Source organism: Hippopotamus amphibius, chromosome 4 (genome assembly GCF_030028045.1).
Source record: "Hippopotamus amphibius kiboko isolate mHipAmp2 chromosome 4, mHipAmp2.hap2, whole genome shotgun sequence".
In the NCBI taxonomy this organism is placed as follows: Eukaryota; Metazoa; Chordata; class Mammalia; order Artiodactyla; family Hippopotamidae; genus Hippopotamus; species Hippopotamus amphibius.
In genome coordinates this window covers 78449359-79026074 of record NC_080189.1, presented here as the reverse complement: position 1 = coordinate 79026074, position 576716 = coordinate 78449359, and the positions used below count along the sequence as shown (strand labels likewise).

General features: G+C 40.5%; 3 protein-coding genes, 1 non-coding gene and 1 pseudogene across 10 annotated transcripts; 4 read left to right on the top strand and 1 right to left on the bottom strand.

Annotated features, from left to right (window-relative positions):
* The first annotated feature begins 132587 nt into the window (after positions 1-132587).
* HECW1 (HECT, C2 and WW domain containing E3 ubiquitin protein ligase 1) lies at positions 132588-382700 on the top strand. The gene is made up of 27 exons (XM_057731731.1): positions 132588-132906; positions 152611-152718; positions 179170-179264; positions 227557-227632; positions 237446-237615; positions 274294-274436; positions 277705-277805; positions 279457-280797; positions 285692-285793; positions 290903-291053; positions 298442-298584; positions 300557-300678; positions 302764-302949; positions 308239-308373; positions 317979-318084; positions 319012-319108; positions 325794-325877; positions 326270-326379; positions 331701-331821; positions 332576-332689; positions 333498-333650; positions 366410-366508; positions 367212-367341; positions 371587-371733; positions 373416-373530; positions 375817-376015; positions 382371-382700. Exons 1-27 carry the CDS (start codon positions 132618-132620, stop codon positions 382480-382482), a joined length of 4749 nt encoding a protein of 1582 aa, XP_057587714.1. The 5' UTR covers positions 132588-132617; the 3' UTR covers positions 382483-382700.
* On the top strand, positions 232307-232413 carry LOC130852897 (U6 spliceosomal RNA). The gene has a single exon (XR_009053597.1). It is a non-coding gene; the product is annotated as a U6 spliceosomal RNA (small nuclear RNA).
* Positions 382701-403522: 20822 nt separating the features above from the next.
* On the top strand, positions 403523-444014 carry STK17A (serine/threonine kinase 17a). Its single transcript, XM_057731105.1, has 7 exons — positions 403523-403887; positions 414011-414223; positions 427377-427521; positions 439237-439363; positions 442551-442599; positions 442687-442866; positions 443319-444014. The coding sequence occupies exons 1-7, from the start codon at positions 403682-403684 to the stop codon at positions 443656-443658; spliced, it is 1260 nt and encodes a 419-aa protein (XP_057587088.1). The 5' UTR covers positions 403523-403681; the 3' UTR covers positions 443659-444014.
* A 13122-nt stretch (positions 444015-457136) lies between these two features.
* LOC130851184 (cytochrome c oxidase assembly factor 1 homolog) lies at positions 457137-545352 on the bottom strand. 7 transcript variants are annotated; one of them, XM_057731110.1, is made up of 8 exons: positions 545259-545352; positions 505762-505823; positions 498965-499018; positions 467536-467588; positions 465379-465478; positions 463164-463312; positions 458214-458290; positions 457137-457457 (listed from the first exon to the last, which is right to left on the bottom strand). In XM_057731110.1, exons 5-8 carry the CDS (start codon positions 465461-465463, stop codon positions 457355-457357), a joined length of 414 nt encoding a protein of 137 aa, XP_057587093.1. In that variant the 5' UTR covers positions 465464-465478; positions 467536-467588; positions 498965-499018; positions 505762-505823; positions 545259-545352; the 3' UTR covers positions 457137-457354. The 7 variants fall into 7 exon arrangements, with proteins under 7 accessions (XP_057587093.1, XP_057587089.1, XP_057587094.1 ...); XM_057731106.1 differs by lacking the exon at positions 498965-499018; XM_057731111.1 differs by lacking the exon at positions 505762-505823 and having other exon boundaries at positions 545259-545328.
* LOC130851182 (26S proteasome regulatory subunit 4-like) lies at positions 523508-524818 on the top strand (annotated as a pseudogene).
* Positions 545353-576716: the final 31364 nt, after the last annotated feature.

Here is a 576716-nt window from a genome sequence, read left to right as displayed (position 1 = left end):
CAAACTGACCCAATTTAACCAAACATGTTCTTATGATACTTGTAAGGTCATTGATGATTATGGGTAACCTCTGACATTTAGAGGTGAGTGGGAGCTATGGCATCTCCACAGCCACCCTAAAGAGTGGTGTTATGACAAAAGCAAGTCTTAGACTGAAATGGACCACACACGCAAACATATGAGAGAGCAGGCACAGGTACAGAAGAGCCGTATGTCTTGTCTGTAAACTCAGTGAAGTCTCCACCTGCTGCCCTTTTGGCTTCGTAGCACACACCTTGCAGGAAAGACTAATTCTGGTGCAAGTGTAGCAAATATCCTGATGACAAGATCAGCTAACGTGTGGTGGGAGGAGAGAGAAAGCTCTGTAGGCACAGGACTGAATGGAGTTCTAGACTTAGGCTGTCTTCCCAAAGGGGTTTGTTTTCCTGGCTCCTCAGATTCTTCAACCCCATTCATACCAGTTTGGAGGTGCCTATACAATACTTCTGGTCAGTGAAAAGCTATTTCCAAATCCCTCAGACCAATTAATGATGTTTCTGATGCAGATTTTTGAAGGACAGTCATACTCCGGGCTGAAGACTCTTCATTACAACCTTTGCAATGCAAACTAACTGCTCCTGTTGAATGGGAAGCAGGGACTTTGAGTCAGGGAACTCCAGGTGTCAATTCACTACCCCTGGGTTATAGATTAACCTCAAACACACCATCTGTACTGAGGTGTGTTAAAGCTAATTGCTGAAATATAATCTAGAATTAAATATCTTAAATTAATTTTTACCTTACATATTAATCATTCTTTTTATTCTCTTTATTGGGTTCTCTCTACCTTTAATTTCTCAGTCACTGGTTTTGGGTTTTGTTTTGTTTTGTTTTGCATGTTTTTTAATTTCACATTTCCTTAGTATAGGATTTATTGTCTACATTTTACTTTTACTATGAGATTGTTTTCTGTAATCACAGGCAGTAAGCATGAAGAGGATAGTCCACACTATAAACTGTAGAAAGTGAAATATTTCTTCCTTTTCTGTGTCTCTGTGGCTGCCCTCAGAATCTCCTTAATGCATTTAATAAGGAGAATTAAACAGAGATTCTCCCAACACTCCCCACCCCACACCCAATTTCATCCTATTTAACCATGGAGAGCTACAGATTTAAAAGTTTGTAGGCCAATAAAATTGTCTTTGTTGAACACTCACTTGGATCATTGAAGTTTTATTATTTGTCATGTTTTACACCTTTTATCATCTAAATTCTGTAATGTAGTCAGGGTTCTCCAGAGAAACAGAACCAATAGGCTATATATAGGTAGATGTAAGAAGGGATTTATTATAGGAGTTGGCTCACACAGTTATGGAGGCTTGAAGTTCTACAATTTGCCATCCGAAAGCTGGAGACCCGGAAAAGCCAGTGGTATGATTCAGCCTAAGTCTGAGGGCCTGAGAACCAGGAGCTCCAATGTCTGAGGGCAGGGGAAGACGGATGTGTCAGCTCACAAAGAGCAAGAATTCGCCTCGTCTGCCTTTTTGCTCTATTCAGAGCCCCAGTGGGTTCGCTTATGCTCAGCCCACTGGTGAGGGCGGGTATCCTTACTCCATCTGCTGATTCAAATGCTAGTCTCCTCCAGAAACACCTTTACAGATACACCCAGAAATAATGCTTTACCAGTGACCTGGGCATCCCTTAGCCCATCAAGTTGACACATATATTTAACCATCTTGATTGCCAAATTGCAGGTGACTGCACACTCTGAGTAAGAACACTGTCTTGATCAGAATGGACCATGTTCTACTGCAGTAAACCCCAGAATCTCAGAATGTCAAAGGTGTCTCCTTGCTGGCTGAGTCCCTTTGGTGTCTCTGGGCCAAAGGGAAAGAGAGTGCTCTTGTGGGTCTCATGCTAAACATTAAATGCTCTTGCTGGAAATGGCATGTGTTACTCCTCACAACTCATTGACCATAGGAGCCTCCTCCCCATCCCACAAGTGGCCAGACAGAGCCATCCTGCAGATGTCTGGAAGTGGGAAAACTGGAGATGCTTGGCAAAGGCACAATGTCTACCTCAAATGCCCTCCTAAGATGTCGTCTTTAGAGTTAAAAACAATTCATGAAAACTCATCAGTGATAGTAATTATGATGGCAGTACTGGTGCTTTTAAACAGTCTACATTTAAACCACTCCCTGGATTAATACAAGTTCTCTCTTTCCTCTGTCAAACATCCCAAGTGGTGCCCACAGCATGACAGGCACTCAGCTAACCACACTCACTCACATCCTTTCCCACTGGTTCAGTTAAATGCTTCCAAAGAGTCAGTTGTGTGTTCTCCCAAACTTTTTTATGCCCATTGTTATAATTACATAATTCAGTTAAATAGTCCATAGTACTGTAAAATATGAGGACAGAAAGAGAATGGATGGGTCTCTTTAAAAATTGCTACTGAGATATATAAAGGCTACATCAGTGCTAATCAAATTTTAATGTCTATTCAAATTACCCAGAGGTGGTGTTAAAAGACAGATCTGATTCTGCAGGTCTGGGTGGGGCCTGAGACCTTGCATTTCCAACTAGCTCCCAGTCGACGGTGATACTGCTGGCCCAAGGATCACACTGTTAATAGGAAATTATGAGGCAGTTACAAAAATTAATTGGAGCACCGCTAAAATCTGGAAGGATATGGCTTTCAGGTTACCCTTCTTGTGCTTGAAGTTCTCTATGATTTTGCTCCACTTTATACAAGCTGGACGTGGGAGCGTGCATGGAAGTTGCACGAGACCTGGTTGTGTCGCAAAGATGGTGTGAACCCCACTCCGGAGAAATAGTCAAAGAAAAGACCTTGACCTTATTATGAAAAAACAGATGTTTGGGGTTAAGAATCAAAGGTTCTGGTACTCATTTATTGTTTTTAAGTAACTGCCTCCTCAAAACACTTTTCCCACTATGACCAGTCATGTGGGAGAAGAGGGCCTCTGCTGTATTACGTGGAGTGTGTGGTTATCAGTGGAAGTTACTAAGATGTTTCAGCAATTAACCAGGCTCTGAGCAGATGCAGCTGACAAAATCTCAGGCAGGGCCACGTCACTGCTTAATTCCAGGTGAACCTTTTACACAGAATATGATAGCAGACTTGTAACATATCGAACCTTGGAGTTTTTTGTGTATCACTTTGTTTTCTAACACAGGGAAGATTATTAACTGTAGTAGATATTCAACACTTGAGAGTTAATCTGGGGAGAGAAGAAGCCAAGCTGAGTGGATTCAAAGCAAATAAATGCTTTTCATTCTGGCATTGCCTTCACCCACCCATGGTCACTGCTGAGGAAATAAGTTTCATAGTCATAGTGGGAAAGGGGAGGGGGATTGAATTTCATCATCCTACGACTAAATCCTGCTAAGCTGGAGGGATTTTTAGAAGAATAATGACAATGAAATACATTGGTGTGGGGGAGCCATAGGTTGGGAATTATTTCTCATGAAGTATTCAGTTGGTCAGTGATGTATTTACCACAAGGATAATTTCAGGTCCTCATCTTCTAGAGTCTGTCCAAGGACCAGAGAGTTTGCAGCTATAGGATAAATTGAGAAATGGCCCCTCTGCCAGCCATCCCAACTGGGGCAGTTTCTTGGTTTACAAACAAAGCCATTTGCACATACATCCTCTTCTGATGGTTCTTATCCTCCATATTCCAAACTCTGCTCTACCTTGTTCAATTCCACTGAGTTTACAAAGGGTTATTCTGCATAAACTATTTCTTTATTCCTGGTCTAGGTCCATCTTCATTTCTTACTACAGATAGGTTTACTGTGTGAGTTCACATCAAGTCCCAGACTTGAGTCTGTCTCAAGCATCATTCTTGAGACTAGACTAGAGGAGAACATTTCCTTTTCCATATGTCATGCAGGGAAGGACCTCAATGCAAGTACCTACCAGGCGAGATGTTCCAGAAGTCACAAAACAGAAAGGCTTGAAGACCAAATTAAGATGCTCGAATCCCCCAAGTTTACTTAATCTACTTAAAACACAAACAAGGGGAAACAATGGGGTATATTAACATCCTTGGGGTAGGAGATCAGCGGGTAGCACTGAACACTACCTGAATCCTGAGCTAGTAAAGTCGATGTGTCCTGTCTCTCTGTCAAAGCAGCCTTCCCCAGTGATGGCTAGAGTTGAGTTTGAGCAAGGAGGCCCACAGGATGAAGGTGCCTGGGGAGACTGACACACCCTTGCTCTGTGGGAGAAACATGGGAGCGAGTATGGCTAACCCATGGCTGTAGCCTACCAGTTAGCCATGAAACAGGCAGTTTCTAATTGCACTTCTTGGGCAAAGCACGCATGGAGCCAAGGCAGAGACACAGTGGGTGTCACCCATGGGTGGTTGATGTTGGGTGACCTAGCTGTCAGCTCTTGACTGGGTCTGTCCATCCATTCCTAGCTTTGAGTAACATTTATATTGTTGCCATTGTGTATTCCATTTTCTATGTGTTTTTAGCATTACGGATTTCTAACTTACTGTCAGTATTTAGCACATGCTATGAATTCTGTCCATGCCTCGTGAGCCACTCGCTTAATCATCAACTAAACTTAACATATACTATGAGTTTCTTCTGTGGCTCACAAGCCACTTGCTAGCTCACTATCTATGCCTTACATTGCTTATGTGTTTCATCCATTTTATCTGCTTTTCATGTCTCTTTAGCTGAATTGAATAGTCTCAAGTGATACAGCAAATTCACATAATGCCATAACATAGGAGGACTGATGGAAAAACAAATGTGAAAAATACATTTGTGATGGCTTAGCGTATAATTGCTGCTGCTTTAACAAATGGTGCATTAGTGAAGATTCTTTTTAAAGAAGTTCTTCAACTAATTCTCATAGTTGTAAATTATACACATTCATTTTAGGAAATTGGAAAATACAGAAAAGTATAAAGAAGAAAAGAAAATCATCCTTGATGCCACCACCTGTGATGATCAATGTCAACATTTTGGTGTGCCGTACTTTTTTAATCTTATTTTAGTAAACATCTTTCCTCAACTGCTAAGATTTTACATATTTCTATATTCTGACTTTTCCCTAGATATTACAACATACACATCTTCCTATCTTACTATAAACTCTTGATAAATTATTTAGTCATGCAAATATATCTTTTTTTTAGGGTTTGTAACTCAATCATGTCTTTGGATTTACTGAGTGTTTCAGATTTTCTATAATGTATGTAACACTGCATGAATGGATTTATGCATAAGGCTTTTTCTCTCTTTCATATTATTTACAAAGGATGGTAGTAGGGTAACTAGTTGAAAGGACCTAAATATTTTTAAGGTGCTAGAGATAGATGCATAAAAATTATATTCTATTAGGGTTGTTGCAGTTTACATAGTTCCTAAAGCTAGAAAGGTTGTGTTGAGGACATAGTCTAATTTCTGCACTTAGTGGGAATTTAATCTTGTGTTAAATGCTGACCTAACATGAGATTTTCTCTGTTCTTAAGAATCTGGGGTACTCTGTCATTCTTCTCTGATCGGAAGCAGTACATGAAATACTATCACCCCAGTGTGTGTGCCCCCTGCCTCCACCCCACTCTTCCTTGTTTCCACAAAACCTCACCAAATTCAGAGATGATGTCCTTTCCTTGGTTAGCTGCCCCTGCCCCCACCCTCACCCCCACCCCCTTTTAAAAAAATTCCTTATGGCAACCCAGCTCTGTGGGTACAACCAGGCAAATGCTTCAACAGGAGGGGAGGTGTTGTTTTAACCTATTATTACTTTCCACGAGCCAAAAGGGTGGCTGTGGCAGCCAGGATTCAACCCTCTTCTGGCTCATGTGGGGCAGGTTTAATGAGGACATTTTCTCTGAAGGAGACATTGAAAGAGCAGGCAAGCCTAATTTTTAATGAGGGAGAGATTTTTTCACAAGAGTTTGGAAATTGCTCTATTCCCTTTGCTTGTTGCAACAGGTCTAATTTGTTTTCTAGACAGCGGGACACCCAGATGGTAAAAATGACTTGAGAATAAGAGATAACTGTCACCTGTTGCTAATTCCATGTATCTTGGAAGAAAAAAAACAAGAATCATTAATGGCATGGTGATTGTTACTGAGGTTACAGGCTTACTTATAAGGACAGTTAACTTGGGTCTCCTGAAACGGCATGGCTTGTGTCCTGTGCTTTAGATGAGAAGGTTGCAGAGTCCAGGATGTGCTATGCTACCTCCCACCAGCTTTCCTAACAGAACTCTCAACTCCATCACACACAGAATGGTGCCTCCAGTGGGCAGGACCAGCTGGGCTGCTGATGTGCTTGGTGACTTGGACCCAGGGCTCCTGAGCGGAGCCGCACCCTTTCCCTCTCCACTTGCTTCAGACTCTGCTGCGTCAGAGGGCAAAGCCCATAGGGGATGAGTTGCTCCTCACGCTGACACCATCAGTACTCTGTGATTGATGGAAATCCTTCCTGATGACAAATGTGTGACTGTTTTCCTTCCTCTCCAGTACTATTAGGATATAGTCCTTTTTTAAAATAATTTTTATTGGAGTATAGTGGATTTACAATGTTGTGTTATTTTCAGGTGTACAGCAGAGTGAATCAGTTATACATATACATATAGCTATTCTTTTTTAGACTCTTTTCCCATATAGGCCATTACAGACTATTGAGTAGAGTTCCCTGTGCTATAGAGCAGGTTCTTATTAGTTATCTCTTTTATATGTAGCAGTGTGCATATGTCAGTCTGAATCTCCCTTATTCTCTGGTAACCATAGTTCTTTTTCTATGTCTGTGACTATATTTCTTTTTTGTAAATAAGTTCATTTGTGCCCTTATTTTTAGATTTCACAGATAAGTGATATCATATGATATTTGCTTTTCTGTGTCTGTCTTATTAGTTCACTCAGTATGACAATCTCTAGGTCCATCCATGTTGCTGCAAATGGCATTATTTTGTTCTTTTTATGGCTGAGTAATATTCCATTGTATGTATGTACCACATCTTTGTTATCCACTCCCCTGTCGATGGACATTTAGGTTGCTTCCATGTCCTGGCTATGGTAAATAGTGCTGCAATGAACACTGGGGTGCGTGTATCTCTTCAAATTATGGTTTTCTATGGGTGTATGACCAGAAGTGGGACTGCTGGGTCATATGGTAGTTCTATTTTTAGTTCTTAATTTTGACATTATCAATTTTTTGATATTTAAAATTTTTTGGTATTTCGTGGGTATTTTAATTCAAAAAATGGACTGAATCTCTATCTTCACCGATTTTCTTTTTTATTAATTTTTTATTGGAGTATAGTTGATTTACAATGTTATATTGGTTTCTTCTGTATGCAAAGTGAATCAGTTATACATATACATATATCCACTCTTTTTTAGATTTTTTTTCCCAAGTAGGTCATTACAGAGTATTGAATAGAGTTCCCTGTGCTATATAGTAGGTCCTTATTAGTTATCTATTTTATGTACCGTAGCCTGTAGATATCAATCCCAATCTCCCAATTTATCCCTCTCCAACCTCTTTCCCCACCTTATAACCATAAGTTTGATTTTATCCTAACCCAAACATGTCTCACTATTTCTAAGACAATTATTTTTATTAAATATCTGGGTCCTGGATAGGATTCTTCGCATTCAATTGTTTCACTTTGCAGGGAGTGAACCATACTTTGATGAGAAAGAGTCAGCCCCTTGGTGATGACCTAATTCAGCATTTGTGTTGTCCAAGATAGGAGTTTCCACATGTCCCAGCCGTTTGGCTCTGACTCTCAGAGCGTAATTGTTTGTGCATGAAATCTCCTGCCTCCTTGATTCAACATCCTCAGAGATGCAGCTGCTCACTCAGGGGTCAGAGCCATCCTGAGTTGGAGACGTGGCTGGGCTCAGATTGAGATGCTAGGAGTGTGGATTCAGTGGCTTTTTTCACCGTATGCATCAGCTAAGAAGTCACTTCTGCTGGTTTTTAATTAAGTTTTAGCGTTAAATTGCAAACCTTTATTTATTGAAAATTTAAACCTACTGTGGTTTTAAAACTCACATGAAGGATGGTTTGTGATATTTTATATACATGTACATGCATTCATAAGAAAAAGTTAAATTACATATAAAAGAGTTTTATTTTATGCCCTCCACTTGAGCTGTTTTTTTAAGTATGTGAGTGTGTGTGTGTATGTTCATTTCATACAAGCATCTGCTCATTGTAGGACAGCAAAGAGCTATTTAGAGGACAAGTTCATCTAGCTTGAACCCATTCATATAGTCCAATGAAGTCCAATGAATCCTTAAATAAAAGGAAAGTGTCTTAAATAAAAGGAAAAAGTATTATTAATTGGAGCATTAAAACATCCCATCCCTGGTCGTAGTGTACCTTTCTATAAGGTGATATAATCAAAAGTACAACTTTTAGAAAAATATTTCTTATTCCGTATACATTCAAGAAAAGAAGAGAACGGAAGAAAGAAAAATAACAGAAAATCATTTCTTTTGGGGGTATCGGTGAGGCTCACTGTCTTATCGTGGGAGGCACTCATTGAGGCAGGGGAGGAGGAAGCCCCCTCCCCCTTACACACATTTTGTATATAATGACTTCACACAAATTCAAGAAAGGCACTGTTTCCTCAGAGCTCTTTTCTGTCATTTGTGGAAGGGCAGTAATGATATGCTGCAAAGCTGTGATGTCTGCTGGGTGAATGGCTTTCCTGGAGGTGTGCATGGCCATCTGGACAGCTGCGAGCAGTGGGCCTGAAGAGAGGGCAGAGGGGTCACAGCACAGAGCAGTTGCTATGAGTCTTCTCTCTGGTCCTCTCCTGGTGCCCCAGCCCTGAGTAACTGCTCCCTTGTCTTAGCTCCTAAATCTGTGTGAGGTTCTGCCCAGTGAAGAACAGGTGGGACACATGATTGAAGAATCATCAGCAAGGTCTGGTGGTCACTGAGAGATGATGGGGAGGTGAGGACCCTCTCATCAGCGCAGCCCCTTCCAGGACTGGCTCTGTAATTTATGGGGCCCAGTGAGATATGAAAATGTGGGATGCCTTGTGAAAAAATTATTCAGAATTTCAAGGTCATCACAGCAGTTCTTCCAAGTGCAGGCGTGGGTCTCAACATCCATGAAGCCTGCCCTCGCCCCTAGTGCTCCCTTTCAGCTGTCAGTGCCTCATGCAGTCTGAGCGGCAAAACCCACATCTTCACGTCTCTGCCCCTGGGCCATCCTGACCCTCAACACACCCACACCTACTCCCATACCCACACACACACACTCCTCCCAAGATCACTTTGGGTCATAGAGATTATTAAATGGAACCACAACCACACTTTTCCAACATTCTTGCCCTGAGGACCCAGCTGGGTATTCTCTCTAAAGGCTCTAACAGTGTGCTTGCTCCCTTGTGTCTGTTCAGTAGTGCTACATGCTTTCCCTTCCCAAGTTTAAAGCCCTGAATGGCTTCATAATGTCTGTAGAACAGAGTCCAAATATTCTACCTCAATGCTCAGATATCTCTAAAACCTCATTCCATACTCCCTCTCTCCACTCCCTTCTCCAGGGAAGCTAAACTACCTCTCACTCAGGGACCATCCCCTTTGCTTTCCTTCTGACACGATTTTAAGGTGTGCCTGCCTGTCTTCATCTCTCTCTTTGGCTCACAGTTTTTTTCAGCCCACACTGTGTATCTTTTACTGAATATTCTCTACAATAGTGGTCTTCATACTCTTTCACACAAGTCCTACCTAAAATAATTTTTTAAACTGTGAACCCTTTTACACTTTTAAATTGACATTCAAAAAAATGTTCTTCATTAAGTCTAAACAATTGCAAAGTATATCGTTTCTTACAATAAAACTCTTGTTTTAAAATGTATACCCAGTGGAATCTAAATATAATAGTACTTCAGCAGTCATCATCATGATTTATAAAATACTTGTAAAGCTTTCCTTTAAGAGTTGGACATTTGCATTATTATTTGCCCTCTGGAATTCATATTTATAATTTCATTGATGTCATTGAATTTTATTTTAATATAAGTATATTTTTATGCAGGGAAGACTTATTGATCATTGTGTCATACTTTGTTGCAACAAAAATATATGCATAAGTAGGAATTATGTTTTTTAAATTCCTTGTGAACATAAAGTTTTTCTATGTGTTAAAAATATCTGAGTTGATATATTGTTATGATTAGTACACAGTAGATCACAACACTAATGTATTATAAATCTTTATCAAGAACAATATAAAATTGTATTAGAAATATATGTCTTAGTGAGTAGGAATGGGTATTTCTCTCTCCAACGTTCAGGTACCCATGGATGAGTATTATTTACTCTAGACTGAGACAGTCATCAATCCTAAACATTAAAAAAAAACTTTCTATTGAGAACAATTTTCAGCTTTAGTTCTGTTCACTTTTGGAGACATGGTTATAGTAATAATCTGTGAATGACATGGAGAGGAAGTCACTCAGTGTCACTCATGTTTTTAAAACTCCTTCTAGGGTCCATGCAAAAATCACAAAAAATATTTTAAAAAATTTTTATTGGAGTATAGTTGATTTACAATGTTGTGTTAGTTTCAGGTGCACAGCAAAGTGAATCAGTTATATATATACATATATCCATTATTTTTCAAATTCTTTTCCCAAATACGTTATTACAGAATATTGAGTGGAGTTCCCTGTGCTACATATACAGTAGGTCCTTATTAGTTATCTATTTTATATATAGTAATGGTTCTATTATCTGATATTTGGATTATGTTCTCCTTCAATTTGTTTCAAAAGGTATAGAAACCAAGTGACTTTCAAAAGGACTTGATTGGCCCAGTTATCAGAGTCATTTATTTCCCCAGTTTCTGGAACGTGTAACAAAAAAAGCATTCCTAAATGAGTGTTAGTTATACCTGTTACTCTTCCACTTAGAGGCACCTTCTATAACTCGATCTATATGGTTAAAAAGGGTATTATTAAAATATTGTTAACTTAATGTGCCTCTCATAATGTGATGGAATATTTTTTAATCTTATATTTTTTAATGTTTTTATCAAAAACTTCAGAGTTGCCAATTTTAGTTCATTTATGTTGTAGAAAAAACAGGGCATGTCTCACGTCTCAAGTGAATCTTAGGGAGGGGCTACCAAGTGAGGTTTCTTGGCTTTGGGCAGGAAAGAATCCAAGAGTGAGACCTAGTAAAGTGAAAGTAGGTTTATTTAGAGAGATACACACTCCATAGACAGAGTGTGGGCCTTCTCGGAAAGAGAGGCAGCCCCAGGGCATGGAGTCATCTTGGAAAGTGAGAGTGGCCCTGAGGTATGGGGGTGGTTAGTTTTGGATAATTTCATAGGCTAACGAGTGGGAGGATTATTCTAGCTACTTTGGGGAAGAGGCAGGGATTTCCAGGAACTGGGCCCCACCATGAACTTTTTGACCTTTGACGGTTGGCTTCAGAACTGTCCTGGCACTGGTGGGTGTGCCGTTTAGCATATGCTAATATACTACAATTAACATAAATGAGGCCCAAGGTCTACTGGAAGTCGAATCTCCTGCCATCTTGGGCCTAGTAGGGCCTAACCGGTTTTTGTCGTGTCCTGTTCTTAATGGCTGGATCATTCTTTTAATGGTTATACCCTGCCCCCTTCCTTCCTGTCCCAATGTCATTTAATTGGTAAAATAGTCACCTTTAACCAAACATACCAATCAATTAGCCAAGTCAGATTAACTCTGTGTCAGAAAATTTTATCATCTTTTTTTTTTTTTAGATTCACACAGTGTGTGTTAACACTTGTTGCTGAGACAGCCACCTCACTTCTGAATTCTCCTTCTGAGATAATTACATAGATAAGACCCCGAGCTTTACCACACATCTCTTGCTGATGAAATAAAGTCCTGCCACCAATATTTTGTACTAGGCTCTTTGCTTTGCTCTTGTGGGCGTCTCCCTCAGGAGCCATGTACTACTTGGCATCAGTTGGGAAATAGAAGAGACAGGGTCTTAAAAAAATTATTACCGCGTTGCCTTCCCATTCAATAGTATGTCTTATTACTGAGTCTGGCAGCCTAAGCTAAAATGCTCATTTCTGACTCTGTGTTTCCATGCTTTGCTGCTAGCAAAAACAGTTACAAAACCTTACCAAGACACCTGGGTTGATAAAAGCTTCAGGAGATGTTCACATTAACCCTTTGTTTTCCAGGAGGTTTTATATCCACAGTCAGTGTAAGATTCCTGGTGGGGGAGATATATACGCTTAGTTATTTTGGAACGTGGAAAGAGTACAATTCTGAAAGGGGAAGTGTGTGCAAAGCCAGTTTGAAGACTGAGAACATGAAGTGACAACCTTACTCTAGGCTGGACTCAAATTTATTACGCACTGGTTCCTTTTCATCAGGATCTCCCTTGACTGGCCTGTTTGAGTCCCTCCGTCATGCTGTGCAGAGTGAATAGAATGGTTAGTTAGAGGGCAATTCAAATGGAAGAGATGGTCCCAATCACCAGGCTCCAGTGTAGGGGGGTTTGGAAATTACAAATGCAGATTTCTGGGTCTTTCTCAAAGGGGTGATAGGTGAGGCCATGGAAGTCCACGAGTCTGTAAAGGAGACATGTGAGGTGAGGGACTCTGTGAATGTGCAGGGCAAAGCGTGCTGTGTGTACACCATGGAGGAAGGACACCTCCTTCCTATGATGGGGGTCTTTCTGTAAACCTGTCATATTGCTGGGATAATTATCATAAGAAAAATAGTAAGGCCAGCATTAATTCATCTTCATGTTTCCCATGGTAGATTTGTGACTTACAGTACATAATTGGCTAAAGTTATCATTTCCTTCACAATCACACTTTCCAAATCTTTTTCCTACTTAAAGTCTCCAGAAAAACTCAGCAATTCTCCTAAATGCTAGGCTACAGAATCTTAGAGAATTTGTGTTCCATGACTTATGTCTAGAGAACTGTCTTGTGCGGAAAGATATATTTATGCCAAATTCTTGCTACTAGGTGAAACATTATGTGCATGAAGATTTCATTAACATTATAATACAAAAGTGAAAAGAAAATACCTGTGTCCAAATATATTTAAGAGACTAAATTATGGTGCATGTGAAGTGAGTTGTAACCTTCAATTCTGGGAGAGAAGCTTTGTTTATGAAAGATTCAGAGAGATTTGTAATGAGCTTTCTTTGTAAAGAAGGGTTTTGGTAATAATAAAAATAGTACTTAGCCAACATTGAGCTATTCATTATGCTCCAAATACCATTTTAAGCACTTATTTAATCCTCACAGTAACTTTTAGAAGGACAAGTAGGTACTGTTAAGATTACCATTTTGCAGATGGGGAAGTCAAGGCACATGGAGGTTAAGTAATTTGCCAAAGAATACATAGCTAGTCAGTGCAGAGCCAGAATTTGAACACTCAGATTCTGGTTCTAGAGCCTGTACTATGCGCACTGCCTTAGCAGTTTTCTCATAAGTTTTGCTGAAGATCTGTACCCCCATAGGATCTCTCTTTTTAAAAAACTGTGCATGTTTTGGGGTTTTGTGGGTACTAAAAATACTATAGTGATGATTACAATACTTAGAGAATTAAAAGGAAAAATGTCCTTAATTTTCCATGTTCCTTCCAGGTCCATATACACTTGTAATTACTATAAGATTATAATTATAGGACAGATAAAAATTTTTTCCTTGCTTTTTCTACTTACTTTATTTCAAATATTTTTATTTTGAAACCTCTTTATAATACTAATAGTTGTAAATTGCTTCAGTAAATTGATATTCCATAATTTATTGAGACTGTCTTCTCTTGGTTTCCTCTTTTGTGTGATATTGCAAATAACATTGCAATGAATATCTCATACATTATTTCTTTCCTTTCTTCTGGATTGCTTTGTAAGAATAAATCCCCAAGAGGGAGATTTCTAGACATTTTTAAACTTTTATATAAGAACTTTTTTGTTGCTTGCAAAAAAAAGTCACATTACTTTTCAAATGGGTGGCCATATGTGGTCATCAGTAATGTAATGTGCTATCCATTCCTCCACAATCTCACAAGTGTTGGTGTATTTTAATGTTAAAATCCTTTTGTAAACTGTACCCCCACTTTCTTTTTTTTAAGAACTTTTATTGAGATATAGTTAACAGACAAATAAACTGCATGTATTTAGAGTGTACAATTTGTTTTTTTTTTTCTTATTAGTAATGTATATATGCCAATCCCAATCTCCCAGTTCATTCCCCCCCAACCCTCCCTGCTTTCCTCACTTGGTGTCCATATGTTTGTTCTTTATATCTGTCTCTATTTCTGCCTTCCAAACCGGTTGACTTGTACCATCTTTCTATATTCCTCATATGTGTGTTAATATACAATATTTATTTTTCTCTTTCTGACTCACTTTACTCTGTATGACAGTCTCTAGGTCCATCCATGTCTCTCCAAATGTCCCAGTTTCATTGCTTTCTACAGCTGAGTAATATTCCATTGTATATATGTACCACATCTTTTTTATCCATTCAGCTGTTGATGGACATTTAGGTTGCTTCCATGTCCTGGCTATTGTAAATAGTGCTGCAATGAATATTGGAGTGCATGTGTCTTTTTGAATTATGGTGTTCTCTGGGTATATGCCCAGCAGTGGGATTGCTGGGTCATATGGTAACTCTATTTTTAGTTTTGCAAGGAACCTCCATACTGTTCTCCATAGTGGCTGTATCAATTTACATTCCCACCAGCAGTGCAAGAGCGTTCCCTTTTCTCCACACCCTCTCCAGCATTTACTGTTTGTAGATTTTCTGATGATGCCCATTCTAACCGGTGTGAGGTGATACCTCATTGTAGTTTTGATTTGCATTTCTCTAATAATTAGTGATGTTGAGCAGCTTTTCATGTGCCTCTTGGCCATCCGTATGTCTTCTCTGGAGAAATGCCTATTTAGGTCTTCTGCCCATTTTTTTGATTGGGTTGTTTGTTTTTTTGATATTGAGCTGCATGAACTGTTTATATACTTTGGAGGTTAATCCTTTGTTCGCAAATATTTTCTCCCATTCTGAGGGTTGTTTTCTTGTCTTGCTTATAGTTTCCTTTGCTATGCAGAAGCTCTTAAGTTTCATTAGGTCCCACTTATTTATTTTTGTTTTTATTTCCATTACTCTAGGGGGTGGATCAAAAAAGATCTTGCTGTTATTTACGTCAAAGAGTGTTCTTCCTATGTTTTCCTCTAGGAGTTTTATAGTGTCTTGCCTTACATTTAGGTCTTTAATCCATTTTGAGTTTATTTTTGTGGATGGTGTTAGGAAGTGTTTTAATTTCATTCTTTTCCATGTAGCTGTCCAGTTTTCCCAGCACCACTTATTGAAGAGGCTGCCTTTTCTCCATTGTATATCCTTGCCTCCTTTGATTAGTTTACCTGTATCCCCACTTTCTTAACTTACAAGTCTGACTATCACAGTAATAGCTTGTATTTGTTGTTTTATGTGTGTATTGCTGAAAAAAGCACAAATTGAATTATAAATAAAATCTCTTTGTCTTACCCTAAGCATTTATTTTGAAGTAATTGCAAATGAAATTTCATTCAATAAGAATACTGATTGTGGCTATTTAGCTCAGGGTATGAATAATTCATGTAGTTCTTGGCAGATTTTGGTTAGAAATCTTTTATCTACCCCATACCACAATAAATATTTTTGCTTTCTTCAACAGTAGGTGTCAAAGCAGCGAATTTTGTTGCTCTATCATTGTGTAAGTTCATCCTTATGATGAGGAAATCACTGAAAAAGCCTTGAAACTAAAGATCATTTTGCATGAATCATGCATAGTTTATTGAATAAACAAAAGAAATCTAAAGAAGTGAGATCACTCCATTTTTTTTTTTTATTTGCCAATTTTGTTTGAGAAACCCTAACTCATTTTCTTTGTGGATCAGTTTGTCCAGCACTGTATTTTTTTGCAAGATGACAGTTAAAGAGAGCAAGTCACTATCAGAGGCCAAATGAAGTGGAAAAGAATCTTATTCTCATTTATACAGTATGAAAATATTTATTGAGCTCCTCACTCTTCTGATAGCCAATTGTACAAGACAGGTATGGTCTGCCCTGATGGAACTTACAGCCCAGCTGGGGTTCTCAAAGTAAAACAGCTGGGCACTAAAGTCAGCAAGACAGATTTTATTCAGTACTACTGCTGTAGGGGAGAGACCTCAGTGTAACCTGAGCTCAGTACAGCCAAAACAAGAGGCAGAAGGCCTTTTAAACATGGGATGTGCTAAAGGAAAGGTAATAATGATGTTAAAGGGGGCTGGACTTGTCTGGAGGAGAAACAACCTCCTCATCTCTTTAGGGCAAGAGGTAGTTTTGCAAATTGGAACAAGGCAGCCACAGAAGTTAGGGTCTTACTCTCCCACAAAAACTGGGAGACAGGAGTATCTCCCACTGTCTACATTTCAGAGATGGCTTCTAGGACCTCGAGGAGACATTTCTGAGTGGTAGAAGATTCAAATCTAAAAGAGGCAGGGAAAAGATTTAAAATAGCAAGCTTTCTAAAGAAGTGCTTTAGCCTAAAACAAATTCTTTTGACAGCATTGAGTTTTCTCAGGAAGGCATTTAAAGGGGGCTGGACTCATCATCATAGGAACACAACCTTGAGCTGATAGGAACTGTGCTAGTGTTTTTCAAATCTCTCAGTGTTTGTGTGTGGGAAGGGGTGTGTCAGGAGTGGACAAAATTGTTTGTGCTGAGTGTTGTATTTCTTATAGGCCAAGGTTGAAGCCTAGTGGAGAACTGGGCCCAGGGGCCTACATAAATTTTGGTCAAGGAAAGAGTCTTTGTCAGGATACAGCCAATTAGAAGAAAGTTTATTGTGTCAGTGCCAGGAATGGTGTGCAAGTTGTACACTGCACAACTCCAAGGGTGCCATTTACTTTATAGCCTTTGTGAATGACTACCTACCCTTGAGTTATTCAGTGCACAGCCTGCACAACCATGTGCAGCAGTCCTGTGACCACAGCTACTTTAGATGGTAAAAGAATTCCCGGTTTGTTCGCTTCAGTTCCATCTTGATCCATGGACAAGGTCTCTCCTATCCTACCCCTCCTGTGACATATAAGTTCCCCATTCTCATTTGAGGGGGTTAGATGGTTGGACTGTTTGTGGTTTGAAGTGCTGGGTTGGTGAGTCCATTCACTGAGCACAGCTCAGCCCCAGCTTCCTTTCATCCAGTCCTTTGGTCCTCCAGGGAGAAGGTCTTTACTTACCTTCCCATACAGGACACCTCCTGCCCCTTCTGCTTGGAGACTAAAATGTCTATAAGCAGGCATTGTCTAACACTTACAGCTAGGCCTCCTTCTTGTCTTCTTTCCTCCTTTACAGTGGGGAGAGCAAATTAAAAAACACAGGAAACACACAGATAAATACACCTAGGTAAGACTCTGCTAGAAGCACTTACAAGGAAGAGATTTAAGGGTTCTAGTGAGAAGGTAAGGGAGCTCTGGAAGCAAGAAACCAGGGACACATCAGCCAGTCTGCAGCAGAGACACAGCAGTCTTCCAGGAGGCATCAGCACTTCCTTAAAGAAAGGGCAGGTAGGCAGAAGTGAGGAAGACACAATGCAAAAGGGAGGGCTGGCTGAAAAAGCCTGCCATGCTTGTTTTTGTCTTCCTTCATTATTCTTTCTGTTGAGTCAATCACATTTTCTGCAGTTTTCTCCCCTCCTCGCGGGAAATAATGTGTTCTGTTTCAATTCTTTTATTGGTTAACTTTACATTTTTAAGAGGCATAGCTCACTTTTCAAACACTAAAACTCATTAATCTCTGCATTGTCCTCTAACGACAAAAAAGCCTTAATATGCCCAGTTCCTCTCCTTTGTGTCCCATATTTGGCACTGCTTTTATTTCCTTGTTTTCATGAACTTCCACGTCTGGTCATTTATCATTATTTTTACAGTCATTTCACATTTAGATGAACCAAAGTGTTTGCCAGTTTCTATGATTCATGTGGTGACTTAAATTCAATTCACTTTTAGATTCAATATCCTGTGTGCTGGAATAATCTGTAGCTATTTAGAATGGGAAAAGCTCTCAGTCTTTGTTATATCTGAAAGTTAACTCTTGCTCTTGAATTACAGACTTGCTAAGTATATAATTCTAGGCTAGCTGCTCTATTTTTCCTTGGCACTTCACATGTATCATTACATTGTCTTCTGGAGTCTTTTGTTGCTTAGGAAAAGAAATTGCTTTTGTCTAATTGCCATTACACTTTAGGTAACCTTTCCTTTTCCTTTTGGTGATTTTTAAAGTATTTCTCTTTGTATGTTCTGCAGATTCACCATACTGTATCTGTAGATTAATTTATGCTGATTGGAACATACTGTGCTGCTGCAAATCTTAGGAATTATATCTTTCTTCACATCTAGAAACTTCTCCACTATCATTCCTTCAGACATCACCCCTCTCCCATTTTTATTCTAAGTTTCTAGAACTCCTGTTAATACTTGGTGGACATTTTCATTTTCCCTCCCTATTATTTAAACCCTATTTTCCAGATCTTTGCTTCTTACTACTGCTTTCCAGGTGATTTTCTCATACCTTTCTTCTAATAGACTAATACTCTGAGGTCTCTTCAACCTGTGTGTTGATTTATCTGTTTTCATGACTAGATATTTCATATGTAGAGTTTCTTTGCCTCTTTTGCAAATCGACATTATTTTTCTGTAGGATTCTGCTATTGTCTTATGATTTGTACCTTCCTTTATCTTTTTGAACAATTTAAGGTGACATTCTTAATTTGTTAAAACAAAATTCAACCAAGTAAATTTGAAAATCTAATTGGCTTTATTCAATGATTCATGAATCATGCAGCATCTCACCTAGCAAGCAGAGGTCATTCCAAGGAGGCGTACAAAATGGAAGGTTTTACAGAAAGGAGGCTGGGGCCAGGAAGTTATTATATGGGGGGGGGGGTTATTTGGGGCCAGGTCATCTCTTTTTGGGGGGAACGGAATGGCAAAGTTTTATCTTACAAAAACCGTCTTCTTCCTCTGGGGGATGGAGAAGGCCCATATGACAAGTTACCTGCTTGGTGCTGACCAGAAAATTCCAAACTGGTTGATTAAGATTACATTTCTGGGAAAGTTTGAAACTGCCATTAGGTTAGGTATTAATCTAGGTTTGGTATCATGGGTTTTAGCACAAGTGATGCCATTTTGGGCCTCTGGTTTTTCTCTTTAACAGTTCCCCCCTTTGATCAAAGCTCTCAGACTGAAAGATGTGATCAAAATTCAAGGCACTAGTGCCCCTCTCAACTAATGTTCTCGCAGCTTTGTTGATCTTTGGTGAGGTCTCCAGAGGTCATGATGTTTTTGCTTAATCCCTGGGATGTTCACAGGTTACAGTTTCAGGTTCATAAACTTTAACTCAAACATTATTTCTGTTCTTTTTCTGATGTTTCTGTCTTAGGGAGATCATTTGCTTGGTAGTTAGCAGCTGCAAACATGCATTTAAAGCTTTTGAGAGAGTATAATGCACCAGGGGGATTGTTATGACTATAATAAACAGGATAATACCCAATGTTTGGAGTTATCAAGGAGGAAATTTTTCTCTCTCTTTTTTGTTTTTTTCTGGCTGGTGTAAGAATTAAATTGACATGAGACAAGTTAACAAGAGAAAATCAAACAAAAGTTTAATATCATGTATACATGGGAGAGATGCAGAAAAACTGAATAACTCACCAAAATGGCTGAAACCCTCACCTTAAATACCATCTTTAGCTAAAGACAAAAGAGGTTGTTGGGGGTAGTAGTTTGTGACCTCAGAGGGGAGAGGGGCAATTGACATGGAAATGGAAAAGCAAGTGTTTGGTAAAAAAATATTTGCTGTGTCACGCAGAGACAATGGCACACATAGGAGTTTTAACAAATAGACTCTGCTAGGTTCCTCCCTGTCTACACACCTAGTTCGAACTATAGGTATCTATGGATATAGCTCCCTTCCTGGAACAGGTCCTCCGTCTGCATTTTTAGGCAGTTAGGGGGAAGGTCAAGGGATCTTCTTGAGTCTTTTGGGTCTTGTTTTCAGCTTAAAATCATCCACGTGCCAAAGAGATATTTTGGAGGGGCAAATTGTGTTCCCCTACAGAGTGCATGTCAAAGCCATGGTCCCCAAGAAAACCAAACCAATCAAAGAAAGACCCTTGAAAGGAGTCACCTTTTCAGGCCAAGTGGCTTGCTCAGTAATCTTAAGTAACTGAGTTTCAATTTCCCTAGGAGTGTTAATCCAGGTACAGCAGGCAGTGTTGGCCACGGCAGACACTTCCTTGCTAACCTAAAAGAGAACCAAGAGCTACTCCATTATCAAGAACAGCTTTGACCAGACAGTCTAGTGATTTTTGCTGGGCAGCTAATGCTTTAGCAGTGGATTCTGCAATACTTTTAAGAGTTAAGAGTCAAGATCATATTCTCATTTGTATTTATTCCTAACCAGGGAAATATGGCCCTGCTAAAGGAACTGATACCTGAATAGTGAATGCCTCCTGATAAGTCCTTTCTAGAACAGGTAGGGGCATAGTTAGATAACCTAAGAGGCATTGTTCGGTTATGTGACAGCCATTTGGGCATTCATAGGCACAAGCCATTTCCATTCAGGGCACAAGCCATTTCCATGAAGGTGGCACTGTTAATGGATTCATTCACAAGAATATGTTGCATTTGCCCATTCAAGCCAGGTGTCAGTTAGATTTTATCCTAACCTGAAATGAAAAAGTTGTTATAAATTCCAGTGGTTATCTCTCTGAGCCTGAGAGATATGGATGATGGCGTTATCTTTCCAGGTCAATGGCAGAGTAAAGGAAAGAAAGAAAAGATGAGTTCCATGTTAACTAAAGTGTGAAGTCTTTTAACTAAAGTGTGAAGTCTTGATCTGTCATCTTGAGTGAAAGCAGTCTATCTTCCTCAGCGTCAGCTACTTCTCTTTCTAGTCAATTGTACTTGGAGGCCTCCAGGTTTGTGTAGGACCAGGTGTCAAGTGGAGTCCTCCTTACCTGTGAGATGTGCACCCAAGGCTCAATCCCTTCTAGTTTTGCAGCAGGATCAGTGGTCAAAACAGGGCTTGAGGGTTGCCTTTGTTCTTAGTGATTCTAAATCAGAAAGGTGGGATAAAATTGGAAACATTATTTGGTGAGTTTTAGTCAAATATTTGAGGAAACTAGAAGTCAGGATCCAGTCCACTTTACAGTTATATAAGAAAACCTCAAAGACAATTAACAGAACTAGAATCTAATACCTAAAAGATACAAACATAACTCTTCTCTGCACAATTATCCCCATTTTTTTTTACCAGAGATAATCACGGTAAAACAGATTTGTTTACATTTAATTTGGCCTGATTATTTATATAAATGCAACAAGACTAGTCATCGACTCTGTAAGTTCTTTTTAAGACTTCTTTGCTGGAACTCCGTAGGCAAGGTGCCAGGTCAGTTTTTCTAAGCAGTTCCGCTAAGCTGTCTGGCTGTATCTGAGTCTATGCCCGCCTCTCTCAAATAGGACATTCCACCCAAAGCCTTGGTAATATAGCCAAGGTTTCTAATTGTGTCCTGTTACAAAGAGCGTGACAATGAGAATGAATACTCACCAAGAGTTTCTGAATTCTGAAGGATCAGGGAGGGAGAAAAAGTAGATGTTTCATCTTTGTTCACAAAGGTATATCTTACCAAATTAGTAATCACTTAAGAGAAAAGATTTCTTCAAATCTGGGAAAAATATTAAAGAACTAACAATATTTGAAAGACAAAGTCATAAAAAATTATAATTATCCTTATCAGTTCTTTCAGTTCCATATTATGCGTTCTTGTTCTGCTTGAATCCAGTTTTTTCATTAGTTCTCTTAATCTTGCCTGATGATGGAGAATGATAAGGATAGTGATAATTCTGACATTTGCAAGGTTTTTACTAAAACTCATATGATTTGCTCAGTGAAGTGGGTGCCTTGATCACTGGAGACTGTGGAAGAAACACCCCAAGTGAGAAACACATTTTCTAACAATTTCTTTGGTACTGTGAGGGTATCAACCTTGTGGCAGGGGAAGGCTTCAGCCCATCCAGGAAACATACATACAATAACAAGAATGTACTGATAACCCATCCTGTGTGACAGTTGAACGAAGTCCAGCTGCAGGTGCTCAAAGTGTCCAGATGGAGGAGGTCTGGAGACAAAGGCAGTTTTTCCAGGGTTATGGACCTGACAGGTCAAATATTGCTGGTAAACTGTTTTTGCAGTTTTATAGACGTCTCCCCACCAATGTCTGTTCATAATTTGAGTCATCATAAATGCACTATGGTGGATGAAAGAAGGCAAAAACCAAAAAATGGGATTTTCCAGGAAGCTGCGGAGAACCAAGCGGCCGTCTTGAGTTTCCCATATTCCAAACTAGTTATTGAATTTGCAGCTATTTTTTGCCCACCTTAATCTCTCTGATTCAGTAGCAGGCTGTTTCCATGTTACAAGGACATCAGGACAGCAAAATTCTGGCAATGAGGGGCCATTTATGTGCAGAAGCAGAATGAACTTCAACCACACATGCCACAGTCTTTAGAGATTGTGTTGCTGCTATCTTTGCATGAAAGTCAGCCAGGATATTTCCCTGACACTCAGGTTCAGCCCTATTCATCTGAGCTTCAATTCTGATGACAGCAATTTCAGAAGATAGGAGAATAAGAATAAGAAAATCTTTTACTTGTTTCACATTTTTTATTGGAATTCCAGAGGACATAAGAAAAATGTCTTTGTTTCCATAACATCCCCAAATCATGGACGACCCCAAAGGCAAATTGACTGTCAATATACATATTAGCAGTTTGTCTTCTGATAATTGGCATGGCTTGGGTGAAGGTATGCAGCTCTGCTTGTGGGGTTGATTTAACTTATGGGAAGTTTCCCCTTTTGAGTAGGTCATATTGGGTAGTAATAGCATAACCTGCTTGAAAATTCCCTTTTTTATTTCTATAATGTGACCCATCACCAAACAAGATTAAATCAGGATTGGTTCAAGGGGGTGTCTCGTAAATCAGGATTCGGTGTCATGAAATGGGACGTCATTACCTCACAGTCATGGGGCTTGTCTTTGCCAGGGAGAGGTTGTAACATAGCAGGATTGGAACATTGCAACATTTAAGATGCAGATTAGGAGGTGAAAGCAGAGGATCTCATGGGAGGTTGGTCTGCTTTCAGAGAAAAGTTGAATCAGTTGAGAGTTAGGAGTATGGTTAGTGTGAGGAGTGTATAAACATCTTTTCCTAGGGATAGATCTGCTGAGGCTTCTACTAACTTTGCAGTTGTAGCAATAGCCTTAAGACAGCTGGAATAGGCATGAGCCACTGAACCAAGCAGAATGCTGCAATAGGCAACAGGCCTATGTTTATTGCCATGTTTGTCACCGTGCTCTTGTGAGCAGTCCCAGGGCTTGGGTATCTCTTTCATCCACAAATCAGATTAAAGGTTTTGAATAGTTAGGTAGCCCTAATAAGGCAGGTGGTTCTTGTAGTACTTGTTTTAGTCTTATAAAAGCCTGCTCATATTTATCTTCCTAAGGAAAGGGTTCAGGGACTGCAACTTTAGTGAGTTCACAGGCATTAAAAGAAAGCTAGTAGGAAACTAATAGAGAAAAATTAGGACCCCATAGTCTGCAGTAACCAGCCAGATCTAGAAATCCATGAAGCTGTCACTTAGTTGTGAGTCTAGGAAATTCTTGGATTCGTTCAATTCTTTTTTGGAGATAGTTGGATTTCTTCAGCACTTAGATGGCGCCCTAACTAATGAAAAGTGTCTAGAGATAATTGTAATTTTCCTGAGAGACTTTGTGTCCTTTTACAGCTAACTGTTGCAGTAAATAAATGGAATCTTTTATGGACACCTTTTTGGTTACTGAGCACAGCAGAGGGTCATCTACATATCGTAAAAGGACCGATTTCTCAGGGACTGGAGGGTGCTTACATCTTAGTGGAGCACTTGGGAGAAATAAGGGGCTTCAGTGAGCAACTGAGGCATGAGCGTCCAAGTATATTATTGATCCTTCCAAGTAAAGGCAAATAGACATTGGCTAATGGGGTCTACAAGGATGCTGAAAAGGGCAGGACAAAGGTTTGCAGAAGTGAGCCCTTTTGAGTCAGGCAGATGATTAGCCCCTGGGTGATTAAGTCTTCTACTGTGGGCGTGAGGCCTTATGTAGTCTCAGGTATTAATGGGTGTTGAGGTAATTAAGGGAGAATTTACTCGTATGTATCTAAATCTTTATAGGTTTTTAACTTTTGACTCTTCCAATATCAGTATTAGAAGTAGCCCACACATTTTTGGGCACTTCAACTAAATCAGGGGACTTTTGTGGAAATTCTTCTACATCAAGGACAGACAGCAAGGAATATAAAAGAGCAGGTTCAGGTTGGTCAAGGGAATTCTAAGGTGAGGTCTCCATTGGAGGTAAAACACATCAGTCCTTTTAATTTAGACAGGAGACCTTTGCCTAACAGATTGACTGGGGCTGTTTCACATGGTAAAAAGGAATGTTTTTTAGTAAAAGATCCCAGAGTCATTTGTGTTGGTTGAGATAAAAATTCTTGGGACTTCCCTAGTGGCGCAGTGGTTGAGAATCCACTGCCAATACAGAGGACACAGGTTTGATCCCTGGTCCAGGAAGATCCCACATGCCTTGGAGCAACTAAGCCTGTGTGCCATAACTACTGAGCCTGAGCACCACGACTACTGAAGCCCATGTGCCTAGAGCCCGTGATCCACAAGAGAAGCCACTGCAATGAGAAGCCTGTGCACCGCAACAGAGTAGCTCCCGCTTGCCACAACTAAAGAAAGCTCACACGCAGCAACAAAGACCCAGCTCAGCTAAAAAAAAAAAAAAAAAAATTCCCTCTGAACTTTATTAGATACCTCCAGTATGGAAACCTCCTTTTTCCTCTTAGTGATTTGTTGTTCTGTGAGGGTGGGTTTTAAAGTAGAAAGCATTGCTCCAGTATCAACTAGAATCTGGCAAATTTTCTCATTAATTTTAATATTGACTTCCCCTTGGCTGTTTAAGGAGGTTACTGGTAATAGTTTCCCAGAGAACCCCTCGGAGCCCTGTCAGCTGTGGGAGGGCCCAAATGCCCTCATATCTACCTCATATCCCTGGAGGTAGATATGAGGGCATTTGAGAGGAATTTGCATAGGACCTTTAAGGACAGTCTATTTTCCAGTGTCCCAGTTGATTACAATTGAGACATCCATCTTTTGACCAATGTTTTGATGATGTGCCCCTGGGGAATGCAATGCAGGAGGCCTACGTGTTATTTCGGGTCTCTGACCCTGTAGCTGTTGTAGCTGTAGAGCTGTTAGCCTGGTAGATTTTTGTTTATGATCTTGCTCCAGGGTCTTTTCAAAATGCTCAGCTATAGTCATCCTATTTTCTGCCTTTTTATTGATCTACTAATCTCAGGAGACAATCCATTTACAAGAAGGGCATCTAGAGCAGCCTGGGTAACCTTACTTATTTTTTGGAACCCAGGATGCCAAAAGAAGAGGGCTTCCAAGGAGGCTTTAAAGTTGGCCAGATTCATCTTTCTTTCGTTTGCATGTTTGAATAATAGACCATCAGTGCAGGCAGGGAAGACTCTAGGAATGGCTTGTAAAAGTTACTTGCTGTTTTTCGAGCCCTTTCTGGTTGAGGGATCTTGAATATCATCCTCGGGGTCTTGCTGTCTTGCTTCCTGCATCCATTTTGGGGGGGCTTCCCCAGGTCCTACCAACATGTGCACAAGCCTATAAAGATCTGACATAAGCCCTGATAACAACTCTAAATTCTTCAAAAAACTTTTGGCTTTCCTCCCTAGGTTTTGGAAATTCTTTAACTATGCTCTTAGTTCAGTCTTTGACCAAGGTGTGAAAGATAATTGAGGAGGTTTGTCTGCAACCTCGGGTAGTTTTTCATTTTAAATGCCAACTGTCTAATAGTCTCTTTGGAGTAGAAGGGCAGTTCAGACAAAGAATTAGTAAAATACGAGTACTCCAGTGAAAAAGGAAGGGGGAGGGAGCAGTAACAATCATATCAGTCCTATTGTCTTTTGTTTTTGCTACCTCTGGTGTCTCTCCTTTTTCGTTAGCCTTTTGTAATGAGTCTTTTAGTGAAGATATTTTGAAATCTTGGAGGCTTTTGTAAGCCTCCACATACCAATTAAAGTAGGTATCCCATTCTCTCTGTCCAGTTTGGGATTCCTTGCTCTCAAGTGTGCTTCTTAAATGAACAATCCTGTCTAATTGAAACATTCCCCAAAATGACCATTGTAATTCTAGGTTTTTAGTAAAATCTTACCTCTTGTTAGATATCTGCAACTTCCAGGGCTATAGTTGTTAAGCGTAAAATCAGCAGTTGAACCAGCAGAACTCAAATTATGGGGACTGCAGACTGATTCCAAACAATGGAGACCTGCAGCTGCCACCAACAGTTCCCAATCATGTGGAATTGGGAAGAAGGATTCCCAACAAATGGGGAACTACAACAATTCCCAACGTGGAATCTGGGGCCAAAATTAGAGCCTGGAGTTTTCCACTTACAAACACAGGAATCATGGTCTGAAAAGGTGATTATATCCAGCATTTGAAGGCAAAAAGAGTGGAGATTAACTGAGAGAAACTCACCAACAGCCCTTGGAAATGACGAGACAGACAGTGAACTTGAGCTGGGATTCAAGGGCACCATACCTGTGTTTCTTTTGTTGTCCCCAAATGCCATCAGAAGGCATTTGGTCCTAATGCTGCCACCAAGCTGTTAAAAAATAAAATTTAACTGAGTATATTTGAAGATCTAATTGGCTTTATTTAACAATTCATGAATTAGGCAGCATCCCATCTAGGGGTGCAAAATAGAAGACTTTTTATAGACAGGAGGGTGGGGTAAGGGAGTTATTAGCAAGGGGGAAGAAAGGCCAGATCATCTTCTTTTATCAGGCAGGAACCCTCATATTCCTCCATGGAAGGGAGTGAAGAGAGCCCACGTGACAGATTACCTCATTGGTACTGACCAGAAAATTCCAAACTGGTTGATTAAGAGTACATTTCTGGGGAAAGTTGAAACTGCAGTTAGGTTAGGTATTAAATCTAGGTTTGGTATCATGGGTTTTAGCCTAAGTAATGCCATTTTAGGCCTGTGGTTTTTCACTTTAACAGATTTAAAGGTCCTCTCGGTTATTGTACTCTTTTTGGTTTGGGGGTTTAAAGTCTCCCATTTTTTACCTGCTGACTGTCTTTCATGGTGGTTTTCTCTCACTGAGTGTCCCATGGGTCTGGACCACGATTGCATCTCAGTGGGATAGTCACATTTATCATCTGGACTTCATACAATTCATTGGTTCAGGGCAAATTTTTAATGTTAATTTTTGACAGCCCATGTAGTATGAATTAAGACTCAATGATGGGTTTGCTCTGGGGCACGTTTCTCTTAGGTAATTCTCATTACTCTTGGCCTCTTTGGAGCCACTGTTTCCTTGGGCCAGTGGACAGTGTTAGTCTCTTCTCTGCATAAGCACAAGTCAGCTCTCCATGGCTCTGGTTTCCAGCATGGAACCTGGGGTCTGGATTCACCAAAAGCCATGTTTCCTGGCATTAAGGTCGGTGTTCAGTTCTGAAACACCGGTGCCTGCCTTTTGCTTCAGCTTTATCCAAGTTGCTCTGGCTTTTTCGTTCCTGGCACCTCTTTTGATATTGAACTTGGATATAGACACAGAATACTGTCTCTTATTTAGTGTTTTTACGTACAGGTGACCCTCGAACAACTTGGGAATTAGGGGCGCCGACCCTCTGCACTGTCAAAAATCCGCATATAACTCACAGTCAGCCTTCTGTATCCATGGTTCTGCATCCAAGGAGTCAACCAACGAGGAGTGCATAGTGCTATAGTATTTATTACTGGGAAAAAATCTGCCTATAAGTGGGCCTGGGCAGTTCAAACCTGTGTTATTCAAGGGTCAGCTATATTAGAAGCAGGTAGGGCAGCATCAGTAGCCAGAGGCAGGGGCCTTCCATGTCAGCTCAGCTGGCCCTGTTGCGTGAAGCCCCAGTTGTTTTATGAAGCCGGCAGAACATCGACATCAAGCCGCCGAGGCTTCCTGATAATCTTGCCCACGATGCTATCGTGATGAATGGTACAGGATGGCACTGGGCACACTGGCCCACTGAAGATGGATGCTTCCCTGTCACTGCTGCTGACTCAGAAGCAGATGACCCTTCCCAGGCAGATGCCTTCAGTCAGTGACCATGGGTGCATGACGTGTTCCAGACACAAGAGGCATCACTCTGCTTCCTGAGCGGCTTCTTCTAGATTCTGGTTCTCTGTCTCTTTCAGGCTGAAGTGTTTTTCTTTCTCAGGGATATGTCAGGGTTCCTGTTTGCTCTGTGAAGTCCTGTCATATTTGCAAGGGAACTTCTCCCCCTCTGTTCTATCTCATACAGATTGGAATTAGCAAGAAGCCCCCACCCCATTTCTTTTTTCTCTGTGAGAAAAGTTTCAGTTGGAGGGTGAGTTTGCAGCTGGGATACAACTGGGAAAAATTTGAGGGAGATGTGGAGAAGTGAAGCCCAGAGTATAAATGTCTTTCTACAAGTCTGCTAAGAAGGGAGGAGGATAAACTGATTATTAGTGTGAGAGGAATGTGGGAGAGGAGTAAATGTGTTTGAATGAGGATGGGAAGGAGGCAAAGTAAAATGAGGCTGGATTTCCAGGAGAGTGAAGGAGTAATTAATAGTGCACAGTCACAGAGGAGGACCAGGACTGGTGTTCTGCCGTGGGGTGATCTGACATCCACAGCCCCGTGGTGGATGCATTTAAGGTGATGTGGTGGATGTGTCGGTGGGTAACTGCACTAAAAGAACCGCTGCAGCTCTAACTTTGGGCTCTTCTCCCAAAGGGGTGGGCAGAGTTGAGAGATTTGAAATTACTGTCCTTGATTTTTTTTTAATTTATTTATTTATTGTCTACATTGGATCTTCATTGCTGCACATGAGCTTTCTCTAGTTGCAGCGAATGGGGGCTACTCTTCATTGTGGTGCACAGGTTCCTCATTGCAATGGCTTCTCTTGTTCTGAAGCGCGGGTGTGGGCTTCAGTGGTTGCAGCACATGGGCTCAATAGTTGTGGCTCATGGGCTTTAGAGTGCAGGCTCAGTAGTTGTGGCACTCGGTCTTAGTTGCTCCACAGCATGTAGGATCTTCCTGGAGCAGGGATCAAACCTGTGTCCCCTGAATTGGCAGGAAGATTCTTACCCACTGCACCACCTAGGACGTCCCCATCCTTGATTTTTGACTTTATGGAACCAACAGCTCCTGGTCTGGCTGGAGTCAGCCTCCTGTGGGGTCTGACATGGGGCTGTCCTCAACCATAGGACCCCTGCAGCCTGTTAGTCTGCCTGGGTCAGGAGACCCAGTCCTGGAGGCTGGAGAAGCTAAGATCAAGATGCTAGCTGATTTGGTTCCTGAGGAGAGCCCCCTTCCTTGTTTGTGGATGGCTGCCTTCTTGCTCTGTCTCACATGGCAGAGAGAGAAAGGGCTCTGATTTCTTCCTCTTCTTCCTGTAAGAGCACTAATTCCATCTCAGAGGCTCCACCCCCATGACATAATCTAAACTCAATAGCCTCCCAAAGGCCATACCTTCAAATACCAACACATTAGAGATAGGGCTTCAACCTATGAATTCAGGAGGAAATACATTCAGTCCATAGAAGAGTGAATATAGGAAACCCACAAGGCCCTGGGACAGCTCTTATAGAATATTATAGAGAAGAACTTGGACCATCTAGAAGACAGAAACTGTCATGCTTGGTGAAAGCTCATATGGGACTCAAGAAGTGTTAAATAGTGTGTACGTGTGTGTCTGTTGAGGAGGCAGGTAGGCTAAAAATCAGGATTGAAAATCTAACCTTCACACTTTTACATAAATACAACTTGCTTTTGGCTTATTCAAGCAGTTCCCACTTTTTTAAAAAAATTTATTGAATTATAGTTGATTTACAACATTGTTTCTCATGTACAGCAAAACGATTCAGTTATATATTCTTTTACAGATTATTTTCCATTACAGGTTATTGCAAGGTATTGAATATCATTCCCTGTGCTATACAGTAGGATTTCATTTATCTATTTTATATACAATAGTGTGTATCTGCTAATCCCAAGCTCCTGATTTATCCCTGCCCCTCTTTCCCCTTTGGTGACAATAAATTTGTTTTCTATTTCCATGAGTCTGTGTCTGTTTTGTAAATAAGTTCATTTGTATCATATTTTAGATTCCACATATAAATGAGATCATATGGTATTTATCTTTCTCTGACTTCACTTAGTATGATAATCTCTAGGTCCATCTATGTTGCTGCAAATGGCATTATTTCATTCTTTTTAATGGGTGAGTAATATTCCATTGTATATGGATACCACATCTTCTTTATCCATTCATCTGTTGATGGACATTTAGGTTGCTTCCATGTCTTGGCTATTGTTAACAGTGCTGCTATGAACATTGGGGTGCATGTATCCTTTCAAACCATGTTTTTCTCCAGATGTATGCCCAAGAGAGGAATTGCAGGATCATATGGTAGCTCTAATGTTAGTTTTCTAAGGAATCTCCATACTGTTGTCCATAGTATTTGTACCAATTTACATTCCCACCAACAGTGCAGGAGGGTTCCCTTTTCTCCACACCCTCTCCAGCATTTATTGTTTATAGACTTTTTGATGATGGCCATTCTGACTGGCGTGAGGTGGTACCTCATTGTAGTTTTGATTTGCATTTCTCTAATAATTAGTGATGATGAGCAGCTTTTCATGTGCCTCTTGGCCATCCGGATGTATCCTTTGGAGAAATGTCTGTTTACATCTTCTGCCCAGTTTTTGATTGGGTTGTTTGTTTTTTTGATATCGAGCTGTGTGAGTTGTTAAGCAGTTTTAAGTCCCTTCTGAAATGCCACCTTTTTCTTCTGCAAATCAGTGAACTAATCCTTTCAGTAAATGTTTATTTGTGATGTTCTGTGCCACTAGGGACCACAGATGGAGGGGTAGCTGAGATTGTCTCTCCTCAGGGAGCTCACAGTCTCATAGGACAGTTGTCCTCAAATTGGCAAGTGTGATTCAAAGTGGGGAATAAAGGAGACTTTACAAGGAATACTCAAGCGAGAATATTTTATAGAATTCTGTTCTCACACCCTCAGTTTCTCTCTATTCTTTATTAAAGTTAATCTGCTTGGGTAAATCTGGGTTCACAATGACTATTCCAACAAGGAAGCATTCCCCACACCTATCTCAGATCTGTACCCTGGTGCATTACCCATAGGCTGTAAATTTGAAGGGCATCAAACAGAAAGACAACCTTTTTTTTTAAAAAAAAAAACAGTAAATCAAGACATCATAAGCCCTCAGAGCATCCCCCTCTGTTTCTGTCTTCTACGTTTCTGTTAAGAATGAAGTGTGGTGTTGGAAAGGGTATGCTCAGTCCTGCTTGTTTGTGATGGTTCTGAATCTATCAGATATATGGTCTGTGGAGTAAGGGAAGGTTTCATTTTAATGATTTTTCTTTTCTGTTCTTTGCCTGTGGTGAAAGTAGTTCTTCAGGGAGATTTACTGGGGAACAAAGCAAAGAGAGCTTCTGTACAAAAGAATGAAACTAAAAAACAGGCCCACCCATATTTAAATATAAGCACTTTTTCATATCTGTCTTCAGTACTCACCCCGAGGGCCAGTCATTGATTCCAGAAGTTTCCTGGAACGACCAGCATTTTCAATAAATATTATTAAATATTAAATAAAATTCCTGAATGTAACTTCTACCTGACTTCTCTCAGATTAGCAAGTGTTATTAATTAAGGCAATCAAAACCTAGATTTTCAAATCCTATCATAAACTTTCTTTATAATCATTTATCATGTTAGAGAATCTTTAATATTTTCTTCCAACTACTATTAATGCAAAATAAAATTTTAATGTATCTAGCTTCTAGACTGATTATTTTTAGTATTATATTCTTTTTACTTTTTAAAATAGGTGTAAAATTTTGGTAACTATGTCTAATGAAATTATTGGAGTTATTTTGGGTTTTTATAATACATGAAACTCATTTAATTGTCCTTCAAAACCAAGTCATATACACACAATTACAGAAGGAATGCCAAGGCTATTATCATGCTCTGCTCTTCTCGAATAACTGATAATTTCAGCTGCAAATTACATTGCACTAGAACAAATTAAGTAATGAGAATGATTTATTATCTTGTTTATATAACTTTCTTTAAAAAGGATGAATATATTAGATCTACATCATTCTAATCTTACTGGAAATTTTTAGTAATCTAACTTACAAATTGCATCTTTCACTTTATTTCTAGTCATATTTATAATATTCTTTGAAATGTGCATTAGCACATTGACTTCAAATTTAAAAATGAGGTCAGACTTTTTTGGGACCAAAAAAATCTAATTGGGATAATTGATTTGACAAAGAGAACTGGCTTTCCCATTTATATTATATAGTAGATGTTTTCCATAAATAGAATGATCAAATATGTAGCTCCAAGATTATGACAGAAGTATATTTAAAGCATAGACTGATATAAAATAATTTTATTAAAAATACTGTATTGGTAAAAGTGTAATGAAATTAATAATATCTATATTTCCCCAACTTTTCATGAGTTAATCAGTATACCTCTAAGTGAAAGTGTAATATTGATCACCTGATAAATCTTGGTAAACCTCTTTTGTATACTTCCCAGAAAGTCAATGACTCTGATGAACAAATCTGCTCCAAGTCAAGTGTTTTCCAGTTCTTTACTTTCACCAAACTGAAGAAGGAACTAATTGAGTTGTTGGCCTATGATCATTAAAAATGATTTTGAAGAGGAATGACGATGGGATTTGGAGTGTAAAACTTGGGATTAGTTCAAAGACTTGTGTAATATTGCTATAATAAAATAATTTCCACTCATATCTACTTTTATTGCTTATATTTTTAAAAGGAATTGCATTAACTTGGAAACCTAAATCATTCTAGCAATGTCATGTTAGTCACGGATATATGAGCTACTTGAAGAGAAATGACCCTATTCGTATGATTAGGAGATACATTTTGATAATGTTTTAATGTTAGTATTTTTTAAAATCAAATTTGTTGTATTTATTTGGATTAAATGTGTCCTACCGATAATAATTTTTATTAAATTTTTTGTTAGAAGCCTGCTTTCTCTTTTTAAAAAAAAATTTACTGGAGTATAGTTGATTTATAATGTGGTATTACTTTAAGGTGTACAGTAAAGTGATTCAGTTATACCCATAGATGTATACATTCTTTTAAATTCTTTTCCCATTTAGGTCATTACAGAGTATTGAGTAGACTTCCCTGTGCTCTACAGTAGGTTCCTATTAGTTGTCTATTTAATATGTAGTAGTGTGTATATGTCAATCCAAATCTCCCAATTTATCCTTCCCCTCCTTATCTCCTGGTAACCATATATTTGTTTTCTACATCCGTGACTGTACTTCTATTCTGTAAATAAGTTCATTTGTACACTTTTTTTAGATTCCACACATAAGCAATATCATATGATACTTGTCTTTATGTGTCTGACTTCACTCAGTATGAAAATCTCTAGGTCCACCCATATTGCTGCAAATGGCATTATTTTGTTCTTTTTTATGGCTGAGTAATATTCCATTGTATATATGTACCACATCTTCTTTATCCATTAATCTGTTGATGGACATTTAGATTGCTTCCATGTCCTGGCTATTGTAAATAGTGCTGCAATGAAGGTTGGGTGCATGTATCTTTTCAAATTATGGTTTTCTCTGGGTGTATGCCCAGGAATGGGATTGCTGGATCATATGGCAATTCTATTTTTAGCTTTTTGAGGAACCTCCGTACTATTCTCCATAATACTGCACCAATTTACATTCCCACCAACAGTGTAAGAAGGTTCCCTTTACTCCACACTTTCTCCAATATTTATTATTTGCAAACTCTTTAATGATGGCCATTCTGACTGGTGTGAGGTGGTACCTCACAGTATTTTTGACTTACATTTCTCTGATAATTAATGATGTTGAGCATCTTTTCATGTGCCTATTGCCCATCTGTATGTATTCTTTGGAGAAATATCTATTTAGGTATTCTGCCTATTGTTTGGTTTTTTTGTTACTGAGTTGTATGAGCTCTTGTATATTTTGGAAATTAAGCCCTTGTCAGTTGCTTCATTTGCAGATATCTTCTCTGATTGAAGTATAGTTGATTTACAATATTGTGTGAATTTCTGCTTGTCTTCTTTTTGTTTATGGTTTCCTTTGCTGTACTGAAGCTTGTAAGATTGATTAGGTCCCATTTGTTTATTTTTGCTTTTATTTCTGTTGCCTTGGGAGCCTTACCTAAGAAAACATTAGCATGATTTATGTCAGAGAATGTTTTGCCTATGTTCTCTTCTCAGGGTTTTATGGTGTCATGTCTTATATTTAAGTCTTTAAGCCATTTTGAGTTTATTTTTGTGTATGATGTGCGGATGTGTTCTAACATCATTGATTTACATGTAGCTGTCCAATTTTTCCAATACCATTTGCTGAAGACTGTCTTTTTTCCATTGTATATTCTTGCCTCCTTTGTCAAAAATTAACCATCCATAGTTGTGTGAGTTTATTTCTGGGCTCTCTATTCCATTGAGCCATGTGTCTGTTTTGTGCCAGTACCTTGCTGTTTTGATCACTGTAGTTTTGTAGTATTGTCTGAAGCCTGGGCGAGTTATGCCTCCCGTTTTGTTCTTTTTCCTAAGGATTGCTTTGGCAATTCTGGGTCTTTTATGGTCCATATAAATTTTAGGATTATTTGTTCTAGTTCTGTGAAAAATGTCATGGGTAATTTGATAGGGATCACATTAAATCTGTAGATTGCTTTGGGTAGTATGGCCATTTTAACAATATTTATTCTTCCTTTCCAAGAGCATGGGATATCTTTCCATTTCTTTGAATCAATTTCAGTTTCCTTTATTAATGTTTTCTAGTTCTCAGCATATAAGTCATTCACCTCCTTGGTGAGGTTTATTCCTAAGTAATTTTTTGGATGCAATTTTAAAAGGGATTATTTGCTTACATTCCCTTTCTGATATTTCATTGTTAGTGCGAAGAAATACAATGATTTCTGTATGTTAATCTTGCATCCTGCTACCATGCTGAATTTGTTTATTAGTTCTAGCAGTTTTTGTGTGGAGCCTTTCGGGTTTTCTATATACAGTATTATGGCATCTGCATATAATGACAATTTTAAATCTTCCTTCCAATCTGAATACCTTTTATTTCTTTCTCTTGTCTGATTGCTATGGCTAGGACTTCTAATACTTTGCTGAAAAGAAGTGGTGGGAGAATATGAGAACTTTTCATATTCTGGACGCAAATCTTCAGTTTACTTTCCTAGAAGTGGGATTGCCATGTGGAAGAGCAGTAGGTCCTGGAGACCACTCGTTCAGACACAGATTCATAAAAAATAATTGCTACTTTTTCAGGAATTTTGGGAGCTTGATGTTAAACCATTGATAACTTGAAATCAACATGGTAGGGACTTTACACCCTAGAAATCATCAAATGCCCCCCGCTAACCCAGAAAGCCAGTTTGCCAACACACCACTGGGATAAAAATGCCAAATTCTCCTCCATTCATGTATTATTTTTCTTTAAACATATTTCTAGATTCATTTTCTGTATCTTGATTTAGGATTTTTGTATAATTTACCTTAAGAATGCATAGACTCTAATTTTTGAAGGGGTAGATGACATAGCATTGCTTTTGAATAAATTAGGAGACTATTTTGTACCTTTTGAAATAGAGAAGTTATATAATTATTAATTCCATGAATTTATGAAATAATTTTCTGGCAAGCAAATAACACTTTAAAATTGTTTTGAGTTTCTTCCATATTTACAAATCTCAGTATTATTTATTTCAGAAGAAAAGCCTTTACTTTAGAAGAAAAGTCAAATTTTCAGAAAAATTAACCATTTCATCAGGATTTTGGAATTTATTTAACTAGACCTTTAGATATCTTTATTTTCTAATTTCAAACTACTTTTCCTACCAACAATAGTAGCTATAATCTCCTTTCATGCTACTAATGTTGCTTATTTGTTTTTCCCTCTAATTTTTCTTTTCTCAATTTGTGTGTGTGGGTGCTTGTATGTGTGTGTGATTCACATATATATGTACACAAGTGTATTTATTTCTCTAGCATTTCTAGATTTTTCATATATATATTTCTGATTTTTCTAGTTCCTTTTTAGTTTTTCAAATACATTCTTTTTTATATACATATATATATATATATAAAATTAAAGAGAATAGAGCAGACAAGCCAGATGAGTGATATGGAAGAAGGTTATAACTACCATTGATAGGGAAAACAGCTTTTAAAGAATAAAAGAAAGATGTCTAAAGGTCTAGGGTAATTTATTTATTTATCACAAATAAATAACACATTCAGGAAATAATATATTCAAGTAAGTTTCCTGAGTAATATATATTCAAAACACTTGGCAAACTGGAGTTGGGCCTATTTAATTTTCCTGCCCACCTTTTTGATTTCATTATTCTGTTGTTTCTGTTGTCAGTGCATCAGTCAGGGTCCCATCAGGAAATGATGGCAAACTCAAAGTGGGCAATTTGAGGAGAGTTTAGTAGAGGGACTGGGGGAAACTACTCCATAGCTGGGTGAGTATGGGAGGTAATCTGGAAGGAGAAGTAGTTATGAAACAGAGCTGAGTGGAGAGGGTCTCATGAGGGGACTTGGACCTTGAGCCAGCTCACAGCTGGCAATGAGGGGCCTCAGGGACACCTCTAGCCTCCTACTTACCCCTCCCTTCAGGCTCCTGCTGTGCTCACAGTTGTCTGAACCGACTGGACCACAGAAGGCAAGGGAGACCATTAGTGCCTCCACGGGGTCAGGCAGAGGAGGTGGGACAGGAGAAGCAGACAGAAGCCATCCCTCACATTTGGGGTCCTCCTCAATCCATTCTTCCTGTTCTCTTTGGGTTGACTTTGCTTTCTCCCCCCCAATCTTAAGAAATGTGAGGACTGAGTGCTCAGCTCATTTATTTGCCTTTTTTATTTTACCACAAAAACAGTTAAACTATGCAATCAGAATTGCAGAATTGGTATTCCCAGGGGAGAGGCTTGGAGTGGCGCTATTCCCCAGCCCGCTCAAAAGTGTTCCCATGTTTTAACAGTCAGAGGGCCAAACCAGTGAGTGCTGGCTGGATGGCAGTCCTATTTAATGCTACAGATTCTCCCCTTGACAACAGTTCTGTTTATGTTCTTTTTCATTGTCATTAATTTCTAAAGTCTGTAATTGCAATTTAAAATTCCTTTTCCACCAAAAAACAGTTTGGGTTCTTAGTTATAAATTGGTTGAAGTATCCTTAAAATTCAAACTTGGATTATTAATATCTAGCCTAGTTGCTTTGTGGTCAGAAAATGTCATCTGTAAGGCCAGACACTAAAAATTCTTGGAGAACATAGGCAGAACACTCTATGACATAAATGACAGCAAGATCCATTTTGACCCACCTCCTAGAGTAATGGAAATAAAAACAAAAGTAAACAGATGGGACCTAATGAAACGTAAAAGCTTTTGCACAGCAAAGGAAACCATAAATAAGATGAAAAGACAACCTTCAGAATGGGAGAAAATATTTGCAAGTGAAGCAACAGACAAAAGATTAATCTCCAAAATACACAAGCAGCTCATGCAGCTCAATATCAAAAAAACGAACAACCCCATCCAAAAATGGGTGGAAGACCTAAACAGACATTTCTCCAAAGAAGACATACAGGTGGCCAGCAAACACATGAAAATATGCTCAACAGCACTAATCATTAGAGAAATGCAAATCAAAACCAAAATGAGGCATCACCTCACACCAGTCAGAATGGCCATCATCAAAAAATCTAAGAACAATAAATGCTGGAGAGGCTATGGAGAAAAGGGAACCCTCCTGCACTGTTGGTGGGAATGTAAATTGATACAGCCACTATGGAGAACAGTATGGAGGTTCCTTAAAAAACTACAAATAAAACTACCATATGACCCAGCAATCCCGCTTCTGGGCATATACCCTGAGAAAGCCATAATTCAAAAAGGTAATGTACCACAGTGTTCATTGCAGCACTGTTTGCAATAGCCAAGACATGGAAGCAACCTAAATGTCCATCAACAGACGAATGGATAAAGAAGATGTGGCACATATATACAATGGAATATTACTCAGCCATAGAAAGAAATGCAATTAAGTTATTTGTAGTGAGGTGGATGGACCTAGAGTCTGTCATACAGAGCAAAGGAAGTCAGAAGGAGAAAAACATATAGCATGTGCTAATACATATATATGGAATCAAAAAAAATGGTATTGATGAACCTAGTGGCAGGGAATGGACTTGAGGACACAGTGGGGGAAAGGGAAGCTGGAATGAAGTGAGAGAATAGCATTGACATGTATACACTACCAAATGTAAAATAGATAGCTAGTGGGAAGCTGCTGCATAACACAGGGAGATCAACTTGATGATTGGTGATGACATAGAGGGGTGGGATAGGGAGGGTGGGAGGGAGGCTCTAGAGGGAGGGGATACGGGGATATATATTAATACATCTGATTCACTTTGTTGTACAGCAAAAACTGGCACAACAGTGTAAAGCAATTATACTCCAATAAAGATCTGGAAAAAAAAATGTCATCCATACTCATGCTGCATTTTGTAATTTATCCAGTGCTTGTATATGACCCTTATATAATTGATTTTTGTAAATGGCCCACAGATATTAGGAAACAAAGTTTGTTTTTTGATTTCAGGATCTTGAAAGCTTTCCTCCATTGCTGTGTCCTGGTCTTTGCTGTCTCGGAGGACATGTAGGAATGGTGTGGGAGATCTGGGCAGAGGAGGGGGTCAGGCAGAAACCACTATAGTTTCTTCAAAATGCCTAACCCCCGTGAAGGAGAAATGTTTCTCCAGTGTTTTATGGCAGTAGACTCAGGTCCTCTGAGTCAGGGATAAGACAGACTTGGAAGTCAAATGGTTGGGTCTGACTGTCATTTTGTGTGATCTTATGTTTTATGAGATGAAATTTGAGTCTGGTGAGATGAAGCAGGCTTTTAAGAACTTAAAGGCCTCAGCTATGGCAGCAAGCAGTCCGTCCAGCCTAGTCATCAGCACTGTTGCCTTTTTCTGTGTTTCCTGGGCCACAGTAAGCTGAAGACACTGCCTGGTCCTTTTCTCCAGGTGCTTTGGCAGCCCAGAGGCAAAGGACCTGGCACACGTCCTGCTTGCCTTTAGCAGAGTGACAAACACTGTGCCATCTTAAAGCATCCTTGGACTAGCTCTCAAGGGAATACTGCTCAAGATCTGGTCATACGTGGAATTAAGGTCCTTTGTGGCACCTTTTTAACACTCCTACTCTAATCGCATTCTGCTCTTTGTGTCCCACCCCTAGACCATGCACAGGTTTTAATGACAGCAGCTTAGTACCAATTACACTATCAAATGGGCCCCTGATCTTATATAAAGAAATTTTAAAATTGACAAGAAAAATTTGAGACTCACTTTTATCTTCTGTCCATATTTTGCTTTGTAGACAATTTGTGCCTGAATTCTGATACTGAACCCAGTACTATAACTTATAATTGAGTCTCAGATTTATAAAATATACTCTTGGCTTTAGCTAAATGAAGTCTCTCCCTGGGAATGCAGATAAGAAACATGTTTCTTCCTACTTTAAAATGCATGAGTTCTGTTAAATAGGGTCAGTGTTGGATTATGATTGAATGTCTATATCAAATTGAGATCTATTGCAGATTCTTTCCATTTGTAGGTGATTCTTGTACTAGAGAGGAAGGTATTTCTTATTCCCTCTAGAATCATTGTTTGCAAGGAAGAGAAACCTATTTAAATGATGAAAAAAGTAGAGAAGGAACAGTGTTGTAAAATCATACAACAGACAGATTCCCTTGCAAAAATCATAAGGTGCTTAGGCTTCTCCCCAGTTTTCTTTCTGGACTGTATTCCTTTGCCTGTCCATGTCCTTACATGGCCTGAGGTTTGGATGACCTCACAGAACTAACACCCACCACTCATGGATCTTAGAATCATCAGGAAAGGAACTCTTGTTTGTTACCGAGCAGCCAGTTAATTAGCTCCAGTTGGTGACACATCCATCTCTGGGAGTCAGCGTTGTCCCAGGAGTGGTGTCATCTAGGGCAAACCTGGCCGGCAGCACCTGCTCCTTGTGGGGCTGGAGAGGAAAGAATTTCCCAGGAGAGTCTGAGCTGGAAGGACGGGCAGGGAGACGTGTGTGGTGCACAGGTGGGAGAGGCAGAGTACCACCAGGTCTGGTGCTAGGAGGAGTTTTATCCTCTCCTTTGGAGAAGATCCATGGAAATGGCCCAACAGAGTCTGCGTCAGAAAGGATTGTGAACTTTTCAGAACAGAATATTGCAGGCGAAATCTGATAGTTCATCTCATATTTTTAACTGAAGAAAATCAATATCACGATGCTAGACCCTTCAACTTAAGGTATATTTAGATCACGGATTGAATTTTTGTTTCTGAGCAGCAACATGATCTGAGAGAACAGTGAGAGGAGTCAGGAGGTCCTGGTTCTTCTTTCTCATGCAGCAGCACTGGGTCACCTTGAGAACCCTGCTCTTAACTTCTCTAGAGCTCAGGTTATTTTTTCCAAACAAGAGGATAAGATGTATCATGGATTTGAAAATGACAGTGATTCAGGATAGCACATGTTGGTGGATGGCCTTATCCTACGAGCACCTGGGAATGATGTGTTTTGGTGGAGAAGGAAAAGAGGCAGGGAAGGGGGTGTGGCCAGGCTCAGGGAGAAGCCTGGCTGCTTGTGCCCATGACACTGCACACATCTCAGTGTTCTGGGAGGCATGCACTTGGTCAGTATTTATATCCATGGGCATTTTACTGATGGGCTGTTGAAGCCTAAGTCATCATCTGGATTGACAGTACTTGACGAGCCAAGTTCAAGGTGAAGAAAATGTCATGTTCATTAGTTGGGAGAAAATCCCCAGCAGGGTTGGGAGGTGTATAGGGAAAGGTTCTTTTGGGTGGAAGACATGGACACAGCCTCAGTCAGTCGGGCAGCCCTCCAGGGTGGTGCTGCTCAGGAAACTGAGACAGACTCCGGCAGTGAGTTCTGATACCAATTACCTGGAGATGGGCCACACTTCACAGGTTACAGCCTCCATCCACCACTACCACAAGCTTGGGGCCCTAAGGTCACTTACACTTCTGACAACTGGCTACAAATTCAGGAGTTCTCACTTGCTCTTCCCATTCAGTAGTTCATAAGAATGACTGAGAACTCAGGAAAGTACTATCCTTAAAATTACAATTTTACTGCTGCAAAAGGATACAAAGCAGAACCAGCCCAAAGAAGAGACATATAGAACAAGGTCTGAGATGGTCCCAAGCATAAATCTTCTAGGGTCCCTTCCACGTGGAGTCAGGATGGGTTACCCTACCAGCACATCAGTGTGTGACAACATACAGAGAACTGCCAACCAGGGAGGCTCACCGGAGCTTTGCTGTTCAGAGTTTTTATTGGGGTTTTGTTATTTGACAGGATTGATTGAATCATGGGTCCTGTGGTTGAACTTAATCTTTAGCTCCCCCCACCTTCCCAGAGGTCAGACTGATATCACATAACTCAAGACCCCAACCCTCTAAGTACATGGTTGGTCTTTCTGGTGTGACCAGCCCCCATCCTGAGTCATCTCATTGGTGTAAATTATCTGGGGGGCCACCGTCACTCACCTTGTAGGCATAAACTATCAGGGCCTACCACAAATAACAGAGACACTGCTATTGCTTGAGAAGTTTCAAGGATTTAGAGCTGGAGACACAGCCACATTCTTTATTACACAGGAACCCCTCATCATTTTTGGCTAAGCAGACAAATGAGAGAGTTTGTTGAGGTGCAGGTGACAAGGTATGGTCCCAGACAACCACATACTAGCTTTAGGGTAGCAGCCAACCCCTTCCTCCCCCCAGGCCTTGCTCCAGGACCAAGGGGAGGGGGAGTCCAGCTTCTTATACACTTTCCATTGTGGTATCCATTGGCTCTAAACATGGGCAGGGCTGGGCCAGAAACTCACAGGCTTCACTGTGCGTAATCAGATGTGGCTGGTGTCACAGAAGGAAGTCATGAGAAATGCATATTCATGTCAGATCCTGCAACCCTAGAGGGATGTTTGGGTGCAGCATTTGGTAGCTGCCTATGCAAGACGCAGTGGGCTTGCTGAATGTGTTAAAGAATCTTTCTTCTAAGACCTGGAAGCACTTTGATAGGTCCCTTATCAAATAGAGGGGTTAGTGGTAAATTACCTGGACCTTAAGGCTAAAGGAGTTTGGACAGACATTTGCCAGGGGTCCCATTTCATGTGCTCCGAAGAATATAATGGTACCTGGGACCACATTAGAGGATTAGGGAGCATCTATGGTTTCTGATGTTGAGTTTCCAGGACATTTTATATTTTGATCTCTTGGAACAAGGATGACATATATACCAGTCAATCAGAGAAGACACTTGATTTGAAGCCTATTTACCCTTCCTAACCCTGGTCAGAACCATGACTTTTTTCTCCTCTTAACCTCTGTATCTCTTGAATGCCAAGTCTCATGCATAGTAAGTGGTCAGTAAATATTTGCTAAATGAAATGTCTGCAAAACTGGTCAAGTGGACTGCATTTTATCATCATATGTGGTGATGCCAAATGACTTTTATAGAAGCGATTATGTAGAATAGATCCTTGCTACTTGAAATGTGGTTCTTGGACCAAATCCTTTCCTCATCTGAGGTTGTGGCAATGCTGAGTCTCAGCCCCTCACCCAGACCTACTGAATCAGAATCTGCATTTTTAATCTGTGGGAAATTCATATGCATTTATGTTTAAGAAGCCTGCTCTAGACAAGTGTTTCTCAAAACTAGTGGCAATTAGAATCCCAGAACAATTCAGTCAGACTTTCTGTGGGTGAAAGCCAGGCTTCAGTATTTTTCAGAGTTTCCCAAGAAAACCACTGAGGTAGAGCACTGGAAGTTGGGGGAAGCAGTCTTGACAATCTGGATTTTTTAGTCTGGAAATCAGATGCCACCATCATGAACCGAGTTACCTTTCTTTCCAATAAAGTCTGGTTCCATCTCTGTATCTCACACATCTCAGAAAATCACAGAACATCCATGTCTAGAAGGTGCTTTGAGTAAGAGGGATTGCACTGGGAGCATGTTTCACCTAAGATCAGTTATTTTCAAAATGTGGACTTTGAAGAGAATGGTTGAAGTGGTTTGAGGAACAGCACAAGAAATTTGCAGTGCCCCTTTCTGGGGTCAGAGCTTCAATAATATTTCCTTCTGCTGCCACACCTGAATTAGAATCTGGAGAAATTGTTTTTCTTCTATTAACAGCCAAGTTCAGTGGGAGGCAGCTTGCACAGATGCTTCAGTTTACAAAATTAATCTGGAAACCTGATCTGTGTGGTGTTTGTGACTTTCAGTTTATCTTCCCATAGCCACAGAACAACCTTCACAGACACCTTGACTTCTCTGCCTCCTTTGCAGGCTCTTCCTCCTTCTGCACTGATGGGGGTGCCTCGGTGCTCTGGCCTTGGCCTCCTCTCTTCTCTCCACTCACCGCCCGGACTATCACTCTGGTCTGAAGACTTTGTTTCACCTATATACTGATGACTTGCAAATTTTTATTCCCATCCCACACCTCTCCCCTGAGTGCCAGACTTGTTTTTCTTTCTCCACCTGGATGTCTAATAAGCATTTCAAACATAAAATGTCCAAAACTGCACTCTTGTTTTCCCCCTCAAACCCTACTCCACCCCCTTCCCCATCTCACTTCCTGGTAGTTCCGTCCTTATAAGTTTCTCAGGTCAAAAAGTGGAGTCATCCATCTCTTGCTCTCATACTCCACGTCAAATCCAGCAGCAGACCCTTTGCTTCTATCTTCAAGGCATGCCTAGAATCCAGCAACAACCTCTCACCTCCATCCTAGTCCAAACCACCAACATTTCTCACTGGAATTATTGCAAAAGCTCCTAGTTTGTCTCCTTCCTTTTCCTCTTGGTCACCTTCAGGCTGTTCACTGCACAACACCTGAGGGAGCCCATTACAACTTCTCTTCTCAAATCCCTTCAATGGTTTCCTGTCTCTTAGGAGCAAAGACAGAGTCCTTACTGGCTCATGAGGTGCAACCTGAGAGCCTCCTTCCCTCTGCTCTCCACTTGTTTCTCCAGCCTTCTTCCTCAGTCTCTGCTCCAGCTTTCCTCCAGTGCAACGAGCAGGCATGCTCCCTTCTCTGTGCTTTTGCTCTTGCCATGCCTTCTGCCTGGAAAGCTCTGCCCCTAGACAGTCACATGTCTCCCGTCCTCATTCCTTCCTATCCATCCTCTTCCACCTCCCCTTCTAGGATTAAGCCCTATCAAAGCACTCTCACCCCACAGTCCCTATCTCGTGTCGGTGCTCTCTTTTCTTCCATAGCTCACATCACTTCCTACAACACTATGTAACTCAATCATTTTTGTTCATTATCTGTCTTCTCACTCTAGAAAGTAAGTGCCATGATGGTGGAAAAAGGCACTTCCACTGTTTGATTCACGTTGTATTCCTAGCATCTAGGAAAGGCACATAAAACAAATGAATGGAAGTATTTACTGTTCTAAAGAACACTGAACCCCATTTAATGTAAAACCTCATGTGTGGGTCACCCAGTATTTACCAGGACCCACGCCAGTGGCATGGGTCAGTGAGACATCAGCCATGCATCTATGAGCTAGAGACAGCACCATGTGAAAAGAGACACAGGCAGGAAGTGTTTCTGGAATCACTGGACAGCAGGATGGAGCATGGTATGCGGACGGGAGTGGCTGGGAATAATCCTGGGGAGAGAAGGGGTGAGGCCAGCTAGTGGAGGGAGAGTTTGTAGTGCTGGCAAGTTTGGATTTGATCCTTAGGCGATGAGGGAGCATTAAGTGTTTTAAGTAAAGAAATAGCATGATTAAGGTGATAACAGGTAAATACCTCTAGTGGAAGTGTGGGAGGATGAGGGAGAATGAAGACCAGCTGTTGAGATGCTGCAGGTTTGTCTAGGGTCTGACCATGGAATGAGGAGGATCAAGAGACATGCAGAGATATTAAAGGATGATGGACCTATTTTTAATAGCAAGACTCATGACTGAGGAATAAGTCATAAGCACTAGTAATATGAAAAATAGAAATTAAGCCCATAAAGATATATTCTTTCACGTCCATCCAGTTAAAAACAAAGAAAGCTGACAATAGCAAGATTGTAGGAACATGGGAGCTACCCAGAGGATGGGAGAATAAGTTGGTTCTGCCCCTTTGGTGAGCACCAGGGCCCTGTCTGGCAAAGTGGGGAATGAGAATTCTTCCTGTTCCAATGAACCCGCACCCATGTATATTCTCAGGACCCTCTCATACATGTGCATAATGCGTTGTGGGTAAGAAAATGACATTGCTTATAAGAGCAAAAGAAAAAAAATTGGAAGCAACCTAAATGCTTGTCAGGAGGAGACTAGACAAACACATTTTGGAATACACTTTAATGAGATATTATAGAATGATTAAACTGGAAATCAGGAGCTATATATTAATGTAGGTAAATATTCCAAATATAAACTTGTTATTTCTAGAATGTGAAGAGCTTCTTTTCATACTAATGTGAAATCATTCATGCTACCAAAGAAGATTAGTTAGAAACCATGAGGAATAATAGAAAACTCTGTCCATTTTCTATGAGATCAACACAGAATATGCATAGGATACAGTGATTACCAATAGAATATGTTTCTGGTTTGCATTATTAGATTATTTTTAAATGCCTACATGAAAAGTCAAAATGCTGCTAAATACTATATTTTATTTGTAAACCAGATAATAAAAATAACATTTTATGTGAATATAGGGAACATTGGGGTTAAAATGGAGAGGATTTTGAATAAAAATTAAAAAGCAATAAGCTCTGGCCCTGGTTCTGTATTTATTTATTTAGTCCTTATGCTAGGTCTTTATTTTTTTTTCCATTGGAGTATAATTGCTTTACAATGTTGTGTTAATTTCTGCTGCACAGTGAAGTGAATCAGTCATACACATACACAAATCCCCTCCTTCTTGGACCATCCCAGCATGTTCCCACTAGCTATCTATTTTACACATGGTAGTGTCTTTAAGCCAAACATAATCTCCTGATTCATCCCACCCTCCCCTTCCCACCCTGTGTCCACACATCCATTCTCTATGTCTGCCTTTCTGTTCCTGCCCTGCAAATAGGTTCATCTGTACCATTTTTCTAGATTCCACCTATATGCGTTGATATATGATATTTGTTTTTCTCTTTCTGACTTACTTCCCTCTGTATGACAGACTCTGGGTCCATCCACATCTCTACAAATGACTCAATTTCATTTCTTTTTATGGCTGAGTAATAGTCCATTGTATATATATACCACATCTTCTTTATCCATTCATCTGTTGATGGACATTTAGGTTGCTTCCATGTCCTGGCTATTGTAAATAGTGCTGCAGTGAACATTGGGGTACATGTATCTTTTTGAATTATGATTTTCTCAGGGTATATGCCCAGGAGTGGGATTGCTGGGTCATATGGTAGTTCTATTTTTAGTTTTCTAAGGAACCTCCATACTGTTCTCCACAGTGGCTTTATCAATTTACATTCCCACCAACAGTGCAAGAGCATTCCCTTTGCTTCACGCCCTCTCCAGAATTTATTGTTTGTAAATTTTTTTGATGATGTCCATTTTGACTGGTGTGAAATATCACATTGTAGTTTTGATTTGCGTTTCTCTAATAATTAGTGTTGCTGAGCATCTTTTCATGTGTTTGTTGGCCATCTGTATGTCTTCTTTGCTGAAATGTCTAATTAGGTCTTCCACCCATTTTTTGATTGAGTTGTTTGCTTTTTTTTGATATTGAGATGCATGAGCTGTTTGCTTTTTTTTGATATTGAGCTGCATGAGCTGTTTGTATATTTTGGAGATTAATCTTTTGTCTGTTGTTTCATCTGCAAATATTGTCTCCCATTTTGTGGGTTGCCTTTTGTCTTATTTATGGTTTCCTTTGCTGTGCAGAAGCTTTTAAGTTTAATTAGGTCCCATTTGCTTGTTTTCATTTTTATTTTCATTACTCTGGGAGGTGGATCATAAAAGATCTTGCTGTGATTTATGTCAAAGCATGTTTTCCCTATGTTTTCCTATGTGTCTGGTCTTACATTTAGGTCTTTAATCCATTGCAAGTTTATTTTTTGTATGGTGTTAGGTTGTATTCAAATTTCATTCTTTTACATGTAGTTGTCCAGTTTTCCCAGCACCATTTATTGAAGAGGCTGTCTTGTCTCCATTGTATATTCTTGTCTCCTTTGTCATAGATTAGGTGGCCATAGGTGCCTGGGTTTATCTCTGGTCTTTCTATCCTGTACCATTGATTTATATTTCTGTTTTTGTGCCAGTACCATACTGCCTTGATGACTGTAGTTTTGTAGTATAGTCTGAAGTCAGGGAGCCTGATTCCTCTAGCTCTGTTTTTCTTTCTCAACATTGCTTTGGCTATTCAGAGTCTTTTGGGTTTCCATACAAAGTGTAAAATTTCTTGTACTAGTTCTGTGAAAAATGACATTGTAATTTGATATGAATTGCATTGAACCTGTAGGTTGCTTTGAGTAATATAGTCATTTTCACAATATTGATTCTTCCAATCCAGGAGCATGGTATGTCTCTCCATCTGTTTGTGTCATCTTTGATTACTTTCATCAGTGTTTTATAGTTTTCTGGGTACAGGTCTTTTGCCTCTTTAAGTAGGTTTATTCCTAGGCATTTTATTCTTTTGTTGTGATGCTGAATGGGATTGCTTCCTTAATTTCTCTTTCTGATCTTTTGTTGTTAGTGTATAGGAATGCAAGAGATTTCTAAGCATTAATTTTGTATCCTGCAACCTTACCAAATTCATTGATTAGTTCTAGTAGTTTTCTGGTGGCGTCTTTAGGATTTTCTATGTATAGTATCATGTCATCTGCAAACAGTGACAGTTTTACTTCTTTTCCAATTTGTATTCCTTTTTATTTATTTCTTTTCTTTCTCTGATTGAGTGGCTAGGACTTCCAATACTATGTTGAATAATAGTGGCAAGAGTGGACATTCTTTTCCTGTTCCTGATCTTAGAGGAAATGCTTTCAGTTTTCACCACTGAGAATGATGTTGGCTGTGGGTTTGTTGTATATGGCCTTTATTATGTTGAGGTAGTTTCCCTCTGTGCCCACTTTCTGGAGAGTTTTTATCATAAATGGATGCTGAATTTTGTCAGAAGCTTTTTCTGCAGCTATTGACATGATCATATGGTTTTTATTCTTTCATTTGTTAACATGGTGTATCACACTGTTTTGCATATATTGAAGAATCCTTGCATTCCTGGGATAAATCCCACTTGAATATGTTGTATGATCTTTTTAATGTGTTGTGGGATTCTGTTTGCTAGTATTTTGTCAAAGATTTTTGTGTCTATGTTCATCAATGATATTGGTCTTACTTTTCTTATTTTGTGATGTCTTTGGTTTTGGGATAAGCGTGATGATGGCCTTATAGAATGAGTTTGGGAGTGTTCCTCCATCTGCAATTTCTTGGAAGAGTTTGAGAAGGATGGGTGTTAGCTATTCTCTAAATGTTTGGTAGAATTCTCCTGTGAAGCCATCTGGTCCTGGACTTTTATTTGTTGGAAGACTTTTAATTACAGTTTCAATTTCATTACCTGTGATTGGTCTGTTTATATTTTCTAATTCTTCCTGGTTCAGTCTTGGAAAGTTGTACCTTTCCAAGAGTTTGTCCATTTCTTCTAGATTGTCCATTTTATTGACATATAGTTGCTTGTAGTCATCTCATATGATCCTTTGTATTTCTGCCATGTCAGTTGTAGTCTCTCCTTTTTCATTTCTAATTTTATTAATTTTAGCCCTCTCCCTTTTTTTTCTTGATGAGTCTGGCTAAAGGTTTATCAATTTTGTTTATCTTCTCAAAGAACCAACTTTTAGTTTTATTGATCTTTGCTATTGTTTTCTTTGTTTCTATTTCATTTATTATGCTCTGATCTTTATGATTTCTTTCCTTCTACTAACTTTGGGTTTTCTTTGTTCTTATTTTTCTAGTTACTTTAGGTATAAGGTTAGATTGTTTATTTGAGAATTTCCTTGTTTCTTGAGGTGGGCTTGAATTGCTATAAACTTCCCTCTTAGAACTGCTATTGCTGCGTCCCAGAGGTTTTGGATCGTTGTGTTTTCATTGTCATTTGTTTCTAGGTATTTTTTATTTACTCTTTGATTTCTTCAGTGATCTCTTGGTTATTTAGCAGTGCACTGTTTAGCTTCCATGTGTTTGTGTTTTTTTTACAATTTTTTCCTGTAACTGATTTCTAATCTCATGGCATTGTGGTTGGAAAAGATGCTTGATGTGATTTCAGATTTCTTAAATTTTCCAAGACTTGATTTGTGACCAAGATGTGATCTATTCTGGAGAATGTTCCATGTGCACATGAGAAGAAATTATATTCTTTTGCTTTCAGGTGGAATGTCCTATAAATATTAATTAAGTCTATCTGGTCTATTGTGTCATTTAAAGCTTGTGTTACCTTATTTATTTTCTGTCTGGATGATTTGTCTATTCAATAAGTGAGGTGTTAAAGTCCCCCACTATTATTGTGTTACTATTAATTTCATCTTTTATGGCTGTTAGCATTTGCCTTATGTATTTAGGTGCTCCTGTGTTGGGTGCATAAATATTTATAATTGTTATGTTTTCTTCTTGGATTTATCCCTTGATCATTATGTAGTGTCCTTCCTTATCTCTTGTAACAGTCTTTTTTTTAAAGTCTATTTTATCTGATATGAATATTGCTACTCTGATATGAGTATTGCTTTTTTGTGGTTTCCATTTGCATGGAATATCTTTTTCTATCCCCTCACTTTCAGTCTGTATGTGTCCCTAGGTCTGAAGTGGGTCTCTTGTAGACAGCATATATAAGGGTCTTGTTTTGTATCCATTCAGCCAGTCTGTTTCTTTTGGTTGGAGCATTTAATCCATTTACATTTAAGGTGATTGTCAATATGTATGTTCCTATTACCATTTTCTTAATTGATTTGGGTTTGTTTTTGTGGATCTTTTCCTTCTCTTGTGTTTCCCACTTTGAGAAGTTCCTTTAGCATTTGTTGTAAAGCTGGTTTGGTGGTGCTGAATTTTCTTAACTTTTGCTTGTCTGTAAAGCTTTTGATTTCTCCTTCAAATCTGAATCAGATCCTTGCTGGGTAGAGTAATCTTGGTTGTAAGTTTTTCCCTTTCATCACTTTAAATATATCCTGCCACTCCCTTCTGGCCTGTAGAGTTTCTGCTGAAAAATCAGCTGATAACATTATGGGGATTCCCCTGTATGTTATTTGTTGCTTTTCCCTTGCTCCTTTTAATACTTTCTCTTTGAATTTAATTTTTGTTAGTTTGATTAATATGGGTCTTGGTGTGTTTCTCCTTGATTTTATCCTGTGTGGGACTCTCTGCACCTCCTGGACTTAGGTGGCTAGTTCCTTTCCCATGTTAGGGAAGTTTTCAACTATAATCTCTTCAGATATTTTCTCAGACCCTTTCTCTTTCTCTTCTTCTTCTGGGATTACTGTAATTCAAATGTTGGTGCATTTAATGTTGTCCCAGAGGTCTCTGAGACTGTCCTCAATTCTTTTCATTCTTTATTCTGCTCCTTGGCAGTTATTTCCACCATTTTATGTTCCAGCACATTTATGCATTCTTCTGCCTCAGTTATTCTGCTATTGATTCCTTCTAGAGTATTTTCAGTTTCAGTTATTGTGTTGTTCATCACTGTTTGTTCGCTCTTTAGTTCTTCTAGGTCCTTGTTAAATGTTTCTTTTATTTTCTCCATTCTGTTTCCAAGATTTTGAATCATCTTTACTATCATTACTCTGAATTCTTTTTCTGGTAGGTTGCCTATTTCCTCTTCATTTGTTTGGTCTTGTAGGTTTTTACCTTGCTCCTTCGTCTGTAACTTTTTTTTTTTTTTGTCATTTCCTTTTCTTTTTCTTTCTTTTTTCTTTTTTTTGAATGGATGGGGCTGTATTCCTGTCTTACTGCTTGTTTGGCCTGAGGTGTCCAGCACTGGAGTTTGCAGGCAGTTAGATAGAGCCAGGTCTTGGTGCCAAGATGAGGACCTCCAGGAGGCCTCACTCCAATTAATATTACCTGGGGTCTGAGGTTCTGTTAGTCCAGTGGTTTAGACCTGGTGCTCCCACCACAGGAGCTGAGGCCCAATCCCTGGCCTGGTCACTGGGTGTTCCTCCCATCCTGTTAGGTGTCTGTGGTCCCCCACCAGTGCCTGGTAGGTGCCCTAGTTGTGCAGAGGTGTGAATTCTGCATCCTCCTAGTCCACCATCTTTTCTGTATTCTCTGTTCTTCTTATTAATGCAACTTTGCTCAGATTTGTAAACTCCCTAAGATTTTTACTGTTTGTTGTAAAATGAGGACAGGAAAACTTCCCTAACTCTGATGGTATGATGGTGAGACAGTGTCCAGGAAAGGGGCTTAGAAACTGCAAGTGCCTCTATGCTTGTTGCCATTAATTCACTGCCCAAATGCTGGCTTTTTGTTTTTGTTGTTGCCTTTATCTTACTGAGGTAATAGATTTCAAAATAACATTGTCACTCAACTGAAAGGTCTGAAAGGAGAGTAAAACAGCCTGAACATTCTATGCATGGACCAAAACAATTAATGTCTGTATTATTTGGGGTCCTCTGAGCAGCAGGGGTTGGGGTGAGGAAGAACAAGGAGAGGGGGAGGAGAGAATGGGGGGTTCTCTAGAAGGGGGAGGGGTTCTGGAAGGCAGAGTTGACAGAGCCTTGCAGGCCACTGTGTAATTCTGTCACCCTTCAGGGGAGCCTTTCCTCTCCCAGGAATGGACCCACCCTGACATACCCAGTCCTTGGTGGGAGTTGACTGGGGAGGCATGGCCTTGGGGGAGTGTGAAGGTCATGGATTCCACCTCCAGCTGTAGAAATCTGAGAGCTATGTTTGTATGGCTGCCACAGTGTCATGAAAACTACCTATGATTGTGTTTTGTGTTTGATGACCAAAACTGCCCTACTTCATACCAAAATGATGTTAAAAATATATTCATCAGATGTTAGAAGAAGAAACTTAATGTCTGTTTCAAACTAACGGCCAGTGGTTCTGCTTTATGTTAAATACATTCCTGTCACTGTCACAAACAATATGAAATTGACCACCATTTTTAGTGATTATTTACCATTGATCTTGAAGTTTTGGCTAATGAAATAAAATATAGACCAGAAGCTCTAGATGCTACTACAAAATTGAGAACAAAACGATAATTATTTTTAGGTATATGATTATAAACCTGTAAAATGTAAGAAAAATAGCTAGTTAATTGATTTATTAAGGTAGTTTACAAAGTTAATATTCAGAATTTAAAATTAAAAAGTCACTTAAAAAGCCTCCTATTCATAGTGAAAATGAAAACGTAAAATATCTATACACACTCATGAAGAGCAGAATGTAAATAAAACTCCAAGACTTTACTAAGAAACATAAAAGATGTAATTAATTTATAGACACCTCATATTCTCTCATGAGAAAATTAAATATTGGAAAGTTGTTGATCTGTTTCATATTAATTCATATACTGGTCACAATGTTACAATTAAAATATACTCAATTTTCCTGTTAATTAAAATCTTTTGTTAATTGAAATTAAGTATTCTAAAATATTCTGAAAGGATAAATAGGCCAGAAGAGGTGCATTTTAAGAGGGCAAAAGAGGAGGAATGGTGAGTTGAACACTTCCATATTTAAAGCTTCAGTAATGAATAAAATGTGGTCCCAACTCCAGAAAAAAAAAGCAGTATATCCATGAAACTGCATAACTAAGAGTCAATTCTAACACATGGAAAATGTGACAAGGAGCAGCAGGTATCAGCAAGGAAGAGGGATGTTATTCACATGCTCCCAAATAAATTGCAAAGAGCCGAGGTTTTCACAATAGTGCCATAGCACACTAGGTGGGGGCAGGAAGGAGGGAGGGGAAGGCTTTCTAAGACTAAAGGCATTAGAAGGAATCATAAAGAAGAATTTTAAGTGCATAAAATTGGAAGTCTTCCATTAATATCCAAATACCCTAAATTAAAAGGTAAATAATACAGTGGGATAATATTTGCAACACATATGTTGGACAAAAGCTGAATATTTTAGGGTATACAGAACTTATATTCTTAAGTAAAAAATAACACCCAGCTTCAGTAGATGAGCACTCAGAGTAAGATCAGACAGTTAACAAAAGGGCAATAAAATGAGTAAGAAAAGATTGAAAATATAATCACAAGATAGAACCATGAGAATAACCGTTGTTGGTGAGTGTGTGTGGAGAACAGCAGTCACTGGACTGTTACTTAGGATATCAATTGATGAGGCCTTTGTATAAGGTCACTTGCCAAAACTTTAACCCAGCCATACTCATTCAGGCCATAATTTTTCCTGCTGAAATAAAGCAAAATGCAGAAGATATTTTATGTACATGCAGAGATGTTTGTCCCATCGTTATTAAACAGCAGAAATTTAAAAACTACCTAAGTGTCTAAAATAGGGGACAAAGGTGAGCCTGGATAGCTCAATCGGTAGAGCATCAAAATAGGGAACAAGGAACTCAATTATAGTAAGTTTATCAAAGATAACTCATTAAGATTTATTTATGAAAAAATCTTAAAGGCACTGGAAATGCTTATATTTTTTTGAAAAATTGGAATATAAGATGATATAGACTATATCTTAAGACAAAAGAAAAGGGGGAAAATGACTACAAAGAATATACTGAATTGGTTAACAGTGGTAGATTCAGGGTTACAGGGGGTCTTTTTTTCTTCTCTTTTCTACTTTTTACAGCATTCTGGTTTTCCACAATAAAAATGACTTTTATAATTTAAAAAAAAGGAAGAACTAGCACTGTCGTGTTGAAACCAGATGTGAAATGGCTATAATTTAAACTCAAGAGGAATTTAATTTTTATTCACTTTCTGGCAAATAAGCTGCATTCCCAGCATTGATTGTTCTCACCTTACTCAAAATGAAGTCTTTGCAACCAGCTGACGTAAGGCAGGAGCTCAATTTTTAGAAAGATGCTTTACAATGTAGTGGCATTAGTGAGGCTCATTATAAAACCCATTGCAAAGGAAAATATTCCTTAAAAGACAAAACTCAAAACTTCTGTTAAGAAAGAGGATAGGACCATCAAAACAATAACTGATTCAGGCAAAAATAATTAATGGATGCTATAGGAAGTGAGCGAAAGTTTGAGGGGTAATAGTGTATTTATATAATCTCAAAGTATCTCTCCACAAGATACTTATAATTACAAAGGATAAAATGGTAACTTCACAGTGGAAAAACCTGGCAGCCATCACCTGGACTAATTAATCAAAGTTAACATCACGAGAACTGGGACTAGTGACAGCATCTGCATCAGATATGGTGCACGGAGCGTGAGCATGGCTTCCATGGTATTCCCATCCAAAGAGCATAGCCTGAATTCCAATCACAAGGAAACATCAGACAAACTCAAGGTGAGCACCATTGTACAAAATCACTAGCCTGTACCCTGGAAAGCTATCCGTGTCATGAAAGACAAAGAAAGACAATTGAATGTAACACGTGGTCTTGACTCTTGGATTTTCCTTTTCCATTTTTTTTTTTACTGAAAAAAATGGAAAAATCTGAATAAGGTCTGTAGATCAAATAATAGAACTATGTCAACATCAATTTCCTAACCTTTATGATTGTATTGTAGTTATATAAAGGAATTTCTTGTTTTTAGGAAATATACACCAAAGTATTAGGAATAAAGGGGCATCCTGTTTACAGATTACTTTTTATGAATGGTTCAGAAAAAAAATAGATATACACATATATGTATATATATAAATATGCATAATTATATAAATTATATATGTGCATATATAAACACATAGATATGCAGAGAGAGAAAGGAAAAAATATAGCAAAATATTAATGTTTGGAGAATCTGTGTGGAATATTTTAGATTATTCATTGTAATATTCTTGTGACTTTTCTGTAAGTATTTTAAAAATGTCAAAATTAAAGCAGAAAGTGGCCAGTTGATTGCCTGCTCAGCCAAGCGTTAGTACATCATCAGGACCCTGGCTGGAGTGTAAAGGCCCCTTATCTCTTAAAGTTGACACACCTTTTTCTCACTGAGCTCTCTCTGCCCTGTTAGACAGTAGGTGCCATGTGTCTGCTATTAAGACCTTTGTCTCAATTTTCCCACCTATATCTGTTGACAGGGCTATGGAGTACTCACAGTTATAATCCTCATGTGCAAGTAAGAAAACTACCATTTAGAAAGGTTAAGTAACTTGCTTGAGATCCCAGAGCCAGAAATGACAGAATGAGCTGAACTGGAGCTCCTCCACCTCTCTCAGCTCTTCGGTCTGTTCCATATCTGGGAGTCATCTCTCTCCCATCACAACTCTTTCAACGTAACTTTTTTTTTCTGGGTATTTGCCAATCTAAAAGCATCCACGTGGTCTCTGCACATGACATGGATTCCCCAAACTGGTTTGTACCAGGGCATGTTACTTCACGTTACTCAGTGTCCCACAATTAAAATCACGTTGAAGTCTTGCCCCCAAACCCCTTTAACTATTGGATTTTGGATAGGGAAAATGAAGCAGTGACCTATTTCATTAAGTCTGTAGGTTTGAGATCCTTGAAGCTCTTTGGCTTGATATGAGCAATCTCTAACACACTCTGGCTGTATTTTGTCAGAAGCCCCTCCTGGCCATGGTAGACAGTGAGAAGAAACCAGACATTAACCTCTCCTGGCAGCGCTCTTCCTACTCTCTCCTTGTTCCAGCTGCTGTGATGTGAGACTGCTCTTTATTCTGAAGAGTAAATGCCTCCAAGAAGACCCAGTTTAAGTCTGTTAAACTCCAATATTGTAATTGTGTTAGTGCCCTAATTCAGACTTGCTGTTTGCCAGCTAAGAGATTGAAAAGGACTCAAGACAGCAGATTCAAGGAGAAGTAGCCCTTGGATGGTGCTAGAGGCTTACTTCCCCTGGTTTTCTATGCTTTGACATAAAAACTTAATAAAATACAAGAATTTAACTATGAGCCCTTAGCAGCAACACAGCACTGCAGCTGCAGAGTGGAGTCCAACCTTCCTCTTACAAGCAAAGAATGCTCTCCTTTTGGGAAACAGTGAGGAGGAGATGTACTGTGGGTCCTGACATGAAAACTACTGGAAGAAATTTGATCTGGGAGTTTACAGTAACTGGGGGAAAATGACCATAAAGAGTTAGGAATTTCAGTGAAAGAGAGAAACCAGCAAATATAAAAAAGAAAAAAATAGAGGACTTGGTTTATTGGGAAGGTTTGAGTGGGACACAGGACAGAGGAAGGTTGCCTCTTAGATCACTGCTGCCTTGCAAGTCTATATTTGTACTAAACATCTCTCTGACTCATGAAATGTAAGACCTTTCTTTCAAAGAAGGTCAGTTTAGGGTAATGCCAAGTGCTGGCTGGCATAGAAGAATCGGGATGAACTACCTTCCACTGAGCAGTGGGTTCAATTTAGGAGGGGCGGGGTAGAAATGGAAGCTGGGTGTGCACTGCATTAGTCTGTTTTGCTGGTTATGTTGAGAAGCACACATCCACACAACTTTCTTCTGCTGCTTGGCTGTGAAAAACATGCACAAGATCTCAAGGGCTTCTTCCACAAGGGTTTATTTCTCACTCACATCACGTTTAGGCTGTGGGTCAGCTGCAGCTCCTCTTTACTTTGTGTGTTGGGTTCAGATGTGCTGCATGCTTCTTTCTTCTGAAGTGTAGGCTGAAGGCATAGCCCAGTCTAGAACTAGAACATGCTGTTCTTGTGGGAGAGGCAGCAAGAGCAAGAGGGTGGTGTAAACTCAGGATGCCTCTTAAAAGGCCTCTCATGATGCTCAGAAGTGAACATCACATTTGGTTGGTTGAAGCATATTACATGTTACATGGCCAAGTTCAAAATCTATGAGGTGGGGATACATACTCTCCCCGCAGGCATTATGGGCAAGTCGCATGGCAGGAGGGAGGTATGATGCCCCTGAAGAGGAGAATGGATGGATTATGATGATAAGGTGCTATATAATAGTGAATGGTACTATTGTCACAGCCAGCTCTCCTTTTATTAAGTTATACATCCTCTTGTATTTATTTATTGTGACAGAAAACATGAGGTTTCCAGATCAGAAAACAGATACTGATTACCATAGCAATCTTATCATCATTTCCCCATGCCCAGTTCTCCATGGGGTGAAGTGATAGAAGCCAGATGCTCCCTGTGCATGCAGGGGTTTGTGCCACAGGAGAGAAACCCAGAAATTATGAGTCTGGGAGCTTAAGCAGGAGCTGCAGACACATCTGGCCCTCTTCCCATCTGGAGAGAAGAAGGAAGGACCTTTGCTCTGGAGTATAAAGAAATCTCTGGGCAGAAAAGGCAAAAGAGTCTGGGTTAACAACCCCTGGAATGTAAATAGATGTCTCCAGAGGAGATAAGACTGTATCTTTCCGGAGGTCTCTGTCTTTGGGGTGACCACCAGTGATCCTTTAACCCAGATGCCAGTGCTCTTTGCTCAGAAATATGAAAATATTCATAGAGAGTTTTCCCTGGCACTCAAGTTTTTTAACATTATGACTTTTGTTGCTTAGTTTTAGCAGATCCAAGCTTTCAGAGTTGTGGAAATGAGTCCCCCTCGGTTCACAGTTCTTGGTGGGTAAATATTCCCCTGTGGCTGAAATACTGAGACCAGATCCAAAATCTAACACTCTTTCTTCTTGCCCATATGGTTGACAGTACGGTGGTATTACATCTGGAAATTCTCTTCATGTCTTTGTACTTCATCAATGTGGAAATAGTATGGTTACTAAAGAAACCTCAACTTGGATATTATCATTTTTCTTACCTCATAAGCCCTCAATACCTTATTATCGAATGATTTATTTACAGTTAACCCCCAGGACTTTCGAGATGCTATTGTGGAAAAGACAAAAGAGTTGGCCACACACAGTCACATATATCTGGGTCAGCATATGCCTGTGGATTTTTTATGTTTAATGGATTATGTACTCAAAGAAGAGCTGCTATTTTTTGTTTTTCAATGTCTGAGAAAATTTTATGTCTGTGGAGTCTTAAAATATTAGCCAGTGGAAAAAAAATGTGAGTGAAAAAATGGGGTGACATCCATTTACCAAGATGACTGATGGGTAGTGATAGATTTTTACCGGATGCCTCTCCCTCCCCCAAGAACAATTTCCATGAGAATAACTTTATGAAAAGCTTCCAAAAATGATGCAGAATGAGACTGTTCTGGAGCCGAGCAACAGCGATCAATATATCTGACCCCAGAACTGATTTCCAGGTTACAAAGTGGGGCTGGGACCCTGAAGACCAGGGCCAGGCCTCTGCCTGCCTGCACACTCTGCCTGCCCCCAGTAGCTCCAGGCCTGCACCAACAACCTCCTCGCCTCCATTTGCTCCACTCCTCCTGTTCTCCTTTGGGGACTTCCACTCCCAAAGAGCGGCAAAGCTGGAAGTAGATATCCAGATACAGTGGGCATAATAAGAGCTGTGATGCCGCCAATAAGAAAAGGCAGATTCAGAGATAGATGTGGAAATAATTATAGTTTCTGGCAAGAGGAGGAGAAGCTGCTTCAGATTATCCAGAAATCAGCTTCATTGCAGGAGTCCGATGGGCAGGTAAGGAGGAGCTAGCATCCCTCCTCAGCCTGCAAGAGCAGCTTGTGCTAGACAAACACGAGGTTAGTTAGAGGCTTTACAAATTCAAAGCAATGCAGCCTTGCCAGTAACAGCCCTCCTCCAACTATAATCCTGATCAAATTCTCACGACTCCCTCTGCCCCCGCCCTGATCATGCCACCTTTAGATCTTGCCTGGATTCTTGCAAGGTCTTACAGTTCCTCCCTTGCCCTCCTCTTTTCAGTGTGTTCTTACAATTCCTCCCTTGCCCTCTCTTCAGTGTGTTCTTAAACCAGCAGCCAGAGACATCCTGTTCATTGCCAGCCAGGTCATGTCACTCCCTACTCAGATCTCTCCAGTGACTCCATATCTTGCTTTGTGTGGACACAAGAGCCCTTCCATTGAACTAGGAAACTCACCACCAGCCAGCCCCCCATCACATTTTCAACTTTACCTCCTACTGTTCTCACCTTTCTTCTTTTTACTCTGGCCACATTGGCCTCCTTGCTGTTTCTCAGAAGACCCAGGTAGTCTCTACCTTAGGACCTTTGCACTTGCTGTTCCCTTTACCTGGAATGTTCTTTCCCTGGACATCTCATTGGACACTTCCTTTTCCTCCTTCTGTTATTTACTCAGAGTCTCTTCATGATTGAGAAACCCAGTCTAAAATGTCACCTCCTATCTACATCTTAACACTTCATTCCTTATTTCTTTCTTCTTAAAATTTGCTGCCATCTAACGTGAATCTTATTTATTGTGTTTTTTGTTGTTCTCTCCTTCAAACATGAGCTCCAAAGCCAGGGCTTGTAGCCTGTGGTTCAATAACATTGCCTCATCTCCAGGGCTAATTCCCTGCCAGACCCATGGTCCAGACCCAAGTCTTGACCACACTTGTCTCTGCAAGGCCTGGCCACAGCACACCTGCCTCAGAAGACCTGGGTGGGGAGAGTGCTCACCCAGAACTGGGCAGAGTCTTGCCCAAGGGAGTGTAGAGCTTTGCCCCTTGAAACACTACAGGGAAAGATAGGTCCCAGCCTCATGGCTCCTCCCCAGAACAGGACCCCCACCCCCACCCCCCTCAGAGAACCACTGCCCCTGCTCCAGCTATGGCTGCAGGCAAAGGAGATTTGGGCCCTCCCTAGGGAGGGGTGTAGGTGGAATTCTGCCCTCCCTAGCCCTTGGTGGACCTCAGATTAGCAAACATATTAATATTTGACAAGATAATAAAACATGATAATACTGTAACCAGACAGGGCCAGTACCAAACTCAAGATCATCTGTTCACCACTTGAAAAGCCAATATTCAAGAGACAAGTGTTGGTAGAAAAGGAAAAGTTGCTTTATCAGGAGGACAGCAACCTGGGAAGATGGTGGACTAATGTCCTAAGACCATCTCCAAGTTTCCAGTTAGGAGACAAAGGTTTTAAAGGCAGTGTGAGGGAGAGGCTGAGGGTGCATGTTCAACTCAGATTGATTGGCATCAAGGTGAAGTTTCAAGCACCACCCGTCTTCTGGTTTCAAACGATCTGGGATCTACATGCTTGGGGTCAGCAGTTTTCATCTGGTGGGGGATTTGCTTCCTCTAAAAACAACTTGGGAATGTGTGTCAGATCTTTTATCTATATCTTTCAGGGAACTGGGAGTTCAGTGACTCTGCTATGTGGCTGGTTTATAGTCTAAATTGTTAACAGTTTCCCAGCCCAAAAGCTATTTGTTCCTACATCTTCATATTTCCTTATCATTAACTCTTTTTTTAAATTGAAGTATAATTACAATGTTGTGTTAGTTTCTGCTGTACAGTGAAGTGAATCGGCTATATGTATACATATATCCTCTCCCTGTTGGACCTCCCTCCCCCTGCCTAATCCCACCCAAACAGGACATCACGGAGCTCCTAGCTGAGCTCCCTGTGCTATATTGCAGGTTCCCACTAGCTATCTGTTTTACACATGGGAGTGTATTTATGTCAAACCAAATCTCCCAAATTCATCCCACCCTCCCCTTCCCACCCTGTGTCCACACGTCCATTCACTAAGTCTGCCTTTCTATTCCTGCCCTGCAAATAGGTTCATCTGTACCATTTTTCTAGATTCCACATATATATATTAATATACGGTATTTGTTTTTCTCTTTCTGACTTCACTATGTATGACAGACTCTAGGTCCATCCACATCTCTATGAATGACCCAATTTCATTTCCTTTTATGACTAATATTCCATTATATATATGTACCACATCTTCTTTATCCATTCATCTGTCGATGGACATTTAGGTTGTTTCAACATCCTAGCTATTGTAAGTAGTACTGCAATGAACATTGGGGTACATGTGTCATTTTGAATTATGGTTTTCTGAGAGTATATACCCAGAAGTAGGATTTCTGGGTCATATGGTAGTTTTGTTTTTAGTTTTTTAAGGAACCTCCATACTGTTCTTCATAGTGGCTGTATCAAGTTACATTCCTACCAACAGTGCAAGAAGGTTCCCTTTTCTCCGCACCCTCTACAGCATTTATTGTCGGTAGAGTTTTTGATGATGGCCATCCTGACTGGTGTGAAGTGATACCTCGTGTAGTTTTCATTTGCATTTCTCTAATAATTCAAGCTGTTGAGCATCTTTTCATGTGCATCTTGGCCATCTGTATGTCTTCTTTGCTGAAATGTGTATTTAGGTCTTCTGCCCATTTTTGGATGGGGGTTGTTTGTTTTTTTCATATTGAGCTGCATGAGCTGTTTGTATATTGTGGAGGTTAATCCTTTGTCCATTACTTCACTTGTAAATATTTTCTCCCATTCTGTGGGTTGTCTTTTTGTCTTGTTTATGGTTTCCTTTGCTGTGCAGAGGCTTTTAAGTTTTATTAGGTCCCATTCACTTACTTTTGTTTTTATTTTTATTTCTTTAGGAGGTGGGTCATAAAAGATCTTGCTGTGATTTATGTCAGAGTGTTTTTCCTATGTTTTCCTATAAGAGTTTTATAGTGTCCCATCTTACATTTAGGTCTTTAATCCATTTTGAGTTTATTCAATGCCCATTTATGATAAAAACTCTCCAGAAAGTGGGCATAGTGGGAAACTACCTCAGATTAATAAAGGCCATATGACAAAGCCAACATCATTCTCAGTGGTGAAAAACTGAAAGCATTTCCTCTAAGATCAGGAACAAGATAAGGACGTCCACTCTTGCCACTGTTATTCAACATAGTATTGGAAGTCCTAGCCACTCAATCAGAGAAGAAAAAGAAATAAATAAAAAGGAATACAAATTGGAAAAGAAGTAAAACTGTCACTGTTTGCAGATGACATGATACTATACATAGAAAATCCTAAAGATGCCACCAGAAAACTACTAGAACTAATCAATGAATTTGGTAAGGTTGCAAGATACAAAATTAATGCTTAGAAATCTCTTGCATTCCTATACACTAACAACAAAAGATCAGAAAGAGAAATTAAGGAAGCAATCCCATTTACCATCATAATAAAAAGAATAAAATACCTAGGAATAAACCTACCTAAGGAGGCAAAAGACCTGTACTCAGAAAACTATAAAACACTGATGAAAGAAATCAAAGATGACACAAACAGATGGAGAGATATACCATGCTCCTGGATTGGAAGAATCAATATTGTGAAAATGACTATACTACCCAAAGCAATCTACAGGTTCAGTGCAATCCCTATCAAATTATCAATGGCGTTTTTCACAGAATTAGAACAAAAAAATTATACACTTTGTATGGACACACAAAAGACCCTGAATAGCCAAAGCAATGTTGAGAAAGAAAAACAGAGCTGGAGGAATCAGGCTCTGTGACTTCAGACTATACTACAAAGCTACAGTCATCAAGACAGTATGGTATTGGCCCAAAAACAGAAATATAGATCTATGATACAGGATAGAAAGCCCAGAGATAAACCTACACAGCTGTGGTCACCTAATCTGTGACAAAGGAGGCAAGAATATACTATGGAGACAAGATAGCCTCTTCAGTAAATGGTGCTGGAAAAATTGGACAATTACATGTAGAAGAATGAAATTAGAACACTACCTAACACCATACACAAAAATTTCATTAACTCTTGAGCCAGCCTTTTGAGAGTCAGGAAAGCTCTTGGGAGACTAAAGCAAATGCCTTTACTTCAAAGGACAGAGACACAGGGGCTTACATGCAGTTTCAATACCTGGGGATGGATACAAGGCTAATAAAGAGATTCTAAAAGACAAGAAAAGGAAGTAGAGGACCATCATCCTTAAGCAAATGCAGAATAAGAAAGGCATCCCTTGGCCCAAACCCATGATAATTTTAGAAACCATCTTGAATTCTTAAGAAAGAAAACATAATAAAGTACAAACTTCATGCAACCTACATAAAGAAAGCTATGAATATTAATTTTAAAAATCAAAGCAAGAAATTATTAAGTGCAGAAACAGATCGTGCTCCTGGGTGGGATAACTTAATGCATAAAACCTTCTCATATTAATTTGTTCGTTTAATTTAATCCAACTAACAATATCCATGTGATGTTTATGTTCTAGAAAGTGGCAATTGAGTGTAAGTACTGAGTTCCATTGAATCTTAGGTGGCGAGTGTGGCTGGCACTCCCCTGGCCCCCTGTCTTTTAAACCCTTCTAAACCTTCCAACTGTAATGGTCTCATAGGTGTCTCCCATGTCCCCTTGGGGCCATAGCAACCCGGTTCTCTAGATTCTAGACAGATGAAAATGCAAGCATAGCTAGGAGATTTTCTGATAAGCACTTATTTCAAAAATTAATGAAGAAGGTACTTGTGCTGTCCAATGAGATATATTATTATAAACATTAGTACATAAGTTTATATGATTTATTATGTATACACTGACACAAACCTGAAAACTTTGTGTCAGTATACAAATAGAAAAAAACTCTATTATCAATATATAATCCTGAAATATATGTGAGTTTATTACAAACTTAGTTTGTTCTAACATATTAAATGATTTGCAGTTGCAAAACTATTTGGGGGGCAAAAATCTGAAATGAAAGAGATGATAAAAGAATAAACCACATACAAAGATAAATTTCAGAAAGATTAGGCTATAAAGAAGAAAGTAAAAAAAAGAAAAAGTGTTTCTGTTTACCTGAGGGGAGGGTGGGGCTTTAGAGGTGATAGGAAGAGAGAGAAGGTACATTGTCCTCAGTGTCTTAAAGATATTTATGACCAAAATAAATTTTAAATCACTGAACAGAAACTGCCTGGACCCTCCCCAGCTCTTCCATTCGATGATCTGAGGCATGCTGTGTATTCAGTTTATCTGTTTAGTGTTTCTTAATGTTGGTTCTTTGAGAGCGAGAACTAGGTCTGTCTGAGCTCTGAAGCCTGGTGCCTGAGTCTGACCCTTGGCTCTGCTCCTTACTCTTTGTGTGATGTTGAGAACATGACATAACTTCTCCATGTCTCAGTTTCCTCATCTGTAAAATGTAGAGACTAGCACTGCCTTGTGGGGTCATTGTGAGGATTGAGTGAGTTAGTATATGTAAAGCACTTCAAATGATGCCTGGCACATGGGAAGTTATATAAATGCTAGATGTTAGTTTTCATCACTATTTTCTAGAGCTGAAGTGATGCCAGGTACATGGTGAATGGTCAGTAAGTGTTGAGTGCCTCTAAGCCTACTTTGCTATAAGGCACCTCTTTGACTGCCTCAGGCTACAAGCGACCCACACACCTCAGGCAGCTGGTGACAGATTTTGCAAATAAAGGGAGAAATGCAGTTCACCAGCCTTTTTGTTTTTCTTCTGCCACTTGGAGCATGAAAAAGCACTGGACAGGACAAAGTCTGTGTGCACATCCATGATGGGTAATTTAAATGAGCTATTGAATCCAGTGGAAGTGAGCCCCTAGTTGCTGAGGGCAGAGTTAAGCCCATATGTTTAGCATAATTCTGGCCCATCATACTGCTTATGATACAAGGGAAATGTTTTGATAGTCTGTCACTGAAATCTGTTTTTAATGAAAACATCCTGGGATCAGCTATTATTCTTAAAAGACAGCTTTGTTGTGGAGTCAGTGAAGTATGGAGCTCTATTCTGAGTGTTTCCTCAGCACAGATGTCCTTTGATGTCACATGAAGGTTGGGGAAGAGCAAACAGCCCTGGCTGAGCAGCAGGAACTCACAGCACTGGGAGGGAGGGGAATAGGGGGTGGGGACACAGCTCATGACCATGAACACTGACCCTAGCAGGCGGGCTGGCTGGGGGCTGCCCCCACTCTGTTCTCACCACCTTGGCTGTAGCACTCAGCTTTACTCCTCTTCCTGGCATTGCCCCTCTGCTGCTCAGAACTGGGGGTCTGAGGAATAAGGTACTGGGAGGAGGCTGCACCCACATATTTATGTTGGCTTGTCATGGAGTTGAAACTACCTTTCTGAGGACAAGCTGGCCACCTTTGGAAACAGTCTTCCTTAGAACCAGCGTGAGTCCATCAGGTTGGGAAGAAAATGTCAAATGGGAAGTTTTGATAGTAATAATGTATTATTAGTAGTAGAGATATAGCCATGGGTATGCTGCAGAACTGGAGAAGTATATCAATAAATGAAATTTTAAAATATGTTAAAATAAGATGTGTATTAAGAAAACGAATAGCTCAGTGGCTATGACACCAAGTCCATGCTCTTCAAGTAAAGCCTGACCTGTTTGTCAAGCCTTTTTTTTTTTTTTTTCAATTTAAGAGAGATGATCTATAAGAAGAGAGGGGCCCAAGCAATTGGAAGGCATTATAAGTCATTAATGGCAGAAAATGTTGCTCTTCAATATTGAAGCATGAAGAAACCTTCTCCCAGGAAAACAAATCCAGTGATAATAATACCTTTAAGGTTATGGTGATAGTAAATCTTATGTCTCCTGAGACTTTAACTGGGATCCAGACAATGGACCAAAAGAGGTGAGCTTGGGATGAAACAAAACCAGTCACATGGTAAAAACCAGTAGTGCTGATGGGTTCATGGTCACAAAGTTGAAAACAGGACCAAACAGCTATTTGTTTCAGCATCTTGTCCTCACTGCTGATAAGTCCTTGCTGTGATGCCAACAGGAGGGGGTGATGTAGTGAAACTATTGAATACTTGTTCTTGGGATTTCCCATAAAGAATCATTTTATTAAATTAGCAAATGTAATTTTTCTGGTCTCTAAGAAGAAATAAGTTTTTTATAGTCTCATTCAAAACATGTACAGGTGAATTTAATTGTCCTTCCCAGGGAGTCTGGTGTGATCTATTGGGAGTCTTCCCCAGGTGCAGCAATGCTTATGCAGGTTATTCCTTCCTCCATTGATCTCCTCGGTTACTCAGTCAACAAATATTTATCAGATGGTACTCAGTGGGCTAGGCTGTTTGCAGGTGAGAAAAAGGAGGGTATTATATTTTCTTGAGGGGATGAGGCTTCGGAAATGGAAACTGTAGGTCTTTAAATGTCTCTGCTATTTGGCATCCCTCATTGGAACTCAACAGATACTAGATGTCAATCATCCATACTAAGGACAAGTTAAAATGATCAGTAGTCATGATGGTGGGTGATTGCACCAACTGACCAGGTTTCTGAGGATATGAGATATATCCACTTAACGGTAATGTAAATTATTTTTCAATATCACAAACTTCCTTGGAGGGCCAGCAACTCTGGCGCTCCTTTTCCGTGATACCCACCTACAGGCCAGTAGGACCTGCGGGGACCTGGCCACCCAGAAGGTGGCACCTTGGTTAGATTTTCCCCAAACGGCTCCTTAGAAATGATAAACCCACTGCCAACCAGAATCTCTGGTTTTCTTCAGGGATGAGGTTATGAATGACTTTTCATCGTATTATCTGTATGGCTTGCCTTTTAAAACAGCAAATGTACACTGTTTCTATAATTACAAAAAAAAGTTTTAAAACTCTGTCATCTTGTATGTTGCTCACTTTCATCCATTCCACCCATGAATGATCTGGGTCTCTTCCTCAATAATCCTCCACTTATCAGATGCCAACTGAATGGAACAGGAGGAAAGCAAAGCAAAAACAAATTTGTTTTTTGCTCTTGATAAATCACTGTGTGGTCTGAAGGCCAGTGTCATGCTTTCTGGATTGGGTTTTTAATCTTAGTTCCTTTGGGTTGGGGCAGGATCAATGTTGGCCCTGGAGTAATATCTTATCTGGTTTATTTGATTTTTAATGATGGTAACTTCTACCCAGGTGATACAGCAGCGGGGGCACAGTGTCCCCTCCTTCCCATATTTCTCAGCTTTTGCCACCTTTCAGCCTTGACTGATAGAATAGACTGTCAGAGTTTTCTAAGTTAGAGTGCTAGAGTTGCCAGGGGCTTGGAGAGCTGATGCAGGGACCCATGAAGGAGCAGCTCCTTGAGCGCTGTCCTTGCGATGCAGTCCTTGCTCTCCTGCTGGGGCTTCTACACAGGCATGGCTGCCAGGGTCTTCATAGGTGTCCTTCCCACTTGACTTTCCTGCTGTCTTGTGTACTGGGCTCCAAGAGTGTTCCCCAAGGGTCACAGCCCCTGGACGGCAATGGAGGAAGTGGCTACAGCTGCATTAAATCACTGGTGCATTTGAAGGAAGAATCATCTAATCTCAGGTTATTTATAAGCTACGACCCCTAATATGTTCAACTGTCATTCTTGTGGGGTTTTCTCTCCTTGAAATCTTTGCACTCATTCATGGGAGGGGCCTCTGTAGTTCTGCAAAGCTTAGACAGGCTGAAGAGACATACCTGGTTGCTTTCATGTAGACAGGTCACTTGGTGCCCATTTAATTCCTTAATTTCCTTGGGCTCCATCTTATTCCTGATGCAAGAGGGTTCTGTTTGGGTCCTTTTTGATAGGGTGGCATGGGATTTGGGAACCTAGAGATGGATCCTTTTTAATCTCATTCACTTTGTTTATAGTCTCCACTTCTGCTCTCCTCCTTCTTTGCCAGCATCAAGTTTTGTAGTTAAACAGTAAACTGTAAGAAAACAATTTACAGTAAACTGTAAAGTGAAATACACCAGTATCTCCAGGGCTAAGTGCTAAATAGGTAACATCTAATTCGAATGGCCTTTTTCTCTGTTCTGCTTACTCTCCTAATATGTGTATGTGTGTGTTTGTGTGTGTGTGTGTGTGTGTGTGTGTGTGTGTGTGTGTTTGATTAATTGGAGCAACATTTGGCTTAGGGCAGATGCAACAAAAGGCTCCTTTTATATCTTCTAAAATCTATACTGTGACTTCCTCAAGGGTGTAGACAGTCCCCTATGATTCATTCATTCATTGTCCAATTATCTTTGCACGTAGAGAGCACCCCTTGTACGGCCTCAGCCCTGAGAACTTCAGGTCATCTTTGCAAGACAGACATTAAACAAATTACATACCTAGTTCTTTAGAATTATTTTCAAAACTGCTAAAGTATATACAGAGTCCTGTTCCTGGGGCATCTGTCCTGGTCGGGGGTGGCAGGTGGGGATGGATGGTCCCAGGGGGACCAAGAACTGAAGGTCGTGGAGTGGGAAGAGCTGAGGAAAACGTGTTTCAGACAGAGGGAACAGCATGCTACAGCCTCTAGGAAAGGAGAAGCCAGTGCCTCTGGAGGCTGTGAAACTCCCTGAGTGGCTGGAGGGTGGGGGATGGTCATTTGTGGTGGGGAGGGAGGCAGAGCCAGATGCATTGGGCAGGTTTGTCTGAAATAAGTCTTGGACTGGTATTTAGAACTTTAGCCTAAGAGAAGTGTGACGGCACTAAAGTGAGGAAGTGGCATGGTCAGATGTTCCCTTTTTAAGAAGCATTCTGCCTGTTGCAGAGAATGTCTTTGGGGTGGAGGTGGAGACCAGTTAGGGTCACCTGAGATCAGGAAGGAAAGGGAGGCTTGGGCCATGATGGAGCAGGTGGAAACGGCGTGAAGCAGATGGACCTAGAATGCCTAAGAGGAAGGAGTGAGTGAACTGGGTGCTTGGTTGGATGTCGCCTAAGAGGGAGGAGTGAGTAAACTGGGTGCTTGGTTGGATGTAGACCAGTGGTCCCCAACCTTTTGGCACCAGGGATCGGTTTCGTGGAAGACAATTTTTCCATGGACTAGGGTTGGGGTGGGGTGGTGGTGGTGGTTTTGGGATGATTCAAGCTCATTACATTTATTGTGCACTTTATTTCTGTTATTATTACATTGTAACATATACTGAAATAATTATACAACTTACCATAATGCTGACAGGAGGTGGATCTCAGGCGATAATGTGAGTGATGGGGAGCAGCTGTAAATACAGATGAGGCTTTGCTTGCTTGCCTTCCGCTCAACTCCTGCTGCGCGGCTAGGTTCCTAACGGGGAATTGGGGACCACTGATGTAGAGGATGGGCTAGGGGAGAAAGAGGACCTGAGGTGGACGCCCAAGTTCCTGATGGGAGACCCAATGGGTGAGAAACCCTTACTGAGTCAGGGTTGAAGATAAAGATGCTGAGCTCCTTTTGCACTGTGTCTGGGGGGCTCTGAGAAGTCCTAGTGGATGCTAGGTTTTGGACTTCAGGTGAGAGCACTGAGCTGTCAAGAAACGTGGGTATTGTCAATGTTCAGAGAGTAATTGAGGCCATGGGTGGGAATAGGGGCCCTTGTGTGAATACAGGAGGGTTTGGGGACTTCCAACATGGGAAAGCCTGCAGATGGAGCTGAGCTGGGCCAGCCTGAGGAGCAGCTGGGAGGCCCGTGGTGATGACAGGGAAAGGAGCCTCACTCCTGCAGAGCCGAGGAGCACCCAGCCTGGGGATGGCACAGAGTGGGATCTTAGGACATGGAGGCTGAATATCTCTCTCTCCTTCCTATTCAAATCTTCTTGGACCAGGGGTGGGAAGGTAATTCATGCACCCAGAAAGCAAGCTTGTGACTCGTTTCTACACGAACCCATCTGTTAGCAAAGCTTCAGGTTTCACTGCGGTTTTGGAAAGCTGACGTCATATGGTGCTTTCTTCTGGAATAAGACCATATTGATTACTCTCACCACAACTTTACCTCCAGAGGAAGATGAGGGTATAAAATGAGGATTAAAAACACAGGAAGCAAAGTGATAACCCAGATTAAGAGGACCCTGGGAGAATACCAGCAAGCAGTTTTCCTATGCCTGGCATCTCTCTGTTCAAGTCCTAATTTTCGATGTGTTTTCTCTATTTAAAGTGCTGATGGTATGACACATGACTGCCATTTGTGGTGATACGCTGCAAGGGGATGGGGCTTCCTCTTGAGTCTTTCACATCTGAGTAAATGCCATCATAAGTCAGTGACATTTTCAGCAGTTTAACTAAAGATCTGGTCATTCTGTGGTTGAGGGGGGTCTCATGAGTGGAGCATATCTGAGGATGCTTTTAGGTTGTTTTCTCAGAGGGCTGGGGAGCAGAACTTTCCCTCCCTGCAGATCCCACACCAAATCCTTGTTTCCTAAAAAGGAAAAATATATTTTTTTCTAGACTCATGATTCATACCGGTAAAATTTTAAAAATCCAAGTCAAATTATTCATGGCATAAAATAATGCTGCTTGCTGAAATTTGTCCTTTTTTTTTTTTTTTTTTTTCAGAATGAGTATGATCTTCATGTAATCTTTCCTGTACATGTCAGTTGAGCAAACCAGGTCTCTTGGTGGGGGTGGGGGCACAGCATTCTTCACGGGGGTGATGTCACTGATTTTGTTTGCTTGGGATACACACTGAGTTAACCTCGTTGGACTTTCCCCAGGAATTGATGCGCGTACACGTGGTGGGTCATAATGCTGCTGCACCTGTGTAGTGTGAAGGTCAGTGTGTTTTTCTGATTATAAGAACCCATCCATGTCATTCCATTATAAACCCCCTCCACTCATAATGGAATGTGCCTCAGCCCGGAGCCCCTCGTGGCTGCCCTAGCCCAGGAGTTCTCACAAGTGCAGCCCTGACATTTGAGATCCATCACCCACCCCTCCCCCACTGCCTGCATCCGCCCTGAATTTGACTGTGCTCCATTTTTAAATGATGTTCTTTGCATGTCAAGTTCTTCTTGTGTGATGTGAACGTACAGTTGTCACCAGTGAATTTGTACCTGGAAGTGAACGCTCTCAGATGGTCCTTCCAGAATTACAGCTGAGAGCTCTGTGGGGTTGTGGGTAATTATCTTACAGTTGATATGGACACAGAGGAATATGGCTGGAGACCAGAGCAACAATTTCTCCTGCTGCCTCAGAGTTGGGCCGGCCGCTGGGAGGTTGCCAGTTCATTGCAAGGGGCCTTGATCAGCTGGTAGCTCTCCCAGGAGGGCCTTCCTCCAGATCCCCTCAAAATTCCCTCCAAGGCCTCGCCTGCTAGTACTGCACGGTTTTACAACTTTGGGTGGCAGCCCTGGCTTGTAGTAATCACAACTCACGTTTACGGGACACTGTGCATCATATTTGTATTGTATGCTTTTCTTGTGTAAGTTCCTCTCCACTCGTGACAATCTGAAGAGGTAGGTACAACCATTGTTCCCATCTTACGTATGAGGCCCTCAAAGGGCTAAGTCACTGCTCTCAATCTCCCAGTGGGTACATATGAATTCAAATGCAGCCAGCCTCTCTGAACTGGAATCCCAGGCCCTGGTGCTCCTCTGGGAGTAGGCACTCAGCCAATCTTTAAATGAGGCTTTTGTTTAAAACATAATAAAAGCTCACATCTGCATAGCGCTTCACAAATTTACTAAGCATACCCACATGCGGATTCAGCTAAGCCCTGAAACAACCACGCAGTAAGAGGGAACCGTGGGATGTTTTGTGAACATCCTTAATCACTGCGCCACCAGGGAAGTCCCTGTTTTGTGAACATCCTGGTCTTGCCCAGCTCGTAGGAGGATGAGCGAGTCTCAGGCTCAGCTCTTCTCTTCCACCCCGCCCCAGGGCACTGCTTCCAGAGCACCCAGAGGGGCGCTTTCTTAATTAGTGAGTTTTGAGGAACACACTTAGAGAATGAGCGTTTTATATGCTGTAGTCAGGAAGCATTAAATTAGGACTGCATCTTGTGCTGCTAAATGTCCAGAGACAGTCACAGTGCAGTGACTTTAGATGCCCTCTTGTTTTTGCACATCCCAGTTGTCTGTGCTGTCAGCAGAGTTGCTTTCTCGAAGTTCACTCAGTTATTCCTGTCCCTTGTCTTCCCCACTTGGGGAACACTTGACTTTTGCTAAGAGAACATTTTCCCTGATGCACAGCCCTCTCATCTGTTTACATTCCCCCAGGACTTCTGAATTTTCTCTTTGGCTATACAACTATAGTGAGAAGCCTTTTTAAAATATCAAGTAGTCCCTTCTGGGTGCATTTAACATTTTGGGGAAATGCCCCCCTTTCCTCTTTCTAAGACTAATGTCCTTGGAAAGTAGGGGGCTTCCTTGTCCTAGGGAATCTCAGCTCCTGTGCGTCTTCAGATATAAACCTTGCCTTGAAATAAAACTCTCTGAATCTAATAGCAAAGCTGAATGGGCACGCACATCATCTCAGGGGATTTTATTCGGTGATCCAGGAAACACAACAGTGAGGTACTCTCCCCTGACATTTATGGGAGTGAGCTCTCCCTGATTAACAGGGGAGAGAAGACGGTGATCACAACTGATGCTCCCGAAGGACTTGGTTTGTGAAACGTGAGCATAACCACAGCCTCCTGCACGGTGACGATGACATTAGAGACCTGGGGGGACAGAACCAGCTGCCTTATTCCCGGTTTCCATGGAAAGTCACTGCAAAGCTCCTTGCCCCCAACTCTGCAAGATAAAGGAAATCTTATGACTCCCTAACTTTTGCCTTTTTCACTTAAATCTTCAAAATTGAAAACGATCCTGAGGTTTTCCACACCTTTTTGTAATATTTTCCAAGAAGACTCACCATGTTGCAAACTGAGCCTGCAGCATTACTGGCTGGACTTACCAAAATATCTGGAGATGAGCTAGGGGTCATTTAATTGAGCGTTTTCTATAGAAATACTTTTCAGCTTCTGGAGTGATCCTCAGCAGGATAAATGCTCATCTCTGGAAGAAGATGAAGCACTCATGCTAAAACCAGTGGTTCTCAACCAGGGTACATCTCAAACCAGTAAGTATAGCCTTGCGTGTGGAGTCTCGGCATTTGCATTTTGAAAATGTCTTATAGGCACCCCTGGTTGAGAACCACTGGTTGCAGCTGGTGGGAACTAAGTCTCTGTGTGTCTGTGAATGAGAGAATGGAAAAGAAATCTATACTGCAGATCTTTATGCTACAAAGAGGCTCTTCTTGCTCACAGATAGCTTGTCAAAGGTCCTTTTTGGAAAAACAAACAAACCTTAGGCTTTACATGTTACAGTGACTAGCATTTCTGTTTGTGCGGTCCCCGGGGATGTAGATGCTGGTTGTTCAAGAGAGAAGTAAAGCCAGCCTGGGAGAGAAGAGAGGAAGTAGAATCAGGCTGGGGCTGCAGCCTGACAGTCCCGTTCAGCCGAGTGAGCCCTCAGGAGCATGGGGAGGAGCCTGCCTGTTTTGAGACACCCATGTTGGGTGGGATCAGCCAGGCCCTTGTACCCTCACATAGCTCAGGGGACCCTGAGGAGACCATGCGTACCTCAAAGGCTGAGGCAGAACTGAAGGCGTTGGCTAGCTGTCAGCTGACATCCTTCCAGCAGCTGGGCAAGGAGTCCTATCTTAAAGGGGTATCTGAGCAGCTCATCTGCCACTCTCTCCAAAGACTTCAGAAAATCAGTTCTTCTGGGCTTTTCAGAATTTGGTCAGAAGCAGCTGGAGTAGGGAGACAGCACTGAGATGTGGTCCTTTGCTGGAATTTACCGCCCTATGTGGAGGCGGGGGGTAGGGGTGGGGGGCAATGAAAGAAATAGGGAGAAAAGCATGGCTCATTAGATTTCTCTCTGGATCAGGGTGTGTGCTAGGTGGACAGATTTAGAAGAATAGGGCATTGAGATTCCAGGGATATTAAACCGCCTCCTGCCGAAAGTGAAGCCCAGAGAGGTAGTGTGTTATCCAGAATCACCCAGAGACAGCAGAGCCCAGGGAAGCCCCAGGCTCCGTCCCAAGCTCCACTCAGCTTCCTGTTTGTTCGTGGCTGCACACCCCACAGACCCATGGCTGCTCATGATCCTGGTGTGGAATGTTCCTGAGCTATTGCTTCTCTTTGACCCCAAACTCTACATGATAAAGGAAACTTCATGGCTCCCTGACTTTTGTGTTCTTGTTTACATATTCCAAACTGAAAATGATCCCAGGATTTCCTACACCTTATCCGCACCCCATCATATCCACAGTGGTTAGCCTCGTGTCTAGAATGAATTAGTAGACAGAGGTGTGACTCCTTGGGCTTCTGAAGCCCACAGCCAGCTTCCTTTAATTTCCACTATATCTTTCTTTTCAGCTACAGTATCATCCAGGCATAAATGAAAAAAGTCATCAGAAGCCTTCAATTCCACTCCACAGTTTGTCATCTTGACACCAATAGAAAATCGGCATATCATTAATTTTCTGTACTTATTGATTTGGAAACTCAGTTAAAAAGCAGACTGCTGTCCTCCTCCCATTCCTCCTTCCTTCCTGTTCCTCCTCCTCTTTCCCTCCTCTCCCTTCTTACCCCCTCCTCCTTCTCCTTTCCTCCCCCTACCCTACCCCAAAATAGCCTTCAGTTTCCAGAGTCCTGAGCCACTGCATTGCAATGACTACTGTAGCTAAATCTCCCTGCATGTGAAGCCACAAGCTTTCAACTTCACTGAGTTAGAGACCACCATGGTCTCCCCTCTAGCCTTTGTCTGGTCCCTGCCTTCAGCTCAGCCCTCCTGGACTATGAGAGGTAAACAGCGTGATCCGCACTGCTAGCGGGTGAGCTGAGTCATGCCCTTGGCAGAGTCAGGGAACTATGTCAAGGAGACCAGTAGCCTTGGGAGAGTCTGGAAGGGGTCTGACCTGACAAAGGATGTCTTCTTCAGGGACTGCTTGCTTCTGCCCAACAGGCGATGGGAACGCCCCCTGCCCCCCCGCCCCCCCAGCTCAGATCATCTCAGGAGCCTTGGCTCTGGCTGTACCTGAAGGGAGAACTCTGTCACCAATATTTTCCCATTAGAAAGCAGCGGCCTCAGCAGAGAGTTGACTGCCCTGCTGACTTGCTCACAGCCTGTCTCAATGATTGTTCTGAGCGTCATCCTGACGCAGCAGCCCCAGAGGACCAGACCACGCAGGCTCAACCCTCTCTGTTAACTGTGCCCAGCAGGACCGGAGCTGCAGGCACAGAGCAAGCCTGGGGCATTGAACAGCTTCTTGGTCAGCTTATGGAAGGTGTCTTGTTTTGAATACATAATCTATCCTGTTCTTTCAAAGTAAGTGCTTTTATAAAAGGTCTGGATTGTCCTTTAAACTTATTTTTTTCCTCACTTAACAGGAAATATATTTCTAGTCTTTTTGTGGATTCAACTTTAGAAAGGGAAATTGGTAGAGGAAGGATGCTTTTGTGTGAAATTCTAAGATTGGTTTAAACTAGAGCATACACATTGCATAGCTATTTTCCTCAGACAGCAGGTGGTAAAAAAACATGCATGTGTGGCTAACTGTTTTGAGCTATGCTTATGTGAAGTAGTGTATTATTAGCGGTTTTGTTCTAGCAAAGGAGCGCCAGCTTTATACGCAGCCACAGATGAGATGCCCCTCTTGCTGGGCAGTGCCAGATTTAGAGCCAGAATTTTCTTTTTCAGCAAGAACTAGAGGTTCCCCAGCATTGCTTTTTATCCCCTCATGCCCACTTTGTGTTGTGCAGAATTCTTAGAGAACACAGCATTGCTGATGTCCTGCTTCCGTCTCAGTACAGCACTGTGTGTCAGCAGGTTTGGTCCTGAATCTGTTTGCTCAGCTATGTTTTCTTAATGAAAGTTCTTGTTTTACACGATTTCAAACAGTAAGTCAGTATTTTCATGATCCCAGCTAAATATATACCACAAATGGATGTGTATTTGCCTTTCTCTTTTGCAGATTTTTTAAAACAAAGTAGAAGTAGGATTTGGGAGTATTTTATTCTCCTTCCGATTTTTGAATAGAGATTATCCTAGGTCACCCTGGCCCAAAGCAGCCTCATGAGCCGCTGGAAATTGGACATCAGACTCTGGAATAAGGGCCCCATGACACAAACTCATCCTGGCGTCGATGTTTTTAGATGGAGGCATGGACCGGTCATTTATTCACTGGGCACCTATTAATTAAGCACCTACTATGCGCCAGACATGGTAGAGGTGTGGGGGAGACAACCGAGAACAGACAAGCCCCTGCCCTCCTGAAGAATTCATTCTGGTTGAGGGGAGGGGGTTGTCAGAAACTGAAAACCACAAATAAGTATGTAACATGATATCAGGAATAGAGAAGGGCTAAGAAGAAAGAAGGAGCAGGGTAAGGATGGGTGGGAAAGAGGGGGCCCGGGACACCCTGTGTTCACCTGCTCTGCCACTGCATCCCACCTCTGGAGGATGAAAACTCTCTGAAAACTCACGCTGGCTCTGAACTTGCATAAGAATATAGCCCCGTGGTCACCACCTCTACACTCCCTAATGATGTTATTTTATTTAGCTACCAGTGGGTTTTTTTTTTAATTTGATTTTGTTGATGACTTTTAAGAAAACATTTTATATAAAATTTTTGAATCTTAGCTCCTTTTGAAACAAAGCAAAAGCTCTTGTACTCATGTTCTGCTTGGCAGCAGTGAGCAAGAGTTAAATGAGGGGGTCCCTGTTAGGACTTTCCACTTAGCTCACCTCCTGTTGGCCTCTGAAGGCAGCCATGGTTCCAGCCTGTTTTGATACCAGACCTGCAAATGTGCATGGGAGTGATGTCTCCAGTATCAGAACCCTTCCTTACTGGATGGGCACTGTGGAACTTGCTCCATTTTCCTTCTCTCCCAATCACTTTATGTAGATTTGACTCTCTCTGCCAGCTGCAAAGGGATGTCAAGGTGTTGCCAAGCTCACCTAGTCCCAGGTTAAGTTGGAGAAGCCATTGAGTCAAAGAATGAGCCCCATCCTTTCTCAATCCCAGAGTGCTTTCATTTGGCCCAGCAGAGCAGAAGACACAATGCAATTCACAACACCTAGTATATTTTCACTCTAGAGAGTTGCAGGTCTAAATAACTAAGATGTTCTTAGAGTTACAGTTTCACTACACTTCCGCCTAATTAAAACGCAACCCCATTCTCTGGTTACTTCATCTTTTGCCCCTTAGACAATTCCACCCACCAAACCTTCCCCAGACTTGAAGAACAAAATGCATTAGCCAAAACACATGTTTTGTTCCAATTACTGTTTATTTTATTTCTATGTGGCTTTTCAGAGTATCATGCCATTCATCACCTGACAGGTAGGGATGTGACCACAGCAATTACTAGAGGCAGTGTCCCCAGAGCTAGGCAGGGCACGTGCCACAGGATCGTTGGTTCATGGGATCCTCCCAAGAAAGTCCGCTTTCAGCAGCACCCTCCTTCTTGTCCCATCTGGTCAACCATTGTTGACCTAGAATTCACTCATTTCACTTATACAGAATATTTCCAAATGTATATGACTATCATAACCGAATGTTTGTAAGCCCTCTAATCAATGTTTAAATGTACTTTTTACTTAAACAAATAACCTTTCTCTACTCCACAATAGATAATAGAGACTTTGCTGGGCAATGCTTCCCCTATGTTGCTTTTCTCATGTCAGAACATACCTCTGAGTGTCCTCCACACTCAGTATCCCCATCAGTGAGGGGCAGTCTGATCCTCACTCATCAGGCCTGTGCTCCTTCTGAGAGTGGATCTCTCATAGCCACCCTATGGCTACAATTGCCTATATCCAGGAGCCGGCAGCTTTAGCATCAGCTGGGAGCTTAGAAATGCAGACTGTCAAGCCCATTCTGGACATGCTAAATCAATAGATGCATTTTAATAAGATTCTTGGGAAATTCACGTGGACCTTTAAGTAGAAAAGGCATTGGCTCCCACCACTGCCCCTGGCCCCATCCACTTCCACTCACAGCCCCTTGTACAAAACTCCTTCAGCACTGAATAGACATTCTCTGATCACTGGCCATGAGTTCCCGCACTCAAACACAGACCCACACATTTTGTGATCTTAATTTTTGCTAGTTGTTATATTCAGCTGTAGGTAAATGCCACCATATCATTAGCAGTTGGCCACGATATAAAATATCCTTGGGAACTAAGTCATTCATCTGAAGCATCTAAATGGTCATTAAGGGAAAAGTAATCTTGCAGTATAGTTTAACAGTGGAGGTAGAATGTGGGAAAGCCAATTAAAGTCATTAAAAGGCAGCTGTTAAATAAATTGTTACTGCCAGGTAGGCAAGACAGAAAAGTAGTTAAGAGCTGACATGGGATTCGCGTGGCCAGCACGGGTTAGGGTCCAGCTTTGCTCCCAGCTGTGCGACCTTGGGGAAGTTATTTACCGCAGTCATTCCCAAGTCCACCTGCTCAGGATAATGATCTGTAGAGCTTGGAAACAAATGTTCAGCTGCCTGGGATCTACCAAGAGAGTCCCTGGTTCAGTAGCTTTTATGTGAGACCCAGGCATCTGCATTTTTTAAAAAGCCCTCAGGTCATTTTGATGCACAGCTGAGTTTGGGAACCACTGGCAACTTCATGGAGCCTGTAAACCCCTCTTTTCTTAAGTGAGGATAATAACAGAGCAGTCTTGTGGGTTGTTGAGAGAATTTAATGGTGGCATGAAGGGAAGGGTCCTGCCTCATGCCTGACGCATAGTAGTTGCTCAACATCAGTAGTGATAATAACGACAGTGGTGGTGGTCACAGTGATAAGGGTGATGCAGGCTCCATTTACACACCAGCTGGATGTGTACAAATCTGCGTTCTTTATGAGATTTACTTTATATGTGGGTCTGTATAGAGGCCTGTTAACATAAGTTGCCAGAGGAAATGCGGTTATCTTATTATGGATGCTGGTCAGTTCTGCAGCAGGCGTAAACCCACCCTTTTACTAATAGGATGTTACTTTCATTCTGTACTTTCAATTTTCCAAGTGTCTTAACGTCCTTGACATTCCTTCCAGTCTTAAGAGGTGGGCAGAGCTATCACAGGACCTTAACCTTGTTTGATAACTGAGAAAACAGACTGAGAGAAGCAAGGGTCTTGCTTAAAGCTGCCCACTGAACAACCTGGAATGGGGTTCAAGTCTTTGGACTGAAGATCTGTGTAGAAAGACTGCTGTCTTTTCTACCAAAAGCTCATGTTAAGGGGAATTTTCCAGGCAAATCTTGACTGAATAAGTCTGCCCAGGTTAGATTAACAGTTGTCTGGGAAATACCTTTGTTTCCTGAGTCAGGCTCCAACTTCATTTCATCTTAAGGTCTTTTCAAGTCTGAGGAGACCAAACACAGAGGATCCTTTTTTCACTGGAGAATCAATGACCACTAAGGGCAAAATAATAGCCCCCCTTAAGTGAAAAATAACACAATGTTCGTAATTGTTAGAAGAAAATATGACATGGTCCACTAACTTTATATTGGAGCATGTGTATCTGCAATTTTTCATGAATTCCCTCAAGTAATTAATTTTATGCAATATTGCCAGGTGATGCTTTTCTGCTTTCCAGGCCCTCTTGAAAATATCTGACATACTAGATAAACACTCTCACTGGAAACTTATGTCAAGGAATTCAGCAGAATATACTAGAAAGCACACATATCAACATTAAGTCAGTATATAATCTGCTGACATCATACTCACAGGAACTCAGTAATAACCTCCTTGCCTCCTCCACTATTTTCTTCAGCAGCTGGTTCAGCCTTCCAGCTGCCCTGGTCTTTTCTAGAACTATCTTTTTAATTTTCAAAGTGTACTGCTCACTCACTACCTTGCACACCAGCTCCTATTGTTAGGTAGGTGAATTTTGATTCTTTTCTCTGGGTAATTGCTCTCCGTGTTACTGCACAGTCTGGGTCCATAAGATAGTAGGCCCTCATCAATACTTTGAGAGTTTTCAAGGAAAAGAATAATGACTTTTTATTTGCTTTATCATACTGCCCAAAATAGTAAATGGGAAGGGTGAGTATGTTGGTCATAAAGGTGTGTGTGGCATAAGAGGTCTACAGAGCACTGTAAAAAGGAAGAATTAGAGTTCAAGACAAATAAGAGTAGAGTAGAGTAGAAGATGAACACCAAAGTACTTTCTCCTGATCAATAATGCCACAGTGAAATCCTGGAATAATTAATAAGTAATACATTAGCCTAATATGTACCAAGGGAGTGATTAGTTCAGTAAGAACTAAAATGAATCACTTTTCACTGCACTAAAAGCAACATTTGCTAGGACAGATCCTCCTCTTCTTTATCTCCCTTCTCTGTGTGGCTCCCCTCCCCCCCCCCCCCCCCCAAGAAGGAAAGAAACATATAGATAATGTATTGTGAATTGCTTGTTTGGTTCCATTTGTGCTATCTAAGGCTTCCTTTCAACCTGAGTCTAAACATTTTAGTGTAATTGATACAGAAGTCAAGAAACAAAAAGGAAAAATGTCTACTCTCTTCCCCTTCGAGATTAACAATTTGTGTTACAGTGATAACTACTAAGTATTTGCTCATTCTTTCCATTACTAATGCATTCTGTGAGCCTGTGCTGATTTCTACATTAAGGGCTGTGGGGCACCCAAGAGAACAAGACACAAACATGTTTACATAAAGACAGTGTATGTGTTAACACTCCAAGGTGAGGTATCAATAGCTGTTCTTTAAAGGTTCTGTGTTCACGTAAGCCTGGGAAACACTAGGTCAAACCAACTTCATCTGGTTTCTTAGCTGAAGGACCCCTCAGGATGTTTAATATGTGAGAAGTGGATTTAGAAACGCAGCATTTGTATGGCATTTTTTCAAACGTACTGTCTACTAACATAATTCCTTGAGTACACTCTGGGAATATTCATCTAAGCAGTTGAGTGGGACTCTGCCTTCTGGGTAAGGAGGCTGATGTTAGCAGGGCAGGTGAGGGCCCCAGGAAAGAGGTGTGAGGTCCAGGTCAGAGTTCTAACTCTGATGGAGGAGCTTAGCAGCAAACCTCTAGTGGTGAGGAGGTGGAAAACCAAGACAGAGCACAGTCATCTAGACCAAGCACACTTAATGGGGATTTACTTTATTTGCATTATTAATTTTAGTAATTTTAATTAGTAAAAGTAGAAGCACTGTGTTGAGGGTCAGTAAGTTCCAGGAATTTCAGCATAATGGATAAAGACTACAGGCTCTTGCTTCAGATTTTTTTAGGTTTATATCCATGTTTTACTACTGCTGACTTATATGACCTGAGGCAAGTGACTTTACCTCTTTAAAACTCATTTTTTATATATAAGTATAAATAACAATAACAATATGAATTGCAAATAACATTGTGATGTTTAAGTGAAATAACATAGGTGAAGCACTGAGCATAATACCTGGCACATGGCAGGATTTCATTCAGCGCTCATTACTTATTAAATGTTTATTAATCCTCCCAATCCTATGAGGCAGATATTGTCTTCCCTATTTTATGGATGACAAAACTGGGACTCAGAAAGTTTAACAAGATGGCAGGATGACACATATAAAAAGTAGTGGGGTTAGCATTCAAACTCATGTTAGTTTAACTCCAAACTCCATGTCTTTTCTAGTATAATATTCTAATATGAACACAGAGGCATACAGAAACTGGGACTAATTATAGACTTCATTTTCAGGTAGATATTGGTCAGGAGTGGCTCCAAAACTGGACTAAGCTAGCAAAATTGAATAGGAATGTATACAGGCAGGAGAGACCCAGGCTCTTTTTGATCTATTGGCCCAGGAAATCTAGAAACGCTCCACTTGTCTAATAGGAGTCAAGTATGATTGAAAATGTCCCATTTACTTGTTAAACAACCTGTGCTCATACGGTTCTCATTTACACTGGCCTAAGTTGTTGGCAGAAATATTTGTGTGTGTGTGTATGTGTTAGAACTAGCAGAGGCAAATGTTGTGAGCTAGGTAGCAGTTACATTGTCAAGGGTGGGAAGTGAATTCTGTAGGGTGAAAGCTAGGATAGAAAATCCATGCATCTAGCCATGGGAGATGCAGCACAGCTTTAAACCAGCTCTTAGTGAAATATGAATGCTCAGTTCTCCTCTTAACCTCCAGATATAGGAAAGAGTTGGAACTGTAATGGGAAAACAAAAAATAGTATACTTTAGGCTCCATTGTCCTTTTTTTTTTAATATTGATTGATTGATTGATTGATTTAGTTGTGCCAAGTCTTAGTTGCAGCAGGCAGGCTCCTTAGTTGCAGCATGTGAACTCCCAGCTGCAGCATGCATGAGGGATCAAGTTCCCCCACCAGGGATGGAACCTGGGCCCCCTGCCTTGGGAGTGTGGAGTCCTATCCACTGTGCCCCCAGGGAAATCCCCATTGTTCTTATATAAACAATGGTCAATAGATAATTTGGAAGATTATAAAACATGCAAAGAAGCAAGAAAATGTGCTAAATCAAAAAAATCTATCAGTGGAAGCAGGTTTGTAGATGAACTAGATATCAGGACTAGAGATAAGGATTTTAAAACATCTATTGTGAATACATTCAAGGATTTTCAGAAAAAGATGGCCAGAATGGATGAATAGATGAAGAATTTCAGCAGAGAATGAAAACTATAAAATAAGAATGAAATAGAATTTCTAAACTAAAAATATCTGAAATAAACAAATAGATAAGATGGTGGGTATCTCAGCCTGTTTGGGCTGCTAAAACAGAATACCATAGAATGGGTGGATTATAAACAACAGAAATCTATGGCTTATGGTTTTGGAGGCTGGGAAGTCAAAGACCAACGCATGGGCAGATTTGGTGTCTGGTGAAGTACATTTTTTATCTGTAACCTCATATGGTGGAAGGGATGAGGGATCTCTCTGGGGCCTCTTTTATAAGGCCCCACTAATTTCATTTACGAGAGTTTCACCATTATGACCTAATGGCCTCCTAAAGGCCCCATCTAATACCATCCTACTGGGGACTACGTCTCAGCATATGAATTTTGGGGAGACACAAACATTCATTCTGTGGCAGTGGGCCTCACAGAATAGAAACTGTGAAAGAAAAGATCAGTGAACCTGAAGACTGGTTAGTAGGTATTGTTCAAGCTAAAACACAGAAAAATATTGTAAAACACTTTACAGATCATCAGTGACCTGTCAAGTGGCCTAGCATACATGTACTCAGAATCCCAGATTGGAAACACAGACAGAGAAAATGGGCCAGAACATATATTTGAAGAAATAACATCTGAAATTTTTCAGATATCATGGGAAAATATCAGTCTACAAATCCAAGATTTCAATGAACTCCAAACAGTAGAAATATAAAGGAACCATACCTAGGCACATCACAGTCAAAATTCTGAAAACTGGAGGTAGAGAAAATATGCAAGCAGGCACAGGACAAAAATAACACATTATATACAGGGGAGCAATGACCAAAATAAAAAAAAATGATGGCTGACTTCTTATCAGGAATAATTAAAGTCAGAAGGCAATGGAAAGTGATCTTTAATTGAGAAAGGTTGTGTGGAGGAAGAATACACCATGCTCTGAGAACAAATAACAGAGAGTATGACCTAGTCGAGGGGTAAAGAAAGGCTTCTTCAAGAAAGTATCATCTGAGCTAAGATCTGAAGGATGAGATGTTAAGTAGGCAAAGATTAGGGAAGATGTTCCAGGCATGTGAAAAGTACCTATGGCAAGAGGAAACATGCCACATGGAAAAATTTGAAAGGTCCAAAGTAGGTGGAATACAGATACCAAGGAAAAAAATAGGAGCCAGACTAGCCATTGTGGGCCACAATATTGACTTCTATTTTCACTGTAAGAAAAAAGGGGAAGATTTCAAAAAATTTTAAGCAGCAGGGATTATTTAAACATATTTGTGTTTTAAAAAACTCTTAAAACTCTGGATAAAGTAGAAGGACACAAGTGTGGCTGAGGAGAGAGAAGGGGGCCATAGGAGTGATTCAGTGAGAAATGGTGGTGGCTTGGCTTTGGGTGGTATCGGTGAAGATGGAGAGAGGTGATAGTCTGACTTCAGAGAATGTGTTCCTGACCATTATGCCAAGTTGTCTGTGGGAAAGTATGAGTTTCAGGATCCTGAGATATTTATGTCTCAGGGAGGGAACTCAGAAGAGAGATCTGGGTTGGAGATGAATATTTGAAGGTTATTGGCATTGAGAAGGTAGACTGTCTTGGATGTGGTTGAAATTGCCTTTTCTTCTTAAAAACCTTATGTCTGGAGTGTCAGCTTTGCTGCTGGGCTCTGCATAGCATCCCAGCCTGCTCTCTGAATGGGGCAGCACAAACAGCGTTGCTTGAATGTCTTGTCACAATTGCAAGTCTGCACCTGTTTGCTGCCCTCTAGTGACCCTTGGAGGCTCTGCCCCACTTGCAAGGCAGTTTAACCCCTTGTATCCTGGCTACTTCCCGGTGGGGCCTCAGAACCAGGCAGCTCTGTGACTCTTGAAATATGTGGCACAGGTTACAACTTCCGTCCCAATTACATGGTGCCTTCATTAAACAGGAGGGATAACCACAGCAGCAGGCAAACAAGCCAGAAAGTGTTTTCTTCCATGCCAGTGCTGTATTTTTTTAACAAGTGGCTGTTGACAGAATTAACACTCAGATTGCATGAATTTCAGCCATACCAATTATATCTTTATTGTGATGGTGAGGGGCCCATCACTAGTGCTTCTGTTTTGTAACAAATCAGTAACTGGTAAATTTTTATTTTTCAGTGTTATTTGCTTATTCCTTGCCTAGCCAAATTAGCCAGTAAAAATCTACAAATCTAAGAAATTAATAAATATTTCAAGCTACAAGAAAGTTAGAAAATAATAGCTGTCAGTCATTGAATAATGTCTACACATTAGCTATTTTATCTTATAAGATTTAACATTCACAGCAACCAACAAGTTATTGATACCATCATTTCACACGTGAGAAAACTGAAACTCAGATCATGGCCCTTTTTCCAGGAACCTATAACTACTGAGGTGGAGGCAAGATTCAGTCTTGGGCTTTGTGGAGTCCAAAACTGAGGTTCTGTTCCCTGTGTTCTCCAAATGAATCTATAGTTGACCCTTGAACAGTACAGAGGTTAGGAGTGCCAACCCTCCTGGTGGTCAGCAACTTGTAGTTGGCCCTCTGTATCTGGGGTTCCTCCATATCTTCAGTTGGGTTCCTCTGTATCCACAGTTCCTTATCCAGGGGTTCATCCAACCATGGATCATGTAGTACTATAATATTTATTATTGAAAAAAATCCACATATAAGTTGACACACATAGTTCAAATCCATGTTGTTGAAAGATCAATTGTATAATTAGTTGTCTTATCAGAACTAAGTTATGAAAATATAAGACCTAGTTTTCTCCTCCAAAGAGTCTTTATGAGGTATCACCTCACACTGGTCAGAATGGCCATCATCAAAAAATCTAGAAACAATAAATGCTGGAGAGGGTGTGGAGAAAAGGGAACGCTCCTGCACTGTTGGTGGGAATGTAAGTTGGTACAACCACTATGGAAAACAGTTTGGAGATTCCTTAAAAAACTAAAAATAGAACTACCATATGATCCAGCAATCCCACTACTGGGCATATACCCACAGAAAACCATAATCCCAAAAGAAACATGTACCATAATGTTCATTGCAGCACTATTTACAATAGCCAGGACATGGAAGCAACCTAAATGCCCACCAACAGATGAATGAATAAAGAAGATATGGCACATATATACAATGGAATATTACTCAGCCATAAAAAGGAATGAAATTGAATTATTTGTAATGAGGTGGGTAGACCTAGAGACTCTCTAAAGAACAAAGTAAGCCAGAAAGAGAAAAACAAATACTATATGCTAATTCATATATACGGAATCTAAAAAAAACAGTACTAATGTACCCAGTGACAGGGCAAGAATAAAGATGCAGATGCAGAGAATGGAGTTAAGGATACGGGGTTGGGAGGGGGTGAAGGGGAAACTGGGACGAAGTGAGAGAGTAGCATTGACATATATACACTACCAAATGTAAAATAGATAGCTAGTAGGAAGTTGCTGCAAAACATAGGGAGATAAACTTGATGATGGGTGATGGCTTAGAGGGCCAGGATAGGGAGGGGATACGGGGATATATGTATAAATACAACTGATTCACTTTGGAATACCTCAAAAACTGGCACAAGAGTGTAAAGCAATTATATTCCAATAAAGAGCTTAAAATCAAAAAAAAAAAAAAAAAAAAGAGCCTTTAATCCAGTAATGAGGTTAATGTACATTCTTAGGGGAAATAGACTATTAAAAATAATTACTTTATAGTTTAAAATGCCATTTCCTTCTTTTTTTCCTCTGAACAGCTTCTATAAAAAGAGCAAAAAGACTGTATAAGTCACTGCCACCAGCCCTGGGAGATAAGCAGAACCAGTATCACTGTTCATCATTACATCAACCTCTCCCCACCATCCCACCCCCAGCTCCTCCTGCCATACATTCCATTCCATACCCTCCGATGCAACCTCTTGTATACGGTTTGATCTTGGTTAGAGGGAGTCACCCCCATAGTCACATTATATGTTTGCTGAAAAAAGCAGGTTACACACCTGTATGCAAAAGTTGTACTTCAAAGACTAGATATCTAAAGGACAAGAGTGGTTATTGAGGATTGGTAGGATTTTGAATAATTTTTCTCCTCTGTATGTTCTGATGTTACTTACCTATGTAATAAAAAGAAAAGAATACTATTTAATTTCCACATTCTAAAGAGGGAAGATTTATTTTTTTCCCTCAGACAGGAAATCATAATTTCACTAAAGCATCTAAAAACATTAAAGAGACCTCTGCCTCTTCAAAGAGACATACATGTGTGGATTTTCATTAATTTACTAGTAAACACAAAGAATTATAGATTACAAATATTATTGTCAGAAATAGTACTGCAGAGCAAGTCATCTATTGCTAAAATACTCTGAGCTCTGTAACCAATAATGAAAACATAGGGAGAAATACTAGGAAAGAGAGAAAGTGAGGGAGGGAAGAAAGAATAATGTGTAGACATTATTCAGTGACTGATTCTCCTCTTTCATGGAGAGAAAGAGGCTCTAGGATTTATTTTATTCTTTCTAGTATTCTCTAAGTTTAAGCTCACATTTCTCCATACCTTACATTTCTTTTTCACTACTTAACATTCACAAAATATAAAAAAAAATAATGCATAACTCTAAAAATTTTGCTCTTTGCTTTTCTTAAATAGGTCATCTGCCTTCAGTAAGAAATAATTACTATTGTTAAGAAATGAATGTATCTACAGTCTGCTTTCCCTTCATGAAATATATGAAGGTAATCAGTCTAAATGACTTGGTATATTAAATTTATCCCTCCCTCTCTTCTTATTCACCATGAAAACTTGAGCACATAGAAGCAAAATTTTGTTGTCCATATAATAAAGAAATGGAGAAAATGAAGTGGACAGAAAGTAGGTCAGGTTACAATAGGTTATTTGTGGTAACAAACAACCTCCAAGATTTCAGTGGCTTAAACAAATATTACATGTGCTCCCTGTGTTACTAGTCCACAGTTCTGCTCTGCTCACGGTAGTTGCTGTGGGTCCTGGGTGGCAGACAGTCACCATCTCCAGTGTTGCCAGCAGCCATCTCAGAGGAGAGAGAGTTCTGAAAGGTTTTGCAGAGCCATTTAAACACCTCAACCTGAAGGTGACACACTTACAACTCCTTGGCGGTTACTGGTCCAGTGGCCCTCCTAACTACAGGGGACCAGAAATAACATCCTACCATGTGCCTGAATAGTTGAGAGAAGGGCACAGATTTTTATCATGGAAAGGAAGTATATGAAGTAGAAGCCCTAATGTCAGATAACGTGTTAAAATATACATACTTGCTGTTGTTCTGCTTTGACCTACAAAAACTGCAAATTCATAAGACACTAATAAGATTAAAACACCTTGTCTTTTTTTCTGACACAAATTCTGACACTAAATATGTGCTTTTCCTATACCAACTCTCCAATTCTGTGACACCAACTGGGTGTCCAGTAGTTCAATTCAATTCGACAGTAACTCCTGGAGAAGTGTAGACCCTACAGCTTCAGGACTCAGTCCCACCTCACTGCCCCAACCTTAGGGCCTCACTAACAAATGGGGTGCCCCGGCTACCCTTCTGCAGGCCAACTATAAATTCTTCCCAGTCACGTATAAATTTGGGGGTTCCCACAACTTCTCCTGGCATTTGATAATTTGGTAGAATGACTTACAAAACTCAGGAAAACACTATACCTGTTATTACTGTTTATCATAAAGGACACAAATGAACAGCCAGAGGTACATAGGGCAAGGTCCTGAAAGGCCCGAAGCATAGGATCCTATGTCTCAGTAGAGTTGGGGTGTACCAGCCTCCTGGCATGTGAGTGTATTCACTAGCTTGGAAGATCCTTCTGAACCCTGTCCTGGGGGGCTTTATGGAGGCTTCATTATGTAGGCTTAATTGATTGAATCATTTGTCATTCATGATCAAACTCAATTTCAGTACCTCTCACCTTGTTTAAATCTGAAACTTTCAACTCTCTAATCACATTTTTGGTTTTTTTGGTGACCAGCTCCCATCCTGAAGGAGCCCACCAGGAGCTACCTCATTAGCATAAATTCAGGTATGGCTAAAAGGGAATTGTGAATAACAAAAACTTCTGTCATGCAGGAAATTACAAGCATTTTTGTTGCTCTGTGCCAGGAACTGAGCACAAAGACCAAATACACATATTTTTATTAAACCACATACTTCTTACTAGAATAACTATAAATATCTCCTAAGGACAGAAAATTCTCAAATTGAACCAAACTACAGAATTTATCTGTATTGTATTTAAAAGAGATGTGTATGAAAGTAAATGATTGAAAGGTGAGAAATAAAAATAAAATAAAATAAAACAAAACAAAAAAATCAGCTTATATCAAATCAAGTAACTTTTGATGGGAAAAAGTCCTTAATGTGGCAGCAATGATAATAGTGTATTGATGCAAGTTATAATCCACAATGAAATAGCCATGAATCTCTGTGCTCCCAATAATATAGCATTTGAATAACTAAAGCAAAAAGTGCACACAATGAACAGATATGTACTTCTTTTGAAAGTTTTAACTCATTCTTTGGCATACTAATATGAGATGACTGATACTGTGTAGATATAAAATAAAATATGTAAAATTAAAAATTATACCAGCTTCCAGTTCTTCATGGCAGTTTCTCATTCCACATTTAAGAAGCTTAGAAGTTGACAATCTATCCTAACAAATAAAAAACTGAACAGACTGAAAATTCAGCAAGTCATCGTGGATCTTTAAGAGAAAGGAAGACACAGGGCAAACCACTGCCCTCAAGATTGGAGAGACAGACAGGTAAATACAGAGGGTCGTGGCTTACCAGAGTAAATGGAAACAGCCACAGAAACCAGTGCTGGGGTAGAAAAACCTGAACTGTAATTGATGAATTGTTGAAGGCTCAGTGTGGATGACTGAGAATTAGGAACTCTAGGCACCTAATATTAGGGGGACCCTGACAATTTTGTGAGGTTTACCTTCAGGATCTCAACCAGGTTCTGACAGTAAATATCAGGGAAAAGCTCCCTTGTGCTTCTAGCAGGGACAGGGCATAAGGAACCGTTGTAAAATAATGTAGAACCACAGCACTTTGTTCATTTTAACAAGGGCTGCCCTCAGTGGAAACTACTTAACCAGAGTCTAAGCTGCTGGGGTATTATCAGAGCCTAACTGACCTGGGGGAAGGGAAGTACCCAACCTCAGCCCACTCTAGCCATCCATCCCACCTAATGGGGGAGAAAAATATAGAGAAACAGTTGTGAAGTTCATATTTCAGACGTTCAGTCTCACCAAAAGGCTGAGACCTAGTCGCAGAAATATAGCACACTTCCCCTTCCCCAGACCTCGCCACCACATTACTAAAGGCCTATTAATGACAGTTACTTGTACCCAGCACATCATGTCCAGATTTGATGAGAAAAATGACAAGGCATACTGAGAGCCAAAAACTACAATTTGAAGAGACCAAGCAAGCATCAGAACCAGACATGGCAGGAATGTTGTCATTATCATACTGGGAATTTAAAACAACTGTGACTATTATGCCAAGGGCACTAATAAATGAAGTAGACAATATGCAAGAACAGATGCGCAATGTAAGCAAGAAATGGAATCTTAAGAAGGAACCAAAAAGAAAGACTAGAGATCAAAATCACTGTAACAGAAATGAAGAATGCCTTTGACAGGCTTATTAGAAGACTGGTTTTGGTAGAGGAAAGAGTCTCTCAGCTTGATGATATCTCAGTAGAAACTCCAAAACCAAAAAGAGAACAAAAACAAACAAAAACCAGAATATCCAAGGATTGTGGGACAGCTACAAAAGGTGTAACATATGCGTAATGGGAACACCAGGAGAAGAAAGAGAAAAAGGAACAGAAGAAATTCCATTGCCATTGTCACTGAAATAATAATGCCTGAGAATGTACTCAAATTAATGTCCGAAACCGAAACCAAAGATCCTGGAGGCTCAGAGAACACCAAGCACAATAAATGCCGAAAGAGCTACACCTAGGCATATTATATTCAAAGATTATATTTAGAGAAAATCAAAGATTACTCTAAAAGAAGCCAGAGGATAAAACACCTTACCTATAGAGGAACAAAGAATTACACCCAGCTTCTCCTCAGAAACCATGCAAGCATGAGAATGGAGTGAAATATTTAAAGTGTTGAGAAATAAAAGCCACCAACCTAGAATTCTGTACCCTGTGAAATTATCTTTCAAAAATGAAGAAGAAATAAAGCCTTTCTCAGACAAAAATTGAGGGAATTTGTCACCAGTGGACCTGCCTCGAAAGACAGGTTGAAAGAAGTTCTTTAGAGAAAAGAAAAATAACATAAGTCAGAAACTCATATCTACATAAAGAAAGGAAGAACATGGAAGAAGGAATAACTGAAGGTAAAATAAACATTTATTTTTCTTATTCTTAATTGATCTAATAGATAATTTATTCAAAATAATAGCTTATTTGGTTGTATATGTTTATGTGCATATCACGTAAGTGTGTATACACATACACATACATGCTTATGCTTATGTATGCTTATATACAAGTGAATGAATGACAAGGGAGGCAAAGGAAGAATTAGGATTATTTTGTTATTATAAAGTACTCACACTACCCATGAAGTGGTATGATGTTATTTGAGAGTGGACTTAGATTAGCTGTAATGTATATTGGAAACTCCAGGACAACCAAAAAAATAAGTGAGAAAAAGAAGTGTAGCCAATATTCTAAGAAAGGAGAAAAAAAAATGGAATCATATAAACTGCTCAGTTAAAACCGCAAAAGACTGAAAAAGAGTGGAAAACAAAAATGGAACAAAGAACAAGAGCAACAAATATGGTAAATATTAATCCAGATGTATCAGTAATCACTTTGACGATCAGTGGTCTAAATGCACCAATTAAATGTCAGAGATTGTCAGAGTGGATCAAAAAACCAGACTCAAGAAATCCACTGTAAATATAATTGAAATATAGATTGAAAGTAAATGGAGAAAGTATAGCATGCTAACACTAATCAAAAGAAAGTGGGAGGAACTATATTAACTTCAGATAGAGCAAAATTCTAAGCAAGGAAAATTATCAGGGATAAAGAAGGGCATTACATAATGATAAAGGAGTCTATTTTCCAAGAAAACAAAGCAGTCCTTAATATGTATGCACTTAACAAGTGTATCAAACTACATGAGACAAAAACTCATAGAAATACGCAGAGAAATAGATTAATCCACTCTCATAGTTGAAGCTTTCAACACCACTTTATCAGAAACGGACAGATCCAGCAGGCAGAAAATCAATAAGGGCATAGTTGACCTCAACACCCTCAGTCAACTGGATTTAACTGAGATCTATGGAATACTACATCCAACAAAAGCAGAAGGCACATCCTTTCAAGCTCACAGGGAACATTCACCAAGTTGGACCACATTCTGGGGCATAATACACACCTTAAAAATATGAAAGAATAGAAATCATACCATGCGTACTCTCAGAACACAATGGAATTAAACTAGAAATCAATAACAGAAAAATACCTTGAAAATCTTAAAATGCTTGGGGATTAAATAAGCATTTCTAAATAACACATGACTCACAGAAGAAACCTCAAAATAAATTTTAAAATATTTTAACTATTTGGAAATGAAAACCAACTTATTAAAATTTATGGAATACAACAAAAGCAGTGCTTACAGGGACATTTATAGCATTGAATGGATATGTTAGGGAAGAAGATCTAAAACTAATAATCTGTTTCCACCTTATGAAACCAGAAAAAGAAGAGCAAATTACATCCAAAATAAGCAGAAGAAAATAAATAATAAAAACTAGTGCAAAACTCAATGAAATTTAAAACAGTTAATCAGCTCAGAAATCAGTAAAACCAAAAGCTGGTTCTTTGAAAATATAAATAAAATCCATAACCTTCCAGCCAAGCTAACTAAGAAAAAAAGAGAGAGAACACAAATTACTAATATCAGAAATGAAGTGTGACATTATTAAAGGACATTAAAAAGATAGTAAATACTATGAACAAATACCCACAAATTTTAATGTATTTGTTCATAGTATTCATTTATTATCCTTTTAATACACAATCTGCACCCACAAATTTGATAACATAGATGGAATATACCAATCTTTTGAAATACAGTTTTCCAAAACTCACACAAGAAGAAACAGACAATCTGAATAGACCTATATATGTTAAAGAAAGTAAATCAACAATTAATAACCTTCCAAAACAGAAAGCACTAGGGCCAGATGGATTCACTGGTGAATTATTCTACCAAACATTTTTGTTAATTTAATTTTTATTTTACATGGGATTGCAGTTGATTTACAATGTTGTGTTAGTTTCAGGTGCACAGCTAAGTGATTCAGTTCTACATATACATATATCCATCCATTTTCAGATTTTCTTTCCATATAGGTTATTACAGAATATGAAGTAGAGTTCCCTGTGCTATACAGTAGGTCCTTGTTTATTATTTTATATATAGTAATGTGTATATGTTAATCCTAAACTCCTAATTCACCCTTCTCCCCAATATTCCTTTGATAACCATGTTTGTTTTTTGAAGTCTGTTTCTGTTTTGTAAATAAGTTCATTTGTATCATTTTTTTTAGATTCCACATATGCTATTATATGATAGTTTTCTTTCTCTGACTTACTTCACTTAGTATGATAATCTCTAGGTCCATCCCATTTCATTCTTTTTTATGGTTGAGTAATAATCCATTGTGTATATGTACCACATTTTCTTTATCCATTCCTCTGTCAATGGACATTAGGTTGCTTCCATGTTCTGGCTATTGTAAATAGTGCTGCAATGAACACTGGGGTAAATGTATCCTTTCAAATTATGGTTTTCTCCAGATGTATACCCAGGAGTTGGATTGCTGGATCATATGGTGATTCTGTTTTTAGTTTTCTAAGGAATCTCCATACTGTTCTCCATAGTGGTTGTACCAATTTACATTCCCACCTGCAATGTAGGAGGGCTCCCTTTTCTCCATACCCTCTCCAGCATTTATTGTTTGTAGGTTTTTTGATGATGCCTGTTCTGACCAGTGTGAGGTGATACCTCATTGTAGTTTATTTATTTTATTAGGTATTCATTGCTGCACGTGGGCCCTCTCTAGTTGCGGCAAGCAGGGGCTACTCTTTGTTATGGTGCATGGGCTTCTCATTGTGGTGGCTTCTCTTGTTGCAGAGCACAGGTTCGAGGCACACAGGCTTCAATGATTGTGGCACTTGGGCTCAGTAGTTGTGGCTCACAGGCTCTGGAGTGTGGGCTCAGTAGCTGTGATGCACAGGCTTAGTTGCTCCATGGCATGTGGGATCTTCCTGGGCCAGGGATCGAACCCATGTCCCCTGCATTGGCAGATGGATTCTTAACCACTGCACCACCAGGGAAGTCCCACCTCATTGCAGTTTTGATTTGCATTTCTCTAATAATTAGTGATGTTGAGCATCTTTTCATGTGCTTTTTGGCCATATTTATGTCTTCTTTGGAGAAATGTCTATTTAGATCTTCTGCCCATTTTTTGATTAGGTTGTTTGCTTTCTTTATATAGAGCTGCATAAGCTGTTTGTGTATTTTGGAGAATTAATCCCTTCTCAGTCGCTTCCTTTGCAAATATTTGCTCACATTCTGTGGGTTGTCTTTTAGTTTTGTTTATGGTTTTCTTTGCTGTGCAAAAGCTTTTGAGTTTGATTAGGTTCCATTTGTTTATTTTTGTTTTTATTTTCATTCTAGGAGGTGGGTCAAAAAATATTTTGCTGTGATTTATGCCAAAGATTGTTCTGCCTCTAAGAGTTTTATAGTATCTGGTCTTAAATTTAGGTCTTTAACCCAATTTGAGTTTATTTTTGTGTATGTTGTTAGAGAATGTTCTAATTTCATTCTTTTACATATAGCTGTACAGTTTTCCCAGCACCACTTATTGAAGAGACTGTCTTTTCTCCATTGTATATTCTTGCCTCCTTTGTCATAGATTAATTGACCACAGATGTGTGAGTTTATTTCTGGACTTTCTATCGTGCTCCATTGATCTATATTTGTTTTTGTTCCAGTACCATACTGTTTTGATTATTGTAGGTTTGTAGGATAGTCTGAAGTCAGGAAGTCTGATTCCACTAGCTTCATTTTTCTTTCTCAGGATTGCTCTGGCTATTCAGGCTCTTTTGTGTTTCCATACAAATTAAAAACATTTTGTTCTTTATCTGAAAAAACTGTCATTTGTAATTTGTTAGGTATTGCATTGAATCTGTAGATTGCTTTGGGTAATATAGTCATTTTGACAATATTGATTCTTCCAATCTGAGAACATGGTTTACCTTTCCATCTTTTTTGTGACATCTTTGATTTCTTTCATCAGTGTCTTGCACTTTTCAGAGTACAGGTCTTTTGCCTCTTTAGGTAGGTTTATTCCTGGATTTTTTATTCTTTTTGATGTGATAGTAAATGGATTTGCATCCTTAATTTCTCTTTCTGACCTCTTGTTGTTAGTGTATAGGAATACGAGAGATTTCTGTGTATTAATTTTGTATTTTACAACTTTACCAAATTCATTGATGAGCTCTATTAGTTTTCTAGTAGCATTTTTAGGATTTTCTGTGTATAGTATCATGTCATCTGCAAAGGGTGGCAGTTTTACTTCTTCTCTTCCAATTTGGATTCTTTTTATTTCTTTTTGTTCTCTGATTGTTGTGGCTAGGACTTCCAAAACTATGTTGAATAAAAGTGGTGAGAGTGGACATCCTCGTCTTGTTCCTGATCTTAGAAGAAATGTTTTCAGCTTTTCAACGTTGAGAACGATGTTACTCATGGGTTTGTCATATATGCCCTTTATTATATTGAGGTAGTTTTCCTCTATGCCCACTTTCTGGAGAGTTTTCTTTTTATCATAAATGGGTGTTCAATTTTGTCAAAAGCTTTTTCTACCAAACATTTAAGGAAGAAATTATACCAATTCTCTGCAATATATTTCAGAGGGTAGAGGCAGAAGAAGTAATTCCCATCTTTTTCTATCAGGCCAACATTAGCCTAATGCCAAAACCAGACAATGACATTATAAGAAAAAAAAAAAAAAACTACAGACCAATATCTCTCATGAATATAGATGCAAAAATCCTCAAAAAAATATTTGCAAACTGGATCCAGCAGTGTATAAAAAGGATTATACACCAAAAGCAATTGGGATTTATCCCAGATATGTAAGATTAGTTCAACATTTCAAAATCAATTAATGTAATCTATCACATCAACAGACTAAAAAGGAAAAATCACAAGGTCATAATAATAGATGCTGAAAAAAGCACTTGACAATATCTAAAGCTTTCATGATAAAAAAAACCCTCAGTAAACTAGGAATAGAGAAGACCTTCCTCAGTTTGATAAAGAATATCTACAAAAACCTACAGATAACATCATATTTAATGATGAGAAACTCAAAGTTTTTCTGCTAAGATCAGGAACAAAGCAAGGATGTCCCCTCTTATCACACTGGATGTTTTATCTTATGCAACAAGACGAAGACAGGAAATGAAAAGTATACAGATTGGGAATGAAGAAATTGTCTTTGTTCACAAATGACACGATTGTCTATGTAGAAAATCAAAAAAACAAACAAACAAAAAACAATAATAAAAACCTCCTGGAACCAGTAGCAATTATAGCAAGGTTGTAGGATACAAAGTTAATATACAGAAGGTCAATTGCTTTCCTATAAACCAGCAATGAATAAGTGGAATTTGAAATTAAGAATGCAGTACAATTTACATTAGCACCCCCAAAATTTAGATATTAATATAAAGGATATGTACAAAATCTATATGAGGAAAACTATAAAACTCTTATGAATGAAATCAAAGAACTAAATAAATGGAGAGATACTCCATGTTCATAGATTAGAAGACTCAATACTGTCAAGATGTCAGTACTTCCCAACATGATCTATAGCTTCAATACAATCCCAACCAAAATCCTTGCAAATTACTCTGTGGATATTCACAAGTTGATTCTAAACTTTATACAGAGAGGCAAAAGACCCAGAGTAGCCACACAATATTGAAGAAGAAGAACAAAGAGGACTAATGCTATGTGATTTCAAGACATTATAAAGCTACGTTAATCAAGACAGTGTGATTTCAGTGAAAAAAAAAATAGACAAATAGATCAATGGAATACAATGGGGAGCCCAGTAAGGGACCTACATACCGGTAACTGATCTTTGACAAAGGAGCAATGATAATACAATGGAGCAAAGATAGTCTCTTCCACAAATGATGCTGGAACAACTGAACATTGACCTGCAAAAAAAAAATGTATCTAGGCACCGATCTTACACCTGTCACAAAAATTAACTCAAAATGGATCATAGACCTAAATGTTAAATGAAAACTATAAAACCCCTAGAAAATAACATAGGAGAAAATGTCAGTGACCTTGAGTGATGACTTTTAAGTGTAAAACCAAAGGAATGATCCATGAAAGATGTAATTAATGAGCTGACTTCATTAAAATTAAAATCTTCTGCTCTGTGAAAGACAATGTTAAGAGAATGAGGAGAGAAGCTACAAATAGGAAGAAAATATTTGCAAAAGACACATCTGATAAAACAGTATTACCCAAAATACACAAAGAACTCTTAAAACTCAACTATGAAACCGAACAACCCAATTTAAAAATGGGTCAGAATCTTAACAGACACTTCACTAAAGTTTCACAGATTGAAAATAATCATATGCAAAGATGCTCCACATCTTATGTCACCAGGGAAAAGTAAATTAAAACAATTAGCTACCACTACACATCTATTAGAATGGGTAAAATCCAGAACACTGACACCACCAAATGCTGGTGAGGATGTGGAGCAGCAGGAACTCTCATTTGTTGCTGGTGGGACTGCAAAATGGTACCTTTACTTTGAAAGATAGTTTGACAATTTCTTTCAAAACTAAACATACTCTTACCATAAGATCCAATGATCACGTTTCTTGGTATTTAACTGAACCAGTTGAAAGCTTATATACTTAGAAAAATCTGTACATAAATGCTTATAGCAGTTTTATTCATTATTGATCAAACTTGATAAGCAACCAAGATGTCTTTCAGTAGCTGAATGGGTAAATAAACTGTGGTACATCCGGCAATGGAATGTTATTCAATGCTAAAAAGAAATGAGCTATCAAACCATGAAAAGGCATGGAAAAACCTAAAATGCGTTATTCCTAAGTGAAAGAAGCCTATTTAAAAAGGCCACAGACTGCGTGATTTCAACTATATGACATTCTAGAAAAGGAAAACTAAGAGAGTAAAAAAATCAGTGGTTGCTGGGAGATGGGCTGAATAAGCAAAACACAGATGATTTTTGGGGCACTGAAAATACTCTATGATACTAAAATAATGCGTACATGTGATTATACATTTTTCTAAACCCATAGAACATAAACACCAAGAGTGAACTCGAAACCATGGACTCTGAGTGCTAATGATGCATCACAATAGGTTCATTAACTGTGACAAACATACCCTGCTTGTGGATATTGATAATGGGAGGAGGCAAGAATGCATGGGGGCAGGAGTATGTGGGAAATCTCTGTACTTTCTGTTCAGTTTTTCTATGAACCTAAAAATTCACCACAAAAATTGTCTTCAAACAAGTTATACTGACCATTTTACCATGAAACAGAACTCATCATCATTGGAAACATGTATAGAACATCTACAGAAACTAACAGTCTACCAGTAGGCCATGAAGATTATCTCAAAAAATTTTAAAAAGGAGAAATTATTAAGGTCACATTTTCTGATCACAATACAATTCAACCATAACATTTTTAAAAATCCCAAACATTTTCAAATTGAAAAATAATTATTAGTCAAAGAAGAAATCAAAGCTATAATTTTGACTACTTATAAAATAATGTCAATGATTATTATCCATTGAAATATCAAATATTGCTGATATTATAGGAAAAATTCACAATTATGTTTTTATTTCTTAAAAATCAAAGAAAATTACTAAGCTTTCAAATGAAAAAATTAGAAAACCTAATGAAACAAACCTAAATTTAGTAAGAAAAATTAAATAATTAAAATTATAAGAAGAAATTAAGATACTAAAAACAAAGTACAGGAAAAGAGTGGCATTGACAAATATAAAATCAGAATGTTGGGAGGCCAACATTCTGGCATATCTAATTAAGAGAAAACAAATATCCTTCAGTGGAATCAGAAAAGGTATGTAAAATTAGGTGACGTTCAAAGAGATATGTTAACATAAATTTTTATGTTCAAAATTTTGATACTATATTTTAAAGACTCAAATTATTTAGAAAAGGAAAATGACCATATTTATGAAGTAGAAAATTTCAAAATACCAAAGTTATGAAAGAAATTGTAAAACTTGCCAGAGAATACCTATTGAAGTTTCCGGAACGAAACCCTTTTATAAATGTATATTCATAAACTTCCAAGAAATCTGTAATTCACATGATAGTTTTCAGAGACAAAGATAAATACTTGCCACTTCATTTTTTGGAGATCTCATAACCAGAGTGTCCAAACTTACAAGTACATCACAAAGTAAGAAAACTAGAAACCAACATCTTTCATAAATATTGGTGCTAACATCCCTTTAAGTCATTAGTAATCAAAATCAATCTATAATTCATTCCTTATTTTAAAATTATTTGTGATTCTCTAATATACAAGGCATCTTGCTAAGCACACTGTATACATGGTCTCTGTCCTTGGGGAGCTTACTTTCTAGTGGGGAAAACAGACTTACACAACTAACTACAAATTAACTGATTGAGATAAACATTAGGAGATACCCAACAAGCTATGACAGTGTGCTACGGGGGCTCAGTGGTGAAGAGCTGTAGCTTAGAGCCAGACCACCAGGATTTCCATCAAAGATCTGCTGCTTTATTAGCTAGGAAACCGTTAATCTAGTGGTTCTCAACAGGGAGTGATTTTGCCCCCCAGGGGACATTTGTTACATCTGGAGACACATTTGGTGTTACAGCTGGGGAGGCTGCTACTGGCATCTAGTGGGTAGAGGCCAGGGAAGCTGCTTGCACAGGATTCCCCCCCCCCCCCCCACCAAACAAAGAATTATCTGGCCCAAAATATCAATAGCACTGAGATTGAAAAACCCTAGTACATGTTGTGAATCTCAAATCTGTTTCTCTAGTGGAGGACTCTGAGAGCCAGAGCCATATCCAGCTGTCCACTATACCTTTCCACTTCAAACTCAATATGTGTCATCTTCCCCTGAAAAGCTTGCCCCCTCCTGGGTTTTTTTTTCTTTAAGTAGATGACACCACCACCTACCCATTTGCTCACACCAGAACTCTGAGTGCCATTCTTTCCCTCACCATTGAAATCCTATATTTTGTAAAATTCTGACAATCTAAAATATCTCCTGAATCTATCCACCACGCTTCTTTGTGGGACTTCTCCTTACTCCTCCAGCATTCGTGCCATTCATGTCTGTGCCCTCTCCTGTAACAAGCATGCTGGGAACATTTCAAGTATATGTGTGTGTGTATATATTTTATTGAAGTATAGTTGATTTACAATGTTGTATTTGTTTCAGGTGTACAGCAAAGTGATTCATATATATATATTTCAGATTATTTTTCATTATAGGTTATTATAAGATATTGAATATAGTTTCCTGTGCCATACAGTAGAACCTTGATGTTTATTCTATATGTAGTAGTGTGTATGTTAATTACAAACTCCCAATTTATCCCTTCCCTGTTTTCCTCTTTGGTAACCATAAGTTTGTTTTCTATGTCTGAGAGTCTATTTCTGTTTTGTAAAGAAGTTCATTTGTATCATTTTTTTAGATTCCACATATAAGTGATATCATATATTTGTCTTTGTCTGACTTACTTCACTTAGTATGATAATCTCTAAGTCCATCCATGTTGCTGTAAATGGCATTATTTCATTCTGTTTTATGGCTGAGTAATATTTCATCATATTTATATATGTATACACACGCATGCGTGCGCACATACATACCACATCTTCTTTATCCATTCATCTGTCGATGGACATTTAGGTTGTTTCCCTGTCTTGGCTATTGTAAGTAGAAGTTGAAGGATACAAATCAATATATAGAAATCTGTTGCGTTTCTATACACTAATGATAAAATGTCAGAAAGAGAAATTAAGGAATCAATCCCATTCACCACTGCATCAAAAAGAATAAAAAACCTACTTAAGGAGGCAAAAACCTGTACTTGGAAAACTATAAAATGCTAATGAAGGGAACTGAATACTACACAGATGGAAAGATATACTGCGTTCTTGGATTAGAAGAATCAATATTGTTAAAATGACCATACTACCCAAGGCAATCTACAGGTTCAACGCAATTCCTATCAAATTACCAATGGCATTTCGTATTTTAGTTGCACTAAATCCAGTACAGTTGGAATGTGTCATGCTTCACTGGCCACAGGATACTCCCATATTCTCCTGTCTTTGCCTGTGACAGTCTGACATTGTCTACGACCCACACACTTCACCTGATTAACTCATTCCCATCTCGGTGTGGATGCCATTTTCTCCAGGAGGTTTTCTGTGAGACTCCAGGCCTGGACACCCATCTACTGCTTTCCCTTGGCACTTCCCTCACATACACAACACTTTATTTTAGGGTGACATGAAGTGAAAACTTGGAACAGATTTGGATTAGGAAGACAATTTCAATATAGGAATCAAGGAAGCTGGAGAGGATACTTGGAGAGCTAAAGAAAATTAACGCACAGAAAGGACAAGCCATCTGTGAATGCAACAAGTCTAAGGAATAACCAGTACATAGAACACTGGTGTTTCTGGAGCACTTACATGTGCGGTCAGAATCTAAACTGAAAACACACTTGGTCTAATGTAGCTAAGAGAACAAAGCAATAGTTCTCAGCAGGGGGATGGAGGGTGGCTTACCCCAAGGGGACAATTGGCATTGTTTGGAGGCATTGTTTGGTTTTCACAATTGGGTGGCTGCCAGTGGCATCTGGTGTGTAAACCCCAGGAATCCTACAATGTGCAGGACAGCCCCCCAGAAAAGAATTATCCTGCTCAAAAAATAAAGCAAGGTTAAGATACGCAGTAATCACACTGTGTGTGCATCACCACAGCGTGACAGCTGCCTTCCCCCAGAGCAGGTGAGCTAGGAGACCAAGGTGGAAGCTGCAGCACCTTTATGACGTAGCCTGAGAGGTCACATACTCTTATTCATGCCATATTCTCTCAGTCACACAGACCAGATCTGATTCGGGGGGGAGGGTACTTCATAATGATGTGAACACCAGGAGGTGGGGGTCACTGGGAGCCATCTAGGAGGCTGGCTCAAAATCTACCAAAACAAGCATAGATATTAGAAGAAATCAAGATCACATTTGAAGATGTCCAATTCTCAAACTAAAAAACTGCAGTAATTCAACTGAAGTATTATTAGAATTTAAGAGATAAGCCATGTGGCAGGATACAAAATAAATATAATAGATATCAATAGATTTCATCTAAACCAAGGATATTGAGTTGGAAAATATAAGGGGAAAAAATCCTATTTATAAAGTATCTAGATATATCTAGAGATAGATAAAGTATGTGGAAACTCTGAAGAAAAATACAAAATTTCACTGAGGGACATAAAAGATTGGAATATATTAGAGGTATGTCATGTGGCTGGGATGGAAACACTGAACTTTATATAATTTCAGTTTTTCACAAATTAATATACAGGCTGGATACAAATCTAAAGTCCCAGGGAGATATATCTATATGAATATAACATATATAAATGGTGTGTATGTATGTATTTCATTAAAGTCCAGAAATTATCTAGAAGAATAAATGGAACAGAATAACCAAGAAACTTTGGGAAAAGAAGTGTACGTGTTCAGTTTACCATTAATGTGTTATGAAGTAATTGATGTGGTGTGGTATTAGTACAGTCCTATAATGGAAGACCATAGGCCAGAAATTGAGCCTAATGTAAACTTTGTAAATAATAGTGAAGGAATAAAAAACTCTTTGAGTAAAAACCATATTACAGAGTACATGCTACTGATATGATTAACTACTTTGAAAAGCCCTAAATGTACATTTCCTCCTTTAGTGACATACCAGTCCTTAATAGATTTCAGTTAAATATAAATATGAAGTCATAAAAAGTCAAAAGAATATATGAATGAATATTATCTTGAGTTGAAGAGAGAGTGGTTTCAAGCATAACATAACAGAATAACAATGGAAAAGAAATCCAGATATTTGCCAATATAAAATATTAAACTCCCTGTAAGTTAAAAAAAAAAAAAAAAAAAAAACCTCCATACACAAAATGAAAAGACAAGTAAATATCAGGAAATTTTGTTGTATTTATTGAAAAGTGTGGATGTCCTAAATATAGAAGAGAAGTAGTAAGATATGCTTTTATGATAATAAGAAAAGCAGTAAAATCCTATTTCAGAGATAGGGAAGCCATGAGTCATCTCGCCATTGGTTATTCATTTGTTATATATTTATCCAGCACCTACGATGTCCCAGACACTGTGATGGGTTTGAGTCACACATGTGAAAGATGATTAAACCAGTGAGAATATATTTAGCCATACTAAAAAACAAAACACAAATTAATGGAAACTACTCTGCCATTTTGCCTACCAAACTAAAATTTTTAAATGATACTGCTCGATGCCCTTGAAGATGCACTGGGAAGGGCACTCAGAAAATGCAGAGGAAGTGTAAATGAGCCGAGTTCATGTGCTTTAGCCAGCAGTTTGGCAGGACACATCAAGAGTAGGGCTGAGTTACCGGGGTCCTCAGAGAATAACATAACAAAATGCTCAGATGGTGGTACAGAAAATAAGCTATAAGTTGTTTATTTGCGGTATATTTACGATCATGAAAAATTAAACATATCTCACTAAATTCAACAAAAAGATTAAAGTACCTAAAGTAACACTAAAATGGAATAGTGTATCTCCTTTATAAAACAAATCTCCTAAGAATATTTAATAAAATAAAAAATTCTCATGACATCTTACATAAGTCAAGCACACCATGAATGCTATATGCAGCACAATATTTTTTTAGCTGAAAAATATATATGCTTGCATGGAAAATGGTTGGGAAGGAAATCCCTGATGTGTCGGTAATGCTTATCTTGGGGTGATGGGGCTTAAGATGGGTTTTGTTTTCCTCTGTATGCTTCTGTTTATTTTATAAGCTATTTATAATTAGCTAGCATTGTTTTTATCATAAAAGCTGTGACTATGGAAGAAACAGTGTTAAGTTTTGAAAGGCAAGAGGAGGGAGTCACGTAGATGCAGGAAACATCTGCCCAAATTATGGAGCTGCCTCACAGCCTGGTCATTAGTTCATCCCTCCTGATTACTCACACAATCTCTTTCTCTCCCCCTAGTCCCCCACACCCATCACTTGCGCACACACACACTCAACCTGCAACAAATCCAATCATTGTTCTTTCACTGAATAGGTGACTTGAGGCTTATTCAATCAAACGCTTTATAGCGCTTTTTGCCAATATCCTGCTAATTGATCCATAGAGCCATTTCCTCTGGTGATTTATAGCGTTTTATGGTGTCAGCTTTTATTGAATTTCCTTACTGGATTTTTGTCGTTACAGTTGTTTCATAAATTGAGATCTATCATAGGGAATGGCATGTGATACTGCGGCTGGAAGGAAGCAGAGGCAGTTTTCATGAACTGTGCAGAAGACCCCTTGTCAAAGAGCTTGCTCTAGTTGCAGTGATAGAGGCCCTGTGGTGAGAAGTGACCCTTTATTTATCTTGTTGTCTGTGTAAAGGATAGCAGAAACAGTGGGAAATCACATTACGTAAAAACCATGCAAGGGGCAGTTTGTTTGGGATCGATCTAACAGACTGACTTACCACCTGGCCTGTTCTTTAGAGGTGTGTAAAGGCCACCAACATTGATTTCTGTGTCAGGACTCATAACTCCTGGTACCTGTGGCTCCCCCGAGAATTCCCGTTCTGTCCTAGCAAGTGACTAGAGACCCTCAGTGATGCTGCTCCCAGTCTGTCATTGCTTTAAAAAATTCAAGCGTCTCACACAGTGGCTTCTAGAATTTAAGTAGATGTTAAATTTAATTTTTAAAAAAAATTTGTTTTCACGTGCTATTTGAAATAAAATGTAGGCAGAAATTCACATGATTATTTTTCTTAAAGTTGTGATAAGCAGCTCTTTCTTCTCCTATGTTAAAGAGAATTCCATCATCTTTATGTCATTATAAATTATGAATCCTGATAAAATGTGTAAATCGGGGCAGGGGGTGGGGTGCGGTGGATAATACTATTTATTTTCACACAGGTCAGTGCCTTAAGCCAAACATAGTCTTCTGGGAACAGGCCGAGAATGCTGGGAACGTGTGGGAATATCGGAACCTCTTCCAGGAGCACACCTGTCCACTGACATATTTATTCCATGTTTGAAATAGACCAAAGCCAATTAATATTTGATAGTATGTGCAGAATTAGCTCAGCTTTGCTGTCTCCTGAGAAGTGATTCCTATTTTGGGCATGTGCTCCAGCTTTTCTGTTTTCTGTTTTGCTTTTCCTAAAGTGCAGTCAACTACCTGAGATGTACAGAATGCGCCGTAGCCCTCCTTTGCCCATGGAATTCAGCAGAAATGCAAATATCTCTTATCCCACTTTGCCAGGTTCTCTTTGTCTTTCAGAAAACATCAGTTGGATCTTCTCAGTGTTGGCCAGAAGCTTCATTTGGGGTTTCTCTCGGGCTCTAGGATGCTCAGGGCTCTTTTTCCTCCTCCTCTTCTAGTCCGGCTCCTCTTCTTTCTGCATGTAATGTAGGAACACATTTTATATTTGTGAAAGAAAAACCAATCCATTAATTAATTAAAAAGTGATGTTGAATAAATCTCCACCTCCTTCCCATCCTCCTACTCAGACAATGGATGACCCCCAACATTCCGCCTTTGGTAACCGTGTTTGTTTTCTGAAGTCTGTTTCTGTTTTTGTAGTTCCCCCAAATCTTCTCATCTCATGGCCCATGTCCTCCTCCATCTCCCACCCATCCCTTCTTCCCCCCTATGGAAGAACTTCTTCAGTCAGAGGTCTGGAATGCCTCCAGTTCCCCGCCAGTTCTCTGCTCAAGCTTCCTTAACTCAGGCTTTTGCTAGTCACCACTGGACTCCACTTTGGAAAATTCATTGGTCAACTTTCAGTTCTCACCTTCCTGCACTTGACATGGTTGACATCACCTTCCACAAAATGCTACTTTCTCCGCTTCCAGAAAAACATCCTTTCCTGGATATTTTCCTGATTCACTGGTTGCATCTTGGGCTCTTATCCTGACTCCCCCAAACCCTGAACTGTGAGCTGCCCCAGGGCTCAGACCTCGGCCCTGTCATCCTGTCTATACATATGCCTCCTCCTCTGTGGTCTCATCCACTCTCACAACTACAAAAAACCATCTATAGACTGGTGACTCCCACGTTTATGTGTCCATTTCACACCTGTCTCTTGAACTCCAAATTTGAATTCAGCCCCTGCTTGAGATCTCCAATAAGATGCCTAATAAACACCTCACACTTAAACTCTCCAGCTGGCATCCTCCTCTGCTCACCAACCTCTGCTGCTCACAGTCTTCCCGGTGTCAGTCGATGGCAATTCTATCCTTCCTGTTTCTCAGGCCAAAAACTGTGGCGTCATCCTTGACTAATCCCTTCTCCACACCCCACATCCAAACCTCTTTCCTCAGAAATAGATCACTTCTCAGTATGTCCACAGCTACCCACCCTGGCCCTGGCCATCAGCATCTGTCCCCTGATTACTGCAGCAGCTTCCGAACTGCTCTTCTTGTTTCCACCTTTGGCACGTATGGCTACACATCCACCAGCGTGCGCCTTTTCGAACCTAGTCTGGAACATGTCACTTCTCTGACCTCCCAGGGCTCCAATGTCAGTTCAGTGGTCAACAAGGCTCTACATGATCTGGTCCCCTTTCCTTGCACCCTCTGCTCCAGCCACATGGGCCTCCTTTCTGTCCCTCCCACACTCCAGGTACCCCTGCCCGGGGATTTCTTGCTTGGTCTCCCTTCTGCCCTGGATGCTCTTTCCTCTGAGGTCCAGGAGGCCTGTTTCCTCTCCTCCTCAGACACCACCTCCAGGAGGTCTTCCCTGACCACCCCCATTGAAAAGCAAAACTACCCTTTCACTCCCTAATGCCCTTTCCTGTCTTGTCTTTCTCCACAGTCCGTATCTCTTTTGAATACAATCTATAATCCATGTAATTGTCTTACTTATGGTCTCTCCTCTATTAGAATTTAAGCTCTCTGAGGGCAGAGATGTGTATTGTTTGCTGCTTTATCTAGCGTGCCTAGCACAATAGACGCTAGCATAATTAGTTGCATGAATGAATAAATCCAGCGGTTTTCAGTGATTAAGAACAAGGACACAGGTGTAGATGCAAACTTTGTTCCTGTGATTTGGGTCTAGACCACATTTCCTACTCATTTATCTCAGATGCAACATTTACAGTGGGCTCAAGGTGCAGGTATTTGATTTGTGTTATAAATAAGGGCACTTTAGGGACTTTCTTGGTGGCACAGTGGTTAAGACTCTACGCTCCCAATGCAGGGGGCCCGGATTTGATCCCTGGTCAGGGAACTAGATCCCACATGCATGCTGCAACTAAGAGTTCACATGCCACAACTAAGGAGCCCATGTGCCACAACTAAGACCCAGTGCAACCAAATAAATATTTTTTAATTAATTAAGTAATTAATTTAAAAATTAAGGGCACTTTCTAGCCAAGGGGACTCTGATTAATGAACTAAGTTTTATTTTTATGAACTCATTTTGAATAACAGGACAGTCTTAGGCTTTTCTACTGCCATCTTTTTCTTTCTCTTTTTCTTTTTCTTTTAAATTACTGCTTAATATATAAGAAGACAAGTTCCAGAATCAACCTTTGAATGAGTACTAGCATCAAACTGCTTCTTTGTGCCCTTTTTTTCTGGTGTGGGAAGGATTATCTCCTGGTTTCATTTTCATTGAAAAAAGCATTTCAAATAAACTGTGATTAGTTCATCACCAGAAACCTGGACGTCCAGTGGATCGTGTCTGACACGCTCAAAGGCTTTCCCACTGATTTAGAAGAAACTGCAGGTCTTCCTGGTGGTCACGCACCACCTGCCCCTGCTAACCTCTGCGGGTGGTGAGCAGGACTGTTTTCTTTGTTCACTGTGTGTGGCCTTACTAGTCTTCATTCAGTTCCTAAACCTGTCAGGAATTCCCATCTCCTGCATCTTCACCCGTGCTCTGCTTCTGCCTAGAAAAGCATCCCCCTCCTGGTTCACCTGGTTCATTTGCTCTCAGGTCTCAGATGATGTGTCACCTCTGCGGAGAGGTCTTCTCTGCCACTGTCTCCAAGGTGTCCCTCACCTTGATTCTTGTAGAGCAACTGATCTTTCTCCCTTGTGGTGCATTGCAGTTCTTAGTTGTATATTTATGTGTGTGTTTCGGTTTCCTTTACTTTCTCCCCTAAGCTGTAAGTTGCCTGAGGACAGGGCCATGCCTGTTGTGTTCATCTGTGTAAGCCCAGCAGCTGTGTGACTGTCACAGTGGATGCTCACTGGACACTTTCCCTTGGTCACAAGTCACCAGCACTCCCTCCACTGGGTGTGCACAGCCCATCTGGGATGCAGAAGAGAAGAAGTTCAGAGTGGGGTGGGAGTACGTTAAATACAGAAAGGGAGTGTGGGTGCAAGAACTGTGGCTCCTGGGATGAGCCTATCCCAGATGCTGAGTCAGGACCAAGAATCCCAATCCCCTCTCCCCTGCCGGGACGGATGCTCAAAGGAGAGCAAAACTCCTCTGCAACAGAGCCCACCTGTGCTTTCTCTTTCATTGATACATTGTAGTTCCTAGTGACTGGAAATACAAGGAGAGAGGTTTCACAAATTTAACCAAGTAGTTTAAGAGCACACTCAGGAAACTTCTGGGAGAAGGTGCAATTGATCATGCTAATTCTAGTAAAATGAGAAAGCCAGTGCTCCCTCTCTGGTACCTGGGCTGGGTCACCATTTCACTCCACGTGAGGTCTCGGTTCATTCCTTTTATATCTTAGTTGTCATAAAGACCATAAACATCCAAATCTGAGGATCCTGAAATTCTTGAAGGAAAAAAACCCCAGCCAACTGGTTCCCTAACCTGGAAAATTACAGTACTAATCACCAGGAGTAAATGGGTTTGAGGAACAGGCAGAAGGCAGGTGAAAGGGTGGAAAAAGCCCATTAGGGGAAGACAGGACTTGTAATCCAAGTGTTGGGCTTTCATACATTGCTGATGCAGTATTATTGGGGGGCTCAGTTTGTCCCCTGAAAATCAGCATTTAAGATTGTCAGTGGCTCTGAGTTTCTGGGATCCCAGGCAGAGAGAACGGAAAAGGGGGTATTTCTGACCCTCTTCTCTCACACTGGGATATATTTGGCTTCTCCTTTTGCACAGCAGTTCTGTACTCCCTACCTGACCAGCTGCGAAACCCTCCCCCTGATTGAGGGTATAGCAAAGAGGGCTATTGAGAGCCTCTTCACAAGTCTTTGGCCCCTCCACGGCAGAAAGCTTCAGCTGAATAACCAGCAGCCTGCATCGCCTTCTCAGGCTCAGCTCCAATCAGTGTATCTCCTGCTCCCTGACTCCCAGACTCCTGTTTCCTATAGAATGAGCCCCTACTCTTGGCTCAGTCTCCAGGTTCTGCACCACCGTGTCCAACAACAGCTGACATTGACAGGACATCTGCTGTGGTTCCAGGCTCTATACATTAGCCCTAATTTTCAAACAACCTTATCAGGGAAATAGGATTATTCCCATTTCCAGATGGAAAACCTGTTCTTCAGAGATGATAAATAACTTGTACACTATCACAGAAATAGTAAGTGCAGAGCTGGAATTTAAACCCAGATTGGACTCCAACACCAGATCTTTCAAGTTCACAGCAACCTTCACAACATCAGCTCTTGAGCTGTGCCTCTGTCTGCTCTCCCTCCAGCACACCACACTCTACCAACCAGCCTGCTCCCTGTGCCTGTGAGCTCAGGCCACATCCTGCTTGTGTGGTGTACTCAAAGCCCTGCCCCACCAACGCCTCTGTCCATCCTTCAAGGCCAACCTGTACGACACCTCCCCTGTGGAGCCTTCCGTGATTGCCTCTCTATCCCACCCTTTCCCTTCCAGCTGTCATTGAACACTGTGACTTCTCTAGTGCTGTCCGCCTCAGATGATGGTTGTGTGATTATGTAGTTACGGGTTTACTGTCTACTGCTAAACTGAGGGACCTTTATTTACAGCAGGAGCCATGTCTTACTCAGCCTTGATACCCCCACATCCCTCTTAGGGACGGTTGCATGTCTCTCATGCCCTTCTAGACCGGATGCCTGACGGCCACGCCCCGCCAGTCGTCAGGCACATCACCTCAGCAAACAGAGTGGGAGGGGCGTAAAGGCAGGTGGTGTGACAAGTCATATACTCACAGTGGGATGCTGCTGCATCCCATTCTGTTTGGCTGATTTTGCTGATCAGCTGAGAACTTCCTTTTCTGGCTGCCAACTAGACCATGGGAAGCTGTTGAGAAGGGTCAGAGCTGCCTTACTTACAGTTGCTTTCTACCCCCACTGATGTGCTTCCCTCCTGGTTGTTAGTGCTCATGACCATCTCGAATCTGACTGCTTGCCCACCCCAGAGCACAGCAACAGTCATAATGGAGGCCCACGTACCATGCAGTGAAACATTTGGAAGTTACAAAGCAAGCTGCAAATGCTTCAGTATAAAAAAATGAATAAATATCATCCAGTATATGTTTAAATTGTTAAAATAAATGTCAAACTTAGTTACCTAAATGAAGCTGATTTTAAAACTCTCAAAAATTACATTTAATTAAATATTTTTCAAGGCCGTTAGTCTAGCCTTTAGTGGTTATCTAATTGCCAGTGGAAAGAATCAGTATCATGTTTTACACATTATATCTAGAGAAGAAATTCTCACAGTATGGTCCGGGGGAACTCAAGGATTCCCCAAGAGCCTTTCAGGGAGTCTTTCAGGTCAGTACTAATTTCATAGTAATATCAAGACTGTATTTGCCTTTTTCACCTCATCTCTCTCATGATGTGCCCTGGAGTTTTTCATAAGCTTCATGATGGCTGATATCAACAGACTGAAGTCAGAATCAGGCATGAGAATCCAACTGTCTCCTATTACTCCAGACCTTAAAAAGAGTTGGAAAAATGTGAAACAGTGCCACAATTTTCACTGTTTTTTAATTTTGAAAAATGTAACTATTTTGCATAAAATGTTATCCATGTTAATATCAGTTTGTTGTTTTTAATGAGTTAATCCCATATACTTACATATTTTTCAGTTTTAATTTCATTTGTAATATGACAAATATTGACAGGTATAACCCACATAGATAAAAGTGCTTTGGGTTCCTCAATAACATTTGAATGTATAAAGCAATCTTGAAACCAAACTAGAACCACTGATTTAGAGCTACAGGAAGAAGCTCTAAAAGAGTAATAGGTATTGTTGTATAATGTAAACGTCCCACAGCCTCTAACCTACGAGGTCCTGAGACCTATAGGACCCTGAATTGGAACAGGAAGAGAAACAAGAGCTTGACCCTGCTGGGAAAGGATCCTTTTTTACACAACAATCTATTTTATTTATGCTCTCTGAGAGACACATGTGACGAGTTAATAAAATCTTCTGTACCTCTCCTCTGAGCACCGCCCTCTTCAAATCCTCCCCGAAGCAGAGGCTCCTTCCGGGTCAGTAGTGGAGCAACCACCCACCCCCTTCCTGGTGCTCAGACACAGTGGCTGCCCTTTGAGTGAAGGACATGGGAAGTACAAGTGGGGAGCATGTCCCTGGGGCCTGGGGTCTCCAGCAATAGGGGCTCCCTTGTGTTTGCAATTTGTGACTTCTCTAAAGCAGAGTCCCAAGACTCGGAGGCTTTCTTTTGGGTCTGTGGTCTCTGCTAGTCACAGGTCATCTTACTGTTAAGAAGTGGGAGGACCATTTTTCCCAGGATCTGAAGTTATTTTCATTCTATCCTGAATAAAACAATAATTTTATGAGATACATTCACAAGCGTTATTCCATTTTATCCTCACCTGTGAAGTCACAGTATTTACAGTTTGATGTTACATGTGAGGAAATTGAGGAGTTAAGAGATTTCAAATCTAGCAAGTGGTAGAGCAAGGACACCAGCAGCCCTTATCATTCAGAATCTCGAAGGGCTCTGATCTTATTCAGTCTGTGTTTTCTTCACATTTGTCTGCTTTGTGTATGGCTTTTCCTTCTTACTTTAAGGCTCGGATTTTTATTTACATTTATTAAACTTAGTTATATGAATTTAGTGTAACTTTTTGTTATAAAATGAGCTGGCTCTTTTTAAAAAGAGCAGGTCTTACCAAAAACTGGGAATTTCTGGGAAAATATTTATAGACATAGAGTAATTCCTCAAGCCTTCAAGACAAAAGCAGGGGATGGGGTTCAGGGAAGGGAAATAGGTCATTGTGAGAGCGTCTCTCGATTAGATGTTTAGACAAACTTAATTAGAATCTCACCTGGGGAGCTTTGAAAAACTGGGATACCCAGGCCACACCACCAGCCAATTAAGTTCGGATCCCTGGGGGTGGGAGCCAGGTATGAGCTCCTTAGGCTACTCCAGGTGCTTCTTGAGTAGACAACTAGTGGACCGGAAAATCATGAAACAGCCCTACAAAGATCAAGGAGGATCCCTAAACCTCATGAAGCATATGCTGCTTGGATTCTAACTACTTATTGGGAGTACAGTCAGGAATGAAGTTGCTCAGAGTTACAAAAAATAAAGGATTCAGAGTAGGCTGGAGAAAAAAAAAAAGCAAATAATGTAGCAGCCAACTTTAATCTCTTTAATCCCAGGAAAATGCTTAAACATGGAAGAATAGGTCACACTGAAAGCACCAGGAATCCAAGTTGGGCAAAGGTCAGTGGTCTAAATGTGAGAACTGAAGAGAGGTCCCTTAGTCTATAGTCTGTAAGTCTATACTTACAGCCTGCAAATAAAAGAGAGAGCAGAGAGGTGGGGTCACAGAGGCCTTGAAGCTGTGTCCAAGAGGGAAAGGACAGACCAGGGACAAGTACATCATTGCCCTTGGTTCCAAGGGAGGACCCTGAGGGGTGAGGGGTCATGGAAAGCAGAAAGACGAATTAAACAAAGATGGGATGAGAAATCAGCACAGTCCAAACAGGCTGCACTGAGGCTGCGTGCATCCCAAAGCATGAAGTGCAGTGATGATGTTGCCAAGACTGATCTATCCTGCAGCCATGCAGAGCCCTTAGGATGCCTTCCTTTAGTCGCAGCTAGGTTGGGTCCTTGGAAGAGTGTGGCCCAGCAGGAAGGCTGGCTGCGGCATTTTCTCCTCTCACTTCCTTTCTCCTGCTTGTTCAGTTGATCACAGCTCAGTTTATAGCCTGGAAAAAGTAAAGTCAGTTTCATTATATATTTATATTATTTGTGTATTTATGCATTTCATTATACGTATATTTATAAATATTTAAAAGAATATTTGGCAAAAATGCTGACAAGCTGTAGACTGTCAAAAATTGTAGCTACTATTTTTTCATTACTACTCCTATTGGCAGGTACACAGAGTTTCTGTTCGCAACTCTTAAAATGTTTCATATCCAATAGAAATCCAAACTGCCACCCCTAAGCGGAGCATCACCTACATCCTCACCCAGAATCACACTGTTTAGCTCTGCTAGACAGTGGCAGTGCTTTGGCTGCTTAAAACAATTAGAAACTCATGGACAGGGTTCAGGAAGTTCCATGATGCTGCATAAACACCTGCTGTGAAGTACCCTGAGCTTCCCATGTGGTCCTTTAGGGTCTCCATGCTAATTAAATGGGAAAGGCAATAGATCTGCAAAGGATTTGCAACCATGATGGCAGTAACACTCATTTATTCACCCACTCAAAAGTTATTGAGTGATTTGCTGTGTCCAGGGGAGACACAGGAGTGAACAAAACAGTCCTGGCTCTCAGGAAACATGCCTTGTAATGGAAGAGGATGGACAATGAGCAAATGGATGCATATGTGTCGGTCAGTGGTGTTAAACACTGTGAAGAGAGCGCAGGGGAAAGGGGAAGGTGAGTGAACATGGGGAAAGGATGCCACTTGCTATAGGGCAATTAGGGATGAGTAGATGAGTAAGTGATGTTGGAGCAGAGGCCTGAGGGAAGGGAAATGGAGAGGTGCAGATCACTGGAGGAAGGGCATCCTGGCCGAGGGAGCAAGAAGGGTAGAGGCCCAGTGGCATGGCTGTGATCTGTGGGCCGGAGGAATAGTCATGAGGCCAGGGCTGCCGGAGCCCATGGAGGAGGAGGAGAAGGATGGGAGCTGAGCTCAGGCACTTAGGGCAGGAGGATAGATCATGGAGGCCTTGAAGCCATGGTAAAAGTTTTGGATTTAGACGGTGGGAGAAGGTAACTGTGGCGGGCTTGGTGGAAGGGAATGTGATCCAATTGAAAAACATCCCTTACAGCTTGCTCTGACTGCTGAGTGGGAAATAGAATGTCAGGTGGATGTAGAGAGACCCATTCACCTGGAGGAGATAGTGGCAGCTGGGGTTAGGAAGATGGCTATGGGGGGGGGGGGGAGGGCGATGAAAAGTTATCAGAGGCAGGGCCTACTTTGGAGCAAGCATTGTTGGGATTTGTGCCAAGTTGGATCTGAGGTGTGAGCGGGAGAGGCAAGGATGCCTCCAGATGTTCAACCTGAGCACCTGGAATGATGGAGTCGCCATCTCCTGAGATGGGGAAGAGCAGAGGAGGGGCTGGGTTGACCAAGAACTTGTGTTTGGACGTGCTGTGCTTGAGATTCCTGTTAGAGATCCACGAAGGTGTAACTGGTTAGAAGGGAAAACCCACCCGCATTAATCAGATGATTTTCTGCATGTTACAAATGGGAACATTCTCCCCATGTCTTTTCTCATGGGGGTGTTATATTAACATCTCTCTCTTAGGGCTTACACAGCTAAACAAGCAGGACTGAGCTTCCTCCGTGAGGGGAGGAGGGGGGATTAGTGGACAGGCTGTAGCAAAGGCCAATAGATGCTAGAGTCACAGGATCTCCTGAAAATTAGACCCATTGAGGTGACACTGTTCAGGATTTGGGGGCAGAGGAGGGAGGGAGCAATAGGGTCCCCATATGTATTTGGAAAAAATCCCCAGGGAAATCTGATAATATTTCTCTTAATTTTTTTTTCTGGAAACATTGTGATAAAGTTTTCCAAATGTTCTTCTTGAAGAGAAAATATGCAATGTATTTGAAGTAAATAAAATTTTTGCTGGGAAAGGAAATACACAGGCTAGACATCTAGGAAGGAAACACACAGGCTAGACATCTAGGAGGGAAACACACAGGCTAGACATCTAGGAGGGAAACACACAGGCTAGACATCTAGGAGGGAAACACACAGGCTAGATATCTGGAAAGGAAATACACAGGCTACACATCTAGGAGGGAAATACGCAGGCTAGACATCTAGGAGGGAAATACACAGGCTAGACATCTAGGAAGGAAATATACAGGTTGGACATCTAGAAGTCACAAGCCTGAGGTCCGAGGCTCCACTTTGCTGCTCTTTGTCTCTGGGACCCCAGGCAAGTCCCCCCTGCTCAGAGCCCAGCTCCTCCTCTGATGGGGACTGTGATCTGTCTCCCCATCCACTGCCACCAGAAGGATTGTGTGACATGATAGCCTAAGAAGCCTCTCGTAAGCTGGCAAATGCTGTGCAAAAGCTTGCTGTTATGATCCACTCACCTCTTCTGTGAGACTTGTTTTTCTAGAAATCCATTGTCACCCCACTACCATCCACCCTCCCTGAAGAATGTGCAATGGCATGTTCTTCCTCATCAGGGATAGTGAATCCCAAAGACAAACTCCCCTGCCCACATTGGAGGCTCCCAAACCTGGCCCCAGCCTGCCTCTGCCGCCTTATCCTCACCTTCCAGCCAGGTAAATATCCAGGTGTGCTGGGCCTGATCAGATGCAAGCTTCGCACAGGCGGGGCCTTCTGTCTCTAGTTCACTGGTTTATCCCATTGCCCACAGTAGTGCTGGCTGACAGCAGGTGTTCAACACGTATTGTCCAGCGAGGGACTGAGGCTGTCTCCCAGTACTTGCTAATGCTATTCCTACGTGAACGGTAGCACCACCCAATGGGGTTGGGTTCTAGCCCCTATCGGAGACCTCCCTGATGGTCTCACTTGCCAGGGGGTCATGGACTAGAGTAGAAGAGAAAGAGAACCTGGAGACAGTTATTAAACCACAGTTGCTGCATCAGGCACGTGCAGAACTGACCTGGCCCAGAGGTGGTGCTGGAGAGGTGGGCAGGAAGGTCATAATGTCCAGAGTCCATAGTGACCAGTGGCAGCTCCATGCAGGCAGGGCATCCATGAAACCCAATAAGGAGTACCCAGTGTGCAAGGCAGCAGAGGGAATCCAGGAGGCCACACCTGGGGATCCAGGCTGCTGTTGACATGGTAGAGATCTGAGAGCTGATGGTGCGGTTGAGCTGCAGGGGCAGTTCCCCGTCCAGGGAGCGTGGAAGGACAAGATAGGGACCCAGTTTCAGAGGATAAAGGAGAGGGATGAAGTTTCCATCAAGACAAGATGTAAGAATACTCAGTAGTAACATTGCCAGGAGGCCCCCTGGGCCCAGTACCTTGCCTCAATTCTCTTTCATTCTTACGACCATCCAGGATAGTTGTCCAGCTGGTGAAACTGAAGCTCAGAGAAGAAGGAAGCATTAGGCCTCTCTGGCTGAGCATAGCTGCCTTACAACCTCGTCGCTAGTCAGTGATACAGCCACCACTTTGCACAAGTGTGTCCTAATCCAGAGCAAGTGCTCTTTCCTCTGTATCATGTGGTCACAGGGAACCAGCCACAGTCACAGGGGGTCAAAGTGGAGATAAGTTACAAGGACAACCAAACCCAGTTAATAACCAGATCACAAGGTCACAGCAGAATAGAAGCAAATTGGATTTCATGCTGCGTCACTGAAGTTCCCCACTAAGGACTAAGCACCGGGGTGGCCCAAAGCCTAAGAGGGAGCTCAGGGTACCACCAGCAACAAGAAGAAGGCTAGAGGACAGAGCCAGCAGGTTGCGATCTTGGAAGACACTCTCCTCCATCCAGCACTCCTCAGGCCACCCTGCGCTCTTCTCTGACTTTACCATGCATACGAGGAAACGTTTCCTAGGGAGTTGTGGGCACCCTGCATTCAGCTCAGCTCTTCTGATGGTACAAGGCAAACTCTGGATTTTTGTACCAAATATGCTGTGTTGCTGGCATCTGCACCTTCCCAAAGTCCAGTCCTCAATCTTGGGCATCACATGCTTCAGGGCGCTCTCCAGATCTAAATGTGTTCTCTGATATGGTGGTGGGATTTTGTTTCCATAAATTAGAAACAACTTTAAGTGCATTATATAACCTTTAAACCCAGAGGGAAGAAGTCTAACACACATTAACAGGGAAACCTCTCGGTGCCAGCTGGCCAAAACTTACTGCTGCATCTCCCGTGTCCTCAGATGCTCTGGTACTTTCCACATGTCCCTCACCACTCTTTGAGAACAACATGCATATTCACATAGGTGAGCACAACAGGGAAAACCTTCAAGATGAGGGCAACAGTCCTACAACCAGCCTTTCTGGGCTGGGAGCAGGTGGTGGGAGGGAGGATGTTTCTGAGAGGGCAGAAAGAAGTGAAGTGACTCAGAGAAATCCTAGGGGATTGGGTGCCACTGTTGCTGTAAAACTAGCTCCTTCCAGTCCCACGGGAAGCAGTCTTAAGTAAGGCCAAGCAAACGCAGATTCTTCACTAACACGTGGCTCCTTAATCCCCATCCTAGTCCAACTCTGGCTGCATTCCCTGAGTAGGAGGAGGTCAGGTCTTATTTTATTGAATCAAATGAAGCTTGGAGAGAGCCAGTGATTTGTTTAGGATCACACAGCAGTTGGCAGAGTATTTAAGCCCAAATCTGACTTCAGAGGTGTTTGCCCCCAATCCCTAGCCTTTAGACTACTGGGAAAGACATTCCCTTGCTTTGTCATTCTGGGTGCTGGCAGCAGGACTGACTGAGAACCGCACGGGCACTGGACCCAGATCAGCCCCCTCTTGGAAGTGAGGCTTTCCATAGAATGCAGGGAAGACCAAAGGACAGGGAGGTGACCAGAGGCAAGAGCGGGGCTGGATGATTGATGGGAGAGGACGTCTACATTACACATGTATTTTCCAGGCCCTCTAAAGACTTTCTCATCAACCTTTGTTTCCATCCAATTACCTCTCCGTCTCATAGCCCTAGTCAATTGTTCCTACATCACTTTGGTGAGAGAGAAACAAGTGTTGGTAAGCACATTCCTACCAGACAAACAAAAAAAGATTCACCAAGTTGGTTTTAAATATTAATGGCATCTGTGACATCACCGTATTTTTAATTATTTTTAAAATCTCGAATCTATAAACGAAATGCTGCTTTTGACTTGAACATTTTCACTGGTACATGGTCATGCCAGCTTACTTAGCATTACTTACAATGGAGAAAAATTAGAACAACCTAAATTTCTAAAAATAGAATTAGTGTGATTATTATAAATATCTCCACATAAAATATTATAGCTATTGAAATGTATGTGATATATTTTTGATAACAAGGGGACGTTCATATATACTATAATAGTTAAGCATAAAAAGCAGAATGCAAAAATGTGTGGTCTCAACTAACAATGCATAAAGAGAAAAAGAAGGAAATATTGGCAAATGACCACTGATAGCCTGATAGCTTCTGAGTGGCACAGTTATGAGGGCATGAATTTTTTTTAATTTTTAATTTTAATGTAATCTAATTTTTAATTTTTGTGTATTTTTCAAGATTTTACAATGTATCATTTTTATACTCAAAGTTCCAAACTCTGGACTTCCTCAGGTCCTTGGAATTTGCAGAATGTGACTTGACTTTTCTTGATGCCCAGGAAAGGGTGTGTCAGTGTCTGCCCAGTGGTGAGGGCAAGGTCCACAGCCCTTACAAGACACACCCAGATGTTCGGCTCTGAGGTCAGCAGTACAGCCATGGACAACGTGGGGCGATTCCAGCTAAAAGAAATGCTAGGGACAGTCTCTGCTCTCGTGCACCACTGGTGCTCTCAGGTCCAGGGCAAACTTTCCATGTCACTTTCACTTAACAGGTCAGGTTTATGGCCTCTTTGACCACTCTAGATTGAGAAATGAGGCCGGATATGAACTAAGGCTGGTGAATTCATTTAGGAATGAACTGTTCCAAGGTTCTTCCTGGCATCTTTCAAGACACTGCAGCCTTCAGGGTGCACTTGGCAGCCTCAGCAGTTCTGCCTCTGGCTGGAAACTGCCTCCTTCTCCATCCTCTGCTTCCCCAAGTCCGACCCATGCCTTCAATGTACTTAATGCACAGTTGTTGCTGAAATATCCCAGTGGCCATCTCCTTTGTGCAGCTTTCTGTGACCACCACCCAGTAGAGACAGTGATGGACCCTTTTGCGGGGATGGTTAAAATACAGCTGCCTGAGCCTGACCCTAGTCTGCTGAATTAGAATCTCCATGAAGGTGGGCTGTTTGTTTTATTTTTAATTTTGTTTTCATCTCATACAGTCAACTTTTTCTGTCTCAGTTATATTGACCTGAGACCAAGGATCATGTCTTAAACAGCTAGCCCAGAGCTTTGCAAAGGCTAGATATTCAGTGGATATTTGTTAAACAGAATTGAATTATATACAATCAAAGCAAGGGCACAGTTCAGTCCTGGTATTCAAGTCCTTGCCAGAATGCCACAATTACTTTTGTTTGTTTGTTTCTGACACTTCCTAATCAGCAGATGGAGACGTGTTAATTATAGAGATTGCTTTCTATCATTTCTCAGATGGTTTTTGCATCCTGTAAAGCAGAGGCTATGTGGGACTGGTCTCCCCTTTGTTGTGTGTGGCCAGTATTCTCTAGGGATAGTGCTGCAGTGGTGGCCAAGAAGGTTCAGGTAATACTCAGAGCCATTCACCAAATGGTTTGCAAGGCTTCCAGTCACCATTCCCAGCAAGGATCCCTCCCATGCCTCCTCCTCCCCTATAGGTAAAAATGAAAATTACTACCCAGATTTCAGTGGGCATCCCAAGATGGAGGAGAAGTGTTTTCTTAACTATTACATGAGGTAGCTGCATTGCGTTTGGCTCTAATCATCCTTCTTCAGTGTGTTGATAATATGTCCATTGAAACACATGTAAAATAGAGTCACTAGAAAGTAGTGATGTACTATTTTTCTAAAAAAAAAACCTCACTTGGGTAGGACTTAAGGTGCATGTCCTGGATCCTTTATATAATGGTGGACACCATCCTCCCTGTCAGGAACACCCACCCCACTTTGGCCCCGCATTTGTGTTTCTTCTTGGCTACGCTTACTTCAGCAGTTGGGTAGGTAAGACTCCATAGGATATCTTGGGCTGTTGTTAGTTTTTCATACAAGTGTGACCTAGCTTCTCAGGCAGATATAAGCCATAGCTTATGCTCTGATTCATTTTCCAGTGTTTGATATGTGCATTTGCTGACTGAATGAATAAATAAATGAAGATTGTCTGGGAAATGCAGTTTTAGCAGTTGAAAGCCATTCTGACATGTGGCTTTAACGACCTTGGAGTGATTTTAATAAAGCAAGAGTAGAATGCTGGCCTCTGACGGTAGGTCATAATTAAGCTGCCGACATGGAGTGTGTCATCTTCCCAGGACTAGTGTGGATGCGCATGGTTGTCTGCAAAGAACAAAGCTAACGTCTTGGAAATGCATGCACTTAAGACTCATTACCATGTACCTGTGGCTCTTGCTTCCTCAGAACTAATGTTTCATCTTGAACAGCCTTTCAAAAACCTGAATTACTTCATTTTCTCATTTTCCTTTTAATTCCACTGTCTCTTGGGTCTTTGCACCAAAGCTTAATGAGCAGTTTGAATGGCAACCCAGGCAGATGACAGACTGTCTGTCGCTGCCACCCCACGAAGTGAGCTCTCTGTCTGCTGCTCCCACATCTCTGGAAGGATACAAAACTTTCATCTCTGATGTTTTCTGCTTGTAAGGTAAAATGGAAAATTAGAGATGTTATCTGAATAATTAATCCCAGCCTCAAATGAAAAATAAATTCTAAAATATCTAGGTCATTGAGACTTCTGAATTTCTATCTGTCTGGGTGCAGGAGGCTTGTCTTTTAAGTAATTGAAATGGCAGTGAGAGCCCTGGAATATATTACCATATCATTGAGAACCACCACTCCTAGGCATCCGTTTCAGAGTGAAAACTGTCCTAGCCTACTGATGATCATCTAGTTTGCCTTCTGGTGATGGCCACAGAGAGTCAAATTAACTTGTATTAGATTTTATGTAAATCTATACCGTGCTATCGAGCAAAGATTTCCCACGGCCAGGAACTGGCAGGACAGGCAGTGGAGTTTGTCATTTCACTGAGGCACAGCTGCATCTTTTGTGTATCACAGACAAGTTCAGGTGATGGTCCCAGACATCCAAGCGAGAGAGACGACTTTGAGGAAACCATTCCTTTCCTCTAGTCTGTAAAACCGGAAATATTCTCTAAAATTCCCAGCAGACTACAGCTCTTGCCCATGAGTTCAAAGGTTCCAAGCTGCCTCAATCGATTGTCCCTTCTCTTTAGTTCTGAAAAATCCAAAAGATTGGTTAGTATGACAGACGTCAGAAGAGACTTTCTGTGAAGGCTGCTCAAGAATTTAGGCAGCGCGTGTGATGTGAGTGTTTTAAGAGGAGGTAACTAAGTTTCTTTTCTCAGCTGAGTTGATTTTCCTCCCTCTCATTTCAACTGTTCCAATCATTTTATCCTAAATCACTGAAGATACACCTAATTCTTTTTTAATAGCACCAGCTCTTTCTTATTTCCTCCTTCTTCCAACAGATAACCCTTGATTTAAACCATCTCTGCTGGCCTGGGTGCTGAGATAATGCAGTGTGCGGTGGATAAGAAAATGAGTGACAGCTAGAATCGAAACTGAGTAATGTAGGTTAGAAATATCACAGGAGTGGCCACAAGTATGGCAGGGAAGGAACTTGGGAAGGAACGTATTACCTGGGACGTGAACTGCCTTTGTCACCTCTCAAAGGAGGCAGAGAGATGGATATGAAACAGAAAGAGACCAGATGCATTTTATTTATATTGCCAAATGCTATTGACTTTTTACTCATTTCTGCCCCAAACTGCCTTCCAAAAGTGGTCTTAGGTATTAACATTGAATTTTTATCAGATCTGGATATGTTCTTCCTGGGCATGTTGATAACAGAAGCAAAGTGCAGCTGCTGGTTCTGTTCCTCTGTGTCCTGATAGCAGGTCATTATGGTTTATGGTCCTAATGATTGGCACCTTTATTAGAGCTGGAGTCCAAGATGGTACCCTCGCCGTCCTGATAGGTGAAGTGAAAAAGCAGTGCTGACAACCTCCCATACTCCTGAGGTGATGGCTGTATAATATCCATCTACCCTCCTGGTAGCTTCCCCTAGTAGCCTGGCAGAAACTTCTGCAAAGTTGCTCCTGAAGGAAGTTGGTCAGTAGCATTTTCACAGCGTTTGTGAAAGCACAATATAGGTGAGCCCACTACTACATCTTCTCTTATCTTCAGAAGGGTTCAGTCTCCCCAAAATAAATGCCCCTCTCCTTACTTACCTTGGCACACTTGGCCTTTAAATCATTCTTGTCTCCAGCCTTATCCCTCCCCACTGGTCCTGCCCCAAGCATCCTGCCTCTGACACACTGGTCTTCTTCCTGTCCCCTGAGCAAGAGTGGGCGGTCTTTATAACTCTCATGCCTTTGCGTCTATTCCTTTTGCCTAAAATATACCTTCTCCACTTCTCCCTAAAGTCTTAATTTCCTTCCTCATCAGACAAAATGAGCAGTTCTCTCCATATCCTCTGTATCCTTCTAAACTTATTTGTCACCCTGTGCTGCAGTTATTGCTTATGCAGCTTTCTTAGCACTAGATAGTAGCCAGCCCAAAGCATATGCCTCATCCCGAGCATGGTACAGATCACATTATAAGTACTCATGTGTGTTTAACTTAACACACATGTTAATTGGCTCTGGTCACCATTGGCAACGTTACTTTGCTATATAACCAGGAAGGATAGCCTTTGTATTAAATTCTGTGGCAAGATACGATTATAAATACAGTGTGTTCCAGAAAGTCGATCTAATTCACTCTGTATTGATGTGTTGGCCAAGCTTTGCAAATGAAGAACGCAAAAATTCTGAAATGTACTTCTCCTGATTTGTTCTGAGGAGCAGAGTATTCTGGAGCACATGCTACTAAGTGACGTAAAGTCTTCTAACAATAAAATTAGGCACAAGTACCATTTGTCTTAGACTGTGCTGCACAGTACCTGACACCAGCATGCTCTGGGATGAATGCAGGAGTGGTGAGATCCCAGTAGGTACCTCTGTGGTCTCCACAGCTGTGCCTCCAGATTGCCCTTCATTTACTCACCCCTTCCAAGGACCCACGATGTACCTTGTTTCTTTACCTCTCCCCCTCTCATGATGAGACTTAGCACCTATGTTGCAGAAGGTTCTGAGGGTTTAGACTTAAGGGATCATCTGACCGGCGGCGCTTCTCACTCCACATGGACTTGACTTTCAGAGTTGCTGTAGCGTGGGCTCCCCCAGACGCAGAAGGTTCCTTGCGCTCCTCCTCATTGATGCAGGGTGATTCTTCTAAGGTGAGCAGATTGTATCATTTCCCAGATCCAATCTCTCCTGTGGCTCCCCATCCTCTAAGGGGGGAGGTCCTTTCTCTTGGCATGGCCTGGGTGACCCACCTCCCACACTTGCAGCTGCTGCACCTGACTCTCTGCCAGGTGTCTGCGAGAAGCTCTGCTGAGTCCAGAAGCACACCATGCTTGTCTGTAAAGCTGTGCCTTTACACACTGAGTTCCTTCTGCTTGGACTGAATTTCCCTCTGCCCTTGCCCGGCTGGCAACCTTCCTACTGCTCCTTCCAAATACAGCTTCACTGCTCCCCCACCTGGGAAGTCCTTCCCAGCATCTGTCTCCCTCCCACAGGGGACCTTGCCCGCCGCTCCCAGCACTGCCCTGGTCATTGTGTCATAGCAGCCTGCCTAGATGTGGGCCTCCTTCTCATAACTCTTTGAGGAGAGGAGCACTTCTTAATTCATCTCTCTTCCCTACTCAGCACTGAGCATGATGTCTCTTACATACTAACAACTCAGTAAATATTTGCTCATTGAATGGGATAAAAGAAGGAAGAGGAACACCAAGAGCAGAGTTTACTGAAAAATCCACCCAACTATACCAGGTCCAACCTTCCAGGGAGTGGAAGAACTTAAAAGAGAGCATCTACACAGCACCCCGAACCTCCACAACAGATAATCACTTGCTTTTGAGTATTAACTCCAATATGTATGCAAACTTAGCCCCTCATTTGAAATCCTACTGAAAGTCTTTCTTACAGCTATATTCATTGCCTGGCCGCATGACCCATTAGCTGCCATGGCTGATCAGGATCATGGAAATAGGAGGGAAACACACTGTGCCTCATGTGCGGCCCAAGCCCGATGTCCCTCCTGAGAGAGGCAGGCTCTGGGGCTCGGGTTCCCTCAAGACCTCTGCGGCTCACTTGCTGTGGTCAGGGCTGGCCGTTGCCCTTCTGGGGGGCCTCTGCTTCTAGTAGGCAGGAGCAGGGCTGGGCAGGACCTCCCATGACTCACCCTGGGGGTCTGTGTGACTCGGTTTTATGGGTCAGGGTTGGGAGACAGGACTGCCGCCAAACAGGTGCCCTGGGTGTGGGAGAGACACTGTCACCCCACTTGGCTCAGACACCTGCTGAGTTCCAGGAGTGGAGCTGCGGGCAGTCGGGGCATTCCTCACGGCTGCCCAGTGCAAGATGCTGGGAGGAGGACGCTGGGGACGTGCAGACATTCTGCTCCTCTGCACTCCCACGAAGGGCCTCCCGAGTGGTCAGCAGGGTCCCTGAGAGCTCGGATGCTCTGACCTGGCCTGACCAGCACTGTGGCTATGGGAGAAGAAAGCATTTCCTTTTCTCCTGCGTGTGTCAGTAAGTAAACAACTTATTGACTTTTCCAGCATTCAGCAGGATGGGACCTTCCTGAGGAAGAAACTGACATATTTAACACTGAAAGGGAAAGACAGGAAACTTTTTCATATCTGGTCAGGCCCATTCATTCTGTCTCTCCTCTGTCATCTGTCTCTCTCTCTCATACAGGAGTACCACTTGCAATGACCTTTCCTTTCAATGGAGAACAGAAGAAGATGCTAGGGATCAGAGCTTTCTCCTAAATAACACGGGAAGGCCCCCCTACCTCCTTCCTTCTTCTCTCCCCTCACGCCCACCCCTTCCCACTATTCCAGCCATACAAACTGCCCAGATTTTGACAACTTGGTTCTTGAACACCTCCAAGCATAAATCTCCATAGTGACCCAGAGCTTCACCAAGAAATTCCAGACTTGACCAAAATGATGAAAGCTACACACCCAACAAAGCATGGCAGGCCATCCTGCTCGCCTCTCTCAGGTGTGAGCAGAGAGAAGAGCCTCTGACCCACACACAGAGACGTCCCTCCCCATCAGTGGGGACCCAGGGAAGTGGGGATGGGGCTATTCAATTCTCATAGACGCATTGTCGGACTCTGTTCTCAGTGATAAGGCTTGATGTGTTCCTAAAATAGTGTTAACTGTCATTTTAACAAGTCCCTCATCTTTTTTTTTTTTAATTTTTTTTATTTATTTATTATTTTTTGGGGGGTACACCAAGTTCAATCAACTGTTTTTATACACATATCCCCGTATTCCCTCCCTTCCTTGACTCCCCCCCTCGAGTCCCCCCCACCCTCCCCGCCCCAGTCCTCTAAGAACAAGTCCCTTATCTTTTAAACCCTGACTTCCTATGTGGATATTCCCTAGCTCGGCTTGATTTGCTTATTAAATTTTTCTCTGCCTAGCGTTCCCTTTCAGCCAGCAATGTGTGGGATTCTATTTCTTCTTCAAAGAAAAGGAGCCCACACAATTTAGTTTATGTAATGCTGCGATATTCTTCTGCACAATGGCCAGCATAAAAGACAGAGTTTTCAACACATGGCTTTGAGGCTAAAAGCACAGTTTAGAGACAGTTTCAGGGATGGGTGCCCAGGAGTTGAAGAAATGGACTGAGATGATGCTATTGCAGCCGCCTCTCATTTTCCTCTTCAGACGGGCTCTGCCATCTGGTGGGGTCAGGACCACCTCAGCCCCTCACATCCGCCTCTGTCCCACAGCCTCACTCACAACAGCAGAGATAGGAATCTACTGGTAGGACTCAGATCTCAGGATGTGAGATGGAGAAGGGGACCAACTGGGGGTGGTATTTCATCTTGTCCTCAACTCTCCCTTCTCACCAGTGACATTTTGGGAACCAGTAACTCTGGGGGATTCTGGGCACCAAGTCATGTGCTTGACACAAAAGAGGCACTTAGATGGGTTCCTGAGGTCAGGGAACAGAGCATCACACCATGGCTCTGAGACAGAGGAGGCAGGTGTGCTCCAGCCTGCATCACCCACACACCCTCCCATTCATTCATCCATCCATTTATCCATCCATTCACTGACCATTCACTACATCCTTGCCCGTCACTACTTTAGCTGGAAATGCAGACCTAAAGGAACTAGTTAGGGACCACTCCTCTTGGCGCTTGCATCTTAGTAGAGGAACACGGATAGGAAGTAAGTTAACAAGACAGTTGCAGAGAGAACATGTCCGTCACACTCTGGTTTACTTGCATTGTCAATGAAAATAATCAATAAACAATATATAATAGGAATAGAAAAGAGATTTATGTGACCCAGACTGAGAACTATAGCCCGAAAGACAGCCCCTCAGATAACTCTGAGGAACTGCTCTGGAGAAGCATGGTTTTCAGTACAGTTTATGTCTTGTCAGAACAAAGAACATCAAACAAGTCAGGGATATATTCCTTCAAGGTTTCCAAAAAACAGAGCAGCATGTACACAGTGAGTCAGTATAGCCTTGGCAGCTAAAAAAGGAATCTTATCATGGAAGGAGGACCGACATTGGCATCCCAGGAAGGGAGGCATTTAATCTTTATTTTTAACATGGATATTCTTTACTTCTGGTCAGTGTGCCCTGCTCTTTAATAATTAAAGCAGATGTATGATGTATGTTTGATAGGCCACAAACAGGCTGTTCTAGTTAGCATGAAATTCAAGTTAACTCATGCACAAGCCAGAATGATTTCCTCATACCTCAATATGTGAAAATTTGTTTTATCAGCATCAAGGCCAAAGAGAGAGATGCAGGATTGAGAACAGGCACCACGTTGAGAGCAGGAGGTTTGGGGCATCAGGGGTGCAATAAAGCCAAGGGGACCTTTGAAGGCGGTCAATGCAACACAGCAGAGCCCATTCGTTCAGCGCCTGATAAACTCTTTATGTTATGACCTCACCTTTCATCAAAGACTTGTCCAAGCAATCTGCCACCACATTTGTGATTTTAAAAAAAGATATTCTTTTAAGATATGGTTCACCACATCACGTGGTGTTGCCGACAAAGTCGAAAGTGAAGCATCTTATTAAGAACTTGCAGGGAGAAAAAATTACAATATTTTGATCATGAGAATTACTTTTTCCTTTATCTTTTTGGCTGCCAAGAATCTCAGAGGGGTATGAGTCTCAATTACTGCAACTGTGTCTTCCCATGTTATAATTTGGAGAGAGTGCTTACGAGTGATCAAAGTGCCCATTTATAATCACACAGAATGGCTCAAATCCCTATTTCCTGCTGCAAAAGGTGTGACCTTGGGAATGTTTATTAACCAACATGGGAAGAATGATACTTGATAGGGTTTTAATGAGATAATGTACCAAGTTCCTTACCTAGAATAAATGCTCCTAATATTATTATCCTTTTTCTTATTGCTACTTTCCGATTTCTGTCTGGTATGTATTTCCCTATTTCCTTGTACATTTCCTTTTGTTGTAAATTTTCTCAAATCCTCTGTAGAAAGAGACAAGCTACATAAATTTTTTTAAATTCCATTACCCCCCTGATGGCATAACAAGAGCTGAGTGTAGGATAAAAAAGCTTCAGGCATCTACTTGCTCAAAATAAAATCTGTTCATGAACTCAAAAAACTCTTATGCTTTCTTCCTGCTAAATAATGCCAGTTTCTATAACCTCATCTTGTATACTTTAATGAAGTTTCCTTCAGGGCCTGTGTTTTCCACTTGCAATTTTTGATTTCTGAGTGTAGAGGCAATTTTTAAGAATCACTTTCTCTATTCTAGACATGCCTTTTGTCCGCTTTCTTTTCATTTCTGAGACAGCACTCACTCACAGCTTTATATTTCAAAACAGAAAAGCTATTAATGACTGTCAGAAATTGACACAGCCGAATCTTTTGTCTCCCTATGTTCTTCCAAAAAAAGAAAGAAAGAAAAGGATATACATAGTAACTTGTTCCTTCCGTAGAAGTGATGCTTTTTGCTTTTAAGATTCTGTCTCCTTCTGGAAGGTTTTGTTTTTGCTAATGTACTATAATGCATACTAAACAGATTAAACACACAGGCCTAGTCCAAGATTTAAAAAAATAATCGAAGAACATATCACTTAATTCAAAACCTTTCAACAATTATGAGTTATTTAAGTCAGAAAGCAAAACAAGTAAACAAAACATCGTTGTTGGATCCTCTGAGACAAACAGGAAAGAAGCCAGCAGGTGGAATCTTACTCCCTACAAAGCAGGACACAACATGATCAGATTGTTTTCAGCAGCTCACTCATTGGACCTACTTTTTCAAGGGTCAATTAAGATCTATGCTTATTATAGCCCATAACTAGGGGCCCTTGATTACAATCGATAATTAGAAAATTACAATGTTACTGAACCTGTTGCTGATATTCTTGTGGTTTTCTTACCCATGTCTATGGCCTGCCACCAATGTAAGAGAAGACAAAGTACATTTGAATTACTTGGTGGGATGGAGAAAACACTGGGAAAAATTTAGTGATACAGTTAACTTCCTCATCATCCACTGAGTGGGAGAACTGGGGGAAAGAAGGGAAAGATTTGCCTGAGAGATGAGGAAGAATTGTGAGGTTGTAAAACATTGGAATCACTGTCTGGGAAGAGAGTGGTCTTTTAACCAGGGCTATTTGAAAACAGGACAGATGCTCTTCTATCTCCCAGGTTCAGATGTGAAGGGAGAGTGATTAAATTGCTTCTTCCAGCTGGATGAGTCTATAGAGTAAACGAGAACACGTGTGAAAGCCTGGGGGCAACATGGCCACAAAGGAACCACACATTGGGGATCAACCATCCACCTGCTGTCGTGCGTCTTTGACAATAACACCTGTTTAGGACATGACAGCATAGCATTTGACATTAGCCTTCTTCCTGTGTAACTTTTTGTCTCTATTTTTTTTCATTCTTAGCACCATCTCCTGCTAACTTATCACATCTTTCTGTATTTTATCTATTTGTATTAGTCATCTTAAGCCCTTTCTGGAACAAGAAGGGATGTAATTGAGTAAAATAAACTCTATGAATTAAACTTTTTAGCGCTTTTGTGTGTGTGTGTGTGCCAGATGTCATGCAGGTCCAGAGGACAGGAAACACTGGCCTCAGGGTCTTCATGGCTTAGGGCAGAACACAGGTCAACTAGCAATGAAACAGTGAGGACCCTTGCCGGGGAATGGGATTCCTGTTGGATCACGGAGCAGTAAGGCCCACTCTCTTGGGAGTGGGAAAAGATGTAAGGAGAGGTTGTAGCAGAGCTGGTGCTGGAGCATAGCCTCAAAGCAGAATGTTAATCCTGCCTGCAAGTATGAGTGGGAGGATGTGGGCAAAGCTGGGGTGAGGTGGGGGAGTGTGGTCTTCAAGGAGCTGCATTGAGGCTGCCCTTCCAATACCAAGCAAATGTCATTATTCCAATCTAGTAAATCACTGACAAACTCATGTTTCCTTCTATGCTTTTGTTCCCACCAGGTGGAGTGTTCACTGGTGTAATTTGACAGTGTCCAGAAACTTGCCTGTTTTCCACGAAATTCTAATAAAAACACCACAACAGAAATGTCTTCAGTGAAAGAAAAGCGCTCTGTAGTCTTTCTTGAGGCCCTGACTGACACGACATGGATAAAAATCTCTCAGCCTCCACATGAATGCAAAAATATCCCACTCAAGCAGTACCCTGACAAATAAAGGGAGGTTTGTTTACCCAAAAAGCAGAAGGAAGATTTATCAAAAAAACTGGTATAGGACACCTTTCCAAACATGCCAGCCTGTTCGATGTTTGCAACTTCAGTTTTGTAAGAGGAAACCTGACTAGGAACGATTTGTAGGTTTGCTGTTGAGTGACTTCAACTGTGAGGATCTGGGGATGCTGTGAGGGGACCCTTGGCCAGTGCGGGAGCCTGGCCGACTGCCCAGGACCTCCGTTTCAGTGGAGCTTTCTTACTAAAGCAATACTGGTGGTATTTTAGTAGTAGATTTTTATTGATTGAGCATTTACTATAGTAAGAGCTCGGTTTGCATTATCTCATTAAATTCTGACAGGAACCCATTTACAGATGGGGTCACGGAGGACTGGAGGGGTCACGGAGGACTAGAGAGATCAAGTGCATTGTGCAGGGATACACAGCCTGGAAACTGGGAGGTGCTGCTCCAGAGCTGCCCATGGTTTGGTCTAACTCATAATTATACACTTGATTGTCTCATTTAATTCCAAGAAGTCATTTTTTTTAAGCTTTTTATTGGAGTATAGTCAATTTACAATGTTGTTAGTTTCAGGTGTACAGCAAAGTGAATCAGTTGTACATATACATACAGCCACTCTTTTGTAGATCCTTTTCCCATATAGGCCATTACAGAGTATTGAGTAGAGTTCCCTGTGCTGTACAGCAGGTCGTTGTTAGTTACCTGTTTTATATATGGTAGTGTGTATATGTCTATCCCAATCTCCCAGTTTATCCCTCCCCGCCTCTCCCCGGTAACCATAAGTTTGTTTCCTATATCTGTGACTCTCTTTCTGTTTTGTAGGTAGGTTCATTTGCACCAGTTTTTTAGATTCCACATATAAGTGATATCATATGATATTTGTCTTTCTCTGTCTCCAAGTAGTCTTTTTAAATCTCCACGATAATACTATAAGATGCTACCAGTGCACATAAAGCACGTGTAAACTGAAGAAAGGTTCTGCTCTAGCATCAGCCTTTCTTGTTTTGGAGATTTTACAATGGTCTCTGAACAAAGTCCCCTGGAGGATGATCAGGTTACTGGGATCTGCCTGGAACTGCCCAGAGGAGCCAGGGTGCCTGTGAGGTGGGTGGGCTGTCCATGCTTCCCGAGCTCAAGGCTGTGCCTGTCTTCCTGAGAGTTTCCAGGCAACACCGTGGTCCATCTATTTTCATACTGTTGCAGTGACAAGCATTTTTTTTTTTAAATAAGACATATGGTACCAATAGTGTGATGAGATGCTTTCTGAAGTCTGGCTTTTCTGCCGATAGTAGTTCCATGGTTACCACCAGTGAGGCTAGAAAAATTCCTAACAAGAGACTCAGATAATGAATGAACAGGCCCACCATATGGCCATTAAGGCCCAAGACTCCAAATGCCAACACTGCACTTAATCAGGTTAATAGACTTTTCACAAGAGCCCTGGTCTTGGAAGATGGAAAAAGTATAGGCCTAAATTACTGCTAAATAGACTTATGTAATCTGAAGAGTAGACTGGTGTTAGAGTCTGGTCCTCGTGGCTGGTAAATAAAAAGTCAATAACCTGCATTTGATTGATGTGTATAATAAGTTACAGTCTCTGGGATCCAAACTGCATGATTTAACACGTTTTAAGGCCTTAAACTTCTCTTCTTGAAAACAAAGTGTTATTAGTTATACAACAGCATATACTTTTATAGCCAGGAACCCCCAAAATGTACATTTAAATCCCAATTGTAGTATACTTGATGAAGTCAAAATCATCCTTGCTTGTTTCAAAAAAGAATCCCTTGTTCTCATTCTGTAGGATGCCCCTTTCCCCACGTTTTCAAAGCTATCTGCATCCAAAACAATCAACTCATTGCTCTGCATCAGCTCAGCTAGTTTTAAGTGCTCCGTGTTGTAAACAATAAAAAAACATGCATTTTTTTCTTGACAGATGCAATGTTTTCTACAATAACATTGGCTTTGAGGGAGACACGGTCCTCTAAGATTGGGTTTTACTGAAAACTGTGGTGTTTGAAGATTACTTGGGTATCTGAGATCCTTAATAGGAATTTCAGGTGGTCCAGAGACATATTGTAGAGTGAAAGAGTTGTAAATGGAGGAAAAGTGACTGCCTCACCCAGCAGGGACCGCCTCTAACTCTGGGCTGTGTGTAGGGTCTTGAATGCTGCAGGGGTCACTAAAATGTGCAATGATAATAACCATCATTTACCCTAAAGGAGTGTAAAATTGGATGCAATTGAATTTATGCTGCAGAACTCAAGAGATGGCACTCCGTCGGGGGGCAGTCACACCTCCAGGGCCATTCTGCAGACATTCCTGGCCTTCTAAGCAGACTGGAGGGAGCTGGGGGAGGCAGAGACCCCAGCAGAGCGTGGAAATGCATGGCCCCTTGGTGAGCACGCATTTCGTTCTTACCTTCCCCGCGTGAACCCAGAGCTACAGCATTGGCCCTGAGGAAGATGAGCTATGTCTGTTTCAAATCTTCCTAAGAGGGCTGCTCTGTCCCAGCCGGCTTCCCCCAGCACATCCTCCCTTCCCTGTGAAGACAGTGAGACCGCGTAGCCAGCATCTCTCACCCCTCTTTGACTGTCTCTTTGCCCCCACAGAATCTGTACCAGAACAGGTTCTTAGGCCTGGCCGCCATGGCATCTCCATCCAGGAACTCCCAGAACCGACGCCGGTGTAAGGAGCCTCTCCGCCACAGCTACAACCCAGGCCAGTTCCACAGCATGGCCATCAGGACCGGCCCCCACGGCGCTGTCACCATCCCCCGCTCCACCAGCGACACTGACCTGGTCACCTCAGACAGTCGCTCCACACTCATGGTCAGCAGCTCCTACTATTCCATAGGGCACTCTCAGGACCTGGTGATCCACTGGGACATAAAGGAGGAAGTGGACGCTGGGGACTGGATCGGCATGTACCTCATCGGTAAGTAGAACAGCACTTAGTGCCGCGGAAATAACGATCTTAGCAGTGTGGTTTCAGCATCCAACATGTACCTTAATTCATAACTCACTTTTACAGATGCCTGAATATTTCAGCAAATGGGATCATTTCATTAAAATGCACAATTCACAATCAAATGTGTTATACACCACAGTAACACACGGATGACCACACATGAGGCTTCACTGCCAACTCTGTTCAGTGGAAGAGAATCACAGGATAGCAGGGCAAGGTGTGGCCAAACACACACGTCACCATTTGCAATTACAGAAGCTCCTCTACTTATGAGTAAGTTAATACAGAAAGCTTGTTTTTAAATCCGTGTGTCTGTAAGACCAAAGCAACACCATATATGCAACTAAGGTATGCACATGTATGTGGAGTAATTTCACTTTAGTTTTCAACATAATCATAGGCCTCTTTCACCTGCTCTCTCAACGTTCTTACTGCTTTGTATTCAAAAGATATAATGGATTATACAGACAGTGAGAGCAGGCACACCGCGCGCTAAGGAACAGTGGTGCTGGCTAAAAGGAAAGTGACTGGAGAAAATAAGTCTCACAGTTTTGAAACTGGGAAGAGAAATTGACGTGAAAATGTATTTCATCTGTTTTACTTGGTGGAATCAGATATGGTGAAAATCGACACATTTACGCTGGCAAATCGGCAAGAGAAGAGAAGGTGTAATTGCCGGGGGGTGGGGGAGGAAGGGAGTGTGGGTCCAAGTTCAACAGAAGCCAGGCCTTCTGCGTTCAGTCTGTGCAACAAAACATTTGCACATTCGGACACACAATGCCAGACTTAACATCACTGATGATCACAGACACCAAAGGATTGTTATGAGTATTTTACAACCCAGATTGTTTTTTAATGGTAAAATTCGGGGGCTCTTATCTGACTGACTAGCTGTCAGAGAAATATTTTTGGCTCTTTTGAAGGTTTGGTAAGTGTAATTACAATACACACATTATTGTAAAGATGGAAAAACATAATTTTTGAAATTTTTACACAAATAGTGGTTACTTGCTTAATTGGAATTCCAAACAGGTAAAATTTAAATTTCTTTAAAAATAGTTCTGGAATAAGTGTTTGAATACCATCAACCTAAAATAGCACTTGCAAAAGAACAGCCCACCAAACATATTTTCTTTAGTCCATATTGTTTTAAATTTGGTTACTTGTCAACATTTCAAAATGTAGAGATTTCACATTGAAATCCATCTTTCTAGCTTCTTGCACAAAAGCCTTCAGTTTGGCAAACTGAACCCGTAATTCCATGTGGCTCTAGTGGGCTGGTGTAAAGCATTAACTTGCCCCTTTAGACTAGCTTGCAACCTTCAGTTTTGCCACAGTCCCCTTCCCGCCTATCCCTACTTTAATTATTTTTTAACTTATTTTTAAGTTATTTATTTACTTGCTCGTTTATTTGGCTGTGTTGGGTCTTCGTTGGTGCGCACGGGCTTTCTTTAGTTGCAATGAGCAGGGGCAACTCTTTGTTGCAATGCACGGGCTTCTCAGTGCAGTGGTTTCTCTTGTTGTGGAGCACGGGCTTTACGCGTGCAGGCTTCAGTAGTTGCAGCACATGGGCTCGGTAGTTGTGGTACGCAGGCCCTAGAGTGTGTGGGTTTCAGTAGTTGTGGCATGTGAGCTCAGTAGTTGCTGCCTGCGGGCTCTAGGGCACATGGACTTCAGTAGTTGTGGCACACGGGCTTAGTTGCTCCACAGCATGTGGGATCTTCCTGGACCAGGGCTCGAACCTGAGTTCCCTGCATTGGCAGGTGGATTCTTAACCATTGCACTACCAGGGAAGTCCCCCTACTGTAATTATGAAGGTTACTTGTTTAGCACCTTAGGCAGTTAGGTTTTTGGTCCCAAATCTAGGGTTTTGTTTTATTTTTTAAATATGATTCTGTTCATAGGAAATATCCAGCATGACTTTATCTATAAAGACAGAAGGCAATCCAGTGGTTGCCAGGGGCTGAGGAAGAAGGACTAGGAAGTGACTGCTTAATGGATTCAGGATTTACTTTGGGGGGTAATAAAAATCCCAGATCTAGTTTTGAATCAGTTCTTCACAGCTGTACCTTCCTGCAGTGGTGTGTGTCAATGGCATTTATTTCTCAGGTCAAGGGGCAGTTGGAGTAGGAGCACAGCACAGGGAAGGTGGATACCTTCATGAACGAGAAGGGGATGGATGGATCTCGGGCTCAGCCCTAGATCCAGGCTGGGGTGTAGATCTGGGGTGATTGGCCCTGAGAGTAGAAGAATTCACTCATGGATCATGTTTATAAAGAAAGCACCAGAAGGTCCCTATCAGAGAGAGAAGGAGAGAAACTCAGAAAGGAGGTGGGGGCGTGATGGAGAGGTAGGACAAGAACCAGGCGACCACGTCATAGAAGAGAAGAAAGAGGGTGTTAGAGGAAGGAAGGGATGGTCAGCAGTGTCACGTGTCCTGCAGCGCCATGAATGGACAAGATCTGGTGTTAACATGACATTTCGACTGAGACAAAAGTAAACACAGCTCATCCTCTGAGAATCTCAATTTGACAGTTTGTTCTTCTCACAGTAGCTGCACATATATAACTGTGAAGTGATTTAATGCAAAATGCCAACACTTTCAGCGGCATAGCATTTCAAAAACAACATCCGAATCCAAAATTATCTGTGAATCTTAAAAGTTCATCATTTTTGGGTCCTTTGTAACTCATCTGCCAGATTTGCGGTGCCTTGCCAACGAGCAAATCACAGAGCTCGGTGATTTCATCTAATCTGTCATTTCACAACTGAAGAAATGCCAAGTCAGTGGTTCCCAAGGCCACACAGCTGCCTACCCTGGCAGCAGACCCCACGCTGACCATGGGGACATCTTGGCACATTTGGGTGAACCATCACATATGGGTCATTCCACATCAGTGGGCAACCAAAGTGTCCACATGAGGTCAGGTTTGTGATGCTCTCAGCTCTGACCTCCAGTGCCCACCAGGCAAGCGTGACTTTTCTTCTGCCATAGTGAGTGAGATATCTGGATTTGGAAGGGGAGGTGTGGCCCTGCTCACTGACACTGCCACCGCATCACCAGTGCTGTCTTTAGCCAAGAACCCAGTGACGGGACGATAACAGTAGCATTACTGTTACTTTCACAGTGAAATTGCATTTGGTTGCCTCATTTATGGAGTGGTTCCTGAACTAGAGGAGCACAATGAAGGATTCTCTCCCCAAGTGACACAGAGTGGGGAAAGATCCTGGGGTTTTAGTGACAGCTTGACCTGGCTTAGAATCGTACTCTGCCACGGGCCAGATGTGTGGTCTCAGCCAGGTACCGTCATCAGAACTTCAGGCTCTTTATCTCCAAAATAGAGGAAAAGAATGTAACTTTCTTCTCAGGATCATTGAATGGAATTGATGAGATACTGTGCGTTTACTGCCTTTTGATCAATAAGTTGTGTCTTGATTTAACTTGTCAGGTAGCTCTAGTCTCTGGATGCATCATGGCAAATTCCTAGGCTTCATTCAGCCTAGCTAGGGCCCTTAGACGTGCGCTCAGTTGTTTCACTTGTATGTTATAGACAGAAGCTTCTTACCAAACCCACAGGGACCTGGAAAGAGACTTTAATTGTCAGTAAATGGGCAGAAGCTTATCATTAGGAAAAAAAAAAAGTACATGGAGGCAGATTCGATAGTCATCAGTATTCCTAGGAAATAGTTTTGCAGTTATTCTTTCAGTAATGCGTACTTGACTTTGACAAGTAGAAGCTAATTGTTTGTGAGTCCTATACTTAGGGTTATAGATTCAGCAATGTCCATGGCTCACTCACACTGAGGGAATAGCATCCTATAATTGTGTTAGGATACATAAACTGAAGGATACAATTAAGACCTCTAACCATTAGAATGCTAAATTAATTAGAACGGATCTATTCCAGTATTTCTCACCTCTTCATTCTACATTCCAATATTTTAAAAGGTTTAATATCTTAAAACCCTCTTTAGGATGATCAATTTTTTGAAATATCCATTCCTTTGACTCTATTGGAAGGAGCCCTTATTAAAACTGCTGAAACGTGAAATAAGTATGCAATTAAAATTATGCAAATATAATTGAATAGGTAAAGTAGGCATCATATGCTCACAATTTGCAAAACTAGCCTTCATATTAACTTAGCATTTTAATAAATCATATCATTATTTTACCTTGCCATCTCTATACCATGCTAGAATTTGCTCGGTAATTTAATCATAGTGAAACTAGAGTACATTCATGCATTTATTTTTTTTTTTTTTTTTTGAAGGATAGTTATTTCTTTTTTTTTTTTTTTTTTTAATTATTATTTTATTTTATTTTTTTTGGGGGGTACACCAGGTTCAATCAACTGTTTTTATACACATATCCCCATATTCCCTCCCTTCCTTGACGCCCCCCCCTCGATTCCCCCCCACCCTCCCTGCCCCAGTCCTCTAAGGCATCTTCCATCCTCGAGTTGGACTCCCTTTGTTATACAACAACTTCCCACTGACTATTTTACAGTTGGTAGTATATATATGTCTGTACTACTCTCCCGCTTCTTCTCAGTTTCCCCTTCACCCCCCGCCCCCTCCCATACCTCGAGTTCTCCAGTCCATTCCCTGTATCTGCTTCCCTGTTCTTGTCACTGAGTCCAACAGTACCATTTTTAGATTCCGTATATGTGAGTTAGCATACAATATTTGTCCTTCTCTTTCTGACTTACTTCACTCTGTATGACAGATTGTAGTTCTATCCACCTCATGACATATAGCTCCATCTCATCCCTTTTTATAGCTGAGTAATATTCCATTGTATATATATGCCACATCTTCTGTATCCATTCATTTGTTGATGGGCATTTCGGTTGCTTCCATGTCCTGGCTATTGTAAAGAGTGCTGCAATAAACATTATGGTACAAATTTCTTTTGGGATTATGGTTTTCTTTGGGTATATGCCCAGGAGTGGGATTACTGGATCATATGGTAGTTCTATTTTTAGTTTTTTAAGGAACCTCCAAATTGTTTCCCATAGTGGCTGTACCAACTTACATTCCCACCAACAGTGCAGGAGAGTTCCCTTTTCTCCACACCCTCTCCAACATTTGTTGTTTCCAGACTTTGTGATGATGGCCATTCTGATTGGTGTGAGGTGATACCTCATTGTGGCTTTGACTTGCATTTCTCTGATGATGAGTGATGTTGAGCATCTTTTCATGTGTGTGTTGGCCATCTGTATGTCTTCTTTGGAGAAATGTCTATTTAGGTCTTCTGCCCATTTGTGGATTGGGTTATTTGCTTTTTTGGTATGAAGCTGCATGAGCTGCTTGTATATTTTGGAGGTTAATCCTTTGTCCGTTGTTTCATAGGCAATTATTTTTTCCCATTCTGAGGGTTGCCTTTTAGTCTTGTTTATGGTTTCTTTTGCTGTGCAAAAGCTTTTAAGTTTCATGAGGTCCCATTCGTTTATTCTTGATTTTATTTCCATGATTCTAGGAGGTGGGTCAAAAAGGATGTTGCTTTGATGTATGTCAAAGAGTGTTCTGCCTATGTTTTCCTCTAGGAGTTTGATAGTGTCTGGCCTTATATGTAGGTCTTTAATCCATTTGGAGTTTATTTTTGTGTATGGTGTTAGGAAGTGTTCTAATTTCATTCTTTTACATGTTGCTGTCCAATTTTCCCAGCACCACTTATTGAAGAGGCTGTCTTTTTTCCATTGTATACTCGTGCCTCCTTTGTCAAAGATAAGGTGCCCATATGTGTTTGGGCTTACTTCTGAGTTCTCTATTCTGTTCCATTGATCTTCCTTTCTATTTTTGTGCCAGTACCATACTGTCTTGATCACTATGGCCTTGTAGTATAGTTTGAAGTCAGGAAGCCTGATTCCACCAACTCCATTTTTCCTTCTCAAGATTGCTTTGGCTATTCGGGGTCTTTTGCGTTTCCATACAAATCGTAAGATTTCTTGCTCTAGTTCTGTGAAAAATGCCATTGGTAATCTGATCGGGATTGCATTAAATCTGTAAATTGCTTTGGGTAGTACAGTCATTTTCACGATGTTGATTCTTCCAATCCAGGAACATGGTATATCCCTCCATCTGTTTGTGTCATCTTTGATTTCTTTCATCAATGTCTTAAAGTTTTCTGCATACAGATCTTTTGCCTCCTTAGGCAGGTTTATTCCTAGGTATTTTATTCTTTTGGTTGCAATGGTGAATGGGAGAGTTTCCTTAATTTCTCTTTCTGTTCTTCCGTTGTTAGTGTATAGGAATGCAAGAGATTTCTGTGCATTAATTTTGTATCCTGCTACTTTACTAAACTCATCAATGAGTGCTAGCAGTTTTCTGGTAGAGTCTTTAGGGTTTTCTATATATAGTATCATGTCATCTGCAAAGAGTGATAATTTTACTTCTTCTTTTCCAATTTGGATTCCTTTAATTTCTTTTTCTTCTCTGATTGCTGTGGCTAACACTTCCAAAACTATGTTGAATAACAGTGGTGAGAGTGGACACCCTTGTCTTGTTCCTGTTCTTAGAGGGAATTCTTCCAGTTTTTCTCCATTGAGAACAATGTTGGCTTTTGGTTTGTCATATATGGCTTTTATGATGTTGAGGTAATTTCCTTCTATGCCCATTTTCTGGAGAGCTTTTATCATAAATGGATGTTGAACTTTGTCAAAAGCTTTTTCTGCATCTATTGAAATGATCATATGGTTTTTATCCTTCAATTTGTTGATATGATGTATCACGTTGATTGATTTGCGTATATTGAAGAATCCTTGCATCCCAGGGATAAACCCCACTTGATCGTGGTGTATGATTTTTTTAATGTGCTGTTGAATTCTGTTAGCTAGTATTTTGTTGAGGATTTTTGCATCTATATTCATCAGTGATATTGGTCTGTAGTTTTCTTTTTTTGTGACATCTTTGCCTGGTTTTGGTATCAGGGTGATGGTAGCCTCATAGAATGAGTTTGGGAGTGCTCCGCCTTCTGCAATATTTTGGAAGAGTTTGAGAAAGATAGGTGTTAACTCTTCTCGAAATGTTTGATAGAATTCGCCTGTGAATCCATCTGGTCCTGGGCTTTTGTGTGTTGGGAGATTTTTAATCACTGCCTCAATTTCTGTACTTGTGATTGGTCTGTTCATGGTTTCTATTTCTTCCTGGTTCAGTCTTGGAAGATTGTATTTTTCTAAGAATGTATCCATTTCTTCCAGGTTATCCAGTTGATTGGCATATAGTTGCTTGTAGTAGTCTCTCATGATGTTTTGTATTTCTGAGGTGTCCGTTGTGATTTCTCCTTTTTCATTTCTAATTCTGTTGATTTGTATCTTCTCCCTTTTTTTCTTGATGAGTCTGGCTAATGGTTTATCAATTTTGTTAATCTTCTCAAAGAACCAGCTTTTAGTTTTATTTATTTTTGCTATGGTTTCCTTCCTTTCTTTTTCATTTATTTCTGCTCTGATCTTTACGATTTCTTTCCTTCTGCTCACTTTAGGGTTTCTTTGTTCTTCTTTCTCTAGTTGTTTGAGGTGTAAGGTTAGGTTGTTTATTCGATCATTTTCTTGTTTCTTAAGGTAGGACTGTATTGCTATAAACTTCCCTCTTAGAACTGCTTTTGCTGCATCCCATAGGTTTTGGGTTGTTGTGTTTTCGTTGTCATTTGTTTCTAGATACTTTTTGATTTCCTCTTTGATTTCTTTAGTGATTCCTTGGTTGTTTAAGAGTGAATTGTTTAGCCTCCATGTGTTTGTCTTTTTTGCAGTTTTTTTCCTGTAATTGATATCTAGTCTCATGGCGTTGTGGTCTGAGAAGATGCTTGATATGATTTCAATGTTCTTGAATTTGCTGAGGTTTGATTTGTGACCCAAGATGTGATCTATCCTGGAAAATGTTCCGTGTGCACTTGAGAAGAACGTGTAGTCTGTCGTTTTTGGATGGAATGTCCTATAAATATCAATTAAGTCGAGATGGTCTAATGTGTCATTTAAAGCTTGTGTGTCTTTATTTATTTTCTGTTTGGATGATCTGTCCATTGATGTAAGTGCGGTGTTCAAGTCTCCCACTATTATTGTGTTCCTGTCGATGTCCCCTTTTATAGCTGTTAGCATTTGCCTTATGTATTGAGGTGCTCCTATATTGGGGGCATAGATATTTACCATTGTGATATGTTCTTCTTGGATGGATCCCTTGATCATTATGTAGTGCCCTTCCTTGTCTCTTTTAATAGTCTTTACTTTCAAGTCTAATTTGTCTGATATGAGTATTGCTACTCCAGCTTTCTTTTGACTTCCATTTGCATGGAATATCTTTTTCCATCCCTTCACTTTCAGTCTATATGTATCCCTTGGTCTGAAGTGGGTTTCTTGTAGGCAGCATATAGAAGGGTCTTGTTTTTGGATCCATTCAGCCAGTCTGTGTCTTTTGGTTGGAGCATTTAATCCATTTACATTTAAGGTGATTATTGACATGTGTGTTCTGATTACCATTTTCTTAATTGTTTTGGGTTTGTATTTGTAGGTGTTTTCTTTTTCTTGTGTTTACTACTTAGAGAAGTTCCTTTAGCACTTGTTGTAAGGCTGGTTTGGTGGTGCTGAATTCTCTTAACTTTTGCTTGTCTGGAAAGCTTTTGATTTCTCCCTCAAATCTGAATGAGATTCTTGCTGGGTAGAGTATTCTTGGCTGTAGGTTTCTCTCTTTCAGGACTTTCAGGATATCCTGCCATTCCCTTCTGGCCTGCAGAGTTTCTGTAGAAAGGTCAGCTGTTATCCTGATGGGTTTTCCCTTATATGTTGTTTGTTGCTTTTCTCTTGCTGCTTTTAATATTTTTTCTTTGTGTTGAATTGTCGTTAGTTTGATTAATATGTGTCTTGGTGTATTTCTCCTTGGGTTTATTCTGTATGGGACTCTCTGTGCTTCTTGGACTTGGTTCATTATTTCCTTTCCCATGTTGGGGAAGTTTTCCACTAGAACCTCTTCAAATATTTTCACAGACCCTTTCTTGTTTTCTTCTTCTTCTGGGATGCCTATAATTCGAATGTTGGTACGTTTAAGGTTATCACTGAGGTCTCTGAGGCTGTCTTCTAGTCTTTTTATTTTTTTATCTTTTTCCTGCTCTGTGGCATTTATTTCTTCCATTCTATCTTCCAACTCACTTATTCGTTCTTCTGCCTCAGTCATTCTGCTGGTTAGAGCATCTAGAGTATTTTTAATTTCAGTTATTTTGTTATCCATTGCTGTTTGTTTTTCTGAGTTCTTATGAACTGTTTCTTGTACTTTCTCTAATTTGTTATCGAGATTTTGTATCATTTTTACTATCATTACTCTAAATTCTTTTTCAGGCATTTTTCCTATTTCCTCCTCATTTATTTGGTCTTGTGGGTTTTTTTCCTGCTCCTTTGCCTGCATGGTGTTTCTTTGTTTCCTCATGGTTGTCCAAGCTTTTGGGGTTGCTTGTCCTGGTGATAGAGGTGTTTATAGAAGACTGTCCAAGCCTCAGACTAATGTCCAAGTATTGGATTAGACGAATATTCAGTCTAGGAAACACATACATGTATAAGACACACAATTATTGAATCCGTTAGGACATAAGGCTCTAGAAAGACCTGACAGAACCCCAGTGTGCTATCAGATATTCAGAGAGAAACCCAGCAGAAATTGACAACTGAAACAGAACAAATCAGAGACAAAAGCAAAAGCAAACAAACAACAAATAACACCCTACACATACAAACATCAATCCAGGGAGATTTTGTAAGCTAGGATCAAATATAGAAATGAGCTGGAGTACCACCAGAGAGAATGGAGATTCTCAGAATGTAATTAGACAACTGTACTAAGAACTAAGATAAAGACAAAAGCCTAATATTAATACCAGGGCAGTGCATCATCTGGAGAATAGAGCAAGGAGTCTGAGCAGACCGATAGTGTTGCTTATAAGTATGTTAAGATAAAATACACTTAAAATGGCTGGAAGAAAGGGGAACAGAAGAACATAATGTGGTTGGAAATATGCAAAGAAAAAGAAAGGAATAGAAGTGTATAAAAGAAAGGGATGAAAGGAAAGTATGAAAGATATTTTGTCCGTACTACCAAAAACTTAGCTAGATATAGAAGTATTTTAAAAGGCAAAAAAAAAAAAAAAAAAAAAAAAAAGAGTAAAAAATATCCTTATAAAATTATGTTGTAAAACTTGTAGATCCCTTAGGGCTAAGATCGTATTTAATAAATCAAAAAAAAAAAAAAAAGAGAGAAAAAAAAAAAAATCCAGAACTGATCCCCGAATGGACCAGTTCAATAGGTATTGATACTACTATTTCTGTTTCCTTAGCGTCTCAGCTGTAAGTGTCCTTTTCCTTGCCTTGGGTTTTTTTTTTTGCGTTATTCTGTGACCAGCAGAGGTTCCTTTATTGTTCGTCTGTAAGCCTCGGTGTGTGGGGAGGGAGAGGGTGCAATAGTGGCTCCTTCTCCTGGGAGGGAGTGAGCAGTGGCGCACTGTTGCTTCAGTCAGGCTTGGAGGTGCCTGTTGCAGAGGGCGCTGGTGGCTCAGGCGTACACAGAAAGTCTTAGAGTTGAGCCTCTCTCGGGGTTTTTTCTTTTTGATGCTGGTTTTTTTTTTTTTTTTCTCTCGGCAGCCTCCCTGCTGCTGGCGTTGCAAAGAGTTTTAATCTAGCCCCGCCCGAGCGCCTGAGGGTGCTTGTTATCCCTGAGCGCCTTATGTGGCCCCGCAGGGCGTCTCTCCGCTGCCTGTTGCAGAGGCGCAGAAAGAGAGAGAGAGGCTATGTGCGCGGCTCCTCCCCCCCGCCCGGGAGCCTGCAGCCTCCAGCCGCCATCATGGCCGGGCAGCTCTCAGGGATCGGCACTCCTCTCCGCGGACCTCCTCCCTCCTGTCCTCTCGGTCCGTCACCCTACCGGCAACAATGTTTCTCCCCCTGAACCAGCTCTCCGGTTCCCACGCTCCCGCTCCTGGACCCTCCGTTCAGCCGCGGATCGATGTCTCGGTCCGGGAACGCTGAGCTGCGCTGCGGACCCTCCGTATGTTTCTCACTCCCTCCCGTCTGCCACAGCTCCGCCGCTTCACCCTCTTTGAGCCCTCGTAGATGCCTCCCTACCGGCTATGTCAGGTTCTCCACAGCCCTTTCCGGTGTCCGAGGCCGTCTGCTGGTGTTCAGCTGGTTCTCTGTGGGATTGACTGTGTCCTTCCGTGCATTCCCAGTGCATCTGTGGAGAGGGATGCACTCCACGTCTCTCTACTTCGCCGCCATCTTTTTCTCCTCCCATTCATGCATTTAAATTTCAACAAATCAAGAGATGATAACTCAGAGCAAAATTAAGATGAAAAATTCCCTAAAATGGCATCTTTGAAGCATCTCCCTAGACTGGTGCCTGAGGATGTTTATTCTCTTCCATACCTTTTGGTTGCTTTACCTGTGTGAGGTTAGAGATTATAGTCTGTATCAAACTGATTTCTTTTTAATTTCTTGAGGCTTCTTCTGTGACCTATCCATGCTCAGTGTTTATAAATATTTCATGTGTGGTCATAAAGAGTGTTTTTGTTGTGAATAATGTTCACTCTATCTATCTGTCATCTATCTAGAGAGAGAGAGTATCTTATTATATAGAGAGAATATGTATAGATATCAATATAGAGAGATTTTATGTTATATAAATATTTATAATTTTTATATATAAATATTTTTATGATATAAATAAATATATAAAAATATACAGTGGTAACAGTTCCCATAGAACCATGCAAAGCAAGGACACAATTATGATATGTACAAGTTTCAGTTCATAGGGTACCTCACAAAGCAAGGATTCCTCCCCTCTCCTGTGTGTGTGTGTGTGTGTGTGTGTGTATTTAATTTCAATCACATAAATTCAGTCATATATTGTATATTCTAAATGTCTGTCTCTTCCATTTTATGAATTGAGTGTATCAAAATTGCTAGCAAAAACTTTTTGTTTTAATTTTGATTCGTCTTTGAATCTATAAGTTTGCTTCTGTAAGTTTTATACTTTGCAGATTTAAAGCTAATTGGTGGGTACATGAATGTTTATATCTTCTTCCTCTACAATTTCTCACAGGTTGCTATTACAGATATGCCTGTGTCCTCTGTGCAGCTGTTTGCCTTGAACTCTGTGTTTTTTGAACCATTTAAGACTTCTAGTTCCTCAGTTATCTTCTACTTTATATTTGCTTAATCTGTCTTCTTTTTATTTTCAATCTTTATCTTTTTTAAGTGTAACTCTTTTTTTTTAAGCTCTTTATTGGAATATAATTGCTTTACATTCTTGTACCAGCTTTTGAGGTACACCAAAGTAAATCAGCTATATTTATACATATATCCCCATATCCCCTCCCTCCCACAACTCCCTCCCACTCTCCCTGTCCTGGCCCTCTAAGGCATCACCCATCATCAAGTTTATCTCCCTTTGTTATACAGCAATTTTCCACTAGCTATCTATTTTACAGTTGGTAGTGTAAATATGTCTATGCTACTCTCTCACTTCATCCCAGCTTCCCCTTCACCCCCTGCCCCCCCAACCCCGTGTCCTCCAGTCCATTCTCTGCATCTGCATCCTTATTCTTGCCCTGTCACTGGGTTCATCAGTACCATTTTTTTTTTAGATTCCATATATATGAGTTAGCATACAGTATTTGTTTTTCTCTTTCTGGCTTACTTCACTCTGTATGACAGATTCTAGGTCTATCCACCTCATTACATATAGCTCCATTTCATTCCTTTTTATGGCTGAGTAATATTCCATTGTATATATGTACCACATCTTCTTTATTCATTCATCTGTTGATGGGCATTTAGGTTGCTTCCATGTCCTGGCTATTGTAAATAGTGCTGCAGTGAACATTATAGTACATATTTCTTTTTGGATTATGGTTTTTTCTGGGTATATGCCCAGTAGTGGGATTACTGGATCATATGGTAGTTCCATTTTTAGTTTTTTAAGGAACCTCCAAGCTGTTTTCCATAGTGGCTCTACGAAATTACATTCCCACCAACAGTGCAGGAGAGTTCCCTTTTCGCCACACCCTCTCCAACATTTATTGTTTCTAGATGTTTTGATGATGGCCATTCTAACTAGTGTGAGGTGATACCTCATTGTGGCTTTGACTTGCATTTCTCTAATGATTAGTGATGTTGAGCATCTTTTCATGTGTTTGTTGGCCATCTGTATGTCTTCTTTGGAGAAATGTCTATTTAGGTCTTCTGCCCATTTGTGGATTGGGTTATTTGCTTTTTTGGTATGAAGCTGCATGAGCTGCTTATATATTTTAGAGATTAATCCTTTGTCTTGCTTCATTGGCAAGTATTTTCTCCCATTCTGAGAGTTGTCTTCTTGTCTTGTTTATGGTTTCTTTTGCTGTGCAAAAGCTTTTAAGTTTCATGAGGTCCCATTTGTTTATTCTTGATTTTATTTCCATTATTCTAGGAGGTGGGTCAAAAAGGATCTTGCCTTGATGTATGTCATAGAGTGTTCTGCCTATGTTTTCCTCAAGGAGTTTTATAGTGTCTATCCTTACATGTAGGTCTTTAATCCGTTTGGAGTTTATTTTTGTGTATGGTGTTAGGAAGTGTTCTAATTTCATTCTTTTACCTGTTGCTGTCCAATTTTCCCAGCATCACTTATTGAAGAGGCTGTGGAAAAAACCATTGTATATTTTTGCCTCCTTTGTCAAAGATAAGGTGCCCATATGCGCTTGGGTTTATCTCTAGGTTCTCTATTCTGTTCCATTGATCTACCTTTCTATCTTTGTGCCAGTACCATACTGTCTTGATCACTGTAGCCTTGTAGTATAGTTTGAAGTCAGGAAGCCTAATTCTACCAACTCCATCTTTCCTTCTCAAGATTGCTTTGGATCTTCGGGGCCTTTTGCATTTCCATACAAATCGTAAGATTTCTTGTTCTAGTTCTGTGAAAAATGCTGTTGGTAATTTGATAGGGATTGCGTTGAATCTGTAAATTGCTTTGGGTAGTATAGTCATTTTCACAGTGTTGATTCTTCCAATCCAAGAACATGGTATGTCTCTCCATCTGTTTGTATCATCTTTGATTTCTTTCATAGGTGTCTTATAGTTTTCTGCATATAGGTCTTTTGCCTCCTTAGGCAGGTTTATTCCTAGGTAAGTGTAACTCTTTGTGTGTGCCTTTTTATTCTGATCTGGGAGTCTCTGACTTTTAATTGGCTAGAATAGCACATTTACTTTTATTGTATTTACTGTTCTATTAGGACTTATTTTGCCATCATTCTTCAGATTCTTTACTGTATTTTCTTTTTGTTTCTTTTTTTTTCTGCTTTCCATTAGATCTGTTGATTTTAAAGTTATTCATTTTTTATTGTTCTTTTAATGACTGCTTTTAATCATAGACCAGTGGGTCTCAATCAAGGGTAATTTTGCCTCCCTGTGGACATTTGGTAATGTCCAAAGACATTTTGGGGTGTCACATTGTAGGGGGTGTTTCTGGCATCTGCAAGGTAGAAGCCAGGGATGCCACCAAATACCCTATATTGCACAGGACAGCCCCACCACAGCAAAAATAACAGAGTTATCCAGCCCAAAATATCAACAGTGCCAAGGTTGAGGAACCCTGTGCAGACCACCATATTTGCAACCATTGATTTTTTTTAACCTTATCAACATCTCTTCTTCCAACAGAGTAATAGTTCAGCCAGCATAGTTTCATATTCCTTTGGTCTTCCAGGACTTTCATTTTCCAGATGTGGACACTTTTCCTTTTATTCTCAATATTCCTTAGTCTTTATTGTATATTTTTGAACTTTTTTTCTAAAAGAGTTTCTCAATCACATCTTCCAGCTTCCTAATCCATTTTCCACCAGGACTCATACACTAGAGTAGAATGATGCAGTGATGGATGAGGCATGAATATAGTAGCCACATGGACAGCACTCATATCCTACACATTAGTTTCAGTGGATTTCAGTTATCACTCCTTGGGGAAATAGTTCTATGGTTAAATAAGGATGGAAAAATCTGCCTACATTGCCCCACTTTAGAGATTCACAATATATATTAAAAGTGAGAAGCTTGCATTAAGCAACCCACTTTACTTGATTTTACCCAGCATTTTCTATACTTTCTTGAGCAAGAAACACTTTCTTATTTCCCAATATTTGTCTATCAGGTGTTCCGTTGTGGAAAACCACACACTAGGAGTTATAGGAAGTTATAGAATAAGTACAGAAACCCAACCCTTGCCCTTAAGAAACATTTAATGTGCTGAGCCTTAAAATGTAATGTTTCAGGATGAAAGCAAAAATTTTCTCTCTGGCTAGACACCTGCACACAGAAACTCCCAGAATGCTTCCTTACAGACATCAACTCTTGAAGAACTGTAGTTTTTCTTCTACATCAGACACTTTATTGGATTATAGAAGAGCTGAAGCTGTACTTACTAATTATGTTCAAAGAGACAGTCTGAGGGAAAAGCCACAAAAAAGCAGAATGGCATCGATTTCTAAGGCCTCCCCTGTCCTTTAGATTCCCTTCCTAGTACAAAAGAACAGAGCTTCTACATCTTTGTCTTTGTAGTGTATAAGGCAAGTAGATTCTCCCAAGATCTCCTGGCCTACTAACTGGTAAACCCATAGTCTAGCAATAGTGGGAGAATCCTTGGAGATTTTTCTGAGATTGATTATCAAAAGGCATGAGTTCCTCTGCCAAATGGAAGCAATGTTGTATCTTTTCTGTTGGGCTTAGGTAGCAGATCAGTTCTCCTTTAAGTGATTCTGTGCTCACTCGCCCATTCTGTTCTCAATAGCAATAGTCTTTGTTGTATACTCTTCTATTATAGATTAAAGTGTAGGAAGCACAGCTCTAGTTTTCATTTTGAAGACAAAGCAAGATAAACACTCCTGGTTTCTTAGCTGTGCTTGTTTCTGTAAGCTTCACTAGAACTTTGTGATTCAAAATTTTGCAAAGACCTTTTCTCTGTTGTAAACTGTGGAGCAGAAGGTAGGATTCTTCATACTAGAAAAAATAAGTATTATCCAGAAAATATAACCTTTTTTTTTTTTTGAGAAACTTGATATATCTCTATGTGTTCTGTACAAAATGAGTAATGAGCAAAATTTAAATAGTACTGGGCTAAGCTAATGTTTCCGGTTATTAGTGGTTTTGCACAGTAAGTATCATGGAGCTTTGCCACAGAGGGCCCTATTTTTAGCCCAGACTATAAACAGAAATAGCTGCTTATTAGATATCTGACACTGTTCAGAGACCGTTACCTGTATTAATTCATTTATTCCTCACAACAGACTTTGAGGTTGGAATTAATATTATCTCCATTTTGTAGTGAGGAAGCAAAGACACAGAGGGTTTAAATATAATGCCTAAGATCATGTAGCTAGTAGTGGTACCCTAACTACTTGCCTCAAGGTGGCTGTAGATATCCCGGTAATCACACAAATATTGCTCCTGGAAAGCCCTGCATCATGACAAAGAATGCAAAAAAATGGACCTTGGAGTAGGGAATCAGGGGGCTGCCATTCCTCAGCCTGGTGGAGGGCATGGCTTGGCCCCCACCATCCATCCCAGTCCTCTTCTCTGATGCCTTCCTCTAGTGTAGACTCTGATCCCTGAAAATTACATCTCCCAGACTGCTGTGCAGCCATGTTCCAGATGCAAATTTGGTCCTTTCATTTAGATGCGTCTGTGCAGGTTTGGGAAGACAAAAGTGAGCTGGGTGGTTCCTCCTGATGTTTAGCCTGTGGCTGCCACAAGCATGGCTCCGAGAAGTTAAGCTTCTCTATCACAGTGTCCTAGCATCCTCTCACTCACTTCATGGGTGTGAACAGACAGCCACATGGTGGTGGCAGTAACCTTATCGGCTTGCCACTGGCTGGTCACTCTTTCTGTGGGTAGAGAGGTAGTTGCTGCGGCTATGCCTAGAGCCTATTTCTCCAATACCTAACTCACTGCATTAAATCCCTTACTGCATAAAATATCTGGTGTGATTCTGTTTTCCTGCATCTGACCCTGACAATATGCTTGGATTCCCAAGCAAAGACTACTAACTTCTAACAATTGGCAATACATACCTTGGAGGAGGGAGCTGACCTCTCAGCACAGATGGTCTGGGGAAGAATACAGACTATTCTATTTTCTTGGGTGATATTTGCTATGAAGTATGACTATTACTATAAGGGAATGGGATACTCATTAGCACCAATGGGCAGTCTCTTAAAATGTGTTTAAACCTGTCCAGTGAAATATATCTTGTTCTCTTTAAAATGTGTTCTTTTTGCCATTCTCTTCAGTCTTTTCTGATTCTTCCCACCTACTCACCCCCATCCTTTTCTCATTTGTGCCCTTGTGGTTCCTAGATATTTAACCCATTCTCATACCCACTATCTTCTAATGAAATGACCCGTTTTCTTGAATAAATCCTCAAGTCTATTAGGAACTTCCTGAGAGCATAGGCCCTGTCTTGTTCAGCAGTAGTCCCCAGGGTTTAGCACAATAACTAGAGTGGAGTAAATAGTCAATACACATTTACCTAGTGCGTGAATGAACAGCCCCTTTCTATCAATTATTCTCTATGGATACCTGACCATGACTATTAAAGTGAATATTCTGGTGATGAGAGTGGATAAATTCAGGAAAATACCTCTCCTTGGAGACTTGCCATAATGAGGCAAATTTCTATCTGGGTACCGACGACCCAGGGCGCTAGGAAAATATTATGCCTTTTTTGCAGAAATGAGGCAATTACTGTAAAAGATGTATTATGCAATCATCTTAGTAACCCAGACAGGGCTGTGAGCACACACTGTGATTATAAAGGCAGACAAATTTTGCAAACAAGTGATTTTCCAAAGGATACAAACAGTTCCTGCTGTTAATGAGGCAGACGGTGTTGCTCTGCCTAATCATCTTTGCCAAAGAAGAGGCAGCAGAAAATGTGCAACTGACTTGCCAGGTCACAAGCACGTTTACCAGTTATCTCACATAATCCCCCCACCCCCACCCCGTGAGGTCTCAGTTATCACCACCCCCCACCTCGCAGGTGAGGACCTGCAGCTGTACAAATAACGCTATTGGTAGATGGCACAAAGGTCCTTGGAGCCAGGTCCTTTAGCTGTCAGCCCTGACCTCTTTCACCTCATCCCTTGTTTTCCCAGCCCAGCCAGATGCAGGAAGTGAACCTCAGGGTGTCTCAGTTGCAAAAAGGACAACTGTGACCTAGCCCTTCTCTGCAGAGCCAGGGCTCTGGGCCTCCCCTCGAGAGCTCCTGAGTTCCAGTTGCTCCTCCAGCCACTGCGGTGGATTTGGACTCTCAAAACATGGTTTTCTCACAGCTTCGGATCCATTTAGCTCAGATGGTTACTTTCTGGGTGAAGTGGAAACTGCAGGGGCCCCATAGAAGGTTAAGGTAAAATATATATCCTTGTCTTTGTCTGCACTGAGAACATGAGGTGTGGAACCAAGGAGGAGGCAGTTGGCTCGGTCTTCATGGATCTGTCCTCTCTAAGGATGCTGCCTTGCTCTCTGGGTACCAGCTTTAAGAAGGACATTGATGGGTTGCAATGTGACCAGCAGAGGAAGGGCAGGAGAGGACAAGAGCACATTCCCCACCCTCCAGCTCTTCTCAGTGCTTCCACAGGGCAGCCTCTGCCCCCCCTCCAGCCTTGGACACCACATGGGGCCATTACTCCACCCTCCACACACCCACCCTCCATCTCCACCCTGGCAGCTCCTTCTCATCCCTCAGCTCTCCCCTGAGCCCCATTGGCCTTCCTCTTTGCAGCTTCTTGTCAGAGTAGCCTGTTCTTTTCCTTCTTCTCCCCTATTACAAGTTGTAATAATGCATTTATTTCTTTACTTGGTGTAAAGTCTGTCTCCTCAATTGTTTGTAGTCTTAGTATAGAAAGGTTTTGCCCAACACCATGGCCCCTGCACCTTCCCAGCCCGGCAGATGGTTGGATCTTGATAAGTACCTGTTGAATGAATAGATTAACGCAGGACTGCGTGAAGGATGGATGGATAGATTCATGGAGGGGTCCCAAGTGTTGGATGGTGATGGGTGTCCAGACTGGAAAAGAGATGATATAGGATGGAGCCCGTGAGAATGTGGCCCCAAGTAGGAAGTGTGAGTAGATGTTTCCTTTGTGCCTCATTCTCAGACCCTAATAGGGACCTGTTAATGAAAGCTTTAGGACGGAGATTTTCACACTGAGGTTCCACACGTGTAAGAGCTATTCGAAAGTGAAATGAGGGAATCCCCTGGTGGTCCAGCAGTTGAGACTCTGAGCTTCCACTGCAGGGGGGCAGGGTTCAATCCCTGGTTGGAGAACTAAGATCCCGCATGCCACACGGCATGGCCAAACAAAGAAAAAAAAGTGAAATGAACTGCCATAGAAGCAGTTATTTCTCTGTTTCTGGAGGTATTCAAGAACCAGCTAGATGATCACTTGGCAGGAATGTGGAGGAGTGGGGAGGAGATTCCTGCATTAAAAAGGGGTTGGTCCAGATGGTACCTGAGGATGCATCTCATTCTCTGATTCCATGATTCCAGGTGCTTTTCCTTCTGTTAAGCTGGAGGTGGCTCTTAGTATCCTTTGCTCTTTTACTTATCTTTTCTAAATATGCTGTTAGCTGATATGTTTCTCTACTCTGCTTTCTTTCTTTCCTGGGTATATAGATGAGGTCTTGTCGGAAAATTTTCTGGACTATAAGAACCGTGGAGTCAATGGTTCTCATCGGGGCCAGATCATCTGGAAGATTGATGCCAGCTCTTACTTTGTGGAACGTGAGTATTTTTCCCATTCCTGCTGCTCAGGATGAAGCAGAATTCAACTGCTTTGTCCTTTTTGTGTTGCATTTCCACTTAGAAACGTGCCACATTAAAGACATAGATTGAAAAAGATGCTTAATGGACAGTGAGTAGTGGGTAACAGAGCAGTTGAATAACAGCCATCCAAACCAGCCCATGTCCCTTAACTTTCTCTCCCTGGCTCCTCCAGGTGCTTTCCAACTTTGCGATGGTTGCCCCTTCTTTATCCTGTTGTCCAGTCTTGTCTTTGCTTAACCCAGTTCTTCAAGGCTCCTTATTCCCCCAGTGTGTTGGGGAAACTCCACACTTTGCCCTGATCTTTGGCTCTGGGCACAGTTCCCCAGGATAGGAATGACACATTGCTACCACCAAGCTGTTTCTTTGATTCCTGGTCTACTGACATTTTTGGATGTATAACCTCATCATCATGTATCTTATTTTATATTTTCTACAATTTTCTGCTGTCTTTGAAGATAAATCATTTTTGCAGTTATAGAAGGAATTTTTCATAGGTTCCATACTGGTACATGAGGAAATATCTACACGGGCCTCATGTTTGGCACCCAAAGGAATGCATGGATTACACTTAATGTCCTCTTTCCCCTCCCACGCGGGGACTGGAAAGTGCACACATCCCTTCATCCATCTTCTGGTTCATAGCAGGTATTCATTCAACATAGCACTTCTGAAAGGAAATGGAATAGTCTGTTGCTCCAGCTGCCTGGTTTGCAGAGGAAATGATACATGGCCAGGAACCTAAAGTTGTCTATTTTTAAAAATATTTTTTAACTTGTTTATTTATTTGGCTGCATTGGGTCTTTAGTTGCAGCACATGGGATCTTTCATTGTGGTATGCGGGTTTCTCTCTAGCTGTGGTGCAGGCTCAGTAGTTATGGCACACAGGCTCCCTAGTTGTGGTGTGCGGGCTCTAGAGCACACAGGCTTAGTTGCTCCATGGCACATGGGATCTTACTTTCCCAACCAGGGCTCTAACCCACATCCCTTGCATTGGAAGGCAGATTCTTAACCACAGGACCACCAGGGAAGTCCCCCTAATGTTGTCTATTATTGTTTGACTTGTAGCTCATGAAAAGCTATCCTCTAGCATTTTTATTCACTCTCATTTTCATTCACTTAATAAACAAAGTATAGAGATTGGAGATGAAAGACCCAGTGTCTGCCCTCTAGACACTTACAATGTCTCTCCTCTGTGGAAATGACACAAATGCCCCCTTTTTTGCATTGGCACATGCAGAATGAATAGACAATCAGGAGGTTTGATACTATCAGGTGTAGCGGGGACAGGACTTCATGAGATGTGGTTGCTGGCCCTTGACTTTGTCTTAAGCATGATGAAGCTCCCAACAAGAGAGTTCCTTTTTCTTAATACTTACCTCCCTGACTCTAGCTCTTCTCCTCTCTAATCCATCTTGCATGCTAATCCTAGACAAAATGCCTTAAACCCAATTCTGCTACCATCTTCCCCAAAGCCTCATGGTTGCACTTTTGTACTGCATCAGCTGAAACCTCTTTGCCCAGCTGGCAAACCCCAAAAAAACTCATCACATCCCTTAACGCTACTTCTCCATCCTCCCCAACAGGCCCTCCTTTGCCCTAGTCATGCCAGCATCTTCCCCTACCCCACAAATAGCATCATTTACCATGAAGAACATGGCTGGGCTCAATTTGGGGATAAAGATGGGCTCCAGCTAGTGGTACCTAATATGACTTCCCAAATGCCAGTAAGAACAAAAGAGGTGAAAACTTGCATTAGCGATGAATATTAGACATAATTGTTGACTGTATGCCCCAGTCTACATTGAAAGTTCAGTGAGAGAGTCCTTTCTTACTACACACCCATTTTGTTCCTTTGGGTTTTAGCTAAATGGGAAATAGAGATAATTTAGGGTCAAAATACAATATCAGCTCAAAATGGTGCACACACCTTGCAGCGTTTTAAGCTTTTTAGAGTCAAGGAAATAAGGCTTAAAATAATATAAAATCTCATGACTGTGTCTTCATTCTGCATGAGCCAATGTGAAAAAAGGGGGATTTGAGTGTAAATTAATCTAGCGCTAGTAGCATTCCTTTCAAGGCAGTTCTCCAAGATTTCTGGGACATATAGGACAGTTCCTGTACATTCAGCTCAAATAACAAACCATTTAACATAATTGTCTTCAGCAGCAGTGTGAAGACACACTTTATTTTTTATATATCTTTATTGGATTATAATGCTTTACAATATTGTGTTAGTTTCTGCTGTACAACAAAGTGAATCAGCTATATGTATACATATATCCCCTCCCTCATGAGACTCCCTCCACCCTCCCCATCCCACCCCTCTAGGTCATCACAAAGCACCAAGTTGATCTCCCTGTGCTATGCAGCAGCTTCCCACCAGCCATCCATTTTACGTTTGGTAGTGTATATCTGTCAATGCTACTCTCTCAATTCGTCCCAGCTTCCCCTCCCCTGCACCATGTCCACAAGTCCATTTTCTAAGTCTGCGTCTCTGTTCCTTCCCTGCCACTAGGTTCATCAGTACCATTATTCTAGATTCCATATATATGCATTAATATATGGTATTTGTTTTTCTCTTTCTGACTTACTTCACTCTGATGTCCATCCACATCACTACGAATGACCCAATTTCGTTCCTTTTTATAGCTGAGTAGTATTCCATTGTATATATGTACCACATCTGAAGACACACTTTAAATATCATTAGACAGATATTATAATGTAAAATTAGCTCCTTAAAATACATAAAATATTGTCATAATTGAGTGAAAGTGTATTCAAAGTTGGTGAAGTTGCAACATCCTAGAATAAACAGATGGCTTGTCAAGTCATATTCAAAATAACTAAAAGTTGAGCACTTTAGAAAACTGACATGTTTTCAAGTGCAAATTTGAGAAGATCCCATTCCACAATACACCTCTTGGATTAGCGATATCTCAGTGCTTTTGGAAAATGGATGAATTTCCATTTTGCAAATATATTAAATGAATGAATAATATACTAAGAATGTATTATTCTGTACAAATGCAACATTATTTGCAACTCAAGGCAAAGCTTGAGTTTGCAAATGATTGGACTATTGACTCAGGGCAAACACATAAATCAGATAAATTAAAATGCAATAATGAATTATTGGAGTCTGAATGCATTAAAACTGTATATAATATGCTATAAGAATTTATCTTGTTAATGTGAAATAATATGCATTTTCAAAACTATTTGATAAAACAAGTGCCAAGTTAAGGAACAGGAAGAGATTGGATGTACAAAATGTTCTAATATGACTATCAAAGTGTATGCAAATCTAAGTATCAAAGATCCTCTTGCTATAATATAAAAATGCAGATTTCAGGCCATTATCCACAAGGTTAGAGAAGTTTTTGTTACGAATCAAAAATAAGCTCTTCACAGTCTCTCGGTAGTCATAAAGACCTTCTTAAAATAAAAATAATTTTATAAACTTTGAACATTGGCTAGATTTTAAATCTTGAAGTACAACAGAGGTTCTAAGTGGGAGTTAAAATAATAGAATAAATGAGGTTTTGTTTTGGTTTTTCCATTTTTCTCTTTATTTTTACCTTTTATTATTTCCTTTTAGGGGAGAGAAGGTAGATTACTGATTACCTGGAATCTATTCTAGTGGCACATTTCTTTCAGAGATATGATTCAACTTAGAATTAGGGAATTGCTATTGATTTACATGATTTTTTTGAAGGTCTGATTAAATCAGATTTTGAAAGTACCCCCAAATTGGAAACATTCAAAGCAAATATTTTCTGTACTCTCCACAGAGTTACAAGTATGATAAAATGCAAAAGAAAATAACTCCTGACCTGTTTCCTATTCCTGCATAATTTCTTCCTGGAGGGCACCTGGCTATTTGACTATAGTCATAATTGCTGTAATATAAGAACTGCAAAGATGCAAATTTTAACACTGACAAAAGAAAGAACTAGTTAAATTTTAGCTTTATCTATCCTGACAAAATCTTACAATGTTATATTATTATAGTAACTCAAATGTTATGTTTTAATGTATGCAGTCGGGCTCAGTGGGCCAGTCTCAAGCCTTCAGAAGGAGCTATCACAGTCCTTGTTGACTGTGTGCTCCCCAAACAAACTTATGTTTACCAAGGGATAAAGGGGGGAGGAGGGATACATTGGGAGATTGGCAATGACATCTACATAGTACTATGTATAAAATAGATAACTAATAAGGACCTACTGTATACCACAGGGTACTCTACTCAATACTCTGTAATGGCCTATATGGGAAAAGAATCTAAAAAAGAGTGGATATGTGTGTATGTATAATTGATTCACTTTGCTGCACGCCTAAAACTAACACAACATTGTAAATCAACTATACTCCAATAAAAATCAAAAGAAAAAAGAAAAAGTCCTTCAGAATCAAGGCTTACCTTGCCGAGACGAGAGGTGGCGATTCTGCAGGGAAGGCATGTTTGTTTTGACCTCTGGCCTGGACCTGTTATGTGTAGCTCCCTGTTCATTGTCACTCCCCATCACTAGCAGGAAGAATAATGGGCCTGTCCCAAAAGAAACTTGTACCATAATGTTTATTGCAGCACTATTTACAATAGCCAGGACATGGAAGCAACCTAAATGCCCATCAACAAATGAATGGATACAGAAGATGTGGCATATATATACAATGGAATATTACTCAGCTATAAAAAGGGATGAGATGGAGCTATATGTAATGAGGTGGATAGAACTACAATCTGTCATACATAGTGAAGTAAGTCAGAAAGAGAAGGACAAATATTGTATGCTAACTCACATATACGGAATCTAAAAATGGTACTGATGAACTCAGTGACAAGAACAAGGATGCAGATACAGAGAATGGACTGGAGAACTCGAGGTATGGGAGGGGGCGGGGGGTGAAGGGGAAACTGAGACGAAACGAGAGAGTAGCACAGACATATGTATACTACCAACTGTAAAATAGTCAGTGGGAAGTTGTTGTATAACAAAGGGAGTCCAACTCGAGGATGGAAGATGCCCTAGAGGACTGGGGCAGGGAGGGGGGGGGGACTTGAGGGGGGGGCGTCAAGGAAGGGAGGGAATACGGGGATATGTGTATAAAAACAGATGATTGAACCTGGTGTACCCCCAAAAAAATTTAAAAAAAAATTGAAAAAAAAAATTGAAAAAAAAAAAAAAAAAAGAATAATGGGCCTGGAAGGACCACTGATTACAGCCAAGAGAGTTTCTCCCAAAGGGACCTTCTTTCTCCACCCACCTTGTGTCAACTCATGTAATCACGGTCGTGATCACTGCCTTCTCACAGCTGTCCAGGCACAAACCAGAAATCTGCAGTCATTTTCTTTTTTTTAATATAAATTTATTTATTTATTTATCAGCTACATTGGGTCTTTCTTGCTGCACATGGGCTTTCTCTAATTGTGGTGAGCAGTGGCTACTCTTCATTGTGGTGCATGGGCTACTCATTGTGGTGGCTTCTCTTGTTGCCAATCATGAGCTCTAGGCACGTGGGCTTCAGTAGTTGTGGCACACAGGCTCAATAGTTGTGGCTCTTGGGCTCTAGAGCGCAGGCTCAGTAGTTGTGGCGCACGGGCTTAGCTGCTCCGCAGCAGGTGGGATCTTCCTAGGGCAGGGCTCAAACCCGTGTCCCCTGCATTGGCAGGTGGATTCTTAACCACTACGCCACCAGGGAAGTCCTGCAGTCATTTTCGACAGCTCTGTTTTGCAGTGGTTTCCTGCCCCCTTGGTACCACCAGTCACGTCCTGCATCGCCTCCAGCTCAGACCCTCACCTTCAGCCCCTTCGCCATCTCTGCCCTCAATTCCAGATTCACACCCTGACTACTGCTTGTTCTGATTTCATCACTCCCTACATTTGTCAGAAGAGCAAACTTCAAACCCCTTTTCTGCACATCATTTCCAAATCCTTTTCCATCACATCTTCCCAAATTAAAAAAAAAACAAAAAACAAACAAACAAAAAACACGGTGGCTCCTGATTACACATTGAAGCACCTAGTCCTTCTGTCAGGTTTTTTTTTTTTATTTTGTATTGGAGTATAGTTGATTAAGAAAGTTTTTAACGACACCCCTGAGCATTGTGAGGTGAAATTTATGCAAGTCAGCGGGGAGAGTTTGCCTCCTTGCCCCACACTTCAGCAGGTGGCTTCCAAGTGAGAGGCACGTGGGCTCAATGTCTACGCGGTGTGGCCCTTGGATGCTGAGATTCTGTTCCTTCATCTGTAAAATGAAGTTAATGTACAGTCCCCACAGATGACCCCATGAAGATTGGAAAAGCACACATGAAGGGCCGGGCACCTGTCTGGGACAGCCAGGTGTGCGGTGTAATGAGAAGGCTTTGAATTAGGGATTGTGGTACATTTCTCCTCTGGGAATAGACATGGTGGTGTCTTGGTGGCAACTGTGAATTGAATGGCTTATTCTGAGAGTTTTCTGGGGGTAAACCCTTTGCAGCCAAAGTTGGAGACTGATAGGCACTGAAGGAAAAGCAGGGCTTCAGGAGAACTAGCTGACTCCCCCTTGTTAGCATTTTTGGCCAGTGCTTTCTCCTCTCTGGCAATGAGGCAGAGCCAGGATAAGCCCTGCTGGAGCCAGAAGGCTCCCCAGACCTGCCCAGAGTAGGCACAGGGATTGCATCAGGTGAACAGTCCCAATGGTTCAGGTGACACATTGGTATAGCTTTTTATTTGAGTCTGGACATATTTCCACCAGGACTGCTCTGTTTTTAGAACTGATATGGCTAAGAACTGCACCGTGGGCTGCCATTTTCTTTTCTTTTTTTTTTCATTTATTTATTTTATTTATTTGGCTGTGTCAGGTCTTAGTTGCGGCATGCCAGATCTTCAGCGGCATCAGAATCTTTCGTTGTGGTGCAGGGACTTCTCTGTAGCTGTGGTACACAGGCTCTAGAGTGTGCTGGCTCAGTAGTTGTGGTGCACTGGCTTAGTTGCCCTGCAGCATGTGGTATCTTAGTTTCCCAACCAGGGATGGAACCCGTGTCCCTTGCATTAGAAGGCAGGTTCTTAACCACTGGACCACCAGGGAAGCCCCTGGGCTGCCGTTTTCAATCACTCTTTTGGTCTTTCCAAGGAGATGTCTCCTTTTATACTGCAATAAAAGTTTCAGTCGTGAATTCTAAGAAAGACTACATTGTAAACGTGTGACATAATCTTATGAAAATCATATGCTTCACAGGTGTTCCTTTAGCAACAATATTTAGCTCCATAAATATTTGTATGATAACAGGTGTTTTATTATTGTGCCATCTTATTTTTATTATATGATTCCCTGGAAGCCATGACTACCCCCATCGCTTATCCAGGTTCACACTATCCTAAAGGGAAACCGTGATCAAAATTGCACTCTACACAGTCATAAAGTAATTTTGATGTTACTTATGTTCTTACTCAAATTTCTTAAATCTTGAGAAAAGAATATACAGTTCACAGCCACACTCCTAAAATGCATTTCCTCTTGCACCTGTGTCCTTTTGCCACACAAGAAGTCCCCTGGTGTTCCTCCCTACTAAACTTCTCCAGAAACCTGGCTCACACACACGCTGGTTTTCTTCCCTTCCTTATTTCCTGCACACTTTGCTTTAAAAGCCTAAATGAAGTCATCTTCCTAGAGAGAAGCCTCCCGGAGTGGTAGAAGAAGGAATCCCAAGCCCCTAAGTACACAGTCACTCACTCTTTAGCAGACCAGAGTGAAATGGTTGGAAATATTCATACGGTAATAATGTCTGTGCTGCCAGAGGCCAACCTAAAGATGCAGTGGTTCTGACTGAACGGGGCCAATGAGACAGTGGAGTGTGGGAGGGCAGGGGTCCAGGTGGGAAGACAGGACATAGGACTGAGGGGGCACAAACAGCAGGCTCATCCTCAGTTTACCCAAGGTGAGGAGCCAAACTGTTGTGTGCAGCCACCTCCTATCACATCAAATAGTCCATTACACCTGGGGCATCAGAATCCACCTTCAGTCCATAGACTAAATATCAGACCATTAAAGAGTGACTAAGCATTGTTATGGAAAACAGCTAGAAAGATACAACCAAATCATCCAATTCAGATTTGCAGCAGTACAGATAGAGCTGACTTCTAGTTAGATGTGTGTCAGATTTTCCCAATGAGATGAAAGCTCTAAATCAACACAAATAAATGATCAAAGCCCTAATAACCCAAACCAAGACTTTTCTAGATTACCCTTGAGTTACCATTTCAGTAAACAGCACATACAGCCTCACCTGCCTCTTGGAACCCTACAGCGCTGGAGGCGTGCTGGGGACTGTGCTGGTCTCCAGGGACTCCCACCTAGAGATGAAGGCTCAGTCCCTGCCCACCAAGGCTCTCACGTTCCAGGAGAGGGGACAAGCACATACTTCTTACTGTATCCTGTGTCAGTGAAGGGGACCACCCAACCAGGCTTTGGGGCCCAGAGTTGATCACCACCCATGGATAAAAGGAGCCAGTGAGTGGACTTGGCCAGTGGGAAGGGAGGACTGGCATTGGGGGCCAAGAGGTAGAGAGATCATTCCAGGCAAGGGACAGCACCCGCAAAGGCATGAAGGCATGGGGAGGTGAGGGTTAAGGGTGGAGTCCTGAGAAAGAGGAAGAGAAGGAGGAAGAGGAGGAGGGGGAGGAAGAGGAGGAGGGGGAGAAGGAAGATGGGATAGAGGTAGAGGAAGAGAGATCATTGAGTGTGGAGGGTTAAGTATAGCCATAAATTCCTTGACATTCCTCTCATCAAGAGGCAGGGTCCATGTCCCCTCCCCTTGGGCCTGGGAGGACTCTGTGACCCTGCCTTAGTTTCCATGCTAAAGTAATGCTGTGCAGCTTCCAGGCCAGGCTTTCAGAGACTGGTTGCTCCCCCTTCCTCCTTAGAACGTTCACTCTTGGAGCCCTGAGACAGCTGTACTTTCACAGCGGCCACATGAAAGGTTGCATGGGGACAGCTGCTCTAGCTGTGTCCACCCAGAACATAGCAGAGGGCCAGCGCAGCTATCACCCATGGCAACAGCATGCAAGACCCCAAAGGAGAGCTGTGCAGCTGAGCCCAGTCACCCCACAGAACTTTGAGAGATGATAATACAGAGCTGTTTTAAGGTTGGGTTCGACTGTTCCACAGCAATAGTAACTGTAGCATCAGGGAATCCAGAGGAACAGGGCCATGGAAGTCAAAGGCAGGTAAGTTTTCAAAGGGGGCATCATCAACATGACCTGGTGAGTGCCATCAGAGGACTACGAGACGTGGTCTAGAATGCATGGCGGAGGGTTGCCACATAGGGCTTGTGGTGATGTTTGCCAAAAAAAAATTTTTAAGGAGCTGATGAGAAAAACTGCAGGCTGAAGGGTACGGTGGCCAGCTCAGATCAATCCTGGTCTGAGCCCTGAAAGTCTATAGTCCCAGGAAACTTCTCAGTTCTGAGCACATGGAAATGGTGAGGGCCCCCCAGTAAATCTGTGTTCATAGAGAGGAGGCAAAGTGTATGAAGCAGCCTCCAGGACGGGGGCCTGTGAGAGTGACTCTGAGGGGGCAGCATGAGAAACAGGATGGAGCTGGGCTTGAACACGTGAGGATTGAGTGAAACAAGCGGTACAAATGAGAGTTCTTCTTTATTTAGTATATACTCATGTCCACTTCTTGGCAAGGATCTTACATGCTTTAAATTTTTTTTTTATTTTTATACAGATTTTAAAGGTTACTTTCCATGTACAGTTATTACAAAACATTGGCTATATTCCCCATGTTGTACAATACAGCCTTGAGCCTATCTTATACCCAATAGTTTGTACCTCCCACTCCCTCACCCCTATATTGCCCCCGCCCCTCTATTGGTAACCACTAGTTTGTTCTCTATATCTGTGAGTCTGCTTCTTTTTTATTATATTCACTAGTTTGCTATAGCTTTTATATTCCACATACAAGTGATATCATACAGTATTTATCTTTCTCTGTTTGACTTATTTCACTTAGCATAATGCCCTCCAAGTCCATCCATGTCACTGTAAATGGCAAAATTTTTTCTTTTTTATGGCTGAGTAATAGTCTATACATACATGTGTATACACACACACACACACACACACACACACACACAGCTTCTTTTTCCATTCATCCGTTGATGGACACTTAAGTTGTTTCCATGTTTTGGCAATTGTAAATAATGCTGCTATGAACATTGGGGTGCATGTATCTTTTGAACTAATGTCTTTACTTTTTTCAGATATATACCTAGGAGTGGAATTTCTGGGTCATATGATCGTTCTATTTTTAGTCTTTTGAGAAACCTCCATACTGTTTTCTACAGTGGCTGCACCATTTTACATTCCCACCAACAATGTACAAGGGTTCCCTTTTCCCCACATCCTCGCCAACATTTGTTATTTGTAGACTTTTTGATGATAGCCATTCTGACATGTATGAGGTGATATCTTACTGTGGTTTTGCATTTCCCTGATGATTAGCAATGTTGAGCATCTTTTCCTGTGCTAGTTGGCCATCTGTATTTCTTCCTTGGAGAACTGCCTATTCCAGTCTTCTGCCCATTTTTTAATTGGGTTGTTTGGGGTTTTTTGATGTTGAGTTGTATGAGCTGTTTATATATATTAAATATTAATCCCTTTTCAGTCATATCATTTGCAGATATTTCCCCCCATTCAGTAGGTTGTCTTTTTGTTTTGTTACTGGTTTCCTTTGCTATGCAAATCTAATTAAGTTTAATTAGGTCCATTTGTTTATTTTTGCTTTTGTTTCCATTACTATAGGAGATGGACCTAAAAAAATACTGCTATGATTTATGTCAAAGTGTTCTGCCTATGTTTTCCTCTAGGAGTTTTATACTATTCAGTCTTACATTTAGATCTTTAATTCATTTGGAGTTTATTTTCATATATGGTATTAGAGAATGTTCTAATTTTATTCTTTTACATGTAGCTGTCCCATTTCCCTAGCACCACTTATTGAAGAGACTGTCTTTTCCCCATTGTATATTCTTTCCTCCTTTCTTATAGATTAATTGACATGGTTTTATTTCTGGACTTTCTACCCTGTTCCATTGATCTATGTGTCTGTTTTTGTGCCAGTACCATACTGTTTTGATTACTGTAACTTTGTAGTATAGTCTGAATACATCCTTTAATTTTATGCTGATAAGAGCACCAAGAGGTGGATGCCATCACCATTGCATTTGAGGAGAAAACAGTCTCAGAATAGAAAACAGTCTCATGTGGCAGCTAGTAGAGCTGGGGTTTGAACCAGGCTTATCTGCTTGTGCTCATCAGCCCCAGGGAAGGGTCTGTGGGGATGTTGGGGATGCAGGACACAGAAGGGATGTTAATGAACTGAGGCCCATGAGGAATTGGAAGGAACAGGATACAGAGAATAGTTAAGGAGTCCAGCCTTTCCTGGGCACTCTTGACCCACTGTGGACTTCCAGTTGGAAGTGTGGGTGGGGCAGAATGGGGATGGAAGAGAGGGAAGCAAAAAAAAAAAAGTGTTGGGCTGACCACTCTACAGTGCCCCTTTTCCTAATCAGAAGGGAAAAAAGAAGAAACAGGAAGAAACAGGAGAGGTTTTCACCTGTACAGACATGGTGGAGTCAAATTAGAACTCTACAAAAGTTTGTCTTCATTCCTCCCAAAGCTATTCTATACACAGGATGAATCTCTTACTCTAAATCACAGACACATGGAGCTAGAAACAACCAGGGCTGCAGAGGCCCTCCATATCTCTGCCTTCAGAGAGGGCTTCAACAAGATAAGGAGGGAGTATTATGCCTGTTTTAATCTCCAGGAGATGGGCACAATAGTTTTCTCATAAAGGCCTGTGGCAGGCTAGGGTACACACAGGCCAAATTGGCAGGAGAGTATGTGGGGCAGACAAGGGAAACTGACCTAACTAAGGTGCTGTGTCTGGACCTACAGCCAGGTGTCTGAAGGGCATGGCAAGCTCATTACCCTAATGTCCAATTAGACACAGCAGATGGGCATGAGGTGGCTGCAGCCATCCCAGGAGGGTGGCTTATGCCTGTGCTTGTCCCTGGGGAATCTGTACATGGGTCACAAGATCCCATCCCTGGGCTGTCATTTGGGGTAAGGCTGCTGTCCTGAATAGAGGAATAATAATAGTAATAGCAGCAACTAAATATCTCTGAGCTCTCCCTATGTGCCAGGCACCACTCTGAGTGCCTCAGACATTTTGCCCCATTTAATATTCATGAAAACCCTAGGTGACAGATATTATTTTTCCCTTTTTTGATGAGGAATCTGAGGTGTAGGAAGATATGTAGCTGATCCAAGATTCACAAGTAACAAGCCAAAATGGTGGGGCCAGCACTTGAACCCAGGCAGTCTGACCTCTGAGCCTGCTCTTTAGCCACCACGACGTCCTGAAAAAAACTAAAGTTGGCCAGAAGGGCCCCCACCACTAAGGTGGAGGTTCGGTACAGAGTTCTGGTCCCATGGAGGGCTGGGTACTAGGTAATACACTGCATAGGACTCTGAAGTTTGAGTCAGTGCTGGGGGTTTACCTCCCGGAGTGGTTGGCAGGGAAATTATTTGGGCAGGAAAGTGGGAACCCAGTCATCACTAGGCCAGCAAATCCTTGACTAGAGGAAGGAAAGTCGAGATGGTTAACACATGGCCTTCCTCTCCTCCAGATGATTCTGAGTGGGGATCACCATAGGCCCCTCCGTAAAAAGTTGTGGACAGAGTCAAACTAGAAGACAGAGGCTAACCAAGATTTCAATCACTTCTCCTCCATTTCACTCCTCCTCCTGTATTTGTTATGTGTGTGCATCCCATTTGTGTACACATTTTTTAAAGTATTACTTATTCCCTATAGAAAATTTGAGGAAAATCTCAAACATCATCCATAATTTCAGCACAAAAAAAAAAAAAAACATTTTTAAAGATTTTGGTTGTTGTTGCTGGTAGCGTCTCCTCTTAGAGGGGCTTAATATTTATTCAGTTAAAGAATGAATGAAGTAAGCTAGTGCTCAAAACGCCTGTGCAGGAAGCAGGAGGCCTGTGCTCAAGGGCGACAGCCATTGTCTTATCTTTCCCTCCTGTGGCTCCTGAGCCACTGAGACAAAGAGACAGGGAAACACGGATGGAGGGCAGAAGCCAGGTGGTCTCTGGTCAGACACATGGCAGGAGGGTACCACAAAGAGAACAGAGGTGACTGACCTACCTAGCTTCTTGGATTTGGGAAGTGCCAAAGAGGTACCATCTTTTTAAAACAGAGGACCCTGCTTGCTAGTGAACACGGTCTGGTCCCCACTGGAAATCTCACCAAACACTGTAGCACCTCCTCCCTTGATTCACACCCAGGAAGTGGATGCTAGAAGAGCAGTAGGAAGAGAGGATTTTCCCTTTTTCCACTTCATTCCTCTCTTTTGACCCCCTGAGCCTTTCAGCCAAGTCTATGGTCATGCTTAGCTGCAGCGTTCTTGGTGAGGACAGAGAGCCACAGAGGTCAGGGACGTCCTGCCTGCAAGGTACCGTGTGTACCTTCTTGGACACTCATCACTTCCCTCATGCACCTGCCTGGGGCCAGTTCAGAGGTCACCCCCAGGAGTCTCTGACATTAACCAAGATAGGTCTCTAGTCAACTCCAAGGCCATTTTCAAATGATACCAGCTATACTGTCCACACCAGCTTTGCACAGCCAGGAAAGAGTTCAGAATCCCAAGACTATGTAAAAAGTACAAACTCCTCACAAATTCTCATGTATCACACTTGCCAAAAATTCCAGAGTTGTTATGGTACCCAAGAATACTGCAAAACCCACCAACACCCACAAAATCTAGAAGATACAAGCCATGCTTCATCCAGTGCAGCAGCTGCTAATCTAAGTCCCGTTTCCCTCTTTCCAAGCAAAACTAGAGTCTGCAACACCTGGTCCACATTTATAGCCATATTGCTATCACCAGCTGTTACCTGAGGGAAGAGGACAGAGAGGAAAAAGGAGCTAATTGTCGTTAACCTTCACCAGAATGAACGCCTGTTTCGCTCAGGTTGCTCAAGGCCAACGAGTTTAAAATCCAAACCAGAGAATTCATCTTATAAGAAAGAAATTGTCTTATGCCTGCCATCTCCTTGGGAAAAATACAGTTATAAATACTGCAACCTCTAGCATAGAATAACATAAAGGAAACACTCCTATTTTTATACAAAATCTAGAAATTTGAGACCATAGACTTAAAGCCTTTTCATGGAACTCCTGTTCCTTATATTTAAAAACTGTCAGTCACTCTCTCTCCATGAATAGTTACCCTTGAAAAAAGAGACTTACTTTACAGTGTGAGTTTTCTGTAACAGAGAACACAAATTGCTAGTGAAAACTAAACCTTTAAGGCCTGGCTGAGCCTTTAACAAAAGAAAAGATAAATTGCAAAATAATATAAAGAATATGAAATATTTTTCAAAGGGGAAGAGTACGTTATGTCAAACTTAAAAAAGATAGAAGGGAAACAGTAAAAAGAGTATGGGAACATGAAAAAAAAATAACAGTCAAAATAATCAGTGATTAGACTTCATCCTTTCTACAAGCATAATCACCCATAGTTCCCAAATTGGAGAAACATACAAACAGGCAAACTCAATGTAAAAAACACATTAAAACATCAAGACCAGTTAGGGACTTCCCTAGTGGCACATTGGTTAAGAATCTGCCTGCTAATGCAGGGGACACAGTTCGATCCCTAGTCCAGGAAGATCCCACATGCTGTGAAGCAACTAAGCCTGTGAGCCACAACTACTGTGCCCACATGCCACAACTACTTGAAGCCCGCACGCCTCGAGCCTATGCTCCACAACAGGAAAGGTCACTGTAATGAGAAGCCCACACACCGCAATGAAGAGTAGCTCCTGCTCGCCACAACTAGAGAAAGCCCGTGCACAGTAGTGAAGGCCCAACTCAGCCAAAAAATAAATTAAAAAAAAAAAAAAAAAGAAACCCGATGAAGATCAGTTAAATGGAAGTACTAGGTACTTGACACAGATGAAGTGACCACAGTTACCTTACAACAGTACAAAGCAAATGCTTACAAGGATTGTACTCTTGAAAGAAGACCCAGCCCGCTCTCCAGGATGGAGATGGGCAAGACCTCCTTTCATCTCATCTTTTCGCCCCAGCTCAGCTCAGCTCCTGGCTGGGCCTTGGGTGGGGTTTCCAGCCATGCAGCCCCTGCAATGCCCTCTATTGACAGGTCCCCAGCAGCTGAGCCAAGAATAGCAAGAAGAGCATCCTTAGTGCACTGCTGACACCCGCTGAGGCTGGACAACAGGCAGGAACCTGGAACTCAGCAAAGGGATCAGGAAAGGTGTCCTGAGACACCTCGTACAAAACACGGGAGGATGATACAAAGCTTATGGGATGCTCTAAGCTGTCAGTGGGCACCATACTAAGCTAAGTGCATGGTGGGAAGAATTTCATAAAGCCTGGTACCTAGAGGAAGTGTAGAAGTGAGTAAGTAGTAGAGTAAGTACCACACAAACAAGAGCCTGAATTTGATGTGCGGAGGGTCTTCTATCACCTCTCCCACCTCCACACACTTTCCTCCAGGACAGTTCTTGGCCATTTGGTATAGACTCATCTCTGAGCCTACCCAGAAAAAGATGCTGAAATTTGCAGTTCAGCCAGTGTTCTGCACATGCTACACAAATAGAGAGGGAGCCCCTGCCAGCTGAACAGAGACAGCACCGTTAACCTGCGTTAATAGTTCCTGGGCTTTACAGGATGTCATCTGTGCCTCATTCATCACTTTCTTCTCTAACAGCCTTGACACTAACCTGCCCCATCAAAGCATCTCATGTCTACGGACTCTGCCCGGTTGACCTCCACAAATCAGCCAAGATCAGTGCCTCCACTCAGAAATGGGTTTTTCCTAAGAGGCAACAATTCTACTAAACTCCAAACCTGCAAATATTTTTTCTTCATGAAACCCACACCAATGGAGTGCAACACCCCTTTTTCAGGAAAGGAACTTGCTTGCTGTAAAGGCTGGGTTTTTTTGGTGTCAGGGATCCCTTAGAGGGACTCAGCATCCAGTTACTGTATTCCAGATCAGAATTGTTGACCTGAAACAAATATACTGCCAGATACTTCTCCAGCAAAGATCATTTATTCGGGATCAGCAGAGAACTGCAATCACAGTTCAGGGTCTGCTACCATGGTGAGCCACTTGCAAGTCCCCCCACAGCAAGGGAAGGAGAACACTTTTATAGAGAGGATAAGGAAGTTGGGAGGGCTATAGTAAACAAAGAGTCCATGGCTTTTCATTGGCTGAGTCCTTGCCAGGAAAGAAGTGGAGTCTCTTCTTCCTGTTGGGCTCTGCTGTCACCGCAGGGCATGAGTGCCCCCCCTTCTGGTCTCCCAACTCTATTTAATTTAGGTTTCTGTTTATTAATTTTTTACACAATCAACTGCACCTGGGAAAAGCAGCAGCCAGTTCAACATGCAGCATGCCAGATGGCCTGCCATTTTTATATGTATTTTGAGTTACCAAGTTATATGTGCCAGGAAGCCAAAGTGGTGGGTGAGTTCTCCCGGGGCCCAGAACTGCAGGTTTGAGTGTTCCTAGCATGCAAAACTCTCCCCACAGAAAACAGTGGTCATTCAGCCCCATCTGCAGTTGACCAAGTTAGTCCCAACTGAGCATCAAATCGTGAGAAACTTTAATGATGTCTCCTAGATTCCAAGGGAAAATTGGACAGGGGGAGAAGAGAGTCCCCTGAGAAGAAAGGGGGAATCCTGGTAAGTGCAGTTTTTTCCACTAGGATGGACTCGTGTACTTCTTGCCAAAGAAGCCCACCCCTGAGGATTTCACCTTGTCATGCAGCCCATTCACAAGATTAAAACATGGTTGCCTGTTACATAAATCCAGGAGAGCCATTTCTGTAGATTTCTGTGTGAGTGGTGACCTTGGAGTTGGTAACACATTAGCCCCATTAAATAAGGTCACAGGAATGTCTGGTGACCACATATCAGAAATTATACCCTGCCTCATCCTATCATTCCTAAGATCTGTGTGTGGTCAAGGATATACCCAGTTAACCCAAAGGGTTACTGTAACCCTCCCAACCTCCTCAGTAGCCATGAGTTTGAGCTCTGCCCTGCTTTACCATGAAATTGTGTTGTATCTCATGCTCCAGTATCATGAAACCTGTTCATCAGTTAGATCTTCTAAAATAGCCAACCTATGTGGTCACTCCATCCAGTTTTGAAAGGTGATATTCAAAATCCTTTCCCTGGGACTTCCCTGGTGGAACAGTGGTTAGGAATCCACGTGCCAATGCAGGGGACACAGGTTCAATCCCCGGGTCAGGAAGATCCCACATGCCGTGGAGCAACTAAGCCCGTGAGCCACAACTACTGAGCCTGCATTCTAGAGCCCACGAGCCATAACTACTGAACCCTCATGCCACAACTACTGAAGCCCTTGTGCCTAGAGCCCGTGCTTCATAATAGGAGAAGCCAGAGCACCGCAAGGAAGAGTAGCCCTCACTCGCCACAACTAGAGAAAAGCACAGCAATGAAGACTCAATTACAGCCAAAAATAATAAAACAAAACAAAATAAAACAAAACAAAATCCTCTCCCTGACTATAAGGGGTTCATTTAAAAGTCATACTGAGATTGCATCCCCACCTCCACCCCACACTCTCAAAAACCCTACTCTTCATACATCAGGCTGATGCCCCAATATATCCTCGCACATCCTGGCACCAGTAATCTGGAAAGAAGCTGGCTAATACCTAAAAAAAGTACATACTTCCCAGAAAAACCTCTAAAGATGCTCCAGCAGGTTAAGAGCTGGCTCAAGACATATGTAATCAGCATAGGAAATGGGGAAGGGTCTCCATATGGCCCTCTCCCTTCATGCTAGGAGCCATACTTTCTATCTTCTGGAGCTCTTCAGTATGATAGTCCATCAGTCTACAGTCTTCTGGTTTGTGGCCTATCTCAATTCCAGGCAACTCAGTCCTCCACCATCTGACCAGCCATGACTCTCCCCTCCACTTGGACTGAAATGCAGAGACCCACCCCAGTAAGCCAGGATTAGAGACAGAAATATGTGGCAGAGAAGACACTTGACTTTGAGGTCTGTATTTGGCCTTGGAGGGTCTGTTGGGATCCCTACCTCAGCCTGAATGCCCCAGGGAGGCTCGGAGACAGCTCAGCCCACTCCATCCAGGAGGGAGGGCTGCTAAGAGTGCCAGCAGCTGTGTGATGCTCCTGTTTTATTTCACGTACATGTTACTTAAGCCTTCTCTACACCTCAACAGGGATTTTCAATTTTATTAGTCTTTCCAAAAACTTTTGGTTTTCTTGATCTTCTAAATATGTTTGTTTTCTGTTTAATTACTTTCTGCTCTTATTTTTATTTCTTATTCACTTTCCTTCTACTTTCCTTGGGTTTAATTTGTTTTCCTTTTTTCTAATTTCTCGAGATGGATTCTTAGCTCATTGGCTTGGGGCTATTCTCCTCTGTGTATGCATGTAAGGCTGTAAGCAGGGTTTTGTTTTGTTGGGTTTTTCTGGTAAAAATTCTGAGTGAAGCACAAAACACACATAGAAAAGTGCATAAATTTAAATGCAGAGCTTAGGGATTTTCAGAAAGTGAACACATCCATGTACACGGCACCCAAATCAAGAAGCAGAGTCTAATTCACATTTCAGCCTGTCTGTCACCTTCCTTCTGTCTGAGATCATTTTCCTTCTGACAGAAAGAGCTCCCTTTTAGTATTTCTTTTAGTACAAGCTTATTGGTGATAAATCCTCCCTGTTTTTGTTTGTCTGAAAACATTACTACTTCACTTTCACTTTTGTACAATGATTTCATGAAATACAGAGAATTCTAGGTTAGTTGTTCTTTTCTTCACCACTTAGGAATGTCATTTCTCTGTCTTCTGAAAAATCAACTTTAGTCTTGTTGTTATTCCTTTGAAGATAATATAGGTTTGTTTTTTTGTTTTGTTTTTTGCTCTGATGCTTTTAAGGCTTTTCCCTTTGCCTTTGGATTTCAGGAGTTTTTGATGTGATCGAGTGATTCTTGTTTTTATCCAGGCTTGATAATAAGCTATTGTCTCCTCAATAGCTATTGCCTTTGTCCCACTCGTTCCACTGTGTCCCTTATTCTCTCCTCTGTCCTTTCCATCCTCTTGTCTCTCTCTTCCTTCAATCTAGATGTTTTCTATCAACCTATGCTCCACTTTACTAACCTTCTTTCTGCTTATATCAGATCTGTGGCTAACCCCATGTATGGAGTTCTTAATTTCAACCCTTCTGTTTTTCAATAATTAAACCCCCCATCTGATTCTTTTCTATTGGTTCTAATTTTCTGGCAAAGTGTGCACTTCATTTTCTGCATATATTAATCATCGTTTCATTGAAGTTTTTGTCTAATGACTTCAGTATCAGGATCCTGGTTCCATTTTCTTTCTTCCTTTTGGTCATTTGCTTCTGTCTCTTATCATACTTGGGAATTTTCAGTCGCCATAAACTAGGTGTAGAATATTGTAGATACTTTGGCAATGGCATCTTCCCTCAGAAGAGTTTTCTTTTCTTTCAGTGAGGCAGTGGGGTGCTCATGGCCTTGGCCCAATAAGAGAATGAGCTTAATGGAGTACAGTCGAGGCTTGCTAAGTCCTCAGCCTCCTTCTAGCTTGCCCTGTTCCTAGGGATCCCTCTCCAGGGCTTTGATGGAGAGCTGAGGGTTTTCACCTGGGCCCCTTCCCAGGTGATTCTCTCCCTGCCAGGTCTCCTCAGTACCAAGAGACAGAAGATTTTGGCTCACTTTTCATGATTCAGCGAATGTTTGAGGGGAAAACAGCTAGATACTTGAAGTCTCCAGTCCTTCATTCTGGCCCCACAGGGCCACAGCAGCTCTGCTGGTTTCCCTGCCATAAGGGCAAAGGGGCTGCAGGTAACCAGCTCATCTCACCGGTACTCCCCCATCTAGAATTTGTAGTCCTTGTTGCTTCCATTATTCTGAAGTGCTTTAAACATTTTGTTTTACAATCAGCTATCTAGTTGGCAGCAGAAGCATTAATCTGCTACAATTACTCTATCCTAGCAGGAAGAAGAAGGCTCTAATTGCCTTTTAGCAAACACTCCACATGCAATGATCCCAGAGAACAGAAACACTGTCTAGTTTAACCAGCACTGAAATCGGAAACAAAAGGCATTTATTGCCTTGTTTTTGAGTTTGGATCTGGCCTCTAAAACTCGACTTAAGTATTTCCCATAAAGTAAAGTTCTAGCATCATTTCATGTAATGATTCATTTTAATCAATCTCCTACATTTGCTGTGGTACCATATGAAAAACATTAACATAGGATTTATGCTGCTGTTCTAAATAGGAAATTAGTCAAATAATATACAGTTCTTGATATTAAAAAGCTATAACAGTTAACATAATTCAAAACAGTTACAATTAACTTTTTTCATTCAGATAATCATAATTTAGTTATTAGAGAAACATGACTATCACACGGCAATTTTTATGTTAGGCAAATGTGAACTGCTTAGAGATGCAAACATCTCTGTTTATTCAAAATTTATGACTATTTTCTGCAGCTGTTTTCAAATTTTGTATGAAGTTAATATAATCAGTCCATAATACCGCATTCTAGGTCATTCTGGAAGTACAAGTCCAAGTAAAATTATATCTTCACCAAATTACAAAATTTTGACAAATCAGTATGATATTCTCTAATACAATAAGATGATTTTTTCTGTTAGAGTCATATATTACTTTAATGAGAATTTTACTACAAAAAAAATCATCTGAGAATCAAATAGAAACACCATGTCTTTCAGGGCTGTTTACAGGAGAGCAAAGTTTTTTTGGTACAACTTAATATGACTTATACAATCCTTTCTTTTGAATGAGTTCTTGGATGCAAGTTGCTAAGATTAAATGTAACAGGACAAGCATGTGTAAAAGGGGACTGCTTCGCTTTGGTGTTGGTCTAAAACCAGAGACCCCTGCCTGAGGAGCTTTAAAACTCTACCTTAATGAGATCCAGCAGGCAATATCAATTTTAAATTAAAATAACTTTTCCAGTGTTATATCTTTACATATGTAGTAGAATCTGCAGTCTTAGATACCTTATCAATGCACACCAATTCCATTTATTAAGAAGCCCTTCACCCTTCCTTTTGTTTTGATCACAAGTCACAGCCCTTCTCTAAGCTGCTTATTTCTTAAAACCCATTTAATTCACATTTTTAAATAAAACACCGAGTGCAAATGAACATATTGCCATGGAGCAACTAAGCCCATGAGCCACAACTACTGAGCCTGCATTCTAGAGCCCACAAGCCACAACTACTGAACCCTCATGCCACAACTACTGAAGCCTTGTGCCTAGAGCCCATGCTTCATAATAGGAGAAGCCTGAGGTTTTATACCATTAATGCTGATTATTTCTTTGAAAGAACTGCTCTTGCTATTTCCTCTTACTGAAGATAAATGTTCTTCAGCCTCAAATTTTAATTTGTATCTTATTATTCCATTGCTTCTTGATCGTTTTGAGCATTTGAAGATGTTGTACTTTCCATTACTCCTTCAAGATAACTATTGAAACTGATTCTTTCACATGATTATAGCTTCTGGAGTTAAAATTGGGTTTCCAGGATTTTGAGGATGTGGTTTACATTTGTCTCGTATCTGGGAGCATCTGCATTTCCTTCTGGGCTATACCTAGCAATCCAGAATAACCTCAGTTGAATTTCAAGACTTGAAATGTTTGAAGGTATCTGTTCTGCTGTTCAGGGCTCCAACTTGAATCATGAAGAACTTAACAGAGTCCTCCTCTTTGGCAGACTCTGAACTCTTTAAGTTTTTATCCCCTTAACCCTGCAAGTCGGTCAAAAGTTCTTTTCACCTTCCCAGCCTCTCAGTGCATTTTTCTGGAATCAACATAGCGCACCCCCCACCCCCACCCCAAGGGAAACAGCAACCCCAAATCCTATGCTCACCTCTAAGTTTTCTTCTTCTGGGTCTTGTCTTCAGTGTTTTCCACTGTCTTGTTAGGTCTCTGATGTCTTCAGGCTAGGATTTCAGTTTTAGGAAGAATTGATTATTAGACTCAATAAAATTTGAATTTGAGATAAACAATGAATTTTTTTTTAGTGTTTTGTCCCTTGTAGTAATTGGAACAGACTTATACTGAAATCTAATGCCCTGCTTATCTGAAACTCAAATTTAAGTGGGTGTCCTGTATTTTATCTGGCAGCCCTACTTCAGGCAGATTTATTTCCATATTTTTCCAGCTTGTCTAGATGTTCTCTGAATTACCTAGTACATCATGACTCAAAGTGGAAGTTCACTTTCACTTTCAACAATCTTCATTATTAAAAAAAATTTTAGAGACGAATTACCAAATGAAAAGTTAATATGTTTGCTTAAATCCTAGCTGCCATGAACTACATGTGTGACCTTGCATAAGTGGGCTTAGCTTTTGGCTTCATTTTCCTTAGATGTAAAATAAGAATGATAGATGACATTTATTGAGGCCTTGTTATATGCCAAGTATTGTGCTAAGCACTTTTTTAAAAGGTTAATAATAATTATCTGTACTTCACAGGGATTTTGTTAGGGCCAAATTAGAAAATAGTATGAATGGTCTGGTGCATTTTAAGAGCTAATTAACTAATAAGACCAATTTGTTATAATTTTTAAACTAAATTGAACATTATACTTACACCAGAGTACTACCATCATTGCCTACGGATGTCTCAAGGGCTACAGCAGGCCTACTATCCCTAAAAAGTGGAGAGGAAGAAAAACAATAGTTTTCTTGTTTCTTTAAGTAATACTGTAAGTAAAGGAAACAGTCTGTGCTTTTTGAATACATACCCTCCCCCCAATAAAAATTATAGTTGTAAACATACATATTTGTAGAGGTAGAAACTTTAGTTTTATTCTATTTTGTGAATGAGCTGGTCACTCCTGCCCAAATTTGAAAACAAATTATGTGCCAGGCAAAAGTGACCAAAATGTTGTAAGGAGATCTAGTTCAGGTCCACCATTAACCTATAAAAGTTCAGGATGTCAACCTCTTCCTCTGGAAGGGCAAGAACAACACTCTTTGGTGAGTGGAACCTGGGCAGCATGTCGACCCCCTGCTCACCCCTTGGTTAGACAACTTTATGTAGGACATACCTGAACAAATTATACAAGACAGTCCTGTTGATCGTAAATGAATATACAGTGAAGAAGGGCGACTTGCATGTGTTGACTACTTCATGCATACAGGAGTTCACACATTATCCCGTTTGCTCTGTACAACAGCCGTACATGAAATGATACATACAAAGCTGGCAATGGTATCACCATTCTACATGAAGACTAAGGCTCAGAGAGTCTGTGTAACTCACTCTGTTAATGATGGGAAAGTCAAGAATTGGACTTACATCTGTTTGATCCCACATTCCCATGCTTTCCTTAGATCACTTTGCCTTCTTAAACTTCTGTTACTGCATAGATAATTACTCAAATAAACAGTAAAACTATTATAACAGAGATGCCTTGTGTTCAGACTTTGGGGGGATTTTTGAGTTATTATTATTTTACCTAGAAGAGCAGAAAAAGATACAACTACCTCCCAGAGGCCTCCTTAGATGAAGTATCTGAAATAAATAACAAGGCCTTTGAGCCTTGATACTTTTTTCAGAGGCAGCAATAATAGCCAAAATGTAACAATGTCTTTATCTATGCTTGAATCTATTCCAAAAGTCATGTAATATTAGGCCATAGAAAATTCTCTGTGAAGGATTAGACCCACCAGGACACTGTACCTGCGCCTGGGTTAATAGTAGGGCAGTGGAGTCAATCAAATGAAACCAATAGTTCATCAGTCATTTTTAACAGGCATTTATAGAGAATCCCCACCTTACATGACCCTGGAAATATAAAGATAAATAGTACCTAGTCTCTTTCTCCTGCAAAAACTCAGTGTGGGGCTAATCAAACCGATCAGTTGAATACAACTGTCACCAAAGTTGCATGGAGTTTTGCGAGATGAAGTGATATCACAAAATCCATACAACAAATCATTTGTATATGATATTGTTGCGTATGTTTTAACATTTGTGGGTGACTTCCCTTCAGAGCCCATCTCTAAATAAGAAGTTTTAAATAATTTAATATCACTTTCAAGTTTGAAAGGAAATCATTTTAAATTACAAGTGATATTTAGGTTAAATAAAAGGAAGATCCATCAATAATCAAGGTACTAAATACTGAAATAGACTCTTAAAACACTTGCGTAAGGGAAAAAAAAAAAAAAACTCTGCCAGGGATTTCTCAGAAAAAGAGTCAATACTTAGAAGGTTTCCATGAGTTCTTGGCTTTAAACATGCACTAGCCTGCTTCCCTATCAATGGGATTCAATGCAAGATTGCATGCAATTTCCCTGACCTTTTTTATGCAAAGGCATCGGAATAATTTTCTTAGAAAGGAAAGTTAGTAGTGCCTTTCCAGGATGCCTGTTATGGAAAATTTCCTTCCACCCAACTAAACTTGAGGTGAGGCCATTCGGCTACTCCATGCTGATTTCACCAGCACCTGCAGGCAAAGTAACTCATATTCTAAACTACACTGACTCAGTGTGGTTACTTGTCCATATGGTTCACTGCTCAGGGTCCCTCTGTGATCCCTAACCTATAAGATACCTGCCTCTCAGGCTGAGACAGTTGTAGATCTGGATATGTAGACCTAACGTTCTGTGCCTTGGAGAATATGGAACTAAGTTATGAGATTATCCACCAAGAGCTTAAAAGGCAGTCAACAGATATGCAAAATCACTGCAGGGAAAGAATGAACAAGGAAGAAAACTAAAAACATTGATATCTGTAAAGTAAGAATATGTCCACTAAAAGGTAAACACCCAAGCATCATCCAGGCAATGCGAAGTCTTAACAACTATAGTTCAATGGAGTAAAAAAAAACACTAAATATAAATGGCTAATTAAAATTTGATGAAAAAATGCTTAATCTTACTAGTAATCAAATAAATGAAACAAAAATGAGATGCCATTTTAAGCTTATATTTCGTTAATAATATTCAATGTTAACAAGGATTCCAGAGATGATAAGAGTTATGTTTTCTGGTGGAAGTATACAGTGCTTTTTGGAAAGCGATTTGGCCACAGGAAGGGAGAATCTTTAAAACAGTACTATCTTCTAAGGAAGAATATTGCAGTTCTCATACCTTTTATATGATATGTAGAGAGAAGCCTTTGTATATCAGCTAGGTTTAGGTTTAACTGCATAGAAAACCCAAATAACAATGGCAAACAGCATCAATGTGATCTGCACGGGAGGCTACAAAACGTAGTTCTTTAGTTGGACATTACCACCCCAAATAAAAAGGGAAAGTCCCAAATTTCCAAGACGGGGGAAATATTTCCAAGTTACAATTGATTCAGAGTCCATGGAACAGGGGATGCTATCTACAAAGCTTTGAACTGATGGTCAAACATGCTTATTTAATAATGTTAGTTTCAAAAGAGCAAAATGCATTATTGCATAAAGTTTATACACTCAAGTATGCAAAAAAAACACTCGTGGAAGATTTTTTATACTTGTCATCATTGTCCATATTTTCCCTAATGAACATATTAAAATATATGCTAAGAAAATTGTAGACATTATTTTTAAAAACATTATAATTGAAGACAAATTCTCAGATTTGAGAAACAGGATCTCAAATCGGAGATTCCTCATGTTGTTCCAAACAAAATAAATATAAGGGACTAAAACAAAATCTGGTAAATTTTTCACATTTAAAGAAAAAAAAATCCTATAGGCAGTAAATTGGGAAAAGCAGATCACCTTCCAATGAGTCAAACTCAGATTGGCCACAGATTTTGTCCTCTGCAGATCAAAATGCCAAAAAGTTATGGAGTTTCAGCATTATTGTCTAGTCATCAACATCAGAAAATGTACTGCTCATCCATGTATTTCAATAACTTCTCAGAGTCTTCCTTCAGATCACCACGGTGCTAATCACAATGAATCCAGTAACAGAAAATTACAGAAGAAACAGATTGGTGGTGGTCACCACGCCACCTAAGATCTTAGAACTGAGAGTTTAAAAGTAATAACTTCTAATGGGACAGAGAAGTCTAAATGATGGATTCAGCTTGGGTACAAAATGCTAAAACCAAAACAATTTTTGATGATGCATTCTCAGAAAGAAGTCGGACCTATTCACGAAGCCACACATGAGGTGGGGTTGTCCGGTGTGGCTGCCTGGCTCATAGGAGGAATTGGGTGGAAGTTCCTAGGGGTATCCTCTCTGGCCGGGGCCTTCTCTTCCTGGGTTATACCCTGCTTCTCAGTCCCATTTTATTTTTGTCTTTCAGCTGAAACTAAGATCTGCTTCAAGTACTACCACGGAGTGAGTGGAGCCTTGCGAGCCACCACCCCCAGTGTCACCGTCAAGAACTCGGCAGCTCCTGTAAGTCCTGTGTCTTCCTCTTTGGTCAGAACTAACTCTGGTGCTTCTTTACTTTCCTACTCTGTGCTTAGGTTTTAGCGTGTGTGTGTTTTGGTGGGGGGGTGCACACACATATGGAGATATAGTAATAGATTATAAACCAGTGGACAGACAGACAAATGCATCTCAGAATTGTGCAGAGGAATGAGATCTGAAGTAAACTTACTAGAATGCACACATACCACTTTTTGTTAGAGAAATGTCAGGCTTCCATAGATAGCCAGATGTTTCCAACAGGCTCGTGCATGATAGCAGTGAATAAGTCTCTCTTTGGAATCCATTTCTTTTTAATTTCTTGGTGTTAAATATTTGAATTTCCATATGTTTAATTTTTAGGCTTGTAAGTAAATTTCTGGAATAGAATTTATAATTTCAGACTGATTTTGGTCATAGAATTATAAAATGATAGGCCTAGAAAAGACTAGAATTTCTAGTCCTTTTCTTTCTTTATATTAATGAGGAAAGTGTGCCCAAGGAACTTAAGTAATGTACCTAGGGTCACACAGTTAGCCAGTTGCAGATCGGGGGTCTAAATCACACCACTGTTCCCTATTTTGTGGCTCTGTTCAGTTCTGCAGTGATAAATGCCATCTTTTCCTAAATTACAGTCTGGTTTTTAATCTCTGTGGTGCTTCTTACCTGAGTTCTCAATACATCAGATGAGGCTAGCTGAAATCTCCTTACAAACGGCATTCCTTTTTCTTTCCTGTAAGTTAAACATAACTGACTGGGGGAAGCTGAACAAAAGCTACTGAGGACTTTGTCACGCTAGTGTAAGCAAAAAAGATATGGGTCTTTTTCCTATATTAAAAAAAAGAGAGAGAGAGAGAGAGAAAAGACAGAGATTGAAATTCAAATGAAATATACATGATTCAGAAAGAACTTCGGCTCCAAAAGATATCATTTGCTGTTTCACAAGTCATTTCTTCCATGTGCTGAAGATGATTGCATTGAGTCCTTGGTGGGAGCAGTAAGACAAGCAGGCTTAAGGTCCAGGAGGCCATCTACCTCTGTCCTCACAGGCAGAGCAGAACTGGACACCAGGCTGGGGCAGAAGGAGGGTGGGGATGAACAGGGCCTCCTGTGAGGGGACACACAGCAGGAGGGGCAGTGAGAAGGGAGGGAGGCACCAGCCACACTTTTCACTGGCTCTACCATTTCTCCCTACACTCTGCTGGCAGACTGAAACATCATGTCTGTCATTTTACTGGGTGGGTCAGGAATCTAAGTGTGGGAATCTGAGGTCATATCCCCAGAGTGCCGGGCCCTCCTTCCAGGCCCATTTGTAAGGGCCATCCTCCAAAGAGGGTACCCGAAAAAGCTGAACTGTTGCCAGTTGTTCAGACAGGAGGGACAACTAAATGGAGGCAGTGAAGCTGGGTCTGAATTGATCCAGAGGCAAGATGGATTGAGGTGGATAAAGCAGGGAGGCGTTGAACACATGATAGAGAAGGAAGAGGCTGAAAGCAGAGTCTGGCTGATTCAGGAAGAGCTCTCCAAACACAGGCTTGGCTGGCTTTCCCCCCTGCACAGCAAGTCATGTGATAAAGCAACTTCTTGCAGTACCCGGATCTCTCAGCTAGGATGGGCCTTGGCCAGGGGTTGGACTGGCCAGTTGGCTCCAGGCTGGAATGGGAGAAGAGAGCGCCTCACATTCTTCTGCTTAAGAGTGCTGCTGTGTGCGTGGCCAGCCCTGGAATGTGGGTGAATTCTTATCTTCAGGGAAGTCCTTTCTGGGGGAAGCTCTCTGAAGCGCATTTGGCTGGGGCACTTGGCTTCTCTGAACTCAGATAACTGGGGACTGCAGCTGTAACCTCCTTCTCAGACTAATGCAAAATGTGATGTATGTCATCACAGAGGTGTACAACCTAATCCTAAAAGAATACAAGGTGCCAGGTACCCGGAAAACTGCCTGGAACTGCACTGTAGGCAGGCCCTCTGAGACGGGATCAACGGTCACCCAGCTTTGGCTTTCCAGGGGCTGTGACACCAGAGACAAGAGCTTAGGTTGAGAAGAGGAAGCATCATATTGTTTGACAGGAAGGTTCAGGAGCTGGCCTGTTCTGAGTCAGCCTTGACCCCATCTTGTTATTCCATGTGTGCTCCTGTGGCTTATACTTAAAACTCAGACATCTGGAAATACTCTGACACCTTACTGTTTTCCTGTTATCAACTCCATGATGAGTTTCTCCTAAAAATCAGTAGACACTTGGGCTGAAGCTTTAACTTACTTTACACAGACAACTTTTGTTTCTTTTCTTAATCCCCATGCATGTGAGAGCCTGACTTCCAAGCCCACGTGATGCTGGGGCAGAGAGTAATCTCCCCACTGCCTCGCAGGTGATGAGTCCTGTGGCAGAAGGGAGCACACATTTTCCTGCAGACGGTATTTTAATGTGCATTTAGGTTTCATAATAGTTAAACTCTTGGTGGCTCTTATTGTTCCGCACCGTGGTGCGCATTTCAAGGGCATTTTACTTGCAATATTCTAGTTGATTGGCAGCACATGTGTGAGACAGTTGGGAAGCATCCTTTTGGTTGTGACCATTGGCTATATGGTAGTGGAGCTGAATTAAACCTAGCCTATGCTTTTTGCAACTCAGTTCAGTTACTGATATGATCTAGCAGACTTCCGCATTGAATAAGCCTTTGCAGTTTGGTCTGAGACTTAAGTTCGCCGTTTCTAAGGGAAAATACTATTCAAGTTTTCCAAAATCAACTTGTCAATAAACTTTGAGTATCCATTTTTAAATTGAGAATTGCTGGTCCTGCACTAATCTCTTATGAAGAGCTGTTTCTCCATGGCCATTATTTACGCCCCAGAGTCGTTGAGTTAGTTTGTGGCAATATGCTAAAACCATAATTCTTTGAAAAGGAAGGATAAGATGTCCAATTTTCCTTTAGTATAACAAGCACTTTAATGCCTTGAGCAGAGCAGGGTCTCAATATGTATGTTTCTTTTCTTATTTCCCTTTATCCTTTGTCTTTGTCCTACTGATATCTGTTTAGGTCTCTGTGATAAAAAGAGGTTGTCATCTATCTTTATCTTTCAGAGACTCTCATTTTTTAATTGGTATTAATTGTATATCAAAAACTGTGATGGGTAAGGGTCACAGAGATCCATGTCATATAAGCGATGTCATTGAGAAGGCATAGTTATTCTGTTGTAAATGATAATACTATCTGAAACGTCCCTGGAGTGTGAAAACCCACTGTGCTGTGTGCAGAAAAAGCAGTGAGGAGGGGCCTTCAGAGGAGGTGGAGTAGGCTGAGTCGGGCAGCCTGAGTAAAAAGCACTTTGCCAGGCTTGGGAGGGAAGTAAGGCCTGGCCTGGACAGCATGTGCAAGGTCACGAGGTATGAAATGCCACAGGCCTGGTGGGAACAGACCTAATTGTGTCAGGTCCAAAGAACATATGACTTAGTTCATTTTCTCCATGTATCACCCTGTACTTTGTTTTTCATGGTTTGTGTATCTTACTGGGAGCACTTAGCATATGCTTTATATTTTTCCTCTATTTTCTATAGAAAATCATTTTCAAAAGTAAGCTCTTCCTCTCAATATTTTTGTCATGCTCTCTTCCCCTGTGCTTCAGAGTCTCTGAATAAGCCTCTGATAGTTTTTTCCCCTCTCAATTTATACATCACAGGACAGAACTCTATGTATACCTACAATTTGCCAAAAGGCAGAGTAGGTAAAAATAGTCCTCAGCTCAGCATGCTCTCCACCGTGAGCCTTCAAGTTCCTCCCTCCAGATCTGGGTCTCCACAGGAGGTTTTTACATCCACCCTTCCCTCTGTGGGATCCAGCAGGCATCCTCTAATAGGTGGGCATCTTCTGGACAGGGTGAGGGCGCTCCCTCTGCCTGCTGTGTTCTCCCAGTGTGGAGACTCAGACGCATCTGTAGCAGTTCTCAGTATAACTCCACGTCCTGAGCCTCGTTTCCAGACTTGCCCTGAGGAGCCATCACTTGACACCACGGTGGCCACTGTGTTTCCCTTGCCCCCAGCAGGGCCGGAGCTTGGGAACTGGAGCCTCCGAACACAGAAAATAGGTGGCTGTTGGAGGGATAACACTTACAAGCCCGGGGGCAGGGCCCAAGGAGCTGGGGAGAGGCCACCAGAGTGGAGGCAGGTAGAGGACGGAATGTTCCTACCTTCTCTGGGGCCAAGTGTTGAGGGGTCCTCCAGACTAAGAGGCCAGACCATGTGTAACCCAAGACTGTATCAATATTTCTTACTCTGTCTTCATTAACGTTAAAAGTTGTGGAAGTCCCTTCAGGATTTCATTATTCTGGATGGTTCTTTTTTTTTTCCCACACGGCATGTGGAACTTTCCTGACCAGGGAAGTGGAAGTATGGAGCCTTAACCACTGGACTGCCATATTCTGGATTGTTCTTATCCTTACTTCACATTGTTATTGTCTATCTATTTACATAATCTGTACTTCTAGCTTTTTCAATGAGAATTTGAAAATGAATATTTCAAGCTTTTCTTCTTCCACCATTTTAATCCAGTGCCTCTGAAACCAAGCTTTTGTTAATAATTGAACCACGTAAAGTTCAAAGTTCTTTGATGAAACTTTGATATATCTTTCTGTAAGTTCATGTTCACAGATTCATTTGCTTCGTCAAACCCCTAAGCAAAGGTAGAATTGATATTCTCAAAAAAAAAAAAAAAAAAAAAACTCCATAGGACATTTCCTTGGGAATGTAGGTTAAATCCATACTCTAAGGTAGGATCAAGTCAAGATTTTCTTCCACAAATAGTCTGGATCTCCTGCAGTAGAGAAATAGGTGATTAATAACCCCCAAACTCTAAGTCATTAGAGTAATATTTGTCTTGAGAATTTTAAAAGCAGATCTTTCAAAACATATTTTAAATGATAATAAAGTAGCTGTAGAACAGCTAATTTAAAGTTATGAAACCAGCTGGAAAGTACTCCAACCAAGTTAGTTGCAAAATTAATTCACAGGTAACTGACTGATGTGACCAGCCACCCAGAATTGTTAGACATTGGCCAATGAATTGAGAAGGCAACTTGGTTTTGTAATAAATTATCTTGTGCCCTTGTATTCGGCAGAGATTAAGTGGCAGGCCCTGTTGCCAACTGAAGTTACTCTTGGTAAGCATCCATTGCAATGTACCATCAATTTGGGGTGAAGGTCTCCCAATTTACCAAAGGGTCCCCTTCATCCTCTGTGTCCAGATGGAGTCTCAACTTCACCCCAAAATGTGTCAGGAAGGAGTATCAAAAAAATTAGTGGAGGAGCAAGAGTTTATCTTCTCTTTTTAACTGGGATGCACTGTACTACTCTAGGGAGGGAGTCCCCAGCACTGAGATCCTCCAGAGACTGGGCAGTGATCTTCACAACCCCCCAGTCAGAGGCCGCCTTAAACAAACCTCCAGACAGAAGCATTTCCTAACAATTATTTTTTCATAATTTCAATCTTTAATGTTATGCTATGTAAAGAATTGCCTCTACACAAGGAAAGACGAACTTGGGGAAAGTTCATATCCATTTTCCTTAAGTCATCAGACAATGGTGCCTTGTAAGGATTTAGTCAGAATCGAGCCTTTTGTGATCTCACCAGATTCGTGCCCTATAATCATATCATATTCTTAAATCTGCCCTCATTTCCAATCCTGATCTGGAAACCTGGTCCCATGACATTTTGGGGACATGACATGATATTTATTTTACGACTTGGATTTTGTAATAGCCATAGGAGCCTTTCGTAAATTAATTCTGTCTTGCCTGTTGCCTCACTGACACGTTCATAATTTATTTTTGCAGCATGTCAAACCAGGCACTAAGAAGGAACATCAACAATCATATGATGTGACAAAAGTCTAGGACTTAGTCCCTAATAGTCTGAAAATTGGTTTCTAGTTGAAATAATCCCAGTTACACTAAGACTGCAAGAAGTATGAAGAATTGCACAGTATAACATTCTAATTTTTCATTTATTTCCTTTGTATATATTTCTGTTAGACTTTCCTTAGGGGAGTATTTAAGAGAACATTTTGATTTGCAGAAGTTATCAATCAAATGCTACAGATAAAACATGATAAATGTCAAGTCGAGTGCTTAAGCTAAAATTGCGCACATGGTTGTTTAGATGCAAGGGATCAGTGTTGCCCAGACATTTACTGGTAAGCCTTAGAATGGTTTTGTAAGGTGGTACTTGACAAGGTTTCCTGGCTGCTGTAGCTTTAAATTCTGTCTCCATGCCACAAAGCCACGGGGAGAATGGGAAGGGAGCCGAGTTTCTAAGGGAATAGAGGTTGATGGTTAGATATTGATGTAACATGTAACAACTTCTAAGAATCAGCAGCCCCATTTCATCTCACTCCTAATTTGGCAAATTCATTTATGGTGCTCAGAGTCTCCTGCCTCTAATCCTCTTTCCCCAGAACCCACTCCCACCTCCTCAGCACCCACCCCGCTACCAATACAGTGATCCCCCAGCTTTGGAGGTCTGCTTAGCGCATGGTTATTTTGTGCATCTTTGTGTAGCTTGTGGCTTCGATAACTATTTTTTCAGTAAATGTGTGTGAGTGAGCTCTTCTGTGCTAATCACTAGGTGTAGAAAGCTGAACAAGATAGAACCCCATCCTCATGAAGCCACCTGCCTGGGATGGGGATAAGTGAGTAGTGGGGAGACACATGAGAAAAGAGGCAATGACAAAGGACTCTTCCATATGCCGTGGTGGTGGATGTAGAAGACACTTTGGGAGCACCAAGGATGGGCAGGCCCAGAACATGATGGAGGTCTTTTCTAGATGGAATAGACCCAATCATGTGCACATCATAGCCATGATTCCTGATCAAGCCCCTTATTTTTTCTGTGCTAATTTAACCCAGAGTGGGGGGACATGCTATTCACATGTGTGTCTTCAGCAAAAATCCTTTGAGGTTTAATTAAATTAAAGCAGGGTGACACTTAGACATTTGTACTTTGGTTAATACATCAGATGGACTCACTTTTCTAAGAGAGAAAGGAGGGGAAGGGAAGTCGCAGCTGCCACAGGCATCCTGTCTTAGAGAATTTGCCCAGGCCCTGCCCAAGCCACAGCTCCCTAACAGCCTCCCCAGAAGTTCAGATCCCATCCTGGCCCAAGCTACTCTAAAGTAGAATTTTGGAATCTTGAGTCTGGAGGTGTTGTTTCCTGATACAGTTTCCCCACCAGCCTCATTTCAGCTTAAACAATGGATGTTTATTGTATTTACAATAGCCAGGACATGGAAGCAACCTAAATGCCCATCAACAGATGAATGGATAAAGAAGATGTGGCACATATATACAATGGAATATTACTCAGCCATAAAAAGGATCAAAATTGAGTTATTTGTAGTGAGGTGGATGGACCTAGAGACTGTCATACAGAGTGAAGTAAGCCAAAAAGAGAAAAACAAATACTGTATGCTAACTCATATATATGGAATCTAAAAAAAATGGTACTGATGTACCCAGTAACAGGGCAAGAATAAGGATGCAGATGCAGAGAATGGACTGGAGGACACGGGGGTTGGTGGGGGGGTGGTGAAGGGGAAGCTGGGACAAAGTAAGAGAGTAGCATAGACATAGATACACTACCAACTGTAAAGTAGATAGCTAGTGGGAAGTTGCTGTATAGCAAAGGGAGATCAACTTGATGATGGGTGATGCCTTAGAGGGCCAGGATAGGGAGAGTGGGAGGGAGTTATGGGAGGGAGGGGATATGGGGATATATGTATAAATACAGCTGATTCACTTTGGTGTACCTCAAAAGCTGGTACAAGAGTGTAAAGCAATTATATTCCAATAAAGAGCTTAAAAAATAAAATAAAATAGGTAATCATTAAATAAATAAGTTTAAAAAAACAAACCAAAAAAAATGGATGTTTATTTCTCACAGTCCTGGAGGCTGGACGTTCAAGATCAAGGTGTCTGCAGGGGTGGTTTCTCCTGAGGCCGCTCTCCTTGGCTTGCTGACCACTGTCTTCTCACTGTGTCCAAAACTGGCCTCTCCTCTGTGTGTCTGAATTCCTGGTGTCTCTTCCTCTTCTTATAAGAACACCAGTCCTATTGGATTAGGGCCCAACCCTAACGACCTCATTCAACCTTAACTACTTCTCTGAAGGCCCAATCTCCAAATACATTGGGACTTTGGGCTTCAACATGTGAATTGGAGGTGGTGGCAGGGGGGTGGTACGGACACAATTCAGTCCATAACAGAGACCTTCCTTGGGTTGACTTGACAAAGTCTACCCCAGCCGTCTGCTGCACAGTCTGTGTGCTCCAGGAATAATCATCCATCTGTCTATCTTTTAACTGTTATTAAACACACACACACAGATTTGATTCTAATTTTCTGGGACTCTTTAGTGAGACAACACTGGAGAAGACCCCTGATGTAAAAGAGCCAGTCCTGTCTCCCTGGTCATGTAAATATAAATATACACATACATATATATACACACACATATATAAACACATACATATATGTATATGTACACATATATGTATATATACAGTTATATGTATAATCTTATTTTATTTTTATTTACATGAACTTGATCATTCCTACACATTCCAACAAACCAAATATGTATACTCATCCATTACAATACTTAACCATGAAACACTAAAGATTTTTTAAATTGAGGACCAAAATAAGTACATAGGATGTCACCATTTTTAACACTTAAAAAATATACAAATAATATATCTTCCTTGGAAATACTTATAAACAAAGAGAAAAATATCACCCAAAATCCCACCACTCAAAGAGCCTCAGGAACTCGCAGAAAGGAAGGCCTTTTGATTGCCTTTGGCCTTGAAGCCAGCTTTTGGAATGAGGTTAACAGGTGTCTCAGCGAGAGGGTGGCCAGCCAGCACCTGGGCTCTGTGGACCCTCAGGGCCATCCAACACAGTGGCTTTTATAAAGAAAATGCCCAATAATTGGCCATCAGGTTGGGAGAAGTCTAGCTAAAAACATTCTGGTTTTTAAATTCTAGATGGTCTTTCTCTAAAAAATAGTTTTTTAAAAAACATGTCACTGAAGGATAAGAAATCTCAAATTATAAAGATGCTGATTCCAGCTTTGCACCTCTCAGCTCCAGTGTTCAACTCAGCGGTCACACTCGGGGAAAAACATTCCTTCAGGGAGAGTCTGAGGGAAGGCAAATTCTTCCTTCCCAAGGACCTCCTGGAGCTGACATAGTAAATTAAATCTGACCTGTGAGCAAAGCAAATGAAGGCAGTGCATCAAGTGTCCGGTAGGTCAGAGATACCTGGGATTGGTAGGGAGGGCCCAGGTCCTCCCCACCTCAAGCAGGGAAGGAACCCCTGGCCCACACAGGTTGAGATTCTGGCTGGAGAGAAGGGCAGCCCAGGTGGTCTCCTCCCCACCCCCGGAGGGCGTCCCTCCATTACACCCACCGCGTTTCAGACCTAATTAACAGTTCCACAGTTGTCCTGCACAGCAAACTGACATCAGTGCTTTTGCCTTTCTTGGTCTATGAGAAAGGCAAAGTTCAGGTTAATTAGCAAGTGGATTAACTCTGCTTTCCTCATTTCTTTGGTTCAAAACACACGACCTACAAGACTAACCTGAGGAGCAGAGCCCTCAAATGTGCTTGCTCATGGGTTTGTCGCCTCCCTTCCCCTCACAATAATTAATCTCGGTCCAGTAGATCATTAGGTCCTGTCCCTTTCAACCACCTGAACTGGGCCCTGGAGTTAAGGTGCTTTGGCTGCCGGGGGAATCAGGGTCCCCACTTTTAGATCAAGGGTTTTCTCCAGGGCTGTGTCATTAAGGAGTCCCAAAACTCAGAAGCAAACCTGTGCACTGTGATGCTCAGAGATCAATTTTTTTTTCTCCTTTAGAGTTTTCCTGTGTTGCTCTTAACAAAGGTAGCAGAAGCCCTTAAATGAGTGAAGTCATCGGGCACGTGCCAGGGTGTAAAGGGCCCTGTCTGTGCTCAGCCAAGGGGAAGTCAGAAATATCAGGCAGCTCTAGGGTCGAAAGCAGAGTCTGACCCTTGGGATTTTCGTATACATCCCCCGGGGCTGTGGACGATCTCTCTGCCCATTTTCTTGACCGCAACTAACTTTTATGAAAAATGGCTGCTCTCTCAGAACCTAAAGAGGACTGCATTTCAAAGGAGGTTAGTAGAACCTTAGCATTAATGCTTCAGTTTGTGGGTACAGGTATTTGTGCACCCAAATAGATTCATTTACAGTCACTAACAGGTTGTTTTAGAGAGTTCCCTGAGTTTAACTGGAGCCTTTCTAATTTTGTCAGCCTATTTGTGTGTGCTACACTTTCAGATTAAAAAAAAAAAAATATTGCTTGCTTAAAATTGGCAACAGCAACCTAAGATTTTTTTCTGAATCTAGCTATTTGAAATCATTATTCTTTTTGTTTCTGGACCCTTTCTAGCAATTTCTAAGTCTTTAGTTGCCTGTTTTTAAGGACTTAGCCAATCTGTGGTGAATTTACTTTCCTGGGTACCCAGTGACTACTGGTGAGGAGAGAGGGGGACTTGTCAAGGAGGAGGTTTATTCAAGCAGGAGAATCTAACTTTTCAAAGAGTTATTTATAACCTGGAACAATCATGTGGTTTATGGGTGGAGCTCTCCCAGATAACCTACTTTAGGAAGATTCTGCATTGTACTCTCAGACATCCCAAATCTGCACTGAAGAAACAGTTTGAACTGAAAAGAAAATATGGACAACCTCCATTACAGGTGTAGGACATGAGGGTAATTAATGCATATGGTGGGGCGGCGGGTGGAGATTCACTCACACAAACATGCTGTCCACCCTGCTGGACATTAGACCACTTTGTTGAAGTAGGAGTAGGAAGTGAAGATCACACTGCAGTCAAACAGAACTGGATTCAAATCCTGTTCTCCAGCTTACTAGCTGTAGGCATTTGAAGGAGAGGAAAGGCACCCTTTCAGGCCAAAAGGATACCCAACCCCAACTTATATGGGCATTTGTGGCCTTATTCCTTTACACTCTTAGTTCCCACTCTTGAAATCCTTTCTTGAGGGAATTCCCTGGTGGTCCAGTGGTTAAGACGCCACACTGCCAGTGCAGGAGTGGGCAGATTCAATCCCTGGTCAGGGAACTAAGATGCCACATGCTGCACAGCATGACCAAAAGATTAAAAAAAAAAAAAATCCTTTCTTGAATAATACAGGGAAAGAATGGAATAAAGTAATGGATAATGCCATTTTCTCATAACTTTTCTTCTTACTTGGGTTGTGCAAATTTAAATGGACTAATGCTTTTCTCATTTATTTAGCAAGCATTTGTTGCCAAATATGAGAGAAAATACCCCACTGCCTATATTTCCCAAACAGTAAAACAGAGATGAGAGAAAATGAGTTTATACTCCTGACCATCAAGATTACTCATGTAGAATTAAGCTCCAGAAGTAGGAATTACGGGTCCTGAGTTCTGTCCTCTAAGAGTCTAACCTGGTATATGAGCATGGGCAAAAATCAGTGACCACTGTTCTTATTATCCAGACGTATACTATAATATGCAGCTAAGAGATAATTTTGTTATGATTCTTGATGGCTTCCATATTTGTATAAAAGGGACAATCTATCCCACACTCTGGCTTCTCAGTTCCTAAGGCCAACCTACCTCAGCCGTCAACTCCCACGGTTCTGCTGTGTGTCTTCCCAACACCAATGACTGCATCGCTTCCAAATTCTCAGATCCAAGTACACCACTCTTGGACCATCACCTCCCCCTCTGCAGCTCTCACTTCTTTGCCCCCAGTCTATTGATCTTAACTACACGATCCCACCCATGTTTCACCTCCCTCCTTAGCTGAGATTCCTCCGTATATCACTTGCCCCTTTATCTCGCTGTCACTCTCTCCCGGCAAAGTCCAACTTTGGTTAAACCCAATTCTGTCTACCCTTTACTTGTTCTAGGCAGCAGTAGAGTCTTTATGATCACAAATCTCAAGGCCCTTTAGCACTCCCAAGGAGCACTCACCTCTCCCACACTTAGAGAAGGCTATTTCATGTTTTCTTCTTTGTCCTCAAACCTATAGCACCTCTCCACCATCAGCTGATGACCTGCCTTCCTTGGCTGAGAAAATGGAGGCAACCAGAACACAACCAGCTTGCCTCCTCACTACGTGCTCTGCTAACCTGCCTGCATGTGGGCTCACAGGCTCTGTTCCTTCTCATTCCCACCATCACAGGTCAACCTCGCCATTTGTATGCAGGATCCTAGCCTATATTGCCTTCTAAGAAACTCTGATCCTGAGATCTGTCTCCTGCATAGTCAATTCTCCTCTCTACTGGAACTTTCCCATCTCATCACGTAATGTTTTTGCTCAAAACTGGCTTTTTTTCATACAACATTCTTTCCATAGCCTTCAAGTCCTAGATGGCCTGCCACCGCCTACTGCTGCCTCCTCCTTTTCCAATTATTTATAGCCTCACTGGCTGTCTTTCCCATCCCTGGAGATAGCAAGCCTCTCTGCCCTCAGGCCTTTGCCCCCCTATGCTGGGAGCATTTCCCCCAGATAGTGAAATGGCTTCTTCCCTCTCCTCATGAGGATTTTTCTCAATTTCACCTCCTCAGAGTGGCCCCTATAACCACCCAATGTAAAATAGTCTCCACCCACCTGCAGTTACTCTCCAGGCTCCATCATGCTTTGTTTTCACTTGTGATGTAATTTCTGTGTGTTTGCTCCCCCTATTAAAGCATAGCCTCTAAGGTCAAGGATTTGCCTGCCTGTCCTATTCAGAGCTATTTCCTAGCATCAGCTAGAACCATACCTGGCATGTGCCAGGCCCTCCATAAAAACATCTGTATCCAATACACATGGGTCCAGGCCCTGGCCTGGCCACTTAACTTGGTGGCCTTTAACTTCTCTGAGGCTCAATTTCTGAATCTACAACAATATAGATAGGTGATAAAAATAGGTCCCACTTCATTGGACTATTCAAAGGTTGTCTGAGGATGAGATGAAATGATGCCAAGGATATGCTCAGCACTTGCCCAGCATGTAGTGAGGACACAGTAAGAATTGATTCATATTATGAGTTTTATGAGCTGATCCTATAACTGTTTCTCTGTGGGTCTTCTCCAGCTCTCTGGTTGCAAAATTCATAGATTTCAGTGAAGCTAAATGCATATTTGGACAGTATACAGAAAGGCAGAGAATGCCAAAAACAGTGAGTTACTACCTATAAGCAAGGGTTTAATTCCTTCATTCAAGATGTTTTCCTCAGAGGTACACTGCCCCATGTATAGTACCTGTGAGATGGATGGATGGATGGATGGATGGAGGGATGGAGGGATGGATAAAGAATAGTTCAAAATTATGGCTGATCTGTGGATTATATCTTAACAAATATTTGTGAGAAAAGAACCAGCTCAGAAGTACTGCAGATTATTTCTAGTGCCCAAGTGAGCCTTGTTGCTTAGAGACCTTGTCTTAGAAAATCACAATGTAGGCAACCAGAGGGTGGGCCTCAGCTTCCTACAGAGCCTCTGGAAAGGCAGAGGGGGTAAGTATGAGGTTCTTGGATGCTGACCAGTATTTAATGAAAGAGCAAGAACTCTCTTGCCAATGAGAGAAGGGGAGGTACCCCCTCATCATGTGATCCAGCAAGTTGTAGGGAGCCAGAGCCTCCACGATGCATCTGGAGGTAAGGCAGCTGCTGCTGCGAGGGAATGAGGGCCCTGAGGAGGCAGAGTGCCTGGGCATTCGTGGACGTGAGTGGGCGTTTCTTAGTTTCTCATGGAAGTTGAGTATCCCTCTGTCACATCATGGGACAACAGACATTGCACTAGAGAGAGACACATTTTGCCTAGAACCTAAGTATATTGCTACATGGGAATACATCTTAGAAATTTTAAAGCAAGTCAATGAGGGGGAAATGATTTGTGTGAAAGCAAAATCACTTTATAGGCATCTTTTCAGGAACCTCCTTCATTCTGTGAGGAGTAAATATTGTTGCAGTCTCACCACACACTCCTGTGGATGAACTGTGAGCATCCCTCCCCGGGTGATCCCTCATGTTGCACGTCTATTCAATCAGAGGGAGTGGGTGGCTGCAAAGAGCTCTGTGCAAAATGCAGTCCTGTCTTTAACTGAACAGACTGTCTGACCCAGATGGAAAGGCAGCTGACATACTTCCTATGATCTAATTTACCCAAAGGTTTTGCAGTTCATTAATTTAAAAGCTGTTGTTAAAAAGTAGAATTAAAGCAGGTTTTTTTCCTCCAATCTCATAGACTTAGACGCAAAGACCTACCTCTTGTCACTCCTACATCCTTAGGTGGACTTGGTGGTGGTAAAGGACAAAACCTAGGTCTGAAGGACAGTGATTTTGAGGAATTTCATAATCTGTAAGAAAGAGATTCTAAATTCAAAGAGAATGCAAAGAAAGGGATCAGCCAAAGGGACTCCTTTCTTTTCCTCAACACTCTTCCAATCAGTCACCAAGTTCCATCCATTTACCATCTAATGTACAAGCCTCCCCTCTCCCTTTTGCCCTCCTAACCATACTGTCAAGACCCTCTTTAGGGTTTGCCTGGACCATTACAGCTGTCTCTAAATTAGTCCTCTGCCTCTGTCTTAGGCTTTCTAAATTCATGGTTCTCAGCCTAGGGTCCACCCTGGACTTGATGCTGAAAACTTGGCCTCTGTGCATCAGTGCTGAATTGAATCTCAGAAACAGAGTTTTGAGTGAAGTAGAAAAAAATAGCTTTATTGCTTTGCCAGGCAAAGGCGGACACGGCAGGCTTGTGCCCCTCAAAAACTGTGTCCCAACCCATGAGGACTCAGGATTTTTAGAGCAATGGTTCAAGGGTGGGGTTGCTGATAAGATTAGGGTGTGTAGAGGGCCTGCACTCCTTTAATCTGGTATCAGGTAATCTCTTGATGAGCTTTTCTGGTTCCTTTAATCTGGCCTCACTATTTTGTGGTCTTCTCTGGAATGAAGAATGGTGACATCTTCCATTTGTTGGGGGTTTCAGTTCTGCAGAAGAGCTCAAAGATATTGTTATGTGTATCCCTTGAGGCGGAACCAGGACCCTGTCCCAAGGCTGCACTATTGTTTCTTAACTGTTCCTCCCTTGTCTCTGCATCCCCTCCCTTCCCTAGTTAGAAACTGTTTGAATCTGCCCTTTGGAACTCAGAGAAGGTCAGGGAGGCTGGAGTCTATTCCCTACAAACAAGAAATGGGGGCATGGAAAGGCTTCCATGTGCAGGAGTCCCACAGGGTCCTGCTGGGTTTCGGACTCACTTTGGGAGCTTTCAGGATTGATGCCAGCCCACTCCTATAGAGTTTGCCTCCCCTGATCCGGAGAGGCCCTTTGCTCCTACAGAAAACCCCTGCACTGTAGCCTCCAGGTTGCCGCCCAGCGAGCCTTCAGAACACAATCTAAGCATTGCAGTCCCCTGTCCAGAGCATCTCTGATCATCTTCAATGAGTATATATTACTTTTTCAAGTAAATTTTATCTTTTTTTTAAAATTGGGTTATAGTTTCTTTACAATGCTGTGTCAGTTTCTGCTGTACAAGGAAGCAAATCAACTATATGTATACATATATCCCCTCCCTCTTGGATCTCCCTCCCACCACCACCCCATCCCACCTATCTAGGTCACCACAGAGCTAAGCTGCCTGTGCTATACAGCAGGTTCCCACCAGCTATCTATATTACACATGGTAGTATATATATGTCAGTCCTAATCTCCCAATTCATCCCACCTCCTTTCCCCCACTGTGTCCACGTCTGTTTTCTATGTCTGTGTGTCTATTCTGCCCTGCAAATTGGTTCATCCATACCATTTTTCTAGATTCCACATATATGCATTAAAATGCTATTTACCAAAAAAATAAATAAATAAATAAAGCCAACCTTTCACTGGCTATCTCTTGCCTGTACAGTAAAGTTCAAATTCCTAAACGTATACCATAATAAAAAAGAAACAAAAATTAATTAAAATGTACCAAACATGGCATTTCCCATCCCCTGCAGAACCTATTGGCCACCACACATGCCAGCCCAGGGAAGTGGAAGAGGTTCTGCCTCCCCAAACACCAGGTTGGTGTGCATCTCCTTGCCTTTGCTGCTGCAGTTCCCTCTTCCTGCAGCATCCTTCCTCCCCATCCTCCCCTGGCTCATTCCTTCCCATCCAGAGATACCCAGTTCAGGAATCTTCAGTCTCTGGAGAGGCTCAGCCATACCTCCACTGCAAAGTATTGAAGCAATCAGTTACCCCATTTGTCAAAGATTAGTTAGTTAACAGAAGATGCCAAGTTCCCCATGGCTCTCCAGGGCCTCAGGAGTAATGATGGTGGGCAAGCCTCCCTCTGAGACACTCACAGGAGCCCCAGGCTCACCCCTCTAACTGTATTTCTCCCCCTCATGCACTTTTGTGGCAACCTCCCAACTTCTGTCCCCCCGGCTTTCAGAGTATATACCGGTATGGTTTGACTTTAGTAAAAGTATGATCTATCAGTGCATCAGCACACAAAATGGTTGCAGTTATAGAAGGAACATGGGGTCATAAAAGAATTGTTACTTAAGGGGAGGTTATCATTCAAGGAGACTAGAGAGATAAGTCTTACACGCATAATACAGAACATAAATTATTCTATATGCTGTATTTTGTGTATTATCCACACACATGTATTTCCAAAATGTTGGGAAACAGGATAAACCCATTTTTAGACAGGTTAGCTATATTTCCAAATAATTTAGTTAATATATTTTTCTTTACCTCCAAATACCTTTCCAGGAGTTTTAAATTTAAAGCAGTGAATTCAATTGTCAATCATGAGCTGCCAATTTCTTGCCCCTACTAAGTGTCCTAAAAGTCTGTAAACACAAGGAAAATTGTGTGTGTGTGTGTGTGTGTGTGTGTGTGTGTGTGTGTGTGTGTGTACACATGCACATGCCCTGCCTTAATCCAGAAAGGATTTCAGGCTAACTTACAAAATACATGAGCATGTACTTTTAGCCAGTGAAGAGTGGGGCTCCAGGATTGGGTAAGGGTGCCTGTGACAATGGCAGGCATGCTGATCTCTAAGTGTTCAAGTGGTCCTTGCTAGAAAAGGAACAAGGATAGTTATACTGTTCAGTTTCCAGGGTGATGAAAATTGACCACAGTTGCTCAGGAGAAACATAACTGTTGTTGGTTCTAAGATCAGGCAGATATTTCTCACAAGGCAAAAGAAGGTGTTGAAAATGAGCTCTGAATCACCAAGGAAATAAAGTGAAGAAGGTTGTCGTAGTTTTCTATCACTGCAGAACAAATTACCACAAAGCTAGCACTTAAAACAACATGTGTTAGCTCACAGTCCTGCAGGTCAGAAGTTCAGCACAGATGGCTGGGTCTTCTGCTCAGTGTATTGCAGGTTAATACCTGAAATCAAGGTGTCAGCCAGGCTGAGTTCTCTGGACACTTTAGGGGAAATCCTGCTTTCAAGCTTAATTTTGTTGTTGGAAGAATTCACTTCCTTCTGGTTGTAGGACTGAGGTTCCCATTTCTTTCCTACCTCCTCAAACCAGCAATAGCACATCAAATCTTTCTCACTTTGAGTCTCTGATTCTCTGTCTTTCTCTCTCCTTCTCCCTCCCTCTCTCTCTCTCTCACCCTCACCTCTAGACACAGATTTAAAGATCTCCTGTAATTAGGTTAGGCCCACTTTCTCAAAGTCAGTTGTGACTTATAACACAACCTAATCACAGGAATAACTCACAGTCCCTGGGATTATGCAGGGCTCACATACCAGGGGCAGGAAATCTTGGGACCCCATCTTAGAATTCTGCCTGTCACAAAGGCTTAAAAGAGCCCCTCCAGCCCTCCTGTTGTTTGGGGCTTGAAGATGGAGGAGGAAAGAGAGGAGCCAAGCCATTCCAACTCAGCCCAGAATTCCTAAATAACCACGTAATATAAAAGCCCACTCTCAGCGCTGGTCCCTGGGAAACTATTGCTGCCCTGGGTCAAACAGCTTTCCTCCCCCATGAGCTGACAAATACTTGTCCTATATTCAGCCTGATCCCTAACTCCCTCCATGCTTTTCCTGTCTTCTGATGGAACCCTTCCAGAAATTCTGCCCACCCCACCTCCCTGCCCACATCAGCCCTGTGACCCCTAATCTCTAACTGTGGCCCCCCATCCCAGGATCTCTGTGATCCCCCATCCCAGGTCCATAGGCCCTAAGATCAGCTCCAAAGTGAACCGAGGGAAATGCACTCATTAGCTCTCTCACCTGGGCCAACTGAAGGGTGTGGAAGTGAACATAAGCTTGCTGCACTGTTGCTTTTATTTTTATTTCATTAAGGCCAGGTTTTGTTTGCAAAATAATTAAAAGAGCAGCTTGACACTAATTTGTTGGAAAACTGATGATAGAAAAATATGGACAAGACTACAAGTGTAGTATTAAATTAATCCAGATGAGTGTGGCACACCAGACAATGCATTTATGGTCCTGAGGTGTCTATTTAGAACAGAGTCTGCCTGAGCAGAAAAAAAATGATCTAGCCACAGAGAAGGGGCCGAGCCAGACTCCAGAATTACCTTTTGGTCACATCTCTTTCTCACAGCCAGCCAAGCAGGTCCCTTGATTGACCTCTTTGTGCTTCATGTTTCTGGTCTGTAAAGTAAAGAATCAAATATTAGACAATCTGCTAACATAATTCTTAATAATAAAAGGCCCATGGTTAAAAAACAAGTAACAATATAAATAATAATTGGCCTAAGTTAGAGCACTTACTATGTGCCAGCCTCCATGCTAAGTGTTGTACACGCTTCATCTCATTCAGTTCTTAGGAGAACTCAGTGAGATAGGTCCTGTTCTGGCCTCCATTTGATAGAAAGGAAAACTGAGAATTAGAGATGTTGATTGCCTGTCTCTGGGCCACATGGTATGGGAAGGAGCTGGCAGAGAAAGGGTAGCACCAACCAGCTCAAACTCTAAACACCATATTGTATACCTGCCTATCACAACCTCCATAAATGCCCAGACTGTCCATTTGTCCACTCCAGATTTAGGAAATTCAACATCTATTCCTGAATTTTTCATCTCTTTGCAAAGGAATAAAACATTAATTAATTATACTATATTAAGTCATCTTTAAACCAGTGGCAAAGATCAATTTTTTGGTTAAATACCACAGTAGGAAACAAACTGTGAGAATGACATCAAGATGCTGATATAGGAGACCCCATCTCTGTCCCCCTACAAAGATCAACAATTAGACAGCTATCCAAGAACAAACACAGCTGTGGGAGAGCTGTGGAGTCCACTTAAGAAACTTTAGCAACATAGTCAACAGAAAACCTGAGAATAATCATACAAGAAGAGAAGGAAGACAGCTTCATTTGCCTGCATCATTCCATTCCCCAGGCTGGCACTGCTCAGCACCAAAAGAGAACTCCCCAGCTAGCACGAGTTCTCCTCACTAGGAAAGGGAGAGCAGGATGAGCAACCAGCTTCTCCAGGCTTTTGGGGTACCACACAAAGATCCCTCTTGGCTTTCACTGCACCCAGACCAGCAAAGTCAAGATGGCTAGGAGCAAGGAAGAAAAGCATGATCTCCTAATAGCTGCCATGAAGTAGGAGTGATTATGGTTCACAGTGATCTGCTCTATAAACAAACTCAGCAGCTTTTACCAATGAGGAAGGAACCAATGATCAGCACAGCTGCAATGGAACCCCTACAGATTTTAGCAGCTTTTGCCCCACAGGCATTTGTGTGTGCTCATGCAGACTATCTGAGTTCCTCCCTGCCCCTGCCAGAGCCCAGGAACCACAACAGGAGAACCACAACAGAAGCCAGCCCAAGCCGTTGAGGATGCACAAGTGCAGGATGCCATCCTCCATACCCCATGGCTGACCACCATCATTGTGCATGCACTCTGGACTAGTTCCTCCAACTGTGTACCTGCATGCTGCCAACCTAACCCTTGTCACCAGCCTGAACCATGTGCACACACTCAGGGGGAGACTGTGAAGTCACAGGAGAGCATAACTAACAGCCAGAGCCCCTACAGCTGCTTGTGTGCCCAAATAAGGCACTATCTTCTATCATTGTCATGCACCACTATGCTTACCTGAAGCTAGTCCCTCTAGCTGTGCCTTGCACACTCCTGGCTTGATGCTCATCTCCAGCTTCCACTGCTGTGCACTGTGGCAAGACTCAGCAGCCACAGTAATACATACTGAGAGCCATGGCATGCACAGATGGTCCCAGGCCTTGCTGCCTGCCTTGGCCCTCATCACTACATGCATGTCTGCAACCAGCCCCTGCCACTGCACAAGCACCTGCAGCTGGACCTCACAGTTGAGTGTGTGCACACCATTGGCTCTGGCCACCACCACTGTGTGTCCTGGTCCCTAGCTACTGGACCTGGAGACACTGCCAAAGACCCCAATAGCCCTGGCAGCCACAACAGACCTCCCCAGAGTGATCAGTGAACCACAAAGTTGTCAATGCTCCAATAGCCTGAGCCAAAGAGACACTGTGCCCTCCTTGACTCAGAGCTTCCAAAAGCCCCTGCAGTTGGAACCCTGCAACACTAGACCTGAGATCACAGCATGCTCCAGCATGTCTCCACCCACAGGTGAAAGTCTTCCCTTATCACAGTCTATAAAGTCTAGAAGACACAATTGCTTCTTAAATTGCACAGACTCCTACGCAAGGCTACAGGGATCATGAAGAATCAAGGAAATGTGATTCCACCAAAGGCATACACTAAACCTCCCAACTGGCCCCGAAGAAACAGAAGTGTAAGAATTACCTGGCCAAAAACTTAAAATAATTGTTCTAAATATACTCAGAGAGATACAAGAGAACTCAGATAAGTAATTCAACAATATCAGGAAAACAATACAAGTGTAAACTGAGAAGTTTAACAAAGACTTGGAAAACGTAAAAAAGAACTAAACAGAAAATTTGGAATTGATGAATACAATGACTGAATTGAAGAATACAATAGAGAGCAGACTTGATCAAGTGGAAGAAAGAATAAGTGAGCTTGAAGACAGATCAGTTGAAATTATCCAGAGGAGCAAAAAAGAAAAAAGAGTGAAAAAGAGTGATGAAACCTACATGATCTATGGGATACCATCAAAAGAATCAATTTACAAATTATTAGAGTTCCAGAAGGAGAGGAGAGAGAAGGCTTATTTAAAGATATAATGGCTGAGAACTTCTCAAATCTGGGGAGGGATTTGTATTACCAAGTTCATGAAGCTCACCAAAGAAAATCAATTTTAAAAGATCCTCTCTAAGACACATAATAATAAAACCATCAAAAATCAAAGACAGTTGAATTTAAAGCAGCAAGAGAAAAAAAGCTTGTAACTTGTAAGGGAACACCCATAAAGGTATCAGCAGATTTCTCAGTGGAAACCTTATAGGCCAGGAGAGAGTGGGATAATATATTCAAAGTGCTGAAAGAAAAAAACTGCCAATCAAGAATACTTTACCTCACAAATCTGTTTTTCAGAAATGAACATGAAATAGACTTTTACAGACAAACAAAAGCTGAGGGAATTTATCACCACTAGACCTGCTTTACAAGAAATGCTTGAAAGGAATTATTTAAGCTGAAATAAAAATATATTAATTAGTGTTGTGAAAACATATGAAAGTTATGCAACACACTGATAAAGGTAAGTATATAGTCAGATTCAGGGTAGTCTAACACTATAATATAGTGGCATGGTAACCACATAACTTTGGGTAAAGTATAAAGGGCAAGAATATTAAAAACAACTGTAGCTACAATAACTTGTTAATGGATACACAATATAAAAAGAGGTACATTGCAACATCAAAAACATTAAAGGTGAGGGGAATAAAAGGGTAGAGTTTTGTATACAATCAAAGTTTAGTTATCAGCATAAAATAGATGGTTATATCTATAAAATGTTTTATATGTCTTATTGATAACCACAAAACAAAAAGTTAAATTTGATTCACAAAAGATAAAGAGAAGGGCGTCAGAGCATACCACTACAGAAAATCATCAATTCACAAAGGAAAGCAGCAAGAGAGGAAGAAAGGAACAAGGGAACTTCAGAACAGCCAGAAAACAGTTCATAAGGTGGCACTAGTAAGTCCTAATCTATCAATAATAATTCTAAATGTAAGTGGCTTGAATTCTCCAATCAGAAGACATAGAATAGCTAGATGGATTTTTTTTTTTAAAAAAGACACAAGCTATGTTGCCAACAAGAGAATTAGCTTTAAGAACACACATAAGCTCAAGACAAAGGAATAGAGAAAGGTATTCTATGCAAAATGAAGCCAAAAAAGAGCAGGGGTAGCAATAATTATATCAGACAAAGTAGACTTTAAGCCAAAAACTGTAACAAGATACAAAGAAGGTCATTGTATAATGATAAAGGGTCTATTCATCAAGAAGATATAACAATTATAAATGTATACATACCCCCAACATTGGAGGCCCAACATATATTAAATAAGTACTAACATATCTGAAGGGAGAAATAGACAATAATACAATAATAGTAGGGAACTCCAATTCCCTAAATTCAACAATGGATAGGTCATATAGACAGAAAATCAATAAGAAAACATTGGACTTGAACCATACTTTAGACCAAATAGAACTAATGGACATATATAAAACATTCCATCCAACAATAGCAGAATACACATTATTCTCAAGCACACATGGAACATTCTTCAGGACAGATTATATGATAGATCACAAAGGAAGTCTTAGCAAATTTTAAAAGATTGAAATTATACCAAGTGTCTCTCTTCCAACCACACAGGTATGGAACTAGAAATCAGTAACAGAGGGAAAGCTGGAAAATTCACAAATACATGGAAATTGAACAACACATTCCTGAATAACCACTGATCATAGGAAAAATCAAAAGGGAAATCAGAAAATACCTTGAGACAAGTGAAAATGGAAATACAACATACCAAAACCTATGGATGCTGCAAAACCAGTTTTAAGTGAGAAGGCTATAAAAATAAATGCCTACAGTAAGAAAAGAGAAATATCTCCAAAATAAGCTAAATTTACACTTAAAGGAACTAACAAAAAAAGAACAAAGTAAGCCCAAAGTTAGGAGAAAGATATAACAAAAATCTGAGCAGAAATAAATTAAAGACCAGAAAAACAATAGAAAAGACTAACAAACTAAAACTAATGTTTTTGAAAAGATAAACAAAACTGACAAATCTTTACCTACACTGAGATAAAAGAGAGGACTCAAATAAAATCAGAAATGAAAGAGGGGACATTACAACTGATACCACAGAAATACAAAGGATAATAAACTACTACTATGAACAATTTTACACCAACAAATTGGATAACCTAGAAGAAATGGATAAATTCCTAGAAGCATACCAGCTACTGAAACTGAATCATGAAGAAACAGAAACTCTGAACAGATCAATAATGAGTAACGAGACTGAACCTGTAACTGAAAAATTCTCCAAAGAAAAGTCCAGGACCAGATGGTTTATCAATTATTTCAAACATTTAAAGAATTAATGTCAATCCTTTGCAAACTTAAAAAAAATTGATGAGGAAGGAATACTTCCAAATTCATTTTACAAGACTAGCATTACTGTGATACCAAAGCCAAATAAGTACACTACAAGAAAAAACAAAAAACAACAAAAAACTACAGACCAATATCTCTGATGAATATAGATGTAAAAATTCCCAACAAAATATTAGCAAATATAATTCAACTGTACATTAAAGGAATCATACAATAGGATCAAGTGGGATTTATCACTGGGATGCAAATATGCAACAATATGCAAATCAACATATGCAAGTCAATCAATGAGAAAAACACAATGAAAGGTAAAAATCATATGATCATGTCAACAGATGCATAAAAAGCATGTGACAAAATATATCCCTTTATGATAAAGAACATGCAGCAAATAGGGCATAGAAGGAACACACCTCAACATAATAAAGGCCATGTATAACAAGCTCAGAGCTAACATCATACTCAACAATGAAAGTTTGAAAGATTTTCCTCTAATATCAGGAACAAGACAAGGGTGCCTAGTCTCACCAACTCTATTCAACATAGTACTGGAGTCCTAGCCAGAGTAATTGGGCAAGAAAAAGAAATAAAAGCATACAGATTGGAAATAAGTAAAATTATCTGTTTGCAATAATGTGATCTTACATATAGAAAATTCTAAAGACTACACCAAAAAACTATTCAAAGTAGTCAATTAATTCAGTAAAGTTGCAGGATACAGGATCAACATACAGAAATCAATGTGTTATGGGGATATGTGTATAAAAACAGTTGATTGAACCTGGTGTACCCCCAAAAAAATAAAATAAAATAATAAAAAAAAAAGAAATCAATGTGTTTCTATATATTACCAAAATATTATAAAAAGAAAGCAAAAAATCCCATTCACAATATCGTCAAAAACAATGAAAAACTTAGAAATACATTTAACTATGTTATAATGTATTTCTATAACTATGCTATAATATATTTCCTTAGATGGCCCATCTTCAATTCAATAAGGTTATCTGGTTTAAAAAAAATACATTTAACCAAGGAGGAAAAAAATCTGTACACTGGAAAGTACTCAACTTTGATGAAAGAAAAAAGAAACAAAAGATATTCCATGTTCATGGAGTGAAATAATTAATTTTGTTAAAATGTCCATACTACTCAAAGCCATCTGTAGATTCATTGCAATCCCTATCAAAATTCCAATGGCATTTTTCACAGAAATAGAAAAAAAAATCCTAGTTTGTATGGAGCCACAAAAGACCCCAAATAGCCAAAGCAATTCTGAGAAAGAAGAACAAAACTGGAGGTATTACACTTTCTGATTTCAAACTATACTACAGAGCAGTAGCAATCAAAAGAGTATGGTACTGGCATAAAAACAAAAACATAGACCAATGGAACAGAAATGAGAGCTCAGACATAAACCCTCGAGTATACAGTCAACTAATATTTGACAAGGGAGCCAAGCACACTCAATAGGGAAAGGACAGTGTTTTCAATAAATGGTATTGGGTAAACTAGAAAACCACATGCAGAAGAATAAATTAGACCCCTGTCTTACACCACTCACAAAAATTAAAGACAAATGAAAGACCTGAAACCATAAAACACCTCAAAGAAAACAGAGAGAAAAAATTCCTTGACATTGGTCTTGGCAATGATATTTTAGATATAAGATCACCACAACAAGCAACAAAGTAAAAATTAGTAAGTGGGACTACAGTAAGTCTACACATGAACGAGTTCCATTCCGAGAGCGCATGTATAAGTTCAATTGTTGGTAAGTCCAATAAAGTTAGTGTAGGTACCCAACTAACCCAATTGACTGTATGGTACTGTAGTGTAATAGGTTTATAATACTTTTCACACAAATAATACATAAAAAACAAACACAAAAAATAAAACATTTTTTTTTTTTGGCTGCACCACGCAGCATGTGAGATCTTATTTCCCCGACCAGGAATCGAACCTGTGCCCCTTGCATTGGAAGCATATAGTCTTAACCACTGGAATGCCAGGGAAGTCCCAAAGAAGACATTTTTAATCTTATAGTACAGTACAACAGCTAGCATACTGAGGCTGGCATCAAGTGAACAGGCAAGAAGAGTTACTGCCTGGAGGAGGGAGAGGAGGTGGGAGATGGTAGAGCTGAAGGATTGTCAGCAATAGGAGACAGAGGGCAAGCTGCAATTTCACTCATGCCTGACGTTGATGGCAGAGGTTCTGGTTCCTCGCTAGATTCAATTCTAACTACGCTCTTGAAAAAATGATCCAGTGATGTCTGGGTAGTAGCTCTTTTTTTCTCATCATAGATGACACGGCAGCAGTGGATTGCATTCTGAAGGGTTGCTGCAACTTTGTGTACTGTTCTACATTCGGGTCCTGTGTCTCAAAAACTAACTGTGCCTCCTCAAACAAAGAAAATCATCCACTTGCCATTTCCTGTTGTGAATCTCTTCAGTTCTTCAGTTACTTCTTCTTCCTCTTGTCTCTGTTCATCCTTTCTCTGGGCATCTAATTCCATCAGGTCTTCATTAGTAAGCTCCTTATGTTGCATAGCAAGGAGTTCAATGAAGTCATCCTCTTGCAGATCTAGCTTGAAATAAAGATACTATACTACTGTACTCTATACAGTACTGTAAAGTACACAAAAGCACAACCACTTGTAAAGGATGCACACACGTGAACTAACTTACATGATTGGACATGCAAATACACGTTCACATCTTTGAAAGTTTGCAACTTGAAGGTTCGTATGTAGGGGACTTACTGTATTTCAAACTAAAATATTTCTGCACAGCAAAAGAAACAACAAAATGAAAAGACAATCTATGGAGTTGGAAAAAAATATTTGCAAAGTATATATGTGGTAAGGTGTCAATATCCAAAATATATAAAGAACTCATAGAACTCAATAGTAAAAAAAAAAAAAAACAGTCCTAAGGTATCACAGAACCCACTTCTGGTGCTCAAAACTAGCATCAAGCCAGTTCTGAGATAAGAGAAACAAATCTAAGGCATCTTTCCATTACCATCTTTGAAAGTGGAAGACACCTGAGACTGGTTCTTCTCCAGGTTTGGTCCCCCAGCAGCATCAGCCTCAGCTGAAACTTGGTAGAAATGCAGACTCCAGGCCTTCCCCAGACCTACAAAATCAGATCTTCCGGGTTGGGGCCCAGCAATCTGTGTTTTTTCAAGCCCTGCAGTGACTCTGATGCAGTTCAAGTTAGAGAATCTCTGCCCTAGAGCAAAGAAAATGACTCATTCTTAGAATGAATCACTTCTTAGAATTTGGTAGCATTTGTCATGTGCACACTTTCAGAATAGTCTGTATGAAACAAGAAACTGTGTTCAGAAGAATAGCTAAAATGTCTAAAAGTCATCAGGGGAAATCTAGTATATGATTACTCCTAGCTAGCATTCTCATTCCCAGTATTTCTTATCCATTCTCCTCGCCTTGTTAGGAAGCCGAATGCCTCACCTCTCAAACACAGCAGTCTTTTGCCCCAAGCAGATTTGCTCCTGGTGTTGATATCTGTCCCAAATGTAGTCAAAGAAAATCATCCCTAATTAATCAACATTTTGTCCAGTTCACACAATGAAATTCACAGGATGCCTCATTTCTCCAACCCCTCTCTCTTTCCCCATTGTGATTAGCAGAAGAGCCCTGAAATTGGGAAGCCCAGGCCCTGCCTTCAAGGTAATAAGGAAAGCAGAAGCAGTGAGGACTCTGGAAGCTGATGGTAATAGTAGGCTCAGAAGGCAGAGAGGAGCAGGCAGAATATGAACCAAGTGTGAACAGAATACAAGCAAAAGAGGGCGAGTAGCCAGGCTGGGTCTGAAAAAATGACCCCAGGGGGTAACAGACTCTGTGAGGGGGTTCTGCAACTCTCATTTTATAATTTAAGTCAGTTGGACCAGAGACTGATTCATCCCAAGTGAATTTTGGGAAATCATTGATCTGAGCTCAGTTTTCAAGTTTGTAAACTGAAGTGAGCGTCGTGAAGAATGTCTAATTTGCAAACTGTTAAAATAGTGTGTCTAGAAGAACTGGCTTTGTGCTTGGCACACCATCAACTCTCAGCCCCATTACTTGTCTTCTTGCCCCTTGGAAGGGCCTTCTAAGTCTTCCATCACAGGTTCCCATAGGTTGGGGAAATTGCCTGAGGGTGCAGTTGACTGTTGGAGTTTTATGTTTCATTCTTTCAGCCCCTAAAGATGGCTTTGCACTTTGGGTTTATAGGACTTTGCTGGAGAACTTCAAATGAGCTGTCTAACCACCTAATCATCATATTAAGAGGATTCGATCAGGGAAATGTTCTCAAAAGGACTTCGTAAACATTTGCGAGGTCTGTTTCTTTGTTTATTGTACTGTTCGTCGGAACATATCAGAGATTTGGAGGTAGAAATGGAAGTTGGGCTTTGGATTGGTTTGATTTTTGTTTTTTAAGGTGGCTTGGAGGCATATCAGATTATTTAATAGACTTTATCTTGGATGCAAAAGATATTGAAATTTACAGGAACCACTGATCTCTGATCTAAAATGGAATCCATGATTCCCCGCTCTTGGCTGCTGACATATGCCATGACTTGGAAATTTTATTGTTTATAATGTGATGCTACTTTGCACCTGATTTTTAGATTCACATTATCAATCATGGAGTCCTGCACTTTTCATTTATAGGAAAATTTATCTCAGTCAGGTGAATACACAAAGGCTCAATGCAAGTCATGAATTTCATTCTCTGGTACTATTGATGATTTAATTGTTCTATAATGAAACGCAAAACTTGTAAGCATTTCGGGAGGAAAGAAGTCATTCTATAATTCATTGTGAATAATCGTGGGTATGTAAATAGAGTTAAAGTGTTAGAATCAGAAATAGCGTGGCCACACCCCTGTTGGAAATGCCATGTGTGTGTGCTACGGGGAGCTCCTCCTGCTTTTACCAAAGGAACTTAACCCAGGTCTGGGCCATTCAGAGAGGCAATTCAGAATGGCCTTTCACATACAATAGAGTTCTTTGAAAACTCCTGTTTTACCTGCAAAATGCATCTACATTTTGTATTCAACTTTAAATTTTCTCATGTTTGTTTTTAAAATAGTGTTACACAAAATTCTGAACAGAAGTGGTGCTCCAGAACAGGCACCCTTTCCCTCCAGCACACCTGCCTACCCCTAGGAATAAGATCACACCTGTCTGAGAAGCCTCTGTGTCCTCAGAGACTGGAAGATGGAGGATGTAGGTCAAATAGCATATATGACTAGGTAATTGAGACACATGGGTGTTTTTAGCAAAAGCCTCAGCTTCATGCAGTGGTACTGTAAAAGGAAAGGTAGGATTTGAACAGTGTGGGCGAGACCTAAGGAGAAGGGAGGCTAGTCAACTGAGCCATGCGTCTTCATGCTGCTGAAATAGAAGTTCCCCTGCAAGGGTAAAAAGACCTGACCATCACCCTATTTTTTGCTGAATTGCATTTTTGAGCTACATAACAGCAGTGTGGATTCATACTTATAACTTTTCAAAAAGCAGATGTAAAGAGGAAATGAGAAGTGGAGTAGGAGAGAGACACGTGAATTAACCCCAAAGCTCTTAAGTCAACTCCAAGAGCCTTCTCAGTAACCCTACACAATCTTCTGCAGGCTACCAACATGTTTGGCTTTTTTAAGTTAAAAAAAAAAAGTATTTTTAACTTCCACAAAGGTGTTTCACTAGTGAATACACTAACTTATTTAACATTCCCTTATTAACTTTTGATTTCCCCTCCAATCTTTTGTTTTATATAAACAAAGCTACAATAAATTTCCTTTTATACACAGTATTTCACACACAAATGAGTAAATTTGTGATAAATTCCTAGACTTGAAATTAATGGTCAATTGCCAGCTTTCGTGTGTGAGTGTATGTGTATCAATTAACGCTCTCCCCAATAATGTATAAGACTGTCTGTGTCTCTACACCTTTGGCCACTGTACCAGTTAAGAGCCAATTGGACGCCATACCAATTACTTACGGTTTCATATGGATAAGTGTTAAACAGGTATAAAGCTGTTAAGAAGAAAATTAGAACAAGTAGAGAAATACTAAGGTATTGGGGAGGTAACAATTGCAAAAAGCAGCCACCATCTCTAAGACTGGAGGAGCAAGTGAAGAGATTGAAAAAATTAAAACTTAGAAGCGTAGAGGAGGGACCTCACAGTATTGAAATGCAGACCTCTTTGGAGGAAGATTTTATTCAGCTGGTGCTGTGAGCTTGAAGGAAGGACCCCATGGGCCTGGACCGGACTTCTGAGATGGGAGCGCTAATTGGTTACTGATGATGCACTGATAGGGGAATGGTCAAGCTGACTTTTCAACTGTTGGGGAAAAAAACTGCAAACTGGATTCAGCTGCTGCAATGGTGAAGCATTGATACCACAGGTGAAAACAATTGCGGGGGTAACATGGACCCACACAGGACGCAGAGAGGGCGGAGCTAGTCCCTCCTTCCTCTTTCAGCCTCCCTTTTCCCCTCTGGTACCGCCTATTGACGGAACCTGCGCAGGCGCCAAAGCAGAGACGCGGTGAGCAGCCTTGCGCTCCAGCATCAGAGTTTAGAAGGGTGGGAATGGAGTTGAAACACAGCTCAAAATCTGGCAGATCATCCTGGTGAGTTCTCAGAGTTTTTGCTCATTGCCAACGTGACAGGTGAAAACTCAGAGCTTATTGTCGTTTCTATTGCATTTTTTTCTTATTGGGGCCGAGGTTGAATATGTCTTAATTTTTAGAAATGTTTGATTTTTCCTTTCTATGAATTATCTTTTGATACCCTTTGTTAATGCTTGTTTTCCCTTGGTCGTTGTTTTTCTTAGACATGAAATTGGCTTTTGAGTATAATGTGAGTTGGGAATACTTATTCAGGTTTGTCATTTATCTTTTGACATATGGTGGTTTTTTCATGTATGCATTTTTTCCAGAGTTGTTTATCAGTGTTTCCTTTTGTGACTTAAGGGTTTTTCTTCACCTGTAGGAAGACCTTTTCAACTTTGAGATTATAAAAATGCTCTTTCATTTTTTTTCCCCAAACGCTTTTATGATTTTGGTTTAAATATTTGATCAATGGAGCTATATGTAATGAGGTGGATAGACCTAGAGTCTGTCATACAGAGTGAAGTAAGTCAGAAAGAGAAAGACAAATATTGTATGCTAACTCACATATACGGAATCTAAAAATGGTACTGATGAACACAGTGACAAGAACAAGGACGCAGATGCAGAGAATGGACTGGAGAACTCGAGGTTTGCGAGGGGGCGGGGGGTGAAGGGGAAGCTGAGACGAAGCGAGAGAGTAGCACAGACATATATATACTACCAACTGTAAAATAGCCAGTGGGAAGTTGTATAACAAAGGGAGTTCAACTCGAGGATGGAAGATGCCTTTGAGGACTGGGACGGGGAGGGTGGGGGGGGGGAGTCAAGGGAAGGAGGGAATACGGGGATATGTGTATAAAAATAGATGATTGAACTTGGTGTACCCCCCAAAAAATAATAAATAAATAAATAGTCATGGGGGCGCCCTTTAACTCAATGAGGAAATGCAGCGATCCCCAGAATCACTTCTGTGAATACAATTCCACAGAAGTTTAGGGAGCACCTACTGGGTGCCAGGGGACTAAAGAGAACTAAAGAAATGTTGATTTCATAGTACTTCATACAAAAACTCTCAATTTCAAATTAACAAAAGCAGCCAGACTCTGGTCGTGGGCTACTCTGAAATCTTAGCAAGGAATGTATGATGAGCAATCATTGTTAATTGTCATTAAAAATGTACCAGCTCAAAAAAAAAAAAATTTGATCAATTTGGAATTTTTTTCTATTATATGGGATATTAATCCAGATGTGTTTCCTTATTCTGGATTTACTATCCAGAAGTCCCAACACCATTTATTGGATAATCCATATTTTCTCCACTGATGTGAAAATTCACCTTGTTTTTTTAAAAAAATGGTCTATTTTTGGACTTTCTAATCTGTTTTGCTGCTATGGCTATTCATGTACTAGCAACACACTGTTTTACTCTAGCTTCATAATATGGTTAAGTGTCTTCTACAGAGTTTTCTCATTATTTTCCCCTTTTAGACTCTTGTTTGTTCTTGATTTTTCTTTCTCCCATAGGAAAATTTGAGTTGGCTTGTCTAATTATAAATCCTATTGGTAGTTTCATTGGGATCATATAAAAATATAGATTAAGAAAGTGCTGAAACTTATGTTGAATTTTTCTATTTAAGAACATGGTATACTTTTCAATATGTTTTTCTTTAGTATATTCCAAGGTGCTTACGCTGCCTATTTTCTCCTTATTGGCAGTCACATGCATCTTGACTTGGTGTCTTCCCACACCCCAATTGTACCTCCAGTGCATATGGCAGCCAGACTTCATATATTGTGTTCAGAGTTATAGATATCTCGTGACTTTATTGAAGATGGAGTTTGCCTTTTTGTTTCTCTTTTCCTTGTTGCTTTTGTGTGATTCATGAGAGGATGGGGGGAACAGCTTTTTCCTCTTGTTTAAAAATCAGATGCTATTTCATTTACATGTTCAGACACTCTGGGATCCCATCACATTGACTGCAAGAAATCCAGTTTTTTATCACCAGATATTTCTGGGAGCCTCTGGAATGCTAAATAGTTCATGGATATACTCTGAATATCATTGCCACCTCAGCTAGGCATCTCTCCGGAACTTCTCAACCATCAGCAGTTAGCATTGCTCTATCTCAAGACAGGTGTTACCCTTTCATCTATCCCACCTGTTTTCAACCTGGGGTAAATATTTCCCTAGGAGTACATGATGACACTCCCAGGAGTAACAGGAACAGTGATTTCAGGTTCTCAGTTTCCATGTGTTTGCTTTCCTGAAATAGATCTGCCTGAAAATTGCCAGTGGTCTATATGTTCTGTCTTCCAACTTCTCCTTCCACTTTTCCTCTTTCACACATTGTTAAGGAAAGACATGGGTCTCACCCATTCTAGATCTTACTGTGTGCTTCAGCTTGGCTGTGTAAAAGCATCTAGGAAGCAACCAAGGGGGCACTTCAGAATACTAGTGCTGGTGTTGAGAAAGTGAATGGCTATAGTGATTGGTCACAAAGCCTTTTGTAACCCAGGTGGTTCCAATTCTTGGCTTTCATTAATGCTGAAGGAAGTCTTAAATGGGTCGTCAGAGGATAGGCAACTCAAAGTAAGTTTTACTGATTTTGTTTTGTATGTAGTTGTAAAGAATTAAAGAAAACGAAGGATGTTACTATGATAAAGCGCTTTGCATTTGCACCTACTTTTATATATGAACAGTTGTCTCAAATGCTTACATAAAAAAGGAATAAAATTGATGATAAATTGTCTCACTCTAGTAATGAAAAATATCCATGTAGATATAAGCTAATATCTTTTATTGAAGTGTAGTTAATTTATAGTATTGTTTTAGTTTCAGGTATACAGCAAAGTGATTCAGTTATATAAATTTTTTCAGATTATTTTCCATTATAGGTTATGACAAGGTATTGAGTGTAGTTCCCTGTGCTATCAGTAGGTCCTTGTTGCTTATCTATTTTATATGTAGTAGTTTGTTAATTCCATACTCCTAATTTATTCCTCCCCTCCCTCCTTTTCCCCTGTGGTAACCATAAGTTTTCTGTGTCTGTGAGTCTATTTCTGTTTTGTATGTGTGTTCATTTGTATTTTTTTTTAGATTTCACATATGTGATGTATAATATTTGTCTTTTTCTGCCTGACTTACTTCACTTAGTATGATATTCTTTAGGTCCAACCATGTTGCTGCAAATGGCATTATTGCATTCTTTTTTATGGCTGAGTAATATTCCATTGTATATTTGTACACCACATCTTCTTAAACCTGTTGTCTGTTAGTGGGTACTTGGTTGTTTTCATATCTTGGCTGTTGTAAATAGAGCTGCTATGAACAACAGGGTGCATATATCCTTTCTGTTTAAAGTTTTTGTCTTTTCTAGATATATGCCCAGGAATGGGATTGCTAAATCATATGGTAACTCTATTTTTAATATTTTAAGCAATGTCCACACCATTTTTCATAGTGGTTGCACCAATTTACATTCCCACCAACAGTGTAGGAGGATTTCCTTTTCTCTACACCCTCTCCAGCATTGTTATTTGTAGACATTTTGGTACTCATTCTGACCAGTGTGAAGTAATACCTCGTTGTGGTTTTGACGTGAATTTCTCTTATAATTAGCCATGTTGAGCATCTTTTCCTGTGCTTGTTAGCTATCTGTATGTCTTCTTTGCAGAAATGTATGTTTAGATCTTCTGCCCATTTTTGATTGTTTGATATTGAGTTGTATGAGCTGTTTTTATATTTTGGATACTAACCTTTTGTCAATTTCATCATTTGCAGGTATTTTCTCCAATTCCATAGGCTGTCTTTTCATTTTGTTGATGGTTTTCTTTGCTGTGCAAAAGCTTATGTTTGATTAGGTCCCATTTGTTTATTGTTGCTTTTAATTCTTTTGCCTTGGGAGATTGATCTAAGAAAATATTTCTATGATTTATGTCTCAGAATGTTTAGCCTATTTTTTCTCCTAGGAATTTTATGGTGTCATGTCTTATATTTAGGTCTTTGAACCATTTTGATTTAATTTGCGTATTTGGCATGAGGGAATGCTCTAATTTCATTGATTTACATGTAGCTGTCCAGCTTTCCCAACACCACAGAAGAGACTGTCTTTTCTCCATTGTATATTCTTGCCTCCTTTGTCATAGGTTAGTTGACTATAGGTGTTTGGGTTTATTTCTGGGCTCTCTATTCTGCTCCATTGATCTATATGTCTGGTTTTGTTCCAATGTTATGCTATTTTGATTTCTGAAGTTTTGTGTTATTGTCTGAAGTCTGGGAGGATTATACCTCCAGCTTTTGTTCTTTTTCCTAAGGATCGTTTTGACAATTCTGGTCTTTTGTAAGTTCCATATAAATTTTAGGATTATTCTAGTTTTTTGGAAAATGTCATGGGTATTTTAATAGGGGTTGCATTAAATCTATAGATTGCTTTGGGTAGTATGGCCGTTTTAACAATATTAATTCTTCGAATCCAAGACTGTGGGATATCTTTCCTTTTCTTTGAATCAGCTTCTGTTTCCTTTATCAGTGTTTTATAGTTTTCAGCATATAGGTCTTTCACCTCTTTTGTTAATTTTATTCCTAGGTTTTTATTTTTTTAATGCAATTTTAAACAGTATCTTTTTTTTTTTACTTTCTCATTTTGATATTTCATTGTTAGTGCAAAGAAATGCAACACATTTCTGTATGTTAATTTTTACCTTGCTACCTTGCTGAATTATTTTATCAGTTCTAGTAGTTTTTGTGTGGAGTCTTTAGGGTTTTCTGCATGTAGTATCATGTCATCTGCAAATGCTGACAATTTTACCACTTCCCTTCCAATTTGGATACCTTCTATTTCTTTTTCTTGTCTGAATTTTGTGGCTAGGATTTCCAATACTATGTTGAACAGAAGTGGTGAGAGCAGGCCTCCTTGTCTTGTTCCTGAATTTAGTGGGAAGGCTCTCAGCTTTTTGCTGCTGTGTATTATATTGGCTGAGGGTTTGTCATAAATAGTTTTTATTAGTTGAAATATGTTCCCTCTGTACTCACTTTGGTGAGAGGTTTTAATCATGAATGGATGTTGAATTTTATCAAATGCTTTTTCTGCAACTTTTGAGATGATCATATGGTTTTGTCTTTTCTTTCATTAATATGGTGTACCACATTGATTTTGGGTATGTTGAACCATCCTTGTGACCTTGGAGTGAGTCCAACTTAATCATGGTGTATAATTCTATTTATGTATTGTTGAATTCAGTTTGCTAATATTTTGTTGATAATTTTTGCATCCATATTCATCAAAGATATTGGCCTTTAATTTTCTTTTTTTGTAATGTCTTTGTCTGGTTTTGGTATCAGATGGTGGTGGCTTCATAGAATGACTTTGGGAGTTTTCCCTCCTTTTCAATCTTCTGGAATATTTTGCAGCTTGACATAAGTTCTTCTTTTGGAATCATCTGAGAAGGATTGGTGTAAGTTCTTCTTTGTATGTTTGGTAGAATTCTCCAGTGAAGCCCTTTGGTCCTGAACTTGTGTTTGCAGGGAGTTTTTTTGTTTTTGTTTTGTTTTGTTTTGTTTGTTTTTAGGGGTTCTATTTTGCTTCTAGTGACTGGTCTGTTCAAATTATCTGTTTTTTCTTGACCCAATTATGGCAGGCTGTACGTTTCTAGAAACTTATCCATTTCTTCTGTGTTGTCCAATTTGTTGTCATAGTAGTCTCTCATGATTTTCTATACTTCAGCAGTACCAGTTATTTCTCCTCTTTCATTTCTTATTTATTTGGCTCCTCTCTTCTTGGTGAGCTTGGCTAGAAGTTTGGCAATTTTGTTTGTCTATTCAAAAAAACAATTTTTGGTTTTATTGATCTTTTCTATCTTTTTAATTTCTATTTATTCCTGATTGTTATTACTTCCTTCTGTTGACTTTGGGTTTTGTTTGTTCTGTTTCTAGCTCTTTTAGGTGTTAAGTTAGGTTGTTTTTTCTTGTTTCTTGAGGAAAGCCTGTATCACTATGAAGTTGCCTCTTAGAACTGCTTTTGCTGCATCCCATAGATTTTGTAAAGTTGTGTTTCCATTATCGTCTGTCTTAAGTTATTTTCTGATTTCCTCTTTGATTTCATTCTTGATCCATTGGTTTTTTGGTAGCATGTTGTTTAGTTTCCATGTGATTGTGTTTTTTTTTCCATGTTTTTCTTTCTGTGGTTGATTTCTAGTTTCATACCATTGTTGTCAGAAAAGATGATTGAAATAATTTCTATCCTCTTAAATTCATTGAGGCTTGTTTTGCATCCTAGTATCTGGAGAATGTTCCATGTGCACTTGAAAAGAATGTGTATTCTTTGGATATAGTGTCTTATAGATATCAATAAGTCCAGTGGTTCTAGTGTATCTTTTAGGATCTCTGTTGCCTTATTGATTTTCTGCCTGGGAGATCTGTTCATTGATGTCAGATGGGTATCAAAGTTTCCTAGTATAATTGTATTCCTGTCAGTTTCTCCCTTTGTGTCTGTTAGTATTTGTTTTCTATATCTAGGTCCTCCTATACTGGGTGCATATACATTAACAAGTGTAATATCCTCTTCTTGTATTGATCTCTTTATCATTATATAGTGTCCTTCTTTGTCTTTCTTTCTGAACTTTGTTTTAAAGTCTACTTTGTTTGATAAGAGTATTGCTGCCTCTGCTATCTTGTTGTTTCTATTTGCATGAAATATCTTTTTCTGCCTCCACTTTCAATCTATCTGTGTCTTTCAGCCTAAAGTGTATCTCCTGCATATTGTAGGTTCTTAGTTTGTTTATCCAGTCTGCCATTCAGTGTCTTTTGATTGGGGTATTTGGTCCGTTGACATTTAATGATATTATTGATAAGTATGTATTTATTGCCATTTTAAACCTTGTTTTCCGGTTGATTTTGTAGTTCTTCTTTGAACAAACTTTGCTCTTTTTATTTTTCTTTTTGTGATTTGATGGATTTCTTTTGTACTAAGCTTGAGTTCCTCTCTGTTTTATTTTTGTGAATCTGCTGTGTATTTTTGATTTGTGGTTACCTTGGTTTTCAAGTATAACCCATAACTATATCTACTTGCTTAGACTGATAGTCATATAAGTTCAGACACTTTTTTTTAAAATCTACACTTTTTAACTTGCCTCTCCTACATTCTGTGGTTTTGATGTCCTATTTTACATCTTCATGTTTATCCTTCTGCTATTTGTTGAGGGTATAATTGCTTTTCCAAAAAAAAAAAGTTTTTATTTTTTTTTTTAATCTATGTACTGGCTTTTTTAAGTGATCTTCAGTCCTTTTATGTATTTGCCTTTCCTACTGTGATTTTTCCCTTTCCTATAGATTCTTCCTTCTTTTCAATTTAGAGAAGACCTTTCAATATTTCTTTTATGGTAGGTTACTGTATTCTTTTAGTTTTTGCTTGTCTGAGAAATTCTTTATCTCTCCTTCTGTTCTGAATGATAGTCTTGCTGGGTAGAGTATTGTTGGTTGCAGGTTTTTCTCTTTCAGGTCTTTGAATATATCATGATACTCCCTTCTGACCCACAAAGTTTCTGTAGAGAAGTCAGCTGATAGCTTTATGGGGGTTCCCTTGTAGCTGACTGCTTTTCTGTTGGTACTCCTCTCTTTATATTTAACTTTCACCATTTTAATTATGGTATGTATTAGAGTGGGTTTGTTTGTGTTCCTGTACCTGAATATGTTTCCTTCTTTAGCTTTTGGAAGTTTTCAACTGTAATTTCTTCAAATATATTTTCTGTCCCCTTCTCTCTTTCTTCTTCTTTGGAAGCTCCTATTATGTGTAGGTTGGCACACATCATATTATCCCATAGATCTTGTTCATTGCTTTCATTTTTTTCATTTGTCTTTCTGTCTGCTGTTCTGATTGAGTGATTTCCATTATTCTGCCTTCTAGATTACTTATTCATTAATCTGCACAATTTAGTCAGCTGTTCATTGCTTTTATTTTTTTTCCTTTTTTTGATATATATATATTTAAAGCTCTTTATTGGAATATAATTGCTTTACACTCTTGTGCCAGTTTTTGAGGTACACCAAAGTGAATCAGCTGTATTTATACATATATCACCATTATCACCTCCTTCCCATGACTTCCTCCCACTCTCCCTATCCTGGCCCTATAAGTCATCACCCGTCATCAAGTTTATCTCCCTATGTTATGCAGCAAGTTCCCACTAGCTATCTATTTAACATTTGGTAGTGTATATATGTCTATGCTACTCTCTAACTTCATCCCAGCTTCCCCTTCACCCCCCACCCCAAACCCCATGTCCTGAAGTCCGTTCTCTATATCTGCATCTTTATTCTTGCCTTGTCCCTGGGTTCATCAGTGCCATTTTTTAAGATTCCATATATATAAGTTAGCATACGGTATTTGTTTTTCTCTTTCTGGCTTACTTCACTCTGTATGACAGTCTCTAGGTCTATCCACCTCATTACAAATAACTCAATTTCATTCCTTTTTATGGCTGAGTAATATTCCATTGTATATATGTGCCACATCTTCTTTATCCATTCATCTGTTGATGGGCATTTAGGTTGCTTCCATGTCCTAGCTATTGTAAATAGTGCTGCAATGAACATTATGGTACATGTTTCTTTTTGGATTATGGTTTTCTCAGGGTATATGCCCAGTAGTGGGATTGCTAGGTCATAAGGTAGTTCCATTTTTAGTTTTTTAAGGAATCTCCAAACTGTTATTCATAGTGGCTATACCAATTTACAGTCCCACCAACAGTGCAGGAGATTCCCTTTTCTCCACACCCTTTCCAATATTGATTGTTTCTAGATGTTTTTGATGATGGCCATTCTGACTGGTTTGAGGTGATACCTCATTGTGGCTTTGACTTGAATTTCTCTAATGATTAGTGATGTTGAGCATCTTTCCATATATTTGTTAGTCACCTGTATGTCTTCTTTGGAGAACTGTCTATTTAGGTCTTCTGCCCATTTGTGGAATGTGTTATTTGCTTTTTTGGTATTAAGCTGCATGAGTTGCTTGCATATTTTGGAGATTAATCCTTTGTCCATTGCTTCATTGGCAAATATTTTCTCCCATTCTGAGGGTTGTCTTCTTGTCTTGTTTATGGTTTCTATTGCTGTGCAAAAGCTTTTAAGTTTCATTAGGTCCCATTTGTTTATTCTTGATTTTATTTCCATTATTCTAGGAGGTGAGTCAAAAAGGATCTGGCTTTGATGTATGTCATAGAGTGTTCTGCCTATATTTTCCTCTAAGAGTTTTATAGTATCTGGCCTTACATTTATGTCTTTAATCCATTTTGAGTTTATTTTTGTGTGTGGTGTTAGGAAGTGTTCTAATTTCATTCTTTTACATGTTGCTGTCCAATTTTCCCAGCACCACTTATTTAAGAGACTGTCTTTTTTCCATTCTATATTCTTGCTTCCTTTGTCAAAGATAAGGTGCCCTTATGTGTGGGTTTATCTCTGGGCTCTATTCTGTTCCATTGATCTACATTTCTGTTTTTGTGCCAGTACCATAGTGTCTTGATCACGGTAGCCTTGTAGTATAGTTTGAAGTCAGGAACCCTAATTCCACCAATTCCGTCTTTCCTTCTCAAGATTGCTTTGGCTATTCAGGGTCTTTTGCATTTCCATACAAATCATAAGATTTCTTTTTATAGTTCTTTGAAAAATGTGTTGGTGATTTGATAGGGATTGCGTTGAATCTGTAAATTGCTTTGGGTAGTATAGTCATTTTCACAATGTTGATTCTTCTAATCCAAGAACATGGTATGTCTTTCCATATGTTTGTATCGTCTTTGATTTCTTTCATCAGTGTCTTATAGTTTTCTGCATACAGGTCTTTTGCCTCCTCAGGCAGGTTTATTCTTAGGTATTTTATTCTTTTGGTTGCAATGGTAAATGGGAGAGTTTCCTTAATTTATCTTTCTGCTCTTTCAGTGTTAGTGTATAGAAATGCAAGAGATTTCTGCACATTAATTTTGTATCCTGCTACTTTACTAAATTCATCGATTAGTGCTAGCAGTTTTCTGGTAGCATATTTAGGGTTTTCTATGTATAATATCATGTCATCTGCAAAGAGTGACAATTTTACTTCTTTTCCAATTTGCATTCCTTTTATTTCTTTTTCTTCTCTGATTGCTGTGGCTAAAACTTCCAAAATTATGTTGAATAATAATGGTGAGAGTGGGCACCCTTGTCTTGTTCCTGATCTTAGAGGGAATGCTGTCAGTTTTTCACCATTTAGAATGATGTTGGCTGTTGGTTTCTCATATATGGCTTTTATTATGTTGAGGTAATTTCCTTCTATGCCCATTTTCTGGAGAGCTTTTATCATAAATGGATGTTGAATTTTGTCAAAAGCTTTTTCTGCATCTATTGAGATAATCATATGTTTTTTATCCTTCAATTTGTTAATATGATGTATCACATTGATTGATTTGCATATACTGAAGAATCCTTGCATTCCAGGGATAAATCCCACTTGATCATGGTGTATAATCTTTTTAATGTGCTGTTGCATTCTGTTAGCTAGTATTTTGTTGAGGATTTTTGCATCTATATTCATCACTGATATTGGCCTGTAATGTTCTTTTTGTGTGACATCTTTGCCTGATTTTGGTATCAGGGTGATGGTAGCCTCATAGAATGAGTTTGGGAGTGTTCCTCCTTCTGCTATATTTTGGAAGGGTTTGAGAAGGATAGGTGTTAACTCTTCTCTAAATATTTGACAGAATTTGCCTGTGAATCCATCTGGCCCTGGGCTTTTGTTTGCTGGGAGATTTTTCACCACAGTCTCAATTTCCATACTTGTGATTGGTCTGTTCATATTTTCTATTTCTTCCTGGTTCAATCTTGGAGGATTGTACTTTTCTAAGAATTTATCCATTTCTTCCAGGTTTTCCAATTTATTGGCATATAGTTGCTTGTAGTAGTCTCTCATGATCTTCTGTATTTCTGTGGTGTCAGTTGTTACATCTCCTTTTTTATTTCTAATTCTGTTGATTTGCGTCTCCTCCCTTTTTTTTTTCCTGTTGTGTCTGGCTAATGGTTTATCAATTTTGTTTATCTTCTCAAAGAACCACTTTTTAGTTTCATTAATCTTTGCTATTGTGTCTTTCCTTTCTTTTTCACTTATTTCTGATCTGATCTTTATGATTTCTTTCCTTTTGCTCACTTTGGGGTTTTTTTGTTCTTTCTCTAATTGTTTTAGGTGTAAGGTTAGGTTGTTTATTCGATATTTTTCTTGTTTCTTGAGGTAGGACCGTATTGCTAGAAACGTCCCTCTTAGGACTGCTTTTGCTGTGTCCCATAAATTTTGGGTTGTTGTGTTTTCATTGTCATTTGTTTCTAGGTATTGTTTGATTTCCTCTTTGATTTCTTCAGTGATTCCTTTGTTGTTTAATAACGTATTGTTTAGCCTCCATGTGTTTGTATTTTTTACAGTTTTTTTCCTGTAATTGATATCTAGTCTCATGGCATTGTGGTCAGAGAAGATGCTTGATATGATTTCAATTTTCTTAAATTTACCAAGGCTTGATTTATGACCCAAGATGTGATCTATCCTGGAGAATGTTCCATGTGCACTTGAGGAGAAAGTGTATTCTGTAGTTTTTGGATGGAATGTCCTATAAATATCAATTAAGTCAAGATGGTCTAATGTGTCATTTAAAGCTTGTGTTTCCTTATTTATTTTCTATTTGGATGATCTGCCCATTGGTGTAAGTGGGGTGTTAAAGTCTCCTACTATTATTGTGTTACTATCGATTACCCTTTTTATGGCTGTTAGCATTTGCCTTATGTATTGAGGTGCTCCTATGTTGGGTGTATATATATTTACAATTGTTATATCTTCTTCTTGGATTGATCCCGTGATCATTATGTAGTGTCTGTCCTTGTGTCTTGTAATATTCTTGACTTTAAAGTCTAACATGTCTGATATGAGTATTGCTACTCCAGCTTTCTTTTGACTTTCATTTGCATGGAATATCTTTTTCCATTCCCTTTCAGTCTGTATGTGTCCCTAGATCTGAAGTGGGCTTCTTGTAGGTGGCATATGTAAGGGTCTTGTTTTTGTATCCATTCAGCCAGTCTTTGTCTTTTGGTTGGAGCATTTAATCCATTTACATTTAAGGTAATTATTGACATGTAGGTTCCTATTATCATTTTCTTAACTGATTTCTTCTTTGAATCTGAATGAGATTCTTGCTGGGTAGAGTATTCTTAGCTGTAGGTTTTTCAAGATGTTAATTATCTCCTGCCACTCCCTTCTGGCCTGCAGAGTTTCTGCAGAAAGATCAGCTGTTATCCTTATGGGTTTTCCCTTATATGTTATTTGTTGCTTTTCTCTTGCTGCTTTTAATATTTTTTCTTTGTGTTTAATTTTCATTCATTTGATTAATATGTGCCTCAGTGTATTTCTCCTTGGACTTGATTAATTATTTCCTTTCCCATGTTGGGGAAGTTTCCCACTATAACCTCTTCAAATATTTTCTCAGACCCTTTCTTTTTTTCTTCTTCTGGGATGCCTATGATTCGAATGTTAGTGCACTTAATGTTGTCACTGAGGTCTCTGAGATGGTCTTCCATTCTTTTTATTCTTTTTTCTTTTTCCTGCTCTGTGGCAGTTACTTCCACCATTCTATCTACCAACTCACTCATTCTTCTGCCTCAGTTATTCTGCTGTTTATACCATCTAGAGTATTTTTAATTTCAGTTATTTTGTTGTGCCTTACTGTTTGCTCTTTAGTTCTTCTAGGTCCTTATTAAATGTTTCTTGTATTTTCTCTATTTTGTTATCGAGATTTTGTATCATCTTTACTATCATTACTTTGAATTCTTTTTCAGGCAATTTTCCTATTTCCTCTTCATTTATTTGGTCTTGTGGGTTTTTATCTTGCTCCTTTGCCTGCAAGGTGCTATGTTTTCTCATTTCATCTGATTTAGAGTATTTGCTGTCTCCTTTCCCTATGCTGCCTAGTAGTAATTCCTTTTGTTTCTGCTCTCTGCCCCCTGTGTTGGGGTTGGTCCAGTGTCTTGAGTAGGCTTCCTGGTGGGAGGGTCTGGTGCCTGCTTTCTGGTGTGTGGCTCTGTGTCTTTTCTTTCTGATGAGCAATGCCATGTCAGGTGGCATGTTTTAGGGTATCTTTGAGCTTAATATGGCTTTAGGTAGTCTGTGTGCTGATGGGTGCGTTTGTGTTCCTGTCTTGTTTGTAGTTTGGTGTAAGGTATCCAGCACTGGCAGCTGCAGACAGTCGGATGAAGCCAGGTCCTAGATTCTGATAGAGGCCTCCATGAGAACTCTCTGCAGTTAATCTTCCCTGTGGCTGAGGACTCTCTAGTGGTCTAGCATCCTGGATTTGGTGCTCCCTTCCCAGAGTCTCCAACTTGACTTCTGGTCGAGTGTTGCAGACTTCAGAGGTTGCTTGTAACATTGTCATCAAAACTAGAATGGCTTTTATGCAGATTCCAAGCCTCTCTCTCCTGGTATCTGAGTTCAACTGTGGCCTCTCCTGAGCTCTTCTATACCGAGGATTCTCCTCCTTACAAGCATGTTTCAGAACACAGAAAGCATCTGTTCCTAGGCCTCAAACTCTCAATTTTGAAGAAGCTCCTGAAGAAGCCTCGGAATAGCCATCTGGGCCACGGGCAGACACAGGAGGGCTCAGTGGTTCTCCCACGCGGTCCTTGTGAGGCAAGTGAGGAGGGTGTCCTCGGGGCCGTGCTTCCTCCGGGCCATACTTCTTCCGGGCTGCACGTGCTCTCTGCACCGCCCTGCCAGATCCTCCCTCAACATGGCCAACATGGGCTGCTGAGGGCGTCGCGTCCCACTGCGCATGGCCCACGGGCCTTAGGGTGGCCAGCTCCTCCGCAGACCTGGCTTAGGGCCGCGTCTGCTCTGGGAGAGGCCCCGGGCACTTTCCCTATGGCCCCATCCTTCATCCTGACACCTGAAGGATTCATTGCTTTTAGATCAGTTTTTATCTTGGCAATTGAGTTATCTAATATTGATTGGTTCCTCTTTATAGTTTCTAGTTCATCATTACAGTGATCTGCATTTCTACTGATAATGTTTATTAATTTCTTTAACATTTTTATTACTTCCTTTTTGAACTTGAGGTCTAGGAGCCTGGAGAGGTATTTCATTTTTGTTCTTTCAAGGGATTTTTTTGTATTCTTTTAATTGGGAGTAGTTCCTCTGCTTTTTCATTTCTGTCTCTGTGAATTTAGGAGAAATGATTATCTGTTGTGGTCTTGAAGGGCTGTTTTTATGTGGGAGCATCCCTGTATAGATTGTGTGAGTCCAGTAGTTTTAGCATGAAGGCTATTTCCTCAGTGTGCTGGCCATTATCCCCTTAGGAGGTGCGATTGGTGTGGTGTCCAGGGCCTGCACTGGCTGTTGGGCGGGGCCTCCTGTTTGCTCCATGGCTGTAACAGCCCTGTCAGGCGGACAACATCTGCTCCCCAGTTGTTGGAGTAGAAGCCCTGAGGGTTCAGTTTTATAAGGTTCCATTGCTCTTGTGTCCTCTGACCCAAGGAGGTGAGCACTGAATGCAGTGAGGCCCATGTGGTTCCAGCAAACCTATACACTACCCATGCAGGCCTCCACAGTTTTGCCCATAAGTAGCCCAAAGTCATGTCCCTTTTTCTGTTGTGTTCATCCCAAACGCTAGTGCTAGGCTGGTGGTGGGGGCCGGGCATTGTGACTGCAGGAATCAAGGTGATGATGCTGCTGCCTGGGACCTGGGCTGCCTCTACGGTAGGGCTCTCCTTGGACCTTTTCACCAAAATCTGACTCCAAGCTGCCATGTGAGGAATGCCTCTGCCAGGAGAGGAACTGCTGCATACTCCTCCCCAGGGTCTGCCCACCAGGGACACTGATATCTGAATCCATTATCAGTCCTCCCGCAAAGCCCACCAACAGCTGGAGTTGCACTTTGCTGTGAGCACACTGACAGTGGGGCTTCATCAGTGGATCAGCACCCCACCCTACACCACGCTGTTAATGGGGCTCCAACGGCAGACCCGCATCCTATTTCACGTGCACTAACAATAGTGGCCTGGACCTCACTCTAGGCCCTCCAGGCTGTCTCCATGCAGCTAGACCAAGTCCTCTCCCAGGGTCCCTCCACTGGAGTTTCAGCACCTAGCCACTGCTTGTACTGGCAGCCCCACTTGGCACACATTTTGGGCTGGGAAGTGCAGTGAGGTGGCAGCTGTGAGCGCTAGTCTCTCTCTGCCCTGATTGCTAGCAAGCCAGCACATACACACTCCTCACAGGCAGATTCCAGGCCTCCCCAGCACCCTATCTGTCCCTGCAGACCTCCCAGCAGACAGGGGGGTTTTGTTCAGTGAGAGCCTTCCTGTGTGGACATCCTTGCTTCACAGATCCTTCCCAGGGGTGCCAGTCCCATCCTGATGTCTTTTTTTTTTTTTTAAATCCTACCCAGTTTCATGGGGATCTTTCTTGCAGCTTTGGTTGTATAAGAGATCTTCTGCCAGTTTCCAGTTGGTTTCTATGAGAATGGTTCTACGTGTAGATGTAATTTTCGATGTATTTGTGGGGAGAAGGTGAGCACCACGCCCTCCTGCTCCAGCATCTTGATCCCCTCTCCCAGCAGATTCATCCTGGAATCTGTTAAACCATTTGTCAAGTAGGCTTGGTTGTGGAAATAATTTGTGGGCAAAACAAACAGTAACACTGTGCTCTGTGTCTGAGAGGGGACATCATGGCCCAGTGGTTGGAATACAACAGGATGAAAAGTCAAGGGAATGTGCAGACCTGAGAAGATGAATGATTCCATTGTGCCCACTCTGTCTCAGCTTGTTCCAGGGTGAGACTATTTAGACTGAGTCTTCATACCATTTAAACAGTCAGTAAATATCATAGAGCATCTTTCTGAGTGCAGCAGATTTCTTAACCTCAGACCAACCTCTGAAACTCATCTTGAACAAGAAATTGGGATGTAAAACCTTCCCAAACACCTTTACTTCCTGAAAAATGTTTATTATCTGTCGTTGCCTCCCTCTTTGTATCATCAGTCTGGCACTGAGATAACTTGATAAATAATGTTAGCAAAAAGCCATGAGTTAGGGAAATTTTTATGAAGTTTTAAGTGTGTGTCTCCCCTCTGAATGTAGTAGCTTCTAAAAAATATACATTATCTTTTTGTCTACAGACTTGTTGCGATGTAATAAATATGAAGGACCTTTTTATAAATACCTTGAATATCCAACAGAAAAATATTTAAATATGAGGGATCAAAGTTATGTTTTAAATAAGAAGGAACAAATATACTATTTTTTGTTATCACATGTTTATTCTCATTTAGACTAGCATGAAATGTGCAGTTTAATCCTACCTTTTAAACAGTATAAATTGGAATGCACACACTCTAGACATGTATCTACAAGGCTCTATTAAAAGTATACTTTTTGTTGTGCCCTCAAGGAACTTATATTCTGAGACAAAACAAGCTAGATGTTGACATCTTTAAACTAAAATTAAGAACAGTCAGTTGTAATTGTCCCACATAGGCAGGTACATCACCGGAAGGGGGTATGGCCAGCCTGCCCAAGTCTCCCATGACCTTTGCCCAGGCATAGATTTGAAAATGAAGAAGAATCCTCAACATGAAGGAATTTTGAACCCTGAGTAGGTCCATGCATATTGCCGCTTTGAGAGCTGGGAGAGTTGTCCAGCCTGAGGATGCTGGACATCTCTGAACTGTTGACCTCTGCTGCTCTGGGTCAACCAGGCAAAGAGAAGAACAAACACAGACTGGGAAGGAGCAGGCTGTCCAGCGTGAAGAGGGCTGATACTTCACACCAGCCAGCATTCTGACTCACCCCATGCCATATGTCACCCACGTTCGTTCCCTCTGCTGGGCAGCCCAACATCCCTGAAATGCATCTTGCATGTGGGCCTAAGAGCAGACATATTGAGAAGACTGGCACACGAGCTGCAGCGGAGCATGTAGGCCCACCAGGGTCACCTGCTTAATGAGGAGGTGTTCTGATAGTCCCTTTTTATTCTCCTCGGGAGAAAGCTGTGAGCCCTAGTGAGGCCCAGTCATCACTCCCAGGCTCATGTAAGGCAAGTTGATGGTCACGTCCAGTCACACCTCTTCCAGCATCAAGAATACTGAGAGCCAGTAGAAAGAGAAAGAGCAAGCCCACACAACCTAAAAACAGAGACTTTGAGTGAGAGGTCATTGGGTTTTTCCATTTTTCCCTTCTTCAGTACCGATTATCTTCTAAAAAGTGGACACTGTCTGGATGTGCTTACTGCTCAGATTTTTAGGTTTTCTGAAAATATATAACATGCAAAGGTAACTCTGCCTTTGAATAAACACTCAGAATCATTTCTGAGTAAAACTGGCCTAGAAGAGAATGGAAGCAAGGACTCTAGCTGCTTTGATTAATCCATTAACAGATAAATACTGAGCAATGATGAAAAGTAAAACATTTTGGCAACCTGGTTTGAAAATGCCTGCTAGATGAAGATAACCCACATAACAGTTGTGTTCTGAAACTTCCCAGGAAGGCAATTAAATAAGAGCGATCTCAGAGTAGTGTCTTAATGCCATGCTCAGTTTCCTCCCTAACAAAAAGAATTTCCTAGAAATCTCTAGATAGTAATATAGATCAGAAGAAATGAAGATACAGCAGTTTAACACTATACTTTGCTAATGAAAACACATTGCGATTGCAACAGTAAATATCTATTGACCTATCATTCTACTGCCTTAGGGTCTGCTTTAATAAATACCTTTTGCAAATTTGAATGCGAAAAGGCATTGTTTATATAATTAGTTATAAAGGGCCTCTAATATTATAGTAATTATTTTTGTTGAATTCCATTTCTCTGAAAAGTACCCCTCATCCCCACTAGCATTTCCCACTCTATTACTGGGAAAGACATTAGGTTGCTAAAAGCTTGTTTTAATCAATAGTAGCATAATGAAATCACAGTGCTGCTATCTTTGTATTCTGTAGCTACAGAAATAACTGTGATTAAACATGTTTGCATTGGAGTGTGTGTCTATTTCAGTGCTTTTTTTGCTTGTCTCCCATTTTCCTTCTTACAGATTTTTAAAAGTATTGGCTCTGATGAGACTGTGCAAGGGCAAGGAAGTCGGAGGCTGATCAGCTTTTCTCTCTCAGGTATGTTTTGCTCATACGAAGGCCTTGTGGAGTAAATAAGAATGTCATTCAACAGTCAGGAGACCTCTTCAATTTGTCTCTGTGCCTCAGTTTCTCCATCTGTAAAACAAAATTTTAAAATATCTATTCCATTCCCGTCGACTAAAAAAATATTCACAATCTACAAGTTGAGAGTTATGTTTTATTTGGTGGCAATCGTTAGGACTTCAAACCCAGGATGTCGCCTCTCAAGTAACCCTGAGAAAACTGCTCTGAGGAGGCAAGAGGGGAACAGGACACATAGGAGTTTTGCAACAAAGGGCAGGTAGTCTGAACGTCAAAAGATTATTGTTAGTTAAAGAAAACAGACAATCTCAAGTTAAGGCATTTAGTGCTTTTCTATATATGGGAAGATGCGAGAGTCTGGGCCCCCTGAAATCATTCCTTTGACATGCATCTCAGCTGTCTGATGCCAGAATGCTGTGTCTTCACATCCTGAGTTTCCTCAGGGCTCACCATCGGTGGTGGCTACAATCGCTGATGATTGTGACGTCCTTTGTTTACTGATATGGTAGGAAATATTCCATTTCTCACCCCTTGACCTCATAAGGATGCTGGAGGATTCAATAAGGAATAGATGCACTCCTTAGATGAGATGAGAAGAGAAGCCACCATTCTACTTTTCCTCCATTGCCAACTAGCAGTAATTGAGAGTTTATAAAGTGGAGGTGGGGGAAAGCCTAGGGAGGGAAGCACCTAGCAGACTCTTTCTCTAAATAAAATAACACATGCAATCCAGTTGGTAAAACAGATAAAAACTGAGCTGCTCAAAAAAGTACATTTGTGGAAATATCAGTGAAATCCAAATAAAGCCTGTCAGTTAATCATATTTAGTTAATAGCTAAGAGTAATTTAGTTAATTTTTTAGTTTTCGTCATGTACTGTAGTTCTGTAACCTGTTAACAATAAGGGAAACTGGGTAAACTCTTTAAATCTAAAATAATTTCAAAATTTTAAATATAAAGAAAAACTAAGTTGCTCTGGCTAAAATGATATACAAAATTCGGAGCCCTGTGCACTCAATTTCACCATTGCATCTTTGCAAAGATACAGTGGCATGGAATTCTAGGACTCTGTTCAGCACAGTTTGAAAACTATTGCTCTAGCTTATTGTCAAACCAACAAATCTTGTAGGCCATAAATATCAGAGACCTGAGATCACAGAAATGAAATTCATGAGTGTGCTTGGGAGATGGTTGGTCAGCTGAGGCTTTTCATGTCTAAGTGAGCCCCCAGTAAAACAAATGTGTGTCTAAAGATCCATTGATAAGTGGTAACACGGTTAATATACGAAAAGTCAGTCTCTTTCCTATATACCAGCTATGAACAAATGGAATTTAAGTTAAAAATGCAATACCATTTACGTTAGCACCCCCAAAAATGCAATACTTAGGTATAAATCTCACAAAATATCTACAAGATGTTTATAAGGAAAACTACAAAACTCTAATGAATTAAATCAAAGAAGAACTAAATAAATGGAGACATATTCCATGTTCATGGGTATGAAGACTCAATATTGTAAAGATGTCAGTTCTTCCCAAATTGATCTATAGAGTCAATGCAACCCTAATCAAAACTCCAGTGAGTCATTTTTTGAATTCTGACAAACTGATTCTAAAATTTATGAGAGGCAAAAGACCCAGAATAGTCAGCACAATATTGAAGGAGAATATCAAAGTTGGAGGGCTGATGCTACCCAAATTCAAGACTAACTGTAAAGCTGCAGTAATCAAGACAGTGTGGTACTTGCGGGAAAAAAAAAAACAAAAACAAAAACAGAAAAATAGATAAATGAAATAGACTAGAGAGTCCAGAAATAGAACCCCACATAGTCAACTGATCTTTGAAAGATGAGCATAGGCAATACAACTAAGCAAAATAGTCCCTTCCGCAAATGGTGCAGGAACAACTAGACAAACGCATGCAAAAAAAAAAAAAAAAGAATCTAGACACAGACCTTATACCCTTCACAAAAATTAACTCAAAATGGATCATAGACCTAAATGTAGAACACAAAACTATAAAACTCCTAGAAGATAACATAGGAGAAGATCTAGATGACCTTGGGTAGGGTGGTGCCTTTTTAGATACAACAGCAAAGTCACGATGCATGAAAGAAAAAATTGATAAGATGAACTTCATTAAAATCAAACTTCTGCTCTGCAAAAGTCAATGTTAAGGGAATGAGAAGACAAGCCACAGACTCAGAAAATATTTGCAAAAGACACATTTGATAAAGGACCGTTAATCCAAAATATCAATATACAAAGAACTCTTGAAATTCAACAATGTGAAAGCAGCCCAGTTGAAAAGTGGGCCAGAGATCTTATGATCTCATCAGACATCTCACCAAAGAAGCTATACAGATGGCAAATAAACATATGAAAAGGTGCTCCACATATGTCATTAGGGAAATACAAATTAAAACAACCACAAGATATCACTAGGTACCTATTGGAATGGCCAAAATCTGGAACACTGAAAACACCAAAGGCTGATGAGGATGTGGAGCCAAAGGAACTCACGTTCATTGCTGGTAGGAATGCAAAATGGTACAGATGCTCTGGAACATATTTTGGTAGTTTCTTTCAAAACTAAACGTGCTCTTACCACATGACCTCGTGATCACATTCCTTGGAAATTACCCAAATGGAGTAATTTCCATACAAAAACCTAACACAGATATTTATAGCAGCTTTGTTTATGATTGCCAAAACTTGGAAGCTGTCAAGATGTCTTTCAGTAGCTGAATGGATAAAGAAACCGTGGTACATTCAGGTAATGGAATATTATCCAGTGCTAAAAAGAAATGAGCTATCAAGCCATGAAGAGACATGGAGGAATCTTGAATGCATATTACTTATTGAAAAAAAGCCAATCTGAAAAGTCTATGTACTGTATGATTTCAACTATATCACATCCTGGAAAAGGTAAAACTATGGAGATGATAAAAAGATCAGTGGTTGCTGGGGGATGGGGGAAGGAGAGATGAATAGGCAGAGCAGAGGATTTTTAGGACAGTGAAAATACTCTGTATGATACAGTAATGATGGATACATGTCATAATGCATTTGTCAATGCCCATAGTGTGTACAATGCCAAGAGTGAATTCTAACGTAAACTATGGATTTTGGAAAGAGAAGTAAAGTATGTCTCAGTTGTGATTATGATGTGTCAATGTAAGCTCATCAGTTATAATCAATGTACCACTCTGGTAGGGGATGTCGATAATGGGGGAGGCTGTGCATGTGTAGGGGGCAGGACATATATGGGAAATTTCTGTACTTCCTTTTAATTTTGCGATGAATCTACAACTACTCTAAGAAAAGTTGTCTTAAAAAAACCCGTTGACAACATTAGCATGTGTCTGTCTAGGATAAAAAAAAAAGGAAAAAAACTCAATTTGTATTGCTAGAGCAGAAAACTAACAGCTCCTAATGTGTTATTCTTATGTTCCCATTGAAATGCTTGATAACTAACAATTATTTGTGCAAACCTTCAGAAACATTAGAAACCAGGAAAATTACTCTGCAAGAAATGAAGAATTTTCACTAACTAAAGGTCACTAAAATCCTAAAGCCTAAAAGGGATGCCATACAGGATGGGCAGCATGGGGCTGGGGAAGGAGATGAAGTACCCATTCATTAGTTCCCATGTTGGCTCTACCATGTAGACATGGGCTCACAGACTCACCAGAGGAAAAGAAACCCCCACCTCCACCAGCAGCTTGGTTCAAAAAGCTCCTGTATAAGGTGAACAGGATGGACTCAGCTCCTGTGATGAGTCATTTTTCTCACATTCATCTCAAGGCAAAAATTGCCAGCAATGAAATGTGACTGGAGATGTAAAATTAGCAACTAAAGAAGCAAGCCTGGAATGGTCACGGAAACATAATACTTAGTAGTTGAATATGTATAAGTTTAATTCACTATGTCTGTCAAGGAAAAATAAAAGTAAATACTGCTTAAAGTAGCACAATAAATTCCATGTCTCAAAGAAAGATGAGATAAAAAGATCACCAAATCTATAACTAAGCAAAGCCCACAAAGTATCAAAAAATTAACTAGGGGACTTCCCTGGTTGGCACAGTGGTTAAGAATCTGCCTGCCACTGCAGAGGACACGGGATCGAGCCCGGGTCAGGGAGGATGCCACGTGCTGTGGAGCAACTAAGCCCATGTGCCACAACTGCTGAGCCTGCTCTCTACAGCCCTCGAGCCACGACTACTGAGCCCGTGTGCCACAACTACTGAAGCCTGCACATCTAGAAGCCTGTGCTCCGTAACAAGAGAAGCTACTGCAATGAGAAGCCCACGCACCACAACAAAGTAGCCCACACTCACTGCAGCTAGAGAAAGCCCACACACAGCAGTGAAGACCCAATGCAGCCAGTAAATAAATTTAAAAGATAAATTTAAAAAAAATAGTTGACTAGATGCTCATCTCCAGGTGTAAAAGTAGGGGTGAGGTTTCCAACAGCAGCCCATTGGACAACCAAACTAAAGATGGACAATACCAGGGCTACACAACCTGCTCATGGATAAAGAATAGACATTGTGACTTGAAGAATCTGTGGGGAATAGATTCTACCTTAAAAAAAGCTGAAGGACATAACACTCAAGAGGAAAAAAGAGTGCTCGCTTTGGCAGCACATATACTAAAATTGGAATGATACAGAGAAGATTAGCATGGCCCCTGCGCAAGGATGACACGCAAATTTGTGAAGTGTTCCATATTTTTAAACCAGTCTGTATATGTATTATGATACATGTAATTACAAATGCAGGAACATGTACCGATGACAGTAATCTATACTTTGAACCGGAAGATTTTAGGAATCAGTCCAGATATGAGATTTTTCCAAGCAGCTTCACCGAAACCATATAATGGGGTGCATTTTTCTTTGAGTGTCTCTATAATCATTTTCTAGAAAGTACAGCTATCTGAACTAATGTTTTTATATGAAGAACATAGCGTCTTTGTGGTTTTAAAGACAACTGTGAAATAAAATTGTTTCACCTGCAAAAAAAAAAGGAAAAAGAAAGTATTTTGTTGGCAAATACCAACTGAAGAGAAATAAGGGATTTATCACTCGTCTGCTTGTACTCTATAAAATACAGGAAAGTGCAGTACCTATTAAGTAAGAGGTCTAGGATGAAGAAAAATAAGAGAGTTCTTTGAAGTTCTTTGAAGCTAAAAGAAAGTTAAGTGTATTTGTTTCCCATTGCTGCTGTAACAAATTACCACAAAGTTAGTGACTTGAAAAAACACACGTGTATTCATACAGTTCTGGAGATCAGAAGTCCAAAATGAATCGTAAGAGACTAAAATCAAGGTGTCAACAGGCAGGGCTGGTTCCCTTCTGAGGTCTGCTGAGAAAAATTCACTCTTCTCTTTCAGGTCTAAAGTCTGCCTGTATGTTTTGGCTCATGGCTGCATCACTCCAATCTCTGCTTATATTGTCACATCACTTTCTCCTCATTTTGCCCCTCCTTCCTCCATTTTATAAGGACTCTTAAAATTACTTTGGATCTCTCTATCTCAATAAAGATCCTTCAGCACATCTGCAAAGTCCCTTTTACCATGTAAGGTGACATATTCACAGATTCCAGGAATTAGGTCATGGTCATTTGTAAGGGGCCATTTTTCTGTCTGTCATAATCAAGGGGAGATTTAAAATTCTAAAAGATGCAATCATTGAATTCAAAGTAAGCTTTGAGAGCTTTTAGGAAACAGTAAAAAGCATACTCACTACTACAGAATTAGAATCAATGATGTGGTAGACTGACTTGAGAGTCTCGCCTAGAAAACATAGGAGGGCCAGATAAGGAAGTAAAAAGATGGATGACCTATACAGAGCCAATACATAGATAATTGATGTTTTTCATGAAGAGATCAGAACAAATTGAAAGGAAATAATAATAGGAGAAAGGTTTCTTGAGTTGAATGTAATTTTGAATCTTTAAATTACACTGTAAGATGCTAAGAAAAGAAAATGTATGTGCAGAGACCAGCATCTAGACAAATGCCAGCTTTTAAAAGAAATTTTCAAATGCAAACACAGTAGACATCTGAGTGGGAAAAGCATGATACTTACAAGAGAATAAACCTCATGTTAATTTCAGACTTGTCTTCTAATAATACAGAGTGCTACATTCATGAAGCAAAGGCTACAGAGTTGCAAGGGTAGTATGTTTTAGTGGAAGATTTCTGTGCCCACCAGGTTGTCATTTATGTGAGAAGGCAAGAGAAACACATTCTCAGGTTTGCAAGAGCTCAAAGAACTTCACCTTTGCATCTTACCTGAAAGTAATATGTGAACATCCATGCCAGCATACAGAGATAAATTTAAGAAAACTCAAGAACTGGAGATACTCCATGTAATTGGACTGCTTTTCTTTATATGATTTAAAATGAGAAATAACCAGAAAGAAAGATCATGGAATTGTCTCCTCTGGAAAATTTCCAGAATACAGTAGACATGTCAAAGCAAGATTGTTAATGCAAATGCTTTACTTCTCAAATCTGTTTGTATATTTAGTTTTTACCACTTCTTGGCAGTAATACATTTGCTATATAACTATTGGTTTGGCCAAAAAGTTCATTCGGATTTTTCCATAACGTCTTATGAAAAACTCAAAGGTAGTTTTTGGCCAACCCAATATTATCCCTTTAATTTTCAATGAATTAACACTGCAACCTTAAAAATATCATAAATGCAAATAAGGCTTTTTTTTTTTCACAAGTATATTGGAGACAATTAAAACATTCAAAATTATGGACTGGTTAAAACAATTACCATAAAACCAAATAATGAAATACTAGATACTCTTAAGAATTACAAAATGTTCTGAAAGACATAAGACATCCTTATGACATAATCTATGCAAAAGAAAAAAGGATGTAGTATTGTATGTAGAGTATGGTCTCAACTATGCAGAGACAGTTACTGAAAGGCAATAAAGAAAAAGTCTAATAATAGTTGCCACTAGGCAGTACAATTCAAGATAATTTTAAAGTTTTCTTTTCCTTATTTGAAAATGTTGTAATGTGTGTCATGTTTATCATCAGAACAAAATGCTAATACAGGAAAAAATGGGGGAAAATTAAATATTCTCCCATTTATATATCGTTTACTTTTGGAAAATCATAAAACTCTATGTGTTCTTATAGACATCTATAAGATGTCTATCCAACAATCTCATAGTTGAAGAAATTGAGACCTGAAAAGTTACATCAACTTTCTAAAGTTATAAAGTGCAATAGTGAGTGTTCCAGTACTAAAATCTGGATTTACTGACTCCCAGCTGAGTACTCTTTTAACTCCTAATTAACGCCTTACTGCAGCAGTTTTCAAACATTTTTACTCCATGAAACATAAATTTTAATGAGTATACAAATTGAACTTAAACTATAAAAGCTCACTGAAGGACATGAGAGGAGGCATGAAAAAGTGAAGAAACATATGTCCTTGAATAGGAAGTATTGTAAAGTTACCGTTTCTCCCAAAATTAATCTATAAATTCAATGCAATTTCAATGAAAATCCCAAATTTTTGGAGGGGAGCTGATTAAAACAATAAGATTAATCTGGAAGAATAAATATGTGAGTGGTAAAGAAAGATGTTTTCTTTTGGAAAGAAACAAGAACATTAAAGAGTAATTAGACTTACCAGGTATCAGACATACGATAAAGACGTTATGGAGATTTAGACAAGTTGTTTGATGGAAGAGGATTTTTTTAAAAGACCCATTTATCCTTGAGAATTTGACCTGTACCAAAGTTGGCATTTTTATAAAAAGGTGATATCACATATTGGTTAAAAAACACAGACTTAGGAATCAAAGAAGCAGGTTCAAATTTCATTTCTGACATTGACCAACTCTGAAGACCTGGTCAAGTGACTTAACTCAGAAGCCTCTGTTTTCTATTCCTCAAATTAGGGATGTAATAACTACCTTGTAGAGTTTGTGGTTAGGATTAAATCAGATAATGTATTTGAAAGGCATAGAATGGTCCCCAGAATAAATGGCAGGCAGTAGTGGTGTAGATGATGAAGGGGGTGATAGTCATTATTTTATGATGAATAAATCTGTATGTCTGTCACACTGTGGGCCACAGTCTCCAACGCCACCCCTAGATTTGATGATTCACTAGAACTCAGCATGTAGTCATACTTGTGACTGGAATCTATTACACTGAAAAGATACAAGCAAATTGCGAAGGAAAAAGGTGCCTGGGATGAAGTCTGGAGGAAACCATTCACATGTTTCCACGAGTCCTCTCTCACTGGGGTCACACAGCTTGGGTTTATTTCCCCCAGCAACAGGCTATGACAATACATATGAAATACTATGTACCAGGAAAGCTCATTACAAACTCAGAGCCTGAGGTTTTCATGGGGGGCTCTCACGTGGCCATTGTTCCAAGCACCTACCGAAATTCCAGACTCCCAGAATAAAAGCAGGTGTTGAGCATAAACCATGGAGTTTACACAAACACTTGAGGCACAGAGGGTCACTCTTATCAATTCTGAGATGTGGAAACCCCCCTGAGATCCAAGTTCCCAGACACTAGCTAAGGACCAACCTTAGAAACAGACCTTTCTAAGGAGAGAAGTTTCAGGCTACTGTGTTCCTTATTTTCTGTACACACTCCTATGGGTGTAGCCTGGGTTTCGCAAATTTCTGTGATGTTTGCATTTTCTAACCATTATTCCCCCTCACGGCAGTATATTATAATGCAAGAGAGTAAGAATAATTTTGTTATGGAGGTAGCCTTGAATCAACTCAAAGTAACTTTTAAGTAATTCACATGAAAACTTCTGTACTTTTTTCATCAGTAACCAATTCCTCCAACACCTCACAACTTATACCATACTTAATCAATTCAATGTGTTTTTACCTGTTTCTTTCACTTACATATAAATATGAGCAATTTTTTGGAAGATAATTTAATAATAGAAAATTTTAATTATATTTTTGATATTATAAATATATTTCTAATAAATATAACATGATTTCAGATTATCTCAGAACAGCCATAAACCATTATCACCAATGACCTCTCTCTCTCCCCCACACACACAGAACATGAAATCGTACATGTTCAGACACTTTCAAGTACATGGAAAGGCTCAGTTTACAAAGCCTTCCCTCCTGACCACATGGTCTCTTCTCAGAACCTTCCTCACTGATGTTCATTAGCTCCATGGAGGCCATGTTTTTTTCCTTTCCTCCAATGTCTGTGCTCTTTGCTCTTTTTACCTTCACCTTTCTCTTTATTTCTTCTAATTCAGTCTTTCCTTACTCAGTGAAGATCAAATTTATTGTAAGACTAGAGCCCTTGCTTTTCTGTCTCCACTTTGAAGAAGACTTTTCACCTAGACCCACTGAATTTTCCAAGTTGGATTTCCTCCCTCAGTGTGTGCCCACGTTTCCTGAGGTGGCCCTCAGCCCCTCACCCCAACCTACCTGAGGAATGCCAGAAGTCCAGATCACTAGGGGCCAACAGTCCTCTCTTGAAAAACATAGTGACCACAATGCCAGTATTGATTTATTATAGGCATTTCTTAGCAAAGCAATTAATATACGTCAGTAAATGTCCTGTGTAACGGGTTATGGAGACATATCAGTCCATATTTGTAATGAGGTGGAAAATGGTCTGAAGATTGAAATATTTTTCCGCGTTTCAGATGGGCTCTTTTCTTGTATAAAGCGTAATATAATCTTTAACCTTGCTAAAACACAGGAAATTATCCTCTATTTTATAGATTTCCAGGCCATGGGGTTGAAGAAAGGGATGTTTTTCAACCCAGACCCCTACCTGAAGATTTCCATTCAGCCTGGGAAGCACAGCATCTTCCCTGCCCTCCCCCACCATGGACAGGAGAGGCGATCCAAGATCATCGGCAACACTGTGAACCCCATCTGGCAGGCCGAGGTGAGTGCCCAGGCCCTGAAAAGGAGCTTCAGTGACTGTGAAGCCCACGTGCTACTCCCTTCTTGGAGTCCCAAACTCTACTGCTAAGTTCATGGTTCTTTTGGTCCTTGAAGGGTGCCATGTTCTCTTGGGTTGTAACTCCTAAGGATTTTTTTCTTACATAGCTAGTGAAGTGTTTTATTTTTATTTATTTACTTATTATTTTCAAATTTTTATTGGCATATAGTTGATTTACAGTGTTGTGTTAGTTTCAGGTGTACAGCAAATTGAATCAATTATACATATACATATATCCACTCTTTTTTAGATTCTTGTACTGTATAGGCCATTACAAAGTACTGAGTAGAGTTCCCTGTGCTATACAATAGGTCCTTATTAGTTATCTATTATATATATAGTAGTGTGTATATGTCAATCCCAATCTCCCAATTTATCCCTCCCCCCCATACCCCTTGGTAACCATAAGTTTGTTTTCTATATCTGTAACTCTAAATCTATTTTGTAGATAAGCTCATTTGTACCCTTCTTTAAGATTCTGCATATAAGTAATATCATATTATATTTGTCTTTTTCTCTCTGACTTCAGTTAGTATGACAGTCTCTAGGTTCATCCATGTTGCTGCAAATGGCATTATTTCATTCTTTTTTATTGCTGAGAAATATTCCATTATATATGTGTAACACATCTTCTTATCCATTCCTCTGCTGATGGACATTTAGGTTGCTTCCATGTCCTGGCTTTGTAAGTAATGCTGCAATAAATATTGGGGTACATGTATCTTTTCAAATTATGGTTTTCTCTGGGTATATGCTCAGGAGTGGGATTGCTGGATAATGTGGTAGTTTGGGGTTTTTTTTTTTTTTTTTTTTTTTAGATTTATTTTATTATTTATTTTATTTTTGGCTGCATTGGGTCTTCATTGTTGCGCACAGGCTTTCTCTAGTTGTGGTGAGAGTGGGCTACTCCTTGTTGTGGTGCATGGGTTTTCTCATTGTGATGGCTTCTCTTGTTGCAGAGCACTGGCTCTAGGTGCACAGGCTTCAATAGTTGCAGCTCGTGGGCTCAGTAGTTGTGGCTCGTGGGCTCTAGAGAAGCCCTGTTAGTCCTATTTTTAGTTTTTTAAGGAACCTCCATGCTGTTCTCCATACTGGCTATACCAATTTACATTCCCACCAACAGTGTAGGAGGGTTCCCTTTCCTCCAAACCCTCTCCAGCATTTATTGTTCCTAGATTTTTTGATGATGACCATTCTGACTAGTGTTAGGTGATACCTCATTGTAGTTTTGATTTGCATTTCTCTGATGATTAGTGATGCTGAGCATCTTTTCATGTGCTTTTTAGCCATCGATATATCTTCTTTGGAGAAATGTCTATTTAGATCTGCCCATTTTTTGATTGGGTTGTTTGTTTTTTTGTTATTGAGCTGCATGAGCTGTTGTATATTTTGGAGATTAATCCCTTGTTGGTTTCTTCATTTGCAAATATTTTCTCCAATTCGGAGTGTTGTCTTTCTGTTTTGTTTATGGTTTCCTTTGCTGTGCAAAAGGTTTTGAGTTTAATTAGGTCCCATTTGTTTTATTTTTGTTTTTATTTTCATTACTCTAGGAGTTGAATCAAAAAAGATCTTGCTGTGATTTATGTCAGTGTTCTGCCTATGTTTTCCTCTAAGAGTTTTACAGTATCCGGCCTTACAGCTAGGTCTTTAATCCATTTGGAATTTATTTTTATGTATGGTGTTAGGGAGTTCTAATTTCATTCATTTACATGTAGCTGTCCAGTTTTCCCAGTACCACTATTGAAAAGACTTTCTCCATTGTATATTCTTGCCTCCTTTTTCATAGATTATGTGACCACAGGTGTGTGGGTTTATCTCTGGATTTTCTATCCTGTTCCATTGATCTGTATTTCTGTTTTTGTGCCAGTACCATACGGTTTTGATTACTGTAGCTTTGTAGTATAATCTGAAGCCAGGGAGCCTGATTCCTCCAGCTCCATTTTTCTTTCTCAAGATTGCTTTGGATATTTGTGATCAGGGCAGGACCAGGAAACTATTCATTGCAGCTACACTCAGTAGGCATATACAGTCAACCTTCTGTATCTACAGGTTCTGCATATAAGGATTCAACCAACCTCAGATGGAAAATATTTGGGAAAAAAAATTCCAGAAAGTTCCAGATGCAGAACTTGAATTTGCTGCACACAGACACTATTTACATAGCATTACATTGTATTTTCAACTACTTACATAGCATTCACACTGTATTAGATATTGTGAGTAATCTAGAGATGACTTAAAGCATACAGGAAGATGTGTGAGGCTTATGTGCAAATATTATGCCATTTTATACAAAGGACTTGACCATTCCTGGATTTTGGTGTCCTTTGTGGGTTCTGGAACCAGTCCCCCTATGTACCCAGGGATGACTGTAATAGCCTCTTCATCTGGTTCTGAGCCTGCACCTGAAAGCAGGACAGCCTCTTTCTGCCTTTGTGTGGGAAAAGGAAGAGATGTGTTTTGATCGGAACATTCTCACACTCTTCACACACATGTGTTCCTTAAACAAGAGTGACAGATATCAATTGTGTCCCTCTGGACCAGTTCCAGAGATTCTGAAACTGTTAGGTTCCTGGGACAGGTAAATCAGTAAGCCCTAGAATAACACTGGGGTTGCATATTATTTGATTTAAATAGGCACAGAGCCTAATTGTTCATGCCATCTTCCTGGTTTGCATGGGAGCTAGGAGGTTCCTCAGCAAAGCCTCATCAGGCTCAGCCTCACAGTGACTAAGTCCTGTCCTAGAGGACTAGCAGAAAGTTGTCACCCCCATTGGCTGCCTAGCTCCCTGCTTTAGCTTGAGGTATAACCTGCAAGCTGCATGGCTTAGGGAACAGGGAGGCTTAGGGCATGAAAGTGTCACACTATAATGTAGGGCTTAAAAATACAGCTTTGCAGTCACACAGACCTTGATTCAAATCCCAGCTTGGCCAGTTGTGTAACGCTGAGAAGTCGATTATCCTCAACCTGAGTGTCAGATTATCATCCTCAGGCTGGCGCTGATGGAAATGTTACTCCTGCCCTAGACATTCTCTTTGGGCAGGATTCCTTCTTTTATTCTTCACAGTAGATCATCTTTGATGCAGACCTTTCAAGCATCCTTGACAAAGTGTAGATATTTGAGGCCAAAGCTTTTTCACTGTCTCTTAAATTATACCACCTACTTCCTAGGCTTAATTAAGCCAGACCCAGGCTTTACAGAACATCAGCATTAGAGCTTTTAAGTGGCCATCAGGGAAAAAGAGTTGTATTTGAACTTCTTACTACTTTGATTATCAACAGACTCTATAGCACCCATAAAGTCTCTGGCATGGAATCATGAATCTTAAATTATTTGTTCCTTCAGTCCTGGCTATTCTCACCAATTATTTATGGGCCTGTCACTCCATTCCTGGGGATAATGCAAGATGCTACAGGAATTTATAGTGCGTGGGGAAAAAAAGAAGACTCTCTCTTCTAAAGAACTTTAGAGCAGCTTGTACTAAGACATTTAGTCATAAAGGTATTATAAGTCTCAAAGAACATTTATAAAACCTAGCACCATCAGAATATGCTTTGGCTAAAAATGTCAACTAGAATCCACTTAAAGTTCTGAAATTATTTCTGAATCTGTAGTTCAGATTTATTTTGCTCTGCAAGGACACAAACGTTCACTCTTCCTCTCCTCTTGACTACTGTTCTTTCCAGTGCGCTGTGGCCAAGGTTAGTATCCTAAAATAAGTTTCACCACATCTCCCTGACAGAGCTCAGATGGAGAATAACTGATTTCTCAAGTTAAACAGCAAGTAACTTGACTGAGCTGTGATTTAAACCACCGCATGGTTTGTGTGACCGCAAGGCTGTATTTTCAAAAGCCCCTAAATTAGCCTACAGTGCCCAGGAGTCAAGTGTGGATGTCTCAGCCCCTGTGCAGAACATTTGAGGCCTTTGATCACGCAGAATTGCTTGCCACTTGTGTCAGTTAGGGATGCTTCTGGCTATAAGCTAGAGGAAGCCTGGCCAGCTGTGATGTTTCTCACAAACAGAGGGAGGTGGTCCAGGTAGTGCAGCTACTGAGTACAGCCACCAGCGACCCGAGCTCTCTGGGTCTTCCCACTACACCTTTGCAGGTGGCTCTCATCTTCATGTCTTAAAGCCTCAAACCCAAGTTCCAGGTAGGAAGAAAGCAAAAAGGCCAAAGAAGCTTTCTCCTTGAAAGGCTTTGAATTTTAATCCTGTAAGAGAAGCCCTTCCCAGCAAAAGCCCTATTACCTGTCACAGGACCTCCCCTGGTTGGGAAAATCTAGTGTTTCACTTCCCTGACACTCTAGTAATGAGGGCAGGGGAAGAGGCAGTTGAACATGGGTGTTGAATAAACCAGTTTATAGTGTCTGCAACGTGCTTCAGCTGTACTATCCAGCACCTTTTACCTCTAGCACCTTTAACCTCCAACACTACACTAAGGCCACTCTCAGTAGCTACTGTCCCCCTGTGCCCCTTGTGCTTTCACGTGGCTGTGTAAATTGTGTCTTTGCTTATATCTGCCTAAAATGTACATCCTCAGCCAATCCAACCAGTGACTCTTGCTCATCCATCGATTCTCAGATAAAATACCACCTCCTGCCTCAGAAGGAAAGTGGTCCCTCCTCTATGCTCCTTTGTCCAGACCTCTACCATAGCGTCTTTTATTTGCACAGCTGTCTTCCTCATGAGACTTTGAGCTCCTCAAGGAAAGAAATCACATCCAATTTATCTTGATACCTCCAGTTCCTGGACCTAATAGTAATAGGTTCTATAGGGCTTACTATGCCAATCAGTGTTCTAAACATATTATATAATTAGCTCATTTCATCCTCACAACAACCCTGTGATGTACTATTATTATCCCCATTGAAAGATGAGGAAACCAGTGCACAGAGAAGTTAAGTGATTTTCCCAAGATCACACAGCTGTTAAATGGCAGAATCAGAATTTGAACCAATTCAGAGTCTGATACTGATCAATTTTTGCATGGGTGGTTGTGAATAAATTCTGGAGAAAATACCCATAGCTTATATCAGATACTCAAATGATCATTATACCTCCTCTTACTTCAAATGACAAAAATCAGTTAAAATCAACAGCGTTGAGTGATAAAGCCAAAGGCAGTTATCAAAAGCTTAAATTGGTCTTTCTGGCTAATCATATAAACCCCTAACTTCTGGAGGATAAGTTTGAAGGATAAATGAAAAAATGTTTAAATGGGGGAAAGTAAGGTGAAGTTCTTATGGCTGATTTAAGAAATATTTATTGAGCATCTACTCTGTAGTAGAAATCAAAGTAGCTGGAAGGACACAAAAATGATTGATAGATAAGACCCCTCAGGCTGGTAGAAAGAGACAATGCAGTGAAATAAATGTCCTAATCAAGGTGTGCACAGAATGCTGGGAAGCACTGAGGGAAGACCTCACAGAGGGTGTGCTCTTGGACTTGGGTCTTGACAAGTGGTAGGACATTTGGGGGAAGAGGGAGGTCATTCCAGGTGGAAGGAACAACATGTGCAAAGGTGCCAAGGCATCCACAGACAGGAGACTGTTTAGAAATGTCTTGTTTGTTTTGCTTGTGGTGTTCTCAGATAAGAGATGGCAACTGGGCTGGGCTTACTTCACTCATGCATATCTGGCGTGGTTTCCTGATTCCTTACAAATGGAAGCTGATGTTGGCTTCTGGGGTCTTACATTGCACTGTGATAAGTGAGATGAATTATATAATTCATATATATAAGTTTATATATATAACTGCTCTTATAAGTTTCATGCAAGTCTTTAAATCTGTATATAAGAAGGTAAATGAGAACCAAACTGTCCTACTTTGTGCATTTGCTGATTAACATACCAAGGATGTTCAGTGAGAAATCGAAGTTGCCTGCGCTTAAGAGCAAGAATACCCTTTAATGTCTAGTTTAAATGCTCAATGTATTTCTATGATTAATTTTGCCTTAAAGTCTTATGTGATTTTTTTCAAATTTATGCAAGTTCAAACTTGATACATATTTTTGCTGATTGAAACATGATAAATCTTAGAAAAATTAAAGTTACTATCAGAATTTTTAAGTGAGGAGGGAAAATTGAGAGAAATAGGTATTAAACATAATGCAAACTAAAAAAAATAAAAAGACTTCCATGTTGATTGATTTCTCTCCTCTCTTTTAGTATTACTGTAATTAGAAACTGTTTTCACCCTGGGAACATTCTCCTTGATTTTTAAGTCTGTTTAGGTCTTTCCAGGATGGATATAATGAGCATTTATATGATTATGGCTTCACAGAGAAGTGAAACTGAAACAGCAGCAACTAAAGAGTCTTGGGTTATCTGTTCAGAGTGCTTATGTAGAGAGTATATTTGTGCTTCTAAATAACACAAGGAACTCCTAAAAGCAGAGTCTCAGAAATATCAAGAAGATTGAACAAATATTAAAATCAGGCCTGGGGCCCTGTTGTATTTTAATCTCTACCTCAGTCTCCCTGTCCCTGCTCTCAAAGCTGGGTGGATTAATCCCCATTCACAAAAAGCACTATCAGCTACTCCAGTCTAGTAACAAGATTAGAAGATTAGGTAGATAAGGCCTGGCCTCCTGGAACCTACATTAATGTGAGAAAGCAAAATAAAATAAAAAATAAGAAGATAATTTCAATGGAAGACAAGTAACATGAAGGAAACACCACATCATAATATGATGTGTTTGATGGAGAAGAGCTGCCTTAGATAGCGGTGGTCCAGGAAGGTCGTTCTGAGTTGCAAAACTGAGAAGCCAGACATACAAAGACCTGGCTGGGTGCATATTTCAGACAGAGGAAGCAGCTGGTGTGAAGTCCTCTGCCTAACGAGCTTGGATGTCTCAACAGCAGGAAGGTCACTGTGTCTGGAGGATGGCAAATGTGGAAGCAATAGGATGAGGTATAAGATGAAGTTGGATAGAGAGGCAGGGAACAGCATATTGTAAGTTCTGGAAAGTGGTTGGAATTTTATTGTGAATGTGGTAAGAAGCCATTGGAGAGGGAAGCATCACGCTCTGATTAAAATTTTATAAAAATGGTCCTGCTGCTATGTGTGGAATGGATTATAAAGAGGCTGAGATGAAAGCAGTTGACTTTGCTTCTGGTTCTCACGGAGCAGCATGTGGCACACTAACACACAAACACCTAGAAAAGCCAGATAAAATGCAAAGCGTAAAAAATGGTAATGACATCTGAGGATAGTTAAAACAAACAGAACTCATGTGGTCAAGATCCTGCAGAGAAAGGAATTGCAAATGAGCCAACTTTCTGCTAGTACTATTTTTCTTCTTTGGCTGCCTTGGGTTTTTGTTGCTGTGCATGGGCTTTCTCTAGTTGTGGTGAGTGGGGGCTATTCTTTGTTGCTACTCTTCTTTGAGGTGCGCAGGCTTCTCAGGTGCGCAGGCTTCTCAGGTGTGCAGGCTTCTCAGGTGTGCAAGCTCAGTAGTTGTAGCTCACAGGCTTAGTGGCTCCATGGCATGTGGGATCTTCCCAGCCCAAGGATCGAACCTGTGTACCCTGCATTATCGGGCAGATTCTTAACCACTGTGCCACCAAGGAAGTCCCTCTGCTACTACACTTTTTTTTTCTTATAATAAACTGCATATATTTAGAGTGTACAATTTGGTATCCCAATCTCCCAATTCATTCCCCCCCCAACCCTCCCCCCTTTCCCCACTTGGTGTCCATATGTTTGTTCTCTACATCTGTGTCTCTACTTCTGCCTTGCAAACTGGTTGATTTGTACCATTTTTCTATAGTCCACATATATGTGTTAATATACAGTATTTGTTCTTCTCTTTCTGACTCACTTCACTCTGTATGACAGTCTCTAGGTCCATCCATGTCTCTACAAATGTCCCAGTTTCATTGCTTTTTACAGCTGAGTAATATTCCATTGTGTGTATGTACCACATCTTCTTTATCCATTCATCTGTTGATGGACATTTAGGTTGCTTCCCTGTCCTGGCTATTGTAAATAGTGCTTCAGTGAACATTGGAATGCATGTGTCTTTTTGAATTATGGTGTTCTCTGGGTATATGCCCAGCAGTGGGATTGCTGGGTCATATGGTAGTTCTATTTTTAGTTTTGCAAGGAACCTCCATACTGTTCTCCATAGTGGCTGTATCAATTTACATTCCCACCAGCAGTGCAAGAGCATTCCCTTTTTTCCACACCCTCTCCAGCATTTACTGTTTGTAGATTTTCTGATGATGCCCATTCTGACCGGTGTGAGGTGATACCTCATTGTAGTTTTGATTTGCATTTCTCTAATAATTAGTGATGTTGAGCAGCTTTTCATGTGCCTCTTGGTCATCCGTATGTCTTCTTTGGAGAAATGCCTATTTAGGTTTTCTGCCCAATTTTTGATTGGGTTGTTTGTTTTTTTGATATTGAGCTAGATGAACTGTTTATATATTTTGGAGATTAATCCTTTGTCTGTTGATTCATTTGCAAATATTTTTTCCCATTCTGAGGGTTGTCTTTTCATCTTGCTTATAGTTTCCTTTGCTGTGCAGAAGCTTTGAAGTTTCATTAGGTCCCACTTACTTATTTTGGTTTTTATTTCCATTATTCTATGGGGTGGATCAAAAAAGATCTTGCTGTTATTTATGTCGAAGAGTGTTCTTCCTATGTTTTCCTCTAGGAGTTTTATAGTGTCTTGCCTTACATTTAGGCCTTTAATCCATTTTGAGTTTATTTTTGTGTATGGTGTTAGGAAGTGTTCTAATTTCATTCTTTTCCATGTAGCTGTCCAGTTTTCCCAGCACCACTTATTGAAGAGGCTGCCTTTTCTCCATTGTATATCCTTGGCTCCTTTGTCATAGATTAGTTGACTGTAGTTTATCTCTGGGCTTTCTGTCCTGTTCCATTGATCTATATTTCTGTTTTTTGTGCCAGTACCATACTGTCTTGATCACTGTAGCCTTGTAGTATAGCCTGAAGTCAGGAAGCCTGATTCCACCAACTCCGTCTTTCCTTCTCAAGATTGCTTTGGCTATTCGGGGTCTTTTGCATTTCCATACAAATCGTAAAATTTCTTGTTCTAGTTCTGTGAAAAATGCCATTGGTAATTTGATCAGGATTGCGTTGAATCTGTAAATTGCTTTCAGTAATACAGTCATTTTTACAATGTTGATTCTTCCAATCCAGGAACATGGTATGTCCCTCCATCTGTTTGTGTCATCTTTGATTTCTTTCATTAGTGTCTTTTAGTTTTCTGAGTACAGGTCTTTTACCTCCTTGGTTAGGTTTATTCCTAGGTATTTTATTCTTTTTTTTACAATGGTGAATGGGATTGTTTCCTTAATTTCTCTTTCTGATCTTTCATTGTTAGTGTATAGAAATGCAAGAGATTTCTATGTGTTAATTTTGTATCCTGCAACTTTACCAGATTCATTGATTAGCTCAAGTAGTTTTCTGGTGGCATCTTTAGGATTCTCTATGTATAGTATCATGTCATCTGCAAACAGTGACAGTTTTACTTCTTTTCCAATTTGGATTCCTTTTATTTCTTTTTCTTCTCTGATTGCTGTGGCAAGGACTTCCAGAACTATGTTTAATAGGAGAGGTGAGAGTGGACATCCTTGTCTTGTTCCTGATCTTAGAGGGAATGCTTTCAGTTTGTCACCATTGAGAATGATGTTTGCTGTGGGTTTGTCATATATGGCCTTTATTATGTTGAGGTAGGTTCTCTCTATGCCCACCTTCTGGAGAGTTTTTGTCATAAATGGGTGTTGAATTTTGTCAAAAGCTTTTTCTGCATCTGTTGAGATGATCATGTGGTTTTTATCCTTCCATTTGTGAATATGGTGTATCACATTGACTGATTTGCATATATTGAAGAATCCTTGCATTCCAGGGATAAACCCCACTTGATCATGGTGTATGATCCTTTTAATGTGTTGTTGGATTCTGTTGGCTAGTATTTTGTTGAGGATTTTTGCATCTAAATTCATCAGTGATATTGGTCTGTAGTTTTGTTTTGTTTTGTTTTGTTTTTGTAGTATCTTTGTCTGGTTTTGGTATCAGGGTGATGGTGCCTTCATCAAATGAGTTTGGGAGTGTTCCTTCCTCTGCAATGTTTTGGAAGAGCTTGAGGAGGATGGCTGTTAGCTCCTCTCTAAATGTTTGATAAAATTCACCTGTGAATCCATCTGGTCCTGGACTTTTGTTTATTGGGAGATTTTTAATCACAGTTTCAATTTCATTGCTTGTGATTGGTCTGTTCACATTTTCTATGTCTTCCTGATTCAGTCTTGGAAGGTTATACCTTTCTAAGAATCTGTCCATTTCATCCAGGTTGTCCAGTTTATTGGCATATAGTTGCTTGTAGTAATCTCTTATGGTGTTTTTTATTTCTGCGGTGTCTGTTGTAACTTCTCCTGTTTGATTTCTAATTTTATTGATTTGAGTCCTCTCCCTCTTTTTCTTGATGAGTCTTGCTAGAGGTTTATCGATTTTATTTACCTTCTCAAAGAACCAGCTTTTAGTTTTATTGATTTTTGCTATTGTTTTCTTTGTCTCTATTTCATTTATTTCTGTTCTGATCTTTATGATTTGTCTCCACCTACTAACTTTGGGTTTTGTTTGCTCTTCTTTCTCTAGTTTCTTTAGGTGTAAGGTTAGATTGTTTATTTGGGATGTTTCTTGTTTCTTGAGGTAGGATTGTATCGCTATAAACTTCCCTCTTAGAACTGCCTTTGCTGCATCCCATAGGTATTGGATCGTCATGTTTTCATTGTCATTTGTCTCTAGGTATCTTTTGATTTCCTCTTTGATTTCTTCAGTGATCTGTTGGTTATTTAGTAGCGTATTGTCTAGCCTCCATGTTTTTGTGTTTTTTACACTTTTTTTCCTGTAATTGATTTCTAATCTCATACCGTTGTGGTCAGAAAAGATGCTTGATACAATTTCAATTTTCTTGAATTTACCAAGGCTTGATTTATGACCCAAGATGTGATCTATCCTGGAGAATGTTCCATGTGCACTAGAGAAGAATGTGTAATCTGCTGTTTCTGGATGTAATCTTCTATAGATATCTATTAAATCAAGCTGATTTATTGTGTCATTTAAAGCTTGTGTTTCCTTATTAATTTTCTGTGTGGATGATCTGTCCATTGGTGTAAGTGGGGTGTTAAAGTCCCCCACTGTGATTGTGTTACTGTCGATTTCCTCTTTCATAGTTGTTAGCATTTGCCTTATGAACTGAGGTGCTCCTATATTGGGTGCATATATATTTATAATTGTTATCTCCTCTTCTTGGATGGATCCCTCGATCTTTATGTAGTGTCCTTTCTTGTCTCTTGTAACATTTTTTATTTTAAAGTCTATTTTATCTGATACGAGTATCGCTACTCCAGCTTTCTTTTGATTTCCATTTGCATGGAATATCTTTTTCCATCCCCTCACTTTCCGTCTGTTTGTGTCCCTAGATCTGAAGTGGGTCTCTTGTAGACAGCATATATATGGGTCTTGTTTTTGTATCCATTCCGCCAGTCTGTGTCTTTTGGTTGGTGCATTTAGTCCATTTACATTCAAGGTGATTATTGATATGTATGTTCCTATTACCATTTTCTTAATTGTTTTGTTGTTGTTTTTGTAGGTCCTTTTCTTCTCTTATGTTTTCCACTTAGAGAAGTTCCTTTAGCATTTGTTGTAGGGCTGGTTTGGTGGTGCTGAATTCTCTTAGCTGTTGCTTGTCTGTAAAGCTTTTGATTTCTCCATCGATTCTGAATGAGATCCTTGCTGGGTAGAGTATTCTTGGTTGTAGTTTCTTCCCTGTCATCACTTTAAATATATTGTGCCACTCCCTTCTGGCTTGCAGAGTTTCTGCTGAGAAATCAGCTGATAACCTGATGGGGGTTCCCTCATATGTTATTTGTTGTTTTTCCCTTGTTGCTTTTAATAACTTTTCTCTGTCTTTAATTTTTGTCACTTTGACTGCTATATGTCTTGGCATGTTTCTCCTTGGGTTTATCCTGCCTGGAACTCTCTGTGCTTCCTGGACTTGGGTAGCTATTTCCTTTCCCATGTTAGGGAAGTTTTCAACTATAATCTCTTCCAGTATTTTCACAGGTCCTTTCTCTCTTCTGCTTCTGGGACCCCTATAATGAGAATGTTGGTGCATTTAACATTGTCCCAGAGATCTCTTAGGCTGTCTTCCTTCTTTTCATTCTTTTTTCCTTATTCTTTTCTGCATCAGTGATTATCACCATTCTGTCTTCCAGGTCACTTATTCGTCCTTCTGCCTCTGTTAATCTGCTATTGGTTCCTTCTAGTGTATTTTTCATTTCAGTTATTGTGTTGCATATCTCTGTTTGTTTGTTCTTTAATTCTTCTAGGTCTTTGGTAAACTTTTCTTGCAACTTTTCGATCTTTGCATCCAGTGTTTTTTCAAAGTCCTGGATCATCTTCACCATCATTATTCTGAATTCCTTTTCCAGAATAGTGCCTATCTCCTCTTCATTTAGTTGTTTTTCTGGTGTTTTATCTTGTCCCTTCATCTGGTACAAGGTCTTTTGCCTTTTCGTTTTCGCTGTCTTTCTGTGGCTGTGATTTTCAGTTCCACAGGATGAAATACTGCTGATACTGCTTGATTGTGCTATCTTCCCTCTTGTGGAGGAAGCTGTCTAGGAGGCTCATGGGTGCTTCCTGATGGGAGGGACTGATGGTGGGTGGGGCTGGGTGGGCAGAGCTCAGTAAAACTTTAATCTGATTTGGTGGGTGGAGTTCAGTGACACTTTAATCTGCTTGTCTGCCAATGGGTGGGGCTGTGTTCCCACCCTGGTGGTCGTTTGGCCTGAGGCTACTTAGCACTGGAGCTTACAGGCTCTTTGGTGGGGCTAATGGTGGACTCTGTGAGGGCTCACGCCAGTGAGCACTTCTCAGAACCCCTGCTGCTAGTGCCCCTGTCTCCTCGGTGAGCCACAGCTGCCCCCCACCTCTGCAGGCAACTGTCCAACACCAGCAGGTAGGTCTGGTTCAGTCTCCTATGGGGTCACTGCTCCTTCCCCCTGGGTCCTGGTGAGCACACTTTTTTGTGTGCCCTCCAAGAGTGGAGTCTCCATTTCCCCCAGTCCTCTGGAGGACCTGCAATCAAATCCTGCTGGCTTTCAAAGTCTGATTCTCTGGGGATTCCTCCTCCTGCTGCTGGACCCCCAGGTTAGGAAGCCTGACATGGGGCTCAGAACCCTCAGGACTTCTGCTGCAGTATGACTGTTCTCCAGCTTGTGAGTCACCCACCCAGCATTTATGGGATTTGATTTTAACACGATTGTGCCCCTCCTACCATCTTATTGTGGCTTCTCCTTTGTCTCTGGATGTGGGGTGTTTTTTTTTTTTTTTTTTTTTTTGGTGAGTTCCAGTGTCTTTCTGTCGATGGTTGTTCAGCTGTTAGTTGTAATTCCAGAGCTCTTGCAGGAGGGAGTGAGCACACATCCTCCTACTCCACCATCTTGATTCTTCTCCTCTGCTACTACTTTTTAAAAGAGGGATAAGAAAATAGACAAAAGACTACTCAAGGTCAAAGAGGAGTTTGCTCTAATCTGACAGTGCTGAAAAGGCAAACTAGGAGTTCTGGATTCTCCAAGGAGGAAGTGTCCTAGAAAACCCCAGGTTCTCAGGTAGACCCCTGGCTGGCTAAGTATAGGATCAGGGCTAACCTATGGTAGAAAACTTTAAGACAGCTCAGCCAACTCAGTCAGTCCCTGTTTAAATAAAATAATCTGACCCTGGTAACAATAAAAACATACACATGGAGGTTTATTATTGCAGTTAATAGACATAAAGTTTAAATACTTTTTATGTGTTTTTAAAATTAAAAAGCTAGACATAATAATAAAAAGGTAAGTATAAAATGCCCTACCTTGAAAATTAAGCAAAAAAAAACTCCTTAAAAATCTGAGTCAGAGAAGAAATCACAAAAACTAGAAAGTATTTTGAGCTAAATAAGAATGAGTATATGACATATCTAAATTTGTGGGGTGTAACTAAATTAGAAAAGAAGAAGAGCTGAATATCAGTGTTCTGAGTTTCCATATGGATAAGCTACAAAGTTAAGAGCAAATCAAACAGAGCAAAGTATACTAATATAATGAAGATAAGTGCAAAAATCACTGAATTAGAAAATAAATATGTAACAGAAAATTAACAAAAATCAAAATGTAGTTCTTATATTTACTAAAATGATAAGAGAATATTATAACATTTATGCTAACAAATTTGAATGGAAAATTCCTAGTGCAGCATACCTTACTAAACTGTTACAAGAATAAACAGAAATGCTGAATAGTCTTTTATCTGTTAAGGAAATTCAGTACATAATTTAAAACCTTTCCACAAGGAAATTCCTAAGACCAGGATTGTCACTGTTGAATTCTCCCAAACATTTAATGAAATAACAATAATCTTGTACAAATTCTTCTAAAGAAAGGAAACTTGCTTTATGAGGCCAGCTTGTTTTATAAGACCAACAAAACTTTGATACCAAAATATGGCAAAGTCGATACAAGACAGGCAAATAACAGTCCAAGCTCTCTCATGAAAATCTGTGCAGTTATCCTAAATAAAACACTGGCTAATTGAATCCAGGAACATAAAAAGGCTAATACTGTACCAAATTGTGTTTATTCCAAGAATGCAAAGTTAATACTAAAAAAGAAAAATTGATCGTTGTAGCTATTTCTCTCTGGCACCAGTGAACTCATCATTTGCTGAGCTCCTGCTGAACAAAAAAGGGAGTAACTAGTTGTCTATGCTATAGTTTGTAACAAGCAAACTTCCCACAAATCTGCCAATGGTAGAACACCCAGGAAGCAATTAGACAGAACTTGTTCACAAGAGTGTGCCAACATTACCGGAAGTTCACCTAATTTCTAGTTCATTAACTTCCCTTCCAGTATCTGGTATAACTGCTTAGGACTTCAAACAGATCTGCACTTCCAGATCACTGCTGTTGGCTGTTCACTCAAAGTCACCAAGCTGTGTGCTCCCTACCACAAGTGTAACAGTTATGCCAAACAATACCCAGTTAGGAAAATTGCATATAGAGAATGTGCTTAAAATCTGCCATAATGGTAAATATTTCATTCTCTAACAAAAGAACAAAAAATCTTCCTGTTATTGGTAATTATGAGTATCAGGATTTTTTTCTGAAGTGTCACTGCAAATAGAAAAACAGTGCACAGATGCAGGCTTTGGCGGGTTTTTTTCAATTTTTCAGTTTTTTGTTTTTTGTTTTTGTCTCTAATACTCCTTTCATGATTATTTTTATCTTTATTAGGAGATAACTTAGATAACAAATACAATTAATTACATACAAGTGAAAGAACTATATTCATTTAAAACGGTTTGATGAGCTTTAACAATCTTATATGCCCATGAAACCATACCACATTAAAGACAGAAGATTTCCATCACTACCAAAAGATTACTAGTACAACTTAGTAGTTTATATCTGATTCCATTCCTGGCCACTGTGAAATTCTGAACTATTTTTTATTGCAATAGATTAGTTTGCATTTTATATGATAGAATCCTACAGTATACATTCTTTTCTTTCTGGCTTCTTTTGCTCAGGATAATGTTTTTGTATTCATCTGTGTTGTTGCATACATCACTATGTAGTTTGTTCTTTTTACTGCTGAGTACCATTCAATTGTATGGTCATGCCATGTATTGTTTATCCACTCACCTGTTAATGGACATTCAGATTATTTCCAGATATTGACTACTGTGAACAAAGCTGCTATGAATATTCATGTACAAGTCTTCTCTCTCTCAGGAAATACCTATAAGTGGAATGACTGGATCATTTTGGTGGGTGAAAACTGCCAAATAGTTTTTCAGTGAGATTGTACCAGTTCACATTTCCACCAGTAGTATTTGAGAGTTCCAGTTGCTCCACATCCTCATAAACACTTGCTGTTATCTTTTAATTTTAGCTATTCTAGTAGATATGAAGTGGTGACTTATTGTGGTTTCAGTTTGCATTTCTGTGGTGACTAATGGTACTGAGCATCTTTTCATGTGTTTATTGGCCATTTGTACATCTCCTTTTGAGAAGTATTTGGAGATGTATGACTTACTGAGGTTTGAGAGTTCTTTATATATTCTGATTCAAGCTTTTTGCCACACATCTATTTTACAAATATTTTCTCCCGTTCTGCAGCTTGCCTTTTTATCAATGGTACATTTCAAAGAGAAAATGTTTTATTTTTATGAAGCCCAGTTTATCAAGTAATTTTCTCTTATGGTTCATGCTTTCTGCATTCTATCTAATTTACCAAGTTAGCAAAGATGACTACTAAGTTTTCTTCTAGGAGTTTAATAGTTTTCACTTTTTTGTGTAGACATCAAGGATCCATTTCCAGTTAATTTTTGTGTATGGTATGAGGTAAGGATTGACGTTCATTTCTTTCCATATGGATATTGAGTGGTTCTAGAACCTTTTATTAAAAAGACTTCCCTTCTTTCCTGTAGTGTGTTGGTACCTTTGTCAAATTTCAATTGAACAAATATGTGTTAGTCTGTTTCTGGGGGCTCTGTTCCATTCCATTGAGCAATCTGTCTGTCTTTTCATCGTTATGACTCTGTCTTGATTACTGTAGCTTTCTGGTAAATCTTGAAACCAGTAGTAAAAGTCTTTCATTTTCTTCATTTAAAAAATTGTCTCAGCAACTTCTAGTTTCTGATTCCACATGTAAGGAGCTTAGAAATTGCCAGTCCATCTTAACAACAAGTGAAAAGCTGACCGAAAAATCAACAACTCTACTTAGATTCATAAGAGAGGGGAGGACACAGGGTGAACTGTGGTCCCCAAGGTTGTAGAGACAGGTAAATACAGGGAGTCATGGCTTACCAAAGTGGAGACTCTTAGCAGAAGCTACCACAGGAACCAGTGTCAGGGTAGGAAAACCTGAACTGTAACTGATGAATAGCTGGAAGCCCAATGTGCATGATTCTGACAGCTAAAAACTTTAGGGGAATCCTGTTGTAGGGTAGACCCCACAATATTGTGAGACTTACCTCTAGGGACTTGACCAAAAGGCAAAAAAACAAAAAATTGAAGATAACACACCAGTCATGAAGAACCAGACATGGCAAGGATGTCATAATTACCAGACCAAAAATTTAAAACAACTATGATTAATATGGGATGGGCTCTAATGGACAACATACAAGAACAAATGGGCAGTGTGCGCAGAGGGATGGAAATCCTAGGAGAGAACCAAAAGGAAGGGATAGAGGTCAAAAAACCTGTAACCAAAATGAAAAATGCCTTTGACGGGCTTGTTAGTGGATTGGACACAGCTTAGAAAACTGTGAGCTAGAGAATATATCAATAGAATCCTCGAAAACAAAAACAAAGACCGAAAAGAACAGAGCACCCAAGGACTGTGGGACAGCTACAATAAGAGTAACATATACATAATGGGAATATCAGAAGGAGAAGAAAGAGAAAAGAACAGAAGAAATATGAGAAACACTAATGAGAATTTCCCCAAATTAATGTTGACACCAAACTACAGATCTAGGAAGCTCAGGAATACCAAGCAGGATAAATGCCAGAAAATTACATCTAGTCATATCGTTTTCAAATTATAGAAAATCAAAGATAAAGAAAAAAATCCTGAAAGAATCCAGAGGATAAAACATCTTACCTACAGAGGAACAAAGATAAGAATCATACCTGACTTCTCCTCACAAACAAAGCAAACAGGAAGTGAGTGGAATGTAATGTGAAAAGTGGTTGAGAGGAAGAAAAAACAACAACCTCAAATTCTGTACCCTACAGAATGATGTTAAGGAGGAAAAAGACAGTTTCAGAAAAACAAAAATTGAGGGAATTTTGTTGTAAGTAGACCTGCCTTGCAAGAAACATTGAAAGATGTTCTTTAGAGAGAAGAAAATTAATGTCAGAAACTCAGATCTACATAAAGAAAGGGAGCGCACCAAAGAAGGAGTATGTGAAGGTAAAATACTTTCATTTTTCTTATTCTTAATTGATCTAACGGATAACAATTTTTTCAAATTAATAATAGCAATAATATATTCAATTATGTATGTTTATGTATAAAAAATATGTATGATTATGTATGGTATATATATGCAGTAAATGACAGCAGTGATACAAGAAATGAAAGGAAGGAATTAGGATTATTTTGTTATTATAAAGTACTCACACAACCCATGAAGTCGTATAGTGTTATTTGAGAGTGGACTTGAATTAGCTTTAAATGTATTTTGCAAACCCTAGGGCAACCACTAAAAGATGTAGGAGAAAAAAAAAAGAGCAACAGGACTTCCCTGGTGGTGCAGTGGTTAAGAATTCTCCTGCCAATGCAGGAGACATGGGTTCAATCCCTGGCCCAGAAAGATCCCACATGCCTCGAAGAAACTAAACCTGTGTGCCACAACTACTGAGCCTGTGCTCTCTAGCTTGCAAGCCACAGCTACTGAGCCCATGTGCTGCAACTGCTGTAGCCCACGCGCCTAGAGCCCATGCTCTGCAACAAGAGAGGCCACCACACTGAGAAGCCTGTGCACCACAATGAAAAGTAGCCCCTGCTTGCAGCAACTAGAGAAAGCCCACACACAGCAGGCTTTAAATATTTAAATTTATTTTATAAGTTTATAGATATTTAAATTTTAAATAAATAAAATAATTTTTTAAAAAGAGAAACTGAATGCTAAGAAAGAAACGAAAATTAAATCATATAAAATACTGATTTAAAACCAAAAAAGATAGAAAAAGAGTAGAAGACAAAAGAAGGAACAAAGAACAAGTGAAACAAATGGGAAACATTAATGATTACGATAGATGTTAATTCAGCTATATCAGTAACTCACTTCATATGCCAATAGTCTAAATGCACTAATTAAAAGACAGAAATTGTCAGAGGGGGGAATCAAAAACATGACCCAGCTGTATGTTGTCAAAAGAAACCCACTTTAAATATAAAGACACATATAGGTTGAAAGCAAATGGGTGGAGTTAAATATATCATGCTACCACTAATCAGTAGAAAGCATGACTAACTACATTAATTTTAGACACAGCACACTTTAAAGTAAGGAAAGATACCAGAGATAATGAAGAACATTATATAATGATAAAGGGGTAAATTCTCCAAGAAGACATAACTCTTAATGTGTATGAACCCAGGAACAGAGTGTCAAACAACATGAGGAAAAATTGGTAGGCTGCCAGGAAAACTGGATGAATCTACTATCAGAGTAAGAACTTCAACATGCCTCTCAGAAATGGACAGATCCAGCAGGAAGAAAATCAGTAAGGACATAGTTGAACTCAACATCTTCAATCAACTGGGTATAGTTGACATTTATAGACTACTTCATCCAATAACAGCAGAATACACATACTTCTTAAGTTCACATGGAACATTTACCAAGACAGACCAAATTCTGGGCCTTGAAACACACCTTACCAAATTGAAAAAGACAGAAATCACACAATGAATGATCTCCAACCACAATGAATTAAACTATAAATCAGTAACAGAAAGATAACTAGAAAATCCCTAAGTACATGGAGATTAAACAACGCACTTCTAAATAACACATGGATTATTTAGACATGGGTTAAAGAAGAAATCTCAAGAGAAAATTTTTAATGTTTTCTGCTAAATGAAAATGAAACCACAACTTACCAAAGTTTTTGAGATGCAATGAAAAGAGTACTTAGAGGGAAATGTATAGCATTGAATGGATCAATTAGAAAATAAGAAGATTTAAACTCAATAATCTAAGACCCCACCTCAGTAAAGTAGAAAAAGAAGAGTAAATTAAATCCAAAGGAGATGATGAAAAGAAATAAGAATTATGACATAAAGCAATGAAATTGAAAACAGGAAATCAACAGAAAAAAATCAATGAAACCAAAAACTGGATCTTTTACAAGAGCAATAAAGTCAATAAGCGTCTAGCTAGGCCAACTAAGAAAAAGAGAACACAAATTATTAATATCAGAAAGGCAGGTGGGGCTATTACTACAGGTCCCATGGAAACTGAAAGGATAATAAAAATACTATGAACAACTCTGTGCCCACAAATTTGATAACCTAGATGAAATCGACCAATTCCTTGAAAGACACAATTTTCCCAAACTTACATGAGAAGAAAGAGATAATCTGAATAGGCCTATATCTATTAAAGAAAGTGAATTAACAACTAATAACCTTCCAAAACAGAAAGCAGCAAGCCCGGATGGGTTCATAGGTGAATTCAACCAAACATTTAATGAGAAAATTATACAAATGTTATACAGAGAAAATACTTCCCAACTCATTACATGAGGTCAGAATTCCCTAATACCAAAACAGACAAAGATATTAAAGGAAAGAAAACTACAGACCAATAATTCTCAATAACGTAGATGAAAAACCTTCAACAAAGTATTAGCAATTAGAATCCAAAAAGCATAAAAAGAATTATATGCCACAACCTAATGTGATTTTTACCAAGTATGCAAGGCTGAGTCAGCATTCAAAGATCAATTAATGTAATCTGTCAAACACTAAAAACAAAAATCACATGATCATATCTAAAGATGCAGAACAAGCATTTGACAAAATCCAACACCCATTCATGATGAAAACTCTAAGTAAACTAGGAATGGAGAAAAATTTTCTCAACTTGATACAGTATCTCTAAAAAGTTCTACAGCTAACATCAAACTAATGGTGATAATCTCAAAGCTTTCCCACTAAGGGCAGAAGCAAGGCAACAGTGTACCCTCTCACCACTCCTTTTCGACATTGTACTGCAAATCCTTGCGAATGGAATAAGGTAAGAAAAAGAAATAAAAGGTATACAGATTAGGAATGAAGACTTAAAACTTTTCACAGATTATATGATATTGTGTGTGTAGAAAATCCAAAAGAATCAACAAAAAAATTCCTGGAACTAATAACTGATTATAGCAAGATTGCAGGGTACAGGGCTAACATAGAAAAGTCTACTGCTTTTCTATATACCAACAGTGAACAAATGGAACTTGAAATTTAAAACATACAAATGAAATACTTTAGGTATAAATATCAAAATATGTATAAGATCTGTATGAGGATAGTCACAAAACTGACTCATGAAATCAAAGAAGTAAATTGAGAAATATTCTGTGTTCATAGATAGGAAGATAATATTGTAAAGATGTGAGTTCTTCCCAACTTGATCTGTTGGTTCAAAGCAATCCTGATCAAAATCCCAGCAAGTTATTTTTATGGTATTGACAAACTAATTCTAAAGTTTGTATGGAGAGACAAAAGACCCAGAATAGCCAACACGTTATTGAAGGAGAAGAGCAAAGTTGTAGGACTGACACCCAACTTCAAGGCTTACTATAAAGCTGCAGTAATGAAAACAACATGGTATTCTCAATATATACATACATACACACGTACATACATACGAATAGATCAATGGGACAGAATAAAGAGTCCAGAAATAGACCCCCATGCAGTCAACCGATCTTTGACAAAGGATAACAAGCAGTACAATGTAGAAAAGATAATCTCTTTAACAAATGGAGGTGGAACAACTGGACAGCCATATGAAAAAAAAAAAATGAATCTAGCCATAGACCCTACGCTCTTCACAAAAATTAACTCAATATGGGTCATAGACTTAACTGTAAATTGAAAAGCTATAAAACTCCTAGAAGATAACATAGGAGAAAACCTAGATGATCTTGGGTAGGATAATGCCTTTTTAGATACCACATCAGAGACATGGTCTATGAAAGAAATAACTCATAAGCTGGACTTCATTAAAATTGAAACTTCTGCTCTGTGAAAGACAATGTCAATAGAATTAGAGGAAAATCCACAGACTGGGAGAAAATATTTGCAAAAGAAACATTTGATAAAGGAACATTATCCAAAATATACAAAGAAGTCTTAAAACTCAACAATAAGAAACCAAACACCCCAAATTTTAAATGTGCCAAAGATCCTGACAGACTACCAAAAAATATACAGATGGCAAATCAACATATGAAAAGATGCTCTATATCATATATCATCAGGGAAATGCAAATAAAAACAATAATGAGATACCACTACAAACCTATTAGAATGGCCCAAATCCGGAAAACTGACAATACTAAATGTGGAGCAACAGCATCTCTCATACATTGCTGGCAGGAATGCAAAATGGTACAGCCACTTTGGAAGACAGTTTGGCAGTTTCTTAAAAGCTAAACATACTCTTATACCATATGATCGAGCAATCAAATTCCTTGATATTTACCCAAAGGATTTGAAAACTTATGTCCACACTAAAGCCTGCACATGAATGTTTATAGAAGCTTTACACAAAATTGCCAAAACTTGGAAGCAACCAATATGTCCTTCAGCAGCTGAATGGATAAGTAAATTGTTTTACATCCAGACAATGGAATATTATTTTGAGCTATCAAGCCATGAAAAGACATGGTGGAACCTTAAATGCATATTAAGTGAAAGAAGCCAATCTTAATAGGCTATAGACTAGATTAATATAATTGCAATTACATGACATTCTAAAAAGGACAAAACTATGGAGACAGTAAAAAGATCAGTTGTTTCCAGGGGTTTATGGAGGGGAAAGATGAAAAGGCAGAGCACAGAGGACTTTTGGGAAAGTGAAAATTCTCTGTCTGATATTATAATAATGGATATAAGTTGTTATACATTTGTCCAAACTAATAAAATATACAGCAGCAAGAATTAACCCTAAGATAAACTATTGACTTTGGGTAATTATGACATAGGTTACATTTTATGATCCTTCATATGCTGAGTAATTCTGCATGATACCTTGAACATTATGAATGCCATGTTTAAGAGATTCTGTATTTTATTATGTTGCTTCAAAGAGTATTAATCTGGTTAAGCTCACATTGTCATGCATATGGTAGACAGTAGCTCAGATCACAGTTCAGTTCTTTAAGCCCTAAATTCAAGCTGGCTTCATTTGCCCTGTGCATTTATGATTCTGGGCTTGGCCAGCAACTTGGGCTGAGTTTATATACAGAGTTTGCCTGTTTTCTTTCTAGAGTTCCTCTTTCATTCTCTGGTAACACTGGTTGCCCCAGGCTTCTTTGTCTCGTTCTTCCAGCCAAAAAGATGGTAGAATTTTTGTTGAAGTTTTAGCTGCTCTCCACCACTGTTACAGTGACGATAGCTTCATTCAGGTCAAAGACCCCCAAATATGGAGAACTTATTCCATGCCAGTCTCTTGTTTCAGTGAAGAAGTGTTCATAATTCAACTGTGTAACAATTACAAACAATTCTTTTACATTTTTCTAGACATTGCCAGTATTTGGATTTCTTTAAACAAGTAACAATGGTTGTCTGTCTTCTGTTCTTTATAAGTGTCCTATTAAAGTATAAACTTAAAGTCAATATGAGCCACCACATTGACAACTTAAGGAAAAGTATGTTTATTTCAGTAGATCCAGAAAAAGTAGTTGATAAGATTTAATATTCATTCCTTATTTTTACGTACTCTTAGAAAACTAGAGAATAGAAGGGAACTTCTTCAATCTTATATAGGATTTAAAATAATAAAAATAATAAGAATAAAATCTACAGCATACATCATACTTGATAAAATGTTGAAATACTTTTCCTTGAAATTGGCAAGACAAGCATGCACCCTTTTAGCCACTTCTATTTAATATTGTACTAGAAATCCCAGCCAATGCAATACGGAAAAAATAAACAAAATACATTAGAAGTGAAAAGGAAGACTGTTCTTACTCTCAAGTGACATTGTTACATAAGTAAACAGTGTAAAAGAATCAACAAACTATTCAAATTAGTGTGTGAATTTAGTGATGTCACTAAATAAAGGTCAATGTAAATTATATTGTAATTTCTATAGGCAAGTAGATATTTAAACAATTTAAAGATATCATTTACAGTTGTATCAAAATCATCAAATATCTAGGAATAGATCCAACAAAAATGTGGAAGTTCTCTATATTGAGCACTACATTTCTAAGAGAAATTAAAAGCAGTCTAAATGAAAGGAGAGAGATTATATGCTCAAGGCTTACAAAATTCACATGGTTAAGGTGTTGATTTTTCCTCAGATTGATCTGTAAATTCAATGAAATATCAATCAAAATCCTAAGAGGTTTTTTTAATGTTACCTGGCAAGCTAATTCTAAAATCTATATAGAAATGAAAAAGACCAAGAATAGGCAAGAGAATCTTGCAGAAGAAAAAAAGTAGAAGAAACTAACACAATATTGTAAAGCAATTATACTCCAATAAAGATCTGAAAAAAAAAAGAAAAAGAAAAAAAGCAGGACTTACACTATCAGATGTCATGACAAATATAAAGCTATAGGAAGGAGGATGGCACAGCATTGGTACATAATCGACAAACAGCTGACTGAATTGATTATAATCCAGAGGTAGATGCACACGCATATCATTATTATTTTATGACAATGGTAATATTGCAGTGCAGTGAGGAAAGGATGGCCTGTTCATAACTTGGCATTGGGTCAGTTTGCTATTCAGATAGAAAACAAATGAACCTTGAATGCAGTCTCACAAGATATACAAAAATTCATTCCAAATAGATTGTAAATCTAGATATGAAATAATAATAAAGCTTCTAGTTCATAACAAAACATGAGAATACTTCATGACCTGTGGAAGCCAAAAAAATTCTTAAATTCAGCACAGAAAGCATTAACCATAAAAACAAAAGATTGATTAATTGGAAGACATTAAAATTAAGAATGTCTGTTCATCAAAACTCTACATTAAGAACAAGCCATGGAAATATTGAGCTATATCTAAGTAGCAAAGAACTAGTATCTAAAATGCACATACTGGGGCTTCCCTGGTGGCTCAGTGGTTAAGAGTCCACCTGCCAATGCAGGGAACACGGGCTCAAACCTTGGTCTCGGAAGATCCCACATGCCGAGGAGCAGGTAAGCCTTTATGCCACAACTACTGAGCCTGAGTTCTAGAGCCCACGAGCCACAACTTCTGAAGCCCACATGCCTAGAACCCATGCTCTGCAACAGGAGAAGCCACAGCAGTGAGAAGCCTGCGCACTGCAATGAAGAGTAGCCCCCACTCTCCACAACTAGAGAAAGCCTGCGCACAGCAACAAAGACCCAACACATCCAATTAATTAATTAAAATGCATATACTACCCCTACAAATCCAAAAGAAAAGGACAAAAGACAGAAACAGGCACTTCACAAAGGAGAATGTCGAAATGCCAGTAAATATGTAATATTTTATGCTTTCTCATGCAGTGGTAAATGGGATTGTTTCCTTAGTTTCTCTTTTTGATCTTTCATTGTTAGTATATAGAAATACAACAGATGTCTATGTATTAATTTTGTATTCTACAGCTTTACCAAATTCCTTGATGAGCTCTAATAGTTTTCTGGTGGCATCTTTAGGATTTTCTGTGTATAGTATCATGTCATCTGCAAACAGTGACAGTTTTACTTCTTCGTTTCCAGTTTGGATTCCTTTTATTTCTTTTTCTTCTCTGATTGCCATGGCTAGGACTTCCAAAACTATGTTGAATAGTAGTAGTGAGAGTGGACTTCCTTGTCTTCTTCCTGATCTTAGAAGAAATACTTTCAGTTTTTCATTGTTGAGTATGGTGTCAGCTGTGAGTTGGTCATATATGGCCTTTATTATGTTGAGATATGTTCCTTCTATGCCCAATTTCTAGAGAGTTTTTGTCATAAATGGTGTTGAATTTTGTCAAAAGCTTTGTCTGCATCTATTGAGATGATCATATGGTTTTTATTCTTCAGTTTGTCAATGTGGTGTATCACAGTGATTGACTTGTGGATATTGAAAAAGCCTTGTATCCCTGGGATAAATCCCACTTGAATCAAGGTGTGTGATCCTTTTAATATGTTGTTGTATTCAGTTTGCTAGTATTTTGTTGAAGTTTGTCCATGTTCATCAGTGATACTGGCCTGTAGTTTTTGTGTGTGTGTGGTATCTTTGGTTTTGGTATCAGAATGATGGCGGCCTCATAGAATGAGTTTGGGAGTATTCCTTCCTTTGCAACTTTTTGGAATAGTTTCAGAAGGGTAGGTGTTAACTCTTCTCTAAATGTTTGATAGAATTTGCCTCTGAAGCCATCTGGTCCTGTACTTTTGTTTTTTGGGAGGTTTTTAAACACTTTTAATTTCAGTACTTTTGATTGGTCTGTTCATATTTTCTGTTTCTATTAGAAATTAATACTTAGGTTTTCTACCAGAATAATGTGGCTTGGGCACTGAAGGTGCAATCTAGCATTCATAGAAGAGTGTACTTTAGATTACTCACAAGCTTGGATTATATTCCACTTTTGCAGCATCAATATGTGATTTGGAGTGGAATTACCTTCGGGAGTAGCCAGTCACTCATTCCCTCTCTTGTCAATGTGCATTTCCATATTCAAATTACACATTTCTGTGTGCATCCTTATTAAGCACAAGAAGATAAATAACGTGGTAAGAACTATAGAGGAGATATGGAAGCAGAAGAAAGAACAGCTGTCTCTGTTGGTGGTTCCCAAAGTCAGAAAAGTCTTCATAGAAGAAATTTTATTTGAATGGGTTTTTAAAGGATGAGTAGGAGTTTGGCATGGCCAGGAAGCTGGGGAAGAACAATTTCTAGGAAAATAGTAAGTCTGTGAAAATGTGTGAAAGAAAATGAGGTTGTCAGGGAATGAGTATAATAAATGAAGGTGGAAAGATTGGCAGGAACCAAGCATGTCATTAGAAAATTTGGATTTCATCCCATGAGTGAGAAAAAAAATCAGGGGAAGTTATTCTGCAAGAGAATGAAAGGATCAAATGTTGTGTTTCAGAGACATAACTTTACTGGCCAATATAAGAGAGAAGCTGAAGACTGGGAGACCAGTTAGGAGGTTATTCCATGGGCAGGGCATGACAAGGGCCAGTGGCAGCAGAAGTAGGGAGGAGAGAACAGACTGGAGAGTTTAGACTCAATGACTGATTGGATATAAGGCTCCTGAAGGGACAAAGAACAACCAGGGTTGCCCAAGGTGTGCAGCTGAGGAGCTGTAGGATGGAGATGACAATTTACCAACAAAGCCTGTGCAGACAGTGCTGCTTCTTGGTTAGGGGTACTACAGAGTAAACACAGAAAGGTTGATTAAGTTGCAAATTTTGATCTTCCAATCTAGTAATCTAATTCTGTTCCTTTTGGATAGGCATTTAAATGAATCGTCTTCAAAAGCAAAAGAGAGATGTAGATGTGGATAAGGATATGGCTATAGATACAGTTACAGATAGAATACATGTATGTATTATGTATAACATATACTTTTGTATTTGATATATTTTATGTATAATATATAAGTATATAACACTACATATTTACAAGCACACACTTGCAGACCTTGCTTCCCGCTCTGCCAAGCCATGAGTAAACATTGGCCTAACTTTGCCATAGCAGTGCCTGCAAATAAAATTAATGATATTCTGTTCTGTGGCTGAGCTTTCTCAGAGCCTGATATGAAGATGGTGAAGGCCCAGTCAAGATCCAGTTCACTTGTTCTTATGCATAAGAAGAAATGTAAACTTTCCATATACCACAGATTTTCAAGAGCAGCCTTTATGATTCAAAGCAGTTAGATTTCATGCAGATACAAGGCTGACATCTCAGCAGGATTCTGGCGTGTCCTTCCTGGGATAGAGTCAGGCTACACACTGCTTGGAGAGGTAGGTCTCCTACACCCAGAGTCCAAGAGCATCACCTCTTCATATAAAACCCTGTAACGATGCTACTGAGAGAGAAAAACTTTGTTCTTGATTCAATGATTGCTCTGCTAGTGGAGTTTTTTTTCCATCTGTGGTTATCCTTGACTTTAGGCAGTACTATTTTTGAGTACCATTTTTTTTTCTTTTTTTTTTTTTTTAGATGTTATGTTTGTAATTAATTTTATTATCATTTTTTTATTTATTTATTATTTTTGGGGGGTACACCAAGTTCAATCATCTGTTTTTATACACATATCCCCGTATTCTCTCCCTCCCTCGAGTCCCCCCCCACCCTCCCTCGAGTCCCCCCCACCCTCCCCGTCCCAGTCCTCTAAGGCATCTTCCATCCTCGAGTTGAACTCCCTTTGTTATACAACTTCCCACTGGCTATTTTACAGTTGGTAGTATATATATGTCTGTGCTACTCTCTCGCTTCGTCTCAGCTTCCCCTTCACCCCCCGCCCCCTCGCAGACCTCGAGTTCTCCAGTCCATTCTCTGCATCTGCGTCCTTGTTCTTGTCACTGAGTTCATCAGTACCATTTTTAGGTTCCGTATATGTGAGTACCATTTTTAAACTCAATGAATAGTGCCACCTGAATTGAAAGTCACATACCATGCACGGTTCTAAGGAAGAGTAGCTGCAGTTTGCATGCTCCATTTACTTCCTTCCTGCTTTCCTTCTCCTTGGGGAATCTTTGCACAGGAAGCACCAAGTCTAGTCCATTTAACTTTCATTAGTAATGAATAATGGTGGTGGCCGAATGGCACCAGGCAGCCTCTTGTGAATGGAGTTGGTGTTTCATTTTCCCCTTATGTCTGCAAGAGAAGAGAGGCAAAACTAGATGCCCCTCTAACTACGTATCATGAGCCATTTCACACAACAGTTAGGACCACTCCTCCGCCACATCGCCAGGCATCCAGTCTTGGCTTCCATTTGGTATTCGTGCCTTACTCCTCAACATCCTCCTACCTCTTCAAATATAATGTGACCCAAAATAAGTCAGCCATCCCTACCACTTCTCAGTTCTCAACCTTTCCTGACTTTCATAAATTTATGAGTGGTCATAAATGAATCATCTGTACTTCTGCTCTCTCAGACTGGGGTCATCTTTTCTCATACCTGTCCCTAAATGCCTAAGTGAAAATACTTTCCAAATCATGTTGAATATGTCTCTGAAATTTCCTACAACTATTTCTTCGTTTTTGATTATAGTGTCCCTGCTCACATTGATGTCTTTATTGTCTTGGCTACATCAAGGCAGTAGTAATGGTTCCCATTTGTTCTTGGTTACAACTAGTCCTTTCTCCCTGTGGCACCATCTTCCCTTTCTACCCAAGACCAACCATTATCGTGGATGATCAGAGCCCACATGAATGACCTAATATCCTTAACCTCCTTGATCTCGTTGACCTCTGTCACCAGTCATCCATTCCAATACTTACACCCTAGAACGTGTGAAACATCACAAGCTCTCCAGCTCTCTAGCTCTCTCTTTACAACTTAATATCCTCCCATAGCCAACCCCTATTTCCATCATTCTGTACCTTCATTGCTTTGGGACATTCAGTCACTCAGCCCCTCTCTTCTCACCTAGCTACCAGTCCTCCACATGCCCTCAATCTTGCAAATCCAGTCTTAGAAACTTGAGGTTTCTTCCTCTCCCACGTGCCACAGCTCTCACTAAAATTTAGCCAGTCCACAAATGTGCCACCCTTTCCTCTCTGCCTGTCAGGCTTCCTCCTCACTTCTCCCTTGTCTTATCTGGTCTGTCTGCCTTTTGGTCTGACCATCTATGGACACCTCCTCAGCACGACCACGGTGACTTCTCTAAAATGCACATTTGAGTGTGTCATTTGTATAATTCAGTTCCATTGTTCCCAGGTGCCTTTGGGATAGGTCTAGGCTCTGTCCAGGAAGCCATTCATGATTTGGACCGTACTTATCTATCCAGTTTCCTCTCATAACTTGACCCCTTCTATAATGCAGACGTAGTAAGGCACCCACATTTTCTAAAGGGATCTGTGTCCTCTGTGAACTTCAGCCTTTTGCCCATAGCATCCTCTCCCCTGGAATGTCCCTCTCGCACCTTCTTCATCCAGCTGTTGCCTACTTATCTGTTATGACTTAGTTAAGGCATCACCTCCTCTGGGAAGTTGTCTCTACCTGTTCCTTAGCCTTCTCCCCACCGCCATGGCCACCCCTCCTCTCTGTACCTGTCCATCATGCTGAGCCATTGGGGACTCTTACTATGGAACTTTCTATTTTATCGTTGTTTACCTGAGGCATAAGACTGCTGGCCTTTTTTTTTTTTTGGGGGGGGGTACACCAAGTTCAATCATCTGTTTTTATACACATATCCCCGTATTCCCTCCCTTCTTTGACTCCCCCCCCTTCGAGTCCCCCCACCCTCCCCACCCCAGTCCTCTAAGGCATCTTCCAGGCTGCTGGCTTTTAAGTGTGTGGATGTGTCACCAGCACCTGGCTCAGAGTCAAGTGCTCAGCAGGTGTTTGTGAGTGAATAGGTAACACTTCTCTTCTTCTAAGCCATTGGCTTCTTATGACCAGTGCTCTCCTGATCTCTGCCTCACTTGCCCATTATGGAACTACTGCCATAGGTTAACATAATTTCCAATTTAATATTTCTTTTGGTTTACTACTCTGTTTTTATTTCAGTAAGTTCAGTTTATGGAAATTCTGTTTATAGAAGACTTACCCCATGTCTTTTCTGAAGCAAGCTAGAATATAATAAATTTTTAAAAAAGCCTCTTATTTCTATAAATGGCCTATTGAGTAACAATGCAAACCAAAATAAATAGATACCCCCATATATTACAACACTAGACTAATATCTCTCTGGAAAATTGAAGAAGGTAGGCCTACATCAGTAGTTTTAAACAAGGGCAGTTTTGCCCCCAGGAGACGTTGGGCAATGATTGGAGTCATTTTTGTTTGTCACAACTAAAGGGGTATTACTGGCATCTATTGGATAGAGGCCCACTACCATCCGCAGCTATTAATAAGAATGCCAAGACCAATAAATAAATAAATATTATTAAAAATAAATATTAAATTTAATAATGCTATTAAACTGGGGTTTGAAGAATATGTTATGAACCACTGGACTAAATATTTAGGCCACAGAGGAAGACTTAGATTTGATCTAAGAAACATTTTCCTAACAATGAGATTATTCTATATTAAAATGCGTTATTACTGAGGGAACTGACTCTCCACTCTGGTTGCACAGTGGAGTAATCTGGGAAGGTAGAAACACTACCAATGCCCAGCTATACCCCCAAGGGAATCTAATTTAATTAGTCAAGGATGGGATCCAGTAATAGGTATTTTTGTGAAAGCTCCCCAGATGATCCTAATGGGAGCCAGGGCTAAGTACCAATGGCCCAAAGCAAAAGTAAGAGTCTTACAACCTGCGCTTAAACAAAAGAAAGTTCATTTTTAACCAAAAGGAGGCTTGATGCTATAAGAACACTGTACGCATCATTCCAGCTCACACCCCAGCATTGGGCCTTGTACAGCTTTCTTCCTGCCATTGCTGCCCAATTGTAAGAGGTCTGGCAGTTTGTTCCTCAAGTGCAGCCAAGAAAGACAATTCAGAATTTAATGCTCTAATGGAAAGGTGACTTATGGAACTTTACTTTCTGACCCTCAAGACACCAGAAATTCTTTTGTCTAGAGAAGTTTCATGACTTATGCATTTATTAAGGAGCATTTTATTGATTGATTGGTCCAAGCATGGGGTACAGTTACCTTTAGATTATTTCAAGCAGAAGGAGGAGGACAGAGTGGGAAATGTCCAGACTTCCGATCCCTAAGGGTCTGGGATTGGCTCTTTCATTTGCCACATTGGTTTCTTTTTGGGTGAACTAGGATGCAAGGTGACAAAATTCCCCAAAGAGCAGGGGGCCTGGGTCAATAATGCATCTTTTTTTTTTAATCCTTTGCAGATATAGTTCACAGATTTCTCTTTTGACTGTTAACCAGGCCATTTCTCTGAATAGAAAGAGTGGGCATTAGTTGTAGGAAAATTGTAACTTTTGTCTGTGCACTAGGCATTTGAACCAGGCTTACAGATAACTACAAACAGCTGTGTAGAATTATCAGTTATTAAGTACCAGCTGAAATAAGGTAGTAAATTTGAAAGACATCCAATAATTGGAGAGTCAAAAGGAGAAGAATATGTTAGAGGATGGAGCAGGTCGAGTCTGGATAGACCAGGAATGGAGAAAGAAGATGCAGTTTAATCTAACAGAACATGGCCCTTCTCTTCCCAGTCTACAGTTGAAGATGCTGAGGTTCAGTGAGGCCGTGCATGAGAAAGTCAAGACCTTAGATGTGCAGATCTAGGAAAAAAAGCCAAGTCCACCTCACTCTGTAAGTTCTTCAGGGGCTCAAAGTAAGAGCCAGGTCAGCATCCAGATGAAGTTCATCACCCTGGCTTCAGGCTCACAGGTGCAAGTAGCTTGCTCAGGAATAGACAGATTTTTACATTTTTAGAGCTGCTCACTGGTTCTTAAATGAACCTGACCTATATAGCACAGAGAACTCTACTCAATGTTCTGTAATAACCTATATGGGAAAAGAATCTGAAAAAGAATGGAGATATATATGTATGATTCACTTTGCTGTACACCTGAAACTAACACAACATTGTAAGTCAACTATACTCCAATGAAATTTTAAAAAAAAAAAAAAAAAAAAAAAGAACCTGACCTAGCTAGAAGTTTACGTGGATTCCAGTAACCATGGCATGGAAGTACGGGCCTGGTGGGGGGAGGGGGGGTTGATGCCAGGGATGGAGGGGTGGATGTGTGAAGAGAGGCTGTGAAGGAAGTCTTTGTGGAGGGAGGAAAAGAACTCAGGATTTACCACCTAGTTTCAAAAGAACATCTTAGTAAGCTGACTTTAGTATCCCATGCAGGCTGCTAGCACCAGAAATACTGCTTTAATAAAAGTGATTACGGGACTTCCTAGGTGGTGTAGTGGTTAAGGACCCGCCTGCCAATGCAGGGGACACGGGTTCAAGCCCTGCTCTGGGAAGATACCACATGCCACGGAGCAACTAAGCCTGTGTGCCACAACTATTGAGCCTGCACTCTAGACCCCATGCTCCACAGCAAAAGAAGCCACTGCAATGAGGAACCTGTGCGCCACAATGAAGAGTAGCCCCAGCTCTCAGCAACTAGAGAAAGCCCATGTGCAATAATGAAGACCCAACGCAGCCAATAAATAAATAAAATAAATTTTGAAAAAAATAAATAAATAAATAAAAGTGATTACTTTTTTCATTATAAAAATAATACATGCTCATCACAGAAAGAAATGGGAGGGGACATAATCTTACTTGGTAAAGCAACTGCTATTAAAATTTGTTGTGATTCTTTCCAGTCTTTTTTCTGTTTTTTTCATTCACATTATTGTGATCATGAATTATATGTTTCCTGCTCTTGTCACTTAGCATTGGAAAATAAGCATTTTCTATCTTATTGTCATTTAATGTGTTATAATTGTAATTGCATATTTAGGTATAATCATAATATAAATTATTGTAACTTAGGAAATTATAAACTATTCTGTCGTATACATATACTGCAATGTGCCTAGCCTATGGTTGAGCTTTTAGGTTAGGAGATCCATTATAGTACACTTCAGAATGGAAGTACTGGGGACAAGATATGAAAGTTTGGGACCTGAGATAGTTAGGGAGCCTAGATGCTCACACAGCCAGGCCTTCTTAGAGGAGAAGCAAACCAATTCCTGGGTTAGATCCTCAAGTGTAGCATGTCTATAAATTCAGTTTTGTCAGTACCATAAATGATTGGTTTTTAGGAATTATATAGCTGTTTTTGTTTTTTTTGGTTAATTTTTTTTTATTTTATTGGAGTATAGTTGATTTACAATGTTGTGTTAGTTTCAGGTGTACAGCAAAGTGATTCAGTTCTATATATAAATATATTAATTCTTTGTTAGATTCTTTTCTCACATAGGTTATCACAGAATATTGAGTATAGTTCCCTGTAAACAGTAAATCCTTGCTGGTTATCTATCTTTTTGTTTGTTTGTTTTGGCTGCACTGTGTGGCATGCAGGATCTTAGTTCCCTGACCAGGGATTGAACCTGAGCCCTCAGCAGTGAAAGCACCAAGTCCTAATCACTGGACTGCCAGGGAATTCCCTGGTTATCTATCTTGTATATAGTAATGTGTGTATGTTTATCCCAAGCTCCTGATTTACCCCTCGCCCCCACGTTTCCCCTTTGGTAACCATAAGTTTGTTTTCAATATCTGTAAGTCTATGTCTGTTTTGTAAATAAGTTCATTTGTATCATTTTTTAAAAAATTAGATTCCACATATGAGTAATATCATATGAATTATATAGATGTTAACTAAAACTAATTTCTGTGATGGAAATTAGAAGCACCACATGGAGAGTGTGGAAGTCCTTATTGCTGTTTGCAAATATATCTGTTCTCTATCTCCCAGACAGACAGGAGGATCATACTTCCTATTCCTTGTGGGTGGCTGGGGTATGTTTCTAGTTGTGATGAAGACTTATGTTTGAAAGTGAACACTTATTTGCAGGAGGAAGACTCAGAGTTCTCTTTCCCTGTGTCACTGTGGCTGACAATGTTTGAGAGCACGTCTGCTCCATCGGCCTGGCTCCCTGAGTGACTAATGAGCAGAGCCCTCTGCCAGCCCACAATGACAATGTGAGCAAGGAAAAAACTTGGCCACCTTTGTTACCGAGTCCAAGCTCACTCTACTCACCACGTGACCAGCCAATAAATCAGGGATGAGGTGTTGAGGCAAGGAATATGACTTTATTCGGAAAGCTGGCAGGCTGAGAAGATGGCAGATTAGTGTCTCAAAAGAACTATCTTCTTGGGGTTTGGATGCCAGTTTCTTTTATAGAGCAGAGAGAGGGGAGGAGATGAGGGAGTAAAGTTAAAAGGCCATAAGTTTTGCAAATATCCCCTGAAATGGCCAGCCTCAGGAGGGGTAGGTGTTAATTTCTTCTTTCTTGCAGCCATCCACAGGTGGACAGGGTCCGGATGTTTCCCTGAACAAAGGCACTTTGGTTTAACATTCAGGCAGAGGGACAGGATTCCCTGAGGCAGGCCATTGTGTATAGACAGTATCCTCTTAGTGAACAAAAGCAACGGGAAGCAAAGGTTAAAGTAAAAGAAACAGATCCAACATGGATTCAGGATTGGCTCTTCCCTGTTACACCACAAATCACTGAGACTTAGAACTGGGTGGTTACTGCAGCATACCCCAGCCCATCCTGACTGGTAAGGAAGCAGTATTAACATTGGCATGCCGGATGTATTTAACCTCTGAAATTAGAAATCAACTGAAGTGAAAAGATTGCTGTTAGGAATTAATCACAATAAAAGAAAATAGTTATATATTTTAACTGTTACACAACCCTTGATTAAGGATACTGTAACTTTTAATCAAATCCTCCCTCCCACAGAGTCTGAGCTGGGCAGTGAAAACATTTTCCTCTCTCTCCTTTTCTACACTTACTGTTGGCCAAGCCAAGTTCTGATGATTACAGTCTTCCTTTAATTGTCATTGCCTTTATTTTAAAAGTCCTACAGTATGCTATTTAAGAAGTAAACAGTTTAAAACAGAATAAAAAAGATCTGATTTCCCCCCTCTCCACCATGAGCCCACATCCTCAAGTTCAGTTTGGAATGTACCCTCCAGGCATTTTCTCTGCAGTTCAAAGTCAAACGGAATCCCACTCTTCACAGTTTTCTACATCTTACCTTTTTTTTCAGTTAAAAATTTGTCAGGTATCATTTCATGTCAAAGCATATTTATTTACCTATTTCTTTTTAATGATAGCAGAGTTCTCTGTTTCAAAGATTTCCCATCCTGCATTTAGCTGGTTTCCAATTGGTAGACGTTTAAATCTCTCCAGCCTTTTGTGATTGTTAATAATGCTCTATTGAACATCCTTATAAAAAATATATATTTTGCACACTTGTACAAGTTAATCCAGAGGGAAAATTCCTAGAAGTAGAATTCTGAGTTGAAGGGAATTTGTACTTTAAATGCCAAAAAATATTACCAATTCCCTTCCCAAGGGTCCTATCAATTTGCATTTCCATCAATACAGTGTGAGAGTTTTTGTCTCTTCCCATTTTCCAGAAGGCAGTGTATGATCCAACTTTAAAAAATTTCTGCCATTAAAATCATGAAAAAAAAAGACATTGCATTGTTGATTTAAGTGCATTTCCTTAATTATAGGTGAGTTTTGTTTGTTCTTTTTTAAATATGTTGATACCTTCAGTCAAGTATGGTGAGGCCTGCGTAGCATTCTTTTCCTTTAAAGTGAATTGATTTTATTATTTGAATCTCAGAGAATAACCTTATTTTTAGGGAATTCCCTGATGGTCCAGTGGTTAGAATGCCACATTTCCACTGCAGGGGGCAAGGGGTTCGATCCCTGGTCGGGGGACTAAGACCCCCAAGCCAAGTGGCCAAAAAAAAAAAAAGAAAAAGAAAAGAAGCTTATTTTTAAGCACTGAGGAGGCTTCTCATTGTGGCCATTATTCATTTATTGAATAAACAGGGTTCACAGCATTTCTAAAACCTTGAGATAGATAGAGATAGGTAGATTCAGATAGGTAGATAGGCAGGCAGATGATAGATAGATAGATAGATAGATAGATAGATAGATAGATAGATAGATTGATAGATTGCTGCTGGGGTGTTTGACAATGACATCATTCAAAACGGATGGACTGGGGATTGGCCAGCCCTCGCCCCTTGCAATTAATTGATATCACATGTTTTTTCATTGCAGCAATTCAGCTTTGTGTCCTTGCCCACTGATGTGCTGGAAATTGAGGTGAAGGACAAGTTTGCCAAGAGCCGCCCCATCATCAAGCGCTTCTTGGGAAAGCTGTCGATGCCCGTTCAGAGACTCCTGGAAAGACATGCCATAGGGTAAGCCTTGACCAAGAGCTCAGTATCACTAGGCACCAACCAGCAGGCCAGGCCCAAGGGCGGCAACAATACAGCCTCATAGAGACTCGAACTGAAATGGTGGTGCTGTATTTCCTTGGCTTCTCCCATTATGTTGCTTGAGCTATAACATTTAATTAAACAGACTCTTCCTTTTCCCCTTGTTTGTGTACCACTGGTTATTATGCACAAGAGTAAAAAATTCCCAAGACACAATAATGAAAGAAGCCCTTAATGCAGCATTTTTTCTGTACAGATAGAAATTAAAATTTGTTTTTCTACAAAGGATATCATTTCATTCATATGCCTGTCTTGTGTGTAGGATGTAATCATTTGTGACATTTCCATAACAAGATGAAATGCTGGGTTACTAGACCAGAGTGCCTTAGAATATGCTAGTATTTATAGAAAATGCTAGATAATATGTATGAAATTTTAAAAGCGTGAATCCTTATGAAACAACCACAGTTATATTGCTTGCATAGTTCAGTGTATGTAAGAACATGTTTCTGCAGTTTGTATCTTCTACGTTCACGTAGAGTTCTTATTAAACTCTGACCAGGTAAAATCCTTGTACATAATGTGTATTTCCGTAGGTAACAGCAACTATATTTGAAAAAACTAGGTATAGCTCTCTGGTTATAGATATGCCTCAATGCAATACTTAGAATGACATCAAAGGAATGAGAAAAAGTTATGCAGAATTTCCAAGGGTCTTAATTTAAAGCTCTTTGGATTTTCAGGACTTTGGAATCACTCGCAGTTATCATAAGGCCATGTAATCAGAACCTCAGAGCATGTGTGCAGCTGTGTGCACATAGACGTGTTAATTCCCAAGCCGAAGGGAGTTGATATTTACGAAGCTACTCGTGTTATCAAACAAGGTGTTTGCATTTTCCACTCAAACAAACAAACAGGAATGTACCTAAAGAACATACAGCAGTCTGCGGCACATAGGGACTGAATCATTCCAAACTGTTCATGTTTAAAATAGCAAATTGTGTGCCATTTAAAATAAAGGCAGCTCATGGGACTTCCTTGGTGGTCCAGTGGTTGGGATTCCGCCCTTCCAGTGCAGGGGGTGCAGGTTTGATTCCTGGTTGGGGAACTAAGATCCTCCATGCTACACAATGCGGCCAAAATAAATTTTTTTTTCTAAAAGGCAGCTCAGAAAGCTCCCTCAATTCCTTTGCCTGTAACATGGCAGCCCTCCACTATCTGCCTGGCTGTCTACCTCCCTTCAAGTTCTCTACTCCCCCCTGCCTCAGGCTTCATGTTGGAAATGTCACTGCTGCCTTGAACCCTTTAGGTAGTGGTCCAGCCTCATGTCCCCGTCTGGATGTAAGCTATTTAAAGGCAGTGGTATACGTTACCTGCTGTGTAGCACCAGCAGCACTTTTTACATGGCAGAGGCTCAAAAAATATTTGTTGATAAAGTGAGTGACAAGCAAAGGGAAGAAAAATGCAGAAAGCAAATGCAAAGCATGAGCAATTTAATTTTGTCTCACTGTCTGATGGTCTTCAGGCTTCCTCTGATTTCAACTAGGTGTGGGGTTGAGGATCTCTTTCTTATGGTCATAGTAGACCTACCTCATAATGTTGACCAAGGCCCATGTCAATATTGTAGCTCATTCTATTTTCCCTGCATATGATGCTTTATTTAATGGGCTTCCTAGAAACTCCAAGCGTGAAACCAGGACTTACCAAAGAGAAATACTAAGTCAGTGGATCACTGGGATATATGTTGTTTCATAATGCTGGTGCTTTCTAGGAAGAAGCATTAAAACACTACCAGCCAGTGATTTATCTTTTTATCTGAATGTCACAAATGAGTAAATGAATACAGAATTATCTAAGTAACAATTGGTTTTGGAATATGTCTTTGTTATTATTGGGTGGAGTGGATTTGTTAACTTCTGAATATCCCAAAGCAGTCACTCTTCCTATTTAGGCCAAGGTAGTGGACCATGTACTCTGCTGAAGCTGCATTGTTTTTTTGTTGTCGTTGTTATTTGTTTGTTTTTTAAATTTTTATTGGAGTATAGTCGCTTTACATTGCTGTGTTAGTACAGCAAAGAGAATTAGCTGTATATATATATATATCCCCTCTTTTTGAAGCTGCATTGTTGATGAAACTACAATAGCAAAGTTTTAGGTTGATTTCTCCCTGGGTAATTGTCTTCCTAGTAATTAAAAATTGCCTTGGGTGGGCAGAGGGAATGGTGCCGGAGTCCAGGGTGGAGTTTCAGAGTCTCTCTGTGGGACCCTGGAGTTGGTGTAACTGGAGGTCACTGGCCAGTGGACCCAGCCCACAAGTCTTGCTTTGCTCCGCTCTGCAGCAGGTCACTTTCTGAACCACTCCACAGGGTCCCTGGTAACCAGGACAGCATACTTCCATAGATATTAGATAGATAGATAGATAGATAGATAGATAGATAGATAGATAGATAGACAGACAGACAGACAGACAGACAGACAGACAGGTAGGTAGGTAGGTAGATAGATAGATAGATAGATAGATAGATAGATAGATAGATGATAAATAGATAGATAGATAGGTAGATAGATAGATAGATAATCACAAGACATGCATCTGCTGCTGGCACTGTCTATTATCAAGGGCATATTTGGAAAATGTCAGTCTGCACAGGAAAAGCAAGCAAAGGATATCCATGTCTTTTTTTTTTTTTTTTTTTTTAGAACACAGGTTGGCAAACTTTCTGTAAGGGGACAGATAGTAAATATTTCAACTATATAAGACCTATGGTTTCTGTCCCAACTCAGTTCTGCCATTGGAGCATGAAGTCAGCCTGGACAAGAAGTAAACTTAATAAGCGTGGCTTATTCTAATAAAACTTTTATTTACGGAAACTGAAATTTGAATTTTGTATCATTTGCATGTATCACAAAATACTACTTTTCGTCTGCTTTTTTTTCCAATCATTTAAAAATGTGAAAAGCTCATGGCCTTATGAAAACAGGTGATGGGCCAGATTTGGCTCATGGGCTGTAGTTTACTCATGCCTGCTTTGGAGTATTCGGTGAGGATTTTCTTGAAGGTTTTCACTGCTGTTGAGCAGATGTACTTTCCTATCAGACTATCTCATATATTCCTGAGCAGATCACCACCTCCTAATAGCAGGGCCTCCCTGGGCTTGCGTGCCTCACCCACTGGCATAGAAAGCACACTGCATGGTCTTTAGGAGGACAGGTGTTGACCAGATCTGTGATGGTGCTTCTTTCCTTCTAGGGACAGGGTGGTCAGCTATACACTGGGCCGCAGGCTTCCAACAGATCATGTGAGTGGACAGCTGCAGTTCCGATTTGAGATCACTTCCTCCATCCACCCAGGTATTTTCAGCATGTACTTCATGTGTTGTCCTAGCCTAGTGTCATAGCATGGTTCCTTTCTCCAAAACACAGTAACCATGGTTCTCTCCAGACGTGTCCTAGGTTTTGTGGTTCTCTTTATGTCTTCTCCATTTGAGGCCTGGAAGCCAGTGATCTGCTCTGGAAACCAGGTTTCTGTCCCCCTTTTTATTTTTTTATACATATATTTTTTGGCCACGCCATGTGGCTCATGGGATCTTAGTTCCCTGACCAGGGATCGAACCCATGCCCCCTGCAGTGGAAGTGCAGAGTCCTAACCACTGGACACCACCAGGGAAGTCCCTGCTGTCCCCTTGATCAAGAGGCTCCTCTTCATTCTGGTGACCCAAAGGTAGAGGGTTTAGACAGTGGAGTGGGAATTGACATAGAGGCCAAGATAGGTTTGAAGCCATGTCTAATTTATCATTTTACTCCCAGCACCCACATAAGGACTTGCTCAATAGATGTTGAATACATGAATATACGCGAGTGAATGAATGAATGTGATGCATGTCCTACTGTTAAACTGTGATTACCCAGCGGATTTTTACAATATCACAGGAAAAATGAAAACTATAAATTGGACAGAAAACTTTAGAATCACCCCTTGTTCAGTTTCTCAAGTGAAAACATATCTCCATATAAGAATGATGAGATGCCTCTTAATTCTGTTCTCATTCTTCTCCCACAACCCCCCTCGTAAGTCTAGATCAGACTGAGAATTGTTCGGTCCTCTGGGCCACACTTATGAGTTGCCATTAAAGCTAATAAAGCTTTTGAAAACTCAGGGTTAAAGTTTACCAAGGTCTGCTCATCAAACAAAGTCATACTGTTCTACACCCAACATACAAAGCAGATTGTAAGAAAACACTTGATGGTTTCATCATTTCATATCCAGCCTTTTCTACATTCTGAGCATGAAACTGTCTTCCTTCAGTGTAGCAGTAAGGACAGCTTTACGGCACACCAGAGAGATTGTTATTCTTCAAAGAGTGGATAGCAGTAGGGCTTGAAATGGGAATTCTCATCTGGCAGGGATGCAGTAGAGCAACTGGGGGAAGGTAGAGGTAAACTGTGCTTGCTACTCCTTGAATGGGTGCTTGGTGTAGAGACCTGGTTTATTTTCCCACTGCAATAATCTCCATATGTTGGAAGCCTTCCAGTCTGAGTCACTGAATGACAGTGGTTGCTCCCATCATTGGCCTTTCCTTCTCTCTGGTCACCTAAGAACCCCATTCTTCCACCCTCTGGAACCCAGCCATAGGAAACACTCTGAACAAGTTTAATTAGTCCTGCTTGGAGCCAGCAAAGAACTATAAACCCTATCCCCCATCTCTGAAGTCTTCCATGTAGCAAACATTTATGTGCCCAGAACTGGAGCAGTGCTGGGCTTTGGGCATTTTAACCAAAAAAAATGAAGTCCCTTGAAGCGGAATTCTCAAATATATCATGACTGCAAGTTGTTCTTAATATAAGGAGAACTCATTCTTGCAGAATTTTTAGCAGAGCTTTGGCCACTGGGAAACCCTCATCAACCCCTACATCCAATATCCTAAGGCAGAAATCCCTAGCATGGCTCCCATGTCCGCCAGAGTAGACTAACACCACAGTGACATTTTCTTCTTGTCCGCAGATGATGAGGAGATTTCCCTGAGTACCGAGCCTGAGTCTGCAGAAATTCAGGACAGCCCCATGAATAGCCTGGTGGCAAGCAGCCGTGGGGAGCCCCCTTGCAGTGATGCGCCAGAGCCCTTGGGGACCCCAAAGCTGGAGCAGCCCAGCCAGGGCAGTGCCATGAGCACTGCAGGGAACGAGAGCCTGGAGCTTGCCAATCTGGTTGAGGCAGCGGCAGGTACCGTGGAGGCAGGAGATGATGGCACAGTCTCTGTGGGGCCTGAGGGGGCTGGGGAGTTTCTGGCCCCCGGGCCAGAGGACATGGAGCCCGCCCCGAGTGCGGAAGAACTGGCTGAGCGGCTGGACCTGGGAGGGGAGGTGGCCCTACCGGGCCTGCTGGAGGACGGTCAAGCCCCAGGCAGCCCCGGGGAGCCTGTGGCCGAGGAAGTGGCAACAGAGAGCAGGGCTGGCGGGCAGGAGGAGGAGAAGGAGCAGGTGGAGGAGGAGGTGGGAGACGTGTCTGCCCTGGGGCAGGGAGAGGACAGGCTGCAGCTGCGAGCCTCGGTGAAGAGGAAAAGCAGGCCGTGCTCCCTGCCGGTGTCCGAGCTGGAGACGGTAATTGCGTCCGCCTGCGGGGAGCCCGAGACGCCTCGGACCCACTACATCCGCATCCACACGCTGCTGCACAGCCTGCCCTCCGCGCAGGGCGGCAGCATGGATGACGACGGCGCCGAGGAGGAGGCTACCCTCAGGGATGCCTCGGAGAAGGATGCGCTGAGCGAGGTGGACACGGTCGCCGCCGAGCCTCCTCCCCTGGAAGAGGATGGAGAGGCCCTCGAGGGGGCCACTCCAGGAACGGCGTCCCCCGGCCACTCGGGCTTGGCCAACGGCTCAGTCCCCGATGGCGACACGCTCCCCAGCACGGGGAGCGAGAGCGACTCCAGCCCGCGGCAGGGCGGGGACCACAGCTGCGAGGGCTGCAATGAGTCCTGTTGCAGCCCCTCCTGCTACAGTTCTTCGTGCTACAGCACGTCGTGCTACAGCAGCTCCTGCTACAGCGCCTCCTGCTACAGCCCCTCCTGCTACAGTGGCAGCAGGTTCGCCAGTCACACCCGCTTCTCCTCTGTGGACAGCGCCAAGATCTCCGAGAGCACCGTCTTCTCCTCGCAGGACGACGAGGAGGAGGAGAACAGCGCCTTCGAGTCGGTGCCCGACTCCGTGCAGAGCCCCGAGTTGGACCCAGAGTCGGCGAACGGTGCGGGGCCATGGCAAGACGAGCTGGCCGCCCCCGCCGGGAGCGTGGCCAGAACCGTGGAAGGTCCGGAGTCCCCCGTGGCAGGGCCGAGCAGTCGGAGAGAAGGTTAGACCTCACACCCCATCAGAGCGGGAATAGGACCACCAGGGGGACGCAGGTCTCACCAACATGCTTTAAGAACAAGAGGGAGAGGATCGGTCCCAAATGAGGTTGCTGCAGCAGCCGCGTGTGCCTGTCCTGTACATATATGTGTGCATGTGTATATGTGTATGTCAGTATTCCAGACTGTGGGTAGCTGACACCCCATCACTGCTCAGATACACACCAAGAATTACAACTAGTTGGTTGTGAGCGTGTACTTGTATGTGTGCTTCTCTGTTTTAACTAATCACTGGTTATAGGGTACATGCTACCCTCTAGTCTTGACAGCAACCAGAGCATCAAGGCTAGTATCAAATGATATAAGCAGGAAATGATCATCAGCATTAGATGGATAATGTGTCAATATCCTCTGATCCCCAAAATCTATTGAAGATTAGCAATAAATGTTAATATAACTGGAAGAACGTTGAGATTACCTGTTTTAGAATTTAAGCTGTGTACAAATGGATATGTACAGCCTACATATGTGTCATGATTTCTGTCTGCTCGATTCTGTTATTGTTGTTGGTTTTGTTTTGTGTTGTTTTGGGGAACTTGGGGGCTGTTTTGGCTAATGGAAGGGAAGAATAACATGAACGTGTAAATTGCTTTGTCTCAAAGAAGATTCTAATCCAACAGCTGTCCCCTTTAGTTTCAAAATGTATTCTGTGTCTTAACCAAAGACCTTCCTTCTTAGTCATGCCTGTGGAATCATATGTAAAGTTAATTTGCATTTCCTTATCCAGAATTGGGAACGGCCTTCCAGTCAAGTGACAGTGACATCAAGGGAAATAATTTAAAAGTCACATAATATGAAATAATTCAGTTGTTTTAAAAGAGAAAAATATAGAGTCTGCTATTTTGCTGTTCTAATTTGTTTAAATTAGCCTCCAAACAAAATGTGGTGGTATTGCCTCTAGATTGTAAGCTCATCAAGGGCCAGAATGTGTTTGAATTCTCAGCACCTAAGCAAATGCCTGACACCTACAAATTTTTATAGGAACTAACGTGAGTGTAAAAGAAATAATTATAAGTACTCAACAATGCCCAATTCTACATTTTAAAGAAAGAAGGGGTAAGGGAAAGTGGCACATAGGATAAGGAGAAGCCCAAGGAAATTGGTAGTAAAGAAACACAGAGGAAAACCATAGTGATGTACAATAAAGCATAGTGACATACAGTAAGGAGAGGCACCCATGAGTGTGAGTATGGGGGGGACAGTTCCTTTCTTTAACAAGGGTGTTTTGAGTCCCTTCTTGTTCTGAGCCAGATGCTTTGTGCTGGACACAGGACGATGGATATGTGTGGAAGGCACTCAGTACTTACAATAGAATTAAAAATAATTATATTACACGGAGTTTGGGGGATACAGCCGTGCAAAGGCACGGCTAGGAGCTGCCAGGGATGTTTTACACCAAAGTTCGGCAAAGTTTTCCTGTAAAGGGCCAGACAGTAAAAATTTTAGGCTTTGTAGGTCAAGAGGCAACATCAAAAACTCTTCTCACCCAAGGGATATTTTTTAAAACCCTAAAGTTTTACCTTTAGAAGTGTAATAACTATTCTTCGCTTGGAACCATACAAAAACAAGGCTGGATTCAGAGTGTGTCAACCCGTTGTAGCCAATGGGTATTTTTTTTTAATTTTATTTATTTATTATTTTTTGGGGGGTACACCAAGTTCAATCATCTGTTTTTATACACATATCCCCGTATTCCCTCCCTCCCTTGACTCCCCCCCCCACCCTCCCTCAAGTCCCCCCCACCCTCCCCATCCCAGTCCTCTAAGGCATCTTCCATCCTCGAGTGCCAATGGGTATATTTTGACTGCCATGTTGGAAGACAATCTACACATGGGTAATTGAAAATTAACTCAGTATACATTGATAAAAAGCATTTCTTACCAAAAAGAAAAAGACACTACCCATGCCTTTGAGGGCCTAAAGTCCAACAGGGGGAAACCAGCCCCTTAACCAAAAGGATGAAAGTGTTTCAGGGCCATCGTGAAAGTCTATGTTTCTAAAGAAATTTCTAGATTCCTGAATTTCCTTTGCAGATTGTAAACACAGAAAAAGTTGAGACGCATCTACGTGCTTCACTATGGTGGTTAGCAGGGGCAATACAAGGGTTCCTGGAGAGACTGTTGATCTCATGAAAGCTCTTACATATGCTGGCACGTGATTCCTCCAGCCAGTTCTTCTCTCCCTTGGGAGTGAGTCCCTGGGGCTAACAGGATCCGTGTGGTGAATCGGTCCCCTACTGACCACCATGCTTCCAAAAGCACCTGCTCCAAGAAAGCACATATGCCTGATGATATGCACGTGTGCCCTCTACTCCCGTAAGAGTCTCTGCTGTGCCCTCACCGTGACTTTGAAGATTGCAAATTCTTTCCTGAGGTTAGCCAAGATGTACTATACACATGCCCACACAGCTGTGTCTGCAGCAATTTGTGGAGGATGTCTCCTTTATCAATGTTTTGCTGCTTTTCCCTCCATAAAAACGTTTTTTAAAAATCTCAAAATAAAACGGTTTTTAAAAACCTGCAGATCAAATGAAAAAAAGTAACCTAATGTGATTATGAGCTCAGCCCTGGCATCAGGCTCCCCTGGGTTTATTTTCAATCCCCCACTTCCCAAGCCATGACACCTTAGCCAAGTTACCTAAGTGCTCCAAGCCTCACATGTAAAATGGGTGCAAATGTAGAACATACCCCAAGGCATTATTGAAGGATTAAATGAGATGATTTGTATGAAGTGCTTAGCCTCTCATTAAGTGAGGGTTCCTCCTGGTCCATGAGCAGCGAGGCTCCCTTTTAAACTGGAATATGTTTCCTCTGCAGAAGTTCTAGCAGATCTGACACTTGCTTTGTGTTTGAGGCAAGGGGGATGGTGTGGAGCTGTGGCTTCCCGCAGAACAGAATTGCTTGCTTCCTCTGCGCGCTCCATCCATTCCATTGGCTGAGGTGCATCAGTCACGTCATTGCATTTGCTTGGGGTTCACAGGCAGGTGGGGTCCGTTCCATTAACCCCAGCGAGCAACAATATTATGTTTCCGCTAGCTTGGAGGAGTAATTAACCTGATGGGTTGAATTAATTATGATGAGGTAAGTTTCTTGGTTTGGTTTGGTTTGGTTTTTTTAAGACACTAAATTTAAAACAGCGGCTGGTGACATAACAACTGTACCATTGTTTTTTTTCAGTTTCTGACACTAAACACATATAAAGACAATTATGAATGTGGCATCTACTAAATACAGAGCCCAGCTTTGAAACAGGAGTCAGTTTGCAAGGAGCTATGTGCTGGCATGAGGGGCACCTTCCTTGACTTTCCTTAGTCTCCGAGGACCCCAAGAATTTCAGTCACATACCAGGGTTTGCACAAGAAATAATGTTATACTTTTAACATTTGAAATGACCCTTTGTTTCTGAATACATCCCTGTTTTTGTTTTTCAATTAGCTCTAGGAATTAAATGGCTCAATTAAATCCACCTAACTTCCTTCCTAATTAATTTCCTTTTATGTTTTTAAATCAGTTCTGTGGATCTAGAGTGAGAAGAAATAAGCATCCTTTCCATATATGGACATTCTGGGAAACATTTTTGAAATCTGAGACCCCACAAAGATCTTAACCACCAGTTTTCACAGTTTCTCTGTTTCTGGCCCAAGGAATCATGGAACACTTGGCATTTGCATCACAGCCATGGAGGGCAGAGGAAGGAGAAGGCCTGACGTTTGTCCTCTGGCCAATAGGGCTGTTGTGAGAAATCAAGAATGGTGTGAGGTGGGGGTTACCAGTCTGAGGGCTGTCTCATGGACTGGGCCCTTCTAGCTCCCCAGAGATCAAGGGCAACTGCCTCTGATTATGTGGAATCAGAGTTGGTGCTGTAGGCCTTCCATCCACACGGCCACTCTACACACAGTGTTACCAGCACCTGAGGACATCATGAAATAGGAACTCCACTGTAGAACAGTGTTCAGTTCATCATAAGTCTGCCTGAGAGGAATGTTAGCTGTGTCTATTATAACTGAGACATGCATTCTGTGGATATGTTTATTTTTATAATTTCTCCATGTCTGTCTTTCTTCTTCCATCTATCCCACTCCTGTGTTTCAAGTTTTCCTGTCTCGGTCTTCCTGCCTCTTATCCGCTTCCTTCGTCACTTGTCTTTTCTCTTTCTAGAACACCCTGGCTTATCTGATTCTTCTTCAAAATAATCTGGAACAATCATGAGATCCCAGAGCTCCTTGGCTCCCTGCCCTGGCCCCTAGCTTCCATACAACAGGAAGTTACCTTCTTGGCCCACCAGTTCCTTAACCCCATCTCAGAAAGGCACCAGCTAAGAGTTTCATCCCAAACACAAAATCTGAAAGGGGGCCCCTGGGCAGCCTTCTGATGAAACCTGTCCAAACAAGGAGCTGTCATTTTGCACATGCCCCCCTGAACTTTTATGGGACCTTATAAATGCTGCCCTTCCCTCTAACAAGCCTATTTCTTTTCCTGGGCTAAACTCAGGCTCTGCTCATTTTCTTTTGTGTCCCTTTCTGATGCCACCTTCCCCTCAAGAAAATTCAGGTGGTTATAGAATCGGACCCTGATCCTACCTATTGGTCTGTTGTGGTACGGATCATAGCCATGAAGTGTTTGGCTATTTCCTTTGAGTTTTTAAAAAAATGTATAATTCCCTCTATTCACTAGCTCATGAATGACTCTATGTAGCAAACTGACACACAAAAAAATCAATTGCCCACTCTTTGGGTTTTTTTTTTTTTTTCTTGTAGTAATTTGTTTTACAGTCATGCTTTTTTGATGACGTTGCCACAGCAATGAATGAATCTGAATGTCTTGACTATCTTGTCCGTAGGTGAATGTCCTATACTCCATAATTCCCAGCCAGTAAGCCAGCTTCCTTCCTTGAGGCCTGAACATCATCACTACCCAACAATCGATGAGCCTCTTCCACCAAGTAAGCTTTAGTTTTGAAAATTATGTCTTAACTCTTCCTATCAAGTCTAAGCAGGTCAGTATGAACTTTGTATATAAACATCCGAACTCTTTCCCCACTCTACCTCACACTGTGATCAAAAACCAATATGGCGCCTACCATAAAAACTGGTTGGTTGGTTTTCTGTCAAATGGTTTCAGGATGTGATCTTAAGGAGATAACCTAGTATTTTCAGTGCCCTTCAACTTCTGAAGTGGAGAGCAATTCTTTACAAGACTTGACTAGTCCTTACAAACTGTTCATGACCCTTAATTTGCAAATTTTACTATTTCATATTTAAAAGTGCAGTTCAAGATGGAGTAATCCTATTATTCTCCATGGGACCTTTTATGATTCAAGCATCTCCACATAATAAAACATTTCAACCCATCAGGACCCATGAACTTGCATTTTCCTTGCTCTGATTTGCATCAATAGGTGACAGCCTCAAATTTTTTCTGCAGTTGTTAGAGATTTCCAGGCAAAATATCATCTTTAGGGATAGAATTCAATAGCACATTCTCCTGGTAACTTAATGTGTAATTAATAATTATCTAACTGGTCATTCAAACTTGGGAAAATCAATCTCTCAGAGACTCAGTTTTCTTATTTATAGAGTAAAGCTTTAATTTTCTTATCTGCTAAATGCTAGATTTGGACTAGGTGATCTCTAGATATCATTCCAGAGTAATTTACCCTTATAATATGCCATTATATTACATTTGTAAGAAGGAACTGACACTCCAGACATTATATATTCACTTAGCCTCACACGTGTTCATGAATTCCCTGTTTTGGTTTAGGCTCGTTTTTCAAGCAAAGATAACCTTTAAAATTTGATAAGTTTTACAACTGCAAGATCTTTCCAGGATGTAAGGAATCAATGTTTCTTTATATTCTTTTGCCTGTGCTTACATTAAGCTATTACAGTTTTGAAAGAAGAAAGGGCTTAATTCATCTATTCTTGGCAATATGATATATTTTACATTTACACCATTCTTCTCCTATTCAGTTTCAATTTATCAGTGATAAAACAGTTTCTTTAATATATAGACTAATTTAAAGGAATACCACATCTGTTTGGAGAGACCAAGACAAACATTACGTCCTTTAACTTTTGATGCCTGATTTCTTTCTTTATACATTGATTTATGAATACACCATAAACGAATAGTAAAATTTCAGTGTCACTAGAGATACTTCCTACTTAGAAAAATATCCATAACATGTCCTCTCCAAGAAAGGAACATTCCCCACAACAGAAAACCTATCAGTGGGTGTGTACATGAGTTGACCTTCAATCCATGTAAGAGTAATGACTTGTTATACATACAGATATTGTATGTAATTGAATATAAGTCTATTTTAAAGAATTGTTTTATATAAGATGCTTTTGATAATGAAAACAAACTTCTCCCAAATAGGTTTCAATTTTCTGTCCTTGTGACACTGAAAAATATTAGAAAAGTGGGTAGTAAAGCTAACAACTGAATTTTCTTAGATAATCTCAAACAGTACATGGATGATGGCATCACTGATAGCTATCCATTGAATAAATATTTATTGAACGCTTACTCTGTGCCAAGTACTGTTCTAGGCAAGCAAAACAGGGAAAGATCCCTGCCCTCAGGGAGCTTGTAGTGTAGACTGGCAAAAACAGATAAACAATAAAAAGAATAAATGAAGAAATAGTGCAGCATGTTAGATGGTGTTAAGTGCTATGGAAAAACACAAGCAGAGCAGGGTAAGGGGATCTGGAGTGTGTGGTGGCTCATTTGCCATTTTAAAAAAAATTGTTTATAAATTAATTTTTAATGGTGTAAAGTCGGTTTACAATGTTGTTAGTTTCTGCTGTACAGCAGAGTGAGTCAGTTATACATTCACATACATCTGCTCTTTTTTTGGATTCTATTCCCATATGGGTCATTACAGAGCACTGAGTAGGGTTCCCTGTGCTATTTAGTGGATTGGCTTGCCATTTTAAATAGGATGGTCAGGTATGCTTCGTTGACAAGGCAACATTTGAAGCTAGACTTAGAGGTGGTAAGAGAGTTATCCACGCAAGTATTGGGGAGGAAGAGCTTTCTGAGTAAACGGCCTGCCTGGTGGATTTGAGGAACAGCACGAAGATCAGTGTGTCTGGAGCAGATTTAGGAAGAGAGGAAACAGCAGTCAAAGAAGTCCATCCATCAGGGGCCCAGATCACATGGGGCCTTGTAGACCACATAGGGGTTTGGCTTTTACTCTGGACGAAAGGGGGACATTGTAGGTTTTTGAGCAGACACGTGACATTGTCTGACTTAGGACTTAAAAGGTTTTCTGTGTTGGCATTAAATTGTGAGGAGAAGAAATAGAAGCCTGAGACCGACATAATGTTCTTGCAGGTGAGAAACCGTGGTGGCTTGAGCCAGGTGGGATGGGGGTGGGGAACAGAAGAGGTGGTGAGGAACGGTCAGAATCTGGACAGATATTTTGAGCGTAGATTTGCTGACAGATTGGATGTGATGTATGAGATAAAGAGAAGGGTCAAGAATGACCTCAAGAGTTTTAACCTAGAAGGATGGAGCTGCCTTTAATTGAGACAGGAAGGGAAGGCTGCAGATGGAGCAGGTTTTGGGTGGGAAAGAGCTGAAGCTTGGTTTTGATCATGTTATATTTGAGATGTCATCCAGGTATCAGTGTCAAGACGTCAATGAGATGTGACCAAAGTTCAAGAGAAAGGTCTAGACTACAAACATGGTATCTCACTTGTTAATATAAAAGTACAAATTTACAGGCTTTTGTTAGTATAATTATTAAGATAGGATACATTATTAGGCTCTACGTTACTCTTAGACTTCATGGAAAACATACAGTTTAGTATTTGACAGGCTCTTCAGTCACAAATGAATGGGCACACATGAATGACTCTAACTGTCCCAAGGTCATCCGTAAAGGTATTATTTTCAAGAGTCTGTTTTGGCATCACAGGGCCAAGTCCATCAGACATGCTGAGGCCTGCAGTTTCATTAGGAAATGTTTTCTTTATGCATTATGGTTTGTACAGTATGTGAAAGTAAATTCTTTACAGAGCAACCCGGAAAACACACTTATAATCTCTGATTACGCTTGGCTATTCTTTTCTGAATATTTGTAAGAGTTTTAATTAGCACTTTGCCTTCCAGATAGCTCATATATTGACAAGAGGGTCTGTCTGTCTGGCTTGCCATTCTTTTCCATGAATGATTTGGAAATACTGAGACTCATGGAGAGAAATTGTTATCACTGCACCATATCTGAGTTTTTCTCCTTGGAGAATCTATGAGGAGTCTGAAGCATTGTCTTTGAAGGAACCCTTCCTTTACTGTGGGCACCTGGAGGGCAGGCACATGTGTCCAACAGTGTGTCCTCAGGACCTGGCATGGTCTCTGCTTCATGGTACAAGGAGTTTGTTCAATTAAACGGAGCATCACGATACTCATCAAAGATGAACACTCATTCTTTGTTGAATGACAGTCATGTTGGGTTCAAGGGGAAAAATGCCCCATTGCTGCTAGTTTTGGAATCACTGAAATTTTTTCATGTTTGGATCTATGTTAATCACCTAGTAGTTACACAAATATACAATTTCATCAGTGAGCTAATTAACAACTAACAGTTGACAGTTGGATCGTCTAGTTGATTTTAATCAAAACCTCCTAGAATCTATTTATACAATCTGACTACATTTTTTCCTTCAGTGTGTCTTATAAGTGGAATTTGGTGTTTCCTGGTATTTTAGTTTTCCTTGAGCATGGCAACCCCTCAGGTAGATGTCAGACACAAGCCATAATGTTCTCAAACAGATAAACCACGCACATATCAAACCACAACTATGCCAAATATATTGAGTTTTTTTATTTTAAAAACAATTGAGAGTTGCTATGTCATTACCTGAATGATACTTTTTCAATAAAATTGTTAAATATCTGATATACTCCCAAAAGCTATGGCTTTTCTCACTTAAAAGGCTGCATGGTTTTCCTCATTTGCAGTCATTTTTGCTTTTTCTTCTTTAATGCATTTTTCAGCATAACTTTATCATGAAGCTGTTACTTCCACCACATTTTTACGGTGTGGACCCTAAAAGCTTTGCCCATCTCTGTACAGCAGACATTGCTCATCTTTTTTAAGCTCAGGTGTGTCCATATGACTTCAAGCTCTCTCAGTTTTGAGGACTTTTTCATCCTATCACCCCAGCCCAGCCCCTACATATATCATGGACTGTATCATCTATGCTTATACCTTTTAGTTTGTCACTGTTGTTTAAATTTGAGAAGTAAAGGAATTTAGCTTTATCTTGGGCTCCCTCTACTGTTTGAGATGGTTATTTATCAACAAAGAGATACTTCAAAGCTTGATGCTAGTTAATAGTTGTGATTGGTTTTGTTTTGCTCAAGAGATATTTGGCAGCCACAGGTGGGTTGAACATGCACTGTAAATTCACACCTTATAAAAGGATGGTTTGAAACCCTACGTATCGAATCTTTCCATTCTTTCTCTCAAGAGCAATGGCCATCAATTAAGGCTGCTAAGTATTCAATAGAGGTTATATGAAGCTGCACATACGTACAGTATTTTAGAACTGTAGTCAAACGTGGTTTTAATATGAGGTCCATTATTCCCTCCTGACCAGCCATCCTACATCAGATTTAGCAAAGAACGGGTTTTTCCAGCATCACAGTATCAGCTGTCACTGGAGGACATTTCCAATCTTCCAGCTGTCATTTGAGTAGCCAAGAAAATTGACAAGGTGGAATTTTTTAAAGAAGGAAGTAAACATTCAACTTTCTCTTTAGAAATTGTTAGAATTTTAACATAGGTCCTATTTGAGGAGCCCCAGTTACTGTCTAAAATGGCCCAGCAGAGAAGCTGAGTCCCGTGGGCTCTTTTCTGGAATGCCAGCTCCATGCCAGTGCCTCAGAGATCACCCAGGTGCTCTGGGCCGTGCTTGGTCTTCAGCAAGTCACCAGTGGTGAGTTCTACCTGCAAAAGACCTGGAAGTGGTGTCTGTTTCACATGGATCCATAGTTTGTCCTTGATTTTTCTTTTTGCCTTTTTATCACGCACTAGACTGGGAAGCTCGCATTGACAGCCACGGGCGGGTCTTTTATGTGGACCACGTGAACCGCACCACCACCTGGCAGCGTCCCACAGCAGCGGCCACCCCCGACGGGATGCGGAGATCTGGGTCCATCCAGCAGATGGAGCAACTCAACAGGCGGTGGGTGAACAGCGTGCAGCAAGCCCCTATAATCCAGGGAAAGGAGAAGGGCAGCTAAAGAAACCCCCTTTTAAGTTTCTGCTCAGATTGTATGAGGAAACTGCAAAGTAATTAACCCATTCATAGTTAGTACTTGGAAAGGTAGATTTAAAATTGGTGGCAGGAGACAAGCTCAGTCTGAGTGTCATTTAAAGATGGGGAATTATCTGTACACCTTGATGGCCCAGGCTCGAACGCAGGTGTTCTTAGCCAAAGGCCCATGGACCACCCCCAGCCCAGGTATTTACTGAGGGTGTCAGTGTTCCAGGTACCATCCATAAACTGTATGCGAAGTTATACATGGATACACATTTTTCTGCCAGACTCATCCATGTCTGTCTTAAGATTCTCAAAACAGGTCCAGAACCCAAACAGTTGAAAACATTCCAAGGATGTGTTTAACAGAATACTGAAAGCTGCCTGGAGAAAAATCTGTCTCATAAATTGCTGTCTTCATGCCCACCCTAGTCCCGTAATTGCTATAAACTCAGAAATATACATTCTTAAAAAGCTTTCATCATAGAAAAAGAAACATTTAAAAATACTTTTTTGAGAATTGTTTTGTCTGAAAACTAGACCCCTTACTAGTTTTTAGTAAGTATGTAAAGATGTCATTTTGTTTTCAGCAGGCAAGTGAAACCCTAAACAGCATCTCTCCCATGCTGTAAGCTAGTATGAGCATCATACCCAACATCTTGCTTCTTTTAAGACCAGGGCAGTGGCTTTTGGATACTTTTAGTAGCCAAGAATGCAGATTGCAAGCCCAGCTTCATTTGTATCCACATGACATCTTGCTAGTGTAGAATAAAGGAGAAAGGTAGAAAGGGACTAAAAAAATAAATAACTGCGACACAGCTATTGATAACAAATATCCTTTGAAAGTTAACTGTATCCTCCAGGAAAAAAAAGTGAACAATTTAATCCTATTAAAAATATACAGAAACAAAAAATTGAACTTCTGGTTACTATTGTAGACAGAGGAGGATGCTTTAGGTGAAAATCACTAGGGTTTTTTTTTTGTTTGTTTTTTAAGATTTTTTTGATGTGGACCATTTTTAAAGTTTTTATTGAGTTTGTTACAGTACTGCTTCTGTTTTATGTTATGGATTATTGCTTCTGTTTTATGTTTTGGTTTTCTGGCTGCAAGGCATGTGTGATCTTAGCTCCCCAAACAGGGATCAAACCCGCACCCCCTGCATTGGACTACCACCAGGGTAGTCCCACCAGGATTCTTTTATTACTTGAGCGTTTGGAAGACATTTGCTTTCCATTTTTCCCTTCAGTAGCTGAGTGTTTAAGTCATTCATAAGACTTAAAGGATTTTCATTGGCAGTGTATTTCTCTAGTCATTCCCACAGAAAGAAAGCATATTACAAGGAGGAACATATTAAATATAAATGCACCAAAATCCACGGGAGAGCCCTTTCATGGTGATTGCAACAAGATTCCTACAACTAAAAATGCAGAGAACACAGCAAGCTCATTTTACATAGAGACTGTGTTCAGATGACATAAGCAGAAATAGTCTCAAGGTCTGTCTTGCCAGACAGATAAGCTGAAATCATTTATCAGGCTAAGAACAGGGAGAGCACCATCAGGCTATATCTACAAGAGGTGCAATTTGAACACTGAAACAAAACAGTAAACCAGAAGCAGAAGTAAACACCTTGACCCATGATGTAAAAATCCTTGGAAATTCATTCATGATGTTCAGGTTGTATAATATAAAAATGAGGCCAAATCCATCCTGAACCAGACCTCTTCAGAAGTGTGCAGGCTTTGATGTATAAACCGCTGTGCCCTTCAGTGGAGCTGAACATGCTGGGAGAGGGCAGGCTTTGCTGAATGGGAAGTTGTATTTGCTGCATGCATCTGGACAGATTAAAAGAAAAGGAATTGAGTGATTTGAGAAAGTGCTTATTTCTTGTGAAAAACCCTACTGAGGGAAGGTCAGATAACCTTGAGATAAGTATCCAGGCTCTTCAACAGTGATTTTAACCTATTGCTTTCAGCATTTAAAGTTTTCCCATGATTTGGACTGATAACAGCAGCCACAGAAAGTACACTGTCAGTCTTTTATCCATCGCAGATGTGATCACATACAGGGGGCATGTTTTTGATACCCTGCAGTTATCGGGAGAAATTTACATTCATCAGTGTCTCACAGCAAGATGAAAATATTTCTCAGTCTTACAAGAGGGAGTTTTTCTTGACTCCAAACAGGGTGATTGTGAAAGGCAAGTGTGTTTGTGCAGAGACACAGACTGCAAAATGCAGAGTGGACAAAGTAGCATGCAGTGACCATGTTCCCTCGGCCACTCCCCAAGTGGCCTCTGTGGCTTTGCCACATGATCCCACTGCAGGGAAGTCCCTCATTGTGTGCCTTCCACCTGGCCCTCATCTCCATCCTGCAAAGGCCCAACCGGAATGTCATGTGGTCCCTGAAACCTCCCCAGAGCCCTCCACACAGAGCCAGTGGCCACCTCCTCTACAGCTCCATGACTGATGGTCCATCGTGCCTGGTGCTGGTACTGTCCTTACTTTCTTTCTCTTTCTTCTGTGTCCCTCCTCCCAGTGCCTGGATGGGGCCAGCATTTAACAGGACTCAGTACAAGACCATTTCCTGAGTTCGTTCCTAGTCGTTCAGAATATCCTGAACGAACTACCTCTACCTTCTTCACAAATATTTATTTAACGTACTGGAAATAGGAATACATAGTCTCATTTGAAATAATCAACTCAAGTTTGATGTTTTAGTTATTTGGATAAAATTGTTATACTATTGACAAATAGGGAAACAAAAGTTTTAAATAGGAAAAAAAAAGATCTTATAATCGTATTACCCCAAGGATTAGCTTTTTTAAAGAAAAAATTAACTGTCTTCAAATTCATATGCACAGTCCTTGTATAGTTAGAGTGATAATATAGCTTTATATACATTTTCACTTTCTACATTATAAGCATTTTCATATTGCTACATAGTCTTAATATTATCACTTAAATGATAGTATAGTATTCCAATGAGCGGATTTAATTTAGTTAATTTGCCGTATTGTTGGATGTTTCGCTTATTGCTTTTTATCACTATTTTGGATAAGGCCCAAGGGCATGTAAAATATTAGGATTGTCTTAGAGTGTTTCCTTAGGGTTATATTCCCAAAAGAACAGGCCAAGAGAGATCTATGTGGATTTGGCATTTGATATCAATGCTTAAATGTTTTCTAATGTGTGTTTCTATGGGTCCACTCTGCCAGCAACAATAGCTTCCCTTCCATCTCATCTTCTGGTGGGTTTTTGCTGACATAAGTGATGCTCCTGGTGTTTTGATGCTTCTTACATTTCACTTCTTAGAGGGAGGGTCAACTTCTGTTTCCATGAGCTTTTCTTTTACCAATTTTAACTCCTCCTGTGAGAATTGTCTGTTCCTGTAGGCTTGCTTTGTTTGGGTTTGATTTGGTTTGGTTTTGGAAGGCTTTTTTTATTTTCTGGTTTGGTTTTGTGTGCATTCCTCTGTGTGTCCATTTACAAATTAGACATTCCAGCTGACTTTCTTACTAATTTCCATAAACCCTATATAATATAAATATTTAACAATTCTCTGCCAAAAAAAAAAAAAAAGTGTGTGTGGGGGGGACATTGAAGGATAATTCTTGGTGAAATAGAAGAGAACCAACTCTCTGACTCCCTGTCTCCATCTTTAGAGCAAAGAGAGCCTCTGAGGCTGTGGCCCTGCCCTCGCTGGGTGATCCCCCACAAACCACTGTGTGTCCTGCTTCCCCAAGACTGTCCCTGCCTCAGCAAAGACTGGGGTGGGGTCTGGCACCTGGGACTTGAGGCTGTTAACTTAGTAAGGCGTGAGATAACCCAGGTCCAACTGAGGACATGTGTAGCAGGTTGTGAAATTGCTGACATATCCATCAAATAAGGTTGTATTTACTCATTAAAATTCTCTTCTGTGATCACTGCACTTTGGGAAGGAAAAGAGAGGCTACAACATGAGGTATGTCTAAGCCCTGTTCCAGGCGTCTGGGGCTTAGTAACAAACCACGCCAAACTTAGTGACGGAAAACAGCAAGAATTCAGCAGCAGCAGTATGGTTGTCTCCCGTGGTTCTCATGGTTGACTGGGTTCAGAGGGGCCCTTCTCTGGGCATCCCGTGGTTGCAGTCAGAGGGTGGCTGGGCTGGAGACGCTCATATCTGGAGGTTGATCCTGGCTATTGGCTGGGGTCTCAGCTGGGATGTCAACCAGAGCGCCTCCACGTGGACTTTCCATGTCACCTAGGCTTCTTCGCAGCATGCCCTCTGTGTTCCATCACAAGCTGTCACTTTCATTATTGCCTATTGGTCCAAGAAACCACAAGACCGTCCCAGGTTCAAGGGGACAGGAAGTTGATTCTACCTCTTCATAGGAGAGGGGTCAGGTTCTGGAAGAGCCTGTGGACTGAAAATGTTGTTAAGCCACTTCTGGAAAATGCAGCCTGCCTTGAGCCACATAGGGGATCCTCCAACAGCAGCTTCCTTGGTCTTTAGCAGGCCTCATTCCTCCTCCAGGTCAAGGTCACATGCTTAGGCAGCTTCTCATTGGCCTACTGATTACTGCCACCCATGGCTGCACTACCTGAGTTCCAGCGAAAAGAGCATCACAGGCAGACAGCCTGCGCTTTCCCCACAACCTCCCTGCCACAGACATGTGGAGGTGTAAATAAACACAAGCATTTCTCTCTCCAATTCTTCGCTCATTCCTGCCCCTTCCACATTTTCTCATAAGAGGCCTTCTCAGGAACACCTCCCAGTAGCTGCTCTAGGCAAAGCCGCCTTCTGCCAGGTGTCAGGAGGGAGTGGCTGAGTCTCTTTAGATAAAATAAGCCTTAAAGAAAGCCCCAGACCCATGAGTCTCAAGCCTAGATGTAGATAATACCACCTGAAGAACTCGTTAGAAATGAAGATTTCAATTTTGTCCTAATTTCTGTCATTATAATAATCACCCAGTTGCTTCTCTGGTAAGTGGTCTGGAGATCACACTTAAGAACAAAACTCCTCTTTTTATTTATTTATTTTTTAATTTTAATTTTTTGGCCAGGCGGCATGCAGGATCTTAGTTCCCCAACCAGGGATTAAACCTGCACCACCAGCAGTGGAAGCACGAAGTCTTAACCACTGGGCCACCAGGAAAGTCCCCAAAACTCCTCTATAAAGGTCAAGGAAAGAGGTCCCTGGTCTTCAGAATTCCCACCACGGAAGATCTTATTTCTGTAATAATATGTCCCCCATGCCCCCACCTTGGATTGCAAGTGGCAACCTGGCTGTTCACTGCTTCCTGGACACTCACCCTCCTCCTCCTCCTCCTCACACACCTTGCTCCACCCCCACACCTATTCCCTGAGCACAGGACCCAGATAGCAGCACTCCCCTGGCTATTGTCACTTGCGTGACCTCAAGGACCTCCGAGCCAACGTGTCAAAATCCACACTAAAATCTTCCCGCCAACCTGCCCATCCTACATGCTCTTTTTCAGTGCTGGCACCTCCACCCACTTGCTCTAAGCAGAAGCCTTGAACTTTGCAATTGTCTCTTTCCTCTTCTCCAACCTCCATATCCAGTCAGATCCCAAATTCTGTTGAGTCTACATTTAAAGTTATTACAAACTCTACCACTAAAGAGCTTTTTGAATTTGACCCCTTCTCTCATTCCTGCTATGCCATGAGGAAAAGGAAGCTCAATCCCCGTCCTGTGCCCTGGTAGGACTGAGAGGCATCAGGCAAAGTCAAGGTCATATAGGGAGGAGGAAGGGGCTCTACAAAGTGAAGGGAGCAGAGCAAAGAAGAACGAGACAGCTGGACACCTGCCTGCAAAACACAGTGTGAATTAGGCAGGGAGGTTTAGAAATTTCTGTGAGTGTTTTGTGGGCAGATATAGGAAATCTTAGTATCCCTACAGAATGTAGGCATTCCTCACCCCCAGCAGCATCCTTAGAGACCAGCATGATCCACCACCCCTGCCTCGGTCCAGGCTTCTGCATCTCCAGCCTGGAGCGATGCAGTAGTTCTCAGCCGCTCCCCACAACTCCAGGCTCTTCTCCCGTGCACTCCACACAGGTGGGAGTCAGTATAGAACTGGACCTGCCTCTCTTTTTCAGAAGCTGCCCAGCCCCTCAAGCGGTGGTTCTCAAAGTTGGTCCTTAGACCAGCAGCAGCAACTGCATCACCTGGGAACTAGTTAGAAATGCACAATCTTTCCTCCCCCCCCCCCCCACCCCATCCCCGGACCTATAGAATCAGAGAGACTCTAGGGGTAGAGTCCAGCAGCCTGTGTTTTTGCAAGCTCTGTAGGTGATTCTGGGGCAGCTCAAGTTGGAGAACCTGGGCCTAGAGAATAACATTCCAACCACTGCTGGGCATCTGCTAGGTGCTCCCTGCCACCCCTGCTGGTTCCCTGGCACTGCCCAAGGCCCGCACATCCTGATGCCACCACCAGGCTTCTCAGAGTTCTCCCAGGTGAAGTCTTTGCACGTTCCTTCCCTACAAGCTCCCTGACAAGTCCATGCTGTGACTTCAGAATGCATGTGCCTTGGGTGTTTCCACATCTGTGTGCACCCCTCTTACACACCTAGAGCAGCCTGTTCACATCACTGGAGTCACGGCTTATGTGCCTCTCCCCTCTTTGTTCCCTCCCGACCATGAGTGTTCAGAGGGCGAGATCACATTCTAGTCTTCTCTTTGGTCTGAAAGTCCAGCACAGAGCTGGGAGCATTGGAAGAGTCAGTAAATACTTAGTAAGCACCTGGTTAGGTGACTGACTAATTCCCCAACTTGAGAAGAAAAAGGAGCCTTCGAATAGCAGAAAGCATTTATTTGTCTGCCAGCATGTTTTTAGTGTGTAATCTTTGCATAACTCCAGCCAGTCCTATCAGTTACCTGTCAGAAACAAGTGAGTAGAGCTTTTATTTTAGTTTGTAGACTTACCACAATCAGGCAGAGGTGATTTGATATCTTAGTTGTAATATTTTAAGTTCCTTCCCACACTATTATCTTAGACTTAGCCCAATTTCATTTAATGCAGGGCAGTGGCTGTTTTTTATAATATGATTTTTTGTGTTGATTTTTTTAAGTCACCATACTTGAAACTCATCACAGCTTACAAAGCGAAATGAAGTCAAATCATCCAGAGATACTTGTCTTGCTGATGGTCTTGAGTAACTTGGGGGAATTTTGAGGATTTCTTTCCTGACGTTTCTTGACATCAAGACAATTCTTTATAGATTTCTCTACTTATCTGATTCAGAGCATCAGCCCCGCAACAAGCTTGCAAACCAAAGTTAACTCCTGTCTTTCCATTTTCGGACACAAAGGTATCAAAATATTCAGCGAACCATCGCTACAGAGAGGCCCGAAGAAGATTCTGGCAGCCAAAGTTGTGAGCAAGTCCCAGCAGGAGGCGGCGGAGGAGGTGGCGGCAGTGACTCAGAGGCTGAATCTTCTCAGTCGAGCTTAGGTATAGCAGGAGGGGGCCCGAGACTCCTGAAATGGGGATGGGGTAAGGAGAACAGGGGAGTGGGCGAGGTCCAGGCAGAGGAGAAAGAGGCTTGGAGCCCTCAGGGTAAAAGGGACAGAAATTTCCCACCAGGCACGTAAAGGAAAAGTGGATTCGTAGTGAGGAGAATTTGTACTATGCGTCAAGCCAATTTTTTTTTTTTTTTTGGTGGCTTAATCATTTCTTAAGTAAATTTATTCGTTGCTGTCCTGAGGATGTTTTCCACTTATAAATAAAACACACAATAAGAATTCACGGTCTACTTCCAAGGAGCCACATGACAACAGTAGGCATAAGACTTGTTTGCATTTAGCATAAAACACAGTCCCCCCCGAGGGAGGAACCTGAGAGTAAAGTGTTTTTCCAGTGGCCTCATGGTTAGGAACTGCTGCCCGGGAGCATTTTTCACCAAATACCATCTGCATCCACTAGGGGGTCTGCTGTTCATGTCTTTGAATCTGCCTGAGTAGAACTCAGATGAGAATATTCAAAAGGCCTGAGACTGACTTCTTTTTTTTAATTGGAGTCTAGTTGATTTACAATGTTGTGTTAGTTTCAGATGTACAGCAAAGTGATTCAGTTGTAGATATATATATTCTTTTTCAGACTCTTTTCATTATAGGCTATTACAAGATATTGAATATAGTTCCCCGTGCTACACAGTAGATCCTTGATGGTTATCTATTTTATATACAGCAGTGAGTATCTATTAACCCCAAATTCCTGATTTATCCTTCCCCCACCTTTCCTCTTTGATAACCATAAGATTGTCTTCCACAAAGAGTTTGGCTTCTGCTTTTTATAACTGTAGTAGCATAAGATTATTACTGTGACGTCCTAATAACCCAATTTTTTTTTAAATTGGGTAAATGAAGGCCAATTGACAGATATAGAACAGTCTGAGCAAACAGCCATGTGCTTCCTGTCCCGCCAGGTCTCAGCTCTCTCTGCAAAAGCGGAAGAGTGAACATTTTCATGCCCTCTTTTAAATACACATACACAGTTCCAGGAGTTAATTGCCTCCTTTCTATTCATTTTATCAGATATACTAACTAAACTGACTAATTTATGTATTTCTATTATTAATCTCTGAGAGAGATATGGTAAAGTGATGGAGTAATTAGAAACACAAGGAAAAAGGAACAGAAAATTTCTTTCTGGGTTTGGTATTGCATCCATTGGCATTTGCTGTATTACAAGCCATCCCAAAGCTGAGTAGCTTAAGCTCACAGCCGTGCATTTACCCCACAGTTCTGCAGGTGCGCAATTTGAACTGAGCTCTGCTGGGTGGTCCCTTAGGCCGCTGGGCTCACACATGCGTCCTTGGTCAGCTGTGGAATTGGCTGCAGGCTGGCTGGCCTGAAGTGGCCTCAGCCAGGGTGGCTTGTCCCCGCTCCCCGTGGCTTTTCATCTTGCACAGGCTGTTCTCATGATGAGGGAGAGTGGGGACCCACAGGCCTCTCAAAACCCTGGCTCAGAACCTCTGGCAAATTCTGTTGATTAAAGCAAGGCACAAGGCCAGCTCGATTCAAGAGGGAAATAAGCTGCAAAGTCCCATACTGATGGGGATGCAGGGAAGGGAAGAACTGTGGTCCTTTCTGCAAACAAACTATCATAGCTATGGTGAGCAACTTATAAAGAAAGTAAGAAATAAGTCATTGAGATAAAAGGAATGAGGTATTCAAGGACTTGATCCTAACTGAAGTCGCACAGGAACACTGCTAAGAAATAATGATTCTTAACTGACTGACACAGAGTGATAGGACACCTGGCCCTACCGCTGTGACACCTGCTCAGATCACTAGTCAAAACAACAGTCCTCTCCAGCTGTGCAGGTGAAGGCTTGTGGGCTTCTGGTGCCACAAGAGACAAGTCCTCAGTTTGAAATGATCTTTTCCCAGTGCATTCAGTTGCTCTGCTTCCCTTGTTCCAGATCTGAGGAGAGACGGGTCACTTTCTCCAGTGAACTCACAAAAAATCACCTTGCTGCTGCAGTCTCCAGCGGTCAAGTTCATCACCAACCCTGAGTTCTTCACTGTACTACATGCCAATTATGTGAGTGTTCCCACACACAGAGGAGGACTGGCCTGGCTTTGGGCAAGACCTGAAACACAACTTTGCAAAGTCATTCGATAAATTTAAAAGGGTAGCATTTTAACCTAGGCAAGGGGAAAAAAAGAAAAAAGATGGTTCTTCTTTGCTCTCTGAGTCCCCCAAAAAGAAGAAAAGCTAGATTTGGAAATGCTGTAGCTTCTTTGGGTTCTCAGATTCAACCATATTAATGTCAGTGAAAGTGATTTGAAAATAAAGATGTGTTTTTATTATTGTTAAAATTTTTAAGGAACACGATTACGAAGTTGACAGATTCCCTTCAGCCTGAATCATTTTATAAAACCGCTTTCGTTGAAGAAATTTTAAAATAAATAAATAGGTTTCCTTTTCATATCATTAGTTTTTCAAATAACATAAGGTAAATTTGATGTAATTTTTACATGTGAAGTTTTTTCTTTTTTCTTTTTTTTTTTTTGGTATGGTCAAGAAAGCAATGACATAATATTACTATAGTCATTACTTTTTTCATTTGACAAACATTTCCTGCAGTTCAGGCATAGATGGAAGTGCTAGAGTCCTAAGGACCGATTAGGATGACACCTGAACAGAGGATCTCCCCATTTTGTGGAGCAACAGACATGCAGAGATGAGTCTAATGTGACAGGGCGAGGCCTGACCTCAAGGAGGAACAAGATGCTCTGGAAACAGGCGATGTGGACATTCAGGGAGCAGTCCTGAGGAGGCAACTGCTGAATTGAATCCTGAAGGTTGAAAGTGGGTGGGACAGAGGCTCCAGGCAGCAAGAGAAAGGATTCAGCTCTGATGGGCCCCGGGCTGGGTCTGGTGGGGCTGGAGCGTGGTGACAGGCATAGGTAAGTAGAGGGGATGGAAGATGAGCAGGAAATTGCCTGATACTTCATGGAAAGGAGCCAGCAGCAGTCACAGACAGCGTCATGAGTTACATGATCTGGGTGTTTGAGGGATACTTTTCTCTGGCAGGATTGTGGGAGAGGGACAGAGGGGGCTAAGGCCAGAGGCTGATTCAACCACTCCAGTGAGCAGTGATCAAGGGCTGCCCTATGGAAGGGGCTGGGAGCAGAGAAAGAATGACTCCAGTCAGGAGATATTTCTGCACAGAATTCATCATGCTTAGGACCACTGTGATTGAGTAGGATAGGAGATGAGGACTCAACAAAGTCTGAGTTCTTTCTCCTTCAGGCTCCTGAGTTAGGTGGTCATGTCCCCATTTAGCAGTAGTTTGATTAGGTGATGGGGACTGTGTCAGGGGAGGAGGGGCCAGTTTTGAGCAGGTTATATTTGAGAAGCCTCTGGGACATCCAGTAGGTAGACCCAGAGCAGCCGCCCAGTGGTGCAGGGGGAGTCATGAAGGGGGACAAGGATGCCAGATAGCGATGCCCACAGCACTGGGCACCAGGTGGCCCTGGGCCGGAAGAGCCACTGCCCCAGCCTGCTCTGGGTGCAAGCAGTCTTTCCTTGAACCACACACTCACCAGCCGTGGGTAGCATAAAATGGTCATTTGGCACAATTAGAAACTCCTGAAACTTTCTTCATTTCTTCTCATCCCCCAACCTCTCCACACACCCACATTTTTACATAGAAAGGAGTGGCAGACCTCTGAAGGTCAGCCCTAAATCCACAGGGAAGCTTAATTAATACGCCCTGTTATATAGACAGACAAGAGGAGCAAGGGCAGACCTGTGCAGTCAGAAGAGGAACCAGGGAGGAGAGGGAGGAGATGCTCAGAGAGTCAAAGGGAGACTTGAGACAGCAGAGCCTCCCTGGGGCAGAGGGAGGAGGGAGGGAAGGAGGGGGGGAGGGGAGCTTGGAGATGCTTGAGAGGTCCACAGTGTCCTACAGTGTAGAGTCAGATCATAAGGGGGTCCATGTGTGTTAACAGTGGGCAGGTGTTTACTTCTGGAGCAAGATCTCTGCTTCTGAGCCCCACCCCATCACCAAGGCTCACATTAAATCCTTGTGTAGCTGTTACCTCACTTCGCGTTAAGGTGCTCGGTCTGTGTTCCTCCTAATCCCCACTGCCTTCTCCGTCGACCCCGATCCCATATCAGAGTGCCTACCGAGTCTTCACCAGTAGCACCTGCTTGAAGCACATGATCCTCAAAGTCCGGCGGGATGCGCGCAACTTCGAACGCTACCAGCACAACCGAGACTTGGTGAATTTCATCAACATGTTTGCAGACACGCAGCTGGAATTACCCCGGGGCTGGGAGATCAAAACAGACCAGCAGGGAAAGGTGAGCGTGACTGCTGCGGGGGCCTTACATCAAAAGGACCAGACCAGCGAGCAGGCGAGGAGGGAGGCTGGTGAGGGGAGGCAAGCCTGTGCCTGAGACGTGCCTTTGGCCACCAGGAGGAAGGGAGGGTAGCTGTCCACATCCAGGTTTCAGTCTTCTGACGTGCAGGATGTTTCCAAGCATCCCTGGCTCTGGCACTGATGCCAATAGCATCTCCACAAAGTTGTGACATTGCTATGTGTCCCCTGGGGGTGGGGACAATATCACACCCAGTTGAGAAATACAAGCTTAATTTAGGTTTGGAACTTGAAAGCAGATTCTGTTCAATGACCTTTCTATTGTTTTGCCTCCTTAGACAGCTCACTCTCAGGGAATGAAATTATTAGCTAACTGGGAGTGACATTATTAGGTTACTCATTGTGATTTCCCTAATAAGCCTTCAGTTCTCATTAAAACAGCCTAACAAACAGGGATGGGGTGAATTGGGCCCATGCAGTGTTACTGGCTTGCCTTTCGCTTTCGTGTGACCTTAACTGAAACTGGTCTTTTCCAGGGATGCTCTAGAAGCCAGCTGAATCTGCTAAAGTGAGAATGCTTTTTCTTAATCATCGTCAGTCATCCCAGTGTATTTATAGGACAGGCCAAACAGTTTACTAAGATTATTCCCTGTTTAATCTTTTACAAACTTTGGTTTGTGAAAGTGGCAGAGGAACCAGAAGCCAGCAGACACGGCTTGGGAAAATGCGTCACGTGGGTGCTTTCCTCTGTGATGGTGAACATGCAAAGCCGCTGTTCCCCAGAGTGGGCTGATGTGGAATCACCGTTCTCTGGTAGCCAGAAATGCCCCCACAAACCCTTTATCATGCCTCAGAACCTGGCCTGTCTGGAGTATAGGGGGAAAGATTGTATCTACTAATTAATTCAAGTTTGTTAGTACAGTGACTCTCTATGACCAGCTCTGTAGTTGGAGATGAACTGGCCAGGGGGTGGGGTGCCTTGTGTAAGGGAAAAGCCACCATAGCCAGAATCTGTTTTCCAGAAGCTTCTTGTTTACTGGATGTGGCATCCACTGGGAGAATGATGGTGAAACATGGTGTGGTGATGGCTTTCTACGCAAAAGAAAGAGAGTAGGATCCAGGATACTAGACCATCTTCTTGTTCCTCGCTCGGCCAGTCTGCTTCTCACTTTATTGATGCATTCAGAGTCAACAGCCTTCACTTCTAGTGTGCACCGTGCAGGAGTAGGAGGGCTGGGGCCGAGCCATTTGGTGTCTTTGAGCACATGGTCATCCCCATAAGGAGGACAAAATGGCATCTGACTCATCTGTCGTCTTGAAAATGAGGCAGGTGGACACAGCCTCCGCCCACCATCGGTGGAGATTGTGTGTGAGCTTCAAGTGGGCTCCAGGGCTGAGCTGAGGAAGATGGTTTTCATCCAAGAGGCGGTGGGGCTGCGGGTGGTGGGACAGGTGAGACCCCGTCTGTGGCAGGCGTGAGATGGAGGCGGCCTCTACTAAGGAATGAACACAAAACAACAAAATGAGAAGGGGCCTCTGAAGACCTATCACTACATAAAGGAGACAGAAATCTTGAGAAATAGCGTATCTCATAGTATCATTTTCTTCAGAAAATAGAAATGAAATATTTTAAAGATATCTGCTTATCATCCACAAAGTGGCACAGGAGCACGTGACTTCTGTTGAGCAAGAAGAAGCCACACACAGAAAACAAGCTGAGAGGAAGCAGACGTAAGAAAACAGAACCAGCACAGGATCTCGCAATCCCACTCTGAGTGTTGATCTAAAAGAACTGAAATCAAAATCTCAAAGAGATATCTGCACTCCTGTGTTCTTAGCAGCATTTATCAAATAGCCAAGAGATGGAAACAACTTAAATGTCTATTGATGGGTGAATGGCTAAAGAAAATGTGGTCCATACGTACAATGCAGTATTGCTTATGTTACTTAGCCTTAAGGAAGAAAGGGATTCAGACACTTGCTCCAACATGGGTAAACCTGGAAGACGTTATGTTAAATGAAATTAGCTAATCACCGGAGGACAAAGACTGCACTATTCCATTTATATGAGAGATCTGCTCAAGCTCATAGAAACAGTGGAATGGTGTTGCCCAAGGGATGGGGGGCAGGGGGAAGTAGGGAGTTTCCATGTAGTGGTTAGAGAGTTTTAGTTACACAAGATGAGTAAATTCTAGAGATCGGCTGTATAATAGTTTGCCTGTAGTTAACAGTACTGCACTATACACTTTAAAATTCGTTAGAAAGTAAAACTCATGTTAGGTGTTCTTACTACAGATAAAAACAAGGCAAGCAAAGGACATGGGCTAAATAAACATTTTAAGATTGCAAGGAACAACAAAATGTAATTGCATAGGAATAAAACAGCAGAACTGACACTATGTAAAATCAAATCATTAATATAGAATATGAACATGGAAACAGCCCCCAAAGCACAGGGAAGGCACCAGATTGCAAACAGTGAAGGATAAAGTGAGGAAAAAAATGTAAAAATCAAAAAATATATATATATATCTCACCTCAGCAAGAACTAATTTAATATCACAAGCTCCCTCAAGATCTTTTACCCATGTGCTCTGCTATACAGTTTACATGTTTGTTCAATTTACTGTTTTGTCCGTTTCTCCTGGCAGAATTTTAAGCTCCTCAAGAGCAGGGATCTTTGTATTACTCATTGATGAAACCTCTAAGGGCCTAGAATAGTACCTGGCAGGTAATTGGCCCTCAATAAATCTCTGTTGGATGAATGACTTATAGATGTTCTTCAAGAAGAAATCAGAATAATAGGTACAGTAGCAATAAGTAAATATTAAATATAAATATTAAATTATTCATTGAATATTGGAAATAAAACTTTGATCTACAGTAAATTATTCAGATAGGCAGACTAATGAGACTCACTGAGTTAAAGTACAATTAAATAAAATAAATGCTATATCCACACACTCTGGAATGTCTTTCAATAGATATTTTAAAAATCTTATCAATATACAGCCATGGTAATGTGAAAGTTATTTACAAAAGAATTAAAATCAGACAAACTTCAAATTTCCCATCCATAAAACTAAACTATAAAAACCCATAGAGCAATGACTACAGGTTATTGATGAGAAAGGTGGTAGCCCAATAATCCTATTTCCAGAAAAATTATCATTGAAGTGTGACAACAATAGGGAGAAAACCTCATGTGCAAGATTTCGGAGCTCACCCTGCTCTTTTGCCTGCCCTAAGAGAACACCAAAAACCGTTCTCCAGTTGGCTGACAAATGAAGCAGAACAAGAAATCAGTAATGGGAAAGTCATACTATTAAAAAACTATGGTGAGGGATGGATTGGGAGTTTGGGATTAGCAGATGCAAACTGATATATATAGGACAGAAAAACAACAAGGTCCTAATGTACAGCACAGGGAACTGTATTCAATATCCTGTGATAAACCATCATGGAAAAGAATATAAAAAGAAGATATGTATAACTGAAGCACTTTGCTGTACAGCAGTAATTAACATTGTAAATGAATTATACTTCAATAAAATTTAAAGAAATAAAAAATTAAAAGCTGAAAAAAAAAACTATGGTGGTGAGTATTTATAAGCAACCAAACACACAAATATAAGTGTAAATAATTGCTTTAAGTTTTGTAATGCTTTAAAATATATTGGGAAAGTTTCAATAAAATATGGGAAAATATGTACAATAAAAATGGAACACTTGTGTAAGAACAATCTGGACCAGTATCCCCAGACCAGAATTAAAAAGATGAGGAAACAGGAGGCAGGTAGGTGAGCAGGGCAAGGAAAGTTGTGCTAAGTTCCTAGTTGGGTGTAAGGAAAATCAAGGTGGATAATTTGAAAAACAAAGGCTAAATATAGTTACTTGACAAACTTAAAAGGCAACCATTGTACCATTTACAGCAAGATTTTTCTCTTTTGAATTCCTACAAAAGATAAAATCAAATGAAATACAGTTTTTTTAGCAAAACACACAGAAAAATCCACAGGGAAGCAAAGAAAATTAGAATAATAAAAATAAAATAACAGCAGTAAAGCCAGGCATAACAGTTGTGGCAGCAGGTGAAATGGGATAAACTTACATACTAAAAGGAGATACTATCAGATTCGATAGCAAGCAAATCCAGCTTAAAAAAAAATACCTAAAAAATTCAGAAAGCTTCATAGTAAAAGAATAAATATTTAATATAGTGTGAAAACAATAACAGAAAAATCAATGGTGGTGTATTAATATCATACAAAGGAGAGTTGAAACCTGAATCATTAAAATGGGGTCAAAGAAAGACTTTATATTCATCAATGGCACAATTAAAGATACAATAATCATGTATACCTTATGAGCCAAAGAACAATATACACATTATATAAAGAAAAATAAAAGAGAAATACAAAGGAAATGAAAGAAATGCAGTATAAATATATTTTATGTCCATAAGTTCAATAGATTAAATAAACAAAAGTTAGAATTTGAATATTTTTCTGTTAATGGAACATCTTTTATTTAAAATAAAGCTTACATTGGGACTTCCCTGGTGGTACAGTGGTTAAGAATCCACCTGCCAACGCAGGGGACATGGGTTCAATTCCTGGTCCTGGAAGATCCCACATGCCATGGAGCAACTAAGCCCACATGCTACAACTACTGAAACCCACACACCTAGAGCCCATGCTCTGCAGCAAGAGAAGCCACATCACTGAGAAGCCCGTGCATCACAATGAAGAGTAGCCCCCGCTCTCCACAGCTAGAGAAAGCCCGCACACAGCAACAAAGACCCAATGCAGCCCAAATAAATGAATTAATTAAATTAAACAGAGCTTACATTGACCTTAATTACATACAGTTTTTAATCTGTCAATTGTATCTCAGTAAAGGTGGAAAAACAGAGCTTACATGAATGGATAAACAAAATGTGTTATCTGCATACAGTGAAACATTATTCATCCTTAAAAAGGAATGATAATCTGACATGCTACGACATGGATTAACCTTGAAAGCTCTATGCTGAGTGAAATAAGTCAGACACAAAAGGACAAATGTTACATCCTATGTGAGATATATAAAATAGTTGAATTCATAGAAACAAAGTAGAGTAGAGGTTATCAGGACTGGGGGGGAGAGGGAATGAGAAGATATTTTTTAATGGGGCCATAGTTTCAGTTTTGGAAAGTGAAAAAGTTTAGGAGATGAACAGTGGTGATGGTTCTGGTTCCCATGCGTGTGCTCTTTCCTGGTCTATCTGTAGTCTTTCTTCGTGGACCACAACAGTCGAGCTACCACTTTCATTGACCCCCGAATCCCTCTTCAGAACGGTCGTCTTCCCAACCATCTGACTCATCGACAGCACCTCCAGAGGCTCCGAAGTTACAGCGCTGGAGAGGTAACACCCCCGCTCCCCCTGCCCCACAGGACCACAGGCTCTGCCTCTCCTGGTGGGGCCAGCATCTGGGGTTGTCTGTTCCTCCAGGAGCTGAGCCATATCCGTATGCTCTTTAGAAGAGTGGATGATGACTCAGGGCAGCCACTATGTGCCCTAGACCCATGTTCAGAATGCCTTCCTTCTGCCTTCCCTTTTGTCCTACATAATCACACTACTGAAAAATCGATCAAGTTTAAAGGAAACTGAAAATGCAGTGTCGGAACATCCCTACACTTATGGCTGGAGCAATGCTTCCGCAGTCCCACTGGTCACGTGTAAAATTTTAAAAGCCCGTGGAACTGCTAGGCAGCATATGACTGCTTTTAAACTTGCACCTCTCCCTAGATCCTGGAGAAGATGTCAGTGATGCATTCATGGACTGAAAACTGGGGGAAGCCAGTTGGGTCACATGAATACTCTGTACCCACCCTGCCACCTGCTCTTCCTGGTTTATATTTTGTTTCACTTGATGTGATTACCTTCTTTTCTGCTGAGCCATGAAAACCTGCCCCCCCCCTTTTTTTTTTACTTTTTATTTTATATTGGAGTGTAGTTGATTAATAATGTGTTAGTTTCAAGTGTACAGCAAAGTGATTCAGTTATACATGTGTCTATTCTTTTTCAAATCCTTTTCCTATAGCACAGGGAACTCTGCTCAATATTATATAACAACCTAAAAGGCTGCCCTTCTAGGGCAGCCTAAAAGTCAAGCATCAGGTTCCTTGCCTTTCTGAATTCCTATTTCTATATCCCATGCCCTTTCCTGTTCTCCATTCTCAAACCAAAACTCAAAACATAGTTCTCTTCTCTTGCTAATCAGCTCCTGACATCAATATGAACAAATCCCTTTATGTCCTCACTGACATTTCTTGAGTAGCTATACCTTCTTTTCATACAAACCACCAGGATCTCAGGAGATGTGGGCTTAGAGAACCATTTCCCATAAAGCAGCTTATAAAGTTAGATTACAATGAGGTAAAAAAAATGAAAGAAGTAGTATAGGAAGAAAAGAAATATGTATATAGTCCCACAGAGAGTCATCCCAGGGAGAACCACAGTGGACATCTCTGGAGAGACAGAAAATAACCATCCTACCTTACAGCCTCCAGAAAGCAAACATGAGTCTCAAGGGAAGAGCTTGTTGTTTTAATGAAAACTTGGTGTCCAAAAAAAAAAAAAATCTTTACTAGTTTTTCAGGGAACTCATCTGTATACACTGAGAAACACAACTATTTCCAACCAAGGGCACTCATGATTTAAGGCCAGTGTGATAAATTGAATTTTTCTTTTGTGGGGTCATCTTAAATATCATTGTTTTAGGATACTACTGAAAGCACGTTAACTCTTTCCACATATACGTAAAACGTGTACATGACCATGCAGAGAGGGAGTATTATATATCTCGGAGGGTTATGTGAGTGTCGGGACCCTCCAGATACCAGACACTCAGCAGCAGACAGGATCACAGGCTACAGAAAGCCATTCCCCAGCTTGTCAGCTCAACACGCATAGCGCCCTTCCCTTTTATAACACTTCAGAAAGATGCATTGTCTTGATATGGTAATGAGTATATTCAGAACTCTGCATCAACTTGAAATATGCCATTTTAATTTATTTAAAATGTCTAAGCTCTTTAATATTATTAAGGTAATTTCAGTGTTAATGTAGAGTGACTGCATATGATTAGAAGAAGCTCAGTACTGCCAGGCTGATTCACCACAGTCAATTAAAAAAAAATGTCAATTACTCAATGAACCCCCCCTAAACATATAGATCTGTCTGTTACACATATAAGAAATCCACCTGAAGATGTAAATATTAAAACCTTCCTGTTGAAAGAAGATTCAGATAGTGAGCATCTGTTTGCATTACCTGTTCCAAAACATTTATTTGGTGTGATTAACTAGCCCAAACACAGTCACATGGAATATCAATATTAATGACAAAGTGCTGTCTGCATCAAGCCAAGAACAACTAACACAGAATGACAAACGGGCATCGGTGTGCGTCAGCCCTCTGTATGTTTCCTAATTCATTCACTCTCCAGCTGACTGTCCATCGGGCTTTTCAACCCCTCTCAACCCTCTGCCCAGTCTCTCTCTGCTGGTAGCTTTGCACTAACACAGGAGAAAACCAAGAAAAGCAACCAGGAGAGAAGCTGGGAGGCAGAGGGTATCTGACCCAGAGGCAGCAGACCACAGAAAACAGAGACCCAGGCTCTATGGAAACAAATACCTGGTTGCTCCTGCTGTGAGAGCACACAGCCTGGGGACTGAGGAGTCAGGAGAACCTTGGGTTAAAAATAGAGAGGGGGGGGATGGTGGAAACATTCGTTGTGTTTGCTGAGATGTGATTTTGTTCCACAAACATTGATTAAGTGCATGGCCTGCTATGAACACTGTGAAATGCAAACAGGTATGAGATATGATCCCTGCTCTGGAGATGTGTATTCTATTTTTGAAGCCAGGCCAAAAAGACATACAGAGTAAAGTAACAGGAGAAATTAGAATATAGTTGAGTGCCAAAAGGATGTTAGGACAAGTGCCACAGAAGTTCAAAAGAGGCCAAGGAAAGGTATCTTTTAAAAGATGCTTGACCTAGACCTAGAAAAATGTTTTTTTTTTTTTTTACATTTTTATTATAGTTGCTTTACAATGTTGTGGTAGTTTCTGCTGTACAACACAGTGAATCAGACACACACACACACACACACACACCCATCCATATCCCCTCCCTCTTGAGCCTCCCTCCCATCCTCTCTATCCCACACCTCTAGGTCATCACAAAGCACCGAGCTGATCTCCCTGTGCTGTGCAGCAGCTTCCCACAAGCTATCTATTTTACACACGGTAGTGTATATACATCAATGCTACTCTCCAACTTGTCGCAGCCTACTCTTCCCCTCCCTGTGTCCTCAAGTTCATTCTCTAAGTCCATGCCTCTATTCCTGCCCTGTCACTAGGTTCATCCGTATCATTTTTCTAGATTCTCTATATATATGCGTTGGCATACGGAATTTGTTTTTCTCTGACTTCACTCTTAAAACCTAGGTCAGTACTAAGGTAGAGGAAGGGCAGCCCCACAGAAAGCACAGCATAAGCATAGGTGCCCAGGTGGAATTGAGAAAGGTCTATAGAAAGATAAGGAATAAGTAGTTCAGTGTGACCAGAATAGCAAGTTTCCACTTGGTTTTTGTCTCGGATTTTGGAAAGCATTGAATGGCACATGGAAGAGCTGGGAGTTCTTTATGAGTCCATCAAATGAATTTGAGAGGAATATATGATGATTTATATGTAAAAATGGGCTTTTAGAGATCAGTTCACCCATTGTTTCTCCAAAGGGGCAGATTATTGGCAATTTGAGATGACATTTCTCAAATGTGTGGAATCATCTCTTGCCATTGCAGGATCTTTTCTCCTGGTCCCATCCATTAAATTTCAGGAGTGTCCCCACCTCACCAGTTACTATGACAATAAGAACAAAACAGAATATCCCTGAGCATCTCCAAACACTCCTAGGTGGTAATTCCACTCCAGTTAATCTTATTTCACAATCAAGTAAACTGAAATATCAAGAACTCAAGTCACCCAGGGAGTTCAGGACCACAGTCCAGATTTCCCAACTCTCAGTCCAGTGTGTAAACTCGTATTTTTAAAGGAGACAATGGCGGCCAAGAAGAGGCAGAATTGTGGTACAGGGGGATGTGAGAGAGAAAGGCCATGAGAGGTCACTGCCACCGACCAGGTAGAAGGTGATGAGGCCCTAAATTGGTGTGACAAAGAGACAGCAAAATCTCAGAGAAGTTGAGGGGTATGGAGGAGGGCTACCTGGGACTTGGGTTAGCAGATGGGGGTCCCAGCTCTGGCTTCTCTGCAGAGGTGCTGTGTGTCACTGCGCCTTCCTTCTCTTTCCGGGGCCTCAGTTTCCCCATCTGCAGATGGAGACAAGGAGACTGGATGGCCACTAAAAGTCTCTTCCAGCTCTCTGATTCTCAGAGTCTGTGAGGCTTGGCTCACACTAAGAACAGCTCACAGGTAAGATGAGCAGGAAAGCCAGGTGGGGAGGCTGGCAGGTGTGCCTTTAGGTAAGCTTATGATAAGTATAGAAACAGCAGGAGAGCCAATTAGAAATGACAGCTAAGCAGATGGAAATATGAGACTCATGAATATCAATGAACTATTTCCATAATTTGTGATTTTTCTGTGTCACCTCTCAGGGGCAATGGGGAACTCACTATAGATGTTTCTTAGACCTCAGCTTTAGGAACCAACTTTTTCTTCTGTTCTCCTTTGTGAGCCATTTCTTGAGGTTGTTGTTTTTTGTTTTTTTTTTTTTTTTTTATCCATCACATTTAAGGACGAAATTAAAGTCAGTGTCTTGGGACTTCCCTGGTGGTCCAGTGGTTGGGACTCCGTGCTGCCACTGCAAGGGGGCGTGGGCTCCATCCCTGGTCAGGGAACTAGGATCCCACATGCTGTGCAGTGAGGCCAAAAAAAAAATCGGTTTCTGTATTCAAGATCCTAAATGGTAAAAGTTCCCCTCAAAACCCCAACAATAGGTTATTAATAGAGACACTGCTCAACTGATCTTTTGAATTAGCCTTTACCTCACCTGAAAATTATTCAGGCAGTTTCCTGACAGCAGTTATCAGGAATATAAGATTTTATATTAAATATAAATATTGAATATAAATAAAATAAAAATAATAGTATAATTTATTTAATATAAGTATAAATTAAAAGATCATTATTTGACACTAACATGCATTTTAATACACTGGCACATCTGTCTGCAATATATTTAAGTACCAACAAAACAGGCTTGGTTTATTCCATAGTGTCCAAGTGGAATCGGACACAGATGAATGGAGGAAGTACATGAGCTACAAATATTGGATCCCATCGCTCTATCAGTAAAGAAATCATGGAAGGTCAGATCTGTCTTGTTTATACTGCAGTTTGCAATGTAAATTAATATTCATAAGGAAGGATAACAGAACACATGTTTATTTCTTTCACCGCCTTATCTTGGTCAAGTTAGAAAATCATTAGTCATAGAAAATTTTTGGAAGGGTACATATAAAAAGACTTAACAGTAATTGCCTCAAGGAGAGGGCAGGAGTCTGGCAGGAAAAAGAAACTGACTTTTCACTCTCAAAGCAGAAGTCACTGTGAGTCATTCTTTGCAGTGAGCTGCTTTTATCACGAAAGTCATTATATCAGCTCTGATGACAGAGGTCATCCTGCAGGAAGCTGGCCTTTGGGGACGGTAACTTCTGCACTGCTTCTTTAAAATGGGTGATTTTCCTCTTGATTCTAGGTAACCTATGCTCAATTAGAGGTTTGTTTGGAAGTTTGTAAAATTCAAACACCTGTGAAAATACGCATCTGAATTATATTGGGTTGGCCAAAAAGTTCGTTCAGGTTTTGCCATAGCATCTTACCAAAAACCCAAATGAACTTTTTGGCCAACCCAATAAATGGTATGTAATAAGCGTGAAAAATACAGACACAGATGGAAAAGAAGTTAAAAGGCGGGTATAGTCCCCCATCTGGAGACAATTCCTAGTGAACGTAGAAGTAAGAAATGGAATCAATGTCTATGGTTCTGTATCCTCTTTTACCATTACAGTGCATTGTAGATAGTTTCCATGGCATTAAAATTCTTCTCTACTTTATTATATGCATCTGCCATAACTTAACTCAGGCCTTTCTCTGGTACATTATATTTATTGCCCATTTTTCACTGTTATAAATATGTTGAAAAACTCAAACATTGATCTCTCTTTTGTTTCCTTATAGTTCTGCAAACTTAGTTAATGATTCATTTTTAGAATACAAAAGGAATCTAGAGATGAACGTAAATTCATCACTTGGGCTTTTCCTCTGAACTTGCTGTTTTTTTAAAAAAAAATTTATTTATTTATGTATTTATTTATTGACTGCATTGAGTCTTCATTGCTACATATGGGCTTTCTCTAGTTGCAGCAAGCAGGGGCTACTCTTCATTGTGGTGCACAGGCTTTTCGCTATGGTGGCTTCTCTTGTTGCAGAGCACGGGCTCTAGGCATGTGGGCTTCAGTAGTTGCGGCACACACGGACTTAACAGTTGTGGCTCATGGGCTTAGTTGCTCCATGGCATGTGGTATCTTCCTGGGGCAGGGATCAAACCCGTGTCCCCTGCATTGGCAGGCAGATTCTTAAGCACTGCACCACCTAGGCAGTCCTGAACTTGCTATTTTTTATCACCAGGTTTCCAGTGTTTTCAAAAGAGCATTAGCTGATTATTAACCCAAATTCAGTCTAAAAGCTGCAATTTTCAATCACCAATTTTTAAAAACCACCAATTTACATTTCCAAATTGCAACACAGAAGAGAAGCTTGTTTACCAGTCACAGAAAACTATTTTCTGAGCATATCTATTTTGTTTTGTCTGGAGAGCTAAATGTTTGAAGTTTGCACATTTGCAATTGTGATTAAAGCTATCTCTACATCAGAAGGGAAAGAAATCTTAAAAGTAGTCACATGGGGCTCTCTTCTGTCTGTCTCTCTGTCTCTGTCTCCCTCTCACACACATATACACACAACCCTACCTGAAAACCTCAGTAAGACAAAAAGTGTCAAATTCTAGGGAATTCAGTGAGTCATATAATCTTGGTTTAAAATGGGAAATTCATTCTTCTGGTGTTTTCAGTAGTTAAGAAAGCAAATGTTAGCATCATGTTTGTGGTGAGATCCAAATCAGTCACTCAGTTGACGGCAGACATCCCTCAGGATGGACAATTTGTACCACTTCCGGGTCACAAAGATCCTAGTACATACCAAGTTCTACCCAATCTTAGTGTATTAGAGTCTTCTTTAGCCCAGCCTGAAATTGTCTCCATTCCTGTAAGTTCCTGGCTCCTGGCCAGGGAACCACGTTGCTCTTTAACCCTCCCATCCTCCGGTTCTCTCGCCTGTAGGCCATCCAGTACCACTTTACAATCACCTCCTTTATCCTTGGCCGGTGTTTCCAGGGCTCGGGGACCCCACCTCTCCCCTGTGTTGTTTCCTCTGTCTCACTCATAGTCGGGGTGAAGCATGTCCCTCAGCCAGTCATCTGCCTTCAGAGTAGCTGACCTTCCTCGTGGTTGCTGAAGTCTTTCAATCTGGCTTAGTTTTGCCAAAGGCAGGTGACCTCAGAGGTAGGCACCATTTTTCCCTGAAGTATATCTGCAACACGTGAATTCCCTATGAGCCCTCAGGAAGAGAAGTAAGCCCTCAGGAAGAGAAGTGAGTCTCGTCCTGTTTCACAGCCTTATTCACTTCCAGGCAACCACTGACAATTACCCAGTTTTGCTCAGGATATGACAGCAGGCATCACCCAAGCTCAGTGCACAGCCAAGCTTTCTTGAGTTCCGCTCCCGGATCTATCTGCTTCCCCAATTTCTCTCTAGTTCATCACTTGGATAATCTTCAAGTGAGTGGTTTTTGAGATTCCTGTCTTCACAGCATCAAAAATATTTTGAACGCACATCAAGGCAGACTGACACAATTCCCTTGAAGGAAAAGAGATATTTCGGTCCCAGAAAGCCTTTGCGTATTTATTCATTCATAGGGAGAAAAAAGAGAAATATGAGACTCACTATTGCATATTAGCCATCAGCAAACCTTTCTTTCATCACTTTGCATTGTAACTATTTAACCAGAAAGTGCTGTTATGGAAACACCAGCATCTAAATTTCAGTGGCTGGCTACACCCACTGCACAGAGCTGGGTGCTGATGACAGTGAGAAGTCATCCAAAGTGGCACAAAATCCATTCCCTTGTCCCTCCAGAGAGCCAAGAGCAAGGAGAAGGATCGGAGAGGAAAAGGATGAATCTGCACCCCTACTAATTCCAGAAGAGCAATTCAAAGGCTGTCACAGAGAGTGAACTGGTAGCACATCTCATACGAAGGATGTTCTTGTCTGTGTGGACCTGAAGGAAAACCAGCAGTCACCATTTCTGTAATTAGGAAACCCTAAGTAATCTGCCCTACTTTGTCATCTGCAATATCGCACATGGCCTAGTCTTAAGTGACCACTTTGAGACTGACCTGACCTTTCTGGGGTTTGGAGCATAGGAGCTCATCACCTCTCCTGAGTTGTGTGTGAGTGAATTCTGGTCTCAGAGGCAGAATTTTCTTTCCTTTTTTTGTCTGGATGTTTGTGCTCTTTATGAGTATCTTACAGTGTCATCTTTAACATTCTTAAATATTTTAAAGCCTATTCTGGCTACGTTGCCAAATATCATAGGGTGAGTCATAACCTACACCAAACCCCATGTACCTGGTGAATGTACTCCAATGTGGAAAATTTATGGTGCCTCAGTTTAAATGTCTTACCCTGCAAGGGTCCTTTAAGGAGTAAAATATATATGGAATCATGGTAGAAACTCACTGTCATGCTCTAGAACCTAGGGAATTTATAAAAATTTTAAATCAAGCTAAATTAAAGTTAATCATCACAAATAGTTTTAAGCTAAGCAAATTCCACATTCCATGAAGTTTTGTCAAAATGTCCAACCCAAACCAAGATATTAGATGCAGGCTAGTAGTATGGGGAAGTAAAAAAATTCTTTGCAGTCAAGCATCAGTTAGTATCTTGGTTCTGTCTCTTACAGTTAAAAGTTTTGGAAAGACTTAATTTTCTCTGATCCTCAGATTCCCCATTTGTAAACTAGAGTGAATAATGCTTATCTTGGCGAATTTTGTGAGGATACGAGATATTACTCAATACTATGTGAAGAGTAGCTAGCTTAGTGAATGGCAGAATAGGCACCAAACAAAGAATGCCCATTTGAGTGTAATAAACACTGTGTAGGAGAACCAGCCCATTCCACATTTGGTTACGAAGTTCAATGCTGCATCTTAGAGCTGAAGGTCACAGACCTACCTTACTGATTATATTCGCGTAGAATTTATTTCCTTCTCTTTAACAGATTTCTGATGAGGAATGTTTCTTAGTCTATTCAGGGAATTAATGGGATGAACACTCATGACACTTGGCACAATCACAACATCAGCAATTCTGCGGAGTCATTTTTTTCAAACTTGCTTATTTTCCATCGCTTTGAGAATTATAACTTCATTGCTTCTTTTTTTAAATTTATTTATTTATTGGCTGTGTTGAGTGTTTGTTGCTGCACTCGGGCTCTCTGGTTGCAAGTGGGGACTGCTCTTCATTGCAGTGCATGGGCTTCTTACTGTGGTGGCTTCTCTTGTTGTGGAGCACGGGCTCTAGGCACACAGGCTTCAGTAGTTGTGGCTCGTGGGGTCTAGAGCACAGGCTCAGTAGTTGTGGCTCATGGGATTAGTTGCTACGCAGCACAGGGGATCTTCCTAGACCAGGGTTCAAACCCGTGTCCCCTGCATTGGCAGGTGGATTCTTAACCACTGTGCCACCAGGGAAGTCTCCTCATTGGTTCTTTAACTTAAGTGATATCAGGGGTCTTTTTACCTCTCGTGTTGAAAAATTATCAATAGTATCCAGAGTTCATTTGAAATGGATGAGCTTTCTAACGCTAACAATTCTGTTTTGAAATTAGGCCTCAGAAGTCTCTAGAAACAGAGGAGCCTCTTTACTGGCCAGGCCAGGACACAGCCTAGTAGCTGCTATTCGAAGCCAACATCAACATGAGTCATTGCCACTGGGTATGTATCACACTCTGCGAGCCCCTGGAAACCCAACACTTAGCCTTGTTTTTCTTATCATGACTCCTTTAGTATTCAAGATTCTGTGTTTGCTTTTTCCTCTCTTATGGTATCGTCTACTCCCCTATGCTTGGTTCCCATCCTCCCCTTACCCCCTTTCCCTTCCTCCTCACTTTGTCCTTCTCTCTTCCCTTCCCTCTGTTTCCTCTCCTTTCTTCCAGACCCTCCTTCCCCTCCTTGTTTATTCCATTCAGTGATTTGTTTGCTGGGTCCCAGAAGTGCATAGTTTAAATGAGGTGACGGGTTTTGTTGCTTTTAGACGCAGTTTTTAATTTAGACCCCTCTTCCCATGTGTGTATGGGGATTAACTGGCACAGTCTCCATTCCTCACCTCGACTACCTCTTTCCAAAACACATGCCACTTGTATAGAGGGAAATGAGGTGAGAGAGTCTAAACGGATTTGGATGTTTTCAATATCACTATTGGGAAATCAAACGATGGCTACAGTCATAAGTGCAAGTACTCAGAAAAGGATTTCTTTGAACTCGTGAAGAATCTTTTGCCATGATAACTATGACAAAATGACAAGAGAAGACAGCAGGAATGGAGTAGAGCTCCCCTCATGGAAGATCTGTTTTATTCTCCTTCCTCTGTTCGCAAGAGGATGAGTTAACAACCAGTTAAGTTCCTAGAATATTAAAGATAATTAACTTCGATCTGGTTCACTTTGCGTTTGATCTTTTAAAAGTAATCATGCTATTATGTCACAGAAAAAACCCTGAAGAGCTTACATTTTTTGAAGAGTTTGTTCCCTGCCCTTCAAACTCCTCCATTAATCATGGTATCCAGCTGCCATTTTGCAGTCACTAGCAAAATCATCTCTGCGTTGAAGACTCACCCACAACTTGCGCTTTTGTCTGTTTCAGCATATAATGACAAGATTGTGGCATTTCTTCGCCAGCCAAACATTTTTGAAATGCTACAAGAGCGTCAGCCAAGCTTGGCGAGAAACCACGCACTCAGGTAGGGGCTTGTCTACCACCCTCTACCTCCCGGTCTCTCCTGCTAGTTTTCCAGGTGGGGCAGCATCTGTGGAGAAAGGGCAGATGCATATGATGTGTTTTATTCATGTATTTAAATTATAACCTGAATACTTAAAAGGAAGGATCCAGGGGGTTCTAATGTTCTCTGAAGCATTGCAATCAGAGATAGTTATCATGCCAGGTTACCTGTTATTCATATAATGCTAAAATGATTTCCGTTGATTTGGAGAGAAGCACGGAAAGGGATCAAAATAACTTTCATCCAAAAATTATTTATGTAAAGCACCGTATAAATTATTTTTATTTTAAGAATATAATTGTTTAATGGTACGCCGGATATTAGATGACTACATTCACAAATAAACAAGCAAAGAAAAAGTATCATATGTGTTCTAACTATTTAAATCCTTTGTTTATTAGGGTCTTTTTTTTTTAATAGGCAACATTAATGTTTCAATTAGTGTAAGGCATCCCCCTTTTTTTTTAAATTTATTTTATTGACTGCATTGGATCTTCATTGCTGAGTGGGCTTTCTCTAGTTGCACTGAGCGGGGGCTACTCTTTGTTGTGGTGTGCAGGGTTCTCATTGCCGTGGCTTCTCTTCTTATGGAGCACGGGCTCTAGGAGCACAGGCTTCAGTAGTTGTGGCACGTGGGTTCAGTATTTGTGGCTCGAGGGCTCTAGAGTGCAGGCTCCGTAGTTGTGGCGCACGGGCTTAGTTGCTCCAAGGCATGTGGGATCTTCCCGGACCAGAGATTGAACCCATGTCCCATGCATTGGCAGGCAGATTCTAAACCACTGCACCACCAGAGAAGTCCCCATTAGGGTCATTTTTAATTGAGTGTCTCTGAAACTCTGAATCACTTCACTTGGAAGGGAAAGCCACCCAAAGTGATGAAAAGATAAAATATCCTCTGAACTTAAATGTCACTTTCTCACCAACATATTCAAGCATATCTCTCCTTCAGTTTACTAACCAGCAATTCAAAAGCTGGAGATGCACAGTGATTAAGTGTGTCTGCTCAGAGCCTCAATACCTGCTCCAGCACTCAGGGGCCAGTGATGGAGGCATGTCATTTAATCCTCTACTCTCAGCCTGCTCATCACTGAAACAGGGTCACAATGTGGGCACCGTTGAGATGCTTCACTGGGTTTGTGTGTAAACGACCAGGTGAGGTGGGCAGGGACGCAGCCAGTGACTGCCTCTCACTCCTCACCTCCCAGCTGGTGGTGGTATGAATCTGGCTGACAACTGTAATCGTCTACTTTGACCTCCTCAATGAGTCACCAACACCGAAAAATAACCTCTTTGCTATTCGTATCTTTATTAATCCTGCCAAGACGGATGACTCACTGTTCTTTCCCCTCCATCACCCCCTGCCCCCGGTTGACACCTCTTTTCCCTGTGGTTTTACTCTGCGTAAATTAGAACCTTCATCCTCCCCAAAGCCCATCATCTCCTCCCTCTTTCTTCAGCTTCACATCTAAACATTTGTCTCCTCACTTTCTTCCAGCCCTTCTTTTCTCTTCTCCCTGCCATGGCCTACGTTTGGATCCTTGTCCTCTCTCTCCTGGACTTTGCAGGGATCTCTTAGAAGACACTCCCTGTCACTCTACTATGAACAGCATTACCTCCTTATGGCACATGTCACCCACACTCTTCAAAAAAGCTTCCTGTGGAGCGTCCTCAGGGCTGGCAGTGGCTCTCGGACACTCTTCTGGGGGGCCTCAGAGCAGCTAAGGAGACTCTCTGGAATTTAGTCCTCAAGGAAATATGCCACACGATAGCAGGTAGAGGGCAGAGGTGAGCATGTGAGGCTAACCTCATTGCTGTGAGGGGGAGGGCTGGCATCCTGGTCCAGACCAAGCTATTGGCCCTTCCCCCTCACTGGGCCCCTGGTTGGAGCTATCTTTCTTCTAAACCCTGCTCTGGCCACCCTAGCCAGGCCACTGAGCAGTTTAGGCCAGATTTGTGACTCAGAAACTCGTGCCCACCTCATGAGGTTTTGAGGACATATGAAAGAGGCTGTTTATGTAGATCTTCTGCAGTTTTTCCTTCCTACCCATTAGGATAAGACCTTAGTTTCATGCAGTGAAGGGGTGGAAATCCAAGCACAGTTTGAGAACTTGTGAAAAATGCACCAGTTAATAAAATCGGCTTGTTTACATGGGATCTTTGGGGAAATTCTTTGTGGGGTCACTTCAGTTCCTTATGAAACTATGAGCTCACTCTCCAAAAAGGGACTGGTTTTGACGGAACCTTTCTTACCTCAGGGGTCATGCTAAGGAAAGATGGAAACCCTCTCATGAGAGCAGAATTCATTGCAATTGAAGAACCAGATGAACTGTATTGAGACACTTCTGTAGCTTTTCTCTCCAGGATTTCAAAATGCATTAACAAATACTTTCAATTTCATTACTCAATACAAACAAAATAATGCCCCAAAACAAAAACTTCCCATGGCTCCTATTATGCATGTAATAAAGTCAAGGTTTCTAAGCATAATTTCCATGGTCTCCTAAGTCTGGCTTTAATCTTACTCTCCATCCTGTGCAGTTTTTTGTTTGTTTGTTTTCCCTTCTGGTGTCTTCCACCTCCATCAAACAGCCTGTGTTCTCTCCTTCCCCCACCCTTCCTGGAATGGCTTCTCTCTTAAGGGCATTTCAACCCATTTTAAAGGCTCAAGTCAAATGCAATGGCTCAAGATAAATGCAAAGGCTCAGTGATCTAGGCAGACTTTAGTATTTCTTTTGCTTTGATTTAATAGCATTTGTTTTTGTGCCTCTAAGATATTTTTCCATTATCCCTTGTATTCTGCTGTGTACTAGTTTCCCTATAACACTAGAAGCACCTTAGGGCAGGGTCTATATCTGCTTGGTCTTTGTACCACTCTTCCCTCAGAGCCTGGTCTTCTGCTTTGAAGACAGGAAACACTGATCACTTATAATGAATGAAAGGACTTTAGCTTGACGGTTTATCTATTCAACTTGTGTTCAGCTCTGCTCGGGTTTTCTTGCTGTGCCACGGAAAGCAGGGCCATACTCGGTCAATTTGTGGGCTGCTCTTTGACTCATGGTACATAATAGTTTAAGGGAATTTCCAAGGGATTTTCAGAAGCGTTATACTACCTGAACACCTTCTGACATATCACTGCTCTTGAACATTTTTTGTTACTGATTCTACCACTAATGGAGTTCACTGCTTACTTTTGGGAGAAATGTGAACTCCCCAAAGGCACTAGAGTCCCATTTAAATCATTTTTAAAGTAATAAAAATAATCCCCTGTGTAAAGAGTGGAATATATTTCTGAAGGGAAGTAAACAATTTCAGCAGTGTTGTATGTTATCACATTGTAACAAAATCTAAGAAACCTTGAACTGATTTTTTTTTTGCAGTGTGGAATTGTACAATTATGATTTTCCAGTTATGGAGGACTTGGAATTAGGAGATGTTGGAACTGAAAAAAACTGGAAATTAATGTAGAAACTAATGACCTTATTAAGGTTAAGGACTCCTTTGAGAATCTGATGAAAGCTCTTATAGACTCTCCTTCACATATTAACGTAAATCTTTACATATAATTTCAAACACTTAATGGACCTTAAAGGACCTATAGATTGAAAACCCAAATAGCTCATCAAAAACAGAAAGCCCACAGTGACATCATAAACTGGCCATGGAATCAGAAAGGCAGAACAAGAACAAGAGCAAGAGCTTGTTCTTCAGGGGCTCAGGCTTCAAGAATCCAAAAAAGAGGGCACTGCTCACTATGACTGGGCCTCTGCCTGCCCCTAGATGTGGTGTGAGGGTGTGTCAGCTCGACTTTAAAGATCCAGTAGTTGAAAGGAAAACCTCCTCTCCGTATGACCCTGCCCAGAGGAAGAACTTACTGCTTCCTCTGTGGTCCCTACATGGGTACCATGATCCCATGGTCACTGCTGTTCTTGGGGAGCCATGGATCCACTTTCTTGGGTTCGCAAAACCAGTTGCTGGGTTAGAGGGTGGAGGATGAGTTCCCAGAAAACTGTGTTCAGCGGAAGCAATGAATCATAAGAAAGCCACATGGGGAGAGGGAAGACAGAGCTGTAAAACCCAGAAGTTAATGACATCCGTTAACTTTAAGGGTCATGGTAGCAGTCCTCATTCATCTATTCTTTCCTTCAACTAGTGCTTTTATTGAGCAGCTGTACGGAATCAGGATTGTGCTAGGGCTGTGTACCCAGTAGCGAAGCAAAGCAGACATCAGTCCCACTCTCATGGGACTCTCAGGGACTTCCTCTTCTATTGAGGAAGATAGATGATAGACAAGTGTGACTTTTTTTTAAAGCCAATTACATAGCTATAGATTGTGTAATGGGCCATGAAGGGCATGGGTGATAGTGATGGAGGGATGTCAAGGATATCATTGTGGATATTGAATTTTGAGGCCTTCGAGGCCACAAATGAAGATGTCAGGATGTCAAGGAGGCAGGTGGCTCTGCTGACCTGAGCTCTGAGGGGAGCTTTGCACTGGAGCTTTCCTGATGGGATGCATGTAAGAGAGGCAGATGGCATTCTCACCCTCAGAGATCTCCCCCAGGTCTCAGTGCCTTTGGGCTGGACCCAGGGACATTTGAAGGCCCCTCAGACTAGTAGGTCTGCATGAGATTTTCACTTACATGAAAGAGCATGTAATATCCTCTGAAGAGCCACCAAAACTCAGAAAACTCTGCTTGGCCTTCTGATATGTGGATGTGATCTGAGTGGTTGGAGTGGTGGTAGAACTACTGTAGGAGGTGCTGCTTCTCATGGCTTGGAAGGGCACTCTGCTGCCCTCGTAGACTGGACTCTCTTTGGACTTCATTTCCCCAGGAACCCTGGGAATAAAGAGTGACCCCTAGAATGTTTCTCCCTTTTTCGCCAGGCAGGGAGACCAGGGGCTTACCCAGAGTACGTCCCTTGAGGCAGCAGATTGACCTGCCCCAGGGACATTGCCATTGAGAGAACACATCAATTTGTGAGTCCTTCATGGAGCTGAAGTTGGTAAACCAGAGGAACAGAGTCCACAAGAATCTTCCAAACAAAAGGGCTGTGAGATAGTGTCAGTATTGGAGGACAGTGCTCAGGCACATGGAGTCAAGGACACGGGGACATGGAGGGAGAAGCAGCTGGTGGAGGGGCATGGTGCTTGCACCCTTGGCTGGGCTTCTACCTGCTCCCCGAAAAATGATGTGTGGACAGGTCTGCTCCAATTTCCAAACCCCTAGTATGAGAAGCCACTATGAACACCCCCAGGATTTGGAAATAGCATTTACTGCAGCAGTACTCTACCTATATTGACAGATTGGACCATAATACATTTCTCTGTTTAATCCCACTTTGTGTATCTTTGTAGAAGCCAAAAAATTTCTCGCCTCCTTAAAAATACCCACACCAAAAGGTCAAGTTCATCATATTTTTTACCTGAAAATGTGCAAGTTATTATGAAGATTTGGATTCATGCTACTATAATCAGAGAGAAAAAAGTTGTATCTACATTGTTTTTATTAATAGATTTATTTTTAGTCATCCATTAGAGGAAACTGATTAAAGGGTATATTGGACCACTCTTCATTAATTTCTTATAAGTACATGTGACTCTAAAGTCATCTCAAAAATTTAAACAGAAGAAAAAAGTGAAATATTTTTTAAAAAATCAGTCCTTAAGTCTTCCCAGGTTTCTGCTGCGTCTCTTCAAGAAAGGGAAAAACATTTAACTTCTATTGATTGATTGATTGATTGCTGTCTTGGGTCTTTATTGCTGCATGCGGGCTTTCTCTAGTTGTGGTGAGCAGGGGCTACTCTTTGTTGCCATGCATGGGCTTCTCATTGTGGTGGCTTCTCTTGTTGTGGAGCACGGGCTCTAGGCGTGCGGGCTTAGTAGTTGTGGCACACGGGCTTAGTTGCTCTATGGCACATGGGATCTTCCTGGACCAGGATCAAACCCATGTCCCCTGCTTTGGCAGGTGGATCCTTAACCACTGTGCCACCAGGGAAGTCCCCATTTAAGTTCTTTGAAGCATGCCTACAAGGGAATGATTCTTGGCCATAGTGTTTGTAATCTTTGAATATTTGAATGTCAAAGACACACATTATGAAATTCATTTGATCAAAAGAAACGCTACTTATCCACAGACTTACTGGAATCATTTTTCCAGGTTGGAGTTGGAGGCTGTGAAAAAGTCAGATTGCATGAGTTGTAATTAAACGGAGAGAAACTGATGCCTGTCTTTAATTGACCTGGGAGACTCTCATGTATTCTGGGGCCAGACTCTCTTTGGACCCAGCATGGAGTTACTCAAGAGATGCCCCCTCACTCTTTCCTCCCACGGCTTCCAAGATGCCATGAGCCCACAGCAGTCCTCCCCAGCTCCATTCCCAACTGTGTGGCTCTCTGTGTAGCCTACCTGTCACCTACCTGTGTTTTGCTCCTTGGCTTCTGTCACCGTGGAACTCTGAGGAAAGGTGATCCCTTGGAGAGCATCGTGAGAACCTGCAACACAAACTGAAAATACCTTGAAATACTCTGGATGTTAGAACTTCACTGTTCAGCCCCATTGGAAAAGCAAAAGGGATCAGAATGGGATTCATTCCTTAGCTTATGCATCGCTGTATAATTCTTATTTTCCTTCCCACATTATTTTAGGGAGAAAATCCATTACATTCGAACCGAGGGTAATCATGGGCTTGAAAAGTTGTCCTGTGATGCAGATCTAGTCATTCTGCTGAGGTAAGGGGCTAAGCCTGACACAGTTCTGGAAAAGCTGCTCTGGGCACTTCTCCAGGACAGCCCAGACTGAAACACTCATTTGTTCCAGAACATTCTAGTGGCTGCAACTGAAGTAGGGCCCCTGCCCTTATACCTGCTATTCACCTCCTTCTTTACATTTACAACTGGGGTATCAAGAGCTACATATGGTACTTCCTGGAGACCTTGTTGCAGGATTAATTAGGGTTTAAAATAACAGGGAGAATTTGCATGCCGGGATGTGCCTGCCCATCTAAGTGAGTCTGAGTGCTTTTGTTGTCTCGTGAGAATTGTAACCTCTCTTATCCCAATTCGTGAACATTCTCTCACGGACAGAGAACTAACTTTTTTATATTTTTTTTTTTACTTTGCAGTCTCTTTGAAGAAGAGATTATGTCCTATGTCCCCCTGCAGGCTGCCTTCCACCCCGGGTACAGCTACTCTCCCCGCTGTTCACCCTGCTCCTCACCTCAGAACTCCCCAGGTAACTTGAGGGTCTGGCATTCTGTCTCCTGCAAGTGGCCACCTGTGTTTGCAGCAGATGAAGGTGCCCTCTCTCCCTTCGTCCCTCTCAATTTTCTGATCATACACACACGAAGTTGGGTGATGACGTGTTGCCACCTGTTTCAGTAATGCCCCCAAGCTAGAATGTGTTTTGCATTTTTAAATGATTTGGAAATATTTTTCACAAAAGCAATATTTCATTATGTGAAAATTATATGAAATTCAAGTTTCGGGTCTATCAATAAAATTTTATTGGAACCCAGCCACACCTGTTTATTTATATATTTTCTGTGGCAACTTTCACGCTACAACTGCAGAGCTGAGTAGTAGCGACAGGGACCGTATGGCCCCAAAACCTGAAATATTTACTGTCTGGCCCTTTACAGAAAAAGTCTGTGTGAGCACCTGCTCTAAATTGCTGTTTTGTTCTAAAACACACTCTCTAAGCATTTGAAAGGGAAGAGCCCTGTCTGGAGCATTCTGCCTCATGAATCAGAATGTTATTAGATACCAACTTGAGTAACTTTTTGTTAAGTTGTAAAGCAGTTGCTAAGGACCACCATTATGCCCCCATGAAGATGCCAAAGAAGTTTTTAACATGATGTGAAATTGTTTCCCTAAAGTTTTCTTTGTGTGTTAGAATGGATTTACTCACGATATTCTTTGTGGGTATTTTTCCATTCCAAGTGAGGAAATATATGTTGAAATTTCTAGCGAAAAAGGAACCTATTATTTCCTGGGCTCATCAAGATAATTAGCTTAAGTGAAATCCATACTCCCAAATGGGATCCAGATATTGGAGAGTTTTGCCCCACTGTCTTGGCTTGCAATATCACATTGTCATCGGTGTTTTTGGGTAAACCCAAACCTTTTTTTATAACTTTAAAAGTTAGTTTGGAAGTTAGTTTGGAAAATCTAGTAACTTCCTCTTATGACCTCTAGAGTCAGAGTTCAAACTTGGCTTTTGAAGCCAGTAGGGGGAATGGAGAAGAGAAACAGAATTTAGCAATATGCTCTATCCCCCAGAAGGGATGTCTCACTCAGCTAATGTCACTCAATACTGCTAGGCGTCTCTAAAGCTAGAGTATCTTTTCGTTTGGCCCACCGCTGTCATCTTGTTCAGAACTGTCTCTTAGAGGTAGTTTTGCCAGTTCCTAAAATCTGCTTTTAAGTCAGTATCTCCTTATTATCCCTTCCTCTAAACAAGTGTATCAGTAGCATTGTTGAAGAAATGTCCCACGTGTGCTGCCTCTGACACACAACATAACCGAGCTGACACAGCTTGGGAAAAGGAGGACCAGGAGCTTTGTCGGAGCCAGCATCAGCACAATCAGTTGTTTCCAGTGTGCACAGGATGAGTTACTTCCGGGGAGCAGAGCCTCCCATCTGGGGGACCGGTTGGTCTACATGATGATCTACCATCTTGTAGTCATGGCCGCAGCCTGATAACATGTCTACGTTTTGGTCCAAACCTTTGGCAGTAGAGTATGATTTTGACATCATTATATGGAGGAGATATCATATTGCAAATAGGAAAAATAAGGGAGTATAAGGAGTTATTTACTAACTGAGAATTATTTGGATAAGTTTTATAAAAGGAATCAACTTTCCTGATACAGACATTACTGACACCATGACCCCAAACAGTCATCCAATTCATGTTGTCAGAGTGCTTAATTCCTTGCTCTCCTAGCTTTGATCAGAGGATCCTGGAGTATGTAATCCAAATATTCGATGTTCAGTTTTATGATTCCCATTTTTCTAGACCTTTATGAAATTTACCTGGGGCAACCGGGATAATGAATCATATATGCTAAAGCACTTTGTAAAGCATACATTATTAGAAATATGCATAATAGTGACCATGGGCATAGTGGTAGTACCAGCAGTAGTGGAAGTCATATTATAAAATACACTGTAATCTGCTGGATAGAAAATTATACTTGCACCTACAGACTTGTATTCTAGTTGTACCTGTATCCTGAAACCTGGCAAAGACACTTTCCTTTTGAAGTGGTGGCTGTTGGTTCCCCCATGCCTCAGGTGCTGCAGGACCCGGTGGTGGGGCTGGTGGGGCTGGTGCCCTCTGTGCCTACTTGCTAATACAGCTCAGCCGTATCTCCCCTCCTAGTTGCTGTCATCCACCAACCTTTTTCTCATTCTCAAAGACTGAGGCACCTATCTCACAGTCTCCCTCTCCTCCCCAAGTCCTTCCACCATCTTAGATGACGTCAGCATCCACAAGGGCACCCGTGTAGTTCCCTGACCTCCCAGTTTCTGGGCTTCCTTGTCTACCCTCCCCTCCCCCTTCCCCCCTCCCCCTCCCCTCCCCTTCCCCCTCCCCCTCCTCCTCCCCCTCCAGCATTGGCCCCACAGTCCTCTTCCTGCTGTGTTAATCTCTCTGAAGTCAATGACTCAAGCATCCGCCTCCTGTCCAACAAGCTTATTCAACTGCTCTCCCTAGTACCACCCTAGGCCCCCATCAGGACCTCCAATTCACAACACCTCTCCTTTCTAACTGCCTCTCCCTCATCCAGCATAGATTCCATGGTTCATCATTTCTTGCCAATGCCCTGAACTCTCTGATGCTCTCCATTTCATTTACAGAGCTCCACCCCTGGAGCATCATACCATCCGCTTCCCCTACATGTGTAGTCAGGCATTTGGGGGCAAAATTCACCTGACAGGGCAGGTTATCAATTATAAATTAGTCGTGTCTCACCTCACATGGACCTTGAACACCCAAAAGAAAATTCGACCACATTTCTTTGGTAAACGTACACTCTTCTCTACGCTATTTCAAACGTTGCTGCTTCTCTCAAACTTCCAACCCCCTGGGTTTCTCCTGGCAAATGATGTGCCTTCTTCCTTCACTGACACAATTGAAGCCCTTAGGCAGAAACTGTCTCAAATGCCTGCTGCCAATCTTACAAGCCTCCCAAGCCCGCTTCCTCCCCCTGCCCCTTCACACTTGTGCATTAGAGGAGGCATCTTCACTAAGGTCACCGTGACCTCTGGGCACCCAGTCCAGTGGGTAATTCTCAGCCCTCCTCCTGATCTTTCAGCCACATTTAATGCTATTGATGCCCCCTCCCCCAAGTCACCTCTTCAGTTGGCTTCTGGGACACCAGGTATTTTTCTCCTCCCTCTCAAGCTATGTCTCTTTCCAGTCAAGCAGTCAAAGGTACCACCATCAAAGACCAAGCTCATGCTCCCCCGCAAATCTGTGCTTCTTCTGTTTGTCCCCATCTCAGTGGATGTCACCCCAGTCCATTCCGTTACGATATCTGAAACCACCTTGGCCTCACTACTGATATCCAGTTCATTGCCTCCTAAACACATCTCCACCCTAGTCCAGTTTAGGCTGTCTAAATCCACCTTGAGCCTCCCCCATTTTTACTCTCTACTGCAGAAAGAGGTATTTATAACTCAATACACATCACGTCAGTCCCCACACAATGGTTTCCTGTTGTGCTTAACATTAAATAAAATCGCTTGATAGAGGGTACCTTATCCTGTTTGATCTGTCTCCTGCCCACCTCTCAAGCTTTGTTTTGCATCACTCTGGTCCTCGCACCCTATGGTCCAGATAAACTGGAGCACCATTTTCCATCCAGCCACAGTACCTTTGCACATGCTGGTCCTCTACCTAGATTGTTCTCCTACCAGCTCATCTCTTCTCTTAGTTAAGTGGAAGCTCTTCCTAGCTCACTCAGTCTAATTCATGCCTACTTATTCTTCAGCTATTTCCCAGGGAAGCCTTTCTGAACTTGGCAAGAGTGTTCTGTGATCTCAAAGAACTAAGTTCCTTTCCTTCATGGATAGCAATCATCTCAACTTGTGATTATATCTCATTTCTGTGAGTTTGCTTATATCAGTTTTCTCTAGATTATAAATTCAGTACCTGGAATATAAAGTAATAAATAGTTATTGAAGGGGCAAACCGTGATCCTAGCCATCTGTGAAACTTGGAGAAGAATGTTATTTTTTCCATTCCTTTTTTCATTAAAAAATATGTAAAGAGAGTAAAGCATCTACAAAGCACTCTAAGTGATACAAAAACTCTCTTCTATAAAGAGTAAGGAATTATTATTAATAATAGTATTATTATTAATTTTGATTTTATGGTACAAGGTAATCCAATATAAACTCCTAAATGCTCTGGGGCTTAATGGACATGTATATTTATTTTAGTGTCAATGTAAATAGAGAAGTACAACATACACACATATTACAGTCCTAGTTGCTTCATATAGTTAAAACCACTTCATATAGCAATTTCCAACAGTCTAGTTTGATTTATGTTGTTTTAGAATATTTAAGTACAGCTAAGCCAAGAAATATGCTCATCCCCAGCAATCCCACTCCTGAGCACGTACCCTGAGAAAACCATAATCCAAAAAGATACATGTACCGCAGTGTTCACTGCAGAACTATTTGCAATAGCCAGGATCTGGAAGCAACCTAAATATCCATCGACAGATAAATGGATAAAGGTGTGGTACATGTATACAATGGAATATTACTCAGCCATAAAAAGGAATGAAATTCAGTTATTTTCAGTGAGGTGGGTGGACCTAGAGTCTGTCATACAGAGTGAAGTAAGTCAGAAAAACAAATACTGTATACTAACACATAAATACGGAATCTTGAAAAAAAAAAGATACTGATGAACCTAGTGGCAGGGCAGGAATAAAGACACAGATGTAGAGAATGGACTTGACACAGTGGAGGGAGGGGAAGCTGGGATGAAGTGAGAGAGTAGCACTGACATACATACACTATCAGATGTAAAAAGAGATGGCTAGTGCGAAGCTGCTGCAGAGCACAGGGAAATCAGCTCAGTGCTTGGTGATGACCTAGAGGGGTGGCATAGGGAGGGTGGGAGGGGGGCTCAAGAGGGAGGGGATATGGGGATATATGTATCCATACAGCTGATTCACCTCGTAGTATGGCAGAAACTAACACAACATTGTAAAGCAATTATACACCAATAAAGATGTGGGGGGGGGGGGGGAGAAATATGCTCATCAAGGTATTTTGAAGGGAAATACACCTTGAAATGGAGTGAAAGACATAAATATTCATTGTCATAAGAATTCATTTTTCTCTTTATTATATTATTCCTGTTTATTATAAAAGTAACTGAGGGAGTGATAGAAATCAAGAGAAACTTCTTGGAGAAGAAAAACACGAAGACATAGGAATGTGCCTCTGGTTGGCCCTTCCTCCTCCGTTGTTCTGCATATTTGTTCTTCAATTAAAAATGATGACCTTCAGCCTGTGTGCTTCTCTCTGCAGGTTTACAGAGAGCCAGTGCAAGAGCCCCTTCACCGTATAGGAGAGACTTTGAGGCCAAGCTCCGCAATTTCTACCGAAAACTGGAAGCCAAAGGATTTGGTCAGGGTCCAGGGAAAATTAAGTGAGTGCTCCAGTGCTTGGCACTGAATTCAAATGGTAGATGTTTCTCTCCTTTTCTCCCCTATAACTTGGTAATGATTTTTGGAGATTGGATACCATGGTGTAGTATCAGTCATGCTCATGGAGGGGAGGAAAGGGAAAGTTAGGAAGTTGGAAAGAAAAGAAAGGAAGTTAAATTGGAAGGGAGGAAGGAAGGGAAGAGAGGGGAAGGAAAGGGAGAAAGAACAGTACATTTCAGACAAAGCCACGTGTTAAATCCACGGTAGACCTCTTCAGAAAACAAAGAAACTTGAACTAACTAAATAAAAAATCTTATAGTGCCCTTTACATATTCCTGGAACAAATTTAACTCATTTGTCAAATTCACAGACTCTTCGTAGCTTTGAACTTGGGGTCTAAGTAAAAAGTTGTGTTTTTTTCCGCTCTGGATTTATTATTTTCATCTTAAAAAGCCAGACTCAAACTCAGGAATGCAACTTAAGAGATTCTTTTTGGAATTGATCAGAAAGAATCCTGACAGTGGTCCAGTATGGTGGAATGTGTCCCATGATAAGAGTGTACACGTTGTCCTTGTGCTTTCATCATTTTGAAAAGAGAGTCAATATAAGGCCATAGCTGAACTGACAGAATCTATACCTTGTTGGAGAGGCTGGGGAGTGAGACCCTCAGCCTGGGCCCCCACAGCTCACCTAGAACACTCCCTGACATCAGAGCCCAAGTCCCGGCTAACAGCCCACATGGCTTCTTTTTTCCAGGCTCATCATTCGTCGAGACCACCTGTTGGAGGGAACCTTCAATCAGGTGATGGCTTATTCCCGGAAGGAGCTCCAGCGAAACAAGCTCTACATCACCTTTGTTGGAGAGGAGGGGTGAGAAACCAGCACTTTTACGCAGACACCTGGTGTGGGTGGACCAGAGCGCCCAGGTCTTGGGTGATTTTTCTCGAGATGGAGGGGGTGGCTCTAAGCCTTTGCCTCAAGGTGATTCAGATCATGTGCTCCCAGGACGCCTGTCTCTCCAGGTGTTGCCAGTCTTAGGTTTCACGTTCTCCAAAAGCCTAAAGATGATTGGCATGTTCTAGAGTCTGAGGTCACATGGTCACAGTATAAGCCAAAAATACAGACCTAAGCTACTGGATCTTTACTTTTTCAGGTGACATACCCTCTTGGGTATCTGATCAAAGAACTCTTCCCCCAAGAGTACACGTATATGACTACATACCAAATGTTTCATATAATTTCAGTGATTTCTTGGCAAACCATCTCAACCATGGAGGGCAAGCCCACCCAGAAGGGCATAGCAGAATGAACTTGGAAGTGTTTTCAGTTCATACATTTGCACACGTGCACCATCACAGGAAATTCTTTTATGCCTCCCACAGCAAAGTCCTGGCTTTGAATGGACCAGCTGTGTGTTTCATCCAATAGGTGTGATATGATCAAGGAAAAAGGTTAAGGAACACCTTCATGAGTGCTGGTGCATGGACATCTAATAAGGACATCATCCCCAATCTGCATCCTCATTTTCGACAGCAAATTACACTTCTCTTGGGATCCAGTGTAAAGAGCCTCTGCTCTCCTGGCACTGACTCTGAAAGAGCAAGCCAGCCCCTCCGTAGAGACGGGTCCCCTGCCTCCCACATGTAATGAGCTTCCTGGGCCTCTGCTTCCTTTGCAGCCTGGACTACAGTGGTCCTTCGCGAGAGTTCTTCTTCCTTTTGTCTCAGGAGCTTTTCAACCCTTACTACGGACTCTTTGAGTACTCCGCCAATGACACCTACACCGTGCAGATCAGCCCCATGTCTGCGTTTGTGGAAAACCATCTTGAATGGTAAGAGCTGGAATTTTTACTTTCTCGTGTTGGAAAGTTCTGGTCTTTCTTAGTCAGAAGACAGTGGTGTTTCTTGAGGGCCACCGTGTTTGGAGCAGCAGCCTGATATCATGAGAGGTGATGGGAGTGAATAACAAGGCACTAGAACGAAGGTTCTCTGCCAGTGTTCGCCCAGAATGCAGAATAAATTATTAAAGACGTCCAAATTTCCTATCAACTGCAAATTGATGTAAGATATTGTCATTGCCTTCTGAGGAGACACTCAGGTAAGTAGACATATGTTCTGAATGTTGATAATTCTGCTAAAATCCTAAGAGTCCCCTGCAGAGACTTCTTGAAGATATTTGTAGGTTTGAAATTCTCTGATCGTGGACCAGTGTTTTTCACACTGTGACCATCAGCTTCTGCACCTTTCTGTAAAATAAGGCAGTTGGGTCAAATAATCTCTCAGCATCCTTCTGGCTTGAGAATCCAATATATCTTTGGTTCTGTCTTCTTGAGGCATCTATTACCACTTAACTGAAATGAGTAAGAAGATAAGTATCAGTCAATTCTGTGCAGTTCTGTGGGTGAGATACTTCAGATACAGGTGTTAGAAGTCTCCAAAGAGCTTCAGGGGACATCTAAGATGCCTGCACTTTCCTGCTGTGTCACCGCCACACCTGACTTGAAAAGTACCCCTGATTTCACTGCAGGAGCTCCTGCCATCAGGAGGGAAATGACTCCTGGAAACTGCTGATGTGGGTTCTTATCTGACATTGCTTATTGATGATGCATTACAGGGCTGCTGGTGAAAGGAGCTTCTCGGGTAACACCTGGGCCTGCTGGGCTTACAGCCCAAATCCTTGTATTCTGGTTTTACAGCATCAGAATAACCCACTGCTGCTGAGGCTGCCAGCTATAGCCATGACCTCTCTCTCCAAACACTCTCAGCTCTGAAGTTCTTTTTTTTTCATTTTTTTAAATTTATTGGAGTATAGTTGATTTACAAAGTTGTGTTAATTTCTGCTATACAGCAAAGTGATTCTGTTATACATACATACATATATATATTCTTTTCCATTATGGTTTATTACAGGATATTGAATATAGTTCCCTGTGCTATCTAGTAAGACCTTGCTATTTATCCATTCTCTGTATAATATTCAGTTTGCATCTGCTAATCCCAAACTCCCAATCCATCCCTCCCCACCCCCAAACTCCCAATCCATCCCTTCCCACCCCACCTACCAGTCTCCCCCTTGGCAACCACAAGTCTGTTCTCTATGTCTGTGAGTCTGTTTCTGTTTCACAGATATGTTCATTTGTGTCATATTTTATATTCCACATATAAGTGATCTCATATGATATTTGTCTTTCTCTTTCTGACTTACTTTACTTCGTATGATCATCTCCAGGCCCATCCATGTTGCTGTAAATGGCATTATTTCATTCTTTTTTATGGCTGAGTAGTATCCCACTGTATTGATATACATGTACCACATATCCGTGCATCTGTTGATGACATTTAGGTTGGTTCTATGTCTTGGTTATTGTAAATAGTAAAGGGGCATGTACCTTTTTGAATTATAGTTTTGTCCAGGTATATGCCCAGGATTGGGATTGCTGGATCATATGGTAGTTCTATTTTTAGTTTTCTAAGGAATCTCCATACTGTTCTCCATAGTGGCTGCACCAGTTTACATTCCTACCAACAGTGTAGGAGGGTTCCCTTTTCTCCACACCCTCTCCAGCATTTGTTATTTGTAAATTTTTAATGATGGCCATTCTGACCAGTGTGAGGTGGTACTCCATTGTAGTTTTGATTTGCATTTCTCAAATAATTAGCGATGTTGAGCATCTTCTCATGTGCCTACTGGCCATCTGTATGTCTTCTTCGGAGAAATGTCTCTTAAGGTCTTCTGCCCATTTTTTGATTTGGTTGTTTGCTTTTTTGTTATTGAGTTGTACGAGCTGTTTGTATATTTTGGAAATTAAACCCTTATGTATCACATCATTTGCTATTATTTAATCCCAGTCCATAGATTGTCGTTTTGTTTTGTTTATGGTTTCCTTTGCTGTGCAAAAGCTTATAAGTTTGATTAGGTCCCATTTGTTTATTTTTGCTTCTATTTCTATTGCCTTGTGAGACTGACCTAAGAAAACATGATATATATAATGATATATATAATTCATGATATAATTTATATCAGAGAATGTTTTGCCTATGTTCTCTTCTAGGAGTTTTATGGTGTCATGTCTTATATTTAAGTCTTTAAGCCATTTTGAGTTTATTTTTGTGTACAGTGTGTGTTCTAACTTCACTGATTTGCATGCATCAGCCCTGAAGTTCTTGAGCTGAGGTAGATGTGTGTCTCCATCAAGTGCTTGGCACAGGTGAAGAAGCAAACGTGGTCCTCTGTTGTTCCTTTCCCTTATCAAATAAATGCATGATGACGCCTGGGATGCAGAAGCCCGCAGATGGGGCAGTTGGAGCAGGAAGTGGCCACAGAGGGGGCTTAGAACTTGAATTGAAGGCCAGCCGTAACTTAATCACGTTCAGGCAGGCACTCCAGCACTGGAGAGCACCACGCCCCGTGACACAAGATTATGTGTGTGTGCAGATTAAGCTTCATTTAATCCCCCAATTCTCTTAGTCTGTGAGCATGAAATTTTAAGATGGTGTCTTGAAGGTCATGAGTTAGAATCAGCAATCAATAAGGAAATGTTTTCATCAAATATCATAACATAGAGGACTGTGCTGGCTATTGTGGGGATACCTTTGTTAATTGAGCAATTGTAAGTCAGGTACATGCTATGTGTTGTGAGGATACAGAGGTGAAATGATTGAGACCTCCTCCCTCAAGGAGGAGCACACGAGTAAATCAATAATTCCAGTACAATATCTTAAATGCCAGGTTATACACATGTAATACATGTGTGTGAGAGAGAGAGAGCACGCGCACGCGCGAGCACGCTCCCGAGATACATATGTAAGCTTGGGAATTGTAATAAATCACAAGGGAAAATGTCTCACTCAGTCCAAGGCAGGGGATGGGGGAGTGGGGAGTGAAACCAGGGGACCTCATAAAAAGAGGGGATAATTGTGCCATCTTTTTTTTTTCTAAAAAGAGTGTATATATGTGCCAAGTGTTAAGGGACAGTTGAGTAGGAGACTTAGCAGAGAAGGGGAGAAAAGACATTTCGAGGAGCCAAAATTGGAAGCAAGAATTGAAAGGTGTGAGAGGGAATGGAGCCTTAAGCAAGCAGTGTAGACAGGTCAGAGCAGAATGACCTTTGGGGTCGTGGTGGGAATGAGGCTGGAGACAAGAGAGAGGCAGATGGTCTCATCCCGTAGGGAGAATCCTGTCACTGGATTTGTGTTTTAAAAAGTAAATCTTGCTGTAACGTGGGGAAAATTTTGAATAGGGAAGGCTGGAAAGAACCGAGACCAGCTCCAAAGCTGTTGATACATCACGGGGAGAAACAGAGGCAGAGGCAGTGTCCAAGAAAGGAGGGGACTGACTTTGGGAACTTCTCAGAAGGAGAAAAGACTGAACTAGTTGGTTCACTGGTCGAATGTTGAGGAGAAGGGGAGAGAGAAATATAGAATAAGTTCACAGTTTCTGGCTGCACCATGCGACGGTTTGGGACCATTCACTCTGATGGGAGTTACGTGAAGTAGACAATACTTGGAAGGAAGATGAGGAATTCTCCCTTTGACGGGTAGAATTTGTAGGTTCCATTATAAATACAGATGGATATATTAGTATGTAATTAGAATATGGCCCTGGGAAGCAGGATGGGAACTGGGCTGGAAACTGAGGCTGAGAGATACTAACACAGCCAGAGCAGCTCAGCTGTGCAAGGAGATGGGAGCTCACAGAGAGGTGGATGATGCTGATGTGTTGGGGTGGGCAGAGCCAAAGTTCCCTGGGGGAAGCTGAGAAGGAGTGGCCAGAGTGCTCAGCCTACAAGGAGTGAGACAGAGAAAGAGGTGCTCCAGTGAAGACCTGCTGGGGGGGGGAAAGGTAGTCTGAGAAGGCGGAGGCCGGAGGAGGTGTGCAGGCAATAGAAAGGGGTCCCCAGCGGTTCAGAGCACAGGATCAGGAGGGCAGAGCTTAGGGCATCAGGGCAAGAGCGCTCAGATGACCAAGGGAGCTGCGTTTGGATGGTGGCAGAGATTCACGGTGGTAAGCGCCCTGGTGGCGTGAAGGGGACCTTGAGATCAAGCCTGTCCCAGTGCAGACACAGGGAAAGGCCACAGGCAAAGGCCTGGTGGAAAGCACAGGAGGCTCGCTGGACTTCTGGCCTCAGTCACCTTCCACTGGGGAAGGCATCTCGCCACCCAGCCTCAGTTCTCATCCTGGCTCTGTTGTCTCTGCCCATCACTGGCTGGATGAGGCTGTGTCAATGCATCAGTTACAACTTAGCGCCTGGAAGAAGGAAACTACGGGGATGTTGTGAGAATTAGCAAAGTTCTCTGGATGGATCCTTTGCAAAGGTCAAAGGCCCGTAGTACCTGGCCCAGAGGTGCTAGTTACCCACTCCTTTGCAAAGGAAAGGATGTGAGGACTTTCACCCGCTGATGTTCCCCCTTGTATTCAGATTATGTGCTGTGTAGCCCAGGAGCAAAATGGCAGGTAGTTTTCTGAGCAACTAGCAATCTGAACAGAGCTCACGCAGGTGAGAGCTCCCTCTTAGTGCTCACCTTGGGTGGTGAATGGTTATGAAGTGAGCCGGGGCCTCCCCTCTGATCCGAGGCTCTGACTGTGAACCTCAGTCCCCTGAACTCTGGGCTGGCAGGGCAGCCGGGATGCAGACCCAGCATAGGCCCCAGGTGGTACCACAGCCCTCACCTGGTACTCATCCATGCCTCGGAGGTCCTGGGGAAAGAGCGAGGGTTTCCTCTGGGGGGTGACTGCCACACAGAGAGAACTTGAGCCACTGGGTACGAACCTGCTCTAGCTTTGAACAGGAAGCCCTGCTGGGCTGTGGACGTCTCAACCAGATGGTAACGCTGCAGTTATTCCTTCCAGGTATTTTCCTGTGAGCCAGTCTGCACCTTGGGGCAAATGGTTTTACCAAGAAAACCAAGCGCCCCTGAGTGCTGGGACGTTTTGGCAAAGGGCGCCCAGGAGGGCTCAACACCCAAATGAAGTCACCCCGGGCCTTGTGCAAAGTGCGGTAGCAAGTGGATGCCGTGGCCTCTGCCTGAGGCTTGTCTCTGTGGCTCCTATAGCCAGGGGGTCGATGCCACTGAGGAAACCTGAATCCCGAGTTCTCAGATCTGCTGGCCCAAACAGGTACCACTACCCGCCAGCAGGGTGGGTGAGTCTGCAGCTGATCTCAACTGTAGGTGCCTGGCCCTCCTTCCTTCCTCACTCCCTAGAACCCGTTATCCTGCCATCTGCATGGGCAGTGAGGAAGACAACACTTACGAGGACAAACACATCACTCATAAGAAAAGAGACCAAAAGATTACAGGGCTCATCACAGTCACAGCCTTGACTTTGTAAGGCTGGAAATTCACCCTAATGCAGGACAGGCCAGGGCAGGAGTCTGCCTGGAAGCGGGGTGACTTCCGCCCGCTGCCCTCCTCTTCCTTCTGCAGATAGGCGCTGCAGACCAGAAATAAACAGGGAGAAAACTAATCAGCTTTACAGGATTAAACATCACCCAGGGTGGAAACATTGCTCGGGTGTGGCTGATGGAGGCATCTTTGCACTGGTCATCTTTTAAATTATTATTCTGATTCTTTATCTTTTCACTGGTCTTCTTCGGTGTCCCACACTCTGTTTTGTCTGTGTCCCCTTTAAAGAGTAAGCCCCATGAAAGCAGAGTTGGGTCTGTCTCATTTTACCCCAGCACAGGCCTGCCACTTTGAAGTGCTCAAAATAACATTTCATTGGCGACTGGGTGCATAATTGTTCCACAAGCCATACCAGCCACTTCCTTGTACCAGGGCTGTTGAGACAGAGGGTTCATATCCTCCATGTGCTGGTAATTGCTCAAAGGTCACGCTTTTATTTGTCATCTCTGGTGTTAAAGCCCTTACAATGTCGCCAGTAAACACGCATGTCCCCTGGGAGCTTTGCACTCAGTTCTGCACGATGCCTACACTCTGCTTGTTACTGACACAAGGGCCACCCCCTCTCACACTGCCCGCTCCAGCCCAGGCACTACCCCAGAGATGGGCAGAGAGCCCTCTGGCACCGTCTTTCCCTTGCTAGCTCCTCCTTGACTGTAGCGACTTGAAATCTCTTCCTGCTTCCTGCATAGGCTTTGCATGCACTGGGATACAGCCCTGAAATCAAAAGCCCGCATAGGGAGTGAGCGATTCCACCTCCTTCCCTTGACTCCTAGTCAAGCGTTGAGATACTAATGTGAATAAATAAGGTAGTTTCTATATACACACATTAAGTAAACTGAAAAAAAAAATCTATTTTTTTGACCTTCAGCCGAAAAGTACTTCCTGTAATTCCTGTTTCATTACTTATCTGTGTTACCCAATTAGGTTGTATGGACCCTTCTCAGGCCCTAGCCCCACCAGGCTCTCTGCAGCCGCTGGGGAGGGTGCTTTCTCCCTTTGGTTGGAGCAGCTGAATAACAAAACCGAAGCTGACATCCACACGGCACAGGTTTTATTCAGTAACCAAAGAATGGAGAAGCAGGAACTAAGTTCACAGATCAGCTTCTCGCCCAGCAGACAAGAGGGATTTAATTTTTAGCAGTAAAAGCAAAGGGAGGAGGAACGAGGCTAGTGATGGGGAGGCTTATGCGCTAGTCTACCGGGGAAGGGGCAGGGCTTTTTCGAAGGAGTGGGATGCTACGCCCTTGTCCTTTTTTGATCCTTAATGTCCGGTCATGGCCGAGGGTAGGTGTGTCATTTGATATGGTGATGTAGTAAAATCAGTGTCTAATGAGACTCAGGGTCTGTTGGAGGTCAGATTCATCACCATCTTGGTCCCAGCTGGTTCCATCTGGTTTTATTTTTGTTTATAGCTTCCTTTCTTATCTCTGGACCCTTTAACTTAAAGATTTATGTTACCTCCTGCTAAAGGTGGGGGCTGGCAGGTTTTGGGCAATGACATGGAGCAACTCCGGCAACATTTGTACCACTGACTTTCCAAGTTGATAAGGACCATGTCCAAGTCAGCAAGAGTAACACTCATGCCAAGTAAGAGAGAGGAGGTAGAGCTGGAACCCTGTGGGGCCTCCCACGGGAGCTGTGGTCACAGATGGACGCAGCCCTGCCCACCCTGAGTCAGGCAGAGAGAGGCCGGGGGAGAGCACAACACCCTCTTCCCCTTCCAGTCCCATGGGCCAAACCAAGCATGAACCAGAGGGCAAGGGATCTCCAGCTATTGCAGCCCATAGCAGCCGGTCCCCACGGTCACAGAGCAGGACAGAAGATGGTGGGAAACCCATGAGGAGTGCAGGTCAGGGGTTAAAAATAACTGGAAGAGCCTCTACAATTCACGACTTTCAATCCATCCACTAGAAATATTACCATTTGCTAAACTGTATGTGTCTATTGCATGTGTCTTTGACCCAGAAATCTTTTTTTTTTCTTTTAATTCTTATTTATTTATTTATTGGCTGAGTTGGGTCTTCGTTGTGGTGCACAGGCCTCTCACTGCAGTGGCTTCTCTTGTTGTGGAGCACAGACTCTAGGCACACAGGCTCCAGTAGTTGCAGCATGTGGGCTCAGTAGTTGTGGCTCGCGGGCTCTAGAGTGCAGGTTCATTAGCTGTGGTGCACAGGCTTGGTTGCTCTGAGACAGGTGGGATCTTCCTGGCCCAGAGATTGAACCCATTTTCCCCTGCATTGGCAGGCGGATTCTCAACCACTGCAGCACCAGGGAAGTCCCGACCCAGAAATCTTAAAGTAATATTCCAAATTCCGTATCTTTATCCTTTGATTATCATTGTCATTTGCATATTAATGAGGTGGTCATATGCTGATCTTTTTATTCTTTTAATCACCATTGTATGCTGATTTTATGTCCCTGGAAATTCAGAAGTTAATATAAAACTAAACAATAGGACTTCCTAGGTGGCACAGTGGTTAAGAATCCACCTGTCAATGCAGGGGGACACGGGTTCAATCCCTGGTCCAGGAAGATCCCACATGCCATGGAGCAGCTAAGCCTGTGTACCACAACTTTTGAGCCTGTGTGCCACAACTGCTGAAGCCCATGCACCTAGAGCCCGTGCTCCGCAATAAGAGAAGCCACCACAATGAGGAGCCCATGCACCACAATGAAGAGTAGCTCTCACTCATTGCTGCAACCAGAGAAAGCCCGTGTGCAGCAACAAAGACCCAACACAGCCAATAAAAATAAATAAATAAGTAAATTTATTTATTTATTCTTTAAAAAACTAAACAATAAAACACCCATTAAAAACTTATTAAACATGCAGGTGAACACACAGATGTCAGTGGATTTGGCTGCAAAATAGAGAGAGAAAGGCTGTAAAGATACCTTGTGTCAGATAGGGAAGAGCATTTAATGGTGTCCAGGGAGTCTGGATTTTATCACGAAGATGATGATGCATTATTTTTAGGGTAGAGGAATGTCTTGATCAGGTCTGTATTTTAGAAAGTCAACTCTGGTTGTAAGTAGATGAATTGGAGTGGAAATGGGGGTGTCATTTAAGTGGCAGTTCTTTGAAGTAGTGAAAAGAGGATAAAGAATCAAACTAGGGCAGAAGCAGTGGGAGTGGTTTCAGAAGAATGAACAAATGAGCAAAACTTGGGTTATAGACGGTGGTGGGGGTCAGTATATGAAATTTCCCACTTGCATAAAATGATGTATATGAAAATGCTGGGTAAAAAGTTCCCATCTATTTTGAATTGGATGCATAAACAACAAAACTATAAATGTGAAAAGTGCCAAACTTATTTTATATCTAATAAATTATGAATAGTGCAAAATGCATATATTTCTTAATCATTATGCTTGAATAGGAAAGATTCACATTTCAGCTGAAACATCTCTAGGGGCCTTCCCTCAGCACTCAATGTAAAATAGCCCAGCCATTTATAACTCTCCAACTTAACATCTTAACTCATTATATTGACAGAACTTATCATTCTCTGAAATAAAGTGTATTTATAGATTTATATTGTATACTTGTAACTCATTACTGTTCGTCTCGCCCCCTGAGAGACCAGGGTCTTGCTTTCCTAGTCACAAACTTGGTAGTCAACAAATATGTGTGGAAGGAAGAAAAGAAAGAAACAGGAGGGAGAGAGGGAAGAAGGGAGGATGGATGGATGGATGGATGGGTAGGTGGGTAGATGGATGGATGGAAGGAATAATACTTAGTTCAAACTCCTTGGTTGTGAGAGTTTCAATCTCATTTCAATTTTTAGTTTAGGATATTTGGGATTCAGAAGAACAGGGGTCATTGTTGAGTGTCATTTAAGTTCCTACTAATTGTTCTCTCTGAAATCACCACTGGAAATTCTTTTTCTTTCTCAAAGATTCTGAATGCCACTTTTCCCAGAGCAAATCTAAGATGCAGTAAACAATTGAAAGAGGTGAACTTCTCTATTTTGAGAAAGAGTGCCAGAGTGTCGACATGCTCTGTTCGTTAAGTATTAGCTTGTATCATTTTTAAGAACTCATTGTGATGCGAGTCACTCTTTACGTCATCGTCAGTGTGAGAAGAACTTTCAGAAGCCGGGGTTCAAATCTGATGCTGTTTAATCAGTTCCTGTACAGCCACCAGAAGGTCCGGGCGCTCATTTCACGTCAGTGATGGTGACAGATCTAACCTTACTCGTATCATAACCAGAAGTCCTGGGACCTCCCAAGCCAAAATCTCCAAGAACCGTTGCTGACTGTGAACCAGACTCCTCCCTGTCCTTCTACCGCTGCTCTGACCTCTCCCTTTCCAAGCAGACGCTACCTGGGTGGCAAAAATCTTCTGTTTTCAGGTCTTTAGCAAGAAGAGGGGAGGGGGAGGAAGAATTCTTGGAGCATGTTTAGAGTTTGGCAGAGTAGGTATTAAGTATAATTGTACAGTTTTATGGAACTTAAGAAGTCCTGGGTAACACACTTTAAATATCCCTTGCTATCTCTGCAGAGTCTGAATTAGTAGGTAGAAATCACAATATCACGGGATTCCATTGGATGTCTCCTGGCCCTTCAATCCCCAAGGGCCCCTCCTGACAGAATAGCTCCGTGTGTCATTTTTATTTGAGTCAAGGGTCAGATAAGTACCCCCACGCCATGCCATCCCAATAGCAGTCCCTGGGTTCTTTCCTAGGCACCTACAAGAGCTTCCCTGCTTCTATCTCTGGGTGAATCTGAGTAGCCTTCCTAGCAATGCCCTGGAGAAGCTCAACATTAGTTGGGAAATAACCATAAAATGTGCGTGTCTGGTTGTGACTATGTCCACTTCTTAACCCAGCTTTCTTCAGAACTTGCGAGAAGCTTCTAGTAAAGCTTTCAAAACTATTAAAACGCTCTTTTTCAACACTTGCATTATCCAGAAATAGACCTAAGGATGTACGAGATTAATATGACTAAGGTGGCAGTTTAATTCAGTTGGAAAAGAATGGACTATTTAGTTAATGATGCCAATACAACTGGCTCTGCAACCAAAAAATATATATATTAGTTTAAAGTCCTCTCTAATTTGAAAGCACGTGTGAAAAATGTAGCAGTAAGATTTCTTCAGAAAACTCCAGGTAACTTTCTATATATTCTAGAACATAAACATTATTGAGAACAGAAAACAAATTCAAGAAACTTTGAGTGATAATGACTTCTTCAGTCAAGATTGGAACCCTAGAATCTACAAAAGAAAATAAAAATATATTTGAATGTATAAAAATGAAAATACTTTTTATGGTAAAAATACCATTATAAAGGCAAAAGGCAAGCTTTGATTTTGAAAACATAATCTTTGCAACTCAGGAAAATCAGAGGTTGAAAATCTGTAATACAGATTTCAAAGAGCTCTTCCAACTTGAAAAGAAGAGGGGAAACAACTCTAAAAAATCAGCAAAGAAAATGAAAAAGCTGTTCAGAGAAGAAAAACAATCCAAGTAATCACCAAACCCATAAAAAGAATTTCAACTTTACCAATGGCCAGGAAATGCAAAATAAAGTAACAATGATATATCAATTTATAACAATCAAATTGGCAAAAATTTAAAAATTATATTATCTCTTTTTGAGGAGACATGGGCAGAAAGTTACTCTCATGCATTGCCAATATAAACATGAATTTTTATAGCCTTTTTAAAAAACACATAATATATACTAAAACTTTTAAACTCATATACCCTCTGGCCCATTAATCTATCTCATAAAAATAAAACAATGCTATAAGGACTCTTATAATAGCAGCTAATATTTATTGAGCCCTCATTATGGGCCAGGTATCTTTGTAAAGGCTCTACATGAGTTGCATATCCTGTTATTATCCCTCTGTTTTACAGATGAGGAAAGTGGTACCCATAGAGGGTACTTGCCCAAGTGCTTGCCCACAGCTGGCAAATGGCAGAGCCAGGAATCCAGCCTAGGCAGCAAGGCTCTCCCATGCAAACTTTTAAAAGCTATCCTATCCTCCCTAATGAAACAGACAGGATGTTTATTTCAGCATCATTCATAAGGACACAAATGTAGAAGCAACCCAAGTGTCCATCAGCAGAGACAGGTTACTTCATTACAGCAGCTCCACGCTGCGTGGTGACATGAAGCATAGAAGGGCTGAATTAGAATCTTACCAGGTGATGGAGGGGGATTTCTTCACGATATTGTTGAGGGAAGAAAAGCAGAAAAGTATGAACAATACGATTTAAAATTGAAAAGTAATGACACAAAACCTATATGTGTATAAATATAGATATGTAAATATAAATAAATTAGTATGTGATTAAATGATTTAGATGAAAAGCATGGAAGGATACATCTTAGTCAATGTGGGTCCCAGGAGATGAGATGAGGAGAGAGCAGCCAACCAAGCCAGGAGAAGACAAAACCAATGATAACAAAAACATATCTATGAGCATATTAATGAATTGATATAAAAATTACATGTGTGTAAATTTAAAAAAACAAATCCATAATGACTAAAATGCCATTTGTTACAAATGGCTTAGCTAAGTTTTTAGAGAGAAACAAATGTCTTAAACATGAATTCCTCAGTGCGCCCTCCTATTCCTGAGGACCTGGTGCTGGTCATGCGAACTGCTGGGCAGTAAGCCTCTGACATATTAGATTTGCCACACACACGTACTACTGCCTCTCTATCCTACCGCTGGTGTCTTCCATTCTCCTTTCCATTTTGCCCTCCCTTTACTCAGCCCTCAAATCTTTAATAATTCCCATTCTCTACAAAATGAAGTCCAGATTCCTCAGATCCTCAGGGACTCCCCAAGGTGTGAGATCACTTGTCTTGGGACACCATCTACCTGTCCCACCAGCTCCTCCTGCCCCTCCCCATTCTCCACCTGCTGTGCTCTTCTGCCATATGGGCCCCATCATTTCCTCTGTTCTCTCATTTACGTGGGTCCAACGTGTCACCCACGCTTAAAGCCAACTTAAAATACTTTATAGTTCCTTCGTGACTTCTTTCCTGACTTTTCTTCTGGGAAGTAAGCTCATCTTCTCTTGAGTTCTTTTAGAAACAAAGGTTTTCAAACACTTAGCTGAAGCCTTGCTTTCCAATGAAATTTACATTCAATTCCAAACATCTGGAACAGAAGAAAATGGAGCTGGTCTCAAAAATCAGCCACTCAGCAATAAATCAAGCTATTTAGCTGGCTCTCTAGATTTTTCAAAAATAATAGTCTAACAAACGTTTATATTGAAAGAGGCAATATTCTTTTTTAAAAAATTTTGACCCAGAAAGTTTGAATAGAACACCCAGCAAATTATTGAAGTGTTTACTATTTTATGGTTCTTGGCACTCACTGTGTGTGGTATACTTGATTAAAATGTAACTATTGTATTTTTTGTCTCTACCAAAATTTAAAATTTATGTTCCGTTCCTCTTAAATTAGTCAATTCTCTTTACTTACAAGGGCAGTGGTAGTTCAGATGTAAATCTCATTGAATAAAACAGCCTTTATTGATACGTGGAGATGAAAAATAAAGGAAAGTGGAGCTGGTCTCCTTCAAGGAGTCTGGGGGCTGGTCAGTTGTCCACTCAGACTTCTCTTCCTCTTCCCCATCTTTATGCTTCTGTACAAAACTCTGCTCTGGGCTGTCTGCATTTCTGCTTCCATCTCTCCCTGGCTACTTTGCATTGCAAGGGTTTGTGTGAGGCTTGAAACTGTATCAGGCAACAGGTTATCACCCCTTGCAGTCAGCCTGACTTCTAACATAGAGGCAGCACCCTTCAGTTCCTGAGGCAGGGTGCCACACAGCCAGAGGAGTAAATTGCTGCTGCAACTCTCCATTGCTGTGTGACCCTGGGCAGGTTTCTCAACCTATCTGAATCTCAGCCTCCTTGCCCATAAAAAGGTGATAACAGTGCCTGTTCTGCATGATGGTTGTAAAGGTATCGGAAAAGTGACTGGCACCCAGTAGGCATTTAACAGATGCAGATGCTATCATTCTTTTCTTAAGTGTATGTGTATATTTTATAGGAACATCAGAAAGTTCTAGAGAAAGCTAGGTTGGTTCCCTTGATCCCACGTTTCTGAGTCTTGGCACTATTAACATTTGGGACCAGATAATTCTTTTTTTTTTAAGATTTATTTATTTATTTTTCTTTATTGGCTGTGTTGGATCTTCATTGCTCTGTGTGAGCTTTCTCTAGCTGTGGGGAGCAGGAGCTACTCTTCATTGTGGTGTGCGGGCTTCTCATTGTGGTGGCTTGTCTTGTTGCGGTGCATGGGTTCCAGGTGCACAGGCTCTAGGCTCATGGGCTTCAGTAGTTGTGGCACGTGGGCTCAGTAGTTGTGGCTTGCAGGCTCAGTAGTTGTGGCACACAGGATTAGTTGCTCCGCGGCAGGTGGGATCTTCCCGGACCAGGGATCAAATCCATGTCCCCTGCTTTGGCAGGTGGATTCTTAACCACTGTGCCACCAGGGAAGCCCCCCAGATATTTCTTGACTGTGGGGACTGTCCTGCGTGTTGGAAGACGTTGAGCAGCATCCCTGGCCTCTGCCCACTAGGTGCAGTCCCACCACTACCACCATCCCCGGTTGTGACAAGCAAAGGTATCTCCTGACATTGCCAGACAGCTCTCTATTGAGCACCATGGCTTTAATGTCCCCATATGGAAAAAGCTTGGAAAAAGAAGTGTGTCACTTGGCTGACCAAGGGCAGCATTATTTTTGCAGGATGAAGAATATTTCCATGGCCTATAGTTTTATTTAAAAAAAAAGAAAAGCCATGTTCAACATTGAAGTAAGTGAGATATTCAACATCTCTAGTTACTGAACCAGCGTAACTCACCCTCTGAGCGGGGACAGGGCAACAGCCACAGTGTAGTCAGGCCCCGGAGCTGAGGCCGTGCTGTGGTTCCCTTCAAGTCCATCCAGAAGAGAACCTCCCACTTTCTTTCTTCTTCTTCTTTTCTTTTTATTTTATATCCTTTAATTATGAGTCATTTCAAACATATACAAACGGTAGTCATGCATAATGCTCTTATCACCCAATTTCAAGAACTATACACATTTTATTTTTTCTAGGCAAGAATTTGATTTTTTCAAGTAGAATTTACATGTTACATGCACAAACTTTATCTGTATATTTTTGACAGATGCATATACATTTATAGCCTGTACCCTTATAACGATACAGAATTTTTCTAGCACCTCAAAAATCTTCTTGTGGTCCCTCCCAGTGTGTCCCTGACCGCTCGCAACTCCCTGAAACCACTGAATAGATATTTTCAGCACCTGTTTTCTTTGTTTGCTCTAGAACTTCATAGAAGTGAAATTAGTTAGTGCTCTTTAGTAGTAATTTTCCCACTTACTTTCATCATTTGCTTCCCAGGACAGTTGCCTCCCAGCCTCCTTCCAGGACAGAGGTTGGAGCGAGGCCACACCCCTTGGGAATCAGGATTCCCACTGCGTTCCTGGGTGGTTGGGATGGTGGGGGCAGGGAGTGTTCAGGCAGGTGGTTCTGCCACCCGCCCAGCTGCAGGCCGCTCGGTCCCTCCCAGCAGGCCTGCATGTGCAGGAGGGCCAGATGCCACGCCTCAGTCCTCCCACAGACCAGGAGGGAACAATTACAGAGCAAACGGCTGGTGGGGATGCCAGGACCGAGCCAAACCCACAATTAGCTGTGGAGATGGGAGACTAGCTGAAGGCCAAAGCCTGAACTCAGCTGGCAGGAATGTGCACCCAGCAGAGGGAATGCAGACCGCGCCGGGTGTGGCATGGGAGCAGGGAATGTCGTTCTGTAAGTACAGGGAGCAGCAAAGAAATGAGACTCCATTTCCTGAACACTTACTCCAGAACAGCCCCATAGCGAGGACGTGTGTTTGCTGGCACCTGCCCCTGCTGTTTGTACTGTGTTCACATTCCAGAGGGAGCTCTGCTTGTTTTAATTTGTATTAGCCATCTGTAGCCCTGATCACTGCTCTTTCTGGAAGCTCAGTTGGGTGGGGCAGCTTGAAGGGTGCAAGGGTTTTGGGGGGTTTTTTGGGGGCAGGGTGGCGGGGGTTTTTGTTTTGTTTTTTGTTTTGTCTGTGTTGGGTCCTCATTGCTGCACGAGGGCTTTCTCTAGTTGTGGCGAGCAGGGGTTACTCCTCGTTGCCGTGTGCAGGCTTCTCATTGAGGTGGCTTCTCTTGTTGTGGAGCACCAAGGGCTTAGGCACTTGGGCTTCACTAGTTGCAGCACACGGGTTCAGTGGTTGTGCCCTGCAGGCTCAGTAGTTGTGGCACACGGGCTTAGCTGCTCCAGGGCCTGTGGGATCTTCCCAGACCAGGGATCAAACCCACGTCGCCTGCAATGGTAACCACTGTTCCACCAGAGAAGTCCCATGTGCAAAGGTTTTGAGGAGACAATGTAAGAAGAGAGGAAAAGAGTTGAATTATAAGAGAGGGCTGAACACTGTTGGGACAGGAGCCCTGAGGAGGCGGGAGGGAAGGGCATCTATGGCACAAGTGAGGAGAGAAACTCTGAAACCAGGGCAGCCCTTCTTCCTCTGGACTAGAGGGAAACACCCGGCAAGCATCACCACTTACAGGCTGGTGACACAAGAAGGGGATTAGCTCGAGACAAAAGGAAGAGCCCCTCCCCTGTTTAATGGGGCAGAAGGAGGCATGGATGCAAGTTCCTGGGCTGAGAGGAGGCCAAGCTGGACACTTCACATCCTCTGCTTTGGGAAGAGGCAGGTCTTTGAGCTCCATCCTTCTCAGGTACCCATGCCCAAAACTCAGTGGCTGATGCCTAAGGCAGAACTTCACTTCCGACTTTCAGACCATTTTTTTTCCATCTTAAAAAAGAAAAAAGGTGATGACTTAGAGGGGTGGAATAGGGAGGGTGGGAAGGAGTCACGGGAGGGGGGGATATGGGGATATACGTATAAATACAGCTGATTCACTTTGTTGTACAGCAAAAATTGGCACAACAGTGTAAAGCAATTATACTCCAATAAAGAGCTAAAAAAAAAAAAAACACTAAAAATAGAACTACCATTAAAAAAAAAAGCAAAGAATGAGGGACTTGGAATCTGTGGTCCTCCAACTTTAGTCCAACTGCAGAACTTGCTTTAAATGCACATTCCCAGGACCCATCCCACAGAGCGTCTAATCTCCAGGTACCTATATTTGAACAGCACACCAGGGACCCTGATGCCAAAGGAAGGATCGCTACCCCTGAGAAAACACTGCCGTAGATACTGGCAGCTTCAGGAGCCCTGCAGAGAGCATGAGAATAAGAAAGCTAGAGGTCGGTGCAGTTTTCACACAAAGAAATGAAATCACCCTAGGCAGGAGTGACAGATTTTCACTCCATTTACCAATATGTGAGAAGTTAGAAAACATGAAGGTCCAAAAATGGAGGCAGTAGTACTGGGTAAAGCATGGAAACAGACATCGTGTGGGAACCTCGTATTTAATGCCTTTAAATAATGAGGTTGAGAAAGGATAATTATTTTTAATTAATCAAAGTGACAAGCATAAGGGAAGAGGAGTGTCTTTGAGATGGATTTTTTAAATATAATAAAGTTAGCAATTATGGAGTGCTTTTTCATCTTCAAAGAACCTATTAACATTAAATTACTCTTTTCTAAATTCTCCCTCAAGGTCGGTAAGGGCAATTGAATGTTATCATCCCTTATTTGTCGATGGGAAGAGAAAAGTGGAGAGGTCGTGACATGCCTTGTAGACCTAGCACTGAAAGGACTTAAAAAAAAAAAGTTCCCATCATAGAAATCTGGGTTTGGGGGCTCTGATCTCCCCTTAAGCTCTCCTGTATGCTTATATTATTGGAAAAGAAGTGACATCACATTGTATAAGGGACCACCGGTGGAGGTGTGGAAGAAGCTTCTCTGCTGCACAGAGATGGGAGATGCCATTTCCTGTTCTCCTGATTTCCCTGGTGCGTTAGAATTTAAACCGAGCAAAGGTTTCAAAAGAATCAAAGTGAATTAATTTGACCAGACTGTTTACATTACCTTACTTCAAGAATCCTAATGTGTAACCTGGGGATTAAAAATTATGCTTTGATTACGTGACTCAAACTTTTTTGTTACGTTACAGCTTAAGTCAATGGAAAGGGATGCTGCCCACCTTAAAAATTTGCTTCCAGGACAAAGGAAATGAAAGTACTCTAGTAATAGTACAAGCCTGAGAATAAATTACAATATGTGGTCAATATCGTGGCTGAGAAATCCTTAGGCTTGACTCTTTCTAAGTATAAAAATTTTAAATTGAAACTATCGGTTAAGTCATTGAAGGATGTGCTTTCCATGAGATGTGTTTATTTTTTGATTTGTTTAAATACCAAATAGAATTAACAGAGTCAACAACATCTCAACTTCAAAAGACTTTTTGTCTATTGGAAGAGGTTTTTTAATGTAGGTTATATGAAAATACAAAGGTTTATTTTCTGTTTAGCCTCAACTTCATTAGAGGAAATATATGTTCAGAGCAGTGGGAAGGGTGAAGAGTTTGACTTCAACAGAATTTGGAGTGAATGGAGGGCCAGGGCCAGTGTCAACCACCTGGAATAGATTTCAGAAGTTGAGAAGAGTAAAGCTGTCTGGAAAAAGTGTTGAAAAAGCCATTTGCACAGGTGGACCAAGGACAAACGTTCAACCCTAGTCAAGTTGAGAACAGGATGAAGGTACCCAAGTGATCTCAGGATCTGAGAAGGGTGATAGATGGTGGAGACGTATAAACCCAATGATTAGGAATATCTATGTGAAAGATACGTGGGAATCACTCTAGACATCTAAGAAAGTATGTGATGTAATCCAGGAGACAGACCCTCAGGCACAGGCTGGGAACAGACCAGAGAGATGCCTTGGGACCTCTGTGGGGACAAAGGGACAAGAAGGACTTCCAGGTTTCAGATGAGGAGTAGTAAATATAGACTTCAAGATTGGCTTTCCCTACTATCCAGACTTCTAGGGACTTTCTCCTTATATTCTAATCTCAAGGAATATCAACTAATTCTATTGTATAAAGAAAAATATAATCAGGAGATAAATCTTCAAAGCAATAAAGCCAAATAGAATAGTCGCAAGCCCTGACATCATGTAGATTTATTACACTGTGTGTGTTCCCATACTTTCCCTCTACCAATGCAATTAATTCAGAACCAATTACTTAAATAGCTTCAGGTATTCCTGGCATGTGGTTGTACCAGTACTTACACTTTTGCGTAGCATGAGAATGTGATGTTGTCAGAGCCATTATTATTTTGCCAGTCATGTGGAAATTACAGAATGTCATTTCAGTTGAGACTTAGGTAGTAGTTCAGTAACTCTGATAATTTCCTGAACCATAATTTCACTAGGCTGTATGCTCCATGGAAGCTCGGGAGCCTTGTCTGTTGTGTTAAGTACCCCAGCAACTAGACAGTGCCTCAAAATTGATGGGTACCTCATTATGATTTGTTGAAAGAAAGAAAGAGAAAGGAAGGGAGGGAGGGAGGAAGGACCTAAAAGTTGTTTAGGTTATATCAAATTGATTATTTTTCTAACCTGACTCGGTTTTTGTGTAATACTGTGCATTTCTTAATGTGTCACAGGCAAGAGAAGCACACAACAGTTAAAGGGTCACTAGGGCACTATGGGTTCTGCTTGGATCACAGCGACACTGCTATTCCTTTATTCTCTGGTCTGTGCAGTTCAGATAATTAAGGCTTTTTAAACCTTCACCTCCCTGTTCTACACAGTTAGATGAGGATATAGCACATCTTAGAACACTTTAATTCTCCAGACAAGCAGCATGTTTTGGTTAACTTTTCTATATAATTCTGGGCATGGACCCAGACTCTACATATCATTGAAAATTAGATAAATTCTCCTCTTGCATGAAATTAAATATATGACTTTAGTGGTCAATTTATACACTGTACAGGAATATGTTTCCCAGAAGACAAAGGAAGAGGGGTAGCCTTTGCATTGGGTACTATATTACTTTGCAAGAGATACCGTAGAAAATCACCACAAACTGGGTATTCTCTGTTCTGGAAGCCAGAAGTCCAAGATTGAGGTGTCGGCAAGAACTTGTTCCCTCTAGGGTCTCTAGGGGAGAATCCTTCCTTGCCTCATTCAGCTCCTGGTGACTCCGGGCATTCCTTGGCTTATAGCTGCACCGCTTCTGTCTCTGCTTCTGTCTTCTCATGGTGTTTTCCTCGCTTTCTGTGTCTTCTCCTCTTCTGTCTCTTATAAGGATATTTGTCAGTGGGTTTAGGGCCCATCTGGATAATCCAAGGTGATCACATCTTGGGATCCTTAATGATGTATGTAAGAATGCTTTTTCCAAATGCGGTCACATGCACAGGTCCCAGGGTTGAGGAAGAGGATGCATCTTTGGGGGGCACGTTCAACCCACTACAGATACAGATAATCTGCATAATATACTTTTAGAAGAGCTTTCTCTGGAAGGGAGTCGCCCATTTGGCCCACCATGTTGCCCTGTTTAGGAGGCAAGCAGCCCTGGTCTTACTCCTTTTCCCCCTGCAGAGCTGATTTTAATGGAGGGTCCTTGGCAGGCACCAGGGCTAGACATTCGTTTCAGTTGCTAATTAACAATCAGAAGATCATATCCTGTCATTATCTTGTGTTGACAGATGAAGAAAACTTCAAGCTCTCTCAGCTAATTTGCAGTGCTGTTCCCACACACAGGAAAACTATGAAAGCTAAGTATAAATGAGGCCTAACATCTGCAATATTTAAACAATTTGGGGGAGCATGAGGGAAGTAATGATTTTCCCACTCCTTGAAACATTATCTGAGTAAAGGTGGTGTAGAGAATAGGCCTAACTTCCTACTGTATAGCACAGGGAACTATACTCAATATTATATAACTTACAAGGGAAAAGAATCAGAAAAAGAATAGATATGTGTATATGCACGAGGGAGAGTCAAAAATTAGCCGCACGCTAGCTATAGAATTTATAGAAGTTTTAATATACCCAGAGTGTGGATAATTTTTGACTCACCCTCATATATGTATAACTGAATCACTGTGCTATATACCTGAAATTTTCACAATATTGTAAATCAACTATACTTGAATAAAAAAATTAAAAACAAAAGCAAAACCCAAAGAAATATATACTAGTGTAGATTGAAAAAAAAAAAAAAGAATAGACCTCACTTTCCTAGCCCCAGTGGCCTTGACCTACATTCCACTCCAGCCACCTGCTCCCACAGTGGCCCTCCCAGCCTCATTATCACCCAGAACTGTGCCATGTCTGAAACTGACAACTCTAAAATCCTGCCATCCATCATTCTGCAGCCAGTGTTCCCACCTCCTCCCCCTACCGCAGCTGCTCACCAAGTTCATTTGCACCTCAGACTCACCATCCCCTGCCCATCTGGCATGGCTTTCTTCACCCCAGGCCTCCTGAACACCTCCTTCCCCTGCACGTAGTTCCCCCTCCCCTCCATGCTTACACCCCAGCCGATGGGCAAAACACCACCTCAGATCCATATCATGACTGACTCGCCCATGTTCAATGCCAGAGCTGTTTCCTGCACCTCCAGCCCCGGAGAAAATGAAATGATCCTGAGAGACGGTATGATTCTAAATATACTCTCTGACCTCAGCAGGTTCTACAGCAAAGCTCACCAGTCCTTTGATGTATATTTCATTCCACTCACCTGAAAGCCTGTACCAACCAGACCCCTCACTTTGAGGAGCTGCTTCAGATTTTACTGAAGTGGAAGCTCTAAGGGGGCCACCTCCATTTCCCACGGCTACTACAGATACCCACCCGACCCTAATGCTTCCCTGTATCACCCTCCTCCCGGTCCAGGCAGATCTCCCACTGAGGCTCTGGCTCCATTTGTTTCCATCTCCGGGTCCTTGCTCCAGCAGCTTTCTCTTTCTCATCCATCTTTATATTTTACCTTCTCCCCCGGCTCCTTTCCCTTATTCTCTCCTTCACCTACTGAAATCTGACTTCAGTATTCAGCACCAAAATTACTCTTTCCTTGATCAATAGAGACCACCTAATCGCAAACTTAGGGGACTATTACCCTCCCTACCTTAATGGAAACATCACTGCAATGATGTGGACTTCTACCTGAAAATCTACTCCCTTCAATTCTGAAACACCAATGTCTTCTAGTTTTCCTCGTATCTCCGTTATATGTAGATAAACAAATTTAATTTTATCGTCAGTAATCCACATTCATTGTAAGAAATTTAATATACATAAGGAAAAACCCCACACAGAAATAAATGCTATTAATATTTTGACTTAAGTCCTTCCATGCTCTTTTATTGGGTTGATGGATAGATTGATGGACGGATAAATGGATGGGTGGGTAGGTGGATGGATGGAAGGACAGATGGACAGATAAATGGAAAGATATAATTTTACATAAAGTATAGCAAAGCAATCAAAGTTTTACTGTTGATTAAACTTCTCTCCATGTCAGACTATGAATTCTAAATCTATGTTTTTATTCTGACCACTCTGCTGAACTTCAAACTTATATCTTTTATCCCTGCTAAACATCGTCACCTTGATCCTCCTCCAAGTTAATATCTAATCTCTCCCAGGAGCCACTTCCTGTCATCCTTCTTCTCCTTCTGCTCACATAAAGCTTCCTGTCCTGCCAATTTTCTCTCTAAAATGTTCCCCACAATTCCCTGGACATACTGTAATACCCTCCCATGTGCTCCCTTCTCAAATCTATCCCTCCCATGGCTGCAGGTTGATTTCTCTAAAATGCCAAGCATGTCACTCCCTTGCTTAAGCCCTTCAGCTGGTCCCTGTTCTCTACAATCTAAAGGCTGAACTCGTTGGCATGGAAAACAAGACTTTCCAGGACCTTCTGCTTGCTCTTTCTTCAGCCTGATCTTGCCCCTTCTCCCTCTTTCTGCTTTAGTCATTCGTGAATTTCTTGCTGTTCTAAACACATTTCACTCTGTTCCCTGCCTCTTTCCTCATGAGATTTTATTTTCTTGGAAAGCCCTTCCCTCCCTTCTGAAGCAGACTAGTTTCTACTTATTCTTCAAAGCTCACCTCAGTCATCACTCCTCCAACTTAGATTTAATCCCTCCCAAGTCAGCTAAGTCTCCCTGCTCTGGGTTTTCACACCTCCCTGCCCTCTTCTACAGCACGTGCTACATGTTAATAAAATGTTGCGTTGCTAGGTCTCTCCCACTCACTGAATTGTACATTTACTTTCATATCTTTGTATGCACCTGGCACAGAGGAAGCAGTCAGTAAATTTGTTGAAATTAAAAATGCATTTAAAAACAAATCCAAGCCTCCTCTGATGTCATACCTTCCTCCACCTACCACTTTGATTCATGGCTCCCCTTTAAAGAAACATTCCTACAAAGAGTCATCTGTGCTCACTTTCTCTGCTTTCTCTTCTCCCATTCTCTCCAGCCAGCCTTCCCTCCCCTTTCCCGCCACAGAAACAGCTCTCATCAAGGTTGCCAAAGCCAATGCGCAGCTCTCAGATCTCCTATTATTGGATCTCAGAGACACTTGACATGGTCAGTCTCTGCGTCTTTCCTGAACACTGTCCGCATCCCTTGGTTCCCATCCTAGCTCATTGCCTCTTCCTGCTCGGTGTAGCTCACTGTCCATCCTCATCTTCCAGATCCCTGGATGTTGCACTGCTTAAGGTTCAGTCTTTGGTCCACTGCTCCATCAGCACGCACTTCCTTGGTGATCTCATCCAACTTCATGAATTCATGTAGCTCCATCGTCTGCATCCTCATGACCCCACATTAACATCTGCAGCCTGGCCCTGTTCCTGGAAATCCTGACTGATTGGTGCAACTGCCCACTCAACAGCTCCACCCAGATGTTTAACAGGCATTGCACACTTAATAGGTCTAAAAGAGAACTCTCAAGTTTCTCTTCCAAACCTTCTCTTCTGGTGTTTCCCATCTCACTAGATGGCACCAACATCTACATAATTGCTCTGGCCCAAGACCATGCACTGTCTTTGATGCCTCTCTTTTTCTCACATCTCCCATCCAATCCGTCAACATATCCTATATCCTCTTGGCTCTGTCATGAAGATACATCCTGAATCTGAGTTCATCACCTCCACCGCCCCCCTCCCCCACCCCCACACCAGTGTCAGCTGCCATCACCTCTCACCTGGATTACTGCAGGAGCCTCTAAACTGGTGTCTCTGCTCCCACTCTTGCAAGCCTCACCTCTCTCCATGCAGCATCCAGAGTCATTATTTCCAGCATCAGTCAGTTCATCCCATCAGCCCTACAGGAGACCTCTAGTGGATTCCCATCACATTCAGAATACAATCCACAGTCCTTTCTATGCCTGCCAAGCCCTGCATGATCTGTCCCCTGGGGAATCTCTCCAAATTCGTGTTCTCCCATCTTCTCTTTCTCTCTCCAGGGTCCAGCCCCTTTGCCCTCTTTATTGTTATTCAAGCAAACCACATATGATCCCACCTCGGGCATTTTTATTCTCCCAGCTTATAATAGTCCTTCTGGAAACTCACTCCCCTTTCTTTCTTTCTTTCTTTCTTTCTTTCTTTCTTTCTTTCTTTCTTTCTTTCTTTTTCTTTCTTTCTTTCTTTCTTTTTCTTTCTCTCTCTCTCTCTTTCTCTTTCTCTCTTTCTGTCTCTGTCTTTCTTTCCTTCCTTCCTTCCTCCCTTTCTCCCTTCCTTCCTTCCTTTTTTTTTTTTAATTTTGGCTGCATTTGGTCTTCATTGCTGCATGCAGGCTTTCTCTAGTTGTGGCGAGCAGGGGCCACTCTTTGTTGAGGTGCGTGGGCTTCTCGTTGTGGTGGCTTCTCTTGTTCTGGAACACCAGCTTTAGGCTCTTGGACTTCAGTAGTTGCAGTACATGGGCTCAGTAGCTGCAACACACAGGCTCTAGAGCACAGGCTCAGCAGTTGTGGTGCACGGGCTTAGTTGCTCCATGTCACGTGGGATCTTCTTGGGCCAGGGATTGAACCTGTGTCCCCTCCATTGGCAGGTGGATTCTTAACCACTGTGCTACCAGGGAAGTCCCCTTTTCTTAGTTCATATCAGACATCATCCACTCAGAAAGGATGACACAGTCTGGTACGTTTGGGAGGAATTATTCTCTCCTTCCATCCTTTTCCCGAGAGAGACCTAGAGCCCAAGTTCTAGGTAGGAGTCTAAAATCATGTTTGGTGGAGTAGGAAGACACACTTTAGAGATGCAGGAAGTGATGAAAACTGCTCAGGTATGTGCAGAGTGGAGAACAAAGCCTGGAGGTTGTGACCCTTCATTGCCTCTGAGGGCCCAGGAGAGGCAAACAGTACCCACGTGTCAGAAAGGAGACTATAACCACCTATCAGGCTATCCTGCTCCTGAGGGGGGTGGTTATGCCCCAGCCCCCACCCCCCAGGGGACATTTGGCAATGTCTAGAGACAGTTTTTGGTGATCACAACTTGGAGGGGATGAATGGTACTGGCATCTAGTGGGCAGAGGCCAGGGGTGGTATGAAACACCCTGCAGGGCACAGGACAGCAAATGTTAACCATGCTACAGTTAAGGAACTGGCTCTGCTCTTTTGAGAACCGTAAGGACCTCTTAAAGAACCTTAACCTCTGCAAGTCCTGGTCCACTGCCAGGGAAGCAGTGACAGGGAAAGAGCCCCAAAAAAGCAAAGATGGAAAACATGACTGCTGTAGAGAGAACCTTCTAGAACTCAGCTGTCAGTCTGCAGGAGGTAGGCCGTGCATAGGCAGGTGCAGTCACAGAGTCATAGCTTGGGAAGCAGGCCATTGGGACGGTGGCCTGGGGGCATTCAGGCCCCCAAGCAGTTTTAGCAGCCCTCTGGCTTCATTCAATGACTCAACAAAGGACTCTTGAGCCGCTGGGATTTGCCAGTGCAGTGCTGGTTCTGACAGGCGTTTGTGCTCCAGAAGAGGTCATGGCATTTGAAAGAAGCCATCCAAGTCTGTGTGCTGGGTTTTGAGCAGACCTCAGTGTCCTGCCAGCTCCTCTTGTATCTGCCTGTCCCCCATCCCCTCACCAAAGACAGCCAAGGACATTATCACCAAGTGTCCAGCTCTTTACAACTCCCTAATATACCATCTTACACCCTTTCCAGGCAGGAAGGCAGGAGATGGGGCCAGCTTTGGGTTCCTCAAGGCTGAAGCTGGTAGAGGGAGTATCTCTGATACTTAGTGGTGATGCATGAAAAGATGCAGAAGCCAAGAGTCATGCAGAGAGAAACTGATGGCTTCAAGAAGAGCCTGCAAAGTTTACCGGAACCAAGAGACACCATGAGACAATTATTAGGGGCCCCAGTTCTGTGCCAGGGGCTCAATCTACCAGAAACACCACAGCAGAACCTTTCAGACTTGAAATGTTGCCTGGGCCCTGCACTGAGGGTGTTATTCCATTTTTCTATCACTTTCATATAAATGGATTAACTAGAAGCCTTTTAAAAGGGTTTTATTGTACTATCAAATGTCCTTCCAGGGTAATTAGGTCTTTTTTTAAAATTTTATTGAAGTATAGTTGATTTACAATGCTGTGTAATTAGGTCTTTTATTTTCTTCACTTGGCAAACCATCCTGCTTTCCCTTCCATAAATCTGACCTGTGAACAAGAAATCCCTCTCCCAGACTTCCTGGCCGAATTTTTTGCCATTATGCAAACTGCTTTTTTTGAAGAATCGGTTGAAAAGTACACCATGAGATCATTACATCCTAACCTCCTGCTAAAACATATTCCCACGCAAAGTTTCGTTAGAAAGAAGGAGGGGGAAGAGAGGAAGGGAGGGAGAGACCTGCTAGTTCAGCTTCTGGGTGTAAAACATTCATCACATCCGTTCACACGTTGACTCCGTGACCTCAAGTCTTCTCTGCAGTTTGGTCTTTCTGTCCATCTTTCTGGGGAGAGACCTACTCTAGATATTGAAAATGTGAACAATTAACCTCATCGAGCAGGCTTCAAATGATGCCTCAGAAATTTCCAGTAGGTTTGTACAGTTTATCCACTGGAATAGAACCAGATGATAACTTTCGATTTACTTTCATTCAGGACATCTGGATTGTGCCCTTACCCATGCCAGGCACTGCGATACGTGAGTGCTGTCTGTAAGTTCGCAGTTCTGCAACAGCAGGAAAGTGCAGGCTAGTCCATTGGTCCAATCCACATTCTCATCCTTTGACCAGGCCTGGGTGTGTAGCCCTAGGGTCATGAGCCTGGAAAAGGGATCAGGCATGCCAGTCTTTGGATAAACACCCAGGTAGATTGACCTCCACTAGTCCCTGGGCAAAACCTTTCAGCCTCTTAGAAAGTTGCCCTATAGAGTAGGTACCATTATGATCCCATTGTGAAGATGAGAAAACTGAGGCCTAAGAATGGTAAGCAGCTTGCCCAAAGTCACACATGTAACACAGTTAAACCGAGGCAGCCTGACATCAGAGCTTGCAATGTTGTCCTCCCCACCACACTGCCTTTCTTGGATTATTGGCCAACTTCCCAAAGAGTAATGAATCAACAAAGAGTAATCCATTCAAGGGGAGAGTCAAGTCTTTGCTGGGCCTTTTAAGCCATGTGGGAAGACATGCTGAAAATTTGTGAACCTGCATCCTTTGAACGCTCACTGCAACGTGCAAAACCCAGGTAGAAGTGAGATGAACCCTTGCCATTAACATTGGTTACTTTGAGGGAGACCTCAGCATCATTAGGAAAGCTCAGAGTGGCTGCAGTTGCTTTCATTGAAGGCAACTCAGGTTCACCTCCCAGATGTCTGGTGATGTGTTGATGAAGACGCTTGAAGAGTGACATCTGCCCATTTCAAAGGTTCTCCCATGGTCCCAGAGTTGACTAGCTGTATATTGTCTCCACTCCAATACCTGTGAGCAGATGGGTAAAGATGAAAACCATTTAGGTTTCCATCAGAGCAGGAAGGGCTAAACCAAGTGTAGAATATTCAGAAAATGAAATACTTTGGAGTTTATTTAAATTGGATGTTGAAAACCTATGTTTGCAGATATGGGAGGGTCTCTGAGCTGTGCTGGGGTATGAAAAAAGAAGTTTCAAAGGAGCAGGAGTGGCAAGGCGACCCCATAACATAAGTGTATGTTGCTCACCGTTGATGTTTGGGGGAAAGACCCGGCAGGGTCAAGGACGTTACCTCAGGAGATGGAGTTGATGCGTTTTTATTTGATGTTGTCCGTCGCTTATATATTTTTTTCACACTAAAAAATACCCAGTTCTGTTATTTTTCTTTGGCAAGAGGGTAGGGGTTGGTAATACCAAAAAACAAAAACTTACAATATATTGAAAACCAAGGATTTGAAAAGAACTTAGTTCAAGGGGTGTTTCTGCAAACCGCAGGGTGGGTGGGATTAGGTTGAGAAACCTATCTGTGAGCTGTCCACAACCCTCCCCTGAAGGAAGACAGACCAGGCCTTTTCGCGAGACCCGTATTTGACTGACTCTCAATAGAGAGGATTTTTTTCCCTATTAAATATGGGGTTCCTGCTATTTTGCTGTACAGTCATCTCTCTCCAACTGGAGACCCCGGGGCCTGGATAGTAAAGTAAAACATGCTTATCGTGGGCAGAGGAAGAGGAGGCTGCTCCTTCTATAGGGACTCACTTTCACTGAGCCTTAGGGCTCTTTATTTGTGCCAAGTAACTTAGATCAAAACATAAATCTTTTGTTGTTGTTGCCTAAATTATCTGGACAGTTTCTCCAATGATCAATCCAGAGGCTAAAGAAAAGTAACTTTCTTTCCATCGCCTAATTCCTACACATTTACAAGTGTGTTGACAACAAGCACAGCCAGTTTCCCAGCAAGGTGTTGTTCGAGCTGGATGAGATAAATGGATGAGATGCACAAGCACTGGAAGATGTTTTCTCATTCATGAGATTGTCAGGGCAGTTCATTAGCTGGGAAAGATTTTCCATTCCCATCCCTGCCTTTTAAGCTGTTGTTTGGCTTTGAATTGTACAGTCCCTGTATGATGCTCTATACTAACACATCCCAGATCATAGTTCATCGCTCTGGAACATATTTTACTGTATGTACTGGACTGGCTACGAGCCATCCTGTCTGTGTTTATATAAGCCAAACCGCATTATCATGGATTGCTTGCACAGCTATGAAAAAAAAAAATCAAGGGTCTACTAGTCACCCACATCAGCCTGTGAAACCAATATAATTTTGTCTTTAGAAATTCCATCTTATGCCTGACCCCATTCAAAACGAATAAACAATTCTCCATCTGTGGCCTGCACTGCAGTCCCCTGTGCTAAAAACAACCCCATCTACTGCCCTCCATCTGATCCCAGTCCCTGGTGGAGAGGTGAGCAATGGTGATCCTAGCTTCAAAGTGCTGAGCAAGACACCAGACTCTGAGATGTCCTCTCCAGACCCTGCTTTCCTGACCGATAAGGATTGGTCCAGGGTGGACATCCAACCTGAGTTGGAACAATCACGGAATCATGCTGGAAATTTGGACCTAGGTCAGTGAAAGTCAAGTTGGTGTCCCTAGAGGCTTGAACTCCAGGCTGAAAAACATGGGCAGTGTTGGCAGTGGGAGAGAAGAAAGGAGCAGATGTGCACACAGAGGAATCAAGGGGAGACCAGATGAGGGAGGGTGAAGTCACCCCAGTACCTGACACCCAACTGTATACCCGACCCTGCATTTCTTCAGACATCACCAGGACCTTATAATGAATTCCCCTTTGGCTTAAACTAGTTGAAGTTTACTTGAATCAGAATATTTCTAATTAGCACAAGGAGGTATTGGAAACCAACATAAAATAATAAGTTATGACTTGAACAGTGCAGTTTTCCAGAAGAAGAAGTGAAGAATAGGTGGTTAAGTCCTGGCACGAGGTCACACACCAGGCAGCCCGGCCCCTGGACCAGAGGATTAACCTCGATAACTGTCTGGCTTCTCAAAGTGGACACAAAGGTAAAGGCTTGGTCTGGCATCAGGCTGATATGGGTCAGTTTCCCCACTGTACCACTTGCTCAGAGCTAATTTTTGTTTTCTTTTTTTTCTTTTTTTTTTTTGGCTGCGTTGGGTCTTTGTTGCTGCGCGTGGGCTCTCTCTAGTTGCAGCAACCGGGGACTACTCTTCATTGAGGTGTGTGGACTTCTCATTGCAGTGGCTTCTCTTGTTGCAGAGCACGGGCTCTAGGCACATGGGCTTCAGTAGTTGCAGCATGTGGGCTCAGTAGTTGTGGCTCACGGGCTCTAGAGAGCAGGCTCAGTAGTTGTGGTGCACGGGCTTAGTTACACCGTGGCCTGCGGGATCTTCCTGGCCCAGGGATTGAACCCATGTCCTCTGCATTGGCAGGCAGATTCTTAACCATTGTGCTACCAGGGAAGTCCCCCAGGGCTAATTATTGACCCTAGATTTCTTGTGAAATGAAGATAGCCATAGTCATAAAATAGAGTTATTGCAAGGATCAATGCGATAACATAGTATGTGTTGACCCAATAGGCATTACATAAAAGTTATTTCTAATCTCTTTCCCATTTTTCACTTGTAGTGAACTACAGTGACTAGAACTGATGGAATATTGTGAAGGGTGGTGATAACCAACATCCTTCTGTATTTTCACTGTCAAACATGATGCCGAGATGAATGTTCGTTATTATGTAAGGAAGTAGTCTTCTATTCCTGGTTTACTGCAAAGATTTTTTTTTCAGAAATTGATCATGAGTATTTTTTTTCTTGGTCCCCTTTTACTCCATTTTTTTTTAATTTTTATTTTATATTGGAATATAGTTGAATTACAGTGTTGTATTAGTTTCAGGTATACAGCAAAGTGATTCATGTATATATATTTATACACACACACACAGAGAGACATGTATATATATATAATCTTTTTCAGATTCTTTTCCCATACAGGTTGTTACAGAGTATTGAGTAGAGTTCACTGTGCTGTACTGTAGGGCCTTGTTGATTATCTATTTTCTATATACTACTGTGTATATGTTAATCCCAACCTCCTAGTTGATCCCTTCCCCCCACCTTTCCCCTTTGGTAACCATAAGTTTGTTTTCTAAGTCTATGAGCCTGCTTATGTTTTATAAAGAAGTTCATTTGTGTCATTTTTTTAGATCCCACATATAAGTGACATAATAGATGGTGAATAATTTCAAATAACTTTTCAGCTTCTAACAAAAGGAAAAGAGAGAAAAGCCACATGATTTTTGTCTCTTAACATCATAATTAATTTTAATAATAGAATGCCTAACAGTAAACCGTCCTTAGCTTCCTAAAATCAAACATCCTTAATCATCTGGCATTATTCAGGGAATGGACTGGTACTTTCTCTTGCGTTTTATTTATGACTTTTTTATGTATAAGTGAGATGTCTTTAGTTTCCTTTACTATTTTCTGGATTCCACTTTGTGGTTATGGTAGCTCATAATGATGAATAAGAAGTTTTCTACCCTTTCCTGGTTTCTGGAACGATTTAAATAGCAGGAGTGTTTTCTGTCCATATGTGGACAGCCCCAGCATCAATTTTGAATATAGTCCTTTTTCCTCTAAGTTTTCTAGTTTATGCTATCTTTGTCTATTTAAGTTTTTACTTCTTCTTGACTAGATTTGAATAATTTATATCTTGCTGGAGAATTTACAATTTATTGAGGTAGTCCATTTTTTAACATTGAGCTGAAAGTCGTATTCTCGTGTAATATTTGCATCTGCTCCATTTCTGCGGACACTACTGCCTGCTGAGGTGACCATTTCTCTTTACTAGGCCTTCCAGGGCTGCCTCCAAGGGAGGCAGGTTCCTGGCAGGCACCTCTGTTGTTGACGTTTGCTCTCTTCCCATGTTGGGTGGTCTTGCCGTCTCCACCGCATGGCCACAGCCCCACACCATGTTAGGAGCATCAGTTGTGGTGCCTCAGAGTCCACTAGAGTGGGTGAGCCTGCATGGGGTAGAAGTGAACTGTGCTCTTAGACACAGGATCGTGGCCACCGTATTGGGGACCTGTTGGTTATTGGGGTGTCAGGAAAGAGCACTGGGGGATGCAGCACCCATGGTGCCCCCTGGCCTGAAGGACTGTAAGATGTTCAGCTGTTCCATGAGCCTCCCCGTCCACGGTGCCCCCATAGCACCTGTCCTGAGGTTCTGCTCACCTTTGGTCTCCCTAGGGTCAATAATATTTGCATGTCATTTCACGCAAAAAGAATCGACTACTTTAAAAATGGCAATTTGAAGTGCTGTTTATGATTACGCTTATTACAGGATCTAATAATCTATTCATTTAAACCACTTTTATAGCAGTTATAGGGTACAAAATCTTTTGGATCTAAAAAGAGCCCCATGAAAGGTCATGGAGATGGATTAGCTGGAAATTCTAACTGGGAGGATCTGAGAAAAGTCACAACTAAGTCTATGCTTAGGTGAAAATCTAGTTGGATAGGAAGAGACAGGAGAGACCCCAATCATGGAGGTAGGTACCGCGGATGGGCAGAGCACAGGGTGAAGGAACCAGCATGCTAGACCAGGCAGACGGGAAGCTGGTTTAGGAGCAGGGCAACAATGGTACCAAGCTCTTGGGAGCATGCAGCTAGGCAGGTCGCCAGCAATAATGCCAGGAAGCTGTTTGCCCCAACAAGGATTTAAATCGCTGAAGGCCCTTACCTCTGGAGGTAGCCAGGCATATGTGATCCATTTCTCCCAGCAGAGACCTTGTTCTTCATGTGTGATGACGTAGGCTTCACTTACCACATTGGGACTCCACGTACCTCCCCGCACTGACCGTGACACGACCACCATATGTGATTCACCCTCAAGTCCCCACCCCCCAGCATAGGGTCAGGCACACATTAGACCTTCACGTGGTATCTATGGAATGCTTGAATAGGTAAGGATGCATGGTCCAGGAAACTTTCCACATCGTTGGGTTCGGATGCTCAGGTTCAGTGACCACTGTTTGTCTAGGGTCCCAGAATTCCTTTTCACCAGCTCTTTTCATCTCTTGGATCTTTATACTCTCAGGTCTGAGAAGAGGATTCCAGCAAAATGACTCTATTCGGGGAGTTGGGGGAGAGGAGGGTTCCTTTAGTACATACCAAGTTCACAGCCATGGTTTATGGTAAAGAAGAAGAGACGAAAGGGTGCCTCCCTTTGGTCAATTGGCAAGATGAGTTTATGAAGAAAGACATCAGATGACAATACACCGCTCTGCCTTGCTTGTGTTCCAGGTTCAGGTTTAGTGGGCGAATCCTCGGCCTGGCTCTGATCCATCAGTACCTTCTGGACGCTTTCTTCACAAGGCCCTTCTATAAGGCACTCCTGAGACTGTAAGTGTCCACCCAGCCCCGCCTGTAGGACCAGAGGCACTGGCCTCCCTGGCACCTCTGGCCCTTTTGTCCCTGCTTTTCCCTCATCATTTCTGTTAGGTTTATGGTGGTTTACTTTTCTGAGTGCTTAGCTATCAAGTAAAACTTTTAGTCCAATTAAAAGGCATTTGGAGATTTTATGTAAGCATAAGAGAATATCATATAACATATAAATTAGTAAATAGATATAATTATAAAGTATAATTTATATCAGTTCATATAAATATAGTAACATGATAAGCATGAAACTGCTAAGTAAAATTGATCTGTCCTTGTATGTAAGTCATTATGCTGTGCACCTTAAGCTTACACAGTGCCATGTGTCAATTATACCTCAATAAAACTGGAAGAAGAACAAGGGAAAAAAAAGAATTGATCTGTCTATAACTTGGTTGTTTTCAAATGATATTCTCCTCCAACGGCCATGGAGAGTCCCTGAGTCATTAATTGATTTGTGTTTATTATTGTAAACACCTCAGTATATCCTTTTCCAATAAAAAATTACTGAATTAAAAAGATTCATCAGTATATTCAGAAGTATCCAATTGTTAGAATACGTCTGTGGTGCTTTAGCTAAGAGTGATAGAACCACATTTTGGCATGCAGTCTGGGCAGCCGTTTATTGAAACAGTCTGTTTACCTTTCTCCCTTTGAATGCACCCAGGCCCTGTGACTTGAGTGACCTGGAGTATCTGGATGAGGAATTCCACCAGAGCTTGCAATGGATGAAGGACAACAACATCACAGACATCCTTGACCTCACGTTCACGGTTAATGAAGAGGTTTTTGGCCAGGTGTGTGAGATACGGGGCTTGGAAAAGACATTTGGGTTTTATTGTGGGAAATTCACATACCATGAAATTTACCATCTTAACCATGTTGAAGTGTACAGTTCATTCAGTGTTGTTGAGTAGATTTATGGTGTTGTACAACCTATCTCCAGAACTTCTTCATCTTGCAAAACTGAAGCTGTGCACATTAGACAATAGCTCCCCATTTCTCCCCCTCCCCAGTCTCTGGCAACCATCCCAGCTTTTCTTTCTCTGAATTTGGCTACTCTGAGTACCTCGTATAAGTGGAATTATACAGTGTTTGTCTTTCCGTGACCAGCTTATTTCACTTGGCATAACGTCTTCATATGTTACAGCATGTGACAGGATTACCTCCTTTTTTAGGGCTGAGTAATATTCCACAGTATGTAAATACTGTATTTTGTTTAGCCATTCATCTGTTGATAGAGTCTTAGGTTGCTTCCACCTTTGGGATATTGCGGATAATGCTGGTATGAACACAGGTGTACAAATATCTGTTCAAGTCCCTGCTTTGAATTTTTTTGGATATATTATACCCAGAAGTGGGATTGCTAGATCACATCATAATAGGATTTTGTGTTTAAAAACAAGGACTATCATTCATTTAAAATATAATTCTTTGAGGACTACTCCCTTTATTAACAGTACCCATGTCATCTTTTTCCTGTTTTGACATGGGTCTAGTTTACAGAGTTTTTAAAAAATCAGATGTGAAAATGGATCAGAGAGCATTTTTGTAAAGGTATTTCTCTTTACAAATACCACTTTCTCTTATCTGTGCAACTACAACAATACTTCTTTTTATCACTAGCATCCAGATATTTACTCCTCCAAAATGCATATATTTCAATAGAAGTTAATAAGATAAGCTTCCCATTTCTTTTTCTACCAGTGTTTATATAACATTGAATCTTCTGGGTTACAGTTTTATCAGACCAACCATAGCCTGGGCAGATTTAACAGTTAAGGTTTTGAGAACATCATTTACAAAAGATTCCAGGATGTGTACAATTTGTAATGGGATATTGTGAAAATTAAGCTGGTTTACTTTATAAGTATGTTGCATGACTGTGGACAGTGTTGAGTCTATGGGTGAGAGTTACCCACTGAACCTTGCAGACCACCCAGCACCCACATCTCAATCAAAAATCTTGGACAGGTCCTGGAAAATGTCAGTATTCTGGTGCATTTCCTTTGTGTAAACATACCTCTGAAGTATACTCTCTTCTATATTTGACAGAAAACTTCTTTCTTCTTACATCTCTATGTTGTAAATGTGTTCAAGAATATATGATTCACTTAACTGTCTTCCTGTGTACTAAGTGAATGTATAAAATACACTATTCCCTCTGCATGACTACTTTTAGCCCATACTTTACATTTGCCCTGTGCTAGAAAGTAAATTTATAAAATAAACACAATTATTTAGCAAAATAGATTAAGACAAATGGGTACCCATCTTTAAAAAAAAACTTAAGTTAGGTCCCAACCTAACTCATTATGCTAAAATAAATTCCACATGAGTGAAGAAGCGAAATGCTTAAAAAAACAATAAAAAGATGAAAATGAATTTTTCTTTTTAATCTTGCAGTAAGAAACGCTGCTGTAGATGTGACACAAACTTTCAAAGTCATAAAAGAAAAGGTTGACATAGTCAACTAAAATTACTTTTTTAATACTGCGTGGCAAAAATACACCATAAACAAAGTAAAAATGGCATAATATTTACTGCATTGTAATGCATGACACAGACAAAAGGCTATTTCTTTCTGTATAGGAAGAGATCCTACAGATCAGTAAGAAATGATCAACAGCACAATAGAAAATGAGGAAAGAATATAAATAGATAGTTCCCGTGAAAGGAAATACTCAACCTCATTCACAAATTTTTTAAATGTAAATTAAAGCATAGTGAAATAGCGTTTTCCCTCATGAGAATGTCAAGAATCAGAAAGTGTAGCAGTATTCTGTTTTGGGGATGGTGTAGGGAAACAGGCCCTCTGTACAGGAGTGGAGGTGGAGGTAAGCAGAAGTTTACTTCCCCCTGTGAGAGACACCTTTGTGATGTCTGTCCTCATTCTAAGTGCACCTGCCTTTGACTCAGCATCCACGTCTAGAAATTTGTCCTACAGATGTATTCACAGCTAATTGAAATGACTAATGGATTTGGATCTCCATTGCAGCATTGTTGATCACTGCAAAAGATAGGAACCGATCTAAATGTTGAACAGTAGAGCATTGGTGAAATAAGTGATGATTCACTCACACAATGAAATAGTGGACTAGTGGGAGGTGTGGTCTGACACCCCTGCCCATCCATTTACATATAAATCATAAACAATAGACCAGATAGTATAACAACAACAAAGAGAGAATAAGGCAGGTCTAAGTTGGTATAAAACAATGGCCAAGGTATATTTTTAAGTGAAAAAAGTATGGTGATGAACAGTATGTATAATATGCTACTATTTATGGGGAAAGAGATGATCTATAGGTATTCCCTGATGTATACATTGTTACATGTATACATCCCTAGTCTACACATTCCCCTTCCCTGGAAGGGAAGGAAGGGTGATTGTCTCCAGGTAGGGAGATTGTATGGCTAGGAGATGGGGTGGGAGAGAAACTTGCTTTCCATTGTATGGCCATTTATAACATTTAAATTTTATTCCATGGACACATATTATCTACTCAAAAGAACCCAAGTAAACTCAACTAAATACATACAAATTAGAGGGAAGAATAACACTGAAAGTAAAAAGAGCAATCCTTCGTGTGTTTATAGCATAGGAGCTGAACAACTCAGAGAAGGTTTAAAATGTTCCCAGTGATAAAAGTAAGGATGTGTATAAATTTAGAATAATGTCTATCTGTTTGAAACTTAAATAGATCCTGTTTCTCTTCAAATGAGGTCCCCAAGAAGGATGATTTTGGTTTTAGAAAATCGAGTCTCAGTCCTTCTTTTGGCATGTTGTGAAGCGCAGACAGTTGAAGCCGAAAGACACCATAGGCTTTTGCTGGGTGTGTTAGTTAGGATTAGGTTCAGCTGCTAATGAAGAAACCCAAGGACCCTGCTGAGACTAACCGTATATTTTTCTCTTACATAAAAGTGTGGAGGCAGGCAATGCAAGGCTGCAGTTCCTGCGCTGGCCACCTGCACTCATGACCCAGGTGCCGCAGGACAAAGGGGCAACAGCCCCTCCCTCCTTCAAGGAGGCCCCTGAAAGTGCCATGCAGCACCCCTGCTTTTACCTCATTGGCCAGAATTTAGTTACACATCGCACACTTAGTGTCAAGAAATAGTTTTTAACTGGGCAGCTGAAAACCAGAGGCCCCAAAGAATATGGATCTTGGGTGGCAACTATTATGTCTTAATTTGCCAATATTTCATATTTATCCTAGTCACCCAAGTGGTAGAAGAAAAAGTAACCAGCAGACTCCTGTGAACTGTTTTGTTTAGGTACCTTGTCCATGAGTGCCAAATATATACATATATTTTTTAATCAGTAACTAAGTACAGTTATACCTCACTTTTCTTAGAGCAGTGAACAGCGAGGTGAACCCCTTAAGCAGATTTAAGATAACTGATGCTTACCCCCGTCCAACAGCAACCCTTTTTGATAAATATGTTATCTGTTTTCTTGCCTTTCAAAACAGTAAAGCACGGATCATAACTTTTCTTGTTAACTTGTCCTCACAAACACGCATCTCCATATGACGTGGCAATGCCATTCTTTGTTTCCGTTCTCAAGGTCAGGCTGTCACTCTTCAGCCACTAACATACCTGGCTGCAAAACCATCCTCCCACCCTCCACTGTTTTCCTGCCAGTGATCTGCTGTGGGTGAGGAAGAATTTGGCTGTTAAAAGTTTGATCTAATTGGGATTTGGGACAATCAAGTACATGACTGTAGGATAAGGACATTCCAGGCCGTTTAGGAACAACTGGGGGTATTTTTCTTTTATTTCCATTATGCCTTTTGAGTTAAAGAAACATTTCCTCTTTATAAAACAAAAAAATGCTGCTTTTCTAAGGTATGGAAGTATCTGCTTAGAACAATCAGAGCCTTTATAGTAACTTTCAGGAAAAGTAAAAGAACCAAGGAGGTAGCGATCCTGAACGCATGCGGAGAGGACTTTTTGCAGAAAGTTCATCCTCCTAATATCGATCTGTCTCACTATGAGGCAAGCTGAGTCAACCAGCATCGTCATCTTTGCTTCCCCACAAGGTAACGGAGAGGGAGTTAAAATCTGGAGGAGCCAACACCCAGGTGACAGAGAAGAACAAGAAGGAGTACATCGAGAGGATGGTGAGGTGGCGGGTGGAGCGTGGCGTGGTGCAGCAGACCGAGGCCCTGGTGCGGGGCTTCTACGAGGTGAGACCCAGGCCCGGCAGGCACGCCAGGCCTTCACCCCCAACACAGCTTGTTAGAAGGGAGAGGGCTCAGCTCTACTCACCAGGGTGTAAAGGGGACCTTCTCGGGGGAGAGGGTGAGGGGTCACAGTTCTCTGGGAAACCCAGCTCTTGGGGTCTCACAAAACCGGCATCAGTGTGGCCCTGCTGTGCCAGATGTGAAAATACATGGCGCCTCCTGCCAAGTCCTGTGCATGTTGCATCTCCTTTCGTTCAATGAAAGAAAAATGAGTGAAAGAAAGGCACTGGAGGGCATGGTCCACTCTTGGTATATTTTTATTTTCTTATACAGGCAGACCTTGGAGACATTACAGGTTTAGTTCCAAACCATGGCAGAAAAGCCAGTATCGCAAAAAAGCAAGTCACATAAACTAGTTGATTTCCCAGGGCGTATAAAAGTTGTGCTTAGGAAATTCTCTGGTGATTCAGTGGTTAGGACTTGGCACTTTCACTGCAGTGACCAGCGCTTGATCCCTGCTCAGGGAACGAAGTTCGCACAAGCTGTGCAGCGCAGCCAAAAAAAACCCAAAAAAGTTATGTTTATACCATACTATAGTCTGTCAACTGTGCAATAGCATTATGTCTTAAAAAGTGTACATACCTTATTGAAAAAATACTTTATTACTAAAAAAGCTAACCATCATCTGATGACGCAGAGTTGCCACAAACCTTCAATTTGTAAAAAAAACGCAGTATCTGTAGAATGCAGTAAAGCAAAACGCAACAAAAGGAGATATGCCCCTAGTGGCACATAATCCATGCTGAGATGGTAAATCAGGAGGACAGTGACTTATTGTGGGATTGTATGAAATCACATGTGAAACTTTTGAAAATTGTAAATCACTATAGAACTTAAAGAATCATTCAATTAAAAAATAGCTTTTAATAAAAGCATCAGAAATCAATAGTAATTTTTTAAAAAAGGACAGTGACAGCTGCTAGCCTTCATGTGCACCAAAAATTGACATGGTTAAACTTTTCCAGTTTGGAAACAAGGGCTTGGACGTTGGAAGGTTTTCTTTGCTGCCGTGAGGGAGAACCGCCTGGGTGACAGGCTGGTACACTGGTTTGATTAAAGTTGTACCTGATACATTTGGCAACAAGATGTAAAGCCTGAGCTCAGAATCCTAACTAAGCAGGTCCTCCCAGATCTTTGAAGGAAGGAGGGAGGAAATGAGGGGAGAAAGGAAAGAAAAGACAGTAATTTTAATACATAATGTCCATTCCTAGGAAGTAAGTCTTGGTTTTATGTAGAAGAGAGGATCTTTTTTAAGTGAAGTGATAATGCTAATAGCTATTGAATCACTTCGAAATGACTTGGACTTTTTGCCTTTAAAAGGCAATGTTCCTTGGAAACTTAAAAGTGACTGAAGAAGGTTAAGTTAGGCATGTTCATTTAACATCATTCGGAGAGGGAGTATCAGAGGTAGCGAAAAACAGGGGACCTTTTTTTGAGTTCCCAGCTCATGAAGGAGTTGTGTTTCAAAATGTTCATGATTTTGAACTTAAACATGATAGCACATTGAGGGAAAAAAATTTGTAAACGGTGGTCAGCTTCCCAGCTTAACCCACAGGAATAATAATAATGAATGTGACCTCTCTAGGAGGTTGAACCTGGAGGCTGAAGCCTGATCTGAATTTCAGGTGGTGGACTCGAGGCTGGTCTCAGTATTCGATGCCAGGGAGCTGGAGCTGGTGATCGCGGGCACGGCGGAGATCGACCTGGCTGACTGGCGGAACAACACCGAGTACCGGGGAGGTGAGCAAGCGGGGCTTGTGACCCGTCAGCTCTCACAGACACAATACAAGTGTTATTGAGGCAAAACTGACATAATGTGAAATTAACCATTTTAAAGGGAACAACACAGCCGTGTTTAGTGCATTCACAGTGTGGTGCAACCATCCCCTCTAGCTAGTTCCAAAACAGTTTCCTCATCCCCAAAGGAAGCCCTGGACCCGTGAAGCAATTGCTCCCCATTCCTGGCACCCGCATGCCCAATCCCAGCAACCATCAATCTGCATTCTGGCTCTGTGGATGTACCCGTGCTGGATATTTCGTGTAAATAGAATCATACTGTATGTGGCCTTCTGGGTCCAGCTTCTTTCACTTAGTAAGGTTTGTTCACATTGTTCACATGATTCACTACTTCATTCCTTTTTATGGCTGAATAATATTCATATATATATATATATATATATTCCATATGTAGTGATAATATCAATATAAGATTATGTCGCGTTTTGAAGACTACAAGAAACTTGACCTTACTTCAGAACATGTGCAAAGTAGGTTCTGGTCTATGCCTTCTAACTTCCAACCTAGACTTTCTGTAGGTTGACAGAAGTCCCTGCTGGGCGTCTCTGATGTAACTTTGTGTAGATGCATTCCAGAGAACACTGCCACCCACGGGCCAGCTCCAGAGCTGGGTCGCTTGCTGGCAGGAAGGTGTGTCCTGCTTGCTATAGAATTGAAGCCCTTTTTGCCTCAGTCCTGGTTTCCTGCAACATGGTTCTGTCATCTCTCCCAACCTAATGTCTAACCCCTCCTAACTTTTCCCCTTCACACTGGCAAACCAGTCTTCCTGAAATAGCCATTTTCATCAGGCCATCTCCCAAACCACAGAACAAGTAATAAACAAATTACATAGAGAAGAGAACTTGGAAAGTTTTTTAAGCTCAAAATCCTTTCTTTATGTAAAGTATTACAAAGAAACTCTCATCAGTGAAACAGAGGGTGAGCAAGGGGCCCACCATCTACGCCTCCCTTGTTTCCCCTGTACCCTCTACTGTGTAGGAGGAAACCTCTTGGGGACCACTAGGCTCTCCTGGCTTGGTAGGAAAGCCACCAACTAAGGTGTCAGGTCACAATGTCTCTGCCTAGCTATGAAGCCCTCTGAGCCCCCAGCAAGGTCCCTTCAGTCCTCACTGGAACCCCCTCTGTGCTGGTCTAGTCGGCTTGCAGGTCCCTGCATTTTGATTCTTCATTCTTACCATTCTTTACTTCCCCTCCTCCACTCACACAAACCCTTCACATGCTTAACTCACACCTCCCTTCCCTTTGATGGTTTCCTTCTTTCCACCCCAGTCCACATAGATTTCTTCATCTTTGAGTGCTTCTTGCATTTGCAGTCAGTGGCAAATCGTTCTACCTTATCGTAAGTGATTGCTCCAAGCTCGGTTTCCTTACTATCCTGTGAGGCCCCATACTTCTCCCATGAGCCCAACTCGTCTAAGCCCAGGGCTGCTTAGAGGGCAGTGGTTCCAAAATCACCAAGGGCTGATGGAGAGCCCGGCATCTTCCTTTCACCGAGTTTGATGTTCACCTCCAGCCTTTCTTAAGTCCTAGATGCTCCTATGGTATGTGGTTACCAAGAGCTAAGGCATCAGAACAGACAACAAGAGGAAATATCATATTTGTAGAGGGTTTTGTCTCTTCGGAACCCCAAAGATCTCTACTGAGCCTCACTGCTCTTTGTCTATATTTATATCAGTCAGGAAAAGGACTACTGGGGTTCCAGTTGTTTAAATAGAAAGTAAACATCTCTGAGGACATCCCTCACAACATAAAGCCTTTTTATAAAATGCCTATTTGCTAAATTGGCTTTTTTTAAATTTGAGCTAGTTATACAAATTGTTTTAGAGCGAAATCATCACTAGATAAATCATCAGATCAAAAGCAACTGTTCAAAATGTATGAATACCAAGGGGGAAAGGGATGGGAGGGAGGAATTGGGAAATTTGGATTGACACATGTACATTATTGCTACTATGCATAAGATAGACAACTGATGGGAACATACTGTATAGCACAGGGAACTCTACCTATTGCACTGTGGTATGTGCATGGCTGATTCATTTTGTTGTGCAGTGGAGGCTAACACAACATTGTAACGCAACCATTCTCCAATAAAAATTAATTTTAAAAAAACCAACTGTTCAGTCCTTAGCACACCTGATGTGTATTTCATCTCTCTTCCCACCCCGCCCCTTCCACCCCTTCCTCCCCTCTCCCGCGTCCCCTCTGCCTCCCTCCTGCCCCACTCAGGTTATCACGATGGGCATCTCGTGATCCGCTGGTTCTGGGCCGCGGTGGAGCGTTTCAACAACGAGCAGAGGCTCAGATTACTGCAGTTCGTCACGGGAACATCAAGTGTGCCCTACGAAGGCTTTGCAGCCCTTCGAGGAAGCAACGGGCTTCGGCGTTTCTGCATAGAGAAATGGGGGAAAATTACGTCTCTCCCCAGGTACGGAGCTCCTGCCCACCTTTGGGAAACCTGCTGAAGAAGGCCAAGTACATTTTGTTATTTGAGCTTGGGCAATCATCCGTTGGGATAGAATTCTTTCCTGCCACCCAGAGTATTGTTCCATGAGTCATTAGTGAAAGGCGTGGGTGAGAAGTCTCTGGGAGGTGCATTTAGACTATATTCCTAGTGATTTTTTGATGATTGATGGTATTTGGGCTATTGGTATCACAGTCCATGTGTCAGACCTATGTAGCCCAATTTAATTTAAAGGTGGATGTCTCACCTGGGGGAGGAGGATGCAAAGAGGCTAGAAGCCCAAAGTGGCCCTTCCAGCACTGTATCTGGACTTCTTTCGTTACCCACACAGGTTCTTGGACTCTTTAATCAATAGAAATTGCTAAGAGGCCAGACGAGAAATTCCGGCAAGGCTTTACTGGGACTTGCCCCCAAGGGTGGGTGGCGAAGTGGTCCCTTAAATGGGGTGAGGGTGGGGGTGGATTGGTGGGTCAGGCCTGAGAGGTGGGGGTGGTCTGCCCACCCCCTTGCAGGTGCTGCATGCAGGGATCGTGCACAGTCACCCTGCTTTTGCTCGCAGCACCTCAGAAATGGCAGTTGGTTTGTGGCCTTTTTGTATCCTATTGTTCATAATTGACCCCAACTGCCCATGTATGCAGTTATTTTTAATCCCTAGAGTTTCTTTGTATTCTATTGCTCTAGGAGATGTTTGTCCAGGTGCAGCCACTGCAGTAAAGGGTCCCAGGTCCCAGCCTGTCTCACTGTGGCGTATCACTCGATACCCTTGATATTCCCTGAAATAGTTATCCTGTATGTGTTGCATTTTTCCTACTCTGTTTTAAAATGTATGCAGACAAGACCACAGTGCGTATCTCAGGTCTCTACAGTGGCTTCTGTACATAAGCTATTGACAAAATTATTGTAAGATAATGCAGAAAAGGAGGCACTAGGGCTCCAGGCAATTTAACAGAATGAATTCCCTGAACCATGAGTTTTCAACCCAACACTTCCTCCGTCCTTCCTGTGCCACTTTGAGTAGCATATTCCCCATCAGTGAAATAAGGAACACTAAAGAGGTACTTCTGTCTAGGTGCTCTATTAGTAAATCCCACTCAGCAAACATAAAATTGATCCACATTATTTTCTTCTACTGTGATATTTTCTAATCATAACGGAAGATTCGTATTTAATTCAGCTCTATTTCTACATGGCCTCCCAGACACTTTGCTAAATTCCTATCGTGGAAGGACTTACTGAACTATAATTTTCACCTCGCTTTCCTAGACTTTCTAGCATCCCGAGAAAATTCACCTGATGACATGAGCATTAGGAGGCCCAGGCAACAGAGTGCATGCCCAGCTGGTTCATAACAGCCTCAAGTGTTGGGGCACTTTTTAGCCCTGGCTTCACCCACTTAGATCAGCAGACCCTCAGTACTCATTTGCATGGTTCTGCTGAGCACTGAACCTGCTGAATGAAGTCTGGCAAGACAATAAGGCTAAAAGGCAAGATTTCCATTTGTCAAGTTTAATGATAGATGTGGAGGATGAGGTTCTTTGGAAACACTTTGCTCTTCCTTTAGAGGAGTGAGTTTCAGTCACAGTTGATGATAACCTACTCTCATAGTGAGCACCTCAGGCTGCACCTGGAGGAGGGGCTGAGCTACACCCGTATACCTGCCCAGAGGGGCTTACAGTCTAGGGAGGCCCGGAGCCAGATCGTAAGCAGTTACAACCCCAGGTGCAATCAGAGGAGTGCGAAGAGAGGAAAATGGAAGCCAGATGCTGTGAGGATGTAGAACAGAGACCTAATCCTGTGAGTCAGCTGGAGAGGATGCCACAAAGAAGCTGGCATTGAGGTGACCCCTGAGGGGCAAGGAAGGGTGGAGGGGATTCCGGGCTGAAGCAACAGCAGGAGCAAAGCCTGGGGGTGGGACGGGTCAGCTGTGTGCAGGAAGGAGCGCCACGCCGGCATGGAGGACAAGATGTCCAGTGTGGCACTCGCAGGGGACGCAGTGGAGAGAGAGTTTGGTGAGGCCATGGAGAGAAGGGCCCACTGAGGAGTCTGTTCTATTCTTTAGGAGACGGAAGTCGTTGCTTTTGTCATTTGGGGTCAGAGATTGACTCTAATTACACACATGCTCTGAGAAGCTTTGAAATGTGCATTAATCCTATCAACCCACACAGAGAAATTATAGGGTGGACATTGGGCTTATGAACAGGCTCTGCACATCTGGGCCAAGGCACCCCTAAAAAGGCTGCTGCCCTGCGAACCCCAGAGAGGTTCCTGGGGTACTTGGGGACTTCACCCTGGTCCAGAAGGGCCCCAAGAAGCAAGTGCTGAGATGCCTCCACGAGGACAGTGAAAATGACCCTCTGCGTAGTAACCTCAGGCTAGCCTCCCTTGTACACTTTCTAAAGATCCAAGAGGCTAGAAAGTGTCACCTGTGCGTGGAGAGAAAGAAATAATCTCTAACTTCCAAGAATGCTTATTTGCAAAGACCTGGCCAGGCCACGTGGCAGGTGATAGAAGCCTGAGGCGGGCAGGAGCACCAAGCACCCTCAGGGTGACCCAGGGCTCCCCAGAGACCGTGAGCCCTGTGTGCACTGCCCACACTCGGAGCAGAGGCGGCCTGCAATACCTTCGCCTTAGCTCTTCCCTCTAGGAAGGCTGGCCTCCCGGATGAGAGCGCCGAATAGCGTCACAGCAAGACCGTACATCAGTCCAAATCTTTGCCTTCTAGAGTGCGTGGGGGTTAGGACTTTGAAGGTAGGGGTTTCTAGGATGTACGTTTACAGTGCCTGGTAAAGAAACTTCATAAACCACCATCGCTGGGGCATAAAAGTAGCGGGATGGTCACTGGGGTTGGGGTCAAGGAGCTGGCAGGCCAGGGCACTGAACAGCCAGCCACGTGGACTCAGATGCTACACAGTCTGGTGGGAAGACCTGAAATGGAAAACATTTAAGCTAAGTACCAGAGATTTTAATAGATGTGTTGCCCAGAAGGTCAGAAGGTATGGAAGGTATATCTAGATCACTGGTGGTCAAATGTGTTTAACTACAGCCCAGAGAGAGAAGGACCCTTCACATCCCAACCCAGTACATGCATATGTACACCTGAGTGCGTGTATCTGAAACACATGTTCTTCAGAACAAAACTTCATCCTTATTACCTGCAGGTAACACTCTATTTTCTACCCTATCCTATTTCATTAAAATAAAATGCCAGACAAAACCTGTAGTTGGGGAGGTGGATTATCTAAATGGCATGAGATTCAAAGGAACAGAAAGTTTTGTTCAAAGATTGAAAAGTAACGATGTAGAATTGACAATGGGAGTGAAAAAGAGTGCCCATCCACCCACAGCCTAGAATGCAGCTGGGTGAACAGTGGCTGTCTCCACTCAGGAGGGCTGAGAACACTAGGGCTTGGAGGCCACATCCAGACCAGGAGGTGGGAGAGTTTCCTTACTGTGAAACTTCGAAAGGAAAGGCTTGGAAGGAAGGCAGACTCGGGAGCAGGGTAGACCCAGCACAGGCAGAATAAAGGAGAAAAGAAAACCTCAGGGGTTTGTATTTCAGTTACAGGGCAGGATAACAGAATTATGAGTCGGGCAGATTAATTAGACTAAAATTCTAACATGACCATGCTTCACTGCAGATGGAAACTGAGCCCAAGCTCAGGGTGCACGTGGAGGCCTGGTTAAGTTAGAAGTTGGCTTACTCTGTAGGAATGGTTCTCAAGTGGGGGGGGGGGGGGGGCGGGCAGGAAAGAGGTGATTTTGTCTCCCCAGAGGACATTTGGCAATGTCTGGGGACATTTTTGGTTGTTGTGGAGGGGTCCTCCTGGCCTCTCTCAGGTAGAGGCCAAGGTTGCTGCTAAACACCTACAAGGCACAGGACAGCCCCAACCCAGTGAAGAATCATCAAGCTCAAAGTGTCAATAGTGCCAGGTGGGAAGTCCTGCTCTGTAGGCTGACGGGCTACAAAGGAGGCATGAGGGAGTCATCGGGAGTCCCCAAGAGAAACTGACAGCCACTGAGAAGCCATCGAGAAGCCAAGGGGAGAGAGATGTTCAGAGGAAGAGCTGTCATGTGCCTTCAAAGGGCTTGAGGAGGTGGGCTTAGAGGATGCACCTCTGGACTGGGGAATCAAGAGGCTATTGACAAACTTGGAAAAGAGTAGATTCAGCAGTGATCGAGTCAGAACCCGTCTGGAGATTGAGGCCGTAGTTGGGCAGTGGAAGAAGATGACGTGAAAAGGAGACACAGGAACTTTCCTGGTTGTGCAGTGGTTAAGACTCCGTGCTTCCACTGCAGGGGGCACAGGTTCGATCCCTGGTCAGGGAACTAAGATGCTGCATGCTGTGTGGTCAGCCAAAAGAAAAAAGAAAGAAAAGGAGACACAACTTAAATAACTGGCCTCACAACTGGCCTCACAGCCAGCCGCAGGCGACACTGATGGTGCCTCTTTTTGTTATTTGCTCTCAGCCAACCTTACTGTGGTCTCTGCTGCAAAAAAGCAAGGCTGGCTTTGGCACTGTCTTGATTCACATTTTAATCAATAACTTGAAAAACCTGGAGGAAACAGGGAGATCAACTGTGTAGATGACACAGATTAGAAGTATCACACATAATATCATGATGGACACAGTCCAAGTCCAAAAAGATCTCCAAATGCTGGAACCCTAGAATAACCCCGACAGAGTGAAATTTGACCCAGCACAACTGAACAGATCCAGTGGAGTTCCAAAATATCAACTGCACAAATATGAGATGAGGGTGATTCATTTGCTAGCAGTTCACATGGAAAAGGCCGAGGGTCTGAAGTCCCCACAAGGGTGACACATGTTGCAATAACGGTTGCATTATTAAGAGGCTCTGATGCTTAAATGATGATTCACGGTTTATGAAAGGCATGTACGTGCTGTCCTCACACCAGTTCTCTGAGGTGCACGGAGCATGTATTATTACCCCGTTTTATAAGTGAGAAATCTGAGGCTCAGAAAGATTCATTGACTTTCCCAACGTTATAAAGCTAGTCAGTGGCTGGACTGTGATCAGAATAGAGGTCTTCCAAACCCTGGTTCTGTGCTCTCTCCACCACCCCAGCCCCCCTGAGAACACTGGGTCCAGTACCCAGGGAATGAGATAAGCTGGTCCTCTGTGCTGTCAGGACCACATGTGGAGAGCAGTGAGGACTTAGGAATGTGGACTCGAATCGTGATTGGATTGTGTTCATTCTAGGTTACAAACTAGGATGTTTTTAAGAGTTAACCAAGCCTGTAGATTACTGCATTAAGAGCAACTCTTGAAGAAACTCTGGGTGTTCAGACTAGGTCTTGAAGAGGTGCTGTTTGCTAATGTTTTCAGTTTATTCCCAGAAATTATCTTTTACAAAATTAATCTGATCCCAACTATTTTGTAGATGAGGGTTTTTTTTTTTTTTTTTTCTGTATTTTCCACTCTTAAGTGACAGTTAAAATAACCAGACAAAGGAAACCAAGAAGATGCTGTCTGACCGTATCCTGACCTTGGCTAATTCAGCCAGTTCTAAAAGCACACTTTTCATTTTTCTGCCCCTCTTAACTTGTTTATCAGGGTCTGGTCCTGGTCTACGCATTGGCACATGACGGAGAAAGCCACTCTTTGTCTCGGCCAGAGGCTGGCCTACATAGATGGGCCCGCAGGATGAAGTACATGACAAAATAAGCAGAACCCAGGGCAGGTGGCACCAGAATGCTGCAGGTCCCCAGGGAGGATTATCCCACAAGCTCAGCTGTTCTTGGAAATGCAGCATCTCTGCTTCAGGTTAAGTAGGCCCCACTGTGAACTGTAAAGCAGTCAGACTGTCTCCAGGACACATCTGCCTTAATGGAGCATTGGATCTCAAGAGTTCCAGGGCATCCGTTGGCACCTCTAAGTCAATGCACAGGGTTTACAGAGGCCCGGAAATCAGAGCTGGGCAGGGAGACTTGGGAATATGATGCTCTAATACTAATTATGTTTCTGCCTCCTTCACCAACCGCATCCATCTTCATTTCTCAATTGTAAGATGTCGCTGGTTTGTTAGTGCCGTGCTGGTACAATGTGGTTTGCTTACAAATGCAAATCCCCTTCCCCTGCCCCCGTTTCTAGATATTCCAGTCCCTCAACTGGTCTATTCATGTCTGGAAGGCTGTGGTTCTTAGTTTGCAAGTGGGTTATGGTGGTCCTAAAACATGGTGCTACTCCCTTTTGATTTGCTTTTGATTGATCACAGATTCGGATTGATCACAGAACTAGCCAAGCCAGTTGTATCATTGAAACAAACACCTTGACCAGCCCTTTCTCCCCCGTTCAGGGCACACACGTGCTTCAATCGATTGGATCTTCCACCTTATCCCTCGTACTCCATGTTGTATGAAAAGCTGTTAACGGCAGTAGAAGAAACCAGCACCTTTGGACTTGAATGAGGAACTGGAAGCGTCCCTGACATTTTCCTGGCCAGTGACATCATCCTTTCCCTTTCCCTGAATCAACTCTCCTTTGATTTTGGTATTCCATGATTTTCGTTTTCAAACCAAATCAGGATTGATGAGCTGTGCATGAAGAATTGCCTTCTTCTAAGATCTAACCTTCAGGCTTATCTCCTCTACTTTCAATGAACTGCTAGCCTGTATGCAATATTTAAAAACAAACAAACAAACAAAAAAACAGCTGTCTCAAGGTCTGTGTATCTCTCCACATACCTCCATTACTAACAATGAAATATGAATGCAAGTTATGCTACACTTGACCAAATGGTAATAAATGTTTACTTCCATTTCTATGATTTAAGGGGAAATTTGAGCGTTAAGCATTCCAAGCTTTTCTACACCCATGTCTTCTGAGCAGAGCCACCATTTTTTATCGTTTCTAACAACCATCTCCAGAATAGGAGCTGATCAACTCTTTCTTTTCCTCCCAGTCTACTCCTCCCCTGGGCATCCAATCCATCCAAAAACAGCAGTGGCAACACCAAAACCTTGATCCATTCAACTCATTCATATGTGGCATCGGTCCCATCAGCTGGAACTAGCCTAGACATATGGTGCAAATTTACACTTTCCAACCAATAATAACAGCAAGAAAAACACCTCCTGCTGATGCACTGCAGGGCATCCCAATTGTTGTGGGATTGTGGCTTGACTGGGGTTCAGAGAAGTCTGGGGGTGGGGGGCACATGCCCTGTGAACACCCACCACCCAAGAAGCACAAACTTGTGCACAAGTCTAAGAAGGAGATCTCATGATGTAGCATAAACAACGAGGCCTCTACCCCCGTTGTGTTGTATAGAACGTGTTGAAGCAAACAGGAGAAAGGGGAGAAGGACATTAGGACATATTAGAAGGACGTATTCCATTGGTTTGAATATCTGAGTTCTGTACTGTTTTCTTTTGCTTTGTTTGATCTAAGGCACAGGTCTCCTTCCCAGAGGGGAAAAAAAAATGTCCTGACAATCTCATGACTTTTGTTCAAGCCAAGTAATTACTTGTTTGGCAAGCAAACTTTTATTTCAACTTTGATAGTGTTTTTCTTTTTTTTTTTTTTCCTCTATCATGGTGTTCAAATTCCTTTGCATCTGATTGTCCACAGGGACCACGCTAAATCAGAAGCTGCAGAGAATGATGGTGCTTGTTTGGGATCAAGGGCGATATAATACATCTCATTCCTCTATAGCAGCCCTCCCGGAGTGAGACCTGACCCCCCCAAAAGGCACACTGATCTGTGTCAAAATAGGGATCCAGTTTCTTTTAGCATTCAGTAAAGAGATGTCTCAGAAAACACAGTGTTTTCAGAACAACAGTGGCAGGCTCCAGAGACAGCCTGACTTCTCAATTACATTTGGAATAAACCCAAACATGATGGTCATTTGCTATTTTTCTAATCTTGTTATCCATGTCGTCTGAAATATGTCATACATGAAAGTGTTTTTCTTCACTGGGAAAAGAAATGTTGAAATGTCACGTTATTGTCCTTCAATATATTAAACAAGGGAGAAATTCAGGAAAGTTCATTTTATCCGGAGTCGTGTCTAGTGCTCATATTGGTTTGTGTCCAAACAATGCATTAATTGTGTTCCCTGCATGGTACAAGGAAACATTCCTTTAGTAGGAATTAGAATGCCCAGATCCCTTGTTGCTGTGTGCCTGGTGTCAATCAGGGAATATATATGTTACAGAAATCTGGCCCTCTGTTGTTATCGAAAAGAATGTTTACCAACATAGGATGATGGAGTATGTAAGTTACATAATTCAGAATGAGGGATCTGTGAATTTCAGGACACCTTTCAGCAACTGGAAAGTTATGGATGCCAGTGGAGCTATTGTTTATGAAATCAGGACGTGAGCATGATGCAAATCGTTTCCCCATCCTATATAAAACAGCATCTCTAGTACAGGGGGCATCTTTCATTTTTAGAACTTGATGTTAGATGTATGTAAATACTCATTAATTCAAGCATTCAGTTCTTCTTTTTAGTACTTATTTTTTTCGACATTGGCAAGGGAGGATGCTATTCCACAGATGGAACCTGCTCCCAGGGAGCTTCACAGTTTACACAAACATCTAATTAATCTGTCCATTAGATTAATTGATGTCTATTCTTCCCACACACAGAAGGAACAAGGTATCCTAGAAGTTATATATAGAGAGAAAACTTGGGCATGAATGGTTTTCAACTAACTTTTCCTTATTCCTACTGTGCCACCCAATACCATGGCTCAGATGTATTTCACAAAACATTACAGGAACAGTATTTCATAAAAGCATAAAATTCCAGAAAGAAATACTGGTGTCAGAGTCCTCTGACAGAATGTAAAGTGTGCTTAATAGGATCCCAGTTTCCATCATAGCCTTGCACAGAATCCCTAAGGTAGGAAAACAGAAGAGGAGGGCAGACAGTTGTTACGGAAAAATCTTTTTTATTTTTCTTTGTCCCAGATGATGTTTCTTTAGTTAGTATTCCCTCATATATGAGGCTGATTTTTAAATTATATATAACAGTATATATATATGTGTGTGTGTGTATATATATATACACACACACGTATATATTTACATATATAACAAAACAGCTGTAGGACTCAACTGTGCTATTAACTTTGCCAGGTGGAGGTGCAAACCACCCCAAATCGTATAATTCATAGAGGGCAAGATGGATCTCACCCATTTGTTACAACATGTAAATTTCTTTTTAATTTAAAGTACTAGTTTTCTCCATGGAGGCATGGTGTCACATTAGTCACTTATAAACCACTGTTTCCCTAAGACAAGATCTTTTAGAGCTATTTTTAGTAAGAGTGCATTACCTTTGATTGGGTGACGAATAAGAATAATGAATAAGAGAACACTTACATTTCAATTTGAAAAACGCTTCAAAAATACTGTGAAGTATTATGATAATTTCATGGATAGCCCATCGTATTCTACCACGTGAAGATGATCATCCTAAAAACAGAAGTGGGCTCTGCAGAATCAGGAAAAGTGCTATAAAGCCACTGATTTCTTCATCATTCCTGTGTCTATACGTTGGCTGCGGTGGTGAACGTCTTTTATTACCATCACGATTGTCGTGCAGTGAGAAAATTAAGAAAAAGAAGTGTATGATTTGTTGGCAGGCTTTAAATATGCAGAATCTCAATCTTTTTCTCTTCTAATACATGACCACATGTCCTTTAACAGTAAGCGCATTTGTGTGGCCCGCCCATGAGCTGGACCTTCCAGGACAGTTCTCATGTTACGTCTGTGGCACCACCAGTCTGTGTGTCAAGCCACGTGTCCCAAATTTGGGTTCAGAAAATTTCTCAGTTGCCACAAATGTTTTCCCAGTCAAGATGAAACACTTTCAAATGAACGTAGTTAGAACTTTACATAACAAATGTGGTGCTTTTATTATTATTATTATTATTATTATTATTATTATTATTATGTACTTCAGTGTTCATTCTTAAAATTACTGCAATACTATATCATCAAAATCTGGGATGGGTGTTCCAGCCATCATAAGGTCCAAAAGAGAAAGTGTTATTTTCCTGTTAGTGACATGTAGTCCCTTTGTTCTAGTAGAAAAAAATGTGCCTAGAGGTAGTATTTAGAGTAAATATTGTTCCATTAGCCTACTTCCTGCAGCTTCCAATTTACCCAAGGAAATGTCTGTGACGATTTTGTTCAGAGTCTGTGTTCTAGTCAATAGCAGGAGAAGTCCTTGTTCTTGGGCTGATTTTGCTTCCATCGACAAGAGAAATGTCACGTAATACTCAGGCCGAGCTTTCTCTTCCATCCTACCACCTTCAAGGAATGTCAATAAACACTTTGGTATGGCATTGTGTGTGCTTCTTATTGCAAACAGGAGGCTAGGGTCACGCATAACAATTTGTATCGTGCTCTCGCCGGACGTACTCAATAAAACAACACAGAAGACTACCAGCTGCTGTGGTAAGTACTCCCCGGGAAAATTATTTATCAGAAAAACATATGTATTGTGCTCACAAATCCATGAATAAAGGGACAGCTTTTGCAACAAGTTCCTGGTGTATGCCTATTAGAATGGCACACAAATGATGGAATTTTGTGAGTGTCCCCTACGTGGAACCAGGCATACACTGGCTTATTGATTTCCTACCTGCTGAGATGCTTCAGGCCCCAGCCTGACAGCTGGTGTGATCCCAGGACAAGGTTTAGCTCTAGGCAAAAGTGTTGTGTCCAACAGCACATACCATGACTCCCAATATCACAGTGATATTCTCTCCTTATTATCTTCTTCCAGGTCTCAAAAAGAAAACCACGTGGCTCTCTCTGGGTGGTCAGAAGCCGATTTGTTCTTTGAGGAAAAAAAATATTATTAGAAAAAAATGTATGGGTAGAATTGAGAACAGGAAAAACCTGAGAAGTCTCGATACTGCAGTTTTATACCCATCCTGGGTTTACGTTAGACTCACTCAAACTGAAAATAATTTTTCTCTTAAGACATAAGAAAAAAAATTAGCCTAGACCATAACTGACCAGGAGGAGTAGATTATTGTGTTTTAATCTGATCATTATTCCAAAATCAAAATTAAATTTCAGATCTCCTGATTTCTGTGGCCATACTTTTACAATACACTCTGTTGACAACTCATTAATTACGTACCATAAAAAAAAATTGACATGTATACTTATATTCAAGATGTGGTTTAAATATGTTTACAGATAATTGTTCTCTAACAATAAATGAAGGGAGTTATGGAAAGTCAAGCTAACAACCTTTATCAGTGCTGCAGGAATCGTCACGTTTATACCTGGGAACAGACACTTAGATAATTTTGTCTGACTGGTGTTATCTTGGAAACAAGGAATCTGTGACCAGGAGAGGTGATTTGCTCAAGCCACTAAGCTTTATCTTGGGGACAGAAAGTATGCCCTGTCACAGAATATCCCTTGGGGCCCTATACTCCTGGACCTGGCATAATTGTTAGGAAATTTGCCAGGAGGATAGAAGAAATGGAACCGAGATCCCCCTGGGGTACTACAGAGGTTGCCAGGAGCCCACAGCCAATGTGTATTCACCCTCTGTATGAGTTTGCTGAGGCTGCTTTAACAAAGGATTACAAAGGGAGTGACTTAAACATGGCTAGAAGTCCAAGATCAAGGTGATGATGGGGCTGGTTCCTTCTGAGGCTGAGAGAGAGAATTTGTTCCATCCCTCTCTTCCAGATTCCAGTGGTTTGCTGGCCATCTTTGGTGTTCCTTGGTTGGAGATCTCTGCCTTCATCCTCGGTGATGTTCTCCCCTGCTGTGTGTTCGTATGCTTCTGTGTGTCTGTGTTCAGATTTCCACTTTATATAAGGACACCAATCATACTGGCTTAGAACCCACCCTGTGATCTCACTTTTTTACTTGATTATCTTTATAAAGACCCCCACTCCAAATAAGGTCACATTCTGAGGTACTGGGAGTTAGGACTCCCACCAGCTTCTTTGGAGGATACAATTCAATCCACACCATCCTCCTTCTGCCACACTAATCACTGTCATCAGCCCAACAGTAATAGTAATAAAAGCTAACATATTTAGAACCACATGATTCACCATGAATTCACTGAAGGCTTTTTAATTGCAATGATAATAATCATGGAATAAAATCGTTACCTATGAATTACTACTATTTAAAATAGTTTAATATAATCAACCAGATTTCAATAAAAAAATTTAATAAAAATAAAAATAAATGACTAAGTGCTATTAGTCCCTTCCCAGCTAAATTCTTATTGTTTTTGCTTTTCTTAAAAGTAAACAGTAAACATTTTTATGATCATTTTGCAGTGTTTAAATAAAATAGAAGTACCTTATCTATAGTAAAAAATTAAATAATTTAATATAGTAAATCAGTAATAAATATTATAGGGGATTCCCTGGTTGTCCAGTGGTTAGCACTCTGTACTTTCACTGCCGAGGGCCTGGGTTCAATCCCTGGTCGGGAAACTAAGATGCTGCAAGCCACATGGTGTGGCCAAAAAATAAATTTTTAAAACAAAAGACCCACGTTTTAAAAAAATATTAATATTATACTATCTGTTTAGTCAATGAATTAATGAAGATAACTGGGATAATAATAAATTTGTCATTACTTAAAAAAAAAAAACTGGTGCTTTTCATGTGTTACCCTAGTTACATTTATAGCCTCATCTAAAGCTGAAAAAAAAATCCTGAAACATAGAAACGTTAACTTGCCCAAAGTAAACATATGGCCAAGATTTGAACAAGGAGCCAAGCACTCAGCCACCACTACCCACCACCTTCATTCCTTTAAGCATCCTTTGAATACTTGCTACATGCTGGGGCTTGTGCTTAGAAGTCTCTGCCCTCAGGGAGTCCACGGTCCAGTATATTACACTACATTCTTCCCCTTCATTTGAGATTTGGCCTCTGTTTTAATATGCATAGCCCCTCCCCCACTTCCCAGCCCAGTTCCTGAGTAAGATGTGATGTCATAAAAGAATAGTAATAGACTTCCTAGGTGGTACAGTGGTTAAGAATCTGCCTGCCAGTGTAGGGGACACAGGTTCGCGCCCTGCCCCAGGAAGAATCCGCATGCCGCGGAGCAGCTAAGCCCGTGCGCCACAACTACTGAGCCTGTGCTCTAGAGCCCGTGAGCCACAACTGTTGAGCCTGTGTGCCACAACTACTGAAGCCCACATGCCTAAAGCCCATGCTCTGCAACAAGAGAAGCCACTGCAATGAGGAGCCTGTGCACCGCAGGAAGAGTAGCCCCCACTCACCACAACTAGAGAAAGCCCATGTGCAGCAATGAAGACCCAATGCAGCCAATAAGTAAAATAAAATAAAAATAATAAATAAGCAAAATGCTATGGGGAAAGGGAATAGGAGCCACTGGCTCACTGGAGAGGAAAGTCAGACAGAAATGTGTTTATAGTGGAGACAGGATCTGAGCATGTATAAAATTGGGGAAAATAGTTTAGATTTGTCTCTGAGAGAGAATGTTATTCTTCCTGAAACAGAAAACAGAGAAGGGCCTAGGAGTGAGTAAATCAGCCTTAAAACCTTCGTGCTGGGAGAACATAGCTACAAAGAGGTTTTTTTAATGTCTGGAACCTCTGAGTGAGTGTTAAAACTTTTCACTAGCCATCTCCTATATGCCCAAGAACTTGTATTTCTTTTCATTTTATTCCAAGGAGTATATGTTATAGAGTTTTCTTTTTGCCTTTATAGTTACATAATTCCTATTACTTTTTAAAAGAGATTAGCATTTTTTAAGATTTATTTATTTATTTATTTATTTATGGCTGCATTGGGTTTTCATTATTGCGTGCGGGCTTTCTCTAGTTGTGGCGAGTCGGGGCTACTCTTCATTGTGGTGTAGCTTCTTATTGAGGTGGCTTCTCTTCTTGTGCAGCATGGGCTCTAGGTGCATGAGCTTCAGTAGTTGCGGCTCGTGGGCTCAGTCATTGTGGCGCACGGGCTTAGTTGCTCTGTGGAATGTGGGATCTTCCTGGACCAGGGATCGAACCCGTGTCCCCTTCATTGGCAGCTGGATTCTTAACCATTGAGCCACCAGGGAAGTCCCCCTATTACTTTTTTTTTTTAATTGAAGTATAGTTGACTTACAATGTTGTGTTACCTATTATTTTTTAAATGTAATAAAAAATTGGGTCATGACTTTTACCCAAACTTTTATGGGTTTTTTTAAGCTTATTCAGTAGGAAAAAAATAACAATAGGGAGTATCTCTTTTCTAAGATTATAGTGGATGTCATAAAATGGCCTCAATGTGTCACTGCTCCCTATAGCCACACCCTTTACCACACCTGTAACTCTGCTGTCACCTCCTACTGAGAGCTGAGCATTCTGACCCACCTGATTTGGCCATCTTACTGCAAGGAGAGCCTTGTAAAGTATTTGCCGAATTGAGCTTGACCTCTCTGTCTTGCTGCTCTCCCGTCTTGAGGAGTGCATGCCTGGTGTAAGAGGAGGATGGGAGACACAGGGAGCACAGCTGAGACCAGGCTAGATCAACCAACAGCCAGTCGACCCCCAGGTATTTGGGCAAACTCAGCCAAGACCATGAAAGCTACCCAGCCAAATTCCAGCTGAGATGTGGTTATATGTCAGTGGCATTTTATGATTGTACATTATTATGGTGGCAATAGAGAACTGATTCAAAGACCATTAGGCATCCTTTCCTTTCTGGGGTAACTTTTGAAACCAAGTACTGAAAGTTTAGTTTAACTTTATGAGTGAATCCACTATACATGGTGGCCACTGTTTAATTCAAATTAATAATGATACTGAAGTGAGAAGAGAAATGGGCATATTTATGTGAGCTCATCAACAAAAAATTATAAAATACATGAGAAACTCCATTGCCAGATAGAATGAACCAGGGGAACTTGAAATAATACTGCAATCTAAAAGAGGTGTAAAATAAGTACTTTGAAATGTTCAAACAGACAGAGAAGGAATAAAATATGTAAATCAGGGGCAGAAGATTATGAAGTTTGAAAAGGCAAGTATAAAAATAATACTTTACCTTTTTCCTTTTTAGTTTTTAAACTGGAACAAGCCATTTAAACTTAAGTATTTAACTTGTCTGAAAATGTGTAGCAGCTCACAGCACTTGAAAGATATAGTTTCTGAAATAAGTGAATCTATATTTTTCATAAATGTGTTTATAAACTGTAGTTTTGTCATAATTGTATGGTAAAACCCAATATGGCTCAGCTGATTTTTATTTTGTAGATTATTAGTTTGAGATAAGAACTCTGAACTTCTACCCTGAGAACACTGAGTCACAACTTCCCAAAAGTTGATGTGTAGGTGCTTAATGTCATTCACATTTGTTTTTGTTATAGAAAGTATAGTTTATTTCCTTGGTAGAGAAACACACACAATTCATGTGATTTGGTTTGTTAATTATTGTTATTACTTTGTTTTGGTCAATTTTATAAATTATAAATCAAAATTCTTTGAATTTATAATTCAGTAAGTTTCATTTATTTTGAATCTATGTATTGTGTATATAAGTTAAAGATGGTTGGGTCTCTTGGCTTGTTTATTTTACGAATATGTAATGATTTTCTCACTCCCCAACAATATTCAAATTCTGTCCTCTTTATTTTTAAGAGTTATTAAGAATTTTACGGCTATCCACACCCTACCTTTTGTGTAGCTACCCATAAAACCCTTTACCCAACAAGCAGAAAATATGCGTTCTTTCCAGGCACAAAAAATATTTCCTAAATAAATAAATAAGACTATAAGCAAGGTCTCAATAAATGACAAAGTCATAGTCCTACATTCTTTGACCACAGTGCAATGTAATTAGAAGCCAATAGTTTTAAAAATTATTTACCACAGAATAACAAAACACTAGATACTCACAACTCATGGATATTGCTAAAACATCACTTAGATTTTATATCCAACTGGCCCATGAACATCTCTATTCAGTGGGCTGATAAACAGATCAGACTTGTATCAGTTAAAGTTTTGATCAGGAAAGTAGAGTCACCCTGAGTGACATAGCATAAGGACTTTATTATAGGGATGGACCTTACTCAGCTGTGGGAGCTGGTGAACACATCTATGGGAGGTCTGAATTAGGAACAGAAGCCAGATCTGCAGCTGGGGAGAACCAGGAAAAAGGAAGCTCACAAGGATGAATTGAAACCCATGAGAACAAACTAGAAGCCACCTCAAGAACGTTGGTGACCTGTCGAAAATGATGGCCCCTTTCATGATGGAGCTACACACATATGTGACCCAAGCCTCAGAGGAACTGCAGAAAAGACCTCCTTCTCTCAAGCTCTTCATCTAATCCACCAGCAATTCCCGCTGGACCCACCTGGAAAGAATTTCCATTCTTTTTTACCAATTCCATTGCCCCCTCCCTTAGTCCAACCCACAATGATCTCTCATCTATATTATTGTCATAGTCTCCTAGCTGGCCTTCCTGAATCCAATTCACCACCCTGCAGTCCATCCTCCACACTGTGCCCAGGATAATCCTTATAATAAAGCATGTGTGGGCTTCCTAGGTGGCGCAGTGGTTAAGAATCTGCCTGCCAATGCAGGGGACACAGGTTCGATCCCTGCTCCAGGAAGATCCCACATGCCACGGAGCAACTAAGCCCGTGTGCCCAAAAAAAAAAAATAAATAAATAAAGCATGTGTTAAATCCCATCTCCAGTGGTTTCCCATCAGTGTATAAAGGAATGAATTTTATACAGGGTATAAAAAATTAGTAAGACTTTCAGTTTCCATCTCCTCATGTAAGGAGCTTGTAAGTCACCACTGTGTCCTACAGCTCATGAAAAGCTGAGACAGGCTGAAAACTAAACTCTTCTTAGATCCATAAGAGAAGGAGAGACACAGGGCCAACTGTGGCCCCCAAGACTGGAGAGACAGACAGACAAATGTGGGGAGTCGTGGCTTATGAGAGGCTCTCAGAAATTGCCACAGGAACCAGTGCTGGAGGGGAAAACCGTAAACTGTAATTGAGGAATTGCTGGAAACTCAATGTGAACAAGTCTGAGAGTTAAAAACTCCAGGGGGACCCAGTCACGGGGAGGTGCCCACAATCTTGTGAGACTTCTTTCCAGGAGTTCGACCAGGTTCCCATAGTAAATAGCAGAGAAGAATACCCTCAAACTTCTGGCAGGGGCAGGGGAAAAGGAACCATTCTGAAACACGCCAGAGCACTTGGTTCTTCTTAACAAGGTCTGCCTACTGGAGAAACTAGTTAAACAGACCCTTACCCGCTGGCGTATTACCAGAGCCTAACCAACTTCGGAAAAGGTAAATACCAAACTCCAGCTCACTCTAGTCATACCCTCCCACCTAAGGAGGGAGGAAAAAACAGAGCATCACTTTGTGGAGTTCGCAGTTCAGAAGCACAGGCTCACTAAAAGACTGAGAGCTGATCATGGGAGTGTAGCAGGCTTTCCCTCCACCCTCTCCTCCCCACCATGTGACTAAAGGCCCATTTACAGCACTTCCTTTTACACAGCACCTCACATCTGGCTATCAAGAAAAAAATTACTAGGCATACCAAAAGGGGAAAAAACAAAAACAAAAACAAACCACTATTTGAAGAGAAAAAACAAGCATTAGAACCAGACATGGCAAGGGCGTTGGAATTACCAGACCAGAAATTTAAAACAACTACAATTACCATGGTAAGGGTCCAATGGATAAAGTAGACAACATACAAGAACAGATGGGCAATGTAAGCAGAGAGACCAAAATCCTAAGGCAGAAAGAAAGAGAAATGCTACAGACCAAACACAAAGGAACAGAAACAAAGAATGCGTTTTATGGGCTTATTAGTAGACTAGACACGGCTGAGGAAAGAATCTCTGAGGCTGTCTCAATAGTAACCCCCAAAACTGAAAAACAAAGAGAACAAAGGCCGAAAAAACCTAAACAATATCCAAGGTCTGCAGGACAACTTAAAAAAAAAAAGTAACATGTAATGGGAATACCAGGAGAAGCAAAAAAGGAACAGAAGACATATTTGAAATAGTGATGACTGAAAATCTCCCCCAGTTTCATATCAGAGCAAACCACAGATCCAAGAAGTTCAGAGAACCAAAGCAGGATAAATGGGAAAAAAAGAAATTACACTCAGGCATATCATTTTGAAATTATAGAAAACCAGAGATAAAAGATCCTGAAAGTAGCCAGAGGAGAAAAAACACCTTACCTATAGAGGCATAATGATAAGAATTACATCCAGTTTCTCCTCAGAAATTAAGAGAGTGGAGTGAAATGGTTGAAGTGTTGACAGAAAAAACCTAGAACTCTGTATGCTGCCAATTGTCCTTCAAAAGTGAAGCGGGGTGGGGAATTCTCACACAAACAAAAGCTGAGGAAATTTGCCACCAGTAGACTGCCTTGAAAGAAATGTTAAGAGAAAAGGAAATGTTAGAGAAAAGGAAAATAATACAGGTCAGGAACTCAGAACTATATAAAGAAAGGACGAGCATTGAAGGACAAATAAGTGAAGGTTAAAGTGAGGTCCACAGAAGAACAGGCCTGCTTCTGTTCCACAGCTGGGACCACAGTCAGCAGGCCTACCAGTGGTGCAGGAGCCTGTCTTCTCAAGGTGGCCCTCCTCAGTCTTGGTCTCCACTGAGGTTTCACAGCCTCCTTCCTGGATCCCGGGAAATGTGGGCTGGGAACCTCCCACTCCGCCATACTGCTAATGTCACCAATACCACACTGTCTTGATTTCTATTGCTTTATAGTTTGTTTTGAAGTTGGGTAGTATCAGTCCTCTAACTTTGTTCTTTTCCTTCAGTATTGTGTTAGCTGTTCTGAGTCTTTTGCATCTCCATATGAACTTTAGAATCAGTTTGTCAGTATCCACAAAATAATTCACTGGGATTTCAACTGGGATTGTGTTTAATCTACAGATCAAGATGGTGTTGTTTTGAGGCCTCAAGAAAGTACAGGTAAATTTTTAAAAACAGTGCCTAGAATGTATTAGGAATTTAATAAATGTTGTTTTTGGCTATACAACCTTATCTTGCTTGGGAAACAGAATTTAGGAATTAAAGCATTCCTATGTCAGGCCAGTAAAGGCCAGTACAAAACAATTCCGTCTGTATTTCCAGAGTCTTTGCAGAATATAAAAAGCTGACCTTTACTCTCATTTCCCAAGAGGAGATTATCAGAAAAGATTTTGTAAGCATGCCCATTAATCTTGTTTTTTAATCTTGTGTCTTCACACTGAAGAACTGTAATTCGTAGAAACTAATCCTAGAATCCGTTATATGGCTGATTTTCCCCCTTTTATTTTCTAGAGCTCATATGGTTGTTTCCTCTAGGAGTGTTTAAGTGAGAAGTTAGGAGACGGGACTTTAGGCTCCTGTGCTGCTGATGCTTCCTTAGATGTGTAGGCTCTTTTGATGATGCTGTTGCCTCTTGCTCAAAGATTTCCACCAACCTGCTATGTATTTTGCATAACAATAATTCAAACCTTCAAACATTATAGTCAGTAAAATACCAGTTTTATTGCATTTTCAACCAGTCTGAAGTAGATCCACATTTTCTCTATTGAGCTGACGTGCTCCTTTTAGAGTCTGCACTGTAAAACACAGAACTGCAGAGAATTTCATTCAATTCATGGAAATATTTCTTATGCTTTTCTTTAGCTTGTCTACATGTATTAAGATACTTAGTTTTCTTAATCAATATACACCTCATAAGTCGTATAGAAAGTTTTAACCTGGGAATTGAGTTGCCCTTTTATCAATATTTCAAAGTGTGTTAGCTGATCATTTCACTGTTTTCCATGACATTTCACCAAACAGCTATTGAATGATGTGGTGTAGCTGCTTCACTTATGTTCTCTCAGATCCATGTGTTTTCAAATCTGAACCCTCAAATGTGTGTGAATTTGTATTTAGTTTCACAACAAATCTCCTCCCCAAAGTTATCTTATATAACTTTGGCAGAACAATTGTCATCCTTTCAAATGTTGACCTTATTTAGAAAGGCTAAATGGCAAAGGAAACGAGAGAAAAGATGACCCTAGTGAGCTGCTCCTTCCTAAGCTAAAGTCTGAAAAATGGTCACTGAAAGGTTAGAGTCCAATCTTACATTTGACCTAAATGCTAATTTTGGCATCCAAGTGAGAAGTACAATTGACCTTTCTTTAACAGCAGGTGGCGAAGGAAATTGTTGTTTATCTGATATGTTGATCTCAAAGGCATATTCATCCTCAAAGAGGTTAGAACTGTAACTTACACATACGAGGGTGAGTCAAAAATTATCTACAGTCCAGTTATATTAAAGCTGCTATTGGCTGCAGTTTTATCAGCACTTTCTGTTCAAGACTACTGTCTCCCCAGTCACTGCTGTGCAGGCGTGAACGTGTTACATCAGTTCATTTGTAACTGTGGTGCAAGCAAAAATGGTTACCCCACTTGTGATTTGCATGAAAGAAAAGCAGCGTACAGTAATTTGTTTTTTGTGGTCTGAGGGTGTACCTGGTGCCATTATTTATAGACTTTGTGTGCAGTATGGAGAAAGTGTTTTGTCGCAGAGAAATGTGTATGAATGGATAGAGAAGTTCAAGGGATGTCTAGCAAGTGTTAGCCATCAAGAATGAGCCGGACACCCGTCCACATCCACGGATGATGACAACATTGAGCACACACGTGAAATGATTATGTCGAATAGACAAGTGACAGTTTTCTGGGATTCTCAAGGGCCAGTGTTGGAACATTATCTGAAAAATGGCTCAACAATCAACAGTGCTTGTTACAGTGAGATGCTTATTGAAGCGCTGAAGCCTAAACTTTGGATTAAATGCAGAGGACTGCTATCCAAGGGCGTTGTGATCTTGCATGACAATGCACGTCTGCACACTTCTGCCCGCACTGTCAACACTCTGCAAAAACTTCATTTTGAGGTGTTAAAGCGTCTTCCCTATAGTCCTGACCTTGCTGCATCGGACTTTCACCTGTTTGGTCGCCTGAAAGCAGCCCTACGAGGATGAAGATTCACTTCTGATGAAGAAGTGAAGACAGCGGTGCATTCGTGGCTCGCAGCTCAGTCTAAAACATTTTTTAACAAGGGAATACAAAAGCTTGTTGACAGATGGACAAAGTGTATTGAAAAGCAAGGAGATTATGTTGAAAAATGATGTATTTGTCTTTTCTAGAAGTTAATTCGAATAGATTCTACAGCCAGAGTGAGGATAATTTTTGACTCACCCTCGTAATTTCCCAGACAGTGTTCCCATATTTAAAAAATAACCAAAATTTGGACATAGAGCATACTTCAATTTGAAGTAGGAGAAAGAGAATGTGATTTAATCCCCCATCAGTAAATGGGAAGATAGGGAGCTGCTGGATAGGTGTGAGTTGTGTTTAAAATAACCATAGTCAATACCTGGATGGCTGGACTATGGAATGTTTATTTTAAAAACAAACCTTAAACATTTTTTTTCACTTAGTTCAATTATAGAAGTAATATATAATCACCGAAAGACATTTGGAAAGTACAAAATATAAAAGAAAGTTCCTCAACAATAGTCACATACCTCAAAGAGAATCACTATTAGAGTGCTAATGCCATGTCACCTCTCTTCAATGTACCTGAAAAATATACTATACAATAGAAACAATTTTGAATCATTCTTTTTTATAGCTATCATTGCCAAACAAGTATAGGGCAGTGTTATTAAATCCCTGTGAAAGTATTGCCTAGTGACCTATCAATTAAATATACCATAATTCATTTAATTATTTCCTACAGAGAGATATTTAGAGTGTTGCACATTCAATTCAACCACCTATATTCATCAATATTTATGGAGTTTCACTTACACACACTGAGGGTACAGAAATAAATGGTCTCTGTCCTCTCTAACTAGAAAAATATAAAATTATACACTTAGAATGCAGTTTGATAAAGATAAGCTCAGGTTGATACGGAAGCAGGTGGGCCAGACTCTATGTTACTCTGGTAGAATCAGGTTAGATACTCTATAGAAAATGGTATCTGAGTTTTTGGGAAAGTGCAGAAAAATACAGATTAGGACAAAAGAAGGAAACGCACTTATGATTTTATTCTTCTTGTCTTTCCATCCAAATCACTAATGATGGGCATTGAATTACCTTAAAATTTTTTGCTGATTTTACTTGCAAAAATGGAACCCCATAGGTTAATTTATATTTATTTGATTTCTAGCAAATTTGAACATTTGATATGAGTTTTTATATTTGTCTCTTTAGAAATTATTTTTTAGACCTCTTTCTAATATAGTTTTGCCATACTGCTTATTGATTTATATGTCCTTTATATATTTAGGGTATAATTTTTGTTTATAATGCTTTTTGCAAATGTTTTCCCAGTTTGTCTGCCTTTTTATTTTATATATAACTTTTTAAATATATACAAGAATTTTGAATTTTTAGGTAGTAAGTAGTTTCCTTTGAGATTTTTTTCCATTGCTTTACTGTTTAGAAATTATTTCTCTTCTAGAAATTGGCTAATTGTTATATACTATTTATTTCCAGATTTTAGTGTTTTCTATATTTAATTAATTCTTTTTACATGTAATTTAATTAATGATTTAGAAGATTTGGGACCTATTTTAGTTCCTATTTTAGTTTGAAATAACACTATTTCAAAAGTATGTTCTATTATGTTAAGCTGTCTTATTTCATAATATATTTTAGTGTCTGTTAGGACAATTCTCAATTTTCCAAAATCTTCCTAGCTACTCACATTTGAACATTCTTCATGATAAACTTTGGAATAACTTTAATAAATTCCAAAAGAAATCATTTTGGAATTTGTTAGAATTTTGTTAAATATACTGATCAATTTGCAAACTTACAGAATCTAATCTCTTCATCAAAGAACATGCTATGTGTCTCTATTTTCCTACTTTTATGTCTCCTAGGATAATTATGTTCTATACAGTTATAAAGTAAAACGTAGGCTTTATGCATTTTTTGTGAGGGTTGGTTCTGCATGCTTTATTTTTCCTTCTATTGCAAATAGAATAATTTCCCCATTATCTTTCATTCCTTATTTTGTTTTTATGTAGTAAAGCTGGCATTTATTTTTATCATATTGAGTCACCTTTCTCTATTTTTTAATTTTAATACTTTTCAGTTGATTCTTTGGGGTAATCTAGAAATGTACTAGAACTATCTACCTTTAGTAATGTTATCTTTTCCTACCTGACCATTTTAACTCTTCCTTTCCAACACGAACCACTCAGGTTCTCCTGCAACACTGGGTAGGAGTCCTGAGAGCAGATGTCATCCTTGTGCCCTGACTTCAATGACAATACTTCTGCAAGTTTTGAGAGATATATCTTATTAAGTTTAGGATACTCATTTTTATTTGAGGCTGCTAAATCTTAAAAAATTACTCATGAATGGTATTGAATATTATAAAATATTTTTCCAGTATTTATTAAGTTGATAGAATTCCTTTTCTCCACTAATCTGAACATATAGTGAAACACCCTGAACACTCCTGGGATAAAATCTACACTGCCATGAGGTATCTTTTAATACATTGCTTGAATTAATTCATTGTGTTTAATATTTCTGAGCCCACGTTTTTCCATTGGTTTGAAAATTTCCATAAAACAGATGTTTTTAAAAATTGGGGTGTAATTTAAATTCAGTGATCTCAGTTTTGAAAAAAAACAGGATTTGTAAAAATAGGATATTTCATCACCCCAGAAAGTCCCCTTTTGCTCCTTTTCTCTTTCCATGTCCTCTACCCTAAAATCAATTCTTCTGATTTCTATCACCATAGATGAGGTGAATTGATTAATTTCCAAGCATTTGTGGTTTTAGAGAGCTTTTGGTTGTGGTTGTAGTTGTATATCAAACTGATAGGTAACATTTGGTTTCTTGCTTAATTCCACTGTGATCACAGAACATAGATAGTACTCAATAGAACTTCAGTCCTTCAAAATTGCTGAAATGGGCTTTATGATGCAGTACATGAACAATAAATGTGCTGTTTACACCAAAAAGTTGTGTATTCTGCAGTGTTGTATTTACATCAGTTATGTCAAGTTTGTTCATTGATTTGTTCAAAACTGCTAAAAATGTTTCTATTTTTTTTTTGTATGCTTGTTCTATCAGTTACATAGAAGAGTGTGTTAAAAATCCCAGATTACAATTGTGGATTTGTCTATTTCTCTTTTTAGTTCTGTTATTTTTTCTTTATATATTTCAATGCTGTATTTTTAAGACCGTACAAATTTAGAATTTTTATAACTTAGTGACGATTGATCCTGTTATCATTAAGAAATGTTCCTCTTTACCTCTAGTAATGCTTCTTGCCTTAAAAATCTACTTTGTCTAATATTTGTATAACTACATGAATTTTCTATTAGGTACTATTTACACAGCATAAATCTTTCCATCCTTTTAATTTCAACCTTTTTGTAACTTTCTATTTAAGGTGTCTTATTGAAACACACACAGGTATTATTTTTTAATCCTGTCTAGAACCTTTGTATTTTAATTGGGGGTATGTCAAATTCCATTTAAATTTAAAGTAACTGCTGTTAAACAAACAGCTTCAGTTTGCTTAAACATATCTTACTATTTGTTTTCTATTTGTATATTCTTACTTTAAGATCCGTTTGCTTTCCTTTCTTACTTCTTTTGGATTAATATTTTTATTATCCCCTTTACCCTCTCTAGTAACTTGTTAGTCATTCTTTTTCCATTATTTTAGTTGTTACTCTAGAGATTATACTATTCATTCTTGACTTATTAAAGCCTGGTACTTTTATCAATCCCCACTCAATGCTAAGACTTTAGCACACTTTAATTCCATTTACTCCCTCTCTCCTTTTGTGCTATTATTGTGTATATTTTAACTCTATATATTTAAACCCATGAGACATTATTTTTATTGTTCCATACAGTTCCCATTTATTTATATCTAGCCACATATTAATCCCTTCATTCTTCCTCATCACTGCAGAGAGCCCCACAATTTTATCTATTATTTTCTGTCTACCTAAAGAACTCCTTTCGGAATTTCCTATAATGTAGGTCAGCTGATGAGCTTAGTGTTTGTTATAAGAAATGCCTGTATTTTGCTTTCAATTTTGAAGAATATTTTTACTGGGTAGTATATAATCTAGACTGGCAGCTAATTAGTTTTAGCATTTTGAAGCTGTCTGAAGGTCCTTAGGCTTCCAGCTTGTCTTTGAGAACTAGCTCTTGATCTTACTATTGCTCTAGTGCAGGTAATATATCTGCTTTCTCTGCCTATTTTTTTTTTCAAGATTTTTCTCTTTGTCTTTAATTCTCCGTAGTTTACTATGAGCTGCCTAGGTATGGTTTTCTTTTCTTGAAATCCTGCTGATGTTCATAATGTTTCTTGATTCTGTGAGTTGTTGTCTTTCATTAGTTTTAAAAAATTCCTGGCTACTATCCTTTAAACTATTGCTTCTTTTCTTTTTTCTCTCCCCTCTCCTTCTGATACTTCAATTACATGTGTGTTAAATATTTAACACATACCTTATATGCTTTATTTTTTCTGAACATTGTCCTCTTATCTCTCGTTTCATTTTGCATATTTTTTGACCTATTAAATTCACTAATTAGGTTTGCTAATGTTTTCTTAAGCTGTGTCTGTTAGTAAACCCATCTATTCAGTCATAGTTTTAGTTTGTGGGTTTTCTTCCCGATTCTAAGAAGTCCATTTTGTTCTTTTCTGGAGTTCTCAGTTCTATGCTGAAATTCTCTATCTTGTCATTTAATTTCTTAAAGAAATTAAACAGAATTATTTAAAAATCTGTCTTTAAAATTCAGTATCTGAATCTTCTGCTTGCTTATTTATGCTTTCTGTCTTTTTTCTCTTGGTTTTTAACATAACTTAAAAAGGGGCACACAAGGAATTCAGTGCCAGGCATCCTGTAGGAAATATTGTACAGATAATGTGTGGCTCCGGATGATGGTGTATTTCTCCAGAGGGGATTTACTATTGCATTTCGAAGCTGTTCCTCAGTCCTCGGCAGGGCTGGTCTATTTCCCTTGTACCGATGCTCCTAGGATGTAGCACTTTGGGGTGCCAATTGCAAGTCTAGAGTGTTTACCAGTCCCTTCTCCTTAGTAGATCCTAAACGCCACAATTTTTTGTCTCCCCAGCCTGATGAGATGCCTAAAGCCCCTACTTATTTTCTCACCCTTTCAGTCATTGCTTTGGAATCATCAAATGCCTCATGGGAAAGTGGTACCATTGTGGGCTGCCCTTCTTTCCAGGATCTCAGTCATCCAACTTCTTGCTGCTTTTGAAACTCTCTGATGTTTCAAGTAGAGGGCTGTCTGTTTTAAATTTTTTTCCAGTTTTTCTCAGTGAGAGTATTGATCACAAGTAGACTAGCTCATCATTGCCAGAAGCAAAACTCTGAGCTGAGCAGTGACATGATCTGATTTAGATTTTAAAAAGATCACTCTGGTTGCCTTGAAAATAAACCATGTGGAACTGGGGAGGAAGAAGGATGGAAGCAGGTAGTCCAGTAATAGTCCAGTTAGCAAGCTACTACAATAATCCAGACAAGAGATAATGGTAACGGTGGTAATGTGGAAATGGAGAGAAGTGATCAGATTCTGGATATATTTTGAAGGTGAAGCCAAGGAGATTTACTTACAAATTGGATGAGGGGTATGAGAGAAAGAGGAGTCAATGCTGACCCCAAGGTTTTTGGCCTGAACCACGGGAAGGATGGAGCTACCATTTACCGAGGTGGGGAAACTGGGCAGGACTGCATTTGTGAAGGATGATCAAGAACTGACTTTTGCTCGTTAACTTTGAGATGCTAATTTGGCATCCAACTGGTGATGCATTGTGTATACTTGAATATATGTCTGAAGTTCAGAGAATAGTTGGAAGCTGGAGATAAACATTTCGTAGTCATGAGCATACGGATGTAATTAAAGCCACAAGACCGGATGAGAGCATCTTGAAAGCTAAATATAGAGAAGACTGCAGACAGTATAATAGTGCCTATTTCATAGGGCTGATGTGAGGGATTAAAACTATTTATCCAACTCTTGCCTCCACGTCCTCCTCTCAATGTGGGAAGGTACCAGCTGCCCCGGGCAACTTCCGCGTGCTGTACAGCAGCCCTGATCTGAGTCTCATCACCCTTCCTGACCCGCCCAAGGGAAGGGATCGTGAAGCTCCGGCTGGCAGCTCCTACGCCTTTCCTTAACGGAAGGCTCAGGTTTGCAACTGTCAGACGCTCAGCAGGTGCATAACTGGCTGACGCAGCGGGTCCTCCAGCCAGAAGGGTGGTGCTGTTGGTAGACTGCAGACTGCCCGGGCCAGCTGCGAGGCTGCACCTTCTCCCCCTCGGCTGCAGAGGGCGCGCGTGAGGCACGCGGCGCTCCGGACCCCGCGGGAGCTCCGCGTCGGGGGAGGCGAGGGGCGGGGTGAGGGGAGGGAGGGGCGGTGCCTAGCGCGGGGCGGGAGGGGACCGCCGGGAGGCAGCCCGCCGCAGTTTGTGCGCGCCGAGGGGGAGAGCGGGTGGTGTCTTCTCAGACGGGCTCGAGGCAGCTGGAGGCGGGGACGTTACCCGCCTGCCGCTCGGAGCGAGCCGGGCGGCCGGAAAGAAAGAGCGCCCGAGCGCCATGATTCCTCTGGAGAGGCCGGGCAGCGGCGGCTCCTCCCCGGCGGCCGCCTCTGGCTCGGGTCGGGCCGGCCGGGGTCCGAGCACGCCGCGCCGGCCACCGCCCCCAACCCAGCCCCGCGGGCTGCTGACGGAGATCCGCACCGCGGTGCGCACCGAGCCCTTCCAGGACGCCTACAGCCTGAGCACGGGCCGGGAGCTGGGCAGGTGAGGCTGGCGGGGCGCAGATAAGTGCGAGAGGCCGGCGGGCGGGGGGGGGGGGGGGGGGCAGATAGCGCGCCGGGGCCGGGCCCAGACCTGGGTGCGGGCGGCGATTAGGGCGGCGAGGGCCCCCGGCTCCCTGCCCCCAGCCCGCGCGCCGCGTCCCGCAGAGCCGGCGCGCTCCGCGGGCGCGGGCTGTGCACCGGGTCGCGGCCGTGAGAAAGGCTCCCGCCCGTGAGAAAGGCTCCCGCGCGGGTCCGCGAGAACCTCGACCCCTTCCTCTGCTCCGGGCCTTTCCGCCTCGGCGGTCCTTTGCGCAGTCACTTCACGAGACGGCGCGGGGACCACGCTGCGAACCTTTCCCCGCGGCGGCGAGTCCGAAGTCAGACGGGGGGTGTGCGTGCAGCTCTCGTTGTGCCCTGGAACTTGGGGGTTCCTGTTTCTCCCTCTGCGGCTGTGAAAGAGCCGAGAGCAGAGCACCGAGCGTGACAGCTTCCTTTGCACCAGCGCTGGGCGAACTTCTGTCAGCCGCCTTCTGCTGACTTCAGTTGTGGTTTCTTGGGTGTGTGCTGCTTGCGTTCTGAAATATGAGGTCCCTGCGCCGTTGAAGTCCAGATCGGTTTCACTTGTAGGCTCTGGGCCCTTCTCTTCTCTTCCACATCCCGCTCTGGTTTTGTAGGGGTAGGGCAGGCCTGAGAACTTGGTTCCTTTTTAAAATTGCAAAAGGTGAAGGCTGATTGGAACCTTTACATCTTGTACATTGAAGAGGGGTCATAGAGTGACAGGGGTCTGGGGAACCGGCTCCCTTTTTCCTTGAGAACAGTTTGGAGAAGTTGCCAAAAGCCCTGGCTTGGGGTCAGACCCGAGCTCAGATCCCCCCTCTGCTTGCTGTGTGTGCCTTTGGACCGTGTTCCCACCCATAAAATCAGCATAGTGACAGTATCTCCCTCGGGTGTTGTGAAGATGCGGTGGCTGTAAAGCTCAAGCCGCTGGGCCTGTCACATAGCATTTAATAAGAGTTAGCAGCTGTTGGGGGTATTTATCATGGTTGCAAAATCGCACCATGTTGTAATGGGGAAAGGGCGGGACAGTTTTAACAGCCTTCATCTGAGGGTCTTGGAAAAAGGTCTTGTAACAGTGATTACAAACGTCGTTAAAAACAAGCTGCCTTACAAATATTAGGGTAACTTTTAGAAATAGCTCTTTTGGCAAGGAAACCTACCTTAAAAGTGTCTGATTATTCCAAATGTTAAAAGGAAAAACATCTTTCAAGGACAAGATTTACTTCACTCTGCTAGGCACTAATTAACTGGATCTGTGCACACTTTAAGACAAAAGACGTAGTTGGCTACTGACTCATCTAGGTACTCTAATAGGTCAAAATTCCAGACATTCTGAAGCAGCCCTGGTTTCTTAAAGAAGGAAAATGAGGACTCACCATTGTTTGGTTGTCTGGCTTCATTCCACAAAACAAAAACCTATTACAAAACCGAAATGTCTTCAGGTGGCAAGCATGGTCTTGCAGACTTTGTAATAAATGATTTAATCTGAAAAAAAATTGATTTGCACCCTACCAGGTGTTGTGACAGTTCCTGCAGGAATGTTTCAACTTTCATTTTAACCTCTATTAGAAAATTAGCTTGCCTTTAAAGTGTGTTTGTTTGAAAGTTATGAGATCTTCTACATATCTTTTCTTATATAAATTTCTTTCTCCTGAAGTAGCAGAGCAATGCAGTTAGATGAGTACTTGATGTAAGAGCCTAAAACTGAAAAAGAAAATGAATGTATTTGTTTCTTTTTGGTTCCCTTTTCTTCAGGAAGTGTAATGCAGTGGTCAAGAACATGGACTTTGGAGTCAGTCTGTGATTGAGTCTTGGCTCTTACTAGTTATGTGTACTTGAGTAAGTTATCTAACCGTTGATTGCCTCATAGAGTTGTTGAGACAATTAAATAAATTAAAAACATCTGTAGCATAAAGTCTGAGCTTAGGGAGCTCACTCAAAAAATGTAATTCATTGTGTAGCTTAGTGAATGATATTTTACCTGTAACCAAAAGGCAAAAACAAGAAAAGCTGCACAACCTGAAAGTGCTTTTATCTGTTGCAAAAGTAATGAAACTTCATTGCAAAAGACAAGAGAACAGTTTAGAAGCTTCAGAAAGTAAAAGTTCTGTTTTGTGTTGGAAGCTCTTTGTTTAAGGCTTATAAATTTCACCTGTATGTTGTAGTTTTGGCATAATAAAGTGTGTTTATGTGCATTGCTTTCTGTAGGAAGATAGAAAAGTTGCCTCTTTTTCCAGCTGGTTGCATTTCTGATAAAACAAATTGATCTCATGCTGATACAGAGCTTAAAAATTACTCATGTTGTATTTTAATGACGTGGTATGAAAAACACATCTGTTCATTTTGTTCTATGGCCTTTCATTTAGTTGAAAATGTTGAAGAGGTGTGAAGAGCTAACTGTTCAAACACAGAAACAGTTCTTTCGAAAGTTCCCATTATTTTATCTTACAGAAATATAAAGCTTTCAGTGAAACGGTTGTTTGGAGAAAACATTTTAAATGGTCAGTATTGATTCCATAGTAATCAGAGTATGTAATGTTGATTACTTTAAGAAATGTCACATTCTTTCTTGTCTCTAGCAGAGCCCATAGCAACCTAAATGTGGGTAAATATATGATGTAAAATTTGCTTTTATTGCTTGAAGCTTGGCTCGTTATTCCTGAGGTCTGTTACCTTTCTTTGAGTCAGGACATATGCCAGTGTAAACCACAGTAACGATTCGAGGTGCAGGAGCCGTGACCTTGGGTTCTGAGAATTTTTTCAAAATGTTGACTTCCCTTGAGTTTTTATTTGATGGTGTAGGAACAGAAAAATGTTTATAGAAATTTAAACTACACTAATTTCCCACCAAATGATTTATCTAGTCCTCAACTTTAACATTTTTTGATATAGTCATACATTTTATCTCCAGAAAAAAAGATCTTTAAAGCCAAAAGAACATGTTTTGATTTTTATATTATTAGATACTCAGAGTTGAATTTTCCTGTTGGGGAAAAAATGTATAAATATGAGTTCTTTGCTGGAATGGGTCCTTCATAAATGTATGGGGGCTTTACAGTTTTACAGGTGCTTTCACTTGCATTATCTCATTTACTTCTCATCACAAGCAGTTTGGGGAAGTCCCATTTTTCAGATGAGAAAATCAAGACACAGATAGATGGAGTCTTGTGAGAATCAGCTGAGCTGGAACTCTTTGGAATCACTTCCAGTATGCCACGGATGTTTCTCAAGGAACAATCTGCGGTCCTGTGGCTAAAGCAATTTCCCATCGTTTTATAAGAGGGCATGTTAATGAGTTCCAAATGGGAACAAACCCTGCCCAGCTTCGGTGTCATATGGTTCCGTACTTGGTTGTGTTACCCACCTGGGTCCTTGGATTCTGTAATCAATAGAAATTGATAAGAGGCCAGAAGAAAATTCCAGGCAAGGCTTTACTGTGGCTCCTGCTGCAGCATGAGGGAGCAAAAACGAGAAACAGGTGCCCTTGCTCTCTTCCCAAGGTGGGGAGTAGCAAGCTGGCCCCTTAAATGGGATGAGAGTAGGGGCCAATGGGTGAGTGGGGTGGGAGGGGTGACTCAGGTGGTCTGCCCACCCCCTTGGAGATGCTGTGTGCAGGGATTATGGGCAGTCCCCGGCTTTTGCCTGCAGAAATGGCAGTTGGTTTGTGGCCTTTTTGTATCTTATTGTTCATAATTGACCCCACCTGCAAGCATGCCGTGCAGTTATTTTTAGTCCCTTATAGTTTCTTTGTATTCTGTTGCTGGAGGAGGTCTTTGTTCAGGTGCAGGCACTCAGGTTAAGGGTCCCAGGTCCCAGCCTGTCTCAGTTGGCCCTTATGATAGATAGAGATGTCCCATCTCATTCTCGGAGCAGTTGGAAGTAAAAGGAACAAGGAAGGACTTTTATCAAAGAATTAGAGGATGTTCAAGCTGAAGGGGATACACAGGTGGATGTGTTTCAGAAAGTGGGTGTCCTTTACCTACATTCCTGTCCATAGGTGATGGTTTCAGGTTTAGTACCTTACAACTACTTAAGCATATGTCATAAATTATAAGTCTTAGTTTCTTTAGAAATAAAGGCCCTTGTTAAATAATACTATCCATGTAGAAATTGCACCTTGTTTTAGGAAAACTATTATTTAAGATTTCTTGGTAGTTTATCATTAGTTTGAAAAATATTTACAGTTTTGGGTAATCTAATATTTTTGGATGGGTAAAAACAGTTGGCTATGTTAGTGGTTCAGCATCAGACATTACTTAGGAAATATGGCTCCTGCTCTAAGGCAGGTACTTCGTTAAGTCAGCTGTTTTAATTTTGAAAAGTTGGGGCTTATCATGTTATAAGTGAAATCTTAATTTAAAATACATAAACCTTCAACTATACTCCAATATAAAATAAAAATTTAAAAAATACATAAACTTAAGGATTTAATGAATTTCAGCCTCTTTATAAAACTAAGTAACAACATTATATAAAATCTGATTATTAAACCAAGTGCATTAGAAAGTTAAGTAGCTATAGTCATTGATTCAGCTGTTTGGGAAAGGAAGAAGGAACTTGATTTATAGAGAGAATTTATGCATCAAGTAGAGCATTCAAGTTAGATCACCTCCAGAATGCCTCTGTTCTATGTGATTATTTTTTACAAATTATCATAGATCTGAAGTTAATGCCCAAAACAGTAAAAAAAACAAAAAAACAGCTGCTGTTTACTGATTACTGATCATTTATTTGCTGGATGCTACACACTTTGAAGGTGCCACTTTGTTTAGTGTTCACTACCCTGCAAAGTTAGTGCCATCGACCTCATTTTACAGGTGAGAAATCTAAAGCTCAGAAAGCTTGAGCAAAGTGCCCAAGATGACAGTTACCAGCCAGAATTTAAAACTGAGTCAGACTTTTAAAGCCCTGCCTGTTCTTGTCAGTCCTGCTGATGTGTGATTTGATGGACTCACTGATTTTTACACTTAGGGTCAGTAGGTAGTTTGTTTTCTGTTGTTTTCCTTTCAGAGGTAAGGAAGACAGATCTATTCTAGATCTGTCTTGAACAGAACTTCTTTGCACTTAAGGCATTACCCCAGTGCTATTAAGCAAATACTGTACTTGCATGTTGAGCACATAAGCCTCTTTGGTAGGCTCTGGAAATTATTTCCAAATCTAACAAATCAGTCGCTACTCCCTTTATAGGCAAGGTGACATGCCACATGGGAAAATCTTATGAGGAAAATAACATTTGAGCTGAGCCTGAAAGAATGGATGGAATTTTAGTAGTAGTAGCGATGAAAGATACTCCAGCCATTGGCAATAAAACAAATAAGCACAGTGTGGAAAAATTCAACGAAAAAGAGAATGGCAAGTAGTCCAGTGGGGCTAAAATAATCAACCTTATGAGGTTAAGTTGCCATAGAACTTTTATTTAACAAAATAACAAGAACAGTGTATGTACACAGAGTGTTATCTGATGTCATATTTGAGCACCTGCCGTGTGCAGGCACTACACACGGAGATGCAAAGATGAATAAGAGGCCAGGTCTCTGGGACTCATCCTCTAGCCAGGGAGACAGTCTTAGCCCAAGAAATTGTCAGACCAACTTAAATAATAGAATTCAGGTGGAAACAAAGCACTTTATTGTAATCTAGTATCGAATCTAGAACCTTGGAGCTTGCGTTTATTTTGCTTCCTCTGTCCCACCAAATTAGCATCTACAGTTTTTTATCTTTGCTTGAACCTTATATATTCTATTATCTGTTCACCTTTGTGTGGTAACACAACACTGGAACTTATATTTGGAATCCATCTAGTAAATAAAATTCTCTTTACAGAGAAAAGCACCTCAGACTTCTCCCATTCAAAACCTAATACACACTTCCCCTCCCTCCGCACCACCCCACCCCCCTGTAAATCCGTTATCATTCTTCTGATCTTTCTCTCAGTGGTCGGTACCACATTACAGTACCCGGGTTAAAAATCTCCAAGTCATCTTCCATGTCTCCCTTCTGCCCCTCATCTCTGCCTGCAACTCAGTCTATCAGGAAGTGCTAACGGATCTTGACCTTGAGTGCCTTGTAAATGCAGTCTCTCTCCCCAGCATTCAGACCCGTTACTCTGAATTATTTTCTTGACTTCCCTAGTTTCTAGTTAACACTTGGCAATGCACTCTCAGAATTATCTTTTTAAAACATTTACCTTACTTAAAAAATTCTCATAGGTGCCCATTTTTAACCTGCGAAATAAAGCACAAACTCCTTGGCATCCTCATAGGCATTAGCAGTTGGGCACTGGTAATGCAGAGATCAGTAAAACTCAGTCCCTGATCTGAGGAAGCTTAGACTGGTGGGTCTGACTCAAACGTCCCTTCCTATTGTTAGAATTGGGTTTTTTTGGGTTTTTTTTTGGTGGGGGGGTGGGTTGGGTTGTTTTTGGAGGGGTGTTTGTTTTGGGGTTTTGTTTGTTTTGTTTTTAGCCGTGCAGCTTGCAGGATCTTAGTTCCCTGACCAGGGATTGAACCCAGGCCCTCAGCAGTGAAAGCATAGAATCCTAACCACTGGATCACCAGGGAACTCCCCCTGTTGTTAGAATTGTTTATCCTTCCTTTCCTACCACCCTGGAATGTGTTATCATTGAGTAGTTCTGAAATGTATTCATTTGTTATTCCCCCCAAAATAATGATTAGTGAAAATCCGAATTCTCAGTTTAGTGTGTAATCGGGAACTGTAGATGTTTGTGAAATGAGTGAAGAGCTCTGAAAACTGGAACAACAGTGTAATCCAGGAAGAAGTTTGGCTAAATCAACAGAGAAAGTAGACGTGCAGCAGACATCTTGTGCCCTTTGAACCTCATTAGCCTCCAGTCTTTGTGTATAACTGTAGCCCCGAGCGTCGGAGAAACATTTATGCTTTGGAGAGACCTTAATAACTTAAAGGGTGTAGGTACAGTCTCAGTTTTTACCGTGAAGTTGTGGTGAAGCATGCATACTAAAGCCCTTGTGGGTGTAGAATTTAGGGACACTGTGACAGTGTAATTCTTACAGTGTTTACTAGGACCCCGCACCTTGAAGGCTGAGTCACAGTTCTGTGTACTGCATGGACGTACAGAAAGAAGAGTTCCCAGAAACCTCGTTTCATCTTCTGACCCCTTGAGTAGTTTTAAGGGTTTCCCTCCCATTGCCCCAGTCATTCGGAGATGAAGGCAGTGCGCGTTTCCTCAGACCCTTGTCATCTACCGTTCTGCTGTCAGTTTCAGTGGTGTGCAAGTGTCAGAACGGCAGAAGAGGTTTCTTCAGCGTGGAATGGTGCACGGGTTGGGAGCCTACTGCTAGCTGCCTGCTTTTGTAAGGCTCACCAGCAATATAGAATGATTTTTACACTTTTAAGTGATTGAAAAAAGTCGAGTCATATATAATGATATGGAAACTATGTGAAATTCACATTTCCATGTTGGTGAAGTGGGGTTTTTTTGTTGTTGTTTTGAAACCCAGCCAGCCCCATTCATTTATTGATACCTTTTGTCTCCAGCTGCTTTCACTCTACAACAGCAGACTTGAGTAGTGATCAGACCATCTGGCCAGCAAAACAGAAAATATTTGCTATCTGGCCCTTTACATAAGAGTTTGCCAACTCCCAGTATAGTGCATGGTATGGGGGAAAGAAAAGGGTAAACCTACAGCAGTGAGGACTGCTTCCTGGAGAACAAAGGTGGTGTCAAGAGTAGTGATTGGTGTGGGAGGAGAGCCGTGGGAACTACTGTGGTGACCCAAAGAAATGGATGCCCGGCCACAGACATCGAATAAGTATAGGTCTCTCTCCTGTGTGTGGCTCTAGCCCCTGAATTATGCAGTGGCTCTTCTGTACAAGGGTTCCCAGAGTTTATAGGTTAGTGATGTGTGGGATCCATTTCTCTGTTGAGTCTCTGGTCTTCGGAAATATCCATTCAGGCCAATAGATAAGGAGCACTATTTTACTACTGCACAGTACTGTTGCCTTGAATGTTAGGTGTGGTAACAGTAAACATCTGTGTGTTTGATGTGGGAGTACTTTGAGGGCAGTTCAACCCAGCCATTTCTAATTTAATAGCAACATGCTTGCTGTCAATTATATGTTGGTCAGTTTTTTACAAATTAGACTTTCTCTTTTTTCTCTTCTTTTGAAACTTCAGACGTATAGATATAAAAAAAATCAAAGTTGATGATTTTTTTTCTCTTCCTTAAGGAATCCAGAAATCATTAGGAACTTTTAAAACTCAATGGAGATGTTATCAGCCAAATGATTTTGTGGGGTAAAATGAAGATTAGTCTGTAATGCATGGTTTATTGTTTAATCTCTCTAGGAACCTGGAGAAGTCGTTCACATTTCTGTTGATCACAAAGAACTTTGTTCTGAATTAAGGTACTTATAGGTAGATTGCCACCTAATTGAATAGCTGTAGGGCTGTACCTAAGGATTTTTCATGTAACATTTTTTATTGCTGATGGTAAGAAAAATACAGAGGGCGTGAAAAGCATATTTGTGGTTAACAGTAGCTAAGGAGGAAGAGGTAGTCCTCAAAGTTACATCAGTAGTCTAGAATGCTGGGCCCAAACCTGGAAAGTAGAATTTAACAGAGCAAATTAAAGCCTTGCATTGAAATTTTTTAAGTATATTTTTAAAACATAGTATGAAGACACTGGCTTAGAAAAATCCAAAAGGAAAAAGATGTAGGTGGTTTATTTTATTTATGAAATATGGAAAACCTGTCAAGTTTTTTTTAAAGCCATATTAGGTTGCATTGTGCCAACACCAGCAAAATAATAATCGTGTAACACTTTGATGAGATTATGCTTGGAACAGTTGCTTTGGATTTGGTTGGCACCTCTTACCAGCAATTCTGTGAGTCATGAGAGTGAGATGATCCCAGAACCCTAAGGGGATGCGGATTGACTGAACATTGGAAAAGGGAGTGGCAGTGAACAGATGGTGTTAGCTGTGTCCAGTACCAGATAGACTGTCACGGGGGTCCTTCTCTACTGTTCAGCAAAAGACCTGGACTACAGCCCTTCACTCAAAGCCAGGTTTAGCTTGTAATGAAAACCTTATTAAAATAATATGCACCCAGGAGTGGGAAAGACTCCCTCACAGTTTGAAAGAAGACATTGGCTTTGGCATTTGACATTAGGTTAAAAAAAAAACAACAACTATATGATTTCTAAGTTGCCTTCCAACATCAGCATTGGGTATTTATGGGTGATAATTAGTACAACTTCATGGTTTGTTTGGTTAATAATGTTTTATTGAGTACTTAGCATGGCAAGTCCCATGCTAAGCAACTGACATGTATTATATTCTTTAATTCTCAAAACAGTCCTGTGAAATAGATTCCGCTTGTGTCCTCTTTTATAGATTAAGAAAATGAGATTTTTCTTAAATAAGAGGCTAAATAAATTGCCAAGGTTACGTGTCGAGTCAGTGCGCAGAGCCATTTTGGGGATTCAAGCCCACATGTGTCTAAGCCCAGACCTTATCCCTTAATCGATATGCTATACGTATCCCCTGTGTGACTTGTTTATTAGTGTAATAACACAGTAGTGGAGTGTATCAAAGTAACGCTTGTTATATCTGTCTTTATAGGAAAACTAAACATTTCCAGCTGATGCTGTAGTTGAAATGATGTCATATAAATGAGATCCCTAACTTTTATAACTTTGGAAGGTGATGGTGTCCTTTTAGAGTCAATTCATGACAGTGAAATTATTTTAGGAATTCTGATAACCAGTTTCTCTTAAAAAGTTAAATGGCTTTTTTACGATGTGTCATTTTTATGTATAAATGTGTGAAAAATTAAGTTATTTATATATATAACACTGCAAAAAATACTGGCTTTAGTATCTGGTTATTCTCTATTTAGAAGAATGAATCTTGCAGATTTACACATCACATTTGATTTTATTAGAGAGGTGTTTCCCAGGTTATATTGCTCCCTTTAAGATTGATATGACCTAAATTTGAATATCCACTGATGACTGCTTGGAAATTTTATTAAAATTTGTCATCTCTGAAAAGTCAACTTTAACAGTGAATGTGTTTAATTCTAGGGGGAAATTTGCAGTGGTGAGGAAATGTATAAAGAAAGATTCTGGAAAAGAATTTGCAGCAAAGTTCATGAGAAAAAGAAGAAAAGGTCAAGATTGTCGGATGGAAATAATTCATGAAATTGCTGTTCTTGAACTAGCACAGGACAATCCTTGGGTCATTAATTTACACGAAGTCTATGAGACGCCATCAGAAATGATCCTAGTTCTGGAATAGTAAGTATCATCTTCCTTACTGAGTTTGATAGTCCAGACTCCTTTATAGGTACTGCTCATCTGTGATAACGTGGCAGATCCTGGTTCTCTGGAAATCTGAAGAATTTTCCAGAAGTTTTTCATGTATACTTCTTATTGGTATATCCCACATGTGCAAGGATGCATATATGTTATGTTTTTCATTTTCACTCTTTAATGAAATTGTTTTGAAAATATGTAAAGTTCTCTTACGTTCTTATTAGAGGCATCCTTAAGAAGGTAAATGGTACCACGATAATACTAAAATAAAAGGCATTTTGTAATCCCTTATGTGTTCATATGGTCTTAATAACCCTTCTTTCCGAAACAATTGTTTTCATTCATACCATGTTTGCAATTTGGGTAAGTAAGTAAGGACAGCAAAGAAAACAGCTTTGGAAAATGAAGGACAGTTTTTTTCTTCTCAGGAATTCCTGTTTTCCTCTCTACTTCTCCTGCCAGAGGAAAAGATTGATAGATTTGTACACATTAAAAAGCGTTATTAGTACATAAGTAAAACACAAAATGAAAAGACAAACTCAGGGAAAAGTAGTTCTAATATCTGTTCACCCAAAATGATTAAGATTTCTTTAATCTATAACTAGATCTTACCAATACACACAAAAACATGAACCTCCAAGTTTAAAAAAAAAAAAAAGGGGGGTGGGGACAAAGAAAGGATATAAAGAGAAATTCCACACAGAAACATATATGTAAATAGCCTATATATACACACGAAAAATATTGATTCTTATAATTTTTATAATGTAAATTTTAAGTTGCCAGTTTACCCCATATAAGATTGGCAAAGATCATATAGAAAAGTGATATTCATGGCTTGGAGCATCTCATTTATACTACAGGTAGGAGTATTACCTGGTGTAACTCTTCTGGAGGACAGTGTGAAGTATGTATCAAAAGCCCTAAAAATATATATACTCTTTAACCCAGCAGTTTTTCACTTACGCAGATTTTTTCGCAAGGAAATAATCAGGCCATTGTGCAAAGACGTATCACAAAAACATTTAGTGCAGCAGTATCTATATAACAAGAAATAATCTAAATGTTTAACAGAAAGACGTTAGTTAAATAAGTGATCATGTCATGAAATGGATTGCTCTGCAGTCACTTTAAAAGAAATGCTAGATAAAGATATACTGACATAGAAAGATGTTTTAAAATATTAAGTTAAAAATGTTACAAAATAATGCGTGTACTATTACCTTGTTTTTATTTAAAAGTTTATAGAGGGAGAAGTCCAGATGGCTTTAATAGTGTCTTCCTCTTATAATTCAAGAGCATTGTGTTTATATATCTTAATTCAGTAATTTCACTTGTAGGAATCCCTTCAAAGAAAAAATAAAATGTGAACAATGAAAAGCATGAAAGTGTTTTCCACTGTGTATTTTTTTTTAAGAACTTTTATTGAGATACAGTTAACAGACGATAAACAGCATATATTTAAAAGTGTACAATTTGGTATCCCAATCTCCCAATTCATTCCCCCCCAACCCTCCCCGCTTTCCCCACTTGGTGTCCATGTGTTTGTCTCTACACCTGTGTCTCTATTTCTGCCTTGCATTTCCTCTTTCATAGTTGTTAGCATTTGCCTTATGTATTGAGGTGCTCCTGTATTGGGTGCATATTTAATTGTTATCTCCTCTTCTTGGATTGATCCCTTGATCTTTATGTAATATCCTTTCTTGTCTCTTGTAACATTTTTTATTTTAGAGTCTATTTTATCTGATATGAGTATTGCTACTCCAGCTTTCTTTTGATTTGCATTTGCATGGAATATCCTTTTCCATCCCCTCACTTTCAGTCTGTATGTGTCCTTAGGTCTGAAGTGGGTCTCTTGTAGACAGCACATATATGGGTCTTGTTTTTGTATCCATTCAGCCAGTCCATGTCTTCTGGTTGGTGCATTTAGTCCATTTACATTCAAGGTAATTATCGAGATGTACATTCCTATTACCATTTTCTTAATTGTTTTGTTTTTGTTTTTGTAGGTCCTTCTCTTCTGTTTCCCACTTAGAGAAGTTCCTTTAGCATTTGTTGTAGGGCTGGTTTGGTGGTGCTGAATTCTTTTAGCTGTTGCTTGTCTGTAAAGCTTTTGATTTCTCCATCGATTCTGAATGAGATCCTTGCTGGGTAGAGTATTCTTGGTTGTAGGTTCTTCCCTTTCATCACTTGAAATATATCATGCCACTCCCTTCTGGCTTGCAGAGTTTCTGCTGAGAAATCAGCTGTTAACCTTATGGGAGTTCCCTTGTATGTTATTTGTCGTTTTTCCCTTGTTGCTTTTAATAACTTTCCTCTGTCTTTAATTTTTGTCAGCTTGACTACTCTATGTCTTGGTGTGTTTCTCCTTGGGTTTACCCTGCCTGGGACTCTCTGTGCTTCCTGCACTTGGGTAGCTATTTCCTTTCCCATGTTAGGGAAGTTTTCAACTATAATCTCTTCCAATATTTTCTCAGGTCCTTTCTCTCTCTCGTCTCCTTCTGGGACCCCTATAATGTGAATGTTGGTGCGTTTAACATTGTCCCAGAGGTATCTTAGGCTGTTTTCAGTTCTTTTCATTCTTTTATCTTTATTCTTTTCCACATCAGTGATTTTCACCATTCTGTCTTCCAGCTCACTTATTCGCCCTTCTGCCTCCGTTAATCTGCTATTGGTTCCTTCTAGTGTATTTTTCATTTCAGTTATTGTGTTGCATATCTCTGTTTGTTTGTTCTTTAATTCTTCTAGGTCTTTGGTAAACTTTTTGATCTTTGCATCCAGTCTTTTTTCAAAGTCCTGGATCATCTTCACTATCATTATTCTGAATTCTTTTTCTGGAAGGGTGCCTATCTCCTCTTCATTTAGTTGTTTTCCTGGGGCTTTATCCCATCCCTTCATCTGGTACAAAGTCCTCTGCTTTTTCATTTTCTCTCTCTTTCTGTGGCTGTGGTTTTCAGTTCCACAAGACGAAATACTGCTGATACTGCTGTCTGCCCTCTTGTGGAGGAAGCTATCTAGGACTGTATTTTTAATTATAATAGAAATATCCACAAATGATCCACATGGTTAAGAAATGTAATCTCTGTGGATTATATCTCAATGAAGTGGTTTTTAAATTTTCAGAAAAGTTGGTTTAGAGGTTTTTGGTTTTCAGTTTGTCCTGAAGATGCTGAGTTAGGATTGGAAATTGATCCAGAAGAGACCCTCTGAAATAGGATTCTCTGACCGTCATCTCCTCATTCCTCTCCATCCTCACAAACCTACTGTTCAACCTCTCCTCCCACCTCTGCTCAGGTCTTCACTCTTCCGTCAGCTCCTGCCTTTTTTTCCCTTATATTCCCTTTCCTTCTGTCGTAGTTACTGCAAAAATCCCTCACCAGCACCTCACATTACTTCATCTTCTTGCTCTTCCTCTGCATCTCATTCAGTGAGTTTGAAGCTTGGGACACAAGCTGTGTGTCCCTCCTCCTGCCCGTTCTTGGGAGGACTTGAATAGTCTTTGATCTGCTTATCATGAGGGTGAGTGTTCCATCCTCAGCTGGGCTCTTGGTGTACTTGGGTAATTCTTTACCTAAGCTCTCTTCCCCTTCTTTTAACATCCCTGGCCCGAGGCCAGGAGCTAATCAAAACCTTGACCACACTTACTGTGTCACCCACTTCCCACTGCTTAGACACAGAGCCTTCTCTTCCTTTATGGAGGAAATAAAGGCCATCACACACACACTCCCCAGCATCCCTCTCTCTTTACGGCTCTCACCCCCTTCCCTTCTGTTCCAAGGAAGAGATTCCACTCCTTAACTCCAAAGCTAAAACTTTGATGTACGTTCTTTAATCCTCTTCCTTTGTAGGACTTGTGTTTTGTGTTCTGATCACTTATCTAACCTAAGAGTCCCCTCCTCCAGTGAGTCTTTTCCCTCCATCTTCCAGGACTTCAGTCACTTCTCTCCTAAAATTCCTGGTCCTCAACTTTGACTCTTTGTGAACTATTTTCCTGCCCTCTCTTTCCTTTACTGCCGTGCTCTTTAAAGGCGTTGTCTGAATTTACAGCTTTCCTCGCCTTCCAGTCAATTTTGTTCTACTTCATTGATCCATCCATCTGCTCACATGCCCATACTCTATCACTTTTCAATCTAATGCCATCTGCTCTCCTAAAACTTTCATGTGGTCATCAGGCCTGTTTGCCAAAATCGATCTCCTCATTTTAGCATTCATTCTACTTCTTACTCTCTTTAAACACTTGATATTATACCTTCTTCTCTTGAAATTATGTTCTTCCTTGGCTTTCATGGCCTTCTTTTATTTTTTAAATCTTTCAGCCTTTTCCCCTTCTTCTATATAAAAATCAGTGCTCCCCACAGTTCATTAGTGTTAGTCTTTTTTTCCTTTAAAAAGAGTTTTATTGAGATATAATTGACATACAGTAAACTACATATATTTAAAGTATACAGTTTGATGTTTTTTCTTATTAGTCATCTGTTTTATACACATTAATGTATATATGTCAATCCCAATCTCCCAATTCATCCTACCCCAACCCCCTCTCCCACTTTTCCCGCTTGGTGTCCATATGTTTGTTCTCTAGATCTGTGTCTCTATTTCTGCCTTGCAAACTGGTTGAGCTGTACCATTTTTCTAGATTTCGCATATGTGTGTTACTATACGATGTTTGTTTTTCTCTTTGACTTACTTCACTCTGTATGACAGTCTCATCCATGTCTCCACAAATGACCCAATTTCGTTCCTTTTTATGGCTGAGTAATATTCCATTGTATACATGTACCACATCTTCTGTTGATGGACGTTTAGGTTGCTTCCATGACCTGGCTATTGTAAATAGTGCTGCAGCGAACATCAGGGTACATGTCATTAATGTTACTCTTGTCATACATTTATATTCTGCACATTTACCTTGGATGATAACAGCCCATTTTTGTGGCTTCAGCTATTATTTATATGCTGGTTATTTCCAAATCTCTGTCTCCAATGTCAGACCTTTCCCTCAGCTCCAGCTGCTCTTACTGCATGTCCGTGAATCCACCTGCATGTCATGACCAGTGCAGGATCGGTGTGTGTTCACCCCTGCATTGCCGCTCTTCTTATGCCTGTGCTTCTTCGTTCCCCATTTATTCCATCATTGAAATAGAAACCTTGGATCTGTCCTTGATTTCTTTAGCTCCTTTAATGCTCATGTGTAATGAATTACCAAGTCTTCCACTTAAACCTCTCCCCTGCTGGTCCCTTTTTCTTTGTGCTTGCTGTTCCTCCTCTATGTTGGGTCCTCGGTGTCTCTCCCATGGATGTTCACAGTGCTGCTTAGCTGATCACTCTGGCTTCAATCCTAGGGCATCCCTCAGGCTTATGTTGGATAGGTGACTAACACATAGATGTGGTGGTATGACTCCCTTACTTAGAAACCTTTGGAGGCTTCTGCTACTTGCATGATCATGTTTCTCGAACCACAGAACAGTATGATTTGATCAAAATTTTTTCTGTTCTTTCTGTTTGAAGAGGAAGTCTTAGAATGCGACTTTGGACATTAAGATATCAAAATTCTCAGCCACGTCGACAGATTGCTGTCATGGAAACAAGCGGGTTCATTACTGTATTACTCATTCCACCTGCCATGTGCACTGGATACTAATAGGTGCTGGTAATACGGAAATGAAAATAGCATAACCCCTTTGCTACGAGTGCTAAAGTTCAGTGAAAGAGGTAGAGATGATGGCAGCAATCTTGGTGTTTTACTAGAATTCTTGTTAGTTGCTGTGGGAATACTGATGAGGTATATGATAGTTGTAGTTTGTTAATTAGAATTTACTGTGTGCCAGGCACTGGGCTATCTTCTCAGCTAGCTTTATATACATCATTTATATGCTTTATATATATTATTTGTACATTTATTTTTTAATTTTCTCCAATTTTACAAGATTGTAATTGACATATAACATGTAAGTTTGAGGTCTGCAATATTTTGGTACACTTATGTCTTGCAAAAGATTACCACCAGAACATTAGCTAACACCTGCATCATGTCACATAATTACCATTTCTTTTTTGTGGTGAGAACATTTAAGATCCACTCTCTTAACCACTTGTAAGTGTATAATACTGTATTATTGACTATAATAATTATAGTTACATTAGATCCCCAGAACTTACCTTTTAACCAAAAGTTTATACTCTGACTAACAGCTCCACTTTTTCCCCACCCCCTAGTCCTTGGTGACCATCATTCTAATCTCTATTTCCATGAGTTTGGCTTTTTTAGATTCCACATATAAATGATACCACACAGTATTTGTCCTTTTCTTTGTGACTTATTTCACTTAGCATAATGCCTTCAAATCCCATCCATGTTTTGCAAATGGCAGGATGTCTTTCTCTTTCATTTCTGAATAATATTCCATTGTACACACACACACCCTCCACATCTTCTTTATCCATTCATGTTTTGACAGACACTCAGGTTGTTTCCATATCTTTGCTATTGTGCATAAGGCCACAGTGAACATGGGAGTGTAGATTTCTCTTTGAGATCCTGTTTTCATTTCTTTTGAATACATACCCAGAGTGGAATTGCTGGATCATATGATGGTTCTATTTTTAATTTTTTGAGGAACCTCCATGCTATTCTACAAAATGGCTGCACCAGTTTACATTCCCATCTACAGTGCACAAGGGCTCCCTTTCTTCCACATCCTTGCCAACACTTGCTGTCTCTTGCCTTCTTGGTGATAGCCATCCTAACAGGTGTGAGGTGATAGCTCATGGTGGTTTTGATTTGCATTTCCCTGATGATTAGTGATGTTGAGGACCTTTTCATGTGTCTGTTGGCCATTTGTATGTCTTCTTTGGGAACATGTCTATTTAGTTCCTCTTCCCTCTTTTTTTAGTTGGAGTGTTTGGTCTTTTGCTATTCAGTTGTATGAGTTCTGTATATATTTTGGATACTAACTCCTTATCACATATACGATTTGCAAATATTTTCTCCCATTCTGTAGTTGCCTTTTTCTTTTGTGATGATTTCCTCAGGTATGCAGAAGCTTCTTCATTTGATGTGGCCTCAGTTGTTTATTTTTCCTTTTGTTGTCAAATCGAAAAAAATCATTGCCAGGACTGATATCAGGGAGCTTGCCCCCTATGTTTTCTTCTAGGAGTTTTATGATTTCAGGTCTTACATTCAAGTCTTTGATCCATTTCGAGTTGACTTTCATGTGTGTGTAAGGTAAGGGGTCCAGTTTCATTCATTTGCATGTGAATATCAAGTTTTCCAAACTTCACTTATTGAGGAGACTATTCTTTCTCCATTTTATACTCTTGGCTCCTTTGTTATAAATTAAGTGATAATATATGCATGGTTTTATCTCTGGGCTCTCTGTTCTGTTCTGTTGATCTATGTGTCTGTTTCTATGCCAATACTGTACTATTTTGATTACTGTAGCTTTGTAATATATTTTGAAACTGGGTCGATGCCTCCAGATTTGTTCTTTCTCAAGATTGCTTTGACTACGTGGAGTCTTTTGTGGTTTCATACAAATTTTAGGATTTTTTTTTCTCTGAAAAATGCTATTGGAATTTTGATAGCAATTGCATTGACTCTGTAGATCACTTTGGGTAGTATAGATATTTAATAATATTAATTCATCCAGGCCATGAGCTGAATATCTTTCCATTTATTTGTGTCTTCAATTTTTTTCACCAATGTCTTAGTTTTCTATGTATAGATATATCATCATTTCTTGGTTAAAAATATTCATAAGAATTATATTCTTTTTAATGTTATTGAAAATGGGATTGTTTTGTTAATTTCTCTTTTTGGTAGTTCATTATTTAGTGTACAGAAGAAACTGATTTTGGTATACCGATTTTGTATTCAGCAACTGAATTTGTTTTATTTACAAATTTTAGGACAAGATTTTATATGTGAGAAAAAAAATTCAGAATAATAATCAGCCTAAGATCACACCACAAGTAGCAGAGCCAAGATTTAGCCCAGGAGTGTGTGATTCCAAAGCTTTTAGCCATGCGCTGTGCACCTTTACTCTACCAGAGAGGCTAGGGAGTGCTTCTGCAGGAGACATTTAGCCTTATATACTAGCCATTATTGCCTTACTCAGAATTTTTCAGGTTGTTTGGACTGCATCCCGTGCTTTTCTGTCTGACTTCTACTCTACCTCATCTCTTGCTAGTACTTCTCCAACCTCACCCTGCATTCTAGGCACACTTTTTTTTTCCTCTCAGTACTTAAAGATGTCATTGCATTGTCATCTGCCTTGCATTGTTATGACAGGAAGTCCGTGTTGATTCTTGATAGCCTTGTACATGTGCCTTTCTAAATATTTTTCTCTTTCACACTGGTTTTCAGCAGTTTGAGTATAATATGCCTTGATTTTCTTTGTTTATCCTGCTTGGGGTTTATTGAGCTACGTGGATCTTTTCGTTTTTATCAGGTTTGGGGATTTTTTGGCAGTTATTTAGAAGAATATTTTTCTGCCCTCACCTCTCTTGTGCCTTCAATACAGTGTGTTAAACTGGTTGATACTATTGCCCAGGTCCCTAGGAGTCTATAGAATAAATACAGAATAATTTCCCCTGTCTGCTCCATACATTAGGTGAATGGCTTACATTTCTGCCTTCAAATTCGATGACTCTTCCGTGGTGTCTGATCTGCCATAAAGCCTGGCCAGTGACATCTTCACTATAAATATTGTGTTTTTCATCTCTAGCAGTTCCATTTGGTTCTTTTCATACCTCCCATGTCTCTCCTTGTTATGTTCATATTTTACTTTAAATCCTTGAGTGTATTTATAATACCTGTTTTAAAGTCCTTACCTGCCAATTCCATCTTCTCTGGGTCTGTTTTTATTTTTGTGTTAGTTGTGAGTTGTAAGTTGTGGCATTTTCAGATGTATGGCATCCTCCCCAAAATTACTAGACGTTTAAAATGGCACAGTGCTGGGTGGATTTTATGATCTTCCACTAAAAGAATGGTGATGTTTGTTTTGGCAGGCAATTAAATTACTTATGGATCGGCCTTATTAGGGTAGGTCTAGGGCTACTTTAGCCTTTAAGAAGGCTAAAATATGGCATTCTGGGGGGTCTGCTGGCCCCAGGCGCTTAGCATGGTTTTTCTACTCAAACTGGGTGAAATTTAGATATCTTATTCTGTCCTCTGTGAGTGCTAAGACTTGTTCAGCTTATGATTTCCTGGCAGTTCTTTGCCTGATCTCACAGAGTTTTATCCAGTGAATGTGCATATAAGTTTCTTTTCTAAGACTCTGGGATATGACTAAGCAGATGTCTGCAGATCTCTCTCTCTGCAGAACACTCCTCCCTGGTACTCTGCCTACAAAGTCCAGCTGCCTTAGCCTTGTCAAACTCTCTTCCAACCTCGTCAATTTAGCACGGCTGCCATATTCTGCTTGGGTTTCTCCCCAACCCTGTATCACATTCCGTAAATTACCTCCAAGCAGGAAGACAGAGAGTAGGGCTCAGCTTGTGTGTGGCCCACCTCAGGGATAATGGTCCTAACTGCCTGTTGATCTTATGTATGAAAATGGTTGGTTCATATATTTCGCTCATTTTCTCGTTTATGGCTAGAGGGTGAGTTCTGTGCCATTTGGCTGAAAGGGGAAGTAGTTACAGCTCCTTCTGTGAGTGTACCAGCAAGCCCTTATACATATGTCCATTCTGCCTGGGATACACTCCTGCCATTTCGTCTAGTAGATTCCTGTTCATTCTTGAAGGCTCAGAATAAATGTCATCTTTCTAAGAATTTTTTTTCCTCTTTCCTTCCAATTGTTCAGTTGCTAAATTATCAAATTACTTGATGTATAACTTCACACTCATGTATATTTATGTATACATATTCTTAAAAATGTCTTTCATTTCTCTCTTCCCAACTAGTACATGAAATCTGGGACATATTTATTTATAGTTTATCTTTCTATCCCTAGCACATAGCACAGGGCCTCTAACATATTTGATTGATATTTGTTGAATTTGAATAGTGAGGGAGTAAAGATCCAAACTAGGCCTTTAAGCAGGATAGAAATGGAAATAGTAGTTTAGGTAGAAAAAAAAAAGGGTTCAGTTTCTGAGGTTGGGAGCTGTGATCTAGCTAAGGTGCAGGCAGCCAGGAAAACTCAAGTTACTCGTAGCTTCTAAACATCATTTATGCATCATTTATATGGCTCTGAATAGTGTTGACAAAGAGATACTTATGACTTTCTGAGGACCACTAACTAGAAATTGAAATTCAGAGTTCTTAATATTTTATGTAAAAATAGTTTTGGTGTAAAAATTTTTGAAAAGTCCTTGAGTTAATTGTTTTCTAAAAAATATTTGGGTAAAAAGTTATAGGAATTAGTTTCTTTGTAATTTTATTTATTTTTTTTGGAGGGGGAGGGGCTGCATTGGGTCTTTGTTGCTGCACATGGGCTTTCTGTAGTTGCAGTGAGCGGGGGCTACTCTTTGTTCTTCTGTGTGGGCTTCTCAGCGTGGTGGCTTTTCTTGTTGAGGAGCACAGGCTCTAGAACGTAGCCTCAGTGGTTGTGGTGCACGGGCTTAGTTGCTCCATGGCATGTGGGATCTTCCTGGAGCAGGGATCGAACCTGTATCCCCTGCACTGGCAGGCAGATTCTTAACCACTGAGCCACCAGGGAAGTCCTCTTTGTAATTTTAAAGTTGTGGAAAATCAGCACTACTGGAGAAGTATGCTGTAATAAAGCTGTGGAAATCTTGCTCTAGTGAAAGGCAGACATAGCAAAATTCTGTGCTGCTCTAGCTTCTGTGTGAGGGAAGGTGCTTTGTGCAAAGTAGTTAACATTCTTGTATTTTCTGTTACCATACTTGACAGATGATTTTAACATCTCAAGTTGTTACTTAGTGAAATGTCACTTGGTTCCATTAGTTAATATGACAATAAGTTAATGGGTCAAGCTTAAATGTAAGCAGGGTAAAATGGTATGATGGTCGTACCTTGTACCAAGAGGGTGTGAAGTGTTACTGAACACTCAAGGCTGGCTTTTACAGCTTTTGTATAACAGCCTGTGTTTGAAGTACATCCTTGAAAATTTTTAGAAAACTAGTTTTGGCTTCACATTTTGCGCTCATATGAACTGCTCAAATTCTTAGGAAAACAGAGAGGAAACCCTTCTGTTAAAGCATGAATGGGTAAACATCATAGTGGAAACGACTAATAATAGATTGTTCTTAAATTTTAGGTAAAGAAATCCTTGTATTTATGTAAAATTTACCTCTATTGAATTTTATTGTGGATAGTAGTGTTGAGCTGAGAGGCCCTGAGGACAGTAAATTGAGATTGGGAAACTTTTGCAACCAAAATGCAGTTCTATGTCTCGACTGAGGAAAATAGGCAGTTCTGAGTGTACTTGGCAGATTGCAGCCTGTTATGTGCAGAGGACTCCGTGGACTGCACATCAGTCCTGGTGCATCTGTAGCTGCTGGGGCCGAGTGGGCTCAGCTCATACCCACTGACTCCCTGTTCACAGTATGCAGCATAGTACATCAGCTTACTCTTCAGTTTTGTTGTAGATGCTCACCTTTTCCTTTCTCCTGAGTTGTATATTACTTTAGCTTTGCCTGAATATGTGATGGCCATTTTACAGTTAATTACGTAAAAATTGTTTTGATGCTTTCATATATGGTTTTCTCATACTGTAATGAAAATATAACAAAAGAGTCAGGTTATAAAGGTTTAACCAAAATGAAAAAGCTGAATCAGCTAATGAGTTATTTCCTTTCACTCTCATCACCTACAGCTCTTCACCTGAACTTAAACAGGTTCTTAGCTGAGTTTGAAAGTTTTTGTTTCCTTTTATAGACAGAGCTTGGAAAATAGGTTTCCCGAACAAAAAAGAGGGAAAGAGAGAGGAAGGAAAGAACTATAGTATGACAAGGAAATGAGTGAGTAGCTTTTGTTTGACAGCAGCATGGCTATTTGGAATTATATATTTCCCGTTAATTTTATAGCAGCTTCATGGAAGCGGTCCAGTCTTCTTTTTTTTTTTAACATGTAAAGGAGAATTTGAGATATGACATGAGCTGTCATTTATGCTAAGAACGAATTGTTTAAATATGGAATTTCTGCTGAAGGGAAAGAAAGAATTGTAGATGGTGCTTTTTTTTTTTTCTTTTATTGGCAAAACTTTTCAGAGGGAAAAAAAAACTGACTGAGATGCTTTGGCCAGTGAGTGGAAGAAAGTTTAAATTTGTACTGCTCTTTTGGTGAGCCTAGGTCATATGTACTAAAATTTCAAAAGCACGTGCCCTTCACTCCAGCAGTTTTAACCCAGGATCTACGTTGAGGACTACTTACTGGTGCAGGAGCAGACAGGAACCTTCACGTACCTTCTCATCACAACTTGTTTATAGTCGTGAATAATTAGGGGAAAAAAAACTAAGTGTTCTTCAAAGGGGAATGGCTAAGTAAACTATGGTCCATCTATTCACAAGGTTGTAGGAATGAAAAATTATGAGGTGGGTAGAAAGATATAAGACCATCATGGGAAAGAATCTTAAGGGATGTTTAAGTAATAAAAAAAGTAATAAAATAGTATCAGTAGAATGTGTCCTGTGTTGCCATCTATGTGTTTTTAAAAATCCACGAAACTAGTATTTTTGTATGCATTTAAATATAATTAAGAAATCTGGAAGGATGGAGTACACCAAAGTGATAACAGAGCTCATTTAGATAAATGTGGCTCTAGGGTTGGGGGAAGGGTCTTCAGAGGAGGGCATTTGCTTTATTTTCATTATAAGCATTTTTTACAAAAATAATGTTTTTGTGTATTCCTTAACCAAAAATTCTTGAAAATGTTTTACTTGAAAGTGTGTTAATATATTTTACTACTAAAGTTTAGTTTTCGAAGTTCTTAAGCTGATGTTTTTATTTAGCTTTGGAAATGCTCATCTGTGCTCATATTAGAGACTCTTTATTTAAAAATTAAAAACAAATGGATTTCGGCATGTAGACAGACAGAAGTTTACACGCATTCAAATTATAGTCTAAATAAGGGTACCTAATGTGTCTAAATATTAAGAACAAAAAGGCTAAGTATTTTTAATGAATCCATTTCCTTTCTACTTAAAATGTGCTTCTCATCTTCTCTAGTGCTGCTGGGGGTGAGATCTTTGACCAGTGTGTTGCAGACAGAGAAGAAGCCTTTAAAGAAAAAGATGTTCAGAGACTCATGAGGCAGATTTTAGAAGGTGTTTGCTTTTTACATGCTCATGATGTAGTTCACCTTGATTTGAAGGTAAGAGCTGAATTACTTTACAATTTTGAGGTGGCTGGAGAATGACACTCCAGGTATGAAACATTTCACAGTGACTTATTCAAACATTTGTCAGGTTTGTGTGTTACATTAGGCAACAAGGATATGAGTTGAGTCTTTACTCTTATCAGGAAGAAAATGCACATGTGCGTGCATAGAAAAATAAATAATAATACGTTGCCCCAAAAATAGAGCTTTGAGGAATCGCTGGGGTAGGTGAAGGCTTCCTGGCAGAGACAGGGCTTGAGCTAGACCTTTCCAAAAAGTTAGGATTGAGATAGGTAGAGAAGAATAGGAGAAAGTTAACTCACAAGATTTAGGAATACTTGTGTTTGGGCAAAAATAAATGGGATAGTTCCTCTGGAATTGAAAGATGAAATAGGAGATATTGCAAGTTCAGAAAAGGCCAGATTCCAGGGATTCAGATGTCATGGAGATAGATGATTTTTGAGCAGAAATATTTGAAAAGCAGTGTTGTGGAAAATTAGGCAGCAATAAATAAACTAGGGAATGAAAGAGATCAGAGGCAGGTAGATTTCTAATTTGAAATTGTCAAAAAAGAAAGGGGAGGACTTCCCTTGTGGTCCAGTGGCTGAAACTCCATGCTTCCATTGCAGGGGGTGCGGGTTCTGTCCCTGGTCGGGGAACTAAAATCCTACATACCAAATGGCTTGGCCAAAAAACGTAAAAGTAAAAGAAAGGGGGAGAGAGAGGAAGGAAGAGAGAAATACAAAGGGTGGTGTATCAGTTACGATCCTTTCAAGTGACAAGACAGCCAGCTGAAAGAAGGGTAATCGGAAGAGGAACTTCCGTTGGCTAAAAAGTCCAGGGGGTAATTCTGACTGCAGTTATAGCACTAGTCATTCATCCAGATATCGCCAGCACTTGGTTTTTCTTCAGTTCTCAGCTGTACGTCCTCCAAATGGCAATAAGATGGTGGTGAGTTGGATGCGACCATTTTTCAGCCTCACAACTGCCCTGAGACTCAGTAGGAAAGAGCCACTGTCGGGTCACTGGCTCTTTCAGGAGTCCTGAGACCCACTCTCATCAAACCTGCTTAGCTTAACCCGGAAAGAATTGGTGCACTGGTCTGGGGTGCACGGCTTTGACTGGCCAGGCCAGTGCCATCAGTGTCATATGCTCCCATCTAGAGGGGCAGCCCCTCCTCCCAGCCCAGCTTTGATGTGGACTGAGAGTGAGGAAGGGATGGATTCTCAGACCAGTTCCGTTTCTCAAAGAATAGAGAATGGGTGCTCAGGGGAAAGTTAGTAAAGGTCCACTGCAAGTATTCAGGGCATATTCCTTCAGGCATCTGAGTAGCAAAGTGTAAGATCCCTGTTGGTTTTTCGATGGTTGCTTCCCTGTCAAGCCCAGGTGCGGCTGTGGGGACGTGAAACTGAGTCCTCAAGCACAGACCAGGCCACAGTGACTCCAGCACCTCACCAGCCAGAGGAAATGGGGTGAGGAAGGAGGGTAGCGTGAGAGGGCCGAAAGCCCAGAACCCAAAACTGCTTTCCTCTCCTGAACTTCTGCAGCCTCGTCTCACCTGCCCGTCCACTGTGACCCTGGCTGTCGTATGCTTCCAGCAGAAGGGTGACGCTTACGGCAGTGGCTCTCAAGCTTTGGCCCAGGTCAGGGTCACCTGGAAAGGTGTGCTAAATTTCTGGGCCCCAGCTCTGGAGTTTCTGATTCACGGTGGGGCCAGGTGATGCCTGTCCTGCGGATGCAGGCACCACGCAGACAGCTGCTGCTGGACGGCGTGCTGTGTGATGCCTTGTACACACCACGCTGTACACGCACCCTACTGTACACGCACCGTACTGTATGGATACCGTACTGTATACACAGCAGGGTTTCATCTCTTTTGCCTGAAGGAATGCTCTCAAGGAGGAGTGTACAGTGTGTAACCTGGAGGTGACTCCTAAAGTAAACTTGATCAAATTCCATTTGAAATTAGGTGGAAGGGTAATTGATACTCCTTCAAGTACTAGTTTCCTACAGAAAAATTTCAAGAAAGGAAATTATTTGGAAACTTTCTTATTCTTTTCTGAAATATGCCAATATAAATTCAATTTGTTAACAATTCTTTTTTTCTCCAGAATACTCATTTCTTAGGAGAGTGTCTAAAGTAGACGATTACAACACAATGGTTATCACTCCCAAGACTGTGGGAGTGATAGTGGCATTTTTTGCAGGCAGGTGTGGACACGTGTGTACCCCATGTGTAGTCCCCGGAGGCTGATGCTGCAGTGGCCTTAGGCATCACCTAAGTGAAACCCTCAGAGCGTGCGCGAAGGAGCTGCAGCTTTTTTTCCCTTTAGTGTGTTGTATACATTCGAAACTCAGGGATCCTTGCTGTAAGACACAGCCACCCATGCTTCCCTCAGGAACACTTGCCAGGAGGGGTGGTCTCTGCAGTCCAGACTTAAGTGGACTCAGACTTTAAGAAGCCTCAGTTAGCATCCGCCATGCGGAAAAATTCCCCAAAGTAATGTTTGTGCTAAGCCTTCTCTCATGTTTAGTGTTACACACTTAACTTCGTAAAAATCGTGCATGTATTTCTATGACGTTTTGCTAGTTTTATGATGTAAAAAGGACCTCCAAGAACAGAACCCCAATTTAAATAATATTGCACCTATGGGAAATGAGCTTTCGATTTATGACAGCTCCACCTATGGCATTATTCAGAATAGGAACTAATTAAGTAGTGAGTCAGACAGGTTACCATCACCGTGTGTCATGCATCTTTGATGTTACTTGAAAGCAGTTAAGGGTGACTAAGTTCTTGAATACCACGTTCGACTGTGTATTTACACAGTGAAATTATATCCCTTTCTCCCCAATACACTCAGTATAAATTGTATTCCTTTCTCCCCAGTACACTCAGTGTAGAATTCTTTCCAGATTTAATAGAGGCTCAGATTTAATGGGCCTTTGCTGATGGAAACAGGACTTTCCATGTTTCCTACACCTAGAGGAGTTAGAGGACAAGGTGGCCTGGAGGGTTCTCAGCCTCTCTTCTGCCCTCACACTCTGCACACATGCAGTCAAACTTGTTTCTCAGCGACCTGTGGAGGGGAAAGCTCAGAGATGGGGTTGGAAAAGCAGCAGTGCAGACGGGAATGATTTCTACCAAAAGGTCATTTCCAAGTTGACTTCCATGACCCCTGTGAGTCTGGACAAAGAGAGTCTACTGTCCTACACCTTTTAACAGCCATCTGCCCAGTGACAATTTGTTTATAATGTTGACTCTGTCTCTATAAGAGCTTGAAAGACTAAGCTATAGAGTTAACTGTGTTTTCTTATGTTTTAATTCTGTGAAAAGTGATAACCCCAGTATATATGGAAACTTTGAGTCAGTAGACCATTTATTCCCCATTATGGAGAAAAGGGGCAGTTCTTGTCCCAGAGACAGAAGTTAGAATAACTATCATAGTTGACCCTATAAAAAGAGATGACAGAATGGGAAATACACGATTCAGTCAGGTGAGACCCCGAGCGGTCAGTTTTCCCCAAGACTGATTCGCTGAAGACTCCCAGCCAGATGTTGCAAGTAAAGTGAGTATCACAGTAAAGCGAGTCTCACCATCTTTCCCAGTGCCAAGGTCACCGATCACAGATCAACACAACAGATATAATGAAAAAGTCTGAAGTATTGCAAGGATTACAGAAATGTGATAGAGACATGAAGCGAGCAGGTGCTGTTGGAAAAACAGTGCCAAGACTTGCTCGACACAGGGTCACCACAAACCTCCAATTTGTAAAAAACAAAGTATCTGCGAAATGCAGTAAAACAAAGTACAATGAAATGAGGCATGCCCATATCTTAAATTGAACATGGGAAGTTCTTCAAGGAGTAGCAGATGCAAGATGTTGGGGTGTTTATACATCTACAAAAATTGAAGACTGAACTGTGTGTGATTAAGGGAGAGCCCGTTCCTTTGCACATAAATCATGGGAGGACTGACAAGTCTGAGTAACAGCAACTCTACCAGAGTCAGGACAAGCTCAAGTTTCAATATCACCTCAGTAATTTGGTGAGCTGGTCATGGGCTTAGTGGTCTGCTTTTACATCGGCCGAGGGGGAGGACTGGCCAAAAGGAGCACAAAAAATCCAGTCTTAAAATCCAAGGCTGTTTGTGTTCAAATGGTCTTGTACTGGTCGAATCTCTCAACTGCTCTGTACTAGATATTCAGTCATTAAGCCTGGCCGCCCTGTGATAGGTATGATGGGAAGCAGGGAAGCAGACTAGGAATTAGAAGCTGGAACTTTTCCATGTGAGATTTAATTTGGTCACTGATAGTTTAAGCATCAATGTTTTACTTGAAAGAGGGGTAACGTAACATTTCTAAACAGTTCTCCAGATTTATTTAGACAGAATTATTAACCTGTTTCTGTACTCTGACCTGGATTTTCGTGCATAAAAAGTCAATTTGCTTGAACTTTCGTTGCCTGATAAAATGTTCCTTAAAATCCTCTCCATGGTACCTTGAGTAGATTAGCCTCAACTTTAAAGATGCTCTTATCCAATGGTGATTGCTCAGTAAATGGTAAATAGATTATGTACAGAAGTGAAGATACCCAATATATAAAAGGATTCCCCCTTGAAGCTGAGAAATAAGAATTCAGGAGGACTTCTCTACTCCCTTGTCTGTTTGAGGACTGTTTGTATGCTTCCCGTTTATTCCACTCATTACCTCTCTGTGGACCTTGTTTTTTTCTCTGTCTCTTACCACTTGGGATTCATGCATCTTAAATAGAATTAAGTATGGTGAGCCACAGCCTTTATGATGAACTGGATTCCATAGAAGGGAGATCTAACCAAGCTATAAATTTTAAGGTACTTATCTTTGTTTTTAGCACATACTCTCACTTACTAGAAGTGGATATATTTCTCCATCAAAGACTGGTGGAGATGATAGTCTTATTTTATTTAGAGGAGTAAGGTCTACTTTAAAAATGTACCAGTGGTCAAACCAGGGCACAGTTGGTCTAGAGGACATAATAAACATTAGCCATGAAATTCCAAATAGCTGTGGTTTTATGAGACGTGTGTTTTCCTAGCAACCTCTCTTTCAAGGATTTAATGTCTCTCACTTTGGCAGATCATGGGCGCTTGTGACTAAGCCTTGATTTCAAAAGACAGTAACATTTTAATAACTTGGTCACACTAATACAGATTTTATTACATTACCACCAAACCAACTAGCTTTTACCTAATAACTAAAGAAAGCATTTCCCAGGGAATGTAAAGGGTCAACAGAATGTAAGGGGAAAACATTTACTCTACTTTCAGGGAAGAAATGGTATTTTAAAATATTCCCAGAATGAGCACATCTTGTTAATCACAAATGAACCTTAAGAAGATCTGGTGATTAGCAGTATTTCTGTTGACGTTTTTAATGTATTGGGAAAGGCAAAACCTGTGCAGTGGTGAATATATACTCAGAGCCAAACTCCTTTCATCTAATTTGCCTGAATAATGATGTTTGATTGTACTGTAGTATTCCATTAATGTAATAAAACTGAAGTTTCCTTGAGAAGTCTGAGGTCTCAATCATGGTGCTACATAGGGTTTCTTTCCTGAAGAAATAGTTAGAAGCAAAGTAACAAAGAGAATGTGGCTTTATAATGAAGTTCATGTTACTAAAACCTCTGTAGTGAGAATCAGTTTCTCTTTTCAATGACAGACTAACCCTGATCAGTTGAGCTTCTCGGTCTTTTGGTAGGGGTGCTTTATCTGGTTTGGGTTTTTATAACCATTGAGCATGCCTCTGTTGTGGAAGCTTCTGCAGTGACAGCCATTTGTTGTTTTTGCATTTTATTCAGTTTTAAGTTTTTACCGTAGCTAAAACTTTCTGTGATTTGAAAGAAAAAACAGATTTTTATACAAAATTAGAGATAATACTGAGCCACAGTATGGTTGTTTCACTATAGGCAGAAAAGTCTTAGTTATTTTGATGAATTTGTTTTCAAAATAAACTATCATTCTATAACTGCATAGTGGTGATAAATTAGGACATTGGGTAAGAGACACTAAGAATTCCCTGCCTATTTCTTGAAGTGTCATTTGGATCTTTTTGGTTTTTTCTCTTAAGGAGTTTAACGCCACGCTGTCAGCCAAGGGCCACTGGCCACATGGTGTTTTTGAGCACTTGAAATGTGGCTCCTCTGAATGGGATGTGCTCAGAGTGTGAAATCCACACCAGAGCTCAAAGACTTAGTATGAAAAAATTTAAAATATCTCAATAATTTTGCATATTAATCACACGTGGAAGGTATAAAATTTTAGATATATCAAGTTTAATAAATTTATTTAAATTAATTTCACCCATTTCATTTTACTTTTTGGAATATGGCCACTAGAAAATTTAAAATTGCCTCATGTGATTCACATTACCCTTCTGTAGGACAGCACTGGTTTCAAGGGTATCAGAAGATATTTAAGCCAAAACAATCTGTAATGTATCTCTTAGCCTTTCAATTTGTTTTTCAGCCTATTGTAAGCTAGTTTTCTCTCCCACCACTGTACTAAACATCCCCTCCTCTGAGCTCTTTCATGGTCCTCACTCTTGCCCGTGTCCCGTTTGATGGCCCTGTTCTTCCTGACTTCCCTGCTGCAGTGTTTACCTGGGTGCTCACTCTCAGACCAGTTTCTCCTCGCCTTCCTGACTCTTGGTGTTTACCTGTAGACACAGTTTTCAGCCAACCTTCATCTTGGCCCACTTCTCTTCTCGCCGGACACTCTTCCTTTTACTTCCATGCTTGTAGTGTTTCCCGTGTGCCGTTGGCCCCCAGAGCCGTGTCCTCGGCCTTGCTCTCTCTCCAGACTGAATTTCCAGCTGTCCTGAGAAAACTGAAGTGATGGTCAGCCTGTTGGTTTTGCCTCTGTAACACGTAGAATTTCTTTCATTCCATGCTTCGTCATATCTTCCTCACTCTCTCTCTCTCTCTCGAAGCTTCTAAAAGCAGGCTAAAGGCGCATTTTTCAGATGGCTGTTGGCAGCCGCGTGCTTGTGTTTGACGGTCCCTTGCACGTCATGCTGTGCGCCGGCTCCTCTGTGTACTTCGGCCTGTGGTCTTGTCTTTCCCTGGAATGTCCTCTGTCCTTCCCCTCCACTCCGCCTTCTGCCAGGTGCTCCCGAATGGCCCACAAAGCCCCACGAGTCCTGTCCCCCACCCCCATTTCCTTCCAGCCTCACACCTGCCTCTCCCCTCTGTGCTCCTCTGCAGCTTACAGTTCTTCCCTCTGTCTCCCTCAACCCCAAGATGCTGCGCCACAACTGGCTCCTCCCTAACGTTCGTCTCTCCTCAAATCCTGCCGCCTCCGGGAAGCCTTCCCTGACTGCCCTGGAAATAGCAGCCACACACGCGTGCGCACATACCCGAGGGGCACTCTCTCGCCCCTTACCCCACTCTGAGTTCTCTGTAGAGCTTAAAACAACCTGAGGTTGTATTATTTATTTGTACTTATTTGGAATGTAATACTCCAAAGGAACTTGTTTTCTGCCATTTCCACAGGTCACAGCTCACTAGGCAGTCAGTAAAACTTTGAGTAAATGATGAAATCATCTTTCTCCTTCAGGATCTGCTCCCCTACCTCCTCTGGAATCCTCCAGGGCAGAATCACTCCCTCTTGTTCATCTATTGCCTGAGCACTCTGTCGACTCCAGCAGCTACGCGCAGTGGAGACCCATCTGTTTTCTGTTCTGAGTATGAACTCAGGACAGTAGGGACTTGGTATTACTCATAGTCATGGTACCACTTGCCCTGACACAACATAGAGACCCTTTAAGGGTTGTGTTTTGTAGTCGGTCACCTTTCTTCTTTTCACTTACTCAGCGAATATCAGTGCAGGCCTGCCGGGTGCCAGGCACTGAGCCTGGTGATGTCACCGTGACCAGGACTGTGGCTCCTGTTCCCACAGAGCTGTAGCCTCTTCCCCTCCCATTTCTGAATCCAGACTGTGATAACCTACAAGTATTTACAAATAGAGGGAAGGGTAGGCTGGACGGCTGGCTGGACAGTAAGACCCCTTTAAAAGGGAGGGCCCACCTGTGCTTCAGCGTCCTGTCGTATCGCAGCCCTTCACGTTGCTGCTTCCCTGCTGTGCTAGGTCTTCTCACCACGTTGACAGTAGGCAGAGCAGAGGAGAGAAGAGTGTCCCGTGGCGGGAACACGATGCCCAGAGACGCTGTTGTGAGAGAGAGGGCACGACAGGTGTGAGTGGTTGGCCGTGCCCGGGAGACTGACTGTCCCTGAGCGCAGGGAGCACATGTGTGTCGAGTCTGGAGAGCCGGGCACAAGCTCACCCTGCCAGGGGCTTGTGGACCCCAGTGAGCGGTTGGGAGGTTATCATAGGAGCAGAGGGAAGCTCCTGAAGGGTTTAAGCAGTGCAGTCACTGATGAGATTTACAGAGCACAGAAAACCCTCCCAGCTGCAGTTCGGGCAGTATTCTGCTGCAACTGAGCAAAAAGCGATGGTAGCTCAAGTTAGTGTTCTGTAGCGGGGAGAGGAGTAAACAAAGTCTAGAAATGCCTACACCTAGGATTTAAAGTCCATAGGACATGGTGGCCCGTTAGCTAGATGGCGGAGGCGGTGGAGGGAGAGGAAAGACGGAGATGCTTCTCAGTGTTGTGTCCCGCTGGCTGCGAGGAACATCCACTGAGATGCCCACGGGGGTGTAGGGAGGGCCTGATTCGGGCATGCTGAATCTGAGGTGCCTCTGAGACATCGAAGGGGAGAGGTTAGGTGAAGGGCTGGTTGGAGAGATCTGAGCCAGAGACAAAAGTTGTGACTCCTGAGGTGCGGGTGATCGTTCAGCCTTGGGTGTGGGTGGACGGTGAGAAGGAGCCTCCAGGTCAGGCTGTGGGGACCCGCAGTTAGTAGGCGGGTGACGGGAGACAGACCAACAGAGGAGACAGAGCAGCAGCCAGAGAGAGAGGAGGAGAACCAGGGCAGGGTTTTGTTCTGGAAGCCAAGAGGAAAGGAGTTTGTGAACAGGGAAGGAACAGCAATGTCAAGAGCACCGCTGAGACGGTGCTCAGAAGAGAGCCCCAAGAGTACGCTTGGCTTCTAGTGACCTGGTGGCGGATGAGAAGACGGCAGTCGGATGGAGAGGTTGGGTGTGAATGGAAGGAAGGGGACCGTGAGCATCACTGCCACCCTCGAGAGAACCCATGTGACAGAGGAGACAGGAAGCCACTGTTAACAGCATAGTTTGTTTTGTACAAGATGCTGGGGAGTCCAGAGGGGCCGGGGGAAGGGAAGGCAGAAGACTTTGCAGAGGAGACCCCCCACACACACACCGGGCCTGGAGTGAGCCACGAAGATAAATTTGTCAGGCAGTAGGGTAGGGGGCTTCCTGAGCAGAGGCACTAGGGAGGCAAGGCCCGAGGTGAGGACTGTGTGTCTGGTTTAGGGATTACAGCCCAGTTGATTTGGAACACAGATTCCCCACAGAATGGTGATGGGAGATTCATCTAGAAAAGGAGGCAGGGGCAGATCATGAAACATTCTGGGTGCTATACTGAGGTATTCATACTTTATTGGTGCCAGTGCTTCTCAATTTATCTTTGGAAGTATGCTTTTTTTTAAATTTTATTTTATTTATTTATTTTTGGCTGCATCGGGTCTTAGTTGTGTCATGCAAGCTCAGTAGTTGTGGCATGCGGGCTTGGTTGCTCCACAGCATGTGGGAGCTTAGTTCCCTGACCAGGGATCGAATCCACGTCCCTGCGCTGGAAGGCAGATTCTCAACCATTGGACCACCAGGGAAGTCCCTGGAAGTACTCTTTTTTTTTTTTTTTTTTTTTTAATTTAATTTATTTATTTATTATTTTTTGGGGGGGTACACCAAGTTCAATCATCTGTTTTTATACACATATCCCCGTATTCCCTCCCTCCTTTTACTCCCCCCCCACCCTCCCTCGAGTCCCCCCCACCCTCCCCGTCCCAGTCCTCTAAGGCATCTTCCATCCTCGAGTTGAACTCCCTTTGTTATACAACAACTTCCCACTGGCTATCTATTTTACAGTTGGTAACTCTTAATGTCAAGAGACAGTAAGTGCAGACCCTTTCTGAAGTGAACATAAGCTCTCTTTCAAATCTCATACTTTTAAAATTCTGATGAATTTTACATTCTGGTCTGTAATGTATCTGCTTGACTTTTTATGCAGAAGTGTCTTAGGTTATTTTCAATTGAGTAGAAGTGACTCCAGGAATATTGATTCTGGAACGTATTGGTTCTGCGGCCTTGGGTAGCACTTGCCATTGCCATATGCATCCACCCCGCCCCCACCCCACTGGAGCGTGTCTGTCGGGGAAGAAGAGCAGCCAGACAACCACAGGGAACGTATTGTGATCAGACTTATGGGAAGATCCCTGTGCGTGAAGGGTGGGTTGAGGTGGGGGAAACTAGAGACAGGAGGTAGTGGTCCAGGTAAGAAATTGTGAAATCCCAGCCTTTAAGCAGTGGGGATATTGAGGTCTAGGAAATAGAATTCGTATGACTGGTGACTTCGTGAGATGTGAAAGAGGTGGAAAATGAAAGCAACAGAACTTTAGGATGACTCCCCAGTGTCTGACTTGGGCATTGAGGTTGGGGAGCAGGAGAGAGCAGTGGGTTTGGTGCCCAAGGTGTTTACTGCATTGAAAGCCTTGCCCTGTGGTGAGAGCTGAAGGTGTGGGACATTTCAGCCAGGTGAAAAGATCCAGTTTTAATTGGCGCTGTGAGTCTGGAGAGGGCTTAGGGTAGAGGTTATCAGCATGTAAGAGGCAGCTGAAGCTTTGATAGTAGATGAAATTGCTCAGAAATAGAAGGCAGAGTGTCAGGAGAAGAGGGCCAGCCCGCAAGAGATCTTGGGCAACGCTGATATTTAAGAGGAGGGCAAAGAAAAAATCCTGAGAAAATGGTGAGGGAGCTATAGAGGGAGGAACAGATCCAAGAGGGAGTATAAGGACGACCAGTAGTTCCAAATTGTCCACCAGTCAGTGCGTGAAGGACAACCACTGCACTTGGTGGGCCTTCGATCATTAAAGATACTGTGACCTTAGAGCAGATTGAGTTGAGGGGACAAATCCCGATTCAGGTAGATTGACAAGTGGTCACAGGTATATATGACCTTGCTGTCAAGAAGTTGTTTTGAGGGAGTGAGTGTGTTGGCTAGAAAGAGATGCAGGGTCGTGGGGGGAGGATGTTTTTTAGTAAGTGGTTTGTTCCGGTTTTTAAGATAGGAATAGATGTATATTTATGTGCTGAGGAGGAGCCAGTATAAGGGAAGAGATGGTGTGAGGCCTGCTGCCTTACACATAGGAAGTATGCTGTAAAAACAGCTGTTCAGTGAATGACTGTTTACTGTTACATTTCTCAGTCTCAGTTCCTCAGGTAAAATTTGTATTTTTTTTTTTCAGGGATTTATGATTTTTAATGACTTCATAGAATTACAGTGTATAGACGTACTGTAATTTGTTTAACCAGTCTTTGTTTTTGGACATGGTGTTATAAATAATGCTTGACAAATATTCCTGTACATCAGTCTTAGTCCATGACTGATTGATTCTATAGTTCATTGATCTGTTTTCGTTTCTTTTTTTTTAATTTTTGTTGGAAAATTTTGTGTTTTATTGGCTACCTGCTCTTAATGCTCTTCATGTACAATCATGGTTTATTAACTTGGAGGTTGTCATTTTGTAGCCTCAGAATATTCTGCTGACAAGTGAATCTCCACTGGGTGACATTAAGATAGTTGATTTTGGTCTTTCAAGAATAATGAAGAAGAGCGAGGAGCTCCGGGAGATCATGGGCACTCCTGAGTATGTGGGTGAGTATCCGTCACGGGGGCCGGGTATTGTGTTCGGGCTCAGGCATCACCTTCATTGGGGGACTCACATGTGGCATGATCAGTGGTGGGGCCAGCTGTCCACTGTGTTGAAATTCTACCATCAGAGATCCCTTCCTTTGTATTAAGCTAAAAAATGGAAAACTTTTAAGAGTAAGGTACCAAATCTGTGCTCGCTTTCCTGGAGGGCTAAGAGAAGTTGAAGGTATTGCTTCTAAAAGGAATACGAAAGGATTTTCTTAAGCAGCGTAGGATGTTAGGATATCTGAGGGCGGAAGGATACTGAACCAGTAAAGACCTTTTAAGAACTTTTGAAGTCGGTAGTAAACATCATAAAAGTCATTGCGAGCCCTGTGATTGCGCAGATGTGGGAAACAGAGAAGGCATTCTGCTGGGTTGATACAGGGCTGAGAGCTTCTGGCAGAAAGAAAAAGGAGAGAGCGGCTGAAGTGATGAACCACGGCTTCTCAGTGTGGTAGAAAAAGTAATAAACTGTGATTTTTTTGATAGACTGGAAGGAAAATGGAGCATAAAAGGATTAGTGCTTTGAACGAGGTTAAAAAGAGATTTCTGTAGAAGAGCAAAATAGTGGAATAGTTTAAAGGTTATGATTTAAAGGAATTACAATTTTATCATTTAAAATTTCAGAGTAGAAGCGGCTCTTTGTGATTATAAGGCCTTGACTGTAACTCTGGAAGGGCATCTCTTGAGACCACATCAAGGAGCACGGCTGCCAGGCTGTAGGGGTCCTGCACATCAGTGTGGAAGTTGCCCGGGGTGGTGGCAGCCCTGGAGGAGAGTGGCTTTTGTGTCTGTAGATGAGAACATCTTTGTGACCAGGAGTAGAGGAGGCTGTGGCCCGGGCCTGGGGGAAGAAGATTTGCCTGAGGGCAGAGATGTGAAGTGGGCAGACAGGCATTCTCCTTCTAAAAGGCCTGGAGGCTTGGCAAGAAGGTGATGAATGAGAGGAGTAGTCCTTGAAGGAGCCCAGGATGGTGGGAATTTATGCAGGAACAAAAAAGGATTCCAGGGACACCAGGGACACGGAAAGCCCTGGGAGATAGGTAGGGTTGAGGAAAACAAAGCTGCATAGCAATGATAGCACAGAAAATAATTTGAAGTTTTAAAATACTTTTTAAAGGCCTACAGTTTGAAACAACAGATCCTTTATTAATTAGATAGTAAAAGATATCACAGGCAGAAAAACACCCTTCAAACTGTATATTTTGTGGACCAGAACACTTAATTTCCAGTGTGCTGACTGGTGTGCCTCATGACCAAGTAAGTTTCAGGAATGTGGCTTAACGTGCTGCTTCAGGGAGAGCAGCAGCTTGGCGCGTGAGCCAGTGATTAACGGGAGGCCTTGTAAACTAGAAGAAATACAGATGACTGTGGACTGAAGGCCTATGGGCTGAGATTCCAATAGGAATTTTTGCCCTGAATGAGTTTTGTTTTTGTTTTTTTGTTTGTTTTTCCTGTTTTGTTTTCCAGTGCTTTCTGCTCTTTGGTAAATTCTGAATTTACTACCAAGAGCTTTTTTCCCTCCAAAATACAAAACTGCATTCTTTATTATAAAAGCAGTACAAGCCCAATCCAAAACTGAAAATAATTCAGACAGTTATAATACAGAAAAACATGGGGCTCTCCTGTCTGTCTTTCCCTGGCCTGACTTTTAAAGGGGAGTTTAAGCCTCTTGTGTGCCACCACCCCTGGCATTTTATGTACAGAAAGGACTGCCTGGGTGTGTTCTGCTCCATGCTGGCCAGCTGTGTGGCCTTGGTCCCCAAATCTTTTTGTACCTCGTGTTCCTCTGTCCATGAAACGAGGCTGTAGAAGTCCTACCTCATTGGATCTGCTCGGTCACACACACATGCAGCGTTCAGCACATAATAAACACATGGAAAAGTAAGCTAATGTTCCTTCCTTCCCCCCTCCTCCCGCCATCTACTGCACTCTCATCTCTGTTGTACTTTCTCCCCTCCAGTAATTTGGATACTATGCATTTGATTTTAAATTTCCTAGTAGTATCTTTAAAAAATTTTTTTTCCTGTTTTCGGCTGCGCTACACAGCTTGTGGGATCTTAGTTCCCTGATTTGGGGATTGAACCCATGCCCCCTGCAGTGGAAGTGCAGAGTCCTAGCCACTGGACCACAAGGGAATTCCCTCTTAAAACTGTTAAATAGTATTCACAGCCTCTGTTTCTCAACTCGGCAAGTTCAGACAGCAGTGGAGGAGATCAGCACCCCCACCTTTCCTCCCCTCATATTCTGGGGCAGGTTTGTCCCCAGCACGTGCAACTTTGAGTGTTTTGGGTTTTCCCAGAACATTTTCATTGCCTTTTTTTATTGTAATCACCACAGTTTTTTAGTCTTTGATCTGTTTTTAAATGGATTCAGTACTTACTGCCTTGTCTTGTCATAGCCTAGCTTTCCTATTAGTATACTTTTGAAAAAAAAATCTTATTTTGGTTGACTGGATTGTATCAGTGAGTAGTTTTTAAGGTGCGTTTTCCTGAATTTCCTCTGTCTTCGCACACGTGGGACTGTCTTTCTGTTGCCTGTCTGGTGGCAGTGGTCTCGTTAGATATTATCAAAGCAAACGGTTTTTCTCAGCCCTGTAGAGTTGTCTTTGTTGTCTGTGTGTGTGATGTCATCCGGGGATGCCCAGGTTGTTTCTGACCTTGTTGACTGCCTTTGTGTAAGTGGTTGGGCCTTTTAAAAGCTCACTCCAGCCACAGCATAGAGAGTACATCACAGGGTGGGACCGAATGGGCGTCGGGGGGGGGGGGAGTGCTCTACACGGGAGGGGGGGGTATGATTTAGAAGCAGGAACCTGATGCTTGATTAGGTAGAGGGTGTGGGAAGAGGGAAGTGTAAAAGTTGGTCAGTTTATGTGGCAGTAATTATGTATTCAAATATTAAAAAAAAATACTAAGACCCAGCATTGCAGGTTAGAGGTACAAAAAGTAAGCAAGTTAATTACAAATGTGTAGGTAGACTTTATAGTAAGTCATATTAATTTGACTTATAATGTGAACTTATTTCCTCTTAGCCCCAAACCTTGATAATGCCTTACAATTTGATGAATATTGAAATTTTTATCTCTAAGAGCAAATTTGGCATTGTTTTTTCCACAAAACTAAATGTTTTCTTTTGTTTCTGATACTAGCTCCGGAAGTTCTTAGTTACGATCCTATCAGCATGGCAACAGATATGTGGTAAGAATTATTTATGAAAAACTGATCAAATTAGTTTCAAGGGAAGACTATGATACTAATTTTTCTTACATTTGCATTCTGATTTAGGAGCATTGGCGTGTTAGCATATGTCATGCTGACAGGAATATCGCCTTTCTTAGGGGATAATAAACAAGAAACGTTCCTCAACATCTCACAGATGAGTTTAAGTTATTCTGAGGAAGAGTTTGACGTTGTGTCTGAGTCAGCTGTTGACTTCATCAAGACGCTTTTAGTCAAGAAGCCTGAGTAAGTATTCGTTAATAGTGGTCTTTAGCAATTGTTGAGCATTCTGCTCTGAACAAAAGCAGATTAGCGACTGAAACCCCAAAATGAAGACATGAAAATGTAGACATAACACTAGATGAAACCTTTGGCTTCTTGCATGTATTGAAAGAAAAAGTGGCAGAAATGAAAATATTTTTAGAAAATGTGAACTGCATCTCAGTATAACAAATATTCGCCATCTGTTCTTGGTCTTTCACAGGCGCTTTTCAGAGAGATCTTACTTAAAATACTGCTTTTCAACATGGTAGGGAATGGCGTTTGCACACAAATGCCAAAACTTCATTTCATTCAGGAACCACAATAAGATTTTTGCAGCTCTTCATATGTCCCAAAATATAATACCTTATGCACTAATTTATAGTTGAAGTTTTAAACTATTTCATCATAATTGTAAAATGTGTATTTTTATCCAGAGATCGCGCCACTGCTGAGGAATGTCTGAACCATCCGTGGCTGACGCAGAGCAGCGCTGAGGAGTCTTCTCTCAAGGTGAAAGGGGCATTAGAAGAAGCACAGGCCCAGGAAGGCAATTCTGTGCCTGAAAGTAATTCAGATACTCAGAAGCCAGAAATCGAGGAATCCGTCGAAACTGAGGAATCCGTCGTGACAGAGGAGTTAATTGTAGTTACTTCATATACTTTAGGACAATGCAGACAGTCTGAAAAAGAGAAAATGGAGCAAAAGGCCATTTCCAAACGATTTAAATTTGAGGAACCTTTGCTACAAGACATTCCAGGAGACTTTATCTACTGAGCAGTATTTCCCTTTAGAACTTTAAGATTTCTACGTTGGAAACATTATTTATGAACTTCTGGCCAAATGGTACATGTACTGAAAGTGGCTGACCAGGTTATCACTGATAGAAACTAAAATAACTTTGTCAAACTTGTGGAGTTAGAGAAATCAAGCCAGATTTATTATACAGTTGCCAAGCAGGAGGTTTAATGGGTGAAGTTGTCTTTTTCAAAGTTCTTTTTAAGAAGGGAGATGCTTGAACCTTTTTATTTCTGCATCCTGTTTCTCCAGAATGAGAACTTGTATACAAAGATATCTGTATTCACTTTCCTAAAAAATCCAAGTAAAAGTGCCAAAATTAACATCTTTGTAAATCTGTTTTGCATTATTCATATATCTGCATATATGTATGTTTATCTTTACTAAAATTGATACTTTTTCACTTTGGATTTTTTTGGTGGAGTAACATTTTAATTTAAATAGGTATTTTCCAAATTTTTGAGACCTAGAATAACATCCACTGGTTTAATAATGTCTTATTTTTATATTTTAGTACTGCTTTATACTGACTTGATTTGGCTTCTGTTTGTCCCTGTTTTCTGTTTTTTCCTAATGCTGGTAACACTATCAGTGAAAATCCCTGGCTGATTTTTTTTCTTCAACATCACTAATAAGAGTGGTGGTGATTTTTCACTTCTGAAATTGTAACAGTTTTCAAGGTCAAGGTTAAGTCACCCTGTAACGTGAAACCAGTGTGGGCTCCGAGGCTCCCTCATCACACTTTCCTCGCCTACCCTCTTTCACAGGCAGCACCCCTGCCGCCGCCTCACAGGCTTGTCACCTAACTTTGATCTCTTGCGAGAGTCAGTGTGATCTGATCAACATGGTGGTGCTCTGGTCAGTGAAAAGACGCTATTACGTTGTTTTTGTTAATAAAATCCCCGGGAGTCAAGGAAGAAATATAAACTATATTTATGCTAGCCATCAAGCCTCTACTACAATTGAGTTTCATATTGGCCCCAAGCTATACTGAGAAAAGTTACAAAATGCCAGAATATTTATAAACCTTTACTTCATAAACAATTTGACATTGGAGACTTTGTCATTAGGGAGGTACCCTAAGACTTATAAGAATATACTCAGTAGCATTTAATTTATTTAGGATTGAAAACTTCAGTTGTATCTGGGCCCCACCATGAACAGTAAATTCCTGTTTAAAAAAATGGAAATGTAAGCGTGTATGCTGTATAACTTAAAGCAACTAAATATCCTTCTTACACAGAGCAGTCTGAGTCCTCGTTTATCTTGTATTAGGGACTTGTATCAGGTGAATGTGACTTGTCCGTGACCTGCGTGCTGTGTGCACACGCCACGCCCTCGTGTGTGCTCTGTACCATGAAGTACTCGGGCCTGTCCCTTCACAGTCCTCTAGGGTGTCACACGGTGCTCTCTCCCCAGCCGGGTTGCTCAGCTGTCAGCATCATGACCATGGGAGCCCCTAACCATCTGTTTTCAAGTGTGTGCAGGGTACTGGGCTGGACTTTCACACGCGTGGTCTGCCTGGGCTCCCAGCCCTACCGTGCGAGCGTTGCAGCCCCTGTATTGTTCCATCACTATCAAATGAAACTGATTAGGCAGTTCGAACCCTCTGGTTGCACTGTTTTCTTGCTAAATTGGCATACTGATTTATACTGTTTCTTGGAAACTAGCGTTTCTAAACAAGCTCTAGAAAGAGGAAGAGGAAATTCTGCTAAAAATGGCAGTTTTCAGTGAAAACCCATGGCCACAATGCTAAGCCTCAGGTAAGTTTTTTTTTTAATGTATTTTTATTTCATTTATTGGCTGTGTTGGGTCTTCATTGCTGTGCACGGACTTTCTGTAGTTGCGGAGAGTGGGGGCTACTCTGTTGTGGTGCACGGGCTTCTCATTGCGGTGGCTTCTCGTGGAGCACGGGCTCTAGGCACTTGGGCTTCAGTAGTTGTGGCACGTGGGCTCTAGAGTGTAGGCTCAGTGGTTGTGGTGCACGGGCTTAGTTGCTCCGAGGCATGTGGGATCTTCCCAGACCAGGGATCGAACCCGTGTCCCCTGCACTGGTAGGCGGATTCTTAACCACTGCGCCACCAGGGAAGCCCAGCCTCGGGTAAGTCTTGAAAAGAGGTAAAATACAATTTTAGGCAAATGTTTTTCATAAATACCTCTTGACAAAAATAGCAGGGATGTGAGAAAAAAATACCCACTGTTTGACACACTTTTATACTTGATGGAGTTCTGCAGTTTTAAAATCAGAATCATGTGAATAACAGACTTTTCCAAACCATTTTTATATTAATAATAAATATTTAATATAATTGCTGTATTTGTAAAAGAAAAAAACAAAAACTACATGTTTTCTTTTAGCTGGCCACTTTGTCGTTTGCAGTGTGCGGCTGTCTTTAACTGCTCTTGTGCCTTGAATTTGGAATTGTACTCTGCTTCTTTAGAAGCACTTATACTGGTAAAGGGATATATTGACTTTTTTGGTGTCTGTAATATAAATAGAGCATGAAGAGTCTTCACAGTATTGGACCAAATCTTTCTGTTAATTACTTACCAGCTAGCTCTGCACTTATCTAAAACTGTTAATGTTAATTTTTTTCTTTTCACTAGTTTACAAAGGACTAAACAGTACTATTGAGTTTATCCATGGAGTTTAGAAATCCAGTTTTAATTATAATAAAATTCAACAGTATAATATTTTAGCTTGATGAGAAGTTATGAAATATGCAAAATGTACAAGTGGTTTTAGTCAACTGGAAAATTGTGTTTTAATATTGCATTTTGTTGTTTTCACATGAAAAGTAGGAGAATATGGCTTTCTCTCATAGTTACGGAGGAAGGTCAGATCTAACTGTGGCAGATCTTAACTTTTCCAATGGACCTCAGTTTAGAAGAAAGTGTAGGAGAGAAGAGGTCGCTTAGACAGTGTTGGACCCAAGGTGAAGGCTGTGTGGCTCCATCCACAGAGGCCTGAGCAACATCACTCCCCAGACATGGGCATGGATCACCCACAGGTACCAAGAAACAAATCCTGAATACATTTTAAGCTCACATTTGTATACATTTGAATTAGACTGATAAAATATGATAATATTGTTCAAGATCATTTAGCACTTAGGACCTTCAATTTGTTACAGAATTGAAAGAGCTTGATTAAAACGTTAGCCTCAAGAGCCTTAATTGCCAACTATTGTTTTATTGTAAGGGGGGAATATGATTTACAAGGAATGAAATGTACACTCTAAATGCACACCAGACTCTCTTGAGCTTGACAAATGCATGTATTCATATGGAGGGAATTATATGTCATGTCCACCCTGGGGTGGCTTTCACTCAGCATGATCTTGAGACTCATCCACGTTGGTGCTTATATCAGGAGTGTGGTCCCTACTGTTGCGTGTGGTGCTGTTTGAACCCACCACAGTTTATGTAAAACTGTATCTCTGTTCAGGGACCCCAGGGCTGTTTCAGGTTTTGTCTGTTATAAATGAAGGTGCTATAGATATTCTTGTCCAGGGCTTTTTTTGTGTACACATTTTCATTTCTCTTAAATAGGAGTAGAATTTCTAGGCCACAGGATAGATGGATATGTAATGTTTCCAAAGTGATTGTATTGTTCTCCATTCCTGCCAGCAATATATGAGAGTTCTGGTTGCTTCACATTTAGTGTTGGCCATCTTTTTTTATTTTAGCCACTCTCATGGGTGCATGGTGGTATCTCAAGGTGGTTTGCATTTCCCTGATGACTGATGAGGAACAAACACTATTTCATGCATTTGTTGAACCATTTTTTGGTCCTTTTTTTCCCTTTTTAATTGGATAGTGAGTTGTGATAATCTTTTATATATTCTGGATACAAGTCCTTTGTAATATTTACGTGTTACAAATATTTTTTTCCCACTATGGGTTGTCTGTTTTCTCAACAGTGTCTTTTGATGAGAAGGTGGTTTTAATTTCAGTGGAGTCCAATTCATCAGTTTTTGTTTCATGGTTAATACTTTCTGTATCCTCTTTAAGTAGTTCTTACCTACCCCAAAGTCACAAAGGTTTTTTGTTTTTTTTTTTTAATCTTTATAGTTTTAACTTTCGTGTTCAGGCCCACAATCCACATTAAATTTTTATCCCCTTTCATGTTAGGTAGGGGTCAAGTGTCTTTGTTTTCCGTATGAATAGGTAGTTGTTCCAGCACCACTTGTCAGAGCGATTTTCCTTTCCCCCATTGGATTGTTTTGGTGTCGTTGTCTGAAGTCATCTGACCACAGGTCTGTGCATCTACTTGTGCACACTCTTCTGTTTCATTAATCTGTTTGCTTATCCTTTTGTCAAGTACAATAGGACTTTCAGTTCCTTCATTTTTGAGGTTTATTCTAGGTCCTTCGCATTTCTAAAGAAATTTTAGAGTTGGCTTTTCAACTTCTACCAAAATTAGCCCCAAAAAAGCTTCGTGGGATTTTGTTTGAGATTCATTGACTCTATCAATCAATTTGACCTTTTAATGATTCTTTGCAGTCTATGAACATAGTGTGTATTCCCGTTTATTTCATTTTAATTTTTCTCAGCATTGTATATTTTTCAGTGTAGAGACCTTGTACATCCTTTGCTAATAGCTTTATCCCTGTGTATTTTGTTATTTGATGCTATTGTTTTGGATATTCATCATTTTTCAGTTTTGTTTTTGATACTCCTAATCCTACAGTGGTCAGTTTCAGCTCGTGCTTATTTAATCAGACCTATGTTATAAATTATTCAAATAAAAATGAATAATTTTCTTTTGAAATAGAATAGTTTTCTTTAAATAGAATAGTTTTCTTTTGAAACTCTCCATTTAAAGTCTCAGTCTAAAGTTTTGTTGGCTAAGAGAGGAAGTAAGTTTGAATTGACATTCATAGTAAAAAAAAAAAAAATTGGGAAGGAATAACATACTCTCCTCGAATTCTCTCAAAGTAGAGTGGAGGTAATAGAATCTCAGACGGAATATGTGGTTTTGCCCAAGATCTTACAGCTGCTGGTAGAAAAGAGGATAGAATCATTGAGCTTTCCAAGGCTTTTACCTCGGTGGAGTCTACCTTTGGCTACATTTTAGTTAATGTCCATAAAACAGTCATTTTTAAAAATTATTTTTGTGCAGCTTGATTGTGGATGGATTTTTGTTAATAACTGGAGGATAAGTAACCTGAGGCTGGTACAGAGGTCAGCACTTTATGCCCTTGTGGCCTGTTTGGTAAATGAAGCTTTCTTGGAACACAGCCCATTCATTTACATTTGTCTGCAGCTGCTTTCATAGGAAAACCCGCAGGGTTGAGTAGTTGCAACAGAGATCTTATGGCCTAATCAGCCTAAAATAATTACTCTCCGGCTCTTTACAGAATAAGTTTGCCAACCCCCAGGCTATTGTAATCTAAACATATTTTAAACAGATACTTCCTATTTCAAACCAATATTGGGAAGCAGTTCATTTTACATGGCAGAATAATCTTAGGACTTTGCATTCCTTCTTAGAGTTTTTATTAAAATAGGTGAGTTTTACCTACTAAAAATAAACTATTTTTTACTAAATATGTTATCAGCATCTTTACATAAAAAAGGTTCGCTTAGTTTCAATACACTGATCAGTTTTTATGAAAATTAGTATCTCTTTAGTTATCTCCATTATTATAAAGTGACCAGTTTTCTAATAAATTGTGAGAGAAATGTACCTAGAAGAAAAAAATATCAAGCCATTTAGGAAGAGAGAGGTTTCATCTTCAGAGAGCTGGAAGTTACTCAGGAGGGAAAGATTATCACCTCATCCTTGCCCCTTTCAAAGGAGTATATTCAGTGTCCTTGTCCTACACTTTTAAAAACTCTGTATTTTGAAATAATTATAGACTTACAGGGAGTTGGAGAGATAATACAGACACATCTTATGTAGCTGTAGTACAATAAAAAAACCAGGAGATTGACATCCATGCAGTGTGTGTGCATAGTCCTATGACATTTTATCACATGTAGTTTCCTGGAACCACAATTTAGACACAGAACTATTTCATGGCCACAAAGATGGGTTGATGTCAACATTTTACCAGTTCGGATAAAGTATTACATCAGACAATGTTATACATTTTCTTTCCACCACCAAACAATTCTTGAGAAAACTCAGGAGAAGGAAAGTCTTATATTTACCAGTAGTTTTGCTCTTTCCATTGTTCTTCCTTCCTGATGTTCCAAGACTTTTTTCCCCCCAAACATTTCCTTTCTGTTTCAAGAACTTCCTTTAGTCATTTTTTTTTTTGGGGGGGGGGGTGCTGTGTTGGGTTTTCGTTGCTGTGCACGGGCTTTCTCTAGTTGTGGCAAGCGGGGGCTACTCTTTGTTGCATTGTGCAGGCTTCTCATTGTGGTGGCTTCTCTTGTTGCAGAGCACAGCTCCAATAGTTGCAGCATGCAGGCTCAGTAGTTGTGGCACATGGGCTTAGTTGCTCCGTGGCATGTGGGATCTTCCTGGACCAGGGATTGACCTGTGTCCTCTGCATTGGCAGGCGGATTCTTAACCATTGCGCCACCAGGGAAGTCCCCTTTAGTCATTCTTTTAAGGTAGGTCTATTCAAGCAAATTCTTTTTGTTTTCCATCATCTGGAATGTCTTTATTTTCCCTGCATTCCTGAAAGGATAATGTCACAAGATACAGAATTCAGAGTTCTTTTAGGACTTGAAAAATTTTGTGCCATTTTTCTGGCCTCCTTGGTTTATAAGGAGACATCTATAAAATCTGAGTTATCTTTCCCCTCTAGGTAAGACGGTGCTTCTGTCTTGCTGTTTTCAAGCTTTTTTCTTTGCCTTCAGTTTTCAGGAGTTTGTCTTATCATAGATTTCTTTAGGTTTATGCTGTTTGGGTTTCACTCAGCTTCTTAAATATGTAGGTTTATGTCTTTTGCCAAGTTTGGAAACCTTTCAGACATTCTTTCAAATGCTTTTTCAGCCCCACCTTTCTCTTCTCCTGGGACTGATGATATGAATGCTAGATCTTTTTGTCACAGACCCACGGGTACTACTCTCGGTCTGCTTTCTCTCTGCTCAGATTGGGTTATTTCTTTTTTATCTTTAAGTTGCTGATTCTGTCCTTCTTTTCAAGTTGAGATTTTCCTGGTTCTTGGTATGAAAGCATGATTTTCTCTTGTAATACCAGACATTTGGTTTTATGTTACGAGACTGTGGGTCTTGTTTAAATCTTCTGTTTTAGCAGGCCTCGTCTGACACTACCACAGTGGTGGGTGAAGCTGGGGTACGTACGCTGCCTCCTCGCTGCTGCCAGTTGGGGTGACGGTCCAGGCTCAGCACTTGGCCTCCTCTGACACAGAGGCAGGGGGCGGGGTACCTCTTTACTGCTTCCCATTGGAGAACATGGGCTCCACGGATGCCGCGGGGGTGTGAGGGTGTCATTGGGCAGGGATGAAAGTCCTAGCTCCCCACTGGGCCTTCTCTGCCACCACCCCAGCAGAGGACGGGTGCCAGAGGGGCAGGGGAGGCCTCATTATCGCTGAGTAAGGAGGAAGTCTTGGCTTTCCACTTGGCCTTTGCTGACAGGGTAGGGTAAGACTGGGGCCATGTTTTTTTCCATGGTGTCTGGCTAGAGTAGGGCAATTACTGTGTGAAGGTTCTTTGGCTTGAGAAGGAAGGCTTTTCCTGTCTTTTGTTGTCTCTGCCATTGGTGTTTCTGGGCTGCTGGTTTCACCAGCACCTAGTCTGGGAACATATGAGGCAAAAGAAAACCAGGGAACTCACTGCTGTGTCATTACTTGGGTCCCAAGGTCCTTAGCCAATCTGCCACCTTTTCATTTTTCAGATTGTTTATGTTTATTTGATAAATGTCCCAGGTTTTAGCTGGACATTAGTGGGAAAAATAGGGAACAGTGTATCTATTCCATATTGTCCCCCCTGGGAGATTTTGCTTTTTACAGTTGACAGTAGAACTCCCTTCTGTGTATTTCAGATTTAAGCAAATTAGTAAACACACCTTGGATTATGAGAGCCAGGTTTCTCTCTGTTGGAGAAAGAGTTTACAAGTGTGGAAAGGAGGAGTCTCCAGTGAGTGGGTGAGTGTGTGTGCATGTGTGTGTGCACATGCACGCTAACACTAGACCACTGAATGTAGTTTAAAATTTCTTGGGGTTCCTTTTTGCCTTGAGGAGGGATGTTGAGTCAGCTGTTTCCAAGCCACTTGAAATATTTCTTCTGTATATGATTCATTTGTTTCAATATTTTAAAAAGTATTTTAAAGATGTTTTTCTTTGCGATTTTATTTTTAAATTAGGTAAAAACAAAGCAGCATGGTTTCAAAGTCAAAACTATAAAACAAGGTACATTCAGGAATGTACAACTTCCATCCCTATTTCCTACTTACACCCCCTTGCCATTTGTTTACTTCCCCAAAGGGAACTACTTGTATTGATTTGTTATTCTTCCATTATTTCTTTTTGAAAGTAGAAGCTAATATATACATACATATACACATGCATACATAATATTCCTTTTCACAAATACAGACTCAGTTGTATCAAAGCTTATTTAACCCATTCTCTGTTGATGGATAGTTGGGTTGTATTTGAGTTGTTGACAGTTTTTTGCTATTACAAATAGTGTTCCATTAAATCAGCTTACATAAATGGCATTTTGTATTTTTTGCCAGTGTCTTAGGGCAGTCTTAGATGTGTGACTGCTGCAGAGAATGGTAAGTGTATGTGACATTTTTCTAGATACTGTCAATTCCTTTCTACAGGTATTTCTTCATTTTGTCTTCACACAAGCAATTTTAAAATGCCTGTCTCCCCACAGCCTTTTGAGAAAATAGGTTCTCAAATTGAGGGATTATTGCCAATTTACTAGAAGAAACATAGTATCTTCATGTAGTTTGCATTTGTTTTCTTTTTAAGTGAGGTTTACCATTTTTTTAAATATGCTTGTCACTTGCATTTGTTTTCTATAAATTCATAATATCTTTCTATTGGGTTACTGTTTTCTCAGCTTTCACTCTTTAGAAATTAGGGATATTAACTTTTGTGATTTAAATTGTAAATATTTTCCCATTTATCATTTGCCTTTTACTTTGCTTTTGGTATTTTTAGACATGTAGAAATTTGTTTTTATTTTCTATAATGAATCATGGTTAGGTAAATTTCTCCACTTCTGGGTTCTAAAAGAATTCACCCATATTTTTGTGCTAGTGCTTGGATGGTTTCATTTTTACATTTAGATCTTTGATCCAATTCGAATTTGTATGGTAAGCAATGGATCCAATTTCATCTTTTTGCATGTGGCTATTAGGTTGTTCCAACATCACTTTTCAAATGTCTTCCTTCCCCTCCCTGACTTGGATGCTGTTTTATCATGACCAGATTTCCACATGCACTTTTGTATTTCCACTGCATCGTCTCTTCATGTGCCAGCGCTTCAATATCTTATTTATAAATGTGTTTTAATGTCTATAAGACTAGTCCTCCCTCCTTGCTCTTCCTTTGCAGATTTCCTGGCTATCTTCACATATTTCTTCTTCCAAATGAATTTATAATTAATTAGCTTGCCTAACTTTGAAAAATCCCTAATGATATTTTTATTGGTATCACATTAAATTTACCTCACGAAGAACTGACATCTTCATGATGAAGAATCTTGCCATGCAAGAATGTGGTGTCTTTCCCTTTGTCCAGTTCTACATTTGTGCCTTTCAGTAGTGTTTTAGCATCTCTCATATAAGTTATTTCCTAAGTAGTTTTTGTTTTGGTTTTTGCTATTTTAAATACTGTGTGCTCTCCATTATTTCTTCTAACTGGTTATTATTTGTATATGTGAAGAATATTGTTTCTATAATTAATCTTATATCCTCTGCTTTACTAAATACTTGGTACTGTTCCACAGATTGCATTGAGTTTTGCAGATATAAAATCATCTATGTAAGTAGTAATTGCTTTACTTTTCCTTTCTAATTTTTAGGCCTCTCGTTTTTTGGGGTTTTTTTGTTTGTTTGTTTTTTGTCTGTGTTGGATATAATACCATATTAAATAGTAGTCAATACAGTGCATCCTTATCTTGTAAAAACCTCTACTAGTTTCCCAATTAATTAAGATGTTGGCTTTGAGGATATAAGGTATATATATACACAGCCCTTATGAGAGGAATTATCCATAAATTCTCAAGTTTTTAATATGAATAACCAATTTTTGTCGAATGCCTTCCTGTATCTATAAATATTAGCAAATAATCTTCCTCCGTAGCTCTATCTATGTGATGAACTGTATTACTGACTCTCCTACCATGGAACCACCCTTGCATTCCTGGAATAAACCTCTCTTAGTCACTTAACTCTCTGGTTAAGCTGGAGTGAAAAATGGCCCCCAATCTTAAGGGCTTAGAAGGGTTTATTTCTTGCTCATGCTACCTGTCCCACTGTGGGTCAGTTGTAGCTCTGCTACACGTCTTCATTCCAGAACCCAGGAAAGCTGCCATTTGGAACATTACTCATCTTAGGGAAGAGAGAAAACAAGATGTGGTAGACCAAGGGCTGGCACTTAAAACTTCTGCTTAGAGGTCTTGCATGTCATTGCCATTCACAATTCATTGGCCAGAACAAATCACATGGTCACACCTAAGTTCAGCAAGGCAGGAAGTATAACCTCCCCATAGAGAAGGGCACTGCAAGGAAGGCACAAAAATATTTTGAGAGAAATACAGTATACCACTTATTATACATGTCACTGGATTCAGTTTGCTAATACTTTTAGACTTTTGCAACATTCATAAAAGAGACTGGTGTATTTCTTTAATTTGGAAGCAAAAAATTACCTTCTTATTAAGACTACAAGGCAACTTTTAAATTTAACTACCATGTGTCAGTTAACCATAATAGTTATGTGGTGGCAGAAAAATAATTTCTGCCTTGAAGGCTCATTATTTAATAATGAAAGGCATTTAGTATACTACATGTGATCCATGATACATACCTGTGTCTGAGGCATGTTTTTCAATATTATTACCTCCCACTTTTGACCCCTGGATTGTAAAATGTCAGTTTTTCTGTACACATTCCTGACAGTACTTTCAAGTGAGCAGCTGCTGAAGTCAGTGGAAAGACAAGCCTGGACGGTGGACAGGTGACTGAAGAGGCAAGAATCTTCGTGTGGGTGGAGCCTGGAGGTTTTCCTGTCACCCTCGGGCCTCTTGCTGATAAAGCGTCTTTTGCCCAAGCCTCCCAACAAGCAGTATAAACGCTGCCTCCCCTGTAAGACTGGCAACAGGTAAGTATTCATCTTTTTCGTATGGACAGACTGAAAACACCGGAGTCCAGGAACCTGAGGCTGCCTGCCAAAAGCCCTGTGGAGCTGCTGTCGATGGAGCACATCCCCGGCCTCTGCACTGTGCCAGGGGACAGGCACGACTGTTTGTCACATGCTAGCTGGTTCATGTGGATGTAATGTAGTTTAGCTTCATCTTTGCTGAATGCAACTTTACCAAAACTGGGAGTAACAGCACCTTGTCTCATCTGGTATTACTAAATCCCTGGATTGGTGAATGGGGAACAGTTGGAAGGAAGAGAGGGGTAGGGGAAGCCAAATCTAGAGAAATGGGATAAATGACAGTGAAATGTGTGATTTATTTGAAAGTCCTACAGGTCTTATCAGTATAATTCAGCACAGTCTCTTGAAATTTCATTAACAGTAGAATCATATACTTACTCCAGAATCTGCTGGCTACAAGCTATGTGGAGAATGCTAACACTGACATCACGCTCTGGCCACCTCACCTGTCTGGGGCTTGCTTTTACTGTATCCTCAGCTACCCTATACGCTGCCACTTGGCAGATCTTCTTTCTGGAGCATAGCTCACACTTCCCCTGCTGAGGCCTTTTTTTCATGTTCTTTGTATTTGCAAGGCAGTCTCCAACATGTCTGAAATCTTAGACCTCAAGGCTCATGGGGTCACCAGTCCACCAAGAGGGAGGGATGACCGGATTGTCCTCTTGGATTCCTCCCTTCTAGTCCAGTATTATGTAAGCTGCTGTGAGCACAGACCATGTAGCATCTTAGAAAAGGCACATGGCAGTCCAGCTGCCATTTGCTGGCTGTGATGGCTATTCTGCAGCCTTCGTAAATCAAAAATTCTTACAGTTCTAGTGAAGCCCTTTCTCCAGTCACCACTGGGCTGACTACTATGGGATGTGCTGGGAGCACTTGCTCAAACGGTGAAAAGTCACTTTGATGGTGTGCATTATCCAGGATGTCTTCAAGGCTTTTACTGGGAATCCATGGCTGAGTCACCATGATTACTGGATACACAGGAAGTAGTGGGCTGCAAATTCACAGCACTGCTTCAAGAAAAGAAAGGACAGTGTCTACTGCAGTGACCAGGTCTCGGCCTGCTCACAGTCAACCATGAAGGCATTAAGAAGTAAGTACACGGAAATATGCTTAACTGGAAAAATACCCAAGATGCTGATTTTCAAGTAGAAATCAAGGATCTTTTCACTACATAGTACTATTTCCTGGCAGCTGGGTTAGGAAAGCCTCTTAATCCAAATTCTACACAAAAACTGTTACTTGCATTTACTTCAGAACAGATGGTCCATTCCAGCCCTGGTTTTCTATGGTTTGGCCATAGCAAGAGAAAAACCCAGGAAACACTAAAAGTAACAGTTGTTATAGAACAATCAGATATGAGGCAATATATAAAGTACACAACAAAAGGGTATGTAATTATTAAAGAATAAAGCAGCACCAAAAAGACTGCACCGAGAGTAATATTTATCAACAAACACACTGGAAAAAGTGCTCTCAGGGAAAGAATTTTTCACTTTATAATCAAGTCAAAGAAAGAGCAATTCTTTAAAAGAAACAAACTACAGAACAGCAATAACTTCCAATGATGAAAGGCCTCGTATTCTACCAGCATGTTTAAGCCTTAATCTTTTCTGAGAGGCTTCTCTCCAGTGAGTATTAAGAATGCAGTAAAAGAGCGCATGAATGTCCTTTATTATAACTGCATTAAGCCTAAGAATACTAAGGGGGTTAAACTGACCTTTTCAAGGCAAAGGTGGCAGATTTCTGGGTGTTACAGGCTCTGGTGCTCAGAGGGAAGGAAGGTCTTTGTCCCCTTGCAAGACTTAAAAACCTACAGGTAAGATTCTCTAATACATGGTTAAATTGTATGGAAAATTGTATGGAAAGAAGACATGTAACGACCTATTAGCTTTAAACTTTATGTTTCACGTGTGCTTTTGTACATATAAATATTTTAAGCTTTCAAAATGGATTAAAGCAGTTATTTTCTAAATCTTCAATCAGGCAGACAGTGGGTGACTAAAACAGGAAGATTAAACAGCAAAGAAGCAAAAAAACATTGTCCCAGTGCTCGCTCTCCCTAGGCATTCTGGTGTTAACAATTAAAAACCTTTTCGTTGATGGTGGCTGCAGCCGGTGTGAGAAGAGAAGAGATGAGAAATCAAAATAATTAAGATTCCTTTTATTCTGTGCTTTGCTTCTACAGAGAGAACTTTCAAATTCTTATAAATTATAGTAACTTTCTGATTAAATGAAAAACTTCAGTAGGGTTCACTGTGATCAAATTAGAATGATGCCAAGATCACCATACGCCAGGGTGGTGCACGTGGTCACAAGGGAGGCCAGGCTCAGAGAGAGCTGGTCTTTGATCACCTTCACTCCTTTTTCACCTCGTCGCCATTCTCCCCACTGGGCTTCAACAACAAGGGAATCTGGTGGCCATCCTTAAGCTCTAAGACGACCTCCTGAAGATTCCACCTGAGAAACCAAACCAAAAGTATAATCTCTCATCAACAAAACACTGAGGCAAAAGACATCTTCAAAAAAGGAAAAAAGCAGTTGTTTGGAATGTCTTAAATTTTTTAAACACTATTTTATGTTAGTATGTTAATAACATTTTAACCTTTTTGTTCCAGGCTCTCATTTAACCAGCATCACCGTCAAGGCAAGTTGAACAATGAATGGCTGACACAGGAAAGAGAAGGAGCAGCTCATTCCCCTTGACCGCCAGCTCCTCCACTAATCCTAGGCTCAGGGGTCAGCGAGTCCAGGGGGAACCAGGCAGGGGTTGCCTGTCCTCGGGAATTAAAACACATCCTGGCTAAACAGCAAACATCTTCCCGTGGGGGAAGTGAGTGACTGTAGCTACTGGCAACCAGACAAGACAAGCCAATTAATGGGGTGGAGAGCTTATATAAAGAATGTGATGAATAATTCTGGAACAGGAACCCATGCCTTTATTCATTTGTAATGACGGAGGCAGTGGTGTTGGGAGCTGTGACACAGCATCAAGTTATGGCAGACCTAGACCACTACAACTGTAAAGTTCCTCAAATTCAGTAGTTTACACTGGATAAAACATCTGGACTGAGCTAAGAGCCAAAATACTGTGAAACTTCTCAAGCTCTGAAAAACTAATTCTTATTGCCGTAGTCATATAACTACAACTGAAAATGGAAATCAAGATTGTTCCCATCAGAAGGTTCTCCTCCTGCTCCCAGATTCCCATCATACCTCTTAAAGGGGGCATCTCTGGATGAGCTGACGTAGAGATGGCCCTCTGACTTGGGTCCAGAGACAGGAATTTTCAACTGGGGGTATAAAATGCAAGGTAAGTGAAGACAGTGCTGTCTGCTCAAGAGATGACCTATAAAAGCCAGTGATTACCCATAGAACCGGGTTTTCTAACTTGAGCCTAGCTGAAGAACTCAACTCATTTTTCCCTCTGGCTCACTACAAGTGTTCTGCCCCTCTTTGAATGGCTTGGTGAGGTCAATGGCAGTCCTCCTATTTGGCAACAATGCTCTGAGTACTTGCAATGACTAAAATCCACGGTTAAAAAAGAACTACTGATATATGCAACAACATGGCTGAAGGTCAAAAACATGTGGAATGAAAGAGCCTTACCCAAGAGTATATAATGCATGGTTGCATATATCAGACCAAACTAGGTTGGAAAAATGTCAGAAAGTGCCTCTGCTGGAGTATGTGAGAGGATGAACCGGGAGGCAACTCTCAGGTGATGCGGACATTCTACATCTAGGTAGGGGCTTGAGTTGCACAGGTGGATGCATTTGTTAAAAATCATGAGATAGGACACTTAGATTTGTACCTTTCAGAGTACAAATTTTACCTCAAAAAAAATATTAAACTGTAATATATGCCTTATGTATTTAAAGGTGAAGTGTATGGATGTTTGAAAACAGGTTCATGAACAAATAAGACAGAGCTAGACAAATAGGTATAGGCTAAAGCACGTGGAGCAAAATATTAGTTGCAGAATCCAGGTAGCAGCTATATGGGTTCCACAGCATAAATTCTTTGATCTTTTCTGTATGTTTGAAACTTTCATAAACAAAAAAAAACACAAAAAACAGACCACTGTTTAAAAGGAGGAACTACTTCTAGCAAATTGGTCTGTACTCTGACCTGGACCATAAAGCAATTCTAAGAGGAGAGTTCATAGCCATACACACCTTCCTCAAGAAATAAAAACCTCAACTAAACAAACTAAGCTACCATCTAAAGGAGATAGAAAAAGAACAAACAAAGCCCAAAGTCAGCAGAAGGAAGAAAACAGAAATCAAAAAAACAATAGAAAAGATCGATACAACCAAGAGCTGGTTTTTTTAAAAGATAAAATCAACAAACCTCTAGCCAAGCTCACCAAGAAGAAAATGAGAGAGGACCCAAATAAGAAATGAAAGAGGAGGAATGACAACTTACCACGGAGACACAGAATCATAAGAGAATACTATGAAATTATATGCCAACAAATTGGACAACACAGAAGAAATGGACAAGTTTCTAGAAACATACAGCCTGCCAAGACTGAATCAAGAAGAAAGGGATAATTTGAACAGACTGATGGCTGAAAATGAAACAATCTGTAACTTAAAAATCCCCTGCTAAGGAAAGTCCAGGACCAGATGGCTTCACTGGGGAATTCTACCAAACATACGAAGAACTTAAACCTGTCCTTTTCAAAGTATTCTTAAAAAAACTGAAGAGGAAACACTTCCAAATTCATTCTGTGAGGTCACCAGCACCCAAAACCAAATAAAGACACTACAAAAAAAGATAATTACAAGCCAATATCTTAGATGAATACAGATGCAAACAAAATCCAACAATCCATAAAAAGGAATATACACCATGATCAAGTTGGATTCATTCCAGGGTCACAAGGATGGTTCAACATATGAAAATCAATCAATGTGATACAACACATTAACAAAAACCACATGATCATCTCAATAGATGCAGAAAAAGCAGCTAATAAAATTCAACAACCGTTCATAATAAATTCACAATAAAAACTCCCACCAAAGTAAGTATAGATGGAATACATCTCAACATAATAAAGACCATTTATGACGAACCCACAGTCAACATAATACTCAACTGTGAAAAGCTGAAAGCCTTCTTGCTAAATTCGGGAACAAGACAAGGATGCCCACTCTCACCACTTCTATTCAACACAGTATTGGAAGTCTTTGTTACAGCAGTCAGACGAAAGAAAGAAAGAGAAAAAAAAAAAAGTATGTAATTTGTAAAGGAAGAGGTAAAACTGTCACTATTTGCAGATGACCTGATATTCTATATAGAGAACCCTAAAATCACCACATAAAATCTATTAGAAGTAATAAATGAATTCAGCAAGGCAGCAGGATACAAGATTAATATATAGAGATCTGTTGCAATTCTTTACACTAATAATAAAATATCAGAAAGTAAAACAATCCCAATTAAAATTCCTTCAAAAAATATAAAATACCCTAGGAATAAACTTAACCAAGGAGGTGAAACACCTATATGCTGACAACTATAAAACACTGATAAAGGAAACTGAAGATGATTCAAAGAAATGGAAAGATATTCCATGCTCTTGGGCTGGAAAAATTAATATTAAAATGGCCATACTACCAAAAGCAATCTACAGATTTAATGCAATCCCTATCAAATTACCCATGACATTTTTCATAAAACTAGAACAAGTAATGCTAAAATTTATATGGAACCACAAAAAGACCCAGAATTGCCACAGCAATCCTGAGAAAAATGAACAAAGCTGGAGGTATAACCCTTCCAGACATCAGGCTAGACTACAAAGCTATAGTAATCAAAACAGCATGATACTGGCACACAAAAAGATAAATCAATGGAACAGAATAGAGAGCCCAGAAATAAATCCACACACCTATGGTCAATTAATCTACAACAAAGGAGGCAAGAATACACAATGGAGAAAAGACAGTCTCTTCAACAAATGGTTTTGGGAAAGCTGGACAGCTACATGTAAATCAATGAAATTAGAACATTCTCTCACACTTTACACAAAAATAAAATTAAATGTAAGACATGATACCATAAAGCATCTAGAAGAGTGCAGCAATATTTTTTTAGATCAGTCTCCTAAGACAAAAGAAATAAATAACAAATGGGACCTAATCAAACTTACAAGTTTGTGCACAGCAAAGGAAATCATCAACAAAACAAAAAGATAACCTATGGAATGGGAGAAAATATTTGTAAACAATGCAACCAACACAGGGTTAATATCCAAAATATATAAACAGCTCATACAACTCAGCGAAAAAACAACCAGTCAAAAAATGGGCAGAATACCTAAATAGACATATTTCCAAAGAAGACATACAGATGGCCACCAGGCACATGAAAAGATGCTCAATACTGCTAATTATTAGATAAATACAAATCAAAACCACAATGAGGTATCACACCAGTCAGAATGACTTATCAAAAAATCTATATCATAAATGCTGGAAAGGGAATGGAGAAAAAGGAACCCTCCTACACTGTTGTTGGGAAGGTAAACTGGTATAACCACTATGGAAAACAGTATGGAGGTTCCTGAAAAAACTAAAAATAGAGCAATCATGTGATCCAGAAATCCCACTCCTGGGTATATATCTGGAAAAAACAAAAACTCTAATTCAAAAAGATACCTGCACCCCAATGTTCACAGCAGCACTATTTGTGATAGCCAAGACACAGAATGGACTATTACTCGGCTATGAAAAAATGAAATATTGCCATTTGCAGCAACATGGATGGACCTAGAGCATATTATGCTTAGTGAAATAAGTCATACAGAGAATCACAAACACTATATGGTATCATATGTGGAATTTAAAAAATAATAATAATGAATTTATTTACTCAGACATAGGAAACAAATTTATGGTTACCAAAGGGGAAGGGATAAATTAGGAATATGGGATTAACATATATACACCAGTATATATAAGACAGATAAGCAACAAGGATTTACTGTATAGCACAGGGAACTATATTCAATATCTTGTAATAACCTATAATGGAATATAATTTGCAAGAACGAACAACTGAAATCACTATTCTATACACCCGAAACTAATCCAATATTGTAAATCAACTATCCATCAATAAAATTTTTTTAGAAACCATCAACTATTTTTACCAGAATACTTGAGTACAAATTGCTTTTGTAGTTAGGGGAAAAAAAATCCCTAAAACTATTTCCATTAAAAAAAAAAAAACAATAAAAACAAAAAATAAACTAGGTCAGATCAGCTCACTCTTGTCCTCCAAATACTTCAGGGCTTCTGCTTGTCACAGAATTAAGTGCACACACCTCACAAGATGATGTCACAGCCCTCTGGTTGCCTCAGCCCATCCTCCCTGCCCACACCAGCCCTGGGCATCCACACCTCCGCTGAGGACACACAGGCAGAGGATACTGCGATGTGCCTGCCGTACACAAGCTGCTCACCGTGGCCTTCTCTGTCATCACAACAAACTCCCAGTCCACTAACTGCTCCCTCCTAGGCCTCCACTACAGCATCTGCTTCACCCTGGTTTATTCTGGAATTTTAAACTATAAACTCCCTGAAAGCCTTCTGCATTTCTGTATTCCCCACACAACTTAGATCATTCCTCTAACTCAAAACGTGTTAGTTAAACAGAAGAAAAAAATACTTTCTGTATTCAGTTGAGCTTTATCAGTTAAACTATAGAAGATAAGATATAGCTGAAAAAATGGACTGGCATTCCATGGAAGCAATGTAAATAAGCTTTAAAACTAGAGTTTAAAGAGTTGTTTAGATTTGAATGAGCACTGGTTGGCTCTAGGTGTATTTCTGGTTCAAAGCTGAAGTAGTGGCAAACCACCACTGATAATTTCTCTACAACCTTCAGTTCAAGATGTCGACCTGGGCACACACAGGACTTTCCTCGCTATCTCAGTTCCTCAGGAAGGAAGAAAACTATATGAAAATAAATTAATCCATAATGCTTTTGTAAAAGGTGCTAAGTAACACCTAGTGGCAGTTTTAAATAGTGGATATTCCCATCCCACATCTTTCTTCAGCTTCCTCCAATACTCTTTCCAGATTACGGCATCCGCTCCTCAACTCAGTGGGCACCCCACCCAGCCTGCAGTTCGCAGGGGGAGCACGTTACCTTTGCATCGGCAATGTCCACAAAGTTGTACTTGTCGGTGAGGTGGAGATAGTGAACATTGAGAGGAGTGCCCAGAGCTTCCAGTGCCTCAGGGTGGCTGTGCAGATGCTCCAATGCCAGCTGGTAATAGGAAGCCCTGGAGAAAGTTTCTAAGTGGGAAAGAGTGGTTATATATTTTTTTTCTTTGGTCAGGTAGACCACTCTGTATAAAGTGAGATGATACAATTCATTTACAACATGGAAACAGTAACAAACATGAAATTTATAGAAGGAATTATTATTAGGGACCATCTACTTTGAACTGTCCATTTTAGAGACTCCAAAAGCAAAACATAGGAAGTCAGCATCTGTAGAGATGTGGTAGATGACCTTTAGCAAGGTATTTGACCTTTCTGTGCCTCACTTTCTTCATCTCTTTCCTCACTTCATTCATTGCCTCTTTTCTTCAATTAAAGTGTCTGCTCAGATCTTCTCTAACTTTCAGTTCTAAGCCCTGCGATTCCATGACTTGCTCAAAGTGACATCGCTAATCCGAGGCAGAGCTGGGCCAGAATATGACTCGACTTAGGAACATTGCTCCTTCCCTAAGAGGAAGGTCCTAATAAACCAGCATAAAATAGACCACCACATCAATAACAAAACCCTCAGGCTAAGCAACAGGACACGAAAAAGCTAACTTGTCAAATTTATAGATTTACGCCAACGTTTCATGTAGATAAAGCTTATAAACTGCTCTCAGTCTCAGGTACCCTTGGCCCAAAGGCTACTAGGAATTCCAGGAAGCACCTCCATGAAAGTGTAAAGTAGGACAAGCTGCTCCAAGGAGAGAGCAAAGGAAAGTAAGCTTCCCAAGCAGGGTTTTCAGTTTGGCAACAAGAAAGACTTCCCTCTGTAGGCCCAATCACAGTAATGGACCAGAAAGGCGGCTTGAGCCTGGAGAGGCCAAGGAGAACGCCCCACCAGTGCTGCTGCTCAGCAGATGGGCTGCAGGTATGAATGAGGCACCAGCCATGAGGAGGAGCTGAGGCTGGGTCCAGACAGTTCCACCTTCTGAGCGATTTCTCAGTATCCCACAAGTTGTGAGATTGATTTTTACAACAATCTGAAGCATAGGCACTACTACTACCCCTCATCACAGAGATGACTGAGGCCCATGAAGGAGACAGACTGCCCCATAAGGCCACACAGCTAGTCTAGAGCTGGCGGTCGCCAAGTTGGCCGCAGAGCTCACTGGACTATCATTAACAGCCAATCCCAGCCTCCTAAAGAGGAAAGGCTGCCAGGCCCCTCACCCAAAAATGTACTTGTTCCTGTCAGGTCCTGCCTCCATCCCTTTGGTGGGGGGAGAGGAGAGGGGTGCTGAGCGATTCTGGTCCGCAGTATCCCTGGGAATGCCCATCTCCGGCCACCTCTAGACCCGGAGGAGACCTCTCGGCCAGCCCTGGAGAAAGGTGGGGAAACACGGATGGAGGGGGCCCGGCTGTCTGCCAGGCTGCAGGCAATTTTCACATCCTGGCAGGAAGTAACAATGCCGCAGAGTCAGGGTGAGAAGCCAAGCGGGGCGGGCATAAGAGCTCTTCAGAGAAAGTCAGTCTAGAAAAAAACTGCTGCTGCTTCACAATCAGTAGCATTGAGATGCCCTTGAATGTCTTGGCTGCTCACAGTAATTGTGGCCTGTCTTTACAAATTCAAATTCGCGTGCGGTGGGGCTGGAAGCCGCATCCGTCAGGATTTTGCCAGCCTGGACACTGCTTTCATTTTCTGCTCTCACCAGAGTCCCCTGTGCAAGGTCCCGTCCTTCCCTAAATCAACAGTGGAGAATGGCAGGGCAAACAGGCCAAGGACACTTGAGAAAGAGCCAGTTTTCCACACCTGTGAACCATCTGGTCCCCCTCTTCCCTCTGTTCTCTCTATAATCTCAGATCCGGATGGGTCTCCTGCATGTGCACTGGAGTGAAAACCCATCTTGCTTTTGTGAGGCTTCTTATGCAAATGAGTCCTGTTGCTCTGATTTGTTCTTGTGGCTCCTGGGAAAATCTGGATTATAGGATGAGAGGGAAGCTGGAGCCAAGAGAATGGTGTACTGGCTTCTAAAAATAGCCCTGTCCTTCTTTCCCTGATCTGTTGAAAGCATCTGAAGTATTTCCTTTGATGGAGGAACAGGGGCAAGAGAACTAGGAGGAGGCCCTGCCTCGGGCGCTTCCCAGATACTTACTCTGGACCAGGAAGTACAAAAGGGCGCAGCCCCCGCTAGCCGCCAGGCCAGTGAAAAAGACCTGTTTCCCCAGAGGCATTGCCATCTGGCTTCCTAGAGACTTAAAAACAAAAGATGTGAATTTATGGTTAGATTTAGGTTCAGACCTAGGACCTCTGCCTGGATTGGGCCCCAAAGGGAAAGGACAGAAAGCCAACAAGGAGGAGAGGCTGCCTTCCCTTTCAGAACGCCTGGGCTGGTCCTGGAGCCTAAGCCAAAGTGCCCTCCCGAGGGTGGCCCCCATCCAGGACCCAGGCCACGGGGGCGAGGGCTGAGCACAGAGCAAGCATTCAGCCCTGCCGGCCTGATGGACAGAACGTAGCCTGTGTGCCAAGTCCCGCACGGCCAGGAAGCACAACCACTTTGTCTCACACCGGCTGGTAAACAGGAAGCTTATCCTTTTGTGGCAGTAGCGGGTCTTGTAAGCCTGCGAATGGGCCACAGCGGTCACTGGCTGCTTTCTTTCATATTTTGAAAAACGTCCCACCCCCTGGATGAGGAAACTGTGGTCCTGACTTTCAGGCTGAATGAAGAGATGGAGAGGAGCCAGCTCAGCAAACTCAGGGCACCCAACCCGGCCTGGCCTGAACTCCCGTCCCCTGAGGCCGAGTGGGGCTGATGCAGCACATGGGCCTCGATGGCACCAATTACCCTCCTTCCTGGTGGCCTTTTAACCACAGCTAACACCTAGGCCTTTCTGGAAAGTGTTGGATACCTGGCCATAAAACAGAGGAGGACACTGGCTTAGATGAGCCACGGTTCAAATGCCCACATGGCCAGACGAGTCACATAAGTGAGCAGACACTGAAAAGTGAGGAACACATGGCTCAGCCAACGGGCGGCTTCAACCTGGCTCTAGCTAACTTCGCCATGTGGGCCAAGTCTGGATGGATCTTCTGATTTTTCAAGAGGTCTTTATGTGAAATTGCCTGAACTGTAAATGTTGACAGCCAATTTAAAAAAACAAAAACAAAAAAAAAACCTAACAAAATACATTTGTGAGTCAGATTCTCTGTGGGCTTCCAGTTGGCTCTGACCACCCAAGCTGCATCAGGGCATCCTCAGCCTAGGTACAGTCATTCCTCTGCCCTCTTTGCTGACATTTCTCAAAAAAGAAATAAAAAAAATTAAAAAGTTTTGGGCAGAGATGGAAATTCCAGGTTTAGAAAGAAAAAGATAACTATAAGTGTGTATGTCCCTGTTTGAATATTTAATTTAACCTTAGATAATATGTGCTTCTTTAGAAAACAAAGCCTTTGATGTAACATAAAGAGGTCCCCAGTGCAGAACTAGGGATGGATAATGTTAGTGTCTCCACTGGCTGATCTGAGTCAAGGTGAACACATTCTCACTGTCTGCTTCACCAAATTCTAGAATATGGAGAGTAAGAACAACTGTCTACCTATCGTTTCTGAAACCTGAAAGTAGATGATTCCTGAAGGGAAGAAGGCCTGTTGGAGAAAGTTCCTTGTGTGGATATTCTTTCTGAGAACTGATCATTAAACATACCCTCTGACAGGGCTAAAGCTGACCAGTTCTACACGGAAATATCATCAAATCCAGGGTTTAGGTAAATCAAATAAAAAGAGGGTGAAGTTTCAGATCATCCCTGTATTATTCGCTTATATACTGTTTTGTTCAACTAAGGAAAAGGTACTGAAAGCCCAAATCAATGCACTCCAACTTCTGTGGGAGTTTCGGCTATGCTGTATTGTAGGTAAGAGTAATTCTCAAAGTTGAGGGTAAAGTCAATTGCAATGATGTGATCTGGGAAAAGCCATTTAGTCTCATAATGAAAAGGGGCAGAGCATCTCCAAAGAATGCATTAGTCAGATCTTGCTTAACTTGAAGGAGAGCTCAACAGGGTGGGGCAGAGAGCAGGAGTTACGCACAGCTTCCCACACAGCTGTAGTTTCTAAAGCGAGCATGAGACACAAGGGAAAAGCCGTCCTGACCAATTCAGAGAAGAACCTCCCCATCCCTCAGGTAGCCTTACAACCACAAGTGAACACTGAAGACCGGGGATCCCACGACTACTTGGGCAGTGACATTCATCCACTAACTTGAGGACACCCTGGAGGCTTCTGATAGGGAACCTGGCACCAGAACAGTCATTACCTTTTGCCACTTTGTAGCTCAGCTTCCTTGAAAATCATCAAGGGAAAGTTGCCCTGCAATCAGACAGAAACTTTACATTAAAATCACTTTTTCAGGGAATTCCCTGGCAGTGCAGTGGTTAGGACTCTGTGCTCTCACTGCCGAGGGGCCTGGATTCAATCCCTGGTCAGGGAACTAAAATCCCACAAGCCGCCTGACACAGCCAAAAAGTAAATTAAAAAAATTTTTTTAAATCAGATCACTTTTTCAAACACAATTCTCTCTGGTTTTACACAGCCAAGATTTATTACCAGTCCAAGCTTTAGAGCATGAACTAGAAGTTAACTGAAACGAGCCTTATGTGTGAAGGGCCCCGGTTGTTCCCTCTTACTCTTCTGCCACATTAAGAAGAAAAAACAAAATCTGGTGGCTTCCGGTCTGTGTGCGGTAAATGTTTTGTTGCAGCAACCAGAAAACTGGTGTGGGCAGGAGAGGGTGTTTGACTGCAGCACATATAATTGGGCCAGTTCACAGACACTGACACGAGATGCTATCCTTGTAAGCTGTACTCCATAGATTAAAACAGCTTTTCAGGGTTAAAAAGAAACAGAAGTATATTAAGTGTATATATAGCCTTTAGTGATACTGATAATAGCTGATATTTCAAGCACAGCACATAAAACAGTTCACTGAATTCTCACAACAACCCCATGAAGTAGGAATTATTGTTATCATCCCCATTTTACAGACCAGTGAACTGAGGCACAGAAAGGTAACAATACCCAGAGTCACACAAATAAGTGTGTAAGTGGCAGACCTGGGATTCAGACCCATGCGGCCCAGCTCCAGGGGTTGTGTCCTCACCCACCATGATACACTGACTAAGAAATCTGTGACTTCAGAAACACTGAGGTGTGAAATAAAATATATGTCTCGGCATTACAATATATTCATAATGCTCAGTGCAGAAGGCCTTGTCAGGTATGTCTTCCCTGCTATTTTTCCAGACAAAAGCATGGTGTGTATTCACACCTTTGTTCTTCCCTTAGCTTAGCAAACGGCTGTTGAGGGCCTGCCCTGGTCAGACAGACAGTGCTGGGGATACAGACAATTCACACTAATGACAACACAGACAGGGCCCTGGAGCACAACCGCACAGCGAGGGACACAGCACCCCCCCCCCCCCCCCACACACACACACAAGGCACTGCTCACAGTAAACAGCCTAGACTCATACATTTACTAAGACGGGTTTCCAGCAGTTGGAAGTTCTATAAAGCGCCTTTTTCTAATTTGCACAAAGACAGCTATGGGCGAGAAGCCCAGTGAGTGTGACCTGACATGCACCAGGAGAAGAGGAAGAGGCACCCAGGAAGCTGTGGGCCCTGCGTGGAGGTTTCACAGAGGAAACCGACTCTGAGCAGAGAGAGATGAAGGTGTGGGAAGAGGGCTTCACATTCGCAGAAGTGACAAGCTGAGGGAGAACAGAACTGCAGGAACAAGAGCTGCAGAAGTACAGAGAGCAGAAGGGAAGCCACAGGAAATGGGTCTAGAAACGGAGGCGGTTATTGCTCAGAAAGGCTGTCTACCCTGTGCTGCTGGGTCTGCTCTGCAGGTGAGGAGCTGCAGGTGGGAGGAGAGGGATGCCGCAGGACCAGCCAGGTGACTTCTGCGACAACACGGCCAAGAGCTCAGACCAGCGTAGTAAGAGTAGATCAAGAGGACGGTTTCTTAAAATATTTACGATAGTTTTTACATATTTGCTAATTTGTACACCAACTTCTTCCAAAAAGGATGATGGGGCCAACAAGGATATACATGTCAGAAGAGAAGTAAATAAATGGATGAGGAAATGAAGACCGATGGAAAATAATCTTAAGAAGAGAAACACAGCTGCGGCAAAGTTAGTGCCCCAAGCTACACACTGTCATGCACCAGACATCTCCTCAAGGTGGCCACAGGTTTAACACTGAGCCTCCTATCTGTGAAGCAGAAAGGGAAGCGTGAGCAGCTGCAAGGCCCACAGCATCCACGAAGGAACACCACACCTGCTGATAACACACCAAGCCTGAGGAAGATCTCTCCCACACATGTTCAGAATAGCCATCTCGAAACAGCATCCCTAGATTTTTTTAAGTTCATAACTTTCAAATGACTATTTTTTATAACATTTCATAAAGAAAACCACAATCACTATCCAAGAAAAAAACATTAACAGCATTTTACAAATGGCTCAGTGAGGACTCAGCAGGAAGCTCTGCTGGGTTACCTTGACTCCGTGGAGAGCTAAGGCAGTCGTGATCGACCTGGTCTCCAGGGAGCCGCTTCCATGTGCCAAAGTGGGGTGCAGGGACTGGGGTGGGAGGTGAGGAAGGGGGCTCAGTCTCTGCCCCCTTTTAACCAGCTTCAGTTTACCTGCCCCATCAGCTATCTTTTGAACAGAGTGATCAGCAGCCCCCAATCTCACGAAAAAATTCAAAAAGGCAGTGTAACATTAGAGATAGACTTTAGACTACCTCCAGGAATGTGACACTTCAGAACTAAGATTTTGATAAGAATTGAAAATTTTTCAACTTGGTGTGAAAATCTGCCAGAAACTCGAATTCAATGAGTCCACCACACAGCCAATTAAGAAAAGAATTTTTTTGCTTTACTACTAACCAAGAAGAAAGGGTTGCAACTCATGTTGAAAATTAAGAAGCTGGTTAGCCACAGGAAGGTAGAACAAAGTGCTGGCAAGGTCTCTCCAGAAAGCAGTCCTAGTAGCTCTGCTCTGACACACAAAGGGTGACCTCGGCCCCCAAAGGCCAATGGTTTACAAACTTTTTTCAAAGTACTGAACCCCTTCCTAGAGCCAAAGGGCATTCTGTTAAACAGACAGCTGTGGGAGCTGGCACAGGGCTGGAGGAGGACCAACCAGATGAAGGAGGTCTGCAGAAGTATCACCAGGGGGATGAACAGAAGCACCCCTGAGTGTTCCAGCCACTGGCAGGATCTGACCTGGGAAGAGTGGAAGCAGTCCCATGGTGCAATCTCAACCTCTGCGCAGATCAAAATCCCCTGAGGAGCAGCCCAGGGTCACGTAGCTATTCCACAGCAGAGCTATGGCATGCAGCTGTCTGACCCCGGAGGCCATGATCTTTCCACTGAGTAACAAAACACACGTCACAGATCATAGATTTCAGAACAATCATACAGGTGGTGCGTGCTGTCCAAAAGCCACTCCAAAAGTTCATGTGTGCCACTATATCCCCAAATTGTAATTTCAGGGGTCAGGACAGAACAAAGATACAAAATCTACTCAGAAACTACTGGTGGGAGAAGGAGAGACAGGTTTTCCCTACTTGCTGAATGACACTGCCCACAGCTACTACCACTCTTGAGGACTACACATCCTTGCAGCCTCTATAAAATCAAACCACGAAGGGGAGGAAGGGCAGAGGAAGGGAGGGGATCAGGCTTAAGAAAATAAACATGAAAAAATTAAGGCAGTGAGAATTAAAATTAGGGTGAAAGAATAAGGAATAAAGCTGAAAAGACCAACAATAGAAGAAAAAATAGAATTTAAGAAAATAAGTGGGAATAGCAAAAAAGAAATAAAACAGGGCTAAACTTTAAGAGAATGGAATGTGTTAGAGTTGAGATAAAGGAGACAAAAAAAGCGAAAAACAAAACCAAAAAATATAACAGCATGCATATAAATGTGATAAAAGATTTTTTTAATTAAAAGATCATAAATGTTCTCACCAAAAATAAATAAATGTTAAGTGATGGATTTGTTAATTAACTAGTTAGAGGGAATCCTTTCACAGTGTTTACATTATGTATATCAAATCATCACAGTTGTACACTTTAAATATCTTACAACTGTATTTATCAATTATACCTCAGTAAAAATGAAAAAAAAGTGATTACGTTAAAAGGAGGCCAGTAGAGTGGAGCTCTAATCCATTATGACCAGTGTCCTCACGTGAAGAGGAAGAGACACCAGGGATGCAGGTGCACAGAGAAAAAAACCATGTGAAGAGGCGGCAATAGGGAGGCCATCTGCAAGCCAAGGAGAGAGGTCTCGGAGAAACCCAGCTGCCCTCACCTTGCCTGTCAACTCCCAGCCTCCAGAATCATGAGAAAATAAATCTCTGTTGCTGAAGCCCCATCCCCCAAAGTAAAAGACTAAGAAGGTAAACATTTAAAAAATAAAGCATAAAAACATTAGTGCCAGCTTTTTAACCAGTTTTGGCTCTGGAGTCTTAGAATAACCAAACGTTTCTAGAAGAAAACTTTCTATTCTGAACTCGAGATAATTGTGAGGCAAGCATCCTGGCACGAGTCACCCTTCCCCCTTGGTTAAGCTGAGTTAAGAAGGCTGATGAAAGGCTGTCCAATGTTGAGAACAGATCAAAAGTATCCCTTAGTGACCCCAGGGAGATAATGACTACCTGGAAAGAGGTCCTGGTGTCAAAAAAAAAAAAAGGATGAACATTTTTTAAAGATTAATAAAATATAAAATGAAAAAACACGTGTCGGTTTAACAGGGCACCAGGTGACTTGACATGAATTTTAACATCCCATTTAAAACACCTATAAAGACATACCTAAGAAAAGACAGAAAGTAGAGCCTGCTTTGAACAATAACAATTTACTATAATCTGGGAGAAATTTCCACTAACTACAGCGTGCATGAAGACAGAGACACACTCCAATGGCCAACTGTAGCCCCGCCTCCGAAGGGTAAGAGCACAGCTGCCAGGAAATGCGTGGGAAGTGGGTGCAGCAGCCCTCCACCTCTCTCCACCCCTAGCCCTAAGTTCCTGGGTTTGTAGCAATCAGGAAATAGGCAGCCAGCCCCACACTGGGTGAGTCCTTACAGCCACTCTCCCTTCACCATCCAGAAATTCTTTTTTTATATCCATTCAGAGACTACAATCCTAGTCAGTACAACCCTACAGTAAGTAGACACAGGACTGGCAGTGGCAACAATTCACTCCAAGAAATAAAATAACATGGAGATGAGCATTTATTTGGACACATAATTAGTTACTGAAAGACACTGCCTGTAAGGACCAAGTACAACAGGAACAAAGAGACATCATGCTAAAAAGGAAATGGAACAAACTCAGATAAGGAGACTCCAAGGAAACACAAAAAGGCAAAAACAGACCTGACATTAGCACTGGAGAAAAACAGCAGAATTAACATGGCAGAAGAGCTGAATTCACAAGGAGGAAGTTACATTCAAGAAGTTTTCCCATAATGTGGAATGAAAGAGCGAAAATAGAGAAAATGGCACATGCCAATTTTATAGAATTAAGATCTACCAAACCTGAGCACTGTAATTGCTGTTAAAGGGAAGAAGAGACAAAACAAAATTACAGTAGAAGAAAACGTGACAGAGTTGAAAAAAGACAAACACACACACACACCATGTTCCAGATCCATTCACCATCCCTCACTGGCAAAAGCTTTATATCATAGGGGAAAAAAAAAAAGAATCCAGTGCCCTAAAAAGGTACACCCATAAAGGACGATGAATTCCCAAAGACAATGGAATAATAACAATAAATTCCTGAGAAGCACAGAGTGTGATCCGGAAACACTATAACCCAGAATTCCCTGGCGGTCCAGCGGTTAGGACTTGGCACTTTCACTGCCAGGAACCAGAGTTTGATCCCTCAAGCCAGGCAGTGCAGCCCCACCCACCCCTCAAAAAAGAAAACAAACAAAAAACTACAACCAATCAAACTGTGTGAAGACAGAGGAAAGCATTATAAATTTGGCAATGGACTGGAGAACTCGAGGTTTGGGGGGGCGGGGGGTGAACGGGAAGCTGAGACGAAGTGAGAGAGTAGCACAGGCATATATATACTACCAACTGTAAAATAGATAGCCAGTGGGAAGTTGCTATATAACAAAGGGAGTTCAACTCGAGGATGAATGATGCCTTAGAGGACTGGGACGGGGAGGGTGGGGGGGAGTCGAGGGAGGGAGGGAATACGGGAATATGTGTATAAATACAGATGATTGAACTTGGTGTACCTCAAAAAATAATAATAAATTTAAAAAATAAAATAAAATAAATTTGGCAAGAACTCAGGTATTATACAATCTACATAGCCTTCCGGAAACATTAGTTGAAGATATATTACATTTTATCAAAAAAAAAAAATCCAAATTCCCTAGAAATAATGGTATATTAGGACTGACATCATGCACTGAGACCAATTAAACTAATTAGATCTAAATAATTATTGTTTATACAGTTACAAAATGAATGAAAACATCTAGACCTTTTTAAAAGAATATATATAATATTTAAATTTATAACATGGCCTAAAATTCCACATAATAAATATAAAATGTAAGTAAAGTCATGCTGAAGGCCTCATTCATCATATTTGGGATAAAAGTACTATTATTTTTCTTGATGTTGATAGAGAAATTAAGTGAATTAAAATCATGATGCAAATTCCCTACAGGAAATAAAAGCCTCAGCCATAGGAAAAATATCAGGCCAATTAAAACAATAAACATGAAGGGTTTAGACTCTATTGTGGTTGGTAGGTTCCCAAGATGGCCCTCCATGAACCACACCTCCTGGGATTTACACCCTCTCATGTGAATCTGGGATGGCGCTAGGACTCACCTCAGCCAACAGAATGAGGCCAAATTGATACTGTGGCAGTTCCATGCCTCAGCTTTAAGGAGACCTAGTGGCTTCTACTTCAACATTCTTGGGGTCCCAAGCTGTCATATAAGAAGCGTGGTTACCCTGCCCTGCTGTAGAGATCACATGTGAAGAATAAGTGAAGAGACCACTTGGTAAGGGAGAGGACTGAGACTAGATAGATAGATAGAAATGTAGGTAGATAGGCAGACAGACAGACAGATATGCCCCACTGTCCCAAGATCCCAGTTGGGCCCAGCCATCCCAACACCAAGGTACTAGCCATGTGAATGAGCCTTCATGGACATTCTAGTCTATGTGAGCCACCACATGACTACAGTACCAGCAGAACAACCATGGAACAGGAGAACCATCTAGCTGTTCCAACCATAAACCAGGAGAATAAACAAAATGGTTCTAGTTTAAAGCCACTCGTTTTTGAGAAGGTTTGTTATACAGCAATAGAAAACCAAAACATCTTCTGGAAGCTTTTTTGGAAAGGATTTTTTAAAAAATAACTCAAATATACATTACTTTTAAGAGCAACAATTTAAAAAGCAATGAAAGGCTTAAAAATAGAAGACAGCATATTCATACAAAAACAAAGCAGAGTGGAAATATTCAAGAAGTAGAATTCAAGGCAAAAAGCATTAACTGGGATAAAAAGAGACAAAAATATAATAGTTATAAAAATTAGTGGCAAACAACACTAAAATATACAGCCAAAACAACTAAAGATAAAAGAAAAAAAAACTCAAAACAACCATAGTAGGAGACCAACATGTCATTTTCCATCTTTAACAAATCCAATTTAAAAAGCAATCAAGAACGGGGAACTTGAATACTTTTTTTTTAACCTTGCAAGGTTCAGCATGTGTGTGTGTGTGCGCGTATGCGTGTACACATTTGAACACAGTAAGATTTTCCAGTGTCTAATAGGCAGCATTCATCCCATAAGGCTTTGTAAACATTCTCCTGTTCTCACTGCCCAATCCTGTGACTACTTCCTGGAGAATGTATCTGTACAACTCTTGAGAGAGTAAAGCAGGTTTAGAGCAGTAATTATATATCTTAAACCAATTAATCTGAACCATTGTGGAAATTCATCCCATACTACTACAAGTGGCTATTATCCTTAATTTTTAAGATTAAAATGGTAAAATTTTGACACTGAGTTTTAAATAAGATTGAAGAAAAATCAGCTTAATGCCATTTTCAATAGGTATAAAACAAACTGAAAATGCTAACAGTTGTTATCCATTCATTCAATCAACAAATATTTGTCAACTGCATCCAAAATACCAGGCACCATGTGCACTGGAAATACAGCTGAGAACAAGACAGCTGGCGGTGGATTTTATACTGCAGTGGGAGGAGACAAATGATCGACAATAAGACTGTTTTAGTTAGTGATAAATACTGTGGAAAAAATAGAATGCCAAGAGTATGAGAAGACAAGCCACAGTCTAGGAGAAAATATTTGCAAAAAGACATATCTGATAAAGGACTTTTATCCAAAATATACAAAGAACTCATAAAACTCAATAACAACACAATAAGAAAATGAATCAGCTAATTAAAAATGAGCAAAAAATCTGAACAGTTCAACAAAAGACAAAGATGACATAAGTATATGAAAAAATACTCACTGTCAAATGTTATTAGGAAATTACAAATGGAAACAACCATTATGCACCTATGAGAACAGCTAAAATCCAAATCAGACTAAGGCATGAAGCAGCCACCGGCTTGGTCTGTTCAAGCAGCAGAGAGCAGGCTAATGGGGGAAATAAGGGCGGGCATGGTCTTCACCACACGGATCTTTACAGGGTATGCTGTTGAGTTTTATTCCAGGTATAAGGAGAAACTGCTGAAGATTTCAATCAGGGATGACGTGCTCTGGCTTGGGTTTTTTTGTTGTTGTTTTTTGGGGTTTTTTAGATTTCTCTAGAAGGGGCAGGAAGTCTAGTTAAAAGTCTTCTGTGGTAGTCCACACCAAAGATGATGGTGGTTGGACAGGCTAGTAGCGGTAGAGATGCAAAGAAGTGAACAGATGTCCAATATGAAGCAAAATAACAAGGGTGAAGGACAAGGCACACAGGCAGTGATTTCACAGAATTTATTATCCTTAACCTCCTCACAAATATTTTGAGCATTCAAAACTACTACGCAGTTAGAATTTAGAAATGATAAAAGTCTTGGTATAAAGCTGTAAATAGTAAACCAGGATTCCTAAATCTGATTACTCACGATGTCTCAACTTTCTGAATAAAACACACTTCAAGACCATTCTGTTAAAGATTTGAAAACACAGCAAGAAGATATTCAGTACATTCCAGCATCCAAAACTTCATCTAATAGATTCTGATTCATAACTATTTTGCAGGTGAGTAAGGCAAACCCTATTAAACATTTACTTCAGCATTTCTATTAAAAGCCCCCATTTTAGAAAAAGAAAGAATTTAGAAAAGTAAAACAATTTGGTATCAGTGATTAGATTTAGAATTTGAGAGGCTGTGGTTGACTCTACCATCCCTGAAACCCTCCCTTTATTTGCACAGACTCAACTCTCTACCTATTTTCCTTTTACCTCTCTGGCCCATCCGCGTAAGTTCCTTATTGCAATCTGTAGTCCTCTACCTGCTCTATACTCTCCCTTATTCTATGATATGGGCTGAATTGCCCCCTCCTCCACCCACCACAAAATTCATATGTTGAAGCCTAATATCCAGTATCTCAGAATGTAACTGTATTTGAAAACAAGGTCTTTAAGAGGTAATTACGTTAAAATGAGGTCTTTAGGGTAGGCCCTAATCCATTTATGACTGGCATCCTTATAAGAGGAAATTTGCAGAGACGTGGGCAAACAGAGGAAGGATCATGTGAAGACAAAGGGAGAAGGGGCCATCTTCAAGCAAAGGAGAGAGGCCTCAGAAGAAACCAAAACTGATGACACCTCTAGAACTGCGAGGAAATAAATTTGTTGTTTAAGCCACCCAGTCTGTTGCACTTTGTTGTGACAGTCACAGCAAAGTAATACACATTATGTCCCCTGTTCCACCCCCAACTTCCGTCCCCATCCCAATCTTCATCTAAGGTCTCATTCAGTGGCTTGAGTTTGGGTCTACTAAGATGATTCCCAAATCTCTCTGTCTAGGCCAGGCATCCCTTCTGTGCTTAAACTAATCTCTACTAAACACTTACACATATCCCCAAGTGAGCTCCTTCCCTTCTCCTACCCCTCCCCCCCACCCCCCCGCCATTCCAGCTCTCCCCTTCCTGCATTCCCTACTGCGGTGGATGAAATCAATCCAGGTGCCTAAGTAAGGTACCTGGGAGTCATCTTCATAGAAACAAAAATAGCTACCACGTATTTACTAAACATGTGAGAGCTTTACACGCATCTCCTCAAAGAAACTAGAACTCTCATATACTGCTGCTGGAGTATAAGTTAGTCAAAGCACCATGGACAACGTTTGACAATATCTATCAAAGTGTACATGTACAGGGACGTCCCCAGCGGTCCAGTGGTTAAGACTCTGCACTTCCACTGCAGGGGGCACGGGTTCGATCCCTGGTCAGGGAACTAAGATCCCGCGTGCCACCTGGTACAGCCAAAAAATAAACAAACAAATAAATAAAGCTTACATGTACATACCCAATGACCCAGAAACCCCAAGCCACGCTATCTAGAAAAACACACACATATACATACATCAAAAAGCACATACAAGAATATTCATAGCCATGTTATTTATAATAGGCCCCAGATAAGAATGTCCTCAATGACAGAGTGGAGCACAAAACAACCATTGTATGTTCATACAATGACACACAATATAGCAGTGAAAATGAACAAGTACGAATAAACCTTAGAAACACCATATTGGGCAAGAGAAGTCTGTATCCCAAATATTGCACACTGAATAATTCTCTGCACATAAAATGTTTTTCCTCCCCAAAGGTTTGTAGAGTGTGTGTGTGTGTGTGTGTGTGTGTAGCAAAAAACACACAACATAGAATGACATCACCAATAAGGCAGAGTAGGAGACCCCAGCCTACATCTCCAAACAAAGAACAATTAGACAAACTAGTCATGAATTGAAAGTAGCTCCTGGAGAGCTCAGGAATCCACTTAAGAAAGTGTCAGCAACATAGTGGCTGAAAAAGCCTGAGGACAGCTGCACAAAAAAGGTAAGAAGAAAGTTTGATTCTGCCTTCACCAGCCCATCCCCCAGGCCAGCACCGCTCCGTGCGAAAAGGGAACTCCACCATACGAGAGAGTTCTCCTCACCAGGAAAAGGAAAGTGGTAAGTGACTAGCTTCCCCAGCCTTTCAGGACACTGCACCAGACACTAGCAAAGCTGACATGCATAGAGGGGGCTCGGAACAGGAAGAAGGGCGGGGGCTACCAATATCAGCCATGTGGCAGGAGTAACACAGTTCCCAGTGGCCTGCTCTGCAGAGGATCCCAGCAGCTTTCACCTCTGAAGCCAACAACAGGCCTTGCAGACACTGCAGATCTGGCAGGCTTCATCACTGAGGACCTCACTGCGGACCGCAGCAGACTGCCCCACAGAGGACCCCAGGAGTTTTCACAGCTGACATCTGAAACCAATAGCCAGCACCGCCGTGGTGGACGCCATGCAGATTTCACCGCTGAGATCTTCCCCCACAGGTTTGCACATTCACAGACCACAGGGCTGAAGTGCCTCCCCCATTCCTTCCCCCCTCGCCCGACTTCCCACTTGAGCCCAGGATCCTCACCAGCAGCTTCGTGCAAGCAAGACACCAGCCTAGGGCTCTGCAGCTGCCCCCACTGATGTGCCCGCCCCTATGGCGAGCACTTGCAGCCACACATGTGCACACCAACAGCTAAGGCCCACATAGGACGCTGACTCCTGTCACTGGTCTGCACAGCTGCACATGCGTGCAGCCAGCCCCCGCAGGCTACTGGCCCCAACTTCCATCACAGGCCTCCAATGCCATGCGCATGACTGCAGCAAACCCCTGAAGCCACACAAGTGTATGGTGACAGCCCAGGCACCCAGAGCAGACCCCAACTCCTGTCACTGGCCTGCATCTCACATGTGCCCAAGATAGCCCCAGCAGTCACACTCCTGCACTCACCGGCCTTGATTCCAAATACCAACTCCCAAAGCCATGCATGACCCGTGGCTAGCTCCTACAGACTCAGGAGTAAACTCTAACAGCCAGGTCTCCTAGAGTTGGCCTCAGACCTTGCTACTAAACCTGTGATCTTGCCACTGCACGTGTATCTGCAGCCAATCCTGCCCACGCAGGCACCTGCAGCATCCCTCGCAACCAAGCACATGCATACCACCAATGCTGGCCACCACCACTGCCTGTCCTGGTACCTAGCTGCTGGACCTACAGGCACTGCTGAGGACCTCAAAAGCCCTTGCAGCCACTGTGGACCACCTCTGGCCCTCACCAAGGATCACACAGTTGTTGGTGTAGTGGACTCCTACTGCTTGAATCACAAGATACCTAGAGGTGCCATACACCCTTGCATTGGGCACCCTGCACCACTAGACCCAGGTTTACAGCACAGTCCAGTGGGCCCCTACCTGCAGGTGAAGGTCTTCCCTTAGTGAAGTCAGTCCATTAACTCTAGAAGTGACCGTTTCTTCAAATACACAGAAAGAAACCAGAAAGAAATAAAGAAGAATGACACTACAAAAAAAAAAAAAAAAAATCACAGTAAAATTCCAGTAACTGATCTCCCCACAAAACAGAGATATTTGAATTGCCTGACAAAGAGTTCCAAAACTGTTATAAAGATGGTCAGGGAGCTACGAGAGAACACAGATAAACAATTTAATGACATCAGGAAAACAATACAAGAACAATATGAGAAGTATAACAAGGAGACAGAAAACAAAAAAATACCAAACAATATTTTGGAGCTGAGGAATACAATCACTGAACTGAAGAATTCAACAGAGAGCATCAACAACAGACTAGATCAAATAGAAAAAAGAATCAATGAACTCAAAGACAGGCCATTTGAAATTATCCAATCAGAGGAACAAAAAGAAAAAAAGAAAAGGATATAGAACTTATAGGACACCATTGGAAGAAATAAACAATGCAGTATGGGAGTCCCAGGAGACAGAGAAAGGGCCGAAAGCTTGTTTAAAGAAATAATGGCAGAGAATTTTCCAAAATGGGGAGAGATTTGGACATCTAAATTCTTGAAGCTCATACATCTCTAACCAATTCAATCCAAAGATACTTTCTCCAAGATACATTATAATATAACTTTTAAAATTAAGAGACAAAGGGGTGTCCCTGGTGGCACAGTGGTTAAGAATCCACCTGCCAATGCAGAGGATACGGGTTGGATCCCCGGTCGGGTAAGATCCCACATGCCTCGGAGCTACTAAACCTGTGTACCGCAACTACTGAGCCTGCACTCTAGAGCCCACAAGCCACAACTATTGAGCCCACATGCCACAACTACTGAAGCCCGTGCATACCTGGAGCCCATGCTCTGCAACCAGAGAAGCCACCACGAGAAGCCTGCACACAGCAATGTAGACCCCACTCTCCACAACTAGAGAAAGCCTGTGCACAGCAACAAAGACCCAACACAGCCAATAAATAAATTTAAAAATAATTTTTTAAATTAAGAGACAGAGAGAATCTCGAGAGTAGCAAGAGAAAAGAAGATTGTCACTTATAAGAGAACCCTCCTCATGCTATCAATGGCTTTCTAAGCAAAAACTTTACAGGCTGGGAGAGAATAGGATGATATAGTCAGAGTGCTGAAAGACAATAATGCCAACCAAGAATCCTTTATCTAGCAAAGTTGTCCTGAAGAAATGAAGGCGAGGGAAAAATGTTCCCAGACAAAAAAAAACAACAACAAAAAACACTGAGGGAGTTCATCATCACTAGACCTGCCTTACTAAAAATGTTAAAAGAAGATCTTCAAGCTAAAGAGTAAGGACACTAAATAGTAACATGAAAACATATGAAAATATGAAAAACACCAATAAAGTTAAGTAGTCAAATTCAGAAAACTCCAATACTGTAATATAGTGGTATGTTAATCACTTAACTCTAGTATAAAGGTTAAAGAACAGAAGTACTAAAAATAACTATAGCTAGGATAATTTGTTAATGGATATACAATATAAGATATAAACTGTGACCAAAAAAACCCCATAAAATGTAGGGGGAGTAAAAGGGTAGAGTTTTTTGATATGTGGTTGAAATTAAATTGTAGTAAGTTTAAAGCAGACTTGGTATCTATAAGATGTATTATGAAAACCTTATGGAAATCACAAAGCAAAAATCTACACACATAACACAAAAGATTTTTTTCTTTTCTTAAAAAAGGGAGCCAAAGCATACCACCATGGAAAATAATCAACTGAAAAAGGAAGAGAGCAAAAAACACAACCTAACTTACAAAAGGGGAATTACAAAAAGAAGAACAAACTAAGTTCAATGTTAGCAGAAGGAAGAAAAGAACAAAGATCAGAGCAGAAATTAATGAAATTGAGACCAGAAAAAAAATAGAACAGCTTATCAAAATTATGAGGTGGTTTCTTGAAAAGATAAACAAAATTGACAAAACTTTAGCTAGACTAATTAAAAAAAGAGAGGGAGAAGACATAAAATTAGAAATGAAAAAGACATTACACTGATACTACAGAAATATATATGGTCATAAAGACTACTATGAACAATTATATGCCAAAAAATTAAATAGCCTAGAAGAAATAAAAGTTCCTAGAAACATATACCTACCTAGAATGAATCAGGAAGAAAGAAAAAAACCTGAACAGACCCATGAGTAAAGAGATTGAGTCAGTAATCAAAAACCTTCCAACACAGAAAACCCCGGGACCAGATAGCTTCACTGGCAAATTCTATCAAATATTTAAAGAAAAATTAATGCCACTCCTCAAATTCTTTCAAAAAGTTTTAGAGGAGGGAAAATATCCAAACTCATTCTACCAGGCCAGCATCACCCTGATTCCAAAGTCTGATGGGGACACTATGAAAAAAGAAAACTAAAGACCAATATCCCTGATGAATATAGATGTAAAAATTCTTAACAAAATATTAGCAAATTGAATTTAAGAACACATTTTTATTTATTTATTGGCTGCACTGGGTCTTCGTTGCTGCACGTGGGCTTTCTCTAGTTGTGGCAAGCGGGGGCTACCCTTCATTGCAGTGCACAGGCTTCTCATTGTGGTGGCTTCTCTGGTTGCAGAGCACGGGCTCTAGGCCTGTAGGCTTCAGTAGCTGTGGCACGCAGGCTCAATAGTTGTGGCCTGCGGGCTCTAGAGCACGGGCTCAGTAGTTGCGACACACAGGCTTAGCTGCTCCATGGCATGTGAGATCTTCCTGGACCAAGGATCGAACCCGCGTCCCCTACACTGGCAGGCAAATTCTTAACCACTGCACCACCAGGGAATTCCCCAAGAACATATTTTAAAAGAATTATACACCATGAGCAACTAGGATTTATTCCTGGGATGCAAGGATGGTTCACTATTCACAAATCAATAAATGTAATACATCACAAAAGATAAAAATTGTAGGATCATCTGAAGAGACGCAGAAAAAGCATTCAACAAAATACAACACCCTTTCATGATAAAAACCCTCAGCAGGTTGGGTGTAAAAGGAACATAACTTCAACATAATAAAGGCCATAATATAGGTCATATAACAGGCCTACAGCTAACATCCTACTCAACAGTGAAAACCTGAAAGCTCTTCCTCTAAAATCAGGAACAAGACAAGGAAGCCAGCTATTACCACTCCTATTCCACATGGTACTGGGAGACCTAGCCAGAGTAATTAGGCAAGAAAAAGAAATAAAGGCATCCAAATCAGAAAGGAAGAAGTAAAATTGTTATTATTTGCAGATGATATAGTTTTTTTACATAGAAAATCCCAAAGACTCAACTCCAAAACTTTTGGAAATAATCAAAGAATTCAGTAAAGTTTCAGGGTATAAAAATCAACATATAGAATCAACTGTAGTTACTAATAATGAAATATCTGAAAAGAAATAAAGAAAATTATCTTATTTACAATAACATCACAAATAACAAAGTACCTAGGGATAAGTTTAACCAAGAACACAAAACTACAACACCTTGTTAAATAAAGAAGAAACAAATAAATGGAAAGGTATCCCATGTTCATAAATAGGAAGACTTAATATTGTTAAATATCCATAGTACCCAAAGCCAGCCATACATTTAACACAATCCCTATCAAAATTCCAATGACATTCTTCACAGAAATACAACAAACAATCCTAAAATTTGTATGGAAACAAAAAAGACCTCAAATAGCCAAAGTAATCCTGAGAAAGGAGAACAAAGCCAGAGGTATCACACTTTCTGATTTCAAATTACACTGCTAATCAATAGTAATTAAAACATTATGGTCTGGTATAAAAGTAGACACGCAGGCCAATGGGACAGGATAGAGAGCCCAGAATTATGTCCCTACATATACCATCAACTGATATTCAATAAGGGAGCCAAAAACACCCAATGGGGACAGTATAGTCTCTTCAACAAATGGTGTTGGGAAAATGGATAAACACATGCAGAAGAAAAAATGCAAAGTAGACCCCCTTCTTACACCATTCACAAAAATTAACTTGAGATGGATCAAAGACTACATAAGACCTGATACCATAAAACTCCTAGAAGAAAACAAAGGGAAGAAGCTCTTCAACTTAAGTCTTGGTAATGATTTTTCAGATGTGATACCAAAAGCAAAAACAACAAAATCAAGGGCTTCCTAGGTGGCGCAGTGGTTGAGAATCCACCTGCCAATGCAGGGGACACGGGTTCGATCCCTGCTCCAGGAAGATCCCAAGAAAAGAAAAAGAAAAAAAAAAAAATCAAAAATCAACAAGTGGGACTATATCAAACTTAAAAGCTTTTGCACAGCAAAAGAAACAATCTATAAAATGAAAAGGCAACCTACAGAATGGGAAAAACCTTTTGCAAAGTTTAGATAAGGGGTTAATAGCCAAAATATATAAAGAACTCATAAAATTCAATTTTAAAAATCCAATTAAAAAATGGGCAGAGGAACTAAATAGACATTTTTCCAAAGAAGACATGCAAATAGCCAACCGGTACATGAAAAGGTGTTCAACTTTACTAATAATCAGGGAAATGCAAATGAGATAGCATCTCACACCTGTCAGAACTGTTATCATCAACAAGAGATAACAAGTGTTGGTGAGGATGTGAAAAAAAGGGAACCCCTGTACATTCTTGGTGAGAATGTAAACTGGTTTAGCCACTACAGAAAACAGTACGGAATTTCCTCAAAAAATTAAAAATAGAATTACCAAAAGACCAGCAACTCCCCTTCTGGGTATATATCCAAGAAATGAAAACAGGTTATTGAAGAGATATATATACTCCCATGTTTATTGTAGTATTATTCACTATAGCCAAGACAGGAAAACAACCTAAGTGCTTGTCAACAGATGAATGGATAAAGAAGATATGGTATGTATGTATATATGTATACATATAAAAACACAATGGAATATTATTCAGCCAAGAGAAAGGATATCCTGCCATTTGTGACAGCATGGATAGACCTTGAGGACATTATGCTAAGTGAGATAAACCAGACAGAAAAAGACAAATTGGACACTGTATGACATCACTTACATGTGGAATCTAAAAACGTCAAACTCTAACCAACAAAGAGTAAACTGGTGATTACCAGGGGATTGGGGATTACAGAATAGGACAGACTACCTTGCTTAAGGGCACAAACTTGCAACAAGTAGCAAATAAGTCCTAGATATCTAATGCACAGTATGGTAAATATAGACAACAATATTGATCAAACTTGCTAAGAGACTAGATCTTAATTATCCAACCACTTAAAGAAATGATAATTATGTGGTATAACAAAGGTGCTAAACATTGCCTTAGCAGCAATCATATTATCAGTATATAAATGTATCAAATCAGTATGTTGTACATCTTAAATTTACAGAATATGTCAAATATACTTCAAAAAAAAAGAAGACAGATAATAACATGTGTTGGTAAGGGTGTGGAGAAATTGAAACTCTTGTACACTGCCAGTGGAAATACAAAAAGCTGAAGCTGATGTGGAAAATAGTTTGAAAGTTCCTCAAATGTTAAACAGAGTTACCATTTGACCCAGCAACTACACTCCTAGGTGTGTACCCAAAGGAACTGAAAACAGGCATTCAAACAAAACTTACACAAGTTTAAACTGGGAGAAAATAACTCTTAAACCCTAACTACCCAAGAAATGGTATCCAGAACATGTAAGTAAATCCTACAAACCAATAAAAAGAAAGAACAGCCCAAAAGAAAAAATGAGCAAGAAATATAAACAGACATTTCAAAGAAGACTTTGGCAGTAAACATATGAAAAAGTACTTAACCTCATTAGTTATCAGGGAAATGTATACTAAGATCATAGAACAGTACTGTATATCCATTAGAATGGCAAAAATTAAGAAACAGGAAAATGGCAAGTGTAGCAAGGATGCAGATCATTGGGAACACTCAGAGACTGCTGATGGAATGTAAACTGGCACAACCACTTTGAATCACAACTTTGGATACTGTGTAAATTCAACATTTATGTATCCTAAAACCCAATAATAGCAGCATCAGCTCAAAATAGCAAAAAACTGGAAACAATTCAAATGCTCACAGAAAGGTGAATAAATAAAAATATGATGGTGTATTAATGAAAGGAATACTAGACAATAATAAAAATGAATGACCTACCATTAAAGGCAATAACATGTAGAAACAAACAAAAAAAGCAAGAGTACATGATGTTTTTGTAAAATCTCAAAAATAAGCAAAACTAGACTATATATTGCTTAGGGAAACATAAATTTGTGATTTTTAAAACTTATTTTTAAAAGGCTAAGAAATGATCATCAAAATTGATAGTAGTATTTCTGATGGGGAGGTTAGAGAGTAGAATGGTAGTGGAGTTTTGTAAAACTTGACTTCTACCCTCTTAGGGTTTTCAGCTGGGCCTGAGAATTAAATTGACTTCAGACAGATTAAAAGGAGAAAAGCACACAAATTTTATTCTTTCATGTACATGTAAGCCTCCACAAGAAAATGAAGACCCAAAGAATTGGCAAAACCTAAGTGCTTATATACTAGGTGAACAAGGAGAGGCAACGGTGGAAAAGACCAGAGACAGGAGTTATTTTTACAAGGCTTGTTTGTACAGAATACTCAGTCTCAACTCTGGGCTCTAGTGATAATAATGTTTCCTCCTGGTATGGTATGGAGGGCATCTTTCAGTTTTATCTTCCGCTTTCAGGAAGAATGGGGCAGGGCGGGGCATAGGGTGGTCAGAGCACCCCTCCTGTACCTTCTGTTCTTCAAGTGCCTTTAGCTCAAAATAATCCTCATGCCAAAGTGGCAGATTTTGCCATTCTTCAACAGTGTGGGTTCTCACGTTGTTCTTACACTGGGTGATCAGTTCACAAAGACCCATAACTTACCTATGTGACACAGACATTCTTTTGCATGTATTGAATAGCATATATTTTTAAAATATCAAATAATTATATTAGCTCTGTGCCAAAAATATAGTAAATGCTCAAGAAATATTAACCATTTTTATTGTGAGGGGAAAGTACTTACATAAAAGAGAATCCTATCATGTATATGCTGCATGGTTTCAACAAAATAGGACTTATTTTTTATGGATGAAAAATAACTGGAGGCAATAAACCAAAATGTTCACAGTGACTTCTTCTGGAAGATGAGAGGCAGAGTAAATTACTTTTTTCTGGATCTTCATGCTTAATTGTACTTATGAATCTTCTGCATTAAGCTGCTTAAATTACTAAGAGTGACAGCAGAACCAAATAGAACAGTCAATGAATACAATGTCTGACACATATTATGCACTTAAATATCTGTCACGATAATAAAGAAAAGTAAATGTCTCATGTCTTCAGTATTATCAAACTAGTAAATGGTTTTGCTCTGCCATTTTATCCTAGCAATGTGACTCAAAGACCAATATGGGATATATTTTAAAGGTCCCACACAGTCCCTTGTGCTACTCTACATAGCTTATCTAATTCTCATTGGGTGTCTCACCAAGACACTGCAGAAACACAGGAGTGGGGCTAAATACCCATTCCATTCTTCACTTAATCTCTCTGGGCCTTTATTATCCCAGCTAGTCTTGGATTCAATATAATACAATGTGTGGCAAGTGGTAAGCATTTAATATACAACAAAGGCTATTTCTTTCTTGTTCCAAAAGTGAAAGGGCTTTAATAAAGCACAACAGCTTTAAGGAAGTGTTGGAGTAATCACCCTAAACATATAAAACTGCTGATGACCAAATTGCTGTGGGCAATTTGATAAGCCACTCCTTGTGTTATAAAAGAATGAACATAGCAACATGCTTTTGGTCCATGATTTCAGCCTGACGTAATCCTAAAATTGGAGAGTGTGATTTGTGACAAGCAGACCTGAGTCAAGGACAAGATTTCCTTAATGAATAGGCTTTATTAAGTTAGTCACTGAGGGAGTAAATATGCACAACTCAGTATCAGGGCTTATCTTCAGGACTTGTAAGGGCAGACTTCCCGTGACCACTCTCACTCCAACCATGGCATGAGTATTAGGTATGTCAAAACTATTGACAAACTGATAAAATGCCTTGGTTGAAGGTAATTTTAAAAGTTAAAGGTCATTAGCCAAGTTTATTTTTCAACAAATACTACACTTGGCATTTTTCATAGATACCCTATATACAAGAATAGCCCTTCATGTTTTTTCCTTCCCCAACACACATAATATATGACCTCTACAAGCACAAATACCCTGGCAGGTTACAGAATAAATAAATACATTCACTATATTGTAACATCATCTCTTTCTCCCCTACTCAAGGAAGCAAGTAGAAAACTATTATAAGATTAAGTATAGGGGGATTTCCCCAGTGGCACAGTGGATAAGAATCCACCTGCCAATGCAGGGGACTCGGGTTCGTTCCCTGGTCCAGAAAGATCCCACATGCCACAGAGCAACTAAGCCCGTGAGCTCAACTGAGCCTGCACTCTAGAGCCCATGTGCCATAATTACTGAACCCCGCGCACCTAGAGCCCCTGCTCTGCAACAAGAGAAGCCACTACAATGAGAAGCCTGCGCACCACAATGAAGAGTAGCCCCCACTTACTGCAACTAGAGAAAGCCCATGGGCAGCAATGAAGACCCAACGCAGCCAAAAAAATTTAAAAATTAAAAAAAAAAAGATTAAGTATAAGTCCACACTAATTCGTATTGTAAAAGTAATTACAAACTTTAATTCAATTCTTAGATGTAACAAATTACCTGCTAAATACCTCACAACCAATTACTATTCTGAATTACAGGGGGATAACGTCACACAGAGAAAGTCAGGTTACACTTTGTCGGGGAAAAAGTGCTATTCGTACACAGTCCAAGAGGATTTACATGAAAAATCTCATCAAGGAATCCTATAGTGAATTTGAACAAAGCCAAATGTTAATAAACATCTGAATAAAATCATTAATGCACTGCTTTGCTGATTCCTTTAACATTAAGAGCCCTTCAACAGATCTCAGAAAATTACTACCTATGAGTACTGACTGCTTCTAGCCTGTCAGTACCGTACTTGCCTACTCATGAATAAAGAAGAAATTTCAAAGAACAAATTTCTAAAAGAAACAAAATGAAACATTAGCAGTATGTTTAATCATACTGAAGACAGTATGATTAATGTTTGTTACTGAAATTTTTTAAATAGGGAGGTTGCCCTTCCATCCATCTAATTAAACATGATTAAATAGGTGACATTTTAAAATTTAGGATTTAATCCTTACTCATTCACTATTGGGGGAAAGACTTATAACCACTAAAAAGAGATAGGAATGCTTTCATGACTTCCATATTCTGGGTAGAAAATTATGTCTTTGTTTCTCCCACTAGTAATTCAATTCTAAATAAGATGTATAACCTAAGATGATGAAATTTAGACTAATGAATTATGTGGTTAATAAAAAGTACGTATGTTGATATTTACAGGCAAAGAAAAAAGTGAAGGTGGACACTTACCTTATACCATATACAAAAACAAACTAAAAATGGGTCAAAGGCCTAAATGTAAGAGCAAAAACTATAAAACTCTTCAAAGACAACATAGGAAAAACGCTCCATGACACTGAATTTGACAATGATTTCTTGGATATGACACTAAAAACACAGGCAAAAGAAGAAAAATAAATTGGACTACATCCAAAATTTTAACCTTTTGTGCATAAAAGGATACTATCAACGGAATAAAAAGGCAACCCACAGAACTGGAGAAAATCTTTGCAAATCACATATCTGGTAACGAATTCATATTTCAAAACAAGTAACTCCTAAAACTAAACAAAAATTGGGCAAGTTCAAAAATGGGCTAAGGACTTGCATAGACATTTTTCCAGAGAAGATATACAACTAGCCAATAAGCACATGAAAGATGTTCAACATCACTAATCACTGGGGAAATGCAAATCAAAATCACAATGAGATACCACTTCACACCCATTAAAATGGTTATTTAAAAAAAATAACAAGTGTTGATGAGGATGTGAAGAAATGGGAACCCTTGTGCATTGCTGGTGGAAATGTAAAATGGTGCAGCTGCTGTGAAAAATAGTACATTGATTCCTCAAAAAATTAAAAATAGAATTACTATATGATCCAGCAATTCCACTCCTGGGTATATGCCCAAAAGAAATGAAAGGACTCAAACAGATATTTGTACACCCATGTTCATAGCAGCATTATAAACAATAGCCAAAAAGTATAAACAACTAAAGTGTCCAATCAACAGATAAACCAAATGTGTTATCACATTTTGTTAACTAAAATGTGGTCATCTCTCTCTCTCTCACACACACACACACACACACACAAAATGGAATATTATTCAGCCTTAAAAAGGAGTGAAAATCTGATACATGAACCTTGAAGACATTATGCTAAGTGAAATAAGCCAGACACAAAAAGACAACTATTACAAGATTCTACTAACATGAGGTACATAAAACAGTCAAATTCACACAAAGTAAAATAGCAGTTACCAGGGGCTGGGGTGAGTAGGGTAAGGAGAATATTGTTTAATGGGCACAGTGTCAGTTTGGGATGATGAAAAAGTTCTGGGGATGGATAGTGGTGATGTTTGCACAACAATGTGAATATACTTAATTCCACTGAACTTAAAATGCCAGTTAAAAATAGTTTAAAATGGTAAATTTTACAATCTGTATATTTTACCACAATTTTTTTAAAGTGAAATGGGAACAAAAATTCAGCACGGAAAGCAAATTCTGAAGCCACATTTCCTCTAAAGCGTCTTTGCTGATCTTGGAAAATGAGAACCTGTGTTTTGATTGATTCTCAGGGTGACGGATACAGAAATAAAACTGAGGACCCTCTCACCTAAGACCCTCCTCACAATAAGCTGGAATCCCAAAGGGCTACATCCTTAAATGAGAATAACCTGAAGCAGATTACAACCTAGGATCAAACTGATTTTCTCAAACTTTAAACTTGGTTTATAACCCCATCCCAGATTAGAATACTCCCAAGTGTCTGTCAGAAACAAATGCAAGTTTCCTAAGCACCTACCCTGTGGGCCTAAAAATATTCTTATATAATTTTTCAAATGTAGTGTCCTGGGCCCAGTCAAGGATAATGGAATGCACAGGAAACTAAACAGGAATAAGAATATGCAGAAACAACAGACAGGAAAAAGGGGTCAGGAAATAACCTTAGAAGTTGGAATTACCATATGCAAACAAAAAACAACTGTGTTTTCTGTGATAGGATAAATACAAGACAAGTTGGAGTTTTTAGCAGAGACGTGAAAACTATAGACAGTGACATAGATGTGAAAAAAGAAAAAAAATAGAAACTCAGGAATTAAAAATAAAATAACCTCCAATTAAGAACTGAATGGAGAGGCTTAAAAGCAGATTAGATGCAACTTAAAAGGTATTTAATAAATGGGAAGACAGGAGAAAAGCCTAGAGGTACGCTAGAGCTGTCCTGAACCAGCTTGTGAAAGCCAATTATGTACAGCTCCTTCTAACTCTGCCTCAGTGAAGTCATATTGGTTGCCTGAAATTTCCATATTTATACTATGGAAATCAACAACTGCTATAAATCAGGGCTTTTTCCCCTGGAGTGAGAACCAGTTTAACAGCACATCACTGAAAACCACCATACAGGATCCAGGACAGAGTGACAAAAAGATGAGGAATGCATGAGAGGCTAAGAAATGTGAAGAATATATGAGAAAGTCCAATATATATTTAACTGGAATTTCAAAAGAAACTGAAGAAATTGAAGAATGAGAGAATGGCAGGTGAGAAAATAGCTAAGATTTTTCCAGAACTAATGAAATCACTGAATCATAGCTTTAAGAAGCCCAATGACTCCATTACAGGATAAATAAAAAGAAATCTGCAGTGAAGTAAGACCATTAGAGTAACCTATTTATTTTTTTAATCTATGAATCTTTTTCTTTAAAAATTATAAATGTTACCAGAACTCAGACAGGTGGGGATTTACTTTTATTAATTTTACCTAGAACACAATGAAGCCTACACTTGGGACCTGCAGATTCAGAACCTTGTCAGCTCAGGAAAGTTTTCTTCTACATTTATTTTTCGTTTTTGTTACATTTATTCTGATTTCTCCCTTAGAAATGCCTTCTTCTCCTCTCCCTGTCCTCAGTATCTATCACCTTTACCTTCATCACTTCACCTTCCTGTCATCATTTTCTCCTCATTCTAGACAATCTCAAATAATATAGGATTGATTCCATTTCCCGCAGGATCAGCTCTGCGCTTTACAACTACCATCACAGATTTTTATCCTGCTATTGCATTTTCAGGTTTGTTTATTTTCAGTCTTCTTCATTCCAGCTCCTCAAAATCTCATTCTGATTTTTTCTTGTTTTGTTTTGATTTCACAAAGGTCATATTTTTTGCTCTCTGCTAAGAATAAAAGCTTCCATTTCCAAATATTTTCTGTATACCATAATAAATCACATTCAAAATTATTAAGTCTTTCCTTGTCATCTTCGGGTGCTGGTTCCCTTCTTTTACGCTACAGATTTCTTTCATAATTTTCATAAAGATTATTATCTTTGCAAAAAGAAAATGTACAAATTTTTTAAATGGCAGAGTGTAGATCACCCTTGATTTCCACCACTCTCCACTGGATGGTGAGATTTTGCTCACATCTTAATCCGGTCAGGTTTGGTGTATACAGGCTGGTGTACACAAGCCATGGCTCAATTTATAATACTCGGCAGACAGTACAACTATGCTGGACTGATTCAGGATCTTCTATCATTCTCTCATATTATAAGAATAATTTGTTACTATAACATCAGGAACATGCTGCAGTTTGTCTTTTAACAGAAAAAATAAATGCTAACCTGAAACCCTAAAAGCACTACTCTTGCAGGTTTCCTCCTAACACCACTTCCACAGCTGCATCACATCCCTGGAATGCAACATCTTAAGTCTCATTTTCTTCCGTACTATACTGCACATTGGAAATTTCAGTCTATGAATGGATGCACAAAGAATGGTGTTGAAGGGAGGTTTGGAGGAGTTGAGAGCGGGTGAGATGGAATAATCTCTGGTCAAGTTAACTGGCTTGTAATATGTCATGAAATACAAAATATAAAGAAAATAGAACAGGCTTCCACCAGTCATTCATGGTAACTTTCATCTCGGAAGTATGAGAAAACAATGGGAATAGATCAAAGCCTCTTTCTAACTTCTTTCCCTCATCTAATTCTATCCTCCTGTATCAGAAGTCAAAGCATAAATATACCACTAAGGCTTTCTCGGTTTACTCCAACTTCAATGTCGTAGGTAGTTAGTGGAAATGCCTCTTAAAACTAAGAAATGGCTGACTGCTACTTAACTCTTTGGTGGTGTTATGGGACTCAGTTTTTCAATGGGAAGCTGGAAGAAAGCATATCACACATAGCTGGCCTAAAGTTAATATTTTTAAATAAGCATATTTTTTTTAAAAACAAAAACACTAATATTTTAATCTCTGCATTTGAACATATAGTCAACTGAAATGTGGTGACAGGTATGGACTAATACAGAAAGAGTGAAATAACTAGAATTCTTTCACCACAGGGAAGTGAAGATGAAGGCTTATAATGGCTGCACACTTTCTAAAGACCTACGATAATGACTTTACACATGGTGCTGCAGACACTGATGTCTTCCCCACATCACTTAAAAGTTTGAAAGTAAGCATTTTAGGATGATTTTTTGAAGTTCTATTCTAATCGCTCCACCCAGTAAACATAGAATGTTATTCCAGAATGTGCTCAAAGGCAATGATATAAACAGCATTTAATTTATTTCACAAATGACAACTCTAAATAGGCAAGTAAGGAAAGCTAGGATTACTGTGAGGATATGTCCTGACCATACCTGCTGATATTCTTGAGAACAATTACCAGAAATGTAATTTTTCTCATCCCCTCAAATGTGGAAAAAAGTTCAAATTCAGGAAAATCTTCATTCTTTTTCCTTTTTACATATCATAATGAACATTTCATTATGTCAAGCTGAGGTCACTATTTCTTACATGACACTGCTCCCCCCGAATTTTAGTATCTAATGAATTTCCCTTAATAGCTAACATTTAACGAACTCTTACTATCTGCCAGGTATTTTACTAAATGCTTTACATAAACAATTCATTTCACTGAAGGAATGCTATCATCATCAGCATTTTAAAGGAAAAAAAGGGACACAAAAGTCAAATAATTTGCCAAGGTTTTCATTCCAGTTATTATTGCTACATCACAAATTACACCAAATGTGGTGGCTTGAAAAACGATTTTCTCATACATGAAACTTGTAGGTCAGGAATTTGGACAGGGCATAAAGGTACCGTACGTCTGAGGCTACAGCTAAGAAGATTCAACAACTAGGGATGTCTCAGTGGCTGGGGGTGGGAATCATCCGGGGGGATTTTCACTTGCATGCAGGACTGTGGATGCTACTGTCACCTAGAATCTCAGCTGGAACTGTCACCTTGAGCACCCACATTTGGCCTCACTTGTGTCCTGGGCTTTCTTCACAGCATGGCAGCTTCAGCGCAGCAGGACATCTTGCATGGCAGCGCAGGGATCCAAGTGCAAGTGCCCCTGAAAACAAGGTGGTGGCTAAATTGCCTCTCTGACCCAGCCTCAGACATCACTCAGCACTTCTGCCACAGTCCATTAGTCATAGGCCAATCACAAGCCTGTGTAGATTCCAGAGAGGATAGAGACCCTTCCTCTCAAGGAGTGTCAAGGTCACAGACTATAAAGAGCAGGGGGCTGGAAGTGCAGCCATCTTTGGGAAATACACTATATCACCATCTTATCGCAGAGATTCACAGTGCCTGTTCTTAACTACCACACTCAACTTGTGAGTGCAAAAAGTGGCACTCTTCATAGTGCTTCACAACCACGCTCTTGACCTAGTCTAAAAGTTTTTGTGTAGCACACAATGCCATTCAGAATCTGGAATGGGCAAAGGGACCAAGGGGAGAATGAGTTCTGAAGAAGTGGCTTTAGGCTATATATGTCCATGCCATGTTCATCCCCCTCTGGAAGCCATCAGGGAAGACAGAGGATTCTCTACACCACCAAGAAAAATGAAGGGTCTCTTATAATCTCTCCACCATGAGAGTTCCCAGTGGCGGCCAATTCCATCATAAAAATCAACTTCAGTGTTTCTCAAAGACGGAAAGGGATGCCCTATGGACATCCTCCTCTCATAGACTTGACTTTTGGTCTGTGTGCCATCATCTGATCATCTGATGTCGAATGTTACAGACCAACCCAAATCAGACCTTGATTTCTGAGGTCTCATTAAAACTTCCACAAGATCCACATTATTTACAAATAAATCAACAAACAGTTCATATTCAGATGGGAATCTATAAGTCTAAGAGCAAGTTTCCAGAATCTCTTTTAGAGAGTAGTTGGAGGAGCCATTCAAAATAATTTTTTATATCACTGTATATCACATACATGTGATATAATCAAAACTTACCACTCTGAGTCTGCTGCCTATTTCAAAGGGTTTGGAAAAACCAGAGCAGAATTGAGAAACTGGAGAATCAGGCTATTTAGAGACTCTCCAATGTTAAATCTTTCAGGGTCAGACCCCTGGCACAAAGCCGAGCAAACAAAAGGGGCCCACTGACTCACTGGACTAAAAACCCACCCTTCATTAGCTGCCAAGGAAGAAAACGTTTTAAAGTACAGTTATTTTGGGGGCTGGGAACAAACACCTCTCTATTAACAGTCCCTCTGAATACTATGCTGAAAAACCTTGGTGTTACCAATGAATTTCATTAAATCTGGTAGGTTTTGTTGTTATTGTAGTTAAAAATAATAAAATCACTGTCTTCAATAAAGTGTTGGTTGATACAAAGGGAAAAACCAAGAATGCCTACCCTCTCTCTTGGTTTACACACTAGGTGCAGGCATGAAAACACAGTCAGCTATAATGCACTCGTGGTTTATTTACAGAGAAACATTCTGACAAAATTAGCATAACTGGTTAAGTCTTACTTATTTGGAAATATTGGTGTAGTATTAAGTTAAAGAAACAAAAACTGCTTTACCACCAGTTTAACTCTACAGAATTCAAGTCAAATTCTCATTTTGAATAAAATTTCAATTGACACAGACAATTTGAGTTGGGCTATCAAAACAACCAATCGGCAGAGGAGACACTTCATGAATAAACTCCTGTTAACGCTTTGTCCACATGGATTTTTCCAGAGGTACTATGTTCTGGCTACACGAGGCTGGCTTTGTTTCTTTCAATAAATTAGAGAAGGAAAAAGGTGGGGAAGGGATGTGACAATCACACTTAATCCACACCAGGCTGCCATATGTCACTTTTTGTCCTTTGCTGGTTCATTGATTATTCATGAATTCACTACCTGAAAAGTGCTATATTTATCTTTACAGCCACAAAGCTGTCAATTCAGTTCCAAGTATGCCTGCCTTTGTTGTCAATGAAATGTACAGTTTGGGAGAAGGCCTTTTGTATACGACACTGTCCTATGCTATAAAACAGGTATTTAAAAAATTGATATAATATAGGTGAGTTTCAATGTTGATACTGGCCTGAACCTTATTATTATTTTGTAATGACTGTTACATCAAAAGAAAAATGAAGCAGTCTCAGCTTTTACAGCCTTTGGCCTCTAAAAATTTCCAGAGCGGCCCTAAATCCTCCTTCCTCCTGTACTGTGTTATCAATAGTCTTACTCTTTCTATTTCTTTTCTTTTATACATGCTTGTTTCTGGTAAGTATCCTCTGCTATTAAGTTACCTACTCAAAGCTACCTGAGTTCCAACCACTGCTTCTCTGGGATGCATTACATCAGTTCTAGCTCAGAATCTGCCTGAAAGTTTCCTTTTCCCACATATAGTCATTGCCTTGAAGGATTCCATAGGTCATCTAAATTCCAACTTGTCTGCTAGCACCTCGAGAAGACATACTTTTAGAAAGGCAAAGAGACACTCAGCTTTCAACACTAACGACCAGACAAGAAGACAGGGAAAATAAGCTTGCCTGAAGACATTTTAAATGCTTCCCTGCTGGCTTCAAGCTTAAAACTACCACCACAAACCCATCATCTTTGTCCTGAGGGAGACAGGTCAGAGGGAGAAAACTGATTAAAAATACATCTGCATCCTAAAAATTCTGTGAATAGCTTGAAGGATAAAAAAGCAAAGTGAAATCTACACTCCCAAATTATTGTCATTTCAAAGTTTTATAATAAAGCCAAAAATGTAAACTGAATTTAATTTTCCCTAGGTACGCACGACAATAATTTTGACATGAAAGTCTGAACATGTGATAAAGGTTCTTTAACAGTTAGTGATTGAGGGTAAAGACCTAATCTAAAGAGAAAATAGCACTTCATAAATAGTTTCAACAGATCATGCATTCTTCCATGTTTTATTTCAATTAATCTTTTGAGGATCTCCAAACCTAAAAGTCTTTCTAATTCAAGAATGTGATTAAGACCTATACTTCCATTAATAGGAAAATGAGGCAGAGGGAGCCTTAATATTTCAGAACTCCACTATGATGTAAGACTAAGTCAACAAATTCCGAGCATGATTAACGTATGAGATCAACATTCATGTCTAAGAAGGCAAAAGAAAAAAGATTCAAATACAGTCTGAATGTTTTCATGTTTTAAAAAATAATTTAATTGCAGAGATTTATTCATGTTAGTGCTTAACTGTTTTATAGGATTATCTACCTTCAGAAGCCCCTAACCTGTTTGTTCTTTACCAAATGCAACATTCCTTGTTCAGTCATCCAGGATCGAAACTTGAGCCTCTTCTGTCACTCTGCTTTCAACAGTCAGGATTAAGTTCAACCACATACAACGAGAGCAAAAAAAAACACTCAGGCAAGCCAAGAGCTTACACAAGATAGAAAGTAATTGTAATCTCACAAAAAAAGAAGCCCAGATGTAGCCAAGCTAGTGTATTCTAGTTCACAGTGCCCAGCCCTCTCGATGATGTGCTATTCTCAACATGTGCCCTCCCTCTCAAGGTCCAAGATGGCTGCTTGAGCGCCTGCTATCACATGCCCATAACAGCCAGTAGGAAAGAGGGGAAACAGCGCTCAATCCTTTTAATAACACTTTCTAGAAGCTGCACACAGCACTTCCACTTTCATCTCACTAGGCTGAATTTAGTGATATGGTCACATCTAGCTACAAAAAGACTTGAAAATACAGTCTTTTCATTGGGCAACAACAACACGTCCCACTGGCAATGAGGGTTCGTGACACAAAGGAAGAAGGAAGCGTTTGCCGGGATGAGCACGGTCACAGTCTCCAGGACACGTCTCTCTCACTCCATGCACCCAGTCCTCTCAGCTCCTCATCATTATTTAGCCAAGTCAGCCTATCAGCATGGTTGTAATGCTCCTTACCATCATCTCTGCCTGAACTATAACATCCTAACTGATCTCTTGAGCCAGGTGGAAATTTGGGCACAGAAACTGAAGAAAAGTGTGCAGAGTCATCTGAGTGGGAGGCACCACTGCTTTTCCTTCAGGCTTATACAAGCCACCCTGGCAAAGGAGGAGCTCTCTATTCTTCCACACAAATGTGTTAAGGCCCCTAGGGAAAGACAGAGAGCTTGACTGCAATCTGGCATCTGCGCGTTTGCGGAAAATCTTGCTGGGGTTTAGTGGTCAGAGATGAGGGTCTTCACAGAGCAGGAAATCAGTCTATAGGTCAGAAAACACTTCTCAGTGGGTAGAATCAAAAAATTATCAACATAGAATTCTATACTCAACACAAGTATTTTCCACAAGTGAAGGCAAAATAAATACTTTTGCACACAAGTAAAAGTTGATATAAGTGACCTCATACAGTATTTGTCTTCCTCTGACTTATCTCAAGAAATGTTAAAGTTCTTTCAGCAGAAGGAAAATATCAAATGGAAATTTGGAACTACAAAAAGTAATAGAGGCCTACAATGTAAAATACATGGCTAAATGTTAAGGACATTTGGTCTCATTTTTAATCTTTTTAAAGGTTAACTGAAGTGATGTCAGCAAGATGACAGAATAGGAGTTTTCTACCACGTTTTCCCCAAAGACCAACGGTTAGGACAATCACCTACTGAGAAGAGTGCTTTTGTGGAACACTGGGGGTCCAGCAGAGAAGTTCCAGCACACTATGGGGGCGAGAAAAACAGATTAGACACAGTGAAGAAGGTAAAAGGAACACATCACCCCCTCTCTCAAGGTGGTATGGCTCAGTGCTTCTCACCAGCAATTTCTCCCACCAGGGAAAGTGAGAGCATGTGAGTGAGTGCCCAGCTTCCCCAGCTGTACAGGATGCCGCCAAAGGAGACCCCATCTTCCCTGCCCCTTCCAGGACACTGAGGTGAGCTGCACAACTGAGGGGCAGGGAGGGGCTGAGAGAACAGCCACTGGAGTTGGGAATGTGTCACAGGGACATGGATCCTACTAACCATTTCGAGGATGGCATGAGCAGGCCTGCCCCTGAGCTGCTGGGGATGCTTCACCTACAATTCCCCTGATGATCTGTGCACCTCACTCACATACCCTCCCACCCAGTGGCGGGCTCCCATATCCCCCTGACCCACGCTTTCAGTGAAGGGCTATGTTCAAAGATCTGAATGCAAGTAAAACTGTGTTTAAAGAGATGTAAATACAATGGAATATTATTGAGCCATTAAAAAAAAACAAGGAAATCCTATCATTTGCAACAACATGGACAAACCTGGAGGACATGCTTAGTGAGATAAGCCAGACAGAGAAATAAATAGAAATACTGTGTGATCTCACTCATATGGAGAATCTTAAAGTTGAACTCATAGAAACTGAGTAGAAGGGCGGTTGCCAGGGGTTGGAGGGTGGGGAAATGGGAAGAGGTTGGTCAAAGGGTACAAACTTTCAGTTATTAGATGAATAAGTCCTGAGGATCTGTGTACAGTGTGACTACAGCAAACACAGCACAATGTACAGCAATGGTGACTATATCCTGTATTATACAACTGAAATTTGCTAAGAGAGTAGATCTTAAGGGTTGTCACCAAAAAAAAAAGTGAGGTAATGGTTGTGTTAACTTGACTATGGAAATCCTTTCACAATCTATACAAATATCAAAACATTATGTTGTACACTTTAAATACATTACAATTTTTTTCAATTATACCTCAATAAGGCTAGAAAAAAATTGTCTGCTTAAAGCAAACTTAAGGTATGTGAGTTTATAACATGTAGAAGTAAACTATGTGACAAAAATAGCACAAGATGAGGATATAGAATGGAAGTATATTGTTGTAAGGTTCTTGTGTGAAATGGTATATTACGTAAAGGTAAATTAATAAAGTTAGATGCATAAACCCTAGAATAATTACTGAAAACTAAAACAAAAGGTATAGCTAATAAGCCAATAACTGAGATAAAATGGAATCACAAAAAAATACTGTATTAATCCAAAAGAAAGCAGAAAAACATGAAGAAAGAGGAACAATGATGAGACATGTAGAAAACAGCAAGATTTAAACTTGATCATATTGATAATAAATGTAAACTGTGTAAACACTAAGCTTAAAAGGCAGGGATTATCATAATGGATAAAAGGAGAAAAGCAAGACTCAACGATATATCATCTGCAAGAATTAGTTGGTCAATGACACTGACGAATGTCCCTAAGGTCTACAAAAATATAAAATATCCTCTTCCCTATACCTGGGAAATTACTAGATAGTGCAGGAAGAAGGGTCCAGAAAGGTCCTCATTTCACAGTGGGTCAAGAAATTTTGCATCAATAAAAATTTCCCTGCCAGGGAGTGAACAAATGCAGAAAGTCAGAATTATGGATTCAGCCTTTCTGGTAGCCCTAACATAGAATGTGCTAGAAGACAGAAAGTATGGGTGAATTCAAGCCTCTCAGCCACATGGAGAATAACACTAATTTGAAAAGGCTGGGGGAGTCACTTGTCCTAACCAATTCATATCACACTGACCCACTGAGGCTTCTGCAAAATTAACCTCCAATACCAATTAACACTACAACAGTCACTAGGCAAAGAGGAAAAAACTTGGTGCTGTAGCAAGTCAAGGATTACATCATTTGCAGGAGCTAACAGATGTGTTCACTACATTTTGGCAAGTCGGGCTGTCAAACACGCCCTTTAGCCTGAGCAAGTCAGCCCAATAAAATAGGTAACCAGGTAATGGGCCAGCACCTTCTTCCTCTGTCAAGTAGAAGCAAGATATACATTTTGCTCAGTCTCTTTCATAAATAGGAAGCTATGAGCAACTGCATTTGTAGTCATATAGGTAGTTTCCCTGATAAGTATTACGAGGTGACAAAAAAAAATTTCTTAAGGGTTAGGGCAGGGTGGTTAGGAGTACTAGACCAGCATCTCACCTTGAATTCCTGGAAAGTAGCAGACAATAGCAGAACAGTTTCAAAATGTAATGTTGCCTCTTAACATGGGTTGTGTTTGCAAAGCCAATGAGCAACTACAGAGGAGATATGTCCTAAGGATAGCCATAGCTGATGGAGAGTGGACAGTCTTACAGTGGGTTGTTTTATCGAAGGATCTAGATTCCATCTAGAGAAACATAAGGGAAACCAAGGCAGCCAATGAAATAATCAGGTGATGAGGGAAGCAGGAAAGCCAAGTTGGGTGACTTTTTCTGCAGAGTGGTATGAACTGGTGTATGAGTTTCCTATGGCTACTGTAACAAATTCCCACAAACTTAGTGGCTTAAAACAACACAAGTAGCCATTGTGGTTCCAAGCCTATGCTTTTGCAGATCCTCAGGAAGAGGTGTGGACAAGGCTGCCAGGAAAGCATCAACAGTACTGCAGATTGGACTGGCTTAGAATAGAGTGACTGGGAAACTTAGTGCCACTAAGAAGCACAAAGACATACAAAAAAAGGAGGGGGGTGGGTGGGTGGGGGAGGGTCAGGGTTTGAGTCCAAGATGCGGCACTTAACTGCAAGATCTTACTTACTTACTTAGGCAAGTCACTTAACTTCTGTGTCCTACTTTATCCATAAAATGAAAGAGCTGAACTACATTATCCTCTAAAGTCCCTTCCAAGTCAAAGTGCTATGAGGTAATATAATAGGGGAGAAAGGAAAAAAAGAAATCAGAAGTTTACTCTCCTTAAGTTTAAAACCAGGGCTTAGCATTTCATCTTCCCATGGGATTGGAGAATAGAAAAGTAGACTTTTTTATTTTGAAGCCAAATAAATGATATCTTGAAAACACTAAGCATGTGGAAAAATCTGACTCTCTGTGGCATTATTACTTAAATTTTTGACTAATCCATGTAAATTTAAAAACAGATGACATATTTTGATGATGCTAATAATTAAAATATATAAAATGATAATAATATATCATTAGGAAAAGAAAGAAAATTTTAGGTTAACCAATCTTTGGTGTTGGGGAGGAAGGACTGGGAACGGTGGAGGAATCAGTTCCTAAGAAGTAGGAAGTGTCACTGAGGACAAATTATGAGTTATGAAACTGGCAACAGATTAATAAATACCTAGAACACAACCTTGAAAATAAAAAAAGTAATCAAATGCCCATTCTACATGATTTCAGAATACTAATTTTAAAAAGATAAAGTATTGAGGACTTCCTAGGTGGCGCAGTGGGTAAGAATCCACCTGCCAATGCAGGGGACATGGGTTTGATCCCTACTCCAGGAAGATACCACATGCTGCGGAGCAACTAAGCCCATGCGCCACAACTACTGAGCCTGCACTTTAGAGCCCGTGAGCCACAACTATTGAGCCCATGTGCCACTGAAGCCCACGCGCCTAGAGCCTGTGCTTTGCAACAAGAGAGGCCACCGCAATGAGAAGCCAGGGCACCACAATGAAGAGGAGCCCCCACTCGCTGCAACCAGAGAAAGCCCGTGTGCAGCAACGAAGACGCAACACAGCCAATAAAATAAATAAATAAATAATAAAGTTTATAAAAAAAAGAAAAGAAAGAAGATAAAGTATTGAAATATACTATGTAGTTAATCCTTATTACATAAGAATATTGTCGATGATATGTGAATACTTATTGAATATAGCAATTCTCAGGTATTTAATGTAAACTCAATCTCCAGAAACAGCACCTATGCTTTTTGCCAAAAAGAACTGGTTATAATCATTAACATCCTACACAAACATACCAGAGGAACACAGAAAAGTATAAAGAATTACAGTCAACCTAAAAGTAAAGGAAATCTCCTCTAAAATAATAACCCAGATACCCACTTTTTGGCCTCGGTTGACACTTACCTAAATATTAGTAAGGCAGGCTTTGAGAATGCAGAAACAAATCTATCTGGGTAATTTATGCAGTAAGAAGAGAGCTACAGGTTTTATAAATGATTGTTCTAAATGGTGAATGTGTGAAAGAAAACTATATGGAGCCAACATTTTAAGAGCATCACAGCTGAAATCACGGAGAGACTATTTGCAGAGGGGTCATGGAAGGACAGTGGTGGTTGTGGTGACAATGAATTAAACCTTTGGAAACCTAAGCCCTAGTCTCCATAATCTCTAAAGGCTTAGGTCTGCTCACCTGTAAAACAACAAGCTTCTAGTATTTGAGAAGATAATAGCTAGTTATTTTTCACATTTACTGAGGGCACATATTAAGAAACAGGCACATGCTGTCAAATAAAAGCCTTATGATGGATGAGAGAATAATTTTATGTTAGAAAGTATTGTTAAATACTGCAACATGCCATCAAAAAAAGCCTGTAGGTTACTTTTTTGTTTAATAGTAAACTTGATTTTTAGAGCAGTTTTAGGTTCACAGGAACATTGAGCAGAAAGTACAGAGAACTCCCATCTATCCCCTGCCCCCATACACACAGCCTCCCCCACTATCAAGATCCTGAACCAGAGTGGGACCTCTATTACAATCAATACACCTACAGTGACACATCATCATCACCTAAAGTTCACAGTTTACATGAGGGTTCACTCTTGGTGCTAACATTCTATGGGTTCTGACAGATGTATAACAACATGTATCCACCGTTATAATATACAAAATAGCATCATTGCCCTAAAGGTCCTCTTGGTTTTGCCCACTCTTCCCTCCCTCCCTACCAACCCCTGGCAACCACTGATCTTTCTATTCAGATTACCTTTTTTTAAGGTCAAAGGCTTACCTAGGACAAAGGTGGGAAGACTTCCTATCTGGCCATTCAACATCCTAAGCTGTCTTTGCTTACTGTCATACAACATTATAGAGCACCTGAGCTTTGTCACTATTACAACAATACAGCATAAGGAAAATGACATGAGAATGAAAATATTCCACTCAAAAGAAATTTAATATTAGTAAGTTACTGGTACATTAATTACAACAATATTCTGATATTGTCAGTAACAAAAACAGTTCATCATAATGCCCTACCAGCTTTTGCTTCCCAGCTTTCTGTTAAGAACTAAAAAATAAAGTTCAGTGTGTTGCTCATTTACAGATCAAAACACCAGCTTTTAAAATTATCTTTTTTAACAGCAGTGGTCAAAATACTGGAAATTAACAGCTGCCAAAAAGCAGAACCTGGCAATTTACATTTATGAGACACGTTACAGTTCAGAAAAACCATAGTGGCCATTCCTCAGAGCTCTTCCCTGATTCAAGCCTGGCTTATGGCTGTTTTGCAAGCCCCAACCCTAGATTCAGAATCACAATCAAGCAGGTATGGAAGACCTGAACTGTCCTGGCTAATTGGGTGAGGCCCTCGTCACCTAGAGCACGTTTCCACTTGCCAAAACAGCTCATTTCCAGTCAGACAGGGGTAGAGCTGATCAGAGAGAAGGCAGAAAAGACCATGGAGACCATGTGTCTCCAACTACAATGCACTTCCAGGAGGCCAGTTTTCAGATGAAAAAGTGTTATCTTGGATTTTCAAATCATTTTCTCTGTATCATGTATCATGGCTGAGACCATTTTGGTTCACCATATAACCTAAGGCCAGTACACTCTGACATGAAATCTTGTTCAATGTAGGCAGCATAAGATCTGATTTTTAAGAATCAAATCTTTCCCAGCAGAGGGAACAGTGACTAGAAGGGGTGGGGGCACAAGTGTGGCTTCCGGATGCTAGTAATGTTGCTTCTTGCCTTGGGTGCTCATCACTCAGTGTGTGCAGGTGTGTACTTTTCTCGGTATTCACAAAATACTTCAATAACAAGCTCAGACCAAGACAAAAACTGAACACTCACCAACAGAAAAAAAGACTAATGGGTAAGAACAGGCAATTCACAGAAACTCAGAAGGCCAATAAACTTTGAAAAGATGTCCCACCCCTCTCAGAACCCTTTCCCTAATGCCCTCAGAAACACCTCTATCATCCCCAATTACTCAACATTTTCTCAGACATTCCTGCTTGGGACACAACCCTGGCTGCACATACAAGCACCTGGGAATTTTAAAAAATTACCTAAGTCTGAGCTCCACCCCAGACTATCTGAGTCAGAATCTCTGGGGGCTGGGACCCAGGAAATGGTATGTTTGCAAGCCCTCCCTGGTGATTTAAGTGTGCAGCCAGGGTGGAAAGCCACTGTCAACTGAAACCTGGCTCTCCCTGCAGCCCTGTTCAGTCTGGCTGTCTTTATTCTCACACTCCTCTTCCCATTAGGCTGGAGGCAGGAGAGATGCTCTTATTTCTCACTGTCACTTCCAAACTACTGTCTCACCTGCTCTCAATCTCACATTACCAGACCACACCATCCCTAACTCTCCTGTTGCAGTCATCAACACGACACCCCCAACCTCACTCCCTAATGGTTTTAGCCCGTGGCTGTGACACTCTCTCCAACACTGTTCTTATCAAAATGCATGATAATTTAAGAAATCAAAAAAATACCATGAGGCAAGAGAAAACGGAAAATCAACATACCAAAACTGCTGGGATGCAGCAAAAGCAGTTCTAAGGAGGAAGCTCATCACAGGGATAAATGCCTACATGAAAAAACAAGAAAAATCTCAAATAAATGACCTTATATTACACCTCAAGGAACTATAAAGGGAAGAACAAATGAAGACCAAAGTTTAAAAAAAGGAAAGAAATAAAGATCAGAGCAGAAATAAATGAAATAAAGACTAAAAAGGCAATGCAAAAGATCAATGAACTAGGAGTTGGTTGTTTGAAAAGATAAATAAAATGGACAAACCTTTAGCTAGACTCGCCAAGGGAAAAAAAATAAAAATTTTTAAAAAAAAGGACTCAAAGTCCGAAATGAAAGGGGAAACATTACAGTTGATACCACAGAAATATAAAAGATCACGAGACTACTATGAACAATTATGTATCAACAAATTTGACAACCTAAAAGAAATGAATAAATTCCTAGAAACAAAATGCATGATGATTTAAACATCCACAGATGATCCCTGACAGCCTCCTCTCCTCTCAAATCCAGTCCTTCACTTGACCACAGCTACACATTCCCACAGTCACACCCTAGAACTTGTCCTTACCAATAACTTGACCCCCTCCACAATCTCAATTTCCACCAACCTACTTCCCAGCCATCCCTTATTTTTTCAACTCACCTCCTCAAACACCTTTACTCCAGTATTTTAAAGCCCAGTTCTACAGTCCATTGATCCTACCATCTTTTCACTGTCCTTCACCCAATCTAGAGCTCATGGTCCATCAATACAATCCCCTCTTTTGAACACAGCCTCAACTATCTCGCTCCCACTTCCTCTATCATTATCACCAGGCAAACCCCAATCCTAGATAAATCGTGCCTCCACCTTATCTGCACAGGTGAGTTTTTTAACTCTGCTGACTGACCTCACTATATACCAATGACCACTGACTCCAAGTGGGCCATGGTGTGGCCTTGTAATCACAGACCATTTCTCTATTGTCCTGAATGACTGCATCACACCCTTTCCTCTCATCTCACTTCTACACCTCACCCCCCCTCCCAGGCTTCCTAATTCACTGAAAAAATAAAAGCAATCCAAATCTATCAGTTTACCTACATTTGTGCCAAAGTACTCTTGCTTTCCCTTTGCCACCATGGATGAATGGTCTGTGCTCCTACTAAAACCAGTCCCTCCACTGTATGCTAGATCCCATCCCCGTTCACCTACTCAACATCATTCCAGTAATTCTCCCCTCTCTCTTATGCATCAATTTCCGCCGCCGCCCCCCCACTGTATCACTCATACCAGCATCGAACACACTAATAAAAGCATAAACACACTTTGAAAAACTCTCTTAATCTCATATCATCTTCCAGCAATAGTCCCATTTCTCTACTCCACCATGGAGAGAAATTCTTCAAAAGAGATGTCTATTTTTGCTATCTCCAAATCCTGTCTTCCCATTCTCTGAGGGTATACCAACCTAGTGTTTATCTCACTGCTCCACAGAAAAAGCTCTTGTGAAAGTCTTTGATGACCTCCATACTGTTAAAACCAAAGGGCAAGTCCCAGCACTCAGCATATTTGATCTACCAGAGCACATCCGATGTCACCAACCAGTCCTTCTTTCAAACAGCTCCTAGGCATCTAGGACACTATTCGTCCTGGCTCTCCTCCTCCCAACCGAGCATGCATTCTCAGTCTTTCTTGTTGGTAAGTTTCATGTTTCTGACCTCTGAACACTGGGGTGACCCAGGGCTCTTCTTGGACTTCTTTTCTATCTCCACATCCATCCCTTCATCCAATCTCATAGCTTAAACCCCTCCTCTATGCTGACATCCTTGCCTCTAGCTCAGACTTCTTTGTACTCTAGACTCATATATCTACCTGCCTCTTCAACATCTTAACCTAAATGCTGAGGAGGCATCTAGAACTTGCTTGTTCAAAATCAAATTCCTGAATTCTCTCTCCTCCCTGAACCGGATTCTCCCACAGATCCCTTTCAATGAATGGCAACTCTAACCTTCCTGCTGTCCCGGCCAAAAACTTTGTACTTTTTCCTCTCATATCCCACATCTAATATATCAGCATACCTTGCTGACTCTGTTTATAAATATATGCAGACTGTGAACACTTTTCATCACCTTCATCTCCACCCTGGACTAAGTCACCATCATCTTGCGTGACTTACAACAACTACAACCTAGTTCGTCTCCTTGCTTTCTCCTTTAGCCTCTCTTTCAGTCTCCTCTCAGAACCACGACACTCTATGATCCTTTTAAAGCCTAAATAAGGTGATGTCACTCCTCTGTTCAAAATCCTCACATTTCAGATGGTAATCACTCAAGGTAAAAGACTAAGTCTCCATAATGGTCTATAAGGCTCACTATTCATTCTCTCACCTCACTTCCTACTACTCCCTTACTTTATCCCAGCTGCCCTGGCTTTCTGTGCTTCTGTGCACATGTCACACATGAGGGTCTTCTCATCTGTGATCCCCTCTGCCTGGAATGTTCTTCCTCTAGTTATCCACAAGGCATGTGCTCCCTTCTCTCTCTCCACATCACTTATCACCATCTAAGATGCTATGTATTTTCTTGTCTACTCATTTTCTGCCTCCCTTTACTAGAATGTAAGCACATGGGACGTAGCCTGTCATCTGGCAATACTCAACTCATCCACTCGATGAACGAATGTTGCTTATGTTCATTAATAATTAGTAAAATGCAAATTAGAGCAATATGAAAAGTCATTACCTACCAATCATATGCCAAGAATTTAAGCCTGATAAAACCAAGAATGATCAGAGCATGGAACGGAAACTTTTGTATACCAGTGGTGGGAGTATAACACAAGTACCTTAGAGAACAACTTGGCAATATCTAGTAAAGCTGAAGATGTACATACCCTTCAATCCAGTAATTGCACTTCTATGTATATATCCTAAACTCTAGGGCCCAGGACAACTTTCTTACAAGTACACAAGAAGACCTCTGCAAGAAGACTCACTTCCACGTTGTTTGTAAATGCAAAACAACCAGAAACCTAAATATCTACCGACAGGAAATGTATAAATTATAATAGATACATATAATGGAGTACTATATAACAGCTAAAATGAATGCCCAACCTACGAATATCAACATGCTGGTTGACAATACGCTGAACGAATGAAAAGCAACTTGCAGAATGATATGTATCATAGTATGATGCTGTATGTGTGTGCATGTGTGTATACATACACACACATATAATTGAATATATAACTGAAAACATGGAAAAGGAAGCTATCTTGTATGTGACTATATTTATATATAATAATATACATCAGGACAGTGGTTACCTCTGAGGAGGAAGGGAAGAAGAGAGAAAAACAGAATCAGGGAGGATTATACAGGGTGCTTCAATTGTATCCATTTTGTTTTATTTCTTAAAAAAGAAAAACCTGTCAAGTATGGGAAAATATCAAATTTGACAGAAATAGATGACAGCTATATGGGTATTTGTTGTTATTCTCTAAACTCTTCTGTAATCTTAAAATATTCATAATTTTAATGAAGCATATTACATTCTAAGAAAACTTATATGATTAAAATTGCACATTTCCAAACTTCGTAAATAACAATGGCCAGCTTCTTCTAATTGAAATGGCTGCTAGGGCTTCTCTGAAAATTCTGGAATTCCACAAGAAGAGAGCTGACTGCCAGCACACTCACTATTCCACTTCAGCTTCCTTTCCTTAAAAAGACCTTCAAGTGGCATATTTCTATTTAAATATTAATCATCTGTAAACACTACCACATAAATACACCCCTAGGGAGGGTTGTGAAGTAGAAATGCAATTTGAAGCAGACACAGCAGTAGGCACCAAGACTCATGTGAGCTTCTAAAATCACCAGTTGGTACAGATGACTGATGTGAAGGTAGATAACTGCTCTTTCACTTACAGCCTTAGGCTTCCGAATTACAGTAGGGCCAGTGAGATCTCTTCTGTTTTCTCAGACCTTTTATCAAAACTAGAAAGTGCCTATGTAACTTGAGCTCAGAAGAAAAATTCTCCTTTAGATTGCTTATTAATTAGAATAATACAGGATAAAAATGCAGGAACATTAAAGATAATCTACAGGAAAACTCATGTTTGCAAGGTCAAAACAAAAGTTGTGGAATCACATATATGAAAAACTAATGTTTAGCCCTTAGATAAATCAGACAGGTTAATTTCACTGACATCAACACAATCAACTTGTTTTATAAGCAAGATTGTTTTTAAAAATCTCACACGTGAAAACTGACATACAATTTGCAGATGCAAAGGCATAAACCCAGCTGACTGGTATAAATGGCAAACCTCTCAGTGCTATGGTTTCCTTGCTGTAACACCCTGTAAAGATACTGAATACCTGCCACCCACTAACATTTACACAGGCAGAACCTTTGGGAATCACAGGACAAAACGCAATGCAAAACCTGCTTTATAACCAGAGTGAAGGTTTAGAGTTGATTCACTAGGCAGCCATGAGCCGAAAAGGATGAGTCAACTAGCACAAGAACAACTCTATTATGCTAATGATTTGTATCAACTGTGTTAGTGGCTACGTGATGTGAATCATCAATAGCCTGCCATAATTGTGACCTTTACTCGGCTGGGTACTTAGTTTCCAAGGACACTAATCTAAACTAGAATGTGCTTTTAAAAACCCATTATCAGTCATTACTGATTAAATAACTAATCCTCACAAGAAGATACTGCTTGGAGGGCACACCAAGCACATACTCCTACCACACAAACGTTCTGTCTGTATGAGGGCTGATATATCCATTCTGAAAAGCACCTGCATGTTTGAAAGCCAGAAGCCCTCACCACCACCACCACCTTATATTAGTATAAACATTTCTGCAACTGTCCACAAGAAAGTTTCAAATTCCCCCGGGGTTTATTTTAGCACTGAAGAGACATCTAGAGCTTGCGAAAACTCAGAACAGGGTGAATTTTAAAAGCTACAATTATATCTTGACTGCCTTCATCAAATTATACGAGTGGGAGGTAAAGGCATTGAGACACTCAAAAGAACACACACCCTCAAAGGTGAATCCTGCACTCTGATACACTAGGATCAAATGCAGAAGTCACACATACCTCACTTGGTGAATTTTACACGAAGAACAGGGAGTGCATAGTTCATCCTGGGGAGTGCATAGTTCACCCTGTCGTGAGAGGAGACATTCAACGCACCTTTCTAGATGTAACCAAGGTACTTTTTATGATTTAATTAAAAGCTCTTATTCACTTTATTAATTACAGAGTTAATTATGTCTGTTCAATGTGAACCGTGGGATTTGCAGTGTCAACTTATTTGTTAAAAAAAAAAAAAAAAGCGAAAACCTTTTTTTCTCAGTACCAATTAGCATGGGTGTATTTTACATTTGCTCCTAATAGTTTCCCGTCTTGAAACACTGCCTAGATTTCCACTTGACTCTTTACCACAGACAGCACCACTGTCACAGTCACAAAAAGGAAATCTTAAACAATTCTGTTAGAAATGTTTTAATTGATTCACTGTGCCCTAGATAAAGGCTTATTTGATATCTCAGAAGTAATACCATAGCTATTTAGCATGCTGTTAACATCTAAACAACTAATTGGCATGTCATACACACTACCACTTCAGAATGAGAACTATCTTAGAAGTCACGGCCAAAGGCATTTGAGAAATAAGCTGAAAGAGAAATTGGGCAGGAGGTGGGGAATTGCTGGGGCACGGTTAGAGTCAACGTAATTTTTCAAATATACAAATGCCTGGGCATGGGACTATTTTAGGTACATTTTTGGTCTGCCCTTTTGATTCATCTGGTAGATCTATGTTAAGGATGTAAGTATGTTTATATATCAGTATTTAACATCACTTTGTAAGCACTTAAAGGGCAAGGGAAAACTTAACTTTGCCTCTTTAGTGTTCCCCACTAAACAAAAATCAAGACTATGCCAGCAAATCCAGGATGCTCTATGATTTTGACAGATCTTGTCCAAATTAGGCTCTAAATTTTTAGCATCATCTGGTGGCAAATTTAGCCTTTAAATTGGAGAAGAAAGTATGGACCACAATAAGTAACGTAAAACCTCAAATCAGTAATAATATTCCAACATCAGGGCAAATTAAAGCTTCTGAAATTGTTAAATTTGGGTCATAGATACATGGCTGTATGTTATCCTATGCTCTCTAATTTTGTGTACGTATGAAAATTTCCATAATACTAAAAAAAAAAAAAAAACAAAAAAAACCCAAGCCTCTGAAAGTAGCCTGATTTGTCTCATGGAAAAATTCTTTAGACCCACATTCTAACTAATTCTGTCCTCACATTGCAAATACAGTTTCTGGTAACATCAGAGAAAAAAACTAACAGAGAAGCCCCGATAAGCTTCCCAAAAATGTAGGATAATGCCTCTACATAAATGAAAAACCAAAAAACCTTAAATTTATAGTTTAATACTCAAGTTCATACTAATCTTGCTGTATTTTATTACAATAGTTTCATTTTAAAAAATGCAATGGCAAATATTCTTTACAAATCTACTGAGTTAAGAAAATGAAGCCATAGCAATACTGGCCTCTGCAGAACACATACCTACCTCTCTACTAGGTGCTCTGCAAAGAATTACTTCTCAGGTTATCAGAGACTCAGAGAAATTATAATATGGACTAACATATTTTACCAACAGCAGTAATGAGTTTATGCTGATATACCCTGCTTACCTTACTCGTTTTCATTTCTACAAAAGAAAGCTACAAACAAAACCAAAAAAGCTTATGTAGATTCAACACAATATATGACCTTGAAGAATCCTTTTATAAAAAGTTATAAAAAAAAATATTTTTTTTGGCTGCACTGGGTCTTCATTGCTGCACACAGGCTTTCTCTAGTTGCAGAGAATAGGGGCTACTCTTCGTTGCAGTGCTTGGGTTTCTCATTGCACTGGCTTGTCTTGCTGTGGAGCACGGGTTCTAGGCATGCAGGCTTCAGTAGTTGTGGCACTCGGGCTCAGCAGTTGTGGCACAGTGGGCTTAGTTGCTCCTCGGCATGTGGGATCTTCCTGGACCAGGGATGGAACCCGTGTCCCCTGCACTGGCAGGTGGATTCTTAACCACTGTGCCACCAGGGAAGTCCTAAAATACTTCTTTACCACTAAATTATTTTTAACAAATAAAGTATAGGGACTTCCCTGGCGGTCCAGTGGTTTACAATCTGCCTACCAATGCAGGGGGCATGGGTTCGACCCTGGTCGGGGAACTAAGATCCAACATGCCATGGAGCAACTAAGCCCGCACGCCATAACTAGAGTCCACGCACTGCAACTACTGAGCCCACACGCTGCAACAAAAAGCCCACACACAGCAATGAAGGATCCCGCATGCCACAACTAAGAACCAATGCAGCCAAATAAAAAAAAAATGTTTAATTAAAAAAAAAAGTGTGAAAACTCTTTAGTAACTAACAAAAGTAGAGAAAAAATTTCATCTTTTATATTACTGAAAAGAAAACCTTTTATACAAATGCTTACAGTATTTTGATTCAAAAGCTAAAAAAATATGCAGTAATATTCGAATCTTCAGTGACCCTTTATCCTCTATACCTTGAACCTGTTTAAATTCTGGTTTGAGCCCCTTATTTATTCTATGAGCCTTCCTAAAAATTCAAGGGTTAAAGCACAATCTAGAAAAGAATGCCACTTAAATTTAGTGGAGAAAATAAAGAGAATTTTTACTTATTTAAAAAAGTATGAGGGGAGAGATAGGATTAAGATGGCGGAGTAGGAGGACGTGCACTCACTCCCTCTTGCAAGAGCACCGGAATTACAACTAACTGCTGAACAATCATCGACAGAAAGACACCGGAACTCACTGAAAAAGACATCCCACATCCAGAGACAAAGGAGAAGCCACAATGAGATGGTAGGAGGGGCGCAATCACATTAAAATCAAATCCCATAAATGCTGGGTGGGTGACTCACAAACTGGAGAACAGTTATACTGCAGAAGTCCACCTACTAAAGTAAGGGTTCTGAGCCCCACATCAGGCTTCCCAACCTGGGAGTCCAGCAACGGGAGGAGACATCCCCAGAGAATCAGATCCTGAAAGCCAGCGGGATTTGATTGCAGGACCTCCACAGGACTGGGGGAAACAGAGACTCCACTCTTGGAGGGCACACAAAAAAATGTGCTCACCAGGACCCAGGGGGAAGGAGCAGTGACCCCATAGGAGACTGAACCAGACCTACCTGCTGGTGTTGGAGGGTTGCCTGCAGAGGTGGGGGGCAGCTGTGGCTCACTGAGGAGGCAGGGGCACTGGCAGCAGAGGTTTTGGGAAGTGCTTATTGGTGTGAGCCCTCCCAGAGTCTGCCATTAGCCCCACCCAAAGAGCCTGTGGGCTCCAGCGCTAGGTGGCCTCAGGCCAAACAACCAATAAGGTGTGAACACAGCCCTACCCATTACCAGACAAGCAGATTAAAGTTTTACTGAGCTCCACCCACCAAATCGGATTAAAGTCTTACTGAGCTCCGCCCACCCAGCCCTACCTACCATCAGTCCCTCCCATGAGGAGGCACACAGGAGGCTCCTAGATAGCTTCCTCCACAAGAGGGCAGACAGCAGTATCAAGCAGTATTTCATCTTGCAGAACTGAAAACCACAGCCACAGAAAGAGAGAGAAAATGAAAAAGGAGAGGACTTTGTACCAGATGAAGGGACAGGATAAAGCCCCAGAAAAACAACTAAATGAAGAGGAGATAGGCACCCTTCCAGAAAAAGAATTCAGAATAGTGATAGTGAAGATGATCCAGGACTTTGAAAAAAGACTGGAGGCAAAGATTGAAAAGTTTACCAAAGACCTAGAAGAATTAAAGAGCAAACAGAGATATGCAACACAATAACTGAAATGAAAAATACACTAGAAGGAACCAATAACAGATTAACGGAGGCAGAAGGGCGAATAAGTGACCTGGAAGACAGAATGGTGATAATCACTGATGCAGAAAAGAATAAGGAAAAAAGAATGAAAAGAAGGAAGACAGCCTAAGAGACCTCTGAGACAATGTTAAACGCACCAACATTCGCATTATAGGGGTCCCAGAAGGAGAAGAGAGAGAGAAAGGACCTGAGAAAATACTGGAAGAGATTGTAGTTGAAAACTTCCCTAACATGGGCAAGGAAAGAGCTACCCAAGTCCAGGAAGCACAGAGAGTCCCAGGCAGGATAAACCCAAGGAGAAACACACCAAGACATACAGTAGTCAAACTGACAAAATTTAAAGACAGAAATGTTATTAAAAGCAACAAGGGAAAAATGACAAATAACATACAAGGGAACTCCCATAAGGTTAACAGCTGATTTCTCAGCAGAAACTCTGCAAGCCAGAAGGGAGTGGCATGATATATTTCAAGTGATGAAAGGGAAGAACCTACAACCAAGAATACTCTACCCAGCAAGGATCTCATTCAGATTCAAGGGAGAAATCAAAAGCTTTACAGAGAGGCAACAGCTAAGAGAATTCAGCACCACCAAACCAGCCCTACAACAAATGCTGAAGGAACTTCTCTAAGCGGGAAACAGAAGAGAAGGACCTACAAAAACAACAACAAAACAATTAAGAAAATGGTAATAGGAACGTACACATCGATAATTACCCTGAATGTAAATGGACTAAATGCACCAACCAGAAGACATGGACTGGCTGAATGGATACAAAAACAAGACCCATATATATGCTGTCTACAAGAGACCCACTTCAGACCTAGGGACACATACAGACTGAAAGTGAGGGGACGGAAAAAGATATTCCATGCAAATGCAAATCAAAAGAAAGCTGGAGTAGCAATAGTCATATCAGATAAAATAGACTAAAATAAAAAATGTTACAAGAGACAAGAAAGGATATTACATAAAGATCAAGGGATCAATCCAAGAAGAGGAGATAATTATATATATATGCACCCAATATAGGAGTACCTCAATATATAAGGCAAATGCTAACAACTATGAAAGAGGAAATGCAAGGCAGAAATAGAGACACAGGTATAGAGAACACACACATGGACACCAAGCGGGGAAAGCGGGGAGGGTTGGGGGGGAATGAATTGGGAGATTGGGATACCAAATTGTACACTCTAAATATATGCTGCTTATTGTCTGTTAACTGTATCTCAATAAAAGTTCTTAAAAAATAATTTTAAAAATAAATAAATAAAAAGGTATGAGGGGAGAGGGAACAGGACTAGATAATGATGACCATTTAACTGTATTAGGAATACTGGTGTGCAATAAGATATTTTTTAAAAAGAGGAAATGATTTTTTTAAATCACTACTATTAACACCAGTTGATACAGCTGACATGACTGTATGGGAAGATAATACAAAGAAATTACTCAAAACCATTACCAAAGAATCAATGAGTTTAATCAAGTGTGATATAAATGATAATCATAAAAATCAACATTTTTGTAAATACTCAACAATTAGAAGAAAATTCAAAACAATATTCCATTTGCGATTAGAAAAAATAAATATATTAAAGCTTTTAAAATGTAACAGGGAATGTATGTAACTTTTATAAAACCACAAACCTCTTGGGTTAAAAATAAGGTTTGAAACAATAGAAAAAAATACCCAAAAAAGTGATAGCTTCAAGTGTTTACAATTAAGACTTTTCCACAATGAAAACTAAAACAACAAATGTCATAAGAGTTTCATTGCACTTGTCATCTTAAAAAAAAGTTATATTGTTTGTGGGTCACAAAAACTTGGAGCATCTGAATTTTCAAGGGCAAAGTCACTTTCTGTATGTGTGCTGACTAAAACAGCCTCTATCTAATCTTTAAGAGTTCAAATTCATAAGCATATCATCAAGCCCCAAATTAATCATTAATCAAAGGACATATGCAAATGCTCACAAATGAGATGGAGAAGTAAGGAGGACAATCTTGCATCAAATATTTACTGGGCATTATAAAGCTGGGTGGTTCTTTTTTTATTTTTCTATTGAAGTTGAACACAAGAAGAAAAGCACACAAAACATAAATATCCAGCTCAATACATTAGAACAAGCAAACTTCAATGCAACTACCATGGAGGTCTAGAAACAGAGCACTGCCAGTAGCGCCCAGTACCTTCCTGATCCCTCCCGGTCATTAACCCCTTCTTCCTCTCCAAGGGTAACTGTCATGACCTGTAAACACTGGGATCATAAAGTATGTATTCTTTAGCATGTGGGTTCCTCTGCTTAACATTATGTTTTTGAGATACATCCATTTTGTTGTGTGAGCTGAGTTTGTTCATTTTTGTTTACAGCATTTTATTTCTAGGAAGAAACATATAATAATTTACTTACCTACTAGAGTACAGATGCATTTTCTACACCTCCCCAATATGAAGCTAGACCAAATAATGCTGCTATAAGCATTCATATACATACCACTTGGTTGTACCATTTCTGTGGGTAGTGGAACAGCAGGGTCATAAAGTATGCATACATGCAGCTTCAACTCTGCCACCTAGTTTAGCAAAGTGGTTGTACCAATTTACATTCCACCAACGGTGTATCAGAATTTCCTTGCTCATATTCCCACAAACTCCCTATTATTAGTCCTTCTAATTTAGTGTTCTGACAGGTATGTAGTAGTTACACACCATTATGGTTTTAATTTGCATTTCTCTAATGACTTGTGGTCTTGAGCACCTTTTCTTATTTTTACTGGACATTTGGACATCCTTTTGGTGAAGTGCCTGCTCAAGTCTCTCATTCATTTTTCTATTGGGTTGTCTTTTTCTCACTCATCTGTAGTGACCCCTCCCCACACTACTGGCACAGCCACCCCTCGCTGTATTACCAGACTGAAGATCTCCTGCAGGCAAATACTAGTGTACGTCATCTCACTAATCCTAGCTCTGTATGGTGTGTTCTATAACTATCCCTATTTTAGAGATGAGGTAAAAACACACAATCAAGAAATGAGAGAGTCAGGGTTCAAGTCCAAGTCTGCTCTGGGGGATCCTAAACCAGGCACCCCCACTGCTCCCCTGCCGCCCTGCCATGTGCCCACGTGATCTCATTGCTCACCCAGGAAGTATCCAAGCTGCAGAGCACACCCCCAGGCCTGTTCCCTCAGTGTTCTAAATCCTAGTGTGCCTTTATTCATTCCACAAACCCTGTGAAAGGAAAATCAAAATGAAGTCGGTACTGCTAAGAGAGCTCTCTAAAATGGAGCCAAGAAGCCACAAAGGAAGTTGAGACTTATAGAACTTATATAAGTTGAGACTTACACACATCTCAGCCCACTTTGTCTGAGTGCTGCAAATATCTTCTTCCACTCTGTGGCTTGCCTGTCACTCTCTTAAAGGTGTTTTTTGATAAACAGAAATTCTTGATTTTAATAAAATCCAATTTATAATTTTCCTTTTGTAGTTAATATTTTTTGTGTCCTATTTAAGAAAACTTCACACACTCTACGGCCATATATTTTCCTATAATGTCTCCTAAAATATTTATTGTTTTGCCTTTCACAAGCAGATCTACAATGCACTGGGAATTTATTCTGAGTGTGGTGTGAAATATGGGGCTTGGTTCACTTTGTTCCATATGAACATACATGATGCTCTAGCACCATTTACTGAAATACAACATTTCCACTGTTCTGAGTGCCACTTTTCTCATAAATCAAGTATCTGTGTACACATACGCTTGTTTTTGGATTCCTTATGCTGTTCCACTGATCTATTGAACGGAGAGTACTGTGTATCCTTGCACCAACAGAACATTGTCTTTATTAATATAACTTAATTTTCATTAAAAAAATCTTGAGATCTATCAAACAAGTTGTTCCACTTTGTTCTTGAAGAGCGTCTTGGCTTTTCTCAGCCTTTTGTATTTTCACATAAATGTACCACTTTTAATGACTGTCACAAGCCTGTATTTGACTAAATCTTATCGACCCACTTTAAAAGCATGGCAAAGCAACCGTGGAAAACTTACATAACTTGACTGAGGTCATAAAAATGCACAGCCTAGATTTGAACCCAGGAGTGTGTTTGTGCAAAGTGCACATTTTACAATATCCTGCATGACTATAAACTTACACATGTGAAAATGTTAAGCCTAAAAATACATACAAGTGAAAATAACAATAAAGTATTATTTTATTACCTATTCAACTTACTATAAGTAATGTTAAGATAACTAATTTTATCAATGCTGGCAAATTTATTATGACATTGGTACAGAAGTACCAATTCTGCCAATAGAAGTGAAAATTACTACAATCCTCTTAGAGTTCTAAGAAACTAATAGTGATTACTACCAATAAAGGTACACAAGAACTTGATGTCCTGAAGGATTGATTTAGTTACTGCCTGCTTAAAGCCCAATTGTTATGAAATGTGGGTCATGTCTCACTGCCACTCTAGCACTATTAAGGAGATGAAATGGATAGATCTTTGGTAGGTAAAGGAGAGAAAAGATTCATAGACAATTCCCAAAAGTCTGGCTTGAGCAAAGGGTGCTCATAGAATTAATATTCTATAAACGAATATTTCTTTAGCAACTAGGCACTGTGGTAAGTGCTTGACATAAATAATCTCATTTCATCCTGCCAACTCTAGCAGGTATTACTGCTGCCCCGAATTACAAACAAAAAAATAGTAAAGGGAAATAAAGTACAGGATATCAGATCTTAACAGAAACCTTCAGTTGCTAAGCCCTTTCCACCAATAACAAAGTGCTAATATCCATGTGATACTTGTTTCACAACTGAGCTGAAAAACTAGATTTTCCACTGGGGAGTATGCAAGTGACTCTAAAACAACAGCCAGGCAGCTGTCAGGATTTCATTGTAACTAAATGTAGTTAAGTCACATGGGAGCCTTTTGACATTACTGCCCCTAGCAAAGTCACCTTTGAAAACAATACTACATTTGTTTGCTTGGGTTTTTCTGCCTTTTTCCCCCTTAAATCTTGGCACTGTAAGTTTAAAAAAAAAAGTTTAGGTCTTTAATATATGTTAAAAAGCATGTAATAGCTCACCCCACACTTTTTACAATTCCACTACAGTGACAGCAGAAACCCTGGGATTTGGTTTTTGATATATTCTGACAAATTAAAACTAGGTATCACGTAGATAAACAACAAGGTCCTACTGTATAGCACAGGGAACTATATTCAATATCCTGTGATAAACCATAATGGAAAAGAATACATACGTATATAACTGAGTCATTTTGTTGTACAGCATAAATACAACATTGTAAATCAACTATACTTTGACAAAATATTTTTTAAAAACTAAGTATTACAGACTCATGAAAAGATAAGGGGTCACTATGATACACCCTGGTATAACTGGGCAGAAGAGAATCATTTCCTTCTATACACAAGAGCACAGGAACTACAAGTAGAGAAGAAATGGACCTGCTTCATTCTGTACTCTTCAGAAATACTGGGCAAATACACTTAATAGGACAACAGGTCAACCAGAGTAACAATTTTTACCTAAGAGTAAGATTTATAATGTAGAGTCCTGGAAATTATTTTTAAAGTTTCTATTTCATTGAGTCTGAAGATAAGGCCTAGAAATCTGATTTTTAAAACGTTTCTACAAAACAGCCAGAAAACAATTAACAAAATGGCAATAAGCACATACCTATCAACAATTACTTTAAATGTAAATGGATTAAATTCTCCAATCAAAAGACAGAGTGGCTGAGTTGATAAAAACAAGCAAACAAACAAACAAAAACAAGATCTATCTAAATGCTGCCTACAAGAGACTCACTTCAGGTATGAGGACAAACACAGACTAAAAGTGAAGGGATGAAAAAAAGATACTCCATGCAAATGGAAACCAAAAGAAATCTGAGGTAGCCATACTTGTATCAGACAAAATAGGCATTAAGACAAAGAATGTGGTAAGAAATAAGCAAGGTCATTACCTAATGATAAAAGGGGTCAATATAACAAGAGGATATAACATTTGTAAATACTTAGGTATTTTTACATAGAAGCACACAAATATTTAAGCAAATATTAACAGACCTAAGGGAGAAATAGACACCAATGCAATAATAGTAGGGAATGTTAATACCACACTTTCACCAACAGAGAGATCATCTAGACAGGTAATCAATAGAAACCACTGGCCTTAGATGACACACTAACCAAATGGACTCACGTACATATATAGGAAATCCATGCAAAACAAACAGAATACATCTTCTTCTCAAGTGGACATGGAACATTCTCCAGGAAAGATCATACCTTAGGCCACAACCAAGTCTTTAAAAAATTAAAAAGACTGAAATCACATCAAGCATTTTTTTCTAACCACAAAGCTATGAAACTACAAATCAATTACAAGAAGAAAATTGGAAAATTCACATATATGTGGAGATTAAACAACATGCTACTGAATAACCAATGGTGAAAGAAGAAACCAAAAGAGAAGTCAAAATACCTTGAAACAAATGAAAACAGAAATAAAATTTACCAAAACTTATAGGATGCAGCAAAAGTAGTTCTAAGAAAGAAGTTCATAGCAATAAATGCCTAAATCAAGAAACAAGAAAAAACTCAAAGCATCTAACAAGACACCTGAAAGAACTAGAAAAAGAACAAATGAAGCACAAAGTTAGTAGAAGGAAGGAAATAACAAAGATCAGCACAGAAATAAATGAAACAGACTTAAAAAAGAACAGAAAAGATCAATGTAGTCAAGAGCTGCTTTTGTTAAAAGAGAAACAAAACTGACAAACCTTAGCTAGACTCACCAAGAAAAAAGGAGAGAGAACTCAAATAAAATCAGAAATTAAAGAGAATATATTACAACTGACACCACAAATACAAAGGATAATAAGACTCCTATGAACAATTATAAGCCAACAAATTGAACAACTTACAAGAAATGGACAAATTCCTAGAAACATACAACCTACCAAAACTGAATCACGAAGAAATAAAGAACTGAACAGACTGATTATGAGCTAGGAGATTGAATGAGTAACCAAAAACCTCCCAACAAACAAAACTTCAGGACAAATGGCTTCACTGATGAATTTTACAAAACATTTAAACAATAGCAATCCTTCTCAAACTATTCTCAAAAAATGAAAGAGGAGAGCACACTTCCAAACTCATTTTATGAGGCCAGCATTACCCTGACACTAAAACCAGACAAGGACACTACAAGAAAAGATAATTACAGGTGAAAATCCCTGATGAACACAGGTGCAAAAGTCCTCCACAAAATATTAGCAAAACAATTCAACAACCCATTAAAAGGATCATACATCATGATCAAGCATGATTTATTCCAGGGATGCAAGGATGTTTCAACATCTACAAATCAATCAATATGATACACAATATTAACAAAATGAAAGATAAAAATCTTATAATCATCTCAATGCAGAAATGCATTTGACAAAATTCCACATCTATTTATGATAAAAAAAAATTCGCAATAAAGTGGGTATAGAAGGATATTCCTCAACATAATAAAGGCCATATATGAAAAGTTGACATATACTCATGGTGAAACACTGAAAGCTTCTCCCCAAAGATCAGGAACAAGGCAAGGATGCCCGCTCTAGCCACTTTTATCCAACATAGTATTAGAACTCCTATACAGAGCAAGAAAAAGAAAAGGCATCCAAATCAAAAAGGTAAATCAGAAAGTAAAACTATTACTTTTTGCAACTGACATGATGTTATATATAGAAAACCCTAAAGACTCCACCAAAAAATTGTTAAAACTAAGAAACAAATTCAGTAAAGCTCCAGAATACAAAATCAACAAACAAACAAAAAATCTTTTGGTTACAACTAACAAACCAACAAAAAGAAATTCAGAAAACAATCCCATTTACAACTGCATCAAAAAGAATAAATATCTAGGAGTAAATTTAACGAAGGGAGGTAAAAGACGTGTAGACTGAAAACAAGACGTTGATGAAAGAAACTGTAGAAGACACAAATAAATGAAATAATATTCCATGCTCATTGATTGGAAGAATTAATATTGTTAAAATGTCCATACTAACCAAAGCAATCTACAGATTCAATGCAATCCCTATCAAAATTCCAATGGCATTTTTCACAGACAGAGAAAAAACAATCCTAAGATTCCTGTGGAACACAAAACACCCCAAATAGACAAAGAATCTTGAGAAAGAAAAACAAAGCTAGAGGCATGATGCTCGCTAATTTCAAATCACATTACAAAACTATTATAATCAAAACATGGTACTGGCATAAAAACAGACACATAGATCAATGGAACAGAATACAGACCCCAGAAATAAACTCATGAATATGTATGGTTGATTATTTTACAAAAAAAGGTGCCAAGAATATGCAAGGGGGAAAAAAACAGTCTCTTCAATAAATAATGTTGGGAAAACTGGAAAACCACATGTAAAAACAATGAAACTGTAACACTATCTTATATAACACACAAAAGTCACCTAAAAATGATTAAAGAATTGAATGTGAGAATTGAAACCATAAAACTCCTAGAAGAAAACATAGGTGGTAAACTCCTTGACATCTGTCTTGGAGAAGATTTTTTGGATTTGACACCAAAAGCAAAGGCAAAAGAAGCAAACATAAACAGTGGGACTACATCAAACTTTAAAACAAACAAACAAAAAAACCCACAATCTGATTTTGTTTTAAATGGGCAGAGAGGGTGCACTTCGGCAGCAGTGGCTCGAGCGGCCAAAGCAAGATGGGTCAGAGTGGTGGTCATGGTCCTGGAGGTGGAAAGAAGGATGACAAGGACAAGAAAAAGAAATATGACCCTCCTGTACCAACTAGAGTGGGGAAAAAGAAGAAGAAAACAAAGGCACCAGATGCTGCCAGCAAACTGCCCCTGGTGACACTTCACATTCAGTGCTGGTTAAAATTATTGAAGTTAAAGAGAATTAAAGACTATCTTCTCATGGAGGAAGAATTCATTAGAAATCAGGAACAAATGAAGCCTTTGGAAGAAAAGCAAGAGGAAAGATCAAAGGTGGATGATCTGAGGGGGATCCCAATGTTGGTAGGAAACTTGGAAGAGATCACTGATGACAATCATGCCATCGTGTCTATGTCTGTGGACTCAGAACACTATGTCAGCATTCTTTCACTTGTAGACAAGGATCTGCTGGAAATGGGCTGCTTGGTCCTGCTCAACCACAAGATGCATGCTGTGATAGGAGTGCTGATGGATGACACGGATCCCTCGGTCACAGTGATGAAGGTTGAAAAGGCCCCCCAGGAGAACTATGCTGACAGTGGGGGGCTGGACAACCAAATCCAGGAAATTAAGGAATCTATGGAGCTTCCTCTCACTCATTCTGAATATTACGAAGAGATGGGTATAAAGCCCCCTAACGGGGTCATTCTCTATGGTCCACCCGGCACAGGTAAAACCTTACTAGCCAAGGCAGTGGCAAACCAAACCTCGGCCACTTTCTTGAGAGTGGCTGGCTCTGAACTTATTCAGAAGTACCTAGGCGATGGGCCCAAACTCGTTCAGGAACTGTTTCGAGTTGCTGACGAACAGGCACCATCCATTGTGTTTATTGATGAAACTGATGCTACTGGGACGAAAAAGTATGACTCCAATTCCGGGGGTGAGAGAGAAATTCAGCGAACAATGTTGGAACTGTTGAACCAGTTGGATGGGTTTGATTCAAGGGGAGACGTGAAAGTTATCATGGCCACAAACCGAATAGACATTGGACCCGGCACTTATCAGACCACGCTGCATCGACAGGAAAATCGAGTTCCCCCTGCCTGATGAAAAGACAAAGAAGCGTATCTTTCAGATCCACACGAGCAGGATGACACTGGCTGACGACGTAACCCTGGACGACTTGATTATGGCTAAAGATGACCTCTCTGGTGCTGACAGCAAGGCAATCTGTACAGAAGCTGGTCTGATGGCCTTGAGAGAACGTAGAATGAAAGTAACAAATGAAGACTTCAAAAAGTCTAAATAAAATGTTCTTATAAAAAACAAGAAGGCACCCCTGAGAGGCTCTATCTCTAGTGGACCACAGTTGCCTTCCAGGAAAAGGTTGGGAGTGTCCTGACCCCTCCAAGGTGTGAGGGTGGGGAAGCTGCCCAGGGGTCCATGTTCTGGTTGATCCTCATTAGCAAAGCATCCTGAGTACCTTTTGAGCATGATGTGTAGGATGCCCATGGGGCTGCCTTCGTCTATTGGTCATGTGTAATGCTCTCTTCCCAATAAAGCATGCTCTTTCTCAAAAAAAAAAAAAAAAAAAAAAAAAAAAAAAAGGGCAGAGAATCTGAATAGACATTTTTCCAAAGAAGACATACAGATATACAGATGGCAACAGGCACATGAAAAGATACTCAATATCACTTAATCATCAAGGAAATCCACATCAAAACCATGATGAGATATCATCTCAAACCCATTAGAATGGCTATTATCAAAGACACAAGGGGGAAATGCTGGGGAGGATGTGGAGAAAAGGGAACCGTGGTGCACAGTTGGTAGGAATGTAAACTGGTGCAGCCACAGCGGAAAACAGTATGCAGATTCCTCAAAAAAAGCTAAAAATAGGAACACCATATGTTCCAGCAATTCCAGTTCTAGGTAATTATCCAAAGAAAATGAAAACACTAACTCAAAAAGGTACGAGGATGAGTCAAAAATTATCCTCACTCTGGATGGAGAAATTCTATAGCCAGAGTGTGGATAATTTTTGACTCACCCTCATATATGCATCCCCATGTTATTGCAGCATCATTTACAACAGTCAAGATATGGAAACAACCTAAGTGTTCCTCAATGGATGAATGAATAAGGAAAATGTCCTCACACTCACATGAAGGAATATTACTCAGCCATATAAAAGAAGGAAATCTTGCCATTTGCAATAACATGGTTGGACTCTGAGGGCATTGTACTGAGTGAAATGTAGACCGAGAAAGACAAATACCATAAGATCTCATTTATATACGAAAAAAAAAGATATTCATAGATACAGAGAACAGACTGGTGGTTGCCGGGGGGGGGGGGGGGGGGGGGGGGAGGAGTTGGCAAAATAGATAAAGGGAGTCAACAGGTACAAACTTCCAGTTATAAAATAAATAACTCATGGAGCTATAATGTACAGCATGGTGACTGTAGTTAATAATACTGTATCGCATATTTGAAAGCTGCTAAGAGAGTTGATCTTAAAAGTTCTCATCATAAGGAAAAATTTTGTACTATAGTGATAAATGCTAACTAGACTTATTGTGATCATTTTGCAATATACATAAATATCAAATGTACACCTAATACCAATAAATCACTATATGTCAACTACGTTTCAATTTAAAAAAAGAAAAAAGTTTCTATTTCATATGTATCACACACATACAAGCCTATATATACATATACATATATACACACACATATATGTGTATATATATATGCATAGAGAGAGAAATTAATACAATGAATTCCCATGTATCCACTGTCCCTGTTTTAAACACAGATCTTTACTAGGACCTTAGAAGCCCCCTGATCCCATCCCCTTCCCTCCCCTAAGGTAACTGTTATCCTGATTTCTGACTTCTGTGTTAATCATTCCCTTGCTTTTTGGATTAGTTTTGCCTTTAATACATACATTGGTACACAAATATATATATAAGTATATATGTATATATATATATGAACAATACATTTTTAGTTTTTAAAAACTTAATAGAAATCACAAACCTAGATATACAAGGGCATGGTACCCTTATAGATAAAGGATGGTAAAGAAGGAAAGGGAAAGATAAACTGAACAGCCTCTGTGTCACTGTCCAGTTTCAGCTTTCCAGAAAGCTAACAGAACTCCTCTCCAGAAAAGTGATGAGTTATGAGGCAAAGACATGAATCCTGGAAAACATAGATCAACCACAGTCAGGGCTTCTAGCAGGGTAATTCAGGCTAGAATCACTGAACTTACAACAGGAATATATATAGATGAGAGAGCAGGCTCTGTTCATCTTTTGTTTCTAAGCTACCCATCAGGATTTAGGAGTAGGTCAAAACAGAGTATATTTGAGAGGTGAAACTAGTATCCTCGGCTGAGCCAGACAGCAGGGCCTGAGGGGAAACCCAGAAGTATATATAGTACTTGGTGAAGCCAAGTGAAGAACAGATAAATCTGAATCAAGCTCACCAGAGTATTCTGTCCTCAGGTTAAAAAGACAGAACTGTGACAGCAAGCATCTTGGTAATTTGCCTTAAACAATTCTAGGTCCTGATTCACAGGCCTCCATGTGGAGTGGTTGCCCTCCACATACGATACACAGCCAGCACCTTGCAATCTCCCAGAAGTAGTTCTGGGGAATCCCCTCAACTCCCTCCTTTTTGCATCTCCTGTATCCCACGTCTTCCTTTTTCTTAGTTTACCGTCAATTGGTGTTTCTCATCCTCCAATCGCTTTTTCTTTTTTTGGCAGTGCCCCGCAGCTTGCAGGATCTTAGTTCCCTGACCAGGGATGGAACCCAGGCCCTCAGCAGTGAAAATGCAGAGTCCTAACCACTGCACCATCAGGGAATTCCCTCCAATAGCTTTTAATAAAGGGGACAGGAGAAGTAAATATTTTCAGAACTCGCATGTCTGAAAATATCTTTATTCTAGCTGGCTATAATTTGGCTGAGTACATACTTCTAAGTTCAAAATCATTTTCCCTCAGAATTCTGAAGGCATTGCTCCACTGTTTTCTCATCTCTAGGTTGCTGCATAAAAATCCAAAGCCATTCTTAGTCCTGACCCTTTATACACAGGCTGTTTTTTGTGCATTCTAGAATCACATCTCTTTGCCTCCCAGTGTTTCGAAATTTCCTAATGATGTGCCTTAGCATGGGTATATTTTCACTTACTAGGTCGGGCACTCAATGGGCACATTCAATCTGAAAACTCTAACCTTCAATTTTGAATCACCTTCTTGAATTATTTATTATTTTCTCCTTTTCATTTCCCCCTATTTTCTCTACCTGGATCTTAATCATATGGGTATTGAAATTCAGAAACAGTCTGCTAAGTATTCTCTCTTTTATTTTCTATGTGTCTTTTCAGTCTAGTTTTTGGGAGATTTCCCAAACATTAGCTTACGATGCTCCTAAAATTTCATTTCTACTATTAATATTTTAAAATTTTTTCCTCTTCATCTCTTCTCTCTCTTAATATATTAATAATGGGGGAGAGTTTTTTTTTTCTCCTTGCAAAGTCTCTTCCAATTTGCTTTTCCACGTTTATTTGTTTCAGTTCCCATCTTCCACCTTCAATATAAGAGGCTTTCCTCAAATAACTGGTAACATTTGGGTGTTTGCTTACGATTAAGAGCAGAGGACTAAAAAGGTTATAACTGAACTTGTGGGTGGGGCTTGGTGACAGCTGCTCAAGGAAATTCATGTCAGGTGTTTTCTCTGGTGCTACTTAGAAACCTCTGAGAATAATATTTCAATCACCTACTTGGCTGCCAGCATTCTAAGAACCTAGAGGAGAAATGGGGGTGAGAGTAGGAGTGGGGGTGGGGCAATAATGCCCCCATATTCAGTATGCATACAATCATTTATTCTTCTATTTTCATCACAGTTATGACTTTATTTCCCAATATTATTTACAAATTCTGAACAGACATTAATCTTTGGGATTTGGAAACAAGGAACCAAACTTTCCCAAGTCACAAGTTATTCTCTGTTTTTCATGACATTTCATTTCTGCATTTTTAAATAATGAGTGACCATAAAAATATATAGTGAATCATTTTTCTACAATAAGGTTATAATAAAAGTTTCAAAGGTTTTCTCTTTTTAAAAAAATCCAGTAATAAATCCATGCACATTATCATGAACCAATATACTGTGGTAAGATTATGTATTAGACAAATCTGTAAAACTGATCTCTATCTGAATTAGTCACAGGATGATAAAATATTTTAGGAGAGAGTGACATCATCACAATGGCAGAACATGAGTTTTCTACTGTCATCTCCCCAAAGAACACCAATTATGATAACCACCCACAGACAAGAGAGCCTTTGCAGAAATCCAGAAGTCCAGCAGAGATGTTCCAGCATACGAGTGAAACAAAAAAGACCAAGACTGTGTCCACTAAAGACAGTAAGAGAAAATGTCTGACTTAACATATCACCTCTCCCAAAAGGAGGCACATCTCAGTGCCAAGAGAGCCCTTCTTGCCCAGTGATTTCTCCTGCAGGGGAACATGAGAACATGTGAGTGCTCAGCTTCACCAGCTGTGTGGGACGCTGCCAATAAGGCCCATTTCTCTGGCCCCATACAGAGTACTGAGTTGTGAGCTCAGGGCAGTGAGTGGCTAAAAGAAAAACAGCCAAGGGTCAGAAAGGAACATATCAAAGGGACACGGATCATACTAACCACTTTGCAGACTCTATTACAGGCCTGCCCACAAGCCACTGGGAACCCCTCCCCAGTGGATCCCCACAACTGGCTCATGGGCACCCCCAGTACTCCACATGCTTCACCCATATACCCTCCCACCCACAGACAGCTCCCTGGCATGCTCCCCATGGCAGCAAGAGCAAGCCATTGCAGATGGCTAGTGAGCATGCCTAGAAAGCCAGTCCAGGAGAAACCACAAACTTGAACATGTAGCTCTGGCCTAGGGAAAACAAAAGGGAGGCAGTCAGCACCCACTCCACCTTTGTAGGACCAAGAGAAGGCATATAAGCTTAAGAATTCTGCCACAAGAGAGTACAAGGAATGTGGAGCAAGTGTACCCATAGAAGAAGGAGGTCTGAGAAATCCTCAGGATTCCTAACAGGTGACAAGGTATTTCTCTCCCAAAGCCACTCAGTAAAGCCTGGAGGAGGTGACTGCTTCTTCAAATGTGAGGACATAACGCAAGATTTCAAAGAACATGAAAAATCAGGGAAACACGACAACACAAAAGAAACAGTATTTTCTAGTAGCCAAACCCAAAGAAATGGAGAGCAGCAATTTACACAATAAGAATTACGGTAGTTGTTTTAAGGAAGTTCAGTGAGCTACAAGAAAACATAGAAAGATAATTCATTAAAATCAGGAAACAAATTTTTTTTAAAAATTTCACAGATTGATAGAAATAAAAAAGAACCAATCAGAAATTCTGGAAATGAAGAACACAATGAAGGAAATGAAAAATACAATAGAGAACACCAACAAAATGAATCAAGCAGAATTAATCTATGAAATAAAAGGCAGAACTTTTGAAATTATCCACTCAGAGAATGGATAAAGAACAAAGAAAAAAGAATGAAAAAGAATAAGGAAAGCCTGTATGAACTGTGAGACACCATTAAGAGAAATCATCTATGTACTATTGCAGTCTTAGAAGGAGAAGAGAGGGAGAAAGGGCAGAAAGCTTACTTAAAGAAATAACAGCTAATTTTTAACTATATCACAAAGCTATAGTAATCAAAACAGTATGATACTGGAATAAAAACTGACACATAGATCAATGAAACAGAATTGAGAGCCCAGAAATAAACCCATGCATATGTGGTCAACCAATATTTGACAAGGGAGCCAAGAATACTCAATAGGGAAAGGACAGTCTCTTCAATAAATATTGCTGGGAAAACTGGGTAATACATGCAAAACAATGAAATCGAAACTCTCTCTTACACCACTCACAAAAATGAACTTAGAAATGGATTATTAAAGACTTAGCTGTAAGACCTTAAACCATAAAACTCCTAGAAGAAAATAAGATTAAAAGATCCTTGACATTTTCTTGGCAATAATTTTTTTAAGATATGACACCAAAAGAAAAAAATCAACAAATGGGACTACATCAAACTAAAAAACTTTTAGGACTTCCCTGGTGGTGCAGTGGTTAAGAATCCACCTGCCAATGCAGAGGACACGGGTTCGAGCCCTGGTCCAGAAAGATCCCACATGCCACGGAACAACTAAGCCCATGTGCCACAACTACTGAGCCTGCACTCTGGAGCCCTCAAGCCACAACTACTGAACCCATGTGCCACAACTACTGAAGCCCATGGACCTAGAGCCTGTGCTCCACAACAAGAGAGGCCAATGCAATGAGAAGCCCACACACCACAACAAAGAGTAGCCTCCACTCTCCACAACTAGAGAAAGCCCATGCACAGCAATGAAGACCCAACTCAGCCAATAAATAAATCAATCAATAAATAAGGCAACAACATTAGGATTATTCTTAAAAAAAAAACTAAAAAGCTTTTGCACAGCAAAAGAATCAACAAAATGAAAAGGCAATCTACAGAATAGGAGAAAATATTTGCAAATCATGTATTTCATAAGGGTTAATATCCAAAATATATAAGGAACTCATACAACTCAATAGCAAAAAGCAAATAATCTGATTAAAAAAATGAGCAGAGGACCTGAATAGACATTTTTCTAGATAAGACATAGAAATGACAAACAAGTACATGAAAAGATACTCAACATCACTAATCATCAGGGAAATGGAAATCAAAACCTCAATGAGATATCACCTCACACCTGTTAGAATGGCTATGGTCAAAAAAAAAATCAAGAGATAAGTGTTGATAAGAATGTGGAAAAAGGGAATCCTTGTGTATTTTTGGTAGGAATGTAAATCAGTACAGCAGTATGGAAAACAGTGTTGAGATTCCTCAAAAAATTAAAAATAAAACTGCCATATGATCCAGCAATCCCACTTCTGGGTATACATCCAAAGGAAATGAAATCACTATGTTAAAGAGAGATCCATACTCCCCATGTTCAGTGGAGCATTATTCACAGTAGTGAAGACATGGAAATAACCGAAATGTCCATTAAAATAGACAAATGGATAAAAAATGGTTATGTATACATACACTGGAATATTATTCAGTCATTCAAAGAAAATGAAGGAAATTCTATTTGGGACATCAATGGACCTTGAGCACACTATGAGTTGAAATGAGTTAAGAGAGATACATTTACTACTGTATGATATCACTTATATGAGGAATCTATAAAGCCAAACTCATAGAAGCAGAGAATGGTGTTTGCCAGGGGCTCAGGATTGGGGAAACAAGAAGATGTTGGTCAAGAGGTACAAATTTCCAAGTATAAGATGAATAAATTCTGGGGATCTAGTGTACAGTGTAGTGACTATAGTTAATACTGTGTTATATACTTGAAAGTTGCTAAGAGAGTAAATCGTAAATCCTCACCACACACCCACACACAAATGGTAATTATGTGAGGTGATAGAGGTATTTACCAACCCAATTGTAGCAATCATTTCAAAATACATATATGTACCAAAATACCACGCTGTACATCTTAAACTTACATAATATTATATATCACTATCTCAAGAAATCTGAGAAAAAAAAAGAGACCTTAAGAAAGATCAATATAAAATAAATGCCAACTAAAAACTCTTGTAAAAGTTGAAATACTATAAATATTTAGAAGTTATCATTCTAAAAATGAAATTTTAAAATATATCATGTATTATTTGTCCTTTTTGATAGTCTTTCATAACAAATATTCCAGATGTAGAAAAATTTCATTCATTTTGTGTTGACATTGGTCAAATTCAGAGTTTATCAAAAAGCAACCCTCACATAAATCAAAGCAAGATCCTTTTTGACCCACCTCCTAGAATAATGGAAATTAAAAACAGATATAAACAAATGGGACCTAATGAAACAAAAGCTTTTGCACAGCAAAAGAAACCATAAACAAGACAAAAAGATAATCCTCAGAATGGGAGAAAATATTTGCCAACGAAGCAACTGACAAAAGATTAATCTCCAAAATATACAAGCAGCTCATGCAGCTCAATATCAAAAAAAACAAACAACCCAATTCACAAATGGGCGGAAGACCTATACAGACATTTCTCCAAAGAAAACATGCAGATGGCTAACAAACACATGAAAATATGCTCAACATCACTAATTATCAGAGAAATGCAAGTCAAAGCCACTATGAGATACCACTTCACACCAGTTAGAATGGGCATTATCAAAAAATCTAGAAACAATAAATGCTGGAGAGGGTGCAGAGAAAAGGGAACCCTCCTACACTGCTGATGGGAATGTAAATTGATACAGCCACTATGGAGAACAGTATGGAGGTTCCTTAAAAAAACTAAAAATAGAACCACCATATGACCCAGCAATCCCACTACTGGGCATATATCCTGAGAAAACCATAATCCAAAAAGATACATGTATCCTAATGTTCACTGCAGCACTATTTACAACAGCCAGGACATGGAAGCAATCTATATGCCCATCAACAGATGAATGGATCAAGAAGATGAGGCACATATATACAATGGAATATTACTCAGCCATAAAAAGGAATGAAATTGAGTTATTTGTAGCAAGGTGAATGAACCTAGAGTCTGTCACACAGAGTGAAGCCAGAAAGAGAAAAACAAATACCATCTGCTAATGCATACATACAGAATCTAAGAAAAAAACACCAAAAAACGGTACCGATAAACCTAGTGGCAGGTTCATCAAGAATAAAGACGCAGACATAGAGAACGGACTTGAGGACATGGCGGGTAAGGGGAAGCTGGGACAAAGTGGGACAGTAGCAGTGACATATATACACTACCAAATGTAAAACAGCTAGTGGGAAGCTGCTGCATAGCACAGGGAGATCAAGTGGATGCTTGGTGATGACCTAGAGGGGTGGGATAGGAAGGATGGGAGGGAGGCTTAAGAGGGAGGGGATATGGGGATATATGTATAAATACAGCTGATTCACTTTGTTATACAGCAGAAACTGCTCAATGTTGTAAAGTAATTATACTCCAAAAAAGATCTGAAGGAAAAAAATAAAACGTGAGAAAACACAAACAAAAAAAAGCATCCCTCAAGTTCAGTGTTAGGGTACATGTTGCTTCACATAAGCTCCTATGCTTTTTTTTAATGATAAACTATTTTGTTTGCTTACTCTGGTTTTGGTTTGGGTTTGAAATATTGCTTTTACTAATTCAAACTGTAGATTAAGTTCTCATTGCATATTGGACTATTCCACAAAAACATTCATACCTTCCTTTCAATTCCTCTGTATTTATAAAAAAAAACAAAAACAAAAAAACCACAAACCCTAAAACTATAGTCTATCAGTGAATATTCTGAACTTGAAAACACCAGCAAACATTATTAACCATTATTGGGTAATATTTACATATACAACATTGAGCTCTCATAGCAAGGTTAACAGTACCACACAGAATACTATGTTTTAACTGCCAATTTACAGATTTTGCTCCCAAATTTGTTATTTCTTGGGACACCGCTCATAGCATTTATGATGCATATAAATTTATTTTACTTGTAAGGATACCTGTTAGCAGCAGATAGAGCATGAAAACATATCTATAAGATGGCAACAGCTATGAGTAAGACCACTGATTAAATCATGATGCTTTTCTCCCAGATGCTTCTGTCTCAGTTCCCAGACCTTTACTTTCTACTCAGTGTCAGCATGCCCAGTTCTTGTTTTCCACTTGATGCCAGTGGAACTCTTAGAACCAATGGTATCCAATAATATTGATTGTTAAGCTTTAATTCTCAGAAATTTTAAATTCCTTTTTTCTGTATTCCTGACTTTTTAAATGACTTTCCTCAGGATTTGGGATTTGAAAAAACAAAAAATTTCCTGAGAAATGCTAGGAATGCCTTCCCATAAGGAAATGCTACATTATTCAGAGATCATTGCTTTGAGCTTCCAGAATCTGTCCCAAGGTGAACTGCATCAATTGGGAGTTATCAATCAGCAATATTCACCCAGTCTTCCTTATTTTATGTCCCTTGTATCCCAATTTCCAGAGACACCTGGCATTGCCCAGTTCTTGAGCTTTTTGAGGATTTACAGGGTAAATATGGTCAGTTTCAGTTTTTCCTTCTGCCAATTTACATGAACCATAAACTGTTGAGTGTCGAGATAAATTTCCCTTTACTCTTGCTTGGGCTTTTAAGTTTCTCAAATTGTACTGCTCTTGTTTCCTTTCCCGATGTTCTATCCTTTCAGTCTTTACTATAGTTTTAGTGGGGTACCAATAGGGAGTAAGATCAGAAATCAATCTACAACCTTAATCCAATAGGAATCTTCATTAGTAACAAGTATCTTAAGTGAGTGTGTTGCAGGTAGTCTCAAAACACACTTTCAAACACTAAACTAGAGGACAGTCAGTAGAAAGTGCCCAGAATAGTGAACACAATGAGAAATAGTCGAAGAAACTTAAAAGATTTATCAAGGAAAATATGCTGGGAGCTACAACAGCTACTTCAATAACTAAAGAGCTAACTGGAGAAGAGAAGTTAGGTTTGTTCTCTATGCCTCCAGGGAAAGCCAGAACCAGTGTGGGAAAACTGCAAGCCAGAGATCTGGTACAAGATAGAGAAGAACTTCTTAACACAGACAAAACTACCCCAAAGAGGAATGAAACGCCCTGGGAAGCAAGAAGCTCAAGAACAGGCTGCATGACTGTCACTTATTTGGGATACCACCAACAGCATCTGGGCCCCAAATGGTTGTGTGGTCCAACTGGTTGCTGAGGCAAGACTCACACACATGAAAAACAAAGTTAATGCATAATTAAATGCTAGGAGGATGAAATTACAAAAATAGAGTCTTTTTAGGCACACTGAGTGAAAGCTCTCAAATACAAAGGATTGGCCACACTTGGAATATAACAGGCAATGACTGCCTGGTCCTAAATTTCCTTTTCTCAGTCAGGATATAATTTTTTTTCCACACAGAATCTGAACTCAGATGTGCATTTATCCCTAGATTTAATTTGAGGAGTTGAAAACTGACAAAGCAATGAGTTCCTTATTCCTATGAAAATGGCCCCATGAGCCAAGAACTTCAATAAATTACTAAGTGATCGCTTCTTTACCTAAAATGCATGTTGGCTTAAGAACAGGTCTCCCTGTTCTATTCTCCGCCCCTCCTCCAATCAAGGAATAAAGAAAACACTAGAGAGGCTGGAGCACAGAGAACAAGGGAATAGTGGCCTGATGTGAGGCTATAGCAGTAAGCACAGTGGCCAGAGTACAGGGTGGGGCTGGAAGGGAGGATTGTTGTGGGTCAAGTTAAATATTTCAGGTTTATTCTAAGTATAAAAGGCAAATGAAAGAAGAGTTTCGAGCAGGAGTTTGACATGATCATATTTTATATTTTTTAAAATAGCTTTTGTGTGAAAAATAAGGTAGAAGTATTAACACATTTGGGCAGACCAATTAGGAAGCAGTATCCAGATGAGAGGAAAAGGTAGTTTGGACTAGGATGACAGAGGTGGAGGTGAAGTAACCAGGTCTGAGAAATTCTACCTAAGAGGTAGAATTAAAAGAATGTTGAAAGATCTTAAAAATGATACCACTCTCCCAGGTATCTTGCATGAGCATCTGGATAAATGTTGGTCCCAGTTCCCAGGGAAGTATATACTGTCAGATATAAGTTGCTGGATGTATAAGGAGAAAAAGAATCCCTTTTTGGGTGGGTTAGGTTTGAAAACCTATGAGTCACCTAAGTGTGAATGTCTCACAAGCTCCACTTCATTATTTCTCACTGAATATCTCCATTAAAGCTTCAAACTCAGGAAGCTGGCAATCAAAATCTGTGTCTTTCTTCTGCATTTGCTCCATTTGCTGATTAATTAATGCCAGCAGTTGTGAGGGATGTTATAGATGGGGTTCCTACCTCTAATACAGAAGGTTGGAATATAAAACACCTTAAGTCTCATGGATAAGATTCTGTGACTCACAGATTCATCCATAACACTGGAGTTATTCTTACCACCTTAAAGAAAGAGTTAACTCCTAACTCTGCAAACATTTAAAACTATCTGAAAACAAATATAAAAGAAGTAAAGGATGTTTTTATCCACAGATTGTTTTGCTAGGAATAAGACAGATTTTTGGAATAGATCCAAAGAAAATAGATTCTAGAGTTCAGTGTTATTTCTTAATTAACTGTCCTGTTTTCCTGAAGTAAAAACTTAAAAGTTATTTTCCAGTAGACAATCTTTATGTCCTGTTATAGCACAACACTGCCACCTGTTGGAAGGCATCACAAGCAAGACGTTTTTATTCCTAATCAAGTTTGTGAGAAAATTTGCAAGTTTCTCAAAGAAAATGAAAAGGGATTATGCTTATTTTGTCCTTTTTAGCCCATCACATTTGGATAAAAATCACTGGTAAAGAGAAAAGAAAGGGACACGACCTTACTCCTTCCCACAATAAAAAGCACAAAATGATATTCACTTTTTTGTTTTCAGTTATCCGGGTGACAGAAAGGTAACCACAAACAGCACAAGGGAGTTTTCTTTGGTTGTTTTGTTTTATTTACTTATTGTTTATTTGTTTTTTGTCATCTAACGGTTTTATTATTTTTTTAACATCTTACAATTTTATTTGTCAATTATATCTCATTAAAGCTGAGGGTGGGAGGAAATTGAGGGAGTTTTTGAAGTGAGGTGTATCCTGATTATAGCTGGAGTTACACAAATCTATACACATATTAAAATTCAAAGAACTAAACCAAAAGGTAAAATTTGGTTTAGTCAATTTTACTGTATGCTAATTTTTTAAGACAGATACAGGCTAAGACAATAAAAATACCCAGTGCCATATGTTTATAGAAAGGAGGAAAAATCATAAAAAGTTAGAATGCAAAAGTATTCACATAAAATTCAACAGTTTTGCCATTTATAGCTCAAAGGCCTGCAGTCCAAATAAAATTAGAAAGGTCCTAATTTGACATAAACATGTTAGAATACTTAAATATGGACCTGGAAGTGTTTCTAAAGGCTACTGATATACACTGGAAGTAAATCACTTTGTCCCTAGTATAGACAAGTCTGATGAACAGTAACAGTCTATTACCAAAAACTAGGAATTAATATTCACCTTTGTCTGGTAACCTCAAAAAAAGTCTTATAAAGGCATTTTTATGTGATTGTGTTTTGTCTTACTCAAAGAGCTGAGGCATAAACAGGCCAAGCTGGGTACCCAGCAACTACGTAATCTTGATACTTGCTGGATGCTAGGGAAATCACATACAAATCTAAGTTATATTCAAGTTCCAAGAGTCTGGAGCATCCAAATCCATCTGAGGACCTTTCTAGAGCATCTGTAGATGCCAAATGCTGTAAGGTGCCAAGAGCCACAAGATGGATGACAAATGGACCCAAACTGAGAGCAAAAGTCACATTAATGCATTTATTCCTTCCATCTCTGCTGTTTACCACAGGGTATGGGCTATAACAGTGATGAGGAAATATTAAACAGGGAGTTTATGAAAGATGTTGCAATTGCAGGGAAAGGGGATGAGGGAGGGTCTGGAAGGCATGAGATCTTAGTTTTCTAAGATTTGGTTGAGTCATACTGTTGTCTATTTAGCTACACTTCCCCATTTATCTCAGGGAGGCCAGTTACTGAGAGGGATCCCAGTACCCAAAAAAACTTACACTTCCAACATCAGGGGAATAGTTGAAAAAATAACTGTACAGTAATAAAAGAATAATATTGGTCATCTCTCACTTTTCACTAGTTAATAACATGGATATCTTTGCACCAGGGGAGGTGAACCTGCTTGTCAGAAGCAGCAGTATTCACAGCATACCTGAGTAACTGCCAAAGTAGCCAACTAGAGCAGCAGAATGATAACAGAACAATCCAGGCCTTTGCAAAGATACAAATATGCAAAATCACCTCCATCTTACCATCTGCCATGATGAGTAATTTGCCCAGAAAGACTGAATACAGAGAAAGAATTAACAAAACAAAAAAAAAAGCAGCTTAGATCATAAAGAAGTTTAGGATTTGGGAACCTATCCAGATAAACCTGTTATTTAATCTGAATTCTAGAATATAATTTTAAAACTCCAAGATCTCCAAGTCCTAAGACAAAAACCCCTAAATTCCTTCAACTAGGAGGTGGCTCTTTGAATTTATATTTTTAGAAAGGTAAACGTGGTCATTAATACATGCCTACATTACACAGTTCTTTTAAATCTCCTATTTTATGTGACTAACATAAAACACTGAAGCATATGAACGGTTCCTCAAAAAATTAAACAGAGAATTACCCTATGACTCAGCAATTCCACTTAGGGACACACTCAAAAGAATTCAAACAGTTAACTGCGTACCAATGTTCATAGAAGCACTATGCATAATAGCCAACATGGACAACCCAAATGTCTATGAACTAATGAATGGATAAACAAAACGTGATATATGCACGCAATGGAATGTTATTTAGCCTTAAAAAGGAAGAAAACTCTGCAATATGCTATGACATGGATGAATCTTAAAGACATTATGCAAAGTGAAATAAATCAGACACAAAAGGACAAATACTGTATGATTCCAGAGACAAAAGGTAGAATGGTGGTTACAAGGGGCTGGAGATGGTGGGAGTGGGGAATTATTATTTAACAGGTATACAGAGTTTCAGTTTGGGAAGATAAAAGTTCTGGAGATGATGGTGGTGATAGTTGCACAACAACATGAAATGTACTTAATGTCACTGGATTGCACACTTAAAATGGTTAGAATGCAAAATTTCATGTTATGTACATTTTACCACAATTAAAAAAACAAACAAACAGTAGAGCAAGAAACACCAAGCCCTGCTAACAAATCAGGCCACAGGGAAATAATGAAGACTCAGATATTGCATATGAAATAGAAATGCAACTTTTCCTAGGGAGCTATGGTATACAGCCTTCCTCAGTTGCTCAAAATGTCAGAGACCCTAAAAAAAACCTCAATTACCTTTAAACCAATGAAATGAAGGCTTCCCTGGTGGCACAGTGGTTAAGAGTCTGCCTGCCAATGCAGGGGACACGGGTTAGATCCTTGGGCCAGGAAGATCCCACATGCCACAGGGCAACTGAGCCCACGTGTCACAATTACTAAGCCTGCTCTCTAGAGCCTGCGAGCCACAACTACTGAGCCCATGTGTCACAACTACTGAAGCTCGCGCACCTAGAGCCTGTGCTCCACAAGAGAAGCCACTGCAATGAAAAAACCCGCGCACTACAATGAAGAGTAGCTCCCAGTCACCACAACTAGATAAAGCCCGTGCACAGCAACAAAGACCCAACACACCCATAAACAATCAATCTAAAATAATACTAATAAATAAACCAATGAAATGAGAAAAACAAACACCAAAATGTTAACAGGATTTTATAAAACTACTATCCCCAGCATGCCCCAATCAATATAGAACCAGCAGTTACAATCAAGCTCTGCACACATACAATTTTCAAATGAACTTCTGCTGACATGTAATAAGTACCTACTATTTGATGACCAACTGTCCAATACAGTTCTCACAAATCTAATGCAGTAGATTAAACATGATGATGAGAATAAGGAAGTACCTTCTAGGAGTCTGTTTGAAATAGAAAATCAAATGAACCAACAAAGCTGAAGCAGGTTTTAGCATATTCTTCAAGGCAGAGAGATAAAGAGTCAAGTGTCTGAAACAATGAACGCTCTACAGACACACTTTGGAGATCTTGTGGGTTTGGCTCCGGACCACCACAATAAAGCGAATATTGCAATAAAGTGAGTCACACAAATTTTCTCATTTCCCAGGGCATATAAAAGTTATGTTTACACTATACTGCAGTCTATTAAGTGTGTAATAGCATTATGTCTTTAAAAAAACCACTATACATAATTTTAAAATACTTTATTCCTAAAAAATGCTAACCATCATATGAGCTTTCAGAAGAATCATAATCTCTGTGCTGGTGGAGGGTCTTGCCTTGACGTTGGCAGCTGCTGACTGATTAGGGTGGTGGTTGCTGAAGGCTGGCGTGGCCATGGCAATTTCTTAAAACAAGACAACAAATTAAGTTTGCTACATTGATTGACTCTTCCTTTCCCAAATGATTTCTCTGTAGCAGACAATGCTGTTGGATAGCATTTTACCCACAGTAGAACTTCTATCAAAATTGGAGTCAATCTTCTCAAACCCTGTCACTGATTTAACAACTAAGTCTATGTAATATTCTAAATCATCTGTTATCATTTCAACAATCTTCACAGCAGCTTTACCAGGAATAGATTCCATTTCAAGAAAGCACTCTCTTTGCTCATCCATAAGAAGCAACTCCTCATCCATTAAACTTTTATCATGAGATCACAGCAGTTCAGTCACATCTTTAGGCTCCACTTCTAATTCTAGCTCTCTTGCTGTTTCCACCACATCTGTAGTTATATCCTCCACTGAAGTCTTGAACCCCTCAAAGTCATCCATGAGGGTTGGAATCACCTTCTTCCAAATTCCTGTTAATATTTTGACCTCTTCCTGTAAATCATGAATGTTCTTAATGGCATCTAGAATGGTAAATCCTTTCCAAAAGGGCTTCAACTGACTTAGCCCAGATCCATCAGAGGAATCACTATCTCTGGCAGCTTTACCCTTAAGAAATGTATTTCTTTTTTTTTATTTTTTTTATTTTTTGGGGGGTACACCAGGTTCAATCAACTGTTGTATAAAAAAATAGAAATGTATTTCTTAAATAATAAAACTTGAGAGTTGAAACTACCCCTTGATCCATGGGCTGCAGAACAGTTGTGTTAGCAGGCATGAAAAACCACATTAATCTCATTGTACAGCTCCATCAGAGCTCTTGGTTGACCAGGTGTGTTGTCAATGAGCAGTAGTATTTTGAAAGTGATCTTTTATTCTGAGCGGCAGGTCTAAACAGTGGGCTTAAAACAGCCAGTAAAGCATACTGTAAACAGATGTGATGTCATCCAGGCTTTGTTTTGCCACTTAAAGAGCAAGGCAGAGCACATTTAGCATAATGCGTAAGGGCCCTAGGATTTTTGGAATGATAAATGAGCACTGGCTTTAACTAGAAGTCAGCAGCTGCATTAGCCCCTAACAAGAGAGTCAGCCTGCCCTTTGAAGCCAAGTAGTGACTTCTCTTAACTATGAAAGTCCTGGATGGCATCTTCTTCCAATATAATGTTGTTTCATCTACACCGAAAATTCACTGTTTAGTGTAGCCACCTTCATTAATGATCTGAGCTGGATCTTCTGGATAACTTGCTGCAGCTTGTTGCAGCACTTGTTGCTTCACCTTGCACTTACATGTTATGGAGATGGTTTCTTTCCTTAAACCTCATGAACCCACCTCTGCTGGCTTCAAACTTTTCTTCTGAAGCTTCCTCATCTCTCTCAGCCTTCACAGAATGTTAAGAGAGTTAGGGTCTTACTCTGGATTAGGCTTTGGTTTAAGGGAGTTTTGTGGTCGGTTTGATCTTCTAACCCAGACACTAAAACTTTGTCCATATCAGCAATAAGGCTGTTTTGCTTTCATATCATTTGTGTGTTCACTCGAGTAGCACTTTTCATCTTCTTCAAGAACTTTTCCTTTGCATTCACAAATGAGCTAACTGTTTGGTGCAAGAAGCCTAGCTTTCAGCCTATCTCAGCTTTCGACATGCCTTCCTCACCAGCTTGTCATTTCTAGCTTTTCACTTAAAGTGAGAGAAGTGCAGTACTTACTTTCACTTGAACACTTAAAGGCCACTCCAGCGTTATTAACTAGCCTAATTTCAATGTTGCTGTGTCTCAGGGAATAGGGAGGCCCAAAAAGAGGGAGAGAAATGGGGTAATGGTCCGTTGGTGGAGCAGTCAGAATACACGTGACACTTCTCAGTTAAACTCACTGTCTTATATGGGCACAGTTCATGGCACCCCAAAACAATTACAATGGGAACATCCAGGATCACTGATGACAGATCACCATAACAAATATAATAATAATGAAAAAGTTTGAGAATTACCACAATGTGACACAGAGACATGAAGTGAGCCAATGCCGTTGGAAAAATGGTGCAGATAGACTTGCTTGATGCAGGTTTGCCATGGACCTTCAATTTGTAAAAAACACAGTAACTGCAAAGCACAACAGAATGAAGCACAATAAAGCCTACCTGCAAAGCTAAATACAGTAGCAGGGACTCAGATGTCACACTAACCAGGGAACCACTGGGTCAGTTTCTGTAATTCCCAGCATTTAAGAACAGTATCCCAAACTACATCAGTATCCCAGCAGCCTTTTAAAGGAAAAGACTGACAGTCTTTGACTATACAAAAATGTAAAGCATCAGTACAGTAAAAGATATAACACAAAGTTAACAAGCAAATAGACTGAAAATATCTGCCCCATATCCAACAGTCAATGGGTTAATATTTCCACACAAAGAACTCCTACAAATCAATAAGCAAAAGACAAAACTCAGTAGGGAATGGAAAAATTACATAAACTGTTTTCCCCCTGCTTCATTTTTCAAATCTAAAATGCTGCTCACAGGTCCTTCCCCTCATTTTTCCTGGGCCCAGTATTTCATACATAGTAATTCATTCTAAATTACTGCACAGATCTATACCATGGTCTCCAGGAAGACTAAAAATTAACCTCACGTGCTTTCCATTTAAAGGAACTACAGCATAATCCATATGACTGTCATGTATCTGATAAGGGACTTGTAGCTAGAATATATAAAGAACTCTTACAACTCAATGATAAAAAGCAAATAGCCTAATTTTCAAATGGGCAAAGAATATGAATAGACATTTCTCCAAAGAAGATATACCAATGACCAATAGCACACGAAAACATGTTCAACATCATTAGCTATCAGGGAAATACAAATCAAAACCACGAGATACCACTTCACACCCACAAGGACGGCTAGCATTTAAAAAAGCAAAAACAAAACAGATATTGACAAGTGTTGGCAAGAATGTGAAGAAATCAGAACCTTCATACACTGCTTATAGGAATATAAAATGGTGCAGCTGCTTTAAAAAACACTCCGGTAGTTCCTTAAAATGTTAAACATAGAATTACCATACAATCCAGCAATTCCACTCTTAAGTGTATACTCAAGAGAAATGATATCATGACGTTCACACAAAAACTTGTGCATGAATGTTCACAGCAGCATTAGCCAAAACAACCCAAATGTCCATCAACTGACCAATGGATAAATAAATGTGGTATATCCATACAACAAAATATTATCTAGCAATAAAAAGGAATGAAGTACTGATACATGCTACAACGTGGATGAACATGCATATTAAGTGAAAGACAATCAAAAAAGATCACATAATTTACGACTTCACTTATATGAATTGTCCAGAATAGGCAAATATATATTCAGGAGATTAGTAGTTCCTTAGGGCTAAGAGCCGGGTGGAGTAAGGAGAAAATCAGGAGAAACTGCTAATGGGCACAGGGCTTCTTTTGGAAGTGATGAAAATGTTTTAAATTTGATTCAGGTGTTGGTTGTACAACTTTGTGAATGCACCAAAAATTAATGTACGTTTTAAAATTCTATGGGATTTGAACCATATCTCGATTAAGCTGTTATTTTTCAAAAGGACTACAGATTGGGGTTTTTTTTCCGCCCATTATACCCCCAGCTCCTAAAACAGTACTTGGCAATATCAGCGATTCAATACATTCTGACTAAATGAAAAAATAAATTTCCAAATGTGGTTCAACCACTATAAAACTGTCATAGCCAAAGAGATGAAATTACTGCAGGTTGGCATGACAGGGGCATACAGTGTGTGTGTATAGGTGTGCTTCCGTGAAAAGAGATGAGACTAAAAAATTCAGCAGAAGCAAGACCTTGAAGGGTCTTGAAGCCAGCCTAAGGAACTTGTATTATCCTAAAACAATGTGAAGGTCAGTAAGATTTTAAGGAGAGGATTATCACAGATCTTTGTGTTTTAAATGTGTAAAGCCTAGGTAGAGAATTGGTACTTCTATCCAAAGGTGAGGTAGAGCAAAACCCCTCAGGTGAGAATAAGGTGGAACGAGAAAAGAGCAGAAGAAGCAACAAGCAAAACACACTAACGATTTTTAAAATTACACACAGCCTACGAGCGCTATACCCGCCCCCAACACACACAGATTGACAATCAGACACACACACCTGAAAATCACTTACAATGAAAATCTCTTGCATCGTCAGGCCCCGTATGGAGCTCAGCTGTGATGACACAAAAACTAAGACCATCTAGCCAGGAAATTCCTTTCTACAATCAACCGGGCAGGGTCCTCCTGAGACTGCTGTAACTTGGGACCACCGACAAAGTGCCCCGTTCCACCTCTTCGAGAGGACCCCACCTGTTCACAAAGGTACCTCTAGGAACGCTCAGCAAGGACCACAGGGCAAGACCACGATTAGCTACAAAGAGGGGCGGCGGGGAGTAGAAACCTCGCAGCATCCCGAGGCGCTGAGCCCACTGCGGGCCCCCAGGCGCCAACCACACAGCTGCGGGAGGTCGCGACCCGGCGACAACAGGAAGGCGGCCCTCGAGGGCCTCCCCCTGCGTGACCACCCGGCATGCGAACGCGGCCTCCAGGACTGCGGGAATAAACGCTTCTGGGGTGGGAGCGATCAGACTCTCTCTCCCACGGGGACGCTAACCTGTCCGGCGCAGACGTGCCACGCCGCGGAACGCGCAGCGGCTCCTTGCAGGCGTGGGGAGCGGGCGGGGTAAGAGCCGGCAGGTGGGTACACCCCGCGAGGAGCAGTCGAGACTTCCGGCGTAGCCTCCTCCCGCGGCTAGAGCGTCGGGACGCGCGAGCAGCTGGCCGAGGGCGGATCTCGGGCGCCCCCGGGGGCGGGTCCCCATCTGACATTGATTTAGCGGCTCGGCTTCTCGGAAGCCTGTCTCCGATCTGGGAGGGGATTCGTCTCCTCAAAACTCCGCTTTTTGTTTTCTGCGCCCGTTAGCCCTCGACATACATTCAGTCCAGCAGCGGTTGCCGAGGAAATTGAAACCACTTAGTTCGTGTTGCTCCTCGCAGGGATCTGGTGCTTTGGTTCACCTCCGAGTATGCGAAACCCCGGGCCATCTGAGCCCCGCTCTGCCACTAAAGTCCATCTTGCCCTCTTCGGCTGAGAAATTTGGCAACACTCATTTTTTTTTTATTCATTAAATATTCATTAAATTCTTACTGTGCTCCAGGGAATGCATCGCTAAGAAAAAAACTGTAATGGTCTCTGCACGGAGTTTAGTAGTGAAATGGATTAGTAGTGGTATTTACCTAATAGATTTGTCCTGAGGATGTAAAGCGCTCAGAATAGTCTGGCACTTTGTAAGTGCTCAATAAATGCTAGTTATTATTTTCATCGTGATGATTCCATTGCCGTCGTCGTCACTACTAATAACGTCATCCTTCACTTTTTTAATGTCAAACTTGAAGTATTACCGACGACCCAGGCCCTTAGACTCTTTAATCAATAGAAATTGGTAGAGGCGAGAGAATTCTAGGCAAGGCTTTGTTGGGGCTCTTGCTGCAGCAGGAAGGAGTGAAAACAAGAAACAGGTGCAGCCCAGGTGAGCTGCTTGGGTCTTTAAATGGGGTAACAAGAGGGCAGGTCCGTGGGCTTGCAGGAGGCATAGTTTAGGTCCTCCGCCCACCCCTTTTGTGGTGCTGTATGTAGGGACCATGTGCAGTCCCCTTCTTTTACTCACAGCACCTCAAAAGTGGCAGTTAGTTTGTGGACTTTCTGTATCTTATTGTTCATAAGCGTCCCAACTGCACATGTATGCAGTTATTTTTAGTCCCTTATAGTTTCTTTATATAAGAAGATAAGCAAGCACTCTAGTAAAGGGTCCCAGGTTCCAGCCTATCTCACAACTACCTTTCCTCTGCAAGTCAGTGAGTCTCACGATTGGTGGGTCACCTTAATTTGATGTGTTCCATAGCCAGACTGATCAAGTTTAGTCCAAGGTAGTAGTCAAATTCTTGATCACACATCCTCATCAGAAAAGAAAACTAGATTATATACATGTACTATCTATGGTATTGATATATATTATACATATGATAAAACTTTCATGAGAAATAGAACTTTAAAAAGATGAGATTAAACAATATTAATAGTTTTATTTTCTTCCCATGAAACAAATAGGTTGCCATACCTACATTCCATCACTTTGGAGTCCACTAGCTAAATGAGCACATTATCAAAGTGGCCTATTATTAAATTATGAATCCCCAGAATAGCTCTTTTGTTTAGAATTAATAGAAACTAATCAGATTTTGAGGTGTTTGAACTATAAATGCCATTTGAATAGTTTTGTACGTCAAAGGAAATGCAGAAATAAAATGGGCATCCACTGAGCAATCTTCATTGACTATTGACTTGTTAAATTTCCAAAGAAAGAGATTAAGATTGCAGTGCCTTATGCCAAGCTTGATATTTCACAGACTAAATCAACAAAAAGTTATGAGGTTTTGTATATGTGTATTTCATACAACATTCATGAAAATTAACCCTGGATCAATTCCTGTACCATACCGGAAAGAGAAATGTGTTTACTTTGTAAATAAGAAAACACAAAATAGGCTTCTCTGATCATGTCCTTGAAAACTCAGAATTTACATTTCTATCACTGGACTTGTATCTGCTAAACTTTTGATATGAATTTTAATATGGATTTAAAAATATCTACCAGATATTTATTCCCCTCTTACTGCTTTACAACAAAACCTATATCCTGTTCAGGTAGCCACCCTATTCCCAGCACTAGAAAATGATACTGATTACATCTAAACCAATCACATACTGAATTCCTCTAGGAATGGTCACTGATCAGGGATAAGCAAGTGATACAAGTTGGCTCAGTCAGACTGAAGAAAAAGGATTTCCATGTCATGCTTACAAGCAAGCTTCTAACACATTCTCCTCTTGACATGGAAACTTCTAGGCCAACGGACAGCCATTTGGCAGCCCCAAGGGAATAAAGCTGATGCTGAGGACAACTGCATGAAGGGATGGATTATCATTCCCAACCTGGAACTCACCCTCTTTCTGAACCTCTCTGAGGGATATCTAATACATTTTCTTATTGTCTTCTGATACATAGTTTGACTTTTTTTTAATCTGTGTTGGTTCTCCTTACTTGCTGCACCCAGGCTTTCTCTAGTTTCAGTGAGCGAGGGCTACTCTTTGTGGTGCATAGGTTTCTCATTGCAGTGGCTTCCCTTGTTGCAGAGCAAAGGCTCTAGGCTCACGGTCTTCAGTAGCTGTAGCACACAGGCTCAGCAGTTGCAGCACGTGGGCTCTAGGGTGCGTGGGCTTCAGTAGTTGTGGAGCACAGGCTCATTAGTTGTGGCTTGTGGGCTCTAGACCACAGGCTCAGTAATTGTGGCACACGGGCTTAGTGGCTCCAAGGCATGTGGGATCTTCCTGCACCAGAGATGGAATGCATGTTCCCTGCATTGGCAGGTGGATTCTTTTTTTTTTTTTTTAATTTTTATTTATTATTTTTTTGAGGTACACCAAGTTCAATCATCTGTATTTATACACATATTCCCATATTCCCTCCCTCCCTCGACTCCCCCCCCCCCCCCGTCCCAGTCCTCTAAGGTATCATCCATCCTTGAGTTGAACTCCCTTTGTTATACAGCAACTTCCCACTGGCTATTTTACAGTTGGTAGTATATATATGTCTATGTTACTCTCTCACTTCATCTCAGCTTTCCCTTCACCCCCCGCCCCCCCAAACCTCGAGCAGGTGGATTCTTAACAACTGTGTCACCATGGAAGTCCCAGTATGATTATTAAATGAGTTAAAATAGAGATGATAATGTTGTAAGTGGTCAAAAATATTAGTTATTACTAAGCTGCCTTGTTTGGAGTTGATTCTTTTAGCTTTTCTAGGGTTACACTCATATCATTGAAATAGTGATAGATTTACCTAATCCTTTCCAAATTTTATACTGTGAATTTCTCATGTCTAACTGCATTAGCTAATATTTCCAGTAAAAAATGTTCAATAACAGTGAAGACAGTGAACTTCCTTGTCTTGTTCCTACCTTTAATGGGATATCACTAGAATTTTCGCAAGCATGTTGCTAGTTTTGGGGACTGAGGTAGATATCTCTTAGCATGTTAAGGAAGTATCCAGCTATTGAAAGAAAATATGGTAAATTTTGACACAGATACTTTGAGAAAACAATTGAGCAGGCCATTACATCTTGTCATAAAAGTTAGTGCTAACTAGACAATATTTACCACGAAGACGCTAATAAAGTTAGCATTAGCTAGGTTGGAATGAATGTCCTTTCTTACTTATCTTACATACTATCCCCATGAAACTGAGTCCTGACTAGTTTGTTTACAAGAAACTCCACTGTAAAACCCTCAGTTTTAAACCTGGAAAAATTCTTTGTAATCTCTAACAAAATGCCCCCTTTAATCCAAAGTCTGTGCTTGCTCTATATGTTTTTTATGGGAAATTGTATGGCTCTACTATAGTTTTGTTATAGAAAGTTGTATCTGCTCAAGTATGCTGGTTGTTGAAAAGAGACATTTTTTTTAAAGATAAAGAGGTTAGATCATCAAGAAGATATAACAATCCTAAACTTGTGTGTAACATAGCAGAGGTTTGATTATATATGAAACAAAAACTGAAAGAAGAATTAGAAAAGTCAACAATTACAGTTAGTGGTTATAACATTCATCTCTCAACAATCAATAGAACTAGATAAAAACCTCAGTAAGTGTACAGAAGACTGGAACAACATTATCAACCAATTTGACCTACTGATATTTATAGAACACTTCACAAAAACCAAAATATACCTTTTAAGTATACAGAATACTCGCTATTATAGTGGTTCATAAAACAAGTTTCAATAAATTTAAGTAGATTGAAATCATTCACAGTATGTTATCTAACCATGATGTAATTAAATTAGAAATCAGTGACAGAAAGCTATTTGGGAAAACTCCAAGTGTTTTGAAATTAAACAACATATATTTCTGAATAACACATGGGTCAAAGAAGAAATCACAAGGGAAACTGAAAAATATTTTGAACTGAATAAAAATTTTAAAACATATCAAAAGGTGTGGAACACAGTTAAAGCAGTGCTTAGAGGGAAAAATAGTTTTGCATGTTTATATTAGAAAAGAAGGAAAGTCTAAATTAAATTATTTAAGCTTCCACTTTAAGAAATCGGTAAAAACAAAAATAGTAGAAAAGGAAACAAAGATAATTTTGGAAATCAGTTGAATATAAAAGCTGGTTCTTTTAAAACAATACAGTTGGTGAACCTCTAGCTTAACTGATCAATCAAAAAGAAAGCAGGGAAGACACAAGGAATGAGAGAAATCAGTAGAGATCCTATAGACATTAGTAGGAAAAAAAGAGGTTTTGCTTCCAATGATAGCTGAGTACTTCCTACTGGACCAAGGTAAAAACTGCAAACTGTGAACCAAACAGACAAAAATAAGCCCCAGAAGATACAGGAGAACACGAAAAGAAGGCATATACTGGAAGGTAGTCAGTGCTTATGAGAAAGAAATGTGACTCAGTGCATTTTCCATTTTAAGGCTTCTCAGCTGAGGACAGGCCCCAGTTGTTACCCTCAGTTTTATTGACTTGAAAAACCAGAAAACAGAGTATGGGACAACTACAGCAGCTGGAAAGTAGGAGGACATCCAAAAAGGAAATCCCAAGGAGAAAACTCAGAGAGGAAGAAGACCAAATTCTATGTATAAACTGCCCATATTTCCACTGACACCTGAAAACACGTGTGGAACACATTTTTGAGCTATCTAAGGCTCAAAAACTGAATACAGACATCAACTGAAGTCTGGTAAAAAATGACAGAACTGAAAAGAGAAATAGACAAATCCACAGTAACAGTTGGAGCTTTCAACATTCTTCTCTTAGCAATTTGAGTTCTAGATTAAAATTTAGTAAAGACATAGAATATCTGAATAGTATTATCAACCACCTTGACTTAATTGATATCTCACAGAACACTGCACTCAATAACTATAGAATACATATTCTTTTTAAGTGCACATGATTTGTTCACCAAGATAAATCATTTGATAGTTCTATGAAACCAGTCTCAATAAATTTTAAAAGATCAAAATCAGGCATTATATTTTCTAACAATAATGGGACTAAATTATAAATAAATAACAGAAAAATATCTGGAAAACTCCAAAACTGTTGGAGATATTTAGGGAGCAATTAGAGCTTTAAATACTTGTTCTAAGAGAGAAGAAAGGTGAAAATCACAATCTGAGCTTCCACCTTAAGAAGCTAGAAGAATTCGTCAGCATCATGGCATTATGAGATGCTCCCTTTGCCTCTCTCCTTCATTCTACAACCAGTAAAACATCCATAACTCAACAAAAGTGCCTCTGCCCAACACATCAGGATGCCAGAGAATCCCACATATCTGTACACCCAAACGTGGGTGGATGGAACACATGGAAGAGGTGGAACCAGGGAAACAAAAAGGGTGATGTCTGTGGCCTCGGACCCCCGGCTGCAGAGGTTGAATCTTCAGTCCCAGAGAACCCAGCAGCATTGGGGGTAGTGCACACAACACTGGCCTCCCAGCTGCAGTCGTGACTTCAGCTACAGGGAACCAGACAGCAGCAACAGCAGGGCCTACAACTTTGTCCTTCCAGCCACAGAGCTGCCTGCACTCAGGCTCCTATGCCCTACACCCACCTGCAGCGCCAGTGCCCACAAACCCAACCACCCAGATCAAGGTAGAGGCACGTGCGACCCCGGTTCCTCCCGGAACCTCCACCTCCCCTCACAGCAGCAGGAGGCCCCAGATGCTGCAGAGGCACCAGCGTCTTGGTGCCCCGAGCAGCTTTGCCAGTGACTCTAGCAGCAAAGGCACCAATGACCCCAGAGGCACAAGCAGTCACAATGTGGGCACCAATCAATAGCCCTGACAGAGGTGGTAGAGGGTAGAAAGTGCTGATTCTCAAACAGGCTTCGAGGGAAGAGAAACCAAAAACTTGTACTATAGCGCCACCTACTGGGAAACAAGAGTAAGGTCCCTAATTACTAACCTGTTGAATCAGTAGGATCACGTAAAAACAAACAAACAAAAAACAAACCGGCTGAGGAACAACTCATCAAGCGCCATGAAAAACCACGGCAACATGGAATATTGTGAGCTAACTGTCAGAGAATTCAAAAGAGCAGTCATTAAGAAACTCAAGCTACAAGAAAACTCAGAGAGGCAGTTCAATGAACTCAGGAATAACATTAATGAACAGAAGGAATACTTTACCAAAAAGGCTGAAACTCTAAAAAGGCACCAAATAGAAATTCTGTAGCTGAATAACTCAATACATAAGATGAACAACACAGTAAAAAGCACTGGAAATATAGCAGGCCTTATGGAAAAGAGAATTAGCAAGCTCAAAGATAGAAACCTAGAAATGATACAGGTAGAAGAGAAAATTAAGATGTTAAAAAAAAAAAAGAAAGAAATCCTATGAGAACTATCCAACTCCATTAGGAAGAGAAAATTAGAGTAATGGGTATCCCAGAAGGAGAAGAGAGGGAGAAGGGAACAGAGGGATTATTTAAAGAAGTAATAGCTAAGAACTGCTCAAACCCAGGGGAGGAACTGGATATACTAGTCCACAAAGCTAATAGAACACCTAATTACCTCAATGCAAAAGACCTTCTCCAAGACACAATATATTACAACTGCCAAAAATCAATGATGAAGAAAGAATTTTAAAGGCAACCAGGGAAAAAAGAAAGGCAACCTACAAATGAACCCCCATTAGGCTCTCAGTAGATTTCTCAGCAGAAATTCTACAGGACAGAAGAGAGTGGAATAACATACTCAAAATATTGAAAAATAAAAACTGTCAGCCAAAAATACTCTATCCAGCAAAGTGATCATTCAAGATATGAAAAACAAATAAAGGCTTTCCCAGCCAAACAAAAGCTGAGGGAATTCATCAACAGTAGACTTGCCTTACAAGAAATGTTGAAAGGAGCTCTTCTATCTATCTGAAACAAAAAGGCAAAAGTACACAAAACTTTCAGTAAGGTAAGGGAACCCTCTTGCACTGTTGGTGGGAATGTAAATTGATACAGCCACTATGGAGAACAGTATGAACTAAACATAGAACTAAACATAGAATTATCGTATGACCCAGCAATCCCACTACTGGGCACCTACTCAGAGAAAACCATAATTCAAAAAGACACATGCATCCCAATGTTCATTGCAGCACTATTTACAATAGCCAGGACATGGAAGCAACCTAAATGTCCATCGACAGATGAATGGATAAAAAAGATGTGGTACGTATATACAATGGAATATTACTCAGCCATAAAAAGGAACGAAATTGGGTCATTTGTAGAGATGTGGATGGACTTAGAGACTGTCATACAGAGTGAAGTAAGTCAGAAAGAGGAAAACAAATATTGTATATTAACATATATATGTGGAATCTAGAAAAATGGTACAGATGAACCAGTTCGCAAGGCAGAAATAGAGACACAGACTTAGAGAAAAAACTTATGGACACCAAGGGGGGAAAGAGAGGGGTGGGGTGAATTGGGAGATTGGGATTGACATATATACATCAATATGTATAAAATAGATAACTGATGAGAACCTCCTGTATAGCACAGGGAACTCTACTTTGCTTCACTGTACCGTAGAAACTAACACAACATTGTAAAACAACTATACCCCAATTTAAAAAAACAAACTTTCAGTAAGGTGATACATACACAGAAAGAATCAGAAAATTGCAGCTCTATATCAGAACAGGTTGTTGAACACTTTGTTATAGCATAAAGGTTAAAAGAGAAAAAGTAGTAAAAATAACTATAGTTACTTCAATTTGGTAAAAAATTCACAACATGAAAAGGGAAATTTTGAGACAACAAAAACATAAAAGGGGAAGAGGAAAAGGATGGAACTCATATAGGAAAATGAAGATACCATCAGCAGAAAAAAGTCTTTTATTTTTTTATGTTTCATATAAACCTCATGGCAACCACAGAACATAAATCTAGAGCAGAGGCATGATGCACTAAAAAGAGAAAATTGAGAAAAAAATCACAGAAAAACCACCACCTAAAATAGCAGACAGAAACACAAGGGAAAAGAAACATTGAGATATAGAGCAACCAGAAAACAAAAGATAAGATGATCCACATTTATCAATAATTACTCTAAAAGCACACGGATCGATTTTTACCAATCAAAAGAAACAGAGTAGCTGGTTGGATTAAAAAACAAGATCAAGCTATATGCTGCCTCCAGAAGGCTCATCTCAGCTCTAAAGACAAACATAGGCTCAAAGTGAAGGAATGGAAGATGATACTCCAAATAAATGACAACAAAAAGAAAGCTGGTATAGCCATACTTATAACAGACAAAATAGACTTCAAGCCAAAAAATGTAACAAGAAACAAAGGTGACATTATATAATAATAAAGGGGACAATTTATCAAGAAGACATAGTAGTTATTAATATATATGCACCTAACATAAGAGTACCAAAATATATATAAAAAGGGAGAAATTGACAGTAACACAACAATAGTAGGGAATTTTAACATCCCACTTATATCAATGGATAGATCATCCAGACATAAAGTCAACAAGGAAATACCAGCCTTAAATGAAACATCAGACCAAATGGGTTTGACAGATTTACACAGAACATTACATCCAATTGCAGCAGAATACACATTCTCCTCAGGTGCACATGGAACATTCTTAAAGATATAACAAATAAATACAGTAAAGTTGCAGGGTACAAAATGAATATACAAAAATCTGTTGCATTTCTATACACTAACAACAAACTAGCAGAAAGGGAAATTAAGAAAACAATCCCATTTACAATCTCAACAAAAAGAATAAAATACCTAGGACTAAATTTAACCAAGGAGATAAAACACCCATACACTGAAAATTATCAGACATTTTTGAAAGAAATTGAAGAAGACACAAAGAAATGGAAAGATATTTTGTGCTTATGGATTGGAAGAATTAACATTGTTAAAATGTCCATATTACCTAAAGCAATCTACAGATTCAATGCAATCCCTATCAAAACTCCAATGACATTTTTCACAGAAGTAGAACAAAAAATTCTAAAGTTTATATGGAAACACAAAAGACCCTGAGAGCCAAAGCAATACTGAGAAAAAAAGAACAAAAAAAAAAAAAACAAAGAAAAAGAAAAAAAGAAGAAAGCTAGAGGTGTTATACTCCTTGGTTTCAAATTATATTATAGTAATCAAACAGCACGGTATTGGCATAAAAACAGACATAGATCAGTGGAATAGATTTGAGAGCCCAGAAATAAACCCATGCATATATGAGAAATTGGTTTACAAGAAAGGAGCAAAGAACACACAATGAAGAAAAAATAATCTTTTCAATAAATGGTATTGGGAAACTGGATGCAAAAGAATGAAACTAGACCACTATCTCACACCACACGAAAAAGTCAACTCAAAATGGATAAAAGATTTGAGTGTAAGAACTAAAACCATAAAACTCCTAGAAGAAAACATAGGCAGTACACACTTTGACACAGGTCTTAGCAATATCTTTCTAGATATGTCTCCTCAGGCAAGGGAACACACAAAAGCAAAAATAAACAAACGGGACTACATCAAACTAAAAAGCTTATGCACAGCAAAAGCAATCATCAACAACATGAAAAGACAACCTACTGAATGGAAGAAGATATTTACAAATCGTAAAACTGATAAGGGATTAGTATCCAAAATACATAAAGAACTCATACAACTCAACATCAAAAAAACAAGCAGCCAGATTAAAAAATGGGCAGAGAGCTGAATGGACATTTTTCCAAAGAAGACACACAGATGGCCAACAGGAACATGAAAAGATGCTCAACATCACTAATCATCAGGAAAATTCAAATCAAAACCACAAAGAAATATCATCTCATGCTTGTTAGAATACCTATTATCAAAAAGATAAGAAATAACAATTGTTGGAGAGAATGTGGAGAAAAGTGAGTTATCACACACTGTTGGTGGGAAAAGAAAATTGGTGAAACCACTATGGAAGACAGTATGGAAATTCCTTACAAATTAAGGATGCAACTACCATATGACCTAGCCATCTCACTTCTGAGCATTTACCCAAAGAATATGAAAACATTACTTTGAAAAGATTCACGCATCCTTATGTTTATCACAGCATTATTTACAACAGCCAAGACATGGAAACAACCTAAGTGTCCATTTATGAATGAATGGATAAAAAAAGATGTTCTACACACACACACCAGACACAATGAAATACTACCCAGCCATAAGAAAGATGAAATTTTGCCATTTTCAACAATGTAGGTGGAGCTTGAGGGTATCACACTAAGTGAAATAAGTCAGCTGGAGAAAGACCAATACCACATGATTTCACATGATTCATATATGGAATATAAGAAAGAAAGGAAGAAGGAAGGAAGGAAGGAAGGAAGGAAGGAAGGAAGGAAGGAAGGAAGGAAAAAAAAAACAGACACATAGATACAGAGAACAGAGCAGTTACCAGTGGGGAAAGGGGTTGGAGGGAGGTTGAAATGGGTAAAGGAGGTCAACAGTATAGTGTCAGATGGAAGCTAAATTTTTGGTGGTGAGCATACCAAAGAAGTCAAAATATATACTGTACACATGAAACTTATATAGTGTTATAAACCAATTAAAATTTAAACCTCAAAAAAGAAGCTAGAGTATAGCTGATTCAGTTTGCTGTGCAGTAGAAACTATCACAACACTGTAAAGCAATTATACTCCAATAAAAATTAACTTAAAAAAAAGAAGCTAGAAAAAATAAAGTCAAAGAAAAGAGAAGGAAGTAAATAATAGATAAAAGCAGAAATCCATGAAATAGAAGCCAAATAGCAGCATATTTATAAAACCAAATATTAGATCTTTGACATATCAACAAAATCCATAAATTGCTATCTAGACTGATCAAGAAATAAAGAAAACACAAATTTATAATATCAGGATGAAAGAGGAGTATCACTACAGATCCTACAAACCTGTAAAATTCTGAGGATGGAATGAACTTTTCAAGACAACCTGAGATGAGGAAAGAGGTTAGTTATGGGATGTGGGCCACTGTAAGAAAGGAACATGGCCAAGGGTGAGACAATGCTTTTCAACTGAGGCAGCTGCTGAAGGCAGCTCCTAGCAGGTGGGGTAATGGGTCCTCCCTTCCAGGTTGTGTGCCCCAACAGCCACCAGCCACATATGAGGGGAAGAGAAGTGAATTTGGGGTGAGTCCGGTTATATTTAAGATACAGGCGCTCAACAAAAGAACAAGGAAAAAGTAAATTAGGCAAAGTTGCCTGGAAGATGTCCTAAAAAAACAGGTAGAATTTAGACAAAGGAAGGGAAGAACATTTCCACCTGAGAAAATACTGTGAGACAAAGTACAGAGTTAAGGAGCTCCTAATTTCCAAAATTATATCAACTTAACGTGAATTGGCATGTAATGCATGCTGTCTTTTTAAAAACTTTTATTTTGAAATAACTATAGATTCACAGAAAGTTTGGGGAAAATGTAAGGACACATGCACCCTTCACCCAGTTTTCTGCAACAGTAACATTTTTTGTAACTGTGCTGAAATATCAAAAACAGGAAACTGACATAGGTAAAATCCACAGAGTTGATTCAGATTTCACCAGTTTTCTATGTACTTATTTGTGGGGGGGGGGGGGTGTGGGGGGGTGTGTGTGTGTGTGTAGTTCGAAGTAATTTTATCACATATTTAGATTGATGTTACCACCATCCCAGTCCAGACACAGAACAGTTACATCACAAGGATCCCTGGTGCTACCCTTTCACAGCCACAGTCAATTCCTGTCTTTCCTGCCTCACACCCTCTCTGTAACCTCTGGCAACCACTAACCTGTTCTCCATCTCTATAATTTTGTGGCAAGCATGATGTCTTTTCAGTTAAAACATAGCCTTAATCACAGCCAGTGTCATTTTGCAAGAAACTGGAAAGAATCTTTTTTTGCTCAAAAAGATAAAACATTTTGGTAAGATGGATTTATGAAGTTACCTGAAAAATGGCAGAAGGTAGTGGAACAAAAGGGTGAATACGTTGTTCAAGAAAGTTCTTGGTGAAAATGAAAAATGTGTCTTTTATTTTTACTTAAAAAACCAAAGGCACTTTTTGGCCCACCCAATATTTGTCTGATATGTCTCTTATTTTCAACCTCTTTGTCATGTTCTCTTAAGCGATGTTTTTTATAAATAGTACATAGCTGAAGAAACAAAAGAAAAAGCAAAAAGAAAGTACATAGCTGGATTTTGTTTTTTTACAAAGTCTGAAAGTAACTTTATTCTAATAGGGGAACTTAAATTTAATGTGATTACTGATATTTTTAACGTATTTCTGCCACCTTATTTTACACTTATCTTGTTTTCTATTTAACATGTGTATCTATTGTATGTTGATTGAGCCAATTCTCTTTACTCCTCGATTTGCTCCATCTTTTCTTCAGTGTGTTAATTTGAAAAAGTACAAGCTGTGGTCAAAATTAACTTGAATATTATTTGGTATTGTTGCCTGGTTATCAACTATTTTGTCCTTTTTGCCTTTGTTTTGTATTTGTATTATTTAAATCATCCATGTTACTTATTTTTTAATATATCATAAAGAAAAAAAAAGAAAGTAGCATCTTCACCTTGGACTTTTAAAACTTCTCAGGAATCTTTTCATTTAGTAGTCAGATTTTCCAAGACAATTTATACTAAGGTTATTGCAACACAACTATCTTTAAATCTCTACCCTCCAGTTCTTCTTCCCTCTTACTCTGGAAGATGATTTTATCAAATACTTTACAAAATACCTGTGACCATCAGGTGTGAGCAGTTTTACTCATTTGCTGTGAATGGTTCTCATCTTTGTTTTAAAAACTTACTTCAGTACATCTTCATTGAGCTTTTCTTCCACTCCTAAAGCACAGGCATTTTTATTCAAATCTAGAGACTTTCTCTGAAAGTATTCCCTCCTTCTCTACGATGGTTGTCCACACACAACCTGCCCGCTTTTCACTGCTTCTTTTATGTGCAAGAATGTTTTTTACCCTATTTAAATCAATATTGAGTATCCAGGTCAGAATAAGTTCCCAGCCACAAAGGAGTCACAGCCTAGCAAGGGAGATACAACCTATGCTAAGAGCTTACGTTCAGCGAGGGCACACTGGTGTGACCCTACTGGTTGCCAGATATCAAAATATTTTTGTGTTAGTTGATAAAGAACTGATGCCATAGGCCCTGTGCCCACCCCCCCCCCCCCAACAACCTTTGGCACAACGAGGTCCTACCTCTGAGACCCACCAGACATTCCTATGAACCAGCAAACAAAGGCCTGGAATTACAGACAGCTCTGTAATGATATTATTGCTCCACCCTCTACTACTAAATACAATAAAGTATGATAAAATACTGTATGGGTAATTTAAACAAAGTGTTATGAAAACTCAGAGAATGGAGTACTCAGTGACGTGGAACCAAGAGAGACAAAAGAGCATCCAGGAAAAGTGTAGACGTCCCAACTTTTGATTAATACTAGTAATAATAAATACCATTTAATAAATGTTCACTATGTCATAGGATCTATGCCAAATACCTTTTAGAAACATTTACTGCATGTATTCCTCATAAAACCACAAGACATATATAATTGCAATTCCACTTGACAGGTGAGCCGTGTTGCTCTTCAGCCAATTCACACTGGTACAGCTGAATCAGTTATTCAAAGCTACCTGTGTTGCTGGGTCTCGGTGTTTGTTGCGATGAGTCAGCACCTGGACTCTACCAGTTATTAAGAATTTTGAACATCACCCCTACAAATAAGAAGACTGACACTGAGGATAAACCAGCTGCACAAGATCACATAATAAACAGCAGAACAGGGATTTCAACCCAAGACTGAGGAACTCTAAGTTCACACTCTCTTAACTACAACTCAATTATGAAGACAACTTTTAAAAAATTCATAATATAATATGTTTAATATACTAATAGAAATAATATTATATATTGATATAATATATAATATAATATAAATATAATAAAATGTTTCTTTCTTTGTATCTTCTGGGAAAATGACAGTGATGCTATATGTTTTTAATCTCCCTAAAGCTTCCCATAAAAACAGAGGAAACAGGGTAGGAAAGCCAAAAACCTACAGACAACATCAACAACAAACCAGGTGACTGGGTATTCCCACAAACTCTCAAATTTGAGTCGGTAGGAATCAGCCTCCCACAGTAACAAAACTCACATGGTGTCAGCAGCAACAGAGCCCCCCCCAGCTACCACAGGTGTTCTTGGGAAGGCTCACAAGGCCAATCTGAAAACAGCCAAAACCCAGTGGAGCTTTGCAGGCTCCAAGTCCCAAATAAGAGCCGGAGGGCTGGAGCAGTCTGAGCCCTATGAACTCTCGACTAGAAGAGACCAAAGTTTTGTTACAGGGCAAAACCCACCTTAGGGAGAAACTGCTGGAAGTAGAATTGAGCAGAGCAATCTGAGCAGGTCAGGAACAGAAAGAGAAAAGGAAGCAGAATGTGCAATCACAGGGGGAGCAGGAGTGCTTTATGAAAACAACAGAAGAGGGAGCTCTAGAACCGAGAGGTTAGTAAAGTTCTTAACCTCCTCCACTAGGATGGAAATACTTAAATATGAGCACGCAAATAGATCACACAGTTGAATCTCATAAAAGTTACCAGAAAAAAAAAGGAATAAGCAGAATAACATTTCTACAGACAATGAAAGCACAATTTTAAAAACATGTCTACAGTGGAATCTAAAAAAGTGATACAAGTGAACTTATTTACAAAACAGAAACAGAGTCATGGATGTAGAAAACGAACTTTATGGTTACCAAGGGGGAAGAAGGGGGGAGGGATAAATTGGGAGATTGGGACTGACATATATACACTACTATATGTAAAATAGATAACTAATAAGGACCTACTATATAGCGCAGGAAACTCTACTCAGTATGCTGTAATGGCCTATATGGGAAAAGAATCTAAAAAAGAGTGGATATATGTATAACTGATTCACTTTGCTGTACATCTGAAACTAACACAACATTGTAAATTGACTATACTCCAATAAAAATTAATTTAAAAAAATAAAATAATTTTAAAAACATGCCTCACAGTCTCCTTTCTCCCTCCCACTTAATGTGCAGGGTGCTTCTGCATTGCTCATTAACCAAAGATGGGAGAGCTGTCTCCACCTTAATGCTCAATTTTTTTCTTTCTTTTTCTTTTCTTTCTTTTTTTATGCTAACAACGTAACTTCTTAAAAGAATAGCGTTCTTTCCCAATTCAATAGTGGGTCATAGTGACTTGCTGCTGGCTTTGTTCCTGCTTATCTGGATTACGTATCCTGGGTGAATTTTATGTAAAATATCAGTATGTTATTTTGATGGATGATCCTTTGTCTGGAAAATGTACATGACTGTGCCCTTGACTTCTAACAGGTGGAACAGCTCTCAGAGCTTCTGAGAATCTATCTCCCAGGTTACAATCCTAAGTTTAGCTCGAATAAAATATCCCCTTTTTTCTTCTTAAAAAAATATGCCCACAAATGGATGAAAACATAATCTTGTATTCCAAAATAAACCAAAAAGATGAAATATTAACCAAAGCTTTCTGAATCTGATTTAAAACAGTAACAACAGCAATAATCTATAGATTCAGGAAGCTCAGCAATCTCCCAGGACTTTCAGAAAACCACACTTAGGCATGTCATAATCAAATTGCTAAAAACCAAAAGAGAAGAGAAAATCTTAAAAATAGGAAGAGGAAAAAAAAGGACACAAGCATAAGGAAAATGGCTGGATTCTCTTCAGAAACAATGGAGGCCAGAAGAAAATGAAGCGTCCCTAGTGTGGTGAAAGGGAAGAAACTGTCAACCTAGAATTCTAGATTCATATTTGAAAATCTCCTGCACTCTTGGTGAAAGGAAATACAAACTGAATTTATAAAATTAAAAAGAATGACAATGAAATCATGACATATTGAAATCTATGGGATGCATGTAAAGCAGTGATCAGAGGAAAATTCATTGTACTAGACACTATTAATCAAAAAATTTTAATTAAAATAAATGAATTAAATTTCCAGATTGAAATAAGGAAAAAACACAATAAACTAAACAAAAAAAGCAATATAAGGAAATAAGATAAAAGCAGAAATTAATGAGGAAGAGAATAGAAAAGCAGTAGACATAAATCAAATTTTAACAGCTTTATTGAAGTGTAATTAACTATGTAATTCACACATTTAAAGTGTACTATTCAATGGCTTTTATATATTCACAGAGTTGTGCAACCATGACCACAATCAATTTCAGAACATTTCACCACCCCAAAAAGAAACCCCATCCCTTAACTGTCACTTCCCAATATCCCCACCTACTCTCCCAGCCCTAGGCAACCAGTAATCTGCTTTCTGTCTCTATAGATGTGCCTATTCATGCCATTTCATACCATATACAATATGTTGTCTCGGTGACTGGCTTCTTTCACTTAGCATAATATTTTCAGTGTTCATCGTTATAATGAAATGGTTTATGCACTCTATAGATTAAAAGAAATAGAGAGGGTGAAATAAAATTACGCACATGGATGTTAACTGTGGCATTCTTTATAATAAAAATTAGAAAATTACCAAAATGATTGTTGACCTAGCTTACCCTTAAGATAGAATACTACACTGCCATTAAAAAATGTTACAAATATGAGATGAAATATGCACAAAGCCACTTATTTTGACATTACCTTATTAGTGAAGACTGGGTTTTACTGAAATATCTTATTAACTGGAGACTAGTCAAATAAATTATGACACCTCTATTTAATGGAGTTCTGTGCAGCTATTAAAAGAAATAATGAATCTCTCTTCACAGGGCCATGGAGTGATCTCCAGGATGTAGTGTTAAAAAGAAACCGAGTCAGGAGAGTATGGATAATATGCTATATTTTGTATAGGAAATGGGGGAGGGGAAGAGAGATCAATATGTATTTGCTAATCTTTTGGGAAAAAAAGATAAATAAAATCTAATCATTTTATAGGAAGTGAAGGAGGAACAAAGGAAAGGAAACAGGGACGGAAGCCAGACCTCTACCAGATTTTATTTCAGAAACAAGTATTATTTCACATAATTAAAAACTAAAATTAAATTTGAAAATATTTTTTAAGAAACCTGTTTAAAGCAAAAGTTAAACAAATGAACTTAACTCTGTATGAAGTTAGTGGTATAACCACTTTCAGAAAAATTATTATGACTTTAGAGCCCTGTATTTTGACTGTACATCTAAAGGAAAAAACATCCACAAAGATGTCTTAAATTGAATTCAGTTGGTTTGTATTTGTACTAATATTGTTATTTTGAAGCTATTATAATAGTTTATATATGCAATATTCAATGTTTATGTGTGTATATCGGGATAAAATCAAGTAAGTAATTACATTCTTGTTGGGAATCAATTTTTTCACAATAAGAAAATGAGATGCAAAAACAAAATCAAACAATTAAAAACTTGATATCTTTTTTTTTTGGCCACACTGATGCCGTGTGGGATCCTAATTCCCTGACCAGGGATCAAACCCATGCCCCCTGCATTGGATGCATGTAGTCTCAACCACTGGACCACCAGCAAAGTCCCTTGATATCTTTATTTGAATAAAAAATGTTGCTGTAAGTGCAGGGTTTTGTTTTTCTTTTCCTAAATAAACCCATATTTCCTAGCCCTGTCCACTAAAAAGGGCTAGAAATAATGACAATCCACTAGCAACAAATAACTCTAGTGTTTACATTGTGGTCACAAAATACTATTCGTTCTTAAAAGAAACCAGGCTTTTTGAAGAAACAGCTGACTCCAGACATGGGATAGGGAATACGAAAAATGTACTCGGGATATTTCATGATGTTTGAAAGCAAGGGAGCTATCTAAGACCACTGGAGTCATGTTAAAAGGATGAAGACATCAATCTGACCTGGCCAAACATAAGACAAATTTGAAAAATAATAACTACATTGAATCAAAATGCATTAAGTATATTAAAACCCATGAATTCATAGTGATACTTTAAAAAATTTCTTTCCAGCTTTGAGTTATAATTGACATATAAAAGTGCATACATTTAATGTGTACAACGTGATTATTTGATATACATAAATCTTGTAAAATGATTATCACAATAAGGTTAGTTAACACTTCCATCACCCCCCATAATTAGGTTTTTTGTGTGTGGTGAGAAGAGTTAAGCTCTGTTCTCCTAGCAACTTTCAAGTTTATGAAACAGTATTGTTAACTGTAGTCACCATGCAGAACATTAGATCCCCAGAACTTACTCATCTTATAACTAGAAGTTTGTATGTATCCTTTGACCAGTATCATCTCATTTGACCACATCACCACCCTAGACCCTGGCAACCATCATTTTACTCTGTTTCTATGAGTTTGGCTTATTTTTAGATTCCACATGTAAGTGATACCATGCAGTATTTGTCTTTCTGTGACTGACTTATTTCATGTATCACGATGCCTTTAAGATCCATCTACACAGTTGCAAGTGGCAAGATTTCCTTCTGTTTTAATGGCTGAACAATATTCATATATATAATGGTAATACATATATTTTTCTTTATTCTTTTATCCATCAATGGACACAAGTAGCTTCCATGTCTTGGCTACTGTGAATAATGCTACAGTGCTATGCTACAGTGAATTATACGATAGTTCTATTTTTAATTTTTTGAGGAAATTTTATACTGTTTTCCATAATGCTATATCAACTTACATTTCCGTCAACAATGCACAAGGGTTCCCTTTTCTCCACATCCTCACCAACACTTGTTATCTCTTATCTTTTTGATAACAGCAATTTAGCAGGAGTGACTGATATCTCCCTGTGGTTCTGCGTTCCATTTCCCAATGATTACTGACGTTGAGCACATTTTCATGCACTTGGCCATTTGTGTGTCTTCTTTGGAAAAGTGTCTCTTTGCCCATTTCGGGATTGGATTATTTATTTATTTTTTGCTATTGAGTAGTTATGAGTTCCTTGTATATATTGGATATTAACTTCGTATCAGACATACGGTGTAAAAATAGTTTCTCCCGTTCTGAAGACTGCCTTTTCATTGGTTGATTGCTTCTTTTGCTGTGTATAGTGATACTTAAGAAAACAAATTCACTTACCCCTTTCAGGGGTTGTTAGGGCACCAACAAAGTATTCTGAAAATAGAATAGTAATAAATAAATAAGCATTCACCTGCCTTTTCTCTACATATTATATTTCAGCTGAAGGGGGGAAATTCTTCTGAATAGAAGAATTCCAACTAATGAACACAAGGAGAATGATAGGTTTTGAAGATCACCTGCAACAAGATAGGCAGTTGAGCATAGTGGGTTGGAGCTCAAGAGAGCAATGAACCCTGGAGGTTCACATTTGGAAGTCATTAGGATATGGTGTATCACAAAAGCCTTGGGAATCTGCGGGACTCCAGGATGGACTGAAAGAGAACAAAGAGTGTAACTGGTGGTATTATCTATATGAAGGAATGAGTGGAGGAAGGATAACTAGTGAGGATAACTGAGCTGAATTGGTCAGGGGTGTATGAGGAGAAACATGCAAGAATAGATGAGTGGCACAAATGCCAAGGGGGAAGGGAAAATGAGAAGTTGAGGGAACACCCTTGTCCTTTAAGGAAATGATTTGGAAATTGTATGAATCACATACTTCCAACTAGAACTAATCTCATGACCACATCTTGCTGCAAAGGAGACAAGGTAACATAGTCTGTTCTGGGCAGCGTGTGCCCAGCTAAATTTGGGGGCACCAAAAAGCAGGAGAATGGATATTTGGGTTGATTGGTAGTTTCTACCACAGTATTCAATTCATAGTCAATCATGATTACTGGGTGGCTATCTACTTCAAACAATGAAAGAAATTGTGGTAGACAAGTCCAATTTCCCAATGCAAGTGATAGGAGATAGGTGTGTTTCCAAATGTGGCTTAAATCAAAATTAAGATTTGAGTTTGGAAAGACAAAGAGTAAAGCTAAGAGTTAAATGTACAAAGCCATGAAAATCATGAAGAAGTTAATACTTTACCGCATCCTGATATCCTAGAATTGAGGGGCAACGTTGAACCTTAAAGGAGGTCTGAACTGGGGTGGTGGGTGGGGGTGATGGGTAAGGTAGTTAGAAGAACAGGGCCAGAGGAGATGTGCCACAATCTGATCTAGCAGATTGGTTGGGTACACAGCCAAGGATTTGGAAGCAGAGGGAAGAACAGAGCATCAGCCGTAATGAAGTCAGCACTCTCACTAGAGCCAAAGGGGAAATCTGAGTTATGGGTTAGAGGTGCAAGACCCTGAATGGAGGTAGCTAATGCTGACTGTATAGGAGGCATCATCCTCAAAGCTCGTGTATGAACATTTAGCGTTTCTACCTGCCTCAAACTCATTCCCCTTCTTTTGATACTGTTCCTGGTTCTTGAGAGAGCCCCCTCCCCCTACTCAGTCCACATTCTTTGTGTGGAGCATAGGACCTCATCCTCCCAAGTCAAATCACTGTTTCCTCTGGGATAGTGACTGATGCAGAGGTAGGTATGTAATCTACTCAGAAGCAAGGACTTTATGAGGTTCTGAAAGTAAGAGCCATTGTTCTTGACCTTGGGAGGATATGAAAAAAAATGCTTTCTGTGGCCATCAGGGAGATTCTGTCTAAAGATTGAGCCAACAAGGAGTAGTTGATTGTTGTAGACAGAGAAACCAGGTTCTGGAACCTTACTCACAGAATTGAGCCCAGCTGTGCCTGGAGCCAGTGCTACGCTCAGAACTTTGTTATTGTCACAAGCCAATACATGCTTTTTGTTTAAGCCATGGTAGATTGAGTTTTTTCCCACTTTCAACAGGAAAACATCTAATACTACTAGACAATTTAAATACATTGTATCGTTTAATTTCACAACGTGGTTCATAGGCATTACCATTCCCATTTTATACAAATGAGGTAACCAAAACAGAAAAATTTGGAAACTTACACAAGATGCACAGCTCACCTAACCAAGTTTCAAACACATATCCTAGTTCCAAACCCTCCACAACAATACAATAGAGGCCCTCTTACTCATGTAGTCTGCGTGTAAATGAGCAATTAACCAAAAGAATCAAGGCAGAGAATTACTTTTAAGTGATATGCACATATCTCACATATTTTAACTTAAAACACATAAGTGTACATTTGTTGCCAGTCTTTTCTGTAGCTTCAAGGCATTCATTTGAGTATAGGACTGATGACTAGAGTTTTATGTTATCATTCTTGAGTGATCTACACCAGGCATCATGAAAGATTTGTTTTTAGCAATTTGAGGGCAGAACCCTACATTTTTTTTCTTCCAATAGATTACAATTGCTTGCCCAAATCTAATTCAACAGCAGGTTTTTCAAAGATTCACTTCTATCAAGTCTTTTAAAGCATTCAACTTAAATCTCAGAAACAACAGCTTCTTTTTGCATTAATTCTTTGGTTGACATATTTAATTAAATTACATAATTTCAATAACTAATACACCTGGCATTGGTATACACGGATTTAGTAATTTTGTATGGCTGCCATAATTAAGTACCACAAACTGAGTGGTTGAGAACAATACAGATTTAATATCTCACAGCCCTGGAAGCTAGAAGTCTGAAACCAAGGTAGCAGGAGGGCCATGTTTCCTGTGAAACTTGAGAGGAGGTCTTTTTCCTTGCTTATTCCTAGCTTCCCATAGTTTGCTGGAAATCGTTGGTGTTCTTGGCTTGTAGACATAATGGTCCAATTCTCTGTCTTTACACGGCCACCTTCTTTCTGTGTATGTCTATACAACTCTCCCCTTTTCATAAAAGCACCGGGGATATTGGATTAGAGTCTACTCTGAGGACCTTATTTTCACTTAAATACCTCTGTGGTTGAGATTCTATCTCCAGATAAGGTCACGTCCTGAGGCACTGGGAGTTAGGACATCAACACAATTGTTTTTTAAGGGACACAATTCAGCCCGTAACAGTCCACCCACTATGCTGATGCTTGGTAAGTCTATTGCCCAACTGGCGGGAACAAAAGTGGGTGTACCATACCAGAGCTGTGAGTATTTAGCATTGGTACATACATTTTGCAGGGAGAAAAGAAAATATGGGTCAGTAGAAGGAGGCAATAAAGAAATCCCAATGTAGGTTGCAGAGGAAGATGACGTGGGTGGAGAGGTAAATTGATGGGGGCAGTAGTTGAACCACTTTTCTGGGTAGGCAATTTAAACAGCACTTTAGACCACTGCTTCCTTTTAGAGAAAGGAAGTAGGTTTTCTTAAATAGTATGTATGCCCTGGGAAGGGAGGAGTCCCTCCAAATCTTAAAGGAGATCCAGATGGACACAAGGATTTTTTTCTGATATAATGGAAAATATGGTAATCCCTTCCCAACTGTGTTTTCCGCATATGCAAAATTTTAGAGTATGTAGATATATTTCTGATGTCCTCAAACTTCTTCTGCCTGTGTATAAATAAGGTCACATTTGCATTTACTCTCCATTTTTTTCTAGCTGACCACTCCTACCTACACATGCAGGACACGACGCAGGGCCCCCCTCTTCAGGTTGTATCTCAGAGGGATTCATAAAAATGCCAAGGCATGCAGGACACTGCACTCTCCTGCCTCTGTCTGAGATTATTCCAAAACTACAACATCCTCAAAGCAATGCCATCTACAATTGTTTCTTTAACATGTTTTCCCAGTACCTTGTTCCAGTGCTCATATAGCATGTGCTCAATAAATAAAGCTTAGAATGATGGGCTGCATTATGCCCTTGGGCGGCAGAAAGAGTAAGACCCACCCAACATCTCATTTGGTCCCCCGTGTTTCCTAGCCAGTCATGGAGTTAGGTGGAGCCATGAGACTAATTCTAACCAATGGGTTAAATAAAGCTTTAAAATTGCACTCAGACGTCCTTGGGGAGGGGGATATGGAGCTTGGAGCCAATGTGTTTTGATCTGCTCTAAAATGAAGTTATCATAGGTTGGCCTAAGGCTACAGGGACCTTTGTATTGGGAGAGGCATAGAAAAACATAAAACTGAGTAGTTCAAATAGAGGTTTCTTCCCAAAACTTTACCTCAGTAATCCCAGTGATTCTGCACTTCTGCTAAGGGACCAGAAGTAGAAGTCATTATCTCTTGAGTCTTAAAATCAAATACGTCCTGACATTTGGGTGGAACAAAATGCAGGGGGGTAGATAGCTCTCACTTGCAAACTTTCTGCAATAGAGTGAAACGAATTTAAAAGCAACTTGCTGATTCCATGAACGAGACAGATCCTGAAAGGGTTCTGACTGGCAAGGAATAAAAAAAAAAAATGGAACCTAATTGAACAGTTCTTATTATAAGATTTTGAGATGTTACACCACATTATCTTAATTTTGGACTGGGATTTTTACAAACTCTTTGGAGGTGACCTTCACTGAAGACCTCTCTCCAGAAATTCTCCTGCTCTGGGCAGATGTACTGTGACTCCTTCCTCATTCATGACACATCATTGCAAGAAAGTTAGGGTGTTGGTGGTCTCATCCTCACACACTACACTTGAGGACACGTGTGGCCTCTCTCACAGACTTTCCCAAAGTTCCTCTGAGTGTGCTAGTCTGACTCAGCAAGTGAACATCTGTGAGTTTGCCTAGCCAGCATCTCTTCTCTTAGTAACAGAACCCAGCATTTCCTTGTGGAGAACCCACTCTTCTCCATGTGGTTTACTTAAAATGATCTCATGTTCGGACTCCAGAGTTTGGCTTGTGATCTAGGCAGTGAAAATACAGCATCACTCTTATGGCAGCTATTTTCTTCAAGAAAGGGCATATCATGGCCCAAAAGGCAGGGGTAGGGGGTTGGTGGATGAAAGAGACAGATAATAAACAATAAGCATAGTAAATAAATAATAGAGTGTATTAGAAGATGACAAACACTGTGAGAAGAAATAAGCAAATTAAGGAAGTCGGGAATAGGACAGGCGATAACTTTGAGTAAGATGGTACGGATAGTTCCCACTGAGATGGAATTTGAGCAAAGTTCAGCAAGTGGGAATTAGCCATGCATTCCAGAGAGGGACAAGCCAGTCCAAAGGTCCTACAGCAGAAGCCTGCCTGCCTGTTCAAGGAATGGCAAGAAGGCCAGAGGAACTGGGTCAACCAAGGAGAGGAGAGTAGTTAGTATTTGAGTTTGCAGGATTAATGGAGGAGCAGATCATCTAGGGCCTTGAGGGGCTTTGTGAGGGTTTTGGCTTTCACTCTGAATTAAACAGGAAACCACTGGAAGGTTTGCGCAGAGGAGGGACATGATCTTTCATTTTTTTCAAGGTCATTCTGGCTACTGTGTGGGATAAATTGGAAGAAGGGCAGTAAGGAGAAGATTTCAGTGACTCAGGTGTGAGGCGAAGGAGATATGGTAAGAAGTAGTCAGACTGGGGCTTCCTAGGTGGTGCAAGTGGTTAGGAATCTGCCTGCCAATGCAGGGGACATGGGCTCGATCCCTGCTCCAGGAAGATCCCACATGCTGTGGAGCAACTAAGCCTGTGCGCCACAACTACTGAAGCCCACGCACCTAGAGCCCACGCTCCGCAACAAGAGAAGCCACGGCAATGAGGAGCCGGCGCACCACAATGAAGAGTAGTCCCCACTTACCACAACTAGAGAAAGCCCGTGTGCAGCAACGAAGACCCAACATAGTCAATAAATAAATAAATTAATTAATTAATTTTAAAAAAAGGAAGTAGTCAGACTGCATATGCTAGGAGGGCCCATCCAACAGAATTTCTTGGCCCGTGGATGTGGGATGTGAGAGAAAGATGAGTCAAGGATAACACCAAGTTTTGGAGCTGAACAACTGGAAGGATGGAGTTGATAATAATATGGGAAAGAGTAATTAGGAAAAAGATCAGGGTCACAGATTTTGACATGTTAAGATTGAGATGTATCTCAGATATCCAAGAGGAAATATTAAGTAGACTGCTGAATAGAGGAATATGAAGTTCAGGAGACAGGTATGGGCTGAGGATAAAAATTTAAAGCCAAAGTTCCAAAATAACTATTTTGGAACTCTGAGGTCTGCTGAAGGCTTTCAACTTCCAGCAGAAGATTTCGGACAGTAAAGAGTGGTTAATTTCAGTCAATTTCAGCTCTTAGCACAGTAGCATCTACCCATCGCCCATCCCCAGCTGCATGGCAGACAGCTGTGCACATGTTCCTAGAGCAGCTTACACACAGTTTGCAGGAGTCAGGAGCCTGTCCTCCAAATATCTGTGCTCTGATCACTGCTGCTTATGATCATAGAGACATACAAAGAGGTGGGCAGCCATTGTCATTTCACCTCCCTTCATTGTGGCAAGCCCCTCCTCCCCAACTGAAGTGACATCCAGGGGATTAAAAGGGCCAATGCCCTTCTCCTCCTTCCTTTTTTGCTTTTTCCCCCTTTGGGAACCAGACATTAAAGACTAGGACATAAAAAAACAATTGTATATAAGGGGAAAATTTTGAAAGCGACCACACATGCCCAGGGAAAGGCTCACAAAAGACCTGAGAAGACCTTAAATTTATACCTTAGGCTGATCCTCACCACACAGACCACATACAGCAAATAAAAAAATAAACAAAAACAATAACAATAACAGAAATCAGGAAACCATGGGGAAGGGGGAAGATCTGATTTCCAGCATTACTACACTATTAGATTCAAATGATCAGAGCTCCACAAAAAAGTCACAAGGCACACAGAGAAACAGAAGAGTATAGCCCATTCAAAGGAAAGAAATCAACAGAAATTGTCCCTGAGAAAGACCTTATGGTAGATATAGACACATATTTAAAACAGCTGTCTTAATGATGTTCAAAGAACTAAAGGAAGATGTGGAAAAAGTCAAGAAAACAATGTGTGAGCAAAATGGAAATACCAATTCATAGAAAGCCTAAATGAAATAAGACAAATTCAGGAGCTTAAAAATACAATGACTGAAATGAAAAATTCATGAAAGGGATTCAAAGGCAGGTTTTAACAGTCAGAAGAAAGAATCAGTGAACTTGACAGAACAATTAAAATTATCAAGTATGAGGAACAGAAAGAAAAAATAGAAAAGCGAACATAGCCTAAGGGACATACAGGATAACATCAAGCAGAAGAATATATGTATGTGGGAGTCCAAGAGGGAAAGGGGTAGAGAGACTATTTGAAGGAATAATGGCTGAAAACTTCACAAACTTGATAAACACAATCAAACTTACAAAAGCCAATGAGATAATTTTGAAAGCAGCCAAGAGAGAAGAAGATCATCACATACAAAGGACTGTCAAAAAGATTAACAGCAAATTTTTTATCAGAAACCTTGGAAGCCAGGAGTGGGCTGAAAAGTATGTTCAGAGTGCTAAAAGGAAAAAAAAAGATATCAATAAGAATCCTAAATCTGCCAAAAACTGTCCTTCAAATTGAGCGAGAAATTAAAACAATCTCAGATAAACAAAAACTGAGGGAGTTTGTAACCATTAGATCTGCCCTGCAAGAAATGCTCAAGAGAGTCCTATAAGGTGAAATGAGGACACTAGACAGTAACTGAAAGCTGTATGGAGAAATAAAGGTCTCAGTAAAGATAAATACAAGGGCAGTCACAAAAGCTATATCATTGTAACAGTGGTTTGTAACTGCACTTTTTGTTTTCTACATGATTTAAAATAATTATTAGTTTATGTTTTGGGGCACATAATGTATAAAGATATAATTTTGTGACATCAACAACTGAAAGAGGTGGAGATAGAGCTGTAAAGGAGCAGAGTGTTTATGTTATTGAAGGTAAGCTGGTATACATTAGAATGTTATAACTTTAGGATGTTAAATGTATACCCCATGGTAGCCACAAAAAAATAGCTATAGAGTATACATTAAAGGAAATGATAAAGGACTTTAAAAATTTCACTGTCAAACACAAAAGAAGATAGTAATGCAGGAAATGAGAGACAAGAAAAGCTATAAGACATATAGAAAACAACTAGCACAATAACAAAAGAGCCTCATTATCAGTAATTACTTTAAATGTAAATAGATTAAAGTCTCCAATTAAAAGACCCAGGTTGGCAGAACGGATTAAAAACACATGATGCAACTATATGCCTTTTACAGGAGATGCACTTGAGATCCAAAAACACAAACACGTTTAAAGTGAAAGAATGGGAAAAGACAGTCCATGAAAATAGTAACCAAAAGAGAGGAGATATGACTGTAATAATATCAGACAAAACAGACTTTAAATCAAAAAAGATTATGTGACAAAGAAGGACATTATATATTAATAAAAGATTCAATAAAGCAAGAAGATTTAACAATTATAAACATATATACACCTTGTTACAGAACATCAAAATATATGAAGCAAAAACTGACAAAATTGAAGGGAGAACTAGACAATTCTACAATAATAACAATAGTGAAGACTTCAACATCCCACTCACAATAATGGCTAAAAAAAAAAAAAAGGCAGAATATAACTAAGGAAATAGAGGATTTAACACAATAAACCAACTGATCTAATAGATATACACAGAACATTCTACTCAAAAACAGACTACACCTTCTCAAGTGCACACTGGACATTTTTCAGGGTAGACTATATGTTAGGCTGCAAATTAAGTTTCAATAGGTTTGAAAAGAGAGATATACAAAGTATCTTCTCTGACCACAATGGACATAGTTAAAAATCAATAAAAAAAGAAAACTGCAAATTTCACAAAATTGTGGAAATTAAATATACATTTAAACACCCCATGGAACAAAGAATAAAATACAAGGGCAATTAGCAAATACTTAGAGATGACTAAAAATGAAAACATAACATACTATAACTTATGGGACTCAGCAAGAGCAGTGCTAAGGGGAAAATTAGAGCTATAAATGCTTACTTTAAAAAATAAGAAAGATTTCAAATCAACAACCTAACTTTACAACCTAAGGAACTGGAAAAAGAAGAACAAACTCAAAGCTAGAAGAAGAGAGGAAACAATAAAGATTAGAACAGAGATAAATGAAATAGAAAATATAAAAACATTAGAGAAAATCAATGACACCAAAACTTACTTATTTGAAAAGATCAGCAAAGTTGATCTTTAGCTAAGGACTACAAGGACTAAGAAAGGACTTTAGCTATAAGGGCTAAGAAAAAGAGAGAAAAGACTCAAACTACTAAAATCAGAAATGAAAGTAGTGACATTACTATTGATTCTACAGAAATAAAAAGGATTGTAAGAATACTATGAACACTTGTACAACAACAAATTGGGGAACCTAAGTGAAATGGACAAATTCCTAGAAACAAAAAACCTGCCAAGACTAAACATGAAGAAATAGAAAGTCTGAAGAGACCTATAACTAGTAAGTAGATTGAATCAGTAATAAAAACTCTCCCCACAAAGAAATGTCCTGGACCTGATGGCTTCACTGGTGAATCCTACCAACATTTAAAGAATACTAATTCTTCTCAAATTTATAAAAAAGAGAAAGAAAGAAAAAAAGAAAGAAAGAAAGGAAGGAAGGAAGGAAGGAAGGAAGGAAGGAAGGAAGGAAGAAAAGGAGGGAATACTCCCTAACTCATTCTATGAGGCCACTATTACCCTGATAATAAAGATAGACAAAGGCACCCTAAAAAAAGAAAACCACAGACCAATATCCCTTATAAGCATTGATGCAGAAATGCTCACCAAAATACTAGGAGAACAGAATTCAACAGCATATTGAAAAGATTATACACCATAACCAGATGGGATGGTTCAACATATGAAAATCAATCAATGCAATGAAGGGGAAAAAACCACATGATCACTCCAACTGATGCAGGAAAAGCATTTGAAAAAATTCAACGTCCTTTCATGATAAAAATACTCAACAAACTAGAATAAAAGGAAACTACCTCATCATAGTAAAAGCCATTTATGAAAAACTCACTGTGAACATCAGACTCAATGGTGAAAATTGAAAGCTTTTCATCAAAGACCAGGGACAAGGCAAGAATGCCCACTTTCACCACTTCAATTCAACACAATACTGGAATTCTAGCTGGTGCAATTAAGCAAGAAAAAGAAATACGAAAGGAAGAAATTGGAAGACATTGGAAAGGAAGAAGTAAAATTATTTCTGTTCACAGATGATATGATCTAATATATAGAAAGCCCAAATACACACACACACACACACACACACACACACACACACACAATACTGTTAAAAGTAATAAATTTTCAGCAAGGTAGCAAGTTATAAAGCCATCACACAAAAATCAGTTGCATTTTTTTACACTGACAACGAACTATCTGAAAAGAATTTACAAAAACAATTCTATATATAACACCACCAAACAGAATAAAATACTTAGGAATTAACCAACGAGGTGAAAGACTTGTACAATGAAAACTACAAAACACTGCTGAAAGAAATTAGATGAGATCAGGTATATTTAGGGAGGTATGGCTGAAGACTGAAAGAAATTAAAGACAAATTAAAGAAATTAAATGGAAACACATCCCATGTTCATGGAGTGAAAGACTTAGTATTGTTAAAATGTCAGTAATACCCAAAGTAATCTACAGATTCAAAGCAACCCATGTGAAATTTTCAACGTTTTTTGCAGAAATAGAAAACCCACCCTAAAATTCATATGCAATTTCAAGGGACCCCAAATTGTCAAAACAATCTTGAAAAGGAGCTAAAGTAGAGGACATTAACCCTGATTTCCTGATTTCCAAACTTATTACAAAGCTACAGTAATCAAAACAATGCGGTACTGGCATAAAGATAGAGATATTGACCAATGGAATAGAATAGGGAACCCAAAATAAACCCCTGAATGTGGTCAAATGATTTGGGGGAGGGAACCAAGACCATTCAATGGGAGAAGGAAAGTCTGTTCAGCAAATGTTACTGGAGAAACTGGATATCCACAATGAAAAAGAACATAGGGAATTCCCTGGTGGTCCAGTGGTTAGGACTCTGTACTTCCACTGCAGGGGGCACGGATTCAATCCCTGGTTTGGGAACTAGTCCTGCATGCTGTGTGGTATAGCCAGAAAAAAAACCAAAAAAGAATCATATATAAAAATTAACTAAAAACAGATCAAGGACCTAACGATAAGACCTAAAGCAATAAAACTCCTAGAAGAAAACACTTCATGACATTGGAATTAGCAATGATTTCTTGGATATGACACCAAAGGCACAGGTAACAAAAGGAAAAATAGACAAATTGGATTTCATGAAAATTTTAAAATTTTGTGCATCAACAGAGTAAAAAGGCAACCCACACAATGGGAAAAAATATTTGCAAATCATATATCTGACAAAAGATTAATATCCAGAATGTGTAGAGAACTCCTAAAACCTAACAACAAAAAAACCAAACAACCTGATTCAAAATTAGCAAAACATTTGAATAGATATTTCTCCAAAGAAGAGATACAAATGGCCAATAAGCCCATGAAAAGTTGCTCAACATCACCAATCATCAGGGAAATGCAAATCAAAACTGACAAGATACCACCTCACACCCATTAGGATTGCTGCTATCAAAAAACAGAATATGAGTGTTTGCAAGGACATGGCGAAATTGGGACCTGGTACACTACTGGTGGAAATGTAAAATGGTACAGTCACGATGGAAAACAGTACGGTGTTTCCTAAAATACTTAAAGATAGGATTACTGCATGATCCAGCAGTTCCACTTCTGCGCATGTACCCCAAAGATTGAAAGTAGGGTCTCAAAGAGATATTTCTATACCCATGTTCATAGCAGCATTATCCGTAATAACTAAACAGTGGGAGTAACTCAAGGGTCCATCAGTGGATGAACAGATAAGCAAAATGTGGATATACATACCATGGAATATTGTTCAGTCTTAAAAAGGAAGGACATTCTGCAGTATGTTACAACATGGATGAACCTTGGGGACATTATGTTAAATGAAATTAGCCAGTCAGGAA

Coding starts and splice junctions, on each gene's coding strand:
- LOC130851184 (XM_057731110.1), bottom strand. CDS start 465,463: ATGGCAATGCCTCTGGGGAAACAGGTCTTTTTCACTGGCCTGGCGGCT. Junction 458,291..463,163: donor TGGACATTGCCGATGCAAAG/GTAACGTGCTCC, acceptor TTATACCCCCAG/TTGAAAATTCCTGTCTCTGG. Junction 457,458..458,213: donor AGAGATGCCCCCTTTAAGAG/GTATGATGGGAA, acceptor TTGGTTTCTCAG/GTGGAATCTTCAGGAGGTCG.
- STK17A (XM_057731105.1), top strand. CDS start 403,682: ATGATTCCTCTGGAGAGGCCGGGCAGCGGCGGCTCCTCCCCGGCGGCC. Junction 414,224..427,376: donor ATGATCCTAGTTCTGGAATA/GTAAGTATCATC, acceptor CATCTTCTCTAG/TGCTGCTGGGGGTGAGATCT. Junction 427,522..439,236: donor TAGTTCACCTTGATTTGAAG/GTAAGAGCTGAA, acceptor GTCATTTTGTAG/CCTCAGAATATTCTGCTGAC.
- HECW1 (XM_057731731.1), top strand. CDS start 132,618: ATGGCATCTCCATCCAGGAACTCCCAGAACCGACGCCGGTGTAAGGAG. Junction 179,265..227,556: donor TCAAGAACTCGGCAGCTCCT/GTAAGTCCTGTG, acceptor TCCTTCTTACAG/ATTTTTAAAAGTATTGGCTC. Junction 237,616..274,293: donor ACCCCATCTGGCAGGCCGAG/GTGAGTGCCCAG, acceptor TTTTCATTGCAG/CAATTCAGCTTTGTGTCCTT.